This window comes from Bos javanicus, chromosome 2 (assembly GCF_032452875.1).
Source record: "Bos javanicus breed banteng chromosome 2, ARS-OSU_banteng_1.0, whole genome shotgun sequence".
Classification (NCBI taxonomy): Eukaryota; Metazoa; Chordata; class Mammalia; order Artiodactyla; family Bovidae; genus Bos; species Bos javanicus.
The window spans coordinates 17,074,086-17,650,801 of NC_083869.1; the positions used below are offsets into that span (position 1 = coordinate 17,074,086).

At 38.7% G+C, this 576,716-nt stretch overlaps 2 protein-coding genes, 2 long non-coding RNA genes and 1 pseudogene across 13 annotated transcripts; 2 read left to right on the forward strand and 3 right to left on the reverse strand.

Moving 5' to 3' along the window:
• Positions 1-72,326: 72,326 nt before the first annotated feature.
• On the forward strand, positions 72,327-445,311 carry ZNF385B (zinc finger protein 385B). 9 transcript variants are annotated; one of them, XM_061433957.1, is made up of 10 exons: positions 72,328-72,421; positions 73,119-73,439; positions 338,968-339,110; positions 359,695-359,733; positions 363,947-364,057; positions 406,841-407,003; positions 439,797-440,042; positions 441,058-441,236; positions 442,319-442,420; positions 443,829-445,311. In XM_061433957.1, the coding sequence occupies exons 2-10, from the start codon at positions 73,121-73,123 to the stop codon at positions 444,045-444,047; spliced, it is 1,521 nt and encodes a 506-aa protein (XP_061289941.1). In that variant the 5' UTR covers positions 72,328-72,421; positions 73,119-73,120; the 3' UTR covers positions 444,048-445,311. The 9 variants fall into 9 exon arrangements, with proteins under 9 accessions (XP_061289960.1, XP_061289941.1, XP_061289951.1 ...); XM_061434003.1 differs by lacking the exons at positions 72,328-72,421; positions 73,119-73,439 and adding exons at positions 322,960-323,170; positions 326,650-326,852; XM_061433967.1 differs by lacking the exon at positions 359,695-359,733 and having other exon boundaries at positions 72,329-72,421.
• LOC133257713 (phosphatidylinositol 4-kinase beta-like) lies at positions 203,598-205,643 on the reverse strand (annotated as a pseudogene).
• Positions 379,312-382,070, reverse strand: LOC133257715 (putative ANKRD40 C-terminal-like protein). Its single transcript, XM_061434058.1, has one exon. The coding sequence runs from the start codon at positions 380,284-380,286 to the stop codon at positions 379,849-379,851; it is 438 nt and encodes a 145-aa protein (XP_061290042.1). The 5' UTR covers positions 380,287-382,070; the 3' UTR covers positions 379,312-379,848.
• Positions 445,312-463,807: 18,496 nt separating the features above from the next.
• LOC133235451 (uncharacterized) lies at positions 463,808-472,251 on the forward strand. The gene is made up of 4 exons (XR_009732557.1): positions 463,808-463,887; positions 470,216-470,343; positions 471,201-471,379; positions 471,529-472,251. It is a non-coding gene; the product is annotated as an uncharacterized LOC133235451 (long non-coding RNA).
• A 28,193-nt stretch (positions 472,252-500,444) lies between these two features.
• On the reverse strand, positions 500,445-553,556 carry LOC133257719 (uncharacterized). Of its 2 annotated transcripts, none has more exons than XR_009739667.1 (3): positions 553,187-553,556; positions 518,539-518,642; positions 500,445-510,684 (listed from the first exon to the last, which is right to left on the reverse strand). It is a non-coding gene; the product is annotated as an uncharacterized LOC133257719 (long non-coding RNA). The 2 variants fall into 2 exon arrangements; XR_009739666.1 differs by having other exon boundaries at positions 553,177-553,555.
• Between the last annotated feature and the right edge of the window lie 23,160 nt (positions 553,557-576,716).

Sequence of the window (576,716 nt, forward strand, 5' to 3'; positions counted from 1 at the left end):
GGCAGGACTTGACAACAGTGTAATAAAATGGCAAAGGGCTCATTTCAGAATGGTTTGGTGAGTCATCTTGTGGGGACTTCTGCTTTAAAATATCATTACCGCTTAACTGATAAAGTATGGCTAACTAATCTGAGCTTCAAGATTAACTCTCATGTGATTTAGAAGAGGAAATAAGATGCTTTTTAAGCTTTCTTTATTGTTTTAGAATAGTAGGAGTAGTTTATTTTTTTAATCTACATTCTTTAGAAGGAAAAGAATTGTGTTTTTGTAATAACATATGTTAGGCTAGCAAAACAGCGCTTGAACTAATGCTCAAAACTTCCAAATACTTATTTTTAGACTAATTTAAACTAGTGAATTTAAAATTTATTTTAACTTTCATCACTTCAAGTTTTTTTTTTTTTTTAAAGAGGAAAAAATGAATTGCTAACCATCAGAGACTGGACTGGCTTTGCTTTTGTAAATGGGGGATTAGGATTTGTCTGTCCTATAAAGGACACACAGCATTTAGATTAAGCATAATCTGATTGTATTGCAATACAAAGGCCATTCAAGACAGCTCAGTGTCCAGCGTCTGTAAATACCATATGACCACTGATTGGTCTGGGGAAGGGTATTAATAGAAAGATAATGATGAGTTTTAATCCAGATCTCTAAAGCACAGCAGTTGTGGCTGAAAATGAGTTTCCTTTCAGACTTTAGACGTGATGCTGTATTTCTAACAACATGATAAATTGAAGTCTTTTTTTTTTTTTTAACTCCCACAAAGAATGCCCATTTAACTTTACTGTTATTTAATTAGGTAGTTTTCTTGTCCCAGATTTCTTTAGAATATAATATAGATGTTTGACTTTTATTTAAAATTCAACTGACTATATAATTTATTATCCAGAGCAGGACATATGGAGGATAAAAGTGGGTATTATTAATAGTTACCCAGGGAAAAGGCATAAACCAGGATTCTTCTGGGTAAACCAGCATGGATGACCACCCTACTTAAAAGTCATATTTTTAACTTTTATTTTATATCCTCCAATAAAATTGTAAAATCACAATTAGGGTATTAAAGAACCAAATGTCCTTTCCAAATGTCATTCAAAATGTATGGTTCTTTAGTAGTGAAAAAAAAGAATATAAAAACAATAACAGAAAGCAAAATATGGGTCTGTGGTCACAATCAGTTCTCTAAATGTGAAACTTGCTTAAATCTGATGCATAAACTGTATTTTCTTCTCACCTTGTGATTCTCAAGTGTATTGTTTAGCAAGCACGTACTCATTATTTATACTCTGTATGTTTGTGTTTCACTGATATCACTATTCATATTTCACCTATGGTACAGAGACTGTCTATGGTACAACAGACTGGTTCCAAATAGGGAAAGGAGTACGTCAAGGCTGTATATTGTCACCCTGCTTATTTAACTTATATGCAGACTACATCATGAGAAATGCTGGGCTGGATGAAGCACAAACTGGAATCAAGGAGAACTATCAATAACCTTAGATATGCAGATGACACCACCTTTATGGCAGAAAGTGAAGAAGAACTAAAGATGAAAGTGAAAGAGGAGAGTGAAAATGTTGGCTTAAAGCTCAACATTCAGAAAACGAAGATCATGGCATCCGGTCCCATCACTTCATGGGAAATAGATGGGGAAACAGTGACAGACTTTATTTTTGGGGGCTCTAAAATCACTGCAGATAGTGACTGCAGCCATGAAATTAAAAGATGCTTGTCCCTTGGAAGGAAAGTTATGACCAACCTAGACAGCATATTAAAAAGCAGAGACATTACTTTGCCAACAAAAGTCTGTCTAGTCAAGGCTATGGTTTTTCCAGTAGTCATGTATAGATGTGAGAGTTGGACTATAAAGAAAGCTGAGTGCTGAAGAATTGATGCTTTTGGACTGTGATGTTGGAGAAGACTTTGAGAGTCCCTTGGACTGTGAGGAGATACAACCAGTCCATCCTAAAGGAAATCAGTCCTGAATATTCATTGGAAGGACTGATGCTGAAGCTGAAACTCCAGTACTTTGGCCACCTGATGCAAAGAGCTGACTCATTTGAAAAGACCTTGATACTGGGAAAGATTGAAGACAGGAGGAGAAGGGGATGACAGAGGATGAGATGGTTGGATGGTATCACCGACTCAATGGACATGAGTTTGAGTAAGCTCCGGGAATTGGTAATGGACAGGGAGGCCTGATGTGCTGCAGTCCATAGGGTCGCAGAGTCGGACATGACTGAGCAACTGAATTGAACTGAACTGACAGAGAATGTCATGCTGTTCTGTGTAGGATAATAAGAGCTTGATAACTATGAAAGATTTAATTTTAGAGTCAAAATTTGTTGGTTGACTCTTCTCTCTTCCAAACACAGTTCCCCTAGTTCCCTAACCATAAAGTTTGATTAACATAGACCAAAGTAGAGCTCTACTTCAGATTCCAAAGGGCCTTGATTAGCTTAAACAATCAGTGTTTCCCATCCCATTAGCCACATTGTTAACATTATTTTTATTAGTGATCCTCTCATGGTGCAGGCATGAACAACTAGATTGGGTACTGGCATTTTAACTGAGCTACTGGAAACAGACTCTGACTTTCCTACTGGAAGTAATTGAAGCTGTAGCTTTAGGAGGTACTGCAGATCCTCTGAATATCAGATCAAGCCTTAGAGTGAGTACAACACCTTAAAGTGCTGGTGTAAACACAGTATTGGTGATATTGTTCAGCTTCTGGATAAAGCCAGATTCTGTCCCTGGGGTTTTTGGTTCCAGAAAGCAATAACTTTTCTTTGTAGAAAATAATTCTTGCTGCAGTAACTTTTATTAATAACTTCCGTTGCTTAAGAAGTTGGAGTTGGAATTTCAGTTACTTGCAACCAAAGGCTTCTTAACTAATACTAGATTTAAAAATAATTGAAAACCATTTAATTTGCAAATATTTGGAACCATTATTTGAGAAGAGGACTGGCAGGCTATTTTTGTGATTGATATAGGAAGGTCTTTGAGTCTGCATATTGATTTCGGGAAGAAGAGACAAGATGAACAGTGAAAACTGCAAGAAAAATTTCCCTAGTCAGGATAATTCAGTACGAAGAGAAACAATGGGAACAAAGAGAAAGGCATGTTACAAAGAGAAAGGAGTGTTAAGAAAAATGTTACAGACATACTTGATAGTGAACCAATTTTGACAAAAAGCTAAGAAGTTAAAAATTGAACTCACCTTTGCGGCTTTGGGTGGCCTAGACAAGATAGCCAGATATAAAAGGTCTAGTCATAGCAAGTACCCTCATCTTTTTATCTGTAATTGTGAAGTGTTAGTTGCTCAGTCATGCCCGACTCTTTGGGACCCCATGGACTGCAGCCCACCAGGATCCTCTGTTCATGGGATTTTTCATGCAAGGATACTGGAATGGTTTGCCATTTCCTTCTCCAGAGGATCCTCCCAACCAAGGGATCAAACCTGGGTCTCCTGCACTGCAGGCAGATTCTTTACAGACGGAGCTACCAGAGAAGCCCCTTTTTATCTGTAATTAAAATTCACCTATTTGTGAGGCTTGCCCTGCAGCTGTGCAATGAAGCATTGCAGTTGCATCCAGTATTCTATGCTAACTGAAGAATTTGATTTGTGGGGACAAGATCCAGGCAGAAGAATGGGTTTTACTCTCATTACCTCAACTACTTTATCTCTCTTATGAAGTCAAGGTTAGTAAATTGAAATACTTCTTTGGCTAGGGCTGTATGACCAGTGCACAGTTATCTTTTGATTCACTGTGAATTTTGAGCTCTTGAACACTAGATTATTTTTATTGTCTTTTTTTTTTCCCCTTCCCAAATGGAGAGAACCCATCTGTAGAGGAAATTTTCCATATACAGGCTAGAACTTGCTTTTTCCTCTTGCAACTTCTAACATTATGTAACCACAAAACTTCACAGTCCTTTTCTCAGAAACTTTTTACCAAAAGTCTAAGATTGGTGTCATGCTTTATAGATAATAGATGATTTGCTCCTAGAAGTCTAGAATTCCTATTTTGATGTGTTCATTTTTGTGTGCAAGAGAATAATTATTTAGAATGGAAAACGTATTCCAATGACCTGATCTTTTTAAGGATTAATGATTTGGGATCTTTGGGCTCTTACTTCAGGAGAAGGTGTCTAGCACTCTGTTCTATTTTAATAGCCATGTGGTATTCACTTGTGAGCTTCAGTTATTGATTAAAGTTAAAAAATCTACGAAAGTTGGGTTCAGTAGGTAGAAATGACATTCAGAACACAAATATCCTTTGTGACTTAAGAATGGTACCTTCCATGAGTACAGGACTCCACCAATGTCTGTGTTGCTGCTGCTGCTAATTAGGATTACACTAATAAGACAGAATATGTTTCCATGTCACTCTATCCATTTATTCCTCCCTCTCCTTCCTCCCTGCTCCCCACCATGTCTGTCAGTCTGTTCTATATGTCTGCCTGAATGAGACAGAATATTTTGATTTCCATCAATATCTTTATGCTGTTTTTGGACTTTAAAGTACAGTGCCAAAAGAAAGTGGTTTTACATGCTAGTCTGTTGCCTTTATTAAAAAGCTAGTTTTGAATAAACTGGTATCCAAATCTCCATTAATTTAATAACTATAAATCATGCAATGGCCTCACACTTGGAAGATACATGATTAATAGGAGTGACAGGCAATCCTCTTTCAAGAAGGGACATAAGAAAGATGGAGAAGGACAAAATCATATTGACCCACCGTCCTACACTGTCCTTAGTGAATCACTGTGCTCGGTCAATTTTTATTTAACTCATTTGTTGTTGTTTACTCAGTCATCTCCAGCTCTTTTGTGACCCCATGGATTATAGCCCTCAGGCTCCTTTGTCCATGGGATTATCCAGGCAAGAGTATTGGAGTGGGTTGCCACTTCCTTTTTATAGGGGATCTTCTCGACTCAAGGATGGAGCCCACATTTCCTGCATTGCTAGTGGGTTCTTTACTGCTTAGTCATTGGGAAAGCATATAATATGCATTTCATAAATCCATTGTTTAGGAAATTTTCTTTCATGGCAACCCAGACTATTAATTACTTAATAGAATCATATAGGCTTCTTTGGAGGTGACCATTTTCCTCAAAAAGAGGAATTTAATGTGTGTACTGCTGTTATTCTTCTACAGGAAACCTGGATTATTCAGCAGAACGTAGTGAATTTTGAGCATATGTTACCAGTGATGAATTATCTCAGCTTCATCTCTTTGGACACAATAGAGGCACTGTTTTTTCCTTGCAGTCTGTTTTGTCAGTCCCGTCAGACTAATGAATTATGAACTATGCCATTTCATTAGGATAGTAAGAATTAAGAGAAGATGTTTTCCTTGGGGACTTCTGCTTGGAATATATCATTAATCATATCCTATAAGAACTGTAGTTATGGCTGAACTGAGAAGGCTAGCTTATCTGACACATACCCAGGGGGAAAACAAGTTGTCATTTAGTCTATCTCAGCTAAAGTATATCTTAATAAAATTCCTGGTTAAGGAATGACATCTTAAAATTGCTCTTTATTTCTATCTCTGTCAGGGGACTGAAGAATCATGTCTGAAGCTGTGACATGTTCTCACAAAAAGTAGAAGTCATTTGACAAGAGTATTGTTTTTAGAGTGGTTTTTAAGTCAAGGGGTATAAGATGTAACAATAACTGGCCACTGAATTGGAGACTTCTGCTTATTTTCTCAGCGGTCCTGACCCTGTTCACCCCCCTAAACTCCCCATTCTTCTTTGGTGGAGGAAACCCAAAAACCTAACAGGATATTTTAAATGATTAACATGAAGATTTCTAATATTAAATGGCATTAAATTATCCCACATTTTATTAGTCTTATTAATTACCCCAATTATCCCATGAGGATCTTATTAGTTACCCCAAATGACTCAGCTTGTGGTCATTGCTTTAAACGATAGATGAAAAGAGAAGGAGGGTGTTCCAGAGGGAGAGAGAATGCTATGCTCTGACGAGCTGGAGTTGGATCTACTCGCCAGTTATGGCACCATGCAGGAGCGTCCAGCAAAGATGAACAGTCTTTCATTCAATAAGTACTTTGAGTGAAAAAGAAAAAAAAAAAAATGTAGAAATCTTGTGCTAAAAGTTCTGTTTAAAATCTTCTATTTGTTTTGATAGATTGGACTGAAGTGCACAAATAGGAAATTTTGTATTTATTTCTAGGTTGCGTGCCTGCTAAGTTGCTTCAGTCGTGTCTGACTCTTTGCCACCCAGAGGAGCCTGGTGGAGTGGGTTGCCATTCCCTCCTCCAGGGGAATCTTCCTGACCCAGTGATCAAACCCAAGTCTCTCATATCTCCTGCATTGACAGGAGGTTCTTTACCACTAACACCATGTGGGAAGCCCAATTTCTAGGTTAGAAATATGGAAAAGAGACATGGGGTAATAAATTGAGACTTATCAATGGCTAATCATATCACTAAGGTTTTAATATTTTAGATGGAGACCCCCGCCTCAATTCACAAAACTCTTTTCCAAACTTAAAATATTCACAGAATAAGAAAACATTCCCCTATATCAAAGAAAAAAAAAAAACACAACTACAGACTTTTAAGAAAGTAATTAAAAAAGAAAATTGTGCATCAGTTATGCTGTGAGTCAAAAACATATTTATAGATAATTTAATAAAACCTAAGAGATTTTGAAAATAAATGAGTGAAACATTTAACTGTAGATATTTGGGAGGGAAAAAAGTCCTGAAGCAGAGACAACAATAAACTGAAATTATTCAATAAAAATAAATTACTAATAAAGCCAAACATAGAATTTAATGTTAGAAAACAGGGAAATAGTAGCATTGGTGAATCTAAGACTTAAAATCAAATAAATAAATAAATGTTTAGTCAATGGAGTAAAAAGGAGTGAGCGAGAAAAACACAAATAAATACATTTAAGAATAATGAAAAGACAGTGACTACAGTCCAAAGAGATTAAGAGTTATGCCAATACCCTGTATAACTTTATACAGATATACTTGAAAATCTTGGTGAAGCTTTCTGCATGTTAATTCTCATTAACAAAATCAAAGCTACATAGTAAAATGGAAAAGATACTTTAAGTAAATATTATAGAAAAATATCAAAGTTTTTATAACATAGCTCTTGCACCTCAGGAAAACACATTAGTGAAAAATTTTGAGTGATATATAAACATACTTACACACATTCACATACATATAATTCACATACATATATAGGTATTTATTCTCCCAGGATGTTTGAAAAGTCTAGAGACATGAAGTAAACTTGTTTTCAACAATATGCTAGTTACACTTAAAAAAAATATTTTCAGTACGTTTTTCCTTAACCTCTAGATACATTTTCAGGGTGAGTACCTGAAGCAACATGTCTAATTGTTAATTTGAAAACAGTACAATTAGTATACTACAGATAGTATACTACTATCCATACATCTGTAAACACAGGCAAAAATAGTATATGAATAGAATCTCAGAAATTTGGGCTGCTGTTGACAAAACATTCCTATTTTCCATTTTTTCCCAGGAAGGAGAGGCCAAAATTATTTTTTGAAAAGCATCTGAGCATCTCATATTTCTCCTTTCCAGGGGGACTACTAAAGAACCTTTGGATTTTACCCTCAGATAGAGCATTAAGTTAGGTTTCCCAAGAGAGAATGAGGTTTTGAGACTTGAAAGAATCTGAAGGGTCCCACCTTAGAGTTATGGGTTATAAAGCAGAAAGGAAAGTGACAGGGGTCCACTCTTGCTCCCAGGGGGGAAATCCTCGGAGGTGATAAGACCTCTCTGGGTGATGGCTAGATGATGTGGTGGAGGGGGAAGTGGTATCACGAGGGAGGCCATTGTGTTTGAGGCACTTAGAGATGCCAGGATCTACACTGGCATGGAGGGAGTGCAGCTCACCTACCTTTGTCTTTGAGATTTATGTGCGTGTGTTAGTCGCTCAGTTGTGGCCAACTCTTTGCAACCCCATGGACTGAAGCCCACTAGGCTTCTCTGTCCATGGAATTCTCTAGGCAAGAATACTAGAGTGGGTTGCCATTCCCTTCTCCAGAGGAACTTCCCAACCCAGGGATAGAACCGTGGTCTCCTGCATTGCAGGCAGATTCTTTACCTACAGAGCTACAGGAAAGTCTGTAGTTTAGACACCAGCATCTCAATAGTGTGCACATAAAATGAAAGCCACAGCCTGTCCTTCATTTCAGTTCAGTTCAGTCACTCAGTCATGTCAGACTCTTTGCAACCCCATGAACTGTAGCATGCCAGGCTTCCCTGTCCATCACCCACTCCCGGAGTTTACTCAGACTCATGTCCATCGAGCCGATGATGCCATCCAACCATCTCATCCTCTTGTCATCCCCTCCTCCTCCCGCCTTCAATCATACCCAGAATCAGGGTCTTTTCAAATGAGTCAGCTCTTCACATAAGGTGGCCAAAGTATTGGAGTTTCAGCTTCAACATCAGTCCTTCCAGTGAACGCTTAGGACTGATCTTTAGGATGGACTAGTTGGATATCCGTGCAGTCCAAGGGACTCTGAAGAGTCTTCTCTAACACCATAGTTCAAAAGCATCAATTCTTCAGTGCTCAGCTTTCTTTATGGTCCAACTCTCACATCCCTACATGACCACTGGAAAAACCATAGCCTTGACTAGACAGACCTTTTTGGCAATGCTGTCTAGGTTGGTCATAACTTTTTAATATGCTGTCTAGGTTGGTCATAACTTTCCTTCCAAGGAGTAAGCCCATCCATAAGTTTGCTGAGTTTTTTGGTGCTCTTATAAGACCAGGGCAGGATGAAGTATGAAATAACAAATATTGTTAGTAAACACCTACTTGGAACTAGGCTTTATTTGATTGAGAAAAATAAAACAATGTGGCATTAGATGACATTAGTTCATGGAGACAATTTTTACATGTGTGTGCATATATTTATAAATGTGCATATATTTATGTACATGTACCTATGAGATGCTGGCAGAAAACGCACTGAAATAGTAGCTGAGTTCTAAAAAGGAAACCTACCTTTGTTACCTTCCATCTACTGAAGAACTGAAATTTTGGGGAAGAGCAGTTCCCCTGGATGAGTTTGATGTTCTTCCAGGTTTATCTCGGGATGTTTGAAACCTGACAAACATTAGGCCAGAATTGAAGATGAAACATTTCCATCTTTTCCATTGGCCTGTATGTGTATGTCCCCTTCCAGTCAGCCCTGGGGAGCAAGGCAGAGTGAACTGACCTGAAGCGTGCTGTGCTAATCAAAATTCAGCTATAATCCAGCGTACTGCGTCAGTGCTACATGTACCCAGTTTCAAACATTGAAATATTTCTGGCAAGGGTGTATTTTATGTTTATGTATAAAACGCTAACATACTACCAAGGGATTTAATTGTGACCATTCAGAAATAATTTATCTGTTAAACCCTAATTTAAAATAAAGTGATGTTTAATCAAGAGACATTAATCAATTGTAATACGGATTTAAAGAGCCATTAAGTGAAGGAAAAATTAGTTCATTATATCGGGTTATTTTAAACTGAAAGAAAAATAGCACTCTGTTAGCTTATAAAGTGGTAATGTTTAAAATGACTGAATTTTTCATGTCTTTCCACTAGATTGTTTTAGGATATTTTTCACATCTAATTTCTATTGAGTTTAATTTAGACATTTGAAGGTACCTGCCCTTATGTAAAAAAGTTTTAATAAAACTATCTGTGCTTTCATGATTTTTGGAAAACATTTCTATTACACAGTATATAAGGAAATTAAAAGATTCTAGTTCTTCCTGCCTATCACACACACTCACATACTCATTTATTCTGCCACACATGTATACCATTCTCTCCCTGCCTCCCATATACATTTGCTTCCTCGGGCACAAACAGACATTCATGTTCAGGTAGATAAACACATACCTTTTCTTTCTCTTGCTTGGTGGACACATGTATACATAGTCTCCTTTTTTCGCTCAGGCCAAAAGACACACAGACATATCAGTTCAGTTCAGTCACTCAGTCGTGTCTGACTCCTTGTGACCCCATGAACCACAGCACGCCAGGCCTCCCTGTCCATCACCAACTCCCGGAGTTTACCCAAGCTCATGTCCATTGAGTCGGTGATGCCATCCAAACATCTCATCCTCTGTTGTCCCCTTCTCCTCCTGCCCTCAATTTTTCCCAGCATCAGGATCATTTCCAATGAGTCAGCTCTTCGCATCAGGAGGCCAAAGTATTGGAGTTTCAGCTTCAACATCAGTCCTTCCGATGAACACCCAGGACTGATCTCGTTTAGGATGGACTGGTTGGATCTCCTCGCAGTCCAAGTGACTCTCAAGAGTCTTCTCCAACACCACAGTTCAAAAGCATCATTTCTTTGGTACTCAGCTTTCTTTATAGTCCAACTCTCACATCCATACATGACCACTGGAAAAACCATAGCTTTAACTAGATGGACCTTTGTTGACACAGTAATGTCTCTGCTTTTCAGTATGCTGTCTAGGTTGGTCATAACTTTCCTTACAAGGAGTAAGCATCTTTTAATTTCATGGCTGCAGTCACCATCTGACATATGGACCCATTCAAATTCACATGCACATATATACATACACAAATACAGGGTAATGCTTGTGTGTATCTATAGTTAAGCTCTCATTCTCTTTTTCTCCACTGCTAATGTCTAACTTTTCTGTCTTCAGTTTATATTCTCTTGATCTTTGACTTAGATGTGGGTGACTCAGACCAATTACTTCACATAATTGCATTTGGAGTGAGACTGATGATTTTGATATGGGCTCATTTTTATTATTTGCATGTAAGTTTAAGAGAAGGCACTTGATGAACTTACTGTGATTTCACATGCAAAAGTGAATATTGAGATTATGTAAGTAGATGAGAAAATTGCCTTTCATACATATTTCTTTTTTTTCATACATATTTCTTGAGTCGACAGGGTCAGATGAGAAGTTGGCAAAGAATATATCATGAAATTCAAGAAACAACTTTTTATTTTGCTGTGTTGAAGGGAAATGTTCTGTGCACTTTGTGCTGCTTTTTATTACTTTTAGCGATTGTGTAAGTTGACCAATTATGAAATATTGTATAACCAAATAGGAAAAAAAATTAGTATTTTGATGGAAAACTGAATGGAAAGGTGGGCAGTTGACTTGTCATTTTGACATTGAGAGCTTTCTGTTTGTGAATCTAGAAGGACAGATATGTGTCATTCTGCTTTCAACAGAGTTGGAAATGCCCACTGTTCTTCACAGCGAAGGCTTCATTTTTGTGCGTAAAAGATTGGAAAGTGCCATCTGGGACACATCATATGTTCATGTTTCTCCAAGAGAATCTGGAAATTATACTTCTGAGATTTTGTTACTAATGAAGAAGAGAAAGGAAAAGAAAATCTTCCACAAATTATACCTGGTCCATTTCTTGTAAAAATGGAAATGAGAGAATGACATATAGAGTATAATATATTATATGTGGGCTTCCCTGGTAGCTAAGGTGGTAAAGAATCTGCCTGCAGTGCAGGAGACCTGGGTTCATCCCTGAGTTTGGAAGATCCCCTGGAGGAAGGCATGGCAATCCACTCCAGTATTCTGGCCTGGAGAATCCTCATGGACAGAGGAGCCTAGCAGGCTGCAGTCCATGGGGTCACAAAGAGCTGGACATGACTAAGTGACTAAGCACTGCACAGCACATATATCTGGAAGGTATCAGTATTTCTGAAATTTCATATTTAAAAAGTATGAACTTTTATTTAGATATGTATTAATATTTTGTTTGGTCACTTTCTTGGTATTGCTAGTTAGATAAGAAACATTTGGGAAAATGTGCCTTGGACAGACATTGAACTTGTATTTGAGGACGCTCTTACTTAGTATGGTCTTTTGAGAAATTATTCATCTCCCATATAGAAACCTAAGCAGAGGGAAGTACCTCTTGCTCTCTGCCTCTCTTTCCCCATTCAGACTGGCAAACTCTCCTTGACCATGCCAATAACTTCCTTTCAACCCACTCCAGTGTTCTTGCCTGGAGAATCCCAGAGACGGGGGAGCCTGATGGGCTGCCGTCTATGGGGTCGCACAGAGTTGGACACGACTAAAGTGACTTAGCAAAAAAAGATACAGCAGTTTGATTCCTGTTATTTACAACTAAGAACCCTGAGTTACATAGAAAATTTCAGAGTGAAATACTTAATTTCCTATTTCAGCACCCAGTACAGTAACCTGGCACATATTTGGTATTAAAAAATACTTTATTCACTGCTTCATCTAAATATTCAGATATTTGTAACACCTACTACATAATAGGCCTTGAGATTATCATAGTAAATAAAACAAATATATTTGGCTCTGAGGCTTTTATTTGGGTGTGAAAATGGACAAATACTCAAATGCATATTAGGTGGGTATGTGTGCTATGGAAAAAATACATTAAAGTAAATAAAGCAGGATGAGGGATGGGTTGCTAGGCTTTTCTATAGGGCAGTCATGGAAGACCTCTCTGAGGAGGCCTTCCTTCTCAGAGGCTGATGTGGGGACTCCTGGGAGGATCTGGGAAAAGAGGACTCCAAATAGAATGAATAGCAGATGCAAATACTCAGAGGCTGAATAGCAGAAAGATACTTGGCATGTTGAGTGAAGGAGAGAAATGTGGAAGATTGAAGGTCTGTAGACATTGCAGGGGTTTGGTAGACCTTGGACTTTATGGCCTTAGTCATAAGGATTTTAGTTTTTACTTTGAAAGAAACGGGGAATCATCAGAGAATTGTGAGCAGAGGAGAAGTATGATCTGATTTTCGTGTTTTAAAGAATCACTCTGGTTACTATGGGGAGAACAGACTGAGGGGATTAGGAGATGAGAGAGAATGTTCCTTGGGAAACCAAGGCATTCCAGGTGAGAGACCTGCTTGAACTAGAATGAAGGTGGTGAGATGACCAGATCCTGGAATGATTTGAAAATAGAGTAAGTAGGATTTGTAGGTCTATTAGTAGAAGGCAAAAAGAAATGGAGACCCTAATGATGACTCCTAAGTTTTTAGCTTGAACAACTAGATGAATGGAATTTACATTTAGTTAAATAGGCAAGTAATTGGGGATAAAGAGTAATTTGGAATTTGCTTGTGGACAACTTGATAGAGGTTTATGTAGAATAAGCAGTTCTGCATGAGTTTGAAGTTCAGGTAAATGATTGAAACTGCTTGTGTGTGTGTGTAATTTAATATATAGGTAAGTTGTTGGTGTATGAAAAGTACTTAAGCTAAGAACATGCATGGGATCATCCTGCAAATGAGTGCATAAAGGGAAGAGGCACAAAGTTTGAGCCTTGGAGCACTTGAATATTTTCAAAGAAGTCTATGAAAGGTTAACCCTTACAGTAGAAATAAGGGAATGTGGTGTCCTACAAGCCAATGAATTATAATTTTTAAGAATGAGGATTTCCTAAATGTGTCATAGGCTTCCCTGGTGCTCAGATAGTAAAGAATCTGCCTGCAATGCGGGAGACCTGGTTTTAATCCCTGGGTCGGGAAGATCCCCTGGAGAAGAGAATGGCTACCCACGCCAGTATTTTTGCCTGGAGAATTACTTGGACAGAGGAGCCTAGTGGGCTATATAGTTCATAGCATCACGAAGAGTCAAACACGACTGACTAACACTTTGCAACCCCATGGACTGTAGCCTCCCAGGGTCCTCTGTCCATGCGATTCTCCAGGCCAGAATACTGGAGTCAGTAGCTGTTCCCTTCTTCAGGGGATCTTTCCAACCCAGGGATTGAACCCAGGTCTCCTACATTACAGGTGGATTCTTTAAGGTCTGAGCTACCTGGAAAGCCCAAGAATACTGGAGTGGGTAGCCTATCCCTTCTCCAGCAGATCTTCCTGACCCAGGAATCAAACTGGGGACTCCTGCATTGCAGGTGGGCTCTTTACCAGCTGAGCTACCAGGGAAGCCCCTGAATGTGTCGTAAACTGATAAAATGTCAAACAACCTGAGGACTGTGAATTGATCACTGAATTTGCAAACGTGCAGGGCATTCGTGATTTGGTTGGTTAAGGGCTTATTGTTGTTCAGTTGCTCAGTCGCGTCTGACTCTTTATGACCCTATGGACTGCAGCACACCAGGCTTCTCTGTCCTTCACTATTTCCTGGAGTTTGCTCAAACTTCTGTCCGTTGAGTCGGTGATGCTACCTAACCATCTCATCTTCTGTTGCCCTTTTCTCTTCCTGCCCTCCATCTTTCCTCACATCAGGTGGCCAAAGTACTGGAGCTTCAGCTTCAGCATCAGTCCTTCGGCGAATATTCAGGGCTGATTTCCTTACTGTTCAAGGGACTTTCGAGTCTTCTCCAGCACCACAGTTCAAAAGCATCACTTCTTCGGTGCTCAGCCTTCTTTATGGTCAAGCTCTCACATCTGTACATGACTACTGGAAAAATGATTGCTTTGACTATATGGACCTTTGTTGGAAAAGTGATGTCTCTGCTTTTTAATACTCAGTCTAGGTTTTTCACAGCTTTCCTTCCAAGGAGCAAGTGTCTTTTAATTTCATGACTGCAGTCACTGTCTGCAGTGATTTTGGAGCCCAAGAAAAGAAAATCTATCACTGTTTCTACTTCTTCCCCTCTGTTTGCCATGAAGTGATGGGACCAGATGCCATAATCTTAGTTTTGTGAATGTTAAGTTTTGAGTGATATTAAATGGGTAACAAAATCAGAATTAATCGGTGAAGACATAGCATGCTGCTGGTGCTGCTGCTAAGTCGCTTCAGTCATGTCCGACTCTGTGCGACCCCAGAGATGGCAGCCCACCAGGCGGGATCCCCCGTCCCTGGGATTCTCCAGGCAAGAACACTGGAGTGGGTTGCCATTTCCTTCTCCAATGCATGAAAGTGAAAAGTGAAAGTGAAGTAGCTCAGTCGTGTCTGACTCTTAGCGACCCCATGGACTGCAGCCTACCAGGCTCCTCCGTTAATAGATTTTTTACTCTGATGAACAAATAGAACTAAATAATTTGATGATCACAGCATGTTTTTAGGTATTCACAGAAATACCAGGGCAGTTCTTTTCACTATTTTTAATTAGCTCTCTCTCCCCTTGTGCTTTCATAACCCTTATCATTCTTCTCAAGGAGGCATGGCAACCCATGGCAGTATTCTTGCCTGGAGAATCCCATGGACAGAGAAGCCTGGTCCATTGGGTTGAAAAGAATTGGACATGACTGAAGTGACTTAGCATGCACGCATGCATGCATCATTCATCTCAAGTTCCCTAACCACCTTCCATCCATTTCAGTTTCAGTTTATGAGCTTGCCTTGTGCTTGACTTATGTGGTCACAGTTCCTGAATGTTCTTACCCTGTTCCCTGCTTGTAAGTCCTTTTGTCTTTGCTCCAGTCGGGTAATTCTTCCTGACAAGCATCAGTACAAAGATGCTCCTCTTAGATAATTCTCTTCACCTATAGTGAAGTCGCTCAGTCATGTCCGACTCTTTGCGACCCTGTGGACTGTAGCCCGCCAGGCTCTTCTGTCCATGGGATTCTCCAGGCAAGAGTACTGGAGTGGGTTGCCATTTCCTTCTCCAGGAGATCTTCCAACCCAGGGATAGGTCCCTCCCTATATGGATCCTTATAGCATCCATCTCCTTGTTTTAGACCTTCATTCTCTCCTTCTCTCTACTACTTCTTACAGCTCAGAAATCTTTGTTCATAGTTTTTCCGTCTCAAAAATACTGGGCATTGTCAAGTTTATGGTTTCACCTAGCTTGATAAAAACAGGAGATGTGTTATAAAGTATTTTGGAAATAAGGAAATGAAGAAAATAATAATCACTGGTAATCTGACTTCTCAGAGGAGATCATCATGTGTGTTTACATTCTGTTTTTCTATATGTGTTTTTGCTGATTAGAATCCAAAAAAATATATAAAATCTTCCTTTTTATTTGCCCAATGATGTATTCTAAGACTTTCTACATGCCATTAAGCCAGTTTGAGAGATAACTACTTTAAGTAGCTAGACTATTCAATACTATGTTTATGTTGTGATTTATATATTCATTATTTTCTTGGATTTCTTAACCTAGTTTCTATTTTTGATATAAATAAAAGGTGAATATCTTTGTGCATAAATTTTGTACTGCATTTCGAATTATATTCTAGGCTGGAGTGTAAAAGAAACTGGGGCATCAAAGGATATACTCGGTTTTATGACTCTTGTTTGATATTGCCAAATTGTTTTTAAAAAATGATTCTGTCCATTTATATGCCTACTGGGAAGTTTAAGTGCCTGTGTCCTCAGATTCTTTTCAACTTTCAGGACATTTGAACAACTTATTTGTGAAACAGTCTTTGCTAATTGAGTAACTTAATAAATGTTATCTCATTTCTTAAACTTTGAATACTAGTGAGGTGAAAATCACTTTTTAATGTTTACATTAGTGATTTTTTTTTCTTCTATGACATTTTCTTTCATATTCTTTGCTTAATTTCCATTCCCAACCTTGGAATTTTGGCAGTTTTTTGTTGATTCATATGACTTATCATATTGATGCTATAAATTATCTATCATATTTGCTGCAGTATTTTTTTCTAATTTGTTGCCTTTTACTTGTATGCTTTTATTCAAGTGCATAGATTAAATCATAATTTATGCAAAATAAATGTATAATTAAATCATTTAATTAAATTAAATAATTAATTTAGTTAAATAAATGGCAGAAGATAAGAGCCAAACAGACCCAAGTAGATTTAAGAATTTGGTTTATGTTCAAGGTATTTAATTCATAGGGAATAAACATCTAAATTTGGTGGTAAACATTGTTGGAATTTTTCTCATACTTCATAAATTTCATGTAACCTACAGATTCAAAAATTAAAAACATGCAAAAAAAACATAGGATCATGTGAAAGTTGAAATTTATATAATCATGAAGTAGTGATGATCCATGTAAGCATGACAATAAAGGTAGAAACCAGTAGGGTAAATATTTTAAAATGTGACTAATTTGATTAGCTCTAGTAATTTTCTGGTGGAGTCTTTAGGGTTTTCTATGTAAAGGATCATGTCATCTGCAAACAGTGAGAGTTTTACTTCTTCTTTTCCAATTTGGATTCCTTTTATTTCTTTTTCTGCTCTGATTGCTGTGGCCAAAACTTCCAAAACTATGTTGAATAGTAATGGTGAAAGTGGGCACCCTTGTCTTGTTCCTGACTTTAGAGGAAATGCTTTCAATTTTTCACCATTGAGGATAATGTTTGCTGTGGGTTTGTCATATATAGCTTTTATTATGTTGAGGTATATTCCTTCTATTCCTGCTTTCTGGAGAGTTCTTATCATAAATGGATGTTGAATTTTGTCAAAGGCTTTCTCTGCATCTATTGAGATAATCATATGGTTTTTGTTTTTCAATTTGTTAATGTGGTGTATAACATTGATTGATTTGCGGATATTGAAGAATCCTTGCATCCCTGGGATAAAGCCCACTTGGTCATGGTGTATGATCTTTTTAATGTGTTGTTGGATTCTGATTGCTAGAATTTTGTTAAGGATTTTTGCATCTATGTTCATCAGTGATATTGGCCTGTAGTTTTCTTTTTTTGTGGGATCTTTGTCAGGTTTTGGTATTAGGGTGATGGTGGCCTCATAGAATGAGTTTGGAAGTTTACCTTCCTCTGCAATTTTCTGGAAGAGTTTGAGCAGGATAGGTGTTAGCTCTTCTCTAAATTTTTGGTAGAATTCAGCTGTGAAGCTGTCTGGACCTGGGCTTTTGTTTGCTGGAAGATTTTTGATTACAGTTTCAATTTCCATGCTTGTGATGGGTCTGGCACTTGGCAAAAAAAAATTAACAAAGATAAAATACAAATGACAAACAGGCCAAAATTATATATAACATATATTGAAACTATTAATTTTTAAAATATTTTTGGAGTGCTCCGTTAACAAATCAATAGAAAGATTTCAGGTAGGACCTTGATCAAAGAACATAAAGGGATAACTTAGAAAAGAAGAAATACTGATAAACCATGACTGATACATTAAAAAAAAAATTCAACTTCACTAATTTTCAAGGAAAGTAAAATAAATGCATAGATATACTATTTGAAAATATATAAATTTAGTTTGCTTTCTAATACTTCCAGAATATGAGTTACCCTCTGAGCCAGAGTCATCTATTAATCAAAAGAATTTTTACATCATTAAAAACAGTAGAAGAAAAAAAGATTTCCAAAGTTGGCTTTTTTTTTGTTTGTTTTCTTTTTTTTTATTTTATTTTTTAACTTTACAATATTGTATTGGTTTTACCATATATCAAAATGAATTCGCCACAGGTATACATGTGTTTGAAGCCAGATAGTTGAAAGAGGAAAATTTTGTTTGTTTTTAATTCCAAAAAGTTTCCTTTTAATGGAATGAGATATATTAAAACCATTTCAAATGGATGACAATAAGCATCAATATTGGCACAGAAAGTTCTGTTCAATACAAAAATGAAAAACTTTAAATTACAAAACAGCTGTGATCCCACTTGTACAGTAGTAAAAAAGAAAGTCTCACATAAAAATATAGAATCTCACTAAAAATATAAAAAACATTCTCTAAAATGTAGCAGCATTTTCCCTGGATGATGAGGAGAATCAACAAGCTTTCTTGTTTATCTTTTTCATGTATTTTTGTATTTCTGAATTTCCCACATATTACTTTTATGATTATAAAATAAAGATATTTACATTTTGGAAAAAATCTGCCCTTCTGTTTTTAGTCATTTTTCTCTATACTTTGTTTTTAATTTAAATAAATAGTGACCTTTCTTTGAAGTATTTTTTTTAACTTTTGCTGTCTGAAATTTATTTAATATATTGGAGTGACACTATAAATTCTTCTAAGTAGCCAGTATTCTAAATAGCTGAGTAACTGTTTTAGTACCGTGTATTAGGTAATTATTGATTTTGCTGATGTTCCCCTAATCAAAGATCACTAACTTCTATTCCATGTTATCTATTTGGAGATAGTTCTGATCCATTAATCTGACTGTCTGCTCTTGTGATATTATCTCACTCTTTTAATTATTATTTCGTTACATTCACTGTGTCTTAATACAGATAGGACACATCTTGCTACTTTTGTCTAGAACATTCTTACATACGTGTTTTACCAGATTATTTTATTTTGTTTTCTTTTCCCTTAGTATTTTATATCTTAAAAAAATTTTTATTGAAGTATAGTTGCTTTCCAATGTTGTTAGTTTTCTGCTGTACAGCAAAGTGAATCAGTTATAAATATACATCAATCCACTCTTTTTTAGGTTTCCTTCCCATTTAGGTCACCACAGAGCACTGAGTAGAGTTCCCTGTGCTCTACAGTAGATTCTCATTAGTTATCTATTTTATAGATGGTATCAATAGTATATTACAATCCCAATCTCCCACCCCATGCATGCCATGTTCCACTCCCTCCCTTAGTAACTATAAGCTTATTCTCTACATACTAGGAGCTTAAAATTCATTTCCACATGCTTTTTAATCAAATGTATACTTAATAAATGACTTCTTTTTCTTGAAAATTCAAAGCCATGACTCTGAATCATCATAAATACTGTAGCCTTCATGATTGATTCTTTGCTCATGTTGTAAGTAGCTCTTGATTATTAGGTTTTCTGAAATTTCTATGACAAATTTTTATTTTCCCCCCACATTTTAATAAAACTTCCAGATGTTTTATCTATGCCTTTTTAAACAGCTCCCATCTGTAGCAGTCTGGGATTTCATATGATTAATTTTTTTAGCACTCTTGAGTATAACAAGACTAAATGACCTCTTTGCTTTGTATTTTCTTACTCTTGGACTTTTTAATGTATGTTTCCTTCCTTGACCATGTTTTCATGCGATTTAAATTGCTATTTTAATGGCTGGTAAGTGTGGTGTTACAGTGTTTGCATGGGGATACCTCAGAGACAAGAAATACAAAGATAGAAAAGAGTTTTTCTGAAATCTTGAGTTATCTTCCTGAGACAAATCTGCTTGTGTGTCATATTTTTAAATCTGTTGATCTCAGAATTTGTAACTAGATCACTGTGTATTCTAGAATTTAGATGATAGGAACGAAATGTGCAGAGTAACAGGCCAGTAAACTCATAGCTAAACACCAGTGCCTTCTTTTTTTTTTTTAAATCCCTGAGCTGTTTAGCTTTTGGTGTTCCAGAGGCCTTAATACATAGTTTGACAGTTGATCTATTTGATTCAAATTATTAACCCTAAATGTTTTCTCTTCTGTGTGGAAGAAACACTACCAACACCATAAAAAGATGGTGAAACATACTTTATTCTTGTAAATATTTCACCTGCTGTTATCTGTCCTGTCATATTTTGCCCGGTGAGGACAAAGACATTGCTAATATTTTCATAAGCATTTTGCCACTCATTTTATTTTCTTGTTAATTATAATACATATCTTACTTTGTTGTTTTGTGTAAAACTATGTTATTTCTATAGTAGAAACACTTTATTTTGTTAAATGTCTAAAGGGAGGCAGGATCCAGGAATGTTTAAGGACCTAGACTCAGATCCATAGTTGCTCCTGTTAAGCAACGCATTTCTCAAAAAAGGACTTTGATGGAATATATGTGAATCACCTGTTTTGTTATTTACTTTTGGAATGGTCTCTGTTATGCCACATTTCATTTGTCTGTGTATTTTTATTATGTGATACTTTAAATGTAGAAACAAGTATACAAACTAGTTTACCACCCTGCACCTGCCACCAATTTTATTAAATCTAAACACATTTCCCTTAGTTTTTTTTTAAAGCCAGCATTACATTACAGATACAGTTGAAATTACTGTGTGCCCTTGACTCATCCCTTTCTCCCCAGAGGTAACCATGCCTTGGAATTTAGCATTGGTCATTTCCATTCATCATTGTGTACTTTACTAAATACTCAGACCTCATTCAAGAACATATATGATATTCTTCATGTTCAGTTCAGTTCAGTCTCTTGGTTGTGTCTGACTCCTTGTGACCCCATGGACTGCACCATGCCAGGATTTCCTGTTCACCACCAACTCCCAGAACTTGCTCAAACTCACGTGCATTGAGTCAGTGATGCCATTCAACCATCTCATCCACTGTCAACCCCTTCTCCACCTGCCTTCAATCTTTCCCAGCATCAGGGTCTTTTCCAATGAGTCAGTTCTTCCCACAAGGTAGCCAAAAGTATTGGAGCTTCAGCTTTAGCATCAGTCCTTCCAATGAATATTCAGGATTGATTTCCTTTAGGATTGACTGGTTTCATCTCCTTGCAGTCCAAGGGACTCTCAAGAGTCTTCTCCAACACCACAGTTCAAAAGCATCAATTCTTCAGTGCTCAGCTTTCTTTATGGTCCAACTTTCACATCCACACATGACTACTGGAAAAACCATAGCTTTGACTAGACGGACCTTTGTTGGCAAAGTAATGTCTCTGCTTTTTAATACGCTGTCTAGATTTGCTGTAGCTTTTCTTCAAGGAGCAAGCGTCTTTTAATTTCATGGCTGCAGTCACCATATGCAGCGATTTTGGAGCCCAAGAAGATAAAGTCTGCCACTGTTTCCATTGTTTCCCCATCTATTTGCCATGAAGGATGGGACTGGATGCCATGATCTTAGTTTTCTGAATGTTGAGTTTTAAACCAACTTTTTCACTCTCCTCTCACTTTCATCAAGAGGCTCTTTAGTTCCTCTTTGCTTTCTGCCATAAGGGTGGTGTCATATGCATATCTAAGGTTATTGATGTTTCTCCCAGCAATCTTGATTCCACCTTCTGCTTCATCCAGTCTGGCATTTCTCATGATGTACTCTGCATATAAGTTAAATAAGCTGGGTGACAATATACAGCCTTGATGCACTCCTTTCCCAATTTGGAACCAGTCTGTTGTTCCACGTCTGGTATTTTAACTGTTGCTTCTTGACCTGCATTCAGGTTTCTCAGGAGGCAGGTAAGGTGGTCTAGTATTCCCATCTCTTGAAGAATTTTCCATAGTTTGTTGTGATCCACACAGTCAAAGGCTTTAGTGTAGTCAGTGAAGCAGATGTTTTTCTGGAATTCCTTTGCTTTTTCTGTGATCCAGTGGATGTTTGCAATTTGTTCTCTGGTTCTTCTGCCTTTTCGAAATCCAGCTTGAACATCTGGAAGTTCTTGGTTCACATACTGTTGAATCATTGCTGGGAGAATTTTGAGCATTACTTTGCTAGCATGTGAGATGAATGCAATTGTGTGGTAGTTTGAGCATTCTTTGGCTTTGCCTTTCTTTTGGATTGGAGTGAAAACTGACCTCTTCCAGTCCTGTGGCCACTGCTGAATTTTCCAATTTGATTTAGGTCATACCTGACTGGTCTAATGGTTTTCCCTACTTTCTTCAATTTAAGTCTGAATTATGCAATAAGTAGTTCATGATATGAGTCATGGTCAGCTCCTGGTCTTGTTTTTGTTGACCATATAGAGCTGCTCCATCTTCAGCTGCAAACCATATAATCAATCTGATTTCACTATTGATCATCTGGTCATGTCCATGTGTAGAGTCATCTCTTGTGTTGTGGAAGAGGATGTTTGCTATGACCAGTGCATTCTGGGAAAACTCTGTTAAGCCTTTGCCCTGCTTCATTTTGTACTCCAAGGTCAAACTTGCTTGATACTCCAGGTATCTCTTAACTACCTACTTTTGCATTTCAGTTCCCTATGATGAAAAGGATATCTTTTTTGGTGTTAGCTTTAGAAGGTTTGTAGGTCTTCATAGAACCATTCAACTTAAGCTTCATCAGCATTAGTGGTTGGGGCAATGACTTGGATTACTGTGATATTGAATGGTTTGCCTTGGAAACGAACAGAGATCATTCTGTCATTTTGGGGATTGCACCCAAGTACTACATTTTGGACTCTTTTGTTGACTCTGGGGGCTACTCCATTTCTTGTAAGGGATTCTTGCCCACAGTAGTAGATATAATGGTCATCTGAGTTAAATTCACCCATTCCGGTCCATTTTAGTTTGTTGATTCCTAGAATGTCGATGTTCACTCTTGCCATGTCCTATTTGACCACTTTGATTTTACCTTTATTCACGGACCTAACATTCCAGGTTCCTAGGCAATATTGCTCTTTACAGCATCGAGCTTTATTTCTGTCACCAGTCACATCCACAATTGGATGTTGTTTTCACTTTGACTTAGCCTCTTCATACTTTCTGGAGCTGTTTCTCCACTCTTCTCCAGTATCATATTGGGCACCTACCGACCTGGGGAGTTCATCTTTCAGTGTCCTATCTTTTTGCTTTTTCATATAGTTCATGGGGTTCTCAAGGCAAGAATACTGAACTGGTTTGCCTTGCCCTTCTACAGTGGACCACATTTTGCCAGAACTCTCCACCATGATTTATATGAAAGCAGTTCACCACATCATTCTTCAGCTTCGTTTTAAATTTAATATTATCTTCAGATTTTCTCTTATGAAGCTAGTACTTCTAATTTATTCCTCTCAACTGCTGAACAGTATTTCATTTTATGACTATCCCAAATTTTATGGATGGAGACAAATCTATCTGTGTATATATTTGCTATTACAAACATGATTGAAATGGACATTTCTCTACTTATTTCCTTGGCAAATATTTTCTCTACCATACATATCTAGAAGTGAAACTGCTATATCATAGAAAATACACATCTTCCATTTTAGTAGATATTGGCAAATGCCCTGAAAGTGTTTGCAGCAATTTATAAGCCCTCTAGAAGATTAAGTCACTACTGCTCCATATTCTCATAGTGCTTATTGTTGTCAGACTTTTAAATAGTTGCTATTCTGCATATAGTGTGAAATGGTATGTTGCCAGTTTGTATGGCCCTGATGACTAGCAAGATGGATTGAGCACCTTTTCATATGTCATATATTTAGGGGCAATAATAACATGGTTAAGAGCTGGAAGTTAGGTCCAGATGACTTGGATTTGGGTCCTAACTCTTCTGGGTGACCTTGGGCTCATTACCATTTTGTGTCTTATTGGTACAATTGGGATAATAATCATATCCATATCATGGGGTTGTTCTGAATTGATACGTGAGAATCTCTCACAGCTGTGTCCAGCCTAAATAAGGATGATGATGTTGAAATAAAACATCATGGAGACGTGACAAGTGTAATTTGAAAGAATTTGATTACATTAAATGTCAGGTTGCATAATTGAAAGGTTAATGGCTCTAATCAGCCTGATTATGGAAAGATTGGAATGGAAAAATTCTGGAGTTTGGGGGACATCCCCTTCTCTTCATCTTCTTGATTCACTCACACTATCCTCTTCCTCTTCAGGAGATAACGTTAGCTCAGAATCCAGATGGAGGATAAGGAGCCAATTACCAAGCATGTAACATCCAATTTTTTAAAAAAGTGATGGATGCGTTATCTTGGAGTTTTATTGGATTATGTAGTTGACCATTTGTGTTTCCCTTATGCAAGCTGCTTTATTATCTTTCCCATGTTGTATTGAGTTATTTGCTTTTTCTGATTAATTAGTAGTTCTTTATATTTTGAACACTAATTCTGACAAATTTCTTTTCCCAATCTCTGATTTGTCTGTCAACTTTATATTTTTTATTTGTTTACACAGATTTTTAAAGATTTGGTGTGATTAAATGGAGCAATTATTTCCATAATGATTTATATTTTTCTCAGACGGTAAAGTGTCTGCCTGCAATGCAGGAGACCCGGGTTCTATTCCTGGGTCTGGAAGATCCCCTGGAGAAGGAAATGGCAATCCACTCCAGCACTCTTGCCTGGAAAATCCCATGGACGGAGGAGCCTGATAGGCTACAGTCCATGGTGTCGCAAAGAGTTGGACACGACTGAGCGACTTCACTTTCACTTTTATAGCTAGTTTGAGGTTTTTCCCTCCATAAAAAGTTGTTAAGGACATTCTCCTGTATTTTCTTCTGTTATGAAGGTTTTGTCCTTCATAACAAAATTCTCTCTGGAACTTATTTTTGTGTCTAGTAAAAGTTGGAAAGCTAATCATCAGTCACTGTTTATGTCTAGTTTCAGTGGTCTCTTTGTCTGGCCATGACCTAAAATGATAGTCTCTTGGTTACTATGTATTTATAATAGTGGAAATAAGAGGAGGAGGAGCAGGAAGAAGAGCAGGAGGAACAGTGGCCTCAGTTAACCAGTCTTACCATTCTATGTGCTTTGCATGTCATGATCTCCATTTTATCTTTAAGGAAACTGAGGCACAGACAAGTTAAGTGACTTGCCACAAAAATGTGTAGGTGGAATTCAAACCCACTGAAGCTGAAATTAAAACCCAGGCCACCTGCTTCTGACTCCATATTTATAACCACCTTCTTGCCCAGCTTCCAAAACACCATGTTGGCTGATAAAACAAGTTCCCTCTCCTCCTTGTTCTTAAAAAATAAACAAGCGAAGTCTTGGCTGACTTTGGCCACTTTCTGTGTTTCCTTTGTTTTTATTTTCTTTTTCTTTCAATTATCAGAAGAATATGGTATATACACAGGGTTCTAGGTAGAAATTATAATAGTAAATCATCTGATCATTATTTTGAGGGTACCAAAATTATAAAGCTACCTTTCTATAACTTACTTCAAATCACAAAGAGTTAGAGATGGCCAAGATGACAGGCTGGGGTTGACTTTTGAATTTACACCTTTGTTTTAGCGATTGTAAATTGTTACTTTTCTTGGAATTTTTTCTGAAAAAAAAAAAAAAAAAGATTTTTCCTTAAGGCCATAGTTACTAGTCTTGAGACTCTCAATAGAGGAAACCAACATAAAAATAAATGATTACAATACAATTTGAAAATTTGTTAAATTACAGAATAGAATTATGAGAGCTTAACCCAAGAAATAGCTGTCTAGGAGTTTAGTGAATGATGTTTTGATGTTTCTGTAATACACAACCTGTATTATTGGCATAATAAAACAAAAACACAGGGGCTTGAAACCACTTTATTATCCTTTCAAGCCACTACAATTTGTTATTTTATGATTTCTTATGTTTCCCTGGGCTTACTAAGCTCAGCTGGGAACATGGTGAGGCCTAGGCCTTCAGTTTTCTGGGGCTTGACTGGGCTGGACCACCTAACATGGCTCATTCATGGCTGAGGGTTCACCTGGCATCAGCTGGGAGCTAAGCTGGGATACTAAACAGCGTGCCTTGGTCCCCCTCTGCAACATCTCCGTGTGGCATGGGCTTCTCATAGCATGGTGGCAGTGTTCCCAGAGCAGGAGGAAAAGGCCTGGGTTTGAGAGCTCCAGTATGTTCTTCTACCATATTCTAGATTCCAAGCCAGTCCTAGGGTAAATGCAGACTCAAAAGTAGGGCATTGAATCAGCCACCCTTAATGTGGGAAGTTGCAGAAGCATACACAGCTAGAGGAATTGTCAGAGGCCCCCTCTGGAGACTATCAACCAGAGAGGCCTTGCTCAGAAAAGGAAATTTATGCTGAATTTTTAGGGAGGAGGGAGCCTTTACCAGGGAGAATTAGAGGAAGAAAATCCACAGAAGGTAAGAGTAGAGACATGAAAGAGTATGTATGGATAGAATTTTTGTGCTGTGGAGTTATAAGGGATAAAATTGGTAAGGTGTGTTAGAAATAAAATAATAACTAAAATTCATGAAGAGGTTATGGTATGCCAGGCACATCTCAAGGATCTTTGAATGACTTATTTATCCTCATGACAACCCTATGAAGTCAGGAGTACTACTACCTTAATTTTAAGATAGCTTGCACGTTGTCATATATCCTGTAAACGTTAGAGCTAAATTTAAACACAGGTGGTGTCATTAGAGATTACCCTCTCAACCACCATACCTGTAAATTACTTTTTAAAATGTGTGTGACGTATTATATGTTGTCTCCCATAGATTGTATATATCATATTAAGAGAATTGGGTTATAAGTAAGAAACCTGAGTGTGATCCCACCGGTATTTAAATTGCTGTATTTCTAACACTGGTCCAGATGTCTCAGAAGCAGTTGAGTCTAGGAGTCCCTCAGATGTTGATAGTGGCTCCATGGTTTCAGGAGGTCTAGGTCAAGCAGAGAGGCCTTCTCTCATCTTAGGTGTATCTTTTGGTAATACCAAAGGTGGTCTTGGTGGGAAAGCTGAGCCCAGCAAAGCAGTGGTGACACGCTCAATGGTCAGAGCCTTGAAGTCTTTGAATGAAATTCACAGACAGAAGGAAGAAGTTGGAAACAGAAAGAGACCCAATGGCAGAGAGAAACAGAGATGGCAATAAGTGGAGTAAGGATTAGCAGACTCAGGGTGATTATCTTGTTTTCATTGCTCTTTTGAATCCCAGATGACTTTCCAGTTTTGAAATAATTTTTGTCCCTCCAAGCTTGAGCGTGGACATCATTCCTGAATATTCATTGGAAGGACTGATGCTGAAGTGAAACTCCAATACTTTGACCACCTGAACATGAAGAACTGACTCATTGGAAAAGACCCTGATGCTGGGAAAGACTGAAGGCAGGAGGAGAAGGGGATGACAGAGGATGTAATGGCTAGATGACATCACTGACTCAATGGACATGAGTTTGGGCAGGCTCCGGGAATTGGTGATGGACAGGGAGGCCTGGTGTGCTCTAGTCCATGGGGGTCACAAAGAGTTGGACACGACTGAGCGACTAAACTGAAATGAAGCTTGAGCTGAATGGTTCCTAGGTTTCTGTACCATTCAACTGAATGGTGGGAAAACACCTATCTTCCTAATTTCTGAATACAGCTTATAGTCAATCCCTATTACATGACATAACCCAAGTGAACCTCTATTCTTATAATCAAAAGAGCCCAACTAACACCACTAGACCATTCAGGTATGACCTAAATCAAATCCCTTATGATTATACAGTGGAAGTGAGAAATAGATTTAAGGGCCTAGATCTGATAGATAGAGTGCCTGATGAACTATGGAATGAGGTTTGTGACATTGTACAGGAGACGGGGATCAAGACTATCCCCATGGAAAAGAAATGCAAAAAAGAAAAATGGCTGTCTGGGGAGGCCTTACAAATAGCTGTGAAAAGAAGAGAAGCGAAAAGCAAAGGAGAAAAGGAAAGATATAAACATCTGAATGCAGAGTTCCAAAGAATAGCAAGAAGAGATAAGAAAGCCTTCCTCAGCGATCAATGCAAAGAAATAGAGGAAAACAACAGAATGGGAAAGACTAGAGATCTCTTCAAGAAAATCAGAGATACCAAAGGAACATTTCATGCAAAGATGGGCTCGATAAAGGACAGAAATGGTATGGACCTAACAGAAGCAGAAGGTATTAAGAAGAGATGGCAAGAATACACAAAAGAACTGTACAAAAAGATCTTCATGACCCAGATAATCACGATGGTGTGATGACTCACCTAGAGCCAGACATCCTGGAATGTAGAGTCAAGTGGGCCTTAGAAAGCATCACTACGAACAAAGCTAGTGGAGGTGATGGAATTCCAGTTGAGCTATTTCAAATCCTAAAAGATGATGCTGTGAAAGTGCTGCACTCAATATGCCAGCAAATTTGTAAAACTCAGCAGTGGCCACAGGACTGGAAAAGGTCAGTTTTCATTCCAATCCCAAAGAAAGGCAATGCCAAAGAATGCTCAAACTACCGCACAATTGCACTCATCTCACACGCTAGTAATGTAATGCTCAAAATTCTCCAAGCCAGGCTTCAGCAATATGTGAACCGTGAACTTCCTGATGTTCAAGCTGGTTTTAGAAAAGGCAGAGGAACCACAGATCAAATTGCCAACATCCGCTGGATCATGGAAAAAGCAAGAGAGTTCCAGAAAAACATCTATTTCTCCTTTCTTGACTATGCCAAAGCCTTTGACTGTGTGGATCACAATAAACTGTGGAAAATTCTTCAAGAGATGGGAATACCAGACCACCTGATCTGCCTCTTGACAAATTTGTATGCAGGTCAGAAAGCAACAGTTAGAACTGGACATGGAACAACAGACTGGTTCCAAATAGGAAAAGGAGCTCATCAAGGCTGTATATTGTCACCCTGTTTATTTAACTTATATGCAGAGAACATCATGAGAAACGCTGGACTGAAAGAAGCACAAGCTGGAATCAAGATTGCTGGGAGAAATATCAATAACCTCAGATATGCAGATGACACCACCCTTATGGCAGAAAGTGAAGAGGAACTCAAAATCCTCTTGATGAAAGTGAAAGAGGAGAGTGAAAACATTGGCCTAAAGCTCAACATTCAGAAAACTAAGATCATGGCATCCAGTCCCATCACTTCAAGGGAAATAGATGGGGAAACAGTGGAAACAGTGTCAGACTTTATTTTTTGGGGGGCTCCAAAATCACTGCAGATGGTGACTGCAGCCATGAAATTAAAAGATGCTTACTCCTTGGAAGAAAAGTTATGACCAACCTAGATAGCATATTCAAAAGCAGAGACATTACTTTGCCAACAAAGGTCCGTCTAGTCAAGGCTATGGTTTTTCCTGTGGTCATGTATGGATATGAGAGTTGGACTGTGAAGAAGGCTGATCACCGAAGAATTGATGCTTTTGAACTGTGGTGTTGAAGAAGACTCTTGAGAGTCCCTTGAACTGCAAGTAGATCCAACCAGTCCATCCTAAAGGAGATCAGCCCTAGGATTTCTTTGGAAGGAATGATGCTAAAGCTGAAACTGCAGTACTTTGGCCACCTCATGCGAAGAGTTGACTCATTGGAGGGGACTCTGATGCTGGGAGGGATTGGGGGCAGGAGGAGAAGGGGACGACAGAGGATGAGATGGCTGGATGGCATCACTGACTTGATGGACGTGAGTCTGAGTGAATTCCAGGAGTTGGTGATGGACAGGGAGGCCTGGCTATAATTCATGGGGTCGCAAAGAGTCGGACACGACTGAGCGACTGATCTGATCTGAACATGGATATTTAGTTTTTATCAGATGCCCTGTTACTGGTTATTTTTTTGAGGATAGAGACTGACTCTATTTACATCAGGACTGTCCTTTATACAGTATCTAGCCCAAAGCTTTGCACTCATTAAATGCTAAAAAGTTGATATTCGATCCTTTTTTATGTCCATTGGGATTTTGAATATGTTTGTTGTTCATGGGGTCATGATCTCTAAATTATCATATACAGTTTATAAAACTTGTGAGATTTATGCTTCCCTCTCTGAACTGCTCCATTCATTAGAACAAAGCATTTGTTCTAACACAATTTGAGTTTTAAAAAGAATATCATATAAACAGCTGATGTTTTATCTTTTTTTATATTTAGGGAGATCTTTAAGTATCAGGCAGACACATTCATGTACTGGTAAAATGTTCTTGACAGCCTATCACCACTGTGGGTGGAAAGACTAGCCACTTTGAAACTACATTAATAGCATGTTGATTATTTTTTCTATTTTTTGTTAAGTAAGATAAAACATTATTTCAAAAATGTTCATTCTTACTAACTATGTATTACCTCAGCTGACAAATGTCCTGTGTCACAAAGATGGATATTCTGAACATCATAGATCCTGATTAACAACACAAACTCTGGGTCCAGATACCCTGAATTTAAATCCTAGGAAAATCATGCACGGCTTTGGGAAAGTCACTTAAACTCTTGTGACCACAGTTTCTTCATCTTAAAATGAGGATGATAAAAGTATCTCCCTCACAAGAATATTCCTAAAATTGAATAAGTTAATACATGTGAGGTACTTATATCAGTTCCAGCACATGATCATAAGACTTAGATACTGTGTTGTTGTTTTGTTATTCACTCTTAGTTTTTAAGGCTAAAAAAGGCTTTTTCATTTTAGCTCTCTTTTATAGTAGGTTCTGTCAGAACATTTGGGTGGCAGTAATAAAAGCAGAATCACAAACCTAATAAGCAGTGTTGTATAGTGGAGAACACTATTTCTGGCCTCTTTGCCTGGGACCAGTCATTTGTCAGATTTGCAAGTTGTAAGCAGGGTAGTTTGAATCCATATGATTCAGCTTCACAACGGCTCTACTTTCCAAAGTGTCAGAGGTGACATGATGGCAAAACACGCTAGGGAAGACTTGTGGAAATACTTGAGGACTGATTTTGTGAGGTTTAATTTGTGCTAAAAATTCATCAACACATCTCCAGGAAGGCAAATCCTCCCAAGACATATGGAGACTGTTCTAAGATTGGTTTCATGATTCTGATTGGGACTGTTTTAATTTTATCATTGGCCACTTCAAAAGGAGGAGAGAAATGTAAGGTAAATAAACTAAAATAAGTCCTTCTGTTAAGATGTAGAAAGCAGAATGCCAATTTGAGAGGGGAAGGAATTAATGTAGTAAATTGAACTAGAGACATTAACAGAAGGGCTTAGGGAGAGGTGAAGTTATGGAATGTAGCATGAAAGAAAAAATGGATGATTTAAAAGGATGAATTACATAAAGAAACATTCCCAACAGGATGCATAAGGAAGGGTGTGAAGAGAGCTGCATATTTTAGAGACTGGAATAAGCAGTACATATTTGGAGGGTCTTGGAGTATATAAAGAGATCTGCTTAGCATGGCAGCCAGCTGCTCACCTCTCATGAAAGGAAAGGAGAAATGTGCTTAAGCTGAAATGTAAGGGATTTTGGTTTGACTTTCTAAACAACGTTTTCTAACGATTGTTAAATGTTGACCTGAATTGTGTTATCTCAACGCTGGTAATACTGAAAAATGGCTTAACTGCTAATCATGCAGAGATGTTCCCGTGCAAAGACAAAGTGTGGATCCAGGACTTCTTATTAGCTGCAACATTGTTTGCTTTGTGTTTTAGCCTTTCAGAGAAGTTTCTTGCTTCAAGCATGCAATCTTCTCTTGGACTCTTTTCCCCCACCACTCTTACCTTTTGTATTTTTCACATGCTCTATAATTTTGTGTATCACCATTTCCATGCCTTAGTTTCTATTCAGTGCTGTGATTTTGTTGTGACTGCGTTAGATGGCTTCCTCTCGAATAAATGATATACCTACCTCCTAAATACCTTCTAAAAGTGGGATGTGTAACCAATGCTCATTTTTTTTTTTTATTCCACAAATTGTTATGTATGAATCCTGGAGGTTCAAAGTTGATTGAGGCATAATTTCTATCCTGTTGGGATTTACTGTGTAGGGGGTTGAAGACAGACATAACTCCAATTAAAATTCAAGAAGTGACATAACAGAAACTTGACACAGAGAAAGGAGTTAAGAGCTCTGCCTTGGGAAGATGTGTCTATCAACAGATATACCTGTAAGGCACATTGCAGGGAGAATCTTGAGGGGAAGTTACTGGGGCATGTGTCACTGGGAAATTGACAGACCAGCCCTGATCTGCAGGGATCAAATGGCCACTCCTTTGATAAGTGATCACTCCTCTGTTGGCAGCTGCTTCCTAGGTATTAACCATGCGGGAGAAAGTCCAAATTTGGGGAGACTAGTACCTGTGTCTGTTGCTTTACTTCCCGAAGATATTTTGAGATTAAATTAGGTGATAAATGCAAAAGCATCTAGCAAAACTAGGCACTTAAGAAATGTATATTTAATGAGTTTCTTCAATAAGAGAAACCCATTTTCAGTGGTATGGGGGAAAAGTAGAGGGAGCACATTTCTCAATTAATACAGGCTTTGGAGATGTAACAACCAGATGTAATCTGTAGATTTTACTCGATCCTAATTTAAACATAGCAACTCTAAGATAATATTATGAAGCAATAGGAAAAATGTTGATTAAGAACCAGGTAGCATATAAAATCAAAATGCTTCCTGGCAGTTTTGCTGGGGTGAAAGTGCTACTGTGGTTATGTGAGATGTCCATCCTTTTTAGAGATGTATGCTGAAGTGAGATTTGCTTTAAATAGATTCCACAAAGAACTGAAGGGGGAGTGCTATAAATATAGTGACCCCATGGACTGTAGCCTACTACACTCCTCCATCCATGGGATTTTCCAGGCAAGAGTACTGGAGTGGGTTGCCATTTCCTTCTCCAGAGGATCTTCCTGACTCAGGGATTGAACCCGAGTCTCCTGCGTTGTAGGTAGACGCTTTACCATCTGAGCTACCAGGGAAGTCGATAAATATAGCAGGTTCTTGATGTTGTTAAATCTGGTTGATGGAAATGTGGAGGCTCATTGACCTACTACCACTGCTTTGGTGTATGTTTGGAAATTTCATAACTAATTCCACTGTCCTCTTTCCCCCAATCAGCTTTTCATTGTTTAGACATGATTGGCAGCATGCAGGATTTAAGTGAAAGGAGGAAAATAATGTCTAACCTGGAAGTTTAGAGCTAAAAAAAATTATATACAATATTGTTTTTAAAAATGTTAACATATTAACTTAGGCATAACCCTTCAATGAGCACCCCATAAGGTAGATTGCTGTTTGAAAGGAGAGAGGCAGATTTCTTCCACTTCAATTATAAATAGGAACCATCCTCAGAGTTCATTGACAGGAATGAATGATTTCAGTGAGTATGATTTGTAATGACCAAAAAAGGCAACTGCAAACATAGCTGATTTTTAATATAGTATCACAATCTCCTATTTATTCCTGTTGCTTTATCATTTGCTGAATAACATTCAAAAGGTTAAACCATATAATTTTCTCTATTTAATGAGAAAAGTTTTACAAGTTTAAGAGAAAAACTGATTCATTTTAGTGTTTTATTTTCCCTTAACACAAAATGTACATATATTTCCTTTCCAACTTAGATAATGTAAAAGCTTTGAAGATGAATTTTCAGAAATAAATTTCTATCTGAAGATGTATTTCCTATATTGAATAATCAGAGTTGGAATTAACAGTCACTTGAGATTAACAGATTGCCTTTTTAAAAAATATTTTATCTGCTTTCAGAGTTTCAGCTCTTGGGTGTCAGATTAAAATTCTGAATCATGTTTGATTCCTCTCAGAATTGAATGTCAAATCCAAAGACAGATATTTATAACAGCGTTCTGTTCAGGCAAAAAGTCAGTTTTCAGGCTGCAACATGGATGCTTATAAAGCTCTTATTCACAATTGGATGTTGTGATCATTTTAAACAAACAAATTAAAGCTTTAAGATTGAATTTTAGTAAACCAGGCATTTAATTTCCTGTTTTATTATGCTTTTACATTTGCAGAGTGCTGTGTGGTTTATATATTGCATTGAAATAATTATTTCTTTCTCACAACAACATTACCACACTGATGCTGCTATTTCCGCTTGACTGATAATACTATTGAAATTCTAAGTGGTGAAGTGACTTGTCCTAAGTCATCCAGCTAGTTAGCAGCTTAAATAAAACTTCTATGCATTTTTTTCTGGTTCCAAATTTTTCCATTATAAAATTCCTGTTCTAAATGTCTACAAACAAGAATCTGGTTAAAAGAATAACTTACATGGATTCTAGAGCTCCTTATAAATATTTCAAGATTTTATTAATGGGATATGTCTTTTTACAAACGCCAAGAGGGGTGAAGCGAATTCATGTACTAATTTTCAGCAGATTTTTATACGAAGAAGTACAACACTGGCTCAAATAGAAACAGCCAGCTTTTAAGAGAAATAGCTTTATAATTATTCCTTTTTAATATTGATGCCTTAAGTGAGGGTATAAGGTATGCTTATAAGACTGAACTTACTTTTAAACATGAAACAGGATGTCTTTTCACTAGACTACCATGCTGAATCTTGTGTGTGACAGTAACATCTGATAAACATTATTTTTAGGCAGCATATGCAGTTGTTTAAATCTCATAAGTTAGGAAAATGATAAGATGCAGGAGCTGTCGGAGAAGGCAATGGCACCCCACTCCAGTACTCTTGCCTGGAAAATCCCATGGACAGAGGAGCCTGGTAGGCTGCAGTCCATGGGGTCGCTAAGAGTCGGACAGACTGAGCGACTTCACTTTCACTTTTCACTTTCATGCATTGGAGAATGAAATGGCAACCCACTCCAGTGTTCTTGCCTGGAGAATCCCAGGGACCGGGGAGCCTGATGGGCTGCCATCTATGGGGTCAACAGAGTCAAACACGACTAACGTGACTTAGCAGTAGTAGTAGGAGCTGTTGAGTGAAATAAAGATGGTAGATAGATACACAGTATCTGGAGTAGGAAATGACAACCCACTCCAGTATTCTTGCCTGGAAAATTTCATGGAGAGAGGAGTCTGGTGGGCTGCAGTCCATGGGGGTCACAAAGAGTTGGACACGACGGAGTACACATATACAAACACACACGCACACAGAGTATAGCACCATTATCATTCTTCTAAGAGAGAGGTATATTTGTTTATTGGAGAAGGAAATGACAACCCACTCCAGTATTCTTGCCTGGAGAATTCCGTGGACAGGACCGCCTGGCGGTTTGCATCCATGGGGTCGCAGAGAGTCGGACACTATGGTGTGACTAACATATTTGCTTATATTAAAAATAGAATGGAGACATTATTAAATATAAAATATTACTGTAAAGGAAGAAGGGGACAAGTATATAGGTTAAAATTTCCTGAATATACATTTTTTATAGATATGATCTTGGAACAATATAAGTATTTTCAATAATTATAAAACACAATTAAATGTAAGAAATAATCCCTAGAAGTCAAAAGCAAAGTGAAATACCCTAATTGTAACAAATTTGTGGCATAGCCACATAGAAGAACTTCCTAAAACTTTAAACCACAGTAATTTTACTATATATACCTATAGATACATATTTTAATAACAAAATACATGCAGAAATTATTTATTGTGACTATATTTCTCAGTTCAGTTCAATTGCTCAGTTGTGTCTGACTCTTTGCAAGTCCATGAACTGCAGCATGCCAGGCTTCCCTGTTCATTGCCAACTCCCAAAGCCTGATCAAACTAATGTTCATCGAGTCAGTGATGCCATCCAACCTTATCATCCTCTGTTGTCCCCTTCACCTCCTGCCTCAATCTTTTTCCACAGAGTCTTTTCAAATGAGTCAGTTCTTCACATCAGGTGGCCAAACTATTGGAGTTTCAGCTTCAACATCAGTCCTTCCAATGAACACCCAGGACTGATCTCCTTTAGGATGGACTGGTTAGATCTCCTTGCAGTCCAAGAGACTCTCCAAGAGTCTTCTCCAACAACCACAGTTCAAAAGCATCAGTTCTTCGGTGCTCAGCTTTCTTTATAGTCCAAAACTCACATCCATACATGACCACTGGAAAAACCATAGCTTTGACTAGATGGACCTTTGTTGGCAAAGTGATGTCTCTGCTTTTTAACATGCTGTCTAGGTTGGTCATAGCTTTTCTTCCAAGGAGGAAGCATCTTTTAATTTCATGGCTGCAGTCACCATCTGCAGTGATTTTGGAGGTCAAAAATGTATCTCATTGTTTCCATTGTTTCCCTATCTCTATACTATGAAGTGATGGGAACAAATGCCATAATTTTACTTTCCTGTATGTTGAGTTTTAAGCCAACTTTTTCACTCTCTTTCACTTTCATCAAGAGAACCTTCAGTTCTTCTTTGCTTTCTGCCATAAGGATGGTGTCATTTGCATATCTGAGGTTATTGATCTTTCTCTCGGCAATCTTAATTCCATCTTGTGCTCCATCCACCCCAACATTTCGCATGATGTACTCTGCATATAAGTTAAATAAGCAGGGTGACAGTATACACCCTTGACATACTCCTTTCCCAATTTGGAACCAATCTGTTGTTCCATGTCCAGTTCTAACTGTTGCTTCTTGACCTGCATATAGATTTCTCAGGAGGCAGGTCAGGTGGTCTGGTATTCACATCTCTTGAAGAATTTTCCACAGTTTGTTGTGATGCACACAGTCAAAGGCTTTGGCATAGTCAATAAAGCAGAAGCAGATGTTTTTCTGGAACGCTCTTGCTTTTTCAATGATCCAGCGGATGCTGGCAATTTGATCTCTGGTTCCTCTGCCTTTTCTAAATCCAGCTTGAACATCTGGAAGCTTATAGCTCACATACTGTTGAAGCCTGGCTGGGAGAATTTTGAGCATTAGTTTGCGTGTGTGTGAGATGAGTGCAATTGTGTGGTAATTTGAGCATTCTTTGGCATTGCCTTTCTTTGGGATTGGAATGAAAACTGACCTCTTCCAGTCCTGTGGCCACTGCTGAGTTTTCCAAAATTGCTGGCTTATTGGGTACAGCACTTTAATAGCATCGTCTTTTAGGATTTGAAATAGCTCAACTGGAATTCCATTACCTCCACTATCTTTATTTGTAGTGATGCTTCCTAAGGCCCACTTGACTTCACATTCCAGGATGTCTGGTTCTAGGTGAGTGATCACACCATCATGGTTATCTGGGTCATGATGATCTTTTTTGTATAGTTCTTCTGTGTATTTTTGCCAGCTCTTCTTAATATCTTCTACTTCTGTTAAATCCATACCATTTCTGTCCTTTATTGTGCCCATCTTTGCATGAAATGTTCCCTTGGTATGCCTAATTTTTTTGATGAGATCTCTAGTCTTTCACATTCTGTTGTTTTCCTCTATTTCTTTGCATTGATCACTGAGGAAGGCTTTCTTTTCTCTTCATGCTCTACATTGGAACTTGCATTCTAATGGGTACATCTTTCCTTTTCTCCTTTGCCTTTTGCTTCTCTTCTTTTCTCAGATATTTGTAAGGCCTCCTTGCCAACCATTTTGCCTTTTTGCATTTCTTTTTCTTGGGGATGCTCTTGATCCCTGCTTCCTGTACAGTGTCACAAACCTCCATCCATAGTTCTTCAGGCACTGTCTATCAGATCTAATCCCTTGAATATATTTGTCACTTCCACTGTATAATTGTAAGAGATTTGATTTAGGTCATACCTGAATGGTCTAGTGGATTTCTCTACTTTATTCAATTTAAGTCTGAATTTGCAATCAGGAGTTTATGATCTGAGCCACAGTAGACTCCCAGTCTTGTTTTTGCTGGCTGTGTAGAGCTTCTCCATCTTTAGCTGCAAAGTATATAATCAATCTGATTTTGATATTGACCATCTGGTAATGTCCATGTGTAGAGTCATCTCTTGTGTTGTTGGAAGAGGGTATTTGCTATGACCAATGCATTCTCTTGGCAAAACTCTGTTAGCTTTTGCTCTGCTTCATTTTGTACTCCAAGGCCAAATTTGCCTATTACTCCAGGTATCTCTTGAATTCCGACTTTTGCATTCGAGTCCCCTATGATGAAAAAGACATCTTTTTTTTGGTGTTAGTTCTAGAAGGTCTTGTAGGTCTTCATAGAACCGTTCAATGTCAGCTTTTCAGCATTAGTGGGAATTGACTTGGATTACTGTGAAACTGAATGGTTTTCCTTGGAAACGAACAGAGATCATTTTGTCATTTTTGAGATTGCACCCAAGTACTGCATTTCAGACTCTTTTGTTGACTATGAAGGCTACTCCATTACCTCTAAGGGATTCTCGCCCACAGTAGTATATAAAATGATCATCTTAATTAAATTAGCCCATTCCAGTCCATTTTAGTTTACTGATTTCAGTTCAGGTCAGTTCAGTCTCTCAGTCATGTCTGACTCTTTGTAACCCCATGAACCACAGCACGCCAGGCCTCCCTGTCCATCACCATCTCCCGGAGTTTACTTAAATTCATGTCCATCGAGTTGGTGATGCCATCCAGCCATCTCTGTCGTCCCCTTCTCCTCCTGCCTCCAGTCCCTCCCAGCATAATGGTCTTTTCCAATGAGTCCACTCTTTGCATGAGGTGGCCAAAGTATTGGAGTTTCAGCTTCAACATCAGTCCCTCCAATGAACACCCAGGACTGATCTCCTTTAGAATGGACTGGTTGGATCTCCTTGAAGTCCAAGGGACTCTCAAGAGTCTTCTCCAACACCACAGTTCAAAAGCATCAATTCTTTGGCGCTCAGCTTTCTTCGCAGTCCAACTCTCACATCCATACATGACCACTGGAAAAACCATAGCCTTGACTAGACAGACCTTTGTTGGCAAAGTAATGTCTCTGCTTTTTAGTATGCTATCTAGGTTGGTCATAACTTTCCTTCCAAGGAGTAAGCATCTTTTAATTTCATGGCTGCAGTCACCATCGGCAGTGATTTGGGAGCCCCCCAAAATAGTCTAACACTGTTTCCACTGTTTCCCCATCTGTTTCCCATGAAGTGATGGCACCAGATACCATGATCTTTGTTTTCTGAATGTTGAGCTTTAAGCCAACTTTTTCACTCTCCTCTTTCATTTTCATCAAGAGGCTCTTTAGTTCCTCTTCATTTTCTGCTATAAGGGTGGTGTCATCTCCATATCTGAGATTATTGATATTTCTCCTGGCAATCTTGATTCCAGCTTGTGCTTCTTCCAGCCCAGCGTTTCTCATGATGTACTCTGCATAGAAGTTAAATAAACAGGGTGACAATATATAGCCTTGAGGTACTCCTTTTCCTATTTGGAACCAGTCTGTTGTTCCATGTCCAGTTCTAACTGTTGCCTCCTGACCTGCATATAGGTTTCTCAAGAGGCAGGTCAGGTGGTCTGGTATTCCCATCTCTTTCAGAATTTTCCACAGTTTATTGTGATCCACACAGTCAAAGGCTTTGGCATAGTCAGTCAAGCAGAAATAGATGTTTTTCTGATTTAGAAGGGGTGAAATCACATGTAGAATCAAACCCTATGCCTGCCAGACACTCAGAGCCCTCAAACAAAACTTGTGCTCACCAGGACCCAAAGACCCCACAGAGACTGAGCAATACCTGCCTTTGAGTGTTTGAGTGTCTCCTGTGGAGGTACAGGTCAGCAGTGGCCTTCCACAGGGGCAGGGACTCTGCATTCAGCAGACCTGGGTTACACAGCATGTGGCATAACCCCTCTTGGAGGAGGTCACCATTAACCCTACCATAGATCCACTGAACAGATGACCCACAAACTGCAGAACAATTATAATAAATAAATTCTTGCACTGTTAAGAAAGTTCTAGGACCTAAAACAGATTTCCCAACCTGGAGATCTGGCAAAGGCACTGAGAACCCCCAGGGAATTTAACGTTGGAGGCCAGTGGGTTTTGATTATAGAACTTACACAGGACTGGTGAAACAGACTCTTGGAGGGCACAAACAAAACTTTGTGCACACAAGGACCCAGGAGAAAGGAGCAGTGACCCCCATGAGAGACTGGCCCAGACTTGCCTGTGAGTGTTCAGGAGTCTCCTGCAGAGGTGTGGGTTGGCAATGGCCTGCTGCAGGGTCGGGGGCACTGAGTGTAGCAGTGAGTGCACGGGCCCTTTTGAAGGAGGTCGCCGTTATCTTCATTAGCTCCACCGTAGTTTGATCTCAGGTCAAACAATAGGGAGGGAGCACAGCCCTTCCCATCAACAGAAAATTGGATTAAAGATTTACTGAGCACAGCCCTGCCCATCAGAACAAGACCCAGTTTGCCCCACAGTCAATGTCTTCTATCTGGAAGCTTCCATAAGCCTCTTATCCTTATTCAGCAGAGGGCAGACAGAATGAAAACCACAGTCACAAAAAATGACTCAAACTAATCACATGGACCACAGCCTTGTCTAAGTCAATGAAACTATGAGCCATGCCGTGTAGTGCCACCTAAGACAGACGGGTCATGGTGGAGAGTTCTGACAGAACGTGGTCCACTGGAGAAGGAAATGGCAAAGCACTTCAGCATTCTTGCCTTGAGAACCTCATGAACATTATCAAAAGGCAAAAAGATATGACACTGAAAGATGAACTCCCCAGTTTCGTAGGTTCCCAATATGCTACTGGAGGAGAGTGGAGAAATAACTCCAGAAAGAATGAAGAGACAGAGCCAAAGCAAAAACAATTACCAGTTGTGGATATGAGTGGTGATGGAATTAAAGTTTGGTGCTATAAAGAACAATATTTCATAGGAACCAGGAGTGTGAGGTCCATGATTCAAGGTAAATTGGAAGTGGTCAAACAGGAGATGGAGAGAGTGAACATCAACATTTTAGGAATCAGTGAACTAGACTCAATGAACTAAAATGGACTGGAATGGGGAAATTTAATTCAGAATCAGTTGCAGTGTATGTATCTTATTCAGATACAGATTCAACAACAACAGCAAAAACCTGTTGGGGAAAAAAAAACATGCATATGGCAATTGGGGAACTCTGAATGTTGGCTGGATATTTGATGATATTACAGAATTATTCATTTTAAAAGCGTGATAACAGTATTGTGGTTATATTTTCTAATCCATATTTTTTAGAGACATACTGAAATATTTATGGATGAAATGATATTATTTTAGAGATATGCTTCAAAATAATCTGGGAGGGGGAGAAATGGCAGTGAGTACAGATGAAATGCAAGATGATAATTGTCAAAACTGAGGGTGAACTATAACATTCTCTCTACTTTTGTGTATGCTTAAAATTTTTTTAACAATAAGATAAAAAAGGAATGTCACTTACAATCAATCTCAGAGATCATATTGTTATAATAAGTGCTCATTCCTGTGAAATGATTAGTAAGAAGGGCCTCAGGTTAGGGATATTTTTTTACCCCATTCTCCAAAAGGTACATACATTCACATGATAGGATGTACTTAGGTGGTGCTGTGCTAAGTTGCTTCAGTTGTGTCTGACTCTTTGCGACCCCATGAACCTAAATACCAAGTTATGTGACAGACAGCTGTTCCAGTCAGTTTGCATGTATTTTTTTTTTTTTTTTGCTCCATATTTACCAGAATTTTTTGAGGAAATTCTGCTGTCTTCATTTTTCAGATCATGCTAAGAGATCAAATATTTTAAGCCAAGACACAGCTGGTAGAGGAAAGAGCCAGGCTTGCAATGCATCCCTTTTGGCTTTCTATATCAGCATGCTCCCCCTACTCTGTTCAGTCTGAGCAGATAACAGGAATGGAGATTTTGAATGACTGTGTCTGCTGTTATCTTTTTTTCCATTTTCTAGATCAGCATTTTTTTTTTTAACCCAATTTCAAATCTTTTGCATTTTGGCTAAATAAGAGACTCAAAAGCTAGTCAGCCTGCTCAAAGGCAGTCCTAGCCACAATTTGGATCTTTAATTAATAAATGAATCTTCAATTAATTCAGTTATTGAGGCAAGCTGTTCCCCTTCCCCACAAGATGGGAACAAGCACAATTTTGGCTTAATATTCTTAGTTGCTCCAAGGCAGTTTTCCCTGGTGTGGGGGTATGAACGGTATGCTGCTGTTAGGAAAGGGAAGGAGGATGCAGTGTGCCCAAAGGTGAGACCTCATTATCATGCATGTATGCAAAGGAGAGGGGACCAACGGCAGAGAAAACATGGCATTTTCAGTACTAAGAAATGAAAATAGCCCCTGGATAAAACTCTGATTTCACCAGGGCAATGGCTCCCTCATCTAGGATCCAGGGGAGCTTTTAAAATCTTTTTAAAAGGTGAATGCTCAGGTCATCTCTAGACTGTCAGAAGGTTTTGCATAAGTCATCTATTGATGAGTAAATTAAAAACCTCAAGTGAGTAAAATCCTCTCCATTTCTTGGAGCAATTATAAAATGACAAAATAAGTTTTTATGCTTCAAGCAGATCAATGACTAATTCCAAACATAATGAGCAAGGCAGCTTTTATCTCTCACTGAAATAGAGGCAGCTTAGACGTTATTCCTGAAGCTCATAATACATAGGAAATATGTAGTAAAGCAATCCTTTAAGGATGGTAAAAAGATACTAGGAAGTTCGATTCCTAGTTGACCAATAAATATTTAGAAATTTACTACAAATTACCTCAAGATTGGTATAAGAGTACATGCCCTTCAAAACTTAAAATTAGTCCCCCCTGCTTTTTTGTGAGTGGATTACCTTATACGACCAGGAAGGATAGCTAAGTTAGACCCTTCCTAGCTTTGGTTTCATGGGGAAAACAGGGAAATAAGTCAGCATGGTCTATAGTAGTCTGTTATTTGATTCAAATTTAAAATTTACCTTTACGCCTGGAGACACTTCTGACTTTACTATATAGTTGTTGAATAGCTTCCTCATATATGGAAGGTCATAGATAGATATTTTCAGTCAAATTAGGAATTGCCCCACATTTTATAGTTATTTTTAACTGGAAGTTAATGTTAGCTCTTTTGATATTATTTACAAAATTTGTGTGTCACTTACTCTGTCAATCCAAGTTGCTATCACCACTGCTCTTTCATTTCAAAACATTATGTAATAACAATACAAATTAGAAACAAATTGAAATTGGTTGACTCATAGGATATAAAAAATGATAAAAGAAGGACAACTGAAATTTTCTTCTAGATATTTAAACATATCTCAACTTGTAAAATTAGTTGCACTTTATAATCTTGAGAGAGAAGCTGTAGCTTTATACAAGATTTATACTTTCCCTATATGTGAATACTCTACATAAGGTTTAGCACACACACCATTGTGCAACCATAGAGAGTGAAAATACACCAACACCTTATAAAACTCACCACCACAGTTAATCACAACGTTCTTATCTACCCCAACTCCATTTTTGCCTGTAGGAACTGGATCTTACCTTCCACATATTGAAAAATGATGGAAACCATCCAGGGTGAAGTCCCTCCTGTGCCTCCGACATTTTCCAGAAGTTCTCTGTATCCACATCTTCCTTCAAAGGGCTTTTCTTCCCTCTATAGCTTTCTCTGGAGAAGGGCATGGCAACCCACTCCAGTACTCTTGCCTGAGAATCCCATGGACAGAGGAGCTTGGCAACCTACAGTCCATGGGGTCGCAAAGAGTCAGACATGACTGCGCAACTGAGCAGGCAAGCGTACCTTTCTCATCCACTGTATTCTACATCCCATCTCTACCTCCTCCTCCTAGGAACTCACTGCCATAGTTACCTTTCTCTTTTTAAACTATAGGTTCGTTGTATTCTATCTTAAAAGTCATTCAAGTTTCTTCTTTCTACAAAACAGATTTCAATTGCCCCTAATGGCCGCCTCCTCTCTCAGAATCTTTTGATGTGAGATGTAAAACTATTCCCTCTTATTCTTTATTCTCTCATTCGTTTTCTTTTTAAAAGCCCTCTCCACATGTAATCTTTCCATTACATGCTTTCATGACTCTTACCTTGGCTGTATCTTTACCCTTCACTTCTCTCCGTGTTTTATGCCATTTTTTTCTCCTTTACCTCTGATCGGATCCTGACTAGTAGCATTTCCATGTCATCCAAGAAAACTCCAAGTCAGCTTGATCCTTCTTTCCTCTATTCTGGTTTCAGATTCAAAATATTAATATCTTGGCCTAAAATTGTAGACAAAGTGTATTGGATTTTCCCCTCCATACAATTTTAAATTTCTTAAGACTATGGCTTATACTTCTCTCCTCCACCCCTACTCCCAACAGATCTAGAGAAATACTGAGAGTCTAATAGTTATTAAAAATTAGAGGTGTATTCTTTAGGGGAGGAAAACTCACTTCAGTGGCAAATGAATGACAGCATTTCAGAGCTATTGACCTACGAATATGCAACTATTTTATTAGCATTCTCTTCATTATATGCTCATTGACCCTTTTCATGGTATACAGCATTTTATTAGGTAATACAGTTTTTGTAATAAGGTTTTATAAATTTTAGACACCTCCAGAAATTGAAAATCTGTTTACAAATTGAGCCATGGCCTAGATACATTTTTAGACCTAAACAACGCAGGCATGGATGCATAAATAGTAAGTATTGTCTAGTTAACTGTATAAACACAAGTGAAGATTGGGTGGGCATGATGGTGAGATGTCACTTACAGGATGGCATTGAGTTGAGCAAGCTCCAGAAAATGATGAAGATCAGGGAAGCCTGGCTTGCTGCTGTCCATGGGGTGACAAAGAGTCAGACACAACTGAGCGACTGACAACAATGATTGAGTTAACCAGAGTGATTTCTCTGGGGAGACGATTTCAAGTTTCTTCTGACTTACAATTATACAAACTGAAGACTGGCCCAGTAAGAACAGCTTGAGTTCAGGATCAGAGACAGAAGGCGCAGAAAGGCAGAGTGGAGATAAATCCAGAGATGTAGGTTTAAACTAGGAAACAGGTTCAATCCAAGATTTGGTTCTTCCCTCATCAAACTAAGTTATTGTTGTATCTATAAATATATTATGTGATTTGCTTGTATGATAGCTAGCATTGACATAATGGTTACACTTCTCATTTTGAGTTTTAAAATGGAAAGTAAAACCACCACATATGCAAAACACTACTTTCTTCCTATTTTCTGAATTGTTCTCCCTCACTCCCCACCCCCAACATTTCCACCACCCTTTCTTTTCACCTTATCATCCACCCCAGTTGCCTGCCATTGTGGCTATTGACCACCAACTCTTATGCTGTAGCTGGATTCCTTGGTACAGTTCAGTGTCCCTGGGTTGTTCGTTATTGGTGGAGGAGGAGGGTTGGAGTTGAGAAAATGTGTTTCAGATACATAGCCTGCTGCTGCTGCTAAGTCGCTTCAGTTGTGTCTGCCTCTGTGCGACCCCATAGACGGCAGCCCACCAGGCTCCCCCGTCCCTGGGATTCTCCAGGCAAGAATCCTGGAGTGGGTTGCCATTTCCTTCTCCAATGCATGAAAGTGAAAAGTGAAAAGTGAAAGGGAAGTCGCTCAGTCATGTCTGACTCTTTGCGACCCCATGGACTGCAGCCTACCAGGCTCCTCCATCCATGGGATTTTCCAGGCAAGAGTACTGGAGTGGGGTGCCATTGCCTTCTCTGGATACAAACCTAGTTTCTGCTAAAACGGGAGCTCCCAATCAGTGTTTCTCAACACGCAGTCCTTAGAACACCTGCATCAGAATCACTTAAAAATGCAGATTCTGGGACATGCCCCAGGCCTTATTTGATTTATGTCAATGAGAATCAGCCGGAGAATCTACATTTTAAGCAAATACGCCAGATGAGTCTTACAGAAACTGAAATTTGAAACTTTCTGGGATATGTTTTCATCTTCCTATCTTCTTTCCTATATTTCTTCCTCTTTTATTATTTTACTCCCCTCCCCCCACCATCTCATTTAACAAGACAGTGTGCATATGGTGTAAAATTTTTCAGCTATTAATTGCATTATATCCCTTGTCAGGTTATTTGCACCTTTCAGGGTTTCATTTTTCTCTTACGTAAAAAGAAAGTTGCCTACTTCTCCATTCACTGCTTAGAATAAATTATCAAAATGGCATTAACCACTTGGTAAAGACAGACACACAAATAGTAACTATGATAGAAATAATTAGAGTTGCAGAACTCCCTCTTTATTAAGAACCAGATGCAGTAATGTTGGTGTATGGCTTATAACAGAAGGTAAGTTATTCTAGGGCAGGACTAAGTTAAAGTGAAGACACTTGCCTTGGATGCAGACTTTAAGTTTTAAGGGGACCCAGAAGTTCAGCAGTCAAGATAAATATTTTATTTCAACATTTCAAAAAAATCAAAGTAATTAAAAAATACACAGTTAACAAAATACCAAAATTTTAAATAAAGATCAGTATCATGATATTTCCTTTTGCATTTGGGTCTATATGGCTTGCCATGGCAATGTTACTGACCTAAAATATTGCATTAAAACATTGTTTATGCTGATTACTCAATTTTTTTTATGCCTCCTTAATTTCAACATCTGAGGCAAGTGCCTCATTCCACCTCACTGTGGTCCTGGCCCTGGCTTATCTCTAAGCTGAGCCGTTTCAATGTTTAATTAATTAAAACAGAAAAGTCCATTTTTATCTACTTTCTGCAAGAATCTCCATTTAAACTTTTAAGTGACATTTTTACAAATACTCTATTGTTGATACAAATATTGGGAAATATCCAGATTTTGAAAATGTCATTATAGGTGTCAGGGATTCAGGTAAGTCTCAGAAAGAAACTTCATTTTGTAAATAACAGTGTCACCTAAAGATTCTAAGAGGTAGAAGAAGAATTAACAAGACTATAAATCTAGTGTTTGAGCCTCATTTGTTCTTCACATGAACACTAGAAAACTAGGAGTCAACAAAAAGGGAAAAATGTTCAAATACATCAGAGTTGGCCTGGCAAAACAAGGGATTGTGAAAGGGGATTTTTGTATAATTAAATGTCAGTTAGCATTTTGAAATATTGCCGGCTGCCTCCCACTCAATCACCAAGTGAGAAGAGGGGGAATAGTCTGTGAAACCCAGAACTGAGAGCCGCACTTGGCTTCTCTATGAAGGGTGAGCTGCAGGTTGGAAGGGTCAGAGCACATCATTTTTCCCAAGGCAGTACAGTATTGCCAGTAAATTCAGTTGGACATTATAATTTCCCATTTTAAGAAGAATAAATAGCAGTAGCCAAGATGAAGTTGTATAAAGTTCTGGATTTTAGAAGAGGGAGAAATTTTAGAGGTCATCGAGTTCATTCTCCTCCCTTTACAGAAGAGGAGTCTGATGCCCAGGCAGATGAGTGGCTTCTCAAGGTTACTCAACTATCAAGTGACTGATGGAGCTGTCACTTTCTTCCACACGATGCTGGAGCAATTGTTAGGTTGAGAAGCAGGGGAATGGTGCAACAGAAAGTGGTACTGGTCTCCTGTTCCTTGTACATTAGTGGCTTAGAAATCGATGGGGGAAGAGTGGAAGGAGAGAGTGTGACGAATTAACAGAGTAACACTACCATGTGCAAAATAGATAGCTAGTGGGAAGCTGCTGTCACACAGGGAGTTCAACTCCGTGTTCTGTGATGACCTACAGGGGTAGGATGTGGGGTGGAGTGGGAGCAAGGCTCAAGAGGGAGGGGATACATGTATACTTATAGCAGGTCAGGAAGCAACAGTTAGAACTGGACATGGAACAACAGACTGGTTCCAAATAGGAAAAGGAGTACGTCAAAGCTATATACTGTATACTGCTTATTTAACTTACATGCAGAGTACATCACGAGAAACGCTGGACTGGAAGAAGCACAAGCTGGAATCAAGATTGCTGGGAGAAATATCAACAACCTCAGATATGCAGATGACACCACCCTTATGGCAGAAAGTGAAGAGGAACTCAAAAGCCTCTTGATGAAAGTGAAAGAGGAGAGTGAAAAAGTTGGCTTAAAGCTCAACATTCAGAAAACTAAGATTATGGCATCTGGTCCCATCACTTCATGGGAAATAGATGGGAAACAGTGGAAACAGTGTCAGACTTTATTTTTCTGGGCTCCAAAATCACTGCCGATGGTGATTGCAGCCATGAAAGCCAAGATGCTTACTCCTTGGAAGGAAAGTTATGACCAACCTAGATAGCATATTAAAAAGCAGAGACATTACTTTGCCAACAAAGGTCCACCTAGTCAAGGCTATGGTTTATCCAGTGGTCATGTATGGATGTGAGAGTTGGACTGTGAAGAAAGCTGAGCACTGAAGAAATGATGCTTTTGAACTGTGGTGTTGGAGAAGACTCTTGAGAGTGGTTGGACTTCAAGGAGATCCAACCAGTCCATCCTAAAGGAGATCAGTCCTGGGTGTTCTTTGGAAGGACTGATGCTGAAGCTGAAACTCCAGTACTTTGGCTACCTCATGTGAAGAGTTGACTCATTGGAAAAGACCCTGATGCTGGGAGGGATTGGGGGCAGGAGGAGAAGGGGACGATAGAGAATGAGATGGTTGGATGGCATCACTGACTCGATGAACATGAGTTTGGGTAAACTCTGGGAGTTGGTGATGGACAGGGAGGCCTGGCGTGCTGTGGTTCATGGGGTCGCAAATAGTTAGACACGACTGAGTGACTGAACTGAACTGATAGCTGATTCACATTACTGTACAGCAGAAATTAACACAACCTTGTAAAGCAGTTATACTCCAATTAAGTAATCCAGAAAGAAAAACACCAATACAGTATACTAACACATATATATGGAATTTAGAAAGATGGTAACAATAACCCTGTATGCGAGACAGCAAAAGAGACACAGATGTATAGAACAGTCTTTTGGACTCTGTGTGGGGGGGATGATTTGGGAAAATGGCATTGAAACATGTATAATATCATATAAGAAACGAATTGCCAGTCCAGGTTCAATGCAGGATACAGAATGCTTGGGGCTGGTGCACTGGGATGACCCAGAAAGATGGTATGGGGAGGGAGGTAGGAGGCGGGTTCAGGACTGGGAACATGTATACACCCAAGGCGGGTTCATGTTGATGTATGGCAAAACCAATACAATATTGTAAAGTAATTAGCCTCCAATTAAAATTTAAAAAATCTAAAAAAAAATAAATTAGAAAAAGGAAAAAGCCAACCCCCCACCAAAATAAAAGACAGTTATTAAAAAAACAGGGCTTTACACCTGATGTCATGGGACTCTGAAGTGGGGGAGACATCCTTGTATAAATGCTCAGGACCAGCTGAACATGTAAGTTTCTTAGTATTCCAAGAAATACTTTATTTCTTTCTTCCCCATTCTTCCAATTATACAAATGCCAAATTTATTGAATTAGAATCTACAGGGGTAGAGCTTGGACACAAGGATTTTGAAACACACTCCCCAGGTGTTTTTGATGTTAGGCTGCATTAAACATAGTGGTATTAGAGATTCATTTCTTTTTGACAAATATATCTTTATCATCCAATAGCAACTTAGAATTAATTCAAGGGAAGGCTTGAATGAGGATGCAAAATGAAGCATAAGAGTCCTAGAAAACAGTTTGTAAAAGGCAAAAGAGGGGAATTCTTCAAAAGCAAATATTGACTTTTCAATTTTGTTCAGTCAGTGTAAGAACGGGAGGAGCTTAGATCCATTATTAGCAGTCCTACAAGGAATTTTCTTTCTCTGTTCATAATCAGACTAAGCTTCTGAATGCCCCACTTCGAGCTACTTGAGAATCTTATTTATATGATCTTATTGTCATGAAGCATAATACTACTTTATTTATCGTCATGGAGTGGTTTCAAGAAAAAAAATTAGTTTTTATCTTTATTCCAAACTCAGATGTAGAGAGTTGAATTAATCACCCTCAAGTCACAGCATATAATATTTATTTCTGGATCCTGAGAGGCTCCTTTCTTGTATTTATTTCTTTTGTTTCCATTTCCCCTCTTCCTGTCACCAAAAAGGCATACATTCTTCTGTGTTTGGCCTGAGTCCTTTTAAAACTGTTCCACCATACTATGAATATATAGCTTTCTGTTTTAGTATATCTTACATTCCTCAACTGGGCCATTGAGGTGAGAGAATAAAGAAAGAAAGAAGAGCTTATTAGATGCTCCAATAAATCTTTCAACAGACAGACATTTATGAGGATTATTGGATGCTGCCTTTCAAAATATTTATACCCTCCCTTAATATGACTTCTGTGTGTAATACCATATGAGTTTCACTTGTTGATGCGAACATAGTGCTCCAAGAAGTCACATGAGCAGTTCTCATCTAGCCTAGGTGGTTGGTTCCTCTCCTGCATTGCCCCAGATTGCCAGATACTTGTGAATCAAAAATACCTAGTACTCATGTATGTAGTTTGAAAACATGAAGTTGGTCTACATCCTGATGTAGTCACCAGTAAATAAAAGTGTATTTGAGTGGCTATACAAATTGTATGCTGGCTGTTCTTTTTTGGGTCTTTCATGGTTGTCAATCAGAGTGATTTTAACAACTTCATAACTTTGAAATTAAGAATCCATCCTGCAACAATCATCAAGACAGTGTCATACTGGCACAGAAAAAAAACTATAGATCAATGAAACAAGACATAAAGCTCAGAGATAAATCCACGCACCTATGGGTATCATATCTTTGACAAAGGAGGCAAGAATATACAATAAAGAAAAGATATTCTCTTAAATAAGGGGTGCTGGGAAAACTAGACAGCTACATGTGAAAGAATAAAATTAGAACACTTCTTAACACCATGCACAAAGATAAACTCAAAATGGATTAAAGACCTAAATGTAGGAACTATAGACCAGAGCTATAGAACTCTTAGAGGAAAACATAAGCAGAACACTTCATGACATGAATCACAGGAAGATCCTCTATGACCCACCTTCTAGAATAATGGAGATGAAAACAAAAATAAACAAGTGGGACCTAATTAAACTTAAAAGTTTTGCACAGCAAAGGAAACTATAAACAAGGTGAAAAGACAATCCTTAGAATGAGAGAAAATAATATCAAATGGAACAACTGACAAAGGAATAATTTCCAAAATACGTAAGCAGCTCATGTGACTCAATACCAGAAGGGAAAGAGACATGTGTACCCCAATGTTCATCGCAGCACTGTTTATAATAGCCAGGACATGGAAGCAACCTAGATGCCCATCAGCAGATGAATGGATAAAGAAAGCTGTGGTACATATACACAATGGAGTATTACTCAGCCATTCAAAAGAATACATTTGAATCAGTTCTAATGAGATGGATGAAACTGGAACCTATTATACAGAGTGAAGTAAGCCAGAAAGAAAAACACCAATACAGTATACTAACGCATATATATGGAATTTAGAAAGATGGTAACAATAACCCTGTGTACGAGACAGCAAAAGAGACACCGATGTATAGATCAGTCTTATGGACTCTGTGGGAGAGGGAGAGGGTGGGGAGATTTGGGAGAATGGCATTGAAACATGTATAATATCATGTATGAAACGAGTCGCCAGTCCAGGTTCGATGCACGGTACTGGATGCTTGGGGCTGGTGCACTGGGACGACCAAGAGGGAAGGTAGGGGAGGGAGGAGGGAGGAGGGTTCAGGATGGGGAACGCGGGTTTACCTGTGGCGGATTCATTTCGATATTTGGCAAAACTAATACAATATTGTAAAGTTTAAAAATAAAATAAATTAAAAAAATAAAAAGAAAGTATATTCATAACCTAAAAAAAATAAATAAAAATAGAAAAAGGACAAGAGAGTAGACAATTCTCAAAGAAGATAAAAAAAAAAAAAAGTGGACAGAAGACCTAAACAGACATTTCTCCAAAGAAGACATACAGATGGCTAACAAACACATGAAAAGATGATTTAACATCGCTCATTATTAGAGAAATGTAAATCCAAACTACAATGAGATACCACCTCACACCAGTCAGGATGACCATCATCCAAAACCTACAAACAATAAATGCTGGAGAGGGTGTGGAGAAAAGAGAACCCTCTTGCACTGTTGGTGGGAATGTAAATTGATACAGCCACTATGGAGAACTGTATGGAGAGTCCTTAAAAACTAGGAATAAATCTACCATGTGACCCCACATTCTCACTATTGGGCATATACCCTGAGGGAAACTGTAATTGAAAAAGACACATGTACCCCACTGTCCACTGCAGAACTATTTACAATAGCTAGGACATGGAAGCCACCTAGATGTCCATTGACAGATGAATGGAAAAAGAAGCTTTGGTATATGTATACAATGGAATATTACTCAACCGTAAAAAGCAATGCACTTGATGAGGTGGATGAACCTAGAACCTATTATACAGAGTGAAGTAAGTCAGAAAAAGAAAAACAAGCATCATATTTGAAACATATGTACGTAATCTAGAAAGATGGTACTAATGAGCCTGTTTGGAGGATAGCAATGGAGACACATGGAGAAAGCAATGGCAACCCACTCCAGTACTCTCGCCTGCAGCATCCCATGGGTGGAGGAGCCTGGTGGGCTGCAGTCCATGGGGTCGCTGGGAGTCGGACACGACTGAGTGACTTCACTTTCATTTTTCCCTTTCACGCATTGGAGAAGGAAATGGCACCCCACTCCAGTGTTCTTGCCTGGAGAATCCCAGGGACGGGGAGCCTGGTGGGCTGCTGTCTCTGGGGTCGCGCAAAGTCAGACACGACTGGAGCGACTTAGCAGCAGCAACAGCAGCAATGGAGACACAGACATAGAGAACAGGCTTGTGGACACGAAAAGGGGAAGAAGAGAGTGGGGTGAGTGGAGAGAGTAGCGTGGAAACAGACACACTACCGTATGTAAAATAGATACTCAGTGGGAATTTGTTACATGACTTAGGAAGCTGAAGCCAGTACTCTGTGACAACCTAGAGGGGTGGGATGGGGTGGGAGATGGGAGGGAGGTTCAAGAGGAGGGGCATGTGTATACCTTTGCCTGATTCATGTTGATGTATGGTGGAAACCAACACAATATTGTAAAGCAATTATCCTTCAATTTAAAAACTCCATCTAAAAATAGTTTGGGGAATGTACTGCATGAACATTTTATAGAGTAAAATTAGCAATTACTCTTGGGGGCAACTAATAAATTTGGTTTTCACTATTTTTCTAGTTTTTCCTTAGAATAGAATTAAGTCAAAGCTACCCTTTCTTTCAGGGGGGAAGGGAGAATATAAAGATTTTAAATGTCATCAAATGTAACATAAGAAGCAGTGGAGATATTTGGCAAAGAAACACTGTAAAAAATCAATTTTAAAAGGGCAAAAGACCATTTAAAAGAAAATCAATATGGAAAGAACAGGTAGTCAGAAGTAACAATAGATTAAAAGTTCAAGCAAAATCAACTTTCTTGCCATCAGAATGTTATTCTGCACATTTCTTTTCTAGGTCATCTTTACCTGCCTTCTCTGTTTTATATCAATTCCAACTAGCAATGGGGTGATAACATTATGAACCTGGACATTCCTACTCTGTTTAAAACCTGAAGAGTTGGTCTTGCTCCCAGCAACATCAGGACACTGATTTTTCAACAGGACATTTTTTCCTTTTCACTTATGAGTAGTTTCTGGCTTTGACTCTCACAATCAAAATCTGACAATCTTGATTGCTCTGATATTTGAGTCTTTGTGGTCTGTTCTTCTCATCATGGTCTTTTATAAACCTGACTTTCTTCTCAGTAATTGGGTCATCTTCTTCCTATGGTACCTTTGGGATTAATTTCTCCAGCAGGGCATGCAAGGTCATTTCCTGGCAGCCATATCACACCCACCGAAGCCATCAGCTTTGGATCTTGATCTGGTGTTCTAAGTTCTTAATGGAGCTTTGGGATTGCTATTTTCTTTTCATGTTGCTCTTAAGTCTGTTATGTTTGCTGTGTGCTTTGTCCTGATACAACACAATCCCTTGTCTAAATCTATCTTTGTTCCCTATTAGTGGCGGTAGCTTGTAATAGGTTAGCTACAAGGGCAAGATAAGAACCTGTCAAAAGACCAGATACAATTACTCAGGGAAAGTACTAGCTTTAAACTCACCAGTGTCTCCATATTAATTATTACTTATGTGTGTATGTGTGTGTGTGTGTGTATGTATATACACACATAGAGAATTAAATTTTCAAATATTCCAGACTAAATTTTAAAATATTATATCAGAAGATAAAAATTAAAATCACATTATTGTCACAAGTTATACTTTCTGATGTTGAAAAGCAATCATCAGGGTCGGAATCTTAAAGTTTATATTGTCTCTAATTTTGAGTACTCACAGATGTGAAAGCTGCATCTGCTACACAATTAATACAACTTCTTTGACTTTTTGAAATTAAAAATGATACCTAAGCTTTGCTCAGTGCATTAATTATAGCAGCATTCCTTTATCTGACAGTTGTTCAGGGTTTCACAGCAGTTCATCTTTTGGCTTTCAGAACAGTCATTGGAACACATCTCTAGTATCCAGATTTTGTAGTTGAAAAGAGAATTGTTTGGTAAAGCTCGATGGAGGTTGTTTACTGGATGTGTGTTCTACTTCTCTAGAGAAAGAAAGGGAAGCTGGGCAGCTCTGTCCTCCTGTCTCTGGCAAGATTACACTGGAGTGGCCTCCAAAACACAGCCCAGTCCCTCTCAACAAGTTGAAGAGAAAGATGGTTCATCACCAAGGTCTTTAGAACAAATGTTTTACTGATGTTTAGAAAGAACCTTTCTTGCTTTACCTCCTCCTCTTCCTTGACTTTCAATGTAACCACCTAATAGCGGCCACAGCCATTGACACAATTGTCACATATGCCCTTACCTATATTAAGAGAAATTGTACTGGTTTTTAGGCTGCTTTTGTTCTTTCTTCTTTTATGTATCCTGCTTAAAATGATGACACCTACAAAATCATTTTTAAAAATTAAGATCTTCTGTAATGTTGGCCTGGGAAGGATTTTTCTAAGCAAAAGACAATGATCATAAATGAAAAGATGAGTAGATTTGATGACATGAGAAATAAAAGCTTAAGCACATTTGAAAATCATCATAGACCCAATGAAAAGATAAGGTAAATGGAAAAGTATTTGCAATATATGAGAGAGAGGGTTATGAGAGAGTCATTTCCTAGGCAGGTTGATAGGGAGTCTAGGGATCCCCAAGGAGAGAGGGGTCTGGAATTCTCAAGGAGGAAGAAAGGACAAACTTTTTTTTTTCCTTCTCTACATTCCTTAGGATTATATAACAATAATGTATCCTGCCTGAGGACAGTCTCTGGATTAAACCTTCTAGCTAATTCTGTTGTCTTAAAATGTAAATTATGGGAGTAGGTCTGGTGAGGTCTTTACAACCTCCAGACATTCTTTGGATTCATTGGAGAGTATACAACTTCATTGTTAACACTAGCAAGTGGGTACTCTTTCTGCCCCCTTCTGATGCCTATGTCAGAAGCTTTCTCTATCTCCTTTATACTTTAATAAAATTTTATTACACAAAAGCTCTGAGCGATCAAGCCTCATCTCTGGCCCTGGATTGAATTCTTCTCCTCCGGGGGCCAAGAATCCCGGTGTTTTCGTGTGATTCAACAACAACCTTTCAGTTAGTTTGTTTAATATACAAGAATATCTTTTAAAATCAGTGAACTTCCATTGAAAAAGAAAAAAGGAAAGGTCACTGTAAAGGAAATTTACAAATAAAAGCTATAATACATGGTTAATATGTGTATGAAATACTGCCCAATTATGCTAGTAATCACATAAGTGCATTTGAGAACATGCTGTGCTTATCAAATGGACTAAGAGTTGTTTAAACAGCTTTCTCTGCTGTTAAGGGTGCAGGGAAATAGACATTGTCATGCACTACTGAGAGAAGTTTGAATTGGTAAAGCTTATTTAGAAGTCAAATTGGCAATACATAGAAGCGCACCAGCTGCGACGGACCACGCAGAAGCATGGCTGAGAGGAGCTACCCCTCGTCCAAAGTCGGGGTGGCGGCCGGGAGGAGTTACCCCACGTCCGAGGTCAGGGGCGGTGGCCAAGAGTGCCAGGCTGTGACGGTGCAGGAGCTGCCAAGAGAAGCTACCCCGTGTCCGAGGTCAGGGGCGGCGGCCAAGAGAAGCAGCCCCATGTCCAAGCAGCGGTGGCTGCGTGGGCGCAGGAGGGCCGAGAGGAGCTACTCCACTTTCGAGGTCAGGAGGGGCGGCCAGCGAGGAGATAACCCCTCGTCCAAAGTAAGGAGCAGTGGCTGCGCTTTGCTGGAGCAGCCGTGAAGAGATACCCTACGTCCAAGGTAAGAGAAACCCAAGTAAGACAGTAGGTGTTGCAAGAGGGCATCAGAGGGAAGACACACTGAAACCATAATCACAGAAAACTAGTCAATCTAATCACACTAGGACCACAGCCTTGTCTAACTCAATGAAATTAAGCCATGCCCTGTGGGGCCACCCAAGATGGGTGGGTCATGGTGGAGAGGTCTGACAGAATGTGGTCCACTGGAGAAGGGAATGGCAAACCACTTCAGTATTCTTCACTTGAGAACACCATGAACAGTATGAAAAGGCAAAATGATAGGATACTGAAAGAGGAACTCCCCAGGTCAGGAGGTGCCCAGTATGCTACTGGAGATCAGTGGAGAAATAATTCCAGAAAGAATGAAAGGATGGAGCCAAAGCAAAAACAATACCCAGTTGTGGATGTGACTGGTGATAGAAACAAGGTCCGATGCTGTAAAGAGCAATATTGCATAGGAACCTGGAATGTTAGGTTCCTAAATCAAGGCAAATTGGAAGTGATCAAACAGGAGACAGCAAGAGTGAACGTCAACATTCTAGGAATCAGCAAACTAAAATGGACTGGAATGAGTGAATTTAACTCAGTTGACCATTATATCTACTACTGCGGGCAGGAATCCCTCAGAAGAAATGGAATAGCCATCATGGTCAACAAAAGAATCCAAAATGCAGTACTTGGATGCAATCTCAAAAATGACAAAATGATCTCTGTTCGTTTCCAAGGAAAACCATTCAATATCACAGTAATCCAAGTCTATGCCCCAACCAGTAATGCTGAAGAAGCTGAAATTGAACGGTTCTAATGAAGATCTACAAGACCTTTTAGAACTAACACCCCCCAAAAAATGTCCTTTTCATTATAGGGAACTGGAATGCAAAAGTAGGAAGTCAAGAAACATCTGGGGTAACAGGCAAATTTGGAATATGGAATGAAGCAGGGCAAAGGCTAATAGAGTTTTGCCAAGAGAATGCACTGGTCATAGCAAACACCCTCTTCCAACAACACAAGAGAAGACTCTACACATGGACATCACCAGATGGTCAACACTGAAATCAGATTGATTATATTCTTTGCAGCCAAAGATGGAGAAGCTCTATACAGTCAGCAAAAACAAGACCTGGAGCTGACTGTGGCTCAGATCATGAACTCCTTATTGCCAAATTCAAACTTAAATCGAAGAAAGTAGGGAAAACCAGTAGACCATTCAGGAATGACCTAAATCAAATCCCTTATGATTATACAGTGGAAATGAGAAATAGATTTAAGGGACTAGATCTGATAGAGTGCCTGATGAACTATGGACTGAGGTTCATGACATTGTACAGGAGACAGGGATCAAGACCATCCCCATGGAAAAGAAATGCAAAAAAGCAAAATGGCGGTCTGGGGAGGCCTTACAAATAGCCGTGAAAAGAAGAGAAGCAAAAAGCAAAGGAGAAAAGGAAAGATATAACCATCTGAATGCAGAGTTCCAAAGAATAGCAAGAAGAGATAAGAAAGCCTTCCTCAGCGATCAATGCAAAGAAATAGAGGAAAACAACAGAATGGGAAAGACTAGCGATCTCTTCAAGAAAATTAGAGATACGAAGGGAACATTTCATGCAAAGATGGGCACAATAAAGGACAGAAATGGTATGGACCTAACAGAAGCAGAAGGTATTAAGAAGAGATGGCAAGAATACACAGAAGAACTGTACAAAAAAGATCATCATGACCAAGATAGTCACGATGGTGTGATCGCTCACCTTGAGCCAGATATCCTAGAATGTGAAGGCAAGTGGGCCCTAGAAAGCATCACCACAAACAAAGCTAGTGGAGGTGATGGAATTCCAGTTGAGCTATTTCAAATCCTAAAAGATGATGCTGTGAAAGTGCTGCACTCAATATTCCAGCAAATTTGGAAAACTCAGCAGTGGCCACAGGACTGGAAAAGTTCAGTTTCATTCCAATCCCAAAGAAAGGCAATGCCAAAGAATGCTCAAGCTACCACACAATTGCACTCATCTCAGACACTAGTAAAGTAATGCTCAAAATTCTCCAAGCCAGGCTTCAGGAATACATGAACCATGAACTTCCAGATGTTCAAGCTGGTTTTAGAAAAGGCAGAGGAACCAGAGATCAAATTGCTAACATCTGTTGGATCCTCAAAAAAGCAAGAGAGTTCCAGAAAATCATCTATTTCTGCTTTATTGACTGTGCCAAAGCCTTTGACAGTGTGGATCACAATAAACTGTGGAAAACTCTGAAAGAAATGGGAATACCAGACCACCTGACCTGCCTCTTGAGAAACTTGTATGCAGGTCAGAAAGCAACAGTTAGAACTGGACGTGGAACAACAGACTGGTTCCAAATAGGAAAAGGAGTATGTCAAGGATGTATATTGTCACCCTGCTTATTTAATTTCTATGCAGAGTACATCATGAGAAACTCTGGACTGGAAGAAGCACAAGCTGGAATCAAGATTGCCAGGAGAAATATCAATAACCTCAGATATGCAGATGACACCACCCTTATGGCAGAAAGTGAAGAGGAACTCAAAAGCCTCTTGATGAAAGTGAAAGAGGAGAGTGAAAAAGTTGGCTTAAAGCTCAACATTCAGAAAACTAAGATCATGGGATCTAGTCCCATCATTTCATGGGAAATAGATGGGGAAACAGTGAAAACAGTGGCAGACTATTTTTGGGGGCTCCAAATTCACAGCAGATGGTGACTGCAGCAATGAAATTAAAAGACGCTTACTCCTTGGAAGGAAAGTTATGACCAACCTAGATAGCAAATTCAAAAGCTTAGGCATTACTTTGCCAACAAAGGTCCGTCTAGTCAAGGTATGGTTTTTCCTGTGGTCATGTATGGATGTGAGAGTTGGACTGTGAAGAAAGCTGAGCGCTGAAGAATTGATGCTTTTGAACTGTGGTGTTGGAGAAGACTCTTGAGAGTCCCTTGGACCGCGAGGAGATCCAACCAGTCCATTCTAAAGGAGATCAGTCCTGGGTGTTCTTTGGAAGGACTGATGCTAAAGCTGAAACTCCAATACTTTGGCCAACTGATGTGAAGAGTTGACTCATTGGAAAAGACCCTGATGCTGGGAGGGATTAGAGGCAGGAGGAGAAGGGGATGACAGAAGATGAGATGGCTGGATGGCATCACCGACTCAATGGACATGAGTTTGAGTGAACTCTGATTGTTGGTGATGGATAGGGAGGCCTGGCGTGTTGCAATTCATGGGGTCACAAACAGTCGGACACGACTGAGTGACTGAACTGAACTGAACTGAACTGAACTGAATAAAAAATGGACTTGGGAACTCTGCTTCCTAGAATTTATCCTAAGGAAATAACCATGGATATGCATAAAGACACAGATTTTTAAAAGGCACGTTTAACATAGTTTAAAAAAAAAGTGAAAAAAACACTGTCATACCACCATCCATAGGTTCCAGGGGAAATGAAATGGTTCCAGTGATCCTTAATTCCCTAGAATTTGAAAGTGTTTGCAAGAAATGGCTACAAAGGCCTTAGGGGTACTTTAGATTCCCTGGTCATACTCTTGTCCTTATTTCCCAGGAATGAGACTCCAGTTTGGCTAAATTATCTCTGTAGGGGGAATATTTTGCTATCATTAGGCCTGATATTAAAGAAAAATGTTTAATGCAGAGAAAAATGTTCATGATCTATTAAATGGAGAAGCAAGTTATAAATTGTGTACAGTAATCATGTTTTTCTAAATATTTAGATACATTTTTAAAAATCTAGGGTAGTGTACTCTAAAATGCAAATCTCCGGTGGTGGGTGTGAGGGAACTTTAATTTTTCTTCTTCTTATGATATTTCTCAAAAATTCTGTGTTGATCACATTACCTTTAAAAACATTAATTGAAATAGATATACAACTCAGAACATATTATAAATGTACAGCTTGATGAATTTATATATACAACTGGTTACACACCTGTGTAACCAGTACTGAGCTAAAGACATAGAACACCGTTGGTCCATTTTATATTCACTTTAAGGCCTTCACCTCTTTCCTCACCACCACTAACACCTCCAAAGTGATGACTACCTTGACTTCTAACAGCATGGATCAGTTCTACGTGGTTTTGTACTTTGTATAGAGAGATGAAATCATACTAGTTAGACTTTTGATCTGGCTTCCTTTGCTTATTATCATATTGAGATACATCCTTCTTGTTGCATGTAGTTGCAAATCATTAATTCTCATTGCCATATGTTATTCCTTTGTGGGAATTAATATATTCTCCAAGCTTCCCTGGTGGCTCAGATGATAAAGAATCCACCTGCAATGAGGGAGACATGGGTCCCATCCCTGGGTTGGGAAGATCTCTTGGAGGAGGAGGGCGTGGAAACCCACTCCAGTATTCTTGCCTGGAGAATTCCCATGGGTGGAGGAGGCTGGTGGGCTACAGTCCATGGGGTTGCAAAAGTCAGACATGACTGAGCGACTAAGCGTACCACATTCCTTCATGGGAATTAATGTAATACAGTGTATTTACTCATTTTACTCTTGATGAGCATTTGTATACTTTTTAAGTTTGGGCCTATTATAAATAGTGCTTCTAGGAACATTTTAATGAATATTGTACATTTGGTAAACATATCTGTATATTTCTTTTGCATATATACCTACAAGTAGAATTGCTGGATCTTAGGGGTCGCTAAGAGTCAGACACGACTGAGCGACTTGACTTTCACTTTTTACTTTCATGCATTGGAGAAGGAAATGGCAACCCACTCCAGTGTTCTTGCCTGGAGAATCCCAGGGACGGGGGAGCCTGGTAAGAGGCCGTCTATGGGATCGCACAGAGTTGGACACGACTGAAGCGACTTAGCAGCAGCAGCAGCAGACTATGCTTATGCCCAGCTTTAGTAGATACTAGCAGTTTTCCAAAGTAGTTGTACTAGCCTGTGCGGGAGCCCTTTAGGAGAAGTTCCTCAGTTTGCCATAGCTCCTCAGGTCTCTTGGGTGTGAGCCCCATTGGTCTTCAAAGCCAGATGCTTTGGAGGCTTGTCTACCAAATGGTGATCTTAAAAGTTGGAGTGCCTGATATGGGGTATGAATCTTTAACTCCGAGCTCTGTGTTTTGAGTTCACTCTTCATCGTATGTTGCTGTACCTGCCTGTGACGAGATTGAGTCTCTACCATTTCTACTCGATTTGTTGTCCTTTTCGTCTTGTTTGCCCGATGTGAAGGGGTTGCTCTGCTGATGAGATTATTTTCAGAGGGAATTGTCCCATATGTAGCTATAGATTCAGTTTGTCCATAGGAGAAGTAAGTTAAGGATCTTCCTAAAAGATGATGTTATTAAGTGCTGCACTCAATATGCCAGCAAATTTGGAAGACTCAGCAGTGGCCACAGGACTGGAAAAGGTCAATTTTCATTCCAATCCCAAAGAAAGGCAATGCCAAAGAATGTTCAAACTACCACACAATTGCACTCGTCTCACATGCTAGCAATAGCAAAGTAATGCTCAAAATTCTCCAAGCCAGGCTTCAACAGTACATGAACCGTGAACTTCCAGATGGTCAAGCTGTATTTAGAAAAGGCAGAGGAACCAGATATCAAATTGTCAACATCTGTTGGATCATAGAAAAAGCAAGAGTGTTCTAAAAAAATATCTACTTCTGCTTTATTGACTACGCCAAAGCCTTTGACTGTGTGGATCACAATAAACTGTGGAAAATTCTTTAAGAGATGTGAATACCAGACCACCTGACCTGCCTCCTGAGAAATCTGTATGCAGGTCAAGAAGCAACAGTTAGAACTGGACATGGAACAATGGACTGGTTCCAAATAGGGAAAGGAGTTCGTCAAGGCTGTATATTGTCATCCTGCTTATTTAACTTATGTGCAGAGTACATCATGCAGAATGATGGGCTGGATGAAGCACAAGTTGGAATCAACATTGCCAGGAGAAATATCAATAACTTCAGATATGCAGATGACACCACCTGTATGGGAGAAAGTGAAGAAGAACTAAAGATCGTCTTGGTGAAAATGAAAGAGGAGAGTGAAAAATGTTGGCTTAAAATTCAACATTCAGAAAACTAACATAATGGCATCTGGTCCCATCACTTCATGACAGATAGATGGGGAAATAACAGAAACAGTGAGAAACTTTATTTTCTAGGGCTCCAAAATCACTGCAGATGGTGACTGCAGCCCTGAAATTAAAAGACACTTGCTCCTTGGAAGAAAAGTTATGACCAACCTACACAGCATATTAAAAAGCAGAGACATTACTTTGCCAACAAAGGTCCATCTAGTCGAAGCTATGGTCTTTCCAGTAGTCATGTATGGATGTGAGAGTTGGACTATAAAGAAAGCTGAGCGCTGAAGAATTGATGCTTTTGAACTGTGGTGTTGGAGAAGACTCTTGAGAGTCCCTTGGACATCCAACCAGTCAATTCTAAAGGAAATAAGTCTTGAATATTCATTAGAAGTACTGATGCTGAAGCTGAAACTAATACTTTGGCCTCCTGATGCAAAGTACTGACTCATTGGAAAAGACCCTGATGCTGGGAAAGATTGAAGGCAGGAGGAGAAGGGGACAACAGAGGATGAGATGTTTGGATGGCATCACTGACTTGATGGACATGAGTCTGAGCAAGCTCTGGGAGTTGGTGATGGACAGGGAAGCCAGTGTGCTGTAATCCATGGGGTCTCAAAGAGTTGGACACAACTGAGTGACTGAAGTAAACTGAAGGTGATTTTGAACCAGATATTTTTAATACAGATCAGGGTTTAGAACCATGGAGTTATCCTTGGCACCAATCACTCTCTCGTTCCCCAGTCCCATTCAAGCAATCACCAGGTCGTCTTGATTTTTTTCCTCAAGGTTTTTGAATCTATCCACTTTTCCCTTCTGGGGTCACCATCAGTATCCACCAACCATTTTCTCTTGCTTGAATGATTTCTCAATGTAACCATATTCATGTGACCACCTCCTTACTTTGCACCACATCTTTTATCCTCTCTAAAGGCCAAGTGATCTTTTCACAAGGCAAATCTGTTCATCCCAGTCCTCTAGTTTAAAATGCTCTGCCCCTTCCCTAGACCAGCACCTCTGTTTGCTGTGCAAGGATTCTCATTACCTGGCCCCAGCTTAGCTCATTTCATCCCCCCTCGCTCTTTCTGCTCTAGATGGACTGAGCCGCTTCAGTTTGTCACACCTGCCATATTTCCTCCTTCTTCTGGACCTTTGCACTTGCGATCTCCTTTATCTGGAATGTTCTTCCATTTATTCCTGTTCGTCTTTTAGTTCTTACCTCAGACGTTACCTCCTCTGAGACTGCATGGACCAGGGCAGTTCCCTATTAAAGATGTTAACTGCACTGTTTCTCTTCTCTGTACCAGAGGGGGGAAATTCAACTCTTTGTTAATCAATATGTATGTAAATATAGTCAATCTAAGAGCTCAGCTTTTAACATATTTACATATTTGAATAAGTGTCTGTTATCCAACCATAGCTCTTTGAAACCAATATATGCATTTTAAAAGGCTAGAAATAAACAACAAAGGTAGTTCACCTTGAATGATAGGAATGTGGAAGATTTTCTCCCAGTCTTTTCTGATCTTTGTTTTTTCCAAAATTTTTAGAACTGATGTAACTTACTTTTAATGGGTGAAAAGTGCAGTAAGTTTAAAACTGTCTAGGTAGTACGTACAGAGATTATGACTGGAAAGGAACTGCCGTGTGTTATGTGGTCCCTTTAGTGTTACTCTACACCCTCCCAACCCTTACACCATTCTAGCTTGTAAGCTTTTTAAGATGACCTGAGAGTTCAATGAATGGAGATATTTCTTTCATGATGGGCAGGTCTGACTCATGCGGGGTCATCTCTTGAATTGCTTGCATTCCCTTCCATTTCTGGATGGTGTGTTGGCAAGAATCTCGAGGAGCCAGGAGAGCTGCTTCCAGCTTCATGCACAGACTCAGATGTTGAGCTGCTGGAATGATTCCAAGGACTGCTCAGGAAAATGTTTAAGGTAGCATTCCTGCCCTGGCAATGCCAGGGGAGGAATGGGGCTGCAATGTCTGCCTTTGCCCAGGTCATTGTGATTTGAAGTTCCCTCTCCTGAGTTCTGTTGCTGTCTCAGGCCAGGCAGAAGGAGAATGGAATCCAGGCTTTCTCACTATAAAGACTGTGTAGCCAAGTCAATAAGTACTTCTCTCTCTAGAGCTTGAAATGTATACCTTTTCGTGCATCAGTTCAGTTCAGTTCAGTCACTCAGTCAGGTTCGACTCTTTGCGACCCCGTGAACCGCAGCACGCTAGGCCTCCCTGTTCATCACCAACTACCGGAGTTCACCCAAACCCATGTCCATTGAGTTGGTGATGCCATCCAACCATCTCATCCTCTGTCGTGCCCTTCTCCTCCTGCCCCCAATCCCTCCCAGCATCAGGGTCTTTTCCAATGAGTCAACTCTTCGCATGAGGTGGCCAAAGTATTGGAGTTTCAGCTTCAACATCAGTCCTTCCAATGAACACCCAGGGTTGATCTCCTTTAGGATGGACTGGTTGGATCTCCTTGCAGTCCAAGGGACTCTCAAGAGTCTTCTCCAACACCACAGTTCAGAAGCATCAATTCTTCAGCGCTCAGCTTTCTTTATAGTCCAGCTCTCACATCCATACATGACTACTGGAAAAACCATAGCCTTGACTAGACGGACGTTTGTTGGCAAAGCAGTGTCTCTTCTTTTTAATATACTGTCTAGGTTGGTCATAACTTTCCTTCCAAGGAGTAAGCATCTTTTAATTTAATGGCTGCAATCACCATCTCCAGTGATTTTGGAGCCCAGGAAAATAAAGTCAGCCACTGTTTCCCCATCTATTTGCCATGAAGTGATGGGACCGGATGCCATGATCTTAGTTTTCTGAACTTTAAACTTAGTTTTCTTGAGCTTTAAGCCAACTTTCTCACTATCCTCTTTCACTTTCATCCAGAGCCTCTTTAGTTCTTCACTTTGCACCATAAGGGTGGTGTCATCTGCATATCTGAGATTATTGATATTTCTCCTGGCAATCTTGATTGCATCTTGTGCTTCCTCCAGCCCAGTGTTTCTAATGATGTACTCTGCAAATAAGTTAAATAAGCAGGGTGACAATATACAGCCTTGACGAACTGCTTTCCCTATTTGGAACAGTCTGTTGTTCCATGTCTAGTTCTAACTGTTGCTTCTTGAGCTGCATACAGATTTCTCAAGAGGCATGTCAGGTGGTCTGGTATTCCCATCTCTTTCAGAATTTTCCACAGTTTTTTGTGATCCACACAGTCAAAGGCTTTGGCATAGTCAGTAAAGCAGAAATAGATGTTTTTCTGGAACTCTTCTGCTTTTTCGACGATCCAGCGGATTTTGACTATTTGATCTCTGGTTCCTCTGCCTTTTCTAAAACCAGCTTGAACATCTGGAAGTTCATAGTTCATGTATTGCTGAAGCCTGGCTTGGAGAATTTTGAGCATTACTTTACTAGTGTCTGAGATGAGTGCAATTGTGTGGTAGCTTGAGCATTCTTTGGCATTGCCTTTCTTTGGGATTGGAATGAAAACTTACCTTTTCCAGTCATCTGGCCCCTGCTGAGTTTTCTAATTTTGCTGATATACTGAGTGCAGCACTTTCATAGCATCATCTTTCAGGATTTGAAATAGCTCAACTGGAATTCCATCACCTCCACTAGCTTTGTTCGTAGTGATGCCTTCTAAGGCCCACTTGACTTCACATTCCAGGATGTCTGGCTCTAGGTGAGTGATCACACCATCCTGATTATCTTGGTTGTGAAGATCTTTTTTATACAGTTCTGTGTATTCTTGCCACCTCTTCTTAATATCTTCTGCTTCTGTTAGGTCCATACCATTTCTGTCCTTTATCGAGCCCATCTTTGCATGAAATATTCCCTTGGTATCTCTAATTTTCTTGAAGAGATCTCTAGTCTTTCCCATTCTATTGTTTTCCTCTATTTCTTTGCATTGATCTCTGAGGAAGGCTTTTTATCTCTCCTTGCTATTCTTTGGAACTCTGCAATCAGATGGTTATATCTTTCCTTTTCTCCTTTGCTTTTTGCTTCTCTTCTTTTCACAGGTATTTGTAAGGCCTCCTCAGATAGCCATTTTGCCTTTTTTCATTTCTTTTTTTTGGGGATGTTCTTGATCCCTGTCTCCTGTACAGTGTCATGAACCTCCATCCATAGTTCATCAGGCACTCTATCAGATCTAGTCCCTTAAATCTATTTCTCACTTCCACTGTATAATCATAAGGGATTTGATTTAGGTCATTCCTGAATGGTCTAGTGGTTTTCCCCACTTTATTCAATTAAGTCTGAATTTTACAATAAGGAGTTCATGATCTGAGCCATAGTCAGCTCCCGGTCTTGTTTTTGCTGACTGTATAGAGCTTCTCCATCTTTGGCTGCAAAGAACATAATCAATCTGATTTTAGTGTTGGCCATCTGGTGATGTCCATTTGTAGAGTCTCCTCTTGTGTTGGTGCATCACCAAAAACCAAATGTTAAAATGTCAGTCTTTCCCTAAGGTTAAAGCCCAATACCGTCATTCAAAATGACTTTTGAGATATGGAAGCAGAAAATTGTATCACACAATAAATTTAAGTATTATTGAACTACTATCTCTTTGAGGTAATAATTTTGATCTCTCCAACCTAGAGTTTGAACTCACGTCTCCTGCATTGCAGGCAGGTCTTTGCCAGCTGAGCCACAGGGGAAGCCCAAGAATATTGGAGCGGGTAGCCTATCCCTTCTCCAGCAGATCTTCCCAACCCAGGAGTTGAACCAGATTCTTCTGCATTGCGGGTAAATTCTTTCCTAGCTGAGCTATCAGGGAAGCCCATCATATAATAAATTTAAATATTATTTAATTATTATCTCCTTGAGGTAATAGTTTTGAGGTAACAATGCTGGCCTTTTGCTTTATTCTCAGAAAGTGAGAAGAATCCAAAGTAGGATTTTTTCCCCAAAATGATTCATTCCCTAATGGAATTAAATAAATAAAAGCTAAGTATTGTGCTTAAAGATGATTAGTTTTACATCATGAAAGCAAATACAGCACATATCTACAAAGTTTAGAATCATGATATAATCTAATTTCTATCATTATTTGATTTATCAGATAATAAATATTTATACCTCCAAATAAGTACATATTCTTATTGTTCATATTGTTCTTATTCATATTCTTATTGTACATATTCTATATTTTTATAGAACTAGTGCTGGATTTAGTTGTCAATTTCTCTATTTAACTGATTGAAATATTTCAGTAATTATTTTTGTATAAAATTAACAGTTTCATTATTAACACTAATTATTGTAACTTTTTATTCTTGCAATAAAACATGCATTTTTTACTTCTGATAGAATCTCAGTGTATTAAGCATATAAGGATATTTTCAATTCTAGTTTCATTTGAAATGCAAATATATATATTTGGAATTGATCTTCTGGCACTAAGAGTAAAATACAATCCTTGTTCTCATTATTGACATTGTGATAGTATTTGTGCATAATGGTAACTTGAACATCTCAGATTAGTGATGTCAGCAAAGATATTGATCTACATAGACATACAACTATTGGGTCTTCTAAAAGCCAAGACCAGTTTAACTAGCAGGTCTTGTTTGAAGCTGTACTTCAGCTGAATTAATCATAGCAACTCTTTCATTTTACTAAAGGTTTATGGAGCATCTTCTAAGTGCTAGGCTTCTAGCTGGTTTAAGATACAGCAATAATGAATGAGCATAAACTAACCTTGTTTTACTTATCTTTAGGTAACTCAAATGCCCCAGTCTATTTACCCTTCACATTAGCTTATCCAAAATAGTTCAAATCTCTACTCTACTTGGGGTAAGAATTCCAGTATTTTACCAGCTTGCTCTTCTTGCATGATTTTTTTTGAATTCCTAAGATATCCCAAGCTAGTGGTTAATTGACATCTTAACTAGCTGTCTGGTTCTAGACCATGCATCATTCTTTTGCCAGTCACTGACATCCTTAAGCCCCTTGCTGCTGTTCTCCCATGGATGTCTTTAACCTCAGGTGTCATTTCAGACTCTCACACAATTTCCTCATCAGCTGTGATATTTGCACGATTTCACTGATGACTTCAGAATTTTTTTAAAAAAAGGCAACACAGAGAATTTGACAGTTGTTCCTGGATATTAAAATTCTCTGAGTTCACAGACCAAAGCCCTCCATAGGCATTCTCTCTTGTTCAGCATTCTCTGCCTAGTCTCAGGCTTGTCTCTGTCTCAGGAATCAGTTTACCTCCCCACAAATGGAATATCTGGAACAAGTTTCTCATCCCTGCATACAGGTCCCCTCTTCCCCAGGCCCAGAGGCAGTCACAGGCTGTATCTACTTCCTGCTCCCAGCAATCTTGTAGTAAGACTCACAGTGGAACAATATTTCCCTTTTGTGGTAATCCTACCCTTCAAAGAAGTGTGGTCTCTCCATAAAATATTCATGACAAGAACAGTAAGCAGTACTTTTCCTAAAGATGAGTTTATGAACCTGAGATGACCCCAGTTCTGTATAGTGTAACAGTATAGTACAATTTGAAATTCAGCGATCTCAGGCCATTCTTGTTTCTAAGGTAAGATGTATTTACATTCTTCCTGTGGCCTCCAGTCTTTACCTCCGAATCAGCTGCTTTTTGTTTAAATGTATTACAAAAGACAATTGGATAGCTACACAGGTTAGGGCCAGTTTTAGAGAAAGTTGTTAAGTATAAAATTTCCTGACATGCTGCATCTTGGTTATTTAAAAATCACTCTTTAATTGCAACCCACTCCAGTACTATTGCCTGGAAAATCCCATGGACAGAGGAGCCTGGTAGGCTACAGTCCATGGGCTCGCAAAGAGTCGGACACGACTGAGCGACTTCACTTCACTTTTAGATAGTCACTGACTATCCCATCAGGGCTTCCACGATGGCTCAGCAGCAAAGAATCTGCCTGCAGTGCAGGAGACGCAGGATGCGGCATGGGTTTGATCCCTGGGTTGAGAAGATCCCCTGGAGGAAGAAATGACAGCCCACTCCAGTATTCTTGCTTGGAAATTCCATGGACAGAGGAGCCTGGTGGGCTACAGTCCATAACGTTGCAAAGAGTCGGACACGACCAAAGCGACTGATCATGCACACGTGACTATCCCATCCTGTCTTTTCCCCCAAAGCAGTAACTCAAGAACAACTTTCTTATTCCTTCTCCTGTACCAAAATATCTTACTCTGTCATGAATGTTAAATGCTTAGCCATCTAACCTGATAAAATAGTACAAAAAAGACATAGAATACTTGGTCTGATTGTCTTGGCCTCTCTCACCTTCCGAGTAAGCCCGCCAGACTATCCAGAGCAGAGCACTGCCCACAGCTGTTTAAAATTGGATAGCTCTCAAGGTCCTTCTCCCCTATGCAAGTGAAGGATGTAATTTAAGATAGTCTGATAAAAACACTTTAAAATAGAAAGTGGGATTTTTTTTCTTTTCTTTTACTTAAACTATTACCTTCCCCTTAGTCCAAAAGATGACATTATAAATGTTTTCACCACACGTAGCTTAGAAATTATATCATCTCAGACCAAAAGTAGATGCTGAGACTCTGATATCTTGCTTCAATACTCCCTCTAGGTCCTTTTCCCCAAACCTCTGGAATTAAATATATTCTGGTTGCAAGTGGCTGTTAACAGGGGCTGAACTTATTTTTCTCCTAAGAGGGAAGAAGTGTGGTGAAGCCAGCACAGGACTGATCAACTGGGACTTGATGGACAGAACGCACACCCTACCCCCAGGCATTGTGTCCTCCCTAGAGCGGTCCACAGACACGGTGTTGGAGGCTGGGGAGATGGTCTGTAAATGAGAAAGTAAAGTAGGGATCAAAGTTATACAGTGTTCTGGCATTATGCAGAGGTTACAAGGGAATTCTAGAACAGCCATTTATTTCATTTTAAAGGTACCTTTCTTGCCACTTAAAACATATGTAAATAAATCTAAAGCACAACTTATTTCTTGGACAAATGACAATCAGAAAGCATTGGTATCTTTTATAATACAAAGAAGTCATTTTTTAGATTTCAGATTTAAAAGGGAGCATATGATGTATGGCCTGTTTCTGTGAAATACCATGCATTAATTAGGAACATGGGCAAGTCCACCGACCTCCAGATAAGTTAAACTTTCAGATGTAAGTGTCATCATTCCCCAGCTGAGTCAAATATATTCGTTGCTTGAGGTGAAAGTTAACATTTAGATTTCAATGATTCAATGAAATGATGCCTGACCTCACTTTGCAAAGTTAAAAAGTTATTGGTTTTCCTTATGTTTTACAATAGATTAGTTTTCTAAGCAAGGCATAATATTTTAATGAAAAGTTTTATTTTCAAAATTATTTTTTTTATCATTTAGTTCAGTAATTCTTATGATAAATTTTAATATTATAGGATAGGGTACAAAGTAATATGTTTGAACATAACTTTTATATGGCACTAATATTTCTAAAGTTTTATGTGGAAAACGGCTTTGTGACACCATAGCATTTTTGATTTAAGGACTAAAGCAAAAAATATTGATATATGGGCAATTCAAATCACATTTCAATTATAACGGAATTATTTTTTGTAACTCAGTTATAGGAATTGCTTAAACCTGATTTTTGTGTAGTCTGAATAGATTTTAAGGAAGAAAATGGTCTATTTGGAGAGCTGAAAGGAATAGATTCATTTGGAAAGTTCTGTGAAATAGAGTTCCTTAAATTTTGGTGGCATCAGGGTAAAGTATTTATGAACCAAAGAGGTTTGACACATCAAAATTAGTAACATTCTAACAGTTCTCTGAAGGTTATGGTTTGGCATATGGTATAATGCATATGCTGCTAAGTCACTTCAGTCGTGTCCAACTCTGTGCGACCCCATAGACAGCAGCCCACCAGGCTCCCCCGTCCCTGGGATTCTCCAGGCAAGAACACTGGAGTGGGTTGCCATTTCCTTCTCCAATGCATGAAAGTGAAAAGCGAAAGTGAAGTCGCTCAGTCGTGTCTGACTCTGTGTGACCCCAGAGATGGCAGCCCACCAGGCTCCCCTGTCCCTGGGATTCTCCAGGCAAGAACACTGGAGTGGGTTGCCATTTCCTTCTCCAATGCATGAAAGTGAAAAGTCAAAGTGAAGTCGCTCAGTCATATCTGAAAGGTGTGTGAGTGTAAAGAAGTTCTTGGCATACTGTATACATGAAATCAATATCTCTATGGTCATACCTTGAAGTATAATTTATTTTCTGAATTTTAAACATTTAACTGGCGAAACATGGACTAGTTTTTAGTTGTTTTCTCCCTAGAGCTGCAAGCCAAATTGGATCCATCAGCTGCTTAGACCAGTATCTTGGGAGTTTTTCTCACAGGCAGACTCCCTCACAAGCTACGATCCTCCCTTTGTCTGAACACTTCATCCCTCATAGCATGCTAAGGTCCACCTCAGCCATTTCTTTTTCATGGATACCCCTTTCCCTTAGTTTTTGCCCAAATATTCTTGAATATCATTCTTCTCTTTCCTCTATTAGAGTATCTTTTTCTTTATTTTAGTTGAGAACCGAAAACATTGTAATAGTCACACTGATATGTACAAAACACGAGTAATATTGGTATTAACTAAAATGAAAAAATTGCATATGTTAAAGTGGAACTGAACAAAATAAAAAGCCAAGGCTATCTTCATTACCCAAGGTTCTTCAGGTACGGGAAAGGCTCCTTTAAAATCTTTACTTAGATTATAATTTATCATTTTATCCTTATCTAGATAAATGAAAATCAGCACTTAAACCAAATTTTATCTTAGTCTGTTTTACTTTTTTCTGTTTTTCAATTATTGGATTACCATATATCATATTTCTATTATTTTGTATTTCAGATGTTCTGCATTTCAGCCTCATCAAAGACTAAATTGATGTTTATGGGCTAATCTGGACACCTAAAAACAATTTGTTTCACTTCATCTATAAGAAAATATGTTCAACTTCTCACTGGCTGACTTATAAAGGGGCTTTTGGAATACAACCCAATGTAAGTTTCAGACATAATGTGTGTTAGTCTCTGTTGTTCCCCTCCTCCCCAAGTTAGAGCATGGATTTGTTGGCAGGTGTGGGGGGGTGTGCGTGTACTATATATGCCTCTGTGTCTACACATATCCTTTCTGACAGTATGGATTCATAGCATCCTTTATCCTTTCCTTAAACAGGTATTTGAATGTCTGTTATGTGAAAGGTGCAGTTCTAGGCCCAAGGGATATCCAGAAATGAGGTTTATGCCCCGCTGCCCCCAGAGTTCACACTCTGTTGGGGAAACAAACTTAAACCAAATAAGTACACACATACATATGAAGTGCACAGGGTGAGAGGTATTCTGCAGGGAGCTCACATAGCACATGTAGACAGGAATCTGCTTATTTCCGGAGTCAGATAACTTTCCCGAGAGAGTAATGCACCAGCGAAGGTCTCTGGGTAGGCAGGAGTTAAAAGGGCAAAAGAATTGAGAGGTGATGGCAGAAGGAGACAAGGATGGAGAGGAGAATGCTCCAGACAGAGGGAGCACATGTGCAAAGATCATGTCTGCTCAGTTAACTACTTTGGGTGATTTTTTCCAAGCATGACTAATGAGTAGCTGGGAGACTTTAGCTTAAACCATACCATGAAAACTAATCATAATCATGCTAGAAAATAAGAAGGCATATATTTTACAAGCATTTGTACTTTTTTTTAAGGTATGAAGTATTCCTTAAGCCCTGACAACTACTCTGAAGATGGAATTATGAATATGGCAACTTTTCTAAGGGGCTTTGAAGAAAAAGGGATAAAGAACGACAGACCTGAGGACCAGCTGAGTAAAGAGAAAAAGAAAATTCTCTTCTCCTTCTGTGAGGTGTGCAACATCCAGCTAAACTCTGCAGCCCAGGCCCAGGTCCATTACAATGGCAAATCTCACCGCAAGCGAGTCAAGCAGCTGAGTGATGGACAGCCCTCATCCCCAGCCCAGGGCTCCGGGCCGCCACCCCCAGCCAGCCCCAGTACCCACACCAGCACAGGTAGGTAGGGGCTTGGGGCCCCATTTCCTGCTGGGAGAAATGCTTCCGCTCTAGAAAATGAAGGATTAAGAGCATGGCTTATCTTTCACCTTAAAACTACTGCCACAATGTATATTCTTCTTCCTACAGGTAAAATCCAAGAGCTGTTTGTTACTTCTCAGAATACATTTCAAAATTACTATTAATCTATATTATACTAGGCACAAATATATAATATATATATATATACACACACATACACACAAATATATACACACACACACTCAATTTGTATGTTGGATTGTAGGCTTAATTCTATATCTCCATAGTATGAAAACATTCTTTGACATATTTTGAAATGTGTTTCAAATGGATGGTGATGTCCATTTTTTCTCCTCTCTGCAAAATGAGGCTTTCTTTTGTCTCCTTCCTCTGCTTTCCATTGAGTAGCATACTATTAGATTGTATATAAAAAGCTCCAGCTTTATTTATAACACCCTGCGATGCAGGAAAGGAACATTCATCTTGTGTGCTACAAGCCTTATATTCTTTTTGGGAGTTGGCAGCAGCATGCCGGCTGTGTTCTAACAATGGGAACAGGCATTGCCAAAACCAACCAGGCTTACCTCTGAGGCCCAGTGCCATGGCAAGCTCTTTCCCTCCTCCTGCCTCTCACCCTTTCCTGTGGGCTGGGCAGAGGTGGAGGCTTAGGGATTTTCTCATTCCTGAATCTGCCCAGATTTCTTCACAGTCTTACAAATCCTTTGTCCTCAGGCAAGGCTGCCTCCTCCCCATTGCTGGTCTTTGGGTAGCCTCATGTGTGACACAGCTAAAGAAAATGTGAAGTGTACTGTTTTCCATGGTGAAGATTTCTACAGAAAGTAGGTACCCTCCACAGGATTACCTGGGAGGCCAGAATAATCCTCCTCCTAAAAGTGGGAGAAAGCTCCAAATTCCTCTCTAGCAAGTGTTTGCTTTGGTCATGAGGCTTCAACTTGAAGAGAGGTGCTGGGGTACTGCCCTTTGTTGAAATTTCACTTGGTGCCGTTATATAGTGTTTGATTTCATGAAGTTATATCATGATCCATATTGAGCTCCAGCAAAAATGGCTTGTGTGTGTTTGCTGTAAAGTAATCAGTTTTGTATTTCGAGCTAAACCTAAGTGCTGTTTACCCAGTATATGATTTAATTTCATTATTTTCCTCAGTCAATATTTATCATATTGGGAAAGAATTTATAGGAACTTACAGGATTACACAGTTATTATAATGTGCTGTGCTTAGTTGCTCAGTCGTGTCTGACTCTTTGTGACCCCATGGGCTGTAGCCCACCAGGCTCCTCTGTCCATAGGGATTCTCCAGGCAAGAATATTAGAGTGGGTTGCCATGCCCTCCTCCAGGGGATCTTCCCAACCCAGGGATCAAATCCAGGTCTCCCATACTGCAGGTGGAACCTTTACCATCTGAGCCACCAGGGAAGCCCCTTATTATAATTGGGAAAGATTACTTTTCTGTTTTCTATTTACTTATTATGATAATTTTTATAAATATTTGCAGATGCATTAATGTATCTGTATTTACGTATTAAAAACATAGTTGGTATTGTTGAAGCTGAAACTCCAATACTTTGGCCACCTGAAGCGAAGAGCTGACTCATTGGAAAAGACCCTGATGCTAGAAAAGATTGAGGGCAGGAGGAGAAGGGGACAACAGAGGATGAGAAGGTTAGATGGCATCACTGACTCAACGGACATGAGTTTGAGTAAACTCCAGGAGTTGGTGTTGGACAGGGAGGCCTGGCGTTCTGCGGTTCATGGGGCAAAGAGTTGGACATGACTGAGCAACTGAACTGAACTGAACTGAGGGTAAAAACTGATGACTCTCTTGTATCTAAATCAGAGGGTAAATAACCCTGAATCCAATATCTATGTTTGAATGGAGATTAACCTGTGGTTTCTAAAAGAAGTAATATTAGTAGATAACATTCATGGAACATTTTCTGTGGAGTATATTTTGTCCCTAAGAACCTTATAGGAATTTTCTCATTTAATCTTCTCATGAACCCTGAGGTAGGTACTAAGATTATTCCTAACTTACAGAATAGGAACAGAGGTGCAGAGATAAAATGTATTCAGGTTTTTACAGCATGGAAATGGCAGATTAGAGTTCCAACCATATTTAAGGCATAGTGAGGCCATAATTCTTCATCACTACTTTGCTGCTGTCTTCTACCATGTGATAAACTCAGATTACATTCAGACCCATGTGCTGTAATATATTTGTGGTCACAAATGGTTACTATCATGGTAAACTACCTCTCTAATGGGTTTTGAAAACAGATATTTAAAGCTCCAATTCATGAATTTTTCCATCTTTCTCTCATGCTAATGAAATTATCCAGCTGATATAAAATACATTTAGTTAAGACGTATACAGATTATGGATAATATTCTATAAATAAAACATAGCTCATTATCTAGTATAACACAGTATATTAATATATAGTAAAATGGGTGAGAAAATGAGATAGCTTTTCAAGTTTTATATTAGGCAGAAAGGAGTGTTTTCATTTACTGATAATATAGTCATTTATTCAGAAGATTTGGGTTTAGCATGTGATGAAGGCAAGTCACTTTAACATCTGAAATTGGTTAGTATTAATCCTCCCATCTGAAAAAAAGTGAGGATAATAATGTCTCCTCTTTGAAATAGAAATTGGACATGGATGTATGTACAAAGATGATTATGATGATCTATAATTTAAAAATATAAACTGTATCCTGAATGTCCAATAGAAAAAAGGTTAAATACATTTTATTACAAGATGATTGATACAGGCCATAGTCACTAAAAGTCATATTTAATGTAACCCAGTGAAAGGGGAGGAGAAGGCAATGGCACCCCACTCTGGTACTCTTGCCTGGAGAATCCCATGAATGGAGGAGCCTGGTGGGCTGCAGTCCATGGGGTCGCTAAGAGACACGACTGAGCGAGTTCACTTTCACTTTTCACTTTCCTGCATTGGAGAAGGAAATAGCAACCCACTCCAATGTTCTTGCCTGGAGAATCCCAGGGACGGGGGAGCCTGGTGGGCTGACATCTATGGGGTCGCACAGAGTCAGACACGACTGAAGTGACTTAGCAGCAGTGAAAGGGGAAACTGCCCATGGTCTCATGCCAAGTGAAACAACAGGCCCTAGAGTGGAATATACCTTAGTGCTGCTGTGTGTGCACATTATTGTTTAGAGTCTCAACTCAATGAAGAGCAAGCCTGGCATGGTTTGATTTATTTCCAGGCCCTTTCCTCAGCTTTGACCAGTTGACTATCTATTTCCCACTGGAATTATGGAGGTGTGGGGCACGTGGCCTTGCCCTACAGCCTTGACAAAGTTGTGGGCTATTCCTGGTGCACGCATGCGTGCATGCGTAGTTGCTCAGTCGTGTCTGACTCTTTGTGACCACATGGACTGCAGCCCTCCAGGCTACTCATTTAGGTAATTGCTATTCTGGTTGTGGGTCACAGATGCTCCTAGCAGAACCTGTGGGTGAAGAGCTCCCTTTGGTCCCATAGACATGGGCAGTCCCTGAGATTTAGCTGTTATCTTCCAGCTTACCCTAAGTTGGTAGCAAAAGACCATTCCCCCTCTGTGTGTGCCTCTTTCTCCCACACTGAGTTATCCCTGGCAAGGTTGTATCCTCCTCTCTCATCTGTGTGCCAGTTCTTGGGGCTTGAGGTCGTGTGCAGAATCTACCTGACAACTAACATTCTTCTTGAAAACCTAGAGCTACTGGGGCCCAGGCAGGTAGAGGTGGAGTAGCTGAAGGTGGGGGCTTCCCTCCACATTTCTCTTACCTGCTCAGGTAGCACAGGGGAGGCTGGCAATTCCACTGACAAATCAGGTACTTCATCAGGGAACAAAATACCAAGCTCCCCTTTGTGCTCGTCTCTTGGCTTTAGGGACTTACACTTATACCTCAAAAGCAAAAGATACACTGGAGTCCTAATCCCTAGTACTTCAGGATGTGACCTTATTTGGAGATAGAAATCTTTACAAAGAAAATTAAATTAAAACAAGGTCATTAGTGTTGACTCTAATCCAGTATGACTGGTGTCCTTATAAAAAGGGGAAATCTGGGTTGAGAGACAGGTGCATACATAGGGAAGATGATGTGAAAACACAGGGAGAAGGGAATCATCTTCACACTGAGGGGCCTGGAACTGGCCCTTCCGTCAACAAGAACCCATCCTGCAGTACCTTCATTTTAGATTCCTGGCCTCCAGAACTGTGAGATGATAAATCTGTATTGTTAAGCCACCCAGTCTGTGGTACTTTGTTAAAACAGCCCAAGCAGATTAACACAGGGAGGAAAATAGAAGCATGTCTCCTCCCTAGAGGAGACTTGTAGACATAGTCTTCCAACAACTGTTAACTTCAGAGGGAGCTTCCTCTTCTCTCTGTTGGTCTTGTTATGGTTTGGGGGTTGGCAGGTTATGTGTGGGGTGCACAGGGTGGCTAGCTGAGACTTGAGCCATTTTTCTGAATAAGAGGTGAGTCAACCACTGGCAGTTCTCTCACTAAATATAGAATTTAGTCTGTTCCTTTTGGAAGAATAGAAGATGCTTAGAGTGTACCTAAAACTATTTTAGAATACTCTGGGCTACAGAAGGAAGAATTAGAGGGGAAGCAAAAGAGCTTAAATAACTTTGTGTGAGAAGGATCCCTATGCCTTTCCCCTTCCAGAACCAAGGAGAGGTGGAAGTAACAGAGAACCACAGATAACTCTTGGTTTTGGACAAAAGAGTTGCAGGCTTCTATCCCTCGAACGGTCCACAAAGACTGGTGTTCCTGGTCCCTAGCAAGGTGGGCAGGTGGACCAGAAGCAGTCTTCTGACTGCCTGTGAGCCTAGTGAGCCCAGAGGCTGCTGGATGAGCCTGGGAACCACAGAGGAGCTCCTGAGAGGAGCAAGGAAGCAGCTTTTCCAGCGTCTGGGATTGGAGCAGTGGCAATGGAATGTTTCCCACGTACCATGAGCAAAGTGCAGGCCTACCTGAAGGTCCCTCATAGTTGTTAACAAGGGAACACCCTCACAGGGCCAGAAGATAGATACCAGACAGAAAGCAAAATCTCTCAGCAGATGCCTGTGTGCAGAAGTGACAACCAGGCCATAACCTCTCCTGTCTGAGCCTTGGCACTATGTAATCCTGTAAGCACCCTCTGTTCCCGACTCCAAATCGAGATGTAACTTCCGGGAAAGAGGTACCCCATACTGCCTGAGAGCCACTTTCTGTTACCACATGTGATAAGTTTTGTAAGAAAGTAAAAACCCCATGGACTGTAGCCTACCAGGCTCCTCTATCCATGGGATTTTCCAGCCAAGAGTACTGGAGTGGGTTGCCATTTCCTTCTCCAGAAGATCTTCCCAACCCAGGGATCGAATCTGGGTCTCCTGCATTGTAGGCAGATGCTTTACCATCTGAGCCACCAGGGAATTTATCATTAGCAGGTTTACCTTTAAAGGTTGACCAAAGGAAGTTTTTAAAATAGAAAGGACATGATAAAAGAATAAACCTTAGAGCTTCAGGAAGGAAGAAACAACTGAAAAAGCAGAAATAAACATTGTAAAGCAATTATACTTCAATAAAAATTAAACAGAGAAAAAGCAAAAATATAGGTGCATACAATAACTGTATCAGTAAGGGTTCTCCAGAGAAGCAGCATCAATAGGGTGTGTGTGTGTGTGTGTGCGTGCGCATGTGCACATGTGCACACATACATATATAAGAATATTTATTAAATATTCTTTAATTATTCTAGAATTATGAAAAAAATGTGAAAGTAGTTCTCCATGACTTCTTTTTGTCTAAAAAAGTTAAGGTGATCTCAAAATGTTGGAGAAATAAACACAAGAAACTTGAGGCTAGTTTCATGGCTCAAGTGATCATGGATGCTGACAAGTCCCAAGATCTGCAATCAAAAAGCAAGAGACCCAATAGATCTGATGGTGTAATTTCAGTCCAAAAACTGGCAGGCTTGAGATCAGGAAAAACTTCTGTTTCAGTTTAAGTTGGAAGGCAAGAAAAAATTGATAGCCCAGGTTGAAGGCAGTCACGTAGGAGGAATTCCCTCTTACTCAGGGGAAGGTCAGCCTTTTGTCCTATTCAGGCCTACAACTGACTGGATGAGACACATCCATAAAGAAGGAGGAATTTGTTTTACTCAGTCTATAGATTCAAATGTGAAATTCAACATGAATTGTAGTAATATCATTTTAGATCTATGTCCTAGAGTAGTGGAAATAAAAACAAAAATAATGGGACCTAATTAAACTTAAAAGCTTTTGCATAGCAAAGAAAACCATAAATAAAATGAAAAGACAACCTACAGAATGGGTTGCAAATGATGTGACTGATAAGGGATTAATTTCCAAAATATATAAATAGCTCATACAGCTCAATTAAAACAAAACAAAACAAATAACCCAATCAAAACATGGGCAGAAGACCTAAATAGACATTTCTTAAAGAAAACATACAGATGACCAAAAGACACATGAAGAGATGCTAAACCTCACTGATTATTAGAGAAATGTAAATCAAAGCTACCTCACACCAGTCAGGATGGCCATCATCAAAAAGTTTGCAAATAATAAATATCAGAGAAGACGTGGAGAGAAAGGAACCCTCCTATACTGTTGGTGGAAATGCGAATTAGTACAACCATGATGGAGAACATTATGGAGGTTCCTTAAAAAACTAAAAACAAAGCTACCATATGATACTGCAGTCTCACTCATGGACATATATCTGGAGAAAACCATAATTTGAAAAGATACATACACCTCAGTGTTCATTGCAGCCTTGTTTATAGCAGCCAAGACATGGACGCAATCTAAAAGTTTCAGGTAATTGTGCTGTTACATGATACCTGAAATTTACATGATATTGTAATCAGCTATACTTTAATAAAAAATGACTCCTCTGTCATCGTGGTAAACACTAACTGCACAATGTAAGGAAGTGCAGTCTGTTATGCAAGTCCGTTCATATAGTTCTGGTTCAGAATGCTTCAGTGTTCTTCATTACTTTCAGAATGAAATCTACATCTTACCTAACACACAATGTGAAATTCATCCAAAGACAAACTCACAGAAACACCCAGAATAACGTTTGACCCAATATCTGGGCATACTGTGACCCAGTCACATAAAATTAATCCTCACATTATTGTTTTTCTCATAAGCTTCTTAAATCATGTTTGATGACTGAAATAAAACTGATGATGCTCAATAAATTAATAATTAAAAGTGGGTAAATTAAAGGAGCCTAATGGAAGTAAAGTTTCTATACTTTCATTTGAAGTAGTTAAATGGTGATATTGATAGATTGTCATAATTACAGGCATTAAAATACCCATACTTATGATGGGTTGTAATATAATCAACCACTATGAAAATTTTAGAAAGCAATACAGTCAGAGAGAATATAAATAAATTAAGGTGGAGTCCTAAAAAATGTTCAAATAACCCACAGGATGACCAAAAAAAAAAAAAACAAGAAACATAAATGAGAACCAGAGGACATGAATAGAAAATAAATAATAAGATGTCAGACTTCGCACTAACATATGAATAATTACTTTATTATTCTTTTTTAATTTATTTATTTTAATTAGAGGCTAATTACTTTACAATATTGTATTGGTTTTGTCATACATCAACATGAATAATTACTTTAAACCCAGCTATATGCTGCTACAAGAAACTCACTTTACAGCCAATGATGTAAGTAGGCTGAAAGTAAAATAATGGAAAAGAATATGCCATGCAAACAGTAATTTTAAAAAGGCAGAATTACCTATGTTAATATGTGATAAGGTAGACTTTAGAGCAAAGAAAATTACTAGCCACAAAGGTAGATATTACATTGTGATAAAAGGTTCAATCTGCTAGGAAGACATAATGATTCTAAATGTTCATATACCAAACAAAAGTTTTAAAAATACTTGAAACAAAAACTTATAGAGCTGAAAGAAGAAATGCATAAATCCTCAATTGAAGACTTCAACACCTCTCTCACAACTGATAGAATTACTAGAGAGAAAATCATCAAGGGTGTACAAGATCTGAACAACTCGACCGACCAACAGCATCTAACTCATTTATATAGCACTCTCAGTTCAGTTCCCAACAATAATAGAATACATTTTTTAAATCTCAAATTCCCATGGAATATTCACCAAGAGACACCATATTCTGGGCCATAAGACAAACCTTAACATATTGAAAAGAATTGTAATCATGCACAGTATGTTCCCTGACCATAATGAAATTCAACTGGAAATCTATAATAGAAAACCAACAGGAAAATTAAACAACATATTTCTTAAGTAATTCATGAGTGAAAGAATAAGACCCAAAGGAAATAAAATTATTTAAAATAATTTTTAAATATTTAATAAAAATTTTTGAAAATGAAAAACATTTTTAAATATAAAAAATATTAGGATGTTAATAAAATAGCATTGAGAGGGAAATTTATAGTGCTCAATGTTTATTTTAGAAAATGAGAAAAGGGCTCCAATAAGTTAGCCCCTATTGTAAGGAACTAGAAAAGAAGAGAAAATATATCCCAAAGCAAGTAGAAAGAAATGATAAAAATAAAAAGCAGAAACCTCTGAAGTGAAAATAAGAAAGCGTCAGAGAAAAATCAATAAAACAAAAAATTGGCTCTTTGAAAAAGATCAATGAAGTTTACAAGCCTCTAATAAGACTGACCGGAGAAGGCGATGGCACCCCACTCCAGTGTTCTTGCCTGGAGAATCCCAGGGACGGGGGGAGCCTGATGGGCTGCCGTCTGTGGGGTCGCACAGAGTTAGACACGACTGAAGCAACTTAGCAGCAGCAGCAATAAGACTGACAAAGATGAAAAAGAAAGAAAACACAGAATAGATGATATTACTACAGAATCTGCAGCTGTAGGATTCATAATTACAAAGCTCCCCAGAGGAAAGTTCTAGATCCACATGGTTTTACTGGAAAATCATACCAAAATCATACCTTTAAATAAAAGAGCACCAATTGTGCACAGTTTCTTTCAGAAAATAGAAGAGGAATAAACACTTCCCAATTTATTTTATGAGCAGAATTACCCTGATGTCAAAACCAGACAAATAAAATATAGAAAAAGAAAACTACAGACTAGTATCTCTGATGAACTTAGACTGAAAAATTCTCAACAAAATATAAACAAACAATCCATCAATGCATAAATATAATTGTTTACCATGACCAAGTGAGATTTATTCTACATATGCATGACTGGTTCAACATTCGAAACTCAACAAATATGAAATACCATATCAACAGCTAAATAAGAAAATCATGTGGTTATATTGATTGTTGCAGTAAAAGCATTTGAGAAAACCCAACACTCATTTTTGATAAAAACTCTCAGCAAGTTAAGAACAGAGGGGAATTGCCTCAATTTAATAAAACACATTTACAAAAAGTCTCAGCTAACATCATTTTTATGGTGAAAGATGGTTTTTTTCCTGAGATCAAGAGCAAGGTAATGATGTCCACTTACCCTTCTCTTATTCACCATAGTACCTGAAATTCTGGGCACCATAGTAAGGTAAGAAAAAAATAAAGGCATACAAATTGGAAAGGAAGAAATAAAATTTTCTCTCTTTGCAGATGACATGATGGTCTATATATAAATCCCAAAGAATCTATGAAAGGTTACATGATAGACAACTAATAAAAACCAGTTGCATGTCTTTGTATTCACTAAAAATGAACATATAAAAACTTAAAAGCACAGTATCATATTATAATCACCCCCCAAATAAAATACCAGTACTTAGATATATACTTTAAAAAAAAATGTACAGAATCCATGCGCTGAAAATCACAAAATATTAGGAAAAGAAATCAAAGACCTAAATGAGTAGAGAAATATACCATGTTCATGGATTGGAAAACTCACCATAGTTAAAATGGCAGTTCTCCCTAAGTTGATCTATATGTTTCATGCAATTTCTATCAGAACCCAGCCGGATTTATTGTAGACACAGGAGAGCTTAACCTAAAATAATATAGCAAAGCACAGCTGTACAGCTAAAACAATCTTGACAAAGAAATACAGTAGGAAAAAACCTCTGTCCAATATCAAGGCTTACTGTATAGCTGAAGTAATCAAAAGAGTGGTGGGGTTTTTTTGGTTGTTTGCTTTGTTTTGTGGAGGAATAGGGTCTTTCCTGGTGGCTCTGATGCAGGAGACCCAGGTTCAATCCCTGGGTCGGGAAGTTCCCCTGGAGAAGTAAATGACAGAGCATGCCAGTGTTCTTCCCTGGAGAATTCCCAGGACAGAGGAGCCTGGTGGGCTATAGTCCAGGGGGTTGCAGAGAGTCGGACATGCCTGAGCAACTAACACATACACATACTGTGGAGTTATAGACACGTAGATCAATGGAAAAAACAAAAAAATACAGAACCCAGAACTGTAGATTGAAACAGATATGCTTAATTGACTCTTGACAATTCAAAATCAATTCAATGAAGGAAAAATAGTCTTTTCAACAAATGATGCTGGAGCAATAGCACATCTATAAGCAAAACAAAAACAACTCCTAAGACAAACATTTACAACATATATAAAAATTAACCAAAATGGATCATAGATTTAAAGTAAAGCATAAAAATATCAAAACTTTTACAGAAAGAATGGAAGAAGTTCTCTGGGACCTAGGGTTAGTCAAAGAGTTGTGACTTGACACCAAAAGCATGATCCAAAAAAGGGAAATTGATAAATTAGACTTCATTCAGAATTAAGAACTTCTGCTTGGTAAAATCCCATGGGAAGATAGTGAAAATATAAGCTACAGATGGTAGAAAATATTCGCAAACTGCACATCCAACAAAGGATCTAGTCACATGAAGAACTCTCAAAACACAACAGTGGGGGGGTGGGGGGGAGGCAATTCAATAAGAAAATGGGCAAAAGATAGGAAGACAAAGTCCACTGAAGATTAACAGATAGAAATAAGTGCGTGAAAAGCTGTTCAACAGCATTAGTCATCAACGGAAGTGTGAAAATAAAACTCTAGATGAATAATAAACTATTGATACTTGCAACAACTTGGATGAATCTCTAGGGAATTACGCTAGTGAAAAAAATCAATTGCACAAATTTATCAGTACATACTATGAATGCATTTATTTGTATAACATTCTTGACATGACAAAAGTTTAAAGGATAATTAGCGCTTCCTGAGTGTTATGGCTTCCCTTCCCTGATGGAGGGAAATGGATATGATTATAAAAGGTCAATGTGAGGGATCCTGTGGTGGTGGATTCGGGAATCTACACAGGTGATAAACACACACATACACATACACATACACATACACATGAATACAAATTGTTGTTGCTCAGTCCCTCAGTCATGTCTGACTCTTTGAGACACCAAGGACTGCAGCACGCCTGGCTTCCTTGTCCTTTATCATCTCCTGGAGCTTGCTCAAACTCGTGTCCATTGAGTCGGTGATGCTACCCAACTATCTCATCCTCTGTTGTCCCCTTCTCCTGCCTTCCATCTTTCCCAGCATCAGGGTCTTTTCCAGTGAGTCAGTCTTTGCATCAGGTGGTCAAAGTATTAGAGTTTCAGCTTTAGCATCAGTCCTTCCAATGAACATCCAGGACTGATCTCCTTTAGAATGGACTGGTTGTATCTCCTTGCAGTCCAAGGGACTCTCAAGAGTCTTCTCCAACACCACAGTTAGAAAGCATTAATTCTTCAGCACTCAGCCTTCTTAATGGTCCAATTCTCATATCCATACATGACTACTGGAAAAATAATAGCTTTGATTAGACAGACATTTGTTGGCAAAGTAATGTCTCTTCTTTTTAATATTCTGTCTAGGTTGGTCATAGCTTTTCTTCCAAGGAGCAAGCGTCTTTTAATTTCATGGCTCTAGTCACCATGTGCAGTGATTTTGGAGACCCCCAAAATAAAGTTTCTCACTCTTTCCATTGTTTCTGCATCTATTTGCCATGAAGTGATGGGACTGGATGCCATGATCTTCATTTTTTGAATGCTGAGTTTTAAGCTGCCTTTTTCATTCTGCTCTTTCACTTTCATCAAGAGGCTATTTAGTTCCTCTTTGCTTTCTGCCATGAGGGTGGTGTCTTCTGCATATCTGAAGTTATTGATATTTCTCCCAGCAATCTTGATTCCAGCTTATGCTTCATCCAGCTTGGCCTTTCACATGATGTACTCTGCATGTAAATTAAATAAGCTGAGTGACAATATACAGCCTTGATGTACTCCTTTCCAAATTTTGAACTATTTTTACTTGAAGTAAAACTGGGGAAATCTGCATAGGATTGGTAGATTGTATCCATGTCAGCATCCTGATTGTGATGTTATTCTATAGTTTTATAAAATTTTACATTCAGTGGTAGTGAGACAAAGTGCTCAAAGGAACTCCCTGTATTATTTCATATAACTGCATATGAATCTTTAATTATCTCGATAAAAATTTCAGTTAAAAATTGTAATAAAGATATTACAATTCTAGTAGTATCATCAGATATAATAATGAACACAGATTTTGGGGTTTTTATTTTTAAAAATTATCAAGTAGCTACGGAGATTAATAAAATACAATCCCTTAAGTGTCAAGAGAGGTCAGATAAGGGAATGACAATGTGATATGCTGAGAACAATGACGATCTACAAATAATGTAAATGTGGCACAGAGAAAGGAATGGTCAACTTTGTAACAATCAGAGAAGGCTTCCTAGAGGATGTGATATTTGCAGTAAATTTTATAAAATGAGTTTCAGGTTATTCAAGGAAAAACAGCATTCCAGGTAGAGAGGGCAGCAATCTGAGTGCATATTGGGTGAGCTATAAATAGTTTTTTATTATTGGAATGAAGTATGTGTAGGGGGAAGGAAGGAACATCCATCTGGCAAAGTATAAAAGAGTTGAAACAGGGAGAAGAGTCATCCTTGTCGCGTGGGGTCAGAGGCATAGGAAAAACATAGTTGCCCAAACACACATGTAAAGAAATCAGAGACAACTGGTGGAATTCAGAGCTTTTTTGAGTTCTCTTTTTATCCCACTCTGGTTTACATCAACCAGAAGCTTTCCCAACAAGTTCAGATATCCTAGCTTAGGTGTCATTTCCCCAGGGCCTGCTGAATGCACAGACACCTTCCCAATGTCAGACAAAATTGACCACCTTTATTTCCTGTCCAGAGTGGCTAGTGACCCTCATCCTGCCCTCTGCTGTCAAAGACTGAGACCTGTTCTTCATCCTGAGTGCCTATCGCTGTAATATTTCCTCTGCCATCTCTATTCCAGTCACCATTCTCATCCTCTGAGGTGAATCTGAACTTAAGAAATATGAGTATGTTGATGCATTGATAGCTGATCGTTTAACCCAGTGATTCTCGAATTTTAGCATGCATCAGAATCACCTGGACAGTGTGTTCTAATGCGAGATGCTGGGCTCCATCTGTAGAGTTCCTGATTCAGTAGGCTGGGGATGGAGCCTGAGAACTTGCATTTCTAACAAGTTCCCAGATGATACAGAAGCTACTTGTCCAAAATCACATTCTGAGAACATTAACCCAACAAGGAGGATTTACACCCAGAAACGCAGCTTCTTACTTTAAATAAATTTGTAATTGGGAAATGGTCAGGAAAGAGAAAGGTGGCCTCTTTGTTCCTTGTCTTTCTCTGGGGCATCCACTCACCCATGGGAAAAAGAGGGATGATGTCATGGAAATAGAGTGACGTACCCCACCAACCCCTCAACCAATCTCCACCCCTCACTGGGAGTTGTCTGAGTAACTCTGTGCCTCCTCCAGTATCATAAAAACAGTGACGGCAGCCTGAAAGACTGCAGTTAGGTGGGCGAATGCAGCTATGTCAGATACTTATGCCAGATACTGTGCTAAGGAGGTTATGTCAGTTGAAGCCTCTCAACAGATTTTCAAGGAAGACACTTATTATAATGGACAATGCAAACGAGGAATAAAGAGGTTGGGTAGTAGCCAAAAGAGGCAAGGCTGGAACTTGGAACAAGACAGCCTGATTCTGCAGCCTGATTCTTCACCATGGTGTTACTGCCTCTCATCTATGGAGATCAGCTGCTGCCGCTGCTGCTGCTAAGTCGCTTCAGTCGTGTCCGACTCTGTGCGACCCCATAGATGACAGCCCACCAGGCTCCCCCGTCCCTGGGATTCTCCAGGCAAGAACACTGGAGTGGGTTGCCATTTCCTTCTCCAATGCATGAAAGTGAAAAGTGAAAGTGAAGTCGCTCAGTTGTGTCCAACTCTTAGCGACCCCATGGACTGCAGCCCACCAGGCTCCTCCATCCATGGGATTTTCCAGGCAAGAGTACTGGAGTGGGGTGCCATTGCCTTCTCCAGCTGAACTGGGCAGAATTAGCCTAGCATGTGCTTATAGGTTACTCCTGCTCAGAGAATTTACCTGATGTGCAAGTTCAGTCAGAAAATAGGGGCCCTATGTTCTCTCTGGCTGCATCCTGTCTGTGTGGTAAGGCTGGGTTTCACTGTTCAGAGGACTTCCCCCCCTTCTCATTCACTGATACATGAGACTCTGACACTCTCCCCTTTCCAGTTGTTGTTTGGTCACTAAGTTGCATCCGACTCATGGCGACCTCATGGACTGCAGCATGCCAGGCTTTCCTTCACCATCTCCTGGAGTTTCCGCAATTTCATGTCCACTGAGTTGGTGATACCATCCAATAATCTCATCTCCATTTGCAAATTAGAAGCAAGTAAATCACCAGATAGAGTAATAAATGTTAACTTCACATTCTGTTCTCCTTGTGTCCGTGGGGAGGGTATGTGTCTGTCATGGAGAATCCAGTTGCCCCAAAGATTATGTTGGGGAGGATTGATTTCATTCTGGGGCTTTAAGGATCCATATTTCCTCAGAATGGCAAGGGATTCTCTCTTAGGGGGTGACCTGTGATCCTACCTTTGACAATGGATGGTACCTGTGAGATCAGGCCAAGAACACGGAGGTTCTGCTGAATTGTGGGAAGAGAGACACACTAGTACTAGATCTGAGGTGCACTGGAGATAGAGTTATCATGAAAAGATTGAAATAATGGCTTTAGGCCTCACAACCAACAAGACAAATATGAACATCCTCATGTTCAGTCAGTTCAGTCACTCAATCATGTCTGACTCTTTGCGACCCCATGAACCACAGCACGCCAGGCCTCCCAGTCCATCACCAACTACCAGAGTTTACCCAAACTCATGTCCATCAAGTCAGTGATGCCATCCAACCATCTTATCTTCTGTTGTCCCCTTCTCCTCCTGCCCCAATCCCTCCGAGCGTCAGGGTCTTTTCAAATGAGTCTCCTCTTCGCATGAGGTGGCTAAAGTATTGGAGTTTCAGCTTCAGCATCAGTCCTTACAATGAACACCCAGGACTAATCTCCTTTAGGATGGACTGGTTGGATCTCCCTGCAGTCCAAGGGACTCTCAAGAGTCTTCTCCAATACCACAGTTCAAAAGCATCAATTCTTCGGTGCTCAGCTTTCTTTATAGTCCAACTCTTGCATCCATATGACGACTGGAAAAACCATAGCCTTGACTAGATGGACCTTTGTTGGCAAAGTAATGTCTCTGCTTTTGAATATGCTATCTAGGTTGGTCATAACTTTCCTTCCAAGAAGCAAGTGTCTTTTAATTTCATGGCTGCAATCACCATTGGCAGTGATTTTGGAGCCCCAAAAAATAAAGTCTGACACTGTTTCCCCACCTGTTTCCCATGAAGTGATGGGACCAGATGCCATGATCTTCGTTTTCTGAATGTTGAGCTTAGAGCCAATTTTTTTACTCTCCTCTTTCACTATTATCAAGAGACATTTTAGTTCCTCTTCATTTTCTGCCATAAGGGTGGTGCCATCTGCATATCTGAGGTTATTGATATTTGTCCTGGAAATCTTGATTCCAGCTTGTGCTTCTTCCAGCCCAGCATTTCTCATGATGTACTCTGCACATAAGTTAAATAAGCAGGATGACAATATACAACCTTGACGTACTCCTTTTCCTATTTGGAATCAGTCTGTTGTTCCATGTCCAGTTCTAACTGTTGCTTCCTGACCTGCATATAGGTTTCTCAAGAGGCAGGTTAGGTGGTCTTGTATTCCCATCTCTTTCAGAATTTTCCACAGTTTATTGTGATCCACACAGTCAAAGGCTTTGGCATAGTCAATAAAGCAGAAATAGATGCTTTTCTGAAACTCTGTTGCTTTTTTGGTGATCCAGTGGATGTTGGCAATTTGATCTCTGGTTCCTCTGCCTTTTCTAAAACCAGCTTGAACATCTGGAAGTTCACAGTTCATGTATTGCTGAAGCCTGGCTTGGAGAATTTTAAGCCATACTTTACTAGTGTGTGAGATGAGTGCAACTGTGTGGTAGTTTGAGCATTCTTTGGCATTGCCTTTCTTTGGGGTTGGAATGAAAACTGACCTTTTCCAGTCCTGTAGCCACTGCTGAGTTTTCCACACTTGCTGGCACATTAAGTGCAGCATTTTCACAGCATCATCTTTCAGGATGTGAAATAGCTCAACTGGAATTCCATCACCTCTACTAGCTTTGTTCGTAGTGATGATTTCCAAGGCCTACTTGACTTCACATTCCAGGATATCTGGCTCTAGGTGAGTGGGTCATGAAGATCTTTTTTGTACAGTTCTGTGTATTCTTGCCACCTCTTCTTAATATCTTCTGCTTCTGTTAGGTCCATACCATTTCTATCCTTCATCGAGCCCATCGTTGCATGAAATATTCCCTTGGTATCTCTAATTTTCTTGAAGAGATCTCTAGTCTTTCCCATTCTGTTGTTTTCCTCTATTTCTTTGCATTGATTGCTGAGGAAGGCTTTCTTATCTCTCCTTGCTATTCTTTGGAACTCTGCATTCGGATGCTTATATCTTTCCTTTTGTCCTTTGATTTTTACTTCCCTTCTTTTCACAGCTATTTGTAAGGCCTGCTCAGACAGCCATTTTGCTTTTTTGTGTTTCTTTTCCATGGGGATGGTCTTGATCCCTGTCTCCTGTACAATGTCACTAACCTCCATCCATAGTTCATCTTGCACTCTGTCTATCAGATCTAGTCCCTTAAATCTGTTTCTCGCTTCTACTGTATGATCATAAAGGATTTGATTTAGGTCTTACCTGAATGGTCTACTGGTTTTCCCTACTTTCTTCAATTTAAGTCTGCATTTGGCAATAAGGGGTTCATGATCTGAGCCACAGTCAGCTCCCAGTCTTGTTTTTGCTGACTGTATAGAGCTTCTCCATCTTTGGCTGCAAAGAATATAATCAATCTGATTTCAGTGTTGGCCATCTGGTGATGTCCATGTGTAGAGTCTTCTCTTGTGTTGTTGGAAGAGGGTGTTTCCTATGACCAGTGCATTCTCTTGGCAAAACTCTATTAGCCTTTGCCCCGCTTCATTCTGTACTCCACGGTCAAATTTGCCTGTTACTCCAGGTGTTTCTTGACTTCTACTTTTGCATTCCAGTCCCCTATAATAAAAAGGACATCTTTTTTGAATGTTAGTTCTAAAAGGTCTTGTAAGTCTTCATAGAACCATTCAATTTCAGCTTCTTCAGCATTACTGGTTGGGGCAAAGGCTTGGATTACTGTGATATAGAATGGTTTGCCTTGGAAACGAACAGAGATCATTCTGCCGTTTTTGAGATCGCATCCAAGTACTGCATTTCGGACTCTTTTGTTGACTATGATGACTACTCCATTTCTTCTAAGGGATTCCTGCCCACAGTAGTAGATATAATGGTCATCTATGTTAAATTCACCCATTTCAGTCCATTTTAGTTTGCTGATTCCTAGAATGTTGACGTTCACTCTTGCCGTCTCATGTTTGAGAACTTCTAATTTGCCTTGATTCATGGACCTAACATTACAGTTTCCTATGCAATATTGCTCTTTACAGCATTAGACCTTGCTTCTATCACCAGTCACATCCACAACTGGGTATTATTTTTGCTTTGGCTCCATCCCTTCATTCTTTCTGGAGTTATTTCTCCACTGATCTCCAGTAGCATTTTGGGCACCTACCGACCTGGGGAGTTCCTCTTTCAGTATCCTATCATTTTGCCTTTTCATACTGTTCATGGGGTTCTCAAGGCAAGAATACTGAAGTGGCCATTTCCTTCTCCAGTGGACCACATTCTGTCAGACCACATCCTCATGTTACACATAAGTAAATCCAGAGGGAGAGAGATCTGGAGCCTTTTCCTAAGGCCACACAAAAAGATTCAAACTCTAAGATCTGTCTCTCTCTCTACATTACCTCTCATAATTTTTTTACAGCAAATTTTTCAGAAACTAAAAATGAAAAGAATTCAGCACTATTTTCTTATCATCAGTGTTTACTTTCCCCCTGTTGTTTACTAACTAAAATGCCCATTTTCTCTCCCACCTTCAATTAAGTCCCAAAGAAGTTCTACTCTCATTTAAGGTTAAGCTTTACAGACTAGACAGGAGTTAGTCAAGCAAAGAGAGTGGGGAGAAGTGATTCAAAGGGAGTAAAGAGTATGTTTAGAATCATAAATTGAGAAAAAGCTTGACATGTGTAAAAAGCTGAGATGTGCCTGAAATTGAGTGTTAGGATTAGAAAGAAAGGTCAGAGATTTGGGGAAGATGGAAGAAGGCTTTATCATTATTATTATTATTATTATTTTTACATTTAAAAACTTTAATCATGATTCTGTGGGCCAGAGACCGGGGCTGGTTTGGCTCGGTGGTTCTCATCCGGGACTCACTGGAGGCTGCAAGAGCTGACACACCACCTGGGTTTGGTGGTCTCAGATGGCCTCAGCACATGTCTAGCAGTTGATGCTGGCTGCAGGCTGGGTCCCTCTCATCAGCGACCCTTCTCTTGGAGGTTAGGCTAGGCTTCATCACACGTGGGTCTCAGAGTCACACTGCCAGATAGCTAGAGTGGAAGCTGCAACCACACGGTTCTTTTGGTCAAAACCAGTCACAAGGCCACAGCAGATTCAACTGGTAGAAAGGAGACTCTGCCTCTTGGTCTGAGAGGTGGCATCTTTCGTCTGGCTGAACTGAGTAGATTTTAAGTTGAGGACGCTGTGGGGGCCGAGGGGAGAAAGTCAGGATGGATTTTATAACAGGACGTGGAGGTAATGGTTTGGAGGTGGAAATGGAGGGCAAGATCTGAAAATGGGTTGCCAGCTGGAGCATTTTGTACTGTGTTCTTTTCTTTGCTGCCATATTCTGTGCTTCTCTTTGATGCCTCCAGGAGCTTCGATTGGGTTTTTTTTTTTCTTTCCTTCTTTTTTTCCAAAGAGAATTTATTTTTAATCTAAGAGGAAGTTATTTTAGCCATAAAATATAAGAATGACTAAACAAAGAATGTGTAAAACGTAGGCCCTGTGCGCTTGTTATTGATGATCCCTTACTCTCATTCCTGTCTACATTCAAGAAACAGCTTGTAGGGTCAGTGCACTGGGATAGGTATCATGACTGTTGCTATGTGTGTGTGGGCTTTTAAAGTACCTAAGTCACATTTCTTACACTGAAGCGGATACATATTTAAAATGTAAAATTTATCCTCAAAAGCATTTTCTCAGACGTTGTTCAACTTTGGAAATTAAACTCGAATCTGTAACACTCTAGAATTACCACAAGATGGTGCCACAAGTATACTGAAAATAAGATATTTGCCTTATTCCTCATCCCAGCATATTTGCTGGAACTTATCAATGAATATGGAAAGCGAAGTACAAAGAGATGAGGGTGTACGTGGGTCGGGACATGCTCATTGGACAGACATTTTTTTTTTGAGCATTTTCTGTGCTTTAGGTAGAATCTGTAGGAGGAATCAGGGTGTGTGTGTGTGAGAGAGAGAAAAATGGAGGAAGGGGTAGGGGAGATTTTTATCCAATTTTCAGAAATTAAACAGACTACTTAAGTATCTTAATCTCTTTGTCTGTAAAAAATTGCAGTCTATTTTAAAAGATATTAACTACAAACAAAGTGTTGTGTGATAGATGCAGAGATAGGATTAGATTCATCAATATGATAATATCTTTTACTTTTGCAGTAGAAACATATGGTTTTGAATACGTTCCTTTTCTTCATTTTTGATGAATCAGTGTGCCATTTATAACTTAACTATGAAATCTTTTGCAAAATGTAAGTGCCGTAGTGAATGTATATCAAATTATCAGTGTGTCCGTGAGTATCAGTGAGTTTCTGTCGGTAAATGCACTAGGCAGATAAAGCATTTTGGTATGTAGGTAGGTGGGCTAATTATTTTCAATGCACCTATTTCCTTAGACCTCTTAGTTATAAGTCCATAAAGTCTTTTCATGGAGGAATTACTGTGTAACTCATTTATTAGATAGAGCCCATGTAATTTCTGTAGTTTTGCAGGAAGGGACAGACTTGGAAGGGGAAAAAGTCTTGGTCAAAATATCACAAATGAGATCATTAAAAATAGAGCATATGATTTCTTTGGTATAAATCCCAGATCCTTATGAGAGAGTACAGGAATTATCTCTTAGAATAATTCAGACCCAATGATGACATTTATCAGAGAATATTTATCTATTTTTCTAACTCTTTGTCTTATCCAGTATTGATCAGTATAAGTTTCTAAGCATTTTGCAAAATTGTAATTCTTCCAAACAAGAATAGAGTTAGTGGCCCATATCTGTACTCCCCCAGGTAAATTCAATTGAGTTTTATATTGCAGGACTTATTGAGGTAGAAATTGCTTATGAGTGAGAGTACAGCAATTTGGAATAGGATGAAGGCTCAAGGTATAATTCCAGACCTCCAAAATGTTTTGAGATAGAGCCTAGCCATTATAGATTGTGTCAGAAATCTAGAACTATACCCCAGGTTACCTTTAAAAGTCCTTATAAAACAGTTCTATATTCTGTACATGTGGTATAAAAAATGTTAAAGAAGGATGTCGATTATATAAGTACAGAGCCCTAAGGAATTGATATGTAAAGGAGTTTGAGTGGAACTTTTTTAAAAAAAGAATTAATAGGAGTGATTGGCCCTATTTTAGTGAAGGACAGTCTTTTGCTTTAAGAATACTTTGGACTATGAACTTTTACATGTATCATATTTATTAACAGACAACTTGTTTTACACTATCTTGGGTTTCAGTCTTTAAATAATTAAGATTTAAAATTTTTAGATTTTGAAATTTAAAGACTGTCATGCTAAGTCTGGGTGGCTGAGTGATCTGAATCATCAAAGGCACCCTAAATATGGGTATCTCACAATAGAATACATTTATGATCTATTTTAGCTTATCTAAGGAGAAAGGCTTTCAGTAGCTGGCTCAATAGGAAATAAAATTATTGAGTTCAGATTCTCACTGGGGGATGAGTGTATAGTCACCCTGACTGACTGCCTTTCTTCACACAGATGTTCTCCTTTCATAGCTTGTTGGCATCACAGCCAAGGAGGCTGTTGGACATTGTTCCAAGTTAGACAACCTTGTACAATGGTACCACTGACCATGGGGGTGCTGTTCCTCCTCGGTCATCACAGGCTTTCTAGATCCAGTTCTTAAGGCAAGTTGAGAAACATGTTTGCACTTTTCCTGATCACATGAGGAGTCTGGAGGAACTGGGTGGTCTGGGTATAGTATTTTCTAGGGGCTGCATATGATGGCATTTTCCATCACGTTGGCCCCCTTCATTTCAAGAGATTGTCTCTGGTGAGCCTGTCCTGCACGCTCAGAGATGTTGGCCCACAGATTCTTAAAGTTTTCCTTTTCTTATGTGGACATGATGTAAAGAGATGTTGATTTTATTCCTGGGCAGTTACTGGCTCCAAATAATCAGTTACTTTTAGAAATTGCAAGGATTTCATCATACCACCAGGGCACTGTTTTGGTTGCTAAAGAAAGATTTGGCCAAATTATGTGGTACTGTCAGAAATGAATAAATGCTATTGCCTTTCTTTACAGGAACATGACTTGGGATTGTATTCTAGATACTAACATTAGAGCCACATATTCCATTATACTTTGTACAGTGAATAGGAAGACCATTTTTCTCCCAAAAACCCTTAGGATTCCTCCCCACTGCAAGTCTGGTTCCCAAAAAGGCACTCAGGAAAAGCCTTTATTTGAGGGGGTAACTATAGTTTTGGAGGACTTCCCAGATGGTGCTAGTGGTAAAAAACCTGCCTACCAGTACAGGAGACATAAGAGACATGGGCTTGATCCCTGGGTCAGGAAGATCCCCTGGAGGAGGGTATGGTGACCCACTCCATTATTCTTGCCTTGAGACTCCTATGGACAGAGGAGCCTGGAGGGCTACAGTCCAAATGGTCACAAAGAGTCAAGACACAACTGAAGCGACTTAGCGGCACACACCTATAGTTGTTAATTTTTTTAAAATAAAAGTTGTATATATTTAAGGTGTTCAACATAATGATTGGATAAACACATAGTGAAGTAATTACTACAGTCAAGCTAATTAAATATATTTGTCTCTTCGTATATCGCTTCTTTTGTGTGTAGCGGCAGCACCTGAAATCTAGCTTTCAGCAAATTTCCAGTTCATTTGACCCTTGAACACTATAGGTCTGAACTGCATAGGCCCACTGATGTTGTTCAGTTGCTCAGTCATGTCTGACTTTGTGACCCCATGGACTGCAGCACGCCAGGTTTCCCTGTCCATCACCAACTCCCAGAGCTTGCTCAAACTCATGACCATTGAGTCGGTGATGCCATCCATCCATCTCAACCTCTGTCGTCCCCTTCTCCTCCTGCTTTCGATCTTAGCATCAGGGTCTTTTCCAGTGAGTCAGCTCTTCACATCAGGTGGCCAAGTTATTGGAGCTTCAGCTTCAGCATTAGGCCTTCCAATGAATATTCAGGATTGATTTCCTTTAGGATTGACTGGTTTGATCTCCTTGCAGTCCACTTATACGCAGGTTCTTTTCGCTAGTAAACCCTACAGAACTAGACAGTCTGCAATTAGTTGAGTCTGTGGATACAGAGAAACTGAATATGAGGAGCCTCAAATATGGAGGAGCTTCGGATAAGGAAGACTGACTATATAAATTATATTCGGGTTTTCCACTATGAGGAGGGTCAGACCCCTCTCCCTGGCAATGTTCAAGGATCAGTTGTGTTCAATACAGTATTATTTTCATCATCATGCTGTACATTAGAGCTCTAGACTTGTCCTTCCTATGTGTTATAACTGCAACTTTTTATTTTTTGAAGAGGTCTCATAGAAGATGGTGAATATTCTGTAGGTCTAAAGTCTTAAGTCCAGTGTCAATGCTTTGCTGTGTTAATACTCTTCAGTTTACTTAGTATAAAAAAGTATCTATTTGAGAAATAGACTCATAGGAAAACTCCAAGTAAACACAACATAATATTCATGTGTCTTAAGAATATATTTTTTAAATGGGCTTTAATGTTATGCAGTTTGAATATAGATTGTAGAGTGTTACTTTTTTTCTGTAAGTGATTTTAAGGAACTCCTATCCCAAATAGTGTATAAAATAAAATATGGACCTTTACTTCAGAAGATAAAGCTTATTTTTTTGTTTGTTTTTTCTGACATTCTCACATGTGATGTTTAATATTGTGGATGTTTTGTTTTGGGGTACACTGAGAAAAGGGTGAGATAAACCAACATTTTATGCCTCATTCTGAAAACACATTTTCCTTTTAAAATTTCCTTTTGAAAATTATAAAGTATTATGTCAAGTCCCTTTCACATTACTGAGTTAGAGTAGGTAATCAATGAGTGGTTGGTTATCATCGTTTTATTTCATAATTTCTTGGCACAGTAATTCTGAATGGCTTCTTCTTGCCTTCTGTTCCCACGTTCTAGTTTTGTTGTCTTGCATTATAGCGACATCTCTGCTCCCCTTTGTGTCTCAGTCTTAATAGCACCTTCTCGTATTTTTTCCTTATCCTGTTAAAGCAGTCCTCATCTCCAAATCTCTTGCCTGAGCCAGAGAACACTGCTGAGGTACCACTTTCCAACCCATAACCTTCTAGTACTTTAGGTGAACATTTGTACACATCCATAATCTCTTACCTGCAGTTCCCCAAAACTAAGAAACTCTGAAAATTAGAAGGTTTTGTAATTTATACTGATGGCAAATCCTGACCTGAACTGATGTGAGGTTAACAGTAGTCTTTATTTATCCTGTCTAGTATTAATATGCACATATTGTGCTGCAGAATTGTTATTATGTCTGATTATAGACTGTTGCCCTCTACTCTACTGGAAGTATTATATAATTCACAGTAAAGCAGCGTGTTATCTTTATAAAATCTGAAAGCATTTGAATTCTGAAATGCATCTGGCACTAGGGGTTTTAGATAAGGGATTGAGGACCTATAATTAAATATTTTGGTTTTTATTTTAAGCTATTTTCTTATTACCAGGGAGTTGCATGTATTATAATAATAATATGAGTTCTAGGGACACAATATCTCATAGACTATCTTCTAAGACAAGAAAAGTACAGAAGACCAGAGAGAGATGACATGAAATAATTTCTGAATCAGTGATATCTGATGCCATTTCTCATAGTCCATTCAGTTGTTGTCCTAGGGGATTCATGAGGCACAAAATGAATGGAATTCAAGCAGCAAAAGTGATCATAAAGATTTAGTACATTCTCTCCCCCTTCAACACACACGTGCATCTCCACTCATATATGTCTGTAACTATCTTCAAGGAAGAACATGCAGCTGGTGTCCTGTCAGGAGTCAATTCCACACTAGGGACATGAGACTACTCATGGGAGTTTAATGTTTAATGTTGCTCCAGTAGTTGTGTTCTGTAAATATGTGCTGTGGCGTAGTTTTTATTTTTATACAGATGTTTTAGATTAGATACTACTAAATATATCTATACCTAAGAGCTGTGAGTATTATAACAATTAAATACAGTTATCTATAGAAGATCTGCAAATCAGGAATTGCACTTACTAAATCCTGATTTGCTCTGCCTTAGAGTCTCAATGAGAACCTAAAACTCATTTTTAAAAATCTGAATAGAACCTTAAATATGTGCTTTGTCAATGCTGCTACTAGGAATTTCTCCCAGTCATTTTTATGATTTTTTGGATAGATGTTTTATGTCCTTTTACTTTGCACTTTGAATGCACGTGTCAAAGCTCTATATTTTGTTATTGCAAATCATTGCTGCTATTTTCTGGGATTTAGCCACCTTGTGCCTTTTTAAAACTATGTCAACTGGCTCTTGCATCTTATATTTTACTAATAAAAGAGGAAGGTTTGTGAAAGGTAAAGGTATAAATTTGAGGGTGGCTGGGTTGGGGATGTATGGATTTAATGAGCTGTAGATTTTAAAAATGTAATAAGCAATGAGAGACTATGGGGTTAAAAATATTCTCTACCTTGTACGTATATTTTCTCATTACACAGACTAAATATATTTAAATGTTTATTGTTTAAAAATTCATCTTGGAGTAAAATTGATAGTATTTTGCCCTGGCATAACCCTACACATTTTTACTATTATTATTTTAATTTAGGGACAGGCACTCGGGGGTTAATGGATATTTAACTTGCTTTTTAACGACATCTGTGTCAAATATATTAAGAAAAAAATTTTTGTTACAGTTGTAATAGCCTCTAGTGATTTCATTTGTCTGTAGAAAAGTCCCAGGGATCTACAGCTATTTTGTTTTTTTGTAGCTTTTATGATAGGTCCTTATACTATAGACTACTGATTTCTTCTCTGTATTTTGCTCATTGTTGAAAAGCCGGAGCTATTTTTAACATTTACACAATTTCAATAGACGATTTCTTCATTCCACAAGGTTTGGTGCTAAATCTGTGGAGCCTTTCATAATCATATCCTTTTCGTGGTTTGCTTGAATTTGATCACAGTGGCTGATTTCATGCATTGATAATGAAGGCTTAGGTTGCCTGTTTCTCGGCATAAACCCACCTCAGACTTGTAGGTTGACAGTGCTTCTGGTTTCAGCACGCATGGAGATATAGAATTGAAATTGCTCTGTTTTCTTTACAAATGACTCAGAGTGTGCTTGTCCTTCCCTAAAATGTTGCCAGCGTGTAAAGGATTTTCAATGAGCAGTGCAATAAGCCAGCATCTGGGAAGGTTTGGAGCTGCACTGATATAGCGCGGTGCTGTCACACAGATCATCAGGGCTGGAGCCAAGTCTCCGTAGCCCCGTGTTACACTGGGCACATCCTGGAAGTTTTGTTTATCCAGCTTGGTGGTTCTTGAAGCTGGTGAAAGCCCTGCCAAGATGTGGAGTGGACTTCCTAGCAGAGGTGAGCATTTTTATTCTAAAACTTGGACGTGGGGCTCTGGGGTGTCAGTAGCAGATTCTTTTGAATGCTGTGTTGAATCCTGTGGAGTTGCCAATTGTTTATCATGTCGTGCTGACAGATCTGAAGGGGTAGCAGTGAAGAGCCGTATATATGATTCTATAATTTTGGGGGGAGTAACTCCTTAAATGGATGTAACAGTGTTCTTTTTATTCTGTGCTAGCTGTTTGCCGAGGACATCTTACCCGTAGGTGACTTCCTTTGCATTTTAAACGTTCAGAACAAGTCAGTGATATTATGTTATTTGCTGTCATTACTAAAAGTAGGCAATTAGCAGTGTTATTATGTACTTCAGGTGTATATAATAAGGCTATGAACTAAATGTACTTTGTAGAATCTTTGATGTGAAAAATGTATAGCAGGAAACACCAGATATTTATGAGATAACTAAGAAAGTAAGTGAAATAGATTGCATGCTGGAGTTGACACCTTGTTAAGCTTGACATTATTAATAATTAAAAGTTATGACCTGTCATGCACTGGACAATCTAAAGTAATTGATTTTCAGGGATGTTATATTCAATGAGAGGAGAAAATTAGCAGCATTTCTTCATAAAGCATGTTTTAATTAGATGTGACATTTTAAATGTAGCAGATTTTATCATTTAAATGTAAATAAAGGACTGACACTCATGTGAGGAGTTAAATGAGTAGATAATCACGCCGAGACAGGTCTGATGTGGCTTTATCAGTATAGAGTATTTGAACATCAGCCTGATAAGGGCAAACTCAAAGTTAGCTTCCAAGTAAATGGAGTCCTCTTGCTTAGGCTCTTCTAAACTCTAATTCCTACATGATGAGAAGCTGTTTCTAAAGAAGAAAGGACTGTGACAGTTATGATGTATTCAATAGCAGTATGCTTATTAAGTGCCTGTTTAGTATATTAGGTCTGCAGAGAAATCTATTTTTATTTGATTGGAAGCTAGCATGGCCCATGGGGTATGTATATATGTGTGTGTGTGTGTGTTCCTGCTAAATTTATTCAAGGCAGCTGTTTTATAGCTTTCAGCTCTAAAGTTATAGATAAGTGTGTATTTGTTTGACGGAAGATTCGAGAACCCCATTTACTGCCAGTACATGTAAAGCTTGGCTAAGCACACACATCAGGAGCAAACTGTTTGTGTTCGCCAATCTGTCTCAGCAAGTCCCAGGGCCACTATCTTGCTTGAAGCCACTGTGTGCTTTTGAAAGCATGAAATTAGTTTTATACTGAGCACATGGTTTCTCATTTAGCAGCTCTTTTTATGGTAATGGTCAATTTATGGTTCACTGCCAGGATTTCGGTGTTCTGTCAAAGCTGATAGCTTCTGCTAAGGTGTCTCTAGGAGATAAATTTTTGTGAAGCAGAGGGAGGGGAAGACCTCATTAGACTCTCAAGAAGAGACTCTTACCTTCAACCCAGTCTACCTTCTAGAATGCATTGTCATTCCTCCAAAGTTCCTTTATGCTGTTTGATCCAGGACCTACAGATTTAAAGTTGCTAACATTTACCACTTTGTACCTTACTTGACATGTGACATCAAAATGGCCATGTTCCGAAATGTAAAGTATTTGTTCATCTTTTCTCAATGCATTTGTAGAAAACCACTCTATTAGTGCTGACTATATCGTGTCATTCATCATTAGGCTTATCTGCTTCTTTGTTAACACATGCTAGAGCACTGTGGGAGAGGGTAAGGCTTTTATATATTTTATAGTTGATATAAACTACCCATACTTCATTATACATATATGTGCTATGAAGAGGTTTAGTTAAGGAACAAAATTACATTGTCTGAAGATACATTAAAATGTTAAAAAAAAATATCTTCTTTCATACAACTGCCTCATCTTAAACAGCAAAAGTTCTCAGATGGTAAAATTATAGAAATATTAAAAATAGTTTTTGTTCTCACAGAGTGATAAAAGATGAAATGTATAAGCAAATATTGTGAGAATGATTTCCTTAGCATTTTCTTTCCATCAGAAAATAACCCTTGTTGAAAGTTTTGCTGGTAATAATGCATTTAGAAACAGAGGTGATCAAAATTAACTACTAAGACATTTAATAAAATGTTTATTCTTGGGTTTATTCTTTGCGTGGTAGAAATAAAGCTAAACAGGTAAATTTGGATACATTGAAATGGAGCTATTATACTTTTTCTTTCATTTGATTTTGACCATGGAACTGCAAATGCTTTTAAAATCTTGCACTTCCTGATTTTCTTTTCTTGTTAATCCTTGGATCATTGCCTAGGTTAAGCGATCTCACATGATTAAGGATTCAAGATAAAATGTTATTTATTGAAATGCAGGGATGTATTATGTGCCATTACAATTAGATTTTCTGTTTTTAGATGAAGCCTAATTTTAAACTGTTTTTCTTCTGTCCTTTTGGGAATGTCATGTCACAAGTCATCATCAGATAGTCAAGGGTATTTTATTTTAGATTTTGACTTACAAATAAGTCTTATATTTCTCACTTCCCCAAAGCCCATGAAACAAATTGGGTTTGTGAGTTGAGAATTGGAAGGTTAAAAGGGCATTGAGATTTTTTTCTCTGAAATTCCTGATGATGTAATGTGTTTAGTACACGAAACCTTTAAAGAAGTTTTAGAACGTCAGAATTCTCTTAGAATAGTGAAATTTGTCATATTACACAGATCATGGAAAATTCATTAGAGGAAGTGAAGGATAATTTAGCATATCTGCCTGGAGTCTTAGTAGCAATTTCTCTTCACAAGAAGGATTTAGAAAGTTATGATGAGTTATGATGAATCTCAGTGATGTACCTGCATCTTTTCACTTTGCTATCAAGAGATAGCAATCTGGGATTTCCTTTAGCAGGTTTTAAAAATGATTAGTTATGAAATACAGCAGATGAAGTCAGCCTGTGTTGGTTGAGAAACAGAATCAAAGTGCTCTTCAAGTTCATTGAGTTTTCCTGTTGTATACATTCAGTAATTAGTTTGGACTATCTATATACTCTGATTTCCCTGGTGGCTCAGTGGTAAAGAATCCACCTGCCAATGCAGGAGATGTGGGTTCAATCCCTGGGTTAGGGAAGAGCCCCTGGAGGAGGAAATGGCAACCTACCCCAGTATTCTTGTTTGGGAAATCCCATAGATGGAGGAGGAGCTGGGTGGGCCACAGTCCATGGGGTCACAAAAGAGTTAGACATGACTTAGCAACTAAACAACAAATCTATATACTCTGTTGTTTATTTTGAGGTATGTTGCTGTGGTGATGAATAATTTTTAATATAAGTATGTCCCATAAAATATTTAGGACATACATGTGCTACAAATTATTTGTTGTATAGCTGAAATGCAAATTTGAGTTACTGCCCTGTATTTATTGGAGAAGGAAATGGCAACCCACTCCAGTATTCTTGTCTAGAGAATCCTGTGGACGGAGGATCCTGGTGGGCTGCTGTCCTTAGGGTCACACAGAGTCAGACACGACTGAAGCGACATTGCATGCATGCATTCATTGGAGAAGGAAATGGCAACCCACTCCAGTATTCTTGCCTGGAGAATCTCAGGGACAGAGGAGCCTGGCGGGCTGCCGTCTATGGGGTTGCACGGAGTTGGACGCGACTGAAGCGACTTAGCAGCAGCAGCAGCAGCACTGTATTTAATGTGGGAACCCTACCTGGTTCTATATAAGAAGTTGAGTTTCTAATTATTACCTGGAAAACTGGGTCTACCAAAGCTCAAGTGGAGGTTTCTCTTTTCTGTAAAAGCAATCAGTTTCTACAGTTAGAGTTTATGCCAGGAAACTCCTATAATAAAGTTTCTGTTTGAGAAGCTTCAAATGGTATAAAAAATAGGATTGTTGGAGCAAAAATCATGAGTAAGGCTATGAAAGCTTGTCATTACTGAGATAAAATAATAAAGATAGCACATTGAATAATAGCTGTCAGTAAGATTTTAAATAAATCACGAGAATTGTACAATTAATTTCTGATTGTTGAAATCCTTTGCCAACTAGGACGTTTTCAGGATTTTTCTCACTCAACAGGTTTGAGATACTTATAAATTAATTTTATTTTGTTGCATAATGAGAGGTCCCCCCTTCAAGGCCCTTCCACCCTCAATCTGAATTTTTTTTCTGTATTAATTGTCCTTTTGATTTTAAGGCTCATATTTTGGACTGCTATTTCCTAGGTTTCTCAGGGAAGCATTGTATCTTGAAAACTTGACTTAGAAAGATCCTTGGATTATTCAATGTACCAAAGCTGAGTAAAATAGAATAAACATAATATTTATTGTGTACCTACTATATGCCTTATACAATATCAAAATATTTATAGGCAGGTTTTATTGAATTCTTATTACAACTTTATATTAGTGCACTATCCATTGTACAGATGCTGAATTATTTATCAAAAATCCTACTCCCAGCCTAGAGTTACTCTATCTCAGCTCTGAATGTCACTCTTATATAGCTGGGCAACCTCCCTAGAGGAGAATAAAGGCTCATCTTGCTAGATCTCACCTAAGACTGTATTGCAAAATTCTCTTTGTTCACTTAGCCTTTTCCATTACGTTTCTTCTCTCTTTTCACTTCTTAATATCTCCCTTCCCCTACCACTATTTTTGTAAATATCCCCAACAGGAGTGACTAGACATCAGTATCTAATTTGATTCTCAAAATGAGAGAAAATATATGGACAACTGAGTCCTATATACTGTAACAGAATTTTGTGTTAGAATATCTTCCAGTTGCTTAGTCAGTAATGTAGAGGCAAATGTTCAGAGTAATTTCTTCAAGCTACACTTTTTATACCCAGTCTAAGCTGCCACCTCAGTCCTATAGTCATGTGACATGTCAGACCAGGAAGCCTGTTTTGAGCCCAGATGGATCAGTTGAGTCTGAGAGCAATTAACGCAGGTTTAGAAATGGATTAACACTACCAGCCCAATAAGGAACTGCTCAGTAAATCATATCTTCTTTCAGTTCAAAGGTAACCCCCTCACCCCCATGATCTAGTTAATTTCTCAATGTCTGTTGTCCTAGGACAAATTATATTTGACTTCCAATTTTTCATGCCTATTAATGGTATACGACTATTTCAATTTTGTTATTTTGGATATCAGAAGATAGTATTTTTGGCCTCCCGTCATGGATCTCTTTTCTACTTTTGCCTAGTTGCAAATGTTACTGCAATGTTACACATTACTTCTAATTGTTTAGAATAATATTGGTGGCCTTTTCTGGCATCTAAACTGTACCATTTGGGATTCTGATTCCTCCTCACCTTAAATATCATTCTGTTCTCGGCTCCATATCAGCTCCAGTGTCCTCCTACTTACGTCAGTCCTGTTTGGCTGTGTGGTGCTTTTGTTGACCAGATGCCAATGTGAATCAGTAATCTAAATTCCTATCACTAAATACCGTCAAAAAACTTTTTTTTTCCTATGCAATTGTTCTCAAATTATTAGAAAAGGCACTGGTGGTTAAGTAAAAGTTGCCAGTAGTTTGGCAGACTCCGTATCTATTAATTTCCTAAAAGATGATATTATCCAATAGCTATATTTTCTTGGCACAGGGCAGTTGAATAATAAATACATGCCTCCCACAGGGAATGCCTATTCTGTCAGAGTGAGGAGACTTCTGTCTTATTTCATCCAGGGAGTCTGCAATACCACTGGGGCATTTAGCTGAACATCATTTTGCTGACATTTCAGAACTGGCGTGTGAATTTCACTTGGAGCTCTATGGTAATTCTAGTTCTATTTTTTTCTCTGATTCATTCTTTGGTAGTGTTGGTTTTTTACAAGATGATAGAGGAAATGACTTTATATCTAGAAATGTTGTGTTTATTTCAGTAAGTTAAAGTGGTGTTTCTTCACTCAAGTTGTTTTTTTTTTTTTTTTTTGGTGCGGGAGATACTGGGAAAGGGAGCCTGAGTTTTGAGTAATTTCAAAATATTCAAGAGGTAGCAAATTCAGAAATGAATCCATGGGGGCTTCTTTTTCCGATAGCTGTGTGCATTTTATGTACTTCTATTATTGTACAATGGATAATACTGCATCCATAATAAATTAGTTAACTCTTGCTTAACTGGAGCTTTTGGATTTTGTACACTTTAGGTACACTTTTTTTTTTTTTTTGAGGCAAGGAATATTACTTTATTCAGAAAGCCAATTGGCCAAGAAGATGGTAGACTAATATGTCAAAAAAACCCATCTTATTGGGATCAGGATGTCAAGTTCTTTTATAGAGAAGGAGAAGAGTTGAGGAAGTATCGTGTCTGGTGTCTGACTCTTGTGACCCTATTGGCTGTAGCCCACCAGGCTCCTTTGTCCATGAAATTATCTAGGCAAGAATACTAGAGTGAGGTGCCATTTCCTATTCCAGGGGATCCTCCCAACACAGGGATACAAAGTGCATCTCTGTGTCTCCTGCATTGGCAGGCAGATTCTTTACCATTGCACCACCAGCACCACTGTTGGGGAATTGTTGCAGGCATGAGCCAATTCTGACTCATAGATCTGTTTCTTTGACTTTAACCTTTGTTTTCCCCTGGAGAAGGAAATGTCAACCCACTCCAGTATTCTCGCCTGGAAAATCCCATGGACAGAGGCTACAGTCCATGGGGTCGCAAAGAGTCGGATATGACTGAGACACTTCACTTCACTTCACTTTTGTTATTATAGTGATGCATGGTGACCTGCCTCAGGGAACCTTGCCCCTCTGCCTGAAGAGATTAACACATTCCCTCCCTGAGGTTGGTCATTCCAGGAGATATTTGCAAGCTAATGTTTTTCACTTGGGCTTCCCTGGTGGCTCAGTCTGTAAAGAGCCCACCAGCAATTCAGTAGACCCAAGTTCAGTCAGGGTCAGGAAGATCCTCTGGAGAAGCCCATGGAGTACAAGAGAGTCACACAGGACAGAGCACGCATGCACAACAATGATGCAACAATTCCTGCTGTCAGTGTCTAAGTCACAATCTTGTGGTGACAACTGGTTCATCTAACTGCTTCATCGGATGACTCTTTCTGGGAGTGCCTTCTGTTGGTGGCAGTGTTCCAAATGTTGAGATTTCTTTTCCTTTGTTCCTATTTGGAAAGTGTCTACTTTACATCTGTAGACTTAGAAATATTGGACCTCAAACCTAGGAGGAAGCATCTCAAGGAATTTAGTGCTTTTCTATGTATGGGAAGATGGGAGAGTCAGGGCTCATTAAAATTATTTCCTTGGTATGAGGTTGGAAGGAAGGATGCTAAAGCTGAAACTCTAGTACTTTGGCCACCTCATGCCAAGAGCTGACTCATTGGAAAAGACTGATGCTGGGAGGGATTGGGGACAGGAGGAGAAGGGGACGACAGAGGATGAGATGGCTGGATGGCATCATTGACTCGATGGACGTGAGTCTCAGTGAACTCCAGGAGTTGGTGATGGACAGGGAGGCTTGGCGTGCTGCGATTCATGGGGTCTCAAAGAGTCGGACACGACTGAGCAATGAACTGGTATGAGGTACACAATCATCTTTATGCAAATAAGGAGAACAAGCAGTGGATGTCATGTGTACCCAATAGTTAGAAACCTTGTACTGGGTTGTGAATCATGCTTTAATTGGGATAAGGAGAAACATGAATGGCTTGAAAATTATCTCTAACACCTATTTCTTGCTTCAGAACCTTTACATGTTTATACTCTTTTAATCTGTATAGCAACCCTCTAAGTAAGTACTATTATACCTATTTACAACTATAGAAACTGAAGTATGGAGAGGTTAGGTTATCTGCCTAAAGTCATGGAAATAACTCAGCTGGAATTTGAACCCAGGAAGCTGGACTCTAGAATCCATGCTTTTAACCATGTCCTAGACTAGCTTTTCTATAAGATATTTAATAAAATCTTTCTTGATGTCATTTTGTGAACAAAATAGAAAGCTGTTGTCTGAATGATAGTGTACTTTAGTGGATTTATAACTGCTTGAATGCCTGTACCCAAGTGTGCTGTGCTTAGTCGCTCAGTCATGTCTGACTCTTTGAGACCCTATGGACTGTAGCCTGTCAGGCAACTCTGTCTGTGAACCTGGCCAATATTAACTTAAAGTAAAGCTCCAGGACTCTGCAATGACTTGGTGAGAACATTGGTTACCATGTCTTTAAATTTATGGATGATATAAAACTGATAATAATAAAAACATAGGAAAATGCAGTTAATATAAATCTTGATATCAAGGCCATGTCCCATACTATATACATTAGAATCTCTGACCGCAACCCAGAAATCAGTATTTTTAAAGCTCCCAAGGTGACTCTATAACAACGTGCAGACCTACTTAGAACCATTGTTTTAGAAAGATGAACCAACTCCAGCATGATCAGTTTCAACTATAGTACATGGAAAAGGGAGTGAAAAAAGATGTAGGAGATGTAAACTCATACAAAAGTCAAAACCATGGTAGGATTACCCCCACCCAATCTTAAGGGTGTCTTGGCGGGGACTAGAGGAACTAGAGTATCTATAACAATGAAGTTTGCTCACCTGGCCAGAGCATGCCTGGAGTTTGAGAGGAATGCAAAGAGTTTAGGTGCTTTCATTTGAGAGGGCCCACCATGGCCAAGGTGCACTGAATACTTGATCAGGGAGAAGAGGTCATTAGAGGATTTACTGTATTACAACATATGAATTATAGTTTTTAAACGAAGGTTTCAGGTAAAATTAAGATCAGTGAAATGGACTTTTCAGGAAGGAAGATTTTCACAAATGGACTTTTCAGGAAGGAAGATTTTCACTTGATATAAAGGACTTTACAATAGAGCTGTCTGAATATGAAGGGATTCCTTTTGGGTATATAGAATACATTCCTCATTGGTGATATTGAAGCAAAAAACACAGAATGTGACTCAGGTGTGTGATAAATGAGGATAAGGATTGGATGGATGGTTAATTTAGATGAGCTTCCAAATTCAGGCTGTATAGTTCAATGACCATGTTTAAATTAATATATATGAGTGACCATTGGTTGATTGCATTAGTTCTGCATCTAAGAAGAGCAGCAGAGCCCAGTGATAATGGAAGGAATTCCTGTGAGGTTCAAAGCCCAGTTTCACCACAGCTTAGCTGCATGACTGTGGGTAAATTACTTCACTTTCCAAGCCTCGGTTTCCTGATCTGTAAAACAAGAATAATGATAAACTCCACTACATGGATTTGTAGTACAGATTGAGTGAGAATAATGTATATAGAGGTCTTTGCATGACAAGTTGAAGGAAAATAGGAGAAATATGAGATAATCAGAAGTTATTGTAGGAAAAGCTGAAAGGTTGCCTAGTGATGACTTTATGATTGGCATGTGGCAAGTACTTTAATAAATGTAGTACATTATTATTTACCAATTATTCTTTCCTGTGTTATAGCTGTCTTCTAGTGAAAATTAGGGTCTGAGAGATAAAACCTAAAGAAGGTGAATATTGGTGGGAGACAGTGATGAGAGTAGAGAGATCCAGATGGAGTAGCACAACATAGAAGGTTTTGGGTAGGTAGATGCTACATGAAGAATTGAGATTGAGTGTGAAAGAAAGGGTTATTTTTAAAGGGAATCAGAGAACCTTATTGTTTATGACTCCTCATCTGTTTCCATCCATTGTTTCATTTGATCATTACTGTAACTCTGGGAAGTAGATAGTAGAAGTAGTATTTGCTCATTGTACTAATAATAAATCAGAATCAACAAAAGGATAAGTAGCTTGATAAGAGAACAGAATTGAAAGTCAGACATAGACCTTCACTCCACAGCTTCTGTGCACCACACCAACTCCTTCTATCTAGTTCTGTGTGCAGCCCAGCCTGAAGGTTTGCATTTCAGTGAGAACTTACCAGTTGACTATAACCAATGTGTTGAGGTTTGGAAATTAAGGGAATGTGATCAGTGAGTTGAATTTAGTCCAGAGATAAAGTTTTAAAGCTTTTCTGTTGATTGGAAGACAGCTTCTAAAGGTTAGAATGATAATTAAAAACTCAAGTAGTAGCTTTACCAGTCAATGATGTTAACATTATTATCACATTTTATGGGAACTGAATACTTAAAGGACTTTCTGTGTAATATAATTAACTATCCTTAACACACCTCATACTAAAAGGTGAGCATCTTTAGCATGGTATAACAAATCCAACAGTTAATAGAAATCACCATGTATTAAACGTTTAATAGTTCAATGAGTTGAGAGAGGAGAAAAGGTAGCAGACTAAAGTTTGTGCTTTGATTTCAAAAGAGCTAAACAATGTCTGCAAAATGGACAGAGAGAAAATATGCTGACTTATTTTTTAGACAATGTTGTAAGTCCCCAAAACATTGTTGTATCAAGCAAGACAAAATTTTATAAATTATTCTGCATACTCTTATTTCAGTATGTAGATTATAAGCATAGATGTGCCAGTTAAAATAATTTTTTAACTAATCAGAACCTTTAATTATTAGCTGTAATTGCCACAGTTATGCTTCTTGCTGACTAAGGTGTTATGTTTATTATTCTTATCACAATTGAATATGTTTATAAAATGCAAAAATAGTTAAGGTACATTTCAGAAACAAGCTCTTTACCCAGAGTTAAGCATTTCTATATCCAAACAATATACATGTTCTATTAATGTTCTTACTACAATGTGTATTAATTATTATTTTAATCCAAACAGTAAACATGTTCTATTGTTGTACTTACCACAATGTATATTATTATTTTAATCCAAACAGTATACATGTTCTATTGTTGTACTTACCACAGTGTATATTAATTATTATTTTAATGTCTTCCTCCTCTGCTGGACTGCCTTGGGGATAGGAACTGTCCTAATTTAAGTAGTGACTCTCAGAGCAACAATTGGCACATAGTAAATAATATCCTTTCAACACTGATTAAAGGATAGGATAATTGAATACGGAATCGGTGAATTCTTGTGGTGAACTCTATAAATTACTTGATATTGCTGCTCATAAAAATATTCATTCTTGAATTAAAATTACAGTGAGATACTATTTTTCTTACCTCTCAGATGGGCAAAATCAAACCTTATAATTTCACAGTGAATTAGCAAGTATGAGGACATGGGAGCATTCTCATGCATTGGTGATTTGCAGGGCCTGTGGCCCTGTATTTGCAGGGCCATGTGGCCATAACTGCCGAAACTTAAAATATACGTATCTTTGACCTATCAGTTCTACTACCCAGATCTGTTCAGCATATATGCTTGCATATGCATACAGAGATACATACAGCAATACATTTTTTGCATGTATCTGTATACAAATACAAGATTTTGTTGTAACACTATTTATAATAAGAAAATCCAGAAAAAAAAAAAACAACCCAGTGGTAGGTGATGATAATTATGGTTCATCCATGTTGTTTGATATTGTCTTAGCCTGGGTACCATATAGACTGGCTAGCTTATAAAAAACAGAAATTTATTTCTCACAGTTTTAGAGTCCCAAAGTCTGAGAAGAGGGTGCCAACAAGATTGAGTGAGGGCCCTCTTCCAGATCCCAGATTTCTCATTGTGTCTTCACATGGCAAAAAGGTGAGATCCCCGATTCTTTTATAAGAACATGAATCCCATTCATGAGGACTCTACCCTCATGACCTAAGCACCTCCCAAAGGTTTCACCTTTGAATACCATCACACTAGGTGTTAGGATTTCAGCATATGAATTTTGGAATCACAAAAATATTCAAAGCTTAGCAGATATTGTGTAGTAATTTAAAATAAGGCACCTCTACCTACTGTATAGCATAGGGAACTATATCTAATCTCCTGGGATAAAACATAATGGAAAAGAATGTGTATGTGTGCATAACAGAGTCACTTTTCTATACAGCAGAAATTAGCATTTGTAAATCAACTGCACTTCAATTTTTAAAAATTAAATGAATAGAATAAAGTACATAGTAAAATAATTATTGATATTGAATAGTGTACAAATATTGGAGACGGCAATGGCACCCCACTCCAGCACTCTTGCCTGGAAAATCCCATGGACAGAGGAGCCTGGTAGGCTGCAGACCATGGGGTCGCGAAGAGTCGGACATGACTGAGTGACTTCACTTTCACTTTTCCCTTTCATGCAGTGGAGAAGGAAATGGCAACCCACTCCAGTGTTCTTGCCTGGAGAATCCCAGGGACGGGGGAGCCTGGTGGGCCACCGTCTATCGGGTCGCACAGAGTTGGACACGACTGAAGCGACTTAGCGGCAGCAGCAGTGTACAATTATAAGTAAAACAAACAATATGTGTGAAAGATATATGTGTGCTTCCCAGATGACACTAGTGGTAAAGACTCTGCCTGCCAGGGAAGGAGATGCAAAAGGCACCAGTTTGATCCCTGAGTCAGGAAGAGAAGAATGAAATAGCAGACCCACTCCAGTATCCTTGCCTGGAAAATTCCATGGAGAGAGGAGTCTGGTGGGCTGTTTTTCATGGGATCACAAAGAGTCAGGCATGACTGAATGACTGAGCACACACATACATACATATACTTACAGAGAGTGGGAGGATAGAGCAAGGAGGAGGAAAGGAGGAAAAAGAGGAAGAGAGAAAAGAAAGATGAGATAAATGATTTCATGAGATAAATGATTGCATAGAGAGACTGCAGACTGAATTCAAAGTGGAATTACTTTTAACAATAGTCCCTTTTGTATGGTTTGAAGTAGACTTTATTATACCCTTTTGTACATTTGAACTGTTTAACATATATATAGTTTACTTTTGAGAATAAGAGATCTATTCATATAAAAATAAAAGATGGTAGAAGTGAAGGGGAAATGGAAGGGATATGATATGATCAGAAATTATCACAGTAGAAGCTTATAGGGCTGCAAGATGATGACTTCACTGTTTCTAGCTACAGTTATTGTGTGGGAAAAGATGTAAAACAGGAGCCATTTCACCAAGTAATTGGATGATGATCCAGTATGTTGCCCTTCCCCTTAACCCCCAGTCAAGGTGAAAAATTGGTGTTTGGTCAAGTTCTGAGCAGGTATTGCATTGACTCTTTATGATTATTCCTAGTGCCTGCCTGACGGTTTGTTTTTCCTTCCATAACTTGCTAGAATACACTTCTCAAGGATTCATTCTTTGAACACAGATCACTTGAGTGTCCCTCTCATAAGATCCTTCCACACATCTTACTTCCGAGTGTTCATTTACAACACCAGGGCCTTAGGGGATTTCAGCTTTGTGAAATGAAAACTTCAAAAATATCTCGATGCAAGTCACACTACCATATTAAAAGGAATGGAAGAGAGAGAAAGACCACTTTAAAATATTAGTAAGGCATGCCTTAAATCCCCAAATAACAGTATTCAGTGCTGCACTGAGCTAACCCTGTTTTGTAATGGGTTGGTTTTTAAATGTCATACATTTTGTTCTCTGAGAAACTCACAACTCTGGGTGATCTTACCTTTGGCATTGAGTACAAAGTCATGATAAAATGATAGGCAGTTTATTATGAATTCCCTTGCTTCTAGGGGTTTAATGCTGAATTTGAATGTTAATTTAACACATTTTCAAAATCCCAGCTGAGCTAAAGTGGGAGTGATTTTGTCTTATATTCACTATCAGCTTGCAGAAATGTGGCATGACTTGATTAATATTGTGATCAGCTGACTATTGATTAGACATTTTTCCTTCTGTCTTCTAGTTGGCCTAAATTTGGCTGTACTGCTACTTGCTAAAATATACTCTTAAAAAAATAAAATATACTCTTGTTTTCATTTGAAGATGATACTACAGGATTTTCACAGAGCTGTAATATGTTGATCATATATATATATAATGATCCACAGATAATGACTGGCATTTATGCATTGCCTACCCAAGATTAAGGGTAAAGTTTGTGTTTGTGAATCTATATTAGAGCCAATTAGACAACAGGAAGGCCATGATATTTGTCTCATTAGTCCATGCTCTAATTGGCTGAAGTAGCTAGACACAATCCTAGTTGACCTATGCTAATATTCTATGAATTTTCATCTTTCTCTGTCTCATAAAAATTACAGCAGATACAGAGAAGGGAAAGATGAGTTCCAAACTCCACATTAGACAGTTTTAAGAAATTTAAAGACATATCCAAGAATCAGCACGGGGATGAGAATACCCAAACCACAAAAGCTGAGCATTTTTACAAGGAAAGAGAGATCTTAATCCAAATAAGTAAGTTTCATTCCTCAATAGGCATTATCTCCGCATTATCTCCTTATGTAAATATTAGTGCCTAATGGTGGCCTGCTTGTGGTGTCTGGAGGTTAGGGTGGCTGTGAATAACTTTCAGGAAATAGCATTTTGGAAATCAAGCAAGCTATTTGCAGAGGGCCAGGTGTCCAGGTTTCCATGCATCCCTAAGAATCAGTTGGGGAGCTTTTAAATAGTACCAATCCCCAGGCTCTGCCTTGATTAAATCAGAATCACTGGCATGGGGGTGTTTTTAAAAGCTCTTCAGTTTGTTTTTCTAAAGCTGTGAGAATCAGTCGTTAATGGGGTTTGTGCTTGACTGTGCAGGTAATGCAGTCTTTAAACAACGACCACAAATGAGTTAAATGTGAATGGAATATTTAGAGTTTGTGATTTGGCATCAGGCTGTCATAGGTTCAAACCTCGAGTCTTGACTCTCATTAGTTATGTGGGAATGTTCTATAACCTGTATAAAGTCAGTTTTTGTATCTGTAAAGTGTACCTCATCGGGCAGGAGTTAATGGTCAAATGAAGTCACTAATGCTTCAGAGCCTGGCACAGTGCTTGAAAACGTGGCAATTGTGGAACAAATAAAAGCAGGGCTACACCTTTCTAAGTTTTCACTCTTGACTACCTCTTTTGTACAAAATGGGAACAGCATTAGCCAGGTCCGAACGTTACAGGTTGAAAGCAAATGGATGCATGTTTTCTTGAAGAAATGGATGTATTTTGATTTCCTAAATGTATTTCTAAAAATTTATTTTAAATAGTAATGACTTCCATCCTAAAGTCCCAGTTACATTTTTACAGTAAAAAGAAGAGAAATGATCCAGTAGACTGAGTTATAAATATTGGTGCCTTAGGACATGCTGATTGTTGTGGGAAACCATGGGGTGGCAGGGATTCTTTCAAACATAATTACACATTTGAATTTATTTGCTTCCCTTTTATCTTGTTATCATCCTCTTTCTTTTTGTAGCATAAAATTGTTTCTATTACTTCATACCAAACATCTTGTCTATAAATGACTTTCCTAAACATTCATTTACTCATTCAAGTGTTTATTCAATAGAATTTTTTAAGCATAAATTTTGACCTAAATTCTTTTATCAGCAAAAGGGGTGTATCCAACTGACAAATGAACTGGGTTGCAATAATTGATTTGTAAGTTAATTAGTAGCTTTGAAGTATTTTTTATTAGATTTTAATATTTCAAATTAGGTCTATGCTTGCAAGTCAGCTAAGCACTAAGTGGGTGAGAAGGGAGAGGAGATTATCAGAAGAATAACACATGATGTGCATAGGAAGAAGTGAAATTTAAACTAGGAATAGAAAGTAGTAAGGAAGAGGGACAGAAGGTAGGGTCCCAAAAGTCAAGGTGTATACTTTAAGGTTTCTGTTATAGCAAGATCAGTATTTAACTGCTTTTCTAACCTTGAGTTTGCATGGAAGAAAGTCCTCTTGGAGCCTAGGAAACTAAGAGTAGAAGCTGTTTAAAATTTTTATAGGTGATATTTATATGATATATCATCAAAACAGAACCCTTTTAAGAGTTATTAATGATTAAGCCAGAACCCAGGCATAAACTTGGGTTGCCTCATACTGGGGTGTGTGGTCATTCTCATAAGAGTGTGGCCAAACTTAGAATTTTCCCAGTACAATTTTAAATAGATGAAACAAGAATCCAGATGTAGTTAGATTTAACAATTTAGAATTAACAATTTAAGCAGTCTTAACCTTGAAACACTTCAGTATTCAATCTCCTGCCTTCCTGATTGCTAATAGTTATGTGACCCTTTAGGAGAATAATTTGGGAGATTAGAGAAGACAAGTTTTCATATAAACACAATGCAACTTGAAAAATAAGAATGAAGTTGGGTAAGGATATGTACTGGTTAATATCTCTTAACTTGAAAACACAAGGCTTATCCTCTTGGTTTTTATTCAGATGTTGTCCCTATAGTCTTGAAAAATGCTGAAAGGTTTACAACTGTTGACATATTTCATTTTTTAAGACCATTTTTCACTTTTAAGATGCTTTTCCCATGGAATTTCCAACCAGATTTGGTCTACCTCCAGCTATCTCAAACTGAGTTTAATCACCAGGAAAGTTCTATTGATTGTCAATGATGTTTGCTTGATTAATTCAGTTCTAGCTGTGTTGCCTTTTTACCTATGTCTTTCAGCATGTCCTAGAAAATTAAATGTTTCCTTTGGGATTTTCAGTGAATTTGAACTGAAAAGAAGGTTATTTTCCTTTTTTTTTTTTTTTTTTAGTAGAGAAGAATATTCTCATTAGTTTTCTTGAATCTAATTTTGACCACAGTGTATATATTTAAATGAACTACACTTTTTGAAGACATGTTTTAACTCCACAGTGTTTTTTAGGATTTAGTCTATTCTCTGTCTGATACTTGAAAGTGTTAACTACCTGAATCTTTTCAGAAGACATTGAGGGTTAGATTTAAGAAAAATTTGAAAACTATTTGTGCTACCCTTGTTTTAATGATCTTCAATAATTTTCTAACTTGATCTTTTATCAGGAATTTGTAAGTGGGTTTTAAAGATATAAATACATAAATGATATGACTGTTTTTGAAGCATGCATGTTTAGTCACTCAGTGTGTCCGACTCTTTGCGACCCCATGGACTGTAGACTACCAGGCTCCTTTGTCCATGGGATTTTCCAGGCAAGAATACTAGAGTGGGTTGCCATTTCCTTCTCCAAAGCATCTTCCTGACTCAGGGCTCTAACCCACATCTCCTGTGTCTTCTGCATTGGAGGCGAATTCTTTACTTGCTGAGCCATGGGGGAAGCCCATTTTTGAAGAGTATATATCAATTGATTTCTTTCAGTCTTACAATAAATTATCATTGATGTTTTTGTTGTTGTTGCCCCAAAGTCTTTCCAATTGAGTTTACAGATGTTGTCTTTTGCAATTTGCTAACCAGTAATAAGGATTTCTGATGACATCAGTTTGGGGAGAAGAAAGTATGACATTTTGAGACCAGGTAACAGTAGACTTAAAACAAAATTATTTTAAAAAGTATTTATACATGCAATAATGCTATTTTGTTTTGGGCAAAAAAAATGATTGACTGTAATAAAGATAAATTTTTAGTCTTAAGAAAAATTTATAAATGTGGCTCTTTCACACTGACTGCTCCCTTCTGTATGAAAGAGGTCATCATGTGCTGAGAAAAAAACAGATGAGTGTTGAGTTTTTTGGAACCTTATCTCGAGGCTGCTACCACTTGTCTGTGAGACGTTGGGTAAGTCGTATAACTCTCTGGGCTCCTAAGTTCTTCTCTCAACAATGAGAAGTTCAGGCTACATTTTTAATATCCTTTGGCTCAGTGATAAAGAATCCTCCTGCCAACGTGGGAGATAGAGGAGATGTGGGTTTGATCCCTGGTTTGATAAGATCCCCTGCAGGAGGAAATGACAACCCACTCCAGTATTCTTGCCTGGAAAATTCCGTGGACACGGGAGCCTGGTGTACTATAATCCATGGGGTGTCAAAGAGTCAGACGTGATGGAGCGCACACACACACACACACACACACACACAAGAACTTAAGCTGGAAAAGCCTAAGGATATGTTTCATGTAACATTTCATTGCCATTTTTTTTACGCTTCACATAGATTTCTAAAGATTGACTGCATTCGTAGTTTTAAAAAAGAGAAGAAAATGTGTAATGTGTTGTCAGTTTCTCTAATGGGCTGCCCTAATAGCTCAGATGGTAAAGCATCCGCCTGCAATGCAGGAGACCAGGATTCAATCCCTTTGTTGGGAAGATTCCCTGGAGAAGGAAATGATGACCCACTCCAGTATTCTTGCCTGGAGAATTCCATGGACAGAGGAGTCTGGCGAGCTATAGTCTGTGGGATCACAGAGAGTCTGACATGACTGAATGACTCACACACATACACACAATATGTCTGCTGCTGCTGCTGCTGCTGCTGCTGCTAAGTTGCATCAGTCGTGTCCGATTTTGTGCGACCCCATAGATGGCAGCCCACTAGGCTCCACTGTCCCTGGGATTCTCCAGACAAGAACACTGGAGTGGGTTGCCATTGCCTTCTCCTCACAATATGTCTAGCTGCTCTAAAAATATGAATAATTAAGTGAAAGATTATTAGTCAGGGAGCTAAGTTGCAAGAGTTTAATCATGTGCATTTTGTTCAGGCAAATATCTCACTGATTTTTTTCTGAAAGAGTTAAGCATGACAAAAGAACATTTGCTCTCTGAGAAATGGGGATAAACAGTCTTTGTTTTAAGATCTAGAGCATTTATTGTGATTGCGATGTCCTTCAGAAGTATCTTGAAGTGCCTGTATTGTATGTTGTCATCAATATGCAGGCATCTTACTACTAAATATCCTATTCTAGACTTCATAAAAAATGTCCCAGTGATGTGATCAGTCACCCAGTGAAAACCTGCTGCCTCTAAGCTAGACTAAGCATCTGCTCACAAGTAAGATTTCCTCAGTGTTCAAAATAAATCTTTTTAGTCACTTTATGGTAGCTCTGATATGTTCCATATGGCTTAAATACGTTCATTTAGGTGTGACATGATGTTTTTCCACGGTGGTTATTCAAAGAAATTTTTATTTAGATGTGTTCATTGGTTACATTTTTAATCATATAATTCCCAATTTATCCTTGTTCTGCATGTAATTATAAATTTATGTAAACAATATATCTATGCAGAAAGACTACATGATGATAGTCTACTTCAGATCAGATCAGATTAGATCAGCCGCTCAGTTGTGTCTGACTCTTTGCGACCCCCCTACTTAGGTAGAGTATAAATATTTTTGAGTGGTGAGTATGATTAATCCTTCTGCCTCTGTTAGGTCCATACCATTTCTGTCCTTTATTGTGCCCATCTTTGCATGAAATGTTCCCTTGGTATCACTAATTTTCTTGAGATCTCTAGTCTTCCCCATTCTATTGTTTTCCTTTATTTCTTTGTATTGTTCCCTTATAAAGGCTTTCTTATCTCTCCTTGTTATTCTTTGGAACTCCACTTTCAGATGAGTATATCTTTCCTTTTCTCCTTGACCTCTTGCTTTTCTTCTTTTCTCAGCTATTTGTAAGGCCTCCTCAGACAACCATTTTCCCTTTTCCCATTTCTTTCTCTTGGGGATGGTTCTGACCACCACCTCCTGTACAATGTTATGAACCTCCGTCCATAGTTCTTCAGGCACTCTGTCTATCAGATCTAATCCCTTGAATCTATCTGTCACTTCCACTGTAAAATCGTAAGTGATTTGATTTGGGTCATACCTGAATGGCGAAGTGGTTTTCCCTACTTTCTTTAAGTCTGAATTTTGCAATAAAAAGTTCTTGATCTGAGCCACAGTCAGCTCCCAGTCTTGTTTTTGTTGACTGTATAGAGCTTCTCCATCTTCATCTACAAAGAATATAATCAGTCTAATTTCGTTATTGACCATTTGGTAATGTCCTTGTGTAGAGTCATCTCTTGTGTTGTTGGAAGAGGGTGCTTGCTATGACCAGTGTGTTCTCTTGGCAAAACTTTGTTAGCCTTTGCCCTGCTTCATTTTGTACTGTAAGGCCAAACTTGCTTGTTACTTCAGATATCTCTTGACTTCCTGTTTTTGCATTTCAGTCCCCTATGATGAAAAAGACATCTATTTTTGGTGTTAGTTCTAGAAGGTCTTGTAGGTCATCATAGAACCATTCAACTTCAGCTTCTTCAGCCTTAGTATTGGGGCTTAGACTTGGATTACCGTGATATTGAATGGTTTGCCTTGGAAACAAACTGATATCATTAGTTAGCATTACTCTGCTGACAAACGTCCATCTAGTCAAAGCTATGGTTTTTCCAGTAGTCATGAATGGATGTGAGAGTTGGACTATAAAGAAAGCTGAGCATCGAAGAATTGATGCTTTTAAATTGTGGTGCTGGGGAAGGCCCTTGAAAGTCCCATGGACTGCAAGGAGATCCAACCAGTCCATCCTAAAGGAGATCAGTCCTGAATATTCATTGGAAGGACTGATGCTGAAGCTGAAACTCCAATCCTTTGGCCACCTGATGCAAAAAGCTGACTCATTAGAAAAGTCCCTGATGTTGGGGAAGATTGAAGGCAGGAGCAGAAGGGTATTGCAGAGGATGAGATGGTTGGATGACATCACTCAGTGGACATGAATTTGAGCAAACTCCGGGAGATGGTAAAGGACGTGGAAGCCTGGCATGCTGCAGTCCATGGGGCTGCAAAGAGTTGGAACCAACTGAGTGACTGAACAACAAATGATTAATCCTTAAAAGGCCAGAAGTAATTATTTAAAACTGTAGCAGTCATATATTTTCAGATATTATTTTCCCAATTATATAGGACCTTTCCCAAGAGTTTTATTATAAAATGGTTCATTCCATAGGATCCTAATATTGCTTAGCTAACACAACTTTCCTTGAAAGTTCTGTGGACCAGAAAATAAATCATTTGTGTTTTACATTGTTTGGAATGTTAATTTTGGAAGGATAATAGGGATGAATATATTAAGTAGGATAATTCAAGTTAGAGTTTAATATATTTTGAATTTATAAAAGTAAAGTCATAGAAATTGAAGGATTACCTGAAAAATTTCTTTTGTTCTATACTCACCATCTTACAGCTGTGATCTATTTTTAATGTTGAACATTTGTTCATTTCACTTGCACTGATCACTATAGCCTGAGTGTTCCATGAAACATACACATGAAACTTTATGGCCACCAGAAGATTAATATTTCAAAGTAGAATGGCATGCTTGTTTAAATCACACATTGTGGGATACATGGGCATGTTCTGGTCTTTATTTTGTATTGACTGTCTCAGTGTTCAATGTTCAGTTGACTTATTCAACCTCTCTGTGGTTTAATTTTTCACCCTTAAAGTGATAAAAATGACATCTGCTTTACAAAGCTCCCAGAGATGCTATGTTTATTACATAAAATGATGTCTGTGAAAGACATTTATAAAGCACAAAACAATATTTTACTAATATTGTTTGTTCTTCCTTCTAATCATAATTGCAAGTCAATTATTAAATAGAAATGTAGCCCATAATTTTCTGATATGCAGGAGTGTAATGCATCTTTTAAGAAGTGAAAAGAGATAGTATTCTACGTCTTAGAACCCAAATGATGGTAACTAACACTGGGGCAATGAACAGACAAAATATTTTAATAAAGGAAAGATATAGAACATTATTTTAAGCTGACTTTCAATACCATTTCTTTAACTTATTTCATGCTTGTTGTAAAAAAATGTTGAAAAGATTGCTGTGGAGAGAGAGTTTGAAATGACCATAGCCACAAGAATACAAAAGTGGGAATTACAATTTAATTCTAGGGAGACAAGCAGGCATTATGACTATAAGATTTCATTTTAAGAACACGATACATCTTTGCCTATAGGTAGTATGCTATTGTCTAGATTATTCATTCATTTTCAAACATTTGTACGTATATAAAAACTTATACATTTAGAAAAATCTAGAGTTCTTTATCTGAAACATCTGGTTAAGTTGAAACATATTATAGCTCTTGCTATCAAATTTTGTTCTAGCCTTTTTCAAAGAATGTTCACAGTAATTTCGTGTTAAATTTCTGTGCTCCTGGTTGTCTGTTTTGCACCATTTCTTGTCAATTTCACACTGTAGAGCAGTGTGAAACTGACAGAGCTAAAGAAATGGAGAACATTATGACTACATACCAAAAATACATTGTGTAAAAGGCCAACACCCTAATTTACAGCAACCAGGGGAGGAAAAATGTTTAAAATCATCTTCTTATGTATGTGTATCTCAAAGGAAAATGGAAACGTATATATGCTTACATACATATATGTACACATATACATAAACACACATACACACAGACATTCACGTATATGGTGGGTAATTTTAAGGTAACTGAATCTTTTGATATGGACTGCCTAAAGTATGTCCTAGGAAAATGTAGTTAAAGCCGTCTTTCATTTATGAGTAACCTTTTCACTGAAAATTGACAACTCTAGAGTAATTTCATTTGACATTTCTAAATACTTAGGTGTTTAGAAATTAGATTATTTGAGTGAACAGTATGCACTGAACCTTTAGTCACAGAAACCTTTTTTCCTTACCATACCGAAATTTTGAAAAATATGTTTGTATAGTTTGTGATGATAGGTAAAATTAAATACTCATTCTTTAAGTTTGATTAATGTTGCATAGTTTACTGTATACAGTAGTGATATGAATTCATTAATATTAATATCATTAATTATTAAAATTTAACATTATTAAAAACAATATTAATTCATTGTAATATTCATTTGCTTACATATATTGTAAAAATTTCCTCATATATGTATATATGCCTACAAATAGTGACATAAATTTTGAATTCATTTTTAAGATATATGTTGACTGTTAAAGATATTAAATTTTTTAATGATTTAGAGTACAAAAATCTCAGGTTAAGCATTTTCTGTAAAAATAATACATTTTTATGCACAAGCACTGTTCTGTGTGTTAAGGACAATAGATACCGTCCCTTCCTCCCTTAACATCCCAGTTATGTCTAAGAAGAGTTATTTATTAGAATTTGGCTTAAAGGGTCAAAATAATTATTGGCCTTTAAGAAACAGCCTTCACTTTGATATTTCTGTTTGGAAAAGCATTGCCTTAGCCTCATCTGCTAGTCTCAAGCTGAAATATGTTTGAATAATGTTCATTAAGTATGATCTCTAATATTATAAATATTATGATGAGTCAATTTATATGAATGCGTTTCTATTTTATAAAGTCTTACACATTATTTTCTATATTTGTTAACTATTTTCAAGGCTTATTGCTTAATGGAGAAAATTATAGAGTGATTCTACTGTGGTAGGTATTTCTATGAAGTAATTTAGATATATAAATATTTTTGAGTGCTAATTCAATTGAGCCTTCAAAAAACTTTATAATATTATATAATTTATCTCATGATAACTAAATTAATATATATATTTGTTCAGTTTTCTCATGACTTAAAGTTGCATTTTTAACTTTCACTGAGACAAGATTATACTAATAGTCATGCTGCTGCTAAGTCACTTCAGTCGTGTCCAGCTCTGTGCAACCCCATAGACGGCAGCCCACTAGGTTCCTCTGTCCCTGGGATTCTCCAGGCAAGAATAGTGGAGTGGGTTGCCATTTCCTTCTCCAATGCAGAGAAGTGAAAAGTGAAAGTGAAGTCGCTGAGTCGTGCCCAACTCTTAGCGACCCCATGGGCTAAAGCCTAAAAGGCTCCTCTGTCCATGGAATTTTCCAGGCAAGAGTACTGGAGTGGGGTGCCATTGCCTTCTCCAACTAATGGTCATGCTACTGCTGCTGCTGCTAAGTCGCTTCAGTCGTGTCCGACTCTGTGCGACCCCATAGACAGCAGCCCACCAGGCTCCCCCGTCCCTGGGATTCTCCAGGCAAGAACACTGGAGTGGGTTGCCATTTCCTTCTCCAACTAATGGTCATAGAGTATACTTATTTTTCACATAATGTATAAGCAGTGACATTTGTGAGTCCTTGATTTTACTACTTTATTGTTTTGGTCTAAATTGATAACTAAGCAAAGAAACTTAGCTTAATTAATAAATTAAGGACATAGAGTATTTATAAATATAAAATATCTTCAAAATATATGTAAAACATAGATGTAGTTTTAAAAAAATACTCCCATATACCTATCACCTATTTCAAAAATAAAGCCCTACCTCAGAAGCCCCCTACTTTTTTCTTACTTCCCAGAGGTAATTCTTCTCTGAAACTGTGTATTAACTGTTACCTTGCTTTTCTTTATAATTTACTACTAAATATGTATATGACTTCAGAAGATGCTTAGTTTTTATCTATTGTTACGTAATCTTCCACTAACATAGTTTCTGAATTTCATATTGTTTTGATATGTATCCATAGTTAATTCACCTTCAGTGCTTTTTTTTTGTCTTCTTTTATATTCAGCACTCCAATTTGTTTATCCATTCAACTGACGATGCACGTTTGGTTACCATCTTTCTCACTTCACTTAGAAAGCAGTACTGTTTTGAACATTTACATATATACAAATATACAGATTTGTCTAGGTTATATATTTATCTTCTGTACGGTATGTTCTCTCCAGGAAGTGGAATTTAGGTTATATGAGGTTTGCATGCTCAACTTAAAATGATCATTTCTATGTTTTTTTTTTTTCCATGCTGAAGCACAATAATAGTACCACATGCATAGTAGTCAATTACCATACATTAAATGAATGAATGAATGCCAAAGTAATTCCCTAAGTTGAGATATCAATTTATACTCTAGTCAAGAGAAAATGAGCATTCTATTGCATCGCATCCTTGGCAACACTTGAGACTGACTTTTTAAAATTGTTTACAATCTGGTGGTTATGAAATGCTGTCTCATTGGGGATTTAATTTGCATATCCCTCATAACTAATGAGGTTGAACATCTATTCATGTTTATTGACCATTTATGTTGACTCTTTTGTGAAATACCTATTAATATTCAATGACCATTTGAGTTATTTAAATACTCATTTGTTATAGTTATTCATGTGGTATAGATACTAGGACTCCCTGTAGCTCAACAGTAAAGAATCTGCCTGCGATGCAGGAGACCAGGGTTCAATCCCTGGGTTGGGAAGTTCTTCTGGAGAAGGGAATGGCAATCCACTCAAGTATTCTTGCCTGGAGAATTCCATGGACAGAGAAGTCTGGTGGGCTACAGTCTGTGGGGTCACAAAGAGTCAGACACAACTGAGCGACTAACATACACACACAGATACTAATTCCTTTTCAGTTTTATATGTTGCAGATATCGTTTCAGTTTATAGCTTGAGTTTTCACTGGTTTTATCTCTTGAAAAAATCCTTAAGTTTAATATAATCATATGTTTCTTTGCCTTTATGATTTGTGCTTTTAAAATTTTTCCCTACCCCAAGGTCATATAGGTTGTAAACATATTAATCTTCTGCAAATGTACATTTAGCTTTAAATCTTTTATCTACCTGGAATTGCTTTTACACAATCAACTTTATGCAGTTTTCTTTCTTCTATATAGAGGACCAATTGTTTCAGAGTTCTCAGTGAATATTTTCTTTTCCCCACTAGTTTTTAATATCGATTGTGTTAAAAAATCAAGTTAGTTTGTCTGTCCTTACCCCTATCCTGCACTATCTTAAAATCTACAGACTTCTAAAATGTATTTACAGCTGCCAAAAATCCCTCCTTACTTTTCTTCTTCAGGAATTATATCTGTCTTGGCCATTTGGCCTTCTGTACAACTGTTAAGCATAATCTTAATGGGATCTGGGAGGGAGTGCCTGGTCAGCTTTAAGAACTTCTGCTGGAGATGTATTTGATGCTATCATGTGGACATGCTGTATTTCCTCTGCTGTATCTTTCTAAGTAAACCTGGTGGTATTAAAGACTTTTATGTCCTGTAAGTGTGAACATCAGTCTAAACCCAAGCTGATCATACAGAGTTGGCATTGCAACCCATTTATCAGTAGCTTGGCTCATCCCTTCTTCTTGATGCTCAGACGGCAGTAAGATAACATTGTATTTCATCCGCCATTATGACCTCTGGAGAAAAGGCAGTACAACATGACACCTTAAGGAAAAGGATGTGAAATATTTATAATGGATATATAATGAAAAAGGAGGAGGAAAGCCTGCCTCTTTTATTTGGGTACAGTAAGGGTTGGCAAGAGGCTTCCCTGATGGCTCAGTGGGTAAAGAATCTGCCTGCAATACAGAAGACAGAGACATGGGTTCAGTTCCTGGATTGGGAAGATCCCCTGGAGAATGGCATGGTAACCCACTCTAGTATTCTTGCCTGGAGAATCCCATGAACTGAAGAGCCTGGTGAGCTACAATCCAAAGAGTAGCACATGCACACAAGGACTGGAAGAGACAGGCAGAGTTAGAGGAGGTCAGAGGTTTGTGAACATAATGGTTGCCTCTTTCTCATCTTGGTTGACTCATGGAATCAGAGTCATAGTGTTCAAATATGTAAATGGCAAAGTCAAAACAAGGGTCCTTTATCTTTGATTTCCTTTGAAACATGGGGTCAGATCATGGATGGAAACAGGAAGAGGAGACCCACTTGACTACACTGTATGTAGGCAACATGTAGAAGCCCAAGAAAGTGGAAGTGGTTACGTGTGAGAGCCATGCAGCCAGGAGTTCCTGGAAGTTCATGGTAAGCTGCTCAGTGAAGAAGATGCCTGAAGAATATTAGACCAGTTTTTAAAAAGGTACAGTTTTTAAAACACATTGAGTTGCAAAGTGTAAGTAAATTTGTAACCTTCCTAAATTTGTAACAGAATCATCTCCTGGTTCTGTTACTATATGATTCTATGATTGATTATCTTTAAAATGAAAACAGTGATTTATAAAGAAACAATATACCAAAACAGTTATTTAAGAGTTAGAAATTCATAATCCTCAGTGTTTATTTTGATGATTTAGTGTGTAATGAAATGTAAAAGTACACTTAAGTATAACTCAAAGTACAGATGTTGGAATTGTTGTATAACAGAAGAAATATATATTTTTTGATCATAAAGTCAGGGACACACTTTTAAAATCTACTGTTCAAAACAAGTGAAGCTAAAAGTCTTATTATTTCAGAGTTAACATGCTGTGCATAAATAAAAATTTAGATAGATGCATTTTGCATTAAAAACAATACCTTTTGTGTTAGTAAAGATTGTTCTTTAGAAATGCTTGCACTTCCTATCATGTTATACTTAAAATATTGCTATAATAATGAAGTCTCATTAATTCAGCCTTTACTAATTAAGACATTATGAATGTCACTGGCTTAGCCTAGCATAAACATTAGGCTACCTATCAAGAAACCTATTTGCCAAGTAATTTAATAGCAAAAATAAGTCTTCAGATGACAGTATTAATCTGTGTGATGAAAAGTTGCTTTCAAGGATTTTGATACATGTATGCAAATAACTCGTGATAAATTAGACATTTAAAAGCATATTCAGTAAATGTCCTTTTAGGAACAGTGCTTTAACTGGAAGTTCTGAATAGTTGTGAAAGTTTCTAATTTAATATAATCAAAGATTTGGTAGTACTGCTTCCCAGGCTCAGTGAAAAAGAATCTGCCTGCCAATGCAGGAGACACAAAAGACGTGGGTTCGATTGCTGGGTCAGGAAGATCCTCTGGAGTAGGAAATGGCAACCTACTCCGATGTTCTTGCTTTGGAGAGTCCCATGGACAGAGGAGCCTGGTGGGCTACAGTCTGTGGAGTTGCAATGAGTTGGACATGACCGAGCATGCATGCAAACTTCTCTTGATAGTACTGGTTTCACTTGGACATTCCTTTAGTCTGAATCAGTCATGGAAATGGCAACCTACCCTAGTATTCTTGCCTGGAGAAGTCCATGGACAGAGGAGCCTAGAGGGCTACAGTCCATGGGATTGCAGAGTCGGACATGACTAAAGCGACTTAGCATGCACAAATTAGTCTTGACCATGGTTTTATATTAACTATCTGAGAAAATTTCTAATTTTTTTCATAAACATCATATGTTTCCATACATTGGGCTTCCCAGGTGGCACTAGTGGTAAAGAACCAGCCTGCCAGTGCAGGAGACATAAGAAATGAGGGTTTGATCCCTAGATCAGGAAGATCCCCTGGAGTAGGAAATAGCAACCCACTCCAGTATTCTTGCCTGGAGAATCCCATGGACAGAGGAGCCTGGTGGGCTGCAGTCATCCATTAAATGACTAAAATCTCACAGTTTGCTTGTTTCTTTTTTGGGTATGTGAACCAAATGAAAATTAATGGGGAAACATAAGTGACTCAAAGTAAATTAATAAATGAACTTTCATGAAATACTTAACCATGTAAAGGGCCACACAGTGACTAATTGACTCTGATTTACCATCTCTTGCTGGATCAGGGTTCACAGTCAGAGCAGCATAGTTTAATTCTGTTGGACTAATAAACTATTGAGCACTTCTGTGATTGGGCCCCGATCTAGGGCCTGGGCCTATAGAGATAAAATATGCCCTTTTGAGGCACCAACCGACCTTCATGGGGGAAATGATAGTTGGCAACACTGATAATCTGAACCCAGTGTGGAGTGCTAAGATGATGGTCCAGACTGGAGTCCGTGACACCACAGATAAAGGACTTAGGTGCATGTAATAAAGTACTTAGATTATAAAGGGTTTTATGATTGATTAGTTTTGTTTCTTTTTTTTAATATTTTATTTTATTTTTTAACTTTACAATATTGTATTGATTTTGCCATGTATCAGCATGCATCCACCACAGGTATACACGTGTTCCCCATCCTGAACCCTCCTCCCTCCTCCCTCCCCATACCATCCCTCTGGGTCGTCCCAGTGCACCAGCCCCAAGCATCCAGTATCATTCATCGAACCTGGACTGGCGACTCGTTTCATATATGATATTATACATGTTTCAATGCCATTCTCCCAAATCATCCCACCCTCTCCCTCTCCCACAGAGTCCAAAAGACTGTTCTATACATCAGTGTCTCTTTTGCTGTCTCGTATACAGGGTTATTGTTACCATCTTTCTAAATTCCATATATATGCATTAGTATACTGTATTGGTGTTTTTCTTTCTGGCTTACTTCACTCTGTATAATAGGCTCCAGTTTCATCCACCTCATTAGAACTGATTCAAATGTATTCTTTTGAATGGCTGAGTAATACTCCATTGTGTATATGTACCACAGCTTTCTTATCCATTCAGTTTTGTTTCTAAAGCACAATGTGAGCTAGAAACAAATGGTTTCATGGAAAGTGACATCCTGGTTAGGATTGGGCCTTACCCTCTGCAGTAAATTTTCTATAGATTATTTTTCCTCTAAAGTTTAATGTTTTAGGTTACATAGCCATTGCTTACTTTTTCTAATTACAGAAGGAACACATGCTCCATCTTGAAAAACACAAAATAGTAAATAAAAATTTCCTGTAATTCTACTGTTCAGATCTAGCTGTTGTCAACATGCTGATGCATGTCATGTGTCTTCTCTAGTATTGGAGCAGGGGTCTCAAACTTTTTATCTACTTCTGTACTTGAGGACTGACTTTTTTTCCTTATTGATTTGCAAGAGTTCTTTATATATTATCTTTACTCTGTCAAGCATATATAAAATATAACCTTTCAGCTTGTCATTTGCATTCTGATTTTATATTTCTGTCTTATATATTTTATTTTAAATTTATGCTTTGATATATGATTCAAAATTCATATAAGATATATGAAATTGAATTCTATTTTTTCATTTATGAAATTCTATATCTGGTGTTATATTTTACCACTCAATGACCACATAAATATCTCTCTATATTTTCTTCTAGTCATTATTTTTTACATGTAAAGCTTTAAATCACAAGGAATTTAATTTTACTTTGGCTATGAGTTTGGTTTCTCTTTTCAGCACAATTGTTCAAGTAATCTTTGGTTTTCTCATTGATCTTAAATACTTCCTCTACCATATAATTTTATATTTTTGATTCTATTTGGGGGACTTCCAACTATTTTTCTTTGATATTTTGTCTGATAGCTGGTATTATGCATTTGAAAATTATGATATTTTCACATAATTCACATATGATAGTCACATATGATATTTCACATAATTTCACATATCACAAAAATTATGATATTTTTTGTTGGATTAGAGAATACAGATACCCTATAGAAATGATTTGCAGTTAATAAGATTTGTATTTTATTCTGCCAGGCCTATTTTAGTATGAATTATTCTTTGTATTTTGTCTTATTTAAAACTTATTAGTTTAACACAATTACTAGTTTTTTTTGTGTGTGTGTGTTTTCCCCCTCTCCTGAGTGCAGGGTATTTTCATATTGATTATGTTATCAGATCTGAGAAATTGTCAAAATGATAGAGATGTTTATGAATTCATTGTTATTAAAATTTACATTTTGTATAGTTGCTACATAAAATCTGAAGCAAACACTCTAATGTAGCAAAAGAAAGAATGTATCACTCAAGTCTGTTTGGGTCCCTAAATGCTAAGATTCAATTCAGTAAGTAAGAAGGGAATTTATTATCTAACAACAGGGAGGAGTTAGGCAGGGTGCACAGCTGGCTCAAGAGGATCAAATAATGTTTTTAGCCTCTATCTCCCAGGAATGTTTTTAAATGCTGGTTTGATTCTCAAACAAGGTCTTTTCATGTAGGAAAAAGCTGATCACAGCAGCCTCAAACTCCTTTTCTGTTTAGCAGCCCCAGTAGAAAGAAGATTTCTTTCCCTTAACAGCCATATATAAATCCTAGGAAATTCTCATTGGCCCCTCTTGAATTATGTGATCTTTTCTGGGTTCCATTGGCCTTTCATGGGTTACATAAGATCTGAGCATCAGTAACTCTGAGTAGTAACATTGATTAGATCTTCTCTTAGGGATAGCCAGGCATGAATGACAGCCCTTGTAACTTGGCCTAGAATGGGGAAATCCCCTAAGGGACCTTAAGATACTCCAGTGGGGGTGGAAAAATATATAGACTCATAGGTAAGGTAGATTTGCTATGAACCCAGTGAAGCCTCAGCTTTAAAGCCTTTTATGTGCATGGACTCCTTCCAAAACTCTGGGACAGCCTTTCAGTATGGTCACATGAGCATATATTTTATGGATATTTTAACCACAGTCAGTTAAGAACGCTGTTTTCTTCATCTCTTAACTTCCCTTCCATCTTCCCTTATGATAGGTGGCCCAGGAGTGGCCACACAGCATGTTTGGGATCTAGGTAAGGAGAAGTTGAGTTGGGGATACGTTATAGTTTAGGGGGATATATTTATGTGTTTCTTAGTCACCTCCTTGCATAACTAAATTATTGATTTAAATAAATTAGCTATTGTGGTATAGCAATGACTTCTAAAAATACTCATATTGCATACTGGGCCAAATTGTTTGGTGGAGCAGTATTACACTATGAATATCTCTTAAAGCAACATGTTGTATGTAGAATAGAAGGTTAAGTTTTAAATGTATAAAGGTAGAAGCTGGTTGGTAGAACAATCTTCAGTCATCTGAAGTGCAGCTTTCAAATGGAGAATTTGGTTCTTAGTGTATACATACATACACACACATAACATATATGTATATATTCAATAATACAGCCTATATGATTTTAACTGTATCATACAACTTATAAGCTATTGATAATTAAAATATTCATTTCAACAAATCATGCTAGAGGAATGACTTTTTTTTTTAATTTGTAAAATGTAATCATTGTCATTTGAAGTAATCAGTGAATAAATACAACCCCCAAATATAGTTTAGAAGTATTACAGATATGTGTCAGGTGGTTAATTAATATAAATACATTTTTTGTGTGAATATTGGTGATGGTAGAATTTGTTAGCTTTTCAAAATTTGGTTTTTGTTGTAATTTCTCTTCTCAGTCTAATACTTATTTCCATAGTTAATTTTATATTTTTAATTTTATATTCCTTTTCTTAAAGAGAATCTCCAACTTTGTGTAAGTTTCTGTCTCCATAAAACTTGGATTGCAATCATAGCTACAGCACTCCACCATAGAGGGTATGATTTGAAATTATAAAGCATTAAAAAACACAACAGATACATAATGTCCCATGCTTGTCTCTTTCCTACTCTCAAAATTATTTTTGTAAGCATAATGAGAATTAGGAAATGATTCAGTAAAAGTGAAGCAGACAACCTTTTCATGACATGGTAGATAATGCAATTCCTTTCAAATTTGTATCAGTTATGTCATTTCCCTACCTATTCTCCCCACTTCTCTCAATACCCACCCCTTCCCATCATCTAATCCATCTATTTCTTTGTCTTGGCAGAATAAGATAAAAGTGATGTTCTTAGGCAAAGGATAATATTTAAGGAAAATCTAAAGAAAATTGGTAATTATCCCCTCAAAAGTTTTAAATTTTGTAAATATTTCTTTAATTCCATTCACTTTCATGGAGACAAAAATGGAAACTGCTTTGAGGAAATAGGTGAAACATCACTTGGAAGTAATCTTTTCTAATTGTATATAAATATTAATGCTTTGTCTATTTTTTTAATATTGAGAGCCTAAAAATTTTTAACAGTTTGTACCTATTACTGTGTTGCATAACAAATCACCCCAAAACTTAGTAGCTTAATATACAGTAGTCATTTTAGTTCTGTCTCAGAGTTTTTAAGGGCTTCCCTTATAGCTCAGTTGGTAAAGAGTCTGCCTGCAACTCAGGAGACCCCATTTCGATTCCTGAGTCGGGAAGATCTGCTGGAGAAGGGGCAGGCTACCCACTCCAGTATTCTTGGGCTTCCCTTGTGGCTCAGGTGGTAAACAATCCGCCTGCAATGTGGGAAATGTCGGTTCAATCCCTGGGTTGGGAAGATACCCTGGAGAAGGGAAAGCCTACCCACTCCAGTATTCTGGCTGTATAGTCCATGGGGTCACAAAGAGTTGGACACGACTGAGCAACTTTCACTTCACAGAATTTTTATGGTTCAGTAATTTGGGAAAAGCTTGGCTGGGCAGTTTGGCCTCATAGACTCTCATGTGGTTGCAGTTAGGCAGTAACTGGAACTGGAGCAACTGGACATGGGCTGAGCATCTTTATGTGTCCATCAGTGTAGTCTCAAGGATTCTCGGCGTGGTCTCTTCAGGAGGACTAGTTTGGGCTTCCTCACTGCATGGCAGCCTTAGGGGAATCTCATTGTTTATGCTGTGGTTTAGGGGGCCAAGTCTAAGTGTTTTAGTTTTTATCTCAGCTGTATCACCTTTTATGACCTAGGCATTCATTGTCACTTGTTATGTTCTGTTGGTTAAAAGCAAGTCACAAACTCACCCAGAATCAGAAGGAAGGGAATTAGGCTCTAGCTTTTGATGGGGGAATCGGAAGTTCCTAGAAGAGCATATGGAAGTAAAGACATCTTTGGAATACGTGATTTGCTATGCATTTTTATATAAATCAGATATATAATTTGTAGGCAGTATTTTAAGCATAGTCTAACTCAAGGATTTTTAATGCTCCCATTTTCTCGACAAAATATGGAGACTGTCCAGATGACCTTGCAATAGAACTATATTATGACATAAAATGGAAAAACGATCAAGGATTACATGTAGCTTTATAAGCATGTGAGATTTATTGAAGACATATTTCTTCATAACTGAAATTTTACAAATGGAAAAATATGACCTATTTAATTATTAAGACCATTATTCAAGCCCAAATGATACTTTCAGAACGCCTGTCCCCAAACCTAAACCTTCCCTATTTGTATGTTGTCACTGGAACACTGACTGGGCAGTTCTTTATATTAATTCTGTAGAGATAAAATTGTGACTTTTCTCCCCAAATGACTATAAAGAAAGCTGAGCATCAAAGAATTGATGCTTTTAAACTGTGGTGTTGGAGAAGACTCTTGATAGTCCCTTGAACTGCAGGGAGATTCAACCAGTCCATCTTAAAGGAGATCAGTTCTAAATATTCATTGGAAGGACTGGTGCTGAAGCTGAAACTCCAATACTTTGGCCACCTGATGCGAAGAACTGACTCACTGGAAAAGACCCTGATGCTGGGAAAGATTGAAGTCGGAAGGAGAAGGGGATGACAGAGGATGAAATGGTTGGATGGCATCACCAACTCAATGGACATGAATTTGAGTAAGCTCTGGGAGTTGGTGATGGACAGGAAAGCCTGGCGTACTGCAGTCCCTGGGGTCACAAACAGTTGGATACGCCTGAGCAACTGAACTGAACTAAACTATACATCACAAACATTACCCACTGAACTTAGCAAAATCATGGGTAATTAGGATTGATGGAGCAGTGTGTCAGACAAAGTATCTGAGTTGATTCTTAGGCCTTGCATTGCATCATAAAGTATAGGGCACAGAATTCAACAATATTGAAAAGCAGACATAATGTGTGTGTGCCAGTCGCTCAGTTGTGTCGACTCTGTGCAGTCATATGGACTGCAGCCTACCAGGCTTCTCTGTCCATGGGATTCTCCAGGTAAGAATACCAGAGTGGGTTGTCATGCCCTCCTCCAGGGGATCTTCCCCACCTAGGGATCGAACCTAAGACTCTTATATCTACCTGCACTGGCAGATGGGTTCTTTACCACTAGCACCACCTGGGAAACCCAGACAAAATATGGGCATAAATTATTTAAATGTGCACACCACTGCAACATTTTTAGTGAAGCCAAGACAAAAGCGGAACAGTAATAATTAACTCATTATTTACCCATCATAAACTAAAAGGAGATTTTGCATATATCAACATCAATTTAGTGCATTATCATGCAGAACAGAGAAATTTTGTTTCTGTGTTCTAGCTTTTATGATGTGCAACTGTGAAAGACTCTGAACTAAATTATTTCAGAGAGTTCTAGGTGCCAGGAATACATTAGTTTTCATTCTTAACTCAAGGAACCAGCTATAAATGTGATTTTGGTCCTAATGTGTTCTTAGAAATTCCCTCTGTTTAGAGCCATCTACAGTCCCTCTGCAAACACTTTACCTCCTTGTTAAAGAGGCATTATTGCATGGTTGAGAATAAAATAAATTGCTGTGTTCAAAGCCCTGATCCATCATCTACTTATTGGACATCCTTGAGTAAGTGACATAAAAGGTCTTTGCTTCAGTTTCCTTATACATAAAATTGGAACACTTTTTATATGTAGCTAATATGGAAAATGTAAAATAGTCTTTACTTTATGACCTTGTCATGGAGTCAGCTGAGATACTATTACTAAAGTAACACGCATTGGCACATGTGCTTAATAAATGTTAATTATGATCACTGTTATTATTGTTACTTTAGCCACTCACTTCCTCCCTGATGCCTCCAGCCTCTCCTTTGCCTTATTCTTTCTAAGTTTAATCCTCATCAGGTTTGCTTGACTAGCCGTGGCTCCATGCAGGCCAGAGTAAACTGACTTGCCATTTCACTTGATTTTCCATGTTTAGCTCATTCAGTAAATCATCTGCCTGCAATGTAGGAGACCCAGGTTCAATTCCTAGGTTGGGAAGATCCCCTGGAGAAGAAAATGGCAACGCACTTCAGTATTCTTGTCTGGAAAATCCCATGGACAGAGGAACTTGGCAGAAACAGTCCATGGAGTCGCAAGAGTCAGACACGACTTAGCGACTAAACCCAACCAACCAACCAACCAATGTATTTATCACTCTGTTTCTGTGACTTAGAACCTTTCCTGACATTACAAATATTTCTCAAAGTGTGTTGTTTTTATAATGTCTATTCTGGAGGCTAGATTGTCAAGAAAATTAATACGTTTTAATCTTACCTAACATAGGTAGGAACGACTAGAATTTTAAAAGATTCTTATATGTTGAGTGGGCCAATGTGAACATTTCTGAATCAAATAAGAAACAGAACCACACAGCTCAGGATTTTAGTAACCCTTAGAGAGGGCATGGCAACCCTCTCCAGTATTCTTGCTTAGAGAATCCCAAGGACAGAGGAGCCTGGTGGGCTGCAGTCCACAGAGTCACACAGAGTTGGACATGACTGAAGCAACTAAGCAGCAGCAGCAACAGAGCTCATCTAGTCCCATCCCTCACCCAAATGGGGGCATTCCTTTTATAATATTTATTTATTCAGTTAGACAGTAATTTAATATTTACCAAGCACCTATTCTGTGTCAAGCTCTCTGTGTTAGGCACTGAATTACCTGATAAGCAAATTTGGACTCTGTCCTCATAGAGCTTACAGTGAAATGGGTAAGATCAGTATTAGTTAAATAGTAACATTTACTTTTTCACTATGGAGGAAATGCTTAAGGAAAAATAAGAGTAAATGGCAGGAAGGATGGTTCTAATTGGGGGTGGGGGAGCAGTTATGGTGATCAGAGAAGAAGCTGGCTGAGATGGAAAATTAAATAGGAGTTCACTGGTTAAAGAAGGAAATGAGCATTTTAAACAAAGGCAGAGAGTGTAATGATGCATTTGAAGAGCTAAAAGAAGCCCACTGATACTAGAGCCAAGAGGAGGCGTCACAGGAATTAGAAAGCATGTTGAAGAGGTAGATAAAGTTGAAGAGCTAGTTCTCTTCCTTCCAACCCTGTTGTTCTGTTTCCCACTTCCGAAAATATAATGGATTAGGAGGGCAATAAGAGTTTATAAGGAGATCATTAGGAATACAATGTTTCCCAAATGTTAACGTTCATGTAAACCCCTAGAGAGGTCTTGTTAAAATGCAATCTGATGCATTATTTCCGGTTGGGGTTGAGAATGCATTTCTAATAAACTCCCAGTGATGCTGGTGCTTCTTGTTCAGAAATCTTTGAGTAGTAAGGACCTAGATAAAAAATATATATACGTGTGTGTGTGTGTGCTCAGTGAAGAGATCTGGACTGGAAATACAAACTTGAGTCACCAACACATAGACGACAAATTAAACCCTGTATGAAGATCTCCTAGGAAGGGGATATAGAATGAAAAAAATTAGGAGCCATGGATGTGAGCTTTTAAGAGCATGAACATTTACTAAGTAGTTTAATATATTTATTTCCTACACCATTAGCATATTCTTCATGAAATAGTTTAAATGTTTAAAATAACATAGAATAATGTAATAACACCATGTACCTACCACACAGCTTTTTTGTGTATTAATATTCACCATATTTATTCATATATTCAAGAAATAAGACACCACTGGTAGACCTCACCCTGGAGGCAGACACTATCTTGAATTTGTTATTTGTTACTTTTATGTATATTTTTATACTTGAGATATGCATGTATCTCCATCTGTCCATGCAACCATGAAATATATAGCATTGCTTTGCATGTTGTCAAATTTTATAAATGTTATTCATCATGGATTGAATATTTGTATGCCCCCCACCTCCCACCCCAAATTTATGTTGAAGCTCTAACCCCTAATGTGATAGTAACAGGAGGTGGGGCTTTGGGGAAGGCATTTATTTTTAGATGAGATCATGAGGGCAGAGCTGCTATAATGGAATTAGTATCCTTAAAAGAAGACTGAGAGAATGCAAAGAAGAGGGCATGCACACAGCAAGATGGCAGCCAGCTACAAGCCAGGAATGGGACAGTCATCAAGAATTCAATCTGTAGCACCTTGATCTTGGTCTTCCTTGCCTCCAGAATTGTGAGACATAAATGTTGTTTAAGCCTCCCACTCTATGGTATTATGTATAGTCAGCCTGAGCTGTCTGAGACACTTGAGGTGCTGCTGTAACAAATTCCAAAAAATGTGGAAACAGCTTTGAAACTGGGTAATGGATAGAGGCTGGAAGACTTTTCAGGTGCATGCTAGGAAAAACAGAAGTTTTCATGAAGGGACTGCAAAAGGCAATTCTGGTAAGAGCTCAGAATAAGAGTTCAGGGAAGAAAGAACTGAAGACATCTTCTTAGAAAATACCTACATAACCATGAACAGAATGTTGTTAGAAAATTCAGTGATGAAGTCTGACTTCTGTTGAAGTCTCAGATGGAAACCAGGAACATGTTATTGGACAGTGGAGAAAAGGTGATACTTGCTACAAACTGGCAAAGAACTTGTCTGAATCGTGTTAGTAGTCTACAGAGAACATGCAGGTGTGCACATGTTTGTGTACAGAGAACAGGCAAGTGATGAAATTGGTTATTTAGCTGAGAAGATTCCTAAGAAAAGTATTGAAGGAGCAGCTTGATTCCTCCTAACTGCTGGGGGAAGAGAGAAATGTACAGAAGAAGAAATTGCTACGCAAAAAGGAATCAGAATTTAAAGATCTGGAAAATTCTTACCCTGCGCATATTGCAAAAAATGAGAAAGTGTGTTTGGAAGAGAACACCAAGGCTGTGGCTGAGTGACCCTTTTATAAGGATATTAGCGTGGGTGTGAAATATGGCCTAATCAGTCATTTCCACCATGACCAGGAATAGAAAATAAATTATCAGCAAAGACACTGCCAGTTTGAACTAAAAGGGGCAGAGAAAGCACGGTGAACATAAGGAAGCCTGTCAATTTAGATCCTATAGGACCAAATCACGGAACTCTTGGTTGTGAACATTCACTCGTCTTCAAGACAAGGGGAAAATGATGCCAAAGGCAATTTAGAGATCATCAGAGCTCCCTCTTCAGTTTCAAAACGGAAGCTGTCACGTTGGTTACAACAGGCCAGGCAGGGGCCACTTGGCCAAGCCCCCAGGGAGCACAGTCCCTGCCAGCAGGAGCCATGAGTGCAGTGCAGCTCCCACTGTAGTGGGTCCTGAAGGCAGAGCTGCTGCCCCATTAAGTCTAAAAGGCAGAACATCAAACCAAAGAGGATTATTCTTGAGCATTAAGATCTGATGGCATTTACCTTGAACAGTTTTAGACTTACTTGTGGTCCATCACCACTTCTTTCTTTCCTGTTTCTCACACTTGGAATGTGAATGCCTATTATAGGCCTGTCCCATCACTGTATTTAGGAAACACTTTACTTGTCTAGTTTCACAGGTTCAGAGCTGGAGAGGAAATTTCCAAGGGGGTGAATCATCCCTCCAGTCTCACCCATATCTGATTTCAGTGGTATTTAGATGAGACTTTGGACTTAGGCTTCAGCATTGATGCTGAAACTAGTTAAAACTCTTGGTTCTATTGGGGTGGAATGACTGTATTTCAGAAGGAAATGTATCTGAAGGAGACCAGGGAAAAAGGTTATAGATTGAATGTGTACCCTCAAAATTCATATACTGAAGCCCTTAACTCCTAATGTAATGGTATTTGGAAGTAGGGCCTTTGGGAGGTATTAACACAATATTATAGTTTTACTTCTGTAATTTTTTTTTAATCAACCAGTATTTTGTCTTTGAGGTGTAACCACGCTTGTACAGGTAACAGCAGTTATTATTTGCTATGTAGTATTTCATATGAGGTGCATACAATAATTTATATATCCATTCTTGTGTTGATGACAATTTATTCTCCTTTTTGCTACTGCAGCGAATCTGGCAATATGAATTCTTATGCATGTCTCCTTTTGCCCATATGAACTTTGTTTTTTCAGGTAGATGCATTAATTAAGTGTGAAATCAATAGAGGGAGTCTTGGCCAACATATAGGAAAAAAATGAAATATTATAGAATAGGTGATATTAAGTATAATACATGTATTAATGTGATATAATCCTGTTTCATAAAACTTTGGTTCACCCACCTATCAAGATCTGATCTTTTCTGAGAAATCTGATTAACATTAAGCATTAAAATGCTGGTGGAAGTAGCCAAAAAGACAAAGAAGAAAGCAGGTGCATGGGAGGGAGCTGGGGGTGGAAGTAGAAGGAAACAAACAACTTCCAGTAAGACAGGAAGGAAGGAAATATAGGTTTGGATGACAGTACATTTGTACTTAAATTGAAGAAAGTAGGGAAAACCACTAGACCATACAGGTGTGACCTAAGTCAAATCCCTTACAATTATACAGTGGAAGTGACGAATAAATTCAAGGGATGAGATCTGATAGAGTGCCTGAAGAACTATGGACAGAAGTTCATGACCTTGTACAGGAGACAGTGATCAAGACCATCCCCAAGGAAAAGAAATGCAAAAAGAGAAAATGTTTGTCTGAGGAGGCCTTACAAATAGCTGAGAAAAGAAGAGAGGCTAAAGGCAAAGGGGAAAAGGAAAGATATACCCATTGGAACGCAGAGTTCGAAAAAAATAGCAGGAGAGATAAGAAAGCCTTCCTCAGTGATCAATGCAAAGACATAGAGAAGACAATAAAATGGGAAAGACTAGAGACCTCTTCAAGAAAATTAGAGATACCAAGGGAATATTTCATGCAAAGATGGCACAATAAAGGACAGAAATGATATGGAAGATAATAAGATATAAAGATATTAAGAAGAGGTGGCAAGAATACACAGAAGAACTGTACAAAAATATCTTAATGACCCAGATAACCACAATGGTGTGATCACTCACCTAGAGCCAGACATCCTGGAATGTGAAGTCAAGTGGGCCTTAGGAAGTATCACTACGAGCAAAGCTAGTGGAGGTGATAGAATTCCAGTTGAGCTATTTCAAATCCTAAAACATGATGCTGTGAAAATGCTGCTCTCAAGATGCCAGAAAATTTGGAAAACTCCTCAGTGGCCTCAGGACTGGAAAAGGTCGGTTTTCATTCCAATCCCAAAGAAAGGCAATGCCAAAGAATGTTCAAACTACTGCACAATTGCTCATCTCATACACTAGCAAAGAAATGCTCAAAATTCTCCAAGCCAGGCTTAAACAGTATGTGAACCATGAACTTACAGATGTTCAAGCGGGGTTTAGAAAAGGCAGAGGAGCCAGAGATCAAATTGCCAACATCCAATGGATCACAGAAAACAGCAAGAGAGTTCCAGAAAAACATCTAGTTCTGCTTCATTGACTAGGCTAAAGCCTTTGAATGTGTGAATCACAACAATCTGTGGAAAATTCTTAAAGAGATGGGAATACCAGACACCTTACCTGCCTGCTGAGAAACCTGTATGCAGGTCAAGAAGCATACAACAGTTAAAATTGGACATGGAACAACAGACTGGTTCCAAATTGGAAAAGAAGTGCATCAAGGCTGTATATTGTCACGTTGATTATTTTACTTATATGCAGATTACACCATGCAAAATGCTGGGCTGGATGAAGCACAAATTGGAATCAAGATTGCTGGGAGAAATATCAATAACCTCAGATGTGTAGATGATACCACCCTTACAGCAGAAAGTGAAGAGGAACTGAAGAGCCTCTTGATAAAAGTGAAAGAGGAGAATGAAAAACCTGCCTTAAAACTCAACATTCAGAAAACTAAGATCATGGTATCTGGTCCCATCACTTCATGGCAAATAGATAGGGAAATAATGGAAACAGTAACAGACTTTATTTTTCTGGGCTCCAAAATCACTGCAGATGGTGACTGTAGCCATGAAATTAAAAGATGCTTGCTCCTTGGAAGAAAAGCTATGACCAACCTAGAGAGCATATTAAAAAGCAGAGACATTACTTTGCCAAGAAAAGTCTTTCTTGTCAGAGCTTTGGTTTTTTCAGTAGTCATGTATGGATGTGAGAGTTAGGCCATAAAGAAAGTTGAACACTGAAGAATTGATGCTTGAACTGTGGTGTTGGAGAAGACTCTTGAAAATCCCTAGGACTGTAAGGAGATCAAAGCAGTCAATCCTAAAGGAAATCAACCCTGAATATTCATTGGAAAGACTGATGTTGAAACTCCAATACTCTGGCCACCTGATGTGAAGAACTGACTCATTGGAACAGACCCTAATGCTCGGCAAGATTGAAGGCAGGAGGCGAAGAGGATAGCAGCGGACGAGATTGTTGGATGACATCACCAGCTTGATGGACATGAGTTTGAGCAAGCTCCAGGAGTTGCTGACGGACAGGGAAGCCTCGCATCCTGCAGACCACAGTGTTGCAAAGAGTCGGACACGACCAAGCAACTGAACTGAACTGAACATTTGCAGGTGGGAGAGGGAAATGTCTAAGTTTTCTTTTGACATGTTCTCTTTTCTTTATGAGTTAAAATAAATGATATATGCTGGAAACTAGGATGCTAGTGGGGTAGATTTCTTGAGAAGAGTAAAATAGTCTTAATGTTGCTAATGGAGAGAATAAAAGAGAAAACTTATTAAGCAAATGTAAAAGTTTACTAGGAAGTATGAAAGTTGGGGATTGAAGACTTAGAATTATGGTTTTAATTATCAGCGGGAGGAAGAATGATTTTCTCTGTAATCATTTAGCAACCCAGGAGTAGGGAATGCAGATAGTTGAATTAATCTAAGATTAGAGTTTTTCTGGCAAAGACAACTGAAACAGTATATCAATGGAAGTGTCAATGTTAATGAAGTGAAGTTAAGGTCACTCAGTCGTGTTCAACGCTTTGCGACCCCATGGACTATAGAGTCCATGGAATTCTCCAGGCCAGAATATTGAAGTGCGTAGTGTTTCCCTTCTCTAGGGGATCTTCTCAACCCAGGGATTGAACCCAGGTCTCCCGCATTGTGGGAGGATTCTTTACCAGCTGAGCCACAAGGGAAGCCAAGAATACTGGAGTGGGTAGCCTATTCCTTCTCCAGCCGATTTTCCCGACCCAGGAATCAAACTAGGGTCTCCTGCATTGCAGGCATATTCTTTACCAACTGAGCTATCAGGGAAGCCCTAATGAAAGAATGGTGAAATTAGGGACTAAAAGGAGGATTAGGCATCAACAAAAAAACAGGACGAAAAGGAAATGAGAAAGACAAGAGAATGATGATCCATTTCAGGGGTCAGCAAACTTCCTTCTTTCCTCCCTCCCTCCCCTTCTCTCTCTCTCTCTCTCTCTCTCTCTCTCTCTCTCTCTCTCTCCCCCTTCCTAACTATGGAATGAAAACTCTGGAAGGAAAAATAGAATAATAGAATGATTGAAGAGCAAGGCAAATAAACTCTATAGATTTAGGTCAGAGAAAAGGGGAAAGCAGTAGTACAGGAATGAGAGTGAAGGAAAGAACAGGTGGCAGGAGGTGTTTCCTTTGTAGAGTGAACAGGGGTTAGGTGGCCATCAGTATTTTAAATAATTGGCACCAAGTGTCATCTGGTGGATAGAGAGGAACAGAATGCTCCTCTGAAAATACCGTATTCAATAATACCTGGAATGATGGCCCCATGTTGAAATTCCAGCCAGATGAGCTCACAGGCCATGGTTTTAGTTAATGCCCAGTATTCCAACCAAGTGTTACAAATTGACTACAGGCCCTGGTGGATAAGAGATTTCAGGCTTCCTCAGAGTACCTTTGGACCCTGGCATCTGCTTATTAGTCAATGACTGTACCAAGTCAAGGCTTCTTGGTGCTCAAGAAGCTAGAACCTGGAGGTCATCTGCATTCTATCTTCTGTACTTCTCTCCATTCCTTTCTCGCATTCCCCTGGATGTTTGCCGTCTAGTCTGGTAGGCTCTCTCCTTCAATCTGGTCCCCCAGAGTTGTCTCCTTTTTCATTCCTTCAAAATGTTTTAAAGTTTTTTCTTTTTTCTCACAAAAAAGCCATACATACTCACTGTAACATTAATTCAGATAACATAGAAGGCATAATAAAGAATGTAAAATTATCTTAAATCTACAACCTAAAAGATTACTACTATTAACATATTGCTATATGTCTTCACAGACTTTCTCTACACAGATACACTTTTAATTTAGTGAGGCCATGTAATATGTGTTCTCTTAAAATATATTACTTTCTAACAATATATCTTGGAACTTTTCTATCAAATTCTTATCTAAGTCATTTTTTAGTGCAGACTTAGTATTCTGTTATATGGATTTTCTCTGATTTATTATCCAATTCCATATTGTTGGATAGGGTTTCTATTTGTTTGTTACTATGTATAACAATGTAATGAACATCCTTACATAAGTGGCTTTCATAAAACAAAAATCTGATCATAATTTTGTGCTGGAAGTTCTCCATCCTATGACCTTTAGGATTAAATCCAAATGTTTAGCATGACAAAAGAGGGTCATTTTTAATCTGGTTTAAGCCAACTTGCCCTCCATCCTGATTTTTCAATACAGCCCTGCCTGGGTGCCCACAAAATATCTCCATCACAGTGTATTATTAGTGTATTATTGACTTGTTCATCTTCCCAGTTGCGTAAACTCCATGAGGCACTGTGTGCTTTGCCCTCTGGGTAGAGTTAATGTATGCAGTCAATACTTGTTTGTTTGCCTGAAAGACTAAATGACTAGCATGCTTGTGTATTTCCTTTCTTCCTTTTCATTCCTCTTCACTGTAAGTATTTTCATGAGTATTCTCTTTTCTTTGTTAAAGTTTGTATTTCTATTGATCTTGAAAAACATTGATTCATCCATTCCATTTCACAAAAGCTGACTGAATGCCTGCTGTATGCCAGTTACTCTTATAGGTGATGGGAAGTAGTAAACAAAACCTCCTGGCATTTACATTACAATGAGGAAACACACAAAAAATAGGGTAAATAAGTCAATTCTATGCTGTGTTAGAGTGGTAAGTGCTAAGAAGAAAAAATAACCTAGGGGAGGGGTTTTTGAAGTGTGTGGATGTTGTGCATGGTGAGGATGAGTATTGATATTGGTTAGATGGGAGGGAGAACCTGTCTCCTTAAGAAGGGAAGGAGCTAGTCAACACTGTTACTGGGGGAAGGAGCCTTCTAAGCTAAGGAAGGAGCAAGTGCAAAGGCTCTGAGGCAAGAACCCACCAGACATATTTGAGGAAGAGCGAGGAGGCCAGTGATTCTGTCAGGAAGAACTAGAGGGAAATAGATGAGGTAAGAGTGCGAATAGCAAAGCAGATGGTCATGGCATTGTCTGAACTTCGGAATTTGCCCTGAATGAAAAGAGAAGCAGCCATGGGGTGGGGGGAGTGGGAGGGCTTTGTAATATGATTTGTTTTGCTTTCTGCCTCCTGTGTTGAAAACAGGCTGAAGGGGGACATTAGGTAGCTCCTGCAATAATTCAGACAAATTGTTGTTTAGATAGAATGGTGGCAGTGAGCATTTAACAGTAAGTGGTTAAATTGTGGATTTCTTTTGAATGTGGTTTGCTCATGGATAAGATATGGAATGTGCGAGAAAGAGCATGATCACAGATAACACCAAGATTTTCAATCTCTCAAAACATGAAACCAATAAAAATTCTATTCTATTGACCCAGCAAATTTGATTTTGTCCCATTGGCCTAATTTCAGACTCACACTTAACTCATCCTAGCTATGTTTAACTGAAATTGTCTCAGAGAGTTCTCTGTATGTGAACATTTTTGTGTTTATTTACATGGTGTCATTATAAATTAAGGAGACTCCTTTGTATATGTGTGTTTACAGGAACCAGTCTCATAATTTAATAAGCACATCACATACAATACCCAAATCCAGTTGTAATATTGATCATAAAATTTCTTGGAGCATGGTGCTCTAGTAATAAAATTTCCCTGAATTTTGCAAATGCATTTTCTTAGCACCTGGATCACTCTTCGGTAAATGAGTCCAGATGACTCTAAATGAATTAATAAATAAAGCAATCCTGCCTTTTACTCACAGATTTTCTAGTGACCTTGTTAATAGCTATAAATGGCAGTAAAGTACTTACAATAAATCAATTGTTTTCTATTTTGATTTAATTATTCAAAGCAGTCACAGAGTTACAAATCTTAATATATTATTATCAGTTGATTTGCACTAGCATGAATTTTTAAATATTTGAATATGATATATGTACAAAATAATGACAAAAGTCTATTAATACAGGGAGCATCACTTTTTTCATAAAAATGTAAAAAATGTAAAAAGTCTCTTGAAGCAGAAGACTGGTCTCTTTGAGACTGTTAGATACACCTGGAATTTGATCCTTTCTGCTCTCATTTATAAGCTAAGAATGCATCTCTAGGAGGCTGATGAAAGAATCTATTTTTTTTTAATCTGCCTAACTTCTTTTTATTTATTTATTTTAAATGAAACAAAGATGAATATTTTTAATGATAAAAGGTACAATTCACAAAGAAGATAAACATCATAAACCATTAGACACATTAACAACAAAGAAGCAAAGATTAATAAAGCAAAAATCAGAAGAAGTAGAAAAGAAAAAATATATAATCACAGTGAGACATGTTAATATTTCTCTGAGAATATTTTATCGAGTGCAGAAAAAATAAGGATAGGAGCATCTTGAATGATGTCATTAATAATTTATAATAGATTTTATTTTAATTCATTAATCATATCCTACACAGATATTTTTAAAATTTTGTATCCATACATTGTTAGTAGATGTCCATAGGACATTTAGAAAAACTGACAAAAAGATAAACATTACTAAATTTCAAAAAGTAGAATTCTTTTTTGTATGTGTGATTGATTTATACAAATACACATATTATTTTTAAAATTATTTTCCATTATAGGTTATTATAAGATATTGACTATCATTCCCTGTGCTATACAGTAAACCTTTGTTTCTTATTGCATATCTATTTTTTAAATTAAAAAACTAGCATTCTATTCATACTAAGTCAAACAAGTGGAATCAAACTGTCATGAATTTTTTAGTTAGGCAAAAATTCATAAGTTTTCTAAAATATATATACTATGTATATATATGTATACAAAAGCTTTTCTATGCTTAATAAAGGCTTGAGAAAGAACATCAAATAGAAAAAAAAGAGATGGAGAAATTGGAAAGCATAAATTAAATGAGATGGGAGCACTGAATATGAAATAGAAAAAATGAAACAAACTAGATAATAGTAAAAGGTCCTCATATAGTCCAGTTGTTTTTAAACATAGCTTGCTCATTAGAAATATATCTGGTGTGTGTGTTAGTCGCTTAGTCATGTCCGACTCTTTTGCGACCCCCTGTACTGAGGCCTGACAGGCTCCTCTGTCCATGGGATTCTCCAGACAAGAATACTGGAGTGGGTTGTCATTTCCTTCTCCAAGAAATATATCTGGAGCTCTGGCAAAAAAAAAAAAAAAAAAAAGCAATACCAAGACATTTGTATTTTTAAAAAATTCCAAGATAATTTTGATATGCTTAATGGATTTAAAAAAATGATTACAGATTTTTCTATTAAATGGTAGTTTTGGTGATACAGAATTCTATCATTTTTCTGTTGACCAATCCTTATACAATGGTATTGAGTAATAATTACATCATCACAGTAGTGAAAGATGTTGATCACTGTTCACAATCAATAGCCAGACCACAGAAAATGATAATTACAATTACAAGCAATAATGGGAATATGATTAACCTAAGAATTTAAAATAATTACATACAATTTGGGGGGTCAAGCAGACTGATGTGGTAAGTGGAAGTGTATACATGCACATGCTTTCATCTGCTCAGCCAGTTGTCTTTGGGTTGGTGCATTTAATCCATTGCATTTATGGTAATTAAATCAGTATGTATGATCCTATGGTTTTTGCTTTGGCTCCATCCCTTCATTCTTTCTGGAGTTATTTCTCCACTGATCTCCAGTAGCATATTGGGCACCTCCCGCCTGGGGAGTTCCTCTTTCAGTATCCTATCATTTTGCCTTTTCATACTGTTCATGGGGTTCTCAAGGCAAGAATACTGAAGTGGTTTGCCATTCCCTTCTCCACTGGACCACATTCTGTCAGACCTCTCCACCATGACCCGCCCGTCTTGGGTGGCCCCACATGGCATGGCTTAGTTTCATTGAGTTAGACAAGGCTGTGGTCCGTGTGTTTAGATTGACTAGTTTTCTGTGATTATGCTTTGTGTGTCTGCCCTCTGATGCCTTTCCCAACACCTACCCTTTTACTTGGGTTTCTCTTACCTTGGACGTGGGGTATCTCTTCATGGCTGCTCCAGCAAAGCGCAGCCACTGCTCCTTACCTTGGACGAGGAGTATCTCCTCACCGCCGCCCCTCCTGACCTTGAACGTGGAGTAGCTCCTCTAGGCCCTCCTGCGCCCGCGCAGCCACTGCTCCTTAGACGTGGGTTTGCTCCTCCGGGCCACCGCCCTTGACCTTGGGCGTGGGGTAGCTCCTCCCAGCCGCCACTCCTGACCTCGGACGTGGGGTACCTCCTCCCGGCCGCCGCCCCTGACCTCAGACATGGGGTAGCTCCTCTCGGCCACACTTCTGCTGCACGATCCATCGCAGCTGGCATGCTTCTGCTGCACTGTTTCAAATCCTGGAAGATGATGCTGTGGAAGTGCTGCACTCAATATGCCAGCAAATTTGGAAAACTCAGCAGTGGCCACAGGACTGGAAAAGGTCAGTTTTCATTCCAATCCCAAAGAAAGGCAATGCCAAAGAATGCTCAAACTACCGCACAATTGCACTCATCTCATATGTTAGTAAAGTGATGATCAAAATTCTCCATGCCAGGCTTCAGCAATACGTGAACCGTGAACTTCCAGATGTTCAAGCTGGTTTTAGAAAAGGCAGAGGAACCAGAGATCAAATTGCCAACATTCGCTGGATCATGGAAAAAGGAAGAGAGTTCCAGAAAAACATCTATTTCTGCTTTATTGACTATGCCAAAGCCTTTGACTGTGTGGATCACAAATAACTGTGGAAAATTCTGAAAGAGATAGGAATACCACAGCACCTGACCTGCCTCTTGAGAAAGCTATATGCAGGTCAGGAAGCAACAGTTAGAACTGGACATGGAACAACAGACTGGTTCCAAATAGGAAAAGGAGGACGTCAAGGCTGTATATTGTCACCCTGCTTATTTAACTTAGATGCAGAGTACATCATGAGAAACGCTGGGCTGGAAGAAGCACAAGCTGGAATCAAGATTGCCAGGAGAAATCTCAATAACCTCAGATATGCAGATGACACCACCCTTATGGCAGAAAGTGAAGAGGAACTCAAAAGCCTCTTGATGAAGGTGAAAGAGGAGAGTGAAAAAGTTGGCTTAAAGCTCGACACTCAGAAAACTAAGATCATGGCATCTGGTCCCATCACTTCATGAGAAATAGATGGGGAAACAGTGTAAACAGTGTCAGAATTTATTTTTGGGGCTCCAAAATCACTGCAGATGGTGACTGCAGCCATGAAATGAAAAGACACTTACTCCTTGGAAGGAAAGTTATGACCAATCTAGATAGCATATTCAAAAGCAGAGACATTACTTTGCCAACAAAGGTCCGTCTAGTCAAGGCTATGGCTTTTCCAGTGGTCATGTATGGATGTGAGAGTTGGACTATAAAGAAAGCTGAGCACCGAAGAGTTGATGCTTTTGAACTGTGGTGTTGGAGAAGACTCTTGAGAGTCCCTTGGACTGCAAGGAGATCCAACCAGTCCATCCTAAAGGAGATCAGTCCTGGGTGTTCTTTGGAAGGATTGATGCTAAAGCTGAAACTCTAGTACTTTGGCCACCTCATGTGAAGAATTGACTCTTTGGAAAAGACTGATGCTGGGAGGGATTGGAGGCAGGAGGAGAAGGGGACGGCAGAGGATGAGATGGCTGGATGGCATCACCAACATGATGGACATGAGTTTGAGTGAACTCTGGAATTTGGTGATGGACAGGGAGGCCTGGCATCCTGCAATTCATGGGGTCCCAAAGAGTCGGACACGACTGAGCCACTGAACTGAACTGATGATCCTATTGGGCTTCCTTGGTGGCTCAGATGGTAAAGAATCCGCCTGCAGTGCAGAGACCTGAGCTTAATTCCTGGGTTGGGAAGATCCCCTGGAGAAGGGTATGGCAATCCACTCCAGTATTGTTTCCTGGAGAATCCCCATGGACTGAGGAGCCTGGCTGGCTACAGCCTATGGGGTCGCAAAGAGTCGGACACGACTGACTAAACACAGCACATGATACTATTACTGTTTTCTTAATTGTTTTGAGTTTACTTTGTGTAGTTCTTTTCCTTTTGTGTTTCTTGCCTTCAGAAGTTCCTTTTGCATTTGTTGTAAGGCTGATTTGGCGGTGCTGAATTCTCTTAACTTTTGCTTGTCTGGAAAGCTTTTGCTTTCTCCATCAAATCTCAAGGAGAGTCTTGCTGGGTAGAGTATTCTTCGTTATGGGTTCTTCCCTTTCATCACTTTAAATATATCATGCCATTCCCTTCTGGCTTGTAGAGGTTCTCTTGAGAAATCAGCTGATAACCTGATGGGAGTTTCCTTGTATGTTATTTGTCATTTTTCCTTTGTTGCTTTTAATATTTTATCTGTCTTTAATTTTTGTCTGTTTGATTACTATGTGTCTGAGTGTGTTTCTCCTTGAATTTATCCTGCCTGGGACTATGTGCTTCCTGGACTTGGTTGATTATTTCCTTTCCCATGTTAGGGAAGTTTTATTTATTATCTCTTCAAATGTTTTCTCAGGTCCTTTCTCTCTATCTTCTCCTTCTGGGACCCCTATAATGTGAATGGTCATGCATTTAATGTTGTCACAGAGGTCTCTTAGGCTATCATTTCTCTTCATATATATTTCTTTTTTCTATATTCATTATATATTTATATTTCTATATTTTAAATTTCTATATTCATTAAATATTATATATTTCATATATATTTTCTTTTTTCTATATTCTTTTCTGTGACAATCATTTCCAACATTCTGTCCTTCAGGTCATTTATCAATGCTTCTGCTTCAGTTATTCTGCTACGGATTCCTCCTAGTGTATTATTCATCTCTGTTTGTTCTTTATTCCTTGTAGGTCTTTTGTAAACATTTCCTGCATCTTCTCAGTCCTTGTCTCCATTCTTTTTCCTGAATCATCTTCACTATCATTATTCTGAATTCTTTTTCTGGAGATTGCCTATCTCCACTTCATTTAGTTGTTTTCCTGGAGTTTTATCTTATCCCTTCATCTGGGATGTAACTTTCTGCTTTTTCATGCCAATTAACTTTCTGTAATGAAAGTTTTGTTTTACTTGCTGTGGGGTTGTGGTTCTTCTTGCTTCTTCTGTCTGCCCTCTGATGGAGGAAGCTAAGAGGCTTGTATAAGCTTCCTGATGGGAGGCACTAGTAATGGGAAAACCTGGGTCTTACTATGTGGGTAGGGCCTTGCTCAGTAAAGCTTTAGTTAACTGCTGATGGGTGGGGTTGCACTCCCTGGCAGTTTTTTGGCCTGAGGCGACCCAGCCCTGGGGTCTGTGGTCTTGTTAAGGGCGACCTCCAAGAGGGTTTACCTGAAGGGGACCTTCCCAGACAGCTCCTGCCAGTCCCCCTGTCCCTGTGGTGACCCCTGCTGACCCATGCCTCTACAGGAAACCCTCCAAGACTAGCAGGTAGTTTTGGTTCAGTTTCCTGTGGAGTCACTGCACCTTTCCTCTGAGTCTTGGTGCATGCAAAGTTTTGTTTGTGCCCTCCAAGACTGGAGTCTCTGTTTCCCCTAGTCTTTTGGAAGTCTTATCATCAAATCCCACTGGCCTTCAAGGTCAGATTCCCTGAGGATTCCTAGTCCCTTTGTCAGATCCCCAGTCTGGGAAGCCTGATGAGGGATTCAGAGCCTTCGCAACAGTGCGAGACTTCTTTGGTATTATTCTCCAGCCTGTGGGTCACCCACCCAGTGGGTATGGGATTTGATTTTATCATGATTATGTGCTTCCTGCTGTCTTGCTGTAGCTTGTTCTTTGTCTTTGGACATGGGGTACCTTTTTTTGGTAGGTTCCGACATCCTCCTGTCAATGGATGTACAAGAACTAGTTGTCGAAAGAATCTGTTTGTATTTGGAGCAGTGCCTGTTCCTTTCCGTGGGATACTTTTATAACAATACATGGAGGAGTAAAACATACACCCATTTTCTAGGTGATAGAGTACCTACCTTGTATTTTTCCAGTTGTTCTCAGTTTTGGGTTTCAACCTTGAGAAGTCATTTAGGTAGGACTGTGACTTAGCAACTATACAAGTTAAGAAACCCTTATATGAAATTCAGCAGTGAATTTCTTATAAAAATGTATGCTAAAAAATTATTAAGTTGCTAGTTACTCAATGGAAATGTCCACAGTGCCCAGCAGAGGCCATTGCCCTAAGATGGCAGAAATCTCAGACATGTCTAACAAATGCCAGAGCTTGGACAGAAGCACTGTGCACTGCCTTTTACTTCTAAAATATTTTTATGAATAGATAAAACTAGAAAATGAAGATAAGTTACATGTGGAAAAACAATATTGGCATCTAAAACTGGTGGTTAAGTATGATCTGGCATCTCCAGTGAACTTGCGTGAGATCGGAGTGGCTTTGGCCAGATTTCTTAATCGCTGTTTTACTTTCTTTGCAGAGTGTATCAAATGGGGATAATAATTTGTTGCTACCTGATACAATTGCTATGAGGATTAAATGAATCAGTTCAGTTCAGTTTAGTCGCTCAGTCATATCTGACTCTTTGCAACCCCATGAATCGCAGCACTCCAGGCCTTCCTGTCCATCACCAGCTCCCGGAGTTCACCCAAACCCACGTCCATCAAGTCGGTGATGCCATCCAGCCATCTCATCCTCTGTCGTCCCCTTTTCCTCCTGCCCCAGTCCCTCCCAGCATCAGAGACTTTTCCAATGAGTCAACTCTTCGCATAAGGTGGCCAAAGTACTGGAGCTTCAGCTTTAGCATCATTCCTTCCAAAGAACACCCAGGACTGATCTCCTTTAGAATGGACTGGTTGGATCTCCTTGCAGTCCATGGGACTCTCAAGAGTCTTCTCCAACACCACAGTTCAAAAGCATCAATTCTTCGGCACTCAGCCTTCTTCACAGTCTAACTCTCACATCCATACATGACTACTGGAAAAACCATAGCCTTGACTAGACAGATCTTTGTTGGCAAAGTAATGTCTCTGCTTTTGAATATGCTATCTAGGTTGGTCATAACTTTTCTTCCAAGGAGTAAGCGTCTTTTAATTTCATGGCTGCAATCACCATCTGCAGTGATTTTGGAGCCCCCAAAGGTAAAGTCTGACACTGTTTCCACTGTTTCCCCATCTATTTCCCATGAAGTGATGGGACTGGAGGCCATGATCTTCGTTTTCTGAATGTTGAGCTTTAAGCCAACTTTTTCACTCTCCCCTTTCACTTTCATCAAGAGGCTTTTGAGTTCTTCTTCACTTTCTGCCATAAGGGTGGTGTCATCTGCATATCTGAGGTTATTTGTATTTCTCCCGGCAGTCTTGATTCCAGCTTGTGCTTCTTCCAGCCCAGCGTTTCTCATGATGTACTCTGCATGTAAGTTAAATAAGCAAGGTGATGATATACAGCCGTGATGTCCTCCTTTTCCTATTTGGAACCAGTCTGTTGTTCCATGTCCAGTTCTAACTGTTGCTTCCTGACCTGCATATAGCTTTCTCAAGAGGCAGGTCAGGTGGTCTGGTATTCCCATGTCTTTCAGAATTTTTTTTTTTTTTTTAGAGAAATGCAAATCAAAACTACAATGAGACATCACCAAACACCAATCAGAAGTGCCATCATTAAAAAGTCTACAATAGATGCTGGAGAAGGTGTAGAGAAAAGGGAACCTGGGAATGCAAATTGGTAAAACCACTATGGATAACAATATAAAGGTTAATTAAAAAACTAAGAACAGAGTTACCATATGATCCAGCAATTCCACACTTGGGCATGTATCTGGAGAAAACTTAGTTCAAAAGGATACATACATCCCAGTGCTCATTACAGCAATATTTACAATAGCTAAGACATGGATCAACCTAAATGTCCATCAACAGATGAATGGATAAAGAAAATGTGGTACACATATAATGGACTATGACTCAGCCATTAAAAAGAATGAAATAATGCCATTTGTAGCACCATGGATGGACCTGGATATTATCATAATAAGTGAAGTAAGTCGGACAGAGAGAGACAAATATCATATGATATTGCTTACATGGGGAATCTAAAAGAAATGAAACAGATGAACTTATTTACAAACCAGAATAAGACTCATAGTCTTAGAGAATCAACCATAAAGTTACCAGAGGGAAAGAGAGAGAGGGAAGGATACAGAGGGAGTTTGGGGTTGACATGCATACACTGCTATATTTAAAATAAATAACCAACAAGGACCTACTGTATAATGCAGGGACCTCTGCTCAATATTCTGTAATAACCTAAATGGGAAAAGAATTTGGAAAAAGAATAGACATATGTATAAATGAATCTCTTCGCTATCCACTTGAAACTAATGTAACATTGTTAATCAACTATGCTCCAATATAAAAAAAAATTTTTTTAAGAACAACATCCAAGCTTAACATAGCCACAGACAGGAGGGCTACAGCAAGGACCAGTGGAAACAAAGACCAAAGCAGCACCCCCATCCCTCACCGTTCCGGTCATGAAAGAGCTTCGTATTGTGAGATGACCCTTGGGGTGGGGGGTGCCCAATTAACTGAGATTAAATGTGCCACTATCTTGGAATGAGATTTAATTTTGCTTACAAAAATAAACATATGCCACTTTTTTTTTTTTTTTTTGCACAACTGATTTTGTAGGGTAAATGTCAAACTCACTTCACTACCTGTGTCCGTTAACAACTGTGAGTTAAGCCTTTGGCTTCTCTACAGTCCAGCTGGTGATTACAATGCAAGATCTCTACCAGTGCTAAGGTTTTAAGATGATGCTAATCACAAAAATTTATATGCTCTTTTCCTTTTTCAGTAAATTGAAACAATATTTGTGTGTGACTTGTACAGCTGAATTCTGTAAGAAATTAAATCATTAAAAAGAACTTGCTAACTAGAAACAATTTATATATGTGAAGAGAGCTTTCTGTTAATATTTTAATAAGGAAACAAGTTATTAGGAGACATAGATATCTTTTAATAAATCATGGCTATGGCGATAGATATGGTAAAAATTATTTATGTCACAAAGATTTTAAACTGGATATTAAAATAGCCATAATATATATTAAAAATTCTTGAAGGCAATTATTATTTATCCAACTTTGGCATTGCAGAAAAGCAATTCCCCATCTGAGAGGACAGGATAACTTAGAGTAACACATAAATTCCAGGATCATTTATTCAAATCAAATATCCATTTTTACATCAAGGGCAACTACCTCTTCATAAAATAATAGTGTCATATATTATCTAGAAATGAATGTTACATATTTATAACTCTGGCTGGTAAATCCCAGTCACACTATTATTATGCCATTAAACTGGAAATAGAGTTGAAAAGAGGAGTGATCATAATAAACACACTTTATTCTGCACATAATACCTGAAATTCAATCTACTACAATTTCCAAATACCAGAAGTTTAATGTTTATGGTCTTCACTGAATAATCTTCTTTTCCTTTGACTAAAGTCAATAAAAAGTCATCTTTAAACTTTTCATTGAAGCTAGAAACCATTCCACTAAACTACAAGGTCATAAAGATTAGAATAAAATCAAGATCATCCTTATGCTGTCTGCAAGCTAATGCTTTAATGTGCTTCTTCTCCACCCCAAAACCAGTTGATTTAAATAATTTTACCATATTGAAGTTGATAAATGTCTCATGTTCATGCATTTTTACTTGCATGTTCATATTCATTTTAGAGTTATTTTAAGGAAAATAATGTTATCAAGCAACATTATAAATATGCTGGAAAGCCCTTTAGTTTTGGAAAAGACACCTTTAAAAACTTTTAATGTGGTAAGTAAACATAAAAGTTACCATTTTAAAATGTATAGTTCAGTGGCATTGAGTACATTCACACTGTTGTACAATCATCACTACCATCACTCTTTAGAAGTTGTTTATCTTCCCAAACTGAAACTCAGTATCCATTAAACTTCTATTTCCCTTACCCCTCTATGGAGCAAACAATTTTAAATAATATGTTTTTCAAAAACATACATTTGCAAGTTGGACTTACACTCTTAAGCAGAGACTTCAATTAAAAAGCTCTAGATTATGTCAAGCATCTGAATGCAGAGTTCCAAAGAATAGCAAGAAGAGATAAGAAAGCCGCCTTCAGCGATCAATGCAAAGAAATAGAGGAAAACAATAGAATGGGAAAGACTAGAGATCTCTTTAAGAAAATTAGAGATACCAAGGGAACATTTCATGCAAAGATGAGCACGATAAAGAACAGAAATGGTATGGACCTAACAGAAGCAGAAGATATTAAGAAGAGGTGGCAAGAATACACAGAAGAACTGTACAAAAAATATCTTCACGACCAAGATAATAACGATGGTGTGTTCACTCACCTAGAACCAGACATCCTGGAATGTGAAGTCAAGTGGGCCTTAGAAAGAATCACTACGAACAAAGCTAGTGGAGGTGATGGAATTCCAGTTGAGCTATTTCAAATCCTGAAAGATGATGCTATGAAAGTGTTGCACTCAATATGCCAGCAAATTTGGAGAAGAGTTGACTCATTGGAAAAGACTCTGATGTTGGGAGGGGTTGGGGGCAGGAGGAGAAGGGGACAACAGAGGATGAGATGGCTGGATGGCATCACTGACTTGATGGACGTGAGTCTGAGTGAACTCCGGGAGATGGTGATGGACAGGGAGGCCTGGTGTGCTGCAATTCATGGGGTTGCAAAGAGTCGGACATGACTGAGCGACTCAGCTGAACTGAACTGACTGAGATTATGTCCCACTCTTTAGAAACAACTGAACACTGTCATCTGTTGGAATATGGCTGGCATTAGTACCTATGCTATTACAGACACGTTGGTTGATGTTATATAAGAGTCATATATTTTGGACTTGGGCTATGCAATTATTTTAAAACATCAGTGGAAAGACTACAAATGTTATAGAATAGTAAGTTCTTACATGATTGAATAATTCCTGCTTTTAAAAGATTCAGAATACATACAGGAAACACGAATATCAAACAGCATGTTGCATTTATATACCCACATGATAACCCTGATCTACTTAACAGGGAAGTGTTTTGTGAATTGTCCTAAGCATGGCTATGGATTTATAAGGATCCTTCAGTGCTTTCATATACTATATCCTCTATGGGCAGGTGATGACACACTTTTGTGAACAGGGAGATACATAAAATGGTGTGTAAGTTGGGAAATTCTAGAATTAGCATTGAAATTAACTTAAAAATAAATAAGGTAGAAAGAATTGCTTTTAAAAGTCAATGAGTCCTAGGCCTATACCCTGAGGAAACCAAAATTGAAAAAGACACATGTATCCCATTGCTCATTGCAGCACTATTTCCAATAGTTTGAACATGGAAGCAACCTAGATGTCCATCGACAGATGAATGGATAAAGAAGTGTGGTGCATATACACAATGGAATATTACTCGGCCATAAAAAGGAATGCATTTGAGTCAGTTCTAATGAGGTGGATGAACCTAGAGCCTATTATACAGAGTGAAGTAAGTCAGAAAGAGAAAGATAAATATTGTATTCTTACGCATATATACAGAATCTAGAAAAATGGTACTGAAGAATTTATTTCCAGGACAGCAATGGAGAAACATAGACAACAGACTTATGGACATGGAGAGAGGGGAGTAGACGGTGAGATGTATGGAGAAAGCAACATGGAAACTTACATTACCATATGTAAAATAGATAGCCAATGGGAATAGACAGCCAATGGGAATTTGCTGTATGTCTCAGGAAACCCAAACAGGGGCTCTGAATCAACCTAGAAGGGTGGCATGGGGAGGGAGAGGGAAGTTCAGAAGGAAGGGGATATATGTATACCTATAGCTGATTCATGTTGAGGTTTGAACATGGGTTCGATCCCTGGGTTGGGAAGATCCTCTGGAGAAGGAAATGGCCACCCACTCCAGTACCCTTGCCTGGAAAATCCCACGGATGGAGGAGTGTGGTAGACTACAGTCCATGGGGTTGCAAAGAGTCGGACACGACTGAGTGACTTCACTTCACTTCATATAGCTGATTCATGTTGAGATTTGACAGAAAACAACAACATTCTGTAAAGCGATTATGCGTCAGTTAAAAAATAAATAAATTTAATTTTTAAAAATGAAAGAAAAAAGTCAATAAGTAGAAAATAAACTAGATCTCACATACACAAAAAGTTACCATTTTATGCAAAGAAACTTTGAAAAGGCCCCTGATTCTGATAACCTGACCAAACTGGAAGGAAGCATATAACTGTCTGCTGTAAGCGACCCTTCTCTGTTTTCACTTACTCTTCAAGTTCTACAGCCCATGTCTATAAAATGTAGCTTTGTATAATAAACAGATACTTGCTGACTGCATCCTTACAGGCCATGTTTGTTCCATCCAATCCACATTCCATTGCTGGCATGTTACAGATCCCTTTCCACCAAAACTTTTTTATGCCTGAGGTTACTATACTCATTCACCCTGGCTTTTTCATCTTTACTTTCAAATTTAAACTGCCACATCAATATGCCGCAGGCCACAAACTCCCTGTCCCCATGCAAATTCTGCTCTTTTCTAGTGTGAGCTCTTGACCTTCAGGTTATATTTATATAACAGTGCCTATAAAATTCAGAAACTCTCAGTGATAATGGTAAATAGCAATCAGTTTTCATGGGATGCTAAATAAATTCATCCTTTTGAAGGATGGTGGGGCTGGGAAAGCAGACAGTGTGGCCCGGGTGGGTTTTCATGATCATCATGAATTGTTTCTCTTGTCATCATCTGATAGTGTGTTATGTTTCTCATTTATCATAACTAAAAATAATTGCAACACTGGCCACTTTCTTCCCTTTTGAATATGTTACTAATACTGACAAGATTGTATGGCTCAAACCCTTTGAAAATCTCACATGCAGTTTAGAAATTCTCGCCATTTTACTCCTGACAAGAATTTTACTCACTCATTGATGAAAATAACAGTACTGTGGTGTTGGAGAAGACTCTTGAGAGTCCCTTGGACTGAAAAGAGATCCAAGCAGTCCATCCTAAAGGAGATCAGCCCTGGGTGTTCTTTGGAAGGAATGATGCTAAAGTTGAAACTCCAGTACTTTGGCCACCTCATGCAAAGAGTTGGCTCATTGAAAAAGACTCTGACGGTGGGAGGGATTGGGGGCTGGAGGAGAAGGGGACGGCAGAGGAATAGATGGCTGGATGGCATCACCGACTTGATGGATATGAGTTTGAGTGAACTCCGGGTGATGGTGATGGACAGGGAAGCCTGGCGTGCTGCGATTCATGGGGTCGCAAAGAGTCAGACACGACTGAGTGACTGAACTGAACTGAATAAGAGCCAGAGTAAAGATTCCCCTGGAATTATTTTTTTCATCTCTTCATATGCAATTTATATGTAAACTCAAGAGTTCCATTACATGCTTAGAAATAATAACAGTTAACATTTTTTTAAAGTTTATGGCATTGAAATATGTATAATATCATATATGAAACAAGTTGCCAGTCCAGGTTTGATGCACGATACTGGATGCTTGGGGCTGGTGCACTGGGACGACCCAGAGGGATGGTATGGGGAGGGAGGAGGGCTCAGGATGGGGAACACATGTATATCTGTGGCAGATTCATTTTGATATATGGCAAAACCAATACAATATTGTAAAGTTAAATAAAATAAATATGCTAGGAGCTGTCCTAAGAGTTTTACATTAAACTATTCATTTAATAGTTGGAAAATTCTGAAAGAGATGGGAATACCAGACCACCTGACCTACCTCTTGAGAAATCTATATGCAGGTCAGGAAGCAACAGTTAGAACTGGACATGGAACAGCAGACTGATTCCAAATAGGAAAAGGAGTATGCCAAGGCTGTATATTGTCACCCTGCTTATTTAACTTAGATGCAGAGTACATCATGAGAAACGCTGGGCTGGAAGAAGCACAAGCTGGAATCAAGATTGCCGGGAGAAATATCAATAACCTCAGATATGCAGATGACACCACCCTTCTGGCAGAAAGTGAAGAGGAACTAAAAAGCCTCTTGATGAAAGTGAAAGTGGAGAGTGAAAAAGTTGGCTTAAAGCTCAACATTCAGAAAAGCAAGATCATGACATCTAGTCCCATCACTTCATGGGAAATAGATGGGGAAACAGTGGAAACAGTGTCAGAATTTATTTTGGGGGGCTCCAAAATCACTGCAGATGGTGATTGCAGCCATGAAATTAAAAGACACTTACTCCTTGGAAAGCAAGATCATGACATCTAGTCCCATCACTTCATGGGAAATAGATGGGGAAACAGTGGAAACAGTGTCAGAATTTATTTTGGGGGGCTCCAAAATCACTGCAGATGGTGATTGCAGCCATGAAATTAAAAGACACTTACTCCTTGGAAGGAAAGTTATGACCAACCTAGATAGCATATTCAAAAGCAGAGACATTACTTTGCCAACAAAGGTCCATCTAGTCAAGGCTATGGCTTTTCCAGTGGTCATGTATGGATGTGAGAGTTGGACTGTTAAGAAAGCTGAGTGCCGAAGAATTGATTTGAACTGTGGTATTGGAGAAGACTCTTGGGAGTCCCTTGGACTGCAAGGAGATCCAACCAGTCCATCCCAAAGGAGATCAATCCTGGGTGTTCTTTGAAAAGACTCACGCTAAAGCTGAAACTCCAATACTTTGGCCACCTCATGCGAAGAGTTGACTCATTGGAAAAGACTCTATTGCTGGGAGGGATTGGGGGCAGGAGAAAGGGACGACAGAGCATGAGATGGCTGGATGGCATCACCGACTCAATGGACATGAGTTTGGGTGAACTCTGGGAGTTGGTGATGGACAGGGAGGCCTGGCATGCTGCAATTCATGGGGTTGCAAAGAGTCAGACATGACTGAGCGACTGAATTGAACTGAATAATTAATGATGAGCATCTTTTCATGTGCCTCTTGGTTATCTGTATGTAGATCAATGGAACTTTACATTGTTCTTTGACTATTGCTGGCCACAGTTTCGTCTCTCTGAGGTTGTATTAGGACCTGTAGATAGTTCCAGCACTGAGAATATTATCATTCCTAATAAAAGTCACACTGAACTTTCAAAGCCTGTATGTGGATATTGAATTCCATTCGATTTCAGGCTTTATATGCATAGTTTGTGTGTTATAATGAAAATAGCTTCTTTCTATATTTTCTAAATTGAAAGTTCTTGAAAGTTTCACTATAGCTGAACTTATTTAAAGGGAGGGCCCTGGATTTGTGTGTGCCCTAAGCATATGCTTAACCTGGTATAAAACACAGTATTGATGATTCAGGCTTATTGAAAAGTACAGAAACCATTATGCATAATATTTCTAAATGAGTCAATTTTTTTCTAATTGTCTGGAAATTCTTTCCTAACCACTTCATAGACTTTCAAGGGACTTGTGATCTATACTGTTACTGTGTACTGTGGTTTAGGTCCCAAACTTGGATTGGTAGTCAAGAAAGCACCTAGCCTCGCTAGGAATTGAAAGTTCAGAAGCTAGATGGAGCTCTAGCTCCAAGAACATCTCTGAGGTTAAAGGTTACTCAGATTGGGACTGCAATGGGTTTACAGGCACTCAGGTGACAAATGTTTTCCCCAGTGGCCTTAGCTTGGGAGGCATTCCAGAAGGTTACTCTGATTGCACCCCGGGTGGCTTCAGAGGCAAGCAAGGTTAAGGGTGAAGAGCTGGACGTCAAGTAGGGATGCTATCAAGTCCACCCCTGGTACATCCCCACCCCATCTCGGTGGTAGAACCTGGAGGGACGCGGACGGTGCCTGTGTCGGTAAGGGACAGACTAAGTCCGACTGGGAAGGAAAATCTTTTGGTGTAAAGTCTGTCTACACCCCCATCTAGAGCAGGGGGGGACACCTCCAGTAGAAAAATGGCGCTGGTTGCTTTTTTTCTCTCTTTCAGATGGGAGGTAACAATTCCAGCCTCACTCCTTTGAACTGTATCCTGAAAATCTGGGATAGATTTGATCCCCAGGGCTTAAAGGAGACACCTGGTCTTGTGTGATGCTGCATGGCCACAGTATCCATTGGAGGATGGCGAACGGTGGCCAGTTGGAGGGTCTCTTAAGTATAATACTGTTCTACAACTAGACCAGTTCTGTAAGGAACAAGGGAAATGGGTAGAAGCAATGGCACCCCACTCCAGTACTCTTGCCTGGAAAATCCCATGGATGGAGGAGTCTGGTAGACTGTAGTCCATGGGGTCGCTAAGAGTCGGACGCGACTGAGCGACTTCACTTTCACTTTTCACTTTCATGCACTGGAGAGGGAAATGGCAACCCACTCCAGTGTTCTTGCCTGGAGAATCCCAGGGACAGAGGAGCCTACTGGGCTGCCATCTATGGGATCGCACAGGGTTGGACATGACTGAAGCTACTTAGCAGTAGCAGCAGCAACCACTTTATTATTAGGATATAATTTTTGACTTGTGTTTTCAAACAGTGTCAGTGTAAGTGTGAAACTGATCAAATTATTTTACCAGTCCTTTGCTGGAAAGTGAGTTGGTCAGATAAGTTGGTGAGATGAGAGGTAGGTGACCAAACTCAAAATCATGAAGACTTACTCTTATGTTTTCTTTTAATAGTTTTTTTTTTAAAAAGTTTTGCCAATTCAACTATTAATTACACTTCCTTCCACTCTCAAAATGTCCCTCAGATCAGATCAGTCGCTCAGTCGTGTCCAAGTCTTTGTGACCCCATGAATCGCAGCACGCCAAAATGTCCCTAGTTGGATGGTAAATTATATGATCACCCTAGTCAGAGGTGTAGTCAGTGAAACAGAGTAAAGCTCCCTGTCCTATGAGAATATTGTCACTCTAGCTGTGATCTCATCATTCCCTAGCACAGTCAGCCAACCCAGATTGTCCACATACAAAAGCAAGAATCATATGGCCTTCAAAAAATACAGAAAAAATGCAATTTTTTAAAAAAGATAGAATGAGTCAAGGGGTAAGAAGATAAGCTAAAGCTCACAAATGTCTTCTTTCAAAAGTCTATAACTACTGTACTTTAAAAACTCTGAACTCCAATCTCTTTTCCATTCCTAAAATATTTTATTCAATTCCTGCTGTGGAAACACTGTGGCTATATGCCAACATGCTCAGTAGGGTGTCTCTTAACTTTAAAATATCAATTCATGGGCAATTTTGTATTTTCTCTTAAATTAAATACATATTTTACAAGTGAATTTTATAACTTACTGGAATTGGTGACTAGTATTTGCACAGAGACTTCAGTGATATAAATCCAGGGTTTTAAAAAAAGCATTACTGAAACTAAGCTGAGGGCTGTTCCACTTTCTGTATAGTCCAGCAATGAATCTGTCATCCCTTTACCAGTTTGTTGTTGTTCAGTGGCTAAGTCATGTCTGACTCTTTGCAACTTCAAGGACTGCAGCATGCCAGGCCTCCCTGTCCCTCACTATCTCCTGGAATCTGCCCAAGTTTATGTTCATTGAATCGGTGATACCATCCAACCATCTCTTGCTCTTTCACCCTCTTCTACTTTTACCTTCAATCTTGCCCAGCATCAGGGTCTTTTTCAGTGAGCCGGCTCTTAGCATCAGGTGGCCAAACTATTGGTGCTTCATCTTCAGCATCACTCCTTCCATTGAGTATTCAGGGTTGATTTCCTTTAGGATGGACTGATTTGATCTCCTTGCTGTCCAAGGGACTCTCAAGAGTCTTCTCCAGCACTACAGCTTGAAAGCATCGATTCTTCAGTGCTCTGCCTTCTTTATGGTCCAACGGGCACATCCATACATGACTCCTGGAAAGGCCATAGCTTTGACTAGATGCACCTCTGTTAGCAAAGTGATGTCTTTGCTTTTTAATATGCTGTCTAGGTTTGTCATAGGTTTGTCATTTTAAGGATACCACTTTAATCATCCTGAGAGTAATGCGCTTTAAACCTGATAAAAGATCTGCATGGCTATGAGTTCACAAAGATTCATAGTAAACTCTTCTGTAAAATTTAATAATAATAATACTGAATCTGAATCTTAAGAAATTATTTCCTCTTGTATCTCTCTTAACAATTGGCTATTTCTTTGAGTTTCAATCCTTGAGTGTAACACTAAACTTCTATATTTTAATGTAAATGTGTCTATTAATCATTATCTTGATTTTTTAGCCCCCATATATACTTGGGCCACTGATACTTCTTTTCTTGACATTGCTCTTATAGGGAAAAAACGTAATGTATTTTAACTTCTGATTCCATAAAATTGAGTTATTTGAGAATTCAGCATGTGGAAGAATTCTTTTTCTGCCTTTTAGTATCTTATTCAGATCAGATCAGATCAGTCACTCAGTCGTGTCCGACTCTTTGTGACCCCATGAATCACAGCACGCCAGGCCTCCCTGTCCATCACCAACTCCCAGAGTTCACTCAGACTCATGTCCATGGAATCAGTGATGCCATCCAGCCACCTCATCCTCTGTTGTCCCCTTTTCCTCTTGCCCTCAATCCCTCCCAGCATCAGAGTCTTTTCCAATGAGTCAACTCTTCGCATGAGGTGGCCAAAGTACTAGAGTTTCAGCTTTAGCATCATTCCTTCCAAAGAAATTCCAGGCTGATCTCCTTCAGAATGGACTGGTTGGATCTCCTTGCAGTCCAAGGGACTCTCAAGAGTCTTCTCCAACACCACAGTTCAAAAGCATCAATTCTTCGGCACTCAGCCTTCCTCACAGTCCAACTCTCACATCCATACATGACCACAGGAAAAACCATAGCCTTGACTAGACGGACCTTTGTTGGCAAAGTAATGTCTCTGCTTTTGAATATGCTCTCTAGGTTAGTCATAACTTTCCTTCCAAGGAGTAAGCGTCTTTTAATCTCATGGCTGCAGTCACCATCTGCAGTGATTTTGGAGCCCCCCAAAAATAAAGTCTGACACTGTTTCCACTGTTTCCCCATCTATTTCCCATGAAGTGATGCGACCGGATGCCATGATCTTCGTTTTCTGAATGTTGAGCTTTAAGCCAACTTTTTCACTCTCCACTTTCACCTTCATCAAGAGGCTTTTTAGTTCCTCTTCACTCCAAGACTAATACTACAGACAGATAAAAACCTGGTTTCTCTACATTTGGTTGGCTTTGTTCCTTGTAGTAGAAGAAGCTGTAATGACCAAATGTCTGTTTACCAAGACGGGCAGTTCCTGCTGTGTTGGTCCTGTCTATCTTTCTGTACCTTGTGATTATTTCATAAAAAGTATTTGGAATGACATTATATGTTTATCAGTTCCAAGAATAGCTCTGCAGAGCAGAACACGACTGTAAAAAAAAAAGCCATTGGAACTCTGGATCATTTTTATTAGTTATCAAGCTCTGAGGACTCTGAAGTTGTAAAGTGCTTTTAAATTATTCATTAAGCATCTCTGTATCAGAAATAATTCATTACTGCATTACTCTCCCCATTTTCAAAATGAGTCAATTTATTTGGTCATATCTGCAGCCTGTAAAGGATGGAAGATCATAATTCATCTGTTCCTATTGTGTGTGTACATAGGCGACAGTGTTATAGTTACTGAGACTGGAGGGGTTGTTTCTTCCTGCCACCCCACAGCAGTCATTCTGTGTACATAGTAGCTGATGCTAAAGCGTGACTTGCAAAAGACATGTGTGGGGTGGGCAGGATGAGAATCACTGCATAGGTGAGCCTCTCTTCTTTCTGGCAGTTTGTGACATTCTGTGGATATACCTTGGCAGAAACAAGGTTAGGAACTATTGCTCTTGGTTCAGTCTAATAAATAGAGACCAAATTATCTTCTTCAGATCTCCTCGGAAGATATGGAAAGATCACTCCTGACTAGAGGTGTTCTGATCCAGTGCTTCTCAAAACTAAAAAGGCAAATTCCGCTTCAGTACTCTCAGGCAGGGTCCAAGGGTGTGTTTGCTAACAAGCTCACGGGAAGCGGGATGCTGCTGATGCAGGAACCCCTCTGAGTGGCCCGGGCCTCGGTGGTCCAGGCTTACAGTGGCCCCTCAGGGGACTGGAGTTGAAGGAGAAAGAACAGGGCCTGTCATGGGAGGAGGCAAGAAGTCCCTCCTGTGAACAGAAAGAGCTAGAGAGGAAGCTCCAGTGACCGCCGAGGGAGAGGCACTGAGCATACAGCGCTGATACAGCCAGGAGCCCTGGAAAGATCTTCAAAGGTGAAGCAGACTTATTTGAGAGAAAGTCCCTCAGAAGGTTGCTAATGCCTGCAGAGGTGGATAAGAAAGATTATATATACAGAGGCATGAAAGACAACTTCAGCAAAACTTTTTGGATGGGATGTAGGAGAGAAATTGGTTTATCAAAAATACAGTACTATGTGTGAAAATACTTTGTGCAATGTAAAATGTTAGGGCATTTGGCATTAATTCTTAGTTGAGTCAACCAGCATGGAGCTGGGGATTTCAAGGGGTACTGAGGAAAGAAGACATTGTTGTGGTAGCACCAGAGAATGGACAGCAATTTTAAAGTGGATGAATGGAGGAGAGGGGGTGGTTGTATGTGATAACAATATATACTTGCTTAGAGAAGAACTGGAGTCAGGGAGTTGAAGGGGACCTTAAATGTCCCTTGGATCAGCTCCTTCATTTAATATATGAGCAAACCTAGGTCTAGAAACAGAAGTGCACAAAAGTCACTTAGTAAGCAGAGAAGAGGCCCTTTGGGGGCTGCCAGACTCAGCTAAATTTAGATTTCAGATCAACAAAATAATTTTTCGTATAAATATGTCCAAAGAGTACCTTAGGTCAGGTGTAATATTTGTGACATTCTTACAAAAAAAAAATTGTTGTTGATCTGATATCCAAAGTTAAGTGGATATCCTATATTTTATCTGGAAACACAAGATTCATTGAAAATTCAGTACATTTTGGTAAACAGAGATATAGGAAAGATGAGGAAAATGTATCAGTCTTGTGTTTAGAGTATACACTTCATCAGAGTGTGAGTTTCTGTGTGTTTTATTTCCTGGAAATTCCCCAGAGACTAGGTCAGTGCATAGCACTCAGCAAGTATTTATTGAATGAGTGAATAAAAGTATGGGAATGTTCCAAATATTGTGGCTTGTAGGATGTTTCACAAAAGAACATAACTCAGATTAAGATATTCTCTGTGGCCAACATTTCACTTTTCCAGCAGAGCAGATCTTGAGCAAATGTCTCAAGAATGTTCACTATGGAAAACATGGTACAAAAGAAAGATAGGATTGTGAAACAATTTTTGAGTCATATTAGGGTTTGAAAGTTCTGTATCACTAGTGTATTAGAATTTTCAAGAGTAATTTCCAGGACTTTGATTAATTTAAAAATTTAAAGTGTGGGGTGTGACATAAATGGATCTGATTTGGAATGTATTTCTGAAAAAAATAAATACTTTGAAGAGCATTTTTCTCCAAAGAGAAGTGTGACAGAGGCACTGATTGCTGGATCTCAGCCACAGCATCTGTGCCAGCAGTGTGGGTGCAGGTGGAGTTGAGCAGAATCATCTTCATCTAGGTCTAAATCAGAGCGGAAGGGACTGATCAGGTTTGCCCAGATTTAAGCACCTTTGATCAAACCACAATCTTGTTAGATCTCTTCAACTGAGACTTGAAGTAGAAAAGGAAATGATGAAGTATAACAGTAAGAAGAACAACTGTCATTTGTTAGAACCTATTATTCAGAGTGAAGTCAGAAAGACAGATACTATATATTAATACATATATATAGAATTTAGAAAGATGCTGGTGATCATCCTACATGCAGGGCAGCAAAGGAGACACAGATGTAAAGAACAGACTTTGGACTCAGCAGGAGAAGGCGAGGGTGGGATGATTTGAGAGAACACCCCTGAAACATGTACATTACCATATCTAAAATATGACCAGTGCAAGTTCAATGCATGACACAGGGGACCCAAAGCTGGTGCTCTGTGACAACCCAGAGGGAGAGGGTGGGGAAGGTGTTAGGAGGGTTCAGGATGGGAGGTGGGGTACATGTATGCCTGCGGTCGATTCATGTTGATGTATGGCAAAACCATCAAACTATTGTAAAGTAATTTTTCTCCAATTAAAATTAATTAATCTAAAAATAAAAATAATTTACTGTGAAGAAGATATTATGACCCCCATTTTTCAGATGTGAAAATTGAGGCATAGAAAGGTAAAGTAACTTAGCATAATAAGTGGTGAAAAGGGGTTTGAACCTAAGTCTCTCTCTTTGGTGTGATCATGCATATCAACTCATTCGAAGAATGAAGATTCCTGTGAACTATTATACTGGCTTATTTTACAAAAGAAAAATTCATCACTGACAATAATTACAAATAGATCATATTATCATGACTCTAATTGTATTAACATTCACATCTGAATTAATAGTAAAGTAATGCTCAAAATTCTCCAAGCCAGGCTTCAGCAATATGTGAACCGTGAATTTCCTGATGTTCAAGCTTGTTTTAGAAAAGGCAGAGGAACCAGAGATCAAATTGCCAACATCCGCTGGATCATAGAAAAAGCAAGAGAGTTCCAGAAAAACATCTATTTCTGCTTTATTGACTATGCCAAAGCCTTTGACTGTGTGGATCACAATAAATTGTGGAAAATTCTGAAAGAGAAAGGAATACCAGACCACCCGATCTGCCTCCTGAGAAATTTGTATGCAGGTCAGGAACCAACAGTTAGAACTGGACATGGAACAACAGACTGGTTCCAAATAGGAAAAGGAGTTCGTCAAGGCTGTATATTGTCACCCTGTTTATTTAACTTATATGCAGAGTACATCATGAGAAACGCTGGACTGGAAGAAACACAAGCTGGAATCAAGATTGCCAGGAGAAATATCAATAACCTCAGATATGCAGATGACACCACCCTTATGGCAGAAAGTGAAGAGGAACTAAAAAGCCTCTTGATGAAAGTGAAAGTGGAGAGTGAAAAAGTTGGCTTAAAGCTCAACATTCAGAAAACGAAGATCATGGCATCCGGTCCCACCACTTCATGGGAAATATATGGGGAAACAGTGGAAACGTGTCAGACTTTATTTTTCTGGGCTCCACATTCACTGCAGATGGTGACTGCAGCCATGAAATTAAAAGACGCTTACTCCTTGGAAGGGAAAGTTATGACCAACCTAGATAGCATATTCAAAAGCAGAGACATTACTTTGCCAACAAAGGTCCGTCTAGTCAAGGCTATGGTTTTTCCTGTGGTCGTGTATGGATGTGAGAGTTGGACTGTGAAGAAGGCTGAGTGCCGAAGAATTGATGCTTTTGAACTGTGATGTTGGAGAAGACTCTTGAGAGTCCCTTGGACTGCAAGGAGATCCAACCAGTCCATTCTGAAGGAGATCAGCCCTGGGATTTCTTTGGAAGGAATGATGCTAAAGCTGAAATCCAGTACTTTGGCCACCTCATGCGAAGAGCTGACTCATTGGAAAAGACTCTGATGCTAGGAGGGATTGGGGGCAGGAGGAGAAGGGGACGACAGAGGATGAGATGGCTGGATGGTATCACTGACTCGATGGACGTGAGTTTGGGTGAATTCTGGGAGTTGGTGATGGACAGGGAGGCCTAGCATGCTGCGATTCATGGGGTCACAAAGAGTCGGACATGACTGAGCGACTGATCTGATCTGATCTAATTGTATTAATATGAAGTTAATAAACACCCTCTAACCCAAGGTCATTGGTCCAGTGTTTCACTTCTGCTTTCATATTTTTCTCTTCTGCTCTGCCTTCTGCAGGAGGCTGATACACTCCCTCTGCATTTTCTCACTGTGCAGTTATTATCTTACCTGCATCTGTCAGATGGAGTCCGGGAAGGGAGCAGATGGTATACTCTAGCCAAATAATTGAAGAGGGTTTAATTAAGGGTGTATCTTCAAATGTATGGGCAGGCTTAAGAAAACAAATGGGAGAGCATGAAGGACCAGGAAACAGCAACAACTAGAGTCACTTTCTGTCCCTGGGCCCTGAAGCAGCAGGGAAGGCAGCAGGTACCAGAAGCAGCTGCAGGAAGGGGACAGCTAACAGGTAAGGTGCTGCTGTCTTCCAGGAAGGACACAGCCAACCTGTTGCCACCAGAGGGGAGCAAAACCAAACACAGTCTAAGGTCAGAATAGACAAAGGAGCAAACCACTACTCTCCCTCTCTTCTTGCAGCCCAAGCTCTTGCTGGTCGCCAGCATTAACTCAACTCAACCAGAAGCCTGAGGACAAGAGAGCCACCGATGTAGCCCACAGACTCCCAGGACACAGAGCAGGGTGGAGAATGGAGCATGTTGGCTCTGGAAGGGCAGATGGAAAATATCCATTGCACAGCCCTTTCCTGCCTTGGTGACACAGCTCAGTAAGCTAACTTCCCTTCTCCTGCACTCTTGTTTTCCACATCGCTTCCTTTGCTCTCCCAAGTTTTGTCTCCTGCAGTCACCCACTCCGTGCACTGCTCTGCAGTGGGGCAGCTAGTGCTACTTCCTGTACTCAGCTCATGTTATCCTGGCACTGGGTCCAGTAGCCATGAAGCTCCTGGTGCTCCCCAAGTCTGTCTCCAGGTGCACCAAGGGACATGTATTCTGAGGCCCAACCCACTAAAAGGTCCCTTCCTGGTTACCTGATTCTTTGGTTTTCTGATTTTACTTGGGAGGCCTTTCTTCCTTGTCACACCCATTGGTAAACTAGTTGTCTGCCTCTGGTTGCTCTAGAGTGTTGAGTTCTAAAGTTATTTTCTTCAAATGGCCACCCACTTAGGAGATCAAGTAGCCCCTGTCTCTATGCTGAGCTTGATTTCCTCTGGCATTTCTGCCCTTAGGAGCAGGGGAAGTTTTCAGTCCCTAGTATTTATTGCCCAGTAGAAGCCCATGACTCAGCAGTAAAGAATTCGGCTGCCGTGCAGGAGCCACAGGAGACACGGGTTCCATCCCTGGATTTGGAAGATCCCATGGAGGAGAGCATGGCAGCCCACTCCAGAGAGTGGAGAATCCCATGGACAGAGGAGCCTGGTGGGCTACAGTCCAGGGGGACACAAAGAGTTAGACACGACTGAAGGGGCCTAGCCTGCATGCACACAGAAGCCACAACTCATTTGGCCCAGCCTCAGAGCACTGGTCCTCAAAGGGCATGATCCAGTAATGGGAGAGTCTTCTTTTCTCCTTCTTCTTCTTCCAGTTCTTCTTTTTTAATTGAGGTGGTTACTTTCCCTGAGTATTCAGAAGATGATACATAAAACATTATTTCAGGAAATTCTCTCCCCACTTCATCTCCTTCCCCACCATCCCTCAGCTCCTCGAGTATGTTTTCTCAAAGTCTTCCCCAGACCCCTCCCCCAACTCTAACTCACGCATCTTCCTTCTTTCATTTCGAGACTACAAAAGTCCCCGAGAACTTGCCTGGCAACAGAACCCTGCTCTGAGACAGAGAAGGAAAGAGAACTGAGCTGATAGAGGCAGAGCCTTGTTAGAAGATAGAGGATGAGAGAGGCTGCATGCACTCTTGACTAAATTCTCTTCCGCAGCTCTCAGATTGTGTTGGAGTGAGAACAGCGGCACTGAAAGGTGTCAAAAGTCTTTTAAACTTTTAACAACTTGATACTTGCGGCATATGTCTCACAACCAAAGTCACTTTCTACGTGTAATTTTTGCAGTGGCTGCCATCCATGGAACACTTGCTCTTCACCAGGCATTTTACCAAGGATTTTAATATATTTATCTGTAATGTTCATACCAAATCTGTAAGCGAGTCGGTATCAGCCCCACTTTACAAATGAAGCTGAAATGCAGAGCCGTGATCTGAACTAATGACTCTAAAGCATGTATCCTTTTCATTAATAATCGTGTTAAGCACCCAGCCGTTGGACAGCTACTTCCGCCAGTCCTGTACTATGATACACGCAGCGTTTTCAATCTTCACATATACCTGGTGAGTAGTAGTGTTGTTAGTGCCGCTCTATGGATGAGGACGGGCTTCCCCGCTAGCTCAGTGGTGAAGAATCCACCTGCAATGCAGGAGACATGGGTTTGATCCCTGTGTTGGGAAGATCCCCTGGAGAAGGAAATGGCAACCTGCTCCCGTATTCTCACCTGGGAAATCACATGGACAGAGGAGCCCAGCAGGCTACAGTCCGTGGAGTCACAAAAGAGTCGGACACAACTTAGTGAGTAAACGAAAGCAATGAATGAGGGTCAGAGAGGCTAAGGCACCTTATTGTTGTCACAGCTAGTATTCATCAGAGTCACGATTTGAATCCAGGTGCATCAGACTCCAGATGTGTTCTTTTTATCACTGGTCTATAGTCCCATGATGCCCGTTTTATAACATTGTATGACAGGAACATCTTCTATATTAATATAATAGCTTCTTAGCAAATTTCTGGAGAGTTAGGTGGAAAGAGGGGGTGATATTTCTAAGAGGGGAGAAAGAATCAACTTGGCAGGCCCTGCTGGGATATGGCCTGAAGCAGTGCAGGGCAGTCACTGAATGCTGGGGTGCAGCAGTGCAGTGCATGCCAGTCAGCTTGAAATAGAGAAATCTGGAGTTCATGAGGTGAGTCTGGAGAATACAAATGGCGACTGATCCTATGAAACAGGAACCAAGGGACAGATTGCAGTACTCAGATGTCTTAAATTGATGTGTATTAGTTAGCCCTTAAAAGGTAATCCTGTAATAGTCATCTTTCCTGAAGGGAGTCCCAGTGGTTTGGACTGTCTCCTCTGTGATTGGTTCCCACTTACTGTAGGACTCAAGCAATAATGGATATTCTTGATAGCTCTTAATTATGCCAAATTATGTTGGAATGGGAAATGAAGGAAGTGTACTGGAACTAGTTTAAAATTGGGCTTGGATAGTTTTTGTGTTGATTCATCTGAAATGAATAAAAATGTGGAGATGTTTTGATAAAATTATACAAATTTTGGCATGACTAGTTGTCTCATGAAAATCGGCAATAAACAGTTGTAAAGTAATTCTCAGAAGCCCACAGAGTAACTGTTCTACAGGCTTCAGGTAATTTTTTGTGTCATATGTTTTCAAACAAAGTATCAATTGTGTTGGGTGAAAGCCATCCAGTTTTTAGCAAATTAAGATGAGTTTTAATGTTAAAATATAAATGTTCTATCTGTTGGGTGAATTCTGATATGATTTAGTGGAGTATTTTCTTCTTTCCTGTCTTTATGGGAGGGCAAGTTGAGGAGATTGTGCTTTTGAGATCAAAGAAAGTTGTCCTACATTATACATTCAAAATATTGTCCTGCGTACCAACCGCCTCTTCTCCTACAGCCAGACTCTACAGGTGAAAAAGTTAAAACTCAGGGATAGAAGTGTGTAAAAGGGAACTTAACAGGAACCAAATCTTGAGCCTTCCTTTCCCCAAGTTAGTTTCTAATATAAACCCTGCTTTTTCCAGGCTAACATTTCTTCAGTGTTATCATGAATTTTTATCACATCTGAGGTTCCATGCCAACCGCTCAGAACCCAGAGACCATGAAGTACCCTAGAAGCTCACAGTGTGGGGCAGTGTTTCACCCTAAGACCATACCTTATTGGTGCTCTGGCTACGGGTGAAAAGTTCAGCTTCCTTGGTCCCAGAGGGGGCCTGTGGGATCCGAAACCTCTGAGTCTGGCAGGGGAGGAGAGGCGTCTCTCACTGGAGCCACTGAAGGAAACGCCAACATGAGCAGAACCGATGGTAACACAGTGAGAGGTGGAAACAGTAGTGCTGAAGAGGAGGAGAAGGGAATGTGAGGAGGAAGAACGCTCTGCTCCCTTTCCGATTACTTGAAGGCAACTAGGCGCTGCATCCTGTTGACCTCTGATGACAAATAGCTTAGCAATACACACGATGATGCTGTGTGCAGGTCCTACTGGTTATCTACTTTTGGTTTGTTATCTACCAGATCTATTTCTTGATAAATACAGACTGCTACTCAAAAACGTGTTATGTTTAACATCAGATGATAGATGAAATGTAAGCAATATAGGCTAAGCCTAGCGCTTTAAATTGACTCATTTGTAGGTAGTGAAAGATTGTGCTGTCCACACAGTCAGGATGATTGCAGTTACTTCACTTAAAGTATATCGTCAATGAATGGGTATTGACTTCCATTTCTCCTTTTGCAGGATTATATAACCATTGCACTTTTAATTAGGAAGGCAATGATGCTGATACCAAGAAATTCAATGCAATGAACTTTTTATTATTAGAGATAAAAATTAATCCTGAATTCCTTTGGCCTTTTAATTGTTAACTGTGGAATCAGTCAAATGTGGAGGCTGAAGAAGCACCAAGGGATAATGTAATTGCAACTCTTCAAACAATTGTATCTGTCTGGAGAATGAAGATTGATGATCTGGAAAATAGATCTCATTGTTTCAATTGTAGAATTATGGGCTTGGCCAGTAGCTATTAAGAGAGATTCTCTGGGAAACTTTTTACCAAAAGGAAAAAGAAAGATACTTGTTAGATGAGGAAAATTTAATTCAGCCACTTTTCATTAAGCAAGGCCAAAAACTCTAATTCCCAAGTTCATAGTTGATGAGAGGCCCCAGAGCAGTAATTATCCATTTTTCAAGTTTTCTGATAGAAAGCTCTTCAATTAGATATAGACAAGGAGGAAATTATGGTAAAAGGAGGAATATTTTGTCCTTTCTAAAGAGCACTGGGAAAATAGAGACTATATCACAATGTTAAGAGATAATCATATTAAATGAGTTAAGCACTTTGAATTGTCTTAAAAGATTTTAAATTACTTCCAGTATTACCATTCCATTTACAGTGCTTGAAATTTTAATTCAGAAAATAAACTTGCATCCAGTATTCATTTATGTTTTCTGAATTCTCAGGGAGGATAGGATAGGTTGCCCTGGGCATCCTTGGACATCCTTTGGAAAAATAGATCATTCTGTGTTGAAGTAGGTAGTGTGTTTTTTGTTCAAATCGCCATTGAATCTTTGAAATGTGATTCAGTCTATTTGTCCATGCTGTTAGGAAGATCGATTAGTTGTCTCACTTGTCGATTCTAATGTGATTTGACAAGCATTGTTTGCATGGCCGTTATTTTTTTCTGCCTTCCTCATTCATATATGGGGTAGATGTAAGTATAAACGATTGACTTGGTATAGCCTGTAGGCAGTCATGGATTAATTTAAGTAAGAGGAAATGCCTCCTTCTTTGTTCAACCACATAATGGTAACACATGAATATTTTATTTTACCATTTTAAAGTGGGAGAAGCTTAGAAGGTGAATTGAAGTGACCTCAGACTCCCATTTGTTTGTGGCCTAGTGTTTCTTGTGATTTTCTGCTAAGCAGAGAGTGAAGATGTAACTGTTTACCTCAACAGGGTAAATGGAAGCAGCTCTTCAACCATAGTCCACCAACTTGCTGAACTCTGAGTACGTATCTGTCCAGGACTTATCTCTAGTCTGAGCACAAAGGTGATACAGAGCAGTTGGGATGGTTAGAAATAGTCCCTGGCCCTGTGTATGGTTTCAATCTGCTAATGTGCCGGAGTCCAGCTCCAGCAGCCAGGGATTCAGCCTGAAGAGGTGAACGGTGTCGGCCAATGAGACAGTGTCTCAGTTTTCTTGGACTGCCTGTTTATTTCAAGTTTAAGATTCTCTTTTATACTTTTACCAAAACATTAGTCCAGAGGTTTGACATTTTCAGTTCCCCCTCTCCCAGATTTATTATCTCCACAAATCATTGTTGCTCTTCAAACAGAGTTCCTGCTTCAGTGATTCTCTCCAAATCAGCCTTATCATCTATTATCTACCTCCTCTAATGTGTCCTATAGTTTGTGATGACATTGTAACTCATGCTACATTCCTCAGTTTACTACTTATATTCCTAAATCCTGTTTGCCCCTAACATCCTGACTCAGTTCAGTTCAATTCAGCTGCTAAGACGTGTCTGACTCTTTGCGACCCCATAAATTGCAGCACGCCAGGCCTCCCTGTCCATCACCAATTCCCAGAGTTCACTCAGACTCTCGTCCATCAAGTCAGTGATGCCATCCAGCCATCTCATCCTCTGTCATCCCCTTCTCCTCCTGCCCCCAATCCCTCCCAGCATCAAGAGTCTTTTCCAATGAGTCAACTTTTTGCATGAGGTAGCCAAAGTACTGGAGTTTCAGCTTTAGCATCATTCCTTCCAAAGAAATCCCAGGGCTGATTTCCTTAAGAATGGACTGGTTGGATCTCCTTGCAGTCCAAGGGACTCTCAAGAGTCTTCTCCAACACCACAGTTCAAAACCATCAATTCTTCGGTGCTCAGCTTTCTTCATGGTCCAACTCTCACATCCATACATGACCACAGGAAAAACCATAGCCTTGACTAGATGGACCCTTGTTGGCAAAATAATGTCTCTGCTTTTGAATATGCCATCTAGGTTGGTCATAACATTCCTTCCAAGGAGTAAGTGTCTTTTAATTTCATGGCTGCAGTCACCATCTGCAGTGATTTTGGAGCCCAGAAAAATAAAGTCTGACACTGTTTCCACTGTTTCCCCATCTATTTCCCATGAAGTGATGGGACCAGATGCCATGATCTTAGTTTTCTGAATGTTGAGCTTTAAGCCAACTTTTTCACTCTCCACTTTCACTTTCATCAAGAGGCTTTTGAGTTCCTCTTCACTTTCTGCCATAAGGGTGGTGTCATCTGCATATCTGAGGTTACTGATATTTCTCCCAGCAGTCTTGATTCCAGCTTGTGCTTCTTCCAGCCCAGCGTTTCTCATGATGTACTCTGCATCTAAGTTAAATAAGCAGGGTGACAATATACAGCCTTGACGTACTCCTTTTCCTATTTGGAACCAGTCTGTTGTTCCATGTCCGGTCCTAATGTTGCTTCCTGAACTGCATAAAGATTTCTCAAGAGGCAGGTCAGGTGGTCTGGTATTTCCATCTCTTTCAGAATTTTCCACAGTTTATTGTGATCCACACAGTCAAAGGCTTTGGCATAGTCCATAAAGCAGAAATAGATGTTTTTCTGGAACTCTCTTGATATTTTGATGATCCAGCGGATGTTGGCAATTTGATTTCTGGTTCCTCTGCCTTTTCTAAAACCAGCTTGAACATCTGGAAGTTCACGGTTCACATATTGCTGAAGCCTGGCTTGGAGAATTTTGAGCATTACTTTACTAGCGTGTGAGATGAGTGCAATTGTGCAGTAGTTTGAGCATTCTTTGGCATTGCCTTTCTTTGGGATTGGAATGAAAACTGACCTTTTCCAGTCCTGTGGCCACTGCTGAGTTTTCCAAATTTGCTGGCATATTGAGTGCGGCACTTTCACAGCATCATCTTTCAGGATTTGGAATAGCTCCACTGGAATTCCATCACCTCCACTAGTTTTGTTCGTAGTGATGCTTTCTAAGGCCCACTTGACTTCACATTCCAGGATGTCTGGCTCTAGGTCAGTGATCACACCATTGTGATTATCTTGGTCAAGAAGATCTTTTTTGTACAGTTCTTCTGTGTATTCTTACCACCTCTTTTTAATATTTTCTGCTTCTGCTAGGTCCCTACCATTTCTGTCCTTCATTGAGCCCATCTTTGCATGAAATGTCCCCTTCATGCCTCTAATTTTCTTGAAGAGATCTCTAGTTTTTCCCATTCTATAGTTTTCCTCTATTTCTTTGCATTGATCGCTGAGGAAGGCTTTCTTATCTCTTCTTACTATTCTTTGGAACTCTGCATTCAGATGCTTATATCTTTCCTTTTCTCCTTTGCTTTTCGCTTCTCTTCTTTTCACAGCTATTTGTAAGGCCTCCCCAGACAGCCATTTTGCTTTTTTGCATTTCTTTTCCATGGGAATGGTCTTGATCCCTGTCTCCTGAAGAGTGTCAGAACCTCATTCCATAGTTCATCAGGCACTCTGTCTATCAGATCTAGTCCCTTAAATCTATTTCTCACTTCCACTGTATAATCATAAGGGATTTGAATTAGGTCATACCTGAATGGTCTAGTGGTTTTCCCTACTTTCTTCAATTTAAGTCTGAATTTGGCAATAAGGAGTTCATGATCTGAGCCACAGTCAGCTCCCGGTCTTGTTTTTATTGACTGTATAGAGCTTCTCCATCTTTGGCTGCAAAGAATATAATCAATCTGATTTCGGTGTTGACCATCTGGTGATGTCCATGTATAGAGTCTTCTCTTGTGTTGTTGGAAGAGGGTGTTTCCTATGACCAGTGCATTTTCTTGGCAAAACTCTATTAGTCTTTACCCTGCTTCATTCCGTATTCCAAGGCCAAATTCGCCTGTTACTCCAGGTGTTTCTTGACTTCCTACTTTTGCATTCCAGTCCCCTATAATGAAAAGGACATCTTTTTTGGATGTTAGTTCTAAAAGGTCTTGTAGGTCTTCATAGAACCGTTCAACTTCAGCTTCTTCAGCATTACTGGTTGGGGCATAGACTTGGATTACTGTGATATTGAATGGTTTGCCTTGGAAACGAACAGCGATCATTCTGTCGTTTTTGAGATTGCATCCAAGTACTGCATTTCAGACTCTCTTGTTGACCATGATGGCTACTCCATTTCTTCTGAGGGATTCCTGCCCGCAGTAATAGATATAATGGTCATCTGAGTTAAATTCACCCATTCCAGTCCATTTCAGTTCACTGATTCCTAGAATGTCAACATTCACTCTTGCCATCTCCTGTTTGACCACTTCCAATTTGCCTTGATTCATGGACCTGGCATTCCAGGTTTCTTACAGCATCGGACCTTGCTTGTATCACCAGTCACATCCACAACTGGGTATTGTTTTTGCTTTGGCTCCATCCCTTCCTTCTTTCTGGAGTTATTTCTCCACTGATCTCCAGTAGCACATTGGGCACCTACTGACCTGGGGAGTTCCTCTTTCAGTATCCTATCATTTTGCCTTTTCATACTGTTCATGTGGTTCTCAAGGCAAGAATACTGAAGTGGTTTGCCATTCCCTTCTCCAGTGGACCACTTTCTGTCAGACCTCTCCACCATGACCCGCCTGTCTTGGGTGTCTCCACATGGCATGGCTTAGTTTCATTGAGTTAGACAAGGCTGTGCTCCATGTGATTAGATTGACTAGTTTTCTGTGATTATGGTTTCAGTGTGTCTGCCCTCTGATGCCCTCTTCCAACACCTACCATCTTACTTGGGTTTCTCTTACCTTGGACGTGGGGTATCTCTTCACGGTTGCTCCAGTAAAGCGCAGCCACTGCTCCTTACCATGGAGAGGGCTGTCTCTTCACCAGCGCCCCTCCCGACCTTGAACATGGAATAACTCCTCTAGGCCCTCCTGCGCCTGCGCAGCCACGGCTCCTTGAACATGGGGTTGTTCCTCCCGGCCGCTGCCCCTGGCCTCAGGCGGGAGTAGCTCCTCTTGGCCATTCCTGCACTATTGCAGCCTGGCACTCTAGGCCACCACCCCTGACCTCGGAAGTGGGGTAGCTCTTCTTGGTCGCGCACTGCGTGCCGTCGCAGCCGCCCGCACTCACTATCTCTTAAAAAGGCTTCTAGCTATAGTGTCTCTAAAAATTCCTAACTTCTTTAAGCTATAGTAAAATATGCTAACTTTACAACATTTTTTACATCTTTAACTTCTGTTTTAATTATTTCTAAGCCCTAAATTCCATAAATTCCTTTGCCATAAACATTCTCCTTACAAATAGGCTTCAGATAGCAATCCCTCCCATGGCCTCAAGCTATGGCCTATGTGCTCATCCTGGAACACTCTTTTGTAAAAGTCCTTGAACAAATGTCAGTGATATACTTTATGAATTATTTTCTGAGCACAGCTGCAGAAGGCTTTGTGCCTTCTCATGCTCCTCTCAAGAACAATAAGCACCTTAATATTCCTTTTCAGTCAACTCAGCCGAGGAGAGGAAAAGACAAGTAAGAATTAGAAGGCCTAACTCCTTCATCCTGGGTCCGTGCCTGCGGAATGAGGGGAGGGGGCAGGGGCCGTGCCTCCATTTTGTCAGTAATGCCTAACGCGGCTCCTGACCCTAACGGGGACTTCTGTTAGCAGACAGTGAAAGTGAATGGCTTGAAAACCAGAGTATACGTGCCTTATCATTATTATTAGACGGTCATAAGGTCCTGCCTCATGAAACATGAAAAACTATTCTTTCTAAAATCTCGAACATTTATTTATTTTCTATTTGTAATTGGTGGATAACTGCTTTACAATATTGTGTTGGTTTCTGCTGTACAACAATGTGACCCAGCTATAAGTATACCCCCTCCCTCTTGAGGCTCCCCCCCCAAACCCCCCATCCCACCCTTCTAGGTCACCACAGAGCCCCGACATGAGTTCCCTGTGCTATACAGCAGCTTCTGCTAGCTAGCTATTTCACACACAGTAGCATGTATGTGTGTGTGTGTGTGTGTGTGTGTGTGTGTGTGTGTGTGTATATATATGATCTTCCCTGGTGGCTCAGATGGTAAAGCGTCTGCTTACAATGCAGGAGACCTGGGTTCTATCCCTGAGTCGGGAAGATCTCCTGGAGAAGGAAATGGCAACCCACTCCAGTATTCTTGCCTAGAAAATCCCATGGACGGAGGAACCTGGTTAGGCTATAGTCCATGGGGTCGCAAAGAGTCGGACACGACTGAGTGACTTCACTCACTCACTCACTCATATATATATATATATCACTCATATATATATATGATATATATATATCAATGCTACTCTAAAATCTATAACATTTCTTGTTTTTAAATTAAAAATAAGAAATGTCATATGAGAATGGCAGTAGAAGATGAAGAAGTTGGGGAATCAGGGAAAACTGGAAACCGATAAAGCACTTAGACCCTTAACATGGTTTATTCAGGGCATTCAGGATAAGGTAGCCACATTAAAAAAAGAAATGAACATTACTATTCTTTAATGGTAAAGTAATAACTATTTGTGTTTTTTTTTTTTTACAAATCATGTGAGAAATAGAGCAATGAAAAGATAAGAAAAATTAAACTGAAGCAAGTACTCCAGCCATGTGGCTTCCACCGCTCACAGGTGGCTGCCATTAGCCGCTGGTGCTTCCCATCTCATTCTGTGTGTGGCTGTGGGTGACTTTTTTTTTTTTTAAGGTGAAAATGGGATATTTTTGTACTTACTATTTGGAAGGTACTTTTAGTCTCAATTATTTGTCATTTTTTGTTTAACATTTTAAGTCATTGAAAGACATTCAAAAAGAGAGAATGAGAGAGAAGGCAGCTGAGATGCTGCACTGAAGCCTGCTTCTCCAGCAGCTGGTTGCTCTCTACCACTGTAGGGAGGACTCTTCCTTCCTGATCACGGGCCCATAGCCTCCAGCACATGAGCTCTGACCTTGGCTATGAACTTCAGAGACCCAAAGCATTGATTCAACCTCATGGGGGCAGTAGAGTTAATGATATATAAAAAAAATAGGTAATAGGATTGGGGACCTCTTCCAAATGTGGGTATATTTTCTTCTTGAGTTGAGGAGGAATAAAAACTCAGTGAAATTATCACAAATATTAAGGGCTAAAAAAGAGACTGTACAGATCTGTTCTGTAATCCATCTAAATTCTAGTAAATAGGCTTGTTCAGACATAGAGTTAAACCACAGTGAGAAAGCAGGAATGCTTCGGAATGTGGTAAAGGAACATAAAAACTATTGCTTGATTTGGAATCAGAACACAAGGATTCAGAAGTAAGGGATAAAAGAGATCCGTTTTTAAAAAATAAAGGATGTTTTCTTTGTAGTTACAAGAATAGTAGGAAATAGAAAGAAACCAGGAGAAGGACACAAAGATCTAACAAATCATATTAACCTTGTACGTGGAAATAGAGGGAAAAAATCATCCAATAAAGTGGGGCAGACATTGAGAAATTCTGTTCTGAATCTGCTTATAGGGAGTTGGGGTCACAAGAGGGAAGAGAGGGGGGTCAAGTCAGCTCCTGCTAGTGCAGGAAAAATATGTCAGAGCCTTTTCTGCTGTCATTGAAGTACTAACAGTTCCAGGAACTTTACCATGATGCCTTTGTTTGACCTTGTATGCATCTATGTCCTTTGATAGCATCACAGGTAAAAGGTGACTGGTTGAGGTCAGCATTTGAATATTACTAATTTGCCCAGCCAAATATCATTTCACAACAATTCTTCATTTACAGTGTTATTTTTAATGGCTCCAGAGTGTGCCATTTTGTTAATATACTATGAGTGATTTAATATTCTGTTATTATTTGACATTTATGTTACAGCAAATTTTTCATCATTATAAATTATGCTACAGCAAATATCCTCATAGGTAAAGCTTTGAGTGTCACTAGTTACTTTCCTTGTATAACTGCTGTAAATTGAGTTAAGGCCTTAGGGAATGTCCATGTTAGGCTGTTAATACCACTTGCCAAACTTTCTTCCATAAAGTTTGTAGCAATGTACACTACCAACAAAAGTGGAACCGCAGCCATTTCCCACATTCAAGGGTGCGACTCTTAACACATCATCAGTTTTATAAACCTCCTGATTATGTGTTTTCCAATAGTGTATGTGAATTCAATTAAGTCATATGAACTTGTTTCCCTGATTCTCATTTTGATCAAAGGTATGCAATTTTAAAATACCTGCTAGAAATTAGAGCAGTATTATGTGGTGATCAAAGAATATTTAAACTATACGGAGTGACCATACTCATTGTTGTATTAGTAAAATATTCTAATCTACTTCTCTAACTATATCTAAAATATTTCTTTGTCTTTCATTCTTCTAATTGTATAACCACTGGATAGGAGGCTAGTAGTTCTTCCTTTCCTGAAGACTAGAAAAATCAAGTAGAGAATTTTAGAACATGGAGCCCCTGAACAGATCAGGCATATTACTACAGGTTAGTTTTAAAAGAGTATCTAAAACAATCCTATCCACATTTGAAATTTCTATATTTAAGAAGGTATGACATATTTCATGTACATTAATTGATGTGGAAAAATATAAATAAGTAGAAGATGTTATCCTTCTGTTATTGACCTCAAAAAATGCATTAAAAAAAAAACAAAACAAAAAAAGAGGTATGGGAGAGAATAGCAATGGTAGTTTTGAATACTTAAAATGAGTCTAGTGAGATTCAAATAAAAAATACAGTTATTTGAATCATAATTATTTATTCATGTTATATATTATTTTAAATGACTACATGCGGAGTAGAAAGAGCAACAATCTTGTGATTAAGAACCAAAGTCTTACACTGAACTCTGCCACCTTCTAAATATATGAACTAGGGAACAAAATTTAACCACCTCTGAGTCACAGTTTATCTATCAATTAAAAAAAAAAAACATTTATTGCTTCTTATCTCTCATAGGGTTGTGATGATTGTTGAGATACTAGATATGAAAATGTGTGTACTGCTACATACTTGTAACATTACTTACTACTTTTAATAATTATAGCAGTTTGTCTTCTCTCAGGACCTCAAGACCTAACATTTTAACACTCTAAAGTAAAAAGCAGGATAGATGAAGGGAAACAAAGGAAGAATATTAACAAAAGATGAATATTTCAAGAAAAATTATTGAGGTATCACATAGCTCAGAAGAGTTCAAAAAGTGTTTATCTTAATGAATTACAACAGTTAATACACTTAAGTAACTGCTCCCCAGACCAAGAAATAGAACGTTATCAGCACCCAGAAGGTTTCCTTGTGCTCATCTTGAAACAATAACCACCCCCTCCTTCCCAAAGATAACTGCCATTTGACTTCTAATAATATAGCTCGTGATGCCTGTTTTTAAATTTTATAAATAGAATCATATTTTTAATATCAGACTTTCTTGAGATGTTGTATATAGTTATAATTGAGTCATCTTTGTTTCTGAAAGAGTATTCCACATTCCATATATACCAAAATTTATCTATTGAGAAATGTTTGAGTTGTTTCCAGTTTGAAACTATTACAAATAATACTACTATAAAGAAAAAAAGTCTCTGTTAGACTGATATATACACATGCATATGTACACACAGACTAATACCTTAATACATGCACGTTCCCTCAGAGTAGAATTACTTGATCAAAAGGTATGCATGTGTTCAGCAATACAAGATTTCCTCAGAAGTTTTTCCAAATCAAACAATTTAGTGTTTGAGAATCCTAGTTTTTCTACATCCTTACCAACAGTTGGTACTGCTAGACTTTTATATATCATGCTGGTCACCACATTATATATTAGATTGCCAGAACTTATTCATCTTATTACTGAAAATTTGTATATTTTGACCAATGTATCCCTATTTTTTCCACTCCCCAGCCCTTGATAATCATGATTCTATTCTCTGGTTCAATGAGATAGACTTTTTAAGATTCCATGTATAAATGAAGTCATGCAGTATTTGCATTCTCTGTTGATTTCACTTAGCAACATGTCCTCCAGGTTCATCCATGTTGTTACAAAGAGCAGGATTTCCTTCTTTTTTTTGTTGAATGATTTTCCATTGGGTATATGTATATATATACATATGGGGTTTCCTAGGTGGTACTAGTGGTAAAGAACCCTGCTAATGCAGGAGACTTAAGAAATGTGGGTTCGATCCCTGGATCAGGAAGATCCCCTGGAGGAGGGCATGGCAACCCACTCCAGTATTCTTGCCTGGAGAATCCCATGGACAAGGGAGCCTGGTAGGCTACAGTCCATCAGGTCGCAAAGAGTCAGACACGACTGAAGCAACTTAGCACACACACACATACTTTTCTTTATCCATCCAGCCATTGATGGGCACTTAAGTAGTTTCTATATCTTGGCTTTTGTGAATAATGCTGAAATAAAATGGGAGTACAAATGTCTCTTTAAGATACTCACTTTACTGGTTTAATTTCCTTTGGTTATACACCCAGAAATGGGAGTGCTGAATCATGTTTTAACTTTTTGAGAAATCTCTATGTTAATTTCCATAATGGTTATACCAGTTTACCTTCCCACCACCAGCGTACCAGGGTTCCCGTTTCTCCACATCCTCACCAATATTTACTTCTTATCTTTTTGAAAATAACCATCCTAACAGATATTAGCTAATATCGTTGTGGTTTTAATTTGCATTTCCCTGATGGTTGATGCTGTTGAGCTCCTTTTCATGTAACTGTTGGCCATTTGTATGTTGTTTTTTTTTTTAATATCTATTCAACTCTTTACTTATGTTTAATTCAGGTTATTTGTTTCTTTGCTATTGAGTCATAGAAGTTCCCTAAATATTTTTAATATTAACCTCTTATTGGATATATGGTTTGCAAATATTTTCTTCCATTCTGTAGGTTCCCTTTTCTATTTTGTTGATTATTTTCTTTGCTGTGCAGTAAGTAGCTTTTCATTTTGATATAGTCCCACTTACTTATTTTAACTTTTGGTGCCGATGCTTTTGATGTCATCCAGAAAAATCATTGTCAAGGCCTATATCAAGTAACTTTTCATTTTCTTCTTGGAGTTTTGTGGTTTTAAGTCTTATGTTTAAATCTTTAATTCTTTTTGAGTTGATTTTTATATACAGTGTAAAGGTCCAGCTTCATTTTTTGCACATGTGGATATTTTGTTTTCTTAAATACTGTTTATTAAAGAGACTATTCTTTTCCCATTGTGTATTCTTGGTGCCTTTGTCATAGAGTCTTTACCTTTATATGTGTGGTTTTATTTCTGGTCTTTCTACTCTGGTTTATTGGTCTGTGTGTGTCTTTTTATGCTAGTACCATACTGTTTTAATTATAATCTTTTTTCAAGTTAAGGAACTTTCATCTATCTATAGTTTACTAAGATTTCTTGTCAAGAATGGATGTTTTATTTTTTCAAATACTTATATGAATATTATATTGGCTATAGATTTATTGTACATGACTTTTATTATGTTGAGATATGTTCCCTCTATATCCACTTTGATGAGAGTTTTTATCATGAATGGACATTGAATTTTGTCAAATGTACTTTTCTGCATCTCCTGAGATGTCCATGCGGTTTTGTCTTTCCTTTTGTTAATGTGATGTATCGCAATGATTGATGTACGTATGTTGAACCATCCTTGTGTGACCCTGGAATGACTCCCAACTTGATCATGGTATATGATCCTTTTTATGTATTGTTGGATTCAGTTCACTAAGGTTTTGTTGAGGATTTTTGCATCTACATTTATCAAAGATCTTGACCTATAATTTATTTTGGTTGTGTCTTTGATTTTGGTATCAAGGTGATGGTAGCTTCATAGAATAAATTTGAGAGTTCCCTCCTCTTCAGGTTTTTGGAATAAATATGTTATTTGTATGTTTGAAAGAATTCACCAGTGAAGCTGTTAGTCAGTCATGAACTTTTGTTTGCAGGGAGGTTTTTTACAGATTCTATTTCACTTCCAGTCATCAGTCTGTTCAAATGTTCTGTTTCTTCTTGATTCAGTTTTGGCAGCCTGAATGTTTCTAGAAACTTGTCCGTATCTTCTAGGTTGTCCAGTTTGTTGGCGTATATCTGTTCATAGTATTCTCTTGTAATTTTTTGTATTTCTGTGATATCAGTGGTTATTTCTCCTCTTTCATTTCTTATTTTGTTTATTTGGGCCCTTCTCTAAATTTCTTGGTGAGGCTTGGCCCAGTTTTGTTTATCTTTTCAAAAAAGCAGCTCTTGGTTTTATTGATCTTTTCTATTGTTTTCTATCTCTATTTCAATTATCTCCTCTCTGGTCTTTATTGTTTCCATCCTTCTTCTTTTTTCTAATTCTTTTAGATGGTAGTTTAGATTCTGTGAGATTTTCTTGTTTCTTGTAGAAGGACTTCATCACTGTGAATTTCCCTTTTAGAATCACTTTTGCTGCATACCATAGATTTTGAAAGGTTGTCCTTTCATTTTAATTTGTCTCAAGTTATTCTCTGATATCTTTATTTGATTTCATTGTTACTTGTTGGGTTTTCAGTAGAGTGTTGCTCGGTCTCCATGTGTTTGTTCTTTTCCTGTTTTTCTTTCTGTGATTGATTTCTAGTTTCGTATGGTTTTGGTGAAAGAAAATACTTTCTCTGTTTTTGGTCCTCGCTCTCCCTTTCTCCTTTTCTGTCTGCTTCCTTTCCTGTCTTTTTGTTCCATTTCTTCCATGTTCTATATATTTAACTACAGAAGATCGATATGTTAGCATCTATTAAATCTTTCAAAGTTTTGAGAATAAAAAGAACAATTTCTAATCTTAAATAATTTATCATATAGTTGTGGGGGTATAGGGTATATTCAAATTAGTAACTTTTTATATGCAATATTATTAAAGCTCAAGATCACATGGAAATGTGTGGACAAGTCTTAGTTTAATGTAGAGAGTAGTTTCTATAAGAATGTGCAATTGAAAGTGTTCCTTAAAAACACATACCCTAAACTACTTTAAGAGAGAGAATACAGCTGGTCAGAAAAGAAGGGTTTTGAAAATACTGTATTAGTTTGAATTAAAATCATGTTTTAGACAAAATAGCAGTGGTTAAAGAAAAATAGAAATCTATTTCTTGATAACTTAAATATAGCTTGTAGGTCATCCATGTCTGGTACAGTATCCGTGGTGTCAAGGAACTGGGCTCCTCCTTTCTTTTATGCTGACATCCCAACACACAGCTTTCACCTTGATGTCCTCTGTGACCACTGGGGCATCAGTCAATATATCTCATGTCCCAGACAGTGGAAGAGAGGAACAGAGTGACTTCCTCTCCCATTATGGAAATACCCAGAAATCTCACTTGGTCTGGCTTTTTGTCCCATGGCCACACCTAGCTGCAAGAGAGGCTAGGGAAGGTAGACTTTTTTTCCAGGTAGCCATGTACTTAGCTTAAAAAGTTTATATAGTCATAGGGATGAGTGCGTAAGCATGAAGAGGGTAGCATAAGTGTGAGGAGAGTGATTCAAGCAGATATGTTTTGTATCTCATGTATCTAACACAGGAAAAGAACCTGCCACAAGAGGGGGCATTATATATACGTTGCTTAACAGAGAAATCTAGCATTATTTAATTTTACTTTGTGAAACAGCTGATTTCTTTTTATTCTTGAGTCATAGCCCCTTAGAAGAAAAAAAGCCTTCATCATCCTTGCTGTAGGACATTAATTCTGAACACTTTCTAGGTTTGTTCTTCTCCTGGTATGCATCTGCTTAGGTGATTCTAGATTGCAACAGTTGAGAGTGCTTTACTACAAGGAATATATTTTGAGCTACAATTTCAGAAAATGAAGCAATTTTTTAAAAATAGCAAACTACATCTTAGAAGGGCCTCTAAAGTGGAGTGAAAAAAAAAAGAAATATCCTTGAGTTAGTCCATCTGGTTTTTGTTTGTTTCAATAGAAGAGAGAGTAAACAGATAAATTAAGGTACCAAGACACAATCTTAATCACTTAATAGTAGGCTTGTCTCAGCCTTTCCCCAGTTCAACTTTTATCCAAGTCAGATTACAGGCAGTTAATATTATAGATCTTCTGTTCAACTAAAAATGTTCGTTTGCTTCACTCATTTACCATTGTGACACTGGAACTCTGAAAGAAAGCATTTTTACTTTCATGGTAACCAGTATAAAAGCCTCATAAAGTTTCTCACAAAACTATGGAAGTTAAGGTATATTCTCTATGAATGCTTTACATCATGATATTTGTGTTCTAATTATTTTATGTAGAATCAGTCTTTTAACTCCATTTCCTGGTTTATGGGAGAAGTTTGCAAAGAATATATTTTTAATAGACTGTAATCAAACAGGCAACAGGGATCTCTGGCAAGTAGCTATTAACCGTATAGACAGAAACTTGGAGTGTGATGGTTTTAGACTTCCTGAGCTTCTTGATGCTATTTTAATACACTAAGAGTATAACCTAAATTTAGATCCTGCTGACTATTACCGAAGTGAAGTGCATACCTCTTTTGCAGACAATGCTAGATTTAGTCACCGTGTATTTCTGTCAAGCTGGGAATGTAGTTTACAGCTCTCATCCCTTCTAAACACTTTAGTAAATATACATAAATATTTAAAGACTGCTTTGATTTGCACCTGTTTATTTCAATTTTGTGATCTCTAAAGCAGTTATGTTGCTTTTCTGGTGGTCATGCCATTTTATTTGAATAAATCTGGCATTGAACTTAAAGTTAATATCTAAAGTGAAGTCCATGTTGCTCCCTAAATATTTCTGTAGTCTATAGTTTCTCAGCCTGGACACCATTAGCATTTTGAGTCAGATAATTCTCTTATGGGGGGCTATCCTGTACATCCTAGGATGTTCAGCAGCGTCTCTGACCTGTACACATTACATGCTGGTAGTTCTTTCCTCCATCCCAGCTGTGACAACTAAAAATGTCTCAGTTCAGTTCAGTCGCTCAGTCGTGTCTGACTCTTTGCAACCCCATGAACTGCAGCACGCCAGGCCTCCCTGTCTATCACCAACTCCCAGAATTCACCCAAACTCACGTCCATCGAGTCGATGATGCCATCCAGCCATCTCATCCTCTGTCGTCCCCTTCTCCTCCTGCCCCCGATCCCTCCCAGCATCAGAGTCTTTTCCAATGAGTCAGCTCCTCGCATGAGGTGGCCAAAGTACTGGCATTTCAGCTTTAGCATCATTCCTTCCAAAGAACACCCAGGACTGATCTCCTTTGGGATGGACTGGTTGGATCTCCTTGCAGTCCAAGGGACTCTCAAGAGTCTTCTCCAACACCGCAGTTCAAAAGCATCAATTCTTCGGCACTCAGCTTTCTTCACAGTCGAACTCTCACATCCATACATGACCACTGGAAAAACCATAGCCTTGACTAGACGAACCTTTGTTGGCAAAGTAATGTCTCTGCTTTTGAATATGCTATCTAGGTTGGTCATAACTTTCCTTCCAAGGAGTAAGCGTCTTTTAATTTCATGGCTGCAGTCACCATCTGCAGTGATTTTGGAGCCCCCCAAAATAAAGGCTGACACTGTTTACACTGTTTCCCCATCTATTTGCCGTGAAGTGATGGGACCAGATGCCATGATCTTGGTTTTCTGAATGTTGAGCTTTAAGCCAACTTTTTCACTCTCCTCTTCCCCTTTCATCAAGAGGTTTTTTAGTTCCTCTTCACTTTCTTCCATAAGGGTGGTGTCATCTGCATATGTGAGGTTATTGAGATTTCTCCCGGCAATCTTGATTCTAGCTTGTGCTTCTTCCAGCCCAGCATTTCTCATGATGTACTCTGCATCTAAGTTAAATAAGCAGGGTGACGATATACAGCCTTGACGTACTCCTTTTCCTATTTGGAGCCAGTCTGTTGTTCCATGTCCAGTTCTAACTGTTGCTTCCTGACCTGCATATAGGTTTCTTAAGAGGCAGGTTAGGTAGTCTGGTATTCCCATCTCGAAGAATTTTCCAGTTTATTGTGATCCACACAGTCAAAGGCTTTGGCATAGTCCATAAAGCAGAAATAGATGTTTTTCTGGAACTCTCTTGCTTTTTCGATGATCTAGCTGATGTTGGCAATTTGATCTCTGGTTCCTCTGCCTTTTCTAAAACCAGTTTGAACATCTAAAAATGTCTAGACATTGCTAAATAGCCGCTGAGGAGCAAAATCATGCCCAGCTGAGGACCACTGCTCTTCATCTCCTTCACTGCCAGAAAGTCCTCTGCTTATTTTCTAATTGGGTTGTTTTTGTTGTTGTTGATTTGTATGAGTGCTTTGTACTTTGTGGATATTAACGCCTTATTGGATATACGATTTGCACATATGGTCTCTCATTCAGCAGGTTGCTGTTTTCCTCTGATGATGTTTTCCTTTGTTGTATTAGTTTGGTATACGTTCATTTGTTTACTTTTCCTTTTGTTTCCCTTGCCTTTGGGGCACATCCACAAAAACAGAGCTAAGACCAATGTCAATTATAATTCTATATTTAAAGATATGGTTCCTCAAAAAAAGAAAAGAATTTCCCAGCCCTCCCTCCTTTCCTTTTTTCCTTTTCTCTTCTGCACTCCCTCTGTCCCTTTCTTTCTTCGTTTCTTCCTTCATCATTCCACTTGTCTATATAAGATAATTGATAATTTAAATAAAATTCCACATCTACTCTTAGAAGAAAAAGAGTCTTTATAGTCACGTAGCTTCCTTTATTATACAAACGATATTCAACTAACAGCAGACACCAAGGCTATTTTTCCCCTAAACTTTGAATTTTTCAATGAGTATAGCAACTAATTACAGTCCCCATGGACTGGCTCCTTCTCTCCTTGGGATTTCTGAGGTGAGAATACTGGCATAGGTTGCCATTCCCTTCTCCAGGAGGGCCCACATTCTTAACCCCTGTGTTCTGTTGCTCAAAATGAAGGTCAGATTTATGCTGGAGGAGTGATCAGAAGTTTTCATTCCTGAGAAAGCTGAATAAATTAAGAATGTGTGTTTTCTTCCCTTTATTCAATTTATCAAATTAAATATTGCCTTTCTCCAAGAAAAATGTGTGAGTGAATGGATGCCTTTTCGGTGATATGCTTGCAAGAGGTGGTTATTACATTTTCAGGAATTTGGCAAGCCAGTTATTAAATACAGCATCGTTAACATTTAAATCATAGAAACATACACCAAATGAATTCTATTTAAGACAAAGGTAATAAATACTCAAAATTCACACTACTTTATAATTTTTAAACTACATTTTCCTATTACCTGTGCTCTTGAGGGTTTTTACATCTGTGTGTGTATATGAAGGAAGTGCTATATAATGGTGTGCTGCTGAGTATTCTTCCCAGTTCTACATTCAGTAATGCCCATCACATTGGCAGCTTGAAAGTAGCAATGGTGGGTTGTTGGCATCATGATTTGGTAAACACTACAAATAAAGCTTTCTTCCCCAGAGATCTAGTTATTTAGCATTTACTACACCATCCCCTTTATCGTTTCTTTAAAAACATTTTTGCCTTGAGTTGATTTTGGGGAAGACTCTGTATTATATTTAGAGTTTAAATTGTACAGCAAAGATCTCTGGTGTCTAAATTATGTTAGTGCTGCAATACCTAATAAAGGGACTTTGAAAATGTTCATCAGTTTCTCATTAACATATTTATTATTTCAGAAATTTGAGAATCCATCTTCATTTTAATAACCACTAAAAGAAATACCATCCTTGTGTTTCATGATCTCCACTGAACCAATGGTTTTTGGTTTATCAAATTCAAATTTGTCACTCCAGAGTAAAAACCGATTTTCTCCCTCAATTTGCTGTAGATAGGAGCTACTGTAACATACAGGAAAAAGTCAAGACACTTGGATTCTGCTCCTGTCTCAACCACTAAAAAGGTGACCGGGGCTTAGTGGTCTTGCCTCTCTGCATCTGAAATCACCTAGGCACTTTAAATACATTTTAAAAATGTCTACCACACAGAACTATCATGTGAGAATCTCCAGGGGTAGAGCCTAGGTGTTGCTATGCTTTGAGATGTTCTTGAGATGGTTGTAACGTACAACAAATTTAAAACCTGGTCAGAATATTTACAGAGAGAGCAAACTGCCTGTGATCATGGGTTCTGGCTGCAGGGCCAGAGCCACTTTCAAATTCCCTCTCTTCAATGTCCCAGCTGTGTAACCTCAGATAAGTGACTTTCTGTCTCCATGCCTCAATTCCATCTTGTATAAAATTAGAGTAATATTATATTAGTAAATGCAGGTAAACATTTAGAAAAGGATGTGGCACTGAAATGTTTGTGGCTGGTATTGTTCCTACAAAGAACACTTTCTTAGTAGTTCTATTTGTCATTTCCATGCTTGGTAATGTATAGCCTTTTATATATTGGGTTGACCAAAAAGCTTATTTGGGTTTTTCCATTACATGCATGCTTGCTTAGTTGCTTCAGCTGTGTCCAACTCTTTGCGACCCCATTGGCCCGGATGGAGGAGCCTGGCAGGCTGCAGTCCATGGGGTCGCTAGAGTAGGACATGACTGAGCGACTTCACTTTCACTTTTCACTTTCATGCATTGGAGAAGGAAATGGCAACCCACTCCAGTGCTCTTGCCTGGAGAATCCCAGGGACGGGGAAGCCTGGTGGGCTGCCATCTATCGTGTCGCACAGAGTCGGACACGACTGAAGTGACTTAGCAGCAGCAGGCCCTAGCCGGGCAGGCTCCTCTGTCCATGGGATTCTCCAGGCAAGAATACTGGAGTGGGTTGCCATTTCCTCCTCCAGGGGTCTTCCTGACCCAGGGATTAAGCCCATATCACCTATGTCTCCTGCATTGCAAGTGGATTCTTTACCCACTGGGAAGGTTGCATTCTGAGCCACCTGGGAAGTTACAGCCTATGGAAAAACCCAAATGAACTTATTGACCAACCCAATACTTGAAGGCTGTATTTTGATTTTCTTTCTTCTATACTTTTTTCTATTCTTCTCTAGCTTTTAATCATATTAATATTTCCCCTTCTAACTGTCCAAAATTTTTCATTTTTCCTGAAATTGGCAAATCTCAGACAAAGTAAAGTCCTTTAGATGGCTCAAAGCCATAGCTGAACAATAGCTGCTTTGTCATGTTAATAAATCTTTTGAATTAAAGCATTTGTGTTGGCTGAAAATGATGTTTTCTTTACATTATAAAGAATAAAGCTTTGAGGTGGTAACAATAATTTTTATAGACCCCATTCCCAACAAGAACAGAACAAATACAGAAGAAGAAAAGACTTGTATTTGCTATAGGAACTGTGTGATAAAGATGAACAAGTAGTGAAAAATACTTTGATCAAATCTTTAAAAGTAAAACACAGGACAAAATATGTTTTCTCATCCATTCAGTTTAAGGAGAATCAATGACTAATTAGATGGAGAATAAAGGAAAAAGTCCTCCTGAATATGCTACTTTAGGAGCAAAATGCATTAGGAAAAACAGCCAGAAAGCAACATTTTGATACAGAAGAGTATCAGAACCATGGCAAACCAGACTACTCTTACTGTGGTTTCCTTGGGTGCTTTTTTCCAATGTCTTTGATAGAGAACAGGGAAGAGGTGACGTAAGTAGATACTATGAGCATCATCAAAAACTATCTGGAAGTTGAAAATTGGAAAAGATCAGTTCAGTACTATGTTAACCCTCATATGATTTTATATTTAGAAGGTTGTAGAAATTATTAAATACCACCATGTCATTAAAAATTAATGACATAGGAACCAGTGCCCCAAATTGACTTACAGTTAGATGATCCTTCAGAGATCTAAGTGGAATTGAATCTGTCACCTGTGACTGACTTTTGCTTTTTTCCTGTTGTGGTAAAAACTCAGTGCAGATCCATGAAAGGCTATTTCTCTCAGCCAGGATTTATTTGGTTGCAAGCGAGACTCAAGCTAACTTAAGAAAGAGGAGATTTGTTGTGAGGGTACAACAGCCAGTCTTAGGAAACACAAAGCCAATCATTGGAACAAGCTGGAGCTCGTGGAAACTGGTGTCAACTGGAAAAGATGGGGAACCATCTTTTCTCTCAGAGGCAATCTCTACGTCCCACTGGCTCTGCCTTTTCAGCCCTTTATGCTGTCTTTTTTTTCTCTTTAGTGCTCCGTCCTTCATCACAAACTTAGGCTTGAGTATGACCCCAGCGAACCTGGTCTCCACACTTATGTCACCTCTCATCTTCCCAACTCCTGATGATGGCTTGTCATGTTTTGAACCAGACCTCCAAGAATGTCTTTGATGATTAGCTGCCCCTAAATCAGTTATCTGGTCCTGGTTTGTCCAGCTGTGGCTGGAATAGGATACAGTCATGTGACACTAAGGGGGTTCGTATTAGGCAGAAGAGGCTGGACTCCGGCAAGCATGCTTTGGAAACATGGAAACATGTTTTGTATTCGGCCTTAATTATGAAATGGATTACCTAAGGCTTTTCCTGCTAAAGGTTGTAGTACATGTGCAGAACATGATTTCTGCAGACTCCTACTGGATAAAATGAGAAGTTAGAATTCTTCCTGATTTACCCTGTAGTTGTAGACTAATACAAGATTGTTCGAAATTATATAGGTATTTTTCTAAATCATTCACTTGAATCATAATATGATAAATGCTGAATGTTAATAGAAATGCCTAAAATTAAATTGAAAAAGAAATAGTGTATCATCTCTGAATCTCAGAATTTTTCTCTTTCTGGAGGACCCAAGGAAAAAAATTGAAATACTGCCAGTTATATTATGCAATTATATCTCAAATATGTTATGTTTATACAATAAAAAAACATAAAACAAATCTTATTATGCAAGTTGCCCACTGAAAGACACAAAAAGATCTGCTGGTTTTCTTTGTAATATGAATAAAGGTTTAATGTGGATAAATCTTTAAGAAAGATTATATATGATAGATGAATCTAGGTGGGGAAAAAAAACCAGACATTTTTATCAGACATGGGAGTCTCTTTGTAAATTGTATAGATTAGCCTGTTTGGTGAGAGAAATATGTGATCAAATGAAAAAGAGCTTTGAGATCAGGATCAGGAACATTAGTCTAACGTCAGTTCCCTGAGAGCAGGGCTCCTATAGCCTCTGCACTCAGAACAGTGCTTTGGGCAGAAGGGTACTCAACAAAGGTTTGGAGGATGAATAAATATTCTTATGATTTTCTCTCCACAAGCTATCTGACCTGTATTCAAAATTTCTAGACATTTGTTAAATCTTTCCTTAAAACTGCATTTTATTTTTCCTCCTAAAACTGCTTTTATATTTTTTTACTTTTCAAAATCGAAGTATAGTTGATTTACAATGTTGTGTTGATTTCTATTGTATAGCAAAGTGACTCGGTTATACACATGTATACATTCTTTTTTATATTCTTTTCCATTATGGTTTATCCCAGGACACTGAATATAATTCCCTGTGCTATGCAATAGGACCTTATTGTCCATCCATTCTATATGTAATAGTTTGCATCTACTAACCCCAAATTCCCAGTCCATTCCCTCTCTCATCCTCCTTCCCCTTTGACAACCACAAGCCTCTTTTCTGTGTCTTTGAGTCTGTTTTTGCCTCATAGATAGATTCGTTTGTGTCATATTTCAGATTCCACATGTAAGAGATATGATGTAATATTTGTCTTTCTCTTTTTGACTTAATTCATTCTGGATGATAATATCTAGTTTCATCCATGTTGCTGCAAATGGCAGTATCTCATTCTTTTTCATTGCTGAGTAGTATTCCAGTGTATGTATGCACCACCTCTTCTTTATCAGTTCATCTGCTGATGGACGTTTAGGTTGTCTCCATGTCTTGGCTATTGTGACCCGGTGCTGCTTTGAACACAGAGGTGCATGTATGTTTTTGAATTATAGTTTTGTCTGGGTATATGCTCAGGAATGAGATTACTGGATCATATGGTAATTGATCTGAGGAACCTCCATACTGTTTTCTATTTTAAAGCAAGTGGACTCAGCCCTTGGACAAAGCAGAATCCTTTATCTTTTCCTCATTAAAATGGTTTAGAGTTTATATATGTAAATGATATTGGAAAAGTATATTACTGATAAAAATATTTCTACAGCTAATTTAATAACAGATCAGATGTGGGGAAGCCATACTCATTTGTCTCTAGAACTATATTTTAGCCATTTTGATTTCAGTGAATTCACCTTTTATAGAATGTTCTAAGTGGTTTTCAATCTTGTTTCCAAGGGCTTCCCTGGAGGCTCAGACGGTAATTTACGTCTGCCTGCAGCACGGGAGACCCGGGTTTGATCCCTGGGTTGGGAAGATCCCCTGGAGAAGGAAATGGCAACCCACTCCAGTACTCTTGCCTGGAAAATTCCATGGACTGAGGAGCCTCGTAGGCTACAGTCCACGGGGTCGTAAAGAGTCAGACACAACTGAGCGACTTCACTTTCTTTCACTGAGCGACTTCACTTTCTTCCAAACACTAACTGTAAGCAACTCTTGAAAGAGAGCAAAGCACATTGGTGATATTTATGTATTTATATTCTATGTTTATGGAGAACAGACCTTAAAATCCCTTTGGGTTTCATCTCCTGAAGTTAGATGTACCCAAACATTTTTTGTTTGCTGAACAATCGTCTCATTTCAAAATTGTCCAACTTGTCCAAAGTTTTATGGTCTTGTCCATCTCTTTCCAAATATATGCTGTAGGTACACTAGAAAAAGTGCATTGTTCCCAGCTGGTGATCACTCACACGGGCTCAACAGTCACAGAGCATTTTGTTGCCCTAGGCAAACCCCCTGGATGGAGGAGCTTGGTAGGCCGAAGTCCATGGGGTCGCGAAGAGTCGGATAGAACTGAGTGTCTTCACTTTCACTTTTCACTTGAGCGTCTTCACTTTCACTTTTCACTTTCTTGCATTGGAGAAGGAAATGGCAACCCACTCCAGTGTTCTTGCCTGGAGAATCCCAGGGATGGCAGAGCCTGGTGGGCTGCCATCTGTGGGGTCACATAAAGTTGGACACAACTGAAGTGACTTAGCAGCAGCAGCAGCAGCAGGCAAACCCCACCTCTAAGAGGACAAGCTGCCTTTACATAAAAATAAGCTATGTAGGGTGGGCACCTATTAGGTAGGTAGAGAATTTTTTTTAATGAAAAGAAAAAGTTGTGACATTTCTGATTTAACCATGGTGAAAACCTTGACAGATCTCAGGATACAGCTTAAGAAAATCTATGTGGTATTATTTGAACATCTGCTGTCTAATGTGAGAGGGGAGCAGGTGCTCTGTCTGGTAGCATCATTGATGATATCATAGTTCTTTTGATGTTTCCAGTTGTGCAGAGATCTGATATGTCTGAACCATGTTAACTATTATATGTCATTATATTGTCATGGAAGTCTTCTGTTGACATTGATAGAGAATAAATAGTTTAATGAGAGCCATGTTATCTAAGGGCATATAAATCATTCCCTTCATAAGTTAAACACTGGAGTAAAAATAGCAATGCTACTATAGTAGTTAAAAAGATTTAATGCCTTGGAAGAAATCATGTACGTAAGTGATTCTTACATACTATCTGTGGGCTGGATTCCTGCCATCACCTCTCTGCAGGCTCTTGACACTCATCTATATGGATGCAGATACTACAGACCAAGAGATTAAATCACTGGGGAGTTCTGGGAATTGATGGCTCAAGCCTCTTATAAATATTGTATTACCATTACCCTCATTCCCTTTTCTCTTGCTTATTTGACTCCAATTACTATGCATTTGCACTGTTACAGTGATCAAGGAGAGCCTCCTGCCTGTGTTTAGTCCTGTGCTTGCCCTTACTCCAGTTGAATCAGAGGATCATTAAGACCCAAAAGGAACTTGAGAACGTAACTAGTTCTTGACATTAACTTACTATAAATTTTTAAAGAGAGATTATCTAAATTAGCTAGTTCTGCCTCCCTATTTTTAGAAATTATATACATTTTCTTTTTTGTAGTGAAATCCCTCCCACTGTAATGTTTAAGATGAAGGGTTTGTTTTTTTTTTCTTTCAGTTTAGTACAAAAATGTAACAATACAGAAAAAAAAAGTAAAATTTTCAATAAACCTGCAGTATTTAACATATTTTGGGGTATTTTCTTCTAGACGTGTTTCTGTAGATATGCACATATACATTCATATGCATATGCAATATGCTTTTTTATTTACATGTGTGACATCTATTGTACATCCAGTTCTACATATTTTCTCCCACTTGTTATATAGTGAACATTTTCCTATGTCACTGAATATATTTTGTAATATTTCCCACTATCAACACAACCACTCCTCTGCTATTGAGCTTTAAGACTGTTTCTATATGTTTGTGATTATATATAACGTAATGAACATCTTCATTAATACAGCAATTTTAATCATTTCTTCTTATTCTCTATTTCTCTTTTCTGGGAACATTCTGGGTTCTGATACTCAGAACTCATATAATTCTGTAAATGTTCCCTCTTTTCAAATCAGTGCCAGTCTAGTTAGTAGTAATGATCTTTTATCTACAGAGAACTGTACTTGTAGAAAATTGCAAAGCTGATTAGGCTACAATTTTTCCTCAGTTAAGTATAATTTCATCAGAAATAATAGTAGTTAATGCCTTTAGGTAGTTTTAAGCAAAAAACTAAATATTACAAATGAATGCTACTGAAGAATTTTACATGTATTTTAGATACTACATATAAGAACTCTTGAATTAATACATAAGATGAACTTAATATTTAGCATGATAGAAAATTCTGAAGTAATGGTGTAGTTCAAAGTAAATGATTGCTCTCAGATACTTTCATTCTCCCCTAAAGGAAACAAAAAGGAAAAATAAAAGTCTCTTCTGAAGAAAAAAAGATTCAAAGAGAAACAAAAGGACCACTGCCTTTTAAAACCACATTTACTTTTACTTAATCATGATTTATATTTTCAATTTTAAAAAAAGAACTAGTTTACATTCTCTGAAAATTGTTAGATAAAAACTTTAACCCTGCTATCTTTATTGACTCATTTTATAGGGAGGGAGCTGGGAAGGGCTGGATCAGAAGATTTATAACTTTGGGCAGTTTGCTTATGCTTTCCTAGTATCTTCATCTGTGCAATGGTTGTTTAAAGAATTGAATGCAAAACACCTAAAAAAGTGCTTGACACATAACTGAGTTTAGATAATGCTAGTTCATTTTGTCCCCACTCTTAAATGATAATGACAGATTATTTCAGAAGGTGAGTTTTTTAAATGGTTTCTCTCCTTCAAATAACTTCATCAACTAATATATAAAAAATAAATAAAACTGAGCTAGTCGGTGAATTCTTGCTATTTTTCCATAAAATTATAAACTTACAGGCAATTTGAGAGATGATTACTAATACAACAAGCAGAAATGAAGTTAAAACTATGAAGTTAAGCAATTCTGATATCCCCAGGGTTATCCTAATTTATTTGTGAATAGTGAGTTGGTCAAAAATAATTAAAACATGGACTTAAATGACTTAAATTTGTATAGCAATTTATGGTCTCAAATATTATCATATTTAGTTGGTTTGATTCTCACACAGGCAATATCACAGAAGCCCATGGAAGGTGAGTGACTGGCCCAAGGCCAAGCTAAATTAATTAATAATAAAGCTAGAATAAAAGATAACATGTTATTTCTATCTCTCGGTCCTATTAACCATCAAGTAAAGAGAAAAGAGAAAAATCTAAACTAAAAGTGATAGATTATCTAAAAGTTAATGGAAGGGAAAATATTAAAAATCGCACTCCTAAATGGGACTTCATATTAAAAAACAAAAATTGAAAATAAATGAGGCATGTATACATCTTAAAACCTAGAAAACATGTATCAAAATTAGTCAAAAGATGTTAGGAAGCAGACATTAATAAAAACAGAAGCAAATATTAGTGGAATAGAGTAAAGCAAGTATGTATAAAAAAAGGCGAAACAGCTACTTAAAATCTACTTAAATAGACAAATGCACAGCCAACCTGATTAAAGAAACATTAAACAAGAACAAATATAAAACATCTGAGTTCTAACTTTCAAAAATAGCACCCAACTACTACTCAGACTTCTGAAAAGTTAGCATGTACTTAGCATGCTAAGTACCTAGTAACAGGTAACATGCTAAGTACCTAGTAACAGGTAACATGCTAAGTACCTAGTAACAAGGACCTAGTAACAGTGCCAATTTGTTTTGCTAAAACTGCTGTAATAAAGTACTACAAACCAGATGGCTTAAACAACAAAAATTTATCCTGTCACAGTCTTGGAGGCTAGAATTCTGAATTCAAGGTGTCAGAAGGGTGGGTTCCCTTCTGAGAGCTCAGAGGAAAGTATCTGTTTCAGGCGCCTCTCCTTGGCTGGCAGACGGCTGTCTTTTCCCTGTGTCTCTACAAAGTCTCCCTCCATACCAGTCTGCATCCAAATTTCTCAGTTTTTATAAATACACCTGACATAGTGGATGAACGCCCACCCTAGCAACCTCATCTTAACTTGATTACCTCTGGAAAGAATCTACCTCCAAATAAGATCACATTTTGAGAAACTGGGCATTAGTATCTTCAAATATGAATGGAGGACTGGGAAGAGACATAATTCAAACCATCACAAATGTCTTTTATCTTGGATTCATCAGTCATTCACTTTTATAAGGTTTTTTCCTAATAAAACTATGAAAGAGCCACACCCTTTTAAATGCTTTTGAATATTATGTAATTTTAGAGCTAGGATGGACCATAGAAATCTATTCTAACCTTACCTTTATTCTTTTATTAAGGAAACAGACTCACTGATATTGGGCAACTTTCAGTTCAGTTCAGTTCAGTTGCTCAGTCATGTCCAGCTCATTGTGACTGCATGGACTGCAGCATGACAGGCTACCCTGTCCATCACCAACTCCTGGAGCTTGCTCAAACTCACATCCATCGAATCGGTGATGCCATCCAACCATCTCATCCTCTGTCGTCCCCTTCTCCTCCTGTCTTAAATCTTTCCCAGCATCAGGGTCTTCTGCAATGAGTCAGTTCTTTGTATAAGGTGGCCAAAATGTTGGACTTTCAGCCTCAGCATCAGTCCTTCCAGTGAATATTCAGGACTGATTTCCTTTAGGATGGACTGGTTGGATCTTCTTGCAGTCCAAGGGCCTCCCAAGAGTCTTCTCCAACAACACAGTTCAAAAACATCTTTTCTTTAGTGCTCAGCTTTCTTTATAGTCAAACTCTCACATCCATACATGACTACTGGAAAAACCATAGCTTTGACTAGATGGACCTTTGTCAGCAAAGTAATGTCTCTGCTTTTTAATATGCTGTCTAAGTTGGTCCTAGCTTTTCTTCCAAAGAGCAAGCATCTTTTAATTTCATGACTATAGTCACCATCTGCAGTGATTTTGGAGCCTCCCAAAATAAAGTCTCTCACCATTTCCATTGTTTCCCCATCTATTTGCCATGAAGTGATGGGACCAGATGCCATGACCTTGGTTTTCTGAATGTTGAGTTTTAAGCCAACTTTTTCACTCTCCTGTTTCACCATCAAGAGGCTCTTTAGTTCCTCTTTGCTTTCTGCTGTAAAGGTGGTGTCATCTGCATATCTGAGGTTATTAATATTTCTCCCAGCAATCTTGATTCCAGCTTGTGCTTCATCTAGCCTGGCATTTCTCATGATGTACTCTGCATATAAGTTAAATAAGCAGGGTGACAACATACATCCTTGATGTATCCTTCCCAATTTGGAACCAGTCTGTTGTTCCATGTCAGGCTCTAACTGTTGCTTCTTGACCTGCATACAGATTTCTTAGGAGGCGGGTAAGGTGGTCTGGTATTCGCATCTCTTTAAGAATTTTCCAGTTTTTTGTGATCCACACAAAGGCTTTGGCCTAATCAATAAATCAGAAATAGACATTTTTCTGAACTCTCTTGCTTTTTCAATGATCCATCAGATGTTGGCAAATTGATCTCTGGCTCCTCTGCCTTCTCTTAATCCAGCTTAAACATCTGGAGGTTCTCTGTTCATGAACTACTGAAGCCTGACTTGGAGAATTTTGAGCTTTACTTTATTAGCATGTGAGATTAGTGCAATTGTACAGTAGTTTGAACATTCTTTGGCATTGCCTTTTTTTGAGATTGGAATGAAAACTGACCTTTTCCAGTCCTGAGACCATTGCTGAGTTTTCCAAATTTGCTGGCATATTGAGTGCAGCACTTTCACAGCATGAGAATTTGATATAGCTCAACTGTGATTCCATCACCTCCACTATCTTTACAACTGGTCACTTTACAGTGACTAGTTTTACAACTAGTGACCAGCTTTAAAACTGGCAATGTAACAGCTGGTCATTTTCATCCTGGTTATTTTATCATTTCTTTCAAATGCTTCACACCACTGGAGGCTTATAGAGATACCCCACTCAGTACTGGGCCAGAGGTTGGAGTCTTATTGGGGATGTGCTACTGCTGCATATTCATCCTTCTTGGTATCTTGCCCTCCTATCAAGCATTACTTGCTTTGTGTCTGGTCAGATGAGCATGCACCTTTGCTTCTGGCTTTTTCTCTTCTGCCTTCACAAAGGACCATTGAGATACGTATGCAGTTTAGTGTTTCAGTTTTTAAAAGTTCCTGTGGGGATAAACTGTCACAGAGGCATCCATACGTAGCTTTACTCATTTAGGCAATACCCAAGGTTTATTGTAATTGATTTAGAATCAAAGGTAGCTTGCTTGCTTTTCAGAAATACATTATTACCACAAACATTTAAGAGTCCTCCAGTATTGCTATTCTTATTAAATTGCTGTTTACTTAGAGGTGAAATGGTCAGTCTTCAGACCAAAGATATTTGAGTCAGTGGATCTCTGGTAGTCCCAGATATATGTGTTTTTAGCAGACATCCTGGGTGGTTCTTTAGGTTTTTCCACACCACATTTTGAATAACAACAACAAAAACCTGCTTTAAATCAACTTATTTTTCATTAATTTGTACATAGCTTCTCCCAAGAGTAATTGTTTTATTTCCAAATAATATCACATGTTATCAAACCTCAGATTTTCTTAATTTTTTTTGACTGTACTCCTTGGCATGTGGAATTTCCCCAACTGCAAATGGAACCCGTGTCTCCTGCAGTGGAAGCATGGAGTCTTACCTACTGGACCACCACGCAAGTCCAGATTGTCCATTCACATCATTACTTTACACATCACTAGGAAAGAAAAAAAATTTTTTTAATAACTAAGGACTTTATTTCAAACAAGAATTAAAAATAAAAAATTGAGAGCTATCTCCCTGGTTGTGGGGAAGGGATCAGGACAAGGAATTCCCCGAGGCTAGGCCAGTACTCTCAGACTAGAGGGGCCATAATCATTCCTTTCCTCACTTGCTGGGGACCTCAGCAAGTGCAGGACCCTATGCCAAAGCCCACCTACCCAGGAGAACTCGGGCTAGGGCTCAGTCCCTTGGAGGGGACAGTCAGGCAGCAGCATGGCCAAAGGCCAGCCACAGGATCAAGTCCTAAGTACCAAGAACCTACTCTCTTCTCCTTCCTGGGACCCAGATTACATGCAGCGATGGCCTGTGGAAAGATCCTCTCGGACCCTGGTGGGGAGAAGTGAGGCCCCAGCGTCCCCCACATTTATCACTTCTGTCCTCTCGAGGGCAGTGAGTCCTGGAGTCCATCAGGTGGTAATACTGACACAGCTGGGGTGGTGGCAAGGAAGCCCCAGTCAGTCTGGACCCCACAGCTGGCTCTCCCCACCCGCCCTGGCAAGCTCTACTGTTACCACATGAGCTTTTGTATGTCTTGCCTTCCATTTCCCTTGGTGGATGGCCAGGTGGGTGGGCCTTCCTGGCTTAGGGTTTCTCCAAGGGCCTTCCCAGGGAGGGTCCCCTGAACCCCCCAACCCTATTCGCGCTGGAGCCTGAGGAGGAGGATGTCACATGATGCCATTGATGAGGCACTGGAAGCTGTCATAGAGTTTGGTGGTAATAGACCGCATGCCGCCGTCCAGCATCTGCTCCACCAGCAGCTGGAGCTGCTCCTCAGTCATGCTCACGTGGAACCTCTCCTTGAGGTTGCGGATGGTGCTGAAACCATGGAAGCAAGGAAGCTGAGAACCTTGCTGCATGATCTCTACGATCTGCACCACCTTAGCCCTGTGTTTCCGAGCTGCGATCAGCCCCTGCAGCATCAACATCTTGTAATAGTTGAACATGTTGCCATCCAGGCCGCCCATCATATCCACAAACCCTGTGGTCAGCTTAAAGGCCGATGTCTAAAAGCCCAGGTTTCAGAGTGAGCTGGATAGGATGAAGCCAAAGTCGACGTGGATGATGTGGCCTTCTGCATCCAACAGGATGTTCCCATTGTGTCTGTCCTTGACCTGTAGCAGGTAGCAGACCAAACAGTAGCCAGTCCAACTCTGCACAGAATTGTGCTGGGATCTGAGGAATGCCTCTGTGGTGTAACTGCCATGCTCCTGGAGGAAGTAATCAGGCAGGGAGAGCTGTGACTGCTTCCTCACCTGGTGTATGGATGCAGCCTTGACCCACTGGTTCAGTCATGCTGCTGTCGGCCAAAATCACAAGAATCTTATATGGCTTGATCCACAGGGCTACTCGCTCCTGTTCCCAAATGGACTGCAGTTGCTTTTAACACCTGGAAGGCCAACAGCTCCTGCCGAAGGTCATCCCCACACTTGACAATGACTGACAGGAGCCTCCAGTTGGGGAGAAGGCCATAGGGGGAGCCCTCTCTAATGCACCACACTTTCTCCTGCCAGGGCTCTTTAAGAGCAACTGCAGAACGGTCTTCTGGGTCTCGTTTGAAGGCTGTGGGGGTGTGAGCCAGCTGCTCCCAAAGGCGCCGTCGGATTTTACCTGCTGCAATGAACACAGACTCCTTGCTTTCCTGGCTGGTGATGCTGTCCACGGAGAACTGGGAGATGTCACAGCTGTTGGTGTGCACTTCAGGGAGCTCCACCTGAAGCTCACCTGTGTCATCCACCGGCCAGGCCTCGTCATCGTTGTCATAGTTGGGCACAGTGCTGAAGCTGCCTGCCCGCTGCTCGTGGGTGATGCCTCATTTGGGCAGGTTCTCTACAGATTGGGTGCTTCGAATTCGGTTCTCGGGGATCTGGGCGGGGACCCTAGATCTGTGGTGTCGAAGTTTTCACATTCGAGGACCTCCACATAGATCAGGTGGGGAGCCTTGTCCTTAGAGTTGAGGACGACAGGCTGGGTGTGGGACACGCAGACCATGTGGTGGTCAAAGCCAGCAGTGGGCAGCCAGACTTGGGCGGGGAGCTTGTGGTTGAGCAGGGAGAGCTCTGAGATCCTCTGCTGTGTCTTCTGCTCCTTGGTGGGGAGCGTGGCCCTCCACTTGCCAATCACCATCAGGGACTTGATGAATTCTCGCTCAGGAGCCAGTCTGATGGGGGAACTGAATGAATTATCAATACTCTCGATGCTGGAGGAGAGCTCCTCATCCTCATTCTCCACTTTAGGGTGGCTGGCTGTTCGTTTCAGGTTGCTGCTGAGATTTATGCTGGTGGTGGCATCTGACTTAGAGCGCTGGTGGGTCCTTTTAGAGGGAGACAGCCCTGTGTCAGAGACTGGGCTCAAGGAGGGCCACTCCCTCTTTTGTTGAGCGGGCTTCAGCTCATCTGAGAGGATCAGCTTCCATAGCTTGGTCCCATGGGAGCCCCCAGCAACAGCAACTGTCAATAAACTATGATGCAGAGCTTTAAAGAGATTCCCTCTGGACCTGTGAATTATTCACACTAGCAAATCACATTTAAATTTCTGTTCAGAGGGATTTGGTGATTCCGTCTAGCTTCAGCTGCATTTCTGGGCCTGTGATAGGCAAAACTTCACATGTACCATAGTTTCTTCCACTAGTGATTACCATTCTTATATCCCCTAATGGAATAAATGCTACTTTCCAAGAAAGTCTGAAGTTGCTGTCATTTCTCCAGTAATTAACATCTGCTTCACTAACAACAAATACACACACCACACCTGTTTGTATTTCATCTTTGTATGCAGTGACTTATTTTTAAAATTATAGTGTGCTTTTTAAAGCATTGGTTTAAAAAATTATTTTTAAATGGCAAACTCAACATTTGATATCATTCAAAAATGATATCACTCAACTGAAGAGACAGTATGAACAGCTGTGACCAAGTCCGTGCAGACACTGACACTGCGTGTTGTGGGTGCTGCCCTCTGCATAGCTTCTGTAAGTTGTGATTAATTATAGACACATCCTGATTCAGAGCTGTGAAAATGTGCGGGTGAAGAAGCCCTTGGAATCTATGTAATATAGTAATAAGCAATTCACACTGGAAATGTCTTCATGCTAGATTATAGGATAACATAATGAGCTAAAGCAATGGTTCTCAAAGTGTGGTCCCAGGACCAGAAACTTCAGCATCGCCTGAGAATGTGCTATAATATAAATTCTCAGGCCCCACCCTAGACAGACTGAATCAGAAATTCTAGGGCTTGGGCCAAGCAGTCTGTTTTAACAAGCCCTTCAGGGGATTCTGAAGTCGCTCAAGCGTGACAGCCACTCGGTAAAAGTGAATGGGGTGTCAAGGGCAGGGAGAGAGGCTTCCTTCCACATTTACAGAAAAACATTTATTAGTATAAACATACACACATGCGTACACCTGTCCCTCTTGAAACTTGGTTTACCCCATATGAGAATTTCTATGCATAATCCTTCAGGTCACTACATCCAAATATATATATTTGATATATGCAAGGCCTACATTCTACAATGACCGAAGAACCCCAGATGTTGGTCTGTTGTTCATCATCATCCTTGACCACCTCTCCTTTTGTTCTCTTTGTTCCTAGATTTGTTTCCTATTTACCTCTTTCTCTGACGCTCATTTTTCTTAAACTTTTCAGCCTATTTTAATAAAAATAAAAGTAGCTGATCATGTAAAAGTTGAATCCCAAAATTATCTTTAATAGGGAAATACAGAAACATGAATGAATACCAGGAAAACTTTACTGCTCAAGGATCTGGATCCCAGGAAGGTATACATAATTTAATTTCTGTCCACTGTCATTATAATATGTAAAAAGAAATATCTGCTGCAGGATAATTTAAAAATAATTGCTAAAATGTGTAATATTTGGATGTATCATTTTATTTTCTACTTCAAAAAGCATAGTCTCAGAAATCACATTCAACTTACTGGCTTTAGTGTTAGCTGGAGTGCAATGTATTCTTCCTTTGAGGTCACATAGATTTTTCTCCTTTTAAATTGTTAATTCACAGCCAGTAGAAACATGCAAAGAAATGAGATATTCCTTTGTTAAATAGGCACTGCAATATCCTTATTGCTTTAAAACTGTAAGGTTTGTTCTCTCAAGAGAAACCTATTTCAGAAATAATTATCTTTGTATTGGAATCAAACAAACAATCCTTTGTGAAACTGAAATCTCATTGGAGGCTCAAGCTCATAACACCAAATAATAAAAATATTTGCATTCTCTGATTCTTGATGAGTGAATACACAGTCTTCCCTAAAAACATGTATATTATACAGAGCTTATTTTGCCTTCTGAATTTCTTTTTAGTTTAGAGTTAAATGTATTTTAAATTAAAAAAAAGCATCGGGGGAAAATTGGGTAGTTCGATTTTTTAAATATAATTTTATAAGCTTGTTTGCATGAGTTTCACTTGTTTTGTTAATTTAGTAGAAAATGCTCCTCAGAATTTTAAAGAAACAGCATGATCAATTCAAAATTTATATCTCCAACTCCAGTGAAATAACCTACTTTTCCATAATTTTTTTTGGCTCTGTGGGCTGAGGACGCAGCATCTACTGACAGTCTCTGCATTGTTTGTTAAGTTTCCACCAAGGTCCACGGCGAGTGAGTGGAGTCAGTCCAGTACTCCAGCAGGCTTAGGATACAAGGAAGAGTTTGTGAGGGCTCCCACTCTCACTGTAATAAAACCTGTGGCAGATTAACATACTGCTCAGCTCTTGATACCTTTATTATACAGAGTTTGCAGACTGGCTGAATTGACTACTGCTGAGAAACATGCTTCTAGGTAAGTAACAAGACTTACAAATGGTGTTTTTGTTTGAAAGTGATAGGCAATACATATGGAAGTATACTTGGTTTTAGCTGTAATTTTCCAGATTGGTACAGATTTCATACAGTGCTGAGCAATGCCATGATTAGTATTATCTGTCATCCTAGGATTGGGGATGATGAGGTTTGGCAATTTAGAATAGTGTTGTAAATGTGTGTCTAAGTTAAGGAGGCACTCACGACTCACGTAACTGTATGTTTTTCCTTCTATTAAGATAAGCACAACATTTGGGGGTTTAATCAGTAGTTATTATAGACAACAGAATCTTCATGAACTAAGTGCTAACATGACTTCTGGCTTAAAAATATACTGGACTTCCATATGTTGTTAAAATGCTATGATGAGTCTTCTAGAAAGGGATGATTCTACATGATTATTTTATTAATGTTTAAAATATATAGAAAATGCCTAGATTCTCAGCTATAAAATTAGTTTTAAGTAATAGAACATTGAAAAGGTAAAGTTTGCATGCTGCATCTGTTTAGTAATGTTCATAATTATATCTTATACAGTATATTTTAAAATATAGCATTTGCATGCATTAGTCTTAAGGGAAATCTAGTAAAATCTTTCAAAGATCTGATATAGGAAGCTTTCTTAGAGGAGCATAATTAAGTTAGTAAGAATTTCTAAACTCTAAATTAGTAAGAATTTCATTGGTGGCTACATAAACATTTAAAAAATGTTTTATTGATAAAATACTTTATTGTCAAGTTAATATTGTGAAATACTGGCTGAATTTTGTGGCTTGGATTATTTCTTTGGAAAACAAGCATTTTCCTAATAGAATATGTCAGTAAGTGTACAATGAGTAGAGGAATTTTCCAGTTAATAAAGGCTAAACAAACATCTGAAATCTCCAGGAAATTAAGTGAAAACATCTTTTATTGCAGTGGTTATACTTTGACCAGTTGCACACATTACTTCACATGTGAGAACAATTTCAGCCTTTATTTTGGAGCTACTCATACTATCACTATATAGGGATGTTTGATTATCCATTTGGTACATAGTAAGCATAATCATGTTAGTAGTTTAAAAGATAAATTATATTTCTCCTTTGTTGTTCATTTGTTTAAAATATTTAATTAGGTCAGTCTGCATGGAGAAGCTTATAATTGATGATGTATATTTAGGTCAATTTTTGCTATAATTTCAAGCCTATTTATTATTCTACTTGGTAACATTGTACTGTTATGAAAAATTACTGGTCTAGGAATTAGGAGACCTAAGTTTGAGTTCTGGCTCATTAACATGGCTCCTGACCACTGTGTATCCTCCTTCATAAAATGATTTCTTAGAGCCTGACTGTTTTTTTGCAATTCCACTTCTGCCTTTCTAGTTTTCATTATCCTGTCTTGTCAGAGACTCTAATACAAAATGTAAAGTATGCTGGAAATTTTAAACAAGGACCATCCTTTCACATGGCCAGTCCTTTCAAATCATAAGGTCCCATGCCATGAATAGGGAATGGGTGATACAGACAATTTAGGACAATAGTCCCAGCCTCTGGGAAGTGTACCTGTGCTCCTGTGAAATAGCCGCCGTTTTGTTTGTCATTTACAAGGGTAAACATATACACAAGTATATGTTTTACAACCCTCAAAGTCAGAAAATTCTAACCAATACCTGTCTTAAAGACATTTATTTTTTTAAAAATGATACTTCATTTGAAATCATCTGCACGAGTAGCTTCTCACATGCAAAATCTCAAAACATACTATACAGCATATTTATTACCTCTTCACTTGCCCAAGATTCCTCCATTTGATTGGATATTAAGTTTGCAGACATGAATCTTTCTGTCATTTCACTGAGATAATTTCACTGTGACTAAAGTAGCAAAACATGAGCTTCAGATGGCAGAAGTTTGACTTCTTCCCTCACTTGGTAAATGGTTCAAGGAAAATCATCCATCCTTTCTGAACTCATTTCCTCTGAAAATGACAATACAAATGTTTATCTCATAGGATTGCTGGAGGAATTAAATCAGTAGTGTTTATAAAGGATTGAGTATAGCATTTTAGCATTGAAGTTGGCAACCAATAGATGGTAGATAATTATTATTGTTGTCTTATTAAACTATCAACCATTGATTTCTATTTAGATTCACCATACTGTCTAGGGTTGCTGAAACTATATAGGTTTTATATAGTTATTTACTGCAGTGCTCCAACAAGACGAGTGAATTATTTTCCTGTGTGAATGTAGAGTCAACCAGACCTCACTCTAAATTATAGTTGTGAGCTATAATTACTTCAATGGTTAAGACCATTTTGGCCTCTGGGAGTGAAAAGTTATATTTGACAGTGCATCTGAAAGAAGTATTTGTGAATTCATCTCTGTCTGCTATTCATACCTGGGTTAAAATGAGCCATGGTGTCAAGAGGTTTCCTTGGAACGTTACACAAACTTTTTTGTTCCTGGCCACGTAGCAGTTGGGAAATATGCAAACAGGCCTGAATGGGACCAAAGAGAAAATTCTTGTCAGGCAGGAAACCTAATGTTTACACATTAATCAATAAGGTGACAGTCACTAAGGTGGCTATGACTAAGATTTCTTGTTCATCATGAATGGAAGCTCGCATCTCTTCTTACAGTCCTTATTTCACATCAACATGTTCAACAGGACTGCACTGAAGCTCAGTGGTGACACAGGCATTCTGGCACCAGAGGCTCTCTATCTCCCCTCCTCTCCCCGACTCCACACCCCTGCCCCCCTGCTCCAGTAAGGGAGGACCCTTACATTCACCTATCAGACTGGCTTTCTGCTTTTCTTTTCTTTTTTTCAGTTTTTTTTTAGTTGAAGGCTAATTACTTTATAATATGGTGTTGGTTTTCACCATGCATTGACATGAATCAGCCACGGGTGTACAGGTGTCCCCCAATACTGAACACCCCACCCACAACCCTCCCTACCCCATCCCTCTGGGTTGTCCCAGAGCCATCAGCTTTGAGTGCCCTGCTTCATGCATCGAACCTGCACGGGTCATCCATTTTACATACAGTAATATACATGTTTCAATGCTATTCTCTCATATCGTCCCACCCTTGCCTTTTCCCACATAGTCCAAAAGTCTGTTATTTACATCTGTGTCTCTTTTGTTGTCTTGCATGTAAGGTCATCATTACCGTCTTTCTAAACTCCATATATATGTGTTGATATACTGCATTGGTGTTTCTCTTTCTGGCTTACTCCACTCTATATAATAGGCTTCAGTTTCATCTACCTCATTAGAACTGACTCAAATGTGTTCTTTTTAATAGTTGAGTAATATTCCATTGTGTGTATTTACCACAACTTCCTTATCCATTCATCTGCTGGTGGACATCTAGGTTGCTTCCATGTCCTGGCTATTGTAAACCGTGCTGCAGCGAACATGGGGGTACACGTGTCTCTTTCAATTCCGGTTTCCTCAGTGTGTATGCCCAGAAGTGGGATTACTGGGTTGTATGGCAGTCTATTTCAGGTTTTTTTTTTTTCAAAAAGTAATCATTTAATAGCATAAAGTGCTTTTTAAATCTCAAAATTCATTGTCTTTGTTGTTGCATAAGAAATAGGTGTCCCTCAATTACATGGTCATAAAATAAACTGGATATCATTAGATCCCTTGTTTATTTTTTTTTTCTTTTTAAAAAATTTTTATTTTGAACAGATGCTAAGTTCACTTTATTCAAAATTCATAATGTACAAAAAGTTATTCTAAGACAAGACTTGTTCACTTCCCATTCCCGGCCACCAACTTCCCCTCCATAGAAGCAACTGTTATGATCTGTTTCTTCAGAAGCATTTTGTACATGAACATTAGCTTTTGCTTTGAAAGCCTTGGATTCCACCCCCATGCCCACAGAGAATTCAGCCCCCTTCTTTTCAGGATTTATCTCCAGGGAATCATTCCTTCATCTAACATTTTTCAAAAAATTTCTGCCCTCAGTCAATGGGACTGTTGAAGACAACAACAGTTGTTCACGATCTCCTGTTCCAAGTCCCCATGCTGTCCTGGGAATGTGCATGGGGATACCTGAAAAAGGAACTCCAGGACACACACCCCACACCCCCACTGCCCACTTCTCACTCGCTATCCTTGGCTAGACTCCTGTCTAGACTCTTAGTCATCCATCCAGTCTCCAACCCCGTCAACTTCTTTTTTTTTTTTCTTACCCTCCTTCCTCCTCCCTCCCCATACCATCCCTCTGGGTCGTCCCAGTGCACCAGCCCCAAGCATCCAGCATCATGCATTGAACCTGGACTGGCATCTCGTTTCATACATGACATTTCACATGTTTCAATGCCATTCTCCCAAATCTTCCCACCCTCTCCCTCTCCCACAGAGTCCATAAGCCTGTTCTATACATCAGTGTCTCTTTTGCTGTCTCGTATACAGGGTTATCGTTACCATCTTTCTAAATTCCATATATATGCGTTAGTATACTGTATTGGTATTTGTCCTTCTGACTTACTTCACTCTGTATAATAGGCTCCAGTTTCATCCACCTCATTAGAACTGATTCAAATGTATTCTTTTGAATGGCTGAATAATACTCCATTGTGTATATGTACCACTGCTTTCTTATCCATTCATCTGCTGATGGACATCTAGGTTGTTTCCATGTCCTGGCTATTATAAACAGTGCTGCGATGAACATTGGGGTACACGTGTCTCTTTCCCTTCTGGTTTCCTCAGTGTGTATGCCCAGCAGTGGGATTGCTGGATCATAAGGCAGTTCAATTTCCAGTTTTTTAAGGAATCTCCACACTGTTCTCCATAGTGGCTGTACTAGTTTGCATTCCCACCAACAGTGTAAGAGGGTTCCCTTTTCTCCACACCCTCTCCAGCATTTATTATTTGTAGACTTTTGGATCGCAGCCATTCTGACTGGTGTGAAATGGTATCTCATAGTGGTTTTGATTTGCATTTCTCTGATAATGAGTGATGTTGAGCATCTTTTCATGTGTTTGTTAGCCATCTGTATGTCTTCTTTGGAGAAATGTCTATTTAGATCTTTGGCCCATTTTTTGATTGGGTCATTTATTTTTCTAGAGTTGAGCTGTAGGAGTTGCTTGTATATTTTTGAGATTAGTTGTTTGTCGGTTGCTTCATTTGCTATTATTTTCTCCCATTCTGAAGGCTGTCTTTTCACCTTGCTAATAGTTTCCTTTGATGTGCAGAAGCTTTTAAGTTTAATTAGGTCCCATTTGTTTATTTTTGCTTTTATTTCCAATATTCTGGGAGGTGGGTCATAGAGGATCCTGCTGTGATGTATGTCAGAGAGTGTTTTGCCTATGTTCTCCTCTAGGAGTTTTATAGTTTCTGGTCTTACGTTGAGATCTTTAATCCATTTTGAGTTTATTTTTGTATATGGTGTTAGAAAGTGTTCTAGTTTCATTCTTTTACAAGTGGTTGACCAGATTTCCCAGCACCACTTGTTAAAGAGATTGTCTTTAATCCATTGTATAGTCTTGCCTCCTTTGTCAAAGATAAGGTGTCCATATATGCGTGGATTTATCTCTGGGCTTTCTATTTTGTTCCATTGATCTATATTTCTGTCTTTGTGCCAGTACCATACTGTCTTGATAACTGTGGCTTTGTAGTACAGCCTGAAGTCAGGTAGGTTGATTCCTCCAGTTCCATTTTTCTTTCTCAAGATCGCTTTGGCTATTCGAGGTTTTTTGTATTTCCATACAAATTGTGAAATTATTTGTTCTAGCTCTGTGAAGAATACTGTTGGTAGCTTGATAGGGATTGCATTGAATCTATAAATTGCTTTGGGTAGTATACTCATTTTCACTATATTGATTCTTCCAATCCATGAACATGGTATATTTCTCCATCTATTCTTAGAAAAGTACAACTTTCCAAAACTCGACCAGGAAGAAATAGAAAACCTTAACAGACCCATCACAAGCACGGAAATTGAAACTGTAATCAAAAATCTTCCAGCAAACAAAAGCCCAGGTCCAGACGGCTTCACAGCTGAATTCTACCAAAAATTTAGAGAAGAGCTAACACCTATCCTGCTCAAACTCTTCCAGAAAATTGCAGAGGAAGGTAAACTTCCAAACTCATCCTATGAGGCCACCATCACCCTAATACCAAAACCTGACAAAGATCCCACAAAAAAAGAAAACTACAGGCCAGTATCACTGATGAACATAGATGCAAAAATCCTAAACAAAATTCTAGCAATCAGAATCCAACAACACATTAAAAAGATCATACACCATGACCAAGTGGGCTTTATCCCAGGGATGCAAGGATTCTTCAATATCCGCAAAGCAATCAATGTAATACACCACATTAACAAATTGAAAAATAAAAACCATATGATTATCTCAATAGATGCAGAGAAAGCCTTTGACAAAATTCAACAACCATTTATGATAAAAACTCTCCAGAAAGCAGGAATAGAAGGAACATACCTCAACATAATAAAAGCTATATATGACAAACCCACAGCAAACATTATCCTCAATGGTGAAAAATTGAAAGCATTTCCTCTAAAGTCAGGAACAAGACAAGGGTGCCCACTTTCACCATTACTATTCAACATAGTTTTGGAAGTTTTGGCCACAGCAATCAGAGCAGAAAAAGAAATAAAAGGAATCCAAATTGGAAAAGAAGAAGTAAAACTCTCTCTGTTTGCAGATGACATGATCCTCTACATAGAAAACCCTAAAGACTCCACCAGAAAATTACTAGAACTAATCAATGATTATAGTAAAGTTGCAGGATATAAAATCAACACACAGAAATCCCTTGCATTCCTATACACTAATAATGAGAAAACAGAAAGAGAAATTAAGGAAACAATTCCATTCACCATTGCAATGAAAAGAATAAAATACTTAGGAATATATCTACCTAAAGAAACTAAAGACCTATATATAGAAAACTATAAAACACTGGTGAAAGAAATCAAAGAGGACACTAATAGATGGAGAAATATTTCAGGTTTTTTAAGGAATCTCCACACTGTTCTCCATAGTGGCTGTACTAGTTTGCATTCCCACCAGCAGTGTAGGAGGGTTCCCTTTTCTTCACACCCTCTCCAGCATTTATTGTTTGTAGACTTTTTGATGGTGGCCATTCTGACCTGCGTGAGATGGTACCTCATTGTGGTTTTGATTTGCATTTCTTTGCTAATGAACAATGTTGAGCATCTTTTCATGTTTGTTGGCCATCTGTATGTCTTCTTTGGAGAAATGTCTGTTTAGTTCTTCAGCCCATTTCTTTGATTGGGTCATTTATTTTTCTTGTATTGAGCTGCTGCTTGTGTATTTTGGAGATTAATTCTTTGTCAGTTGTTTCATTTGCTATTATTTTCTCCCATTCTGAAGGCTGCCTTTACACCTTGCTTTATACCTTCCTGCATTGTGCAAAAGGTTTTAAGTTTAATTAGGTCCCGTTTGTATATTTTTGTGTTTAGTTCAACATTATTCTGGGAGGTGGGTCATAGAGAATCTTGCTGTTATTTATATCAGAGAGTGTTTTGCCTATGTTTTCCTCTAAGTTTTATAGTTTCTGGTCTTAACATTTAGACCTTTAATCCATTTTGAGTTTGTTTTTGTGTATGGTATTAGAAAGTTTTCTAGTTTCATTCTTTTCCAGATGGTTGACCAGTTTTCCCAACAACACTTGTTAAAGGGATTGTCTTTTCTCCATTGTATATTTTGGCTTTCTGTTCTTCTACTCACATTAAGGTATAAATGGCTCAACATAGTCTATGAGTTTGCATTTTAACTCACTGAAAAACTTCAAGCTAAAAATTTAAAATCCTAACCCCATGCAATGCTAAGTAATAACTAGTGGGTTGAAAGGTTTGGGATAAACAGATATAACCTCTAGATTAGCCATTCTCACTGCTCGCCAAGGGGCAAAAATTCATTCTCAGAAGCAAAAAAGTAAAAAAAAAAAAATTGTACTACTTTTATGAAGTATTAATATAGTACATAAACAGACATGCAGTATATCTGTGGCATTAAAATTTCATGGAGCACCCCATTAAAGATAACATTGTAAAGAAAACTCATTAAACAAGGGCAAAATGAAAAAAAAAAAAAGTCTTGAGAAACAGTGCTCTAGGTGAAGATCTCAAAGGACTCCATAAGCCTGTAGAGTGTGAATTTTACTGTATTGTTTTTTTTCTTTTTTCTTTTTTTTTAGTATAGTGTAACTTATGTCTGGCTTAGTTCAGTTTAGTTGCTCAGTCGTATTCCACTCTTTGCAACCCCATGGACTACAGCACTCCAGGCTTCCCTGTCCAACACCAACTCTCAGAGCTTGCTCAAACTCATGCCCATGGAGTCGGTGATGCCATCCAGTCATCTCATCCTCTGTCGTCCCCTTCTCTTCCCGCCTTCAATCTTGTCCAGCATCAGAGTCTTTTCTAATGACTCAGCTTTTTGTGTCAAGTGGTCAAAGTATTGGAGCTTCAGCTTCAGCCTCAGGCCTTCCAATGAATATTCAGGATTGATTTTCTTTAGGATTAACTGGTTGGATCTCCTTGCAGTTCAAGGGACTCTCAAGAGTCTTTTCCAACACCACAGTTCAAAAGCATCAATTCTTCAATGACCAGCTTCTTTATGGTCCAGCTCTCACACCCGTACATGACTAGTAGAAAAATCATAGCTTTGACTATACAGACCTTTGTCGGCAAAGTCTGGCTTAGTACTTATATTTGAAACTAGTATTTATGTTCTAGTAAGTCAAATATGAGAGTTCCAGAAAAACATCTATTTCTGCTTTATTGAGTATGCCAAAGCCTTTGACTGTGTGGATCACAATAAACTGTGGAAAATTCTGAAAGAGATGGAAATACAAGACCACCTGACCTGCCTCTTGAGAAATTTGTATGCAGGTCAGGAAGCAACAGTTAGAACTGGACATGGAACAACAGACTGGTTCCAAATAGGAAAAGGAGTATGTCAAGGCTGTATATTGTCACCCTGCTTATTTAACTTATATGCAGAGTACATCATGAGAAACGCTGGACTGGAAGAAGCACAAGCTGGAATCAAGATTGCCGGGAGAAATCTCAATAACCTCAGATATGCAGATGACACCACCCTTATGGCAGAGAGTGAAGAGGAGCTAAAGAGCCTCTTGATGAAGGTGAAAGAGGAGAGTAAAAAAGTTGGCTTAAAACTCAACATTCAGAAGACGAACATCATGGCATCTGGTCCCATCACTTCATTGGAAATAGATGGGGAAACAGTGGAAACAATGTCAGACTTTATTTTTCTGGGCTCCAAAATCACTGCAGTGGTGACTGCAGCCATGAAATGAAAAGACGCTTACTCCTTGGAAGGAAAGTTATGACCAACCTAGATAGTAGATTCAAAAGCAGAGACATTACTTTGCCAACAAAGGTCCATCTAGTCAAGGCTATGGTTTTTCCAGTGGTCATGTATGGATGTGAGAGTTGGACTGTGAAGAAGGCTGAGTGCTGAAGAATTGATGCTTTTGAATGGTGGTGTTGGAGAAGACTCTTGAGAGTCCCTTGGACTGCAAGGAGATCCAACCAGTCCATTCTGAAGGAGATCAGCCCTGGGATTTCTTTGGAAGGAATGCTACTAAAGCTGAAACTCCAGTACTTTGGCCACTTCATGCGAAGAGTTGACTCCTTGGAAAAGACTCTGATGCTGGGAGGGATTGGGGGCAGGAGAAGAAGGGGACGACAGAGGATGAGATGGCTAGATGGCATCACTGACTCGCTGGACGTGAGTCTGAGTGAACTCCGGAGGTTGGTGATGGACAGGGAGGCCTGGCGTGCTGTGATTCATGGGGTCGCAAAAGTCGGACACGACTGAGCGACTGAACTGAACTGAAGTCAAATATGGTTATTTGTTGTAGCTTTTATTCTTTTTAATTATGAAAAAAAATGAAGAGGAAAAGAAAAGAACAAGGTCTTCCTCTGTAATCTGCTTGAAATTTAGCTGAACCAGATCCATTATATTTCTCTGTTAAAACTGTCTTTGTTTCTTCTTACTCATGTTCATTTCTCTGTTTCTTTCCATGGAAATATTTCAAAATAACTTGGAGAATCATCATCAATTATTTTCCATCCCTTCAGGAAGGTTAAAGTGGCCTTGGCCAATGTGAGGAAGTCACACAGGCCAGTCTGGATTTGTTCACTAGCAGGGATATTGTTGAAATTAGATAATGCTTGCCTTGCTGATCACATGCTGTGTTTTGAGCCTTTTGGGGTACTTTAATGGGGTAGGTGGAAATAGGGACAATTTGCTTTGATAATTGACTTGTGCCTAATATATTTGATCTAAGTCTCATGCAAAGGAAGATGGACTATAGTGTATCAATCAAGAAATTCTGATTGAACACTGAAAGTGTAATCAGTTGGTATTTTCAAAAAGAATTGAGCAAGGGACCTGTTTGAACAGGAGTGGTAAAGGTTTAAGGAGTCAACAGTAGATGTCAGCGTTCCTGCTGACCAGCTGTAAGTGTCTGCATTCTTGAAGAGGAAGGGGAGGTAATGGAGGTATCTAAATTTGGTGGGCCAAGTTGGAGACAGAAAGGGAGACTGCTCAGTGAGAGTGGTTAGCATAGAAGGAAGCTGCTGCTAGAAAGCACGCAAGGAAGAAATACTCCAGTGTCTCCAATGTCTGACTCTCATTTTCCCACACAGAATGGGCAACAAATAGAGAAAAGATCTGCAAGCACAGAACAAGCGGTACACATGGTCTTCTGAACTCATTTCAGAACATCTTCCCCACCCAGTATTTAGTTTAAACAGCAATTTATGGGAATTTTCCTTTACTGTATCATATTCCTCTGTGCTTTCTTTAATGTTCTAGACATTGATTGGCTTTTAAATTTTTATGTTAACTTGGGATCCTTAATGCACATGTAAATTATTGTGCTGTGCAGCAGTGGTGCACAGGGCTAGGGAGGGACTGAGATCTGTTTGCCCCTAAAAAGAAATAATGCCAACTTGTCATGCTTTTGCATTCCTAATCATGCTTTTTTATGGCCTACTGGTATTCTATAGTATCAGGAGGCATGTATCACAGCAGTGCACATTCATAGCAGCTCCAGATCCTTGTTCTGAATTCTATTATTTTCATTCTTCTGTGCATTTAGGAAAGAGATAACCATTACTGTAGCCATTCACCCAATACATTTTTATTGAGCATTTATTATGCTCCTTAAAGGCCCTGAGAATATCAGGATAAGCAAAGGAAAAAAGGTTCCTGCCCTTAAGGAGTGTATGCCTCGGTTATTTTTCTAAACTAACTATTTGAGACCTTAGGAATTCTCTTAAGAATTGTTAATCTTCTGATGCTTTTGGAGGTGGTAATGGGAGACAGTTTCTGGTGCTTTGCTGAACTCTGAACTGTTGAGTTTACCAAGTAAATAAGTGAGGTGTTTATGGTACACTATTTAGTGGTGGTGTTCATACATTTAAAGAATAAATCTGCGTATCTACTATATGCTAGTATATGTAGCAATTGAGAAATTAAGAAAATATCTCAGTGTTCAGAGTACTGCTCATCTAGTGGGAAGCAAATATGCAAATACCTGCAAATGGCACCGTGTCAAGGGCTGTGGGCCTAGCAAACAATTCCACTGTTTTGGATGAGAGTGTCTATGAGAGTTGCCATAATAACCATAACGTCTAGTTTCCTGGCTGCTCAGGCAAGTCCTTTAAAGCCTCTCTGTTAGTAACTTGTGTTTTTATTTATAGAAGTCCCATAGCACTGACTTGTAAAAGCAGCATTTCCCAGAATCCATGGGCACAAACTGTTCAACTCTTTGAAACACACATGAAACAGGTCCAGGCACAGTGTTAACACTGTTTTAGGATAAACCACGTGACTCTGAATTAGGAGGCTCGGTAGAAAGTACAGTTTTAGAGATCACTGAACATGTATTTTATATGAATAGCTTATACCTGTACTCTGGAAAAATACTCATTGAAATTGAAAAATGAAACCACATAATTTTTTTTAAATGCCCTAATAATGGTTGGCTTTATTTTTCTATTTTACCAGTTTAACCTTGGACTCTCTAGCAATATTGGTCATAGCCTTTGTCATGTTTCCAAATCTATACCTTAAAATGCTCGGTCTAAGCCAAGGTTAGCTAATCCTCTAACATGCTGAAAAATAGAAGCTCAGAATTCTAGTTTTAATCTAAGACTGAAACTTTTTCCTGGCAGTACAGTTTTGGCATGCCCAATGAGGCTCTTCCTTCTTTTCTAAATGATTGAAAGAAACACTCCTATGAAACGTTTTTTGTTGTTTCCTCTCTTTTCCCACATTTTTTTAAAATGTCCCCGATAAAGAGAAGAGAAACCAGTGTTAGCCACTTCCCACGAGGAGGACAGTCTTCAGGTTCCCCACAGTATTCACAGGGTGGGTTCATGTCTCAGTTCCTCCTCTAACAGCAGCCTGTGTGGGACCCTGCTGATGCTTTCTCACTTAAAGACCTCGGTGGCCCCTACAGAGCAGCATTCACATCTTCCTTTATTAGCCTATAGATTTAAAGATCATGGTTTATGTGGACTGTATAATATAGTGTGTCCATGAGTTTAGGAAAGAGTATAAACTTAATTTTATAGTATACATTAGCTACCTTTAAAAATATTACACTCTGTGCACTTCTCTTCAGCCACATTTAAGGCAATGTACCTATAATGGAAAGCAATATGCCCAATTATTCATCTAAAAAAGTAAAGTACAAATATTTTATTTTCTCTATGTTTATAAACTTTTTTGGACTTTTGTTAGTGTGTTTGTTGAGTAGCTTTTTTATTTTTTAAAGATTAACCATTGCATTGCTTTACATTTATTAACAGATGGAGGTCCTTCACCAAAAAACACATTAATGAACATAGTGTTTCAAAATATAACTTACATAATATTTTTTTAAAAGTTGATACTTAAAAATATTAAATCATTATGTTGTATACTGAAAACTAAAATGATATATGTCAATTATATTGCAATAAAATTAATAATAATAGTTAATAATTGTATCCTGTGTTAGTTACCTATCTTTGCAGAAAACCTATATAATTTGACCCTTTTGCCAGATTTTCCTGAAATGGTAAAAAAAAATCTTATGATAAAACATGTACTCTGAAGATACTAAAGTCAAAGTAATTTAAGCAAGTCTGTGTCTTTGTTGGATATTATGCAGCTAAATCACTGTGTGTATATTGTGTTTTCATCCTTGAGTAATGTCAGTGGCAAAGGGTAATCAGTAGGCATTGTTTCCAAATGTTTGCCATTTTGATGCTGAAGATCACTGTTATGCTGCTATTTTGCTTTAATCAATTCTTGTTTCTAGGTATGACTTTATCAGTTGTCCAGTGGATTTAATGCCTCTTAACTCTCTAGTAAGACAGGGAAAGGTTTAACTATCAGTCAGGCAAGTCTTGTGCTGTGATGACAGATTAAGTCAAAGAAAATTCGTAATGTTATATAGATAACCACAGAGTTTTTTGTGTCTTGATTTCTCACCTCTCTACTTTATTGATTTGTTTTTCTTCTACTTCTGATAAAGGCAGTGAAATAGCTATCGTGTGTGGAATAAATGTGAGTTACTGATAGAGCCAAAAGACTGAAAGAAGCACAATGTCACTCTCAAAATGACAGCTTGTTACAGGATTCCTCTTTCAACAACAAAACCCCAAAGCCTTTGCACCAAGCTCAAGCAGGAAGGATAGCATGTTATGCTTTCAGCATTTAGCAGTATCTAGTAGTTGGGCTTTCATTCGTCTTCAAGCATCCCTTATTTTAAATAATGTATGTCACCTTCTCTCATGTATGTTATTCTTTGTGAGTGCCCCTGAGTATGTTTTGCTCTTTGTCAAGCAAAACTTCTCTAAAGACAAGTGTCCTGAACTTGGAACTTTGGATTAATGGAGCAAAATATGAATCAGAATTTATCTCTTTTCTAATACTTAAAATATACTCCTTTTTTCCAAAACATATTACATACACATAATCTCTCTGAGTAAGATTTCTCTGCGGCTTCTTTAGTTTTCTGAGTCTTCATAAAGAGGAACTTTGTTACTCTAAGCGTAGTCTACATATTACAGACATAACAGTAAACGCAGACCTTCTATACCTCAAAAAATGATGAAATCATCTATTAGTGAAATGCCTATGTATTTGAGTTTCTGCCTCATGCATTTATTCAGCAATATGCTAATAATTTGGAGAAGGAAATGGCAACCCACTCCAGTTACTCTTGACTCCAGTACTCTTGTCCAAGGAGAATCCCTTGGACAGAGGAGCCTGGTGGACTACATACAGTTCATGGGGTCACAGAGTCAGACATGACCGAGTAACTGACACACACACATGCTAATAATTGTCTGCTATGGACTAGGATTTGTGCTACATACCAAGTCTCCAGTGGTGCCATTTCTTTTCTCTTAGCCTTGCAAAATGGAAAGAAAGGATACTGGTATCTGGAAATGCAAACAGGTATTATGATTAGAATTATGTTTTTAAATTTATTTGGTACTGATTTTACTTAATTAAGCTGAACACTGAGATTTTTTAAAGTAAAACATTACATGGCAAAACAAGAATATAGAAAAGTATGCAATAAAAAGTTGAAAAAAAAAATTCCCCAAACCCCTAATCCTATTCCTTCAAACAAACTTTGCTAAGGGATTTTGTGCTTTGTTTCAGAGTAAAACAAAGCAAAAAACTAAAACAAAACATGCACACACACAAACATATATACGTTTATGTATACATATATGTCTGCATGAACACAAATAGTATCATATGACACATTCTATACCTTAATACTTTTACTTAGTGTTATATCTAGTATGCCTTGTGGTTTTTCCATAGAAGAATTTATATATTTACCTCTTTCTTTCTTTAAAGACAGTTTTTAAATTTTTAAACAAAATCAAATTTACAAAAATTTACAATATAGTACCAAGAACATTTTTTTATCTGATTTCCCTAGAATATCTTACTGTTTATTTACTGTAAAATACTACTACTATATTGGCTTCTCTGGTGGCTCAGATGGTAAAGAATCCACCTGCAATGCAGGAGGTGGATTGAAACCAGGTTCAAACGCTGGTTTTGGAAGATCCCCTGGAGAAGGGAATGACTACAGACTCCAGTATTCTTGCCTAGAGAATTTCATGGACAGAGAAGCTTGGCAAGCCACATACAGTCCATAGCGTCACAAATAGTCAGGCATGACTGAGTGACTGGGAAACTCAAATAGATGTACTCCTGTGTCTACTCTTCATATACCATTCAGGTTTTGGCAGTTGTCCTAATATTGTGCTCTGTTTCAACCTTTTTCACTTAATTTAGTTGCCATGAAGATTTGGTCTCCTGTCTGAAATAGTTGGAGGGCTTCCCTGGTAGCTCAGAGGTTAAAGTGTCTGCCTGCAATGCGGGAGACCTGGGTTCAATCCCTGGGTCGGGAAGATCCCCTGGAGAAGGAAATGGCAAACCACGCCAGTATTCTTGCCTGGAGAATCCCATGGACAAAGGACCCTGGTGGGCTACAGTCCATGGGGTCGCAGAGTCGAGCACGACTGAGCGACCTTACTTTCACTCTCTGAAATAGTTGCTCAGTGTTTTTTTTTTTTTTTTTTTTTAATTTTCAAGATCTGATTCTTTTGAAGATTATTGGCCACTGTGGATTTTCTGATGCTTCCTCTTGATTAACTTCAGGTTCTAGGTCTTGTACAGGAATATCATGAAATCAATGCTGTCTTCCTCTAATCATGTCCCGTCAAGTCTCAGATAATTTTAATTTCTTGCATCAGTGATGATGTTCTTGATAAAATTGGTTCTGTCCAGGCTTTCCTACCATAAAGTACTCTTTTACCTTTTCCAACTAACAAGCCTTTTGTGGGCAGGTGCTTAAAAACCATAAAAAGTTCATTTCTTATCAGATTCTCCATGTACTCTTAGGTATCCATATAGGTCATGGTTTCCTATTTTATCTAGTGAGTTACAGCCCTTACAATCATTTATTTTGATGCTCAGATTATCCCAAATCAGGCCAGAGGTGCTCTTTCAAGCTGACTCCTGTGTCCTTTTGACTTAGGAGATTTGTCATTCTTTTAACACCTCCTTGCTCCCTGGTATAGTAAAATATTTGGGGCTCATCTTATATTCCTTACTCTATCCCTTATGTTAGTCTTTTCTCAAGAAGTTCTCTTCCTTTCCAGTGGAGATTGGTATTAGAAACCCAGATCTGGGTACTAAATGAGCACTGCCTTTGGGGATGTTTCTTCTATCAAGCCCTCTCAGTGGACAGTTCTAAGGACCATATAAATGTACACACACACATACATTTCCATTTATGTTTATATCTCCCCTTTCCTATTTGTAGCTCACGTCTCCAGTGAGAAATTGGCTCTCATCGTTCTTGCTCTATTTACATATCTGATCACTTCCTGTGTGTGTAATCCCTCTCTCGTTGCTGCGCCCACCTTTCCCTCATGCAGATGCCTTCCTCAACCCACCTGGGCTCTGACCTACCACAGGGGGCTGCCAATCATCCCACCCCTACGCTTCCTGCCCATGTGAAAGTCCTCCTCACCCCCGTCACTCCCCGTGACCTGACCTCTACCCCCAGCAGGCTGGGTTCATGCACCAGTGTAGATACCATCCTCGCCCACTCAGGCTACCACACTTGGTGCTGGGATGCTGCCATGTGGGAACCTTCATTACCCTACTGGGGCTTGACTTCCCATACTGGATAATCCCCAGCCGCAGGAGCCTTGCTCACCTGTTCTGTTCTGACACCCTGTTCTGAGTTGCAAATTTCCCCCAGTCCCACTCTGATGTAGCATCTACCTTGCCCTGCCCCATCTAATAAAGTTCAAAAAAAATTATTCAAGAAGGTGGAAGAGTAAATTTTTAAAAAATTATCTGCCAATATTTAAACTTAAATAACTATAAAGGAAGAATAAAAAATGTGAGCACTAAATATTTTAGTTAATATTATAGACTATGTCACCTCTCTTCTCCGAGGCTATGCTTGCTCCTCCCCACCACATCTGTGATTACTGATGCTCTTATCCCATATTTTGTCTCTTTAATGTAGGTAGTCCTTAACTTACAAGCTTGATACAAACATTCATATACCTGAATATCTTCTTCTGGTTTCCTCCATCCCTGGCATCTCCTCAATCACATGTTCTTTCTTGTCTCTGGTATATTGAAAGAAACCTCACTTCAGTACCACAGCCACTAAAGTAGATTATAGTCCTCTTTGATCACCTCTTGTTGATTTAGAGCTCATACACCTACACATATCTACTCACATGACTGTGAGTCAAGAGCATATTTTTGTAATGTACTCATTTCACAAATTGGAGATTGTGATTTTAATTTCGCCATGTTAGAGTATGTTTTATTATACCTAATACAGTGCCAGACCCTTAGGCTCAAAGGTCCTAGGGTGTTGCATGAAGCAAGTCGGGGTTTATTTTGGGGTCCTAGGATGAGGATGTGGGCTGTCAGCAGGAGCTCATTTATCAATGCATTTATTCAATGGATATTTATTGAACACCTCCTGTATTCAACCTACTGTTAAGTGTATTTAAAAGGATATGTTACAGGAAGTGGAACCCCTTTTCCAGGGTCTGGGCTTTTGTCTAACACTTGGAAATGAATTGTGTGAGGAGACGCATGAGCTGACAAAGCAAGAGCCTTTACTGGGAAGGGGCACCTGGGTGGAGAGCAGTAGGGTAAGGGAACCCAGGAGAACTGTTCTGCCACATGGCTCGCAGTCTCAGATTTTATGGTGATGGGAGTCCAGGCTGTCTTTGGCCAATCATTCTGACTCAGAGTCCTTCCTGGTGGCTCATGCATTGCTCAGCCAAGATGGAAGCCAGCCAGAAGGATTCTGGGAGGTACTAGGACACATAGTATCTCTTTTTGACCTTTCCCAAATTCTTCTGGTTGTTGGTGGCTTGTTAGTTCTATGTTCCTTACTATGACCTCCTGTTGTAAAATTAGTCCTGCAAATAGTTACTATGGTGCCTAGCCAGAGCAGGCAGTTTCAGTCAGTGTGTTTCCCCAACAGATACAAAGTTGAATATGACATCAGGTTTATGTTTTTGTTTTTTAATTTATTTTTATTTTTTTAATTTTATTTTATTTTTAAACTTTACAATATTGTATTAGTTTTGCCAAATATTGAAATGAATCCACCACAGGTATACCTGTGTTCCCCATCCTGAACCCTCCCTCCTCCCTCCCCATACCCTCCCTCTGGGTCGTCTCAGTGCACCAGCCCCAAGCATCCAGTATCGTGCATCCAACCTGGACTGGCGACTCGTTTCATACATGATATTATACATGTTTCAATGCCATTCTCCCAAATCTCCCCACCCTCTCCCTCTCCCACAGAGTCCATAAGACTGATCCATACATCACAGGTTTATGTTTTAAGATTGCTGGCAGCTTTGTGGGAGATGGAATACAGGACAGGAAGAACAAGGCAGGAAAGCAGACCAGAGAAAACCACAAGTAACCAGTGGGAAGGTGCTGACATGAGGTGGAGGCAGTGGGGTGGAAAGAGGGAGGGATGAGACCCAATGTAGTTCTTAAACGTCTCAGAACTGGGATCCCTTTATCAAGAGATGAAAACCTTTGCTGTTCTTCATAGAGAGGAATGTACGTGGGCATGAATACAGTTTCACAAGGTCTGTCACGTGGTCTTCAGGAAGGCGGGCTGCAGGCCTGGGGCCTTAGAGTTCTCAGGAGATACTTGTGCAACACTCTTGCTCTAAGGATCTTCAGCAAGGGGCTGAACCCAATTTGGGCTCCTGAACCCAATTCCAAAGTGTGTGCATGGAGGCGTGCCTCACAAACAATTCAAAGACACCAGCAGAATGTCCTGTAACTTAATTCAGGACACCTCATTCTGACACTGTCTACCCAGAGATAGCATCAGATCCCACTGGTTAAGGGCTCAGTCCCACAAGACCACCCTCCACTTCAGATACTAATCACAAACCTAGGTTGTTACCTGTACTTCTGACCAGCTCGCTATAAACTGGAGGTTCCCACAGTCCCCTCTTTGGTTACAGTTAATATGGTAGAATGGCTGAAATAACTCAGAAAACTGGTTTATTCACTAGATTACCAATGTATTACAAAAAAATATTAAAGGATGTAAATCAAAATCCAGGTGAAGAGATACATAGGACAAGTTCAGTTCTGTTCAGTTCAGTCGCTCAGTGGTGACTGACTCTTTGCAACTCCATGGACTGCAGCATGCCAGGCCTCCCTAGCCATCACCAACTCCCGGAGCTGATTCAAACTCATGTCTGTGATGCCATCCATCCATCCATCTCATCCTCTGTCATCCCCTTCTCCTCACACCTTCAATCTTTCCCAGGATCAGGGTCTTTTCAAATGAGTCAGTTCTTCACATCAGGTGGCCAAAGTATCGGAGTTTCAGCTTCAGCATCAGTCCTTCCAATATATATTCAGGACTGATTTCCTTTAGGATGGACTAGTTTGATCTCCTTGCAGTCCAAGAGAATCTCAAAGTCTTCTCCAATGCCACAGTTCAGAAGAATCAATTCTTCGGCACTCAGCTTTCTCTATATTCCAAGGCTCACATCTATACATGACTACTGGAAAACCATAGCTTTGACTAGACAGACATTTGTTGGCAAAGTAACGTCTCTGCTTTTCAATATGCTGTTGAGGTTGGTCATAACTTTTCTTCCAAGGAGCAAGTGTCTTTTAATTTCATGACTACAGTCACCATCTGCAATGACTTTGGACCCCCCAAAATAAATTCTGTCACCGTTTTCACTTTTTCCCCATCTATTTGCCATGAACTGATGAGTCCAGATGCCATGATCTTAGTTTTCTGAATGTTGAGTTTTAAGCCAACTTTTTCACTCTCTTCTTTCACTTTCATCCAGAGCGTCTTTAGTTCTTCTTTGCTTTCTGCCATAAGGGTGGTGTCATCGGTATATCTGGTTTTTGATATTTCTCCCGGCAATCTTGATTCCAGCTTGTGCTTCATCCAGCCCAGTGTTTCTCGTGATGTACTCTGCATATAAGTTAAATAAGCATGATGACAATATGCAGCCTTCAAGTCCTCCTTTCCTGATTTGGAACCAGTCAGTTGTTCCATGTCCAGTTCTAACTGTTGCTTCCTGGCCTGCATACAGATTTCTCAAGAGGTAGGTCAGGTTGTCTGATATTCTTTTTAAGTCTTAAAAAGAATCTTTTTAAGAATTTTCCACAGTTTGTGGTGATACCCAAAGTCAAAGGCTTTGGCATAGTCAGTTAAACAGAAGTAGATGCTTTTCTCGCAATCTCTTGCTTTTTTGATGATCCAGCGGATGTTGGCGATTTGATCTCTGGTTCCTCTGCCTTTTCTAAAACCAGCTTGAACATCTGGAAGTTTATAGTTCACATACTGTTGAAGCCTGGCTTGGAGAATTTTGAGCAATTGTGCGGTAGTTTGAGCATTCTTTGACATTGCCTTTCTTTGGGATTGGAATGAAAACTGACCTTTTCCAGTCCTGTGGCCACTGCTGAGTTTTCCAAATTTGCTGGAGCAGCGGCTGTGTTGTGCTGGAGCGACTTTGAGGAGATACCCCACGTCTAAGGGCAAAGGAAGAGCCCCGGCAAGACAGTAGGACAGGTGAAATTGATTTAGAATCAAACCCCATACCCTCCAGAGAGGCTTAGCAGGCTCAAACAAAGCTTGTACGCACCAGGACCCAGACCCCACAGACTGAGATATAGGACAAGGTCCCAAACAAAGTGGTTGCGTGCTCAAGGAGCTTGAGGAGTTTGGCATGTGGAAGCATTCTGGTTCCCCAACCTAGAAGCTCCTCCTTTTGGATTTTCATGGAGGTTTCATAACACAGGCAAGATTAACTCATTGGTTTTCTATATATAGGTCTTTAGTTTCTTTAGGTAGATATATTCCTAAGTATTTTATTCTTTCCATTGCAATGGTGAATGGAATTGTTTCCTTAATTTCTCTTTCTGTTTCTTCATTATTAGTGTATAGGAATGCAAGGGATTTCTGTGTGTTGATTTTATATCCTGCAACTTTACTATAATCATTGATTAGTTCTAGTAATTTTCTGGTGGAGTCTTTAGGGTTTTCTATGTAGAGGATCATGTCATCTGCAAACAGAGAGAGTTTTACTTCTTCTTTTCCAATTTGGATTCCTTCTATTTCTTTTTCTGCTCTGATTGCTGTGGCCAAAACTTCCAAAACTATGTTGAATAGTAATGGTGAAAGTGGGCACCCTTGTCTTGTTCCTGACTTTAGAGGAAATGCTTTCAATTTTTCACCATTGAGGATAATGTTTGCTGTGGGTTTGTCATATATAGCTTTTATTATGTTGAGGTATGTTCCTTCTATTCCTGCTTTCTGGAGAGTTTTTATCATAAATGGTTGTTGAATTTTGTCAAAGGCTTTCTCTGCATCTATTGAGATAATCATATGGTTTTTATTTTTCAATTTGTTAATGTGGTGTATTACATTGATTGCTTTGTGGATATTGAAGAATCCTTGCATCCCTGGGATAAAGCCCGCTTGGTCATGGTGTATCATCTTTTAGGAGGGAGGAGGGTTCAGGATGGGGAACACGTATACCTGTGGCAGATTCATTTCGATATTTGGCAAAACCAATACAATATTGTAAAATTTAAAATAAAATAAAATTTAAAAAAAAAAGATTAACTCATTGGCCACTGGTGATAGATTCAACCTCTGGACGCTTTCCCTTCTCCAAAAATCAAGGGGTGGGACTGAAAGTTCCAAACCTCTAACCACATGATTGAAGAAAGTAGGGAAAACTACTAGACAATTCAGGTATGGCCTAAGTCAAACCCATAAGATTATAAAGTGGAAGTCAGAAATAGATTTGAGGGATTAGATTTGATAGACAGAGTGCCTGAAGAACTATGGGCAGAGGTTCATGACCTTGTACATGAGAAATGCAAAAAGTAAAATGGCTGTCTGAGGAGGACTTACAAATAGCTGTGAATAGAAGAGAAGCAGAAAGCAAAGGAGAAAAGGAAAGATATAAGCATCTGAATGCAGAGTTCCAAAGAATACCAAGGAGAGATAAGACAGCTTTCCTCAGTGATCAGTGTAAAGAAATAGAGGAAAACAACAGAATGGGAAAAACTAGAGATCTCTTCAAGAAAAATTAGAGATACCAAGGGAACAGTTCATGCAAAGATAGGCTCAATAAAGGACAGAAATGGTAGGGACCTAACAGAAGCAGAAGATATTAAGAAAAGGTGGCAAGAATACCCAGAAGAGCTATCCAAAAAAGATCTTCATGACCCAGATAATCACGATGGTATGATCACTCACCTAGAGCCAGACATCCTGGAATGTGAAGTCAAGTGGGCCTTAGGAAGCATCACTATGAACAAAGCTAGTGGAGGTGATGGAATTCCAGTTGAGCTATTTCAAATCCTGAAAGATGATGCTGCGAAAGTGCTGCACTCAATAGGCCAGCAAATTTGGAAAACTCAGCACTGGCCACAGGACTGGAAAAAGGCATTTTTCATTCCAATCCCAAAGAAAAGCAGTGCCAAAGAATGGTCAAACTACCGCACAATCGCACTCATCTCACACGCTAGTAAAGTAATGCTCAAAATTCTCCAGGCCACGCTTTAACAGTATGTGAACTGTGAACTTCCATATGTTCAAGCTGGTTTTAGAAAATACAGAGGAACCAGAGATCAAATAGCCAACATCCGCTGGATCATCGAAAAAGCAAGAGAGGTCCAAAAAAGCATCTACTTCTGCTTAACTGACTATGCCAAAGCCTTTGACTTTGGGTATCACCACAAACTGTGGAAAATTCTTAAAAAAATGGGAATACCAGACAACCTGACCTACCTCTTGAGAAATCTGTATGTAGGCCAGGAAGCAACAGTTAGAACTGGACATGGAACAACAGACTGATTTCAAATCAGGAAAGGAGGACGTCAAAGCTGTATATTGTCACCCTGCTTATTTAACTTATATGCAGAGTACATCATGAGAAATGCTGGACTGGATGAAGCACAAGCTGGAATCAAGATTGCCGGGAGAAATATCAAAAACCAGATATACCGATGACACCACCCTTATGGCAGAAAGCAAAGAAGAACTAAAGACGCTCTGGATGAAAGTGAAAGAGGAGAGTGAAAAAGTTGGCTTAAAACTCAACATTCAGAAAACTAAGATCATGGCATCTGGTCCCATTAGTTCATGGCAAATAGATGGGGAAAAAATGAAAACAGTGACAGAATTTATTTTGGGGGCTCCAAAATCACTGCAGATAGTGACTGTAACCATGAAATTAAAAGACACTTGCTCCTTGGAAGAAAAGTTATGACCAACTTAGATGGCACATTAAAAAGCAGAGACATTGCTTTGAAAACAAATGTCTGTCTAGTCAAGGCTATGGTTTTTCCATTACTTATGTATGGATGTGAGAGTGGACTATAAAGAAAGCTGAGCACCAAAGAATTGATTCTTTGAATTGTGGTGTTGGAGAAGACTCTTGAGAGTCCCTTGGACTGCAAGGAGATCAAACCAATCAATCCTAAAGGAAATCAGTCCTGAATATTCGTTGGAATGACTGATGCTGAAGCTGAAACTCCAATACTTTGGCCACGTGATGTGAAGAACTGACTCATTTGAAAAACATCATGAGAAATGCTGGACTGGAAGAAACACAAGCTGGAATCAAGATTGCTGGGAGAAATATCAATAACCTCAGATATGCAGATGACACCACCCTTATGGCAGAAAGTGAAGAGGAATGAAAAAGCCTCTTGATGAAAGTGAAAGTGAAGAGTGAAAAAGTTGGCTTAAAGCTCAACATTCAGAAAACGAAGATCATGGCATCCAGTCCCATCACTTCATGGGAAATAGATGGGGAAACAGTGGAAACAGTATCAGACTTTATTTTGGGGGGCTCCAAAATCACTGCAGATGGTGACTGCAGCCATGAAATTAACAGACGCTTACTCCTTGGAAGGAAAGTTATGACCAACCTAGATAGCATATTCAAAAGCACAGACATTACTTTGCCAACAAAGGTCCATCTAGTCAAGGCTATGGTTTTTCCAGTGGTCATGTATGGATGTGAGAGTTGGACTGTGAAGAAGGCTGAGCGCCGAAGAATTGATGCTTTTGAACTGTGGTGTTGGAGAAGACTCTTGAGAGTCCCTTGGAATGCAAGGAAATCCAACCAGTCCATTCTGAAGGAGATCAGCCCTGGGATTTCTTTGGAAGGAATGATGCTGAAGCTGAAACTCCAGTACTTTGGGCACCTCATGTGAATAGTTGACTCATTGGAAAAGACTCTGATGCAGGGAGGGATTGGGGGCAGGAGGAGAAGGGGACGACAGAGGATGAGATGGCTTGATGGCATCACTGACTCAATGGACGTGAGTCTCAGTGAACCCCGGGAGTTGGTGATGGACAGGGAGGCCTGGCATGCTATGATTCATGGGGTCGCAAAGAGTTGGACACGACTGAGTGACTCAACTGAACTGAACTGAACTGATGCTGGGAAAGATTGAAGGTGGGAAGAGAAGGGGATGCCTGAGGATGAGATGGTTGGATGGCATCACTGACTTAATGAGTTTGAGTAAACTCTGGGAGTTGCTGATGTACAGGGAGGCCTGGTGTGCTGCAGTCCATGGGGTCACAAAGAGTCAGACACAACTGAGCAACTGAACTGAACTACGTGATTGATTCCCCTGGCACCTGGCCCCCACCTATTGGTGCTTATCAAAGATCACCTTCTTAACAACAACCCAGTTGCACTGGGAACGAGCTTATTAGGAATTAATCACAGACACCCATTTCACCTTTATGGGCTCTGAAATATTTTCAAAGGACAAGAGAGCGATTTTTTTTTTTTTAATTTACAGAGCTTTATTAATTTGATGGTATCAATTCATGCATGATGTCCAATACAGGTTTGCTCTTCCCAATAGATAAGTGGACATATAATGCCGTTGGTACTGCATGCAATTGAGCCACACATTGACATGGATCCGCCACGGGTATACATGTGTTCCCCATCCTGAACCCCCCTCCCACCTCCCTCCCCATCCCACCCCTCAGGTTCATCCCAGTGTACCAGCCCTGAGCATCCTGTCTCATGCATTGAACCTAGACTGGCAATTCATTTCACATATGATAATATACATGTTTCAATGCCATTCTCCCAAATCATTGTTATGCAAAGATGTTCCTCTTGTTCTCATAGCTCAGGAAATTCTGTGCGATTTGAGAGCTGTGAATCAAACAGTGGATGAAGACCAAATATTGGGTTTGCCAAAAAGTTTGTAGAATGTTATGGAAAAAATTGATCAAACTTTGTGGCCAACCTAATATGTGAGAAATATATTTTGGTCATCTGGATGATCAATATAGTCACATAATATTGTGATTTGTTATGATCTGAAAGGAAGAGAGAGTTTCAACAGGTGAGGGTGGGGAATAAGCAGATGGCATAAACAGTCTCCAGGCTTTTAGCATTTAATGGGTCTTCATGAACTGTGTTTGGGGAACTATTAAGACTTGAGTCTCAAGAGTGACTAGTACTCAGGAGCTATCTTAAAACTCTTCCTCTTATGTCATGATGTTCTGTTTGGGGGCAAATTATGCTCAGAGACTCAGATCGTCTTTGCCAATAATTTATTTAGCACAGGTTCACTGTGGGAATTGTAATTTCACAAGCCAATAACATGCAGGATAATGTCTCTGAAGAAACCAATAAAGAATTAACATACTCCAAAACAGTAAGAGATTAATCACATTATTGTTCCAGGCAAGGGGAAGATGAAAGGAATAGTCAGAAAAACAAAATTCAGTCAAGTAAATGTAAAGATCTAATTCCCTATAACAGCTGATTCATGAATTGGGCCATATCCATCTAGCAACTAGAAGGATGCTTTGAGGGGTTGTACAAGATGGGAGGGTTTTGTAGGAAGAAGAACTGGGTGAATGAACTATTATCCAAGAAAAGAAAGGATTACTTTTAGGTCAGGACATTTTCTCTTGGGAGGACTGGGTGCAGCAAGGGTTTTATCATGCAGACAGCCTCTTCTTCCTGGGGGATGGAGAGGACCCTCATTGGTGATGACCAGAAAATTTCAGACTGGTTCATTAAGATTGCATTTCTGGTGAAGGTCAAAACTGCAAGTAGGTTAGGTATTAAATCTAGGTTTGTTGTCATGGGCTTTAGCACAAGTGACACCATTTTGGGCCTGTGGTTTTTCTCTTTAACAGAATAAAATCCAGATTTACTGGAAGTAGATATTTCTACAAGTTCATTTTCAGAAGAGTGGGCTTAGCTAACCCTGAGCTAATGTCCAGCAGCCTAGCAAGAAAATGAAAGTCTGAGGTTGCTACAGCACATTACTGGGGAACGAAGACACTGGCAGGCAAAGTATTTCCTTCTTGGAGCTACTATGGTTTCTACAACTGCTGGGCTAAGAGCCACCTTGCCCAGACCAAACACTCTTGAGGTGCAGGTCAAACCTCTTGGTGTTGAAAGCTTAAAAGTCCCCTGACCCCCGAGGAGGGTCCTTCCATCACCCATTCTTATCGATAAGCCCCCAGCAGTACTTGCCAATAGCTGAGCTTTTTATAAATTTATTTTTAATTGGAGAGCAATTGCTTTACAATGTTGTGTTGGTTTCTGCTGTACAGCAACTCAGATCAACCATAATTTTATACATATATATTTATCTATCCCCTCTCTCTTGAGCCTCTGATTGCTTGTCTACAACAATAGATGCTAATAACAACATCCTGACACAGCTTCCTCAAGGTAAACAACTTCACTCTTAGAACAAAACAGTGTCATTGTTAGGTCAAAATGAAAAAAAGAAGTGGATTTGAAATCACAGTAAACAAATACACAACAGATGGTGCGTATGAAACCCTTAGCATTTTGCCTGTTTGATACATAGACCTCAGTCAATATAAGTTGTTAACTATTATTAAGTACAACAAAATACATAAAAGACAATGAGATGTGTTAAGGTTTCCCCAGATTGTTAGAGGGTCATTTGGTAGGATAGCTCACTGGTATCACCAGTGTAAGATTTAGAATTAAAATCTGTTTAAGAGCCACCTTTAAAAAGTAGCATTTCTCACGCTGTCAGTTTTTCCATAGAAAGATTAGATGTCACAGTACACATCTCCTAGAAGTAGCAGAAGTCATTAGAGCTGCCGTGCTGAGCCACATTAAAATTGGAGAATCCTCCAATTTATTTTGTATATTTTAGTTCAGTTCAGTCACACAGTCGTGTCCGATTCTTTGCGACCCCATGGACTGCAGCACGCCAGGCCTCCCTGTCCATCACCAACTCCCGGAGTTTACTCAGACTCATGCCCATTGAGTTGGTGATGCCATTCAACCATCTTATCCTCTGTCTTCCCCTTCTTCTCCCACCTTCAATCTTTCCCAGCATCAGGGTCTTTTCAAATGAGCCAGTTCTTTGCATCAGGTGTTCAAAATATTGGAGTTTTGGCTTCAGCATCAGTGGTTCCAATGAATATTCAGGAATGATTTCCTTTAGGATGGGCTGGTTGGATCTCCTTGCAGTTCAAGGGACTCTCAAGAGTCTTCTCCAACACCACAGTTTGAAAGAATCAATTCTTTGGCACTCAGCTTTCTTTATAGTCCAACTCTCATATCCATACATGACTACTGGAAAAACCATAGCTTTGACTAGATGGACCTTTGTTGGCAAAGTAATATCTCTGCTTTTTAATATGCTGTCTAGTTTGGTCATAACTTTTCTTCCAAGAAGTAAGCATCTTTTAATTTCGTGTCTGCAGTCACCATCTGCAATGATTATGGAGCCCCCCAAAATAAAGTCAGCCAGTTTCCACTGTTTCTCCATCTATTTGCCATGAAGTGATGGGACCAGATGCCATAATCTTAGTTTTCTGAATGTTGAGCTTTAAGCCAACTTTTAAACACTCCTTTCACTTTCATCAAGAGGCTCTTTAGTTCTTTTTCACTTTCTGCCATAGGATGAGGTCATCTGCATATCTGACATTATTGATTCCAGCTTGTGCTTCATCCAGCCCAGTGTTTCTCACAATGTACTCTGCATATAAGTTAAATAAGCAGGGTGACAATCTACAGCCTTGACGTCTTTTCCCAAATTGGAACCAATATGTTGTTCCATGTCCAGTTCTAACTGTTGCTTCCTGACCTGTATACAGATTTCTCAGGAGGCAGGTCAGGTGGTCTGGTATTCCCATCTCTTTCAGAATTTTCCACAGTTTGTGGTGATACACAGAGTCAAAGGCTTTGGCATAGTCAATAAAGCAGAAGTAGATGTTTTCCTGGAACTCTCTTGCTTTTTCGATGATCCAACAGGTGTTGGCAATTTGATCTCTGGTTCCTCTGTATTTTCTAAAACCAGCTTAAATATATGGAAGTTCACAGGTCATGTATCGCTGAAACCCATCTTGGAGAATTTTGATCATTACTTTACTAGCGTGTGAGATGAGTGCAATTGTGTGGTAGGTTGAACATTCTTTGGCATTGCCTTTGGGGTTGGAATGAAAACTGACCTTTTCCAGTCCCGTGGCCAGTGCTGAGTTTTCCAAATCTGCTGGCATATTGAGTGCAGCACTTTCACAGCATCATCTTTCAGGATTTGAAATAGCTCAACTTGAATTCCATCACCTCTACTAACTTTGTTCGTAGTGATACTTCCTAAGGCCCACTTGACTTCACATTCCAGGATGTTTGGCTCTAGGTGGGTGATTATACCGTCATGATTATCTGGCTTGTGAAGATCGTTTTTGTATAGCTCTTCTGTGTATTCTTGCCACCTCTTCTGAATATCTTCTGCTTCTGTTAGGTCCCTACCATTTCTGTCCTTTATTGAGCCTATCTTTGCATGAACTGTTCCTTTGGTATCTCTAATTTTCTTGACAAGATCTCTAGTCTTTCCCATTCTATTGTTTTCCTCTATTTCTTTGCTTTGATCACTGAGGAAAGCTTTCTTATCTCTCCTTGCTATTCTTTGGAACTCTGCATTCAAATGCATATATCTTTCCTTTTCTCCTTTGCTTTTTGTAGATTTAATAAAGTAATAATGTGGAATGCAGCCCATAGTGTTGTAAAATTTTTCACAAACTTCTCAACCATTAAAATTATGACATCTTATTCTCTGATAGTAGTTATACAGAAAGATGACACTGTTTCAGATGAAACCATTCTCTTGACAGTAAATAATGATGGGAAATCATACTATATCTATTACATTTTTTTTAATTGCATTAAAAAATCTGTGGTCTATATAAGCTGTAAAAGTTGATACAAATTGAGACTTTAAGTCAGGAAGTTTAGATAGTGAGGTTCTAAATTACCATTTCAAACACATTATGAGAAAGATGCCAAAAGGGATAACTTTTAGGAAAATAAGACAAGAAATGTAGAGGATGGTGGAGTCCATTAGTAATGAGTGAATTTGTTTGATCATATGATGGGCTTGGGCTTTCTTCATGTTTTATTTTAGTCCAGTTTTCCAACCCTATCACTCATAATTCAGGAAATGATAGGCATACAAAGTTGCCAAAACGTCTTTGGATAATTTGGCATCTTGATTTGAATTTTCATAATGGAAGTAAATCTTTCTCCAGAAATTATTTGGAATAGAAATCTCTCTTAAGTTTTGAAACATTTATGGCTTTTAGGATATAGGGAAAATGGCAGCTTTCCTGTTACATGCCTATTTGGTAAATATTGGGCCTTGATAACTTAGATGTAGAGTTTCCTCTGCACAGCAGCCACGCCTGCATTTTGTGATCTGACTGTGAGCTCCATGATCATGCAACGATACTGCCTAACTAGTAAGACTGTTCTGAGATTTAAGTGAGAGAACTGAGTATAAATCTCTACACAGGTCCTGAAGATAGCAATCACTCAATAAAAGTTAACAGTTATTGTTACCTTAATCCAATGTTGGCAACACTAGCAAATAGAGCTTCATAGTATCTAGGGCAGTGGTAAAAGAATGGATTGTGTCTCCTTTCCTATACAGATGGTCCCTGACTTACTATGGTTCAATTTATGATTTTGACTTTATGAGGGTGCAAAAGCAGTAGACATTCAGTAGAAACTGTACTTTGAATTTTGATCTTTTCCCAGGCCAGTGATATGTGACACAGTGTTCTCTTGTGATGCCAGGCAGCAGCAGCAAGCCCCAGCTCCCCATCAGCTACACAGTCCCAAGGGCACACTAGCAATTCACTTACTGCCACTCTGTACCCATACAGCCATTCTGTTCTTCACTTTCAGTTCATCAGTCCACAAATTACATGAGCTATTCAATTCTTTACTATAAAACAGGCTTTGTGTTAGATGATTTTGCCCAACCTTGGGCTAGTATAAGTGTTCTGAACACGTTTAAGTTAGACTAGGCCAAGCTATGATATTCAGTAGGTGAGGTGAATTAAATGCATTTCAACATACAATAAATTCAACTTATAAAGGTTTTATTGGGACATAACTTCATTATAAGTCAAGGAAGATCTATAATTAGAAGGAGAACTGGGAGCAAGCTCCAGGATTTTGGCTTTCATGTTATTTTCATAAGAGCATGAGTATCGTCAGGAGAAATATTTGGGGGTGTAGAATCTTTTCAAAGAATCAAATTATATAAGCAGATTGAAAGTGTTTCAGGATTTTGAGTTTTATAAATATATAAGGCTAACATTTATTGTGTTCTGTGAACTAACACTGCTTGTGCTGTAAGATTTTTTCTTCCATTTTTTTGAGTATTGCACTGTTTTCTTTTATTTAGGTAGAGTTGATTTATAATGTTTAATTTCTGCTATATAGAAAAGCAACATTGTTATACATATAATGTTATTTTTCATATTCTTCTCCACTATGGCTTATCATATAATATTGAATATAGTCCCCTGTGCTATACAGTAGGATACTGTTTATTCATCCTATGTATACTGATTTGGATATGTTAATCCAAACTCCCAATTCTTTCTTTTTCCATCCCCTTTTCCCCTTGGCAGTCACAGGAATGTTCTCTGTGTCTGTGAGTCTGTTTCTATTTTTTAGATATGTTTATTTGTGTTGTAGTTTAGATTCCATGTATAAGTGATATCATACGGTATTTGTCTTTCTCTTTCTGACTTCCTTCGTTTAGTATGATAACCTCTAGGCCCATCCATGTTGCTGCAAATGGAATTATTTTATTCTTTTTATGGCTAATACTCCATTGTGATTCCAAACCACATCTTTATCTGTTCACCTGTCAAGGACATTTAGGTTGTTTGTCTTGGCTCATGTAAATAGTGCTGCGCTGAACATAGGGGTGCGTGTATCTTTTCAAATTATAGTTTGTTATATATGCCCAAGAGTAGGATTGATAGATCATATGGCAACTCTATTTTTAGATTTTTGAAGACACTCCATACTGTTTTTCATAATGGCTGTACCAATTTACATTCCCATCAACAGTGTAAGAGAGTTCCCTTTTCTCCATACCCTCTCCAACACTCATTATGTATAGACTGTTTAATGATGGCCATTCTTACAAGTGTGAGGTCATTCCTCATTGTAGTTTTTTTTACTTTTTATTTTGTATTGGGGTATAGCCGATTAACAATGATGTGACAGTTTCAGGTGACCAGCAAAGGGGCTTAGCCATACATATATCTCTCCATTCTGCCCACCCCTCCAGGCTGTCACATAACACTGAGCAGCGTTCCCTGCACTACACGGTCGTTCCTTGTTGGTTATCCGTTTTAAACATAGCAGCGTATACTTGTCCATCCCAGACTCCCTAATTATCACCTACAAGTTTCTGTACAGTAGAGGAAACCATAAACAAAACAAAGACTGGGAGAAAATATCAAATGATGAGACTAACAAGGATTTAATTTCCAAAATATGCAAACAGCTCATACAACTCAATAATAAAAATTCCAAACAACCCAATCAAAAAATGGGCAGAAGACCTACATAGATAATTTTCCCAAGAAGACATACAGAAGGTCAATAGGCACATGAAGAGAAGCTCATTGCCAATTATTAGAGAAATGCAAATCAAAACCGCATCATTGTATTTTTGATTTGCATTTCTCTAATAAACTGTACAATTGTAGTTTTGATTTTCATGCTGTTGTGAAAAATACATTGATTCGTCTGTGATTTCAGTGGGTCTTTTAACTATGAATGGTTTCGGTAACATCTGCATTAGTCATTTGAAGAATATTGGTTTCCTGAGATGTGTAGATCCTTCAAATGTAGATACATGTCTTTATATAATACTTCAAAAATCACATTTGTTAATATCATTATAAATTCCATCAGAAGTCTAAGTATTAGAAAGCTGTCAAGCTCACACTAGTAAATACTAGTTTTCAAAAAAATCTTACTTTTTTACTTGAAATTGTGAATTTTATAATTGGCAAAAAAAGTCTATCAATTTTCCTTGAAGTAATAAGTTCACTTCATTTGTTATTAAGAAAATGTCTGCTAGATGGCCAAGTGTGAATAACTATAGTTTATCTGCCAGTCACTCTTTCAAATGAAAAAAGTGGCCAGTTCAGCTTGCAACTCAATCACCCAGAGGTGATTCTATGCATACTTTTCATTTTGTCACACAAGCTATTCAAAATCTTAACCAAAGGGTTGAGATCTAATAAAATTAACCAATTTTTACTGCTTTATCAAAGACATTCTCAAGATAATTTTTTTCTTTTTCTTTCTTTCATTTTTTAAACTTTGAATGTATGCTCATGAAGATAAGAACCCCTGGTAGAGTTTGGTGTCACTGTCTTTACTCTTCGGCAAATTTACACACTATTTGCTGAAGTACCATCAGTACAAACGTCAGTGAAGTGAAAAAGGCAGGAAAAAAAAAAGTCTTAATGTTATTATGAAAACAGTTCTGACCTTACAGACCCCCAAATGTATTTTGGGACCCATAGTGTCTATTGACCATGCTTAGAGAGTTGCCAGTTAAATTATACTTCATACTGGTTCAAAGAAGAATAACTGAGGTCATTATGGAATACAGTTTCTGTGAGGAGAAAAAAAGGGGGATAGGATTGGCTTAGGCACAAAAAGACATGGGTGAAAGGGAAGAAACTTACTGACCTTTGGAAGGGAGGATAATGGGTCTCATGCCCTAGAGATCTTCAAAACAGAATCCTATTTTCTCTCTTACAACTTCTCTGATTTCACATATCTGAAGGTGGATGGCCAGATCAAATGATTTCTTGATGTTCCTCCAAATTAAATGTTATGATTTCGTGGTCCCAAAGAATGTGTAGCTTTTTTCAGACTAAAGTTTTTCATACCTCTGAAAACTCAATTTCATTCTAAATCAGTCTTCAGTTTTGTGTGGTTTCTTAGAGAGCTTTTTGCAAGATGCTGTTCTTAGTAACTTGCAGGTTAGAATCGAATCAAATTCTTTAAGACTGTCAGTGCTGCTAAGGGAGCCAGATGTTGCTCATGCTCGTGCCCAGGATGAATGGAGGCCAGCAGTCATTGACAGTTAGGCCTTTTCTCACCTATGTTAAAAGCATCTACGGCAAGGATGGCCTCTGATCACTATCCATTCTACCTGTGGCTCCTGGGATGAAAGTCTTGGCCTTCATTTGGCTCACCAACTGCGAAGAACCAGAACATTCCCTGCAAAATACCTGGCAGGGCTAGCAGAGCAGTATTATATCACACACAGTCCATTCACATTTCCTCAGTTCTCCTGCTAGTATCATTTATAGTCATTTTCTTTGTTTTTCAATCTAAGTTCCAATCCAGGATTATACACTGTGTTAATGTTCCTATCTCCTTTTTCTTCTTTAAACAAAACAGATATCCAGCTTTATTTGGTGGCGTTTGCTGTTCTACATTGTGTTGATGTTTTGGAAAAGTTCAGTCAGTCTAGATGTTTTACAGAATGCCCTACATTTTGGATTTGATTGTTTCCTTGTGATTAGATTCAGATTAAGAGTTTTGGAAGACTATCTTCCTAGGTGTCCTTCCCAGTGTCCCCAGGAGAACTAGGATCTCAATGTACTCTATTACTGCCTATGTTAAGGTAAAGGTAGTGTCTGCATGATTTTTCTATTATAAAGCAACTTTTCCCCTTTTTAATCCAAATATAGTCTGCACAGGGATACTTTGAGATTGCATGAATAGTTCACTACCGACTTTTGAACCTACTGGTTTTCGTATCCACTGATGATTGTTACCTGAACTCATTATTGCTATATGGTTGTGAAATTCTGGTTTTCCATTTCTATCAATACTTTTACATTTATAAGTTGATTTTCTTTTTCTTCTCCTCCTTTGCATTAAAAAAATTTTAGGCATCACTATGTACTTATGAACATATTCTTTCAGTTCAGTATTATTATAATCTATTCTTCTTATCATTCCTTTGATACTCAGATTGTTCCAAATTTGACTAATGGGAGCTCTTCAGAGTTGGGTGCTGTTTCTTTTTGATGTGTCCTCATCACTATGAACTCATTCTCAGTGGCACATCCAGACGCTTCAGGATTGTATTTTCCTGTTCTGAGAGTCTTATTTCTTTTTAGAACTAGATCTAGCTCGAAACCCTAGATCTGGACATTAGGTTTTCTCATCAGTGCAGGAGTATCCCTACTTCTAGGCCTTTTCAGTAGATGCTAGAATGTTTACCAACTTTCACATCCATGCTCATGTTCACACACACACACACACACACACACACACACACACCCTTATATGTATAGGGTACTGCCAGAGCTATGCAGTATAATACTGCTATACTACTACTGCTGCTGCTGCTAAGTCGCCCCAGTCGTGTCCGACTCTGTGCGACCCCATAGACAGCAGCCCGCCAGGCTCCACTGTCCCTGGGATTCTCCAGGCAAGAACACTGGAGTGGGTTGCCATTTCCTTCTCCACTACTACTACCATTAATTCCATTCCAACATCATTGGGTTCTTCCTCTCCTTCCCCCATTGTATTTTACTGTTTCTCTTTTCCCAAGTGAGAATCCTCACACCCCACAATACCAGTGTATTTATGTACTTCTTTCTTCAGCCTCACAATGCACAAAATTGTTTCAGATCTGCTGCATCAGTACCTCTAACCAACAACAAACTTCCTGTGGCATGTTCAAAATTCCCTACAGCTCTTTTTGTCCTTATAATATATGTCTCTCTATATAGTTAGAGTATTTTTACAAATCAGCTTTTATGTAAATTAGTTTTATTTTTTCTTCTCTTATCAATTTGATAAAAGTTGATAAAACTTTTAAAAGTCAATAGAAGTTTAGGTTTACTTCTTTTTGTTAATATAATAGATTTAAGAATTTATTTTCCAGTGTTGTTAATGCATTTTTGACTATACAGAAGCTGGTGTTTTAAACACTAAATCCAAATGTTACTAACGATATGCAAAATTCGGTCATCATATATAAGATCAGTTTAGAAACTAAAAGAGGAAAAGCATTAATATTCTTCTTTTTTGTAATAATAAGATTTAAATTTTTATTACATCTAAAAGTTCAGGATCAAGAAAAGTGTTTTTCAAGTAGAGGAAACTGCAAGGCAGTATTGAGCAGGATTAAGAAATTGTCTCCGGAATTAGATTGTCTGGGGACAAATCTTGGTCCCCACCCCACACTTACAACCAGGTTCTTTCCCTGTCTTGTATAAAATCAGGATTCTGCCAAGTGTAATACAAGGCACTTAGCTCAGAGCCTGATGAACAGTGCAAAAATGAATATTACCTATGATTTTTCTGGTGCTGATGGTGATGCTGGTGTTCAGTTTGAAACAGTGTATTCTGGATATCCAGAGTTCCTAATACTAAATTTAAAGGCTTATGTTCTTGGTAATGGGTTTTCTTTCTTTCTTTTTTTTTTTTTTTTTTGGTATTTTATTCCTTTCTCTCAGTAGTTTTGACACACAAGGAGAAGTTATGACTTAGCTAGAAGTTCTGGCATTGGGAATGACCTTGTCCTTGTTTTGAAGTATCTGAAAAATAAAAATAAAAATTCCTCCTGCAAAACCCTGGTCAGTTGCTGCTGCTAGTCCTGGGGCAGAATGTCTGTCGGGATGCCAAGCATTACTGTCACTATAATCACCAAGGCATCTGCCAGAGAACTCAGGGCTGAAAACTAGGAGGAAAGTCTTCTGTATAATATCTAATAATAGCTCTGGAAATTTTTATGAAATGCCTGCAGGCAACTCCCTGGCTTGAGAAGTGCCGCATACTGTAACTAAAGCAAGTGCATCATTTCAACTCTTGCTAGTAGGTACACTGTAGTAGGAACCAAAATAATAACTAGAAATCATTTGTTACGACTTCTTACATTTTACTTGTAGTACTCTTGGTTACTGCCAACAGGGGCTAGATATATTTCTGTAAATGACCTGTATTTTTAATCTGCAAACAGCTTCTTATAAACTAAAGATTTGTATAAACTACTGATTCCACCAGTGAAGAGTTTGGATTAGACAAAAATGATAACTGTTCACGTTCTCATCTAATTTTGTTTCTGTAATTTCATACTCATTTTCTAAAAGAGAGATCCCTCCTGATTGTTTAGACTTCAGGTTCTACAAAAGCTGATCTGCCCATTTCTCTACTAATATATAGTGTGATGGTGGTGGTTTAGTTACTAAGTGATGTCTGACTCTTGTGATTCCATGAACTGTAGCTCGCCAGGCTCCTCTGTCCATGAAATTCTCCAGGCAAGAATACTAGAGTGGGTTGCCATTCCCTTCTCCAAGAGATCTTCTCAACCCAGGAATTGAACTCGGGTCTCCTGCACTGAAAGCAGATTCTTTACCTACTGAGGCACCAGGGAAGCCCTAAATAAAGTGTAATCTTATAAATATTCTCATTCACATTCTTAACTCATTATTCAATCAATGATTAGGTTACAGTAGAGATAAAATTGTATACATTTACCTAATAGATCCTATAATAATGTGGCAACTTTTTCTCTAAGAAGTAAAATTTTTTATGATGTCTGCCAGTTTTGGTACTTCTTCTGTATCCCATGAGTACTCAGAGTATTCTGATTGAGAATTTCTCTTGAATGAGACATAATCAGTTTATATGGCAGGCAGAACCATTTCCCACAATAAATAATCAAGCCCCTCAGAAAAACGTCTGTTTCTACGACTGGTGCAGGAAATGTATAAGAGCCTGGAATATACCAGAAAGCAAGGAAGCAATCAAAAATCTATGGGGTTATATTTAAAAAAAGATTTAATAGCTGATTTGGACGGATTTTTTAAAGTTGACTGAAATTATTATAACACGTAAAATATATTAAAATCCATGAGTACATTAACGATAGGAAAAAGTAAAATCCAAAAAGTGTGATCACTTTTGAAGGGTGTGAGGGCACAAGCTCATTCTAAACATTGGTTGATAAAGAGAAAGAAACAAACTATCCTACCTTTCCTGACAAACTGTAATTCAGACTAGCATCACTATGAACAAAGCTAGCAGACTTAGGAAATCCATAGTGATGGATTTGGAGAAGGCAATGGCACCCCACTCCAGTAATTTTGCCTGGAAAATCCCATGGACAGAGGAGCCTGGTAGGCTGCAGTCCATGGGGTCGAGAAGAGTTGGACATGACTGAGTGACTTCACTTTCACTTTTCACTTTCATGCATTGGAGAAGGAAATGGCAACCCACTCCAGTGTTCTTGCCTGGAGAATCCCAGGGACGGTGGAGCCTGGTGGGCTGCGGTCTGTGGGGTCACACAGAGTCGGACACGACTGAAGCGACTTAGTAGGAGTAGCAGTAGTAGTAGTAGTAGTGATGGATTTCCAGTTGAGCTATTTCAAATCCTGAAAGATGATGCTGTGAAAGTGCTGTACTCAATATGCCAGCAAATTTGGAAAACTCAGCAGTGGCCACAGGACTGGAAAAGGTCAGGTTTCATTCCAATCCCAAAGAAAGGCAATGCCAAGAATGCTCAAACTACCTCACAATTGCAGTCATCTCACATGTCAGTAATGCTCAAAATTCTCCAAGCCAGGCTTTAGCAATATGTGACCCGTGAATTTCCAGATGTTCAAGCTGGTTTTAGAAAAGGCAGAGGAACCAGAGATCAAATTGCCAACATCAGCTGGATCATGGAAAAAGCAAGAGAGTTCCAGAAAAATATCTATTTCTGCTTTATTGACTATCAAAGCCTTTGACTGTGTGGATCACAATAACCTGTGGAAAATTCTGAAAGAGATGGGAATACCAGACCACCTGACCTGCCTCTTGAGAAACCTATATGCAGGTCAGGAAGCAACAGTTAGAACTGGACATGGAACAACAGACTGTTCCAAATAGGAAAAGGAGTTCGTCAAGGCTGTATATTGTCACCCTGCTTATTTAACTTATATGCAGAGTACATCATGAGAAATGCTGGGCTGGAAGAAGCACAAGCTGGAATCAAGATTGCCAGGAGAAATATCAGTAACCTCAGATATGCAGATGACACCACCCTTATGGCAGAAAGTGAAGAAGGACTAAAGAGCCTCTTGATGAAAGTGAAAGAGGAGAGTGAAAAAGTAGGCTTAAAGCTCAACATTCAGAAAACGAAGATCATGGCATCCGGTCCCATCACTTCATGGGAAATAGATGGGTAAAGAGTGGAAACAGTGGCTGACTTTATTTTTCTGGGCTCCAAAATCACTGCAGATGGTGACTGCAGCCATGAAATTAAAAGACGCTTACTCCTTGGAAGGAAAGTTATGACCAACCTAGACAGCATATTAAAAATCAGAGACGTTACTTTGGCAACAAAGGTCCATCTAGTCAAGGCTATGGTTTTTCCAGTGGTCATGTATGGATGTGAGAGTTGGAATATAAAGAAAGCTGAGTGCAGAAGAATTGATGCTTTTGAACTGTGGTGTTGGAGAAGACTCTTGAGAGTCCCTTGAACTGCAAGGAGATCCAACCAGTCCATCCTAAAGGAGATCAGTCCTGGGTGTTCATTGGAAGGACTGATGCTGAAGCTGAAACTCCAATACTTTGGCCACCTGATGTGAAGAGCTGACTCATTTGAAAAGACCCTGATTCTGGGAAAGACTGAGGGCAGGAGGAGAAGGGGACGACAGAGGATGAGATGGGTGGATGGCATCACCAACTCAATGGACATGGGTTTGGGTGAACTCCGGGAATTGGTGATGGACAGGGAGGCCTGGCTTGCTGCAGTTAATGGGGTCACAAAGAGTTGTACACGATTGACTGAACTGAGCTGAACTGAATAGTTGATGAGAAAAATGTCTGCTTTATAGATGCATTTCAGTCAATAAATGCAGAAGGAAATAAAGAAGTAAGCCATCACTGTTTTACAACCCCTACTGAAATAATGAATCTAGGGAATGATCATCAACACTGCCTAAAACATTTGGTGAAGGGTTGATAGAGGATCTTTCTTTTTTTTTTTTTTCTTACCACAGTGTAAAATATCTTTATTTGCAATATAATATAAACCTAAATTTGAAAGCTGAAACTATAAAGATTCTAAAAAAAAATTATATAGGATAACATTGTCATGAACTTGAGGAAAGGAAAAAATTTCTCAGCACACAAGTGAATTCCAAAACAAAACAAAAAAAAACTTCATCAAAACAAAAACCAATTTACTTACTGAAAAAGATAAAAGTGAAAAGGAAATTCACAGATGAAGAAAATATTCACAATGCATATATCTGAGAACAAAATGCTGCAATCAATAGAGAAAAAAACAGCTCATTAAAATAAACCTCTAATGGTATGAATGAATATGTGCTCAAATTATTATTCATTAGGAAGATGAAAATTCAAACTAGAAAGGATTGCCAGTACAAAGTCATTAGAATAACTAAAATGAAATACATTGACAACACTAAGTGTTGGCAAAATTGTGGGGCACTTGGGGGTGCTCAGGTACTGAGTACAGCCCCATCAGGAAACGTTTTTAACTATGTCTAACTATGTTTTACATCTTTTTGAGCAAGCAGTTCCACTTCAAGTTGTATTCCCTACATAACTAGTTTATATTTACATCAAAAATGTCAGAGAATCAGAACATTGTAAATCAATCATACTTCAATTTAGAAAATGTTAAGAGTATGTTTAGAGTAGCTGTATACAGAACAGTTAAAAACAGATTGGATCAGATCAGATCAGTCGCTCAGTTGTGTCCAACTCTTTGAGAACCCATGAATCCCATCATGCCAGGCCTCCCTGTCCATCACCAACTCCCGGACTTCACTCAGACTCACATCAATCGAGTCAGTGATGCCATCCAGCCATCTCATCCTCCGTCATCCCCTTCTCCTCCTGCCCCCAATCCCTCCCAGCATCAGGGTCTTTTCCAATGAGTCAACTCTTCGCATGAGGTGGCCAAAGTACTGGAGTTTCAGCTTTAGCATCATTCCTTCCAAAGAAATCCCAGGGCTGATCTCCTTCAGAATGGACTGGTTGGATCTCCTTGCAGTCCAAGGGAATCTCAAGAGTCTTCTCCAACACCACAGTTCAAAAGCATTAATTCTTCAGCTCTCAGCCTTCTTCACAGTCCACTCTCACATCCATACATGACCACTGGAAAAACCATAGCCTTGACTAGACAGACCTTTGTTGGCAAAGTAATGTCTCTGATTTTCAATATGCTATCTAGGTTGGTCATAACTTTCCTTCCAAGGAGTAAGCATCTTTTAATTCCATGGCTGCAGTCATCATCTGCAGTGATTTTGGAGCCCAGAAAAATTAAGTCTGACACTGTTTCCACTGTTTCCACATCTATTTCCCATGAAGTGATGGGACCGGATGCCATGATCTTCGTTTTCTGAATGTTGAGCTTTAAGCCAACTTTTTCACTCTCCACTTTCACTTTCATCAACAGGCTTTTTAGTTCCTCTTTACTTTCTGCCATAAGGGTGGTGTCATCTGCATATCTGAGGTTATTGAGATTTCTCCCGGCAATCTTGATTCCAGCTTGCTTCTTCCAGCCCAGCATTTCTCATGATGTACTCTGCGTATAAGTTAAATAAGCAGGGTGACAATATACAGCCTTGACGTACTCCTTTTCCTATTTGGAGCCAGTCTGTTGTTCCATGTCCGGTTCTAATGTTGCTTCCTGACCTGCATAAAGATTTCTCCAGAGGCAGGTCAGGTGGTCTGGTATTCCCGTCTCTTTCAGAATTTTCCACAGTTTATTGTGATCCACATAGTCAGAGGCTTTGGTATAGTCAATAAAGCAGAAATAGATGTTTTTCTGGAACTCTCTTGCTTTTTCCATGATCCAGCAGATGTTGGCAATTTGTTCTCTGGTTCCTCTGAGATGGATTAGACTGGGAACACCAAAAGCCACTGATTATAAAAATAGAGATAGTGGATATTATGTACCTTCTAATGGTACATAGGAAGTGCACTATCCTACCCATGAAATATACTTGCCAAAATGTAGAAAATTGATCTGTTCAAGCCTTTAAACCTAACTACCAATTTTTAAGAAATATAGAAGAGGAACATGTTGTATGAAACCATGGAATCAATGAGCAAATTCCAAAATGTAAGATATTCTATAGAACACATGACTCAATTTTTATTATAAACAAACATCAAGAGAAAAAAGGCAGGTAAAACTATAAAAATTAAACATATGGTGATGACTTAATATTTGGGAGACATTTCATCCATATGTAATATGTCAACTTCGGTTCTTGATTTGAACAAAGCAACTTTGTAAAATACAGCTTTGAGGCAATTGGAGAAACTTGAATGTAGAAAAGAGTATTAGATGATAGTAAGGAATTATGGACAATTTTAATGTATGAGCATGGTATTATTAAAATGAACTTATTTCTCAGAGATACAAATGATGTGTTTATAAATATATGGCCCAGCAATCCCACTGCTGGGCATATACACCGAGGAAACCAGAATTGAAAGAGACACATGTACCCCAGTGTTCATTACAGCACTGTTTACAATAGCCAGGACATAGAAGCAACCTAGATGTCCATCGGCAGACGATTGGATAAGAAAGCTGTGGTACATATACACAATGGAATATTTCCCAGCTATTAAAAAGAATGCATTTGAATCAGTTCTAATGAGGTGGATGACACTGAAGCCTATTATACAGAGTGAAATAAGTCAGAAAGAAAAACACAGTTAATACAGTATATTAACGCATATATATGGAATTTAGAAAAATGGTAATGATGGCCCTATATATGAGACAGCAAAAGAGACACAGATGTAAAGAACAGACTTTTAGACTCTGGAAGAAAGTGAGAGTGGGATGATTTGAGAGAATAACATTGAAACATGTATATTATCATATGTGAAATAGATCACCCATCTAGGTTTGATGCATGAGACTGGGTGCTAAGGGCTGATGCACTGGGATGACCCAGAGGCATGGGATGGTGAGGGAGGTGGGGGGGAGGGTCAGGATGCAGAACACATGTACACCCATGGCTGACTCATGTCAATGTATGGCAAAAACCACTACAATATTGTAAAGCAATTAGCCTTCAATTAAAATAAATAAATTTTTAAAAGTATATAATATCTGAGATTTATTTAAAAATAATATAGCTGGGGAGGAAAAAGTGGAGAGTATAAATGAGATAAAGTTGGTATATGTTGATTGTTGTTAAATCTGGATGTGGACATTTTTTAAACCTTTCCCTGAAGTTTTTCCTTAATGGTAGGAAAATGTACACAGGAAATAAATGTGGGAAATACATAATGGAAGATATTATACCTATACTTTTATTAACTGTTTCAGAAAATGAAAAAACTGACCAATAGAATGACATTTGTGAAATATGAAATGTGTTACATACAGGTAGTGGTGTGCTGGTAAATGGCTTTCTTCTAAAGAAGAAAACCCTGATTTGTAGTGTTTGCCAGTTTGCACAGTGTAAATCTGCCCATCGTGGCTGATTTCAAGCTATTGTGTAACATCATTGAATGTGGACTTTGAAAGAGATAAGTTGTCTCTATGGCCAGCTGCGTGCCTCCCACTACTAGGATAGATGCCAGAAAAGCATTAGTTTCTGGAGTCAGACTCTCGGTCAGGTGCCAACACGAACATGCACTGTCTGTGGTCATCTTACTAGTCTATCGGAGCCTTGGTTTCCCCTTTGTTAAATGAAGGTGGTAATTCCTGCTGCATTCAGAAAAGAGATCACACATGTAATGAATCTGGTGTGGTTCCAGTTACACAGTGAGACATCCTTCGTGTTATTATCCTTTCTTCTCTTCAAGCTAAAATAGAACAGAGGACTCCTGACATGGGGTAGTTTCACAGTTTCCAAAGAAAGGAATGAAGCGGATCATCTTTTCAGAGGGCTTCCTGCCCAGAATTTCTATAATTAGTTAAAATTGCAGATTTCAGGTGCAGTGTCACAAACCTGCCAGAAGTTCACCAAGCTCTAATTTGGTTGAATATTATTAGGTAGGCTGGCAAGTTGATGTGACACAATCGTGACTAGAATAGAACTATCTGTTATAGGTAGTTCTGTCCACTGTAATCTGGCACTGCAGATCCATGGGAAGAATTAAGTATTATCTTAGAACTGGCATGGTAAAAGGTCTATAACCTGCTTAATCTTCTCTTAGGGAATGTTAAGACATCCTGAGATGCTTTGGCATGAATAAGCATAAGGGTTATGTTGGCAAATTGGAAATGTTTCCATTCACAATTTTGATGACTGTTTGTTATTAATAATAGTAGCATTTTACTTTCCAAAATCTTCATTTAAATTGGTGATTAACCATGGTATCAGTTACTGAAAGAGGAATTTTTCCATTGTTTCCTGAAATCCTAATTTTTTGTGTGTAGAGACCTAAAGTTAAGGTCATCACTGATTAGACAGTAATGATGCAGTTTTCAGAACTAGTGAATTATATGCATATATAAAAATCTTTTTTGAGTTCATTATAACAAAGGCTAGAGAGAAACTGAATTATGAATCAAGCCCATATTTAGAATGTGGAGACAAGAATACCAAAGGCATTTGAAATGAGATTTATGTGGGTAGAGTGATGTGTTTCTAATGGAAATACAACTTGGGGGTATGTTTTTCCCTCTGAAGGAGAGTTGCATGAATCATAACTTTGCATTTTTCAGATTTCTGAGCAAATACTTATGAGATAAGAAGCAGTATGTTGTATTATCCATCTGAAATGGACTCAATCTCCTTTGATCTTTAAAAGAATAGTTTTCTTCTAGTAAGTTAAAACCTTTGCCCCTTGGAAATTTGAACTTCTCTTTGTTTAAAATAATGCTATTTATACTAAATTTAATTTAATAGATCATAATAAGAATGCTTTTAGAAATAAAATGAAACAAAATAGAGTAGAAAATAGTGTGTGAATAGTGTTTTCTGAAACTGAGGATTCCATTGTATATGTATGTGTTCTTAAATTCTAAGTCATGAAGTAAAATTTCTTTTTCAGTGAGCTGCGGTAAAAAAGAAAACATTTTATTTTATTTTTAAACTTTACATAATTGTATTAGTTTTGCCAAATATCAGTATGAATCCCCCACAGGTATACATGTGTTCCCCATCCTGAACCCTCCTCCCTCCTCCCTCCCCATACCATCCCTCTGGGTCGTCCCAGTGCACTAGCCCCAAGCATCCAGTATTGTGCATCGAACCTGGATTGGCAACTCGTTTCTTACATGATATTTTACATGTTTCAATGCCATTCTCCCAAATCTTCCCACCCTCTCCCTCTCCCACAGAGTCCATAAGACTATTCTATACATCAGTGTCTCTTTTGCTGTCTCGTACACCGGGTTATTGTTACCATCTTTCTAAATTCCATATATATGCGTTAGTATACTGTATTGGTGTTTTTCTTTCTGGCTTACTTCACTCTGTATAATAGGCACCGGTTTCATCCACCTCATTAGAACTGATTCAAATGTATTCTTTTTAATGGCTGAGTAATACTCCATTGTGTATATGTACCACTGCTTTCTTATCCATTCATCTGCTGATGGACATCTAGGTTGCTTCCATGTCCTGGCTATTGTAAACAGTGCTGCGATGAACATTGGGGTACACGTGTCTCTTTCCCTTCTGGTTTCTTTGGTGTGTATGCCCAGCAGTGGGATTGCTGGATCATAAGGCAGTTCTATTTCCAGTTTTTTAAGGAATCTCCACACTGTTCTCCATAGTGACTGTACTAGTTTGCATTCCCACCAACAGTGTAAGAGGGTTCCCTTTTCTCCACACCCTCTCCAGCATTTATTATTTGTAGACTTTTGGATCGCAGCCATTCTGACTGGCGTGAAATGGTACCTCATAGTGGTTTTGATTTGCATTTCTCTGATAATGAGTGATGTTGAGCATCTTTTCATGTGTTTGTTAGCCATCTGTATGTCTTCTTTGGAGAAATGTCTATTTAGTTCTTTGGCCCATTTTTTGATTGGGTCATTTATTTTTCTGGAGTTGAGCTGTAGGAGTTGCTTGTATATTTTTGAGATTAGTTGTTTGTCAGTTGCTTCATTTGCTATTATTTTCTCCCATTCTGAAGGCTGCCTTTTCACCTTGCTAATAGTTTCCTTTGATGTGCAGAAGCTTTTAAGTTTAATTAGGTCCCATTCATTTATTTTTGCTTTTATTTCCAATATTCTGGGAGGTGGGTCATAGAGGATCCTGCTGTGATGTATGTCAGAGAGTGTTTTGCCTATGTTCTCCTCTAGGAGTTTTATAGTTTCTGGTCTTATGTTGAGATCTTTAATCCATTTTGAGTTTATTTTTGTGTATGGTGTTAGAAAGTATTCTAGTTTCATTCTTTTACAAGTGGTTGACCAGCTTTCCCAGCACCACTTGTTAAAGAGATTGTCTTTAATGCATTGTATATTCTTGCCTCCTTTGTCAAAGATAAAGTGTCCATATGTGCATGGATTTATCTCTGGGCTTTCTATTTTGTTCCATTGATCTATATTTCTGTCTTTGTGCCAGTACCACACTGTCTTGATAACTGTGGCTTTGTAGTAGAGCCTGAAGTCAGGTAGGTTGATTCCTCCAGTTCCATTCTTCTTTCTCAAGATCGCTTTGGCTATTCGAGGTTTTTTGTATTTCCATACAAATTGTGAAATTATTTGTTCTAGCTCTGTGAAGAATACTGTTGGTAGCTTGATAGGGATTGCATTGAATCTATAGATTGCTTTGGGTAGTATACTCATTTTCACTATATTGATTCTTCCAATCCATGAACATGGTATATTTCTCCATCTATTAGTGTCCTCAAAAAGAGAACATTTTTAAATGTTTTAAAATGTACAATAAAAAAATCATGAAAATAAAATAACTCTTCCTCTTATAGTATATATCAAAATTTATCTAGATTAACAGATCTTTTTGGAATGTTGTTGTTGCTTTAAATAGAATCACCCTGGACTTGGTGGGGTTTGGGGCAGTTGTGAGTCTCCCGGTTCTGCCTGGGTCTTACTGGGAACAACACAGGTCAGTAAGGAGAGGGGAGTTGCGCTCTTGTCGGGGAGTGCTTATGGAGATGAACCTTCTGTCCGCTTTCATTTCTTTCTCTCTTAAGCAGGAAGGATACTATTACTTGGCCTGTCCATATATGCACACACACACATGTATATATGTATATGTAATTTACTAGAGTAGAGTGCATTTATTATATTATAGTCTTGTGTACCAGACCTATTATCTCAATTAGATTTCAAGACTTATGAGGTAAGGAGTTTTGCCTTAAGCTTTCTTTATCTTCTCACCCAGCATGTGTCTTGCACACACAGTAGCAGATGCTTCTTAAGTAATTACTGTTAATAGTGGACGGAGAAGGCAATGGCACCCCACTCCAGTACTCTTGCCTGGAAAATCCCATGGATGGAGGAGCCTGGAAGGCTGCAGTCCATAGAGTCACTGAGGGTCAGACACGACTGAGCAACTTCCCTTTCACTCTTCACTTTCATGCGTTGGAGAAGGAAATGGCAACCCCCTCCAGTGTTCTTGCCTGAAGAATCCCAGGGATGGGGGAGCCTGGTGGGCTGCCATCTATGGGGTCACACAGAGTCAGACACGACTAAATGGCTAAAGTACATCCTAACATGGTATTTGACCATATTTATTTATATGTTTATATATTTATTCATGTTGTATCTTCCACAAAATGTACTGTAATTTGTGGCATGAACAGAAAAATAGTGGCTGAATTATAAATTAAAAATCATATACCATATACACATTTGTAAATACATATTTATACACACATATACATATGCATTCTTATTATCATAAATAAAAATAAAGTCAGAAAAAAAATGTAAATAATCAGACTCTCTGGGTTCCTTCATAATTTTCTCTTTGAGCCTCATTCTTGCATCTGAACTACCCGGTTGGTGAAGTGAAAAAGAATGTATGTCAGTTGCAGGCATGCTCAGTTGTGTCTGACTCTGTGACCCCATGGACTGTAGCCTGCCAGGCTCCTCTGTCCATGGGATTCTCCAGGTGAGGATACTGGAGTAGGTTGCCATTTCCCCCTCCAGGGCATCTTCTCAACCCAGGTATCAAACCTGCATTGTCAGGCAGATTCTTTACCTCTGTGCAACCCGGGAAGCACCATGTCAGTTACTTAATTTTTATTGCTAAAGAAAAAGAGACACCCTCAGAGGAGACAAAGGTTTCTTTGTATACACAAGAACATGACTAAAAGGCATTTCTCACATGAAGTTTCATGTAGGAGAAAATATCCGCACCACCACTCCTAAAGAAACTGTGGTAATAGACTTTATTTCTGTTACTTCTGCTCCACCATAAAGATGGAGGGCTCAGTGATAAAACCCAGCAAAAGTTAAATCTGTAAAAAGACGGGAAAGTGTGGTCCAATAAGTTAATCTTTTTTCTGTTCTAAAGATACTTAGAATATTTATTTATAAGAAGATTATTTAAGCAGTCTCCCTGAGTAGCATTTACCCCAGACAGATTTTTTTAACTAGATGGGATTGTAGAGAGTGTACAGTTACATTTTCTGGCAAACATGGAGCTCATAGGCAATTAGGGTTGTTGGCTGAAAAAAATCCATCTGCTTTAGAAAAAGTTATGATTAAGAGATCAAATCAATATTCCCTGATGGAAATTGGTAACTTTACCAAGGTTCTTATCTCAAGTCAGGCACTTCATCTCCACACAATAATGGGCTGTTCTGTGCAATGTTTTCAAGGCTGAAATCCACAGTATCATTCCAAAGCAGTTTCAAAATATGTGGGAATAGTTTTTGTCTATGCTTTGCTTGTTTTTTCTTTATGGCACTGCTAATCACCAGCTTTTGTTCAATCTAGTAGTAATATTATTTTGTTAAGCTTTGTGTATGTCACAGAGTCCTGTTAGTTTTCATACTAAAGTGGACAAGAAATCTGGAAGTGAATTTGAAACACCAAGGACCTAGTGTTTGGGGGCACCAAATAGGATTGTTAGAATGTTCAGATATTTATGAATCATCTACTTCATACAGTGGTAGAAGAATCATTTCTACAACTTAAAGTCTATAATAAACATTATCTTAAGTGCAGGTGGGCTGCAAACATGGGAGTAACAAGGAAGAGTTCAGGCAGCTCTGGGAGGACTCATATGAAACCTGTGATTAAACACAGAGGATGGAATAGAGGGAGTTAGACTAGGGCTTCCGAGCAGTTTGGGAAAGCAAAAGAATGGCAAATATGAATGAAAGAAGTTGCCTAGGAATGATCAGGTAAATGTTACTCCTCATTTACTTGGAGGGAAAGTAGGCTCTTAAAAATGAGAGGTGGGAAGAGTAAGGAAGAGACGATGAAATAGAATATCTTTGGGCTAGTTCTACTGAACCTAAGGAAAGGTCATTTTCAGGAAAACATGAAACAGCTACCAGACTGCCATTTTATTTTTTAAATATGGTTGCATGTGAATCGTTTGGAAGGAAATAAAATTTAATTATTTTATTATGTTTAATTATGTTTAATTATGTATGGGGGAGGAGAAGTCTAACAGACAACTGTTTTGAAAAATTAAGTTTTTGACTCTAATTTGTTTTATAATAATCAGGGGGCTTAGTTGCTCATCATGAAACTGACTGTTTACAGCAGAAAAGAAACCTATTGGAAAAGCATTGTGGAGCTCACAGGCTTGCCACAGTCTGCAGAACCAGGTTCAGGACAAATGGAAGAAGTAGAAACAGCTTAGTTTCATGCCGTGGAATCTACATGGTCTTAGCCTCAAGGAAGGCTAAGAAAATGAAAATCTGGCCTTTAGGGCTCTTAGTCCATTTGGGCTACTATAACAGAAATACTGCAGACACTCCTTTCTCAAAGTTCTATAGGCTGGAAGTCTGAGATCAGAGTACAAGCATAGTAAGACTCTGGTGAGAGACCTCTTCCGGGCTGCAGACTGCAGATTTCTCCTTGTATCTTCACATGGCAGAGACCAGAGAGAGGAAGCAAGCTTTCCTGTGACTCTTATAAAACCTCCAGTCCTGTTCATGAGGACTACTGCCATGAACTACTGCCATGACTTCATCTAATCCTAATTATTTCCCAAAGATCTTACCTAATGATCAGTTCAGTTCAGTTCAGTTGCTCATCCTGTCTGACTCTTTGCGACCCCATGGACTGCAGCACACCAGGCTTCCAAGTCCATCAGCAATTCTTAGAGCTTGCTCAAACTCATGTTCATCAAGTTGGTGATGCATCCAACCATCTCTCCTCTATCGTCCCCTTCTCCTCCTGCCTTCAATCTTTCCCAGCATCAGGGTCTTTTCCAATGAGTCAGTTCCTTGCATCAGGTGGCCAAAGTATTGAAGCTTCCACTTTAGCATCAGTCCTTCCAATGAATATTCAGGACTGATTTCCTTTAGGATCGACTGGTTTGATCTCGCAGTCCAAGGGACTCTCAAAAGTCTTCTCCAACACCACAGTTCAAAAGCATCAATTCTTTAGTGCTCAGCTTTCTTTATGGTCCAGCTCTCACATCCATATGTGACTACTAGAAAAACTATAGCTTTGACTATACGGACATTTGATGATATGATACCTATTGATACCATTGCATTAAATGGTACAGTTTCAACATATGACTTTTGGAGTGACATAAACATTCAATCCATAGCAAGTGCTTATAGGGAAGAGCAAACTTTGCTTCCAGCCAAGACTAGTAAGGTGTGAACTCCTCAAAGAGACATAAGGTTTAGATTCTGGGCTCCCTTATTCCCCTAGAGAAGACAACTGTACTAAATCTTTCAAACCCTCATATATTCTTGAGTTCTGAAATGGTTTTTAAAGCTAAATTCTTCAGGTCACTCTAGAAAAGGCAACCCAATGAGTCTTGATTTTGTGGTCCAATTTAAAAGATGAGATTGAGACCTTCCCAGAACATTGCCAATTTGAGGATCTAGTTAAGCCTCATGCATCACAACTTCTTGGTGTTGAGTGCCAATGTTTTAAATTTTGACATCAAATTCCTTCTGTTGCTGGTGACTGTATTTTAAATGGAATAGTTGAAAATAAATCTAGATGTTTGGGGGTTTCCCATGTGTATGCCCATCTGCGGACTCCCAGGGAAGCCTTGACAGTGACGCTAGCATGTAAAATGGCCCTTGTAGGTGCCAACTACATAGGCAGATGGCTCTTCATGGGTGCTCTGCCAGCTACCCAGTCCTTTGTACTGCTGCTCTTCTAGACCAGTCTTCCTTCTGTCTCCTGTTAGTTGACATGCTAGTTACAGACAATCATGCCAGGCCACACTCTGGTATGACAGTTGCACAAGCAAGGACATGGAAAGATTATCCAACCAGTTGTTTTCAAAAATTCTTATTCCTGTATATGTTTAAAATGTATACGTTTATACATTTTATATGTATAAACTGTACATATAAGTTTAAAATGTCCTGTATAAGTCCTGTATAAGTTTAAAGTGATACAAGGTTCTGAAAATGCAGAATAAGAACATAAATAACTCCTGTAAAATTCTATAATATGGGGTTGGGGCCAAAATAACTTCTTTATTCCTTCTTAGGAGCATGCCCTCCCAAGTCTTTCTAGCCTAACTTTAGAAAGTAAGACTTATATTTGACTTTGGTGCCTCTCAGTTATTCCAGGATTTTTTTTTTTTAAGGGATGTTTCAGCATCATTAATGCCACAAAGTATATGCTGCAAAAAGCTGGATTTCCTCTGCATATCCTTGAAGATAAATCCAGGAAACTCTGTGGGCTTATTGTTTCCATCAGCCCAAGCTAGGCTGAAAGATGTCCGGGTGATGATACATCTGATAGTGATGACCCTGAATAAGTTCCACGAAGGGTTTTATATTACATTTTCATTAGTAGTTGCACATCTTGAGATCTGATTCATTCCTATCCGTGGGTCTTTGAGCTTCTACTTATTTGCATATGTGCTCAGAACCATGCTAATTTTATTTCAGCATTTTGTGTGTGTGTGTGTGTTAAGAGAAAACAAGCACATAGATTTTTGATAAGCAAATGTTGGCTCAACTGATGAGCTGTAGCTTGTAGCTAGAAAGTTACAGCTTAGTGTAAGTGGAGAAGCAAAAAACGGATAATTCAGTGATTTAAATCTTTTTCATGTATAATTTTATAGCTCCTGTAAGAGAAACTAAATACACATTTTGTCAAATTGAGAGTAACATTTGTCATGAGGCAAGTCTTTCTAACATTTTCATCTATGGCCTAAAATAAGATGGTAGGTTTTCATTTTATTTCGGAAGAGATTCTTGGAATTCCAGGTTCCACTGAAAAGTGAGATGGAGGGTATGAATTGGAGGTGATACAAAACAGAATCCCAAAGAGGAAACCAAGGAGCTAAACTCCATGTGGAGCTCTGTTCCTTGGCTGTCCTTCCCACTACATCTGTTGTAACTTCTTTTCCTCATCATTAGAAGGAAGTAAAAGAAGGAAGGGGAAGAGAAAGGGAGCTGGCAGTAGTGTGATGGCACCAGCTCTCACTCGCTTGAAAGAGCCAATTGTGTGCATCTCTTCCCACACTTACATTAAAGTAATATGTTGATAGCTTAAAATCAGCCATGGTGGGGATATTTAAACCAGAGAAACTGGCAATGCTACCAGTCAGGGCTCTGTCTCCCCCAAGAATAGCTTGTTAACATTTGCTAGCTTTCCTCTGGTGACCTGCTGTTGAAGGGAACATTATTCATCTCAACCTTACTATTATGATCACTTCCTGATTCTGACTTATCTGTGTACCTGATATTTCTAACAACCTTGACTATAGTCTGTCTTACCCAGACCTCTGTGCACTAGAGATACGTAGGACTGGAATAAAGTGTTCCATTTAAAATTAGTTAGGATGGATCTGTTTCCTATGTTTTTACCTCATTGAATTTCTCAATGCATTGTAAGTTATCTCTTCACACCTACTCATCTTTTTTTACTCTATTTTCTATTATCCTGCCTTGATTATTTAGTCTTCTCAGCATAGAAATGTAATGAAGTATTCAGATGCACAGTGCCTAGTTAGTATGATCCAAGCAAAGAGTATTATAGACTCAATTAACAATCACTAATTGAATATCTCCTTTGCCTAAGACATCACAGATGTCTTAGACATTGTCAGAGAAAATAAGGCACAGTACCTAGATTCAAACATATAAAATCTAGGAAGAAAATCAGATATATATATATATGTGTGTGTATGTATACACACACACACACACACAGTTGAGACTAATGTAGAGAATAATGTTAAAGATGATATTAGAAAAAGCAAAGAAAAATGCAAGCCAGACCACAGAGACGACAGATTATTTCTGACTACAGAAATTAGAGAAGGCTTCATGGAGACAGAGACTTTTTTAACCATGTCTTGAAGAACTGATATGCATTTTAAATCTCAGCTCTATTTATAGCTTTTATGAGCAGATGACTATAACATTCACACCAAAGTAATTTGTAAGTTAGTTCATTTTGTTTACCGATCTGCCAAAATTAGCTTACTGTCATGGGAGTCAGGAAAACTTAAAAATAAGATTTTAGTGACATAGATGTATGGAATTGTTACTAGATTTAGCAGATGCCAACGCAGAAGATGCATTCTGGTTATCTGTGTGCCCTCCATAGGTTATATGCAGAGTGCTGTTTATAGAAGGTCCTTAGTAAAAACTGCCAATTACTGAGGACCAGTTACATGTCTGGCACTTTAACATGTATGATATCATCAAAGACAAAAACCAGAAAAGTAAGAAAACTGATTTTATTCAGGCTACTGCAGTAGGGAGAGGACTCCAGATCAGAATATGTCTCTGCAGAGGGGTTTTCACTTAGTCTTTATAGGAAGGAATAGACGAGTTAGAGATGAGGGGACAGACCATTGGGATCTGCAGCCAGGGAAAATCTCAGAATCTTAGAGGAATGGGAAATGTTTTTCTCTGTGTCTAGCCAGAGTCTAGGGGAAAGCAACTCTAATCTTAGCTAATCATTCATAAGATGTAGAACAAGAAATTGACTAGCCAAAACCTCATAGTTTACTACCCTGAAATACACTATTATCAGCATTTTTTAAATTCTTTTTAAAAAATCAAAACTGACATTCAGAGAGATTGAGTGACTTGCCAAGGCTACATATCTGGTAAATAAAGAACCAGAACTTCATTCCATAGCTTTCTTTTGACTTTCCTTTTATTATGCTGCAATACACATTGTGCTCAATAAATGCTTTAATAGTAATTTCTAAGGTTAATGGAACTTTCACTTTTTTCTATATTTTCATTCATACTATTTAAAATCTGTAGAGAATAGCCTTCAAAGAACCAGGTCTAAATGTTTAGAATTGATAAAAATCTGTTCAAAGTGATTCATAATAAGAGTGTGCCTCCTTCCCTATAAATAAATCTACCTTTCAAGTGAATGAGTAGAGAAAAATTTGAGATTATGTCTGGTGGCTCAGATGGTAAAAAATCTGCCTGCAGTGCAGGAGACCCAGTTTTGATCCCTGGGTTGGAAAGATCCCCTGGAGAAGGGAATGGCAACCTACTCAATGATTCTTGCCTGGAAAATCCCATGGACAGAGGAGCCTGGTGGACTATAGTCCATGGGGTCTCAAAGAGTCAGACATGACTGAGTGACTGACACTTTCACTTGCTGTGAATCAATGAGGTTATCACTGTTGTTTCTTCACTTCTGCTTTGTGGGGCCATAACAGTTTGAAGGAGGTGCTTCAAGAGCCTCACAGAGTTCTTGGCTGGATTGACGGTCAGGACAGAAATGAGGTAAAGCTTGGTTACCCAGCTTCTGCCAGAGTTCCCTTTGGGTTACACACATTGAACATCAGAGTAAAGGTCACTAAAGAACATAGTTAAAATGTGAAAACCAACTGACCTAATAGAATAAATTGCTTCTCTAAAACAAACGCTAAATATATGCTGCTCCTGGAAACCTATGGGTCTCTGAGTTTACTGGCTGTTGCCGGCTTCCTGGGCCCCTCGCTGTGCTTTTCAGACTCACAGCAATGCACTGTTAAGATGTACCTGATACGTTGCTGGCGCAGCAGGGGAACCTAACCTAGCCGGCCTGAATCATTTGGCAGCTATTCCACGCTCAGATCATTGTGGTAATTACGAGTGTGATGTGATAATTTGTGGTTGAGTTTTGTCCTGGGGCCCAGCCATTCAGTTCTTCTTTTTTTTTTCTTTTTTAAATGATGTTTTACTTTCAGAATATCTTGTTGATAAACAGACCAGGTGCAGTTTCACAGTAGCTGCATGATATATTCTCTGAACAGTGAAGTACAAATTAAGCATAAAACAAAAGCCACTGCCCTTCTGGCTGCCCGGCCTTCGTGAGCATGGTTATTGTGACTGCTCTGAGTGGAAGCGAAGAATGAGCAAGTTACTTTTAGGGTCTGGGGACCAATGAAGCCAACATATTTAGGGGCCTTGTCATGGCTGGCAGTGGGAGTGTGGACATTGTGACTTAGAGGCAAGAAACCCAAGTCCAGAGCTTTCCTGTGCCCCACCCACCCCTCTCCCATTCCAGCATAACCTGGCCGTCCCCTGCCCCCTGAGCCATTTGTAGAGCAGCTCAGGCAATGAAAGGAGATACTATCATTAGTTTTGATTCCATGTCATCTCCTGGGTTTAGGGGAAGAGTGCCATGGTCAGAGGAAGATAGCAAAATAAAAAATAAGGAGACAAATTGGCCAGAAGATACTGGAAAATAATAGAAAATACATATAGGAGCTATGAACTGTATTTATCCCCTGGAAAGCAAGTGAATTATTTGCGTGAGTCAAAATTTCTAAAGAAAGGTATTTTGGTGGCATTGAATCTTAGGGAACTGGTTTAAAAGAAGTTGTGGACATGGAGAGACAGGAAATGACGTGACACTCAGGTCAGTGGAAGCTCCATGTACAAAAGCTTAAGGTAGGAATGAACCACAGATATTGACTATAGAAAGGTATGCTCAGATGATAAATATGTAGGAAAAGGTACAGAAGTTGGAATCAGGAGAGCTAAGTTTTAAATTTTGCTATTAAAATTATAATCGTCGGTAAGCTGGTATCAGGCTTCCCAGATGGCTCAGCGGGTAAAGAATTTATGTGCGATGCAGGAGACACAGGAGATTCAGGTTTGATCTCTGGGTTGGGAAGATCCTCTGGAGGAGGAAAAGAGCAACCCACTCTGGTGTTCTTGCCTGAAAAATCCCACAGACAGAGGAGCTTGGTGGGTTACAGTCCAAAGGATCACAAAAAAATCAGACATAAGTAAGCATGCGTACACCTGAAACAAAAAGTCACTTTGCTTCCCCAGTGGCTCAGACAATAAAGAATCCAACTTCAGTGCAGCAGAACTGGGTTTGATCCCTGGGTCAGAAAGATCCCCTGGCGACAGAAATGGCTACCCACTCCAGTATCCTTACCTGGAGAATTCCATGCACAGAGGCTACAGTGCATGGTGTGGCAAAGAGTTGGACTTGACTGAGCGACTAACATTTATACTTACTGAAACTGGTATCAGCTTTCTAAGGCAAAGGTTAAAAATTTCTATGATTTTTCTTTGATAAGGTTCTCTGGAATTTACTGAGTATCGATAGGACTGCTCACTTTTGCAGGTTGGAGTGGCTAAATCTGAGGAATATTCAGTAAGCAAGAGGAAGAAATACGGTGGCTATTCCTGGTGGCTCAGACAATAAAGAATCTGCCTGCTATGCAGGAGACCTGGGTTTGATCCTTGGGTCAGGAAGATCCCCTGGAGAAGGGAATGGCAATCCACTCCAGTATTCTTGCCTGGAGAATCCCATGGACAGAGGAGCCTGGCAGGCTACAGTCCATGGGGTCACAAAGAGTTGGACATGGCTGAGTGGCTGACATGCACAACGGGAGGAAGAAAAGAAAAAGAGAAAGAGAAAAATGTTTTATTAAGTCCTTGTCTCAGTCCATTAGGTCCTCTATAACAAAAGCACCATTAGTTAGGTGGCTTTTAAACAAGAGGAATTTATTTCTCATAATTCTGGAGGCTGAGAAGTCCAGGATCCCTGGTGGACTCAGTGACTGGGGAGGGTTCACTTCCTCACAGACTGGAGCCTCACAAAGCAGAAAGGACTGGGGAGCTTCGGGAGTGGGGGTCTCTCTTATAAGGGCACTGATCCCAGTCAGGAGGGCTCTGTCTTCATGACCTAACCGCCCAAAGGCCCTACCTCCTTACACCCTCACCTTAGAGGCTAAGATTTCAAAATATGAATTTGGGGAAAGGGAGGACACACCATCTCATATATAGCAAACCTCCAGGTGATTCTCCCGGAGAAGGCAATGGCACCTCACTCCAGTACTCTTCTCTGGAAAATCCCATGGATGGAGGAGCCTGGTAGGCTGCAGTCCATGGGGTCGCTGAGGGTCAGGCACAACTGAGCGACTTCACTTTCACTTTTCACTTTCCTGCATTGGAAAAGGAAATGGCAACCCACTCCAGTGTTCTTGCCTGGAGAATCCCAGGGATGGCGGAGCCTGGTGGGCTGCCATCTCTGGGGTCGCACAGAGTCGGACACGACTGAAGCGACTGAGCAGCAGCAGCAGCAGCAGCAGCAGGTGATTCTCCAAAGTTTGGAAACTACTGCCTTAAAGTATTTGTTTTGAATATGAAAAGAACTCCAGGAAGGAGAACGTTGGTGGATTTCTCTCCTAAACCCCCTTTCTCAATGATTTACAATTCTCTGATGAGCTCTAGGAGAAACTGTCCCAACAGGTGCTATGCCTTTGACACATTCAAATCTGTGTTTGAAAAAGTGAAGTGTGGCTTTGACCTTACAGAACGGCAGCCGCAGGAGCACCCAGCTGGGCTGCATCGGCACCACATCAGCCCCTGCCCTGGACATACACACTCAGGAATGATTTTTTAAAAATCAATTCTTCATCCAAGGCTCAGAAACGTTCTATCTGACAGAGTTTCAGACACCCAAATCATTATGTACAGAATGAAAAAAAACACAAAACTAGTGATGCAGAACTTTAATAAAATTTAGTAAACATTTATTAAATGCATAGAGATAACTGGCAATTACAACCTTTAGGGGTCAAATAAATTTGATGGTAAAGGTAACAGACACCGTGCTGAAAAGGGAAAAATAGAAACATGAAGATATTTGGCACTGGATGGGAGAAGAGCTAAGATACAGCTTTTTGTCAAGAGGATGGAGCGTGAGAGATGAGAGTCATGGCAGTGACAAGAGTCAGATGAGAGGAGGGGGAGGCCAGGGTGAGGCAGAGGAGTTACTATCCATGAAGAGGGCATCTTCCACTTGAAGTCATGGTCAGTTTTTTAATTTAAGCATTATAATAAAAATGGATTAATTGATTAACATGTGACTCAGAGCAAAACCAATACAATATTGAAAAGTGAAAAAAATAATAATAAAAAAGAAAAAATAATAAAATAAAATATCAAAAAAAAGAGAAAATAGAGCTAAGCGTAACTATGAAACACAGACATCCTTGCATTACTAATAGCTAACGGTTGGAGCTTTCATTATGTGCTAAGCACTGTACTAAGTATTCTCATTTGATTTTCACAACAATCCTAGGAAAGAGACACTGCTATTACTATCTCATCACAAGAGGTGAGGAAGCTAAGGCTTTGGGCCAAAGTTGCACGGCTAATAACTAAGCCTCTAGGATTTGAACTCGGAAAGTTCTAATTCAGAATCTGAGCTCTTCACTACTCTGATGTGTGTAATACAAGGAAAATGCATACATTCCCCAAGTTCTTGGGTCTTCAGGATGACTCAGTGCTAGCCTGTTTGCGTCCATCCTTTTTAAATAATTGTCTTGCAATTTTATGACTATAAAAGTAAAATATAATCATTGCATCCAACTCAAAAACTTTAAAAAGTATTTGAAAATATATATTAGTGTTGGTCCCATCACCTAGAGATTACTGATGTTAGCATAAGCTACACTTGATTCTTGTGTTTATCATACCTGGAGCCAAAGAACTAGCTGGAGGGCCCTGTAAAAGGCAGTGAGCTCTGACCCAGACACTCTGATTCACTAGATCTGGGTAGGGTTAAGACTTGCCTATTTTTAAGAAATCCTCTCCCATGGTATTGTATATAGTATAATCTCACTTCTAAAAATACTATTCTATACCTTTGATTTTAAAATACCCCTAAGTAGAACATCATTTATTCTGTTTACCTCTGAATTCTTGAGTGCTTTTGTATTTCTCATCAAAACTATCTTTTAGAGACAGGAAGATAGCTAGTAGAGAAATGGTTCTCAAACCTCAGCATGCATTGTAAACACCTGAAGTATTTGTTAAAACACAGAGTTTCTGATGTAATGGGCCTGGGATGGGGCTTCTATTACTCAGGGTTCTCCCCAAAAAATAAAACCAATAGGATATATATGGATCTATTTGAGAAGATTTATTATAGGAATTGGCTCACAGAGTTATGGAGACTAAGAAGTCCCACAGTCTGCCATCTTCAAGCTAGAAAACCAGGACAGCTGGTGATATAATTCAGTCCAAGTCTGAGAACCTGAGAACCAGGAGCTCTAGTGTCCGAGGGTAGGAGAGGATGAATGTCCCGGCTCAGGAAGAGAGAGAGAATGCTCCCTTCCTCCAGCTTTTGTTCTGTGCAGGCTCTCAGCGGATTGGATGATGCCTGCCCATATTGGTGAAGGCAGATTTTCTTTACTCAGTCTGCTGATTCAAATGCTAATCTCTTGCAGAAACACACTCACAGATACACCTCAAAATAATGTTTTGCCAGCTGACTGGGCTGGTGAAACATTACATGGCTCCAAAATTTTCTAACAAATTCAAGCGTGATGCAAATGCCACTGGTTCAGGACCACACTTTGAGAACTACTGTAATAGAGAGTACTTCCAAACAAGAGTTCCTGGTTAAAAAAAAACAAACTCTCGTGGCCTCTAGAAATTCCTTAAAATTCAAGGGCAAACATCTAACCTTGCCTGTTTAGAAATAAATTCAGTGACATATAGTAGCCTGCTTGGTATCACCCTATCAGGAATTCCATATATGAAAACTATTCAGCTGTTTCTGTGCCTCTATGACAACAGTAAAACTGTAACATGAAAATAATAATTGCTGAGGTCGTCAGCTAAAAAATCTCAAATGTCTAAATGACCGTTGGTAGCCACAGAAGGAACAGTTGGACAAGGACAGTTACATCCAATAATAGGCATCGCACCTATCACTGAAGGCTAATGTCTGACATTTCTTAAGTAGGACAAATACCAGAGGAGGATGTTGATGCTACTGGCACTTTTTATGAATTATACATGATGCACCATTTTAAAATTCGGTGGAAAACTGCCATTTACCCTCTCTAATAGAAGGCATTGTATGAAAAGTGAAGTGCTGGGTGAGTAACCATGAGAAGCAGCCAATATAATGGATCTTAAGCACACTTCTCTTTGCACTCTAGCACCTGAGAGAAGACAATCAGGCTTTAAAAGGAAGGCTGGCCTCTGGGAACCCAATAGCAGCTTTCCTGAACTGGATACCTCAGCACGGTCTATCCAGGCTTCCAAATCAGCAACCAGTTTCTGACACATACCTTGTAGATTTCATGGCTTTTAGCTGTAACTCCTTGATGCTGGGACAGTATAAGTGTATATCTGTATTTGGCATTCAACATTGTCTTGGTCCATTTGAGCTGTTGAAATACCACAGAACACCATGTAACTTTTAGCAGTAAGACAAATTTATTTCTCACAGTTCTAGAAGCCAGGAAGTTCAGGATCAAGGTGCTTGCAGATTTGGTGTCTGGTAAGAGCCGTATCCTACGTGGCTGTCTTTTTGCTATAATGTCACATGGTTGAAGGAGCAAGGAATGTCCCTGGGGTCCCTTTGATAAGGGTACTAATTCCATTCATGAGGGCTTTACCCTCATGACCTAGTCACCTCCCAAAGGCCCCATCTCCTAACACTATTACCTGCATTCCAGGGTATATAAAAATTCATTTGTCAGTAACAAGAAATACAGAAAACCACAACCAGACAATGTAATCTACCCTAGAATTTTGCATGTTAAAATTAGAAATTTTTACCATAACTGGGAATTACTAAAGTCACCTGGGAGAATTCATTCATTTATTACTCAGTCAATAGATACCTATTGAGCACTTCCGATATCCCAGGCATTGTCATAGGTTCAGGGGATAAAACAATGAAAAGAGAGAGACAGAGAGACACAGCTTTGACCATCAAGGAGTGTCCTTTACAGTTGTGATGAGTTTTGTCTTACTCTATGTCTTCTAGCGGAGAAGGCGATGGCACCCCACTCCAGTACTCTTGCCTGAAAAATCCCATGGACGGAGGAGTGTGGTAGGCTGCAGCCCATGGGGTCGCTAAGAGTCAGACACGACTGAGTGACTTCCCTTTCACTTTTCACTTTCATGCATGGGAGAAGGAAATAGCAACCCACTCCAGTGTTCTTGCCTGGAGAACCCCAGGAACGGGGGAGCCTGGTGGGCTACTGTCTATGGGGTCGCACAGAGTCGGACATGACTGAAGCAACTTAGCAGCAGCAGCAGCGTGTCTTCTAGAACCTTGCTGTGTCAAGGACCAGCAGTGCAGGTGGCACTTGAGAAGTGCTGAGAAACGCTGCTTCCCAGTCTACACCCCAAATCTCCCAACACGTAATCTGTATTTTATTTTACAAGATCCCCAGGTGATTTGTATCCACGTTAAAATTTGAGAATCTCTGCTTTAGAAAACAGAGCCTGAGGCAAGGATTAAAGTTCTGATTTCATTTGAGAGTTCAAGCCCAGGGGAGCACAAGTAAGGGGAAAGGGAAGACAGGCAAGGGTGGCTGCAAAGCTGTGGGGTGCTGGGCTGGCTGCTGAGTCTGGAAGGGGCACATCAGCCCGGTCAGCAGGTACTATAGGCTTACTTGGCATGTGCACGTGGAACTTCTTCTCCAGAAAGATTCACACCAGGATCCCTCCTGACTCTTGCTCACTTCTGATTGAGGTTCAGGCTACTGGGCTTCCCAGGTGGTGCTAGTGGTAAGGGACCCACCTTCCCGCAACAGGAAGATCCCCTAGAGGAGGGCATCACAACCCACTCCAGTGTTCTTGCCTGGAGAATCCCATGGACAGAGGAGTCTGGTGGGCTATGGTCCATAGGGTCCCAAAGATTCAGACACGACTGAAGTGATTTAGCATGCATGCACCCCTGGCAGGTACTTCTTGGTTACAGTGTACAAGCCTGAAAGTGGAGGCATGGGCACAGACCAAGAAAGAGAAAAAAGAAAGGAGCGGTTGAGTTTTAATAAGACATGAAGTTGGTGTCTTAAGACAATGCATTTAGAAAATTCAGTAATAGAAGAGAATAGAAGTGACATTGTCAGTCAGGAGAAACACAGAAACTTGAATGTTGGAAGTCTAAATGTCAGATTTTGTCATCATGAGTAACAGTTACTGAAGTCTTTTTTAATGTTTCCTAGTCACTCTCTGCTTCCATGTTTTATGACCTTCTATTGCTCTGGCAGCACTCAGGATCTCCACATACCTATTATTTTATTAGTTCCTTCCTCTCCCTGGATTTTTGGTCACTCTTCTCCACATTTATTGATCCTTGTGGTTTGTTTATCAATACCTTCTGGGTCTCAAATATTCAGGTCTATTACTTCTCATCCGGCATATTGGCCCACACCACATATATGTCTGTTTGATATCATTGTGCCCATATCCTCATCCTTGAACAAGCTATAAACCAACTCTAAATAGAACCAAATAATCTGGGCCAGTAAATCTAGAATAGGTATCAAAGGAGAAACCACAGACCCCAGAGTAAGACAGGCCCAAGACCCATGAGACACCCAGGTGCCTGGTGTACATGCTCTGATAGGTGTGTGCCTTCCATGAGTGCTCCCAGTATAGGAAGCTTTCATCCAGGTCAACCAGATTCTACTCCGTCTGCAACCTATAGAGACTGTGAAAACGTGGCCAGTACCTAAATGCCATAGGTAGTTATCCCCAAATAATGGAAATATAAGTTTTCATTTTTATCATTTCTTACGCTTTTCAAAATTTCTCTGATAAAGTTGTATTGCTGTTATAATAAGAAAGAAACTCTTCAATTATTTTTATAAATTAATCTGTTTTGTCAAGGCAACTCTTTTAAGAACAGATTAACAAAAAACCAGAATGACACAGCAGCCATTAAATTTTAAATTATTTGCATATTTTATAGACATTCAGTAAATCTCCTAAAGTCCAGTCTAGAGTTTAAAGCAATCTAGATTCCACAGCTCTCAAAATCCAAAGGAGGAATGTCTTTTTCTCACCACAAAAAAGAAGAAATAGATGAAGACTCAGAGAGCAGAAATTGTCCTTTCTGAAGGCAATACTGAACTAATGGAGCATTTCTTAAATGTCTGTGACTCTCAGGTACTGGTGAAAATACCGCCCAGTCCTACAGTAAGGAGAAGAGCCTTAAAAAAGAGTCAGGGTGTGATGGTGGGCAGCACTAAAGCCCAAACACCTTTTAAGGAGGTGCCCAGTGTCACAGGATACTCTTAACCGTTTTATTTGTTTTTTGTTTTTTGTGTTTCTTTTTGAGCAAGAAGAGTCCTTATCAAATTTCTGCTTCACACTTTAACTTCAACTTATAGGCTCCACAATTAGCTGAAATATGCTTTCTACTAGTAGAACATTGGATCAGTTTTGATCACATCAGAAGTAATTTTGTATAAATGTAAACAAATATGATTGTGCTTAATTACTCAGTAGTATCCAACTCTTTGCAACCCCATGGACTGCAATGCACCAGGCTCCTCTGTCCATGGGATTTTCCAGGCAAGTCTACTGGAGGGAGTTGCCATTTCATTCTCCAGGGGCTCTTCCCAATCTGAGGATCAAACCCATGTCTCCCACAATGCAGGCAGATTCTTTACCAACTATGTCATCAGCAAAGCCCTTAACAGATATATTAGTTTATTTCTAAGAATTTATTGACTCCCAGCTACTATTTATACTTCTTATGCTATTACAAAAAAACTATCATCTCTACTCAGACTTACAAAATAATAGATCCTTATTTTGTAAAGGGGATTTACAAATCAGTTCAAAATTCATTGGTACTAAAAAGCCTCCTGACCCAAATATCAATGTTCTCTTTAGAAGATTTCACAGATCTTGAGCTGAAATTCCTGTGAAGAAGGAAAAGTTGGCTTTCTCACTGTTTTGCTGCCCTTGTTTACTGGGACACTAGAGGCTTAGGGCCTCTAATACTGTTGATGTTTACTAGGTATAAACAGTTATTCCTCTTGAGAATACTATACTTAAGGACATAAATTTGTAATGGCCACTTGTACTCCCTGTAATAATTAAGCTTATTTAATAATGTATGAAAATAAATGCATCTTAAGGGATAAGGAGTAGATTCCTGATTTTTCACATTGAACCAAATCACTCGATAAGTATTTATATAGGTACTTGCCAGTGCACAGATTTTTTAAGCATTGGGACCAGCTGTCACCCTGGTTAAAAAATGGAGTATGATATCCCACCCTCATGCCTGACTGCCCATAAATACACTTCAAATCCAAGACCATTTCTTGGTCTCTTCCATTTGGGGGGGAAAAAGAAGCTACTTACTAACAATTGGTGGAGGAGGCCTTATAAATAGCTGAAAAGTGAAGACAAAGGAGAAAAGGAGAGATATACTCATCTGAAGGCAGAGTTCCAAAGAACAGCAAGGAGAGATCTTCCTAAGTGAACAATGCAAAGAAACAGGAAAACAATAGAGTGGGAAGGACTAGAGATCTCTTCAAGAAAATTAGAGGCACGAAGGGGACATTTCATGCAAAGATGGGCTCAATAAAGGACAGAAATGGTAGGGACCTAACAGAAGCAGAAGATATTAAGAAGAGGGGGCAAGAATACACAGAAGATCTATGCAAAAAAGATCCTAATGACCTGGATAACCACAATGGTGTGATCACTTACCTAGTGCCAGACATTCTGGAATCTGAAGTCAAGTGGGCCTTAAGAAGGATCACTACGAACCAGGCTAGTGGAGAAGATGGGATTCTAGCTGAGCTATTTCAAATCCTGAAAGATGATGCTGTGAAAAGTGCTGCACTCAATATGCCAACACATTTGGAAAACTCAGCACTGGTCACAGGACTGGAAAAGGTCAGTTTTCATTCCAATTCCAAAGAAAGGCAATGCCAAAGAATATTCAAACTACCAAGCGATTGCACTCATTTCACATACTAGCAAGGAAATGCTCAAAATTCTTCAAGGTAGGCTTTAACAATACATGAACCAAGAACTTCCAATGTACAAGCTGGACTTAGAAAAGTCAGAGGAACCAGAGATCAAATTGCCAACATCCTCTGGATCATAGAAAAAGCAATAGAATTCCAGAAAAACATCTGCTTCATTGACTATGCAAAAGCCTTTGACTGTGTGGATCACAACAAACTGTGGAAAATTCTGAGAGATGAGAATACCAGACCACCTGACCTGCCTCCTGAGAAATCTGTATGCAGGTCAAGAAGCAGTAGTTAGAACCGGACATAGAACAACAGACTGGTTCCAAATTGGTAAAGGAGTACATCAAGGCTGTATATTGTCACCCTGCTTATTTAACTTATATGCAGACTACATCATATGAAATGCCAGGCTGGATGAAGCTCAAGCTGGAATAAAGAGTGCTGGGGGAAATATCAATAACTTCAGATATGCAGATGATACCACCCTAATGGGAGAAAGTGAAGAGGAACTAAAAAGCTAAAGAGCCTCTTGATGAAGGTGAAAGTGGAGAGTGAAAAAGTTGGCTTAAAATTCAACATTCAGAAAACTTAGATCATGGCATCCAGTCCCATCACTTCATGGCAAATAGATGGGGAAACAATGGAAACAGTGACAGATTTTATTTTCTTGGGCTCCAAAATCACTGCAGTTGGTGACTGCAGCCATGAAATTAAAAGATGCTTGCTCCTTGGAAGAAAAGGAATGTCAAACCTAGACAGCATATTAAAAAGCAGAGACATTTTTTGCCAACTGAGGTCCATCTAGTTAGTGCTATGGTTTTTCCAATAGTCATGTATGGATGTGAAATTTGGATCATAAAGATGGTTGAGAGCCAAAGAATTGATTCTTTTGAACTGTTGTGCTGGAGAAGACTCTTGAGAGTCCCTTGAAATGCAAGAAAATTAGATCAGTTAATCCTAAAGGAAATCAACCCTGAATATTCATTGGAAGGACTGATGCTGAAGCTGAAGCTCCAATACTCTTGCCAGTTGATGCAAAGAGCCGACTCATTGGAAAAGACCCTGATACTGGGAAAGATTGAAGGCAGGAGAAGGGGATGACAGAAGATGAGATGGTTGGTTGGCATCACTGACTCAATGGACATGAGTTTGAGCAAGCTCTAGGAGATGCTGAAGGACAGGGAAGCCTGGTACACTGCAGTCCATGAGCTCATAAAAAGTCAGACACTACTTAGCAACTGCACAGCACTAACAATTGGTGATTCTAATGACATTTTCAGTTGTTTCATGTTTAGAAAATATCTCTTCAATAGGTAGTTAACTTAAATTGTTTTATAAACCAAAGCACTATGACAGATGAAAAAGCACAGGCAGAGTCTGTCTTGATGTCCTATTTTAACCAGAATTAAAAGGAAAAATAAAAGGAAAGTGGACACTGAAGAATTAAGAATCATAAAGTATTTCTAGCCTGCCTAAGAGTGGTAAATAAAATAGTATGTGCTGGAATTAAAAGATTTACATATTTGAAATAACTATGTCTAACATGTCAAACCGAACTGAACATGTCAAAATAGATTGTATTTTTTAAAAAATCATACTGTGTGCTTTAAACATACTTCTATCAGGCACTTGCCACGGGGAAGGGACTTTGTTATGTAAAAGATATAAAGAGCACTGTTTCAACAGACATGGAGCTGGAAACAGAATATGATTACTTCTTAAAATATGCAATGTAGAAAACAAATCACTTCACAATTATGTACCTTGTCCAAGAAGAAAATATTATTTCCCTTTTGCTGCAGAGTATAAACTGTTTTGAATTGAGTTTTAAAATGTGTACAGGCTCAGTGACATTTTACAATTTTAAATGTTAGAATACTCTTTGGAAATTTTGAGACATTCCCTCCAGTAACCACTTTGACAAGGAGAGCAGACAAAAGTTTCCTCAAAAACAATCTTGCTGTTTTACTTTGCAACAAATTAAAGTATGTATAGAATAAACCCTATAGTATAGTTATATATTTTTCATATAGAAAATTCATATTCATATTCATATAGAATAGTTGTAGTAATAAATTGTTACCACATATAATAATGTTTGCTTTGTAAAAACTCTCTGGATACTATGACTTACTGTAGGAGAAGCAGGCAACAGAGGATTAGATGGTTGGATGTCATCACTGACTCAGTGGACATGAGTTTGAGCAAACTCTGGGAGATAGTTAAAGACAAGGAAGCCTGGTGTACTGCTGTCCCTGGGGTCACAAAGAGGTGGACACAACTGAGTGACTGAACAACAACAACAGCTGGTTTATTATTTGCATTTGAATTTATATGATGAACAGAATTCAAAAATTATTACCAACATAAATACTTTTTAGTTATAGGAAGAGTTGATGGAAGTGGATTCTAACTAGTTATTTCTTGTCAATTAATTAAAAATTTCTAGCTAATACGGCAGTTCTTTTATTGGGATAGAATTACTTTTATTATTTCTTTCAGTTCTACCATTTATTTAGATTACATCTTTTTCCTAGTCATAATTAACCCCTTCTTAGAAATCCACTTTTTTAATTTATATTTTTATAATCTGCCCTACACCTTTAGGATTTTTTTTTTTAATTTTTAAACTTAAAAGTCTCTGTGAGTTCACATTGATATCTCCCACAGTGCCAGTCCTTAGAGAAAGCTTTCAATAAAAGAGTTCTGAATGGACTCAGCTTTAAAATGGATCACAAATTACCAAAGAGGTATTTTCTAAAGAAAGACTTGCATTTAACTTCTAATAAATATTGGTGTATATTGTAGAATTTTTAAAAGAGAGTTGTTGTAGTTCAGGTAGGGAGGGAGTAAGGAAGAAGTACCAGACTAAGAAGAACTGAACTCCAGTAGGCTCCATCAGAAAATAGTCCTGTGTGCTTTCCCAAGTAACCAATTGCTGTCACCCCGCCTTTACTTGGCCTCCTTCATGGGATTGTTGCTTACAGTCACATGAGATAATGTATGAGATAACACGTTGAGTACTAAAAAGTGCCATAAAAATAGGCAGTATTATTACACTATGTCTTAACCATGGCACACTGAACATTATAAAATAATATTGTTGTTCTAAGGTCCTTGGCCATTGCATTATGTTGGAATGGAAAAAAATCTTTTTCTTTAGAAAAATTGAGACCCTAGAAAAAAAAATTTTTTAAATAAAAGATATAGGATTTACCAATGCTTATACTTTGATCTGTGGGCTTCCCTGGTGGCTCAGTGGTAAAGAATTCACCTGCCAATGTAGGAGACACAGGTTTGATCCTTGGGTCAGGAAGATCCCTTGAAGAAGAAAAAGGCACCCCACTCCAGTATTCTTGCCTGGGAAATCCCACGGACAGAGGAGCCTGGTGAGCTGTAGTCCATGGGGTTGCAAAAAAGCTGGACACGACTTAGCTACTGCTGCTGCTGCTGCTGCTGCTGCTGCTGCATCACTTCAGTCATGTCCGACTCTGTGCAACCCCATAGACAGCAGCCCGCCAGGCTCCTCTCTCCCTAGGATTCTCCAAGCAAGAATACTGGAGTGGGTTGCCATTTCCTTCTCCAATGCATGCATGCATGCAAAGTCGCTTCAGTTGTGTCTGACTCTGTGTGACCCCATGGACAGCAGCCCACCAGGCTCCTCTGTCCACAGGATTCTCCAGGCAAGAATACTGGAGTGGGTTGCCATTGCCTTCTCTGACTTAGCTACTAAACAACAACAAACTTTGAACTAGACTGCAGCATACCCAGATTGTTTTAGGAGGTTGCTTTGGAAGATTGTACTAACATCAGCTAACACATACAGAGTATGTGCTTAAGAGCACTCTCTTAAGCCCTGGGTTGACAGTTTAGGGCACATTGTCTCATTTAATCCTCAATACCGCCCGATAAAGGTGGGCAGTATTATTGAATTCAATGCGTAGGTGAGGAAATTGTAGCTTAGATAGACTAATGTGTCTAAGGCTATACAGATCAAAAGGTGCAGAACCAAACCTGAATCCACAATTGTTTTACTCCTGAACCAATGCTCATTTGTTCTTTTTTGGCCTGGCAATGCTATTAGCTAAAGCCCAATCAATTTTCTAGCAATCCAAACCCATGAGGAAGTAAATTAAATAGTAAGAATTATATTATTTAATATCAAATTAATTTGAAGATACCTAAGGAATTCTGAAGATCAGCCCTGGGATTTCTTTGGAAGGAATGATGCTAAAGCTGAAACTCCAGTCCTTTGGCCACCTCATGCGAAGAGTTGACTCATTGGAAAAGACTCTGATGCTGGGAGGGATTGGGGGCAGGAGGAGAAGGGGACGACAGAGGATGAGATGGCTGGAGGGCATCACGGACTCGATGGACGTGAGTCTCAATGAACTCCGGGAGTTGGTGATGGACAGGGAGGCCTGGCGTGCTGCGATTCATGGGGTCACAAAGAGTCAGACACGACTGAGCGACTGAACTGAACTGAAGGAATCACATGGATCTTTAGAGGTAGTTAAGGAAAATTTTGGCATCTTTAAAATAAAGAATTTTAAAAATAATAATGAGGAAAATTAAATAGCAAAATAAACTTACTTAATGAGTTATTGCTTAAGACATTCCTGTTAGCAATACATGAATTTTCCAAATATGTAATTTATGTCATAATATCAAGATTTTGTTCTCTAATATAACATTTGAATTATGATAACTTCCATTAAGAAAATAATAATACTCCAGTTGAAAAATAATTCTGGTTTTCCAGACTCTCATATATTGGCAATATGTATGATATTTTCTCTTGAAAAATTGCAGAGTAGTTATCATTATAGAGAAGGCAAAAAATTTAATTTACAACTAGGTGGGCTAAAAGAGAAATGTATTCTAACATTTAAAATTGCAAGTCCAAGTTGGTAGCCAGGTGATTTGCTAAGTAGAATATTTATAATTATTGTAACACTTTTAAAAAATATTAAAAAGCTTGCATGTTTTATTTTGGCTAATGAGACTGAATACATAATTCTTCAAAGTCTTAAAAATAAACACATAAAAATGGCGTGATCCTAATTGCTCATTTTATTAGTGGACACTTTTAAGTATTGCATAAATATCTTCTCAGGATGTTTCCTAATGAAGTTTCAGACAGTTTACAAAATAAAATAAGTACTACTAAAGTGAGCCTAGGCAGTATGTCAGTGGTCAGTAATCCTATAAATCCTTATATACAATATTTGTGTTATATTTCTTCTTTGTTTTAGAACTTACTGTAAAGAGACATTTAGTTTTATTTGTTGCTATAGACTTTATGTATACCTCTCATCAATGTGATGAGAATTGTAGGTAAAAAAGAAAGTGGTAAAAATGGGAATCATTTTGATCCTGCCCATCAATCTGTTTCTTATTGACTCCTTGGATCTTGTCATCATAACAGATATAGCAGTTCACAGCTTTAAATGGAGAAATAGATAATGAAAAAGCAAATTGTCCTAATAGCATATTTGGGAGAAAAGATATTTTTAAACTTTTTTCTTTTGATTTTGACATTTTAGTATAACAATATTGATGGCTCTGTTGATTCTAAGGGACCTTGTAGCAACTGATCCCAAGAAACATTCGTAATGGATGTATTTCAATTAATACAACATTTCAAGTAACTCAGAATTATGCACATCTGTCATAACTATGTCATAAATTCAAATGGTGAATGTGAGTTTGAAAGAAGATTCTTCAACTCACTTAGACACAAGGCAAAATTACATTTCTACATCAGATTCTTTTTTTTACATAATGCCAGAGCTTTTAAAAAAACAGAATCAGCAATATAAAACTGTTGTCATACATAGATTTAGAAACTTTATGTACAACTTATGTTAGAAGTCAGAAAATTGTTTATTCCATACCTGTTATCTAGTTTCATAAAGGCTTAAAAATGGCCATCCTAGATAATAACCAAGAATTTTATACATGAAATGAATATTTTATTATTGCTTTTGGATAGTTTCAGAATTTACTTAGTGAACTTTAAAATCTTTTTCTTGCTTTATCCAGACTGAAACCTAACCCTTCCTCAGCACACAGTTATCAAATGAGCTGGCAGCATCCCCAAACCTAAATGTAGTTTCTAAATGTTGCCAAAGGATTATGCCCAGAATCTCTAATGCTCTCAAAGGACCGTAACACTGTGCCATTTTATCTTGTGTATTCAAAGAAAATGGTGCTGACTGGAATACCCAAGTGGGTTATATGCCTTCGTTCATCCAAGAATGGCTGTGTTTATAATTTACCTTCACCTTGTCATTTATTTTTTTTTTCTTTCTATCCACATACCGTCATGAATCTTTTGAGAAACTTAGCTGCACTTCACCATTTCCTTCTCCAATGGGAGTTTAACTGCTGTTATTATGTAGGGAAAGTGAAAGTTGGAAACATTTTCCCTAAATGGAATATGGGTCTTTTCTATGAGAGTGGTATAATTCTGAAAACTTTTGTTGGGCATTCTCCACATGCTGGTTTCAGTGATGGAGGAAGAAAAAGAAATAATACAAGATTGGTTCTTGCCTTAAAGTATCTCCTGGTGTAGTCGTCAAGATTGCTATAAAAACAAGCAGCACCCTACAAAACAAGAAATGCAAGATAGTCACTTTAGTTAAGCAATTTAAATGGCTCTGCCCCTTTGTAGGAGAAGGCGATGGCACCCCACTCCAGCACTCTTGCCTGGAAAATCCCATGGACGGAGGAGCCTGGTGGTCTGCAGTCCATGGGGTCGAGAACAGTCAGACACAACTGAGTGACTTCCCTTTCACTTTTCACTTGCATGCATGGGAGAAGGAAATGGCAACCCACTCCAGTGTTCTCGCCTGGAGAATCCCAGGGATGGGGGAGCCTAGTGGGCTGCCATCTATGGGGTCACACAGAGTTGGACACGACTGAAGCGACTTAGCAGCAGCAGCAGCAGCCCCTTTGTAGAACCAACATAAAAAATTATGTTACTGATGCTTTCAATTTAAAGGAGTATTCCTGGGCAAAGATTTGAGAGAGAAAATGTTTGATCTAAAAGATATAGAAATAGATACATAATTCACCAGACTCCCATATTCAGATAAATATTTTTCTCATTCGGAGTAGCTACCTAAGGAAGCTATGCAGTACTTCTTTGATTAGAACATTTTAAAATGTCCTCTGGTTGACTTTTCTTTAATCTCATATTAAAATAGTATTTTAAAGAAATGCCACTTAGTTTTCAAGTGCTGTGTTTGGTTTCTGAGATGTGGAGTTAGTTTCTTTCTTGAGATCAGTATTAGAGTTCAGGCTGGATCTTATTTCTTGACCCTTAGGTTGGAAGGCATTCATTAGTGACAGTGGCTGGGTCTTGCAATAAATCTGCTCTAGGCTGGAAGATTGGCACAAATGAAGACAGATTCTGTTTAGAATTGTTTTCACTTAAGGTTTCTAATGAACCAGCAAACAGCACAACAAACGTGAGACTGAGATACAGGTCAGCGGAGACATTTTCTGATGCTTCCCGTTATTCAAAGAGGTCAGGCAGTCCACACACCATGAGGAATCTGCTTAGACAGACCAGGTCAGAACTTCTCTCACAGGCTGTGAGGCTAGGAGAAGGGTGTTTATCTGTGATGATAGCAGGAATTTCGTCCTGAATCACCATCATTTACTCTTTTTTTTTAATGAGTCATCAAACAGCTGCTATCAGTCTTCAGAATGGTATTTAAATTTCCAAAGAGGCCACTTTGCTGAATCCTGTGGTTGATTTAATCACTACCTGGATAGTAGTTTGTGGTTTAATAACGGAGTTGATTTTATCATCCAAAGTAGTTATTGGATACCCAGTTTAGAGAAAATACTATACTGACATGTAATGCCATAATATTTAAATAATATAGAATCTCCTTTAATGGAGGTATTTTAACAGAAAAGAAAGTTTAGGTAGAAAACAGTTCCATACAAAACTATAAAAAGTATTCCTATTTTTTAGTTATTTGGCGAAAATACTAGGTAGAGAAGTTTAAAATGAATTGCTCTGAGTTCTGCCCATTAGTTTAGCTGCGACTAAGAAATTTTAGCTATTAGTTGAAATCAAACATCTGGATGTTCTGTCTTTGATATGACAGCATGTAATATAAGCTTATCAGGAATTCTCATTTCATTGCTATTAATTTTTGTTATTTTAAATACTTTTCATCCACATGTACTTGGCACTAAGATATATGAAGGAGTGAATACCTTAGGTTTTTTTAAATCAGAAAATCTGAGTTTAGTCTCAGCTTTGAAATAGCATAGTTTTGAGCGAATCCCTTAACCTTTCTGGAGCTCAGTTTCTCAATTTATAAAGTGGGTATTTTTGAACCACAAACCAGTTTACCAGTAATTAGATCACTCAAGAGATTCTATAGAAGATAGACATGTAATAGCAAGGCGGTTGGTTGGAAAAGTCAAATACCATCTGTTACTCAAAAGGTCTAAATACCTGTCCATTCCTTTGGAGGTGTTTTGTTATCTGTCAACACACACATGCACAGTAGTTGCTAATACAATTATTAAAACATTCTTTTACTCATTTACTTTCTACCTTTTGTCAAATAATGTGCTTCCCCATAATCCAGATAAACAATGATTCCTCATATCTTTTAGAATTCTTCACAACAGTATCCTCAGGAATCATTTCCTTCTTTACATTCTAAATACTAAAGGCATTTAACATAAAAATCTGTTTCTTATAGCAATGTGTGCTCACTCACTGATTCTTGTCTCTTTGCAACCCTTAGGACTATAGCCCTCCAAGTTTCTCTATCCATGGAATTTTCCAGGCAAGAATATCGGAGGAGTTGCCATTTCTTCCTCCAGGGGATCATTACTACCCAGGGATCAAACCTGTGTATCTTATATCTCCTGCATTGCCAGCAGATTCTTTATTGCTAAGCCATTAGGGAAGCCCTGCTTATATCTATGTCTTTTTTTTTTTTCCAAAATAAACATTGTGAACCATAAGAATTAATAAACTCTTTTTAGAAGGATGAACACTAATTCTAAGCCTAGTTTTTCAAAGTGCCAAACAGCTCAATATTAGAAGATACCAGTTATTATGCAGACAGAGCCTTAAGTACATGGAATTCGTTATGGCGTTTATTACAACTTGAAGCTATTTTTACAAACCAAATTCAAAACTATGGTAATGTGTAATATCATGAGCTCCATAGTATAACAACTGTTGGCATCTCTCATGAAAAAAATCAGCCAGTACTGCACCCAGGGTGGCATCACCAGGAACAGGTGAGTCAGTCATGGCAGAGGAGGCAGTTGAGTTAGTTGCAGGCATGTCAAGAAAACAAGCTCATGGTAATGGATTTTAGATTTTGTTATATTTTTAAGATATCTTCTTGAAAACATTTTAAGATTTACTGATATTATTTTGAGTTCTTATAATTTAGATTTATAGAATACCTTCCATCCCAAAGAATCTAATACAGTCTAATACAGAAGCACTTTACTAACCACATACTAGTTTGCAACAGGGTAATACTGCAGTTACCATGGCAACTACATTAGAACTCTTTCTTTTACTAACTTGGATCTTTTTTTAAGATTCTCTCTTCGTACTGACATTTTCAGTGCTTGAGCTCTAGTGAAGATGATTTTTACCTTTTCACACTGTGAAAAGTTGAATTAATTTTTTCAAAGGGTTTTGTACTTGTTGAATTCTTTGTATCAGGATACTTAAATTTAGAACTTGCTGGTCAAATCAAGAAACAAAGGCTCATGGGGGACTTCCCTGATAGTCTAGTGGCTAAGATTCCAGGCTCCCAATGCAGGAGGCTCAGGTTCAATCCCTGGTCCAGGAACTGGGTTGTACATGCTGCAACTTGGGGTTCGCATGCCACAACTGCAGCTCCCACAGGCTGCAATGAAGATCCTTAGTGCCGCAACTAACACCTAGCACGCCAAATAAATGCATAAATATTTTAAAAGGCTTATGAAGCAATAATGTTATCTAGTTTTTCCCCTAACTGTAAGACACAAACATAATATTTTTAAAAATTTATTTTAAAAAAAAAAACAAAGATTTTTTAATGAAAAATTTCAGTGTGCCCAAGCTGTTGGAATTTAGTTTTTATCAAGAGGACCCATGAAAGACTGGCACAAAAATAGCTTTATATTAGTTGTGTGATAAGCTAAGATGAAGTGGCCAAAGGAAAAGTAATGGAGGAAACATGAAAGGCTAATAGAAGCTTATTTTCAAGAGTATAGTACTGACTTTTGCGAGATAACTGTGAAGGATACAGATCGATGTTGCATTTTCTGTCATCAGCATCATATTAAGCCATGCCCATATCCAACATAGGTGCTAATGTATACATTTTATCTGTAAAATACAAGCATAGTAGTACATACTTTATAGATACTACTACTGAACCATGTTAGTGTTGCTGTGCGTTTAAGATAAGATGATGCACTGAACCCACAATAAAAATACTAAGTACCAGATGTGGTTAAAAACACAAGAACCAAGAAAAGTCAAGAACAAAAACCAAGGGAAATAGGATCTTTCTGAAAGGATAGATTAGGGTTTCCTGGGTGGCTCTAGTGATAAAGAACCTGCCTGCCAATGCAGGAGACCTAAGAGATGTGAGTTCAATTCCTGGGTCAGGAATATCCCCTGGAAGAGGGTATAAAAATCCACTCCAGTGTTCTTGCCTGGAGAATCCCATGGACAGAGGAACCTGGCAGGCTACAGTCCATAGGGTTGCAAAGAGTCAGACACGACTGAAGCAACTTAGTACAAAGGGATAGATTAGATACCTGGAAATGGGGTACTGCCATTACAATTAAATGAAAATGTAGAAATGGAATTGGAATAAGGAAGTGGCTGGAGGTTGGAAGAATTTTGAGGAACATGGTAGAAAAATCTTAGATTGCCTTGAACAGACTCTTAGAAATATGGACTTTGAACATGTTGCTAGTGGGGGTACAGTAGGAAGTGAGAACATATTATTGGAAACTAGAAGACAGGAGACCTTTGATATATAATGGCAAAGCTCAATGGAATTGTGCCCTTCAGTTATATTAAAAACTTGTAAAAGGTGAGTAGGTATATCTTATTAAGGAGAATTCTGAGCAAAATGTTGAAGATGTGCCCTGCTTCTTGCTGATTAAAGCAAAATGCAAGAAGAGAGATATAAGTTGAAAGAAGAACTTAAAAAGGAACCAGGGTATGATAATTTGGGATCTTCTCATCCTATTCAGATGAAAAAAAAAATACTAAAATTAAGAGATTACCTCTGAAAGTATGGCATATTTAAAAAAAAAAAAAGGCCAAAGGTATGGCTCTACCACCATATACAACCATCTTTGCTGTAACCTTTGAAAGATTAAGAGATCAGAGTGTTCAGTCATAAGAGATTAACGTTATATATCAGTTAAATTAGAGATCTTCTAGAAATCTCTTTGGCCCTCAGTCATCTCAACAAGAGCCAAAGATAGAGAAAGGATTATCTCAAAAAAATGTTGTGAATGTAGCTTCTTTCTAATGGAGAGTATTGCTGTGCCATCCACAAGAAATCCACAACTTTCTTAAGAAAATTATATCAGCAGAGACACTACCAATTTGCATGGAAAGAAACAAAAGAGTACAAAATGAAAAGAGGCTATTGGACTCCAAATTTCTACCTATAGGAAGTAGGTTCATTAGACTACAATTGCACACATATGCTACTGTTCATGAAAAAGGCAGGATGACTCAGAGGGCAGAACCAGTAATCCAGGTACCAGAACTGAGAGCTTCTGGATAAGAGCTTCTAGATAAGAAACTACATCTTGATTCTGGCCTTGTCAGATCCCAAGCACAGAATCCAGTCAAGCTCACGCAAACTTCTTACCTGTGGAACCATGAGATAATAAATAAGTGTTGTTCTAAGCCCATAAGTTTGTTGATAATTTGGTATGTAGCAATAGAAACTAATACAGATATTAATCACTAGATTCTCTAAAAGATTCTAAAGAGTTTAGCTCATATAGTTCAAAAGAGAGGAAAAATGGTTCCTAGAGATTTTATATATATTCCTAAACTGTTTACAAAAGATTTGCTCTGGAAATGTCTTTTAAATGCTATACTATCTATATGGTTTCTATAGAAATGCAGTTTTTAAGCTTTCTAGGATGGAATAAAGGAAGTTTACACAGCCCACAGTTTCCCACACAGAGGCTTAACTATTTAAACTAAAAAGGCCGAGGAAAGCTTTTTTACTTAAAAAAGCCAAATTCTTTGTTTTGAAAGTAGTAACATAGATCAGATAGTTAAAGGATGATTTTTCCTTTGAACTGTCCTAATTTCAGATTTAAATTTTTTTAAATGATAGTTTTTACTTTTACAAGATAAGTTCTCTGTTTAGTGATTAACGCTAAATGAAGGTAAAAATCAGGTTATTATTTTTCATTGACATTTATTTTATGCTTGTATAAAATTTGTTTTATTGTGATATCATAAATCTGCAGTCTGTGAGTCATTTCTAATTTATAGTAAGAGTTCACCTTTATCACTTCAGACAAGGGCTTTGTATCACGGTTTGAATAAAATATTGTTGTCCTGAAATGAGAGTGCTACTTAACAAGCATGTTTTGGCATCGCACCTCCTCTTTATCTGAACTAGCTCAAAATAATGTCAAAAATAGTAATGTCAAAAATAACATCAAAAAATACTAATGTCAAAAATAACATCAGCTTACAATGGGCTTGCAGCAATGATGGTAGTTTTAGTAACTGAATCAACCGTAGGCCAAGTGCCAGTAGCTGGCTCAAGTCATATTTTAGGATATTATCTTCTGTGACTTACACTCAGAACATTGGGGCTTAGATGTGGGCAGTCACAAAGAAGACTTAGAAGCCAGTGGTGGTGAACAATCTCTTCCCTGCTGTACCATATACAAAAAAAGTAGGTATGATAACGTGTATGTTGATGAGATAACAATGACTAAGTGAGCAGAGCTGTCATTGGAGAGTGGCAGACCCTTTACAGTAGCTTTGAGCTCTGTTCATTAATGAAACCTGACAATTAACCACCTCTTAGTCTAATATTTATTCAGATTTATTTGTGCTACTGCCAAATGAAGTTGAAATTAGAATTGCTTAATAACAATAATAAATTAAACAAACTACTAACCTATACTGGTAGGCAAAGGGCTCAAAAGAAAATAAGTAAGTCTCTCAAGCAGCAAAGTGACTTTTTTTAACCTTTACTTTCTTCTAGTAAATGGTCTTATTTTCTTTGGTCTTCTTGTCCTTTTTTGCCAGCTTTTTCTTTTCAAAGTTGAAATACATCTGGTTGTTTTACTTCCACCCCTCCCTTTCCCATCATCACTTATATGACCTGGTAGTGGAAGTTATATTTGGAGAATATGACAACTACACATGTGCTCTTTAACTTAATGATATTAGAAAGATTTTGAAGGAAGATTGCTATAACTAAGGTGATCATTTATCCCAGTTCGCTTAGGACAGTCCCAGTCTATGCCTATTAATAGCCTCTCCTTTCATTCTCAAAACTCTTCTGGTTTAAATGGTAAATTACATAGTCACCCTAGCTGTAACTAAGCTGGGCTAAATGATGGTATATAAAAATGTATGAACTTAATAGTTGAAATTTTGGTAGAACCAAGTTATTAATAACAGCAAGGACGGAGTTGCCTTCCTTGGCACTGGGGTCTCTGTGTACTCTACAGAACTTTGTCATCTTTTAGGAGTGTTTTCAAGTATTTAAGCACTTTTTTCTTGTTTATATGCAAGAAGATTGAACTACCCAGGTTCTTATAGAATTATAATAAATGAGAGGATATTTTTCCTTTCAATAATTTTAAAAAATATTCCTAACAAAAATTCTTATTGAAATTATATTTTAGAAATATAAATGGAATTTTAATAAAATGAAATCATGGATTTGAAAAAAATTTAGAGGACACTATTGTTGCTGATAATTTGGAGTGAAGAAAAAGTGTTTAAATGCAAAATATTTAAAATGCTACAGCAAACAGAATAAAATTAATAGAGTGGTGTCTTTTTCAGATAGTTTAATATTCTTTGTCATATATAATATTTGAAGGCTATTTTTGTTATGTTTCAGTGTTTATTATAGTTTAAAGAAAATGTTTCTTATCCCAGACAGGGCTTTCATTCCTACTAATAGCAAATAACTTATTTTTTATCATAATTTATAGTAACATTTTGGAGAAATTTAACTGAACCCAGACAAGTTATTTCCTTTGTCTCTCCATCTAATGATAACTATTTATGGTGAGTTGAATAAATAAAGCTTACTGCAAAGAATTGATTTTAGGATCCCCATGTAGCTTGCAACAGACAGTATTCCCATTTGAAGATTCACAATGTTTACTTACAATATACTTAGTATAAGGTTTTAGGGAGTTTTGAGATGACAGTAGAGTCTGCTACCAACAAAAATGAAGACATAGCAGAGTAAAATATCTGGTGATTAGACTGCCAAAACCCTTCCATAAGCTGTTTAGACATACAGCTTTCAGTTAGAGCCAACATACTTTCAGTTTAACATTTTGTTACCTTGTTAATGTCATGCAACAACCCCATCTGGACCATGAAATAATAAAACATAATTCCAAAGAATTTTATATTTTGTATGTGAAAAAGTATCCAACAATCTTACAGTGTACTTTCATTCAGTATTTTTTTCCCCAGTTACCAAATAGTAGCACTTTTCCAGGATGAAACTTGCTGTTGGGTTCTGCTGCTGCTGTAAGCGTAACAGGGAGTTAATCGCAGTGTCATACTTCCATGCTCACTTTTTTAATGAGGTATACTTATTGCCAAAGTAAAGCGTTCTATAAAAATGTGGAGATGGTGTAATGATTGTTATGATTGAATTGTGTATTTTAGCCGTCCAACTGACTGAGACTATTAAATTACAGTGTCCAGTACTATACTTATGAGTTAATAAAGTGGCAGTTATTTAAGGAAACAGTTTTTTTTTCTAAGTAGACATTATGTTTGCCTGTGTGAATACCTAGAGAATGTAGAGCGCTCTTAACTACATCACTGCTGGAAGTTCTACGTGTTTTCCAGAAAAAAAAAAAAAATGAAAAAGGGGGGAAGAGCAGGTAAAGAAAGAGAGATCTGCCAGCCTCAGATTTGCCTCATTTTTGAGAGCATTCATAACTGTTTATTCTTCATAAATGGAGTGTGCTCAGATTTCAGTGATTTAATTTTTGAAAAGATACTGTTCCTACACAATTTGTGATCTCAAAATAACTAACCACACTACTGCTAACATGACTACATTTTCTCATTATGAAGCATGAGATAGGCTCTTGGACTTGTTTTCCACTGAGGATAAAGAAAAGAAGCTGTATGACACTTAGAGTCGCTGGAGCGGAAGGGACCTTGGGGTCCAAGTGGCCTTATGGAATAGACTTGGAGGGAGACCCTCAGCTTCAGCCGAACAGCTCTGATGCTTGACAAATCACTGAAAGGCTTTGCCTGTGCCTCAGTTTATCTATTAAGGACAATCAACACATTCCATCATGTCCAATTTACGAGGACAAGAGAGAGAATCTATGTTAACCCCAAGGAGAACACGTTCCTAGTGTAAAGTATACAGAACAACGGACAAGTTACAGCAGAAGGAGAAGGGCCAGTTGCTTTTATTCTCTACTCTGAAGCCATAGCAGGTGCTGAGGTCACCATTGGGTGGAACAGTCTTGAGGTGCTTCTAAGAAATTAACCCAGCTTAGAAGGGATTAAGTTAAAGGTTCACTAGGGGAGCAACTTTCTAGGGATGATCATTATACAAAGTCTTTTAAGAAGGTTTGTAGGAAAAGCATTAGCCAGCCCAATCCCCTGTATCCCACCGGGTTCTATTTGCTTGCTTGAGAGCCATGTCCCTCTAAGCACTTTAATTGTAGTCTGTATTTTCCTAGACAACAAAAGTATGTTCTACTCAAAGTAAAACATCTTCTAATAGAAATGTTCTCATTTTTCCTTAATCCAAGAACCACAGGGAAGCTGAAGAAATTTCATTTTAGAGCTACAGTATACAGCTAATACAGAAAGGACTGAGTGAGCAATTTTAATTATATGGAATGAATAGGAAATATACAGTGAAAAGAATAAAAAAAATACTAGCATAAAAAATTCATATGATTACAAAAAGAGTTTCTAAGAGCTTGAATATATATAGATATATATGTGTTTGTATATATAGGTATAATTTATATTGAAATATTAAATATATAAAGTATATATTCATAGATTGTTTCTTGTGAGGAATGAGCCACTTTGGGACTGAGATGTTTTATCTTTGCAATAAGTAGCTGGATAATTAGAAACTCTCCAAAGTCTCAGTAAACCTTTACTTTCTAGGTTTGTGGTTACCATCAGTCATCACAAGTGTGTGTGTCCGGTAAAGCATGTGTCTAAAGTGAAAGCTGAAACCATCAAATGATATTTATGTAGTGGTAACCATGTAAAATTCTTCAAAGGGGCCAGAAAGAGGATTTTAAAAGGAGAAATAAAGCTACTATTTATTGAGCACTACCACATTCTGGATGGAAAAATAATTGTGATAATAATAGCAACAACAGTCACAGATAAAACAAGTAAATGGATGCAGGTAGAAGTCTCAGATGCCAGGCTTTGCGCTAAACACCCATGGATACATTGTCTCATATTATATCATGAAATATTAATAAATCCTAACATAATCCCCATCTTACAAATGAGAGACCTGAAACACAGATTCATTCATTTGCCAGACTCTCCTGAGGCTGTGAAGCTTGTGTTCAAACCCCAGCTGTCTGTCCTCAGAGTCTGTTCCCTCTCTCACTCAGTTCTGACAACCCTGGAATATGGCATCAGCTACTGATGTAGATATTAGTTTCCCTGTTTAGAGGAAGTTTAGGTGACTTCTCTAGGGTCACACACAGATTCTATAGCAAGGAAGTTAACCCAGCCCTTTTTAAACAGGTGCTTTCTGCTATACTAGTCTACATTTCCCCTTTTTAGAACTTTTGTCCTTATGGTGAAAGTTTAATGAATCTTGAATTAGATATCTGACTATATTTTATCTGCCTCCCAAAAGAAAAATCAGCAGATCAACACTAGCAATAAATATTTATATCACAGTAACATCTGTTTTTTTGTGGTTTTTTTCCCAAATTGGCCTGTTACATAGGTTTCCATAGGAATCAATTCCTATCACTGACATAGGACAGTCTCACACTTCTAAACTTGCTTGTATTCCAGTGATTAAACTGATGATGTCTCAGTGACATTTTCCTGTGTGTTCATGGAGCTAGTAAGGTAGAGTAAGGCTTGGTCAATTCTTTCTAAATTCTTGGACCCTATAGAAAACATTCTTCATGTATCAGATTCAGTTTCAGTGGGAATAAACAAATAGGAAATAGACATGTAATCCAGACTTTAATTGGGGTGGAAGAGAACTGCTATTTCTCTCCCCTTTTCTGGAGTGCAGGAAATTGCTATGGATTAAAGAAGTGCTAATACCGCCTCCCATTTAGCCCACTTTAGAAATGTACACATGCTCTCTCTCTCTTTAGTCTTCTCTTCTTTACTGGTCTCTTTTCCCTGTGGAATGTGTGTATTTGGGCAGCTCTGACTTCTTTGGATTTGATGGGAGCATGAACTGGAAGCTGGGTCATTCAGTGCTGGGCTGTCTGCTAATACAAGTAGAAATTAACACAGTTAGAGCAGACTCAAGCCCACTGTTCACTTCGTGTAAGCCATTGAGCAATTCGAGAGTAATGATAGTTTTTTATTTCCTCCTGGCATTAAGACTTAAGAGCAAACTAACAAGTAACAAGAAAATTCAAAATTAGAGCTGACATGTCTTCCTTAATTTTCCCCAAAGTGTTTGAGTATGATTATTATTTAATGCTACTTTGTCCCTTAAATATAGGGTGTACCAGTCAACATATGAAATCGTTTTAGATAATAGGAGTTTGCCTGAAAGCTAATCCAAAATACGAAAAATATACCAGAGTGGCTGAAAGTGGGGAGTTCTAAAATCCTGAAGTGCAGACTAATGCAGAGCTTTCTCTGAGATGCTAGGTAGGGTTTTTCAAGAGTTTCTGTCATTTTGTGACATTTTCCTTCTTTGTCTACCCCTCAAGCTCAGCCCTACTGTATCATCACATTTTGCTGTTCAGATTCACCACCATTGATGTTGGGTCAGGAACATCATCCATGTACAGAAAGGACAGTGCGCTATAACATTTATATGGAAAAGAAAAGAGGCTTCAGGCACTAGGCATGTTGAACTCAGAGCTGTCAAGCAAATTATGCCAGCCCAGGATGTCTGCTCAAAGACTCACTGGTGTGGCAGGTGATGAATGAGTGGTTTTCATGCCCTCAGGCTCCTTCCCAAGAGAGAGAGACTAAATTGGAAGATGATTTTAGGAATCATGGTGGGTAAGTCTGACAGAACTCAGATCCCACCTCTTATCTCTACATGCATGAGGAATGATGGCAGGACTGGGTCTCAACTTGTGGGATGTTCAATACAGAGATGAGAAAAACCATCTTCCTTATTCATTCTGCCTCTTTGAAATGAAAATTTGCTCAAACAGAACAAGATTTCTGATTTAAATCAGAAGCATTGTGGATCCAAAGAAAAGGGGCTGCAAAGTGCTCACCTTTCCAATGGTGGTTAGAGATGGGCATTGAGAAAATGGCACCCAGCTTTTGACCTCACCCCAGAAAGTCAGGGGTTCCCTCACAGCTCAGTTGGTGAAGAATCTGCCTGCAATGCAGGAGACCCAGTTTCGATTCTTGGTTCAGGAAGATCCCCTAGAGAAGGAAATGGCAACCTATTCCAGTATTCTTGCCTGGAGAATCCCATGGACAGAGGAGCCTGGCAGGCTACTGTCCATGGGGTAGCAAGACTTGGACACAGCTTAGCAACTAAACCACCACCACCAGAAAGTCAAGTCTTATCGTGTTCAAGCCCTACCAGCTCCCAAAGGGATATGCAAGACCACTTTATCTTTTGAGAGAAACTAAATATAGGGCAAGTTTGTTTTACTTCATATTAATAGATTTAGAAATGGAATTTATTATTAGAAGAAACTAGACATTGAATATTCATTAGTACCCTTGATCCTCTTCTGAGCAGAAGACTTGAAAGAAAAGCTGGGTTTGGAAGGAATCTTTTTTAATCTTCTCTTTTTCCTGTGCTTTTGGGGCCAATGTTAAGTTCTGCCATCTGTAGAACATGTTCATTTTAAGTGTCTTACTTATAAGCTTCAGCTCTTTCAGGAAATTGTTTTTTGCTAATGTTACCTAAATGGCAGAAATTGGCTTTCATCTCACATCATCTCTGCATTATTAAAATGCAGCTTGTTGTGCAGAGTTTTAATGGGCTCTTTAGGGCCTTTACATATTAATGTTACATACTAAGAAACTATTAAAGCATTCCAAATAAAACATATTCACCAGTTAAATGTTCTGTTTTGTTTGTGATCATGAATGAAAAGGACAAGCTAGTTATTTTCATGGCCACTTAGAAAAAAGTTGTCATCTAATACAAACTTAGTTTCCTCATATAAGGAAATGTAATCATATAATTCCAAGGAAGTCTAGAATTTATTTAGTGAATACAAACAAAACAATTTCAAACTACTCGATTATTTTAGTATGAAGTACTTACAGAAAATTCTTAATCTAAGACAAATTCTTCTTCTGTCAATAAGAAGAATGAGGGTAATCCTTAATTTTTATTCAGCTGGTATGTACTTAGGGATTCTGAACGCTTTAAAAATATGTAAATGATGTTAACTGATCAACCAGGTAGAAGGGGCAGAGAGTAGGAAAGAAAATGAGAAAGAATACATCACTTTTAAATTGTCTCACTTTCCTCTCTCAATCTGAAAGTACCATTTTCTCATCAAATAATTATTCAAATATTTGGTATTAAAACATGGTTCAGTAAAGGTAGAAACCTATGAAGTTGGGCCCTGGGTACCTACTTTTTAAACAGATGAGATGGTGTCCCAGTATAATGCTGAGAGCTCTAGTTTCAGTTCAGTTCAGTCACTCAGTCGTGTCCGACTCTGCGACCCCATGAATCACAGAACGCCAGGCCTCCCTGTCCATCACCAACTCTCTGAGTTCACCCAAACTCATGTGCATTGAATCGGTGATGCCATCCAGCCATCTCATCCTCTGTCGTCCCCTTCTCCTCCGGCCCCCAATCCCTCCCAGCATCAGGGTCTTTTCCAATGAGTCAACTCTTCACATGAGGTGGCCAAAGTATTGGCGTTTCAGCCTCAGCATCAGTCCTTCCAGTGAATATTCAGGGTTGATTTCCTTTATGATTGACTGGTTTGATCTCCTTGCTGTCCAAGGAACTCTCAAGTGTCTTCTCCAGCACCAGAGTTTGAAGGCATCAATTCTTTGGTGCTCAGCCTTTTTTATTGTCGAGCTCTCACATCCATACATGACTACTGGAAAAACCATAGTTTTGACTAGATGGAGCTTCGTTGGCAAAGTAATATCTCTGCTTTTTAATATGCTGTCAAGGTTTGACATTGCTTTTCTTCCAAGGAGTGAGTGCCTTTTAATTTCATGGCTGCAGTCACTGTCCACAGTGATTTTGGAGCCAAAGGAAGTCTGTCACTCTTTCCATTGCTTCCCCATCTATTTGCCATGAAGTGATGGGACCAGATGCCATGATCTTCATTTTTTGAATGTTGAGTTTTAGGCCAACTTTTCACTCTCCTCTTTCACCTTCATCAAGAGGCTCTTTAATTCTTCTTTGCTTTCTACCATAAGGGTGGCATCATCTGCATAGCTGAAGTTATTGATATTTTTTTTTAATTTTATTTTATTTTTAACTTTACATAATTGTATTAGTTTTGCCAAATATCAAAATGAATCCACCACAGGTATACATTGATATTTCTCCTGGCAGTCTTTATTTCAGCTTGTGCTTCATCCAGCCTGGCATTTTGCATGATGTGCTCTGCATATAGGTTAAATAAGCAGAGTGACAATATACAGCCTTGACCTACCCCTTTCCCGATTTGGAACCAGTCTGTTGTTCCATGTCCTGTTCTAACTTGCTTCTTGACCTGCATACAGATTTCTCAGGGGGCAGGTAAGATGGTCTGGAATTCCTATCTCTTTAAGAATTTTCCACAGTTTGCTCTGATCCACACAGTCAAAGGCTTTAGCGTAGTCAATGAAGAAGTAAATGTTTTTCTGGAATTCTATTGCTTTTTCTATGATCCAGAGGATGTTGGCAATTTGATCTCTGGCTCCTATGCCTTTTCTAAATCCAGCTTGTACATCTGGAAGTGCTTTGCTTAGTATGGCCATTTTAATAACATTGATTCTTCCGATCCAAGAGCATGGGATATCTTTGATCATTTTCAATTTCCTTTATTAGTGTTTCATAGTTCTCAGCATAGAAGTCTTTCACCTCCTTGGTTAGATTTATTCCTAAGTATTTTTATGTAATTTTTAAGGGATTTTTTTTTTTACGTTCCTTCTTTATATTTCACTTTTTTTTTCTTTTCTTTTCTTTTCTTTTTAAACTTTACATAATTGTATTAGTTTTGCCAAATATCAAAATGAATCCGCCACAGGTATACATGTGTTCCCCATCCTGAACCCTCCTCCCTCCTCCCTCCCCATACCATCCCTCTGGGTCGTCCCAGTGCACTAGCCCCAAGCATCCAGTATCGTGCATCGAACCTGGATTGGCAACTCATTTCTTACATGATATTTTACATGTTTCAATGCCATTCTCCCAAATCTTCCCACCCTCTCCCTCTCCCACAGAGTCCATAAGACTATTCTATACATCAGTGTCTCTTTTGCTGTCTCGTACACCGGGTTATTGTTACCATCTTTCTAAATTCCATATATATGCGTTAGTATACTGTATTTATGTTTTTCCCTCTGGCTTACTTCACTCTGTATAATAGGCTCCAGTTTCATCCACCTCATTAGAACTGATTCAAATGTATTCTTTTTAATGGCTGAGTAATACTCCATTGTGTATATGTACCACAGCTGTCTTATCCATTCATCTGCTGATGGACATCTAGGTTGCTTCCATGTCCTGGCTATTATAAACAATGCTGTGATGAACATTAGGGTACACGTGTCTCTTTCCCTTCTGGTTTCCTCAGTGTGTATGCCCAGCAGTGGGATTGCTGGATCATAAGGCAGTTCTATTTCCAGTTTTTTAAGGAATCTCCACACTGTTCTCCATAGTGGCTGTACTAGTTTGCATTCCCACCAACAGTGTAAGAGGGTTCCCTTTTCTCCACACCCTCTCCAGCATTTATTATTTGTAGACTTTTGGATCGCAGCCATTCTGACTGGTGTGAAATGGTACCTCATAGTGGTTTTGATTTGCATTTCTCTGATAATGAGTGATGTTGAGCATCTTTTCATGTGTTTGTTAGCCCTCTGTATGTCTTCTTTGGAGAAATGTCTATTTAGTTCTTTGGCCCATTTTTTGATTGGGTCGTTTATTTTTCTGGAGTTGAGCTGTAGGAGTTGCTTGTATATTTTTGAGATTAGTTGTTTGTCAGTTGCTTCATTTGCTATTATTTTCTCCCATTCTGAAGGCTGTCTTTTCACCTTGCTAATAGTTTCCTTTGACGTGGAGAAGCTTTTAAGGTTAATTAGGTCCCATTTGTTTATTTTTGCTTTTATTACCAATATTCTGGGAGGTGGATCATAGAGGATCCTGCTGTGATGTATGTCAGAGAGTGTTTTGCCTATGTTCTCCTCTAGGAGTTTTATAGTTTCTGGTCTTATGTTGAGATCTTTAATCCATTTTGAGTTTATTTTTGTGTATGGTGTTAGAAAGTGCTCTAGTTTCATTCTTTTACAAGTGGTTGACCAGTTTTCCCAGCACCACTTTTTAAAGAGATTGTCTTTAATGCATTGTATATTCTTACCTCCTTTGTCAAAGATAAGGTGTCCATATGTGCGTGGATTTATCTCTGGGCTTTCTATTTTATTCCATTGATCAATATTTCTGTCTTTGTGCCAGTACCATACTGTCTTGATAACTGTGGCTTTGTAGTAGAGCCTGAAGTCAGGTAGGTTGATTCCTCCAGTTCCATTCTTCTTTCTCAAGATCGCTTTGGCTATTCGAGGTTTTTTGTATTTCCATACAAATTGTGAAATTATTTGTTCTAGCTCTGTGAAGAATACTGTTGGTAGCTTGATAGGGATTGCATTGAATCTATAAATTGCTTTGGGTAGTATACTCATTTTCACTATATTGATTCTTCCAATCCATGAACATATATTTCACTTTTAAAGTAAAGAAATGCAACAGATTTCTGCACATTAATCTTGTATCCTGCTAACTTGCTGGATTAGTTTATCAGTTTTAGCAGCTTTTGTTGAAGTCTTTAAGGTTTTCTCTATGTAGTATCATGTCATCTCTATATGGTAGAAGTTCCACCTCTTCTCTTCCAATTTGAATACCCTTTATTTCTGTTTCTTGTCTGACTGCTGTGGCTAGGATTTCCAATACTATATTGATAGACGCGGTGAGAGTGAATATCCTTGTCTTTTTCCAGATTTTAGTGGGGAGGCTTACAGCTTTTTATCATTGAGTATTATGTAGGCCATAGGTTTGTCATAAAGTTGAAATATGTTCCCACTATGCCTACTTTGGTAAGAACTTTTATCATGAATGGATGTTGAATTTTACCAAATACTTTTTCTGTATCTTGCAGTAAAGTGGTTTTGATAGTAATAACAGATATTTATGTAAGGTACAAGTTTTTGGTCTTGGGGTGGGTTACCAAAAGAAGAATAGTTAGTTCTGTCTGGGTTTAGGGGAAAGAAAGGAGATTGACAAAGACTCTACAGAGAAGAACGGAACTGAACTTAAATTTGAATATTATTTGACCTGAATAATAAATAATATAAATTTGAACTGAATTTGGATGTTATTCACCAAATGAACAAGATATAGAAGGTATAAGAGCACAGGACTATAGGACTAAGTCAGCATAAAGCCTCAAAACCTACAGAGAGCCTGTGTGGGTAGAATGCAAGCATGAGATAAAACATGCAAGAAATAGCTAGAACAAGTGGAAAAGGCTTTACTTGACACAAAAGTTTGGATTTTTATGAGAAGCCATGATAGTTTCAAGTAGAGTTTGTCAGCTGTTCATAAATGTGTTCTAGGAAGACCACTCTATTCAAATATGAAAAAGATTAGATGCAAGAAATCCACTTAGAAGGTTATGACAGAGGCACAGGGAGAGGTGATGAAAGAGAGTAGTGGCTATGGAGTGGAAGAGAAAAAACTAAGACATGAGGAAAGGGATTTGTCTAAAATCACTGAATGGATGAAGGATGAATAAAGAAGATGAAGGTCTCTATAATCCTGTTAGCTTTTGCCTCCTATGAGTCAGTTATTCAAGACTGCTAGGTCAAAACCTCTTAATTCAAAAGAAGATTTTCATAAACATACTTAATGTAAATATATTTTAGAGCTTGATAAAATGTCTTATTGTCTTGCTTTTAAACTATTAGAATCATTGTGTTTTTGAAGGGAACTTAATAATATTGGTGCCGAATGAGTAGGGTATAAAAAATTGATTCTTTATTTGGAAGACATACCGTAGACAAGTAAATGGGCACTGTTAAGTCACCCTGAATCATGTAGCATATTGTGAAGAGGCAAAAACAGTCCGGTTAAGTGCTCACATTCAGAAATTCTATGAGATAGCTTAATATGAATACCCAGGAGACTCAGAAAGCCAGAAACAAGAGCAGAGCCTGTAAGCAGCAGCCACAGCTGACCTGAAGTCAGAATTCATGCTGAAAATTCCTCCTACCCATCCCCACCCACCTTCCATTTGCTTTTGTTTTTCACTGTTTGTCACTTAGCAAATGTCTTGAGGGTATCTCTCCTTGATTCCACCCCATTCACTCCAGCCCACTGTAAGAACACACCTTGGTTCTCACAAAGGCTACCGTGTCTTCTCCGTTGCCAGCTCCAGTCGAGTGTCTCCCTCCTCAGCCTACTTGATCTTTATGTCGTGATTATGAAATGCTCTCATTTTCCCTCTGTGACATCATGATCACCCTTGTTGTCCCTCACCTCTGTCCACTTTGCCACTGTCGGGTCATGGGCTCCTCCTTCCTGGAACTCTATTCTCCCTGGGCCATTCATCCACACATACAACCTCTGTGTGTAGCTAGTGTCTCTTCTAGGACCTGGTCATGTCCTTATGTTCCAGAAACAAAAATCTAACTGTATACTAAACATCTTCACCTGTCTGTCCCTTAGGCAACTCAAATTTAACACATCCCAAAGTGAACTCCTCCTTCCTCAAATGTTTGCTTTTTCTGATTACAATCTCTCATCTTGTCATGACTGCATCTCTGCATTCATCTGCTCGCGTTTAACCTGCTTGCCACGCTAAGCAGGTTAAATCTCATTTTTTCTCGCAGATATATTGTACTCTATAAATTCTGAGTCTTTGCACGTGCTTAGAAGACCTTCTTGTTACACATAAGAATAAATATATACATGCAATCATTTACTTTACCTGTCTGAGTTTTACTGAACATTCAAACCTCTGTGCAAGACTGACTTCCTCCAGAAAAATTTTTGACCTCAGGCCTCCATTATTAAATACCCATCTTTTGTAGTTTTATGGTGGATTATACTCTATTATAGCAGTTCTCAGTTAGGGTGGGAGGGAGAAGGGTGGGAGTGGGAGGTAGGAGGGTAATTTTTGTCCTTTGGGGACATTTGACAATGTCTAGAGATACTTGGTTGTAATAAAGCATTGGGGTGCTCCCAGCACCTGGTGAGTAGAAGCCAGGGTGCTGCTAAATAGCCTACAATGTAAAGCCCCTACAACAAAGAATCATTCAGTACTAAATGTCACTAGCTGAGGATGAGAAAACCCATTGTATTGTAATTGCATACTATTTCTTTTTCTATTTCTCTCACTAAACTATAAGGTTTGGAGAAGAGGAATTGTGTTTTATCTGACATCGTACATACGATAGCTAACAGCTATATGCAGGAAGTAAAAGCTGCTTGGCAAATGGTAAATGCTCAGTAAACGTAAGTGCATAAGCAGGTGGGAAAGATTGATGGATGGTTTGAATGGTGTCACATTCAGACCCAGAGAGAAAAACTACATATGTGGACAGAGGGCAATAGGTTCTGAGGTTATACTTCTAAAATAGCCTTGATGCCACTTCTACTGTTTGAAGTCTGATCATGGAGAGCAGTAGGAGGGCTCAAACTATGGATTCATGTTTCTGTCTTGTTGCATATTTAAATAGATTTGATTTTACTTATTTAAATATTGTGCTATACTACTAGTTGAGTGAGATATAAAAATGTATATGTTTGTACCCATTACTAGCAACTGATATAGTTCTAGGTACCTACTGTAAGCAAGATGTTTTAGCATGTTGTGATGGGCGAATAGGGCTTGGTTTAAATTCTGGCTTAGTTTCAATACTGAGTTTTATATACCTAAGCAAGTGTAATAGTGTCCTTTTCTCAGTTATAAGCATAGTGTTGTTTTGATAATCTCATGGACTAAAGTCCTTGTTATGGAAAACATTTCCTTCTGCCTCTTCTAAAAACTACCTGTATTAGTTAGGAATTGCACTTGACTCTGATAGTAATGGCTTATGAAGGTAGTTTATTTTTCTCCTACACAAAAGAAGTCTGGAGGTCTACAATCCAATATTTGTATTATGCCTCCAAAAATTCATTAAGGAAACCCGGCTCTTTTAGCTCAACATTTTGCCAGTCCTAAATATGGCCCTGGTACTTAGAATGTCTGCTAGAGCTCCACTCACCACTTCTGTTCTCCAGGCAGCAGTCTAGAGGGTAGGGTGAAGAAAGTCATGCCCTCTTTCTTTTAAGGAGCCTTCCAAAACACATTTCTGCTAACAGTAAGTGTGTTCTTGTGTAAATTCCCTTAAGACCTAGTATCTTAGAATTTAAAGGACAGAAATGTAGCATTTAAAGAGTTAATTTATCATTCTATAACATTATTTTACCACCTCCAAATTAGTATGTGTACATACATATGAATGTATTCCCAAATAAGTTTACTAGTTTTGATGCAGACATTTAGAAATGGAGATCATTAGTTCTGACATTCAAAACGTATTTAATTTTTTATAATCATATTGTTTACTAAGAAAAGGGTAGAAACAGTGATACCTTAGTAGCACTGAGCACACCTAGTGTCCAGAGCTGAATTTCTAAATACCTTCTCTAGGAAACAGAAGTAGGCGTCCTTGGAGATCAGCGTTAACATCACCAGGAATAAGTCATCAATGTCATCTATTCGTTGGTATGAAGTGATGAAAAGGACACTTTACCTCTGTGGTATTCTTTCAAGAAACTCATAACTCCAGATCAACCATGAAAAAAACATGTGAACAAACCCAAATTGAGGGAAATGTACAAAATACCAGTACTTCTCAAACTTTTCAAGTTCAAGATAAAAAAGAACTAAGAAAACTGTCAGGGACTAGAGGAGACTAAGGAAGCTTGATAAGTAAAGGTAACGTGGTATTTGGGGATTGTATTCTGGATGCGGAAAGAATATTAGTGAAATATAAATGAAGTCTGGACTTCTGTTAATAGAAATGTACCAATATTTATTTCTCAGTTTTGACAAATGTACCATGTAATAAGGTGTTCATATTAGAGGAAGTTGGATGAGGAATATACAGGAACTCTCTGTATTAACTTCATAATTTTTTTATAAAGTCAAATTTATTCCAAAATATAGTTTATTTTAAAAATACAAATTTCTGACACATATTGAAAGGCTGTCATACTCACATGTATAGGACATTGTTCCCAGTATATTTGATCGAGTATATTTTCCAAGCTTGCATAGACTTTGTCTAGTTTGTTTTCTGATGTCTCCCCAATATCTAAAATACCTGACATAGAGTAGGCACTCAATAAATGCTTGTTAAATGTTGAATGAATATAAGCATATTACCTTCTGAGAACAAATTTATGTGTTAATCTAAGGATAACACTAGGGAAGAAAATGCACATCAAAAATCCCTCTCATCTGTTTCTGAGTCATTGTGATTTCCCAATGTATTATTTTGTAAATTATTAGGGCTTTCTGATTAGCCCTCCACTGCACAGCCCAGGAATAGTTTGTTCCATTAGGAAAACAAGAGAGAAAGATCCTGGAGGGATTGGTAACTGTCAGGTTCTTTATTAGAAAAACAGAGGTTTGTGCCACAGATTCTAATTCAAGAAAACTGAAGCCTTTTTATAATCCTATGAGATTAATAGATCAGGTGTTAGAAAGTGGCCAGTACTAATCTTCTATAGATTCATCATTTTATCTCTATTACTATAAAAAAATGTCTAATGGGTAAGGCACGTGATTAAAATCCTGGTCTCACCACTTCCTACATATGTGATTATAAGAAAGTTTTAAAATCTCTCTAACCCTCAATCTCTAGTAAAAGTGAGGTAATGTACCTCACAAAGTATATGTACAATCCTTTACTAATGAAAATACAAGATAGATTACTATAACAAATGCTCAAGAATACAGTGACTCTCACAAACCAGAGGCTTATTTCTTCTTACCTAACAACCCATGAATGGAATAACAGCTTTTCGGAAACTCAGGCTACCCCATCTTGTTGCTTAGCCACCTCTGATCTGCATTCCATTTTTTTTCTCCCCACGTGTTCAACTCGCCCTCACTTCCACATTCCAGGTCACAGGAAGGAGAAACTGAAGGAAACACATCTTTCCTTCCAAGGGTGTGACCCGGAAGTTATCACTTCCACTTACGTCTCATTGGGTAGAACCTAGTTATGTGGCCCCAGCTAACTGTAATGGAAGCTGGGAAATGTTTTCTTTTAGCTGGGAAGCAATTTGGCCAAACTAGTATTTTGGTATTGTGGAGACTGACAAGAAAATTAGCAGGGCCTGCCATAAGCACTTGGAGTAGTGCCTTACATGGAATGAATGCTCTCTAAATGACATTCTCTTTAACTCATCTGAAAGAGGAGGAGAGTAAAAAGATAAGGTAGGTGGCAACATTTTATCAACTATGACTTTTGCCATTAGTCAGGATTTAGGATGGACCTTTCTGGGAAGCTATGTTTGCATTTGAAAACTTGTTTATCTTCTTCAAATTAAGACACAGCTCCCAAGAAATGATTTATATTCATCCTAAGGAAAATAAGTGGCAGAATTATTTCAAAGTGTACTTGTTTTATATGCAATGGTCTCAGCTAGCTTTTCCTCTAGCTCAGGAAACTGATAGATTAATTTAGGAACAGTGTCCCGGTGGAAAAAGAAAGATACAAAGTAGAATTATGTTACTTGTTTTTATATAGAAATTATTTTATTTGTTCAGTTGTAATTTTGTTAATTGGAATTCTACATTCTACTTTTAGCATGGGTTCACTTTTAAACTTTTAACAATAATTTATACTTACAGATGTGGGACTGCATCTTTAGGAACTTTTTTTCCATTTTTCTATTGATTTAGTTTGATTGGTTTCCTAAGGATATTTACTTTAACATGCTGAACTTGGACAGTTTGGTTCCAGGCAAAGCAGTTTATACAGAGCCCCATTCATGCTAAGCTTACCTAGGACATTCTTACATTCATGAGTTCAAAGTGTATGTTGTCAGACCCTCATGTGATCTCTCAGACCACACTGCTCTCCACTTGGTAGCTGGACACAGCTTGGTTGGCCCTGCCCTTGAGTTGACATCAGCAGTATGAAGGATGAGCATGATACTGATGGTGTTAATGAGCTTGGGTTGCTATGAGAAGATGCTATAGCCACTTAAACAACAGCCATTTATTTCCCACGGTTTTGCAGACTAGAAAGTCCAAGGTCAAGGTTCCCACAGATTCTGTTTCTGGTGAGAACTCTCTTCCTGGCTTGTGAGTAGTTGCCTTCTCTGTGTGTCCTTCCAAGGCAGATAGATAGTGCTCTGGTGTTTACCCTTTGTTAGAAGGGGATCGGGGCTTCCTATGGCACTAGTGGGAAAGAACCTGCCTGCCAGTGCAGGAGACACAGAGACACTTGGGTTCAATCCCTGCTCGGGAGGATCCTCTGGAGGAGGGTGTGGCAACCCCCTCCAGTATTCTTGCCTGGAGAATCCCCACGGACAGAGGAGCCTGGTGGGCTACAGTCCATGGGGTCACAAAGAGTCGGACACAACTGAAGCAACTTAGCACAGCACGCATAAGGGCATGAGCCCTATTGGATTATGGCCCCACCTTTATGCCCTCATTTAACTATCACCTCTCCATAGGCCCTGTCTCCAACTATAGTCACACTGAGAAATAAAGCTTCAACATATGAATTTTGGGAGAATACAAGTATCAGTCCATAACACAGATCTCTCTTTCATTTATCATGACACATACAAAGGGTGAATGTTTTTTCAAATACTTGTCTTGTGTCATCCTAGGTTATCTACCTAAAATTTCCTATGGCAGAATAAAGATTATTCCAGTGGCTTCCTTAAGTCTCTCTCTCTAATGAGATAACCATTTTAATATCGGACTGGCACCACAAAATGCTTTAGGAGTTATAAAATGTTAAGATATTGCAATGTAATAAAATATTTACAAAGCACTCTACAAGGCACAAATTTCTTGCTTACATTAGTTCTTAAATCGTCATAGTAACTCTGTGAGAATGGTTGGAACATTTTATTGACTCTGTCTTATGTACTAGAAAATAGAAGTTTGGGGAAGTTCAGTGATTTTTCCTAAGGTCTCAGAGCTAATAATTAATTGACACTGAGACTTTATTCCAGGCCTTCTCATTTATAGTCCACAGTAGGCCAAATAAAAGTTTGAATTTGGCTCTAGAGTCACTTAGATTTGGTTTCAATCCAAGATTTGTCACTTAATAACAGTAAGTTGGCAAGTTACTTAACTCACTAGAATACCTCAATCTTCTCTGTGACATGGAAATAAGAGAGTCCACCTCATAGGGTTCTAATGAAAATTAAATTATATAATGCCCAGAAATCACTTAGCACAGCACCTGCTGCATAGAAAATTATTCCAAATTGTTGATTATTATTTTTAAGCACACATTAAATCCTATTGCATTGAATTTAACTCAAACCCGATTTATACATTTTACTAGACTTTAGAATAAAATGTTATTCAAACTATGTAGGCTATTGACTAATCTCAAAACACTTTACAAACTTATAAGTGTTAAAATTCATAGTAAGGATTTTATTGAGATGTGAGCATCTGAATTGTGACCTCAATATCTGTGTGTAAGGGGACGACAGGGGAGGAGATGGGTGGGTGGCATCACCAGCTGGATGGACATGAGTTTGAGCAAGCTCCAGGAGCTGGTGATGGACAGGGAAACCTGGCATGCTTCGGTCCGTGGGGTCACAAAGGGTCGGACACGACTGAGCAACTGACCTGAACTGATACTTATTCTTGACTGGTCAAGCAACAGATTAAAACAGTTAACAATTAGCAGATATTTTAAACTCTACCAGTTATACTTTAAGCAAACCAGTGGGATGTTTTTAGTTATCTGACTTTGGTTTCAGGTCATTTAGTGCTCATTAATAAAGGAAACTGAGTTTGGAATTCTCATTTTTCATTTCACACCAGTAATAGTCAATATAGTCTAATAACTGTGATCAGAGAAACATTCAAGAAGCAAAGATTTAGTTGCTTGAAATTTGCTGTACAGGAAAGTCAGATTATTTGTGACTATTCTCCACATTATTTAGGATTTCATCCATTGAAATGTATACTTTTTTCTATTTGTCTTGATTCTACAAGCCTAAGGTAAGAGGTCATCATCACATCGACTTAGGTCAACCATATTGCCTGAAAGGTACTCCTCTAATATGCCCCGATTTTTCAAGTAATTTAATGTCTATATATGGGTAAATTAATAACACAAACTTTAATTTGTTTTGCCCATTAGTTCTGTTTCTCATGGACTAGGAATACAGAATAGGTAATTAGAGAATTTCCTACATTTCTCTGTTTAATATGTATGCATGTTTGTGGTTGTATGAGTATGGGAATGTTCTTGTTCAGATAATTAGTTCTAGTTAAAGTTTCATGCAGAAGGTCAAATAAGCTTTTCTCAAGTAGAAGAAAGTACACCAAACCAGGAGTTAACACAGTTAACAGTTGGGGCAAAGTCAATTAACAATGTAAATGTCATTACCTCTGATTTGTGATCAGCTGAACAAACAGTGAAGGGCCAGTGTGACTTTCAGGCTTCAGGAACAGAATAAATGACTTTGAAATGTAAAAGAACTGCTTCGCCTTGGGTACAAAGGTTAGTCAGTTCTGAATCATCTTGATTGAGAATTAATAATCCTGATGCTTGAGTTGTTCCTAAATGGGTCTCAGTTCTGGTCAGGGCAACTATGAATACATGGATGAGTAAGGTGGATGAGAGCATGAAATTATTTTCTTTCTTTGCCTCATAGATGACCTCAGAGTGACTGTACATACACAGACAGCCACACATTCCCCCATGGTTTTGATTTGAGAAAGCAAGATAGATAAACCTATGACATCAGCTTGTTTGTGTGTTCAATTGTCACAGTTTTAAGATATGGTTTAATCTGTGGTATGTACCCAGAAAGGATGTATGTAACTCACTCATTGCCCTTGTAACATATGCTCATTGTACTTTCCCTACTAGCTTCTTGAGAGCAGAGACCATGTCTTACTCAGGATGAACACACAGCCTGTTTCATAGTAGATGTATAAATGGCTTTGAGCTTGTGAATGGAAGTTATGGTCCTTAAATTTGCAACATACATAAATAAAAACATAAAATGAAGAATATATCAGTGTGTATGGATGTGTATACATGCACAAACTTATACCATATTCAAAGAATTATCACTAGTTAAGCAATTAATATCTAAGGTGTTTAGCCAGCAATTACAACCTATCAATATGTAATTAAATAATGAAGCAGGAAAAAAATTTGAACTTGCTAGTTTCTTAATGTGATAGCAATAGACATATGTCAATTGAAAAACATTATGAGTGTTAAATATATCATCCCAAGAACGTTGACAGAAATTCAAGCCCACTGACATATTTATTCATGGCACAAGTTTTGGGGGTGTTTTTGGAACAAAGACAGACTTAGTTCAAACCACAAAGGAATTATTTTGTTTATTGTTTCCCTTACTGTGGACAGAAATACTATTCATTTTAGTAATTTATGAGAAATAGTGAAATCTAATTATCCACACATTTGTTAAAAATCAGTTATGGCTTTTTTCTGATATGAAGTTATAAAACTTATAAGGATTTAATAAACTCTTAAATTAGCCTGATTCCCATCCCTCAAGATTAGTATTATAAATGAATACAGGTCTAGTTGCCACATTTTATACTAGAAATATACTGACATAGCATGGGCAGAGAGACTATTTAAAGTAGACACCAGCTCTGTGTAATTAGACATTCACAGTTGTAGGTCTTACAGATGGAAAAAGAGCTATATTCATGTATACTTTGTGGTATATTATTAGAGAAACTCTATGTTTCACTGTGAAGTTGTGTGTCTTATATAGAATTAACTTTATATTATCTACTCAAATTAGAACTAGAAGTAGCTTAAATGGAAAAAAAAATATTCTAATATCTCATCTGAAGAGAGAGCTTTGGCTTACTAATCCTGACCTTAAAAAACAGAATCCCTTTAATCCAACAGGGAGTGAATAGCTTGCTCATTGTCTCATGGAGTGTTCTGAAGGCCTCAAAGTCTTAATTTTATTTTAGTAGCCCAATGGTATAAGACTTCTGCATGTCATATTTGTGCATTTATAGGTAATGATTAGTTTCTACTGCCTCAATATATTTTCATATGGACTTCTTATATCCCATATGAAGAATGCTTGAAGTCATCTGTTAAAGAGTTCTTCCTCAATTTCTTTTTCTCTGGCAAAAGGACAAGTCTTTATTACCACAAGCTTAAGTCTTAATACCTCCATCAGGAAGGCAAACATGCTAGTATAGCAGAGATTACTGGATCCAGTCAGTTGGATTTAATCTGTATTTGTTGAACTGCCAGAGTCTTTTAACCCATCATGGATACAGGATTGGAGCTGAGATCCAAACACCTTCTGCCTCCTGTCCTCTTCTCCAAATTATAACTCTCTATTACTAACATTTCTTTGTCACTGATTGTCTCTGAAATCATTATATTTGAGTTTGGTGGTGGTTAAATAAATATTTGTACAGAGCTAGGTTGTACCTACCACGATTGTGGATGGACAGATAGATAGAGGCATGTTAGAGGACAGATAGAGGTAGGTACGGTGATGTGGAATGAAGTGTTACAGGAACACAGTGGAAGGATACTTCATCCAGCCTTTCCTGTTCAAAGAGGGATTCCCTTTCTAAAAATGGATAGAAATACGCAGATTAAAGCGGAGAAAGAGAGCAAAGGGTCAGCGGGAGACAATCACACAGGTGAGAAATATTTAGCATGATGGATACAAAGGATGAGAAACAAACATTACACATTGATGTAATGTTTGAGACAGGCATGGTACAAGATGAAGCTCAGATGATAGAAGTCTCACCATGGAGGACCATTTAAGCCCTATTAGTGTAAATCACATGTGAAGACAAAGGTCTATGGGCTTAGAGACCCGTTGGTATTGTTCATGCCGCAGTCCCAACATTGTTCATTGTTCTGACACACAGGCCCTGGTCCTCAGCAAGTATTTCTTAAATAGATGAACTTATAAAGATTTTAAGCAGAAGAGTTTCAATTTATATTGTTCTGGCAGCAGCCTGGGAGATGGATCTAAGAAGAATAAAAGTGGAATGAAGGGGACTAGTAAAGATGGGAAGAGGTGAGAGTCTGAACTAGAGTCAGAGATGAATTTGGTAGATTTGTATTGGAGGGCTGAACACCTAGGAGCTGGTGGTTGTGTGGCTGTGAGAAGAAAAGAAGAGATAAGAGGCAAGTGTTACCATAGAGATGCCATCATTTAACTTGAAGAATATAAGGAGAGGAGTTGTCTAGGGGAAGAATCAAGTTCAAGTTCTTCTGAAAACCTATCATAATTCAGTTTCAACTTTTACTTTAAAAATGAACCCAAGATGAAATTCTTACATGTTTTCAATGAAAATCTTGTAGCACTTAAACATTTTTAAATATCCTGTGGACATTACATTAGCATTAGATGGAGAACATAATCTGAAAACATGAACACTTCACCTTTAAAATTTTCTTTTTTATTTTAATGACACCAAAACATTTTTATATAACTAATTGCTACTTATTTTCCACACAGACATTCTGGTAGAGAAATGTGTTAATTCTGTCCTCTTTTTTCTGCTGTTTTTGTTTGGCATTATTCCCCTGGGTTGACCCCATAGGAGATGGGGGCGGAATCAGCTGCCACCTTGGAGCCTCACTCCCAGACAAGTGGCCTTTGAAAACTTCTCCACTTTGCATAGAAAAGGAACAATGCTTGGAGGCCAGGGAAAATTCCAAATGAACACCATTTCTATTTCTGTCTCTCAATCGGATTTTAACATTTGATGAGGAGCGAAACAAACTCACCAGAACAAAGAATCATCCTTCATTTGAACTTAAAGTTCAAATAACGTTAAGTTTAACTTGTACTCAGATGGTTAAAGGTATTCTTAAAATATATAATTCTTGTTCAGTGAAGGTTTGTAAGAAATATTCATGGTTTTTTTTCTTACTCTTTGGCACTAGCTCCTTCCTCTTCTAAACAGGTCTTTTATTATCTCAGGATATTCCTTCAGGGGGCTTCCCAGGTGGCGCTAGTGTTAAAGAACCTGCCTGCGAATGCAGAAGGCATAAGAGACGCGGGTTCAATCCCTGGGTCAGGAAGATCCCCTGGAGGAAGAAATGGCAATCCACTCCAGTATTCTTGCCTGGAAAATCCCATGGACAGAGGAGCCTGGTGAGCTGCAGTCCACGGGGTCGCCAAGAGTCGGACCGGACTGAGCATACACGTGCACATTCCTTTAGGATGAGTAACTTCATCCTCTCCCATTTCAGAGTAATCTCTCTCAGCCCAAATAAGTTTGGTTCTAGACATGGCTAAGGGGCATCCAGTTGGCAATAGCCAATGGATATCTGGATATAAAGAGCTGAGGCTTGGGCAGAGGGGCTCTGAGTAGCAGTTACTGGCAGAGACAGTGCCCTGAGAGGCGAGGATGACCCAGTAAGAGGGTGTAGAGGGCCACCAGCAGAAAACCAATGGTAGAACACAAACATCCACATCCACAGAATCAGAAGAGGAAGAGGAAGCCTCAGAGAAAGGGCAACTTGAATAGAGAGACCAGAGGAGGCCAGGAGAGTCATGTCCCAGAAAGCAGAGCTAAAGAGAAGTTAAAGAAGGAAAGAGGGAGAGAGCAAGAGAAGCAAAGAGCTCTGGGCAAAAGGCATTTCTCTCTCTTATCAACCTGCCTCCTTAACCTGCTTCCTGCACCATCCTCCATTCTTACCCAGCTCTTCTGCACCATAAGAGGAGATGATGGTTCTTTGTTGCTGTGCATATGTGTTAATGATTTCTGCCATGTGAAAAGAAAATTTCCACCATGTGCAAGTATAACTCTATATTAGCTCCTTTTAGTATCACTTCCATCTATTTTGTTTATAGGTTTTGTGGCTTTTAATGGTATTTTCCTGTAAGTTAGCTATACAATTAATTTAACTCTAATGCGAGTGTTGCAATGGTTCTTATTTTTGGGGTTATCCAGCAGATTTTACCCTTGTTTACTAAGGGATATTTTTCAGTCCACTCTGCTCCTTGTGCAGGATGAAACAGATAAATACATTGCTCAGAGCCAAATAGAAACAGTTTAGATTCTGCTTCTATGAACTTTCTGCTTTGTTGTTTGCACTAAGAGAACTCCTAACAATTTTGAGAAAGATAAACAGAAGTTCATTTTATTGTACTGCATTCTGAACAAAGACAATGCTGCATGTCCAATTTGCATCAGTTTTGGTCTTTATTTTATCTACAAAAAGGTGCAGTGGTTTTTCCCTGAGTAGATTGTGGTGTAGCTATGTTCCATCCACTGCCTAATACAGTTTATATGTAGGATTCAAACCCCTTAACCTAGGCAAGGGTAGTATTTCTATAAAGGACCTTCGTTTTATTAATTTGTATTTGTGCCTTTGGGGCTCCCCTGGTGGTGCAGTGGTAAAGAATCTGCCTGCCAGTGCAGGAGATAGTGATAGTGAGTCGCTCAGTCGTGTCCGACTCTTTGCGACCTCATGGACAGTAGCCAACCAAGCTCCTCCATCCATGGGATTTTCCAGGCAAGAATACTGGAGTGGGCTGCCATTTCCTTCTCCAGCAGATCTTCTTAAACCAGGGGTCGAACCCGGGTTTCCTGCATTGTAGACAGACGCTTTGCCGTCTGAGCCACCAGGGAAGCCCTACCAGTGCAGGAGAGGCAGGTTCAATCCCTGGGTCAGGAAGATCCCCTGGAGAAGAAAATGGCAACCCACTTCAGTATTCTTGAAGGGAGAATCCCATGGACAGAGGAGCCTGGTGGGCTCAGTCCTTGAGGTCACAAAAGAGTCAGACACAACTGAGCAGCTAAACAACAAATTTGTACATATATCCTGGGGAAAGGCTTTGTGATCAGTCTTAAAGATCATTAAAGTAAAGAAGTGATTTTTAAAATCATTCCTTTTGGTTTACAAGGACACAGATAGGAGTAAAAAGTAAGTAAGATGGATCTGATAAGAATGCTATACTTTTTATCAAGTGAATGTTAGATTTCACTATAAACTTTCTTTTCTATGGCATTTGGTGAGTTTGTTTTGATTGTTTCTTTTCTGTCTGAAGAAACTGAAACATAAAGAAATTAAATATTTTATCCAAAGTTATATAGACATTAGCTCTGAGTGACCTTGGTACTGCTGACACAACTTGGTTTTCCTCCAAGCTTATTTAAAATATTGATGGAGCCCTTGAACGCTTTCTCATTTGTTTTTCTTTTTTTCCTTACATAGTATTGAGTTCTATTTTTGTAACTTCAAAAATTCACACAGCACAGTTGTTAAAAAGTTCAAAATTAGCTTTCTTAAATTTGACTTTAAACCTAAATTTTTGATTTTTAAAAAAGACCCAGCTATATGGCATATGATATAGCTAATGAGTAATGAAGAGTAATATCCATTAGTACTGAGAAAACTGATATAGTTTACTTTTAAGTTTTCTTTTTTTTTTTTTTAAGAACTGAACCCATCATTTAGAGGTTGTTTAGTTTTGTTTATATTTCTCCTGATAGCTGCTACCTTGACAAAGGTTGGCATATCAACTTGACATTTATCCTTGCAAAAAATAAAAATAAAAATTATATTTTTTATCTGAGTGCTATTGCTTAAAATGTTTACTTCTGGTATTGATAGCCCATTAAAAACTTGAAGATTGAGAAAAGACTTTAACTCAAATATAGTGATAAGGATTAATTTCTGGTGTAGATATACTATAAGTTGCATGTGTAAAGTCTGAGAAGATATATTAGGAAAGGATATGAATTAGTCATTGTCTCATTTTCTTTGTCTATAGAGGATCAACACTTACTGGGTTAACATCAGTATTTGAGGGCAAAACCTTGAAATATTGACTAAATCTAAATCCTTGCCGTAATATTTGAGACAACCCCAAATCAAATATAATTATAGAAATTCAGACACATTGTCATTACTGAGTTGTCCTGGGAACTTTTATGATGGCTGACTATTTTAAACAAATGATTATCTTTGACAGAGGAAATATAAATGAGAGCCTCATTCAAGAATCTCCTTTTTCATGCCATAATTGGATACCAGACGATGTTCAGATAGGTCATACCAGATCACCAGTAAAGACAGGAAAAGGGGAAAGAAGGACCAGGAAAGCTGAAAGAGAGCAGCAGCGGCAAGGAGGGGATCAGGCAAGCCTGCCCTGGCCTTCCATTCGTGAAGCCTCGGACAAAAATATAGATTGAAGCCCACCTATATCTATCATAAAGTTAAAGATCAAGCCACTGTGCTGCTAAATGAAGTATATTCTGTCCTCCTACCTTTACAAATGTAAATGCATAAAAACCTGAGAAGACCAGGTATTATTTTAGAATTTCCGACGTGTCAAAGTTCTGTACCAGAACATGGGAGCACAAAGTGGATCTGGAGTGTTCACACCACAGTCCCCATGGCCAAGCTCCATCTACATTTCCTGAAAATGAATCCACATGTCCTGAAAGCAGCCATCCAGAGGCCACCTCATGGGGCCCGGATATTGTTGTCCATGACAGAGAGAGACATGGTGGCAAGTCACTCCGAGGCCAGAGCGTGGACATAAGGAATCCCAGGTGCCCACCGTGTGGCCTAGAAGAGGCAGTGGGAGAGTGTAGGCTCCATCTGGGCTCATCTCCTTGCCCCACAGACTTGGGAGAAGCATGGCCGGGGAGGTTGTGTCTGAAGCTGAGGTAAGCAGGTGATGACCTGGATTTATTCCAGTATGTATACTCCTGCTGTATACATCTGTGAGGGGTAACATTGGCAAAGTATCTAATACTGTATTCTTAAAACTCCGTTCAAGTATATAAACATACTTTAAAGGTCATAGATATATATTTCCTACGTAACCTTTTAATTGTCTATACAAGACCACGTGACTCTCTGTTCTGTTATATTCTGGGAAGCAGTTTAGTGCCTAAGAGCATAGTCTTTCAAGCTAAAACAAGGCTCTGAGTTGTGCCTTGGTTTGAATCCTGTGTTGTCCCTTTCCTGGTGTGGAGCCCTGGGCAGAATGCTTCATCTGCTGAGTAGAGGTAATAAAATCTTCCTCTAGGATCGTAGTGAAAGTACATGAGGTTAAAGTCTTTAAAAGGCCTAGATCAAGTAAGTGCTCAATAGATCACAGTGCTGTCATCATCGTCATAATCACTGTCGTTATTTTTACAGCTGTTATTTCTTACAGTGTATAACTATTGAGATGACCTTGGGCAAGTCCTGTAACCTCAGAACCTCAATTTCTTCATACATAAAATGAGGTCTTTGGAGCGGAGGATACCTAAGGTTCTGTCTAGTTAAGACAAGGGACGTTTTGGAGTTCTTTCTTCTTCAGTTTACATTAAACCTGAACTTGACCTCCAGGCTACATTGGAAATTGTTAACAGATGCTATCTACTCTGCATATAATATCACGATATAAGCTATTTTAAATAGTCTGATATTGAAAATGTGAATCTTTTGTAAAATCCGCAAAACCCTGGATTCAGTGTATAGTTTATGAAACAAGTACTTGTGATTCATTGTAGCATTCCTTTATTCACTGGCTCTTCTAGTACATTAAAAATTACATTTGATTTACAAAAGACATTGAGTTTGCCTGCAACTTTTCAGGAACATATGCAGATATTTTAAATCTCTTTGAATCACAGAAGCCTTTGAGAATTGATTAGCTGTGATTCAATTCTCCCAAAAAGGAGCATGGTTGCAAATATTTGCATATAATTTTTGGAGGAGGGGGGTCCATGGATCCTAATTTAAGAATCTCTGGCATAAAGCCAAAATAAGAACAAAATGGAATGTGCTAAGGACATTGGAGGCATTTTTGAAATTGGACCTAAAGACACCTGGCCCTTTCCAGGATGAGAGCAAGAGAGGACTAACATTTATGAAGGCATCCTCCATGACAGACACTGTGCTAAGAATTTTATGTGTGTTGTGTTGTTCTTCCCTTTCCAGGTGTAAAAAAGATAGGTATTATTTCTGATGAGAAAACTGAGGTTCAGATAGTATGCAGTTCTCCAAAGTCACATTGCTAGTAAGTAGCAGAAGCAAAATCTAAACTGGAGTCTGACTCTAAAGCTACTGTGCATGCTCATTCGCTTCAGTCGTGTCTGAGTCTTTGCAACTCCATGGACTGTAGCCTGCCAGGCTCCGCTGTCCATGGGATTTTCCTGACAAGAATACTGGAGTGGGTTGCTATGCTGTCCTCCAGGGGATCATCCCAGCCCAGAGATCGAACCTGTTTCTCCTGTGTCAGTGCATTGCACGTGGATTCTTGACCCACTGAGCTATCAGGGAAGCCCAGCACCATGATAAAGGCCCTAAATTCCTTCACATCTCTCCCCAAGCTCCTAAATCTTTGTGAAACAGAAAATCACAAAAATGCAGAGATTTGTCTTCCTTGGTGAACTTGTTAGAAGGGAATGCCCTAAAACAGCTCCATGTTGACAGCCAATTCTTCCCTCTCCCATGCTTCTGTGCTGGCTCACTGGAGTTGGCCTGACTTGCAGGAGTGCTGAGCTGCTTTTGAGAAGAGGTGGGGCCTGTGAAGAGCTGAGCATTCTCTTGACTGGATGTGACTCAAAAGTTCTGATCCCCTACGTGCCCCAGCAAAGGTTTCAGCTGACATCCTGTAAAAGAGTTGTCAGCCCAAGAGCAGAGAAGTGGCCTGTCAGACTCAAAATGTCCCACTTGCCAAGTCTCACATGAGAAAAGTGAAGACAGGCCCCATTTGGAAAAGAAGAGCTGCTTTCCAAGAGATTTATTACATAAGGGTCATGTTGCAAAACATGTGCTGTGCTCAGGAGACTCAACTCCTTGATTCATTCACATTTCACAAGATAGCTAATTAATCTCTTTAAAGCAGAGGGACTAGATGGCAGAATAAATGAAAGGCCTTATATGAATGCCAAAACAACCTGAGGCTTATTGGAATCCTGCCTTGTTTCTATAACCTGGTGTTGAACTTTCTTCATAAACAGCCTGACCCTACACTGTACAGAAATCACTGAGATTTGTACACTTAAAATCTTTATGTATCAGGGTGAGATCTGTATCCTCATTTCTAACCTGTCAAAATGGAACATTCTTGGTAAGGTGAAAAGCACACTGGCAAATCCATTTTTGGTTTCAAGTCATTTTAAGATAGGCTGTCTTATCACCTCTGACTTCACAGTATGTCCTAGAAAATCACGCTGTTTTCATAGTGATACTAGAAGCACAATGAGATTTGGTATTTGATTTAGATTTTCCTTATGATTTTCCACATGATATGGAATTGCTTCATGAAATCACTTGCTGCTAAGTATTTCAGAACTTTATTTGGTAGTAATGAGAAGAAAAAAAAACTATACTTTAAAATGTTTGGGAGTGAAATGGGCATAGTTAGAAGTAGCTGACATCTAATATGTTATTTTTCTGACTTGGTATGTATGGTACAAGAGGTTTTCTACTAGTGTAAAGAAGGTACCTCCTCTTTACATCAGTGAGGCAGCATAGCTTAGTGGTTAAAATAGCAACTCTGGAACCAGACTCAGAGGGTCTGAGTCCCAGCTATGCTACTCACCTGCTTTGTGACCTTAAGCGAGACACTTTAACTAGGATGGCTACCATTCTTCTCTCTTAACATCATCTCCATATCAATCAGTGGGTCCCCTAATTTTTGTGGACTGAAGATCCTTGTGTCCCAATAAATGGAATGTGTACCAAGTATTTGGTAGATTAAATAAATGCCATGGCTCATGCATATCCAACATACTCTTGCCAAATATATATCAGCCCTGTGGTGATAATGAAATATGGGCAGACCTTGTTTTATTGCACTTGGCTTTATTGTGCTTAAAACATAATATTGTTTTCACAAATTGAAGGTTTGTGGCAACCCTGTGTCAAGCAAGTCTGTCCAGGCCATTTTCCCAATAGCATTTGCTTACTTTGTGTCTCTGTGCCACATGTTGGTACTTGCACAATATTTCAATCTTCTTAAATTATTATTATGATTTATTATGATGACCTGTGATCAGTGATCTTTGATGTCACCACGACTCACTGAAGACCCAGGTGATGGTTTGCATTTTTTAGGAATAAAGTATTTTTAATTAAGGTATATACATTGTTTCTTTAGACATAAGACTTTCACACTTAATAGACTAAATATAGTGTGAACATAACTTGTATATGCATTGGGGAACCAAAAAAAAAATCATGTGACTCACTTTATTGAGAAATTTGCTTTATTGTGGTAGCCTGGAGCTCAACCTGCTGTATCTCTGAAGAACGTCTGTGCCTTTATTCGAATGTTACTGACTTCATGATAGTATTGCATATAATCAATGAATACTAAGGGGAAAATGTGGTAATGATATGTGAGGAGTTCTTCAAACCATTTGGTTCTTGAAAAGTGTGATCATGCTTGAAAAGGCTGGAGAAATATAGCCATTCATTCATTTAAGATATGTTTTGAATGCCTACCACAGGCCTGGCACTGCTCTAGAAGCTGGGAATAGAGCACCTAGAATACAGTTGTTGCTCTCACGGAGCCCATATTCTAGTGAAAGGAGACACTGAACCAGAACCCAAATAGGATGAGATTATCTTAGAGACATACGTGAATGGAGTAAATAGAACAGAACAGCGTAACTGAGGGAAGGCCTTGCTGAAGTCCTCAGTCGTGTCTCTGCTGCACTGAGACACAACTGAGTTGGGAGAAGAGAGCTCCACACTGAGAGAACAGAAGAGGTAGAAGCTTTGAGATAAGAATGAGTTTGCCACGTCTGGGAGAGAGAACGGAAGTTTAGAGATGGGGGAGAGAAGTGGTAAAGAGAGGTGATACAGGTTGGTTTTAGAAATAAACAGGGGCTTAATCGTACAGTAACTACAGGCCATGGTAAGGTGTTTATTTTATTCAAAGTGCAGTGAGGAACCATTATGCACTAGGTAACACAATTTGTAGTTTTAAATATTTGTTTGGCTGTTGCGTAGAGAACCAAGTATCGGCGTACCTCAGTTGTCTCAGAAAGATCTGTTAAGAGCCCTTAGTTGTAGTCCAGGTAAATGTTGATGACTTGGACGAGAAGGAGGCAGCAACATGTAGAAAGACTTGCAGTACATGCTGGAGGTAGGAGTAACAAAGCTTGTTAATAGTTTGGATGTAGTTAGTGAGTGAAAGGAAGAACCAAGAAATCAAATGCAGTCAGCCCTCCATATCCCTGGGTTCCACATCTGTGGATTCAACCAACCACTGATCAGAAATATTCTTTAAAAAAAAAAATTACAGTAAGTTCCAAAAAGCAGAATTTGAATTTGTTGTGGGCTGTCAACTATTTACATAGCATTTACATTGTTTTAGATTTTATAAGTAATCTAGAGATGATTCAACGGAGAAGGCAATGGCACCCCACTCCAGCACTCTTGCCTGGAAAATCCCTTGGGCGGAGGGGTCTGGTAGGCTGCAGTCCATGGGGTCACTAAGAGTCAGACACGACTGAGTGACTTCACTTTCACTTTTCACTTTCATGCATTGGAGAAGGAAATGGCAACCCACTCCAGTATTTTTGCCTGGAGAATCCCAGGGACAGGGGAGCCTGGTGGGCTGCTGTCCATGGGGTCGCACAGAGTCACACACGACTAAAGCAACTTAGCAGGAGTAGCAGCAGAGATGATTCAAAGTTTACAGGAGGGTGTACACGCAGGTTATATGAAAATAGTACAGCATTATGAAGAGTACCCATGGATTTTGGTATCAAGCAGAGCAGGTACCAAGAGACAGCTATATTTTAAGGTCTAGCTAATGTCCTGTCTTCACAATGAACTGTCTGCAGCCATTCTAACCCCTGTTTGTCTCTCCTTTCTGTATCACAGTTGTTTTTTTGAGCTCATAATCAGCTCCAGGTGCTTAGGATACATTGTTGTTCAGTCACTAAGTCCTGTCCAACTCTTTGCGATCCCATGGACCGCAGCACACACGTCTTCCCTGTCCTTCACTATCTCCTGGAGTTTGCTCAAACTCCTGTCTATTGAGTCGGTGATGCTATCTAACCATTTCTTCTTCTGCTGCCCCTTCTCCATTTACCTTCAGTCTTTCCCAGCATCATTGTCCTTCCCAGTGAGTCAGCTCTTCACATCAGGTGACCAAAATATTGGAACTTCACCTTCACCATCAGTCGTTCCAATGAATATTCAGGGTTGACTTCCTTTAGGATTGACCAGTTTGATCTCCTTGTAAACAGAACAAAGACCCGTGCCCTGTATCTCTTCTGTACTTCTCTATCAGCGCTTGTAATTAACACAAAATGTTTTGTGTCTTTGCATTAGTCTAATTATTTCAGATACATTATTTTTGCTTTCCAAATAGATGGTCAACTTCTTAAGGACCAGGGACCCCAAGAATGTCTAGCTCAGTGCTGGAGGCAGCAAAAAGGAAGAGTGAAAATGTCTTTTTTCATAGGCAACTTCTTGTTTATAAGCTGCCTACTTTAAATAAATTTGTGGGAATCCAAAATTGCCATTCAGATAATTGGAAAAGCAATCATTTTTCCATTAAAAAGGAATTATTTACTCACTCAAGAGTTAATTTAAAATAACTGACTCCCCTAATGAATGTAATTAAAAGTTTGTTAACAGGTCATTATGTATTTGTTAGGAGATGTGGTAAAGGAACTGAAGCTAGAGTATCAGGGGCCATAGTCAATTTTAAATTATGTGAAATGAAGACAAAGGAGCTGAAATTTAGAGCTGTAAGTAAAAAAGAAAATAAGTTATGATTTCTAAAAATTCAAGCGTATAGACGGATTTATAGAGAGGACTTCCATTTTCTAAATTTACAGTTTATAATTGACAGTTAAAATTTGTCTCTAACCAGATCACATTCATTCTAGCAATGAAGGTTAATCATTTGAATACACAAGAAAACAGGCTTTTGGTTACAGCTTTCTGAGTGTAAGAATGAAACAAAATTCATGGTTTTCTATTTTGTATGGAAGAATGAGCATTTTCATAAACACAGGATAGTGACTGTTTTTCAAGACTCCTTATAACATTGATGGCATTGAGTTGCTATTGCTGGGGTAATATTCTAACACCTTTGTGGGTTAATCAACCTTTTGAGAACTATCCCAGGAATCCAGTGACCATCTATCACTTTGTTTCTGTGAAAAATGCTTCTGAGTTCTAGAATACTAACTTTAAACCCAAGGTCAGGAACACACCCCAGTTATTAGGAGTCCTCTTATTTCTGTAATTTTCATAATCCATTTACTCTTTGGAGACCATCATAATTATCAATGAGAAAGAAAACTTTTAATCAGGTGGTATACAGTAGCACAGTTCTTATAATGAGAATGTAGATATTTCTTTTACCTCATTCATTCATTTAACACATTTATTGAGTGCTTCTGTGGACAAGGAACTATAGGCAAACAGCAGTGAGTCAAGTCTGCTCTCTAACCAAGAAGAGCTTATAGCGCCTTGCAGAAGAAGACGCATGTACAATGCATCTTAAATGTAGAATGTAGAATGTCTTAAATACCATTAGGAAAGTGTAGATGAAACGTATTGCAGGTTCAGAGGAGAGCAAGATATTTCCTTCGTATGGAAGTGGGAAGACTTCCTGAAAGAGAGTATTTAAAATGCCACTTGAAAATGGAGAGGATTTGAAAGGGGACAGTGAAGAAAGGGCATCCAGGGAAGCATGGCAGCATAAACAAAGCAACGGAACTAAGAAAGTGTGTTTGTACAAGGCCCGTGCTTCATGCAGTGGACACTTCTGGAGCGATTACCAGGTATAAGACACTGCCTGAGGAGCCAGAGATAGAAAACTGAGACTTAGTGTTTGTCCTTAAAGAATAATTCAGTTTAACATTAAAAGTGTGAGTAAGGAATTGGTTTTCAGTTAAGCTTGAGGATGCCGCTGAATGCTGAACTGAGGTGCTGGGGTTGTATTCTGCAGCAATGGCTTTGGGGATGATGATAATAATGCTTATTATTCACTAAGTCCTTCAGGGTTCTTTGCACTTTAAGAATTTACATGCATTATTTCCTTCTGGTCTCCTCATGAGATATGATTACTCTTTTATTCCTACTTGTCAGCTGAGAAAACTGGGGCTTAGCCAGTTAATTCCTTTAATGTTGCCAGCTGGTAAGTATCAGAGTAGGGATTTGAACAGGTGTATTGGATTTCAAAGCCCATAACTCACTGAATTGAGTCATGGAAGATATTTGAATAGAAAAATGATTGATTTGAACTACCCTTCTTAAGAATTCAGTTGACTCAGTGGGACCACAATGATTAAAGGATTGTAGTGAATAGCTTATGAGAACCTAAATGGAGGTATTAAGTAATGGGTATAAAAAGGGGAAGGAAGTGAGAGAGCTCATAAAGGTAACTACTTAATTCAGGAGCAGTGAAGAGGAAACAGTCAAATAGAGCCTCAAGTTTTAGCATCTGTGGTACCTGGAAGACTCATGGTGCCAGGCAGTGAAATAAAGACCACCAAAGGAGAGAAGTCTCTTGGGGAAGTAGTGGGGATTTGCGAAGTGAAGGAATAGTAAGAAAAAGAAAAAGTGAAAATGGAAGTGTAGGCTGCTCTAAAAGAAGTTAAAAATTAAGGGGAAAGAGAGTAGTTAGTAGACTAAGCAGCTAACAAGAATGAGGAACGTCTTTGTTTTCCTAAAGAATGGAATGACTAAAGAAAAATGGTGACTGATGAACTAAGATCTTGGAATCGCTGCAGCTGCATTAACTCAAGGGCACAAACAATGGGTTAGCAGATGAGGGATCCTTGGTGCCTCCTTCAGATTCATCCAGACTCTTCCAATCCTTTAGATCACCACTGAAACACTATCTCTATGTTAATAAATAAGTCTGTATGTCTCCCATGGGCTTTCCTGGTGGCTCGGTGGTAAAGAATCCGCCTGCCAAGCACGAGATATGTGTTTGATCCCTGGGCTGAGACAATCCCCTGGAAAAGGAAACGGCAGCCTCTCAAAGTATTCTCACCTGGGAGATTTCCATGGACAGAGGAGCCTGGCAGGCTACAGTCCAAGGGGTCACAAAAGAGTTGGACACTACTCAGTGACTAAACAATCTCTCCTATAGTTTTCCCTACAGAGGCTTAGATGTTCCTTATCTCTTTCTCCTGTTGCTTTTGGTACCTACGTGCATGGATCAGTGGATCTCAAACATCAGAGTGCTTCCAGATCTCTTGGAGGGCCAGTTAGAACACAGATTGCTGGATCCCACCCCAAGCATCTGTGACTCTGCAGATCTGGAATGAAGTCAGGATTTGCTCTGTTTACAAATTCTCAGATGATACTGATGTTGCTGATCTAGGGACCACATTTTATATTACTACTACTGAACTAAATTAAGGACCTATGAGAGGTACAAATAAAGAATTTGGGGAACCTTACAGTGGACTAGTGTGCAAGATCTGGAAATGTTCTAGAAAAATACTCTTCAGGTATGATTGGTTGTTGTTGTTCAGTCACTCAGTCGTGTGTAACTCTTTGTGACCCCCATGGACTGTAGCATGACAGGCTTCCTTGTTCTTCACTATCTCCTGGAGTTTGCTCAAACTCATGTCCATTGAGTCAATAATACTATTCAACTATTTCATCCTCTGTCACCCCCTTCTCCTTCTGCCCTCAATATTCCCCAGCATCAGAGTCTTTTCCAGTGGGTCAGCTCTTTGCATCAGGTATTGGAGCTTCCATCAATTTTTTATGGAATGCTCCAATACTTTATTCCAGCAAAGTATTGGAGCTTCAGCTTCAGCATCAGTCCTTCCAATGAATATTCAGGGTTGACTTCCTTTAGGATTGACTGGTTTGATCTCCTTGCAGTCCAAGGGACTCTCAAGAGTCTTCTCCAGCACCACAGTTGAAAAGTATCAATTCTTCAATGCTCAGCCTTCTTCATGGTCCAACTCTCACATCTGTACCTGACTACTGGAAAAACCCTAGCTTTGGCTATAGGGGCCTTTGTTGGCAAAGCGATTGTCTCTGCTTTTGAATACACTGTCAGGCATGATTTAAGATTAGGCAGAAAAAGAATGAAATGTTTTGTCTAGCTTCATGAAAGAAAAATAATTTAAATGAAACATCAACATAATTGCTACAAGTAAAGAGTTTTCTTAGGAGAGGTATATTGTAAAATAAAAAATAAAGTGAAAACCACAGCAGTGACTATAATTTTATTTTAATCCTAAAGAACTAAGTATTATCTGAGTAAGAAGTCCACAATTATTATTTAGGGGAAAGTAAGTATAGGGCTAGCATACTGTGTTCCATTTAGAGTCCTATGTTGTTGTTATTCATAACAACTGAGGCCAAGAGATATGTGCCATTTCCAAGAGCTGGTTTTATAATTACCAACTTGATTGCTGCGTCTAATTATTCCCTTGGGTTTACCTGTCCCTGATCGTTACCGTGCAGATCTGACTTAAGTAGATACACCAAATCTCTGAATTTGGGTAGGTGTAATTTGTCCTGTACATCATTACTAAAGTATTCGCCATGGTTGGCAAATGTGCTACAAGTTGCACAATGAAAGGTGCAAAATCCTTCCTGACGTTTGCAAACATCAGTCATTTTTAGTTTCTTTCATTCAGCCAAACACTCACTAAGCTAATGAAACAGTATCAGTGACCATCACCTTGCTGCTGCTGCTAAGTCGCTTCAGTCATGTCCGACTCTGTGTGACCCCATCCCTGGGATTCTCTAGGCAAGAATACTGGAGTGGGTTGCCATTTCCTTCTCCAATGCATAGAAGTGAAAAGTCAAAGTGAAGTTGCTCAGTCGTGTCCAACTCTTAGTGACCCCATGGACTGCAGCCTACCAGGCTCCACTGTCCATGGGATTTTCCAGGCAAGAGTACTGGAGTGGGGTGCCAAAGCAAAATAACCATTTGGTCATAGCCACACTGGGTAACCTGACATATCAGAAGCCTTATTCTTCTGATCGTATGGTCAGAGGTCACTAGAGGGAGAGTAGAATTAGTTAGATATATGAATAAATATATCATTTTAGTTTCAAGCCTACACAACTGTTAGTTTCATTATGATAATTCTCCCATATAAGTGAAATTAGATTTTTGAGTTGAAATGCATAAATATCCCTATTAATGGCATCCACATCAAATTATCTGCTTTAGTCTTTTTAAATTATACATTGTGAATATTTAGTTTAAACCTAAAATTCCACAGAAAAGGAAACAAATTTTCTGGATCTAATGGTATGCAAATAAATTATTCAGGACTGGCAGAATATAAGTCAAGTTCATATTTTGAGAACATTTTCCTTTTTTAAATAAAAAGCAATTTCAAAATAAAGATTTAGTTGCCCACCTAGAAAAGAAAAAAAACAAACAAACAGTCCTTTCAAGTCAGAGTGATACTAAAAATTCCAAATTGTTGCAATAAGTACATATTCTAAGAGAATTAAATTGCTTTGTTGGAAAGGATAGGTGGGTGTCAGATGATTTGGTTTAATTTTTACCATAGCAGAGTGGTAGTTACTGAGTAGCTGGGAGATACTCAGAAAAATTACAGGAAAGAAAGTAAGTGTCAGTCTTTTAGGATATATTTGGTTCAGTGTCGTCAGAAGATAGTCTGCCCTCTCCCTGGAATCAAGTTGCAAACCTCAATAGTAATTAGAGCTAAGCGGCAATTGCAGGACGTATGATTTGTCCAGACGCACTGTGTTGGCTGTTTCCTAGCACCATATTTCATGGGAGCACAGGTTGAAATGATGAAATTATTTATCTCTCAGTCTACTACCTCGTACAGTGCTCGAGTGCAGAAGTGAACGTGAATTGTAATCTTAAAAACCAAGGTAAGCATTGCCGACTGATCTGCCTTTACACCTTTGGGAACTTTTTCATGAAAAATATGACCAAAAAATGTAAAACAGTTAAAACCAAGTTTAGAAAAGGAAAAATGTATCAGAGTAATGTGCTAATTTGTGACTCCCCCAACCAACATCACCCTGGCATATCTAACTTGTTTTATTTACATTGTTGTACGGGGTCACTTTGATAAGTAAAATGAAGATGTGACGGACTTCCCACACTTCCTTTATGCTGATGAACTATGCTTTCTTTTTCTTTTGATGTTGGTTTCACATTTTTACTAGGTAAAAATATGATCCATATTATGTTAGAACCCTTTCTCTCTCTCTTTCCTATTATCTTCAAGAAGTATATTTAAGCAGATGATTGTACATGCTCAAGAATTCACATTGAGATTGATAGAATAGTGTCTGGTAGCCTGTAATAAAATTGAGTAACGTGGGTGATTTGTATGTTGTCACAAGATTTTTATGATAGGCACATTTCAAACTTTTAATGTTCCATCTCGTTTAAATATAAACTCAATGGCTTCACGCTTATTTAGACCATTGAGCATAGCAATCTCTCTGGAAACCAGGTAAGTTTAACTCCTCAAGAGGCACTGTTGTCTGTCATGAGAATAAATGTATTTTGTATGGATACAATAGACATTTGTGAAATTCTCCTTTTTGTTTTAGTATTACCACTTCAGTCCGCCTCACCTAAAAAATCCTTTTTCTTTCAGTTTTGTCATGTTTTAAACATGAATTAATACTACTATTAGGAAAGAGCTTAGAACCTCTTGGTGGGAGGAAGGTGTTTTTATCTCATTGTCCCCAGCGGGATTTCAAGTGGTTTGGGAAGTAAAAGAGCGTCAGCTGCTTTTATTCTACCTCACTGGTAGATTAGGGGTATAAACACTGAGGGTTCGATAGACTCTTGCTAAAAAATGAGTGGATTAAGACCAACATGTATTAATCTTTCCAAGGTCCTAGAGACCCGGTGTTATGGGAACTCTTAGTAGATACTATTGCTCAATGTCCCTTTTGCTATTATGTTAGTACCTGATTTGGCAAGAAAATTTTTTCTAGCTCTAGATCCATAACTGGCTTTGTTTTGTATATTTGCTTTGTCATGGAATCATTTATCCCTGAGGATCATTTTTTCATCAGGAAAACATGGGATAATTGTAATCCATGTAACAGTTTATAAGTCTACTTGATATACTTAAAAGTACTTTGTCCCTCTCAATGAAAAGTTATAGTATTTGTATAACCCAAGGCACATGGTGAATTTCTGTAAAAATGTATCGTTAAATTCTGTGTTAGATTTAAGTTCTCAACTTGCGCCATTCTGTCATGTGGGTGGCAGATAATATCGTGTGAGCACATGTAAAAAGATCCTCAGTTGTTGCAACGGACACGACGGCTTTTGACATAGTTGGAGATAGAGCCTTAATTGTTTTGTCTTGTTATGGGGACAAATTCATCCTGATATTGGCAACATCTTGCTATTAATCTTTTGATTTATAGAAGCAAATATTGAAAATGAAATTAATGTGCTTCAGCTGCAAAATAAGGCAAATGACAAATTTTATGAGCTCTTTCTAGTTTTCTGGCAGTATTGCAGTGAGAGAGAGAGAGAGAGACAGATATGAAAGAGAGAGATAGGCACATACATACACAGAGACAGAGACAGAAAATTTCAGAGACATTAGAGAGCTAAGAGAGATGATGTGAGAGGCAGAAAAGATAAACAGATGGGATGGGGGTGACTAGAGAGACAGAGCAAAGTCAGAGAAGAGAACAACAGAGGAAGTGGGTGTTAGGGAAAAAAAGAGACTCAAGTCAATCAAGGTTTGGAAATAGAGATTGTGCAATTTGGGAACTTTGGATTCTTTTGCATTTTCTTTAACTAAAACTTCAACATGCTTTGTCATATTGAATGCATGGAGCACCAGATCCATCTTTAGGAATGTTTACTTTCCATTTGTGTCCTTTAAAGCAAAGGGAGCTTTAAAAGGCTGTTTGAAGTTCAGAAGCGACCAAGAGTCAAAACAAATATTCTTCTAAAAGAAAATATTTCCATTCCTTTGTTGCCTTAGAAAGCAAATCATTGAAAAGGAAAGTGATGAGTGCTGTAATTAAATTCCCTACTTTCCGTGTGGCTCCTTATTAAAAGAGCGTTATGTCTTTGACTTCCGGTGTTCACTGGGGGAGTGAGAAGGAGTCCTTTGGGAAGCCAGAAAGAAATTCCAAAGAATGAAAGCAGTATAAAGGTACAGGATAAACATAATACCCAGGGACAGTCAGGGTCATTTACAGTGCATCACTGCCAGTGCAGAAACTCCTTGGGCTCTCACCAGAGGACCTTATCTGATGCTGTTTTGCATATCACTTGTGCCCCAGAAGCTGCCTGCATGACTGAAGCAAGTAGCATCAATCTCTAGGATGTCCGGACAGTGGCACAGTTCCAAGAAATCAGGCCAGGGGTTTGCCATTCTGCTCAGTACTAGAGATGCTTTGGAGAGCGAGCGTCCCCTGGGTCAGAGGATTCCCTGTGTTTCTCGGGATAAGGGTGTCTCCCAGTTGCCCAGCTCCTTTGTTTGAAGGACTTAGATGCCCTGCTTAACTAGGTTGTTCCTGCTCACTCAGTTTTGGCCTCGATCTCCTTCATTCTATACAGATTTCTGCCAAATAATTGAAGATGACAAAGAAGTAAATCATTTTAGGAGTGAGATGTTGGGAAATTCCAAATAGGGCATTGGTGCCAATTCTAGTCCACTTGGCAAAATTCAGCCAGATTTACCACTCTTCCTTCCCGGTCCAAATCCCCCTCATCCTTTTCCCTATGCTAACCTCATTGTTGCCACATTGCCCTGTTTCTGCTCACCCTATCCCTTGCACGGCCAGGTTTAGTCACCCCGTACCAGTTTCCACAGGGATAGAACGGTGGCTTTCATAACTGCTTACACAGGTGGAATACTTATACCGCCAGGTGGAAGCCATCTCTTCTGCACCTGGATAAAAATGGCTTCCGGCTGATAGAGGACCAAGAGGGGCCTCGTCCATGATGGTCACCATGATTATAATCCTCCGCTAGAACTTTTTTTCTGAATTCTCTTCAGTGTATTATAATTATGGCAGCCATGACATATGCATGCAAAAAGGGAACAAGATTTTAGTGCAGTTTTTACTGTTCTCTTTATTCCCAAATTGTGTTTTCTAGGGGCCTGTTAACTTTTTTTTTTAGTATGGGCACCGGGTTTTGAATAGCTTTGAAATGTTTGGTTAATAGTTAAGCTAAGGAAACCTTTTTTTTTTTTCCTACCAAGGTGGAAGTAGAGAACACCGGCAGAACAAATATTAACTCTGTTTCTTTAAATCAAGCAAGCTTCTGGGAGAAAAATATCTTTTAAAAAGGGCAATTAAGTAAATCATTATTCTTTTCTTTTCCCCTCTTTGGCCTAAACACTGAATGCAAGGACTGAAATTCTCTGAAACTGGAGGGCAAAACATTTTGTGTCCTGGAGCTATAGAATTTGTAGCAGCAGCTCGGCGTGTGGACCTCCTGAGTTGCTGTTTGCAGCCCCTTCAGGCGGGCCCATCCTGTGAGCTGCAGAGGAGAGGCCTAACCATAGAGCCAGAGGCCGCAAAGCCCCGCTGCTTTGATCTGTTCCAATAGAAGGTTAGTTGCCACTCTTTGGAAAAATGTGTCTTTTCAGATAGAATTTTTGTAGCAATTCTGCTAGAAATGCAGTATAAAAACTACCAGCAGAAATGTGTGTACCTCCTATATGCAGCTATTTTAATTAGTTATATTGATCCAAGCAATATGATTTAAAGCATAGTTTGAATGGGTTTTGTTGTTCGCTTCTTTCCCACTCATTGGCAATATTAAAATAATTATTTAAAATTAGGTGTTGTAACCAATCTTCTGCTGCTCTTTAAAAGGGGAAGAAATGTTGGCTCTTGGCCACACTGGCTTTTCTCTTTTACTTAATTTCTTCCATTATTCATACTAATAAAGCCATTAAAATTAAAATCTCATTTAAAAATGAGTGCTTCTACATTTCAGTCTATATACAAAAACAAAACAGCCTGAATACTAATCTATTCTAATTTGTAAAAAATGTAAAGACTTCAGTATATGATTCCTGTACATCTTTGTACAGACAAATATTCAAAACAGTGTCTCTGGGCAATGAGCTCTAAATTCTACCATTAAACAGTTACCATGCTGGATTAATTTCTCCTAATCCCATTTTCCTCATATAAGATGAAGGATAGACTCCTAAATTGTTTCCTGCTAAGAATTTATGGAATATAGTTCCTCTAGAAATATTCAGCAGTTTGAGAAACATAAGTTGTCTTTCCTAGGAAAGTCTGTATTTTTAGGAAAGTTTCTAAAATAAGTCATATTGCCAGTAGGTCCCTAGCATGCCATAAAGGGAGAGCAAGGAGTTCCTTGGTATCCTGTAACCGAAAAAGGCGTCAGACCTCATGAAAGCATCTTGACGCCATAGACAGGAGTCACTGGGCAAACGGAGCTCAGGACCATCTCTCTACGTCTTTTTTTGCCAGAAAATTTCGTCAGGCTACTGACCTCCCAATCCAGTCTCGACCTCAGACAATTTTAGTAAAGCCCTGTCTGGAGATAATTTTGGCCTCTCTAAAGACTTAGTAATTTAGGAATGAAGCATATGACATTCCCTTTTGATAAGTCAGGTGTATTAAAAACTATTTCAAAAACCTTGACAAAGCACCTGTCAGAACTCTGTTTTCCTTTGTGTTTCCTTTTTAGTGTGGTCAGGCTAATCATAGTGGGTTACAATGGAAGAGCACTGTAACCCAGGAAAAACTTATTTAAATTAGCTTAAGAAGACAATTGGTTTTTAAGACTTTTTTGTGAATTAGTTGTCTTCTTTACTTAAATTCTGTAATTCTCAGATTTTTTGATGCTGCTTTGAAAAAGGATTGCAGCTAATGAAGTATGTCACGCGTTTAATCAAATTATATTTTGTACTCTGTAGTACATAAATCTTCCTGATATTTTTTCAGTGTTTAAATATAAGATGTTCAGTGCATGGACAAAATACTCAGATATAAATGAACCACCCCTGAGCTGTACGTACTGTTTTGCTACACATCCAAAAAGTCATCCGTTGCATCTTAGTACAAGATTCATCATCTTGTGTAGAAGCTGGCATATTACTGCTAAACCCAGAGGACACTGTGGCTTAAAATTTATCATGATGTGGCTTCACTGCTGTTCTGTGATGCAGCACTTCATTATTGCTTATAAACTTCAAGGTGGTACTCAGAAGGATTTATTTTTAAACTCACCGTTCTGCCAGGATGCTGCTACTATTGAAGCACTTTGGAGGGAAGCCTGAGCGGCCCCAAGGGAGATTCAGGCAGAAAACTGCCAACTGTCAGGATTTTAAAGACCCAGCGTTCTAAGATACACGTTTTTTCTCTTTGGCATCACTGGATTCTATGTCAGTCTCCTCTATCCACTTATGAAATTCATCAAGGAAGCATCAATATTAAAGGGAACTTTTATTTTCTCACAAATCATTTTGAGCAAAATCAAGCTGGTGGTAGAAAAAAATAACTTAAAAAAACTTATTTATCCTAAAAGTATGCAGACTTGACAGTATTTGAAGATGTTCTTATGGAGGAATTTTTCCTGTATGTATCAAAGTAGTTTACTAAAATTAATAACATCGAACACATTACTTTTTAAAAATGTCTATTGAAATGTAACATATAGAAAAGTGCACATACTGTAAATGTACAGTTGAATGAATGTACACAGACATGCACTCCTGGGAAACAGAACTAAACGGAACATCCCCAGCATCCCGGAAGTCCCTTTCATACTCCTGTCCAGTCACCACACCCTAACCTCGTCCTACTCTTCCTACAAGAATACCCAGGACTCTAACAAACAGCATAGACTACTGTTGCCTGATTGTGTACTTTAAATAAACGCTACCATACAGCATGTTGATATGCTTCTTTATTTTAGTTCTTTTTCTCAGCATGACATTTACAAGGTTTATTTGTTGTTTCATATCACCATGTACCATTTTTTCTTATTTTTTCTTATTGCTATATTCCATTATGTGAATGTTAGGTTATGTGAAGATACCAGAATCATTCTTTTTATTGTTAATGGGTTAATTGTGAATTTTCAGTTTGGGACTATTATATACAGTATTGCTATGAATATTCTTGTACAGATCATTTCTATTAGGTATATACTTAGAATTGCTGAGTCATAGCGTAAGCGTGTATTCAGTTTTAGTAGACATTGCTAAATCATTTTTCAACATAATTATAAAAATTTACACAACAAATAAGAGTTCTAGTTGTACCATATCCTCCTCAGAACTTGATAATCTTCTTTCTTCATTGTAACCATTGAAACAATGGTTACAACAAACATTGTAACAATGGTTACAATGAGGTATGAATAAATATCTCATAGTTTAATGAATATCCCTAAGGTCAGGAAGCAACAGTTAGAACTGAACATGGAACAACAGACTGGTTCCAAATAGGAAAAGGAGGACGTCAAGGCTGTATATTGTCACCCTGCTTATTTAACTTCTATGCAGAGTACATCACGAGAAACGCTGAGCTGGAAGAAGCACAAGCTGGAATTAAGATTGCTGGGAGAAATATCAATAACCTCAGATATGCAGATGACACCACCCTTATGGCAGAAAGTGAAGAGAAACTAAAAAGCCTCTTGATGAAAGTGAAAGAGGACAGTGAAAAAGTTGGCTTAAAGTTCAACATTCAGAAAACGAAGATCATGGCATCTGGTCCCATCACTTCATGGGAAATAGATGGGGAAACAGTGGAAACAGTGTCAGACTTTATTTTGGGGGGCTCCAAAATCACTGCAGATGGTGATTGCAGCCATGAAATTAAAAGACGCTTACTCCTTGGAAGGAAAGTTATGACCAACCTAGAGAGCATATTAAAAAGCAGAGACATTACTTTGCCAACAAAGGTTTATCTAGTCAAGGCTATGGTTTTTCCAGTGGTCAGGTATGGATATGAGAGTTGGACTGTGAAGAAAGATGATCACCGAAGAATTGATGCTTTTGAACTGTGGTGTTGGAGAAGACTCTTGAGAGTCCCTCGGACTGCAAGGAGATCCTACCAGTCCATTCTAAAGGAATCAGCCCTGGGTGTTCTTTGGAAGGAATGATGCTAAAGCTGAAACTCCAGTACTTTGGCCACCTCATGCGAAGAGATGACTCATTGGAAAAGACTCTGATGCTGGGAGGGATTAGGGGCAGGAGGAGAAGGGGATGACAGAAGATGAGATGGCTGGATGGCATCACTGACTCGATGAACGTTAGTCTGAATGAACTCTGGGAGTTGGTGATGGACAGGGAGGCCTGGCGTGCTGTGATTCATGGGGTCGCAAAGAGTTGGACACGACTGAGCAACTGAAGTGAACTGAACTGAATGACTAATAAAGTCAGGTGCTTTTTATATGTTTATAGGCTGTTTTAGTGTCTACTTTTGTGAACTGTCCATTCAAGTCTTATGCCCAGCTTTCCAACTGTGTTCTTTTTCTTACTGATCTGTAGGAGTTCTTTATTCTAGATTCAAGTCTTTTGTCAAAATGTGTATATTGTCAATATTATCTCACACTCTCTGAATGGTCTTCCCATTCCCTTGATTGTGTCTTATCCTTACATTCTTATTCTTAATAAACTATACTTATGTTTTTCATTCATAATTATCACTTTTTTGTTTACTGTTTAAGAAACTTTTGCTTACTCCAAGGTCACAAAGATGTTCTGCTTTTTTCTTTACTGTTGACCTTCTGATCCAGAAACAGTAAGAATTCCTGAGTGCCTAAGCAAGTTTTAAATTTTAACACATATTTCTATGCTTTTTGTTTATGCGGTCCCTTTCACCATTCTCCCATACCCACCTCTCAAAATATTAACCATTCCTCAGGTTTATCTTATGAGATAGTTCATCTATGGAAATATTTATGAACCCAGCTCCTAACCAGATCTAATTTCTTTCTCACTGGAGCCTCCTTAAAATTTTGTTAATAATATATGACCACTGACATATCTCACCTTTTATAAGTATTGATGGATTTAACTGTTTATGCTCTCCAGAGATATGGCATAGTGTCAAGGGATAGGAATGGTTCCTAACTACAGTAACTGAAGCTTAATGAACACTTGATAGGTGTTAGGCACAGGGTTAAGTCCCTTGTATAGAAGGATCTCCATTAGTTCTCCTACCAGTCCTTCAATGCAGGTATAGGGGTCTACAGAAGTAAAATCACTTGTCTAAGGTCATATAGCAAGAAAATGGTAGACCTGAAAGTCATCAGTGTTCTCCTAAATAGGTGCTTTTAGTGTATACAAAACAGCGTTGCCTAAAGGATTTGCCATAGTATCGTGGTTATCCCAGACCCCTGTGAAAATAAAAAGGGTTGATTCATTCTCAAATTGAGGGGAGAAGCTATATCTCCCTAGACATTCATAGTACCTATTGGTGTATTAAAAACTCCAAAATGTTTTCTAGCAAAGAACCATTTCAGATTTTGTTGAAACCAGCATCTTCTCTATGTATTTGATGACAAGAATCTTTTCCACATAACTTTATAAATAGCCTACTCTTTGGAATAATGGCATGGGCTTTAGAGTTAAACAAACAAGAGTTTGGACTCTGGCCCTACCACATATTTAATGATCTTAATCACTCTAAGCCTTACCTTTCTCAACTGTATAATGGAGATAATAATGCCAACCTCATAGAGTTGTGTTATAATTTCATAAAATAAGGACCACAAATCACTAGCACAGTACCCAGCATAGAGTAGAATCTCATTAAATGGCAGTTATTATTTTTTTATTATCTCTTTGCAATTAAATTCTGACTCAATTTATACTTCCTATCAGCATTATGCCTGTACAGTTGATCTTCTATAAGTATTTACTGAATTAAATAATGCTGTTATTTGGGGAAGGTTATTTTTAGATAAATGTGTGATGGACAGGGAAGCCTAGCATGCTGCAATCCATGGGGTTGCAAAGAATTGGACACGATTTAGTGACTGAAGTGAACTGATAGAGCATTAAAAAATCTTATATATTTTAGTTATTTCAGTATTAATACTACATTGAGCTCAAATAAAAGTTTTTAATAGTTCCTAGATGCAAAGGAAATCCTAGATTTTAAATCTCATAGTTTGCTGATGTTTCTATCTACAACTAGAGAATGTGTCTATACAACTGAGATATCCTCAGATATTCAATTCTGTTACCATAGCATAGTAGTAAAAACAGAATTAAGTAGTCAACTTTCCTGGGTCTGAATCCTGGCTCCTTTTTGTACAAACTATGTGCGATCGGTCTTAACCTCTTTGTACCTCAGTTTCCCATCTATAAAATAGGGCTTAGTAACAGTAGTTTGTTCATGGGATTATTGTAAGTACCTTTGTGAACATAATTGTGCATATACTCATTTAATATACATTAAGTATATATTTAATAATAATATATTAGTGATATGTGATATGATATAAATACATAATTTTATATGTAAATGAGTATATATGGATATGGTATACACTTATATGTAAAAACACATATGTAATGTGCTAAGGATAGTGCCTAGTACAGACACTATAAAAATGTGATCTCTGTTTACTACGCCGTGTGGCCTTTTCAGAAGCATAATCATTTATTAGTCACATACACTATTCACGTTGTTCCCTCCTCCACCCTTTGTTTCTTGTTTTTCTTACACGGCAGAATGATAAAACAATGGAAAGGATGAGGAAAGGAGAGGAGGAGCTGTTGATTGGTGATTGTCCTGGCAAAAGGGAAAATTACTCAACATAAGGGGCACCAAAGCTAGAAAGGAGATGAAACAAAAATCTGAGTTTAGTGGAAAATCTGAAATGCCGCTCCTTTTAATTTCTTTAAAGAAATCTTTGTGAATTCTATAATCCACATTGTCTCTACCTAATAGATTTTTATAGTACGTGAACTCTTTTATTTCAGTACTCACTAAAGCAAGCATACATATTGTAATAATGGCATCAGAGGGAACTCCTGCTACAGGTTACAGATGTAGATTTTATTTCATTCTGTGAATGCTTCTCCAAGCAGATTTTCTTTGTCTCTGGCATACCCTCTAAAAATTAGGTGTTTTGTTTGTTTGTATTTTGTTCTATAAAGAAGAACCTCTAGCTAAAACCTGAATAGACCTTCAGAGGTCTGTTTCTAAAGGTCAAAGACTACAGCAGATATTTCCAGTATTACCAGGTCCTCAACTGAGGTTTTATTGTGCTGGATTATAGCATAATCCATTGACATAATAAGGCACCTATTATGTTACAGAGGCAGTAGTGAGTTGATTTTCACATATTATTGGTTTCACAGTACAATGAATACAACTTTTGGCTTTTACCATCAAAATGAAATTTATGAGAGAGAGCTAACTGCATTCTTATGGGAGAATATAGGGATGTGTGTAATTTCTACAGTGAGAGTGGTGACTGTTAGATCTTTGAGGTGTTCAAAGGAATTTGATATAAATAAATGTATATTTATAGTGTGATATAAAAAGCCTTATTTTCAAATAAGGTGGATCCCTATTATGACTCGATTTATTATGATGTATGTAAGATTATATACTAAGCTTTGAGACAGAAATACACATAGGAAGTATTTTACATAAATGCCAAATTGTTGGTATAAAAGACAGTATTGGCTCTGTCCCATGAGAATAGCATCATAATAGGAACATTATACCACCCTTTGTGTTGAAATACCTGCTCATTATATTTTCAATCTTTTTGTTCCTCAGTGAGTTCTTGAGTTTTAGAAAAATTAAGCACTTTCTTGCAGGGTGCAATGCATTTTGGTCCAATTGCTGCTTGTGTCTCCCACTGACTTTTGGACATCCTGAGGTGAGGAGAAATGTTTCCCAGCAACAGCAGCAGCAGCAGCAGCAAAATCTGGAATAAGATGACAGAGAGGTCAAAACTCAAACTAACTTGTGTAAAATGTGCAGTTTATTCTACTCATTTTCCATTTGCAGAAACATCCTTTGAAGCAATCAATTTTGGTAAAGTGATATTGAAGAGCAGGTTTTAAAAGTGAATACAGCAAGGTTGAGGTGAGGGAATTGATGAAAGCATAGTTAATATTTATTCCGAAGATCTACCAGTACTTTAAAACAATCTGTGTTTAACATGGCAAATTGTCTGTCATTAAAATGCTAATGAAATGGTAAACAACTGCTAAGTTTTTTATGCTAATGAATGGTGGCAGCTAAGTAGTTCTCAAGCCCTGTCTTTATTAGCACAGAGATTTGATTGGATAAGGGGGATCATTGTGCATTCTGACCTTTGTTGATGCAGCAATCTGTTTGTCAAGTTCCATGCTGCAGTCTATTTGATTTGAGTTTGTTAGTACAAAGTGACTCTTGCAGGCTCTCGGGGGCCATGTATTACTGTGTTATCAGAGCCACCATTGTGGGCTTAGAGAAAGAATTTTGCTTCCCTTTGTGAGACCCACAGTGGCAAAATAATTATACATTTGTTCATTGGGCATGTTAAAAGACAGAAGTCGACTGAGTAAATGTTGAAGATCTAATTGGTTTTATTGAACGATTCATGCATCAGACAGCATCCCCGCAGTGAATAGGCAAAAGAACGGGAAGATTTTGCCAACCTAAAAATAACACACAATGTGAGAGTTGTGAGTTAACTTTTATTTGGGGCAAAATGAAGACTATAGCCCCGGAGACAGCAATTCAGATAGCTCTGAGAAACTACTTCCAAGAGGTATGGGGGAAAGTCAGTGCATATGTCCTTTTGGTGAAGGGGGAGTGCATGCAGTCACATAAATATTTTTTGCAGAAGGTTTCTGCTAGTCATGAGGAATCAACATCACCATGAAGGATTTTAGTGCTTTTCTAGTTATGAGGAGATGCAAGAATTGGCCTTATAAAAAATCAGGTCCTGAAAATGTCTGTCTGAAGACCTGTTCTGGCAGATTTTCTCAGAGCACAGAGCACGTCACTTCTACTCTCTACTCTGAGCTCCTTTCAGGGGGATGCTGCAAGTTAGCACCGACAGCCAGCACCTGATTTAATCCTTGTAGAGGAGGATGGCAAGTGCCAACGGCAAATGACAATTTGTAGTTGATGATTTTTAAAGGCATGGCAAGAAAATCATAAACAAAAGGGATTATTTCAAACCTAAATAACCTATCTATGGGGGACAGAAGGGGTCTGTGTGAAAGATTACCGCATCTTCCTTTGGTTGATGGAGAGGGCCCATGTGACCAGTTGCCTCACTGGTGCTCACCAGAAGATCCCACTGTAACTGGTTAGGATTACATTCTTGGGTAGGTTTACATTCCTAGGTTGTAACTGCAGTTAGGTTAGGTACTAGCACAAGTGACTCCATTTTAGGTCTTTTCTTTTTTAACAGGCAGCTATAAGTATACTGTATACTTTTATACTTTAGGCTTTTGACAACTATAATAGCTATAAATTGTAAAAGGCCATTGATCTAATATAAGAAATATCTGTCTTTCAACTTAGCTAAGATTTTGAAGCAAAGCTTTTAAGATAAATATTTTAGTAAATGCCTCTGTAGCATCTGACACATTGATATAATACATCATCTTGGATCTACAAGCTCTGAAGTTAGCAAGGAATGTAACATTACCTAATCCGAAGAATGATGTGTAATTAAATGCAAGGTGGTTATGTGAATACCCGGTTGAGATCGAAGTATTTACTTTGTAGGGCCTTGCACATCACAGATAGTCAAATATATATCAAATAAAGAAGGAACTTTTTTAAGTGAAAAAAATATATAGAGTATTTACTTTGACGTTAGGGAAAAAAAGAACATCTCTGTTTGATCTATACTTTTAGCTGATTCTCTTTTTGCTGAGTCCTACTCTATATTCCCTAATGCATGGATTGACCTAAAGAGTTGCCATTAGGGATAAATGCTTTAGACGCCCTTCTCATTTTTCCTGTTTTTAGGATCAATGTAAATAAGGTATGACAGTCTTTTAACACTATTGCCAATAGTGTTCTGGAATGATTTGAAAAATGATGCAGAATTTATTAAGGAAATTCATTACCAAAAAAAAAAATCACTGAAATAAAAATTTTAGCTATTCTGAGACACTATGAAAAAAGACTGATGGAAATTTTAATAGTCAGAGCATTTTCCCATGTTGTTCATTTCTCCTTGAAGTCAACGGGCAATTTTAGGCATGTATTTATTTGTGGTCCTATAGGACTTCCCTCGGAGAAGGCAATGGCACCCCACTCCAGTACTCTTGCCTGGAAAATCCCATGGATGGGGAAGTCTGGTGGGCTACAGTCCATGGGGTCTCTAAGAGTCGGACACGACTGAGCGACTTCCCTTTCACTTTTCACTTTCATGCATTGGAGAAGGAAATGGCAACCTACTCCAGTGTTCTTGCCTGGAGAATCCCAGGAATGGGGAAGCCTGGTGGGCTACTGTCTATGGGGTCGCACAGAGTCGGGCACGACTGAAGCAACTTAGCAGCAGCAGCAGCAGCAGCAGGACTTCCCTGGTAGCTCAGCTGATAAAGAATCTGCCTGCAATGCAGGAGACACCAGTTCAATTCCTGGGTTGGGAATATGCCCTGGAGAAGGAATAGGCTATCCAGACCAGTATTCTTGGGCTTCCCTGGTGGCTCAGATGGTAAAGAATCTGCCCACAATGCGAGATACCTAGGTTCAATCCCTGGGTTGGGAAGAGTCCCTGGAAGAGGGCATGGCAACCCACCCAGTGTTCTTGCCTGGAGAATCTCCATGGACAGAGGAGCCTGGTGGGCTACAGTCCATGGAGTTCCAAAGAGTCAGACATGACTGAGTGACTAAGCACAGCACATTATCAGCATGTCAGAGAAAACTGGAACCTTCATACACTGCTGCTGCTGCTGCTAAGTTGCTTCAGTCATGTCCGACTCTGTGCGACCCCAGAGATGGCAGCCCACCAGGCTCCCCTGTCCCTGGGATTCTCCAGGCAAGAACACTGGAGTGGGTTGCCGTTTCCTTCTCCAATGCATGAAAGTGAAAAGTGAAAGTGAAGTCACTCAGTCGTGTCTGACTCTTAGTGACCCCATGGACTGCAGCCTACCAGGCTCCTCTGTCCATGGGATTTTCCAGGCAAGAATACTGGAGTGGGGTGACATCGCCTTCTCCCATACACTGCTAGTGGTAGTATAAAATGGTTTGGCCATTTTGCAAGACAGTCTGAAAGTTCTCCAAAGGTTAAACCATTTGACTATCATATGACCCAACAATCTCTGGTTCCACTCTTAGGTGTATATCTAAGTGAACTAAAAACATTGTCACACAAAAATTTATAAACAAACGTTCATATCAGCATTATTCATAATGGCCCCAAAGTGGAAACAGCCCAAATATCCATCAACTGATGACTAAATAATAAAAAATGGTACATCTACAATAGAATATTATTAATCATTAAAAAGGAATGACATTCTGATACATGCTACAACATGAATGCATCTTAAAAGCATGCCAAGTAAAAGAAAACAGTCACAAAAAACCTCATATCATGTGATTTCATTTATGTGAAATGTCCAGAAAAGACAGATCTGTAGAGACAGAAAGTAGATCAGTGGCTACCAAGAGCTGCAGGCATTGGGAGAAAGTGAGAGTGACTGCTGATAAATATGGAGTTTCTTTTAGGGATCATGAAAATCTAATATTGATTATGGTCCTGGTTGCACAGGACTCTGAATATCTGAAAATCATTAAATTGTACACTCTAAGTGTGTGAATTTTATCTTCACATGCCTGTCATATTTTGTTTAAAAAGGGCATATCAGAGCCTGTCTCCCAGAGAGCCACCTGCACCAGCAGTTACTGATCTACAGTATGTAGAGACTACAGACTAAAGAAAAACATGTGTTAATGGTGGAAAGGAGTGTTTTAAGTCTCCTACAGACAGGTTATACCAGCTATATAAAGACAACTAATAGAATTGTTAAAGGGATAGTTACTAAAATAATACAAGGCTTATTAGAAATAAAAGGTGAAATAAAAAATTTGGTTCCAACTCCTCTGTGTCCCTCCAAAACCTTGCCACATCATCACCCTGTTTGGATTCTCTAACTCTCCAGTGTCTAGACTAAGGACAACCTTCTAATTGTGTTTTTAGAGAACAAATTGTCCAAGTGATAACTTTCTTGGAAGTAGACCATAACTATGAGTCCAGGGTTTCTTCCTTGGGTGAAAACCCTATGCCTATCTCTGATTTGCATAAAACGCTCCCACTGGCCAGTCAATAATTATGAACAATAAAGAGCATCTGGCTTCAGGAGGCTCCTCCCCTCCTCTCGCCTACATTTTTTGGCCAGTTGGAGGCAAGAGTTGAACAAGAGGATGATATTCTGCCCCACATGCCATCCGGGTCTGTGTACTGTGTATCTCAGCAGAGTCTTAGCAGCCCTGGCCTTTACCATAGGGAAGCATCGTGTATCACTGTCTTAGACATTGAGCAAGAAGACCCTTTTTAACAGTATTTTCTCCTGTGCCATTTGCTGACTGCCAGCATAACTCTGTGGTGGTTTAGTTGCTAAGTCATGTCCAGTGACTTAGCATAGCTCTTGCTTGCAGGTTGCAGCTCAGCGGTCTTCTTTTTGTGCTTTAAGTTGGGGAGGGAGATGGATATGAGCAAGAGGTTACATTCATTTTTGTTTTGTTCCTGGCAGGCAGTACATGCCATACTACTACCCTTCCTGCTCTTGTGCGCACACCTACCCTGATGATGCAGCCTTCACTGGATATCAAACCGTTTATGTCATTTCCAGTGGACAGTAATTCTGCTGTTGGGCTCTTTCCAAATTTTAACACAGTGAGTACATGCATTTTTATTTTATTAATCTTCTCCTCAATCTCTTTCATTACAGTTGTGAATAAGCAGTAGATGGGACCTGTGCCCAAGTGTATAATTTTATACCATATATTGGTTATACAACTCAGCTGTATTATGCAAGATAATGCTTCACCCATGAGAATTAGTCCAAACAAAGCCAGCATATTTACTTTACAAATATTTATTCAGGCAACTTTCACCTGTTGCTTTGGGCAATTTTGATAGACTTTTCAGGGACTTCAGAACCTATGTTATTTTGGGGATGCTGTTCCCATGCTCAGGAGCACAATTTAGAGATCTCAAGTCATATTGATTTTTCCTTGCTAGTAGAAGGAAAAAAAAAGTGTATGTTTCAGCTCTCTGGGGACATTTTTATTTGGAAGATTTTTTTAGATAAAGACTCTTACACAAACAAAAATTTTATTTGGAAGCTATCAAAGATTATGTGAATCTGATGCTATTAGTAAAAAGAAAAAAATCACTTTATATCTATGTGTTAGTTGTCCACATGATACTTTAACATTCCTTTTAAAACATGATAAATATTAGTGAATTACCTGTAATTGCCAATGTTTTTTATTCAGGGCAGCTAGCCTTTTATCTGAATGAAAGACAGTTTTTATAGATATGCCACGTGGAGCATGACACCCTTCAACAATAGAATTCCGCCCAAAATCTGCCCATAGCCAACTTCTAAGCTTACAGTAAAAGAAAAGGTTAACCAATTCAGATAATTGCATAAATTATGTCTGTTCAGTCAATGAATACAGTGGGTTGGGGCATGATGGTCTACATGAATGATCCAGCATTATAGAATAAAAGCTACCATCATCAAGAAAAAGAACTGCATTATCAGTATCACCAGACAGGGGACATCTGAAGCACTGCCAAATATTTCCTTCTGCAGATTTATCTTCTGTATGAAGTGAAAACAGCAACAGGACTTTTCCTCAAGGATTGTAAATAAAATCTGCTGACAGGCCTTCTGTCGTAACTTAGGCCTGCTAACGTAATTAAAGGGTCATTGGTCAGCCAGCTTTTTAAAGAGCACCAGCCTTGACTTAGCAAGTAAATGGTTGAATGTTTTCATCTTCTTGGGGTTTTTCAGACACAAGTCACACAATTTTTTTTAAAGGCCTAAAATGGTGAACACTGTTTCTGGTGAAGTGGAGCAGCTCAGTAAGATAAATCACACCTGGCCTGCTCACATTAATCCATCAGGAGTGACCATGCCAAAGCAACATGTTGTGCCATTTCAGCGAATGAACTGAAGCACGCCTGTTCTATCCTCTGTCTAAACATGGGTGATGCATTCCAGGCATAATTGAATTAAGCTGTACTTCTGAAAACGTTTATTAGATATTCATGTTTTGATTACTGTATTTTTGAAAGACAGCATTTATAACCACTGCAGAAGTCCAGTCACTGTCAGAAAGCAGAATTGAAAATGTGAGTAAGCATAAATGTCTCCTACGGTGGTTTACCTCTCTGTATTTTTTTTTTTTAACACAAGTAGTAATTATTTCAAAAATTCAAATAAAACATTAACGTTCAAAGCAAAATGTCAAAGTCACCATTCCTTATTGCTGTAGACACACTCCCTTCACTAGAGAAAAGTGCTCTCTGCGGCTGGCATGCATTCTTCCAGCCCCTTCTAGAAGTATGTTATGTACATATATAACAGGAACCTACCATCTGATTAGTGCTGTTCTCTAAGTCACTTTTAGAGAACTTCTAAATGTCTTACATATACTTCTCTGTTTTTAATGGCTGTAAAGCAACAGTGGAAAGAATATTTTATAAGTTAAAAAAAAAAAAAACAGCCTTATAGTGGCTTGTTAATGTTGTGTAGGGCTTACAGATGCACTGATGTTAGTCACAGTCATGCCCAGCTCTTTGCAGCCCCATAGATCCCACCAGGCTTCTCTGTCCATGGGATTCTCCAGGCAAGAATACAGGAGAATCTTCCTGACCCAGGGATCGAATCCAGGTCTCCTGCATTGCAGGCAGATTCTTTACTGTCTGAGCCACCACAGCAATTAACCATATGATATGTTAATATTTGGGAGGAGGCAATGGCACCCCACTCCAGTACTATTGCCTGCAAAATCCCATGGACGAAGGAGCCTGGTAGGCTGCAGTCCATGGGTCGCACAGAGTCGGACACGACTGAAGTGACTTAGCAGCAGCATATTAATATTTGAGAAAATCCGAGGAATAATTGTACTAGTAGAATTTCATTGTTTTTTCTTCTTGCTGCCGCTACTGCTGCTAAGTCACTTCAGTCGTGTCCGACTCTGTGCAACCCCATAGATGGCAGCCCACCATGGTCCCCCGTCCCTGGGATTCTCAAGGCAATCACACTGGAGTGGGTTGCCATTTCCTTCTCCAACTTTCAAATGAAAATATTTTTTCCCGAAAGTGAAGAATATAGCAAAGAACTGCCTGATATGATCATTTTATTCTCTCTATATTATATCCAAGGCATTTATTGGATAGAGAGTTCTTCTGGTAAGGTATTAAAAATTAAGTCATTTAATTTTTAAGTGAGACCCTCTATCATCTTGCAAAAAAAATTGAATTTATGGGATCATTGGGTTAGCTATGATTTTTAACTGATTTGAAGTTTCAATTACTCTAATCCTTTTCCAATCGTCTCTTCCATTCCAATGTCTAATTCACACAACAGACTTCCCAGGGCAATTTCACAGAAGTCACTGTCCACACTTTCCTAGGAAAATAGTTTTACATCACTACTAATAATTATACTGGATTATTGTATTTTGAGGTGTTTTACATTCTTCAAAGGACTCAGACCTTAGAACATTTTAATCGACCATGATTATTATTCCTATTGTCTACATGAGGCAAAGGCATTAGTGAAGGAAGAACTGAGTCTTGAATTAGAATCTTCTAACTTCAAAATTGATGTTCTGGCTCTTCAGTGTCCTGGATTCTTTCGGTCCATGTCACCTCCCACCTCATTCAGCGTGAACAATGCTCGATCAGAAGTCTTCTGTGCTCTTTTTGGCATCTTGGTAGACAATTTTCAGCAGAAAGAGGAAAGGATTTTTTTGAATGTGTAAAATAGACCTCTGCAAACAATATCTATGAAGCAGGGTGTATTTTTAAAAGTTATAATTTCTTATTAGCAAATTTTAAAAGTATATTCTACTCAGTAGTCTGTGCGCTCTTTGAGAACCAACATGAATGCTACCATAATCACTTCATTTTTAAATCAAGAATAATATTAGTAAATATAAGAAATATATTTTAACCCATAAGTATTATCAGAAGAATGAACACTGTACTCTGAGACCATAGCTGAAAGCTTTTTAAGTTCCAAGTTTTGAAAATACATATGTGAAGTAATGATTTCCTCCTGTTTTTATAGTGGAGTATGATACTGTTATGCAATAAACACAGCAAGAATGAAATGGGATTCTGTCATATCTGAAAGCAGAATAGGTGGCTATTCTATGCTAAATTGTATGCAAAGGAGATACATGCTTCATAGGATTCGTTTAGTGGCCATCTTCCCTTACAACTGACAAAATCTCTCTCAGTGTTTATTGGTGAGAACAAGCAAAAAAATTCAAGAACACTTTTGAAGGGGAGTTCTGAGGAGACATGCTAGGGAAAATGGGGTTTGGCTCACTGATGTTTTGTGGTGGACTGTATGTCAAAGGTACGTGTCTGGAGAATAAGGACGTTAACTCTGCTCTTCAGGAGTTGGACTTCACAGAGGGACTGTTTGAGCCTCTGACGGGTGAAAGACTGAGCAAACCAAAATGTAAATTTTTAAAGGTCTTGACCTTTTTATCTAAAGCTTGATAGGCTTTCCTGCCAGGCAAGTCACTGAGGCTCACTTCCGCCATGCTACCCAGCCTTCGTTTATTTGTCATTCGGGGGCCGACACAGATAGCACCTCCTTCACGGGAGACTTTCTATGACTCTTCCAGTCTGACTTAAGTGCCCATCCTCTGTATTCCCAAAGGAACTCCCAATTGCACCATTTTCTCCCTGATTAACCATCAATCTTCACTGGAATGTCAGACTCTTGAGAACAGGGGCTATATTTTGTTTATCTTTGTATGCTTGGTGTCTGGCACAGCTGCTCAATAAAACTTTTTTGAAGGAAGGATAGAGGAAAGGGCTCTAGTTCCTCAGTTTTCAGTGTCCCTGGTACCCCATCTAGCAAAGGCAATTTCAGCATTTCTGAGCCTTAAAGACAAGGTGATAAGAGTAGGTGTTTACTTTTATTTTCCTGAGAATTTTCATCCTTTTTTAGTTGAAAAGGAGTAATTGGATATAAACTTTTCTCTAGCTATAGTTCTGGCTTTCTCTGTGTGGATGTTATGGAAACTCTACAAATATCAACTGCATTCTTTGTCCTAGGTCCTAGTCTTAGGAGCATTTAGTTTAAAATCAAGATCATTAGTTATAGAATTAACATTCCATATTAAAACATAATATATGAACTAAAGAGTACTGGGTTTGGGGAAGGAGATAAACAAAAAATTAAAACAAGAGTACCATACTGCCCAAGAAACTTACAAGAAATAGAATTAATAAGTAAGAAAAGGCAAGAAAATATAATGCTGCTGCTGCTGCTAGGTCACTTCAGTTGTGTCCAACTCTGTGCGACCCCATAGACAGCAGCCCATGAGGCTCCCCCGTCCCTGGGATTCTCCAGGCAAGAACACTGGAGTTGGTTGCCATTTCCTTCTCCAATGCATGAAAGTGAAAAGTGAAAGTGAAGTCACTCAGTCGTGTCTGACTCTTAGCGACCCCATGGACTATAGCCCACCAGGTTCCTCCATCCATGGGATTTTCCAGGCAAGAGTACTGGAGTGGGGTGCCGTTGCCTTCTCCAAGATAATATAATAACCCCCCCAAAATAGATAAAATAGTTACTGAACTTTATATTGTTCAAGAAAGGCCAGAAAGAATGAATTTTTGCATCCTAATAGAACTATTTTCTTTATTTTGTTATTCACTTTACTTCAATTTGCAAAGTACTTCATGGCCATCCTTTAATTTTTGAGCGTGATTTTTTTTAGCTGCCAAATGTATGTAATTATTTCTTCCTATTAGAATCAGAATCTCCCAATTATTGTGGATTCCATTTTAATCTTCCTCTTACCTGGATTAATACTTGGTATTCTATATCTGGATAATACATGGTTATCCTTAATAAGAGACATCTTCAAATTTTAAATAAGTTGCATACTTACCATGATGGATCATGTCAACTTAATATGATAAAATAGGTCCATTTTGTAGGCATACCTATATACATGCTGTTATCGACTGAATATGTCCTCCTCCCCAAATTCACATATTGAAGCTCTAACACCTGATAATACTTAGAAATTGGGCCTTTGAGAGATGATTAGTTAGATGAGGTCTTGAGGGTGGTGCCCTCATAATGTGATTAATGCCCTTTTAAGTAGAGACACCAGAAAGCTATTCCTTTATCTACCATGTGAGAACATGGTGAAAAGGAAGCCATCTGCAAGCAGAAAGACAGCTCGCTGGTGGCCTTGATCTTGGGCTTTTAGCCTCCAAGATTTTGAGAAATTTATTTCTGTTGTTTCAGCCACCCAGACCATGGTATTTTGTTATGGCAGCTCAAGCAGACTAAGACACATATGCAGTCTATATATTGTTTTTGTTTTTGTTGTTATTCATTTGCTAAATCATGTCCAACTTTTTCAAGTTTCTTTTTGACAGTCACATATTAGATATATGCACAGATATATTTGTGTGATGCTCCAGAGCTATAGCTATAATCAAGAGCCCCCGTAAGACCAGAGTCGTCTGTCAGTTTCTCTGCTGATTGGCAATATTTTCCATGCCTGTTTATTTCAAATGTCTTTGTGAGTCCTGCCATGTTTTTGCATCTCCTCCAGGAAAAGATATGCACAATGAGGGTCACTGATACTTTATTGCAAGAGGCTCAGTGATCTTATTTTTGTGAGAAAAAAAAATGGATTTTTATTACCTACCTTGAATTTATTTTTTTCCTGACTCATGAACAAACATGCGGAGAAGAATAAAGATTATTTCTATTATATAAAGTCCCAAATTGCTATATGATTCTTTGAACCATCCATAGCAAGTTGTGGAATGAGAAATATGTTTACCATTTATTTTATCGTTCTAAATTCTTTGAGATTCTGGATCATTCATAGTTTGTGATTTCAATGACTATTTAAAATTTTTATTTCTTTTAGTAGAAATAATCATATATTTATCAAGGAGGTCCAAAATAAATCAGGAATCAAACTCACATTCACTTTGCTGTGAATTCATGCCATGCTTCTCATGAGATGTTACTGTAAGGAAACCTGAAGTAAGCTAGAACATTCCATTTTTAACCTGCCTTTAAAATCTATATCAATTTAATGAAGTCCTTAGATTGTGTTCAAATATCCCATTTCTCTTTTCACTCTTGAAATCCTTTTAGAATATATAGATATTATTGATATGGTATGTGTATATCCATGTATGCTTACATAATGTGTGGCCATATATGTGCTCTGTCCTTAATGAAATTACTTGTCCAAGGCATCCAAGGAAAAAAACATGCATTCACAACCAGTTGTAGAATGTCTACATGTGCCAGTCTTTGTGCTAAGGAGGAGTAATAGTGAATAAGACAGAAGCTGCTTTCACTATCTGGTAGATACTACTTCTTCCTCTTGTTTAATTTGTCATCAGATAACAGAGGATTCTGCTTATAATGAATAATGAAGTCAGTTGATAAAAGCTGCCAGAAACATCAGGTTAAGACCTTGATGGACCTTTACAGGGTCAGGAAGCACAAGGTTTCAGGAGCATGTGAAAAGAGGGACCCATAGTTCCACCATGCTGTGTCCTCTTTCGTGTCCCTTTCATTATCCTAGCCTCAACCTCACATGGCTCTGGAGCCTCATCTTCAGTGCTAGAGTTTCAAGGATTATGTGTACTTGGAGGGCACATCAGATTTTCTGGCAAGACAGATCTTCAGTCTTGGAGCTGTCCCAGGTCAGCATTTTTTAGAGTAGAGTCAACTTGGCAAAAGTGTCTGTGTCAGGCCCTCTTTTTAAAAAATGTGTCTTATTCTTAACTAATCTCCAGCTAAATAAAAGAAGAAACCAACAACAACCTTGTTCCTAGGTTCTTGCAGTGACCAAGCCTTTTTAATACCTGTGGTAAAGTAGGAGAGCTTAATAAATACAAAATGTGGCAGAATATTATTGTACAAAACATTGCTTCCAGCCCAGAAGCAGTATTTCTAAATCAGTTACTCTCTAAACAATCATTGATGATGGTGTTCCTTGAGAAACCTTTATCAAAAGCTTGGGGACCCACCAATAGCACAGACTTTTTTTTCTTCTCTCTAGATTCTTATATTCAGAATTAGATCTCAAATCTCTTTGGGGAAGGGAAAAACATGTTTTAGAATATTCTAATCCCTGTATTTTTTATAGTGGCTTTTGAGGGTACTAAAGATGAATTGGAGTGCTATTTAGCAATCTGTGAAGTTTCAACATCTTTGCAGAGATCAGTAGGGATCTTGGAAAAATACTTTTTTTTCACAGGTTTAGCTGTCAATTTAAGTTTTCTTACCTTCCTTTGTACATTCTGATGCTTGAGACAACGTGAAAGAACATAAATTATGTGAATGATACCTTATTTTCATGGAATTCTAGTATCAGAGGGCTTTAGTGTATTTTAAAGGCATTCTACAATGAATTTTTTTTTTAACTTTACAATATTGAATGAAATTTTTTTAACACACCTATATTTAAAATAGACTACGTGTGTCTTTGTGGTACCCTTTTTGCAGAGCAGAAGGTTGTAGAATATAATCGAGTCTTCTTATTTCTTCCTATAGACAGCTCTGCCAATGAAAAGAGGGCAAGTAAAAACTATCAGACAGGCAAGAGCTGGTTTTCCACCCTACGGTATCCTGAATTTAAATGTGTGTATTTCTCACAGGTTGTTCATATGGGGCATACTATTTAAAGTATCCAGTAAATCCTCATGGCTCCTAACATCGGGCTTTGCAGGATATTCTATTCAGAAGATGAATTTGTCTTGTCAGTCTCATACTTGTTTTCTCTTATTAGGGACAGTTTCTAGAGCCAAGTGAAGATCTGAGAGGTAGAGCAGGAAATATATGTGTTCTCTTTCACAGGCTTGTGATTTACAGATAATTAGATATATACAGAAAGTCTCCAACAATTCAAAACTTGTATGTGGGTCTAATTTCTTTGTTTTCCTTATGTAGACATCAAGTTTCCATAGTATGTAAAAGGGTTAATTGTCATGATAATCAAATCCACAAAATTTCCATTTCCAAAATGAGCTGAAGCTATTAGATGCTAAAATGATTACTAATAGCCATTATCACATGATACATACTTAAGTTTCAACTTTGAAGTACTTACCTTGTAAAGGAGACAGTGGCATTCATTCATTTAGTCAGTCAGTCAGTCAGCATTGATATCCCACTTCCTCCCCAAAACCACTTGGAACATCCCCTCTGATCTGAGAAATAAGGCTTCTTGACATGTTCCAAAGTGAGTCTTCTAACAGTCCTGTCTGGCCTTGGACTCTACTTTGTGCCACCCTGGGGAGCAGGAACCAGAGTGGAGGGGAGAAAAAGGAAGAGCGGGCTATTTCATTACATAGGGAAGGAGCACTTGACAAGAGTCAGAACACCGCAATGGACTTGTTTTCTTTGATCTTGAAAAAAGCAACTTGGTTCTACTTTCCCTCAATCTAAAACTAGGGGATGATTAATACCTCCCTAGTCTATATCATGACATCACGAAAATTTGAGTTATTATATTTATGGAGTATTGAGGATATGACTGACGATTGAGAAAATTTCTGGAATTTAGTGGATGTGAAAAAACTGAAGCAATATAACATACCACCATCCTATTTTTAGTAATTTAAAATACCCATCAATTTCAAATGAGATGTTTATGAGGTGATTCCCAAACAGAAAAGCTGTATTCTTATAAATAATATAAATATTTTTATTAATATTTCTATCTCTTTGATCTCATCTTCTTAGCCAGTTACCTTAAATAAATCAAGATACGTTTATCCCTGGGGCTAGAATTGTGCGTTAGAGCAATCCTAACTAAGGTCGATGCTAAGAATATGGCTAAGACCTCATTTGTGAGTTTTAAATTTACAGTCATCTTGAAGAAGTCATGTCTGGCACTAAGCAGGTGCTCAATTTATGTTAGCTCGAATGCTATAAAAGTTGTGCATACCTAAAGACCAGAATCACCTGACGGCCTGAAAACAAGGAAGAGGAATAATGAATTTTGAGCAGTGCTGGGGAGAAGGTATATTAAGTGGAGGTTGGGAATAACCACAACTAGTTTGGCTGGATTCCTTTTTTCTCCATTTATCTTCAATAATATTTAGATTTTAAAGGCCACGCATAAAGATATTTTGAGCCCAAAAACTTTGCACCGTGACACATGGTCATTGACACCAAAGACACAAAGATGTTTTCTGTTATATTTTCACACTGCTGTTGACTTCCAAATAGAGAACCTTTATTCTCACATTATTTATTAATCAAACTGGTGTTAGTTAAAATGGAAATTAAACATATTTTAAACTCAAAATAGTCCACATGTTCATTTATCCTTCTTGTATTGATAAAGGAAGTATATTCTAAACATTCTTTGGATCTTTGACCGTTACAGAACTCTCTTCACCATACTGCCTTCTTTTTTAATTTAATTTGCCAATTTAATTTGAATTTAATTTGCCAGTCATACGAGAAGAACCCATGCAACCTGTGCAGTAATACCTAATTGTAAATTCAGTGTGACATCTACCTGTAAACTCAAAGCTTCCTCAAATACGACCAGTAGGTTTATACTCTATTCCCAAATATTATATAGCCCTTAAAGATATGTACATATGTATGAAAACTGTTCTTTCTTAGAATATAAACATTAGCCTAAATAAAACTTTAAAAGTATACAAGCCAAGATATTCTAGCTCCATAGCTATCAGGAATAGCAGAGAAATGTATCAATCTGTAGACTTCTGGGGCAGGAAGGGAGGGATTAAAACAGATACATTTTAAATCAGTTCCTTCCTAAAAGAACTTTCTAGAAAGAGCCTGTGGCACATAGCTCATCACTTCTTGTGCAATCAGACCCTCCATTGTCTTCTGAGAGAGCTGCCACTTCACAAGACCAGCCCCTTTAATGGATGAGTAGCCTCTGAAGAAGAACTGTGACAGCCAGATGTGGAGTTCTTTGAAGCTACACTTTCTGGGGAACCATCATTTTGGTTACAAGCAAGAGTAATATCAGAATTTCCTGGGAATCAGTCATCACAGGAAATTATCAGCAATTCATAGACTTTCCTTTTTGTATTTGCTTCGGCCTCAAGGGTAATCACAAAAGATTATAGTCTCCATTTCGGCTTCCATATCACTGAAATATTCTTCTCTGCTGAGAACAATTGATTTCCAGAGGCCAGCTTTTAACCCCAGCTTCAGGAGGCCACTCAGGCTGCAATGGTTTGATAACCGCCAACAGTTGTTTCTGTGATATGGTTCTGATGTGAGGCAGCGATTCAGTGATTCCTGACTAATTATAAGAATCCTTTTAAATAAAATGACATATCAACTTCTCATGCTATTGGATATCGTTATTTTTTTCCATTTTAATAAGTGTTAGAAGTTGAGGGAGACAGAAGGGTAAATAAAAATTTTCAAATTACTGTTGTGAAGATTTTGAAGCCAGCATCCTGAAAGACCGAATTTCAGAATGGAAACAGAATAATTCAGAAATGTTTGTGAAAGTCTTCAGAGATAGATTAAAAAACCAGTGATTTTTGCTTCATATTAGGATTCTTCATGAACATTACTAAGGGATTTTGTGATTCATGACAACTTGCTATGTAATTCATATAGGTCTTTCTCCTTTGCTTGATTAGGAAATCTTGATGCCATGTCCATGGTCAAAATGTAAGGAAATTGACACGTTTTTAACTGATGATTTTATTTTATTTGCATATTCATTTTTCTCTTACATATGATGCTCTTACTCTGAACACATGGGGACAGAAAGAACTTTCTTTATATTTGAAATAAATTTGGTGGATAAAATAGTTTTATGTAGAAGTAAATGTTCCTTTGTTACAAATTCAAAACACTACATTTCCTTACAAATTCAAAAGAAAGGAAGGCAGTTCAGTTTAAACTACTTTTGGTGTGAAATGTAGCCTCCTTGCATCTCATAAAAATAATTATAAGTCAAATGAATAAATATTAATGTCAAGCTGTACTTAGTTAATAAAGCCTTATTTAATAAAGTGATTATCACCCCAGAGAGCAGAGGAAGGCACTTTATTAAAATTATTTATTTTAGTTTGCAGGTATGGTGTATTTTGTATTATATAAATGCAGAGTTGAATCAAAAATTTTTTTTGCTGAGAAGAGTAAATATGTATATACAAATCCATCCATACAAAAAGGTACTAGCAAGATGACCATATAATATATAATAGTTTTTATGTCACCCATCCACAAAACCACTCAGGGACCACTTTCCTAACTAAAGTCCTAAAATGTTAAGTGTGACAGGTAAGCCTGCATGAAGAAGGAGCACTAGAATCAACATTGGTATAGCCATGACATCCTTGGAAGGGAATGCGAGAAGGGAACGGATAAAATGCAAGATACCCAGTTAAAGTTGATTTCCAGGTAAACAATGAAGTATTTTTAACATAAGAATATCCTATGTAATATTTGGCACATCATTTATATTTTTAAAAAAAGGATTTTTATTTCAAGCTTGGTAACCAGAGCAGGAGATCTGGGTTCTGGTCTTAGCTGTAGAGGTTCAAGCAAGTTACTAAAATTCTCCAAATCTTTTCTCATTTTCAAGTGAGAAAGTTGGAGTAAAATAATAGTGGTGAGACTGGGACCTCACCTACATGCTTTAACCAGACCTGTTTTCCATGTTTTATTATACTGTGTTTCAAGTTAGGATTCTGTTTGGGGGAAAAGTGGGGGGAAGGTTCTGAAACTCAAAGCAAATTAAAAGTTTGAAAGTATAGATGCTCCCTGACATTTTACTGCTATCCTGTGAGAATGTGACATGAAACAGCCCACAATGATGCTTAGGATTGGAACATTCCAGATATGCTGCCTTGCACTGAGCCTTGCAGTCCTCGCCTGTCAGGCTCCTTCTGAGTGCAAGAGTAAGGAATGTGTTGTCCTCTATTTGGGGGAAAAAGCACTTCATTTCCACTTTGCTTTACAGAATGAAGAATACATTCAGACAGGTCCAGATTTCTGATTTTGCAATTCTTCCAGCCTGGTGGGGTTTTCTTTTATCTTAAGCCTTTTTAATTTGTGTCATGGACCTGTTTTGCCTCCGTGTCAGGAGGTATCTGATAGTTACTGAATATCGTTTCAAGCTTAGCTTTGACAGAAAGGTTTTGAAAGGATGTCAGTCAGTGCGTTTGGCTGTTGAGGAGGGATATTGGTTTTTAAATCAAGAAAGCTCATTACATCACTAGTCACTGAGAAAGGCCTTGTGATGTTTTTTAGGCCATTTACCAGAAAAATAGGCAAATATATCACTATTATTTAGATTCAGCGACTTAGCACCAATAATTTTTTTAATTGCATTTATAATCATGAGCAAATATTGTGTAGTTATTTGTATGCCTTTTTTTAATAAGAATAAAAAGTTCTGCTTTGTTTTTTTTAAGTTCTATTAAAAAAAAAAGATATTTCTCAGACTTATTTTTGGCTCTGAATTTTATGCTGCTGCTGCTGCTAAGTCGCTTCAGTTGTGTCCGACTGTGCCATCCTAGAGATGGCAGCCCACCAGGCTCCCCCGTCCCTGGGATTCTCCAGGCAATAACACTGGAGTGGGTTGCCATTTCCATCTCCAATGCATGAAAGTGAAAAGTGAAAGTGAAGTCGCTCAGTCATGTCCAACTCTTAGCGACCCCATGGACTGCAGCCCACCAGGCTCCTCCATCCATGGGATTTTCCAGGCAGGAGTACTGGAGTGGGGTGCCATCGCCTTCTGTGGAATTTTATGTTATAGAAGCTTAAATCCTAGAGCCAAGTTTGGAGTGTTCTCAAGCCACTTTTTTAAAAAGAAAAGCGGGAAAGGCCGGAAGGCAGGTGACCATCTTCTATCTCGGATACCAACCTGTTCTTCCAAACAAAGCTGGGTAGCTTCTTTCAATATCCTGTAGAATAATCACTTCTCATAAGCTATCCTCAAGTGAACCCCTATCTTGTTTAGTACTTTAACATCTATTGAAAACCTATTCTTCAGCCCAGATTCCTGAAATAGTTTATTTCTTGTTGTATTTCACCCTGAGGAGACAAAATAGTAAATAAAACATAGCTAACAGGTGACTTATTTTTTAGTTTCTCTTGGTGAATCCAGTTGCTCTTCCCATCACTCTGAATAGTGTGTTTCTTTGGATAAGATAGTTCATTGTCAACTATGTATACCTTGGGCTTTTTGTGGTTATTGTTTGAAATATGAATATACCTTATTGAGAAATATAAAGTATAATACTTTGAAGGTAGTAACTTTTCCACAGCAAATATTAATGGCATTTGTCATCATTTCATTTCTTCTTCTGTGCTATTATAAAATTCAGAATAGAGCTAAATTCTTATTCATACCCTACGAGGTAGTTTTTCCTTTTTCTTAAATATTTTATAACTTTTCTCATAAATTCTCTCAACAGTGCATCTAATAATTTCACAGAAACTTTTTGTTACCTTGTCTTTGACAGTTGTTACTGAACTTTCAAATCTGTATGCATGCATTGGCCAAAAATTATTTTAGTTATAGGAACATGAGATAATAAGGATAAAATGAAAGCCTTTCAAGAACTTTGTGTCTTGATGGAAAAACACCTCTCTCTTCTCATGGTTTCCAGTCATGTCTAACCATTCATTTGTTCAAGAATGAAAACAAAGAAAAACACTGGATTTCCTTAAGAGACATAATTTAGATCATTACCTAAATGCCTTTTCCCTACATTGAAAGGAGCAGCTGAATTGGAATTGAGCATGGTCCAGGCTTCCTTAATACATCATATCAGCCAATTAGACTTTCCAAAATGCATTTTTAATCTGAATATGGGTACATACGCCATTGAATTTCAGTTCTTAAGTTTACTCATCTAATGTTTGAATAGAAACGTCAGCACCTGAAGCATTGCTGGGCATGTATGTGTCCATGCAATGAGGTATGAGTAAACCTTCAATTAAATCTCATACCCATTGCAGATGTAAATTGAAAGTCTTATTTGTTAAACTGAACTTTTGAAATGCTCTTTGAAGAGGCTTCTTAAATTACCCAGCAGCATAACTACAGCTTTGCTGCAACTCTCTTGATCCCTGGCAGTGTGGAAAATCACCAGGCCTGTGGAGCCAGCCAGGAAAATGGAACATTTTACATTTGCACTGACCATATGATTGCATACAAAGATCTACTGTCAGAGTTAGACATTCAGCTTCAGTAAGGTGCAGAGGTGCCTTAGGGCATCTCCCATTAACAAAATAACTACTGTCTGGAAAAGAACTCAAAATTTATTCCTTCAACCTAGAACCATTTAAAAATTATCCACCAGAGTGTTAAACTGGTTTACCACTAAAGAGAAGGAGATGGTAAAAACACCCATTCCTTTCTTTTTAGCTTTTTCACTTGTACCATTTGGAAACTCCAAAGTTCTAAAAGTGTTAACAATGTAAAACATTATTTTCTTGTAATACCTTCACAAAAAACTGTTAGAGTTTAGCCAAAATATGTGTTGTTGTTCAGTCACTCAGTTGTGTCCGACTCTGCAACCTCATCAACTGTAGCACATCAGGCTTCCCTGTCCTTCACCGTCTCCCAGAGATTGCTCAAACTCATGTCCACTGAGTTGGTGATGCCATCCAACCATCTCACTGTTTTTCGTCCCCTTCTCCTCCTGCCTTCAATCCTTCCCAGCATCAGGGTCTTTTCCAAGGAGTCAGTTCTTCCCATCAGGTGGCTATAGAATTGGAGCTTCAGCTTCAGCATCAGTCCTTCTAATGAATATTCAGGACTGATTTCCTTTAGGATTGACTGGTTTGATCTCCTTGCTGTAAGGAACTCTCAAGAGTCTTCTCCAACACTACAGTTTGAAAGCATCAATTCTTTGGTATTCAACTTTCTTTATGGTCCATCTCTCACATCTGTACATGACTACTGGACTCGATGGACCTTGGTTGGCAAAGTAACGTCTCTGCTTTTCAATATGCTGTCTAGGTTTGACATAGCTTTTCTTCCAAGGAGCAGGCATCTTTTAATTTCCTGGCTGCAGTCACCATCTGCAGTGATGAGGAGTAACTTGTGGTCATTTTGTTATTCACTGGAAAGTACCAAGCCAACCACACTGTACCAGAAACCCATGAGGAAGGTTTCCAGGTGAGATGCATCCATCACTTAGCTCTCATCCTTAGAGAACTTCTGAAAGCAGATCACTGTAGTTTCCCTTTCTCTTTGAGGGTACGATGACAGTGGTGGCTCTGAGATCCAACTGTTGTCTTGGGACTTGGGAGCTGAAGAAAATTCTCTGTGGAGATCTCACAGATGGCTGGGAAAGCCAAAGAACATGTGCTTTGCCATTTTCACCAGTTGTATGATTCTGAATTCTGTATGAACTTCCCTAAATCATGGGATAATGTCCTTATCCTTACGTATTTGGTATGATTTTACATGTGAAATTATCAGAATCACGGTTGTATCAAGGCAGTGAAAATGTATTTAGGAATTATCCGTGGTAAAATTGTGTTTCTTTCCCATTCTCCTGTTTTATTTTTTTCATAGTAAAACACTCTGAAAGTACCATAATTATAACTTTAGAAATACTTGTTCCCCTATCTGAAAGTAGAGAATTACTATAAAATCTTCCCTAAGTTGAAATGTAAAGCGAAGAAGCAGTTTCCTTAGGGACACATCTTGTTAATGGATGCACAAAATAAATCCAGATAAAGCACAGAAGCCCAGACACAAGTCAAAGCTTGGGCAGCTGAGCGCTGAGATGTTGAGTGTAGTTCCTGGGGAAGGAGCTTAGTGGTGCTACTGTCCCTGCTTGAGATGCCCACTGCCTCTCTCTATAAAAGCATTTCAAAAGAAATGCTAAACACTATTTTCAATTTTCAGATTTTATCATAAAAGCAAAAATCCTGTTGGGATTTCTTTCAGTTAGTGAAAACAGGTACTAATACAGGTCTTTCTTAAAACCAAGTGGTGCAAAGCAAACTTTCAAAAACAGGGAGTACCTGTATAGGCCTCCCTAGCTAGAATGTTGTATTTTTGAAGGCTTTCTCTACTGTATGTCCAGCTCCCAAAACAGTGCATGACGGTCATTTAATAAACTATTGTTAAATGAATCAATTTTCAAGAAAATACAGTGTGTGTGTGCAAACTAAAAATTATACATTTTTAAAAGTGTGATGTGTTGGAAAGGAGCAAAAATTCCCAAGGACAGAAATGTCTACGTTGATGTGAAACACTTAATATCTGAAAAGTTTGCATTTTTTTGTTATCAGAGTGCTCTAGAAAGAGGACGTTATTTTATGGCAGAAATAGACATCTCTAACATTCTATATATGTTTCTTTTTTTGTTCTTTTAGAAATGAAACCAAGGTGGAATTTCTCAAAAAAAAACAAAAACAAAAAACACTACTCTTAAAATGCAGTTTAGTTTACTTTCAAAATAGATCCCAGGGTGTTTTTTCCTTACTCTAGCCATCCTTTTTGTCATGGAATGTTGTTGTTCAGTCACTCAGTCGTGACTGACTCTTTGTGACCCCATGAACTGTCTGGGGGTCACTGTCTCCCTGAGTTTGCTCAAACTCATGTCCATTGAGTCAGTGATGCCATCCAACTATCTTATCTTCTGCGCCTCCTTCTCCTCTTGCCCTCAGTCTTTCCCAGCATCAGAGTCTTTTCTAATGAGTCAACTCTTTGCATCAGGTGGCCAAAGTATTGGAGCTTCAGCTTCAGCATCAGTCCTAATGAATATTCAGGACTGATTTCCTTTAGGATTGACTGGTTTGATCTCCTTGTGGTCCAAGGCACCCTCAAGAGTCTTCTCCAGCACCATAGTTCAAAAGCAAACTGTGTTATGGAATAGATAATTCTTATTTGATGAATTCCAGAGCTTTTCAAAGAGGGCCTAACAATATGGAATTCAAGTGAAAGATGTCAGACTGTCTAAATTCATTTTAAGGGGAAAAGGAAAGGAAAGAAAAAAAAATGTATTCTGGTCTATACTCTGTTTGGTTGCTTCCAGTCTCTGGACTGGCTCCACATTTTCTACAAGGAATGTTGACCACCACTAGGAAGGCTCTGGAAAGGGCCCTTAATTTCTGCAGCTATCAAAATACTGCTAATTGTCAACCAGTCTCAAAAACTGCAAAGGTCTACAACGTTTTGATAAAAATAGTAGTAGTAGTACTAGTAGTCATAGTAATAGCTTTAGTGGGTCTGAGACTTAGATCAGTGTGACCTATTATTTTCGTAAGTGTGTTATGTTAGCCTTTATACCAATTCTGGTTGACTTTCTGGTGGAGTAATGGTATGCCTGTGGTACAAGAGCACAGCTGATTTTGTTTGCCAGTCACAGTGTGTGGTTTTAGCAAAGAGCTAAATATGGCACTGGGTTGAATCAACAGTCTGGGGAGAGTGCGGTGTGCCATTTGTGTTCCTCCCAGTGACACTGATGGCATTCAGGTGGACCCGTCAGGTTGCTCTGGGCAGGAGAAGCAGTGACAGGACGGCAAGTCTCAACTGTTACACATCCCAAATGCAAACATGCAGGTCTCACAGCATGCCGTGCCATGGGGCTTATTTTTACTGAGACTTCTGATTTGAAATCCAAAGCAGTACTGAGTTGTGGAGTTGAAATAAGGCTGCCAATGATGTGTTTGTATTTCCTGATCTTTGAGAAAAGGAATTTGTCTTGCAGTAGTTGTGTCTGCTTTGTTTCTATTTAAGTTTTTAAGGATTTGAAACAAGTAAAACAGTAATAATAAAGGCATATGGTCAGAGTATTTAAATATAAAAGGCAAAACCTTTTTTGTAGTAACTTCATAGAAATAAATTGCTCTTCAGTGACATAAGCTATTTCTTTTAGAAGTGTCAGTTCCTGAATATTTGAAGTTCTAATGAGACCCTATTGTCTCATTCTTTTCCATAAATCCAATAATGGAAAAGGAAAGGATGAAAAATAGTCATTCTTTTTGTGCTCCTGTAATTTGACAATATTGCGATTAAAAAACTGATCCTTTGCCAAACTTCTGGAAAGCTGTAACTCACAAGGATTTAGTAGCTGAGGTCTGCTTTGTAGTAAATCAAGGACAGGTGCAAAGGATGGCCATCACCTGCTCTGTGTAATCTCTAAGTATTTCTGGAACTTTATTTTTTTTTTCTGTATGCAAGCCCAACAGTTACAATGGGGAAAGAGAACAGGACAGCCCCAATTTTCATTTATGGATTTCCTGAAGTAGCCCAAGAAGAAATGGGCTCATCCTTAGAAAGGCATATATTGGTCAGAAAGAAAAAGACAGACTCACTTCTCCAGGAAACTTACTTGAACACCAAGCAGGCCTTCTGTGTAGCTTGTCTGGGCTGCAGGGAATTCTAGAAACACTCCTCCTTTCTTCGCAAATCTTACCTCTTAGAGCAGTGCTACACACGATATCCATAACCCTGCTTGGTGGTCCGTTAGCGGGGAAGAGTAGGGGGAGAGATTCCTGCCTGAGTTTGAATCCTGACTTCAAACCTACAAACTCAAGGGCGACCAGTTATTAAGCTTCTCAAAGCTTCAGATTCCTCATTTGTAAAAGGAGGGTAACAGTGATATCTGTCTCACATGATGGTGGTGACTGCACGAGATAATCCCTCAGTAGAGTTCCTGGCACATGCTAAGAGTTCTGTAAATCTAACCTTCTCTTATTAAGATGTTTATTATTATTATTACAGCTTAAAGTATTAGTCATGCAGTCGTGTCCGACTCTTTGTGACCTCATGGACTGAAGCCCGCCAGGCTCCTCTATCCATGGGATTCTCCAGGCAAGAATATTGAAGTGGGCTGCCATTCCCTTCTCCAGGATAACAGCTTAGAGAAAAAAAGTAAAAGGCAAATAGAGCAGGAGTATAAACACATTTATGTCACTGTTAAAGGGAGGATCCTGGATGCTTAAAGTGTGAGAAAATCAGAAAAGGGGGAAAAAGTTCAAAGTCAGGGTGGAGCAAGAGGGGACAGACCTTCATGGGCCTTCTCTTGCCTCGTTGATTTGCTTAATCATCACCCTTTTTCATTTTTACAATGTCCTTTCTTGGGTTTGACTCATCCTACCCCATCTAATTTGGGACAACATCTGGAACATATTAGACCTCCAGAATGTTTGTTGAATGACTGATCTTTAACTTTTTAAAGTCAAAAACCTGATTTCTGCTCCTGTTTAGTAGGAAAGCTGGTACTGCCTGCTAGACTGTATAAATGGTTACCAAATGCTTCATAGAACATAGGTTAAAGCAGTTAGCTACGTTTAAGATGAAATGTCCTCATCTTCAAGAATAGTATGGATACCCAGCCACATATGAGAAACCCTGGTATAATTCTTGAGCAGTCTTTTTTGCTATTTAATTAAGTAGTGCTTGGTTTGCTTCCCTACCCAGCCCCATGTGATGGCCGGTGAAGTCATTGTAAGACTCATTGTAAGTTCATACAATTTGAACTTCATCCCCTTGAAAATTATTGAGATAGGTGAAAGGTTTGTAATTTTATTTTATTTGCCTAAAATTCCACCCAGGAAAATTATCTCGAATGTAAATGTCATCTAGTACTAAGTTATTTGTTCATGTCTTCCCTACCCTGGCTTCTTTGCCCTCCCCTAGACTTCATCCTGCCTTTAGTGAAGTGCTGTGGTGTGTTTTTTTCCCCTTGGCTAGGTTTTATTTGCAACTGCATGTGTTTTTATATGATTGCTTACACTGTGTGGATATAAATTACTTTTTGGAATAATCAGTGAAAGTAATGATCTTTTAAAAAAGAACTCATACAAATACAGATTTGTAGTTCCATAAACTTTGTGAATACCCCCAAAGATGCCTGTTTATTCTTATTTTGATATTGAAAATATAATAGATGGTGTGATAAGACTAGCTTCATGAATTCCTTTTATAAGTACTGTAATAAAATGGTTAATTTGTCCATACATACCCTCCAGTTATCTCCTCAATTCCTGGCAACAGCCACAACCCAATTTTTCATTTTTATTGCCTACCAGTTAATTGCACTAATAGGTTTTACTTTTCATTTCTGCATGACTTTCATTATAAAAAGTGGCAAGTGTTAACTCTTGCTGCTTTTTAGTTAGTACATATTTCAGACTTTTTAATCAGAGATGAGCAAAGCAAATGGATTTTTTTTTAAATTTCATGTGAATATGCTTGCTAGCCTCAAAATTCCAGATGACTACTTCTGACTTTTACTCTTTTAGAAAAGAAGAGGCTTATTTGGGACCAATAAATTCTGCCAGGTAAGGAATATTGGGAGCTAGAGCTATGTGGTAGTTTGTTGTTTTTTTTTTCTCTAGAAAAGCTCTTTTTAGTACTGTTTACCAGTGAATCAGTCTTCTCAATTCACAGTTTTCTTGTGCAAAGTGAACTAACATGAGCTAATTTAATGAGTATTTAACAAGGCATTTGTTCATTTAAAAGTGATGTAAACATTTTAATAAAGGTGTTTGAAAACATTTGTGCATTTTTAATAATCAAATGTGTATGAAATCCAATTGAATCTTTAAAAATAAGAGTTTGTTTTATAATTTCAGTACCTTAAATAATTTTCCTGAGTACTCTACATATGAAATGATTATGATATAGATATATGGTATTGACTATACTAAATTGAATCATTTTCATTTATCATATTTTATGATTTATGAGAATGTTTTTATTCATCCTGATTGTTTTATTCATCTTGAAAATTGATTGGATAAAAGACTTGCCATTGATTTAGTTATACATATCTCTTTATGAAATACGAAATATCTCTGGTGGCTAAGACAGTTAAGAATCCACCTGCAATGCGGGAGATCTGGGTTGTATCCCTGGGTTGGGAAGATCCCCTGGAGGAGGGCATGGCAACCCACTCCAGTATTCTTGCCTGGAGAATCCCCAAGGACAGAGGAGCCTGTTGGGCTACAGTCCATGGGGTCACAACGAGTCGAACATGACTGGGACTAAGGACAAATCACTATGATTAGAGAGAAATGAATTTGCATTAGGGGAAGAAAACATTTAAGTTGATATAAATTAACATTATAGTTATTATTTTTACCTAAATTTTAAAGTATTTTAGGAATACTACAAGAAAAAATTCAGGATTTTACTACTCTATACTTTAAAGAAAGAGAAAGATGTAAAAGCGTTTTCTATGTTGTTGCTAAGTCTGGATCCTGCTGAAATGACCCAGATATTTGTAGTTACTGCGTGCTAAGTCACTTCAGCTGTGTCTGACTCTTTGCAACCCCATGGACTGTAGCCCGCCACACTCCTCTCTGGGATTTTACAGGCAAGAATGCTGGAGTGGGTTGCCATTTCCTTCTCCAGGGGATCTTCTCTACTCAGGGATCAAACCTGAATCTCTTACGTCTCCTGCATTGGCAGACAGATTCTTTACTACTAGCACAACCGATAGCCCTTCAAATGGCAAATACTGAAAATATCAGATAAGCAGTGTCTGTTTCAAAATATCGGATGAATTGGCAAGCTTCTTTCTTATACGGTTTAAAGTCTTCTTTCAACTAAATTATGTCCTCCCAAGTGACATATGAATAAGAAATATAATTATAGAATTCTGTGATAAACAGGGGGAAAGAAACAAGATTGAGACAGAAAAAAAAAAAGTGGACCTTTTCTTGAAATACCTATAACAAAATAGAGAATCAAGTGGAAAATAGAGAAAATTTGTTCCAAGTGAGAAATATGAAAGTTAAAATTTTCATGTGATTAGCAGTTAAGCCATTCAAAGGATGACAAGAAAGCCAGAGTTAATGACAGATGCAAAGGAATTGAGCAAATTCCATGTATAAAGTAGAGAAATCGATTCTAGCTAAGAATTTCTTGAAGGAACCTCTTTAGTTTGCTTCTCATGAAACAGATGGGTGGAAGCTCACCTGCCTTTATATGGGGGTGCTTAGCCACAACTCACCTTTCAGGAAGAGAGCACTCAGCCTTGGGAACATAAACAGTATTTTCAGGTTATAGGGTATAAACATGAAATTTGAGTAGAATGCACTTGTATTAGGAGTTACTTGAAAAATTATGTAGGCAGCTAACAGTTTCAAAAATTGAAAGGGAATGTTTATATCCAAGGTTGTATTGGAAATCTCAACAGATATCTTGTTTTACTAAAAATTTGAAACTAGGTTTTTGTAGATGTATCTTTTGTCTATGTTTCTATATTGAAGTATGGGAACCACTAGGATGTGCAGATTTATTTTAGATGATGGAAGTTTTAATTTTTAACTTTCAATATATTTTTTGAAGTGAAACTATGATTTCATAAGTATCATTGCTGCATTCTTAAAAAGTCTATTTTAATATGATTTAAAGAAAAATGTTAGAATAATAATATATATAATAGTATAGGCATATTACAAAAATGATGAAAGGAAAATGTGTTTAGGAAATATTTGTATTGTTTTATTCTAGATAGTTTACATGTCACTAGATGTATTTTTTAGAACCTTAGAACAGAAAATATCTCAATAAAATTATCTTATTGTTTTAGCTTTGCAAAATAGTGCAAAGTTTTCCATCCTGCCAATAAAGATCGGCTGTTTTATTTTTAAGCCTGTCTAAAACTGTTTTGCCCAGAAAAGGCAATGGCACCCCACTCCAGTACTCTTGCCTGGAAAATCCCATGGACGGAGGAGCCTGATAGGCTGCAGTCCATGTGGTTTCGAGAAGTCCGACACGACTGAGCGACTTCCCTTTCACTTTCCACTTTCATGCATTGGAGAAGGAAATGGCAACCCAGTCCAGTGTTCTTGCCTGGAGAATCCCAGGCACAGAGGAGCCTGGTAGGAGGCCCTCTGTGGAGTCTCACAGAGTCAGACACAACTGCAGCGACTTAGCAGCGGCAGCAGTAATAATCAGAAAGTTACAGGTTCATGTTTTGCAAATTGATGAGACTTAAGTATTTATACTGTGAGTATACTAAGGAAGTGGACTAGGGTTTAATTTTCTGATATTTTGAGATTTTTGCCTATAGAAGGTTTTTTTTTTTTAATTCTTGTTAAATGAATTTTAATACAATCAATTTTGCTACAACCTTGAGCGAAACAAATCTCCAGATTTTCCAGTAATGATATTTTACATTAAATAGTTAAATGTAATACTCTTAACAGTTTTTTTTCCTCTTTCACTTTTTAAGTTATCATAAATAAAATTGACTTTTGGAGAATGCCCACAGTCCTGTAAATTTCCATACATGTATAAGTTTGTGTAACCATCACTTCAGTCAAGGTATAAAATAATTCTATTACTCTCTTCTTTGAATTTTTAAGTGTTTCAAAGCATATAACTTATCTTTATAGTAGGAATACATTATCCTAAACTTGTAGCAAAAAAAAAAAAAAAACCTACTTTGCTGTACTGTTCAATAAATCTGTGTTCCACTCTCCTTTCTAATGAATTTAAGTTCTTCTAATTGCTAATTGTACACTTGGTTGATTTATGGTCCTCATCAGGGATAGCATTCATTTTTCCTTTCTACCAAATATCATCAACTAATCCAGGCCTAAGCTCTAACCTCTGGAGATTTCCTAGACGATGGTATCAGTAGATCTGTCTTTGTTCACATTACATCTGTTGATAAGTTATGCTTTGTTCATCATCCGCATTGTTTTTTGAACTGCCAGTTGTCTGACGTTAATGCTGGATTATTATCTGGAGTACACAGGAGAATCACTGCTGCATTTCTTTTTATAGGCTCTGCAGATAGTGTTCTTTCTTTTTCCAAGTATTTTCATGGCTTTGTGCCATGCTTTTTCTACACTATCATTGCATATTTCTCTATCTGTGTATGGTACATACAAACCAAAGAGAGCAAAGTCACAAGCTGTAAGTCAAAACTTTCCTTGAATATTTAAACAAGTGTTGCATCTTAACCATTCTGTTATGGACATTTGAGTAGCATGCGTTTCCAGTAAAATGAATATCTAGAGTCCATAAACAATAATAAATTATTTTAAAATAAAGATCAACATTTGTCTAGTTGTCTGTAATATGTCTATCATTTATGACTTTACCACAGATAGAAAATTAAGAAATTTAAATATATCTGTAACAGTCATCACTGAGGTCATTTCAGACCATCTTAAGTATTATTACCTCACACAGAGAAAACATTAACAAGTTAATTTTAACCCTGATATTTGGATCTTAAGTTTTCTCATTCTATTAATCTTTTAAGATTTTTCAAGGTTTCTTATATAAATATAAGATATCTTGAAATGTGATTCTCCTGTGATTGTTTTATGTGTGTTTTTATTTGAAAAAAAATTTTTTTTTGCTTTTAATTCTTGGAAATAAGCATATTACTAATGAATGAGATTCTTTATGATCCTTGTTTGGGAACTAAAAGATAAAAACCTCAAGGAATAATACAGCTACTTTTACTTGTACACACTATTGTCTGTCCTTTGAAGCTATAAATTGACTGTTTTGTCATTTGCTCCTCAGATGGATCCTGTGCAAAAAGCAGTCATTAACCACACATTTGGAGTGTCCATTCCCCCAAAGAAGAAACAAGTTATTTCTTGTAATGTCTGTCAGCTTCGCTTTAACTCGGATGTGAGTATCACCTTTTCATTGCTCTCTGTAGTCTGTCAGCTTGGAGTCTGATTGTTCTGAACATGTACATCTCTTCATATTATGTATTCTCTAGAAGCACATTTATTGTGGGCTGTCGGTGGCCCATTTATTTCAGTGTGCTCGATTTTAAAGGGATTCAGATTCAACATTAGAAACTTGAACCACAGAGTGGCTAATATCAAAAATCAAGGATTTCTCTATGCAATCAGTCTCATCTGTATCATTTTATACTTAATTCTACCAGTTATATTTACTTTTCAGAAATACTTGAATAGCAAAAAATATTTTTTAAAAGTTTAAAATGCAATGAAAATATGAAAAACTGCAATAAATGTTGAAGAAAACCATTGTTATTATTCTTGATAGCAAGTATCACATTTAAGTGTGTGTGCCAAATCATATTAAACACCGGAAAGAATAATTTATTGCACAGTTTATATTTTCTGGGAAGATAGAAATACAGGGAGAGCTTTGTAAATTATCTTATCTGGCAAGCATAACCATCCTGTTTTAAAAAAAGATAATAAGATACACATTGATATTTTTTGAAAGTCAATTTTAGAATGTAGAAATAAAATAACAATATCACAATAAATAATATTAGAATGTTTATAATATTCAATTATCAAGTAAAGCCAATGACCAATGCAAATCTGAATCTGGCAACTATATATTATATGTGGTTTTTCCCAAGATATTTTACCATCAAAGTTATTTTGCAAAAAGTATGTTATCAGATTCATGAGTTTCAAAAATACTAAAATAGTAAATACCTTTCTTTGCATGTACCAGTAAATGATATTTTCATAATTCTATTTAGGAAACATAATGAAAATTACAGTCATTGGAAAAGAGGAGATATGCCTATCATGACTTATAAAAGTATATTTAATGAAATTTCAACCAAAAATCCAATGAATTTTTTTGGCACCTGATAAAATCTTTCTCAAATTCCATATTCAAGAATTAAAATGTTCCCAAATAAATTGAGAGATATATAGTACCAATTCACTAGAAAATCTCGGTATTGTTAAGATGTCATGTCTTCCCCTATTGATCCATACACCTAACACAACTTCGATAAAAATCCTAGAAGGCTTTTTTCGTAGAAAATACGAAGACATTTCTTAAATGTAACAGAAAAGGCCTATGATAGTCAAAATGTTTTTTAGGAAAGAGCAAAGTTTGAGTACTTATACTTTTTGATTTTAATACTTACCATAAAATCTATAGTAATCAAGACCATATTATTGGTGAAAGAGTAGTAGACACATTGATCAATAGAACAAAATAGACCCACACCTGTACAGTCAGTTGATCTTCAACAAAGTTGCAAAGATAGTTCAATGGAGAAAGGTCAGTCTTTGCAACAAATAGTGCAATTGGATATCTACATGTAAATTTTTAAAAAAGAACCTTGTGTGCTATTTCCCACAAAATACAAAAATTAATTCAAATAGATCATATGCATAACTATAAACTTAAAACTATAAAACTTCTAGAAAAAAAATGAGAAAACTTATGTGACCTTGAGTTAGACAAAGATTTCTTTGTCTAAAAAAATATGAAATAAAAAATGTGAATTATAAAAATGCTCATTATTGGACTTCATCAAAATTAAAAATGTCTCCTCTTCAAATGACACTATTAAACTGTTAAGAAATTGAAAAGAAAAACTACAGACTGAGAGACAATATTTGTAAGACACATGTCTTGTATGCAGATATTTAAATAACTTACAATTCAATAATAAATAATAAATGGGCAAAAGATTTAAATAAGCACTTTACCATGACAGATAAATATGCAAAACAATTCTCAACATCATTAGCTGTTAGGGAAGCAGACCACAATCAGATACTTAATACTTATTAAATACTTAATATTTATTAAATACTTAATACTTATTAAATACTTAATACTTATTAAAATGATAAAAATTAAACCAATTGATATTACCAAATGCAAAAATGAGGACCAACTGGAACTCTCATTAACTGTTGTTGGAAATAAAAGATAGTGCAGATCCTTTAGAAAACAGTTTGATGGCTATTTATAAGAATTTTTATAAAGTGATAGATACATTTCTCATACAGCCCATCAATCCCACTTCGAGGAATTTATCCAAGAGAAATGAAAACAGGTGGCTCAGATGGTAAGTCTGCCTGCAATGTGGGAGACCCGGGTTCGATCCCTGGGTCGGAAAGATCCTCTGGAGAAGGAAATGGCAACTCGCTCCAGTATTCTTGCCTGGAAAATCTCATGGATGGAGCCTGGTAGGCTACAGTCCATGGGGTCGCAAAGAGTTGGACACGACTGAGCGACTTCACTTCATAGGAGCTTTATTCATAATTGCCCCAAACTGAAATTGATCCTAATGTCTATCAACTGATGATGAAATAAACTAAAATATAGCCCTACAATGGACTCAGCAGTGAAAGAAGTTATATACCAATGCCTCCCACAGTGTGGATGAATTTCAAAGGCAGTATGCTAAATAAAATAAGTTACACACAAAAACGATACACTGTATGGTTACACTTATATAACTTTTGCAAAAGACAAAACTGTGGGGACAGAAATCCGACCCATAATTAATAGGGACTGAAGTTGGGGTTGAGAAATTCATCACCAAGGGGCATGAGAGAATTTTTTTGGGTGATGGAAATACTCTAAATCTTCGTTGCTGTGGTCATTACAAAACTGTTTTGTTTTGTTTTGTTTTGTTTTTTTCTTCAAAACTCATAGAACTCAATACCTAAAAAGAATTTTACTGTATGTAAAGTATACCTCAGTAAACCTGACTAGGAGAACAAAATCAATGTGATAGGAGTCATGAAATATTTTGTAAATTGAAGACTAACTATAGAAACATACCTACCAGATATATTAAACTACAATATTGCTACTAGATTTAAGGTATAATAATTAAAAGAATTTTTTAAAGAAAAGATGGAATAAGAAATACTGAAAATAGATCCAAGTATATTTAACATTTTTGCCCAGTTATTATCCAAATTTATGTAGCCATGTAGGGAAATTAACATCTTTGTAACTTTACAAATATAAAATGAAAATGTTCACTACTTAACTGGCCACTGACAAAATGAATGCCCAGGTGAAGACATGCTCCATATTTAATTCTAGCATTCCCACTGCAGTGATGCCAGATGTTGAAGCATCTCATAATACAAAGCAAAGAGATTGTAAAGTAAAATTGCAAAAATCTTGCAAAAGATTTAGATTTTCATGAACTCATGATTGTCATGTTGGAGAACTGTTTAATACAAAGTCACTGACAAATGAGGATCTGCCTGTTAGAAGTATTAATTTAACAAGAGAAAAATTAAAAGGTTGATGATAGGCTGCTCAAAGTAAAATGTTTTAACTATCAAGCGAATAGTAAAAACTTTTGCAATTATGAATCCCTTGAATTAAAAAAAAGAAAACATTTATTTATGTGGTCCAAAAAGAAAAGAAATTTTAAAAGAATCATTGAAGAATATTGTTTCATCCTATTCCCATCCTCCCACTCTCCGTGCCTTTCTCTCTCTGTCTATCATAACTACATTAATATTTCTTGCCTATCTTTCCTGGGTTTGTTTATGCAGATATAACCAAATATGAATATATACTCAATCTCCTTCCTTTTATACATACAAGATAGTATACTATTTATGCTTTACTTTTACCTTGCATTTTTTTTTAACATAACAATATATCCTAGAGAATTTTCCCTACCAGAACCTAGCAAGCCCCCTCACTGTTTTTTCATAGGTGTGATAGGCAAAGATGTCCACATCCTAGTCTCTGGACTCTCTTACTATATTACTTTGTAAGGCAAAGGGGAATTGAGGTAGTAAATGGAATTAAGAGCACTAATCAGCTGACCTGAAAATAACTGTCCTGGATTATCCCACAGGCCCAAAGGCCCTTAAAGGTAGAAGAGGGAGGCAAATTAAAAGGTTAGAGTGACACGATATAAGAACAAATTGAGTGGCCATTGTTTGTTTGAAGGTGAAAAAAGGGACCACATGCCAAGAAATGTGGAAAGTTTCTAGAAGTGAAAAGTCAAGGAAATTGACTCAGAGCCTCCAAAAGAGAATGCAGTCCTGCTGACACCTTGGTTTCAGCCCAATGAAACCCATGTTGGACTTCAACCTCAAGAACTGTAAGATAATAAATATGTGTTGTTTAAGTCACTGAGTTTGTGGTAATTTTCTACAACAGCGATAGAATACTGATACAGTAGTCTATGTGTAGATGTTCCATGGTTTCTTTAACTAGTCCCTTCCTGGTGGACACTTAGGTTTTTTCTTATCTTTGGAGTTAACATAGATTTTCATAACCAATAAATGGCAGATCTTCAAAAGAGACGTGGGTTCGATCCCTGGGTCAGGAAGATACCCTGAAGAAGAAAATGGCAACACAGTCCAGTTTTCTTGCCTGGAGAATCTCATGGACAGAGGAGCCTGGCAGACTACTGTCCATGGGGACACAAAGAGTTGGACACAACTGAAGCGATTTAGCATAGCATGCTAGTATACAAATTTGGGTATCTTGCCTATAAGTCCACAACTCTCCCATTATCTTATGTTGCCTTAAAAATTAGCTCATTTTCTTAGCACTTACTGTGCTCCTATTTTATTTTACGCCAAACACTATACATACTAGGGGCTTCCCTGGTAGCTCAGCTGGTAAAGAATCCGGCTGTGATTCAGGAGATCCCAGTTTGACTCCTGGGTTGGGAAGATCCCCTGGATAAGGGATAGGCTACCCCATACAGTATTCTTGGGCTTCCCTGGTGACTCAGATGGTAAAGAATTGCCTGCAATGTGGGAGACCTGGGTTCGATCCCTGGGTTGGGAAGAATCCCTGGAGGAGGATACGGCTATCCACTCCAGTATTCTTACCTGGAGAATCCCCATGGACAGAGGAGCCTGGTGGGCCACAGTCAGTGGGGTCGCAAAGAGTCAGACGTGACTAAGCACAGCACAGCATACATACTAGACTCCAGAATCCAACAGCAACTTTTGCTAGTAAACAGGGTGCATGAAAGCTTTCAAGGATTAACCTTATTGGATCCTCTCAGAACATGTTCTGAGTTTTCAGCTCTATATGTTCATTATTCTATACATAGAAATGCTGCACAGTGTAAAACATGGAATTAAGAGTCCTTGAATGTGATTTAACCCCTAACTTTGAACTTTGATAAACCATTTCACCACTGTGTGCCTCAGTTTCCTCCTCTGTAACATAACCTAAAATGGACTACATGGTCTTTGAGAGGATCATTCCAGCACAATGATTGAAAATGATTTCAAATGATTGAAAATCATTTCATGGTATTTCTTTAGAAGGATGGGGTTTAAACACTTCCATCTTACAGGTGGAATGGCTAAGACCTAGAAAGAATGACTATGCACTTTATTTGTTATTTGTGTCATGGGTTGAGTGAGGGGAGGTATGTCAGTCTTCTTTCTACAGCCTAGAATTGCTCTGGGAGCAGATTCGTCTTTGACATGACCTTCACTCAATGTCAGTAATTTTCTTTGTATTTACTAACAGAGACATGGACAGATGTACTCATGAGCACGTGACCACTGGCTTTCTTGTCATCACTAAAGCTCTGTTGATAATGGAGAATGAAAGTAAATTTCTGAGTCATGCTTAGACTCTGGGCAGGAAAGCCACAAAGTCTGGATGGCAAATTCACAAGTGTGACATATACATGTTCTCAGTGTTTAGTAATGGTGCTATAATCTGCATAACTGAGCTCTGAAACTGAGCGTTCTTTATTTGGGGGAGAGTTTATTATTTTATAATTACCCTATTTACATTTTAATGTAAGAATTAAGAAGATGCTCGTCCTTATTTTCTTTAATAACATTTCTAAATCAGCCTAAGACTGAATTGGCTTTCCTCTTCAGTGTAGAAAATATGTTTATTGAAAAATCTGGAAGGCAGATTTGCACAGTTAAACAGACTGCATTCTGCCATTCTCCGTTACCCATATAAACTGTAGCAGGGCAGACTTCATGCATAAAAATTCAATGTGACCTAGTTTAAGTGTCCAGTAACCCCCTTTGTTCAGCTTTTATCATCTCGGTAGAACTCCACTGTTGGAAAGCAAAATGCTACAGCTTTATTTACACAATACAGCATTATGCAGATGAACAAGCATTAATCACAAACATTTCCCAAGTGAACCTTTGCAAATTGACACCATTAACTTTGCCAAGGGGCAGGTGTTGCAGTCCAGGAATAATATATCTTTCCAACTGAGTCCTAGACGTTGGCTCAAATGTGTACGTCACCCACATCCCTGTTTCTTCTTGACCACCTTTTCCCTGTGTAACATGGTTTAGGCTGAGCACTGAATGAAATCGTCCTGGGCTTGAATGCCCCCTTCTTCTCCAGTGAACAAGTACACTGCAACTCTAGTGTGGCTATAAATTGATAAGCTTAAATCTGAATCATTCCCATTAGCTGGGAAATATGTTTCTAGAGTTAAGCCTTGCCAGGGAAATAGGTCTTCCATATGTTCCATAGTCAGTTTTTAAAAAGACTCTCAAAATTATTGGATTTTCGGTTTGCATACGAAAAGCAAGAAACTAGAACTTTCAACAAAAGCTTTTAAAATATTTTTGAGGCCGACATTTCTATTTTGGCTAGGTTGAAAGCTGGCAGATCCCAAATAATTTCTAATTTTCATATTAATTTTAACTTCTTAGAGAATAGTAGCAGAAGGATAAAGAAAACTGACCCTTAAAGAGATTTTTACATAAAATCAAGGCAACTTAATACTCTTGAATGCTTAAAAATAGAGATGATCTTCTTTTATTGTTGTTATCTCAGAGCAGAGTTAATCATAAATACCCTAAACATGTGACTGAGCCCTTTATACTTCATGGGCAAATCAAAATGAGAGCATAATGGTCTTTTTAATCAAGTTTTATATACTCTAATTCAGGAACTGACCCTGAAATTTTGGTACTCAGCATTAACATCACAATTGATTAAGCATGAGATGCAGGGTCCCTAACTGCTAACCCCACTCATTTGAAGCAAACTATTTGACTTTTTAAATTTACAGCATTACTTTTTGAATAGAATTATAAAGCAAGTCATCTATCATGCACTTTTATACAAATTTTACCTGTGGCTCCTCTAATTTTTTACTTGTGTTGCATTTGTCTTTGTTTCGGATTTTGATTACCTAGTATCTCCTCTCTCTCATTCTAGCCCACGGCTCTTTTCCCTTGCTACGTTCTTTTTCCTCATGTCTTAAGTCATAAGGAGATAGATGACCTTATGCCATTTCATTAATTTACATTAGACTGATACCGTACAAATGGACAGAAAGTTAAGGATTTGCTCAAAAGTTAAAATGGCAAGGTGACCAACTGTTCGTGTGAACATTTCTGTAAGTGACCTGACTCTCTTATTCTTTACTATAAATATCTCTGAGGTTTCAGGAAATGCAATCATCCAACAATCACCCTTGGTTCATGTGTAATTGATACATCTGCAATGCTTCTTTGCTCTGCATTTTGCATCTTTGTCAATTTTGCAGTTTTCATTTGGACAAGGTTATTTAAATATGCTCTCCTGGGCCTTTCTGCCTGTATCTCTTTTTGAAATTTTAATCTTATGCCCACTTCCTGATTTCTTTAGCAGTTTATATAATACAGTACAAATTCTCTGTCTTGTATAAACAAACTGCCCCCATCCACCATCTGCCACTCAAGAGGCTTTAGTGTATTTTCTGCTGGAGGCCCTGGCATTCCCTGTCATCCAGCAGGGATCTCAGCAGTCATGAGATTAGGGAGAAAACAACAATTTTGGGTCCCATATAAATGCCCTTTCCATGTGCTCTTGGCTGACCCTCCATCTCCTTTGGCCCCCAGGCCTTACTGCATCTCTCCACCAGCTGCCAGGAGGCAGCAAGTCCCTACAGCAGCTGTGGGTCCTTCCCTGGGAGGTCAGAGCAGCAGGGAGATAGGAACCCCTTACACACCTTCTTGGAAGACCTTTCTTGAAGCAACAGCGGAATAAGCACCCAACTGCAAGGGCACCTGCTTAAATTTTCTGAAGGATCAAGCTTTTTGTTTGAAAAATGCTCTTCTAGGGAACTTGCATTTCACTCTTGGCTGCCTAGCTCTGGTTTTAACTCTAGAAATTCTGTCCGCAGTCATTCGTGTTTGTCTTTGCTCATCACAACATGTTCTCTTTGCATCATGTCCCTCCTTCCTGGATTCTCTCTTCTCTTCCTTTCTCCCTCTCCTCTAGCTCTTCTCTGGCACAAAGGTACAAGTGCACTCTTCTTTCCTTCTCTCCTGGACATAATGTCTTTATTAAGCCTTTTCAAGTTTAATAACTGGATTCACTGCTTTAAATTCTGAGGCACTTTTCACTTGGACAGCCCCTAAAAGATATTTTTTAATTTATTTTTTAATTAAAGGATAATTGCTTTACAGAATTGTGTTCATTTCTGCCTAGAAGATAGTTTTGTTTAAAGTGTATTGAACATAGTATTTAAATTCCAACCAGTGTAGTGTTTAAAACAATTTTTCCTATATTTCCTGAACTTTCAGGCCCTTTGATAACTGATATGTCAAGGAAAACCTTGAACAGTCATTTTCTAATATTTGGCCCTCTTTATCACCACTGGCCTTCCTCGATAGCTCAGACAGTAAAGAATCCGCCTACAGTACAGGAGACCTGGGTTCAATCCCTGGGTTGGAAAGATCCCCTGGAGAAGGGAATGACTACCCACTCCAGTATTCTTGCCTGGAGAATTTCATGGACAGAGTAGCCTGGCAGGCTACAGTCCATGAGATCACAGAGTCAGACACAACTGAGCAAGTAGCATACACATCACCACCATCAGACATGTCCAACAAATACCTGCATATGTTAGGTCCACAGATCAACTGAACTCTTCCCCGCTCTCAGACATACGTATACGGTCACTGCCTGCTCCCCATGCACACCTACTCCATCGCTCTTGAAGCCCTTGAGATGGACAACAGCTCCTTTAGTCTATTAATTTATACTATATTTATATAGTCACATATAAACTGAGTATACACAATTAAATATAAGTATATATGTGTAACTTGTTGCATTTTTTTTTTTTTTTGCTGCTTGAAGCAACTTTATTTGAAGTTATTACTATTACAATTCAAGATGTCAAATGCCAAAAGACATAAATTCAACATAAAGTTCATCGATTATAGAATTGTCCCAAATATTAAGAGAAATTGGCTTCTCTCTAAAGGAAGAAACGTGAGGACTGTATAGCTTTTCTTGTTTTGTTTTGTTTTATTTTTCTTTTAAAACATTACTGAGCTATGTGCACTATAACTTTGGCTTGTGGAATGGAGAGCCAATGTGATCCTTGTTCTGCCTCAAAATGCTTTTTGGATGACTTCCTAACTCCCTCTTTACTCCTATACATTTGGCATTAATTGTGCTTTTAAGAATCAATGCTGGTAAAATGTGAGCAGCAGAGTTTTAAGAATACTGGAACTTAGCCTGCTAAGTTTCACCTATGCTAATAATGGCCTTCCCTTCAGAAATTAAATAAGCCATGGAAGTTGGTCCTCATAAAAAGTGAGTTTATGATGAAGGGATTTGGAGAAAGTCACACTCAAACTAAACTCTGCAGTTGGTCATTAAATAAAGAAATGATAATCTCATTACTGGGTTGGGAAGTGAAAGCTAGTTGTAAAGTTTACATCTGCTGCTAAACAGTACAAATTATTAGATAAATGAATAATTGTATAAGTTTGAAAAACCAAGTGATTCTGTCAAGAAAGAAGATACTGACGATGCAAAGAATCGATAGCATCAAATGGAAGTCTAGAAAATGATAGCCTGCTTTTGTCAAACATTTTACATTTTTCCCATAAATAAGACTGTTTATTATTGATTCTAAGGTGTGGAGGGTAGTGAAGCAGATAGTAGGTAATTAAAAGCATAAATCTCAGGAGCTTGGGAAGGTAATTCTCGCTTTGCAGGCAGAGCTGCCAAAATGATGAACATTTTTTGCTTCAACATGACAGAAATATAGTGTGGTTACAGGGAGAAGGAACATAGTGAACTAAAAGTTTGCTTCAATAGCTGCTGCTTAAGAAAGCTCTTTAAGAAATTTAGTCAGCCTTTTGGAGGCATATAGTAGTTACTTATGCATTTTTTTAATTGCCTTAAATTAGCCCTGTAACATTACCAAATGTTATAGCCTTTCTCAGAACTACCTTATTATAAATGGGCATTTGATCATTTAGAATTGATTTTAAATTCATCACTGAAAATAAAAGGAAGATCAGGATAAAGAGAATCTTTTATTTTTTTTTCTGGTTCTTTTTTTATTATTATAAATTTATTTATTTTAATTGGAGGCTAATTACTTTACAATATTGTATTGGTTTTGCGATACATCAACATGAATCCACCACGGGTATACACGTGTTCCCCATCCTGAACCCCCCTCCCACTTCCCTCCTCATACCATCCCTCTGGGTCATCTCAGTGTACCAGCCCCAAGCATCCTGTATCGTGCATCAAACCTGGACTGGTGATGCATTTCCTATATGATATTATACATGTTTCAATGCCATTCTCCCAAATCATCCCACCCTCTCCCTCTCCCACAGAGTCCAAAAGACTGTTCTATACATCTGTGTCTCTTTTGCTATCTTGCATACAGGGTTTTCATTATCATCTTTCTAAATTCCATATATATGTGTTAGTATACTGTATTGGTGTTTTTCTTTCTGGCTTACTTCACTCTGTATAATAGGCTCCAGTTTCATCCACCTCATTAGAACTGATTGAAATGTATTCTTTTTAATGGCTGAGTAATACTCCATTAAGTGAGCATTATGACTTATAAAGACTCATCAAAACATATATTTAACTAATGGGGAAATTATACAACAAATAATTCAATCATTTGGGGTGCTCTAAGAACACATAGGTGCCTTGTATGACATGTTACTTTAGAGATTTGTGTGTGTTTAATAATATTCAAAGTTCTGATGACCTACTTAATATGATATGAAGAACAGAAAATATGAAAGTTTGGACAAGGAAAGTACCAAAACTCACTGTCCCATATAAGAATAAGTTTTCAACAGAAAAACATTAAGCTTCTGTTCTTAATTCCTTCAAGCTTTGGTTGTGTTGTTCAGTCTCTCCATTGTGTCCAACTCTTTGCAACCCCATGGACTGCAACATGCCAGGCTTCCCTGTCCTTCACCATCTCCTGGAGATTGCTCAAACTCATGTCCATTGAGTCGGTGATGCCATGCAATCATCTCATCCTCTGTCATCCCCTTATCCTGCCTTCAATCTTTCCCAGAATCAGGGTCTTTTCCCATGAGTCGGCTCTTCACATCAGATGGACCAAAGTATTGGAGCTTCAGTTTCAGCATTATACCTTCCAGTGAAAAATCAGGGTTGATTTCCTTTAGGATTGACTAGTTTAATCTCATGCTGTCCAAGGGACTCTCAAGAGTATTCTCCAGCATCAAAGCTCAAAATCTTCAATTCTTCAGCACTCAGCCTTTTTCATGGTCCAACTCTCACATCCATACATGACTACTGGAAAAACCAGTTTTGACTGTATGGACCTTTGCCGGAAAAGTATGTCTCTATTTTTTGAATACTGTCTAGGTTTATCATAGCTTTTCTTCCAGGGAGCAAGCATCTTTTAATTTCATGGCTACAGTCACCATCTGCAGTGATTTTGGAAAACAAGAAAGTAAAATCTGTCACTGTTTCCATTGTTTCCCCGTCTATTTGCCATGAAGTGATGAGACCAGATGTCATGATCTTAGTTTTCTGAATGCTGAATTTTAAGCCAGCTTTTTCACTCTCCTCTTTCACTTTCATCAAGAGGCTCTTTAGTTCCTCTTCATTTTCTGCCATCAGATCAGATCAGTCGCTCAGTCATGTCCGACTCTTTGCGACCCCATGAATTGCAGCACACCAGGCCTCCCTGTCCATCACCAACTCCCGGACTTCACTCAGACTCACGTCCATCGAGTCAGTGATGCCATCCAGCCATCTCATCCTCCGTCATCCCCTTCTCCTCCTGCCCCCAATCCCTCCCAGCATCAGGGTCTTTTCCAATGAGTCAACTCTTCGCATGAGGTGGCCAAAGTATTGGAATTTCAGCTTTAGCATCATTTCCTCCAAAGAAATCCCAGGGCTGATCTCCTTCAGAATGGACTGGTTGGATCTCCTCACAGTCCAAGGGACTCTCAAGAGTCTTCTCCAACCCCACAGTTCAAAAGCATCAATTCTTCACTGCTCAGCCTTCTTCACAGTCCAACTCTCACATCCATACATGACCACAGGAAAAGCCTTGACTAGATGAACCTTTGTTGGCAAAGTAATGTCTCTGCTTTTGAATATGCTATCTAGGTTGGTCCTAACTTTCCTTCCAAGGAGTAAGCGTCTTTTAATTTCATGGCTGCAGTCACCATCTGCAGTGATTATGGAGCCCCCCAAAATAAAGTCTGCCACTGTTTCCACTGTTTCCCCATCTATTTCCCATGAAGTGACTGGACCGGATGCCATGATCTTCGTTTTCTGAATGTTGAGCTTTAAGCCAACTTTTTCACTATCCACTTTCACTTTCATCAAGAGGCTCTTTAGTTCGTCTTCACTTTCTGCCATAAGGGTGGTGTCATCTGCATATCTGAGGTTATTGATATTTCTCCCGGCAATCTTGATTCCAGTTTGTGTTTCTTCCAGTCCAGTGTTTCTCATGATGTACTCTGCATATAAGTTAATTATCTGCATATCTGAGGTTATTAATATTTCTCCTGACAATCTTGATTCCAGCTTGTGCTTCATCCAGCCTGGCATTTTGCATGATGTATTTTGCATATAAGTTAAATGAGCAGAGTGACAATATACAGCCTTGACATACTCCTTTCCCAATTTAGAACCAGTTCATTGTTCCATGTCTGGTTCTAACTGTTGCTTCTTGACCAGCATATGGGTTTCTCAGGAGGCAGATAAAGTGGTCTGGTATTCTCATCTCTTTAAGAATTTTCCACAGTTTGTTGTGATCCACACAGCCAAAGGCTTTAATGTAGTCAATGAAGCAGAAGTAGAAGTTTTTCTGGAATTCTCTTTCTTTTTCTATGATCCAATGGATGTTGGCAATTTGATCTCTGGTTCCTCTGCCTTTTCTAAATCCAGTTTGAACATCTGCAAATTCTCGGTTCACGTACTACTGAAGCCTAGCTTAGAGAATTTTGAGCATTACTTTGCTAGCATGTGAAATGAGTGCAATTGTACAGTAGTTTGCACATTTTTTAGCGTTTCCCTTCTTTGGGATTGGAATGAAAACTGACGTTTTCCAGTCCTGTGGCCATTGCTGAGTTTTCCAAATTTTCTGGCATATTGAGTGCAGCACTTTCACAGCATCATCTTTTAGGATTTGACATAGCTCAGCTGGAATTCCATCACCTCCACACCTCCACTAGCTTTGTTCATAGTGATGCTTCCTAAGGCCCACTTGACTTCGCATTCCAGGATGTCTGTCTCTAGGTGAGTGATCACACCATCATGGTTATCTGGGTCATGAAGATCTTTTTTGTATAGTTCTTCTGTGTATTCTTGCCACCTCTTCTTAATAACCCTGCTTCTGTTAGGTCTATACCATTTCTATCCTTTATTGTGCCTGTCTTTGCATGAAATGTTCCCTTGGTATCTCTGATTTTATTGAAGAGATCTCTTGTCTTTCCCATTTTATTGTTTTCCTCTATTTCTTTGCATTGATCATTTAGGAAGGCTTTCTTAGCTCTTTGCTATTCTTTGGAAATATGCATTCAGATGTGTATATCTTTCCTTTTCTCCTTTGCCTTTCACTTCTGTTCTTAGCCCTCCTCAGATAACCATTTTGCCTTTTTGCATTTTTTTTCTTGGTGATGGTTTTGATCACCACCTCCTGTACAATATTACAAACCTCTGTTATAGTTCTTCAAGCACTCTATCAGATCTAATCCCTTGAATTTATTTATTACTTCTACTGTATAATTTTAAGGGATTTAATTCAGGTTATACCTGAATGGCCTAGTCATTTTCCCTACTTTCTTCAATTTAAGTCTGAACTTTGCAGTAAGTTCATGATCTAAGCCACAGTCAGCTCCCGGTCTTGTTTTTGCTGACTACGTGGAGTTTCTCCATCTTTGGCTGCAAAGAATATAATCAATCTGATTTCAGATGGTATTGACCATCTGGTGATGTCCATGTGTAGAGTCTTCTCTTGCATTGTTGGAAGAGGGTGTTTGCTATGACCAGTGCGTTCTCTTGGCAAAACTCTGTGAGTCTTTGCCCTGCTTCATTTTGTACTCCAAGGCCAGACTTTCCTGGACTCCAGGTATCTCTTGATTTCCTACTTTTGCATTCCAGTCCCCTATGATGAAAAGGACATCTTTTTTTGGCATTAGTTCTAGAAGATCCTGTAGGTCTTCTTAGAAGTGTTCAACTTTACCTTCTTTGGCATTAGTGGTTAGGGCATAGACTTGTATTACTGTGATACTGAATGGCTTGCCTTGGAAACGAACAGAGATCATTCTGCCATTTTAGAAATTGTACCCAGTGCTCCATTTTGGACTCTTTTGTTGAGTTTGAGGGCTACTCCATTTCTTCTAAGGGATTCATTAAATGTTGCTTAGCTGATCAAACATTAATAACACCTTTTAAAAAATATTATGGGTCTTCTTTCTTCCTTGTGTAAAATTCCTGTGTTAATAACTATTTTGACAAAAGTAAAAGATTTCTGAAACAATTTCCAAAGCATTTTATTGCTGGTTTTTGTCATCTTCCCACTTTGGGGTTGGGGAAAACTTTGAAGGCTTGTGTATTTTTCTCTTTTTTTGGTACAGATTTCTTTAGTTAAGATTGGGTGTGGAATCCTTAACAATAAGATAATGTTTCACTCAATTTTTGTTGTTTAGATTCTTTTTTTTTTTTCTGAACAAATACATAGTTTTATTTACATAGCTTAAGAGAACATTTCCATGAGTAAAACTGGTTTGTTGAGCCATTATTGTTTCTGAGTCTTAGGTGGAACTGACCTGAAGAAAGAGTTTAGGTAAATACATGGTTCATTAACATAGCTTAAGCATTTCCGTAAGAAAAACACATTGGTTAGCTCAAGGTTTGAGAAAAGTTCAGGTGGAACCAGGTGTCATGACAACATAGAATTTTTAAAGAAACCTTTTAATTTTGTATAGAGAAGGGAAAAAATTATATCTGACAGTTGTTTCCTCCTGTCGTTTAAGAGAGGAAAAAAAGTCTGACACTTGGGGACCCCTAGCCTTCCTGCCTGTTACCCTGTCACCATTTTGTAGATTTCAAAGTTGTAAAATGGAAATGATGGTAAGAGATGGTTTTAGAAGCTAGGATCTTTAAACCAGAGTGTCAAGTGGGTCCTGGCTTTCCCAGCTCCAGTTAGCTCACCCTGCCCTTAATGGAGTTGTTGTGAACAGAGCCTGGCCATTTGTCGTGAGTATCAGGAGTACATACCCGTGCCTGATCAGGATTGGGGTACAACTTTACAAACTAAACTTGTGTTCATAAGTATACTTAAATTTTTAAAGTACTTTAAACGTACTCTACTCCCAAGCCTAGAGAAGTTGCACAACAAGGAAATAAGTACATATATGAAGTTAGCAAACTGTTGGATGCATCCAGACTTCACTATTTACAAAATATTGATTCCAGTTTTTCATTTCTGCGATCTAATACGTCATTTTTGTCGCATTGCTGTTGTAGCAGGGCTTCTCTAACAGAGATGGTGTATATTCTGTCAGTTCAGAGCTTCCATTTTTCATTAAAATGAGTTCTACTTCCTGAAAGTCCTGTAGTCTTAGAATGTCTTTGTCCTTTCTGAGCAATGTGTTTGGTAGCTTTCTGATCTTCTCCACTTGCTCTGGGTTAATCCCCAGTTCGTAGCAGCTTACTTGTAGTAGATTTTGGTAACTCAACTCTTGTCTATCCAGTTCAACTTCAATGAAGTCATTTTCTTTGTGGCTCTGAATTCTGACTTTAAGTACCAGCTCTGGGCAGGTGTCAGCAGGTTTGGCGTTATCACCTGGGTCAGTTGGCAACTGTTGATTTGAGTCTCCTTGTTTATGTTCACCTGAGGGCTTCTTCACATCCAGTTGGGGTTCAGCCATGAGTAAGTTCTGTAGTCTCTGTTGTTTAGATTCTTAAGCTAAAAAATATATGCAGCATACAATTGGAAATCAGATAGAATTTCTTGGCTGAATACCTGTAGGGTTCCTGAATGATTTAGTTCCTGGTTTAAAGTTTATATTCAGGTGTTATTTAGTATGTGTTTGATTTCCCATAGCTTATCATTTGTATGCTTGAGTGGGCAATTGGCTATAATTTTCACAGTCTTTACAACAAGGAAAAAAAGCATTACTTATGTAAGACAGAAGCAGAAAAGCTGGATGCAACAAGAAATAATCTTGCCTACTCTATTGCTTTCAAGCAAGTGGATGAATTAATACAATTCAAAACATTGTACGAAAGGGATAACTTTTAACCACTTTTACTTCTCAAGCAACTTTTTAAATAAAGTGACAACATTTGCCCTGGAGGCTAGAGAATTTTAGATATGGTGAAAGTGAAAGTCGCTTAGTCGTGTCCAACTCTGCGACCCCATAGATGTACAGTCCATGGAATTCTCCAGGCCAGAATACTGGAGTGGGTAGCCTTTCCCTTCTCCAGGGGATCTTCGCGACCAAGGATCAAACCCAGGTGTTCCGCATCACAGGCGGATTCTTTACCAGCTGAGCCACAAGGGAAGCCCTTTAGATATGATAGGTCAGCATTAAGATAATTTTTTGGAGGGTGGGGGGTGGGGTAGGCAGGAGTGCCTGACCAGCTATAAGGAGCTTTATGAGGTATGGCTAGTCGCTGGGGAGAAGATAGCATATGAAGAAATATTGCTCTAGCCAATGTCTAAGATTTCAAGCTAGGAATTTTTGTTGAAAAAATAGTGTTGCTGCTCAATTTAGTTCTTCAAGGAGAGTAAAGAAGCTGTCAAATTAGCCAGAGACAGAAGAAGAGGGTCAAAATAGTTCATGCCTAAAAAGGAAAATTCAAGAAATATAAGACAGGTTCCCTACCCTCATAGACCTGATTAGCTAGGGAAACAAAACAAATATACATAGAAACCTTGTTGAACTGTGTGGTGTTAACTGCTGTAAGGTGATATTAATATAAATTTGGGGAAGCAGACAGCACATAGGCTAGAAGTATCATGGGCAGAAAGCTAGCATTTGACAGATGCCTCTTCTTCCACCAGGCTCTATATTAGATTCTTTCCACATATATAATTTCTGTATTTGTACCGAGTGAGGTTCAAGGAGGAAATGAAACTGTGAAAGGCTTGAGAGATGGTCAGCATTTGACAAGGAGAGAATTGAAGAATTATTAAGTAGTAGAGCTGAAACAAATAGGGCTTCTTGAGGATGTGGTCTACGGATAGGCTGCAGGGGGTCCATGAACTGTGTAAAATTATGCACAATTTTGTCTGTCTGTGTATCTGAAACCGTAATCACTTAGAAAGATGTTGAAGTGATTGAATCTTCCATTTCCTGAGAGAAATGTTCCACAGCTTCCTTTGGCAACATGTTCTAGTATTTAATCATTTTTAGTATTTCATCTTACCTACATCTTTATTTAAAAAAAAAAAAAGAAAGAGAAAAAGAACCATGGTCTTTTTCCCCCCTCACTTTCGTTCTGTCTTCTAGGGCACATGGGAAACAAATGTGGTATTCACTACTCAGAAAATAGATCTCATGAACAAGAGCTCCCAATAATTCTTCTTTCTGTTTAGGTTCTGATTTGGGGGGACTGAGAATATGATTCAGCTTTTATTTATGTGTATTTCCTTCAGGTATAATGTATTTCAGCTCTTATCAGTGGCATACCTAATATTTCTGACACCAAGAGCAGATCATTTTTAACATCTCCTCTGTAGGACAAAGTCATTTTCAGAAATAATTGTGAAATTACATGAATAGTAAGAAAAACCAGGAAAGAAACTCAGAGACTTTTTATTAAAGTTTCAATATATTATTATACCACAAATATAACAGTATAAAAAGGGAAGAAAAGTAAAGGATTGATCCTTTTTAAGTATATTCATGTGTTTTTAAATGAGAGAAACATAAGCCTATATATTATTCTATCACAGAAATGATCATAACATTACAGTAACAAGTAAATTTTAATAAAATAAAAATTATATAAAAAGTACAATTTATGTACCCACTGACTTGTACCACTGATATTTTCTTCTTCATTCCTTAGTCTTAAAGCACAGAAGAACCTAAAAAGAAGCATAAATTTTTATTTCAAAGATATTAACAAAAGTCAGTAAAATCCATCACATATAAGCAAAAATTTTTATTTACCAAACAACAGTAGTACATGTCATAGTTAGCACTGTCTCATCCTTAAAGTTTAAACACAAATAAAAATGCTAATCAGTCATGGAAAATGAGAGAATTGAAGAATTTCAAGTTATGTTTTCTTTATCTTTAGTAATCACTGTGCTATCATTGTTTACTTCAAAATCAGTTATTGAAATGCTAAAATATGAGTGGCACAGAGCTTGCAAACTTAATTCCTAAGCATTAGGAATTTACTTTCAAAATGAGTAAGTATAGCAGAGCCATTGTGAATTGGGTGTTTGATAATATAACTACAAGTTCTGTATATTAACTCCATGTAGTGCTACTTTTAAGTTTACATACATATTACTATAATTCAGCTATAATCACAATTGTTTAAAACAGACCAACACTTTTTTATTTTTCAGGGTAGAGTATTCTATTACTGTTTAGAATTACCACCTGTAATGATAATAAAAAGCAGACCTGTTTTCAGTTAGTTTTATTACTGTTTTCAAATTATCTACACGCAGTGCAACTCCTTGTTTCCTGTGCTGAAGTGGACATCTCCCCTCTCCCGTCCAGTATACCATGTATGGCATGTGTGCTAAGTTGTTTCAGTCATGTCTGACTTTTTGCACCCTAGGACCATAGCCACCAGGCTCCTCTGTCCATGGGATTCTCCAGGCAAGAATATGGAGCGGGTTGCCATGCCCAATCCAGGGATCAAACCAGTGTCTTTTATGTCTCCTGCATTGGCAGGCGGATTCTTTACCGCTAGCGCCACCTGGGAAGCACAGACTCTAGTTAAAATTAGCCTGGAGATAAAGTTGTGCTAATTTATACTTGTAATCTCCAAATAGTTTCCTTTTTTATCTTTAACAGTGCCCACTGCATATTCTCTGAAATGTAGCTTTCATTATCTCTGACCTGTGAACTTGAGGTGACCTGGTTTTTGCTCTGGAAAGAAATAACATTCTATATTATTTGAGAGACACGTATGGAATCCTTTTTTTGTGATGATTTATTTGTTCATATCATGAATTTTTGGCTTTTTTTTTATACCATTTGAGAGGAATGGGAAAGAATAGATTTATTAAAGGAGACTTAGGTTATTCATTAGTTTTGTAAATTAAATCATGTATGCCAAAAAAATACCCTATATGCACTTTTAAACTAAAAATACCAACAATCTCTTTTAAAGATCTAATTTATACATTTACACAGATGGTCATAGAAAGGGGTATTCACTAACATCTGTAAATGTTTGGGAAATGATGGATGTCTCTATTTGTACAATGTCAAAAAGAATTACTGAATGTGCAGATATAGATTAAAAAATACAAAATTTGAATATCTGAAAGGCATTCTTTTCAAGGTAGTTTTCTGAAGATCTAGACATTGAATAATTGTTTTTTGCATAAATTTCCATTTTTATAAATGCAGTAAATTCTTATTAATTTGGACAACACTAATTAGGGATTTGTGATAATTCAGGTACGGGCTAAATTGTACTTTTGTTTGGTCTAAATTTGTTCTTCAAAGATAATGCAAATGAGTATTACAAAGAAGGATGAAGCATAGAGATTTAGAATACCAATAGAACCAATTCTTCTGTGATTATGTAAGCACTTTAAGGGCACTGATTAAAATGCAAACAATGATATAATTTAAAATAATTCTTATATACTTTAACACATCACCTAAGAATCTCTGATAGCTAACAGCATTTCTTCCAAAATGTTCAACTTTTCAATTTTTTTTTTTACCATTCATTATGCCCTTTACCCAGATTATTCCACATTGTTGAGGTTTTTCCAAAATTATAATCATCTAGTAATACCTAATCCCATTCTCTTTTATTAAAAGCAAATGATATTTCTATGACTTGGTTAGTATTTTCCCAGGAACTCTTTTGAGTCAAGTGTTTGAACTTACAGGGTATCTAGGTTTTATAGTTCAGACCAAACAAGCATTGTTTTGAAGGATGACTTATCCAATTTAGTTACCTGCACTGATCAAATTGAATGAATGATCCATAAGTCACTGATTTTGTGTTCTGACCTGGGGCAATCTTGATAGACAAGTGAGTGAGCCACTGTATATAAGAATTGTCTTTCCAATAATTGTGGAATTAGTCTGTTTGGAATCTGTTCATCCCACAATGAGGTGGATCAAGCAGCCAGATCCCAAAAATCATACCAACTGGTAACCCCTGCTTCGGTCCACGGTTTCTCACCATAGGCAGAAATCAGTCAGGAATTTGAAATAAGTTCGGTTCAATTCAGCCACTCAGTCGTGTCCAACTCTTTGCAGCCCCATATATGGCAGCACACCAGGCCTCCCTGTCCAACACCAACTCCCAGAGCCTGCTAAACTCATGTCCATTGATTCGGTGATGCCATCCAACCATCTCATCCTCTCTTGTCCCCTTCTCCTCCCGCCTTCAATCTTTCCCAGCATCAGGGTCTTTACCAATGAGTCAGTTCTTCACATCAGGTGGCCAAAGGATTGTAGTTTCAGCTTCAGCATCAGTCCTTCCAATGAATATTCAGGACTGATTTCCTTTAGCTTGAACTGGCTGGATCTCCTTGCAGTCCAAGGGACTCTCAAGAGTCTTCTTCAACACCACAGTTCAAAAGCATCAACTCTTCGGCGTTCAGCTTTCTTTATAGTCCAACTCTCGCATCCATACATGACCACTGGAAAAAACCATAGCCTTGACTAGACGGACCTTTTATGGCAAAGTAATGTCTCTGCTTTTTAATATGCTATCTAGGTTGGTCATAGCTTTTCTTCTAAGAAGCAAGCGTCTTTTAATTTCATGGCTGCAGTCACCATCTGCAGTGATTTTGGAGTTCAAAAAAATAAAGTCTGTCACTGGTTCCATTGTTTCCTCATCTATTTGCCATGAAGTGGTGGGACCAGATGCCATGATCTTAATTTTCTGAATGTTCAGTTTTAACTGAAGTATGTAGGAGATACTTATTTGATTATGACCACTCCTGATACCAAAAATCTTTACTCTCTTAGTCACTTAACATTCTCAGAATTCAGGTTTCTAACCAGTATTCACCTCTTTAGTCCAGCTTTTATTACTCACCCCATTGTTGGCCAGCCTTCAGCCACAATGGCTTTCTTTCATTTTGATAAAGCTGCAAAGCTACTTCTTCACCCTTCCTTTTGGCCTAACATTAATGAAAGTTAATGTCTAGTTGTGGAAAACAATTATTATAAAATTTAATAATGTTTAAGTTGTGAGCAGTACTATAGAGAAAAGCATCCAGAAAGTTAAGATGTGACCTAATCTGGGGGATCATGAAGGCTCCTTAAGAATATAGTATTTGGGCTGTGTTCTTCAAGGTAAATAGGGATTAACTAGGAAAAGAGATAGGATTATAGGCATGTGCAAAAAGACAGCACTATGCTTCTACTCCAGCCACACTCTCTTTCAGTCCCTCCGAGAAAAACAAAGAGCCAGCTACCAAATGAAACTAGAGGTAGGTAGGGAGTAAGACATAGAGGTCTTGAATGTGATGATTTTAGATTTTAAACCAAGAACAGTGAAAAGATGTCAAGAATTTTAAACAGAGGAATGATATGTTAAGATTTGCATTTTTTTGATGTTTGCATAATACCCTTTTTATTTATTTTTTTATTCGTAATTATTTTATTTTATTTTTAAACTTTAAAATATTGTATTAGTTTTGCCAAATATTGAAATGAATCTGCCACAGGTATACATGTGTTCCCCATCCTGAACCCTCCTCCCTCCTCCCTCCCCATACCATCCCTCTGGGTTGTCCCAGTGCACCAGCCCCAAGCATCCAGTATCGTGCATCAAACCTGGACTGGAGACCCTAATTTGCATTTTTAAAATATCACTTTGGCCACTATGTGGAGAATAGATCATAAGTGAGCAGGAAGGGGCCTTTGGGCGATCACTAAAGAGGCTGTTGCAGTAGTCCAGATAAAAGATAATGGCAGTTGGGACCAAGGTGGTTGTCCTTGTTCAGTCACTCAGTCATGTCTAACTCTTTGCGACCCCATGGACTGCAGCATGCCAGGCTTCCCTGTCCTTCACATCTCTCGGAATTTGCTCAATCTCATGTCCATTGGGTAGGTGATGCCATCCAACCATCTCATCCTCTGTTGCCCCCTTCTCCTCTTGCCTTCAGCCTTTTCCAGCTTCAGGGTCTTTTTCTATGAGTTTGCTCTTTGCATCAGGTAGCCAAAGTATTGCAACTTCAGCTTCAGCATCAGTCCTTCCAATGAATATTCAGGACTGATTTCCTTTAGAATGGACTGGTTTGATCTCCTTGCAGTCCAAGGGACTCTCAAGAGTCTTCTCCAACACCACAGTTCAAAAGCATCAATTCTTCGGTGCTCAGCCTTTGTTATTGTCCAACTCTTACATACATACATGACTACTGGAAAAACCATAACTTTGATTATATGGACTTTTGTAGGCAAAGTAATGTCTCTGGTTTTTAATATACTTTATAGGCTTGTCATTGCTTTTCTACCAAGTTGTGGCATGATTGTATTTGACATATTAAGAATTGTCTTGATTAGACAAGTATTGAGGAGGTAAAATCTATAGGACTTAGTGATTAAACATGGAGTGGAGATAGAGTGTGACAATGAGAATGAACCCTAGGTTTGGCTCCTACAAAACATGTAGAGTGGTGCCATTAGCAGAAAAGGAATGCTAGAAGGAGTAGGTGATTTTGGCAATAAAGCAGAAACAAATGATACAAGGAGTTTGATTTTGAACTTATGTCTAAGGTGCTTTGAGATATCCAGGTGGATATGATGAATCTAGAGCTCAGGAGAGCAATCTGGACCAGAAAGGTAGAAACCAGGAAATTATTGGTGTAGATCTAGGTGCCTGGGAAAGTTGTGTGGGTAAAACTGAATGGAATTAGACAGTAAAGTTTGGAATGAGAAGACAAGAAGGCTTAAAACTGAGCTTTGGGGTATAATAACAATTGAATGACTGGACAGGGGAAGATGAGCCTGCAAATCGTTCTGAAATGTAGATGAGGGAACACCAAACAAAGAAAGAGCTAAGTCAAAAGTGCCTTCCAGAAGTGAGAGATCAGGAGGGTCATGGATCACTGGTTGATCAAGCCAGATGAGGAATAAACAATGTTCTTGGTTTAGGACTCAGGGCACTGGTGTCTTCGTGATGTCTGTTTCAGTGGATTGAGGTGGACTAGATTAGAGAAGAGAAATTGGAGATGCACCTACAATTAATTGAACAGATTTGTCTGCAAAAGGAAGCCAAAAGTTTGAAAAGCTCATGTTGAAAGTCGGTTGAGGGACAGTCTCTTCTGGGTTGGAGAGATCAGGCCTTGTTTAAAAATAAAGATTTGGTTTGGGAAGGGGGAGTCCAGTATAAATGTTAAAAAGGAGAAGGGGTGATAGACATTGAGGAAGGCAAAAGGAAACAGAATATATAGACAGAGACTTGCCTTGATAGGAGGAATAGCTCCTTCTCTATTAAAGCTCTGACTGTTGGTTTATAGAACCTCCTGAGATTTGAAATCTGTGTGTTTAGGAACCCCATTTGTCTTTGACTTGCTGTGATAAGAACCTTCTAGTTACTCTACTGTCTTTTTTTTTTTTTTTTTCTTTTCCTAGGTCTTAGCTGGATCAGATTGTGCTAGAACAAAAGCCCTCAGTGGCTTCTCATTAGCTACCTAATTAAGTATGGTATTTGTTAGCTACCTTCCTACTATCTAGTATTTAAGACCCAAATAATAAGGCACTTGTCCTTCTAATAATTTTCCATTCCTGTTCCACACACATTGCACTCAAACTGAATTATTCACATTTCCCTAAACAAAAATTGATTTTTCCATGTATTTCTTTCCTTATAGCTTTATTATTAGTAGTATATATCTCTTGTCTTGGGAATTCTTTCCATTATTGAAGGCCCATTTCAAAACTCTTTCTTTTTGCAAATTTTCATACCATTTTATTAAGCCCCAGGAAAAGGTATGTGCACATTTTGTTGCCTGATTCCCAGAAATAGGTTTAGGAAAACAGATAATTATAATATATCCATAATGACAAATTAGGGTATGGAAAATAATTAGGAAATTTTTAAATGTCTGGTTTGATTCAATTAAAGCATTTTAAAATCATTTCTAGTTATAAAAAGAAGAAAAATAATCTTTTGAAGCATCTAATGCCTATTTTTGCATCATGAGTGACAGGACAACTTTGAAAAGCAACCTATATATCTGTAAATAAGGTACAGTTGAGATATCAATTCAGTTCACTCACTCAGTGGTGTCCGACTCTTTGAAACCTGTGGACTGCAGCAACCCAGGCTTCTCTGTCCATCACCAACTCATGAAACTTGCTCAAACTCGTCCATCAAGTCAGTGATGCCATCTAGCCATCTCATCCTCTATCGTCCCCTTCCCCTCCTGCCCTCAATCTTTCTGAGCATTGGGGTCTTTTCCAGTGAGTCAGTTCTTTGCAGCACCTGGCCAAAGTATTGGAGTTTCAGCTTCAGCATCAGTCCTTCCAATGAATATTCAGGACTGATTTCCTTTAGAATGGACTGGCTGGATCTCCTTGCAGTCCAAGGTACTCTCAAGAGTCTTGTCCAACACCACAGTTCAAAAGCATCAATTCTTCAGTGCTCAGCTTTCTTTATAGTCCAACTGTCACATCCATACATGACTACTGGAAAAACCATAGCCTTGACTAGATGGACCTTTGTCAGCAAAGTAATGTCTCTGCTTTTTAATATGCTGTCTAGGTTGATCATAACTTTTCTTCCAAGGAGCAAGTGTCTTTTAATTTCATGGCTACAGTCACCATCTGCAGTGATTTTGGAACCCCAAAACATAAAGTTTGTCACTGTTTCCATTGTGTCCCCATATATTTGCCATAAAGTGACAGGACCAGATGCCATGATTTTAGTTTTCTGAATGTTGAGCTTTAGCCAGCTTTTTACTCTCTTCTTTCACTTTCATCAAGAGGCTCTTTAGTCTCTCTTCACTTTCTGTCAAAAGGGTGGGGTCATCTGCATATCTGAGGTTACTGATATTTCTCCTGGCAGTCTTGATTCCAGCTTGTGCTTCATCCAGCCCAACATTTCACATGATATACTCTGCATATAAGTTAAATAAGTAGGGTGACAATATACAGGCTTGACATACTCCTTTCCTGATTTGGAACCAGTCTGTTGTTCTATGTCCAGTTCTAACTGTTGCTTCTTGACCCACATACAGATTTCTCAGGAGGCAGGTAAGGTGGTCTGGTATTCCTATCACTTCCCACAGTTTGTTGTGATCTACACAGTCAAAGGCCTTGGTGTAGTCAATAAAGCAGAAGTAGATGTTTTTTTGGAACTCTCTTGCTTTTTTGATGATCCAACCCATGTTGGCAATTTGCTCTCTGGTTCCTCTGCCTTTTCTAAACCCAGCTTGAACATCTGGAAGTTCATGATTCATGTACTGTTGAAGCCTGGCTTGGAGAATTTTGAGCATTACTTTGCTAGCATGTGAGATGAATGCAATTGTGCGGTAGTTTGAACATTCTTTGGCATTGCCTTTCTTTGGGAATTGTAAACTAAAATGAACTGGCATGGGTGAATTTAACTCAGATGACCATTATATCTACTACTGTGGCAGGAATCCCTTAGAAGAAATGGAGTAGCCCTCATAGTCAACAAAAGAGTCCAAAATGCAATACTTGCGTGCAGTCGCAAAAACAACAGAATGATCTTTGTTCATTTCCAAAGCAAGCCATTCAGTATCACAGTTCAGTTCAGTTCCGTTCAGTCACTCAGTCGTGTCCGACTTTTTGTGACCCTATGAATCACGGCATTCCAGGCCTCCCTGTCTGTCACCAACTCCCAGAGTTTACTCAAACTCATGTCCATCAAGTCGGTGATGCCATCCAGCCATCTCATCCTCTTGTCATCCCCTAATCCAAGTCTATTCCCCAACGACTAATGCCAAAGAAGCTGAACAATTCTTGAAGACCTACAGACCTTCTAGAACTAATACCCAAAAAAGATGTCCTTTTCATTATAGGGGACCAGAATTCAAAAGTAGGAAATCAAGAGATACCTGGAGTAACAGGCAAATTTTGCCTTGGAGTACAAAATGAAGCATGGCAAAGCCTAACAGAGTTTTGCCAAGAGAATGCACTGGTCGTAGCAAACACCCTGTTGCAACAACACAAGCGAAGACTCTACACATAGACATCACCAGATGGTCAACACTGAAATCAGATTGATTATATTCTTTGCAGCCAAAGATGGAGAAGCTCTATACAGTCAGCAAAAACAAGACCAGGAGCTGACTGTGGCTCAGATCATGAACTTCTTATTGCCAAATTCAGACTTAAATTGAAGAAAGTGGGGAAAACCACAAGACCATTCTTGTATGACCTAAATCAAATCCCCTACAATTATACAGTGGAAGTGACAAGTAGATTCAAGGGATTAGATCTGATAGAATGACTGAAGAATTATGGACAGAGGTTCTTGACTTTGCTCAAGAGGAAGTGATCAAGACCATCCCCAAGATAAAGAAATGCAAAAAGGCAAAATGGTTGTCTGAGGAGGCCTTACAAATAGCTGTGGAAAGAAGAGAAGCGAAAGGCAAAGGAAAAAAGGGAAGATATACCCATCTGAATGCAGAGTTCCAAAGAATAGCCAGGAGAGATAAGAAAGACTTCCTCAGTGATCAATGCAAAGAAATAGAGGAAAACAATAGAATGGGATAGACTAGAGATCTCTTCAAGAAAATTAATGATTCCAAGGGAACATTTCATGCAAAGATGGGCACAATGAAGGACAGAAATGGTATGGACCTACCAGAAGCAGGGTTATTAAGAAGAGGTGGCAAGAATAAACAGAAGAACTATACAAAAAAGATCTTCATGACCCAGATAACCACAGTGGTGTGATAACTCCCTTAGAGACAGACATCCTGGAATGAGGAGTCAAGTGGGGCTTAGGAAGCATCACTACAGACAAAGCTAGTGGAGGTGATGGAATTCCAGCTGAGCTATGTCAAATCCTAGAAGACAATGCTGTGAAAGTGCTGCACTCAATATACCAGCAAATTTAGAAAACTCAACAGTGGCCATAGGACTGGAAAAGGTCAGTTTTCCTCCCAATCCCAAAGAAAGGGAAGGCCAAATATCAGTTGAGATATATTATGGTTCATTCATATAATGGGGTAAATATACACACTTATTTTAAAAATTAGAAAACTTTCTAATTAATGACTTTTTAAAAAATCTCTAAGATATATTGCTAAATAGAAAAAACAAAATGCAAAACAACATATGTGGTGTGTAGGCATTTGTCTAGAAATAGAAGAAAGGAAAAATACATACATATATATTTTCTTGATAGGCATGTCAGTTATCTCTGGCAGGATACACAAAGTGACAGCAATTAATTGCTAAGTCTGAAAGGTAGACTTTTCACTGTGTAGGTTCTTTTGTTTTATACTTTTCAACTGTGTGATTATACTACTTGGATAAAAAATAGATACAATTTAAATTTAAAAAAATAAAGTAATAGCTAATTGGACAAAAATGAAATTCAGTAGAAATCATGGCTGATTCAAGTTCAAAGAATGCAGATATTCCAAAATATTGTAACTATTGATTGAAAAGAATAGAAAATCATCCTTTTAAAGCCTTTCTGATACTATATATATATATATAATATTCAATTCAGAACTTTTTATTGAGTCTATACTATGTAGACAGCATATTCAAAAGCAGAGACATTACTTTGTCAACAAAGGTCCATCTAGTCAAGGCTATGGTTTTTCCAGTGGTTATGTATGGATGTGAGAGTTGGACTATAAAGAGGGCTGAGAGCAGAAGAATTGATACTTTTGAACTGTGGTGTTGGAGAAGACTCTTGAGAGTCCCTTGGACTGCAAGGAGATCCAACCAGTCCATCGTAAGGGAAATCAGTCCTTGGTGTTCATTGGAAGGACTGATGTTGAAGCTGAAACTCCAATATTTTGGCCACCTGATGCAAAGAGCTGACTCATTTGAAAAGACCCTGATGCAGGGAAAGATTGAGGGCAGGAGAAGAAGGGGATGACAGAGGATGAGATGGTTGGATGGCATCACCAACTCAATGGACATGGGTTTGGGTGGACTCCGGGAGTTGGTGATAGACAGGGAGGCCTGGTGTGCTGTGGTTCATGGGGTCGCAAAGAGTTGGATACGACTGAGCGACTGAACTGAACTGAACTGATATCATGTAATAGGTGCTTCAGAAGATTTAAAGATGAGTAAGACATGGTTCACGTTGATCTTATCATATATGAACGACTTTTGTTGTGATTCTTATTGGTGAGCAAAACTTTTAAAACAATATTGCATGACATCAAAAATGAAAGGCCACTTAGCATTCATTGATTATATTGAAATATTTTGGTATTTATCAATGAATCAAAAGTATGGGCATTTTTATTTTAGTTTTTGCTCTGGCAAACCAGTTTCTTATATGTGAGGAAGGTTGACCAGCTTAATCTGGAGTAGCAACTTCTGGCTCAATCTGATACTTTAATGTAAAAATAGCATTAACATGACTCAGGTTAGCTAAGTGACTACTAAAGATGTACAGTTTTATTATTTTCTCTTACTTGTATTTGTATGTTTTGAAAATGGTATGGTATTAATCTTAATATTTACATATTTTACTTAATTTTAAATTATAAAATGTCTACTGGGCTTTAAAAATTGGCTTAATGCTTTGGGGTAGGGGTTTTACAAAAACCTATTTTGTAAAAGAGGTTTTCAATGACTAATGCTTGCTAAATAAATAATATATGAAACATATTATAAAACATGACTAAAGCCATTCTTCAGCCAATTTTCCAAGCATAGCACTTTCAAACTTATTTTCCCACTTTTGTCTACATTAAGGATATTATATACCAAATATAAGGAGACACATTGCAAATCCTAATTTTAGGTTTATTTTGTATCATTTATGTAAATTTCTTTAATATGTAAATGGAAGTAAATGTAATACCTTCTAGACTGATTAAAAATTAATGTGTGGAAGCCTGGGAGCCTAATTTAAAGGACCATCAGAAGACTTGAATTAGTTAGCTGTAGAGTCACAGCTTTAATGCGGAGACTTGAATTATATTGCATTACTTATCACTGAGTAACAAAAATCACTCTTAGAAAGCACACAATGGCAATCCATTTCCCCACTGAAAGATAGCAGCACTCTCAAACCCTTTAGGAACTTGGGATGTAACTCTGAAATCACTGTAAACTCTTCTTTATATTTCAAGGTAGTAGAAAATTATTAACTAAAATGTGTCAGTTTAATATAGAATTTGAAATTAGTTTGAGAGAAGTGGATAATTTTGAGAGCTTTGGGGTAAATCATAAAATAAGATACTCAAGAATAGTAAGTAATTATTAGTAAATCCTTAATGTTTTATATCATATTATAAAGATAGAAGATGATATCCATGTATTTCGTAAAAATTCTAAGATTTAGAAGTTCTAACAGATGAGGTCCTCTATGCAAAAGTCTTTGAGACAATTAGGTATTTTCATAAATTATAAATGTTCCCGTTATTACATATTCAAGATTATGTTCATATACAGAGAGCTAATTTTCTCATTTGAGTATAATAACTTATAGAATATGCTTCATCAGTATTCTGTGTGAAGTTCATGATTTACTCCCCTTATGATTTAGAAGAGAGGTTAAAGGCATATTTTCCCTGTGTTCATTTACTTCCATCTTGCCTTAGTTAAACCCTAGTGCACATACTAGGAGTTGGCACACACCTTATCATTAAATTGACTCAAATGTTGACCCCCAGCCCAAAATACAAAGTAAATAAACCTTTCAAAAATTGTAAATGAATCAGAGAGGTAAGCAGCCTTATTTTCTTAGGGTAAGCATCTCAGATACTTTTTGCTTAATTCTTAACTAAATTGTGATGATGTTAAAGAAATCGTGACATTAAATAAGACTCATTTTATTATCCATTATCTATATTGAAAAAAATTACCTAAACCTATTTCCAGGGCTTCCTGGTATCTCAGACAGTAAAAAATCCACCTGCAATGCAGGAGACCTGGGTTCAATCCCTAGGTTCGGAAGATCCCATGAGAAGGAAATGGCAACCCAGTCCAGTATTATTGCCTGGAGAATCCCATGGACAGAGGAGCCTGGCAGACTACAGTCCATTGGGGTCACAAAGAGTCAGACACAACTGAGCAACTAACACTTTCATTTTCACTTAAAACCTATTTCCATTAGGTTGATGGAGGGAAAAAAATCTTTTTCAAAATACAGTCTCTACAAGTGTACCCCAGTGTTCACTGCAGCACTGTTTACAATAGCCAGGACAGGAAGCAACCTGATTCGTCCATCATAAGACGAATGGATAAGAAAGCTGTGGTGCATATACAAAATGGAGTATTCAGTTCAGTTCAGTTGAGTAGCACAGTCGTGTCCGATTCTTTGCGACTCCATGAACTGCAGCACGCCAGGCCTCCCTATCCATCACCAGCTCCTGGAGTTCATCCAAACTCATGTCCATCGAGTCGACAATGCCATTCAAACATCTCATCCTCTGTCATCCCCTTCTCCTCCTGCCCGCAATCCCTACCAGCATCAGAGTCTTTTCCAATGAGTCAGCTCTTCGCATGAGGTGGCCAAAGTATTGCAGTTTCAGCTTTAGCATCAGTCCTTCCAAAGAACACCCAGGACTGATCTCCTTTAGGATGGACTGGTTGGATCTCCTTACAGTCCAAGGGACTCTCAAGAGTCTTCTCCAACACCACAGTTCAAAAGCATCAATTCTTCAGCACTCAGCTTTCTTCATAGTCCAAGTTTCACATCCATACCTGACCACTGGAAAAACCATAGGCTTGACCAGATGGACCTTTGTTGGCAAAGTAATGTCTCTGCTTTTGAATATGCTATCTAGGTTGGTCATAACTTTCCTTCCAAGGAGTAAGCGTCTTTTAATTTCATGGCTGCAGTCACCATCTGCAGTGATTTTGGAGCCCCCCAAAAATAAAATCTGACACTGTTTCCACTGTTTCCCCATCTATTTCCCATGAAGTGATGGGATCAGATGCCATGACCTTCGTTTTCTGAATGTTGAGCTTTAAGCCAACTTTTTCACTCTCCTCTTTCACTTTCATCAAGAGGCTTTTGAGTTCCTCTTCACTTTCTGCCATAAGAGTGGTGTCATCTGCATATCTGAGGTTATTGATATTTCTCCTGGCAATCTTGATTCCAGCTTGTGCTTCTTCTAGCCCAGAGTTTCTCATAATGTACTCTGCATATAAGTTAAATAAGCAGGGTGACAATATACAGCCTTGAAGTCCTCCTTTTCCTATTTGGAACCAGTCTGTTTTCCATGTCCAGTTCTAACTGTTGCTTCCTGACCTGCATATAGGTTTCTCAAGAGGCAGGTCAGGTAGTCTGGTATTCCCATCTCTTTCAGAATTTTCCACAGTTTATTGTGACCCACACAGTCAAAGGCTTTGGCATAGTCAATAAAGCAGAAATATTACTCAGCTATTAAAAAGAATGCATTTGAATCAATTCTAATGAAGTGGATGAAACTGGAGCCTATTATACAGAGCGAAGTAAGTCAAAAAGAAACATACCAATACAGTATACTAACGCATATATATGGAATTTAGAAAGATGGTAATGATGACCCTATATGTGAGACAGTGAAAGAGACACAGATATAAAGAACAGACTTTTGGACTCTGTGGGAGAAGGCGAGGGTGGGATGATTTGAGAGAATAGCATTGAAACATGTATATTATCATATGTGAAATAGATTGCCAGTCCAGGTTTGATGCATGAGACAGGGTGCTCAGGGCTGGTGCACTGGGATGACCCAGAGGGATGGGATGGGGAGGGAGGTAGGATGGGGGTTCAGGATGGGGAACACATATACACCCATGACCGATTCATGTGCATGTATGGCAAAAACCACCACAATATTATAAAGTAATTAGCCTCCAATTAAATAAATAAATTTTTTTTGTTTTTTATTGTTTGTTTTAATTTTATTTTATTTAACTTTACAATATTGTATTGGTCTTGCCATATATCAAAATGAATCTGCCACAGGTGTACATGTGTTCCCCATCCTGAACCCTCCTCCCTCCTCTCTCCCCATACCATCCCTCTGGGTCATCCCAGTGCACCAGCCCCAAGCATCCAGTATCGTGCATCGAACCTGGACTGGTGACTCATTTCATATATGATATTATACATATTTCAATGCCATTCTCCCAAATCATCCCACCCTCTCCCTCTCCCACAGAGTCCATAAGACTGTTCTATACATCAGTGTCTCTTTTGCTGTCTCGTATACAGGGGTATTGTTACCATCTTTCTAAATTCCATATATATGCGTTAGTATACTGTATTGGTGTTTTTCTTTCTGGCTTACTTCACTCTGTATAATAGGTTCCAGTTTCATCCATCTCATTAGAACTGATTCACATGTATTCTTTTTAATGGCTGAGTAATACTCCATTGTGTATATGTACCACTGCTTTCTTATCCATTCATCTGCTGATGGACATCTAGGTTGCTTCCATGTCCTGGCTATTATAAACAGTGCTGCGATGAACATTGGGGTACACGTGTCTCTTTCCCTTCTGGTTTCCTTGGTGTGTATGCCCAGCAGTGGGATTGCTGGATCATAAGGCAGTTCTATTTCCAGTTTTTTAAGGAATCTCCACACTGTTCTCCATAGTGGCTGTACTAGTTTGCATTCCCACCAACAGTGTAAGAGGGTTCCCTTTTCTCCACACCCTCTCCAGCATTTATTATTTGTAGGCTTTTGGATCGCAGCCATTCTGACTGGCGTGAAATGGTACCTCATAATGGTTTTGATTTGCATTTCTCTGATAATGAGTGATGTTGAGCATCTTTTCATGTGTTTGTTAGCCATCTGTATGTCTTCTTTGGAGAAATGTCTAGTTCTTTGGCCCATTTTTTGATTGGGTCATTTATTTTTCTGGAGTTGAGCTGTAGGAGTTGCTTGTATGTATTTGAGATTAGTTGTTTGTCAGTTGCTTCATTTGCTATTATTTTCTCCCATTCTGAAGGCTGTCTTTTCACCTTGCTAATAGTTTCCTTTGATGTGCAGAAGCTTTTAAGGTTAATTAGGTCCCATTCATTTATTTTTGCTTTTATTTCCAATATTCTGGGAGGTGGGTCATATAGAGGATCCTGCTGTGATGTATGTCAGAGAGTGTTTTGCCTATGTTATCCTCTAGGAGTTTTATAGTTTCTGGTCTTATGTTTAGATCTTTAATCCATTTTGAGTTTATTTTTGTGTATGGTGTTAGAAAGTGCTCTAGTTTCATTCTTTTACAAGTGGTTGACCAGTTTTCCCAGCACCACTTTTTTTTTTTCCATTTACTATATTTATTAGAGGAATGTTTTCTTTTTTTTTTTTTTTTGCCATGAATTTTTTTTTCTATTTATTTTATTTTATTTTTAAACTTTACATAATTGTATTAGTTTTGCCAAATATCAAAATGAATCCGTCACAGGTATACATGTGTTCCCCATCCTGAACCCTCCTCCCTCCTCCCTCCCCATACCATCCCTCTGGGTCGTCCCAGTGCACTAGCCCCAAGCATCCAGTATCATGCATCGAACCTGGACTGGCAACTCCTTTCTTACATGATATTTTACATGTTTCAATGCCGTTCTCCCAAATCTTCCCACCCTCTCCCTCTCCCACAGAGTCCATAAGACTGTTCTATACATCAGTGTCTCTTTTGATGTCTCGTACACCGGGTTATTGTTACCATCTTTCTAAATTCCATATATATGCGTTAGTATACTGTATTGATGTTTTTCCTTCTGGCTTACTTCACTCTGTATAATAGGCTCCAGTTTCATCCACCTCATTAGAACTGATTCAAATGTATTATTTTTAATGGCTGAGTAATATTCCATTGTGTATATGTACCAAAGAGATTGTCTTTAATGCATTGTATATTCTTGCCTCCTTTGTCAAAGATAAGGTGTCCATATGTGCGTGGATTTATCTCTGGGCTTTCTATTTTATTCCATTGATCTATATTTCTGTTTTTGTGCCAGTACCATACTGTCTTGATGACTGTTGCTTTGTAGTAGAGCCTGAAGTCAGGCAGGTTGATTCCTCCAGTTCCATTCTTCTTTCTCAAGATAGCTTTGGCTATTTGGGTTTTTTTGTATTTCCATACAAATTGTGAAATTATTTGTTCTAGCTCTGTGAAGAATACTGTTGGTAGCTTGATAGGGATTGAATTGAATCTATAAATTGGTTAGGATAGTATACTCATTTTCACTATATTGATTCTTCCAATCCATGAACATGGTATATTTCTCCATCTATTAGTTTCCTCTTTGATTTCTTTCACCAATGTTTTATAGTTTGCTATATATAGGTCTTTAATTTCTTTAGGTAGATATATTCCTAAGTATTTTATTCTTTTTATTGCAACGGTGAATGAAATTGTTTCCTTAATTTCTCTTTCTATTTTCTCATTATTAGTGTATAGGAATACAAGGGATTTCTGTGTCTTGATTTTATATTCTGCAACTTTACTATAATCATTGATTAGTTCTAGTAATTTTCTGGTGGAGTCTTTAGGGTTTTCTATGTAGAGGATCATGTCATCTGCAAACAGAGAGAGTTTTACTTCTTCTTTCCCAATTTGGATTCCTTTTATTTCTTTTTCTGCTCTGATTGCTGTGGCCAAAACTTCCAGAACTATGTTGAATAGTCATGGTGAAAGTGGGCACCCTTGTCTTGTTCCTGACTTTAGAGGAAATGCTTTCAATTTTTCACCATTGAGGATGTTTGCTGTGGGTTTGTCATATATAGCTTTTATTATGTTGAGGTATGTTCATTCTATTCCTGCTTTCTGGAGAGTTTTAATCATAAATGGATGTTGAATTTTGTCAAAGGCTTTCTCTGCATCTATTGAGATAATCATATGGTTTTTATTTTTCAGTTTGTTAATGTGGTGTATTACATTGATTGATTTGCAGATATTGAAGAATCCTTGCATCCCTGGGATAAAGCCCACTTGGTCATGGTGTATCATCTTTTTAATGTGTTGCTGGATTCTGATTGCTAGAATTTTGTTAAGGATTTTGCATCTATGTTCATCAGTGATATTGGCCTGTAGTTTTCTTTTTTGTGTGGCATCTTTGTCAGGTTTTGGTATTAGGGTGATGGTGGCCTCATTTAAAAAATACAGTCTCTATAATTTACAGTATTCATGATAGAATTAAGAAATTAATTTTCTGGGATGAACTTTACCTTGACCCATATATATGATTAATTTGTTTTCAAAAGGAGATTATTTTTAATTTTGGCCTACTTTGAAAGAAAGGAAATAACAGGAAGGGAGAGCAGAATTCAGCAAATGAAAGGATTTGGAGCTCAGATCACAACTGATATAGTCAGTCTCCAATAACTGTCTCTTTTATGCCCCATTCTCCTCAACTGTAAACTGGAAATATAGAGTATAGTTGGATAATCAGGGGCAGAACTTTGGATTGTGGGAATCATCTAAACGTAATAATCTGCCTTCACATAGTTGAAATATAAAACTCACTGGAAAGATGAGGCCAATTTTTGTTCACTTGGAATTGTACATAAACAATTTTATTTAAAAGATTAAAGCCCCTTCTTTAAAAAGCCACTTTTCGCTATATTCTAGGTAATTTTAAACTCAAACTGCAATTTTTTTTTTAATTCATCATGTAAATTCTGTTGTGGCTGTTAGGTCCATTTATAGCTTCTCCATATTTCAATGTGTAAAGTAATTCTACCAGTGAATTATGCACCAGAAGCCTGAACATCAGTACTCTTAGCTAAGAGAGTACATTTGAAAAACTACCTTGAAGCCCACCAAAAATCTTAGCATTTTTAAGAAATGGCTTAATTTACCTACATGGAAAAGTTTGGAAAACATAAACACATACATGTGTAATGCTCATATATTCACATAGTGGCATTTTAAAAGCAGCTGTAATCCAGCATCTCTACTTCTGTTTCATGATATTTTGATAGAATCTGAATTAGGCCCAAAGGGAATCAGCAATCTAGAGCATACATTATTTTCTTCCTGGAGTAACCACTTTTCTCTTTAATAATATAGAAATATTTGAAGTTGATGGCCTTTATACATATATACTACAAAGCCAGTAAATATGAAACACCATAGCCAGAGTTCTGGCCTTGAAGGAATCCAGAGGACCCTATTCACATTAAAGTCTGTGTGACAGTAGTCCCCCTCACCCCCCCAGCACACACAGTGCACAGCGTGGCCACCCTGGACAGGCTATAGCCCCCTGGAGTGTTTCACTTAGCTGTAACATATGAATTAGCAAAGTCATTGCATCTTTTTAAGCTGAAAATCTCCTAACGGTTATAATTGTGTTTGGACTTTGTTTTCAACAGATCCCAGTAGATGAGGACTAAACAAAGTGAATATCAAAGCCAGTAGTACATCATTACTGATATTGCAGGCCTTAAAATTGCAAATATCAGCAGAAAGACTTATCTTTGGATTAAGTAAGCCTTTCTCTTGGGTGTATTTTATGTTTCTTATGTTGTAGCATTGTCTCTGAGAGGATGTGATCTTATCAATGCAACAAATGTGCAAAAAAATAAAGCATGTTTAGAGTTGAATGTAGCCTTATGTTAAAGCAAAGATTCAAGTAATTATCTAGCTGCTCCTGCTGCTAAGTCGCTTCAGTCGTGTCCGACTCTGTGCAACCCCACCAACGGAAGCCCACAAGGCTCCCCTGTCCCTGGGATTCTCCAGGCAAGAACAGGAGTGGGTTGCCATTTCCTTCTCCAATGCGTGAAAGTGAAGTCTCTCAGTCGTGTCCTACCTTTAGCGACCCCATGGGCTACAGCCTACCAGGCTCCTCCGTCCATGGGATTTTCCAGGCAAAAGTACTGGAGTAGGGTGCTATTGCCTTCTCCGAATTATGTAGCTACTGTTCAGTAAACTCTAATATATCTAACTATGGTATTTTAAGTGTCATGCTTTTATCTCAAATTATTAAATCTTCTATATAAATAATTTAGTTGTGCTTTGAGTATAGGATTATAGTTTGCAGCAGAGGATAAAATCTGTGATTTAAAAGCAACAACGTTCTTATAGCCATCTATATAAAAGATGCCTACAAGTAGAACATTGTTTTTTACTTGTAGAACACTATGCTATATTTTCTGTTTTACACTGGATAATAATGTTGGATGTGGCAGCCTTTCCCTGTTGTTCCTTTTATATGTCTGTGTTCTAGTGATACTGAAAAGCAGCTATGCCCAGGAAACACTGCACAATTCACAGGACTTCACTTGCCCAGCACATGCTGGTCCCTCTACCTGAAATGCCTCTGCCTCCACACTGCCTCTTCAGAACTCCACCCTAGAAGCAGGGCACAGCTCTGATATTCCTTTTCCTTGAAGCCCCCACGGTCCTCCTCCAATCCAAAGAGATTTACCTCTCCTCTGACTCTCAGACTTCTTTGTTCCAGTTTATCTTCCATTTTATAGTTTCACTCTCTGTTTGGGTTATAGTTTTTTATACGTCCATCTTTTCTTCCAACTACCATTCTTTTTTTTTTTTTTTTTTTATTTTATTTTTAAACTTTACATAATTGTATTAGTTTTGCCAAATATCAAAATGAATCCGCCACAGGTATACATGTGTTCCCCATCCTGAACCCTCCTCCCTCCTCCCTCCCCATACCATCCCTCTGGGTCGTCCCAGTGCACTAGCCCCAAGCATCCAGTATCGTGCATCGAACCTGGACTGGCATCTCGTTTCATACATGATATTTTACATGTTTCAATGCCATTCTCCCAAATCTTCCCACCCTTTCCCTCTCCCACAGAGTCCATAAGACTGTTCTACATCAGTGTCTCTTTTGCTGTCTCGTACACCGGGTTATTGTTACCATCTTTCTAAATTCCATATATATGCATTAGTATACTGTATTGGTGTTCTTGTGAGCAAGGGGCCTTTGTTTTTAATCTTTCACAATGTCTAGCATATGGCAGGTGTAATTCCCTGTGGAATAATCAGGGGTTTTTTTCCCCTTGTTAGTTTAGGCTGGTTTATGGTAGTTTGTTTGACATCTGTTTTATTTGGCATTTTCGTATATAGAGTATATACATTTTTTTTCTGAAAAGTAACTGGCCTCTGCTACTTCCCAACTAGCATTGAAATCTAAGGTCTCAGAAAAATCAGATGCCAACAGTTTTAATGATACACTTTCTGTAATTAAGGGAACAGTTCCAATTACATTTTAAGATGCAAAACAATTGGGTCTCTTAGTAAATAAATAGTTGAGGACTTCCTCCAGTGACTTTACTCTGCTCCAGCCACCTGCCAGTTTGTGTTTGGGCTGTTTGTTCTGCCCAAAGAAAACATAGTTCAGTGTCTTCTTTCAAGATCCTATCTACCTCTCTGAAGTCCAAACTAGAAATAAGGTAAAAAACAGATATGGGAGCTCAGCGAATTATCGAATTTCTCATTATAGCATTTTTATTTGTAAAGTAATGCATTATCTCATTATTTATCTTTTTTCTTTGGACCAGTAGGGTCCTAAGAGAAGTGGAGATTTCAGAAAGTGAGGGGCCTTAGTAATAAAGATAGAGATGAATGGAAGGAAAAAACATCCCAGGATGTCATCTCCTGTCCAAGCTATTCCTCTACCATTGGGTGGTCAGGTAGCTACTGCAGTGACCTCTGTAAGAGCCTAGATATCAGTGAATTCCTGTGTGAAAGTCAGTATGATGCTTTGGGTAACTCTCTGATTTTGACAATTCTTGGCAAGGGGTTTATTTGATTACTGCCAGTTTAGGGTGTATAGAAGTACTTTTGGAAGGGAATCAGAAAGCAAGCCATTAGTGCTAGACAAATAGGTTGCTGATTACTCGCTGAGGTATAAAATAAGTTCATTTGGTTAGCCAAGTCTCTCAGAAAGGATACAAGAACCATCGCTGATCAGGCTTGATCGTCTTGCCTCATTCATAGGTTCTCTGGCTCTTGTCCTTGTTGCTTTCATTCCTCAATTAAGGAGATTCCCAGATAATGAAGTCAGGTTAATCGTGTTGCTATTTAACAATGTCTCAGTTTCACTTGAAGATTTGCCCAGGATTTAGAAGCTGTTGACACCTCAGATACAGTACTGAGGACAGCAAAGTGCTACTAACCAAGAATATCACAGGGAATTGGAAAGATGCCAAGCATGAGTGAGTGGGGTCTGCCACTGTCTTAACTCGGGATCTTTCACAAACAGCAGCGAGCAGAGGCTAAGAAAGCTTGTTTCACTTTTCTCAAGGCCCCAGAACTCAAAAGGAAGGTGAATCACGGCTTAAGAGAGCTCTTTCTATCTTGGCATCCAGTGAGGTGTCACTTAGCTGGCTCTTTAATCCCAAGTGCTAATTGATGCTGTTAGCTTTCTGCAAGGGTGCCAGGAAATAATAATGAGGAAGTGACACTCCACTTATCTTGTGCTAGGAGGTTTTATTTAGAGAACTTGATGTTTCTTTAGCCAAAGGACACTAAAGTAACATCTCACTATTTAGTATACTTGGAAAGATGAATTAACTAGGCGGTCTCCTGATGTCTTGTAGAAATTGTTATATACCAAACAAGCGGGCCTTTCTTAGCTACTCAACAGAAGGTTCAGGCCTAACATACTATGTTAGTGTTGGTTTGGCCAGAAAGTTCGTTTGAGTTTTTCCATAGCATCATACATAAAAGTCCAATTTTCAATTTGAACTTTTTCAATCCAATAAATTTATTTCCATGAATTAAGAAGATAGTCCCTACTCATAGAAACTTCTACTAAAGTATAATCCTTCACTTAGTCATTAAAAGCAGTGGGCTTTGTATGTAATTTTTTTACTTCTAATAAAATTATATTGTTAATTTAGTGTATGTGTATGTTTAAAATGAGGATACATAGTTATTTGGGCTCCTTTGGTGGCTCACCATTAAAGAATCTACCTGCCAACCAGGAGATGTGGGTTTGATCCCTGGGTCAGGAAGATCCCCTGGAGAAGAAAATGGCAACCCATTCCAGTATTCTTGCCTGGCAAATCCCATGGCAGAGGAGCCTGGTGGGCAAAAGAGTTGAACAAGACTCAGTGACTGAAGCAACAACAATAATGTATAGTTAAATAGGGGTACACGTGGACGCATTTCAGATCCACAAAGTGCCTTCTACACCAACCTGTGTGACTTCTGATAAAGTATTTAACTTCTCGTGCCCAGTGTTCTATTTGTAAAGTGTTGACCAATAATTGTACCTACCTTACAGGGTATTATGATAATTATATGAGCAAATACACATAATTCATTTAGAAATGTTCTTGGCAGAGGCTCAATAATATTGGTCATTGTTGTTATTTCTTCATGTTATCAATTTTTAGTTTTATTTGTGTATTTTCTTAATTTATGCCTACCCAACAGTATTTGCTGGATTTAACCATTCTCAGATGTTAATAAAACTTAATATTACACTTTTTCCTCCCTTAGGATTGGATTTTTTTCAACTTGACAGAGAACAGCATGAGAAGGCCTTGAGCAAACCAACTAAGAACAATGATAAGTCAATGATAGTCTAAAATAATATTTATGAAAACATATTCAGAAAGTTAGGGACTAAGTATAGTCAATTCAAATCTGTTGACCTTGGGGGATCCAGGTTATGTGCTAGGAAAATCACATATATTTAGTTGAAATGTAGAAGTAAAATCTGACTCCTGTCCATTGCCACATCTACCTACACACACACACACACACACACACACACACACACACACAACCTATATTCTGCTTGCTGAGGAAAATGGATGAAAATATGAGTATTACCATCTTCAAACACACACAAGTGTATATAAGGAAAACTGAAGTTAAAAAAGTTATTATTTTAGGAATCTTCGAACAGAAACTTTCGCTTTCGCTTCTTATTTTATATAACAGGCTTATCAGCATCTTTACCTTTCTAACCAAGCTAATACACCATATAATATATGTTTTAGTTTGTTTATATTTTGGGGGTCTGTTTTAAATGAAATTAGAGCCACTGCTGCTAAGTCGCGTCAGTCATATCCAACTCCGTGCGACCCCATAGACGGCAGCCCACCAGGCTCCGCTGTCCCTGGGATTCTCCAGGCAAGAACATTGGAGTGGGTTGCCATTTCCTTCTCCAATGCATAAAAGTGAAAAGGGAAAGTGAAGTCGCTCAGTCGTGTCCAACTCCTAGCAATCCTGTGGACTGCAGCCCACCAGGCTCCTCCGTCCATGGGATTTTCCAGGCAAGAAGAGTACTGGAGTGGGGTGCCATTGCCTTCTCTGAAATTGGAGTAAATATACTTAATTCTTCAGTTAACATGTGCATTATACTAGAAGCCAAAAAGGTAAAATCCTTGTTCTTTAGGTAGAGGAAAATTTTCCAAAAATCAGCAAATTGACTAAATGTTTTCTTGTTTTTCCATAACTTGTTTTTTGTCTTTTGAAAATTTTTAAAAATCGCTTGCCTTGATAACTCTTTTTTTTTTTTTTTGATCTAGTATTGAAGTCACAGTTTCACCTATGCTTTGAGTATACGTGAATGTAGTACTAACTGCTTTGACTTCAGAATCACATCTGAGATCAGAAGCAAGCATTGTCCCTATTTCCTTTGTGGCTTCTATTGTCTGTTCTTAGAATTGGAGTCATCAGAATGACACGTTAAGCACATAGAGATGACTCCACAATGCAGTGCCATTTCCACTCTCTAGCTGGTTGCTTTATCACATCACTTGCTCTCAGAGCAGAGCCAAGAGAAATATAGGTGCAAGGAAGACAGATTTGTAGCTAAAAGGAAACTAAATGAAGTGGTCGTGTAAGGTCTTACCCAGGTAGGACACTCAAGGTGCTTGTTGCCGGCCAAACATTCGACAAGTAACCCCGATGGGCAGTGGTGGGAAGACATTAATGACAAAGTTCACCTTCATCCCAGTTTTGCCCTAACCCTTCTGTCCACTTGTATAATGTCTGGTTTTGAAAAACACAGGTCCTCTGTGTTGTATAAAAAAAGGTCTCAGTATGCAGAAATCTCTTAGATACTGGTCTGCTACTCATTAAATGCCAAAAACATAGTTGAGTGCTGAGCTATAAATGTCTGTGGTGCCTATGACTGAATGTATTTTTTCCTGCATGATCATCCATTGTGGTGTTTGTAAGTAGCAAAACAATGAGCCTGATTTGTTCTCCTTTGTAGAGCCAGGCCGAGGCCCACTACAAAGGAAGTAAACATGCCAAGAAGGTCAAAGCACTAGAGGCAACGAAAAATAAACCCAAAATGGTTTCTTCCAAGGACAGCGCAAAGGCTAATCCCAGCTGCTCCATCACTCCAATCACAGGCAACAACTCTGACAAATCAGGTCAATGACACTTTTTGTTCTTTACATTCTCTGTGTTCCTCCTGGTCCTGTCCCTACCTCGTTCTCTTCCCCTCCACTGTTGCATGTTACTCTCCATGATTCGTTTTTATAATATGAGTATATTTCCTTCACAGGAAAGGTTATGTGTTTGCACGGAATCTAAGCATTTGATATGTTACCATTCCATGTTGTTAAATATATACCTTTAAGTATATATGTGTGTGTATAAATATATATATATATAATATATGCATGAAAATAAGTGGAAGCTTCTTGGTCACATTGTGTTTAGACAAAAATCAAGAAATGGGTCTAAAATACTGAGTTTATTATTCCCCTCTATTCTTTTTATGTTTGGTTTTTGCAATGGACCTTTCAGTCAAGGAATTCTTAAACTTGTTTATTAACAGACATTTTTATATTTTCTTACCCCAGTGAAGAGGAGTTGAAGGGCAACAGAGTAAAGTTTTTTGAGAGAGTAACACTATTAAGTGAATCTAGAAATGTGTCCAATAATAAAAGCTATTGATTTTTTAAGGTCTTTGTAGACTTCCCCTCAGAGTTATAAATGAACTTAAAGATTTTAAAGGAACTTTTCACAGTTATGAGCTGACTAAAAGAACTTTATATAATCGGAAATGGGCTACTCATGGAAGGGCCTCTTAAGAAGAGTCTCTATTTCATAGTCCCAGTGAATCAGCAGTTTTTCTGAGTAGGTTCAAACTGAATGACTCAGGAAGAAGGAAAAAAAATTGTATTTCTAGTGGGTATGCCATGAAATTGGATGTTTAATAGGCTTCCACACATTCACAGCCACCTGTCAGCACCCAAGATGGAGGAGTCTCCCTGTTGCAGTGACCGTCTATGAAGGAAAACTGAGAGAGTGGTCCTTTTCTCCTATGTTCGACTCTCTCTTTAGGTACCTCTCTGTTGTTGGAAGCACACAGACACACACTGCTCTTCTGATTTTCTTCTCCTCTCCAAATCATTATAGAATTTGAGGACGAGACTTAAGAATGCTTTCCTGTGGTTGCCCAGGGGCTTGGGAGAAAAACAAATCCGTTTGTAAAAGGAGGATTCAGAAAACCCTCGTCGGACAAAGAGACTATGTAAAATGTGACCATTATTGGTGAGGTCCCATAGATGCTGGTGCCCAAAGCTCTGAAGCCTGGAATGAATGAGCTGATTCAAACTTGGTGATAAAAGACTTCTGTTCTCTGTGTGATAGGATCACTAAATCGTGATACCTGATGAACAGATAATAAATACTAAATTATTACATCACACTTCTCCCCTTCTAAAGAACAAAACCTTTTTCTGCATATTAGCAAGTTAATCTTTAACCCAGACTTATCAGTTATTAGAGTCAAATATTATCTCCAGTTTATAAATCAGCAAGCCACGGTGAGGTCCACATTGCATCCGCTATCTGCCCAATGTTACCCAGTGTTTGGAAGACTAGGATCCATCATCTCTGACTTCCTGCCTGATTTCATTTTCTACAGGATATTGTTGCCTCTATGAAATAATATTCTGAGAAAGGTTTTCTTACCTGACTTGTGCTACTTATGCACAGAAGTCCTTATAAGCAAATGATAAAAAACAGTGGAGGTTATTGTCACTCCATTCCTTCAGCTTATTTAAGACTTTACAAATAATCATGTTTGCCTAGCGGGTAATAGGAACACACCAAGATCAAGCACAGTAGTGGTATAAACAAGGAAAGAGAATTGAGATCTAGAAGAACCCTAGGAGATGACAGTGGGGAGAGAAAAACAAATCTCAAGCCCAGAGTCTCTTCTCCAGTAGCTATGTGGTTGTCTTTAATCCTATATCCTCTGCTGCTTCTGCCACTCCCCTATGTACCCCCCCAAAATACCTGTGGTCCAGCAGTATTGACCTCACTCACCATGTCATTGTCCAGACTTGGATTAGAAATCATGGAAGCTATATGTGTTTGAGGGTTACCTCACTTTTCCATGTTCTTCATACTCAAAATCTTCATAAATTAGTAGGCAAGTCATTGGTTAGGTCATTCAGATTACTTTTTTGTTTCTCCATGTTTTAAATATTGATACTAGTGAAACATTTAATTTGTCCTATTATATCTATAAAAGCAATACCAAAGCTGTTGGAAAATGGCACTATTTAAAAATAAAGGTTATATTTGCTAAATAGATATATGGTTTTTTTTTTCCACCTTCAACTAAATGTTGGCTTCTAAGCAATAATTTACACATGTGTTTTGTACAATTTTCAAGTTAGAAAATTAGAAAGTTTGCCCAGATGGGAAATCTGGTCTAAATAATGTAATACAAAACCTATTGTTGACCACCTATTTCTAAATCCTTAAAAAGTTCCTTTTGTCATAACATTATTATGAGAGACGGTCATGACGTTTTGGTAACTGGTTTTGATTTTGTTTAAAACCCCACTTTAAGAGAATAGGAGACCCAGGGACCACACCTTCATAAACAGTCTAGGTGGGTCACAGAGGGAAGGGGGAGGGAATAGGAAGGAGTGTGGTACTTAATTAACTGAAGTGTTTTATTTCAGACAACGCTGCCTCTAAGGAGTCAGCCAAAAAGTAGAGTAACAGTCACAGTGAGAAGTCATGGTTGACTGATAATTCTTACAAGACTGAAATTCACTAGCACTGATCTTTTTGTTTTGAATGAAGAGTTCCTATCAAGTGAGTTTAAGCAGTATCTATGTGATTCTGAGATATTTGAGTAAAAAGGGAATATGCTAGTAACATGGTGTCTCAGCTATCATTTCAAAATCCAAGCATTCAGAGCATCCAAAAGATTTAGTAATTCAATTTCCTTTCTCATATTTTAGCAGCAATAACTTAGCAATAGAGTATTGTCCAATGAGGGCAAATCCTGAGGAAGAGGAAATAGCCAACTTTTAAGGGAGGGAGCTTCTGGGAGTACAGCATCTGGGGATTCACTGAAAATCAGTTGAGAGAAAAATGTCATTTCAAAGAATCTGACAAGTACGGGACTGACAGATGATCTCACTTTACTCCCTGAGAACACAGATTATTTATTCTAAGAAGTGACCTAACAGTCTTCTAAGAGCTAGAAAAGCCTTTTTACCTGCTATTTTAACAACTGGGGCAACCATTTTTTATGATGCATTTGGAGACATAATTTGATCATGTTGTGTCTGGATCTGAGATTTGTTATAATGAAACTATCAGATATAAAAAGTTCAGGGTATTATTGGAAGCTTTCTCTCTCTCTCTCTCTTTTTTTTTTTCTTTCAAATCTGTAAAGAAAATGAGTTTAAACTACAGTAACAGGAATTTCATTTATTATAAGAAGCTTTGACCACATGATTGAAAAAAACTAAATATGTTTTATTTCAGGCAAGGATAGCTGTCCTATTCACTTTTTAGAAGTTAGAATAGAATTAAACATAAAATCCAAAGAAATAGCTTTCTAGTCTTCTAGGATCTATCCCCACTTTTCATGATGTATCAGTGGGAGTTCAAAACTTTGCAGGAGGGAGGATAAATGTGCTTTGGGAAAATTGGGGTCAAGACACAGCAAGCATTAGGCAGCTTCAGGAAGATGGCTAGAACATATTGGCCAGACATTCTACCCAAATTTCTCCCTGGAGTTCAAGTGTCATAATGCCATATGACAGTACACTTCCCTGTGATAATATGCCCCTTACATCAAGTTGAATGCTCTTTGTGACAGCATTTAACCACTCATAGCAGAGCCTTTGGAAAACCTTATTTCGAGAAAATAATGAAATATTTTGATAATCAACCTAGAGATAAATATTGTGATAATTCAACCTAATGGTCCATATGTCTAGTCTTTAGCACAAGATTTTTTTAATTAATTAGGTATCAAGATGGGGAAAATACACGTCTAGCTCAAAGTATATAAAGCTATTTAAAGCTAAACAGCTTTTAATCAGTTGCTGTCTAAAAAGATGATAGCAGATGGAATGATTCAAAATGCTATAGATATATTTATAAATGCAATTAAGAGCAAAAGATGATGGAACCAACATGTTCTGCTTAAAATATAACAATAGGAATACCTTGGGTTTGTTCAGTTTGTAAAATCCAGTCACATAACTATTTTCGTATGACCCCTGCAACAACCCTGTGACTGGTCAGGCTGAGACTAGTATCCCTCTTTCATACATGCACACAATAAACTCTATATCCATTTATTCACTCAGCAAGTATTTATTATTTGTGCTAAGTAGTGTAGTACATCTATAACATTTGCCATTTCTAGGGTACAGCAATGAACAGAAAGACACTTTCTTGCTCCCAAGGAGCTTCCAAAGTAGTGGGGTTTTGTTCATTTTCCTGTATTGTCTCTTAGGACTACAGAGAAAAATAACATACAGTAGCCACCTTCAAGCTGCTCCCAAAAATATGGCAACACTGAAGTACCTGGATCTTAGATAAATGAAATGCTTTGTGAGCTTGCACCACTCATATCCCAGTAGAGTCGGAGCAGGAACTTGGGGCTTCTGGTCCCATGCAGATTCCACTGTTCCCATTATTTCTAAACTTTCCTAACTCGGAAAAATTAATACAAGTGTCCCAATGGGCAAAGTCAGAAACCACTAACCCACTTTTTAAAAGACTATTGAGTAGGATTATGTATTACTTTTAAATTGTTTGCTATCTCTCGGTATTTTTCAGTAGGAGATGTGGCAGTGAAAGGGCCATTAAGGCTTTGTTTTATTGATAATCTTTCGTTTCTGTGCAATATGTTGTCTGTTTCATTTAACTGCAAGAGACCAAAGCTTTAGGAGTTAGAGATTTTTTCAAGGACAAGTTTGAATGCAAACACTCATTTCACGTAAATGACAAGTGTTCTCAAAGCTCCTGCTTGACAGATGTTGACTTTATGTAACTGGAGGCAGACACACTCCTTTAGATAGAGGTCAGCAGAGGGCGAGAGCATCACCAATATGGCAGAGCCTTGGCTGCCTCCTCGGGGGTCCAGGGGATTTTCCTGAATGTTGTCCACAATTTCAGTAGCATTTGGATCACCCCTCTAAAAGATTTCTACTGGGCACAGAAACACTGTTTTGTTTATCCCCTATGTGTATGCGTGTGTGCAAGTCACTTCAGTCCTGTCTGACTCTTTGCAATCCTATGGACCATAGCCCACCAGCCTCCTCTGTCCATGGGGTTCTCCAGGCAAGAATAGTGGAGTGGGTTGCCATGCCCTCCTCCATGGGATCTTCCCAACCCAGGGACTGAACCCATGTCTCTTGTGTCTCCTGCATTGGCAGGCAGATTCCTTACCACCAGCAGCACCTGGGAAGCCCTGTTTAACCATACCCATGACCATAACATGGAGATAGAGATGACAGTACCAGAAAATACCTAAGAAGGAAGGAAAGAAGTGAGGACATCTCAAAACCTGTTTTAGTTTCCAGTATAATGTGCTTTTGCATGGTGGGAATTCCTCACGTGTGAACCCAGAGCAGTTATCAACTAGTACATCAGTACGATTTGCCTGGAAAGGCTACAGTTCAGCTTTTTATGGTCATCCCATTACCTTATGAAACTGCATTTTTCAATTTTGCTGAAGAGTTTTGCTGCCAAAGATACAAATGGAGACCCTCGCCTCATCGTTTTTATGGGTTCCCCTATGTGTTTCACAATTTTTATGTGTTGTTACAAATGGGGCTAAGTTTCCCAACTGACAGCTTCTCATTTCCACAGACTGCTGCAGGACTCCATTGATTAGCCAGCAAGGTCTTTGTAAATGCCTCTTTCCCCCATTTCTGTCTCTCACACCAAGACCTTGTGCTGTTGAGTAGAAGAAAATGATAGTTTTCTGCTTTGGCAGCATCTGTCATTTTTAGACAAGCGCCATCATAAATTTGGCATGCATCTACCCAAATTCAGGAGGCCAAGATTTAGTAGCCCTCATAAAATAATAGATTAACTATATTATGACAAACATCTTAAGGCTGAAATTCTGGGATACAATCATGTACAACATAAATTGAGTCCCATCTGTCTAAAGAGAACAGACCATTATACTAAAGCTCATATTTCCATGAAACGTACATATATCATTAAGACGTTCAAAGTCAATTTAAAAAATGAAACTGCCTCCATCTTTGTCCATGCACCTTGAATTTGACAGCACCATCCTGCCAGGCAAGGCCGATGACTCTTGTGTAGTCAAGTATTTGTCATCCTCTGGAAACTAACTTCTGAAACTTCTGAGCATTTTATATTGCTTTGAAGTAATACTGAGCACTTATTGTCAGGCTCTCCACTTCTGAAAGTTATTTCCTAGTGTTGCTCTAAGAAAATGAACCAAAAGTTAAGACCAACTTATGATTTACTGAGGATCTGTTAACTTATGACTTACTGGGGATATGTTATAAACCATTATTTTAAGGCTTATATCATTATTAAAAATTTTTCTCATCTTCAGACATTTATTTTAACTGGCATTCATCTCTTTTGATTACATTTATTTACAACTTTTCTGCATCAAATAGATATTGAAATATAAAATGACTTTGTATGGACACTAAATTTTATAAATGTACAAACATAAATTCCCTCGAGATTTTAACAAAGATTACATTTTTATGACATTCAATTTATTTGCTTCGGGAAGAATTCTCTTACACTGACATATTTTCCTGAAATGAGTCAATCATGAAATAGAACTACTAAATAACTATTTGTAGATTCTGTGTGCAGAGCACTGGCTCTAGGTACTTTGGGGGATTCTGGGCAGTTCTGATGATGCTTATAGCCTGCTGCCGCTGCTGCTGCTGCTAAGTCGCTTCAGTCGTGTCCGACTCTGTGCGACCCCATAGACGGCAGCCCACCAGGCTCCCCCATCCCTGGGATTCTCCAGGCAAGAACACTGGAGTGGGTTCCCATTTCCTTCTCCAGTGCGTGAAAATGAAAAGGGAAGTGAAGTCGCTCAGTCGTGTCAGACTCTCTTCGACCCCATGGACTACAGCCTACCAGGCTCCTCCATCCACGGGATTTTCCAGGCAAAAGTACTGGAGTGAGGTGCCATTGCCTTCTCCTGCTTATAGCCTAGTGCCACACAAATTTAAGTCTAGAGTTAAAAGTTTAGTGTTTTTCATAAAAACATTTCTAAAGTATTTTCCTTTTCCCTGACATCTTTCTCTGAGAATCGGGGTCACTGTCATGGACACTGGGCATAGTATTACGCAGTAGTGGTTTGGTGCTCTCGTTTCTATAGGCCAGCATAACTCAATAAAACCTTCTATGGTGAAGAAAATGGTCTGTAATCTGGGTTGTCCAACACAAGTGCCATGAACTATTCAGCTCTTGGAATGTGGTTTGTGCTCCTGAGGAGCCGCATATTTAATTTTATTTAAGTAGCCACATATGGCTACCCTATTGCACAGCACATCTATAGGCTGTGGTACTCTCTGCTCTTTTGACTAGCTCTGATTCTAGAGAAGGCATTCCATTCTCTGAGACTCTCTTTTCTCGTTGGTAAAGTGGGAGCAGTGCCCTCCCTACAATCAGTAGCGTTGTCTGAATCAAATGAAATGATTGCAGAAAGACTTTGCAAAGTGTAAAGCATAATTAAAACAACTGTTATTGGTGTTCTTACAGTTTTGGAGAGGTTGTTTGTTTTTGGTCCTCCTGTGGGGTCTTATCTCAGCTACTTTCAATGAGGTGACAGCTGCCCCTTGTGGTAGTCAGCTATCATTATCTTTTATTATGCTGCACCTAATATAGTATATTCTAGAAAACAGATAAAACAGATCCAAGCTTATTAGACTTATATGCAAAAAATAACTTTAACAGCAGTACAACTGATAATTAAAGTATATCATTATATGCCTGGTTCAATTCAGTTCAGTCGCTCAGTCGTGTCTGACTCTTTGCAACCCCATGGACTACAGCACACCAGGCTTCTCTGTCCATCACCAACTCCCAAAGCCTGCTAAACTCATGTCCATTGATTCGGTGATGCCATCCAATGATCTCATCCTCTGTCGTTCCCTTCTCCCGCCCTCAATCTTTCCCAGCATTAGGGTCTTTTCCAATGAGTCAGTTCTTCACATCAGGTGGCCAAAATATTGGTGTTTCAGCTTTAGCTTCAGTCCTTCCAATGAATCTTCAGGACTAACTTGCTTTAGGATTGACTGATTGGATCTCCTTGCTGTACAAGGGACTCTCAAGAATCTTCAACACCACAGTTCAAAAGCATCAATTCTTCGGCGCTCAGCTTTCTTTGTAGTCCAACTCTCACATCCATACATGATTACTGGAAAAACCATAGCTTTGACTAGATGGGCCTTGGTCGGCAGAGTAGTGTCTCTGCTTTTTAATATGCTGTCTAGGTTGGTCATAGCTTTTCTTCCAAGGAGCAAGCATCTTTTAATTTCATGGCTGCAGTCACCATCTACAGTGCTTCCCCATCTATTTGCCATGAAGTGATGGGACCAGATGCCATAATCTTAGTTTTCTGAATGTTGAGTTTTAAGCCAACTTTTTCATCTCTTTAAGAATTTTCCACAGTTTGTTGTGATCTGCACAAAGTACCAATGTCTAAACATTTTATATAGATTATCTTATTTAATTATAAAAATCCTTTGAGGGATACTAGAACATGAGACCTAGAGAGGGAAAATAATGGCTCAGAGTCATTCAGATGAAAAGTAGTTTCAAGGTCTCACCCAGGTGATCCCTCAAATTCGCTACCATGATACACTGCCTTTAGATGAAGATTCATGAACTTTACTGTACATGCTTTTTGAAGACTGTTTGAGATTCTTTTTCACTGGGTCTGACATCTCAGAAATGTGTGTTCTTTCTTTCCCCATTCTATTTTACAACTGTTTTTTAAAAATCAATTTTTGAGTAGCTTTGTATAAAGATATATTAACCAAGGTATGATTGTTGAGTACCTTTACCTACCTAGCATGTAGTAGAAAGAGCATAAGCTTGATCATTTCCACCTCTCACTGAATGTTTAACTCTGACTAAGTAATGTTCATTGACCTTCTCTTTCCCCATCTATAAAATGGGGGAGCTGATATCTACCTCCCATGATTGTCATCAGGAATACTGAGTCAATAAATGTGCCTGGCTCACTGAAGACACTGTCCTTTTGAGTTTATGACCATTTCACACCATGCAACAGTGACCTACACTTACATCCCTTCATGTGCTTCTTTTATTGTTGTTATTGTTTAGTCTGACTCTTTTGCAGCCCCATGGACTGTAGCCCACCAGGCTCCTCTGTCCATGGGATTTCCCAAGCAAGAATACTGGAGTGGGTTACCATTTCCTTCTCCAGGGGATCTTCCCAACCCAGGGATCAAACCCGAGTCTCACTGCAGGCAGATTCTTTACCACTAAGCCTCAGCGAAGCACTTGATTTATTAGCTCAGTTCAATTATTTGCGTTTTTGTCTTCATTCCAGGACATTAGGGTCTGATGAACCTGAACTCTCCCAGTGGGACATTTAAAGATGTGGAAGGACCCTTCTTGCTCTCCTGTGCATATTTGTATAATGCAGGAAATGTCTTTCTACTTGTCTCCCACTGGTTAACGTATCATCCATTATGTTCCCTGCAGATGCTGGCATTGCATCCTGCACACAGCAGTCACATAGTCAGCATATATTAGACTACTATCATTAAGAAGAATTTAATGGGGTAAGCTCTGGTACCCTCCCTAGAATATGAACAGGGCAGCAAGACACTGGTTAGCTCTTTCTCTTCATATTCAATAAGACAGATGCCCCACCTCCTAAGTCAACAGTCTTTTCTGTGTGTAGCTAGGGTATTAAAACAAGGGATAACCCAAAACAACTTCATTTATTGAGGGAGAAATTGGGTACTACTCGTGAAGAAGCAGCCCAGCCTGAAGCCCAGGTTGGCTACTGAGACGACAGGAGTAGGAGGGAACGTGTAATCAGAAGGAGAAACACGGCCCTGCCTGACAAGTCCCTGCTGGCATGTATGTCCGTAAATAAGGAGAAATTTGTAAGTCCATACATTTTATTTCTAACAAACAGCTTGCAAAAAATTCTTAGTATTTAATTTTTTGTTTCTTGTATGCTATTAATATATTAATTACTAAGCCTCTAGAAATTATGTTCTTTTTCTTTTCAATATGAAATAACATAATAGAGATTATTTTATTCCTTGCTTTCAAATATTTGAACTTCAGATAGAGTCTTCAATGAATTTTGCCCATTTAACTAACAAAATGGCCATGTCTAAGGTAAAACAATTTGTCTTCCCTAGCACAATATCTTTGTCCTTATTTCTCTGTTAACAAATAAAATATTTTCCTCAATGTGGAAATTAGTGTACTACATTTTGAGTTAAAGTTTTTTATGTTATCCTTTTCAACAAAAATTTTACCCCATTATTAACCAATCCAATGATGACAATCTAGCAAATGTTATTTTAAGTACTTTGAAAAATCATTAGCAGATGTTCTATTTATGTTATTTATGGGATTTTAAATTGAGAGAATCCTTTTGGAAAGCAATGTCATAGAATAAATCAAGAACCATAAAAATGTTAATTCCAATAGATGAATTAACTCCTTTTCCTGTAATTTATACTAAGGAAATAATCCTACATACAAAGCAAGAAAAATAAAATGAAGACATTCATCACAGCATTAGTTAAAACTGAAAACAAGATGATCAGCTAGGGAAATTATTTTTAAAAAGTACTTATACCCCATAGAATATTATGCCACTTTAAATAAAAGTAACAACATGAAACAAGAGTACAATACATTAAATCAAAAAGTTATAAAATGTATTAAAGCATAAGTTAGAGAATGATTTTTGGGGGCATGTATTTACACATATTTATTGAGCTCCCATAGGTACCCAGCCTGACACTACACACTGGATACATGATAGTGAACCAGGCCAATGTGGGCTTTGCCCTCATTAGAGCATATCAGCTGGAAGGGTAATACTAAACAGATGATGACAAGGTTGATAGAAAGAAAGGGATGCTGACCTAGTCTGGGAATGAAGGAAGAGCTTAAGCAGGAGGCTGAAGCTGTCTCTGTCTGTTGGGAGAGACACAGAGGCTCTGGTTAGAGGTGGAGGGAAGAGGATTCTCAGAAAAAGGACCAGTACTGCGTACAATGGAAGATGTGAAAGACTGCCCTATTTAAACATCTGAGACAATGAAAGAACACCTGGGGACAAGAGAAGGAACTCAGAATGTTGGTGAGAGAGTAGTTGCAATGATGGCTAGGGACAGAAATGAAGGTGGTATGGGCATAATGAAGTGATGGGCCTAGACACAATGGTTCTTTTTCTAATCTTTTAATTTTTTATTTTATTATTAACTTATTTATTTGGCTGCTTTCAGGCTTAGTTGTGGCATGCGGGATCTTTAGTTGCAGTATGCAAACTCTTAGTTGTAGCATGTGGGATCTAGTTCCCTTATCAGGGACTGAACCTGGGCTCCCTGCATTGGGAGTGCAGAGTCTTAGCCACTGTATTCCTGTGGCTGACTAGTGAAGCCTGTTCTCTGAATGATGTTTCACTGATGTATACAACAGTCTTTTGGACTCTGTGGGAGAGGGAGAGGGTGGGATGATTTGGGAGAACGGCATTGAAACATGTATAATATCATATATGAAACGAGTCGCCAGTCCAGGTTCGATGCATGATACTGGATGCTTGGAGCTGGTGGACTGGGACGACCCAGAGGGATGGTACGGGGAGGGAGGAGGGAGGAGGGTTCAGGATGGGGAATACGTGTATACCTGTGGCAGATTCATTTTGATATATGGCAAAACCAATACAGTATTGTAAAGTTAAAAAGTAAAAAAAAATAAATCCATAAAATGAAATTGATAGTTTTACAAAGGAAACCAATTGTATTAAAATACCATTGTCAATGTTTGTTATGATACAGTAGTATACCAAAAATGCATTAAATAAGATCTAACAGCTGGTCTCATATCTGCCATAATTTTGAAGTGTTGCTAAACAGTATTTAACCTTTCTATGACAACTGTAATATCTCATTTAAAAATATCTGACGTGTATGGGTGACAAAGGTAAATGTATTACCAAGACTGCCTTCATTTATAATTGAAGTATACGGTGAATTTCAGTTAGAGATAAATGAAAATATCTGTATCTTTTTATCATCCAACTTCATGGATCCTGAGAACTCATGGACCCCTTGGAAGTCCACAGACCCCAGGTTAAAAACTCCTGTTTAGTGTTTAAGACGATTGTGGGTTTTCTTTTTCCTCTCTCTATTCTCCACATACCATATTACTTGCAAAAGAATTTCTTCTAATGAGTTGATGGAGCGTCCTTGGTGGCTCAGTAGTAAAGAATCTGCCTGCAGTGCAGGAGACGCGGGTTTAAGATGCTGGTTCAAACCCTGGATGGGGAAGAGCCCCTGGAGAAGGAAATGGCAATCCATTCCACTATTCTTTCTTGGGAAATCCCATGGACAGAGGAGCCTGGTGGACTACAGTCCATGGGGTCACAAGAGTAGGATGCAACTTAGAGCTAAACCACCACCACAACCAATGACTTAATGAGGTTTGTATACCTTGGGGCAAAGCTGGGCAAGAAAGAAACTCTTAGCCATTTGTTTTGTATTATAGTTGGGAAGCTCACAGTCTGTAGTACAATGTCGTATCTCTTTCTTGCTCAATTTCATCATGGTCACAGTCATAAGCCCCTATGTTGCAGTACCCCTAAGCATGATGAGACACCCTAGACAAACCCCTTTAGAGATCAGGCTTCTTAAATCAATCTCACCTTTTTAAAGGAGACTTTCTCTGGTCGACAGACTTTTTCCTGCAACCTGTATGTCTTAAATATAACGCTGGTTTTGACAACTTTGCAATAAAGCAGCAGATTGAATTTAGGTACAAATGCTAGATTTGAAATGGAGAAGTATGATTGCCTTTTAGCGATGTATTTTTAAGGGGTTGGTAGTTATACCTGGGCAGTCCAGCCCCTAAAAGTCTACACAGTCTCCTTAGGGCAGGCAGTACCCAGTTAAGTCCATGAAGAGTAAAAGCCTGTACCTATCTCTTGGAACAGCCTAAGGCAATAAACTTGTTGGCTGACAATGTTTTATACATTCTCTATTAGGTAAAGATATACATTTTAGGTGAGGACTCAGTTTCCTCAGTACCTCTCAGGCTGACCTTTCCATCATCGGCGTGCTCCTCACCCTGCCTGGAGCCTCAAAGCTAAGCCTAAAGTCTGTGTCTAGAAAGGAAGAAGGTGGGGGGAGGAGAATTCAAATGTCCCCCTTGTACCTTGTGAATGTTTCCTCTGTGAAGGGCCATTAGTTTAGAAGAAAAAGAACCTGTTCCTCATTCCACCTAGAAAATTAGTTTTTAATCTTACTCCTGGCTTTTGAATCGCTACTGGACCTACTCCCCGAGGGATCTGATTTGAGTGACATGAGTTACTTATTCTGTTTTCCATAATAAAGCTGCCTCAGAAATAACTGTGTCACATCTCTTGGTGACAAATCAGAAAAGGGGCAATTTTTCAACCTGAAGAAGTTGAAATATGATTTCTCTATTGTATAAGTCAAATGACTGGAAAACTGTACAAAATAGGAGAAAGCTGTTCATTAGATTCAAGGTCTAGCAAATAAGCCCTGTTTTGTGCTCACTTAGAAGTGACAAGTTCACTACATCAGTGCCAGCTCACTGATACAGAGTGTAAGCTGCCAGCTTCCAACATGGAGGTATTTGGAGATGCCACTGTTTTATCTGAGTGCGAGACTGGCAGCTTCTGCTCTCAAACAAAGTGGCACAAGGGACGATGGAGCAGGTGTCATGTGGTGTTCAGACAAGGAGGGCAGTGACTATCATTTCACTGGGTCACAAAATCACTGAGGGGGGTGTAGCCCACTGGCCAGAACCTGATTGGCACAGGCTTTCAAATGGAAAGGGCAGGGATGTCCTCAGTCACTATTGAGCCTGGCAGAAAATTACATCACAGGACCTGTTTTGAATTTATAAAATTAGCCACCTGACTGATGGGTCCTAAGTTACTTAAATACGCTTCTTTGTTTTTTAATTGTAAGTGCATGCACATTCCAATTCAGTAGAGTCACTTTTATTTATAGATAATTTCCCATGCTTCCAGGATTAATCTAAAGGCCAAGATATGAAAATTAGACATAAACACTGTTAATTAGGAATTAGCAAGCATCACAGTGATAAACCATGCTTGAAGAGACGGGATTTCTGGAATTTAGCTAGAGCCGTGGTAACATGGCATTAGGTGGAAAGGGCCCGCAAGCATCATATTGACCCACTGTACAATACTTTAGTGCTATGAGAATTTCATAAACTAGCTTTCATTTCCACGTTGGTACTTAGCTTTTCGGTGTTTCTGAGCTTGTCATGCAAGTCCTTTACTTCGTTTTACATATCATAAGCCATATGGAGAATTCTATATGGCTTATTCTTTCCACTTTCAAAGCAGTCCAGCGATTCACTCTCAAGTGGGGCACTGAGATCAACATTTTCCAACGAGAAGTCTTGTGACTGTCAAAGCAGGTGAGCTAACTGGCAGGTATTGTGACCCTTCTGGACATTTGGAATTAGATCAAGTCCAAATGAGGCTCCTAGGTGGAGGAGGCCTAAATGGGCGACTATAGGACTCAGAATATACTGGGTCAGTCTCAGGCCACCTGCTAAAGATGATGTGTCTTAGGGGTTTGGGTTGGTCATGAGTGGTATCCTCACTAGGATACAAAACCTGCATCTGATATCTAAAAGGGTGAGGAAAGTTAAATAATACCACAAAACATAGTACTTGGAATTTCTTAAAGAGCATTGTTGCATAAGTTTATCAATCATGTAATTGTTGATAACTCAGATGAGTATCAGTTCAGTTCAGTCACTCAGTCATGTCAGACTCTGTGAACCCATGAATCGCAGCACGCCAGGCCTCCTTGTCCATCACCAACTCCCGGAGTCCACCCAAACTCATGTCCATTGAGTCAGTGATGCCATCTCATCCTCTGTCGTCCCCTTCTCCTCCTGCCCTCAATCTTTCCCAGCACCAGGATCTTTTCAAATGGGTTCGCATAAAGTGGCCAAAGTATTGGGGTTTCAGCTTCAACATCAGTCTTTCCAATGAACACCCAGGACTGATTCCTTTAGAATGGACTGGTTGGATCTCCTTGCAGTCCAGGAACTCTCAAGAGTCTTCTCCAACACCACAGCTCAAAAGCATCAATTCTTTGGTGCTCAACTCTCTTCACAGTCCAGCTCTCACATCCATACATGACCACTGGAAAAACCATAGCCTTGACTAGATGGACCTTTGTTGGCAAAGTAATGTCTCTGCTTTTGAATATGCTGTCTAGGTTGGTCATAACTTTCCTTCCAAGGAGTAAGTGTTTTTTAATTTCATGGCTGCAATCAAAATCTGCAGTGATTTTGGAGCCCCCCAAAATAAAGTCTGACACTGTTTCCACTGTTTCCCCATCTATTTCCCATGAAGTGGTGGGACCAGATGCCATGATCTTCGTTTTCTGAATGTTGAGCTTTAAGCCAACTTTTTCACTCTCCACTTTTACTTTCATCAAGAGGCTTTTTAGTTCCTCTATTGAGTTAGATGAGTATAGTATGATGTAACTTGTTACTGACTCCTTACGGTTACTGATTGGTCAGGTGGGTTGTTGGGCTACAAACCTCTGATGAGTTTCCAAACACAAAGAGCCCATGAGAAACCTTCCTGAGACCCAGACACCAGTTAAGTTGCAAAGAGGTCTGGCTATATTTTTGTGATATTTGTGTTTTCACATGTACTTTAGATTTTCTGGCAAAGGTACATGCTTATTATTTATATGTAAGTTTGTGTAGGATTCCTAAAAATATATATGCATTGATATTTGATATGCATATATAAACATATATATATATATATAACCTTTGGAAATAATTATTCAAGTACTTTACATAATCAATGGCTAAAATGTATTTATCCATTCTATCTATATTCATTTCACTAGTTATGATTTGGCTGTTAATAGTGGATTTTTCTAGTATTTTTACTTGTGAGATTAGAAAACACTGCAATGAGTTAAATATTCCTTACCTCAACAAACTTATTGTCCACCTATGGTTTTCTGAATATCGGACACAAAGATTAATTAAAACATTGTTCTAGAGCATAAGAATATCTCTATCCCGGTAATAAATTTAAGTGTGAAACATTGCAGTTAGTGTGAGATCAAAATATAATTATATGAAGAGGATTATGAGAACATAGAGCAGTGGTTGAGAGGGAAAAACCTGGAGAGTAGACTGGAAGTAACGATATCATGGCATCCGGTCCCACCACTTCATGGGAAATAGATGGGGAAACAGTGGAAACAGTGTCAGACTTTATTTTTCTGGGCTCCAAAATCACTACACATGCTGACTGCAGCCATGAAATTAAAAGACGCTTACTCCTTGGAAGGAAAGTTATGACCAACCTAGATAGCATATTCAAAAGCAGAGACATTACTTTGCCAGCAAAGGTCCGGCTAGTCAAGGCTATGGTTTTTCCTGTGGTCATGTATAGATGTGAGATTTGGATTGTGAAGAAGGCTGAGCGCCGAAGAATTGATGCTTTTGAACTGTGGTGTTGGAGAAGACTCTTAAGAGTCCCTTGGACTGCAAGGAGATCCAACCAGTCCATTCTGAAGGAGATCAGCCCTGGGATTTCTTTGGAAGGAATGATGCTAAAGCTGAAACTCCAGTACTTTGGCCACCTCATGTGAAGATTTGACTCATTGGAAAAGACTCTGATGCTGGGAGGGATTGGGGGCAGGAGGAGAAGGGGACGACAGAGGATGAGATGGCTGGATGGCATCACCAACTCGATGGACGTGAGTCTGAGTTAACTTCGGGAGTTGGTGATGGATAGGGAGGCCTGGAGTGCTGCGATTCATGGGGTCGCAAAGAGTCAGACACAACTGAGCGACTGATCTGATCTGATCTGAACAACATCTCTAAAGAAGTTTTATGATGATCCAAGGAGGATAAATGGGGGCCTGAAATGAGGCAGTGGCAGATGGTAGATGCTGAATAAATGTCTATGGGATGAAAAGGTGAATAAGGCTGACAGAAGAGGTATTTAGGAGGTAGTATCAATAAATTTTGGTCATTCATTAAATGTAGAGGATAAAAGAGGGAAGAATTCAGGAGTCTTTGCTGACAATTCTAATATACAACTGTAAGGTCATCAGTGGACGTGGGCACTTCTTGGAAGGGTCCCTTTGTGGAGCAGCTCATTCATTCAGTATCTGGCATGTTGAGTTGGAAATACCCAGAAATATATGTCCACAGACTATTAGGGAAAGAGAAGGGGGGCAGTTCATGAACCTGTAGAACTTTCACCTTAGGAATCTCTGTCAGTGTGGTAGAGGAAGTCATTGGAGTGAATTAGATTATATAATGCACAAAGAGGACAATAAATGACCTTGAGGGATGCCAACACTTAGAGGCAGGCAGAAGAAGAGGAACTGATGAACAAGTCCTGGAATGAGCTTTTATTGAGGCTGAAGGAGAACCAGGCAAGGGCAGGGTAGTTGACATCAAGTGGGTAGAGCTTTTCAGGAAGGAAGTTGTATACCCATTGCAAGAGAATGCTACAGAGAGACCATTGGCTTTTGCAGGTGGGTAAGGATGGGATTTCTTTGGAAGGACTGATGCTAAAGCTGAAACTCCAGTACTTTGGCCACCTCATGTGAAGAGTTGACTCATTGGAAAAGACTCTGATGCTGGGAGGGATTGGGGGCAGGAGGAGAAGGGGACGACAGAGGATGAGATGGCTGGATGGCATCGCTGACTCGATGGACATGAGTCTCGGTGAACTCCGGGGGTTGGTGATGGACAGGGAGGCCTGGCGTGCTGCAATTCATGGGGTCTCAAAGAGTCAGACACGACTGAGCGACTGATCTGAAGGATGGACAGGGAGAGAGGAACGGGAAAGAGCCACTGCACAGGACCACTTCAAGTTCAGTGCCAAAGAAAAGATAAATGGAAAGCTCCATGAGTGAACCAAGTCAGAGAATGGCTTTGGAACATGAAAATGTTAGCATTTTGTAAACAGAAAGAACCTAATAGAAACAAAATAGAGCTATAGGAAAGAGAGAAGAGATTTAAAAGATAGATAGTCCAGGTGGAAAGCACTCACCTTTCCTCAGAGATGCAAACAAAATAGGTGCAGAAGGAAGAAACTGTAACATCAGTGGTAAATTCATCCAGCTGGGCCATTTTTCTCAGGAATGGAAAGCCAGACATTTGCTCATGAGAGATTTGCAGTATCAATAGAGGACTTAAGAAAAAGGCTAAAGCTGCCTTGGGCAAGCTGACTGGTTGTGTATATTTCCTTTGTAGAATCACTTGTTTTCCCACTTGTCTGATTTATTGACATGTTCTCCAGGTATATAACTTTTCTACTATATATGTTTCTAATTAAGCAAATCTAATCTGTAAGTTTGGAGAAGGCAATGGCAAGTCACTCCAGTACTCTTGCCTAGAAAATCTCATGGACGGAGGAGCTTGGTAGGCTGCAGTCCATGGGGTCACTACTAGTCGGACACGACTGAGCAACTTCATTTTCACTTTTCACTTTCATGCATTGGAGAAGGAAATGGCAACCCACTCCAGTGTTCTTGCCTGGAGAATCCCAGGGATGGCGGAGCCTGGTGGGCTGCCGTCTATGGTGTTGCACAGAGTCAGACACGACTGAAGCAACTTAGCAGCAGCAGCAATATGTAAGTTTACAGAAATTAAAAATGTGTGTGTGGTTATTCCATTACCAAAAGAGCTCTACTTTCAAAAAAAAAAAATCTTTTAAATAGTGCATTCAAATTATTACTAGATTTTCCAAGATCTTTTTGCACATCACCTTCTAAGAAAACATCTATATTTATATCTATATTTATAACTATATCTATAGTTAGTATCCATGGACAAGAATACTTAATAAATATAAAAAAAATAATAAAGATTATGCTAATTAAAAAAAAAAAGAAAACATCTAATAAATAAAGAGAGGCAAACTGTTATATCCAAACATTATCTACAATGTAGGTCTTCTCTTCCTGCTCTTTTAACAGCTGCAGTCCTGTTAGACTACAAATGAATCCTCATTTCTTTGTGCATCTACCGATACAGTGATGATGCTCCAGCATCTGTACATCTCTAATTACATTTTGTTTTGCAAAGAACTCCAAGGTAACAAATTGGCTTCTTCATCTTGCAGTTCATATGCTGCTGCTTCCTCCCCTCCCTCATACATCCATTAACTGTCTTAATGGAATTCTATCTTAAACTTTAAAACGTGTCATCAGTTGGTGGTTTCTATCATTTGTACTGTGTCAGAGCATAGATAAGAAGTGGACAAGTGGGGCAGAGGCTTAAGAAGTCTTCTGCAGCACATGAGTTGACATACATACAGGTCCGCCATGTTTCTTTGTCTGGTACAGAGTCCCGTGGGCTTTTCAGTTTCATTCCTCACAAGACCACACGAAAAAAGTAGGTCCTCTGACTGACACCCATTCATTTCTCATCATTGAGAAATGGATAAAATGAAGAGAATGATTTCAGAATTCTGTTTCAAAGTGAACTAATTTGCTTTCATGAGTGTTAAGCTATAATCCGGGCATTTCTTTTGTTTTTTTTTTTTGAAATAAAAATGAGATGTTGGACAAAGCACTTGTGAAAACAGGTAACAGTATGACCAGCCATCCTTTCACTGCATGCTTCTGGTGCCTAATCTTTTTTGTGCAGAATCAAGTGTAAAAAGGGAAATTATTGTAAAAACTGACAAGCAGTATCCTTCAGTGACCTCAGAAAGCACAAAGTACGATTCTATTGAAATTGTAGTCTTCTTTTCATGAGCACTTTTCTGAATTTGGAACTCCTTTGCTATTCTGGAAAGCTTGGCTTGGAAAGACATTGGTAGGTGTGAGTGAGCAAGGCTCTGACAAATGGTAAATGACAGCACAATAAACAGAGAACCTGTTGCATTTTCACTGAAAGCAAAATTCATATATTAAAATTCTATCCAAAATTTAAGTCTTTTGAAGATATAATGATAAAAATACTATGTAACTGAATGAATATTATTGCTCCTAAAAACTCACTGCTTTGGGGCCTGGGGTGTGAGCTGGCATTGTCCACTTGCAGTGATTTACTTCTAAAGACTGGTTCACATTTTTTTTCAGTACTCATTTTTTTCAGTACTCAACACAAGACACAGATTTAGATATCCACAGCCTTTAAATGTGAAACAGAACATGACCTTGATCTCATTAACTGTGAATCACTTGAGCATAGGCCCCAAAACTATTAACTTTTCATCGTGTCTTCCGCCTGAAGCCCTTGCCTTACCTTTACAATCTTATTGTTTCTTAGAGCCCAAGGAGAAAATGATGGTATTTTGCACATGTTCAGATTAAGGCACCACTTAAGTCACTTAAGTCACTTGCTTTAGGTTTATTCATCAGTAAACAGAACTAAAAATACCCAAGTTTTCCTGGCTGAGAGACCAGGAAGTTTGGTCACCCTCCTAAGTACCATTATCTCTAATCTCAGTGAATGATACTACCCACCATTCACCAAGTATTCATGCTGAAATCTTGGTAGTAATCCTTGATTCCTTTCTCTGGTACCCTACATCTAATCAGCCAGTAAGTCTGGTTGTTTCTACCCATAAATATATCCTAAACATACTGCTCAATTCTCTACTACCACCCTGGTCCAAGCAACCATCGGCTCCCTTTTGGACAACTACAGTAGTCTCCTAACTCACCTCCCTGTGTTATCATTTCATAAATTCTTCTCCACATACCAGTGAGAATGATCCTAGGAAAACATGGCTCGGATCACCCCTCAGGAGACTCAGAAATCACACTTAGATCACATCCAAATTTCTCTCATGCTCTATCAGACTATATGGCCTCTGATCAGCTCCTTCACCTCACAGCCTGCATTCACTCTTCTCATTCACCTTGATCTTGCTCATTTCAAGGTTTTTGTACTTGCTATTCTTTCTTCCTGGAATGCTCTTCTTCCCAGAATTCCTGCTATTTTATTCAAGGGTCTGTCAATATTACCTCTTTAGACAGCCTTGAAATGACTCTATTACCATGCCATGCTTTATTTTTCTTAGTACACGTAATACTATGAGACTATATATATATATACACACACATTATACATATATATGCATGTATATATATGTATATATTATACACATTTTTATATATGCTTATATATATATAATATAAACACGCTATATACCTGCTTATATGTATTTAACATACATTTTATAACTATATACACATGTAATAAAAGTATATGTATATTTGTATAAATATATATATATATATATACTTTTCTGGCTCCACCACTAGATAATTAATTTTATTGATTCAAAGATCTGGTCTTTTCACCTCTAACTTTAGTGCCTAGGATAATGTCACAGGTAGTCAATAATTATTAAATTAGTTGGATGGGTAGATGGTTATTTCCTTATGATGTATTCTTAGGTGGGACTTACTTGTAGAGTGGTGTGAACTTCACGTATGTCTCAGAATGGTTCTGCTGCTCCACATTTCAGTCAAGCAGGTACTATATCTTATCTTTCCATCTCTGATAAGCTTTAAATCTTTGCCATTTCTCAGTGGCAGAAAATATTTTTAGTTGTTATTTGTACAACTTGATAAACCAACACATGTGTTATCAAAAACAAAAATGCAAGGACATTTTTACTTCCCATAGAGTATCATAACCTTCATTAACCCTTCTGGGAAATTAGTCAAGAAGTGAGAACTCAAGAGAAGAAAACACAGAAGCAAAAGATATGCCTTTAAGAAGGTTTCCTAGGTTTCATGCAAATTTGCAACCTTAAAGAAACTTTATTAAAACAGACTTATTTGTCTGGTTCTCAGCAAATTTTGCCTATAATGTGCTATGTTTATATGGCACCATGTAACTAAGATATACAAAGATATTTCCATCCACTCACTTACCTTTATTCAACAATGTCAGGCCTTCACAAAAGTATTACTGAGACTGAACATTCTTATTCTCTACTCCCTCAAAACAGAAGAGCAATAAGAAGCACTGGCTTAGGATTCAGAAGCCTGTAGTTGAATCCATGCTCTACCATTTTAGTAACTGGATGAATGTGGGAAGTTATTTAGTCTGTCTAAGACTTGGTTATTTTTTATTTATGAACAATTGTAATTATAACACAACATTAGAGAGAGGGAAGCATACCACTCTCTGGGGAGATAATCTATAATATATGTATCTGAAAAAGGACTCCTGTTCCTATAAATCATTAAGAAAAAAGCTTACAATCTATTTTTTTTAATGAGGGAAATATTTGACCAAGCAATTCACAAAAGAAGATATACAGTTAGCCTATAATATGCAAAGATGTTCCACATCATTAGTCACCCACCAGTACAGCTAAAGTCAAAAGGACTGAAAACAGTGATACTATTGTTAGAGAGAATGTAGAACTATTGGAATTCTCATACATTGCTGGTAGAAATATAAATCAGTACTGCCATTTTGGAAAACTCTTAAGAATCTACTAAAGATAAATATATATGTAGAGAGATAGACAGAAAACATAAATGAGTATTTATGGCTATCAAAAACATGTCTAAGAATGTTTATTGTAGCATTACTCAAAATAGCCAAAAATTGAAACATTTCAAATGCTCATTAATACTAACGTAGATAAACTATGGCATAGTCATACAATGAATACTATCCAACTATCAGGAAGAGTACAAACTTCTATAATATGTGCAACAATATGGATGAATCTCAGACATAATGTTGTATGAAAGAAAAGTATAAAGTAATATATATTGGGCAAATCCATTTATATGAAGTTCGAAAACAGGCAAAACAGATCTAAGTTGATAGAGATGAGAATGGTGGTTATCTTTGAAGGGAAGGGGAGTATCAACTAATTGGGGATTCAGTGGACCTTTCCAGGGTGGTGGAAACATTCTATATCTCTATATCTTATATATTAATATCTTATATCTTATGTATATCTTAGGTTAACATAAATGTATTTGTTCTTGTTGTTCAGTCACTAAGTCATATCCAACAGTGTGACCCCATGGACTGCAGCACACCAGGCCTCCCTGTACTAACTCCCCAAGTTTGCCCAGATTCATGTCCATTGAGTCGGTGGTGCTATCCAACCATCTCATCCTCTGCCACCCTCTTCTTTTACTCTTTCTGGAGCTATTAGTAACTCTCCTCTGCTCTTCCGCCATAGTATATTGGACACCTGCCAACCCGAGGGCTCATCTTTCTGTGTCATATCTTTTTGCTTTTTTTATACAGTTGATGGGGTTCTCACGGCAAGAAAACCAGAGTGGTTTTCCATTCCCTTCCCCAGTGGACCATGTTTTGTCAGAACTCTCCACCATGACCCATGTGTCTTAGGTGGCCCTGCACAGCATGGCTCATAGCTTCATTGAGTTATGCAAGCCCCTTCACCACGACAAGGCTGTGATCCATGAAGGGGACACAAATGTATACATAGGTATAAATTCATTAAACTTTGTGTACTTTACAGTATATAAGTTATATCTCAATAAAAAAGAAATAAATAGGTACAGATAGTTACCAGTACTGCATTAGAGGATATGAAAATAAACGAGATAATGAACATAAGTTCTTACCATACTGCTTGGTCTATAGAGAGTATTCAACTAGTATTGGCTATTAATTTGTGATTATTATGGCTGCTTTTGCTATCACTCTAAGCTATAACTGCCAGGAACATCTACTAGATCACTTTTTGTTTGTTTTACATAAAAGTAAACTTCTTGAAATAAGGATTGAGCCTCTGAATTCAGCTTCTAAGAACACTGCTCCAACCAACTTAACAGTATTAGTTACGTATACAGACATAGGAAACAAACTAATGGCTACCAAAGTGTTAAGAAAGGTGGGGGAATAAATGAGGAGTTTGAGATTAACATATACACACTACTACATGTAAAATAGACAACCAACAAGGACCTACTGTCTAACACAGGGAACTATGCTCAATATTTTGTAATATCCTATAAGGGAAAAGAATCCGAAAAAGAATAGATATATATGTAAGTATAACTAAATCACTTTGCTATACACCTGAAACTAACACAACCTTGTAAATCAACAAGCTTCAATTAATATATATAAATATATATTAATTATATATATAATTAACATATATATATATATATATATATAGGCTACCCAGAGGTAAAAGAATCTGCCTGCCAGTGCAGGAGACCTAGGAGACCTGGGTTTGATCCCTGGGTCAGGAAGATCCCCTGGAGTAGGAAATGACAACCTACTTCAGTATTCTTGCCTGGAAAATTCCAGGACAGCGGGACCTGGCAGGCTATAGTCCATAGTGTTGCAAAAAGTTAGACATGAATCAGCGACTGAGCACACAGATATGTATATATATTGGTTGTATATAAAAGGAGGCTTGTTATTATGGTAAAGTTTACTTATTTAGTGTAAAAATTTTAACTCCTAAAAATGCATTTAGCTCAAGAGTTTTGTTCCCTTTTAGAATTAAGAATTTTTTTAAAAATTACTTTGAAATGCAAATCATTAGTTTTATGAAAACATATTCAACCTGTTTAGTATAAAAAGAAATGAAAATCAAATTGACAATGAGGTACTATATTACATCTGTCATACTGGCAAAAAACAATGGATGCTTAGGCTGGTAAAGGTACAGGGAAGCCAGCAATTTCTTACAAAGCTCTAAGAGTATTAATTTGTATAACCATCTGGAGGGCAATTTGGCAATGTGCATCACAAGCTTTTTGTCTCAACAATTTCTCTTCAAAGTTTAGGTCCTGAGGAAACTATAATAGAAGTATACAGAGCTGTCTGTACACAGTGCTGTTTATTGAGTATATGCGAATTCAGTGGCATACAAACATGATTGCCTATATACTCTGTTGAATCTTCCTTTCTCATTCCTCAAAGGCACTGTCAGATATCAGAAGAAAGTCTGGTCTTATCTGCAACTTTAGGCTCTTATCCAACTGAACACTGCCTTCATCCTGGCTCAGATTGGACCATGGGAAGAGGCATAGCTTGCCCTTTCCTTCTTCCCCATTATATCATTTCTGATTCTTACCCTTTCCAATCTTTAGGGATGGGAGAAGGAATGGAAGGGAGGGCAAATACTTTGGTACTTAAGGACAACTATTGATGCCTTCTGCATGGTAGGTATCCAGATGCTTCTCAAAGACCATGAGTAAGGTCTCCACGTGGTTCAATTCTTCCTCAGTCCTGACCACTAAAGATCCACTCCTCAGGCTCTTACTGCCAGGGTCCTGATGATCAGCCCTCTTGTGTTTATACCAATAGCAAGGCTCAAGCCTGGCCACCTTTTCTCAGCTTCATCTCTGTCCAGCCTTCCTTTCCTCTACCTCACCTGGCATGAGAGATAGATCACCAAGGCCTAAAGTCGTTTGATGGGGGAATGAAATACCAGTGTCCCCTTGTTACATGCATATCTAGCTTTACTTATTTGTCTGGATTCAGAAGCCTCCAACCAGACAAGAAACTTACAATGCCAGCAAGTCCTCCAATCCTTATACAGTCCAAGTGGTAGGTGATAGGGTGTTGGTAACAGGATAAGTCTACTATCTTTTTTTTAAATGCTACCAGTATGTGTCTGGGGGTTCTTTGAGGACCTTTTCTAAGGTACTGAATTACCTGATACCAATTGCTTTCAGTTTGGGGTTGTGGGCTTCATTCCCAGGTAAAAGAATTCCTACTCTATCTTTTTAACAATAGTAAAAGTGCAAACCAGAAATAACCTAAATATCAAAAGATTTGTTAAATATAGTATATCCATGTAAGTATACATCATTTGGTGTTATAAATTATGATCCAATTCTATCTATATTTATTGAAATGGAAAGATATTCTTGACACATTGCTAAGCAACAAATGTTAATAATAGAACATTATGTTTCTGTCTATTCATGCTGCTGCTGCTGAGTCGCTTCAGTTGTGTCCGACTCTGTGTGACCCCATAGACGGCAGCCCACCAGGCTCCCCCATCCCTGGGATTCTCCAGGCAAGAACACTGGAGTGGGTTGCCATTTCCTTCTCCAATGCATGAAAGTGAAAAGTGAAAGTGAAGTCGCTCAGTCGTGTCCGACTCTTAGCGACCCCATGGACTGCAGCCCACCAGGCTCCTCCATCCATGGGATTTTCCAGGCAAGAGTACTGGAGTGGGGTGCCATTGCCTTCTCCACTGTCTATTCATATACACTATTATATACAATAATATGGAGTAATAGATATCGAAGCATAAGCGTGCAAGTCAAGGATCAGCAAACTGCTACCTGCAGGCTAAATCTAGCCTGCTGCCTCTTTATCTGAGTTTGTTCAATCACACGTGCTGCTGCCGCTAAGTCACGTCAGTCGTGTCCGACTCTATGCGACCCCACAGACGGCAGCCCACCAGGCTCCCCTGTCCCTGGGATTCTCCAGGCAAGAACACTGGAGTGGGTTGCCATAATCACATGTGCAGGTGGCTACTTTCCTGCTATTACAGCAAAGTTTAGCACAAGTTGAAACAGAGACTGTGTGGCTTAAAAGCTCACTATGTTTATTATCCGGTGCTTTACAGAAAAAAGTTTGTTGACTTTTATTTTAGATAATAGAATCATGGGCGATTTTAATTTTTTTAAATGTTTGTCTAACTTTATTTTCTATATCAAGCATTTATCATATAAAATACTGCATGTATCTGTTATTGATATCTGTTATCTGTTATTGAAGCCATTGACACCTGATTAGAAAAAAACTTTTATTTATAACATTAAACTCAAGAGTAAACCTTGTGTAAACCAAAAGTTGATTATAGCTTCCAAAGTTCTACTTCAAATAAGGTCTATGCTATAGTTAGAATATTAATTTGTTTTGAAAATCAAGACCTGTAAATGGACATGACTCTTCTAATTACCAACAGTATTAGTTTCTGAAAACTGATTTCAGAATTCTTACACGTTCTTTTCATCTTCCATGTCAGAGTATTTGTGCTCTGAGGCTGTATATAAGTAAAATAGTGTTAAGCTGGGTCAATTCGAGTAAAATTTTTGGAGTAAAAAAAATAGTGAAACATAAGTATTGAAAACTGATTTCTTTCACCTGGTTTATCAACTGGAGATTAAAACATTCCAAAAAGAGAGATTTTCAAAATGTTTTGAGCTTTGGAAAATAAGTGAATCAGAGTGGGACCTTTCAAGAAAGCTACTTTGAAAAACTAAATTCATTTGGATGCATAAATTATGGATATTTGTTATAAAGGGCAATTCTGATGCAGCTCAGCAAATTTTACTTCAAAATCCTGCAGGATAAAACCTTAAGAAAGGAGTTTGAGTAATCAGGAAATAATTAAGACAGTCAGAAAACCTGCTAATTAACATTAGGTGAGGGAATACTTGAAACTGGAATTCATATTAACCAGAAGTTCCAGATGACATGCATCTTTATTAAAAGAAACAGAAGTAAACAGTTCATTAATTAAACTTTCAAATACACAAAATAAGAAGGCTGTAAAAATGTCAGTAAGGGAAGAGAAATAACACACTTTGATAAAAATATCTAACAATTAAAATGAGAATAATAAAATTAGGCTTTGATGCTTATAAGTATACATATCCAAAAACAAAGTCAGAATTTAAACTATTGCTCAGAGACTTTCCTGCCGCAGAATCCCCTGAATATGATGACACCATTTACACATTTCCAAAGTCAATATGTTCCTAATATTCTCAAAGTTTAAGACTCTATCTAGGGCATGCAAACTAAAACATAAATTATCTAAATGTGAACCGTGTAAATCTTAAACACTCTATAACTTTTTAAAAGGGAAACAGCTATCCATAGTATCTACTTTCGGAGAAGGCGATGGCACCCCACTCCAGTACTCTTGCCTGGAGAATCCCATGGACGGAGGGGCCTGGTGGGCTGCAGTCCATGGGGTCGCTAAGAGTCGGACCCGACTGAGCGACTTGACTTTCCGCTTTCATGCATTGGAGAAGGAAATGGCAACCCACTCCAGTGTTCTTGCCTGGAGAATCCCAGGGACAGGGGAGCCTGGTGGGCTGCCGTCTATGGGGTTGCACAGAGTCGGAGACGACTGACTCGACTTAGCAGCAGTATCTACTTTAATAGTTTTAAAATATTCTCTGCCTTCTGACTCAATCCATCCTTATATCTCCCATTACACCTGTTGCCCTTTTCTGTGCTGACCTACCAGGTACTCACCAGGAAACTCCACGCTTTCCAACAGCTAAACATTCCCTCACATTTCCACTTCTAACCATTCACTCCCTGCTCCTTTCCACTCCATTCCATGCTTATCTAAATCTGATCTTCAAAACTCATCTTCAAAACCTAGACAGAATGTCACTTCCTTAATGAAAAATTCCTTCCTAACCAAACATGCTGCTGCTGTTAAGTCACTTCAGCCGTGTCCGACTCTGTGCGACCCCATAGACGGCAGCCCACCAGGCTCCCCCGTCCCCGGGATTCTTCAGGCAAGAACACTGGAGTGGGTTGCCATTTCCTTCTCCAATTAACCAAACATAATTACTTTCAATTCTAGATTCTCATGCCTCTTGCCAGTTTCTGTCATAAATTAGAGATCTCTGAGTGAATTTCTTATATCCCCTGCTAAGCTATTACTTTTTTAAAGTCTGTGCTATGCTTGAAGTTAAGTTGCTCAGTCAGGTCCGACTCTTTGTGACTCCATGGACTGTAGCCCACCAGGCTCCCCCGTCCCCGGGATTCTCCAGGCAAGAATACTGGAGTGGGTTGCCATGACCTCCTCCAGGGAATCTTCCCAACCCAGGGATCGAACCCAGGTCTCCTGCATTGCAGGCAGATTCTTTATCATCTGAGCCACCAGCAAAGCCCAAGAATACTAAAGTGGGTAGCCTCTCCCTTCTCCAGTGGATCTTCCCGACCCAGGAATCAAACCAGGGTCTCCTGCATTGCAAGCAGATTCTTTACCAGCTGAGCTACCAGGGAAGCCCTTTTTAAAGTCTGTACCTACTTTATTTATCAGAACTATGCTCTTCAGTAACTAGCACACTGTCAGCAGTTAGCATATTATAAATACGCACCTGTTAATGAGTAAATGACCTCTTTTGAAACGGAGATGTAAAAAGGAAATCTGTGTACTTTTTTCTTAAAGAAATAGGGACACAGAGGAAAAAGATATAGTTTTGTCCATCTTCTCAATGTACCTTGAATCAGATGATTGTTGAATACCATAAATATTTTTAAGGCAAACATGCTTTAAAACTAACCTATAATTGTAAAACAAAGAAACAGCTTTTCCACATCTCCAGGTGACTAATGTATGCCTCTTATAATGTTAATGCCACGTGAAGTCCTTTCTGTGCAGGAAGATTAATACATTACATGGTGAATAGTTACAGAAAAGATCATGCTCATTGATGCTACCTACTAATCTGTGGGGCATTTTCGAATATTAATGAGCCCCCATTGCCACATTTTTAAGGTAGAAATAATCTTTAGCCTTACGTTTTTCACAAGTTTGTTGTAAGAGATTAAAAGATAATGTAAGTGATTGTACTTAGTAAATTATAAAGTTCTATGTAAGAATATAGGAGGGAAGTCAACATAAGGGAAATTAAAATAATATGGATAAAAGACAGAATGAGTGACGACTAAATGACTAAAACACGTCAGATTCTTTAGGAATTTATATAAATATTTTATGAATTGCTTGAAGCCAAGAAGGATTTTGCTACACGCAATAACTTAAGCTCCCATCACAAGAAACTGAGTAATACTGTAGGAACAAATCTTAAAAGATTACTGAATTACTTCACTGCTTTGTATCATTCAGTCACTAAGTCATGTCTGACTCTATGCAGCCCCATGGACTGCAGCACACCAGGCTTCCCCGTCCTTCACTATCTCATGGAGTTTGCTCCAGCTCATGTCCATTGAGTTGATGAAGCCAGCCAACCATCTCATCCTTTGTTGCCCCATTCTCCTCCTGCCTTCAATCTTTCCCAGCATCAGTGTCTTTTCCAATGATTCTGCTCTTCACATCAGGTGACCAAAGTATTGGAGCTTCAGCATCAGTCCTTCTAGTGAATATTTAGTCCTGATTTCCTTTAGGATTGACTGGTTGATCTCCTTGCTGTCCAAGGCACTCTCAAGAATCTTCTTCAATACCACAGTTCAAAAGCATTGATTCTTTGGCACTCAGCCTTCTTTATGCCCCAACTCTCACATTGATACATGACTACTGGAAAAAGCATAGCTTTGACTCTATGGACCTTTGTTGGCAAAGTAATGTCTCTGCTTTTTCATATGCTGTCAAGGTTTGTCATAGCTTTTCTTCCAAAGAGCAAGCATCTTTTAATTTCATGGCTTCAGTAACCATCCACATTGATTTTGGAGTCCAGGAAAATAAAGTCTGTCACTGTTTCCCCATCCATTTGCCATGAAGTGATGGGACTGGATGCTATGATCTTAGTTTTTTGAATGTTGCGTTTTAAGCCAGCTTTTTCATTCTCTTTCACTTTCTTCAAGAGCCTCTTTAGTTCCTCTTCGCTTTCTGCCATTATTATCTGCATATCTGCTTTGTGAGTTCTAGAAAATTGCAAATTCAATCTGAGGGATCCTTATAGACAAGAGAATACCAGACTTGAAGTAATCTTCAATCTAACTTACTTACTATTACCATTTAGGAAGACTGATTTACTTCCTTCACTCATACTATTTGAGGTCAGTTTAGTAAAAGCCTGAGATCTTTTCCATCATACTTTATGGTATCCTGAAGTTTTAATAAACTCTCTAAAAAGGACTAGAGATTGTGGAAACCAAGGATTAAAAGGGATCTGAGCATTCCTTTATTCCAAACACCACCCAGGTGTTGAAATGTATCTACAGTATCCCTGCTGTGTCTAGTCTTGACCTTGATGAATCCAACTCGGGAAAAGAGATGGAAATCAACTGCTGATCCCTAAATCAATTAAGCAGAAATACCATCTCCCCTCATTTTTGATGTGTGTGGAAGTGTTGGTTTGCCCCAAATACAGAAGAGACACCCAGAACCTTATCATTCCTTCATCCTTCCTTCCTTCCTTCTTGGTCATCCAAGTCCGTGGTACATGGTTAGGGCAATTACATAAATTTTCAGTTTTAATTCCCTTTCTCTCTTAATGAGAGTTTATCAGCATACCTACAGACATTTTCTAAGATCAAGGCTCTACTAGGATTAAACTTGTGATGAATTTTGTATTTGCCTTAGAAGCTCCACCTTCTTTCTCAAAGGAGCCACTGAATAGAGTCTGTCTTGAATAACAAATGAACCCCAAAGTGTTAGACTCTGTTAAAGTCACTTTGACCCCTCTTATAGCCTGCACATGGGCCTTGAGGATTATAAACATTAAGTAGCTACATGATCAAAATTCCAAGACATCTATAAATGATTTGGCTAATCCTCATACTGTGCTTGTGGTTAATGTCATTATTTAAAACTTATGATTCAGACTGGCAGTAGTTAATAAGTATAATGAGTAGAATCTTTGAATCTTTTATTTGGGGTAAACTGCATTGCTATTCAAAGAGCAGCAAAAACTTAACCAATCATAACCAAAATTAACTATGTTTCTTCCCTCCCCTCTGCCCTATTCCCTAAGGTTAAAATTTTAACTTGGTATAAAAATTGAATTTTAACTTTATGTTCTCCATGTCATAATTAAAACATGAGTAGTCAAATGAAACTGTCATTGCATGTCTTATTTCATGTTACCATCGTATCATTTAATCAGATTGGAAGGTAGCTGGTTTCCCTATATATTAAAGGGACAAAATTTATAACTCAGGGGTATCAGACAGAAAGTTACCTGCTGCAAGTGAGAGAACAAAGTCATGTTTCAGGAGTCATCATGACCTTGCAGTGATCTGATATGGGAACTGAAGCCATGGAGTTCTTTCTTCAATCAATCTCAAGGAAAATCTGCACCACACACACACACACACACACACACACACGAACTACCTATAGAAAACAAACTTCTGCCTGCCAGAGGGAAAGGTGGGGGGTAGGGAAGAATAAATTAGGAGTTTGGGATTAACATATACACAAACTACCATAGATAAAAGAGATAAACAACAAGGATCTACTGTATGGCACAGGAAACTCTACTCAGTATTCTGTAATAACCTATATGGAAAAGAACCTGAAAAAGGATGGATATATGTATAACTGAATCACTTTGCTGTATGCTGCTGCTGCTGCTGCTAAGTCACTTCAGTCGTGTCCGACTCTGTGCGACCCCAGAGATGGCAGCCCACCAGGCTCCCCTGTCCCTGGGATTCTCCAGGCAAGAACACTGGAGTGGGTTGCCATTTCCTTCTCCAATGTATGAAAGTGAAAACTGAAAGTGAAGTCACTCCGTCATGTCCGACCCTCAGCAACCCCATGGACTGCGGCCCACCAGGCTCCTCCATCCATGGGATTTTCCAGGCAAGAGTACTGGAGCGGGCTGCCACTTGCTGTATACTTGAAACTAAAACAACATTGTAAATCAACTATACTCCAATATAAAATAAATTTTTTTCAAAAACTACATGCAGAAATCAGATTTTTATTTTTAATTCCTTTATGTCAATTTGTCTGTCCTTATGGTATATGAGGCCTTAACATTGTCTCTGTGTGTCTCTCTTAGAAGAAAAAGGGAAGTTAAAAGGCAGCATTTCCAATCAAGTATCAAGCTCTGAAGGTGGCTTATTTCTTCCCAAGCCTGGCACAGCAGCCCTGCCACCTGCAGCAGCCACTTCTCCCTCCAAGAGCACGAATGGAGCGCCTGGTACTGTTTCAGAATCAGAAGAAGAAAAAGCCAAAAAACTGCTTTATTGTTCACTATGCAAAGTGGCTGTGAACTCCCTGTCACAGCTAGAGGCACACAACACAGGTTAGTAGCTACTGTTTGAATTTAAATAATGTTCATAACAAGATCCAGCTTTTCCCATCAGAATACCTTATCCTTTGTTGTTCAGACATTAGGTTTGTTCGGTCTTCTCTACTTTTTTGATTCAAAGGAGTGATTTTAAGAAAGTATGGTATAACAACTTTAGAAACAGCAAGGCAGAAGCAGCTTGGAGATAAAATTTGTTCTCTTCTTTATTTTCTCAAAAGCATCTAGTACTTCCCCAAACTCATTATGATGAAATGACAGAAATGAAGACAAATCTCTCTCTATGCACAAGGTTCACTGCAACACACTCCTAAGAGAAAAAAAATGGAAGCAACCTAAAAGTCCCTCAGCAGGGAAATGTTGAACGAATTATAGTAACCCAGGATGATAGAATATATCACTCAGCCATTACAGTAAAATTACAAGAAAATATGATTTGATGTGTGAAATTTTCAGGATATTTAATTTGCATGATCCCAATTTTGAAAACATATTTTTTTAGTATACTAAGAAAAGAAACTGAAAAGAAATACACTAAAATTATAACAGTGGTTATCTCTGGGTGGTGAAAATAGAGGTAATGTTTATTTTCTTACGCTTCTCTATATTTTCATATTCTCTTTATTATATACTCATGGTTTCCTTTTTTTTTTCAATGAAAATATGTTAAATCTATGTGCATGCCAAGTCGCTTCAGCCGTGTCCAACTCTTTGCGACCGTGGGGACCTAGCCCATGAGGCTTCTCTGTCCATGGGATTCTCCAGGCAAGAATCCTCGAATGGGTTGCCACACCCTCCTCCAGGGGATCTTCCCAACCCAGGGATGGAACCTGAGTCTCCTGCAGCTCCTGCATTGGCAGGCAGTTTCTTTACCACTAGCACCACCTGGGAAGCACCAGATTAGCATTAAAAAAAGTCATTTCAAAAAGTTTTGGGAAATGCAACCTAAACTTTTCAAGAGCTTCATATAGTTCTTAAATAGCTATTTACTATATGTTTCTTTCTGTCTTAGGATCAAAACACAAGACTATGGTTGAAGCTCGTAATGGGGCTGGTCCAATTAAGTCCTATCCAAGACCTGGATCAAGATTAAAGATGCAGAATGGCAGTAAGGGGTCAGGACTACAGAACAAGACATTTCATTGTGAAATCTGTGATGTTCACGTTAATTCAGAAATTCAACTCAAACAGGTAACGTACCCTGAATTAGTAGTCACTGTTGCTTGGGTATCCTTTTGACTGTATCCCTGGTCTATATTAATGGTTCTCACTGTGCTCACAGTTAAATTTCCTGACCTTATAGGATGCCTATGATATACAACATGGAAGTGCTATGTGGAAGAAAAAGTTAGTACTAAATATCTGTGCCTACTAATACTACAGGCTTCCCTGTGGCTCAGATGGTAAAGAATCTGTCTGCAATGAGGGGGACCTGAGTTTGATCTCTCTGTTGGGAAGATCCCCTGGAGGAGGGCATGGCAACCCATTCCAGCATTCTTGCCAGGAGAATCCTGTGGACAGAGGAGCCTGGTGGGTTACAGTCCATGGGGTCACAAAGAGTCGGACATGACTGAGCAACTAATGCTTTACTTTTCACTTACTATTACCACATGTCAGATTCCAGGCTTGGTGTTAGGGACCAAGGAGCACCGCGGTCACTTGGAGCTTACAGCTGAACAGGGACTTCTAAGATAGGAGAGGTTCAATCTGTCTTCCAAGGACCCAAAGTCTGCTTAGGGAGACAGATTCATCAGTCACTGTGGTGCATGCATGCCTGTTCAGTCCCATCCGACTCTTTGCTACCCTTTGGACTGTATCCCGCCAGGCTCCTCTGTCCATGGGATTCTCCAGGCAAGAACACTGGAGTGGGTTGCCATGTCCTCCTCCAGGGGATCTTCCCAACCCAGGGATCAAACCTGTGTCTCTTACATCACCTACATTGGCAGGCATATTCTTTACCACTAGTGCCATCTGGGAAACCCCTAGTCACAGTGTTAATACCAGGCAAAGTTCAAGGAGTGCCACAGAGAAAGGGAAGGGAGAGAGGTATTGCAATATAATGCGGAGCAAATCTTAATTCAGAGAGTGTGGTGATCTTACCCACACCACCACAGAACCAGGGACCTGGAACTGGGAGTGGAGGAACCAGCTCTTCACCTGATCTCAGTATGTCCTATTTCCAGGAACCAGACATATTTTTCTGTCTAAGAAATACATTTTACATAGCATAAGACTCACACATCCATTCAGCTAACGCATCAAACTTTTTTCAGCACATTTCTAGCCGAAGGCATAAGGATCGAGTTGCTGGGAAGCCATTAAAGCCAAAATACAGCCCTTATAACAAACTCCAGCGGAGCCCAAGCATTTTAGCAGTAAGTTCACCTTGCCTGCTCACCTGTCTTGTGGGGCAGCCTTGCTGGCTGGGGCAGAGACTGTGGGTAAGGAGGGTCTAGGGACTAATTGGTTCTGAAAGCATTTTGACTTTAAATAGCCCTCATAGAGAGGAAATTTAGAAGGAACTCAGTCCCTTCTATAGGACACCTTGAAGATAGATTGTTTAGAAGAAAGAAACTGAACCTCTGTAAGGGCCAGTACCTTACTGTTCACAGGACCTTTTCTGAAGATTCCCTTCGTTAGCATATAAAGAAAAGTCAAGTCTTGGGAAGAAGGGCAGTGATGCCGGAGGAATCTTGGAGCATTTTAGGGAAAAGGGACTGCTTTCCAAAAACGAAGTGCATCTATTTAATATCCTCCTCCTTTCTGGGGTGTTTTTCTCTTTTTCCAGAAAGCACATGGGTTGTGTATATTCCTCTCTCTTTCCCTGTCTAGCAGGCATGTTGAGAGTCAGCCTGTCTTACCTGCTCTCAGTATGTGCTATTTTTAGTTTCTTTGCAAAAATATCAATGGGTTCCACCAATAGATGTCATATAAATACCCAGATGGAAGGATTTCCTAGTCTCCCTGGGACTTAGCCCAATGTGGTGGTCTGTCTGAGGCTGAAAGCTGGGATTGGCCAGCTGGAGGTGATACTGACATTACCCCCAGCTTTTCCGAAGCTCCATGGATGCTGCAAGCAGGTGTTACGAGCATTAAGCAAATCCAGCTTGCAAAGCTCCTCCTGATTGCAAAAGAGAGGGATTAAGGATTGATTTCTTACTTCACAGCAAGAGTCCACCTGGGATTCCTTTTAAATAGAGATAGTTTCTAGCCCACTTACAATCATTACCAATGACAACTCTGAGTTAGCTGCAGATTTTCAGGGAATAGTTTTTAAGTAGCCAGAGAGGCATAAACTGACTATATCTTCTTGACTCCTCATGGGTCCCCAGTGTCCCGAACTCCAGTTACCTCAACCCAGTGCAGCTTTTTTAATGTGAGGTGAAGGGTAAGGCACATTCTCTTAAAAGCCTCATTGTGGCTTAAGATAAGCCAGAATTTTGAATGGAGCTCCTCCACACTCTACACAGGAAACCTTCTGGGTATATTTGGTTTTTCCTTGTGAGCAGCAGCATAACATAGCTTCAGTATCTATTCATAGAGGCTTTCCCCCGAACCTAGTGCCCAGGGGCAAGGACCACCAGACAAGAGTTGAAATGGAAACAAATTATAGTTAAGGTATGCCAAGAGACTTTGAAACCAGCTTTGTGAAAATAATCTAGACAGGTCAAGATTTTTAAATTTTGACTTCTTTATGTTGGTTTTTACTTACGAAAATATATCAGCGCTGCCACCATTCAAAACTCTCTCCCCACCCCACTCCTGGTTTTCTCCCTCTCCTAGGCAAAACTTGCATTCCAGAAGGATATGATGAAGCCCCTGGCCCCGGCCTTCCTGTCCTCGCCCCTGGCGGCGGCGGCGGCCGTGTCCTCTGCGCTGTCTCTGCCGCCCCGGCCGTCGGCCTCGCTCTTCCAGGCTGCAGCCATCCCTCCCGCTCTGCTGAGGCCAGGCCACGGCCCCATCCGCGCGACCCCCGCCTCCATCCTCTTTGCCCCGTACTGATGTTCCGCAAGCCCCCAGACGGTTGAGGCAGTAGGGAAGTAGAGCAGGAAAGCCAAAAAAGGATTCAGCAATTCGAGCATTTTGAGTTGCAGTGCCGCACCCAGCTGCAGAATGCAGCATCTGACTCCAAAGAGAAAGTCACTGAGATTCAAAAGTGTTTTTTTGGGGGGCGCTCCTGTAATTTTGGAATCTGAGCAGCACAAGCTTTGTCTCTCTCTTTCCTCCCCCTGCCCTAACCCATTCAATTTGTGTATTTGAAATACTGAGTTTCTTGCAAATGTGTTTGTCAGAAAAAAATATATATGTGCGTATATATCATTCTCTGACAATTTCTCCATGGGTGTGATCTGGCTTAGAAACAATATGGAATATTTTCCTGACAGACTTGAAAACTAGGGTCTTCCTCACACGTCTGTAAATAATCCTGGAATCCAACTGGGCACATTCTAGTGTGGAACAAAACTAGATGAACACAAGTGCTTGCTTGTGGACACCATCTTACCAACGGATCACCGCGTTTTCCTTCTGGTGTACTCTTGTTGACAGGGATCGTGTACTGTTTTAGACCCAAGTGCTGTTGTATCCTGTGTAGTACTAGATCTGTATTTCTTGTCTGAATTAACACTTTTAGTTGCTGTGTAAATGTTAGGAGGCAAAGTAGCTTTGAATTTTCTCTTTGAGAGAACAAAAGATAATGTATTTTCTTTGTTTTACATTTTATTTGGTGATATTTAAACAAAATAGAAAGCCATATAACATAGCTCTGATTACTACCTGTCCGCTATTTTTGTTTAACTTATTTTGGAGCTTCCTCACCAGTTTTGAGTTGCGAAGCAAATGTATACAAACAGAAAAAGAGCTTCCTAAATTGCACATTTTTGCACCTCTCGTGCACTCTGCAAGAAGACAATAAATCTATGTATTTCTATGTCATTATCTTCATTTTTAACCTGTTTTCATTTGTAATGATGCTACATAATTTTGTGGCTCCCTAATGCAATAATGTACAGAAGATAAAAAAAAAATTTATAATTGAACAATCTGTCTTTCTGTTCACTGAATCTGTTGCAGGTTATGCTCCCATGCCCCCGTTTCTAAGCTGATATCAACAAGACTGGAATGTTTGTGATATCAGGGGCAAGAGGTATAAGACAGCAAAATAAAATGAACTCTTTTAGAGCATCTATATCTGCAATCTGTAAATGGTAAAATGTCTGTGTATTTTTTTAAATGTACCTTTTCAATAAAAGTACAAAAAATAAAATCTGTTTATTTTCAAAGTTATTTTCTCCTGAGACACCTCCAATTTGAACTCATCTGATGAAGGATTTTCAGTAGGTGTAAAGATTGCTTCTAACGTATTTAGCATTTTCACTTCTTATTTTCAGCATATTTATTTGTCATGTTTATTCATTACTGTTCACAGCATCTGCATGAAGTGAGACTTTACTGCTGTTTTCCCTCTGAATCTCTAAGAAGTTGGACCAGAGTTGTAAGTGTGACCCAAAATCACAGTAGCAGCCTGCCAAAAATGTTGACATAGTTTTTAAACATTCCCTGAGTCTTCTAAATCCCAAACTCATCTTTTATTCAAGTCCAACACAATAATGATCTCCTTTTAGAGGAACTGATTCCACTCTCCCCTTTGACCTTCTCTAATCAGCCAACCCCTCTTTTCTTCCACTTCATTCCGTTTTTAAGTGTAAAGAGCAATACATCCTGGTTTTTTCTGGTTATCTGCTTAATGAGCTGCTCTAATACATAGTAGCTTAAGATAAAACCATTTTATCGTATCACAGTCTCGGGGGCCAGTAATTCTATCAAGGCTCGGCTGGGCTGTTCTGTTCCTGAGTCCTCAATAAAAGATCCCTGGGTAGTATTTGGCTGGTAGATGGGCTGGTATGGAGGCCAAAACAGCTTTGCTTGTATGTCTGCCTAGATGGAGGGACTGGGAAGCTAGACTCTACTGGAACAGTTCAAGGGCCTTTGGGTGGTCTTCCCAGCTAAGTGGTCTCAGGTAGTTATCTAGTAATTCAGGGCTCCCAGAGAGAGCATTTGAAGAAGTTCTAGGTGGAAGTCAAAAGGCTTCTTATAAAATTGTCTCAAAACTCCCAGCATGTCACTTATGCTGCATTCTATTGATCAAGCAAGTCCCTGAGATCAATCTAGATTCAAAGAGAAGGAGATTATTCACTTTGAGAAAAGAATTTTTGGCCATCTTTAATCTACTAATCTGTTATAGAATTTTGAGGGAAGTGGTAGTAGCATGGTGATCCAGCCAGTCCCTCCTAAAGGAAATCAGTCCTGGGTGTTCATTGGAAGGACTGATGTTGAAGCTGAAACTCCAATACTTTGGCCACCTGACGCGAAGAGCTGACTCATTTGAAAAGACCCTGATGTTGGGAAAGATTGAAGGCAGGAGGAGAAGGGGACGACAGAGGATGCGATGGTTAGATGGCGTCACCGACTCAATGGACATGAGTTTGGGTAAACTCAGGGAGTTGGTGATGGACAGGGAGGCCTGGCATGCTGCAGTTCATGGGGTCACAAAGAGTCAGACACAACTGAGCGACTGAACTGAACTGAACTGGTAGTAGCTTTATAGCTATTGTGCTCAGTCATGTCCAACTCTCTGCGGCCCCATGGACTGTAGCCCGCCAGGCTCCTCTGTCCATGAAATTTTCCAGGCAAGAGTACTGGAATGGGTTGCCACTTCCTACCAAGGGATCTTCCCAACCCAGGGATTGAAACCTCATCTCTTGTGCCTTCTGTATTGGTGGATTCTTTACCACTAATGCCACGTTGTGGCTATTATAGATTCTGTTTTCCTCCATCTTAAGTCCAGATTATATCAGTTTTTTAAGTTGAGAAAAACAGGGGTTGAAGTAGGAGCTAAATTCTCATTTCTAAGATATTAAGGCCAGTGGATGACTGTGCAGCTCTGAAATGTGGCAACAGACTTCCTCTATCAAAGAGTTACTCCACTGTTTGAAAATTGACTTATAATCAGGTCAGTGTTAATGTCTATTAAGATTCCAGTTTTACATTCACAATTTGAAAGTGAAAATGAAAGTCGCTCAGTTGTGTCGGACTCTTTACTATTACATGGACTATACAGTCCCTGGAATTCTCCAGTCCAGAATACTGGAGTGGGTAGCCTTTCCCTTCTCCAGGCGATCTATCCAACCCAGGGATCAAACCCAGGTCTCCGGCATTGCAGGCAGATTCTTTACCCACTGAGCCACAAGGGAAGCCTATTTTCAATATGACTCTTTCGAATTCTCACCACTGGTTGGACCCTCAGACATATTTTGAAGAAACTGTGTTTTAGTTCAACTCTAGAGAAGCTTTTTTTTTTTTAATAGACACCATTGACAATTACATTTCATTTCTCTTGTATCATTCTAAATCTCACTAAATTTTACCAATCCTCAAAAAATTTTAAGTATCTACATACAAATAGACCTAGGAATTTACTGATTATTGTAGAGTCTAAGTTTTAAAACATCACCTCAGGGAGGAAGTATGAAAGCATAATAATTAATTTAAATGCAAAAGAAGCCAAGGATAGCTTCAAGCAATGATTTATAAAACACTATCAAGCAGATATATCTTATCATCCACCCTGATTCTGAGGTGGCAGAATGGATCAATCCTGAGGGGTACCCCTTCCTATGCCATTTCTAGTGGGAAAAGACTACTATTCTACCCCCTACTTATTCAGAAAGTTAAAAAATGTGCTGCTTACTCTGACATGGTCCACCTCTGGTCTCTATAGAATCTAAAAACTGGTCTCACATAGGATTGCCAGATAAAATATAAAAATACCTCATTAAATTTTCAGATACGTAATGAATAATTTTTAGCATAAATTTTTATAATTTGTATTATGACATTACACATAGACTAGTATGTTCCATAAATAAGTATCTGGAACATATGTATACCAAACAATATTTGTTGTCTATCTGAAATTCATATTTAAGTGGACAGCTTGTATTTTTATTTGCTAAATCTGGCAACACTTGTCTCAGGAGTATTCCTCTTCTTCTCAAGTACCATAATCGTTCAGGAGAGAAGTGACCTCCTGGGTGTTAAAAGCTAAATGGTGAGATTCTTAAAGGCACCCTGTGAAACGCAGTCACAAATAGACAGAGGAAGGAACTTGCGGTAAGTAAATGTCAATGATATATTGACATTGATAGGACCAGGACAGGGAAATATGTAGCTGCAGATGCCTCTAACTTAAAGCTGTTTTGATACCTGTTTAACAAAATTAAAGTATTATGACAGCAAAAAAAAAAATCCTTTTATATTATGTACAAAACATATCACCCTTGAGTTGTTCCTTCTCTGCCCTAAAAGAATTCTTATTTTCTGGAGCAGAAATGGTTGTGGTTGTGTGAATTTTTCTCTCAGAAAGTGCTTTAAGGCAAATTACACTACAGTTAATGTAGCTGAGACAGAGAACCAAGGGATTCCCATTGGGGCAGTGGGGGAAGGAGAAAGAACTGATAGAACATCAGGTAAAAATCCTGTTGTGCTGTCTCCTTTTGGGAGTCTAAATAGATTAACTGAGGAGAATGAGTTTGGGGGGGTGTTTTGAGGAATGGGTGCCCACTGCCTGAGCTGCCATCAGAGAGAGGGATCATGGCAAGAGGGGGACGATGAGCAGGAACTCCTTGATAGATAGGTCAGCAGCAAGACATACACATTTGGGACTTCCTGGTGGTCCGGTAGTTGAGACTTTCTGAGCTTCCAAAGCAGGGACATGGATTCGATCCCTGGTTGGGGAACTAGGATCTTGCATGGCGCATGGCATGCCCCCAAAACAAACAACCAAAAAAACTCACATAAAAATATACCCCCTTGATAAGCACATGCATCTTCAGGTAACAGGCAGAAGAATTTCATTTCACCTCTCTAGGTCTGCTGTGTGGATTCTGGTCTCTGCTGATAGTTTTATTTCTACCAGATATTTGTTTCTTTAATCTGTTGGCCCTCAATTAATATTACAGGTGACATGACCTCTATGAGAAAATGCCAGTTTCTGGTACTGTGGTGGGTTGAGGAGAAAATGAGTATTGCAAGAGAAGAGTCCACAGGGGATGCTCATCTTTGCCTCCTTCCTTCCTCCAGGTAATTAGCTCCCCAGGAGAATTCATCAGGGATATGAGGCAGGTTTTCAGCAACTATGAAAAGGGACTGTCGGGAACTGCCCTGATTTCTTTGGCTAAAATTTCTAAAGCCAGAATGAAAATGTAATGTGTTCTTCTACTCCTCACTAAATGCTCAGACTATATCAAACCTCAGGTTGTCAGATCAATCCCTCTGTGGATGCAATGAAAATATCTTTGTGTCACATTATTCATTTTAAAGAAGTCACTTATCTACAGATGATTGGACAAGCTTGTCATTAAACACCTGTTTTTCATTTTTATTATAGTAGAAAAGTAAAGTTAGACTAGAGGAAAATTAAAAAGAATAGTACATATTCTGTACTCGAAAGACCTGAACTGAAGCTCTGGTCATTTCATACGCTCGTTAGTTCAATGACCTTATGTCAGAAAATGATCTTATGTAAGTTCCCAACACCTCAGTATTTCACATATATAAAACAGACACAATGATACCCAACTCACAGGGTAATTCTGAGAAGCAAATAAAATTAAACATGTAAAAATGTTTCTGTAAATTACAGTTTGCTAAACAAGGTTTCACAGTAAGTAGATAAATGAAATTAATTTTTCATTTTAAATTTCTAAATTTTAAGATTTTCTCAAATTAGCCAATTTTTGAGTTTTTGGTGTTAACCTAGACTCAGAGGAAAATACATCTGTAATGGAGAATAGCAAATCCATTCATTGTAAGTTGATGCTTTTATTCACAAGAATATAATGCAAATAGAAATAGTACTAAAATAATAGAGCCAAAATAAATGCAAAGTGTTTATATATCACAGAGTTGTTTGAAGTTTATAAATCTTATATTCCGTATAACCAAAACAGAATTTCAGGTTGTAGAAAATCAAAATCTTCTTTGTGTTATTAAAAAATTACTACTGTTACAAAAATAAGTTCCTTTCTGATATAGAAAATTAAAAGACACTATAAGGAGGATTTAAACATGCAAGACAAATTAAGAAAATATTTATAATAAGTGTGACATATAATTTCATACCTTTATTATATAGAGAGGTCATAAAATGAAGTGAGGAAACTCTTTCAGAGAAGAAAGATGAGAAGTCCAGTAGCAAAACAGGCAAGAAGGCAACCCAGAAAAGGCAAAATATATACCAACGCTTATTAAGTATGAAGAGATGTTTATCATCATTAAAAAATACAAATTACATCAAAATTTTTTTGATCTAGCATATTGACAAATTATAAATTTTCTAAACCTTATGTCAGTGAGAGTGGGGAAACAGATACATTCACGCACTGTTTGTATTAATAAATATTGCTTTGACTTTTCTGGAATTATATGTATCATTATGTCAATTACCCATAATCTTGGGCCCAGGAATTCCATATCCAAGGCTTTATTGTAGGACATTAACCCTGTAAATTTAAGAAGATTTGTGTCTACAGTGTTTCTTAATTGTTTGTTTATCAAGAGAAACTATTCCTTAGCCCAGATATTCATAGTTTCATAGTTCAGGAACATGGGTAAATTACAAACTTCAGTGAAACTCAACTCAAGGAAATTCTTTACATTCCAAAAACACTTTGTGCTCTGAAAGATACCAGCCTTCTTCATCTCCTCAAAATATCTGCCTCAGTAATTTCACTCAGATGAAAAATAATGGGATAATGATAGTTTAAGTCTGGTTCAACACAAATTTACAACCTTATTTATCAAGGCTGAAAATAGAAGACTATTAAAAATAGCTGAAGAGATAGCATGTGTCATAGTGCTTAATGTTACTGTAACTGCTGGTTAAGGCTTACATCTAAATCTGATGCAGAGTTCTTTTTTTGTGTGTCTGTGTATAGTCATTTCCATTTACTCTGTGCCTTTTTTGTAACTTAGCCTTTCTGAGACTCGGTTTGCTAATCTGATGCAGAGTTCTTACTAGCATTGAAATTATTTTTTCAGCTACCTGATATATAGAGAGTGGTGCTATGAGTCTGGAAGTACGTTTCAAAATAGCTGAAAAAAGTTCATTTATAGAGACGAGTAAATAAATTACGGAACTTACGAGTGGGAAACCACATAATGACATAATCCTATAATTATGAAAAGATGTTGATGATATGTGTCCTAATGGGGGAAATAAAAGGTTAGAACAACATGTTGAGTTTGATCACATTTGCATTAAAGTTTAAACTATCTGTTCATTTGTATATATACTTGGAGAAATGTCTGATAAAAGAGTTATACAGACTGATAGACGTTACCCCTGAGTTGTAGATTTTCATGTGAATTTATATTTTATTCATAAGTTTTGGTAAATTTTTGCATTTTTTTTTTACAAGGAACACATGTTGCTATTTCAGGATCATGTAAATATAATCAGTTACCCTGTTACAACCAAAATAGACCTCCACTATATAATGACAGAGGGACAATTTTAAAAGACCCCAAGAAATTATAATTGGAGAATAAATGCATAACAAATGTCAAATAAAAATAATGATAAAAAGCAAAAAAGGAGTTTTACCATTACTTCAGATTTCTTTTCTGCCTTGAGAAAGACTATTTTGCTGACATATTGAGAAATTGTAATAAGATTACTTTAAAAAAGGAAACACCTAATAATTTAAATAATGTAAATAGCCTCTTCAGATCTATGATTCTCAATGCCTCTCATATAGATTCTTCTCATCTATCTCATGTTCTAAGTTCTGTTGTTCAACCAATTCTGTCTTTTATTACTAAACACCAATTCTATGGCAATTGCATAAATAACGCCTAGATTCATGGCACCCCACTCCAGTACTCTTGCCTGGAAAATCCCATGGACGGAGGAGCCTGGTGGGCTGCAGTCCATGGGGTCTCTAAGAGGCAGACACGACTGAGCGACTTCACTTTCACTTTTCACTTTCATGCATTGGAGAAGGAAATGGCAACCCACTCCAGTGTTCTTGCCTAGAGGATCCCAGGGATGGCGGGGCCTGGTGGGCTGCTGTATATGGGGTCACACAGAGTCGGACACGACTGAAGCGACTTAGCAGCAGCAGCAGCAGATTCATTCAACTCCATGACATTATTATAAGGTCAAAATGAATTCACCTTTCACTGTTGACTGGAAGTGCATTTTTATTATAAAATACATAATCTAGTCGATAGGCCACCAACTGAAAAAAGGCAGTCTCCTTTTCCCTTCTCTGAGATGACAGCCATTTTAGGCATATCATCTGATGTTTCATCCTCTATAATTTAGGCAGAGGGGAAGAATCAAATGCATAAAAAGCGCAAACTACGTAAGAACTAAGAGCGAAGAGCTAGTAAAATTTCCTTGAAGAGCAGCTGACAGCATTTAACCTACAGAACCCAGAAGTTTCAAATGATAAAAGGATAATGTAACACACAAACTCTCCTTCCTGTCAGGCAGTTGGAATCCCATGCAGGCACTTCCCTTAAGAGAATTCATTATTTGGATGCCAAAACCATTTCACTTTCCACTGCACATAAACTCATGGCACATATGGGACTAAACGTTAAAATCAAAGCTTGCATGATAAATAGGAAAACCATGTAGTGAAAGAACACGTTGCACTTTGATTTCTGTCTTTCTAAGATAAAGATCAGTAGGCTTCTCTGTGTAGCTCCAGGTAACAGAAGGCTCTCCTGAGGTGCATTGTCATTACTGATAGCTCGCAGTCAAGTTCACACCTTCTTTAAAACAAAACGCTGGCTTTAATTCTCACAATTCACAATATGGCTGAGCCCATTTTAAATCAATATAGTGAGCAGTTAAGCACTGAAATTGGCTTGAACACAGAACACCAAGCAAGAGTAGAAAAGTAGCACTGGTCTCAAGACTTAGAAAGCAGTGCTTTTGTAATAGGGTAGTTGCTTTGCTTTTGTTGTTGTTCAATCACTCAGTCGTGTCCAACTCTTTGCAACCCCATGAACTGCAGCTTGCCAGGCTTCCCTGTCCTTCACCATCTCCCAGCGTTTGCTCACACCCGTGTCCATTGAGTCGGTGATGTCATCCAACCATCTCATTCTTTGTCATCCCCTTCTCCTCCTACCTTCAATCTTTCCCACCATCAGGGTCTTTTCCAGTGAGTCAGCTCTTTGCATCAGGTGGCCAAAGTATTGGAGCTTCAGCATCAGTTCTTCCAATGAATATTCAGGGTTGACTTCCTTTAGGATCGACTTACTTGATCTTCTTGCAGTCCAAGGGACTCTCAAGAGTCTTTGCCAACACCACAATTCAAAAGCATCAATTCTTCGGTACTCAGCTTTATAGTCCAACTCTCACATCTGTACATGACTACTGGAAAGACCATAGCTTTGACTAGACGGACCTTTGCCGGCAAAGTGATGTCTCTGCTTTTTTAATACACTGTCTAGGTTTGTCAAACTTTTCTTCCAAAAAGCAAGTGTCTTTTAATTTCATGGCCACTTTGCTTTGTCTGTAGGAAAAAAAATTTGAACTGACTGCTGAGCCTTCACTGAGGTACAAAGGACCACCTGGATCATGGATCCTCAAAGAGTAATATTAGAAGAATCACCTGGAAAAGTTTGTTAAAATGCATATTCCTGGGCACCACACCCCTCCCTCTAGAGATTATTATTCCAGAGGGCAGGAGTGATGCCCAGTAATCTGCATCTTAACAGGTACCCACTCCCACCCCACCCCCAATGTAACATGGAGAAGATAGAAGACAGACAGGTTCATAACACTGAAAAAAGCATTATTGGCCTCAGGATACATATATGACTCATGGATCTAGGAAGTGTTGCATATCAAGTCCAAAAAAGTGAGTGTTAGTCACTCGGTCTTGTCCAACTCTATGTGACTCCTTGGACTTCAGTCTGCCAGCCTCCTCTGTCCATGGAATTTCCCAGGCAGGAATACTGGAGTGGGTTGCTATTTCCTTCTCCAGGGGATCTTCCCAACCCAGAGTTCGAACCTGGGTCTCCTGCATCACAGGTGATTCTTTACCATCTGAGCCAGATTAAAGCAATAAATATTTCCAAAGATTACACCGAGTAGACCAGACCTGTGGCTTCCCTGGTGGCTTGGATGGTAAAGAATCTGTCTGCAATACAGGAGACCTGGATTTGATCCCTAGGTTGGGTAGATACCCTAGAGAAGGGAATGGGTTGAACATGACTGACTAACACTTCCACTTCTTTTCAGACCAGACTTCAGATTAAGACTCCAAGAGGTCCATCTTCAAACAATCAGATACTTTTAATGAAACAAAGATTTTAAATGCCCTAGGAATCAATTCACTTGTTTTTCTCCTTGCAAACAAAAAAGCAAAACAAAACAGAAGTCCTCTGTAATATGGAAGAAGACCTAGCGATTCAAGACAAATAAAGGAACCAAGTTACTTCTGATTTAAGAAGAGAAATAAGAGAAAAGAGGTTTTAGATGTTTATGGAAGATTGTTCCTAGATCTTCAGTAGCAATTCTAGAAAAGTAAGAGGATATTTTAAGGTGGCTTTTAAAGAAATATCTTTAAAATTTATCCATTATTGTTGTGGACTAGGAAAAACACGGCTTTAAGCAAACATAGGGGAATACTCTAGGATACATCTCAAGGAAACTCTATCCTTTGATACGAAAATTTAGCTAATATAATGCTTGACTTATAAACCAGGGGATATGATGTCCAAATAAATTTATTTTTTACGTATGCAAATCTTAGTCCCTTCAGAACCACATTTTCTTGGTTTTATTTGAACTTTTGGATAGAACCTTTTCTAAAAGTTATAATCTATTGTCCTGCCTTCTTAAACATGATATATTGTCTGTAATATTTCCTTGATGATTCAAGCTCATCATTAAAGCCATCATTTGTGGCACATATGCAGAAGATGTCATATAGTTATGGAAAGAAAAATGGACAAAAATCAGAAACTCCAAATTCCAGTCCCCAGAGCCTACCCTTACTGGCACTTTATCTTAAGCAACTTTGAGACTCAATAACTTCATCTATAAAATGAGGATGATACTACTTGCCCTGCAAATATCAAAATGTATTGTGAAGATCTGATAAAAACAATAAATAATAAATGCTCAAAGAATTTTTAGCTAATATATTGTTGGCTTGATAAGCACGGCACACACCCAGGAAACAGATGAGGTAACAAAGCTCCAGAGATGAAGTAACTCACACATTCATCCCAGACAGCCTCCAAGACTGCTCACTACTTTCAGAGCTTTAGACTCCTCATCTAAATCCTGGGAACCATTTGTAGCAACACAGGGCTTGTGAACTATTTACAGAAGTTCCTGCTGAGACATGACATCCGAGTAATAAAAATGGGGAAATGGATGGGAAAGAGCTTTCAGTTTAATCTCCTGTAGCAGTCATTTATTGTTGATATCAGACTCTGGAAAGACAGTGAAATTATAAGAACAGTTCCTGACTTTAGGTTACTTAAAATGCTGGGAAGCCTGGGGACGGAAGAGGGAGGAGTTGGTTTTGAAGACAACACTCGTGAACATTATTTCAGTGTATAATAAAAGCACATGGAAGACAATGAGCCCAGTGTGTGGGGGTGGCACATATGCAGAGTGAGTAGATGTCAAGGAAGACTTTCTGGAGAACAGGGTAGCTAAAGTGGGGAAAAGAAAAATCTTTCCAAAAAGAAGGAATGGTGTGAGCAAAGGCACAGAAGTGGGAAATACAGTGTATGGAGGGAATCATGAGCAGGTCATAGAACCTGAAAATGGGAAACATGGTCATAGTAATACTATTACTATTACTAAAAACAGGGTAATAGTCAGCTGGGAGATGAGCTGACTGAGTCAGTGGATCAGTCATGAAGAACCTCATGCAGAAGTCTCAGTGAAGTCGTGTGGCCTGTGGTATCATTCAAGGATTTTAACTGGGAGTCATATGATCAGATTTGCATTTAGAGAGATCTTTTTGGTAGAAATATAAAGTGTGGGTTAGAGAAGGCTATGTAGACCAGAGAGACAGTTATGCGGCCACAGGATGACCTGAACTAGGGCCTCAGTAATAAAAAATTATGAAACGCTCTGGACAGCAAAAAATGCTATGTGAAAACTAAGCAGCGGCAGCTTGACACTCCTGTGTTTTAAGCAGCTCAAGAGCAAGAATAATGAAGCTGCAGCCAAGGTAAATACTCACTCCTACTCAATGAAAGTGTTCACCTTTGTCATCCCCATACATCCAGCAGGGTACCTCGTACTAGTGAATCCCAATAAACACATGAATGATGGGCACCAAGTCAGGGCTGGTCAGGGCTGCTGGGTATGTAAAGCTATTTGCCTTCATCCTAAATTGTCCCCCAACTATCATATCCTCTGAATTCCATTGTTTACTTTTGTGATGTGTCATTGTCCTTAGTCACTCCTCTAAGTTTCTGTGAATGAAGAACCAGAGAAGTAAGACCAGTAGAACTGTGTGTAAAATAAGAACAGAGCTCACCGAGCAGCCTGAAGGATGCTCCCAGGAATAAAGTGTATTAGAACCATTTTTAGTTTTTTGACATATGCTTTAGCTGCTCAACTGCAGCATTTTTTAATTTTTCTTTTTTTTTACTTTCAGATGTTCCATAGTGTTTATAAGTTGAGGTTGTCAAGAAATAACTTCTGAAACATATAAACCACTATTGCACAATAGGAATAAATAATCATCTTCATTCTACAAGCCATGAGGTGCCAGACACTAGTGCTAAGAATACTAAAGTAAAGAGACTCTCACCAGGCCCTAAAGGAGCTTATTAAGCCCTTCAAGGAAAGTAAAAATTGAGTAGTAGATTCCTTTTCACATATGTCTATTTGTTTTGACTTATTTTGTTTCTGATAATGCTGAAATGAATCAGGCCGAGGATCACCTGCTATGTTATGCTATGCTAAGTCGCTTCAGTCGTGTCTGACTCTATGTGACCCCATAGACGGCAGCCCACCAGGCTCCCCCATCCCTGGGATTTTCCAGGCAAGGAGGATCACCTGAGGAGCATTCAAAAAATAGCAAAGCCATGACCTCATGACCCGTCCCTGGGATTCTCCAGGAAAGGAGAATCACCTGAGGAGCTTTCAAAAATAGCAAAGCCTTATATCAACTGAAGCAGAATGTAGGTGATGAGCCCTGGGCATTGACAGGAAAACAAACTCTCTAGGTGACCTGAATGAGAAGCCAGGTATAGATACATTATTATTAATTACTTGTTATTATTAGATACATTAATTGATTACTAATTATTTAAAGCTAAAGAGGGACCACACCTATGACTGTGAGAGAAATTTAGTGTCCTGATCACTACTGAAGGCAAATGTATTTTGTACGTCTGAGGAGCAACAAACAAAAAAACCAGCTTTCTAAGTGGGGGATGGAAGAATATTTGGTTAAGTGATGTATTTTTTTTTCTTAATCAAACCATCATCTAACCCACTTAGGTATGGACCTACGGAGCATTTCAGCTGTCATCTGGCACTATGTTCGTGGAGATTTGGGGAGAAAACTGTTATCATTTACTGCTAAACTTCTGATGGAAAAGAATTAAACTCTGGAAATAAACTTCCTAAAATTACTTATCTACATTAGAAATTCCTTAAGTGACACAGAATAATCTGTTAGACTGTTGATGCTAAATAATATTAATTACTTAATTGCCCACAATCTACACAAATTCCTGTATGACTGACTCCAAAAATCCATGTAGGATATTGGGCTATATCATGAAGATAATGAGGGTGGGGAAAGATGATCCCACATACTTAATAAATAATAACAATAAATAATAGCTAGAGACATGAATGCTTGAAAAGTCTCGGATGCTTCAGAACCATGGCATATGTTGAACAGTGTTTAGAAGGTTATAAATGATCTTTATCTGCTACGAGCTTGAATTTTGCCGGCCTTCGTCTGCGGCTGCTACTGCTGCTAAATGGCTTCAGTTGCATCGAACCCATAGAGGGCAGCCCACCAGGCTCTTCTGTGTGCTAATGTCATCTAATTTCCCCTCTGAGATCTCATATGTCATTATGATCAGAATCTGTAAACTGAGCCAGAGGGGGATCCTCACAGAGTCAAATGCTCCTGCTACAGCTGAAGACGGCAACAGAACCAGAATCATATTTTCCATGACAGAGAGAAAAGAAGGGAGGCACTCTCTAATTTCTCTTTCCTCCTTTTGAATTTTGCCCCACTTTGCTAGCCAATTGGTGTGGCTTTCTTATTTAGGGGTGCCATTGATGAATACTAGCATGTGCTCCAACCATGAACACCTCAGAGAAAAAAAGCGTAGCTCCCTTTTCTGCATCTTTTACAACACTTACCAGAGCAAAGCTGGAAAACTTCCATTACAGGCAGAAAAGCAATCGTATTCACCAAATTTCCCATTGCGTAGCTCTGCCTCAATTAGCCATTGAAGAGAGAAACCAGCAGGTAATGGAAGGCCTCCTGCACATGTTTTCATTGCTGCACACCTGGAAGCTAAGCCCTGCCATCTGTGAGTGTGGAGGAGGTGAACCGGGTTTGCACAATAAGGTCAGTGGGTGTGACCAGCTGGGTGGAGCTACAGCTCTGGGACTGACTTCCTGAGGCCTGAAGTAGTGGCCCACAGCCCTCCGCACTTGGAGTTCGATTCTCATGGCCTGCTTACCCATTCTCAGCGTCTCAGAAAGTAGGTAAAATGCTGCTTGTTACAAGCAAATAGAGAAAGTGGAGCCAAGCTCTTAGGCAATGCGGAAACTTGATAGTTTAGAATGAGTCAAAACCCTTAAGGACAGGAGCAATCTGGCATTTAGGGGGGCCAGAAGTGAAGTCTGAGGAGCAAATGCTGCTTCAGCTGCAAGGGCTCCAAGGCTGGGAAGCCTGCCCAGTCTACACAGCCCCATCTTCAGGACAGTTCTGTCCAGAAAGGGAGCAGTCTGGAGAGACTGCAGATGTGCTCGGCTCCATTCGCAAGCGCAGTGGAAAACCTTGACCCACCGTGTGCCCAGTGCAGCGCAGTTTTTAACTTCCTTCTCTGGGGAGCAGAGGGGAACCATGACAACAAACTGATGCAAAGGAAGAAGGAAGCCTGCAGTTTTGCTGATCCCACAAGTAAGTGGGAGCTACCCCTAAAGAGGCTTAGAAGAAAATGGAATGTTCTAGGAAAGATATACAGGCCACTTGTTAATTAATTGAACCACTTAGGAGTAAAAAGGGGAAAAAAAAGGAAAAGTATGGAATAAAGTGTGAATCAACACATGTTAAAGAAGTATGAGGCTCCCCTGCAGATAAAACCTCCTCCCAAATGCCCTGCTGGCTACCCTAGTCCCCTCCCGCCACCATGCTTAACCTGAGGGTACCCTCTCCTAGGTGAGGGCCATTCCCTTGCTTTAAGCCAGTGCCCACAATCCCACTTGAGCTCAGTTTTAGGAGACCCAAGTTGCCTCTGAATGCTGGGACCTCCCCATCTCATTCGTATTCTTTGAACCATGCCTTCCACAGCAGCTTCTGCAGTTTAGTAAGTTCCCCCTGAACTTAACTGCAGGGATCATGAAAATGAAATGTTGCCATTTTATTTGGTTATTTTACCTCTTCCTGAGCAATGCAGATAGGCAGTAAAATTAATTAAATCAACACTCTCCGTTACCACTCCTACTATTTCCCCAGAATAAGTTGTCACTCTCTCTAAGAGGTTTTTTCACCCCCAAGGCTGTTTTAAAATGGTAATACAACCTCTACTACAAATGCAGGAGGACTGGCAATAAGATGTGCAAACTTACCTTTTCTAAATTTAATTAAACTCATGTAGCAAGGATGTCTTTCAGAACCATAGTCTTGAACATAGTCATATCTCATATTTGAGCGTGTTTAGAGAGTTTTGCAGGGGGTGAGGCGTGAGAAAAGTCTATTTGCAGAGCAGAGGAAACAGACTTCTCTCCCTGCAGCCTGCCTCAAGTGGAGGGGGCCTAAAGAATCCCCTGGGAGGCTCTATGACAATCTAGAAGGGTGGGATGGGGAGGGAGATGGGAGGAAGTTTCAGGAGGGAGGGGACATGGGTGTACCTATGGCTGATTCTTGTTGATGTATGACAAAAAACCACAAAATTATGTAAAGCAATTATCCTTCAATTAAAAAAATAAAGGAAAAAAAGAGTCTTCTGGGAAAGAGGACAGAGCAATGGGGTAAGGAGTATAACCTCATAACAAAGTTTGGACGAGGGAGATAGTTCTTAGTCTTTCAGCTTCTTGGACCCCTTTGAGGATCTGCTGAAAGTACTGGGCCCTCTCCATAGAAAAAATTCCATTTGCCCCTACAACACTCAATTTCTTACACCATTCCAGAGGCATTCTCAGAGTCCTGAAAACTTATCTATGATTTCATGGACTCAGGGAGGCATTCCTTAAAATTCCTGCTTCTTGAGAATTGACCAAGAATGGCACTGCACCCAATACCCTATGCACTGGACACAGGCCTGCTCTTGAGCAGAGGAGGCTAACCATCCTCAATTCTGTAACACGCTGGCCACCAAGTGACCCTGCTTTGACTTCCTGTGTCTGTATTTCATTCCAAGGGGAAAGTGTTTCACCCACTCCACCCTAGGCACTTGAAGGACAGCCACGAGCACTGGACTCTGTGCCCAGCAGAGATGCTATGGAAGTGCCACCCATGAGAGTGCCTACCAAAGTGCTATTGGCCCTCCCAAGTCCAGCCCTAACAGGGGTCCTCCTCCTCAGTGTCACTTGCATCAATAGAACCAGATGCAGTTTGGTTCAGAAGCACAGGACAGATTTACTCATTAATCAAAGAATAGAAAGGTATGAGCAAAGGCTTTACTGACAGGACACGGATAGGGCTGCGTTATAAGGATCTGGAATGGGTGAATTTAACTCAGATGACCATTATATCTACTACTGCGGGCAGGAATCCCTCAGAAGAAATGGAGTAGCCATCATGGTCAACAAAAGAGTCCAAAATGCAGTATTTGGATGCAATCTCAAAAACAACAGAATGATCTCTGTTCATTTCCAAGGCAAACCATTCAATATCACAGTAATCCAAGTCTATGTCCCAATGCCCTACAGCGTTCTTCAGTAACACTGAAGAAGCTGAAGTTGAAAGGTTCTATGAAGACCTACAAGACCTTTTAGAACTAACACCCAAAAAAGATGTCCTTTTCATTATAGGGGACTGGAATGCAAAAGTAGGAAGTCAACAAACACCTGGAGTAACAGGCAAATTTGGCCTTGGAATATGGAATGAAGCAGGGCAAAGTCTAATAGAGTTTTGCCAAGAAAATGCACTTCCAACAACACAAGAGAAGACTCTACACATGGACATCACCAGATGGTCAACACCGAAATCAGATTGATTATATTCTTTGCAGCCAAAGATGGAGAAGCTCTATACAGTCAGCAAAAACAAGACCAGGAGCTGACTGTGGCTCAGACCATGAACTCCTTATTGCCAAATTCAGACTTGAATTGAAGAAAGTAGGGAAAACCACTAGACCATTCAGGTATGACCTAAATCAAATCCCTTATGATTATACAGTGGAAGTGAGAAATAGATTTAAGGATCTAGATCTGATAGATAGAGTGCCTGATGAACTATGGAATGAGGTTCATGACATTGTACAGGAGACAGGGATCAAGGCCATCCCCATGGAAAAGAAATGCAAAAAGCAAAATGGCTATCTGAGGAGGCCTTACAAATAGCTGTGAAAAGAAGAGAAGCGAAAAGCAAAGGAGAAAAGAAAAGATATAAACATCTGAATGCAGAGTTCCAAAGAATAGCAAGAAGAGATAAGAAAGCCTTCTTCAGCGATCAGTGCAGAGAAATAGAGGAAAACAACAGAATCGGAAAGACTAGAGATCTCTTCAAGAAAATCAGAGATACCAAAGGAACATTTCATGCAAAGATGGGCTCGATAAAGGACAGAAATGGTATGGATCTAACAGAAGCTGAAGATATTAAGAAGAGATGGCAAGAATACACAGAAGAACTGTACAAAAAAGATCTTCATGACCAAGATAATCACAATGGTGTGATCACTGACCTAGAGCCAAACATCCTGGAATGTGAAGTCAAGTGGGCCTTAGAAAGCATCACCACGAACAAAGCTAGTGGAGGTAATGGAATTCCAGTTGAGCTATTCCAAATCCTGAAAGATGATGCTGTGAAAGTGCTGAACTCAATATGCCAGCAAATTTGGAAAACTCATCAGTGGCCACAGGACTGGAAAAGGTCCGTTTTCATTCCAGTCCCAAAGAAGAGCAACGCCAAAGAACGTTCAAACTACCACACAGTTGCACTCATCTCACACGCTAGTAAAGTAATAATCAAAATTCTCCAAGCCAGGCTTCAGCAATATGTGAACCGTGAACTTCCTGATGTTCAAGCTGGTTTTAGAAAAGGCAGAGGAACCAGAGATCAAATTGCCAACATCCGCTAGATCATGGAAAAAGCAAGAGAGTTCCAGAAAAATATATATCTCTGCTTTATTGACTATGCCAAAGCCTTTGACTGAGTGGATCACAATAAACTGTGGAAAATTCTGAAAGAGATGGGAATACCAGACCACCTGACCTGCCTCTTGAGAAACCTGTATGCAGGTCAGGAAGCAACAGTTAGAACTGGACATGGGACAACAGACTGCTTCCAAATAGGAAAAGAAGTACGTCAAGGCTGTATATTGTCACCCTGTTTATTTAACTTATATGCAGAGTACATCATGAGAAACACTGGACTGCAAGAAACACAAGCTGGAATCAAGATTTCCAGGAGAAATATCAATAACCTCAGATACGCAGATGACACCACCCTTATGGCAGAAAGTGAAGAGAAACTAAAAAGCCTCTTGATGAAAGTGAAAGTGGAGAGTGAAAATGTTGGCTTAAAGCTCAACATTCAGAAAATGAAGATCATGGCATCGGGTCCCATCACTTCATGGGAAATATATGGGGAGACAGTGGAAACAGTGTCAGACTTTATTTTTCTGGGCTCCAAAATCACTGCAGATGGTGACTGCAGCCATGAAATTAAAAGACGCTTACTCCTTGGAAGGAAAGCTATGACCAACCTAGATAGCATATTCAAAAGCAGAGACATTACTTTGCCAACAAAGGTTCGTCTAGTCAAGGCTATGGTTTTTCCTGTGGTCATGCATGGATGTGAGAGTTGGACTGTGAAGAAGGCTGAGCGCCAAAGAATTGATGCTTTTGAACTGTGGTGTTGGAGAAGACTCTTGAGAGTCCCTTGGACTTCAAGGAGATCCAACCAGTGCATTCTGAAGGAGATCAGCCCTGGGATTTCTTTGGAAGGAATGATGCTAAAGCTGAAACTCCAGTACTTTGGCCACCTCATGCGAAGAGTTGACTCATTGGAAAAGACTCTGATGCTGGGAGGGATTTGGGGGCAAGAGGAGAAGGAGACAACAGAGGATGAGATGGCTGGATGGCATCACTGACTCGATGGACGTGAGTCTGGGTGAACTCCGGGAGTTGGTGATGGACAGGGAGGCCTGGCGTGCTGCAATTCACGGGGTCGCAAAGAGTCCGACACGACTGAACGACTGAACGTTCTGCTCTGATCTGGGCAGGCAGTTGGGAGAGTTCTCGCGGGACTAGCAGAGTTCTCGCGGGGCCAGCAGAGTTCTCGTGAGGTGACGGAGCTCTCGAGAGACAGGCACAGCTGTGCAGTTGGGTCTAGGTCTCGGCAGAGGGCACGCTACAACATCTTGAATTGAGGTATAGTGGGTGTCTTTTTCTGGAGAAGGCAATGGCAACCCACTCCAGTACTCTTGCCTGGAAAATCCCATGGACGGAGGAGCCTGGTAGGCTGCAGTCCATGGGGTCGCACAGAGTCGGACATAACTGAGAGACTTCACTTTCACTTTTCACTTTCATGCATTAGAGAAGGCAATGGCAACCCACTCCAGTGTTATTGCCTGGAGAATCCCAGGGACCGGGGAGCCTGGTGGGCTACCGTCTATGGGGTGGCAAAGAGTCGGACACGACTGAAGCGACTTAGCAGCAGCAGTAGCAGGGTGTCTTTTTCACACTGGGAACTTTAGCCCAAAGTTCTGGGGGCAAGGCCTCTGCATGCAGCACCTCGTGAGCAACTGAAACTAAATTAAGCACAAAGGGAAAAAAGGTTAGACTCTTATTTTATTACCCAGATTCTATTTTTATTCCCTGGGAATTGTTAATGCTGCTTTACTGGTTTTCTTGTCCTGCTCCTGATTTTTGAGGGGCGCTGAGTGGCATAGGTCCTTCTTCAGTAACTACTCCTTGCTGATTTAGGGGTAATAATAGCCCCCGGGTGGAGGAGCAGAACTTCTCCCCAGCTTCCTTTAGATGTGTTTGATTGTCATCAGGCCTCAGCCCTAACTGTTCACATCCCTGAGCAACCACCATTTGGAGTTTTATGGATTCTAAGCTTTTGGAGAGCATTTAGCATGCATCGCCCAAATATTATCAAGAGAATAATGGTCATTAAGGGGCCAAGGAAGAGTAGAAACAAAGTGACGCTAGGGAGGGCCTGTTTTGCCGCGCTCCAGATTTATCCAGCCAGATTAGGCTGCTGGATTTCTGCTAGACAAGTGGCTTTTTCAAAGAGCAAATTAGCCAATATGGCAGTGGTCAGGCTCTCTGGGTCCCTATCTGCTCAGCTCTTGACCCACGTTTTGTAAATAATGATTATGTAACAGCTGAGATCATTTGTAGCACTGTGCATAACCTATATAAGCACCACCTGAAAAGCTCTTGTAATCAAGTTTAGGCGAGTGGCCTTGAGTCCAGTTGCCTAATTGTTGTTTCTGCTCTGTCAGCGATTAGAGAGTAAAGCATGTCTGCCTTGCTGCTGTGAATAAAGAATATCTGCAGTTTCTACGTCTCCTCGCATCTTCTTCAGCTTCCACACTCTCGCCTTGCCTATCCTGGGTTCTGCCAACAGTGAGATACAGCAAGACAGGCCAGTTTCGTTGAAGTACAAACAGCACTTCGTATTGGCTAATGTATAGATCCTCATCTGGTCAGCTGATCTAGGGCAATTTTGTTTTCCATGACAGTCCTGAACAGTGAGTCAACAGACTTTTATAACGGATTGAAATCAAGACTAATCGGCCATTGTCTCCATGGGGGCTGTTACCTTTTTATGGTGACACGTGTTGTATTTGTTTTCCTGGGCCAAGGTCACTGGCATGCCTGTGAGTACAGTGACTCCTGAAAGGAGTCTTTTGGGGCACTCTTTTGGGGCATTGTGGCTTCCCCTTTTTGTTAATGGTCTGATTGTAAACTTCAGTCAGCCTCGGACCTGGCCCCACTGTTCCAGTGGTGATATAGCCCCTTTCCTTGGTATTGTCCAAGCATTGGGATACCCAGCCTCTTGTTGAGTCTGGGTGCTTACCTAAGAACAAGTAACCTCCGTATAAACCCACCAACCCTACGCCATTAACATGAGTTCTTGAAGGACTGGTACCCTGGCATTCTAACTACATAGGTACATCTGGGGTCTTACTGGGACATCTAGATATCCTACTTAGCTGTGTTTTTCTCTTTTGGACTAAGTGTCATAACTGGGGCCAGTTTTGACATCAGTCTATTTACAGTTTGGAACTTGGACGTGGTTTCCCTTGCAGGTTGCAAGTTGTACTGTCCAGTTGTAAGGGTGACATTGCCTGTCAGGTAGGATTGACACCAGGGTATGCAACAATTGTTGAGTGGCTTTAAAGACCTGCAAATTTTTCCTAAAAATGAAGGTATCTTGGTGTGCCCTGATGCTGAGGCTCACTGCCGTGATTGGGTTTATATTGGGATTGCCTGCTAGGAGGAGAGTGGTATTTAGTGCTTTATTTTCAGTTTTTGAGGTTCATCTTAAATACAGTTCATCTAATGGTCCTTTCCTGTTTCAGGTTGGAAGTGATAGATCCAATAATCAGTAAAGTTCCATCCTTAAATATCCCTGGTCACACTTTTATTGATTTTATGCTTGAGGCATGAGTCTACCATACATAAGTTCATATACACTTTACTTTTGATATATATATATATATTTTTTTTTTTAGGAATCAAAACTTTATGCAAATTATTACCTGCATTCCCACATTGAGCAAGGCAATATTTTATATGACTTTTAGAAGCTCAAATATGGGCCTAATGCCTCTGTGTTACCCCCTACACTTTTAGCTTTTATACTTTTTTATTTATTTTTAATTGAAGGATAATTACAATATTGTGTTGGTTTCTTCCATACATCAACATGGATGAGCCATAGATATACATATGTCCCCTCTCTCTTGAGCCTCCCTTCCATCTCCTAGCTCATCCCACCATACTTAACTTTAACTTATCTCTTTGAGCTAACTACATGCAGAGTAGGGCAAACTGCGGGTAACTTAATTCAGTTTTCTTGAGTCTCCTGGCATAGCTCGGCTAAGGTTCATTTTAAGGTCTGATCATATCTCTCTGCTTTCCCTGAGGATTGGGGTCGCTAGGCTAAGTGCAAGGTCCATTTTATGCCCAGGGCACTTGTTATCTCCTTGGTCAGCTGGGACACAATGCTGGGCCATTATCACTTTGCAGAGCTCCTAGGCACCCACAGTTGGATATGATCTCTTTTAGTAATGGCCTTAGCCACTTTGGCTGCAATTTCAGTTCAAGGGGGAGTGTTTCTACTCAACCTGAAAACATATGCAGGGGCAGCATCTTTCTACCTGAAGCTGCCTGATGATCCAGGCATGACAGTGAAATCAGCCTATCTTCCCCGGTATATGTCCCTCTGGTACGATTGGGCCTTGTCTGGGGGCTTCTGGGGGCCTGGTGTTAGGGTTATTCATTGTGTAGATGGGGACTGTGTCAACTCTCCGACTGATGATACTTTTAACGCCAGGAGTTACCATGACATCAGCTAACCAATTATGTAAGGCTTCACTCCCTTAGTGAGTTCCTTGATGAGTTTTCCTGATGGCTTGATAAGCCACAGTTTGGGGAAAGAAGCATGGCTCATGTTCACTAACTAGCCACACATGACCTCCTAGATCTCTACTGAACACTTTGAACAACTGGATGGATCTAGCCTTCAAGGTATGAGGGGTATTTGCCAGGTTAGTCATTCTAGGGCTTTGTTTCCCTTTATTAACTCTGCCATCCCCCTTTTGGTGATCCTTACAATTAATCACTGCCACCTTTTTTGGAAGCTGTGCTGCTTCTAAGAACTTCAGTGTGCTCAAGCCATGTTTCACCTGTGTATTTTCACAGTAAGCATACCTCTGTCCTTTCAAATAGCCCTGTGTATATGTAGAATGGCATACCAGGAGTCTTTATAAGCATTTAAGATCTTCCCTGCAATCAGCTACAAGGCTTGGGTGAGAGCTGTAAGCTTGGCCTTTTGAACAGAAGTCCCTGGGATTAGGTTGCGTGCTTCAACGACTTGGGCCTGGGAGGCGACTGTATATCCTGCCAGCCTTTTTTGCTCTCACAAAACTGGTCCCATCTGTGAATCATTCCTATTCAGCATTTCGGAGAGGCTCATTTCTTAGGCTGGGGCAATTGGAATAGATCACGTCGATGGTTTCTATACAGTCATACTCTTGGGACCCCCATTTCTGTGGGCAGTGGGGTGGCAAGATTTATCTTGTGACAGGTGTTTATAGTAGCCTCTAGGTTGTCTAAAAGCATAACCTGAACTTGAATCAACATTATGGAAAATAGCCATCCTGCTCCCTTAGAACTCACTAAAGCCTGAACCTGGTGGGGAGTCCATATAGTGACTAGCTAACCAGATGTTAACTTTTCAGCCTCTTTTATCTGGGCTATAGTAGCAGCTACTTCCCATAGGCAAGGAGGCCATCCTTTAGCAGTTTGACCTAAGTGTTTAAAGAAATAAGCACCACTCAAGTAAGCAGCCCCAGTTTTTCAGCTAATACCTCAAGGGCAATATACCTCAAGGCTAATACCCTTCTGTCTTGAATATAAAGGTCAAAGGGTTTAGCTAAATCTGGGGATGCCAGGGCAGGGACCTGAAGTAATTGCTTTTTCAATTCTTAAAAGACTCCTCTGCATTCTGAATTCTATTCAAAAGGATCATCATCTTTCCTTTCAACTTTTCTTATAGAGACCTAACTATTAGATCACAGCTACAGATCCAGATGCAGAGAAACCTGTCCATCCCCAGGGAACCCCTAAGCTATCTACACACAGTATGCCACCGCCATCTTGATTTGCTGCAGCCCTTCTGCACACGGTCCACTAAGCTGAAGTGTCAGGCACAATCATTTCCCACTAAGAACTCTGGTCTGAAGTGTGCTGTGTGCATGGCCTCTGCACACAGCACCCTAGGAGCAAGTGAAACTAGGCTAAGCATAAAGGGGAAAAAGGTTAGACTTTATCTTTATTCCTTGAGTATTGTTAATAGGCTTTTCTGGTGGCAAAAGCCTTAGGAGCTGGGACTCAAGCACCACACCAGTGAAAAGTGGGTATAAACACTTCAGTGATCTCATTTGTTCCCACACGCTGGTGAGGCTGGGAACCTTCAAGTTATACCTAATAATTATATTCCTTAAATTATTATTTGGGGTTTGTTACTGGAAAATGTGAGTCTAAAAGACAGGAACATTTCTGGAGTAAAGAGGGGAAGCTTTCAAAACCCCACTTTATTGAACTAATTTATTTTTAGCACTTGCATATTTAATACTGTCAAAATGATTAAAATAAGTATTGAAGGCAGTCTTTGAAGGAGACATCTTTGAACACAACTCTCAGGAAGGAGATCTGTGGTGAGATAGATGAATGTTTTCAATTCCAGAATTCTGTGTGGGATTGGACACATAGGTGTGTAAGTGGTGAAAGTTGGAGAGGCAATCACTTAATATGCAGACGTTCATTCAAGTGTCAGAAAGTCATGGGGACTTGCTGAATCTTAGGAATAAATCTGCCCCTAAAAGAGTGTCAGTAATTGAGATGTTATTGTCTTTTTGCTACTATTTTATTTAACTCCCTACTCCAGTTTGCCATCATTTTTTTCTTTCAATGCACTGAACTATCTTAAGATAGCATTGGCAAAAGCCAGAATTGCAACCCAATTATTAGAATCCACACTCTCAATGTAATGGGGGAAGGGTGATGCAGGGTGCTGACAGTATCGATGTCTAAAATAGAGCAAATTTAGCTTCTGCTTGAGTTCACCTGTGAACTTGAACAGAGTAGTTAACCAGGCCTGTTCCCTCAGATGCAAGAAGAGGGGCTCTGATAGATTATCTTAAATGAACCTTCTAACCATAGTCATGACTATAATACTTTGAATTTTATATGGATCTTTGATAGTCACTTTGTATGGATCTTTGATAATCACTTTCTCTCATTTAATCTAGCCTGATCAATAAGAACACAGGCTCTAGAATCAGACTGCCTGCTTGGGTTCAACTTTTGGCTGTACCTTTTACAAGCTGTGTGACCTAGGGCAAAGTAGTAACCTCTCTGTGCATCTTTCCTCATCTGTAAAATGGAAATGATAATTCTTCATATGACTGCTATGACGATTAAATGAGTTGTCACATATAATAAGCTTAAAACCATGTTTGTTTGGTATAGAATAACTGCTCAATGAATATAGTGTTAATTGTATTTATTTTTAAATTCATAACTGGGTCAGTGCCTCCTTTTAATTTTTAGTTTTATTTCTTTCCTTTACTGTTTTATTATCCATCTCTTGAGGGCTCTATTTTATCACTTGTGTAATTATTTAATATGGCTAATAAATTTGAGTTTGTAATAGCCAGCTTAATTGCATCTTTAGCTAAGGGCTGAGAGATAATTTGAAGCTGATACTTATTGTGATATCATTTGCAACTGTTCTTTTGTCCCATTTATATCACTCAAATGTCCATAATATCTTAAGTAGTTTATTTTGCTCATAAATAGAATCCAGCCAATAGATCAGCATATACATAGAACAAAGTCACTCTTCCATGAAAATGAAATTGCTGAGCACTTTAAAGTAACATTTAGGAGGTACTAAGAGTCCTACCTGAAAATAACTAACCACCTATAACCTCTAACCACCTCATCCTCTTGCCAGGGTCAGTGTTTCCTTCTGCATGGTCTGAAATACCTACCGTGGCTGTTTTGATGAACAAGGTATAAGTCACTCTTTGGAGCCATAAGAGAAGAACTACTTCTAGAAGTTACAAATATCGCACACACACTGTAAGTTTACTTTTCAAGGCATTTTAATATAAATGTTCTCATGTGTATCTCCTAACCCTAACCCTAACCCCTAACCCACACCCTAACCCGACATAGAACATGGTAGTATTATCACAGCGTTACAAAGGTGGAAACAGAGAAGCTAAAAAAGTTTGCCATCAATTTGCTGAGCAACCTATAAGTAACCAGTATGATCTCCAGAGGGACTTAAAATAGAAGACCTAAATTTAAAAAAGCTAACAATTTAGCTTTGCTTCCTTGGAAGTTAGGAATTGCATTTAGAATTTCAAGATGTGCTGCGTTAGTTACCTTGAAAAGTACAGAGAACCAACTATGGAGATCAGGAAACCAAAGACAGGTGAGTTTCAGAGGGGAGTTCAGATGAAGGAAGGTATCAATACATGATTCTGATGACAAAGATAGTCCACAATGAAGGTCTTCAGTAACCCAGAGCTATGACAGAAGAGGAGTCGAGGGAGGGTGGACCCTGACTTCAGGGTCAGACCCCCAGTCCACTCGAGATAGCAAAGTCAACAGGGGACAGTGTGTCCTGGCACCTGCCCTGTATCTCACACAGCCCACGAGGTTATAAAAGGAGGTTCTAGGGTCTGATTTATACAGAAACTGAAATCTCTGTCCCCCTTCTGACTAGAGGATCAGATAATGGCTTATTAATCATCAGAAAAACTTCCCTGATACTGTCTGTTTGTCATGATTAGTCTTGCATGTCGACTTGGCTAGATCATGGTACCCAGACACCTGATCAAACCCTCTGGATGTTTCAGTGAATGTGTTTTTTGGACAACAGCAACATTTAAATTAGTGGATTTTGTTAAAGCAGATTACTCTCCCTAAAGTAGGTCAACCTCATCTGGTGAGTTGAAGGCCTTAATAGAACAAAGACTGACCTCCCTCACCAAGAAGGAATTCTGCTGAAACACTGCCTTTGGACTCAGATTGCAGCTTTTTTCCCGGCCTCCAGCCTGCCAGATTAAAGATATGGGACTTACCAAAGACCAAAAGCCTCCACAATCATGTAAGCCAGTTTCCTTAAAACCAATCTCTTTATATATTTTTTAAGTTTTTTATTAATATTTATAGATTTATAGTCATGCACATCCTGTTGTTTCTATTTCTCTGCAGAATATCAATTAATACACTGATACACACTTTTGTATGTTTCAGAGCAAAATGGCTGCTTTCTCTGAAACCACTAAGCTTTAATATGTTTAAAACACAAGACCTTCTGTTATGTTGAGAGGCAATGTCATGCAAGAACCTAGCACATGGACTCTGGCTGGTTTGAATCCTGTTTCCATCATTTACTATAAATTGACAGCAATAACAACCTCTCTGGTCCTCAGTTGTTCTACCTGATAATAACAGCTTCCACCTCATAGAATTTGTAAGGTGAAACATACATTCAAACTGATACATACAAAGCATTTAGTACAGAGTTGAGAACTTAATAAACTCTCAATAATACTAACTATGATGTTTCTTGCTCTCCATCTCTGGGGAATTCTTATTAAGTCAGGAATGAACAGGCCAAAGACTCAGAATCTGAAGAATTCCCTATTAAGTTGCTGTACAACATATTGTGTGATTTCCATGATGCCTCTGTTTCTCTGCTATAAAATGAAGTAAAACAGATGGGTTGTGAGTTGATGAGTCTATAAAGCCCTGTGAAGTCCTTAGATAAAAGGTGCCCCTGAGCATTGCTATCACATGGCAGGCAATTGAGTGTTATTATAGGGCAGGTTTTATATTTTTAATATATTTTAAATGGTTTTTTGGTCAACAGGAGTGAGGTAAACAAAGTGGTGTTAGAACAGAAACTCAGAAACAGTGGTATAATCACCTCTTGGCTTGTGCTACCTCTTTATATGCAATTCACTGCCCAAAGAGTTTGAAAGATAAAAAATCTAATTTTTCTGGGGTTTACATTTTCTGGAATCTGACTCTGATAAACAAGGCCATGCCAAGTCTTTTCTGTGACTTGGATAAGCTCAAGCATTTGTAAGTAAATCATAGAATATCTATTCACAGCTATACACTTTTTAATAAGCATCAAGCTAGAATCAGCATCTTTTCTCAACTGAGCCATTTTTAGAGTATTTCAGAATTCCATGGGCTTCCCTGGTGGCTCAGACAGTAAAGAAACTGCCTGCAATGCAGGAGACCTGAGTTCAGTCCCTGGGTTGTGACGGTCCTTTAGAGAAAGGAGTGGCTAGTCACTCTAGTAGTCTTGCCTAGAAAATCCCATGGACAGATGAGCCTGGTGGGCTAAAGTCCATGGAGTCTCAAAGAATCAGGCACGACTGAGCAACTAACACTTTTACTTTCACTTTCCAAAATTCCATAATACTTCCAAGGATACCAAACCTAATCTGTGAATTGCAAAGATAACCTACTTTAGTCACTAAAGGAAATATAAAAATAACAATAATATGTCCAATGTGTAATAGGTATTTCCAGAGGTAGCATGGTTTAGAACTACACCTGGATTTTAGTTCTGTTTCTAGCACTAAGTATGTGACCTTAGCAAATCACTAACCTGTTTTTGGGGTTTTGTTTGTTTGCTTGTAAAATATAGTAATATACAATTTATAAGATATTATATGAAAAGAATCTAACCCAATGCCTGCTGCTGCTGCTGCTGCTAAGTCGCTTCAGTCATGTCCAACTCTGTGCGACCCCATAGATGGTAGCCCACCAGGCTCCCCTGTCCCTGGGATTCTCCAGGCAAGAACAATGGAGTGGGTTGCCATTTCCTTCTCCAATGCATGAAAGTGAGAAGTGAAAGTGAAGACGCTCAGTCATGTATGACCCTCAGCGACCCCATGGACTGCAGCCTACCAGGCTCCTCTGTCCATGGGATTTTCCAGCTACCAGGCTCAGTCATGTATGACCATGGACTGCAGCCTACCAGGCTCCTCCATCCATGGGATTTTCCAAGCAGGAGTACTGGAGTGGGGCTGCCCAGTGCCTAGCACATATTAAATATTTCTTCTCCTATGGCCCTGTGGTGAAAAATCAGATAGCTTTGATGTGATTCAAGAGTCCTCAGTTTTTCATGTCATTTTCTTGAGGGTTAAACTGAGTTCACATAATATAAGAGAGTTATAATTTTGGTTGCTGCCCCCAAACATCCTAGCAGAATTAACAGGATTCTCTGAAACTGTTTTATAACTCAAATTCCCCAGCTTAGAGTTTTATGTAGTAATGAGAATCAATGGGACCAAAAGCAGAACCCAGATAGCCTACTATTCCTGAACCCACTGCCAAGGATTGCAGACCAGGGCCTAAGACAATCAAACCCACAGCCTTCTGGTGTTCTCTGGAGGCTGCCAGTAGCATACCTCTTCATGCAAGGATCTTTAATCTCTGAAGGGCTATAAAGGGAAACTCAGAGCCTCATTCTTACTTATATTAGAGATATATATATATATATATATATATATATGTCTAGTGTTCACCATCAGACACCAACATCCATTTTGCTTTTCTCATATAGAGGCATTATCTTTCTATGCTCATTAACTTTCTCTGCCTTGAGATGTCTGACTCCTTTAAAAGAATAATGTTAAATATTAGAAAGAAGGTCATAAAAACCAACTACCAGGGAAAGGCAAATCAGAATCACAAGTTAACACTTAAGATTTTTAGGATGGCATGAATGCATACTTAGTCACTCAGACATGTCCAAGTCTTGTGCAGCTCTATGGACTGTAGCCAACCAGGCTCCTCTATCCATGAAATTATCCAGGCAGGAATACGGGAGTGGGTTGCCATACCCTCCTCCAGGGGATCCTCTCAACCTAGGGATCTAACCCAGGTCTCCCACATTGTAGGCAGAGTCTTTACCATCTGATCCACCAGGGAAGCCCAACATTTCTGGATTTGGTAGTCTACCCCTTCTCCAGGGATCTTGCTGACCCAAGAATTGAACTGGGGTCTCCTGCATTGCAGGCAGATTCTTTATAGCTGAGCTACTGGGGAAGCCCTTTAGGATGGCTACTATATTTAAAAAACGTAAATAAACACAGAATAACTAGTGTTGGTAAGGATATGGAGAAATTGGAACCCTAGTGCATTGCTGGTAAGAATGTAAAAGGGTGCAGCCGCTATGGAAAATGGTTTTTCTTCAAAAAATTGCATATAGCATTATCATGTGATCCAGCAATTATACTTCTGGGTATATACCCGAGGAACTGAAAGCAGGAACTTGAATAAATATCTGCACACCCATGCTTATATAGCAGCATTATTAACAATAGCCAAAAGGTTGAAACAACCTAAATGTCCATCAATGAGTAAATCAGTAAATAAAATGTGGTATATAATATAAGGGAACATTATTCAAACTTAAAAATATAGGCAATTCTTTTTTTTAATTTATTTATTTTTTATTGAATAATAATTGCTTTATAGAATTTTGTTGTTTTCTGTCAAACCTCAACATGAATCAGCCATAGGTATACATATAACCCCTCCCTTTTGAACCTCCCTCCCATCTCCCTCCCCATCCCAGCCCTCTAGTTTGATACAGAGCCCCTGTTTGAGTTTCCTGAGCCATACAGCAAATTCTCGTTGGCTATCTATTTTACATATGGTAATATACGATTCCGTGTTACTTTTTCCATACATCTCACCCTCTCCTCCCCTCACCCCATGTCCATAAGCCTATTCTCTATGTCTGTTTCTCCATTGTTGCCTTGTAAATAAATTCTTCAGTACCATTTTTCTAGATTCCATACATATGCGTTAGAATACAATATTTATCTTTATCTTTCTGACTTACTTCACTCTGTATAATAGGTTCTAGGTTCATCGACCTCATTAGAACTGAATTGAATGAGTTCCTTTTTATGGCTGAGTAATATTCCATTATGTATATGTACCACAAGTTCTTTATCCATTCATCCATTGTTGGTCATCTAGGTTGCTTCCATGTTCTAGCTATTGTAAATAGGGCTGCAATGAACAATGGGATACATGTGTCTTTCAGTTTTGGTTTGATTCTCAGGATATATGCCTAGGAGTGGGATTCTTGGGTCATGATGTGGTTTTATTTCTAGTTTTTCAAAGAATCTCCATACCTTCTTCCATAGTGACTATCAATTTGCATTCCCACCAACAGTGCTAGAATGTTCCCTTTTCTCCACACCCTCTGCAGCATTTATTGTTTGTAGACTTTTCAATGATGCCCGTTCTGACCAGTGTGAGGTGATATCTCATTGCAGTTTTAATTTGCATTTGTCTAATAATGAGCGATGTTGAGCATATTTTCATGTGTTTGTTAGCCATCTGTATGTCTTATTTGGAGAAATGTCTGTTTAGGTCTTTTTCCCACTTTTTGAATAAGTTGTTTGTTTCTCTGGTATTGAGTTGTATGAGCTGCTTATATATTTTGGAAATTAATGCTTTGTCAGTTGTTTCATTTGCTGTTATTTTCTCCCATTCCTTTGCTGTGCATAAGCTTTTAAGTTTAATCCGGTCCCACTTGTTTACTTTTGTTTTTATTTCTGTTACTCTAGGAGATGGGTCATAGTAGATCTTCCTTTGATTTATGTCATCAAGTGTTCTGCCTATGTTTTCCTCTAAGTTTTATAGTTTCTGGTCTTACATTTAGGTATTTAATCCATTTTGAATTTATCTTTGTGTTTAATGTTAGGAAGTGTTATAGTTTCATTCTTTTACACGTAGCTGTCCAGTTTTCCCAGCACCATTTATTGAAGAGGCTGTCTTTGCCCCATTGTATATTCTTGCCTCCTTTGTCAAAAATAAGGTACCCATAGGTGCATGGGTTTATTTATGGGCTTTCTATCATTTTCCATTGGTCTATATTTCTGTTTTTGTGCCAATACCATACTGTCTTAATGACTGTAGCTTTGTAGTATAATCTGAAGTCAGGAAAGTTGATTCCTCCAGCTCCATTCTTCTTTCTCAAGACTCCTTTAGCTATTCACAGTCTTTTGTGTTTCCATATGAATTGTTAAATTTTTTATCTAGGTCTGTGAAAAATGGCATTGGTAATTTGATAGGGATCACATTGAATCTGTAGATTGCCTTTAGTAGTATAGTCATTTTTACAATATTGATTCTTCCTACCCAGGAATATGGAATATCTCTCCATCTGTTTATGCTGCCTTTGATTTCTTTCATTCAGTTCAGTTCAGTTGCTCAATCATGTCCAACTCTTTGTGACCCCATGGACCACAGCACGCTGGGCCTCCCTGTCCATCACCAACTCCCAGAGTTTACTCAAACTCATGTCCATTCAGTCAGTGATGCCATCCAACCATCTCATCCCTTTGTCATCCCCTTCTCCTCCTGCCTTCAATCCTTCCCAGCATCAGGGTCATTTCAAATGAGTCAGCTCTTTGCATCAGGTGGCCAACGTATTGGAGTTTCAGCTTCAACATCAGTCCTTCTAAAGAACACCCAGGACTGATTTTGTTTAGGATGGACTGGTTGGATCTCCTTGCAGTTCAAGGGACTCTCAAGGGTCTTCTCCAACACCACAGTTCAAAAGCATCAATTCTTTCTTTCATTAGTGTCATATAGTTTTCTGTGTACAGTTCTTTTGTCTCTGTAGGTAGGTTTATTCCTAGATATCTAATTCTTTTTGTTGCAATGATGAATGGGATTGATTCCTTAATTTCTCTTTCTGATGTTTCATTGTTAGTATATAGAAATGCAAGTGATTTCTGTGTATTGATTTTGTATCTTGCAACTTTGCTAAATTCACTGATTAACTCTAGTAATTTTTTGAGACTATCTTTAGGGTTTTATATGTACAGTATCATGTTGTCTGCAAACAGTGAGAGCTTTACTTCTTTTCTGATCTGGATTCCTTTTATTTCTTTTTCTTCTCTGATTGCTATAGCTAGGATTTCCAGAATTATGTTGCATAATAGTGGTGAAAATGGACACCCTTGTCTTGTTCCTGATCTTAGAGGGAGTGCTTTCAGTTTTTCACCATTGAGAATAATGTTTGCTGTAGGCTTATCAAACCTGGCCTTTACTATGTTGAGGTAGATTCCTTATATGCCCATTTTTCAAAGTGTTTTAATCATAAATGGGTGCTGAATTTTGTCAAAGGCTTTTTCTGCATCTAATAAGATTATCATATGGTTTTTATCTATCAATTTGTTAATATGGAGTATCACATTGATTGATTTGCATATATTGAAGAATCCTTGCATCCCTGGAATAAAGCCAACTTGATCGTGGTGTATGAGCTCTTTGATGTGTTGCTGAATTCTATTTGCTAAAATTTTGTTGAAGACTTTTGCATCTATATTCATCAGTGGTATTGACCTGTATTTTTCTTTTTGTGTGTTGTCTTTGTCTGGTTTTGGTATCAGGGTGATGGTGGCCTCATAGAATGAGTTTGGATTGTTCCTCCCTCTGAAATTTTTTGAGTGTTTTAGAAGGATAGGCATTAAGCTCTTCTTTAAATGTTTGATAGAATTCTCCTGTGAAGCCATCTGGTCCCGGGCTTTTGTTTTTTGGGAGATTTTTAATCACAGCTTCACATTCAGTGCTTGTAATTGGGTTGGTCATAATTTCTATTTCTTCCTGGTTCAGTCTTGGAAGATTGAACTTTTCTAAGAATCTGCCATTTCTTCCAGGTTATCTATTTTATTGCCATATAGTTGTTCATAATAGTCTCTTATAATCCTTTGTATTTCTGCATGTCTGTTGTAACATCTCCTTTTTCATTTCTAATTTTGTTGATTTCATTCTTCTTTCTTTTTTTCTTGATGAGTCTGGCTAAAGGCTTGTCAATTTTGTTTATCTTCTCAAAGAACCAGCTTTTAGTTTTATTAATCTTTACTATTGTTTTTTTCATTTCTTTTTCATTTATTTCTGCTTGGATCATTATGATTTCTTTCATTCTACTAATTTTGGGGGTTTTTTTGTTCTTCTTTTTCTAATTGTTTTAGGTGTAAAGTTAGGTTGTCTATTCGATGCTTTTCTTGTTTCGTGAGGTAGGATCATATTGCTATAAACTTCCCTCTTAGAACTGCTTTTTCTGCATCCCATAGGTTTTGATTGTCATTTGTTTCTAGACATTTTTTGATTTCCCTTTTGACTTCTTCAGTAACCTGTTGGTTATTTAGAAATGTGTTATTTAATCTCCATGTGTTTGTGTTTCTTACAGTTTTTTCCTTTTAATTGATATCTAGTCTCATAGCATTGTGGTCAAAGAAGATGCTTGATATGATTTCAGTTTTCTTAAATTTACTGTTTGATTTGTGACCCAAAATTGGGTCTATCTGGGAGAATGTTCCATGTGCACTTGAGAATAAGGTGTATTCTTCTGCATTTGGATGGAATTTCCTGAAGATATCAATAAGATCCATCTCATCTCATGTATCATTTAAGACTTGTGTTTCCTTATTAATTTTCTGTTTTGATGATCTGTCCATTGGTGTGAGTGGGATGTTAAAGTTTCCTACTATTATTGTGTGACTGTCAATTTCTTCTTTTATGTCTATTAGTGTTTGTCTTATGTATTGAGGTGCTCCTATGTTGGGTGCATAGATATTTACAATTGTTATATCTTCCTCTTGGATTGATCCATTGATCATTATGTAGTGTCCTTCCTTATCTCTCATAATTTTTTTATTTAAATTTTATTTATTTTAATTAGAGGCTAATTACTTTACAATATTGTATTGGTTTTGCCATACATCAACATGAAATTTTAAGGTCTCTTTTGTCTGACATGAGGATTGCTACTCCAGCTTTCTTTTGCTTCCCATTTGCATGGAATATGTTTTTCGATCCTCTCACTTTCAGTCTATATGTGTCTTGAGGTCTGAAGTGGGTTTCTTGTAGACAGCATATATATGGGTCTTGTTTTTGTATTCATTCAGCCACTCTCTGTCTTTTGTTTGGAGCATTCAGTCTATTTACATTTAAAGTAATTATTGATGTATATGTTCCTATTGCCACTTTTATAACTGTTTGGGGTTGATTTTGTAGATTTTTTTTTTCTGTTGTATTTCTTGACTATATAAGTCCCTTTAACATTCGTTGTAAAGCTGATTTGGTGGTAGTGAATTCTCTTAACTTTTGCTTGTTTGAAAAGCTTTTTATTTTTCTATAAATTTTGAATGAGATCCTTGCCAGGTACAGTAATCTTGGTTGTAGATTTTTCCTTTTCAGTACTTTAAATATATCCTGCCATTCCCTTCTGGCCTGCAGAGTTTCTACTGAAATATCAGCTGTTAAGCATATGGGGTTTCCCTTGTATGTTACTTGTTGCTTCTCCCTTGCTGCTTTTAATATTCTTTCTTAGTGTTTAGTCTTTGTCAGTTTGATTAGTATGTGTCTTGCATGTTTCTCCTTGGGTTTATCTTGTATGGGACTCTTTGTGCCTCTTGGACTTGATTGACTATTTCCTTTTCCATGTTGGAGAAATTTTCACCTACAATCTCCTCAAAAATTTTTTCATACCCTTTCCTTTTCTCTTCTTCTTCTGGGACCCCTATAAGTTGAATGTTGGTTCATTTGATATGGTCCCAGAGAACTGTCCTGAGTTCTTTTCATTCTTTTTACTTTATTCTGTTCTTCAGAAGTTATTTCCACCATTTTATCTTCCAGCTCACTAATTTGTTCATCTGCTTCAGATATTCTGCTATTGATTCCTTCTAGAGTATTTTTAACTTCAGTAACTGTGTTGTTTGTCTCTGTATGTTTATTCGTTAATTCTTCTAGGTCTTTTTTAATTGATTCTTGCATTTTCTCCATTATGTTTTCAAGGTTTGTTTGTTTGTCTTAATCATCTTTACTATCATTATTCTGAACACTTTTTCAGGTAGTTTGCATATTTCCTCTTCATTTATTTGGACTTCTGTGTTTCTAGTTTGTTCCTTCATTTGTGTAGTATTTCTCTGCCTTTTCATTATTTTTTTAAACTTATGTTTGAGTTCTCCTTTTTCCAGCCTTCAAGGAAAGATTGAATTCTTTCTGTGAAGAAGGTTGAATTATTTCTTCCTTCTGGTTTCTGTCCTCCTAAGGTTGGTCCAGTGTTCTGTGTAAGCTTCATATAGGGTGAGATTTGTGCTGAGTTTTTGTTTGTTTGTTTGTTTTTCCTCTGATGGACAAGGCTGAATGAGGTGGTAAACCTGTCTGCTGGTGATTGGATTTGTATTTTTGTTTTTTTGGTTGCACCAGGGTGCTACTGGTAGTTGGATATGGCTTGGTCTTATATTCAGGTGGTTTTGTTTGTGTGAGTTCTCTCTATTTGATACTCCCTAGAGTTAGTTCTCTGGTAGTCTAGGGTCTTGGAGTCAGTGCTCCCACTCCAAAGCCTCGGGGCTTGATCTCTGGTCAGAAACGAAGATTCCACAAGTGGTTTGTTATGGCATTAAATGAGATTTAAACAAATATCCAGAGTGAGAAACCAAAGATGAATCCCAGACAAATGGCAGTTACAAAATCAGGCAAATAATAATTAAAATAATGGAATATACACATATACATATACACCCATAAGCAAAATCAAAACAGTCCAACAAAAATAAAGTACAATGGATTGACCTGGCAAACAAAGGAAACCAAAAATTAATATCCACCAGAACAAAACTAACTAAAGCACAAACTGGAAAACAAAACTAAAGCAAAGTGTCAATTGGGAAATAAAGCAAAGAAAATAAAACTAACAAATATGTTGAGAGGAAAGGAGAGAAAGAAAAGAAAGAAAAAATAGATATGCAAAGTTAAATATTTGAGGTAGATGCAGAAGATTTATATACATTAAAGATTAACTGCAAGGGGAAAGAACAGTATGAAAAGCAAACAAAGGAATAAATGTAGAAAAAAAATAGTAGGTTTTAAAAATTAAAGAGAAAAAAAAAAAGAGGAAAACTCCACATAACTGCAAAAACCCAATGTAGAGACAGGTTTCTAACAAAAATAAAAAATGTGACTGAGGGAAAAAAAAACTTAATTGGATTTCATAGTGCCAATAAAATTGACAACTAGAGGAGGGGAAAAGAAAAAAAGAAAAGAAAAATCCAAAAGATTCTACAGGACAAGTCAAAAAATAGGAATAGTAAATGTTTTTCTTGAGTCACTGCTGTCAGAGTCCTTTCCCTCTCTGGGAGTCACAGTCCCCCTCACCTCCCTAGGATGCCCTCCAACACTCTGCTAATCTCGGGACCTGTTGTGGGGGCAGCTCAGATTCTAATCTGGTCCTACTCCTGTGTGTTCTTGCCTCCAGTGTCCACAGCTATCATGACTAGTGCTTTCTCTTTTGTGGGTGCTCTCAATGACCTTTTATATATTCCACAGACACAGAGTCTGCCTAGTTGATCTTGTGGATTTAATCTGCAACTTATACAGCTGGTGGAAAGGTTTGAAGTCTTCTTCCTTAGCCAAACTGCCCCTGGGTTTCAATTGTGGTTTTATTTCCATCTCTACAATATGGGTCGTCCACTGGGGTTTGCTCCTGGGGCTGCCCTGGAGGACTTGGGTTTGCCCCTCTGAGGGCCACGTGTGGAGGTGGTGCAGCTGCTTGAGTCACAGGGTTCTGGCAGCACCAGGTACTCAGGGGAGTTGGCAGCTGGGGAAGCAGGAAATATAGTGCTCTAGAAGGGTATGGCAACCAGTATTGGCCAATACACTCCAATATTCCTGCCTGGAGAACCCCCCTCCCCAACAGAGAAGCCTGGCAGGCCACAGTCTACAGGGTCACAAAGAGTTGGACACGACCAAAGTGACCCTGCACACATAGACACAAGACATTTTTTGCCTGTGGCAGCTCTGCTCCAGTGACAGTTGAGCATGAAGGTGGCACAGCTCCTTGGCATGTGGGGACCCTAGCGGCACCAAGTGTGCAGGGACATGGACTGCCTCTGTTGCAGGAATTATGGCCCTATCAGAGTCTTTTTTCCAGCTTCTTGTACCTGGCAATCAGAAGGCCTCTTGGGCCAGTCTTTCTCTTTAGCTCTGTCCATTCAGGCACTTAGAGAGTTCCCTTGCCTGGGGTCCTTCTCTGTTGTTCAGTGTATCAGGCACACAGAGGGGCCCCCTGGCTGGGGTCCTACTGTGTAGATTGGCACATCAGACATTTAAAGGGGCACCCTGGGTGGGACCCTACTCTGTAGTTCAGTGTGTCAGTCACTTAACGGAGAACCCTGGGTGGGGTCCTACTCTGTAGTTCAGTGCATCAGGCGTTTGATGGGCCAGCCTCTCTATTGTTCAGCTGCCTATGCTGACATGTGGGGAGAGAGGCTATGGTGATGGATCCACCCCCTACGCATGACTCAGCAGTATTGCCTTGCTTCCATGGCTGCCTGGCGTTCCTCCACAGGCATTTCCCCCCAGAATCTCCTCCCCACGTCCCCTCAGTCCCTCTCTCTGCAGTCAACAGCAGTCCTCGCTCTGGAATTGTTCCACTATCCCTAAACCCCAGCTCCCAGACACTGGGCCTTCCAGGGGACCAGCATTCCTGTCCCAGGTATGTATGGCTGCGGCAACTATCTGATTCTCATTCTATTTAGGCTGCCACAGATCAGCTGTTTCACTCTCAGCCTTAAATGTTTCTCCTCTGACTCAGACAACCACCCTGATGTGGGGATCATACCCCCTCATTCAGTTCCCCCACCTGCAGAGGGCAGGCCCAGTCCTAACACTCCTGTTTTTCCCCCTAGTTCCTTCATCCTACAAGTTTTGAGTGATGCTATATATTCTTTTCTACTGGTCAGGTACTCCTGTCCGCTCTCAGCTGGTGTTCTGCATGCACTTCTTTGTTTGAAGCTGTGTTCCTGACGTATCCATGGGGAACGATGTACTCCACGTCCACCTGCTCCTTCACCATCTTGTTCTCTCCCCCAAAATATAGGCAATTCTGACACATGCTACAGCATGGATGAAACTTGAAGACATGCAAAGTGAAATAAACTAGTCATTCAGTTCAGTCACAGTCGTGTCTGACTCTGTGACCGCATGGACTGCAGCACGCCAGGCTTCCCTGTCCATCACCAAATCCTGGAGCTTACTCAAATTCATGTCCATAAAGTCGGTGATACCATCCAGCCATCTCATCTTCTGTCGTCCCCTACTTCTCCTGCCTTCGATCTTTCCCAGCATCACGGTCTTTTTCAATGAGTCAGTTCTTCACATCAGGTGGCCAAAGTATTGGAGTTTCAGCTTCAGCATCAGTCCTTCCAATGAATATTCAGGACTAACTTCCCTTAGGATTGACTGGTTGGATCTCCTTGCTGTCCAAGGGAAGAATCTCTCAAGAGTCTTCTCCAAAACCACAGTTCAAAGCATCAATTCTTCAGCAATCAGCTTTCTTTATAGTCCAACTCTCACATCTATACATGACTACTGGAAAAACCACAAATTGACTAACAGACCTTTGTTGGCAAAGTCATGTCTCTGCTTTTTAATATGCTGTCTAGATTAGTCATAGCTTTTCTTCCAAGGATCAAGCGTCTTTTAATTTCATGGCAGCAGTCACCATCTGCAGTGATTTTGGAGCCCCACAAAATAAAGTGTCTCACTGTTTCTGTTGTTTGCCCATCTATTTGGCATGAAGTGATGAGACCAGATGCCATGATCTTCGTTTTTTGAATTTTAAGCCAGCTTTTTCATTCTCCTTTTTCACTTTCATCAAGAGGCTCTTCAGTTCTTCTTCACTTTCTACCATAAGGATGGTGTCATCTGTATATCTGAGGCTACTGATATTTCTCCCAGCAATCTTGATTCCAGCTTGTGCTTCATCCAGCTGGGCATTTTGCATGATGTACTCTGCATATAAGTTAAAGAAGCAGATTGACACTATACAGCCTTAACGTACTCCTTTCTCAATTTGGAACCAGTCTGTTGTAGCATGTCCGGTTCTAACTGTTGTTCCTTGACCAACAGTTAATAGTTAATAAACAGTTTGTAGTTAATAAAGCAGAAGTAGATGTTTTTCTGGAACTCTCTTGCTTTTTCTATGATCCAATGGATGTTGGAAATTTGATCTCTGATTCCTTGCCTTTTCTAAGTCCAGCTTGAACATCTGGATGTTCTTGGTTCACGGACTGTTGAAATCTGGCTTGGAGAATTTTGATCATTACTTTGCTAGCATGTGAAATGAGTGCCATTGTGCGGTAGTTTGAGCATTCTTTGGCATTGCCTTTCTTTGGGATTGGAATGAATACTGACCTTTTCCAGTCCTGTGGTCACTGCTGAGTTTTCCAAATTTGCTGGCATATTGAGTGCAGCACTTTCACAGCATCATCTTTTAGGATTTGCAATAGCTCAACTGGAACTCCATCACCTCCGCTAGCTTTGTTCATAGTGATGCTTCCTAAGGCCCACTTGACTTCACATTCCAGGTTGTCTGGCTCTAGGTGAGTGATCACACCATCTTGGTTATCTGGCTCATGAAGGTCTTTTTTGTATAGTTCTTCTGTGTACTCCCTGATGGTAAAGAGCCAGCTTGCAGTGATATCCTTGCCTGGAAAATCCCATGGACTGAGGAGCTTGGCAGGCTATAGTCCATGGGGTCGCAAAGAGTTGGACACGACTGAGTGACTTAACTTTCTTTCTTTCTTCTTTTCTGTGTATTCATGTCACCTCTTCTTAGTATCTTCTGCTTCTGTTAGATCCATATGTTTTCTGTCCTTTATTGTGCCCATCTCTGCATGAAATGTTCCCTTGGTATCACTAAATTTCTTGAAGGGATCTCTAGTCTTGCCCATTCTATTGTTTTTCTCTATTTCTTTGCATTGATCACTGAGGGAGGCTTTCTTAAGTCTCCTTGCTGTTCTTTGGAATTCTGCATTCAGATGGGTACATCTTTTCTTTTCTCCTTTGCCTTTAGCTTCTCTTCTTTTCTCAGCTATTTGCAAAGCCTCCTCAGACAACCATTTTGCCATTTTTGCATTTCTTTAACTTGGGGATTGTCTTGATCACTGCCTCCTATATAATGTCATGAACCTCCATCCATAGTTCTTCAGGCACTGTATTATATCTAATCCCTTGAATCTATTTGTCACTTCTACTGTATAATTGTAAGGGATTTTATTTAGGTCATACCTGAATAGGTTCATACCTGAAGTCAAGTGGGCCTTAGGAAGCATCACTACAGACAAAGCTAGTGGAGGTGATGGAATTCCAGTTGAGCTATTTCAAATCCTAAAAGATGATGCTGTGAAAGTGCTGTACTCAATATGTCAGCAAATTTGGAAAATTCCGCAGGGGCCACAGGACTGGAAAAGGTCAGTTTTCATTCCAATCCCAAAGAAGGGCAATGCCAAAGAATGCTCACACTACCACACAATTGCACTCATCTCACATGTTAGTAAAATAATGCTCAAAATTCTCCAAGCCTGGCTTCAGCAATATGTGAACTGTGAACTTCCAGATGTTCAAGCTGGTTTTAGAAAGGCAGAGGAACCAGAGATCAAATTGCCAACATCCGATGAATCATGGAAAAAGTAAGAGAGTTTCAGAAAAATATCTATTTCTGCTTTATTGACTATGCCAAAGAGTTTGACTATGTGGATCACAAGAAACTGTGGAAAATTCTTAAAGAGATGGGTATACCAGACCACCTGACCTGCCTCTTGAGAAACCTGTATGCAGATCAGAAAGCAACAGTTAGAACTGGACATGGAACAAGACTGGTTCCAAATAGGAAAAGGAGTACGTCAAGGCTATATATTGTCACCCTGCTTGTTTAACTTCTATGCAGAGTACATCATGAGAAATGCTGGGCTGGATGAAGCACAAGCTGGAATCAAGATTGCCTGGAGAAATATCAATAACCTCAGATATGCAGATGACACCACCCTTATGGAAGAAAGTGGAGAAGAACTAAAGAGCCTCTTGATGAAAGTGAAAGAGGAGAGTGAAAAAGTTGGCTTAAAGCTCAACATTCAGAAAACAAAGATCATGACATCCGGTCCCATCACTTCATGGGAAATAGATGGGGAAACAGTGGATAACTTTATTTTGGGGGGCTCCAAAATCACTGCAGATGGTGATTGCAGCCATGAAATTATAAGATGCTTATTCCTTGGAAGCAAGATTATAACCAACCTACAGTGCATATTAAAAAGTGGAGACATTACTTTGCCAACAAAGGTCCATCTAGTCAAGGCTATGGTTTTTCAAGTGGTCATGTTTGGATGTGACAATTGGACTGTAGAGAAAGCTGAGCGCTAAAGAATTGATGCTTTTGAACTGTGGTGTTGGAGAAGACTCTTGAGAGTCCCTTGGACTGCAGGGAGATCCAACCAGTCCATCCTAGAGATCAGTCCTGGGTGTTCATTGGAAGGACTGATGTTGAAGCTGAAACTCCAATACTTTGGCCACCTGATGCAAAGAACTGACTCATTTGAAAAGATCCTGATCCTGGGAAAGATTGAGGGCAGGAGGAGAAGGGGATGACAGAGGATGAGAGGTTGGATGGCATCACCAACTCAATGGACATGAGTTTGGGTAAACTCTGGGAGTTGGTGATGGATAGGGAGGCCTGGCGTGCTGCAGTTCATGGGGTCACAAATAGTTGGACACGACTACACATCTAACTGAACTGAACTAATCGTTTAGTGGTTTTACCTACTTTCTTCAATTTGAGTCTGAATTTAGCAATAAGGAGTTCATGATCTGAGCCAGTCATCTCCCAGTCTTGTTTTTGCTGACTCTATAGAGCTTCTCCATCTTTGTCTGCAAAAAAATATATAATCAACCTGATTTCAGTATTGACCATCTGGTGATGTCCATGTGTAGAGTCATCTCTTGTGTTGTTGGAAAAGAATGTTTGCCATGACCAGTGCGTTCTCTTGGCACAACTCTCTTAGCCTTTGCCCTGCTTTATTTTTTACTCCAAGGCCAAACTTGGCCTGTTAACTCCAGGTATCTCTTGACTTCCTGCTTTTTCAAACCTGTCATAAAAGGACAAATACTGTATGATGCTACTCATAAGGTATTTAGAGTAGTAAAATTCAGAGACAGAAATTAGAATGGTGGTTGGAAGGGGCTTGGAGAGGGAAAACCAGGAATCATTATATAAAGGGTGCAGAGTTTCAGTTCTGCAAGATGAAAAAGGTTCTGGAAATGAATGGTGTTGATGGTTGCACAATAATGTGAATGTACTTAATGCCAACAAACTGTACACTTAAAATGGTAAGTTTTATGTTATATATTTTATCACAATTTCTTTAAAACATTAATTCATTTAAAATAATTTTTTGAAAAATTAGCCTACCAAGAACTATGAAAGAGTATAGGGAGTACTTTTTAACAAAATAGTAGATTTTAACACCTAGGAGAAATGAGTATTCTGTCCTTTGTTTGGACAAATGTGTGGATATATACAGAGTGTGACAATATACATTGCCTTTCTATTATTTTTCTGTTTTATTGTTAAAAAGAGGACCAGACCATTTTCTCAGCTTAATGGTAAGTGGGCAATGATCATTTTTAGTAGTTCCCTTTAGATCCTAAAATTTCCTCTGCCTCTTTTTTCCATTCAGATAACCTCTCTGGAAAGATATAAAACCCATTCATACTAGGGGAAGATAACTCATCATAGCTTAATGTGAGTGACACTCTCCCCCTGGCAATAGAGGGGTAGATTTCAGCTAGCCTGAAAGAACTTAGCTAAAGGAATAACATACTGACATTGTAATCTGAGCTTCCAGCCAGAGGATGAGAACGAGTGCAAGGGGTTTAATTTCATAAGGCACTTGACATCACACCATGTCACTATGCAGTTATGGCTGGTCAGGCTCTGAGTCATGGAAAATTTCTTTTAATGCTGTATCAATTGTATACCCTTAGTAAATTGAGATTAGGAACAATGTGATTTACATGCTTTTCCAAATTAGACCACATTAGTTCACTCACCAATTATATGCCAACTATGTGACCAAAACTATAATAGGCTGTAGACATTCAAAAATGATGCAACATAGTAACTTGTCCAAAAAGAACAGGAAAATTAGTCTAACATGAGATTGTTAATAACTATATATAAATGACCCCCTTTTCCCCTCTGCCAGGGCTGGCTTGGATGAGCCTCATAGTATTGTGCATGATTTTATTATAGTATTTATTGACTCATATTTAAATTACATGTGCTCATGTCTGTCTTTTCCACTCTACTATGGGTATGAAATGCATCAAAACGTAATATGTTAGATTTGCATGTTAGAATGATCCTTCATATTTTCTGGTAAGTAGCTCTGTCTCATTATCCATTGTCGTGGAACAAATGACCTTAAAATTTAATGGCTTAAAGCAAGAATTTATTTTTCATGATCCTGTGAGTCAAGAATTTGGCATGGCTTAGCTATTTTGTTCTGCTTCACATGATGTCAGTTAGGGTTACTAATGTACCTGCGTTTAGCTGGGAACTGGGCCAGAGTTGGAACATCCAGAGATGCGCTCTTCTTCCCCAGGGCTTCTCTGACTGTGGTCACTAGTCATTCATTAGTCTAGCCTAGATGTCCTTGTAACATGGTGGCCGGACTCCAAGAAAAAGAAAGTAAAAGTTGCCAGAACACTTAAGACCTTGGCTCAGAGGTCCCAGAATATTCTTCCTACAACATCCTACTGGTAAGATTCAAGAGAGGGAAAATAAACTCAGCTTATTGATGTAAGAGGCAGCATGAGCATGCAAGAATGGGAGGAATTGTAGCCTGCTGTATTTGGAGGCTATGTGCCACAATAACATTTAAAAAACTCTCTTAATTACTAGAAATACCTAGAAATACATAGTAATATATAAGAAACATCTATTAAATAATGATCTGAGCTCTCTACAAAGTATTGAAATCCTAGAGGCCAAAAATAAGGAAGGTACTGAAAAGTACTGTAATGATTCTAGTGCCATAGGGGAAAGGAATAATCAGTCCCAGCAACATGGAGCTTGGGTCTGATAACAACATGAACATAGGAGATAATGTTTGAGTTTCATCAAGGTAGGGAGTTGCAAGTGAGATCCCACAGAAAGCTGTGGTTCCTGAAGGGCTTCACTCTCAGGATAGACCAGAAGATACCCATCCTCTAAGAGGATGGCAAAGTGGGTTTATTGTCTTTTCCTAGTATTTCCAAGGAATAAAATCTCTCCCAAGGGTTTTTAACTTCAGGCCAGCCCTAATATGAATTTGGAGTTAAACACATATTCTCTGTAGTGTTCAGATACCCAGACAAGGAGTTTGAAAAAAAAGTGGTCCCTACCCAGTAACATCCTGAGGAATCTGGCATTAAAAGTTATAAAACCTCTATAAAAGGAAAAGTAAATAAACCAAGTTATATAGAATTCTTGCAGTTAAGGTTTGTGGTATAGATCATGATCCAAACTTATAAACAGAGTAACAACAGACCCTGAGTGAGATTCAGCAAACAAATGTAAGGATAGGTAGAGACTTAAAAATAGACACCCTCAGAAAGATAGACTTTTTGAATACAGAAAGCAAAAGAAAAGGAGTCAAAATAAGAGAAAACTGAATGGATAAGTTACATAACAAATTAGATACAGTTGAATAAAAAACTAGTTAACTAGAAGATAGATTTCAGGACATTTCCTAGAACATAGTATAGAGATACAAAGAATTTGAAAATGTGGAAAAAACATTTGTACTTGTGGAATAGGATGAAAAATGTCAACATACATCTAAGGGTTCCAAAGGAAAGTTGTGGGAGATAGGAAAGAAACAATATTTGAAGAGCTAAGGACAAAATTTGCACAATTGATGAAAGGTTTGTCTTCAGATTGAAAAAGCCCAGCAAATTCTGAATAAGACAAAATAAATATAAAACCCATTTGATTACAGTCCTTAGAATGGCCAAAATTGAAAAGACTGACAATATCAAATATTGACAAGGATGTGGAGTAACTCAAAGCCTCAAACAAAATGAAAAGACAAAGACAGAAGATACTTGCAATGCATACACCTAACAAAAAAACCTTACAAATTTCTACAAACCAATACGTTTAAAAAAAGCAATGCCACTGAACAGGTAGTTTAGAGAAAATAACACTTGAATGATCCATAAGCATAAGAAAAGAAGGTATATATTTAATAATCGGAGAAAATAATTAAAATGACAATAATACACACTTTGACAAAAAGAAATGTAACTCGACAGTTCTACTTATAAACAGAAATGTTGAGGAAAGGAGTGAAAAGTGCTAGAGAAAAACGTGTATCAGTGCAATTACTTTGGAGTGCAATTACTTTAGAGAGCAATTTGGCAACATGGGGTAAAGTGAAACATTTAGTTCCATTTTTAGGACTGTACTTTAGAAAAATTCTTAAATTTGCACAAGGAAATATGGGTCAGAATACAAGAACTGTCATATCACTAATAAAAGTGAAAACTAACCTGAATATGACCATAAATTCTGGATAACCAAATTTTGGTACATTCAGATAATGAAATACTAAGTGACAAAAATTGAAATTGAAATGCTGAAATAAATGACTGAAAGGGAAGCTTTGATATGATTAAATTTAAAAATACAATAGTCAATGAAATATGAAAGTTGAATATGTACAATACGATAACATCTATGTATAATTTTTTAAATTTATGTTAATATGTTATGGCCACTTGATGCAAAGAATCAACTCATTGGAAAAGACCTTGATTCTGGGAAAGAATGAGGGCAGCAGGAGAAGGAGGTGACAGGATGAGATAGTTGGCTAGGGTCATCGACTCCATGGACATAAGTGTGAGCAAGCTCCAAGAGATAGTGAAGGTCAGGCATGCTGTAGTCCATGGGGCCATGGACTGTGGACACGACCGAGCAACTGAACAACAACCATAGTGTGTTACAGAAAAAATCCATTTACAATAAACATATGAAAACCAAAACAGGAAGAATAAGCACCAAATGTAGTGATCATTGGGCAGGGGCGGAGGGGGCGGGTAATGGACAGGACTGGGGTAGAAGGAGCAATTTGGCAACATGGGGTAAAGTGAAATATTTAGTTCCATTTTTAGGACTGTACTTTAGAAAAATTCTTAAATTTGCACAAGAAAATATGGGTCAGAATACAAGAACTGTCATATCACTAATAAAAGTGAAAACTAACCTGAATATGACCATAAATTCTGGATAACCAAATAGGTACAAGTGACTACTACCATATTTGCAAAGCTTTATTTCTTTTTTTAAAATAGCAAATTTGACAAGTTAAGATTTAGAAAAGCTTGATGGGTCTATAGGTTATACTATAAACTACTTTAGAATTCTTCAATGTTTGAACTGAATCATAAATTTTATATTTTTCTAAGATAAATTCTTCCAGCAGTCTAGGGGATATTTGGGAAGGGATGAGTCTGGAGGCAGGAAGAAAGCTAAGGAAGAACTGAATTATGCTGGGGCATTGAAAATGGAGAGTGGATCCTGCATGCAAGAGACAATTAAAAGCTGGTTTCACCAACATTGTTCATTGCAGCCCTGTTTACAATAGCTATAACATGGAAGCAACCTCGATGACCATCAACAGATGAATGGATAAAGAACTTGTGGTACATATACATAATGGAGTATTACTCAGCCATAAAAAGGAACTGATTCAAGTCAGTTCTAATGAGGTGGATGAACCTAGAACCTATTAGACAGAGTGAAGTCAGAAAGAGAAAGGTAAATATCATATTCTAATGCATATATATGGAATTTAGAAAAATGGTACTAAAAAATTTATTGACAAGGCAACAATGGAGAAACAGACATAAAGAATAGACTTATGGACCCAGAGAGAGGGGAGGAGAGAGTGAGATGTATGGAAAGAGTAACATGGAAACTTATATTACCATATTTAAAATAGATAGCCAACAGGAACTTGCTATATGGCTCAGGAAACTCAAACAGGGGCCCTGTATCAACCTAGAGGGGTGGGATGGGGAGGGAGGTTCAAAAGAGAGGGGATATACATACATATATATATGTGTGTGTGATTGATTCATGTTGAGGTTTGACAAAAACAACAAAATTTTGTATAGCAAATATCCTTCAATAAAAAAAAAAAACTTTTTAAGCTGGTTACCATATACTTGGTGACAAACTGAATATGAGTGATGTAAAGACAGAGGGGATACTGGGATTGTATTCAGTTCAGTTCAGTTCATTTGCTCAGTCATGTCTGACTCTTTGCAACCCCATGGACTGCAGCACGCCAGGCTTCCCTGTCCATCACCAACTCCCAGAGTTTACTCAAACTCATGTCCATTCAGTCGGTGATGCCATCCAACCATCTCATCCTCTGTCGTCCCCTTCTCCTCCTGCCCTCAATCTTTCCTAGCATCACAGTCTTTTCCAATAAGTCAGCTCTTAGCATCAGGTGGCCAAAGTATTGGAGTTTCATCTTCAGCATTAGTCCTTCCAATGAACATTCAGGACTGATTTCCTTTAGGATAGACTGGTTGGATATCCTTGCAGTCCAAGGGACTCTCAACAGTCTTCTCCAACACCACAATTCAAAAGTGTCAATTCTTCAGCACTCAGCTTTCTTCACGGTCCAACTCTCACATCCATACATGACCTAGATGGACCTTTGTTGGCAAAGTAATGTCTCTGCTTTTGAATATGCTGTCTAGGTTGGTCACAACTTTTATTCCAAGGAGTAAGCATCTTTTAATTTAATGGCTGCAATCACCATCTGCAGTGATTTTGGAGCCAAAAAAAAAATAAAGTCTGACACTGTTTTCACTGTTTCTCCATCTGGTATGGGTCAACAGTGGTCTGCCGCAGGGAAAGGGGCTCTGGGTGTGGGTATGGCATAAGTCCTCTTGGAGGAGGTCACCATTAACCCCACCATAGAGCTACCAGCACTTACATAGGCCTGGGAAATAGATTTTTGGAGGGCACAACAGAACCTTGTGCACTAGGACCAAGGAGGAAGGAACAGTGACCCCACAGGAGACTTGCCTGCGGGTGTCCGGGAGTCTCCGGTGAAGGTGTGGGTCAGTGGTGACCTGCTGCATGGTTGGGGGCACAGTCTATAGCAGTACATGCATGGGATCTTTTGAGGGAGGTCAGCATTATTTTCATTACCTCCACCATAGCTTGGGATTGTGTCTGTTCAGTTCAGTTGCTGAGTCATGTCCGACTCTTTGCTACCCCATGAATCGCAGCACGCCAGGCCTCCCTGTCCATCACCAACTCCCGGAGTTCACTCAGACTCACGTCCATTGAGTCAGTGATGCCAGCCAGCCATCTCATCCTCTGTCGTCCCCTTCTCTTCCTGCCCCCAATCCCTCCCAGCATCAGAATCTTTTCCAATGAGTCAACTCTTCGCATGAGGTGGCCAAAGTACTGGAGTTTCAGCTTTAGCATCATTCCTTCCAAAGAAATCCCAGGGCTGATCTCCTTCAGAATGCACTGGTTGGATCTCCTTGCAGTCCAAGGGACTCTCAAGAGTCTTCTCCAACACCACAGTTCAAAAGCATCAATTCTTTGGCACTCAGCCTTCTTCACAGTCCAACTCTCACATCCATACATGACCACAGGAAAAACCATAGCCTTGACTAGACGAACCTTTGTTGGCAAAGTAATGTCTCTGCTTTTGAATATGCTATCTAGGTTGGTCATAACTTTCCTTCCAAGGAATAAGCGTCTTTTAATTTCATGGCTGCAGTCACCATCTGCAGTGATTTTGGAGCCCAGAAAAATAAAGTCTGACACTGTTTCCACTGTTTCCCCATCTATTTCCCATGAAGTGATGGGACCGGATGCCATGATCTTCGTTTTCTGAATGTTGAGCTTTAAGCCAACTTTTTCACTCTCCACTTTCACTTTCATCAAGAGGCTTTTGAGTTCCTCTTCACTTTCTGCCATAAGGGTGGTGTCATCTACATATCTGAGGTTTTTTATATTTCTCCTGGCAATCTTGATTCCAGCTTGTGTTTCTTCCAGTCCAGCATTTCTCATGATTTACTCTACATATAAGTTAAATAAGCAGAGTGACAATATACAGCCTTGACGTACTCCTTTTCCTATTTGGAAGCAGTCTGTTGTCGCATGTCCAGTTCTAACTGTTGCTTCCTGACCTGCATATAGGTTTCTCAAGAGGTAGGTCAGGTGGTCTGGTATCCCCATCTCTCAGAATTTTCCACAGTTTATTGTGATCCACACAGTTAAAGGCTTGGCATAGTCAATAAAGCAGAAATAGATGTTTTTCTGGAACTCTCTTGCTTTTTCGATGATCCAGCAGATGTTGGCAATTTGATCTCTGGTTTCTCTGCCTTTTCTAAAACCAGCTTGAACATCTGGAAGTTCACGGTTCATGTATTGCTTAAGCCTGGTTTGGAGAATTTTGAGCATTACTTTACTAGCGTGTGAGATGCATGCAATTGTGCGACAGTTTGAGCGTTCTTTGGCATTGCCTTTCTTTGGGATTGGAATGAAAACTGACCTTTTCCAGTCCTGTGGCCACTGCAAAGTTTTCCAAATTTGCTGGCATATTGAGTGCAGCACTTTGACAGCATCATCTTTCAGGATTTGAAATAGCTCAACTGGAATTCCATCACCTCTGCTAGCTTTGTTCATAGTGATGCTTTCTAAGGCCCACTTGACTTCACATTCCAGGATGTCTGCCTCTAGGTGAGTGATCACACCATTGTGTTTATCTTGGTCGTGAAGATCTTTTTTGTACAGTTCTTCTGTGTATTCCTGCCACCTCTTCTTAATATCTTCTGCTTCTGTTAGGTCCATACCATTTCTGTCCTTTATCGAGCCCATCTGTGCATGAAATGTTTCCTTGGTATCGCTAATTCTCCTGAAGAGATCTCTAGTGTTTCCAATTCTGTTGTTTTCCTCTATTTCTTTGCATTGATCGCTGAAGAAGGCTTTCTTATCTCTTCTTGCTATTCTTTGGAACTCTGCATACAAATGCTTATATCTTTCCTTTTCTCCTTTGCTTTTCACTTCTCTCTTTTCACAGCTATTTGTATGGCCTCTCAGACAGCCATTTTGCTTTTCTGCACTTCTTTTCCATGGGGATGGTCTTGATCCCTGTCTCCTGTACAATGTCATGAACCTCCATCCATAGTTCATCAGGCACTCTATCTATCAGATCTAGTCCCTTAAATCTATTTCTCACTTCCACTGTATAATCATAAGGGATTTGATTTAGGTCATACCTGAATGGTGTAGTGGTTTTCCCTACTTTCTTCAATTTAAGTCTGAATTTTGCAATAAGGAGTTCATGATCTGAGCCACAGTCAGCTCCTGGTCTTGTTTTTGCTGACTGTATAGAGCTTCTCCATCTTTGGCTGCAAAGAATATAATCAATCTGATTTCGGTGTTGACCATCTGGTGATGTCCATGTGTAGAGTCTTCTCTTGTGTTGTTGGAAGTGCATTTTCTTGGCAAAACTCTATTAGACTTTGCCCTGCTTCATTCCATATTCCAAGGCCAAATTTGCCTGTTACTCCAGGTGTTTCTTGACTTCCTACTTTTGCATTTCAGTCCCCTGTAATGAAAAGGACATCTTTTTTGGGTGTTAGTTCTAAAAGGTCTTGTAGGTCTTCATAGAACCATTCAACTTCAGCTTCTTCAGCGTTACTGGTTGGGGCATAGACTTGGATTACTGTGATATTGAATGGGATTGTGTAGCTGCTACCAAAATGGGAATTTCTGAAGAAGGAGCCAGAGAACATTTGGGGAATAGTGCAATAAATTGGGACTTCCCTAGTGGCTCAGTGGCAAAGAATCTGCCTACCAGTGCAGTAGATGTGGATTGGATCCCTGGTTCAGAAAGATGCCCTCCTTGTTCAGGAGAAGGAAATAACAACCACTCCAATGTTCTTTCCTGGGAAATCCCATGGACAGAGAAGCCTGGCAGGCTACAGTCCATGGGGTCACAGAGTCGGACACGACTTAGTGACTGAACACACACACACACACAATAAACTGAGTTGGATATTTTGAGTCTGAGGTGTCAGTGAAGCATTCCACTGGAGAGTCACATATGTGGTTAGAATTGTGGGTTTGAAGTTCAAACAGAAAGTCCCTGGGCTTGAGATACAGAATTAGTAGTCATCATAAAAATGATAGTCAAGGTCACGAAAGTTCCAAATCTTCGGTGAGACTTGTAAGATATTCCAGAAAAGTTCGGCTCTGTCTCATTGGCAGGCAGTTCCTGATAAGTGGAGGACATCAATTGTCCACAGGGGACAATGGGTCATCTACAAGACCTCTTCCATGTTTCAGACCTTTTTCTGGGCTGAGAGAAGCAAGGCACCCCTAAGTGGAGCATCCCCCAAATTCCAGGCAGAATCTGGTCTACCGGCTTTCTTCATCTGTGCTCACCCTAAGGACACCAATGCCAAGAGCCAGGTCTGAAAGCAGCTTACTTTCAGTAGCCCATATACATAGGAACTTCCCAGGTGGTACAACTGGTAAAGAACCCACCTGCCAATGCAGGAGACATAAGAGATGTGGGTTTGAAACCTGGGAAGAGGCCCTGGAACAGGAAATGGCAACCCACTCCAGTGCTCTTGCCTGGAGAATTTCATGGATAGAGGAGCCTGGAGGGCTATAGTCTAAAGAGTCGCAAATAGTTAGACTCGACTGAAACAACTTAGCATGTATACATAGTAACAGCCAGGATGGAATCTATAAGCATCAGACAAGGAAAGGACGACATGGAGCCTGGATCTGTAGCTTCCAGGGCCAGTTCACAGACACGCAACAAATGCAGTTACACAGAGCCCCACGCTCAGAAGTGCCCTGCACTTGCTGAAAAGCTCTGAATTCTTAGCAATTTTATCTTTGAATTTGTACTTTGTGAGTGAAGTTCAAAGAGACACTGGAGCAGAGGAGATAAATGCAAATGTGTCCACAGAACTTTGCCAACCATTTCCACATAGTATTAGTAACTATTAACCTTTCACAACAGATTTAACATGCACTGACTTTGGGTCTCACTCAACTCCCATGCATCCTAAGTCCACCAGAATTGTATGCACATTTTATCTTCATACATCCAAGACTGAATAAGTGGGTACCTTGACAGCCCCAACAGCCCATGCTTTTCATTTGAACTAGAACTTGGTTCAGAGAAAGAAAGTAATGGGATTCTAGGAGACACAAATATATATATATATTTTTTAAAGACCTATTACATTCTTTCTTATTCATGCCACTTAACTAGAAGCTACAACATACAAGAAAAGAAAGTCTAAGATAACCCAGAGTCCCTTTTCCTTTCAATTCTTCCTTACTAATTAGTGAACAAAAGACAGTGAGTATTGATATAATGTGTGGGTAATAAGAAATGAATTAAGTAGTTTGTGATTTCAATTGTTCAGGAAAGAACAAAATACATATTTAAGTATGAACTATAAAATATGATTCCACATATGAGTTTAAAACATAAAAATTGGCACTGTACAATATAATGATTAATGATAAAATTCATGCTAATAAATAAAATTTTTTATTTTTTACTTAGAATGATGATTATCCCTATTATGACAAATAAGTAATAAAATACTTTTTAAAAGGGAAAGCTTTTATATCAGTACCTTCTTACACTTTTTTCCTCCTTTATGAACAACAGGATCTAGATTTTCATGTTGCACTAAGCCTTTTTTCCTTATTTATTTACTAATCCAGGGTTCTTTATCCTTCTACAATCACCCAGTTTCAACTTGTTACTGAGGAACTGAAAAAGATAGAAGCAATATTCATAACCAAGTGAAAATGAAAGTCTCTCAGTTGTGTCCCACTCTTTGCGAGTCCATGGAATTCTCCAGGCCAGAATACTGGAGTAGACATTATAACACAAAATTAATTTCAAAATGCTAAAGTAATTGACATGTTTTAAAGAATGAATTTGTTAAATGCCTTCACATTTACATTTTAGGATTATTCTAACAAGAATATGAACAGACCCTTTGATCTCATACCCATAGGATACTTGAAAGATAAACAAAATACTTGGGGTGCTTCTGTTTCTGCCCTTTGGGGTGCGCCATCCCACCCCATCTACAGGTGTGTCCTGCCTCATACCTAATGCAGGGATTAACAGAGAAACAACCTTCAGAACTCTCAGTCTAAAACTAACATCTGGTAAATTAAATACTGTGTCCCAGTTAAATTGTGGTTCTTTTCAGAAAGGGACGTTCAACCTATATGTTTCTGTTCCTCTCTTTTTTCTTCCTCAGGTTTCTTGAATTCTTTCAGGATTCTTCTCCAGTACACCCCACCAACTCACAAACTTTGGAGCTGGGAGAAAAGGAACTTCCCAGGAAGCAGTCATGAAGCTGCAATCCTGGTGCCCTACAAGCCCTGTCTAGAAAGCTATTTGGTTGTTTCCTTAGAGTTGTTGTGCTTCCCTGGTGGCTCAGACTGTAGAGAATCTGCCTGCAGTGTGGCAGACCTGGGTTCAATCCCTGGGTCAGGAAGATCCCCTAGAGAATGGAATGGCTACCCGGTCCAGTATTCTTGCCTGGAGAATCCCATGGATAGAGGAGCCTGGCGGGCTACAGGTCATGGGGTCACAAAGAGTAGGACATGACTGAGCAACTAACACTTTCACTTATAGGTCATGTTTCTCTTCACAGTTAAAACCAGCTTGGGACTGTTTTCCCATCTCCAAAGTTCTGGGCAGCCTGAGTGGTTAATGAATCTGTTCCACCCTTACGAGGGTTTGAAAGATGCCTCCTAAGGAGTGGAGAGGAAATTTACGATCCCCCAGTGACCTGTCTTGCCCCACTGTCAGCCTGATGGAGGCTGACACTATTTTCTGGGAGCCTCATGTCAAGGGTTATTGTTTTTCAGTCGTTCAGTTCTGTTCGACTCTTTGTGACCCCATGCACCGCAGCACACCAGGCTTCCCTGTTACGTCAAGTGGAGGGAAGGAAAACCAGCCTTATTTGTGCTCCAGAGTGCTACTGTTGTTTGGATCCCAGTTCCAGTTTTCCTCATAGGCATTCAGAAACTTCAGAACTCCAAACATCACACTATTGCCCCCTGGTGGATGATGGTGTAACAGTTTCTCCTTGCTAACACCTAGGTGGAGTATTTCTCTGAGCTTGGATATTCATTTGATATATGAATCCCAGTAAATGACCACCCTAACATATATACTCTCTGTAGAGCACTAAAGTATTTTGCTGTAAATTGGGCAGTTTAGACTCTCACTTAGCTGTCAATGTATCTTAATCATCAGGGTTTTCTACCACCATGTTTTTTATTGACATTTCTATTGCCCACAGAAAGATCAACTCTCTAGTCCCTGGCAAGCTACTTGCAAAAATTTCTGAGCAGCAATTACTGGGGACAAGAGCAACCACTGAGGGTCTAGAGGATCCTGTCCTCAGCAGTGAGACTGGCCAGAGACTTCAAATTACAAGAGCAGTTCAGTCGCTGACCTCCTTAACCCTTACACGAATGACTCCCTTAAGAACTAGATGGTGATGTTTGGGTAATAAAAAAATGAATATCCAAGTGTTTTGACTAAAGCCCACCCTCTACACCGTTAGAATAAACCAGATACTAGAAAATTCTTATTTAAAAAATTGTTCTCCCTTATCTGATACAGGGTATCTACCCAAAACTACAGCCATGTCATTCTTAATGGAGAAATTTTAGAAATTTTCCTTGAAAAATCAGCATTGGGAAAAAGACGACTATAACTACTTACATTCAACGTGGTACTTCTGTTCTTGCACATTGGCATACCCCATCCTAGCCCACATATATTTTGTTTATCCCAGTCAGCAAGTAAAGGTAAAAAATTAAAAGATAAGGACTGCAAAAGAAGAAACCTATTTATTCACAGATGATATTAAAATATAAGAAGTTCTTAAGTCAAATTAATAAGAATATAGCAAAATGAATGGATAAAGAATCAATTGTTTTTCTGTATGCCACCAAAAACCAAAATTTTAGAAAGTGTGCATTTTTAGAAGAGACTAATTTTTGTAGCAATTAGTCTTTCAAACATATTAGACCTTTAAGCAATTAAGTACCTAGTAATTAATGTAATAAAGTATGTTTAAAACTTTTATGGAGAAAATTATAAAACTTTATTACAAATCATTAAAGAACATCTAAATAAGTAAAGAGGATACCTTAGTAGATAGGAAAACTCAAATCCTAAAGTCCCAACAGTATCTAACTAATGTATAGATTCCATTCATTACAATCAAATTTCCCTAAAGATTTTTCTAGAAAGTTTTCAAATCTTAAAATTCCAAGGATAAGTCAAAGCCAGGGATCACCTAGATGTTCTAAGGAAAGGAGGAGAAAGGGAGGCAGTAGAAGACTTGCCATTTCAAATTTATCAGGAAGCCAAAGAATGACTGGCAAATTGACAATGTAACCGAGAAGAGCCCAGAAAGAGACCTCTAACATATATTTGAAAGTGATGTGACAGAGTTAGTACTGCAGATGACTGGGGAAGGAATAAACCATTCAGTAAAGGGTACTGGGATGACTGGATATCCACTTTAAAAGAAATTTTATCTCAACCTCTCAGTGCACACAAAAATCCATTAAAATGAATTAAAGACTTGAATGTGAAAGGTAATTAAGATAGACACAGTGAAATTTTATTCTTGCTTTGGGATTCAGTAATGATTTTAATCCAAAGGGCAGCCTAAGTCCAAAATCTCAGATGAGAGTTTTTAAAATGTAGTGCAAATAAATCAAGGATCCCAAGGAAAAGCAGTCAAGATGCAATGTTACATTCAAGTAAATAGTTAGGAAATAAAAAGTAATTAAGCATCAGTTCAGTTCAGTTCAGTCACTCAGTCATGTCTGACTCTTTGCGACCCCATGAATCGCAGCACGCCAGGCCTCCCTGTCCATCACCAGCTCCCAGAGTTCACTGAGACTCATGTCCATCGAGTCAGTGATGCCATCCAGCCATCTCATCCTCTGTCGTCCCCTTTTCCTCCTGCCCCCAATCCCTCCCAGCATCAGAGTCTTTTCCAATGAGTCAACTCTTCGCATGAGGTGGCCAAAGTACTGGAGTTTTAGCTTTAGCATCAGTCCCTCCAAAGAACACCCAGGACTGATCTCCTTTAGAATGGACTGTTGGATCTCCTTGCAGTCCCTGGGACTCTGAAGAGTCTTCTCCAACGTGAAAAGTATACCAAAGTGGAGTGGCATTCCTAGGTCCACACAGTCTTCTTAGGTATCTTATAACTTCTTGAGAAAATCTTCCTTTTATTATAAAATAGTAACCTTCTTTTATGAATCTTAAACACATACGAAATGATACTATGTGAGGTGATAAATGTGCTAATTCATGGTAATCATTTCACATTGTATATGCATATTAAATCATCACATTTTATACCTTTAAAAATCATATTGTACAACCAAACGCATAGATAAACTTATTTTTTTTTAACTAATAACCCTATTGGCCCTAAAAAAAGGTTTTGGTCTTAGTTTATTTAGTGTGACCCCATTACTTCACAGCAAAGAGATGGGAAAAAAGTGGAAACGGTGGCAGATTTTATTTTCTTAGGCTCCAAAATCACTGTGGACAGTGACTGCAGACATGGAATTAAAAGACACTTGCTCCTTGGAAGAAAAGCTATGACAAACCTAGACAGCAAATCAAAAAGCAGAGACATCACTTTGCCAATAAAGGTCCGTCTAGTCAAAGCTATGGTTTTTCCAGTAGTCATGTACGGATGTGACAGTTGGACCATGAAGAAAGCTGAGCACTGAAGAATTGATACTTTTGAACTGTGGTGCTGGAGAATACTCTTGAGAGTCCTTTGGACAGCAAGGAGATCAAACCAGGCAATCCTAAAGAAAATCAACCCTGAATAGTCACTGGAAGGACTGATGCTGAAGCTCCAATCCTTTGGCCACCTGATGTAAAGAGCTGACTCACTGGAAAAGACCCTGATGCTGGGGAAGATTGAAGGCGGGAGGAGAAGGGGACGACAGAGGATGAGATAGTTGGATGGCCTCACCGACTCAATGGACCTGAGTTTGAGTAAACTCCGGGAGACAGTGAAGGACAGGGAAGCCTGATGTGCTGCAGTCCATGGGGTGGCAAAGAGCCAGCCATGATTTAGCAACTGAACGACAACAACAGAGTGTGATGCTGATATCACTAGTGTCCTTTCCTTCTGAATTTATTTGGTGTATTTTTTTCCATCCATTTACTTTCAACTTCCCTGTTTTATTTTGCCTCAGATATGTCTCTTGTAAGAACATACATTTTAAAACTAAATAAAGAGCTCTAGCTTCTTAAAGATTATGCTATACAGTTGCTGCATTAACAGATACATTTGAATTTACTTCTGCCATCTTATTTTTTCTGTTACTCATGTTTTTTGGTTTTTGGTATTTCTTTTTGTTTGTTTCTTCTCTCTCTCAAAATTTCTTTCTTGCAAAAAAAAGAAATACTGTCACACTGATAACTGCCCCTCCATTTTCTTGTTATCTAGTATTTAAATTATTCTTTTCATTGTTGATTTCTAGTTGAAGATGTTTTAGAATTACTACTGTATTTGCTAACCATTGCTTCTTCATTCCACTCCTTTTTGAGTTTAATTTCTTTCTCTTGAAATAGATTTTCTATGTATTTATTTCTCTTGAATGGTAGTTTAGCTGAGTGTGGAATTCTAGGCTGACAGTTCTCCTCAGAACATTGAAAGTATTGTTTCATCTTCTATCATTTTTTATTGCTGATGAGAACCTGCTGTCAACTTTTTATCTCTTTATGAATAATCTGTTTTCTTTCAGCTGAATTTTCTGTTTGTATTCTATAGTTTCAAGATGTGCTTAAATGAATTTGTTCTATTCTGCTCACAACCTGGGTATATTTAACCTTGGGATATCATGTTTTTTATCACTTCAGAATAATTTTTAATATTCAACATGAAAGTGAAAATGCAAGTCACTCAGTCGTGTCCGACTCTTTGCAACCCCATGGACTTTACAGTCCATGGAATTGTCCAGGCCAGAATACCGGAGTGGGTAGCCTTTCCCTTCTCCAGGGGATTTTCCCAACTCAGGGATTGGACCCAGGTATCCCACATTGCAGGTGGATTCTTTACCAGCTGAGCCACAAGGGAAGCCCAAAATTCAATATAGTTGTACTTTATTCTATTCTCTATTTACCTTAGTTTCCATTTGATATTTTTCTCCCTTTCTGCTTCTATTTGAAAAATTTCCTTACGTTTCATCTCCAGATTACCATTATCACTTCACTTGTGTCTAACCTGATATTTTATTCCATGTTTTGAGTTTTCCATTTATATGGCTATGTTTTTAATTTCTAGATGTCCTAATTTGTTCTTTTTTTAAATTACAACCTCTTCTCTTTTTCATGATACCCGTATTCATGAAAGTTCCAATTCCTTTTTTTAAAATCTCTTTATACAATTTGAATAATTCTATTTTATTTTTTTAGATTGTTCTATGTTGTCTGCAATTCTCATTTGTTGATGTTTACTCAGCTTATTTTCTGTGTGATGTGCATTTCTTATTGTGAATTAATTTCCAGAGAAATTTTTATTGTTATTTTGGAGTTTCTTTTGTCATGAAAGTGTCTTACAAAATAGTTCTATATCTGGTTCTCCTGAAATCCAATGGGTTTCAAAGATCCTAAATACAATGTTATGGCATTTCTGTTTGTGAGTTCCTGAACCATGAAGTATTATAATTTATATTCCATGTCTGGGTGTGGTACAAGCTTAGAATGATCATTTCTCATGTATGCCTTTTCTTTTCCACTTGAGGTACTGGACAGTTAGAAACACCTTTACTATTTCACCTCAATCAGTGGGCAGCAGTTTGATCTTCTTTTCACAAATGGATCCATTTATCCAAGGTCCAAACTTTACCCCGCAGTCTCAGTTGCATTTTCTGTATGTTCTCAAGACTGAGGCCACTCGTGTTCCAACAGGTCAGTAGAAGCCCAGCTGATGGCTCCAGTTTCACTCCAGCCTTTGCTCACTGCTTTAACTTTTATTTTTTTTCCTTCATGTCTGGCACCTGAAGACGTCCTTTTCTTTGTGTTGCGCTTGATTATATACTCACAAATTCTTAAAATGTACCTTTTTATGAGTTATATTATGGTGACTTGTCTATGTTAACTTAGTCCACAAAGTTGTTAAAAATATCACCAAAGAATTCCATTTTTTTTTCTTTTTTTCCTTTTTAATTCTCATTCATTCTTATGGTATTGCTAGTTTATCTTTAATTTTCCATACAAAATAAGTAATGAATACATAAAGGAACAAAGACTGATACAACAAACCAAAATGTACCCACTCTTCATCTTAAGAAAAAAATACTAATAAAGCTGAACCTACCTGTGCACTTAACACTGATGGAATATCCTTCCTCCCTCCCAGAGGAAACCCCTTTCATGAATTCATGCTGACTGTTCACATGCTTTTCTTTGTTCCTTTAAATTCAGTTCAGTCTCAGATCAGATCAGATCAGTCACTCAATCGTGTCCGACTCTTTGCGACCCCATGAATCGCAGCACGCCAGGCCTCCCTGTCCATCACCAACTCCCGGAGTTCACTGAGACTCACATCCATCAAGTCAGTGATGCCATCCAGCCATCTCATCCTCTGTTGTCCCCTTCTCCTCCTGCCCCCAATCCCTCCCAGCATCAGAGTCTTTTCCAATGAATCAACTCTTCGCATGAGGTGGCCAAAGTACTGGAGTTTCAGCTTTAGCATCATTCCCTCCAAAGAAATCCCAGGGCTGATCTCCTTCAGAATGGACTGGTTGGATCTCCTTGCAGTCCAAGGGACTCAAGAGTCTTCTCCAACACCACAGTTCAAAAGCATCAATTCTTTGGCACTCAGCCTTCTTCACAGTCCAACTCTCACATCCATACATGACCACAGGAAAAACCATTGCCTTGACTAGACAAACCTTTGTTGGCAAAGTAATGTCTCTGCTTTTGAATATGCTATCTAGGTTGGTCATAACTTTCCTTCCAAGGAGTAAGCGTCTTTTAATTTCATGGCTGCAGTCACCATCTGCAGTGATTTTGGAGCCCAGAAAAATAAAGTCTGACACTGTTTCCACAGTTCAGTCTCAGTCGTATCCAACTCTTTGCGACCTCAAGGACTGCAGCACACCAGGCTTCCCTGTCCATCACCAACTCCCAGAGTTTACTCAAACTCATGTCCATCAAGTCGATGATGCCATCCAACCATCTCATCCTCTGTCGTCCCCTTCTCCTCCTGCCCTCAATCTTTCCTAGCACTGGGGTCTTTTCCGATGAGTCAGTTCTTCACATGAGGTGGCCGAAGTATTGGAGTTTCAGTTTCAACATCAGTCCTTCCAATGAACACTCAGGACTGATTTCCTTTGGGATGAACTGGTTGGATCTCCTTGCAGTCCTAGGGACTCAAGAGTCTTCTCCAACACCACAGTTCAAAAGCATCAATTCTTTGGTGCTTGGCTTTCTTTATAGTCCAACTCTCACATCCATACATGACTACTGGAAAAACGATAGCTTTGACTAGATGGACCGTTGTTGGCAAAGTAGTGTCTCTGCTTTTAAATATGCTATCTAGATTGGTCATAGTTTTTCTTCCAAGGAGAAAGTGTCTTTTAATTTCATGGCAGCAGTCAGAATCTGAAATGATTTTGGAGCCCAAGAAAATAAAATCTCTCAGTGTTTCCATTGTTTCCCCATTGTTTGTTCCTTTACTATTTACATAAGTATCCCTAATGACATAGTTGTGTGAATTTTAAGCTTAATATATGTGTATATGTATATTAAGTTGCTGTTTTTGCTCAATTCTTTGTTTTCAGATTGTGTCATGTTTATATATATATATATATATAGTTCCATTTTATTAATTTTCACTGGTATGTAGTGTTCCTTTTTGTGACCATCACAATTTGATTTATGTTCACCGATATTGATGGATATTTATCTTTCCACTTTTTTGCCACTATCGACAATGCTGCTCTAAACATTTTTCTGTGTATGTTCAGAAGACTTTCCATAGGACTAGCTGTGCTAAGCTATAGTGCCTTTGTCGTTCAGTTGCTCAGTCTTGTCTGACTCTGTAACCCCATGGACCGTAGTCCACCAGGCTCCTCTGTCCATGGGATTTTCCAGGCAAGAATATTGGACTCTCCAGGGGATCTCCCTGACCCAGGGACTTAACTCATGTCTCCTGCGTCTTCTGCATTGGCAAGTGGATTCTTTACTGCTGAACCACCAGGGAATCCATAGAATCCTTACATTTTTAGAATTATTAAACGCTGAAAATTTTTTCAAAGTTATATAAAATGTACAGGTAGTGCATCCTTTATGCACAATAAACACCAATTCTCTCTCACCTTTGCTTCCCTCCCAGTAGTTTCCACACGCACTGCAGACTTTCCCCAGATAATCTCTCCTACTCTCGAGCCCCAACCCCTAAGCCTCCACACAGCCTTGTCACCATCCTCCAAGTCTTCTACTTCTCCAGGCTGGAACCATCTAGCGTAGGAGGGGTAGGTGGTCAGCTCTGCTCCCTCCAATTTTCCCTTGACTCTACGGTGGAAAATGTCACAACCACTAAATAAATGTGGCTTCCCCGCCTCCCCCCGCTGCTCCTTTCTAGCTCTTTTTATTAAAGGGAATTCTCTTGTGAATAAAATTATTCAAATTTTTACAGAAGTGACTTCCCAAATAAAATAGGTATATTAATCTACGTGTCCTCTTTGGTCTATTTTACATGTTCATTTCAACACATATTCTAAAGGAAATATCTATTTTTTGGTTCTGCACATGAAAAAATTTAGTCTAATCCCAAAATTCTGGGTCTCCTAGCTGACTTTCAGAAATTATATATGCCATGTGTGTGCATATATATGCCATATATATGATGGCATCACTGACTTGATGGACATGAGTTTGAGCAAGCTTTGGGAGTTTGTGATGGACAGGGTAGCCTGGCGTGCTGCAGTCCATGGGGTTGCAAAGAGTCAGACACGACTGAGCAACTGAAGTGACCTGATGTGTGAGGTGTGTGAAGTGACCTGAAGTGACCTGAAGTAACCATATGTGTATTATACTAGATGGACTGTCTGTGATGTCCATTAGATTCTCAGAGAATTCCATGACCCTTTAATAATCATATAACCAACTTTTTGCTTATGGGATAAATGTCAGGTGCATATGGATTAGGTCAGCTCCAGTGGAGCTGGATGGGCAGGAAGGTTCCTTAATATCTCTCCCTCACAGTAGAGCCCCCTTGCATAGTCTGCATTTATTTATTCAAGGAAACACTATCAGTTCAGTTCAGTTCAGTCACTCAGTCATGTCCGACTCTTTGCAGCCCCATGAATCACAGCACACCAGGCCTCCCTGTCCATCACCATCTCCTGAAGTCCACTCAAACTCACGTCCATCATGTCAGTGATGCCATCCAGCCATCTCATCCTCTGTCGTCCCCTTTTCCTCCTGCCCCCAATCCCTCCCAGCATCAGAGTCTTTTCCAACGAGTCAACTCTTCACATGAGGTGGCCAAAGTACTGGAGTTTCAGCTTTAGCATCATTCCTTCCAAAGAACACCCAGGGCTGATCTCCTTCAGAATGGACTGGTAGGATCTCCTTGCAGTCCAAGGGACTCTCAAGAGTCTTCTCCAACACCACAGTTCAAAAGCATCAATTCTTCGGCGCTCAGCTTTCTTCACAGTCCAACTCTCTAATCCATACGTGACCACAGGAAAAACCATAGCCTTGACTAGACGAACCTTTGTTGGCAAAGTAATGTCTCTGCTTTTGAATATGCTATCTAGGTTGGTCATAACTTTTCTTCCAAGGAGTAAGCGTCTTTTAATTTCATGGCTGCAGTCACCATCTGCAGTGATTTTGGAGCCCCCAAAAATAAAGTCTGACACTGTTTCCACTGTCTCCCCATATATTTCCCATGAAGTAATGGGACCCGATGCCATGATCTTCATTTTCTGAATGTTGAGGTTTAAGCCAACTTTTTCACTCTCCTCTTTCACTTTCATCATGAGGCTTTTTAGTTCCTCTTCACTTTTGGCCATAAACAACTATAGAACATAAATGAAACATATTTCTGCTCTATAATTTTAAATGTAAATTATAAATCAATAACCTTGTCTGCCTTTGTCAGTTTTCTGGTAAAAACCACAGATACATAAAGTATCTAATAAATGGACACTTCTCTATATGCTTCCTCTAGTCAACTGACATGATTATAAATGGTGAAACATTAACTCCTTTAAATATAATATTCTGGAGATTTTTTTTTAACTTTTCTAATTAATTTAATTTTTTGCTGCCCCAGGTCTTAGTTGTGGCATGTGGGATCTTCATTGCTGCATACAGGATCTTCACTGTGGCATGTATAATGACCAGGGATCAAACCCCTGCATTGGGAGTGTAGAGTCTTAACCACTGGACCACCAGGGAGGTCCCCTTAGGGTTTTTTTTTAATAATTATATATATATATGGAATTTCAAATAAATTATTTAATATTATAGAAAATTTTTTAAACTTCAGCTGATTACTAAGTGTATGCCTTTTAACTTACTATAGAGAATGCATTTATAAAGATCTAGCAAGTGTATTCATGGAACATGAGGCATGTAGCCACCCAAATTCATGGCTAAATCTCTCAATTGATAGAGTAAATTGCTGACAAAAGAAATATTTGTACTGGCCAAGCACTGTGGCTTGATTAAATTTGCTCTTTTATTTTATAAATCTGTTGTAAAGCCATTAGAAGAGTTTTATTGCTCAAATTATGAGGCTAAGTCAGAGTGGCCTTTTAAATCTATAAATTAATTAGAACTCTATTTCCAGAGCACTGAAAATATTCACCCCTTTCTTTCAAAGAATATATTTCCTTTCTCTATTACAAATAAAGTGTGGTTTAGATATCAATTCCCCAAGTAGCCATCATTCTTGTGTATGCCCCTTGGAGAGACCAGCAAATAAAAATTCCCTTCACTATTCACTTCTTGGCAGGTGAGGGAAGCATCTTATAAAAGAAATTAACCTTAATCAAAGCATTGTCTACATTCAAAATATGGCCTAGACACAAGTCCAAGAAAGAATGACCTATCTTTATTCTGTACTCAAAATTCATTTTCCTTCACCATCAAAGTTCCATTGGCCCAGCATTTCTACTTTTTGCCATTGCTTTCTTCTTTCTACAACTTTATAAACAATTTCTTTTTTGCTGCTGTTTAATTTTTATTTTGTATTGGAATAGGGCTTCCAAGGTGACCCAGGGGTAAAAAGAATCCAACTGCCAATGCAGGAGCCACAGGAGATGTAGTTTCGATCCCTGGGTGGGGAAGATCCCTGGGAGGAAGGCATGATAACCCACTCCAGTATTGTTGCCTGGAGAATCCCACGGACAGAGAGAAACCTGGTGGACTACAGTCCCTGGGGTCACAAAGAGTTGGACACGACTGAGCGACTAAGCAGGCACACGTGCATAGTTGATTCACCGTGCTGTGTTAGTTTCAAGTGTACAGCAAAGTAATTCAGTTATATATATATACACACACACCCATTCTTTTTCAGTCTTTTCCCTTGTAGGTCAATACAGAGTACTGAATGGAGTTCACTATTCTATACAGTAGGTCCTTGGTAATTATCTATTTTATATATAGTAGTGTGTCTGTGTTAACCCAAATTCCTAAATTATCCCTCCTCCTCACTTTCCCCCTTTGGTAAACATAAATTGTTTCCTAAGCCTGTCAGTCTTTTTCTGTTTTGTAAATAAGTTCATTCATATCGTTCTCTTTAGATTCCACCAATCACATGATATTTGTCTTTCTCCATATGACTTACTTCACTTAATATGGTATCTCTAGGTCCAGGCATGTTGCTGAAGATGGCATTATGTCATTCCTTTTATGGCCGGGTAATATCCCATTGTATATATGTGCCACATCTTCCTTACCCATTCCTCTGTCAATGGATGTTTAGGTTGCATCCATGTCTTGGCTATTGTAAATAATGCTGCAATAAACATTGGGGTACATGTATATTTTTTAATCATAGTTTTCTCTGAATATATGCCCAAGAGTAGGACTGCTGGATCATAGGGTAGTTCTATTTTTAGTTTTGTAAGGAAACTCCATGATATTCTCTACTATGATTGTACCAATTTACATTACCATCAACAGCATAAGAGCGTTCACTTTTCTCCACACCCTCTCTAGCATTTACTGCTTGTACAATTTTTGATGATGGCCATTCTCACTGGCGTGAGGCAACCATTACTGTAGTTTTGATTTGCATTTCTCTAGTAATTAGTGATATTGAATATCTTTTCATGTGCTTTTGGTCTTCTATATGTCTTCTTTGGGATCCATGTCCATTTAGGTGTTTGGCCCACTTTTGACTGGTTTGTTTGATAAAAACCTGCCAAAAGATAATAGCCACAATTTTAGAATCTTTTAGTCAGATTTTGTAATGCTTCACTCTTAAATAGAAATGTAAACTAAAAGATAACCAGATGGTTAAGACATCTCCAAAGTAAAAAAAAAAAAAAATTAAATTAAAATAAAACATTTTTTAAATTGTATAAAGAAAATAGTATACAGAGAACAAAAACAAAACAAAACAAAAAAACTAATTAGAATCTTCCAAAAATAAGAAATCAAAACACGCATAAAACAACAAAGAATCATAAGAAAAAAGAAACAAAGACAAAAATATTGGAAATATAATTATCAAAATTTGAGGAACAGAAATATAAAGTAATTGAAAACTCTCAGAACCTTGAACAAGCAAAAACACTGAAAACATTTAAAAAAGAAGTAAATACAGCGGTTCAAGCTAGAAATGTCTATATCCAACTGAGATGAATTCCTGAGAGATCAGAGGAAACTGTGAAAGAAATACTCTAAGAAACAATATAAGAGTATTTCCTGCAATGAAAGGATATGAGTCTTGATTTTAAAGAGGTCACCAAATGCATGGCACATTAAATGGAAAATGACTCACAACAATGCACCAGGAATAGAGAAGATAGTAAAAGTTTTCAATGTACAAACTTTGCTGCGAAGTCACTTCAGTTGTGTCCAACTCTGTGCGACCCCATAGACGGCAGCCCACCAGGCTCCCCTGTCCCTAGGATTCTCCAGGCAAGAACACTGGAGTGGGTTGCCATTTCCTTCTCCAATGCATGAAAGTGAAAAGACTTTGAGTCACATATAAAAGACTGGGGCCGAGAGTGGCATTGACTTTTTAATAAATAGCATCCTAAATTAAAAGACAATGGAGCAACACCTTCAGTGATAAAGCAAAATAATTTTCAGTCTCAAATTATCATTCAAAGATGAGAATAAGAATAAAGACAAATTCGGATATACAGAGGACAAGGCATTTTACCTTCCATGCTCTCTTTCAAAAATGAGTCACTGAGTAATGATATCCAGCCAAAAAAAAGGGAGGGGGATTGGGGGGACAAAATGAAAAAGAAGAAAATATGAACTATGCAGGGAAATGGAAACAATCAGTAAAGCATCAAAGAGGACTCTGAGGTAACTGACCCTGCAGCACATACTGGCGTGAGAGAACAGAGACTGCAGTCAGGTGTCTTCTGGAAAAAACGATTCAATAGCTTAGTTTTTGCTATGGAGCATTTTGGTTTGGGGCAGATACACAGGTAGCAAGTGCTACAAGTGAAAAATTTGACAAGGTAAAAAAACTGCTGCAAAATGGGAAAATGAATCACAGCATATGTTTTAGCTCTACAGTAAATGGTATTTATAAGGTTATAATGATTTTACACTAAATATTGATTTAATTTAAAATAGTAGCTTGTAAGAGAAGATGGGTAGGAGGAAGGTTGTATAACATCTGTCATAACAGGATGCCTAAAATTAATGACTTGAAGAAACAGTAGCATAAGTGTGTCATGTAGAAATATGGACTTAAGAACAGAAGAAACAGCTTAAAAAGTCAAAAGATTATATTTGAGTAGCAAATAATGAACGTTGGTCAGGGTCTTACTTTTCAAGTTTAATGGTACTTTTTAAATTTTTAAACCAACTGCATATATTATTGATTTTGACTTTCTCAGTAAATTTTTTTTTTTCTCTCTAATTTTATTTTATTTTTAAACTTTACATAATTGTATTAGTTTTGCCAAATATCAAAATGAATCCGCCACAGGTTTTAAAATAACAAGGTTTTAAAGCAAAATGATGCCCAGATCTTTTGATACCTATCTTGCTAACTTGAGCTTCATTTGTTTACTAGTGCTCTGGAGATGAGCCATGTTGTCGGACTCCTTTGGTTTATGGCTAAGCAAGCAAAATACTAAGTATTTAAAGACAAGATGCTTCTGTTGATTCCATCAGCGTAATCTATTTATGTCTCACTTAATTTCCTCTGGTTCTTTACTGAGTGTCTATGACAGGATTGTAATATAAGATTTGTACAGCTGCTGGCTCTGTTAGCAAAGCACTTGGTACCCCACAGTTATGAGGCCCTGAGAATTTGTTAGCTCCTTGAAGTCTTGTGGGTTTTTAGACTCACAAATCCTAAATTTAAGAAATTGTCAAAGTAATCTCCCATAGACCAGGAATTTAGGTCAGAAAATACTCCAAATCCCTCAGACAGAAAAAGCTATAAATCTTTTAGGTTTCTTTGGAGGGTCTGAAGAGAGGTGATGTATTTAAATCTGAGGATTACATGGCAAAAGTATATTAGCTTGGCAAATTCCTGCCATGATGCTACCCTCTTGGGGAGAGCAAGTCCATCTATGATACATTATATCTCTGGGAAAACACAAAATTGCTGATTCCTTTCCATTACCCTGCCCCCTTTCAAGGCTCCTCCAAAGCCTCTGCAGAAATATCCAGTTGCCTTGGGTAGAAAAAACAGACCAAAATGATTTAGCCAAAAAGGTTATGAGATTGAAACTTTTTATCTTTTACCTTCAACTCTTTGGCTCTTTCTAACTGTTCCTACCCAGCAGCTCTCAGGAAGAGTGATGTTTAGAAGTATAAACCCCTGCTTAACTAGTGTTAGTGATGGGGTATACTTTACATTCCTCATGGGTAAATCATTCCCACCCTCCATGTACCCATCCTCTCTGCCCAAGGTCAGAAAAAGGGATCTTATTATTAAAAAAAAAAAAAAAAAAGACACACTTTATCTAACAGTAGATTTTTCCCATTAAATCTTCAGCATAACCCAGTTGTTAAACAGATAAACCAAAATATTTCTAAGGAGTAATCTGGCATTTCTCAGGGAATCTGCCAGATTCTGCCTCTCTGCGCCCTAGCCTAGAATTCTCAGGGCAGAAGCTGGGTGGTCAAAGGGCTGGACAACTTTTATTTTCTGTCTCAGGGATCACTGAGTTTCAGTGCCTCATCTCTAACATCTTGGAAACTGAAACCTGGTTTTTATAAATTGTTTGTCTGTTTTTCTTTGATTTGTTCTTTCTTCCTTCTTTACTCACCCCCCCCCCCCCCCCTTTTTTTTTTTTTTTTTTAGTTGTTTCAGAGAATAAATCTGGCTGGAAGCAGAATTCCTTCTTTTGGTTTAGGCTTTCCTGATAGCTCAGCTGGTAAAGAATCCACCTGCAATGAATGAGACCCTGGTTTGATCCCTGGGTCAGGAAGATCCCCTGGGGAAGGGATAGGCTACCCACTCCAGTATTCTTGAGCTTCCGTGGTGGCTCAGACGGTAAAGATTCCGCCTGCAATGCGAGAGACCTGGGTTCGATCCCTGGGTTGGGAAGAGCCCCTGGAAGAGGGCATGGCAACCTACTCCAGTATTCTTGCCTGGAAAATCCCCATGGACAGAGGAGCCTGGCAGGCTACAGTTCATGCAGTAGCAAAGAATAGGACATGACTGAGCGACTTTCACTTCACTAAATATCTTGTAGGAAATCTCATCAAAGTGAGATTAAATAGCATGAAAAAGTGAAGGACAAAGACTGGTAGATTTCTGGTGAAACCTACCTGTTTTACATGAAATAAAAATTATGCATGTACTCAGGGCTTCCCTGGTGGCTCAGCTGGTAAAGAATCTGCCCGCAGTGTGGAAGAACTGGGTTCGATTCCTGGGTTGGGAAGGTCCCCTGGAGAAAGGAAAGGCTACCCACTCCAGTATTCTGGCCTGGAAAATTCCATGGACTGTATAGTCTATGGGGTCGCAAAGAGTCAGATACAACTGAGCAACTTTCACTTTCAGTCAATGTTTATTTAAAATAATCATACTCTGAGACTTATCTTATCAAATTACATAATATGTAATATAATCTGAGTCTGGGTGACAGACAAGGCCTATGTGACTTGAAGCTATTTACTCATTTATTCATTCAACAACCAACAATTCAATCAATAAGTATTTATTGATCACCTAGCATATGCTGGGCTCTACTCAAGGTCCTGGGAATAAGGCAAAATAAAACAGGCTGTCAGATTCTTTGTGTTCACGTAGTTGACATAATAATGAGGAGATATGCAGAAAATACTCACATAGGGAAACAAATAAATAAGATCACTGCTGCTGCTGCTAAGTCGCTTCACTTGTGTCCGACTCTGTGCGACCCCATAGACGGCAGCCCACCAGGCTCCCCGGTCCCTGGGATTCTCCAGGCAAGAACACTGGAGTAGGTTGCCATTTCCTTCTCCAATGCATGAAAGTGAAAAGTGAAAGTGAAGTCGCTCAGTCGTGTCCGACTCTTAGCAACTCCATGGACTGCAGCGTTCCAGGTTCCTCCATCCATGGGATTTTACAGGCAAGAGTACTGGAGTGGGATGCCATTGCCTTCTAAGATCACTGCAGATAGTGTTAAGTGCCATGAAGAAGATGTAACAGTGCAGTGAGACAGAAAGTGACTGGTGGCAGGGACGAGAGGAAGTTCTACTTTGGCTGGCTCCTCAGGAAAGTTCTCTCTGAAGAGTTGGCATTTGAGTTTAGACTTGAAATACCAAAGGAAAAACCATGTGACAGTGTGGAATGGGTTAGAGATAAGGGAGATATTCCAAACAAAGAGAAGAGCAAATGCAGAAACCCCAAGAAGTGATAGAGCTATGTGCATTTGTGGGGTATAGCAAAGGCCAACGTGATTGGTGGCAGGGGAAGAGAGGAAGAGTGGTGTGAGATGAGTCTAAGAGCTAGCAAGGAGGCCTCTTTGGCCATGGCAAGGCACTTGAAAATAACAGTCATTCCAACAGGAAACCAGTAGAAAGATGTGGTATAATCAGATTTATGCTTTAAAAAATCAACTCTGGCTGCTGTGTGGGACCAGCAGGGTCCAAGTGAGATATGATGGAAGCCTAGACCACAATTGTATCATTGGAATAGATGAGAAGTGATCATGTTTAGAATATATTTTACAGATAGAGCTTATAGTACTTGATAAAGGATGGGTTTTGAGACATAAAAGAAAACCAGGATTCAGAAATGTTTGTGGCCTGACATACTGGCATGATGGAGGTAGCATTTTCTGAGTGGGGAAAATCTGGTGGATGAGCAGCCTTTTAGAGGTTGCCCAATGCCCAAATGAGCATATCAGTTTAGTAGTTGGATACGCAAGTTTGGAGCTGATGAGAGAGGCCCCAGTTAGAGAGAGAGATCTAGGGTAACCAGCACATTTGGAGATTGCCTACTGAAAAAACTATATAAAAAGAAGAGAACTGAGGACAAGGCTTAAGTCACTCCACTTTTAGAAATCAAGAGGAGAAGCTGGGCCAGCTAAAGGCATTCAGAAATAGCAACAATCAAGGTGGAAAAAAAATTCCAAAAACAAAGTATTTCCAGAAAGAAGTGATGTTCATCTGTGGTAGGAGCCACAGAGAGATCAAATACCATGAAATCAGAGAAACAACCATTGAATTTGGCAAGATGGAAATTGTGATCTTGATATGAGTTACTCAGTGGAGTGGTGGGGAATTCAGACTAAGAAGTTAGAATGGAATAGTAAGAAAGCAGAAACAGTAAGTATAGAAATCCTGTTTGCTCTGGCTTTCATATCCCTCTACTTGAAGATCCAGACATATGTGCATTTTGTGTTTTAAATAAATTGTGTGCACAAGAAAGTCAGTCAGCTTGTGTCAGCCATCTCCAATGGTACCTTGCGCAACCTCTTTAGTAGATATTAAACTAGAAAAGAGTCTTGTTTAGAGTTCAAATATATAGGGTTTGGAAATTGAATGGAATCATGTTTCTCTTATGAATGACCTTTATTCAAAGTGCTGGAGTGTTTTTTCCAAATTTATTTCATTATTATTTTGCTTTTATTCAATACTTGATTCAATCAAAAGGTATATGTAATTGTATTATTTATATGTTATAATTTATGAAGAAAATAAATACTCATGTGTCCTCCACCCGGTTTAAGAACTATATGGTTATTAATATTTTTGCATCTATAATAACTATGAGACCCCCCCATTATTATCCTGACTCACCCTCTCCCTAGTGATGATCACTATCCCAAATTTAATTTTTCCCTTGATTAAAAAACTAGTTTTATAATATACATATATGTCCCTAAACAACATATTATTTAATCTTTAGTTGATCTCTGTGGGATATGGGAGTGTTATAAGCCATTTTCCTTTGTAGAAGTATCAACTTAGGTGACTGTGTGATTTACCCAAGGCCAAGAAAACCAACTGAAACCAGAGCCAAATATAGTTACTCTTTCTTGATTCAGAATATGTGTACACGTGTGCTCAGTCGCTTCAATCATGTCCAACTCTTTGTGACCCTATGGACCATAGTCCCTCAGGCTCCTCTGTCCAGGGGATTCTCCAGGCAAGAATACTGGAATGAGTTGTCATGCCCTCCTCCAGAGGATCTTCCCAACTCAGGGATCAAAGCCGTGTTCCCTGTGTCTCCTGCATCGCAGGCAGATTCTTTAGCACTGAGCTACCAGAGAAACTCAATTCAGAACATGTCATGTTAATACTCACAAGAGCTAGTACTACAACAAAAAGTCACAGTGGAAGAGTCATTCTTTCCAGCTTTATCCAAACACAACCTCAGAATCCTTTTACTCAATACATCAGGCATTCACTACTAATTTCTTAGAGTTTTTAAAGAAAAGCTATATTTGATCAGAAAGTTCCATTGAATAATAAGGAATACAATTATTAACCCCATTCCTAAGAGTGAGATTTCTAACTCATTTTAATATTGAAAATTATTTTTAATAACCTATTTATTTGATGTAAATCAACTCATATTGCAAGACGAGAGTGATGTCTTTCTCTCATTTGAAAATCAGTAATAACATTTCACCTATGAGAATTTATATGCCCTAGTTTGCTAATGAAAGTAGTATTTCTATATTTTGTTGTAACAGAATTATAGAGTCTCAGTATTAAAAGTGAAAATATGCTATTCCTGCTGTTTTCATAGATGAGATTTCCTGACTTCAGTTAGTAGACTTCACCACACCCAATATTCTTTGACCTATCTATTCTCAGTCCAAGAGATTTAGGCTTTAATTCAATAGTTCAATTGATACATTCACCTTGAGGCAAATCTCTATGTTGTGTACTAGATGTAGTATTGGGTTTCTACATCATTCCCAAAATGAAACTGCTGCTTTATCCCCCAGCTCATGGGCATCCTTGTCTTACACATGGTCTCATCAATTTCTTCTGAAAATAGAACCTACTTTCATATGGATAACCCATTATATATAACTGGAGGCCACATGACTTGTCCTGGCCAATGAAAAAAACTCTTGCCCCAGGAAAAAGTGATTGGATCAAAAATGATTAAGTGACCCAAGGTTGGTTAATCTAACCCAACATGAAAGCTTTTCTATTAATATAAGTGCTACCAAAAAAAAAGATATTGTCTTTGAGAGGTTTTAAACTCATAAGATATGTGTTGTGAAGTAGTTAACAGCTAGGATATAAGTTTTCTAATGCTGACAGACATTCTGCCTGCCTTTGAGAGTCATTTGAGAGAAAATTTCCAAGAACTAGAAATATAGAACCTTTATAATATCATTGAAATTTCCTATCTTATCATGCCTAAAATTATTCTTGTTCTATGGACTTTTAGCTAAATAACCTAAAAGAATTTTTCCCTTCTGTGGTTTGAGTGGAATTTCTTTTACTGTCACTGAAACAGCCATGGCTAATACATAAATTTGTACATGAAAATGGAATGTGGCAGGCAATAGGCCTTAAATTGAGGAGTTGACTGAGTCCAGGTGGAATGATATGTGGTCATGAAACAGTTGATTAAACTTGTGTACGTTTTGTTTGGGGATATAAATCATGTGCTTACCCAGGCTGTAGCTTCTGGGACCTTTGTGAAAAAGATAGCTGGGACTTCTGCTTCTGGCCACAATGAAATACTGTACACTAGAATTGTCCTCTTGCCTCATATAGCTGAAAAATAAGAACAAAAAGAAAAGAAACAATACTTTTCACACATTGAACAGCAGGCAACACAGGATAGTAATTCCAAAAGAAAAAAAAACTCAGTGAAGTAAATTGTAAGACTCCTGTGGCATACTGCCTAGATAGAGTTTCCAGGATGTGCTGTGGAGAGGAAGAAGAACCCAGCATTCTCCTGAGTTAGAAACACAAAACAAGGTTCACAGAGGCCAAGGAAGCTAGAGTTTTGGCAGAGCACTGGGAATAAGGAGAACTGCAATTAAAAAAGAGCTCCCCCCGATACCAAAACTTCACCTGAGTCCTGATCATTATATGTATATGAGGAAATTCCCTAATGTCCTGAAAAAAAAAAAAAACACCTGAAGGGAGCAAGTAGACCCAGTGATAGGACCTTGCACCAAGAATAGTTGGTATCTCCTCCAGTCAGAGTAGACAAACGGCAAAACGCATGGGGCATCAGACATAATACTCAAAAAAACACTGACCACTAGTGGGAAAAAATTAGCCCTAAATTAAATGCTAATGTTTCTACCTAATAGAGTTTAAAAACAAGCCTCCGAAGATGACACTGTTACAACATTCATCTATTAACAATTAATCTGACCCAGTAAAATCAAGAACATTTTTAACTATATATACATATGAATATTCAGCAGCCAGCAAAGTAAAATTTCATGCAGAGAGGCAGGAATAGGACCTTTAATAAACAGAAAATCAAGAAATCAATCAAAATGGAAACAGAAATGTCACAAATGATAGAATTAGTAAACATGAACGTGAAAATGCCTGTCACATCTATGAGCTTCCCTGATGGCTCAGTGGGTAAAGGATCCACCTGCAATGCAGGGGACACGAGACACAGGTTCAATTCTGGGGTTGGGAAGACACCCTGGAGAAGGAAATGGCCAGTATTTCCATGCCAGTATTTTTGCCTGGAAAATCCCACGAACAGAGGAGCCTTGTGGGCTACAGGCCAAAGGGTCACAAAGAGTCAGACACAACTGATGACTAAGCAGAGCACATCACCGCTATATTCCATTTGTTCACAAATGCAGTTCAGTTCAGTCGTTCAGTTGTCTCTGACTCTTTGCAATCCCATGAACCATAGCACGCCAGGCCTTCCTGTCCATCACCAACTCCCAGAGTCCACCCAAACCCATGTCCATTGAGTTGGTGATGCTCTCTAACCATCTCATCCTCTGTCATTCCCTTCTCCTCCTGCCCTCAATCTTTCCCAGCATCAGGGTCTTTTCAAATGAATCAGCTCTTCGCATCAGGTGGCCAAAGTATTGGAGTTTCAGCTTCAACATCAGTCCTACCAATGAACACCTAGGACTCATCTCCTTTAGGATGGAGTGGTTGGATTTCCTTGTAGTTCAAGGGACTCTCAAGAGTCTTCTCCAACACCACAGTTCAAAAGCATCAATTCTTTGGCACTCAGCTTTCTTCACAGTCCAACTCTCACATCCACACATGAGTACTGGAAAAACCATAGCCTTGACTAGACAGACCTTTGTTGGCAAAGTACTGTCTCTGCTTTTTAATATGCTGTCACAAATGTAGAGAAACATAAGTATGTTAAGGAAAAACATGAAATATATTACAATGAGCCAAACTGATCTTTTAAATATAAACAATACAGCATCAGAGATTAAACATACCTGAAAGAAATTGCAACCCAAAGTAATATGACAAATAATACCTTTATATGGAATCAGTTTCCACCATTATCCACATTAACTCCATTTCCTCATTATGTGCCCATTAGTAGTATCCACTATATTGAGTGTTTTAACAATTAAGTGAGCTAATAAATGTAACTCAAAGCAACCCTTCCCATCTAAAAATAACTCATTAATATTAGCTACTAATAATAGTGTAGGGGAGCAATATTTGCCACCTCAAAGTGTTTCTCTCTGGCATGAGGATTAATTTAGACTGATTATTTTTAAAAAACAGAAGACTCAGAAAGTTTTTCTTGTTACCTCCCCCTTAACTGCCTAAAAGAATTTGAAGAGTCTCTTCTAGGAATAGAGCTATAATCAGAGAGAGCTACAAAAGATATGGACTAGATGTGGTTGGGAGAAAAACTTGGCAAGGTCCACTCTGTGTCCCATTGTCTCTACATGGCATGGTGAATATTTGTTTACCAAACATTTGCATTTCCATCTCCATGTGAATTACCTTCCTCATCTTTAAAGTCTTAAACCACTACCCCAGCGTTTTTGTCTTTAGCTGAAGATGGTATTTAAGGTGAGGGCTTTGGCCATGTTGGCAAGGACAAATTTCTCAGTTTTCCTGGGTCTTTCCCATGTATACATATTATTAAACTTGTTTTTTTTCCTGTTAATCTGTCTCAGGTCAATTTAATTCTTCATCCATCTATAAGAACCTAGAAAGGTAGAGGAAAATTTCTTCCTCCCTGACAACATAATATATCTTATTTACATATTTCCCCTAGTTGCTTTGCTGTGTTCCAACTCTCTTGATTTCTTAGCTACTATCTGCCTACTTAGACCAACCAATTACCTGTCATCATTCTCACCAACACCTCCAGCTTGATTGAACTTCCTTTTGTCATTTGCAGCTAGATATGATAATGCTTATCCTTCCCAAAGGCCAGTATAGTTTCTGCTTTTTTTCCTACTTGGTTTAGTCTGTCCTGCTGTTTATCAAATTCACTGTTCTCTCTCTGACAACAGGGAACCTTAAAAGTCATCCAATTCAATCACTAAAATTCCCCTTGTGATAGGTATTATAAAGAGCTTATCTTATTTTTCTAAATTTAAAAGTTTATTTCAGGCAAGATATACTATGCACAAGTCAGTTTTGCAGTCGTTTTCTTTTTCACTGACATAATGAGTTTGACTAAACCCTGAAATACAAACTGCTCTATTTTAGTTTGTTATTTAATATTCATAATATATTACATATCAATAATATGTAAAAGAATAGTGTATTATATAATTTAACTTTGCATGGTATTAAGTATCCAACTTCTACCTTGGATTTATAAATGTAAACTCTGCTAATGAAGAATAATGAGTTACTTACTCATTATTACTTACTCATAAGCTGTATACTTACAGCTATACTTTTTGAGCTAAAATTTTATGTGCCCAGAAAGATTTTTATATGGTATCTCATTTCATAATCACCACAACTCTGCATGTTACTTATTATTGATATCTCTATTTTATGGATGAGAAAATTAAGGTTGAGAAAGGTTAAGTGACATGAAAGTCACATATTCAGGAAGCTGGTGACCCTGGATTCCAATCTGTATCTTTCTGATGCAAAAACCTGAGTTCTTAAACACTCTGCCATATGGGACAAAAATGAGGTAAACACCTTGAACAAAACTAGTACTTTTTATTCCATTTTGAAAAATATGTTACTAAAGCACAAAATAGAAAGATCTGTAAGATTAAGGTTGAGATAGTTCTGGAAATCTATAGATAGAAATAAATCCTGGAGAGAGAGGACTATACTGTACCTTGAATCATCCATGAAGTCAAAGCAAGTATGAGGGCTAACTGTAGTTAGAAATCAATTTTCTTCCTAGTTTTTCATAGTTTCTCTTTCCCCATACTTTAAAGTATCCTAATCTGCTTTCCTACTGTGACTTATTTCTGGTAATGTACGGTTGGAATAACAGCATCCTCACACCTAGTGGGCTGTGTAGCAGTGCATGCTGGAAATTGTAAGGATCATGAGGAACTCTGGAGGTAGAACACAAGCCATCATCGCTTCAAAACGAAGACATCAGCTCTGCTGATGGTGGGAACTAACCAAAGGCAATAACATCAAAGCCACAGGAGTGCCTTCACATGTAAAAGCAAACTCAGTCAGTAGCAGACTAGCAGTGTACTTTGATGAAAAATAGTATGTTTTATTAAAGCAGCTTCTTCTGTTTGTTAAAATGTATGCCTTCAACCATAAAATACACATTCATTTGTTTAGCCTGTAAACATGTACTTAGTATCTAGATAGGTACTATACTTTGTACAAGGATGCCTAGAAAGACATAGATAAAAGTCTCAGATCTTTAAATCTTTAGAGTCTAGTATAAAGATCAAATATGTAAATGATCTTTACATTTACAACTATACTTTTTGAGCTAAAATTTTATGTGCCAAGAAAGATTTTTATATGCTACTTCATTTCATAATCACAACTCTACATGCAAAACACTACCAGGAATATACCTACATTTAAACAAAATGGGGTGTATTATTTACAGCAGCAAGGGAGATCTCAACCTCACACCATGTGTAACAAAGGAGAGTCTTACAGGATGTTAGGGAGACTAGATATAGGATGTTGGCCATGTTCATTGAGGGGAAGACTCAGGGAATCAGGTGATTGTTCTGGATTGCATGCTGCCAAAAAAGGGAGCAATTCTATGGTTGGTTATCTTCATACTCTTTAGGAGCAGAGAGGAATGGAATGAGGTTAAACCTATAATTGGTTAAGAAGCAGCAGCAAGTCACAGTAGCTGGGAAAGAGAGAGATGTGGCCATTTTTGTGGTTAACATGGTGGTGTTGTTTTTGTTTGTGCTTAGATGTCCTTATGGAGGGATCTTGTTTTTGTTTCAACCCATTAAGTGGATTCGCTACAAAATAACCTCAAACGATCTGGGTGTTCTGTGCATAAGTTATGTTCAGCAGGAAAACACCATGGCCTGCTGGGGGATAAGGCTGCTTTTTTCTTTCTCATTACTAACTTACACTATGCCTCGATAAGTGCTAAACTTGAGAAGAATATACAGATGTGGGAGTTAAAAGACTGATAAATTCTGCTTGCAAATGGATGTTCCTGAGAAAAGTGGTTAATGTGAACAGGGTCTTGAAGGATGCACAGAAATTTACTTGGTAAAAGAGAGGTCAGAGGTCATTTCCAAGCAGAAGCAAAATGTGCAGGCAGATGTGGGCACACGCAGCATGATGGGGAACTTTGAGCACTGCAGTATGCTATAATGAACTGAGTTGGTGAAATTGAGGTTGTCAGATGGCAGCAGTCAAGTCATGAAAAAGCCTGGACTTTATGCAGCTGGTACTATGGATCCATCAAAAATTATTTGAGTCAGAGAATACCATAATCAGATCTGAGTTTCAAAAGGGAGATTCTGGCAGCCATATGGAGAACAAACTAGTCTGAGGAAAGAAAAGGACAGAGACCCATTAGAACATCAGTTTAAGCAAGAAATGATGACTGCGTAAACTGAACCAGTAGCAATGAGAATGGAAGACATAAGGGACACAAGATACATGTCCAGCATAGAAGGACCAGACTCAGAGACTGTATCCTCCACTAAAATATGGAGGATGCATAAGGCGAGGAGTCGGGTTAACTACCCACCACTGTACACCTAACACTAGTACAATATCTGGCATGTGGTAGTTCCTCAATGAATGTTAGTTGAGTGAATAAACAAATTGTGAGAAATGGGTTGGGGAGGATATCAATGAAGGAGAAGCAGATACTTCTAGGTCATGGTGTTGGGTAAATGGTGACTTAATAAACTGAGCTAAAGGAGCATATTTTTGGAGGAAGAAATTAGTTTGATTTTGGACAAATGCACAAAGCAAAATAGTTACTCTTGGCTTTATAAAAATGCTTCAAGGAGTATTTTAAAAATGAAAATAAACTGAAGTGTGTTGATTGGCCAAATAAGAACCCAGAGTCCCAATAGTATTACCGTATGTTAAAAGAAGTTAATAAGTTCCTTCCTTGCTGAGAACTATCTTGCAGTAGATAAAAGTTCCAGACTTATTTATTATATTTGGTTACTAAAGCGTCAGAATTGAAAAGTAATGGAAAATATAACTGGCATATGAATGAAAAATTTTTCTTATCTTTACAATAGATTTTTTGAGCTTTATTAAGGTATAATTGACATACAATAAATTGCACAAATTTAAAATCTACAATTTGATGTATTTATAGATATTTATACATCTGTAAAATTGTCACCACAAATCAGAAGAGTATACCCATCTCCTCCAAAAGTTTCTTTGATTGCATTGAAATCCCTCCCTCCCCGACTTTATCACTCCATCCCCCCAAACCCAGGCCCCAGGCAACCACTGATTTACTTTCTCTATATATGGCAACTTTTAGAATTCAGTGCAGCTTTTAGAATTTTATGTAAATGAAATCCTACAGTATGTCTTCTTTCGTGTCTTACTTCTTTGACATTTACCCATGTTGCATGTATCAAAACTTCACTTATTTTTATTGCTGTGCAATATTTCATTGTGTTATATACACACAATTTATAGATTCTCTTGTTGATGGACACTTAGGTTGTGTGATGGTTTTAAAATATGTCCACAAATTCTTTGACACTGTTGTCTTCAAGACATAGAGCCTAATTTCACTTTCCTTTCCAACATGAACTGAATTTAGTGACTCATTTCTATTTCATAGAATAAAGCAGAAGTGATGGCCTGTAGCTTTGGAAACTGGGTTTTATAAGAATTTTGGACTTCCACCTTCCTCTCTCTTGGATCACCTGCTCTGGGGGAAGCCAGTTGCCATGCTGTGAAGCAACTCAAGCAGCCCTATAGAGAAACCTATGTAATAGGAAACCATAGTCTCCTGACAACAGCCATAAGTAAGCCACGTTGGAAGCTAATCCAATTTCAGCCCAGACTTCTGATGACTGTAACCCCTTGACACTTTGGCTGCAACTTCACAGGTGACCCAGAACCAGAACTACCTGGTGAAGCTGCTCCCAAATTCTTGATCCACAGAAACTGTGAGACAATAAATGTTTGTTGTTTGAAGTCACTAAAATTACAGATCCTCTGTTACATAGCAACAGGAAACTAATATAAGTTGTTTCAGCCTTGGGGCTATTGCAAGTCAAGCTGCTATGAATATTTGTATAGAAGCATTTGCGTGTGTGGAGAAGGCGATGGCACCCCACTCCAGTACTCTTGCCTGGAAAATCCCATGGACGGATGAGCCTGGAAGGCTGCAGTCCATGGGGTCGCTGAGGGTTGGACACGACTGAGCGACTTCACTTTCACTTCTCACTTTCATGCATTGGAGAAGGAAATGGCAACCCACTCCAGTGTTCTTGCCTGGAGAATCCCAGGGATGGCGGAGCCTGGTGGGCTGCCATCTATGGGGTCACACAGGGTTGAACACGACTGAAGTGACTTAGCAGCAGCATACATACGTATGTGCGCTTGTGCTCAGTCATGTGCGACTCTTTTCGACCCCATAAACTATAGCCCTCCTGGCTCCTCTGTTGACGGTATTATCTGGGCAAGAATACTGAAGTAAGTTGCCATTTTCCTCCTCCAGATATATATATATATTTTTCATTTCTTTTGTTTTACTATATGTTTCACCACAATTGTTAATTTGTATTGTTTTCCATTCAAGTGTCAAGTTGACACAACAAGGTTATAAGCTCCAGGTATTTATTTAATATTCTACACCATGCTCAGACCCATGCTAATTGGCTAGTAAATGATCAATATTTTGAACTGAGATAAATTGAGAACAATAATAACTACTCAAATGACTTTCAGTGAAGAAGGGAGAAGGTGATTCAGTGTTGTCAGTAGACATACTGACTGGCTGCCCTTATTTTCACCTTGTGAAAAAATGAATTGATTTGCTTTAGGTCTAGGGAAAGGATGCAGTGTCGAGCCCATGAAAGAAATTTCAGTCCCAGGTGATGTGACTTCTATTTTGAATGATACACATGAAATGGGGAGAATGAATCTAACTTCATCCTGGTGAAAATCTGAGGTGGCACCTTTCTGAAAATAGGAATAAAATGTACTTTATCACTTTGCCAGAGAGTTTCCTTTCTCTTTCAACTGCTTTGCAACCAGTCTAAGCTGTGCTTAAGGAAACTTACCATGGCATTGAGAATTTAGGTAAGATTTCTCTTCCAGCTCTCAGATACAGCAGGAGAGAGCACCTATGTGGAATGCCTTTGTAATGCTCAATAAGTTTCTACAAGTTGAGTTCCTTTATATGGCATGGAAGACACTGAGATTTTTTAAAGGGTGGAAATGTAAGATTTGAAATAGCCAACTGCCAAAAAAAAAAGTATAGGGGGTGCTACCAAATTTAACCACAATGTACTGAATGACTCTGTTACTAGGAAGTAGGATTCACTCCATTGCAATTCTTGAGAGCTAGTAATAATGGGAACTTACAAAAAATATTCATGAGATTTTCTGTTTTGATTTTCTTGTCCTAATCTTGCTTCCATTCTGCCAAAAATTTGCCTAGGGGAGATTTAGAATTGTTAAAACAGAAATGGAAAGAGGAAAAAATAGTGTTACTATTCAGTTTTTGACACCAAAATTCAGCAAGTTTTTTTAGTGCACACAGTCTCTACACTGCTTTATCTCCTCCTTTAAAAAGCCGAGATTGATAATTCTAGTCATGGTGTTTTGTATAATGGAGTTGCCATCAACACAAGGAGAGGAAGATGGAGAAAACAAACCCATTCTAGGCCTGGCTGATCAGAAGTACTGTAGACAGTAGGAAGAAGAGGGAGCAAGAGAAGCATCAAGTCTGACACCCTCACTGCCTCACAGACTCCTAGATTAGAAGAAAAGGACTTATTCATCACAGCAATAGCATTAACCAAAATTTCAGTATTTGCATAAATACCTCAAGCCTGAATGCCCACAGTGTGACAGGAATGGCCACCTCACTCCAGCAATGTAGTTGACTGCACTTCCAAGCTTAGAAAACCAGAATCCTTTATAATGGACAGTGGACCTGTCTGACCTTCACCCAGGAGATAAACATTGTCTTACTATCCCAGATGTACAAAGATTAACAATGTGGAACCCATAGCGGACTGTGGACCAATAATCAGTACTTGACTGAAAACAAACCTTCAAGATAGGCACATTTCACTCACTTTCCAGAGAATTAAAGTCAGGGTCAAAGAAGCGAAGGAATTCATGCTAGGCCCCACAGTGGTACAGTTGGAATTTATACCTAAACATGACTCCTTCCATGCCTTCTGCCCATCAAACCACTCCCAAGATCCATGCCTGATTATGGTCAATGTTTATGACAAGCCAAAAGTCATGATTGAATTCTTCCAGAGGAAAATTTCTATCGGCTTACCATGTTCCCCAGGATGACAAACATTATTTCCTGAAAGATACTTCAGAAGAACTAAACCAAAACTTTATAAATGAATTTAGCATGCCTCCCCTAAGTGAGATGTCTCTACAGTAGGACCCCAAATTTTACTTGTCATCAGAAGGCAGAGGGAAAAGAAAGAGCCGTTGTCCAAAGTGAAGGAATATTTCCAGTTCTTTAAGGAATCTCCACACTGTTCTCCATAGTGGCTGTACTAGTTTGCATTCCCACCAACAGTGTAAGAGGGTTCCCTTTTCTCCACACCCTCTCCAGCGTTTATTATTTGTAGACTTTTGGATCGCAGCCATTCTGACTGGTGTGAAATGGTACCTCATAGTGGTTTTGATTTGCATTTCTCTGATAATGAGTGATGTTGAGCATCTTTTCATGTGTTTGTTAGCCATCTGTATGTCTTCTTTGGAGAAATGTCTATTTAGATCTTTGGCCCATTTTTTGATTGGGTCATTTACTTTTCTGGAGTTGAGCTGTAGGAGTTGCTTGTATATTTTTGAGATTAGTTGTTTGTCGGTTGCTTCATTTGCTATTATTTTCTCCCATTCTGAAGGCTGTCTTTTCACCTTGCTAATAGTTTCCTTTGATGTGCAGAAGCTTTTAAGGTTAATTAGGTCCCATTTGTTTATTTTTGCTTTTATTTCCAATATTCTGGGAGGTGGGTCATAGAGGATCCTGCTGTGATGTATGTCAGAGAGTGTTTTGCCTATGTTCTCCTCTAGGAGTTTTATAGTTTCTGGTCTTACGTTGAGATCTTTAATCCATTTTGAGTTTATTTTTGTATATGGTGTTAGAAAGTGTTCTAGTTTCATTCTTTTACAAGTGGTTGACCAGATTTCTCAGTACCACTTGTTAAAGAGATTGTCTTTAATCCACTGTATATTCTTGCCTCCTTTGTCAAAGATAAGGTGTCCATATGTGCGTGGATTTATCTCTGGGCTTTCTATTTTGTTCCATTGATCTATATTTCTGTCTTTGTGCCAGTACCATACTGTCTTGATAACTGTGGCTTTGTAGTAGAGCCTGAAGTCAGGTAGGTTGATTCCTCCAGTTCCATTCTTCTTTCTCAAGATCGCTTTGGCTATTTGAGGTTTTTTGTATTTCCATACAAATTGTGAAATTATTTGTTCTAGCTCTGTGAAGAATACTGTTGGTAGCTTGATAGGGATTGCATTGAATCTATAAATTGCTTTGGGTAGTATACTCATTTTCACTATATTGATTCTTCCAATCCATGAACATGGTATATTTCTCCATCTATTAGTGTCCTCTTTGATTTCTTTCACCAGTGTTTTATAGTTTTCTATATATAGGTCTTTAGTTTCTTTAGGTAGATATATTCCTAAGTATTTTATTCTTTTCATTGCAATGGTGAATGGAATTGTTTCCTTAATTTCTCTTTCTGTTTTCTCATTATTAGTGTATAGGAATGCAAGGGATTTCTGTGTGTTGATTTTATATCCTGCAACTTTACTATAATCATTGATCAGTTCTAGTAATTTTCTGGTGGAGTCTTTAGGGTTTTCTATGTAGAGTATCATGTCATCTGCAAATAGTGAGAGTTTTACTTCTTCTTTTCCAATTTGGATTCCTTTTATTTCTTTTTCTGCTCTGATTGCTGTGGCCAAAACTTCCAAAACTATGTTGAATAGTAATGGTGAAAGTGGGCACCCTTGTCTTGTTCCTGACTTTAGAGGAAATGCTTTCAATTTTTCACCATTGAGGATAATGTTTGCTGTGGGTTTGTCATATATAGCTTTTATTATGTTGAGGTATGTTCCTTCTATTCCTGCTTTCTGGAGAGTTTTTATCATAAATGGGTGTTGAATTTTGTCAAAGGCTTTCTCTGCATCTATTGAGATAATCATATGGTTTTTGTTTTTCAATTTGTTAATGTGGTGTATTACATTGATTGATTTGCGGATACATACACACTGAGGAAACCAGAAGGGAAAGAGACACGTGTACCCCAATGTTCATCGCAGCACTGTTTATAATAGCCAGGACATGGAAGCAACCTAGATGTCCATCAGCAGATAAATGGATAAGAAAGCTGTGGTACATATACACAATGGAGTATTACTCAGCCATTAAAAAGAATACATTTGAATCAGTTCTAATGAGGTGGATGAAACTGGAGCCTATTATACAGAGTGAAGTAAGCCAGAAGGAAAAACATAAATACAGTATACTAACGCATATATATGGAATTTAGAAAGATGGTAACGATAACCCTGTGTACCAGACAGCAAAAGAGACACTGATGTATAGAACAGTCTTATGGACTCTGTGGGAGAGGGAGAGGGTGGGAAGATTTGGGAGAATGGCATTGAAACATGTGAAATGTCATGTATGAAACGAGATGCCAGTCCAGGTTCAGTGCACGATGCTGGATGCTTGGGGCTGGTGCGCTGGGACGGCCCAGGGGGATGGTATGGGGAGGGGGGAGGGAGGAGGGTTCAGGATGGGGAGCACGTGTATACCTGAAATTAAAAAAAAAATTAAAAAATTAAAAAAATTAAATAAAAAAATAAAAATAAAAAATAAAATGAATACCTAAAAAAAAAAAAAACAAAGTGAAGGAATATCCTAGGAATCCAAATGGAGCATTTGTCTTTTCACAAAATTGAATTGCCACAAACCTGTGAAGAGTAGAAAAACCTATCCTGGAAGGATGGAAGAGAAGAGAGCATTTTGCTTTAACCTGGGCAGATTTTGTAAACCTGTTTCTAGGAGGGCTGCCATCAGTTTCTTCCCTCCCTGTATACGTGTTTCACTGCTCTCAAGGGAAGTAGTGTCTGTTCCTCTTTTTCTACCCTCCCCCTTGAGTCTGAGCTGAACTTACTGAATTCTTTTATAGAAAAATGCAACAGGGATCTCCCTGGTTTCCAATGGCTAAGACTCTGGACTCCCAAAGCAGGGGGACGAAGTTTAATCCCAGGTCAGGGAACTATATCCCAAATGCTTCACCTAAGACCTGACACAGCCAAATAAATAAATAATTGTGCATGTGTGGCTGAGTCCCTTTGCTACTCACTTGAAATTTTACAACATTGTGAATCAGCTATCAGTTCAGTTCAGTCACTCAGTCGCGTCCGACTCTTCGCAACCCCGTGAATCGCAGCACGTCAGGCCTCCCTGTCCATCACCAGCTCCCGGACTTCACTCAGACTCACGTCAATCGAGTCAGTGATGCCATCCAGCCATCTCATCCTCTGTCGTCCCCTTCTCCTCCTGCCCCCAATCCCTCCCAGCATCAGAGTCTTTTCCAATGAGTCAACTCTTCGCATGAGGTGGCCAAAGTACTGAAGTTTCAGCTTTAGCATCATTCCCTCCAAAGAAATCCCAGGGCTGATCTCCTTCAGAATGGACTGGTTGGATCTCCAAGTCCAAGGGACTCTCAAGAGTCTTCTCCAACACCACAGTTCAAAAGTATCAATTCTTTGGCGCTCAGCCTTCTTCACAGTCCAACTCTCACGTCCATACATGACCACAGGAAAAACCATAGCCTTGACTAGACAGACCTTTGTTGGCAAAGTAATGTCTCTGCTTTTGAATATGCTATCTAGGTTGGTCATAACTTTCCTTCCAAAGAGCAAGCTTCTTTTAATTTCATGGCTGCAGTCACCAACTGCAGTGATTTTGGAGCCCCCAGAAAATAAAGTCTGACACTGTTTCCACTGTTTCCCCATCTATTTCCCATGAAGTGATGGGACCGGATGCCATGATCTTCGTTTTCTGAATGTTGAGCTTTAAGCCAAACTTTTCACTCTCCACTTTCACTTTCATCAAGAGGCTTTTTCGTTCCTCTTCACTTTCTGCCATAAGGGTGGTGTCATCTGCATATCTGAGGTTATTGATATTTCTCCTGGCAATCTTGATTCCAGCTTGTGTTTCTTCCAGTCCAGCGTTTCTCATGATATACTCTGCATATGTTAAATAAGCAGGGTGATAATATACAGCCTTGATGTACTCCTTTTCCTATTTGGAATCAGCTATTCTCCAATACAAAATAAGAAGTTTTAAAAAATAAATAAAAAAAAAAAATGCCACAAAAGTGACATTCCAGTACTTCTAAGACTAGGTCATAATAAGTGTTACAGCTTCTGTTCAGGTCTCTTAAAATACCTGCTCTGGGGAAAATGTAAAACGTCTGGCTACACCAAGATTCTCATGCTGTAAGGAGGCACAAACTGGCCTCATGTAGAGACAGATGCCCAGCCATCCACCCACTTCCAGCCATACCAGCCCATGAAGTGTTAGTTGCTCAGTTATGTCTGACTCTTTGCAACCCAATGGACTGGGGCTTGCCAGGCTCTTCTGTCCATGGGACTCTCCAGACAAGGATACTGGAGTGGGTTGCCATTTTCTTCTCCATACCAGCCCATACACCAGTCATATAAGCTAAGGAACCATTGTTTACATTGTGAGTTGGAAGTTTAAAGGGGCAATTAAAACTTAAAAATGAATATTTTGCGAAGTTAATAAGATTATAGGGTTACATTTCCAATAATATTTGAAGTCTCTGAAGTTGGTAAACTCATCATTCTAGGGTGGTACATCTCAACTAAGGGCAATTTTGCCCTCCAGAGGACACTTGGCCATGTCTAGAGATATGTTTAATTGTCACAACTGGGCTTAGGGGTGCTATTGGCTTCTAGTGGGTAGAGACTAGGGATGCTACTAAACATCTTAAGATGCACAGGACCAGTCCCCCGTAACACAGAATTTTCAAGCCCAAATTATCAATAGTCCCAGAGCTCAAGAACTGTGTTCTAAGATACCACAGGTGATTACATTGAAAAAGTGGTTGGCAATACATTTCTCAAGCAAATATAACTTCTTACCTTTGAAGAGAAATGTTTCTTGTACAAAATAAAAGTTTAAATGTTTATGTCGATTGGAATGGGTGGGTTTGAGTCTGATTCATTAAGATGCATGTTTTTCATGTATTTATTTGGCATTTTATATGCAATAGGCAATGCCTAGGCACTGGGGATTTCAGAGTAAGTTCACTGCCTTCTCCGGGCTACCGTCTAACTTGGAGATAGACTGGTCAACAATCACATTACCATAGGATAATTGTAGGACTAGATACTGGAAAACAGGACAAGGAACACCGAAGTCAGCAAAGAATTTAAAATTCAGTCACAGGAGAGAATTTAAAAGAAAAGAGCTCTGGGATGAAACTGTATGGCTAAGTAGAAATATTTTAGACTGGATGCTGGAGAGTAACAGACTTTATAGCAGGGACACCATGAAAAAGCATAGTTGGTGTACAAAACTAATTAGTTTTGGAAAATAAATTATGATTTCTTTTAATAGTATATGGAACAATTAGGACTTAAATCATATCTAAAGTCATTACAGGCTTCTGAAATTTTGTTTGGGGAAAGTATGGCTGATAATATATATCTCCAAGGAGAAAATCAAGGAAAAGAAGTTCAGAATCGAACTTTATTCATGGTCTAGAGAAATAAAAAGCATGAAAACAATATAGGATATGGCTAAGAAGAGATTTAAAGCATTGCATTAAAACGCTTTAAATCTTTTTAAGGACCCCAAATCAGCATTAAATGTAAGGGTACAGAATAAAGGAACATTGCAACCAGCATGTAGGAAGCATTAGATGTAAAAGCACAGGTTTAACTCTGGAAAATAAGTTTGCCTTTGTTGTTGTTAAATTCTTTTTCAGGTTGGAACAATCATTTTTAAAATTCCACTTAGAACCCAGGGGATCTTTATGATAAACAACCTAAAGCCTCTTATGCTATCACATGCCTTCAATTTCCTCACATTTTCCCTTTAGAGACACAAAAAACCCCCTGTGGACTTCAGAATATCTTAAGGACTTTAGTCATACAATATTCAATTTGAAGTGGTATCACTAGTACATTTTTATGATTCAAAAATCATATGGTATGACATTTTTAAATAGGCCCAAAGACTATCATCACATTTTTATAATCATTTGCTGCAGTGATGTATTCTAACACCCAAGAAAACGTACTTGATTTCAAAAGACACATTTCCCTTGGCAAAACACCTGTTTCAAAGTGGAACAAAGCTTCTTTCTTCACAGCATATTCTGAAAGCATGGAATATCACTGAAGTGGTATATGATAAAGGGTTGTGGACTAACACAGAACCAACACCAGAAACCCACTGCACCAGGTTGGCCTGGTTATGCTTAACTAGTAGGATCCAGGATCTCTCCCTAGGCACCAAGAAACCCTGGTTTTGAAAAATCAGTTGTTATATAATGATTTCAAAGTAGGTAAGTGGGACTTATGCAAATAAAACTAGTACTTGAGTGTCCCAAATACAAAGTACATGATGTGATGATCTCTGCAGAAAGCAGAAACCAGATCATGCTCCAAAGAGTTCATCTACATTCCTCAAAAATGTTTCTCAAAGTCTGGTCCTCAGACCACTTGCACTCATAAAATCTGAGTGCAAGACTTTATTAAAAGTTTCTTTTGTGCTGTCTCAGACCTAGTGGATAGGTATATTTAAGTTGATTCTTAGGCATGTTAAAGTTTAAGACCCATATCTTAATGTCAAAAGTCCAGAAAAAAGTTGCATAAGAAAGTTACTTATTTTGCATTGAATTCACTCAATATATATAAAATAGTACTGAAAAAATGAATATTTGCTTCTTTAACTAATGGTGTTAGAACCCTACAGCACACCGCTCCCACCCACCCACCCACCCCACCCTCGTATGAAGGCCTTTTGTGTCCCCTGCCTCTTGTTTGTAGAAAAGCTGAAGTCTCCCAGGCCTCCTGAGTCACAGAAGAGTAGACTCAAGCAATTAATAATTAGGACAATAGAGTCACAGTCTCACTGTCTGATGCACATTCCTGAGCTGTTTTACAGATATTATAACTGCCACCAGAGGGAGAAAAATAACTGCATGATGACCAGACTGCAGCCATGACATCAGCTGCTCCATCTTGAGCCATACTGAATCTATAGCTAGAACAGTTCCAAGAACTGGGTTTTACAGAATGAGATTAACACTATTGCCCATAATAATTTCTGTCTTTGTTGAGCATCAAAATAACTCTTAAGTTGTTCTGCCTATAAATGTAAACGGGCAACTAAAACTGCCAGCAAAGAGATGCTATAGACCCATATCACAGCATCTTCCAGTCTAAGAGTATGGCACCATATGTCAGCATGAAGAAATTATGGAAGATGAATCTTTGTCCATAGCCCCATAGTAATGGAATGGTGCTGACAAGTGGGGATGTGTAAGCAGTGTGCGTGCGCGTGCTCAGTTGTGTTTGCAACCCCATGGACTGTAGCCTGACAGACTCCTCTGTCCATGGGACTTTCCAGGCAAGAATACTGGAGGAGTGTGTTCCCATTTCCTACTCCAGGGGATCTTCCCAATCCAGGGATCAAACCTGAGTCTCTTTTGTCTCTTATGTCTCTTGCAGATTCTTCACCACTAGCGCCACCTGGGAAGCCCCTTGAAAGCATTTAGCAGGAAAGAACTCTATATGGGAAAGAGTTCTCTGCAGGAGAACCATTTGTTTTGTGACTTTAGCAAAGCTGTATTGTAACTAACCTTCAGCTTAGTTACAGGCACCCCCATGTTTCACTCATCTCTAACCCACACACATCTTCCAAATCTTTCGGTCATACAATACCTTACCTGACTTTTCATTGATCAAAGAAGTAGAAATGAAGAATAACTAATTAACAGATAATCAGATCTCTTCCCTAGCTTCCCCTTCAGCTACCTCACAAATTGTGTGGACAAGATGCCAGCTAAAGAAACATCATAGAAGACTGACAAGCTTGCACGCAGTTAAGGATGGTGATGACTCTGACCCCTTATTGCAATGATTAACTGAGATTACTTCTCTTTTCTCTTTAAAAACGTTCATGACTGAGCAGATTATCTGGAGTTCATTTTGAGGAACATGGAGTTCCTCCTTCTTTGGAACACCTTCTTTCCAAACTGCTGGCTTTATGATTGAGAGCAGTGGTTTCTGTTTTCACTAGCACTTGCCTCTCGGATATTGATTTTCGAGCAACGAGCCGCCAGACCTCGCTTTGGTAACAGTACTGAGTGTTATTAGCTATGTTTACATGATGGAACATCAACATTTGGCAGAGGGAAACAACTACTGATTCTTTGCTTAAGAAATAAAATATTTCATTATAAAATTTGGCAAAGCCAGGAGCCATCGTGGTGGGTTTTAATACTATTTCTTCAGTTCCCTTTAGAAGAGTTTGGTGGGGGTGTGTTTCTCTAGACAGAGAAATCTGATTCACAAATATGGTTCCTCTGGAAAACATTTTTTTTCTTTTAAAGTAGGAATGTGTCCTGACCCAGGAAAGGATTCTTGATTTAACTTGAGATCCAAAACAACCTGGGGTAACATCATTAAAAAGAGTAAAGTATGATATACTGACAGGATATTTTTCCAGACATGTGAGATATCATATAAAAACACCAATCTTAAAAGCCATGCTCCCCTATAGGTCTTTTTATCACATCCCATGACTCCTAGCAAGATGTTATTAATTCTTTGGGCAGCAGGGGTGCATAGTGAAAGGAATTTATATATTCATGACTGAATAAATGAAGTAGATTTCTCTTCCCTCCCAAACTCATTGTTACTGAAGTGGATTCCCGGAAGTGTTGATCCATTGGTTAGCCAATAAGCTCGAACAGATTGTACTTAGTGCCAATTTGGGGTCACGAGAAAAATGAGTGTGCAGAGGAAACTGCAATGAGAAAAAGCCCCAAGAGAGCAGACAAGAGACAGAGACAGAGAAGAGGCCGCAAAGCCTCTGAAAGACTTAGGTTGATTTTCTAGCTCTAGTTGACATGAGCCCCAGCTGAATGCCGGTAGGTGTTCTTGTATTCCATGAGACCTCTGAGTAGCCCTATTCCCTGTTCCTTTGATGTGAGCTATTTATTGGGCCTCTGTTCTTACAACCTGGAAAAGAAAAATAGGGTCCCTTACAGAATATGATGAATAATTGTGTTACAAACTATTTACAATGGGAATCTGCCACTTTACTCTGCTTCATGAACAGCCTGGCCTCTCTGACCTATCTCCTGGGCCTTTTTTTTTTTTTTTAATTTTTTTAAGTTTTATTTTATTTTATTTTATTTTTTTTTTTTTTTATTCTTCCAATTTTATTTTATTTTTAAACTTTACATAATTATATTAGTTTTGCCAAATATCAAAATGAATCTGCCACAGGTATACATGTGTTCCCCATCCTGAACCCTCCTCCCTCCTCCCTCCTCCCTCCCCATACCATCCCTCTGGGTTGTCCCAGTGCACCAGCCCCAAGCATCCAGTATCGTGCATCGAACCTGGACTGGCATCTCGTTTCATACATGATATTTTACATGTTTCAATGCCATTCTCCCAAATCTTCCCACCCTCTCCCTCTCCCACAGAGTCCATAAGACTGTTCTATACATCTTTTGCTGTCTCGTACACAGGGTTATTGTTACCATCTTTCTAAATTCCATATATATGCGTTAGTATACTGTATTGGTGTTTTTCCTTCTGGCTTATTTCACTCTGTATAATAGGCTCCAGTTTCATCCACCTCATTAGAACTGATTCAAATGCATTCTTTTTAATGGCTGAGTAATACTCTATTGTGTATATGTACCACAGCTTTCTTATCCATTCATCTGCTGATGGACATCTAGGTTGCTTCCATGTCCTGGCTATTATAAACAGTGCTGCGATGAACATTGGGGTACACGTGTCTCTTTCCCTTCTGGTTTCCTCAGTGTGTATGCCCAGCAGTGGGATTGCTGGATCATAAGGCAGTTCTATTTCCAGTTTTTTAAGGAATCTCCACACTGTTCTCCATAGTGGCTGTGCTAGTTTGCATTCCCACCAACAGTGTAAGAGGGTTCCCTTTTCTCCATACCCTCTCCAGCATTTATTATTTGTAGATTTTTGGATCACAGCCATTCTGACTGGTGTGAAATGGTACCTCATAGTGGTTTTGATTTGCATTTCTCTGATAATGAGTGATGTTGAGCATCTTTTCATGTGTTTGTTAGCCATCTGTATGTCTTCTTTGGAGAAATGTCTATTTAGTTCTTTGGCCCATTTTTTGATTGGGTCATTTATTTTTCTGGAGTTGAGCTGTAGGAGTTGCTTGTATATTTTTGAGATTAGTTGTTTGTCAGTTGCTTCATCTGCTATTATTTGCTCCCATTCTGAAGACTGTCTTTTCACCTTGCTAATAGTTTCCTTTGTTGTGCAGAAGCTTTTAAGGTTAATTAGGTCCCATTTGTTTATTTTTGCTTTTATTTCCAATGTTCTGGGAGGTGGGTCATAGAGGATCCTGCTGTGATGTATGTCAGAGAGTGTTTTGCCTATGTTCTCCTCTAGGAGTTTTATAGTTTCTGGTCTTACGTTGAGATCTTTAATCCATTTTGAGTTTATTTTTGTGTATGGTGTTAGAAAGTGTTCTAGTTTCATTCTTTTACAAGTGGTTGACCAGATTTCCCAGCACCACTTGTTAAAAAGATTGTCTTTAATCCATTGTATAATTTTGCCTCCTTTGTCAAAGATAAGGTATCCATATGTGCGTGGATTTATCTCTGGGCTTTCTATTTTGTTCCATTGATCTATATTTCTGTCTTTGTGCCAGTACCATACTGTCTTGATAACTGTGGCTTTGTAGTAGAGCCTGAAGTCAGGTAGGTTGATTCCTCCAGTTCCATTCTTCTTTCTCAGGATCGCTTTGGCTATTCGAGGTTTTTTGTATTCCCATACAAATTGTGAAATTATTTGTTCTAGCTCTGTGAAGAATACTGTTGGTAGCTTGATAGGGATTGCATTGAATCTATAGATTGCTTTGGGTAGTATACTCATTTTCACTATATTGATTCTTCCAATCCATGAACATGGTATATTTCTCCATCTATTAGTGTCCTCTTTGCCTTTTATCCACATTTTGTTGCTTTTCTTGTGGATAAGAATTACACAGAGAAGAAGGTATTTGAACTCAAATCACACTGTTTTAACTTGAGCAAATATTGTCTTTAATCAGTTGAACTCCCTTTAAGGAATGGAAACTACCATTTAAGTACAATTGCATGTGCAAAGATCTTTACATCATTACTTCTTTAGTCCTCACGACTTTGTAAAGTTCAGACTCAGGGAGGTCCATTGGCTTGTTCAATGATCCAAGTTAGAAAATGTTAATGTTTACATGTAATCTACATCTCTATTTCTTAGTTCAAAACTTTTTCAATGACACGAGTGACTCACAAAATACAGTACGTTGATTAAATATATGCTATCCAAGATTATTTTAAATATATTATGAAGAAATATTTTATAAAGTTACACATTTACTTTAATATATTAGAAAAATAATTAGAATCAGATCTTAGTGAATATATATATATATATATACATGTATATAGTAAATAATAGTACAGATGGCATGTAGATATGACAAAAATCTTAAAGAGATGATTGAAATTTCAAACTTTCATCAAGTTCATATCAAGTTCCTGTGAAATGATAAACATCTTGAAAATCTGTTCAAAAGTGATCCAGTGGCCATATTAAATTCAGATTTGGATGTAAACTAAATATGTTAGGCAAGAAGTCTGTCTCCATATTATGTTGAAATGGTTCATATATAGAAAGCATTGTCACATTTTTTTCTAAATTTCACTAGTGTCATTGCTATTAAAGATATTAAAATACAAAAATACAATATTTCTCTGCATCTAATACAAGTGCATCAAAATTTTTGAGTAATAATATAAGCAAACACTATAAACTGTTCTAAAGTTTTAGCAGATATTAAAAAGACTCAAAAACTTTGAACATTTTGAGAATGGTTTCCAGGTAAATAATAAGACAGGGTAATGTTATAACAAAGGTCAAGGGGCTTCAACTTCTAAAGAAATATAATAATCCTTCAGTGATATGCCTGGTGTGTCATACTCAAATGATGAAATGGATCTGGAAAACGAAAATGACCAAGAAACCAAAATGGTTAGTTACCAACAATCTGAACACAAACCACAGGAACATTTTCAGCCAAATAGAATATTCTTCTCATATTATGTCTGAATATCCTTCAGACTGAAATGTGCGATGAAGGGGATTTCTGACACTGAATGCTTAGATGCATGGGGGCCAGAGTATAGTGGCATAGGACCGGATTAAGAAGCAGTCCTGATTCTATTCTCCGAGTTCCATCTTCTACTGAGAGTCTTTGGGTAAAGCTTTCATCATCTGAAGTCTCCATTTCATTGTATCAGAAGCCATGAATAAAAATATCTACATACTTAGGTCAAAAGATTATTGTTAAAGTCCATTTTACATTGTGATGTGCTACCTGCTAAGCAACGTTATGCTTAGAAAAATAGTTTAAAAGAAGTCTTACGTTTTCTTCCTTATAATGAGCTTTACTTGCCTTACTGTCTCCTATTGGTGTATTTCTTTTAAGAAGGGCAATTATTCTGGAACACAGAATAGCACTCAAAATTTGAAAGTTGGGAGAGTAGCATTGAAACTTATACATTATCATATGTAAAGTAGGCAAAAGCTTTTGACTGTGCAGATCATAACAAACTGCAGAACATTGTTAAAGTGATGGGAATACCACACCACCTTACATGTCTCCTAAAGCTGAGCGCCAAAGAATTGATGCTTTTGAACTGTGGTGATGGAGAAGACTCTTGACTGTCCCTTGGACTGCAAGGAGATGCGACCAGTACATCCTAAAGGAAATTAGTCCTGAATATTCATTGGAAGGACTGGTGCTGAAGCTGAAACTCCAATACTCTGGTCACCTGATGTGAAGAACTGACTCATTGGAAAAGACCCTGATGCTGGGAAAGATTGAAGGCAGTAGGAGAAGGGACAATAGAGGATGAGATGGCTGGATGGCATCACTGACTCGATGGACATGAGTTTGAGTAAGCTCCGGGAGTTGGTGATGGACAGGGAAGTCCGGCATGCTGCAGTCCATGGGGTCACAAAGAGTAGGACACGAATGAGTGACTGAACTGAACTGAACTGAGAAACCTGTATGCGGGTCAAAAAGCAACAGAACCAGACATGGAAGAGAGGACTGGTTCAAAATTGGGAGAGGAGTAAGACAAGGCTGTATATCGTCACCCTGTTGATTTTACTTATATGCAGAGTACATCATATGAAAGGCCAGACTGGATCAATTACAAGCTGGAATCAAGATTGCCAGGAAAAATACCAACAACCTCAGATATGCAGATGATACCACTCTAGTGGCAGAAAGCAAAGAGGAACTAAAGAGCCTCTTGATGAGGGTGAAAGAGGAGAGTGAAAAAGCTGGTTTAAAACTCAACATTTGAAAACCTAAGATCATGGCATCTGGTCCCATCATGTCATGGAAAAGCAGAAGGGGAAAAAGTAGAAACAGAGACAGATTTTAGTTACCTGGTTTCCAAAATCACCACTGCGGTGACTGCAGCCATGAAATTAAAAGACGGTTGCTCCTTGGAAAGAAAACTATGACAAATCTCGACAGTGCATTGAAAAGCAAAGACATCACTTTACTGACAAAGGTCCATGTAGTCAAAGCTATGGTTTTTCCAGTAGTCATGTACAAATGTGATAGTTGGACCATAAAGAAGGCTAAGCACTGAGGAATTAATGATTTTGAATTGTGGTGCTGGAAAAGACTTGAGAGTCCCTTGGACTGCAAGGAAATCAAAACAGTCAATCCTAAAGGAAATCAGCCCTGAATACTTATTAGAATGACTGATGCTGAAGCTCCAAAACTTTGGCCACCTGATGGGAAAAGCTGACTCATTATAAAAGACCCTGTTGCTGGGAAGGATTGAGGGCATGAGGAGAAGGGGACAACAGAGGATAAGATGGTTGGATGGCATCACCAATTCAATGGACATGAATTTGAACAAACCCCAGGAGATATTGAAGGGCAAAGAAGCCTGGCATGCTGCAGTCCACAGAGTTGCAAAGAGTTGTACATGACTTAGCAACTACACAACAACAACAAAATAGATAGCTGGTGGGAAGTTTGCAACAGCCTGATGGGGTAGGTTGTGGTGAGAGGTGAAGGGAGGTTCAAGAAGGAGGAAATATATGTATTATGGCTGATTCTCATTGTTGTATGGAAGAAGCCAACACAATATTGTAAAACAATTATCCTCCAATTAAAAATAAATTTGTAAAAAATTTAAGGTTGGGGACATGTTTACAATGGGAGATAGGGAAATCCTATATTAAAGAAGGGATTGTTTTTTCAAAGACCCATTATAGCAGATTAGGTGGTTTACTGGATGAGATGGTCCAGCTTAAAAAACTGCACTTGGAATTCTAAGGAGGAATGTGTTTATCTTTCACAACATAGGCTCCACTAGCCTGGTGAACTATTTGAAGTAAGGAATTCATGCTCTGCATCTGGCTCATGCCAGTCATCACTAGCTGGTTTGAAAATGCTGCCTCTCCTTTCTTTTATTGACAACGTGGATCTTGCTGAGGTTCTGAAAGTCTGTGTAATTGGTTTTTTTTTTTTTAAACTTTACATAATTGTATTAGTTTTGCCAAATATCAAAATGAATCCATCACAGGTATACATGTGCTCCCCATCCTGAACCCTCCTCCCTCCTCCCTCCCCATACCATCCCTCTGGGTCGTCCCAGTGCACTAGCCCCAAGCATCCAGTATTGTGCATTGAACCTGGACTGGCATCTCGTTTCATACATGATACTTTACATGTTTCAATGCCATTCTCCCAAATCTTCCCACCCTCTCCCTCTCCCACAGATTCCATAAGAATTGTTTTGTTTTCTAAGTCCTCATAGAGTATTTTTTCAAGGTAATATCATTCTAGAAGAAGCTTTAATCAACAGGCTTGCCAAGTGAGATGGATGCTCAGTTACATGTAAATATAAAAGGCCTTTTTTTTTTCCTTTTTAATTACCTTAGAAATAGTTCTGTATGCCTTGATAAACTGACTTCACTTTTACCTAAGATAAACACTGCCCTTGAAAATCACTTGATACCTTTTGCCCTTGGTTAGATGTCAAATCTGATGAACATTTCTAAAAGCCATTTCTCTTTCAAATGACCTATGGAGGTTGCTTCCAGTACTGAGATTCTAAATTGCCTTTCATTTCTCAGTAATATGCTTCTGCTCCACTATATGGAAGAAAGGTTGCTTATTATACCCTCTAGTGGTGATTGTGACATTCTTAAAAATATTTTTATTGCATTCTTTGCCCTTTTCCTATAAACTTGCTATATATTTACTTTAAAATATATGTATATGATTCTTTGACTTTATACTGTAAACTGTACAGTATAAAAGAAATTTATCAATCTATGCTGCTGCTGCTGCTGCTGCTAAGTCACTTCAGTCATATCTGACTCTGTGCGACCCCATAGACAGCAGCCCACCAGGCTCCCCTGTCAAGATACAAAAAATGTAAATCATTTGCATTACATTTAGTGTTTATAAATACATCAAAAATAGGTTTATAGACTGATCCATTTTCCTCACATTTCATATACTCCAGTTTTATTCCAATTTTAAATATATGTCTTATTCTTCTCTTCCATTTGGAATAGTCAGTAAGCAGTTATTCACACCACTGGAGGAAGTATATATAGACTTCTACATATCCCAAAATGTCATTATATTTTGGTTTAGAGTCCTTCTTTACTCATACTTAGTCATGAGTACATCTCATTTTCTAAGAATTCACAACATTTGAAATTAAATAAGGAAGCCACCCATGGAACTTCTGATTCTACAGGAACTAGGAATTTGTCACTCCTTCCTTTTCCACTCTGCCTTCTCCACCCCAAAAAGGACAAGGGAACATTTTTTAAATTGAGGATAAATACACATTTTGAAAGAACATCTGCCAAGATTGTTGCTATGTCTCTGTCTACATTCTTCTCAGGTAAAAATTTAATTAGGTATTTTCTTCTAAACTTCTTGCTTTCAAATTCCTAATCAGTTACAGTTTGTATATAGATGATGAGAATAAAGACAGTTAAGAAAAATAAAGGAGACAAGCAGAACAGGTGGTTCTCAACAAAAACTTGAAATTAAGAGTTGTCTGCAACTGAGAGTAATCAAGAGATAACCATAAATTAAAATGACTTTAATAAATAGATAAAAATGTCTTGTTTCTGGATAAAAAAGACTCAGTATTTTGAGATATCAATTTTCCTAGATTAATCCATAAATTAATTGACAATCCAGTAGAATGTTAATATACTTTGATCAAAGTATATTTTGACCAAAGTATTTATGTATGTTTCTAAAGTTTATCTGAAAGAATATGCAAATGAAAATAGCCAAGAAGAGCAAAATTAAAATAAGGATACTAGAGGGAAGGACTAGATTTAATGTGTTTGAATATGATATGAAGCTGTAATAAAAAAAAAAGCATGTTATGAGCCTGCTAAAAGAGACGGGTATCAGTGGAATAGGAAAAACAAACAGTGATATTTTAGTAAATGCTAATACTGACATTTTGAATTGGTGAACAAAGAAGGATTAAAACAACTATTTGGAGAAAAACTACAAAATCTTCCTTCTTTTCTCTTCACATCAAAATATATTCCCGTTAGATCTATGAGTTAAATTTTGAAAGACAAAATACTAGAAATAAATAAGAATTAGTATTTTAGTAGGTCTTGGAGTTAGGAAGGCATTTATGAGCATGTGAAACCCAGAGACCATAAAGAAAAATATCTGTAAATATACTATTGCATATATTTAATTGTTGGACTTATTCATAAAAATATTTCATAATTATAGTCAGAAGTCCAAAACTGGAGAAACATTCATGTTTGTGAAGACAAAGTGCTAATTTTCTAATTTACAAAGAGCTCTCTTTTGTCATTAAGAGAAAGAAAACCCAATAGAAAAATTGGCAAAGTATTTAAATCAGAAAACCACAGATGAACAAATATAAATGAACTGAAAACAAGGAAAAATCTTGCACCACTTCACTAATGAATACAGAAACAAATCTAAATAAGCTTAAAAATCTCATCTGATCAACTTGGAAAAGATGAAAAGAGTTGGTAATGCAGAATGTTTAACGTAGTGAATTTCGGCACTGTAAGTAGGAATGTAAATTAATATAATATTTTGGGGGGTAAAGTTGGCAATATTTATTAAAATGTTTCTGACTCAGTTATTTCACTTCTACAATTTTAGGACTTTATTCTACAGAAATACTTCACATGAATATTCAGAGATATATGTATAAAGCTGTCTTTATATTATTAAAAAATGACCCAAATACCACTGTGGAAGAAAGTATGGCATGTCCTCCTAAAGATAAATAAATAAACGTAGTAACTTAATATAACATGGTAATTTCACATGATCTAGCAATTCCACTTCTGGGCATATACCCAAAAAAACCATGAAAGCAGGGACTCAGATGCTTGTACACCCATGTTCAAGCATTATTCTCAACTGCCAAAGGTAAAGACAATCCAAGTGTCCATCTGTGAATGGATAAATAAAATATATTACAGTTTGACCCTGAACAACACAGATTTGAATTGCCTGGGTCCATTTATCGGAGAAGGCAATGGCACCCCACTCCAGTACTCTTGCCTGGAAAATCCCATGGATGGAGGAGCCTGGTGGGCTGCAGTCCATGGGGTCGAGAAGAGTCAGACACAACTGAGCGACTTCACTTTCACTTTTCACTTCCCTGCATTGGAGAAGGAAATGGCAACCCACTCCAGTGTTCCTGCCTGGAGAATCCCAGGATGGGGGAGCCTGGTGGCTGCCGTCTATGGGGTCACACAGAGTCGGACACGACTGAAGTGACTTAGCAGCAGCAGCAGGGTCCATTTATACATGAATTTTTTTTTTCAGTAGTAAATACTGCAGTACTGCATTATCTGCGGTTGGTTAAATCTGTGGATGTGAAATGGCAATATGGAGGAAACTTGGATATGGAGGGCCAAATATAAGTTACACATGGATTTTTGACTGCATAGAGTGTTGATACTTGGAATGATGTACAAAATGCATTGTGAAGTGAAATGAAGAAATGGAAGTGGAAATTGCATTATAGTTGTTTTATATATTTCTTTTATAAAATAATGATACATCCAGTTAACCAAGGGTAAGTCTATCTAAACTATATGATAGAAAAATCACCTTTGTGATTGTCTTCTTGGAAATATGGAGTCAGATCGCACTCTTGTACCTATGAGTTGGGTTTCCTGTAAGCAATGAATATTCTCTGCTGTCAATCATACTAGGAAGAGATTGATTCATCCAGGGACAGAAAATGGGGACATAGTGAGCAAGAATTAATTAGACTGTGATAAGGAAAATATTTTCCTCCTTTCTCTGGGCTTGAGAATTGCCAGACTAGGAGCCCTGCCCTTGTGCTCTATCATATGGAGACAATTTGATGACAAGTTAGGAAGGTGTCTTCTCTGGTGCCTCAGAGGGTAAAGCATCTGCCTGCAATGTGGGAGACCTGGGTTCGATCCCTGGGTCAGGAAGATCCCCTGGAGAAGGAAATGGCAACCCACTCTGGTACTCTTACCTGGAAAATCCCATGGACAGAGAAGCCTGATAGACTACAGTCCATGGGATCACAAAGAGTCAGACACAGCTGAGCAACTTTACTTCACTTCACTTCACTTAGGAAGGTGGTTCAACCCATAGAGGACCCAAAGAAGGCTAGACACGAGCTGTAGCAGCAATTTATTTTTCATATCGGACTTCCCTTCCATTTGTCCCTGTCCTTCTATAAGGTCAGCAGGCTGAAGAAAAATTATTGGAGAGGCTGTGTCCATGCTAGTGGACAGTGGTAACTGCCAAAGAGCTCCCATGTCCTGTGCAGTAAAGATGGTGAGTTTCATCTCCAGAGCAAAGAGGGGCAGTTTAACAAGAAGAGAGGACCAGATGGGAAGAACCTCAGGGACATGTTCCTTAGAAGATGTTAGGTACCGAAAACCATTAGAAACATATGAGAAACAGTCTTTGCAGGAGATTCTTCTTCATCACTGAGAAGCTTGGGGAGAGGTCCCACCATCATGGTTTGGATTAGAATAATTTTAATCCAGATATTATCTTGGGTCTTTCTGACCTTTAAAGATGGTTCAACACCCAGCTTCGATGTCAAGTCCGGTAGATTTCAAAACTGTCCCAAGGGTTCTGTGAATTCAAGGGGATAAGGCAGGAAAGAAGGGACTTACAACTCATGGCTCTCTCTAGTGTGGATTCCCTCTGCTGCTGCTGCTAAGCTGCTTCAGTCGTGTCTGACTCTGTGTGACCCCATAGATGGCAGCCCACCAGGCTCCCCCATCCCTGGGATTCTCCAGGCAGGAACACTGGAGTGGGTTGCCCTTTCCTTCTCCAATGCGTGAAAGTGAAAAGTGAAAGTAAAGTCTCTCAGTCGTGTCTGACTCTTTGCGACTCCATGGACTGCAGCCTACCAGGGATTTTCTAGGCAAGAGTACTGGAGTGGGGTGTCATTGGACTCCCTCTGCCTAGCCTCAACATGGCTTTGACACTCAGCCGCAGGACCTATTCTCACAAGGAAAGCTGATTCACACCAAGCATTCTGTGGATCTAACAATCTTTACTATACCACTAGGGGTCATGGAAGAGGTGGCATCACCACTGCATACAAATGACATGAAGCCCCCATGAGAGACCCTGGTCTCTGTGCTTCTTGGTACCTCAGCACCGTGGACTCTTTTAACTCCTCCTTGTACATTCTCACAGTCTCCTTTCTCCTCCCCCTCATTTATTTCCCCCTGATTATTTCTTCTCCACCCTTCCCTCTGCCAATGTTTAAATGAAAAAAGAACTCTTCTCCTTGTCTCACACAGAGCAGTTCTTCCCTGTTCTCTGTGTATCACATCTTGGCCAATCACTCTAAGGGTTCACCTTTCAACTCAATCATTAATTAAGGTCTTAGGCATCTTTTCATGTGATTTTTGGCCATCTATATGTCTTCTCTGAAGAAATGTTTATTTAGCTCTTGTATCCATTTGTTGATTGAGTTGTTTGCTTTTTTAATATTGAGCGGCATGAGCTGTTTGTGTATATTAGAGATTAATCCCTTGTCAATTGCCTCATTTGCAAATATTTTTTCCCATTCTGTGGGTTATACTTTTGTTTTGTTTATGATTTCCTTTGCCCTGTAAAAGCTTCTAAGTTTAATTAGGTCCCATTTGTTTATTTTTGCTTTTATTTTCGTTACTCTAGGAGGCGGATTCAAAAAACATTGCTGCACTTAATGTCAAAGAGTATGCTGCGCATGTTTTTCTCTAATGGCTTTATAGTATCAAGTCTTACATTTAGGCCTTTAATCCATTTTGAGTTTATTTTTGTGTATGGGGTCAGAGAATGTTCAGATTTCATTCTGTTACATGTGGTTATCCAGTTTTTCCAGCACCACTTACTCAGTGTTAGTCACTCAGTCACATCCGACTCTTTTTGACCCTATGGACTGTATTGCCTGCCAGGCTCCTCTGTCCATGGAATTCTCCAGGCAAGAATACTGGAGTGGGTAGCCATGCCCTTCTCCAAAGGTCTTCCTGACCCAGGTATCAAACCCAGGCCTCGTTCATTGCAGGCATTCTTTACCATCTGAACCAGAGACTGTTTTTTTCCATTGTATATTCTCACCTCCTTTGTCATAGATTAATTGATGGTGAGTGTGTGGGTTTACTTCCAGGCTTTCTGTCCTGTTCTTGAATTCTCACAAAAAAGGATATATTTCTTTCCTCTGGAACTTCAGAAATCTACCTCTTGCCCTCGGGGAGCTCACAGTGCACAGAACAAAGGTATGAACCCCAGTGTGATACAACTGATCAGTACAGCTTGTTTCACTAGCAATCCAAAGAACGGAGATGTCTAATTGCATTATCTGTGTTTGTCAAATTAATTTTATATGGCTGTGAAATATTTTCTGAGTGACAATAGACCTACTTCCTGTCTCCCTAGAACCACAAGTTGCCAGAAGTTCCTAGTTTTGATGGATCTCCCTAATGGGGTCCTTCTAATAAAACTGGCATTTGATGTTCTCTGTCATTCATGCTGCAATTTATTTTTTGTTAGGTTTTAATTGAAAACATCCACATATTTCCTCTGGAGCTATAATGCCAAGGAGCCAGTTATAGTAGTAGGCATACTGTCCTGCTCATCCTGATAAGAAAGCCAGGGATTTTTAATTCCACCTGTTTCTCCCCCTAGATTTAGAATGTAAATTCTTTCTACATATTTATGAAACAAGACAAGCTGATAGCAAGAGCACTACTCAGTAATTGGAAAGTCAGTTACTTTTTATCTCTTGGTTAAAAAGAGGAAGTAGGTCAGTTCTTTGTTAATAGCAAATACTATTTAGGATGATACATCATCATAGGATGATACAAATTACTAGGGGAAAGACATTGTAAAGTTGATTTTCAAGCAAGAGGCAATAGCTAACTTTTTCTTTAATATATTAAGACTGCAGTGACCAATTTTTCAGTAATCAAAGTCTGAATCCTTTTTTGTTCAAACTAATTTTTTAATTAGTTTTTTTAATAACCTTACCAAAAAAACTAACAAAAACTAAACTAACTCAGCAAGCCATTTTCACTACTCAGATCAAGCACCTGCTAGAAGGGTTTGTTCAGATGCATTTGTTGCTGTTCAGTTGCTAAGTCGTGTCCATGCATCTGAACATATTTCAGCCATATACCACAAGTGTATGTGATGGAGAGAGAAATATAAATGTGAGAATAAAATATTTATGGCATGGAATTACTCATGCCCATTTGTTTATATAGCCTTCTGTGTGTGTTTCTATCACAGACGTGAAACTAAAATTCAAGTAGATCCCTCTGCATTTGAGTCTTCTGGTGAGGAAATTTAAATTGCCCATCTACTAATTTTTTTTGCACTTGAGATAAATCATGAGGTATTTATAAATATCATTTCAAAGGCTAAGAGATGGTATCTGGGTATTTGGCTTATTACTAAACCACGAAGTTTGTTTTAGAAGCAATATGATTCTCCAACAGCCTCCATGTTTGCATACATCAGAATTGATGGCAGTTTGGAAGCCAAATACAAAAGCAAACATTTCTCAGGAAGAACTACAGTTTGCTGCCATCCATGTCTATCAAACTCAGGGTGAAACATTACTGAAAACCTACTTCTCAGCCTTGATCCTAAATGGCTTAGAAGGCTGGTGACCTCATCCTTTGATGTTTAAAAAAGGAGGAAACTATATTTCAACCAAAGAGGCTACAAAACATTAAAACTGCTCAAACTGGAAATTTCCACAGCATCTGACAACACACCAAAAGCCACTGAGACAAACATGCTCTCAAGTGCTGTCCTGCTTCCAGTTTCCTGTGCTTTCTGCAAGTACTTCCGTTTTTCAATTTGCTTCTGGAGAATGCTGGCCACCGTTTCAGGGAAAATGCTTCCGTGACTATTGTAACGAGCCAAATTCTTGCCCAGACCAGGGAGATCCTAGACACTAGCCTGTGGACAACTGCTGCAAGTGAAGTCAGGAATCTGATCCGCAGGAACAGCTTTTAGGTCTGTCATTGTTTCAGAGTCCATGAGCTTTGAGACTGGGAATTAAAGCAAGAACACTAGAGGCTGAGTGCCTAACTCCTATCAGTGCCTAACCATCTTCAAAGATGCGAGAACTCAGCTCTGAGCGCGTTTTCAGTAGTTCTTTGCTTGCTGTTTCCACAATTAATGAACACCCCTTTAGATTCTGCAGTTCTGTAAATCCGTGGATGATTTAACCTGAATCATGACCCTATTACTTGGTAGTTAAGAAGAATGACTACGAATAGGATAGACTCAGTAAAGTTGAGTCTCCCAAGGATGTTTGTCAGTTATTGCTGATCCATTGGACTTCCATGGCCCTCAACCCTCAGTTGTTTATATTCCTGAAACATTTGAATCCTTTATGTGATCTATTTTCAGAATGCTGCTGCTAAGTCGCTTCAGTCGTGTCTGACTCTGTGTGACCCCATAGACGGCAGCCCACCAGGCTCCCACGTCTCTGGGATTCTCTAGGCAAGAACACTGGAGTGGGTTGCCATTTCCTTCTCCAATTTTCATAATAGATCAGCCAATTTAATTTGTAGTTACATTGGAACATGAACTTAGATTTTTGATGTCGCAACTCTTGGTAGACTCCTCTGGAAGATGATCATAATAATAACTAGCATTCGGTGAGCTCTTCCTTTGTGGTAGCTCTTTTACAGACATCATTTGTCACAGAAATTCTGGGAGACAGGCACTAATGTTAGCCCTACTATACAGATGATTAAACAGAATCAGAGAGATTAAGTTACTATCCCAAGGTCACACAGTGGTTGAACTGAGACTTGAACCCAAGCAGTGTAACTGCAGAAACTGTATCTCTGTAAAAGTCAAGTAAGGTGTAATCCCCTGACCAGAATGTCTGGGAAAAAAATTAAATGCTCCAAGTTGTAGGATGACTGAATAAATTATGGTTTACCCATGCAATGAAATATCAGGTAATAATAAAACAAAATAATAGTTTTATGAATATGCAATGGTATGAGAAAATGTTAAAATGTAACATTAAATGAAAAAGGGCTGCACAGTAAAATCTCAATTTTGTACTTAAGAAAAATAGATAATAGAATGCCAATGTTGATTATCTCTAGAAATTGGATGAAAGCTGATTTTAGTTTTTTCTTTACGCTTCTCTGTATCTTCTAAATTTTTGGAAGTGGCCATTATCAGGTAAGCGAGCTCAGTCATGTCCAACTCTTTGCAACCCCATGGACTATACGGTCCATGGAATTCTCCAGACCAGAAACTGGAGTGGGTAGCTGCTCCCTTCTCTGGGGGATCTTCCCAACCCTGTGGAAGTGGCCATATATTACCTTAAATTCCAAAAATTAAGGTATAGTGAAGCATGAAAATGTCTGAAATTCGCTTCTCCTAATTTCTAGCGTTGAAGAAAAAGGAGTCCATTTCTGTTTTGTCTGAGACAGTGATGTCCACCTGTACCCAGAGGTATGTGGCCTCTTATCCAGACCTTTGTCTGGATTAGACTCCTTAATTTTCATAAGAAAATGTCAATTCTACCACCAGCTCAGCTGACACTGATACATGTGTCCTTCATTGTCCTCATAGATTATCTATACTCGAGCATCTCTCCACAGAGGATAACCTTGAACTCTGCTGTCCCAAACAGAGAGCTTGATTACTTTATATATGTTTATATATTATATTCATGTGTATTATTGTATCTGAATATATATTATATATTCAGATAAAACTCCCAGATGGCCATATTGTCTATTTCTCTGGGACTTAACATTTTATCATTGATCCTTACAACTGTATCCTACAACCACCTTGCCGAGCTCCTCACAAAATTACGTTTGCTGAGCTGAGTTTAGCCCCAAAACCATGTGCTTGCAGTGAAGAATCTTATAAGTAAGAGCCCTATTGCATTAAATGTAGAAGAACTGTTGAAATAGTTGTTCACCATATCATTACATTATAAAAGGGAATTTTTCCCAAGTCAAAAGTCATCATGATCTTTCTAAGCAATAGATTTGTTTTAATCTTATGGACACTATAATTTGTATCATCAACTTAAAAATTACAGACCACAAATAACCCTCTGTCTTAGCTGCTGTAAAGTCCTGGGCCAGATACATGGTGTTCCTCCAACAAATGTCCAGATGCTTGTTTGTTGAACTGATCTCTGATTTTCTTCTGGCATTGACTTTCTCCTTTTTTTTTTTTTTTCATTTTTATGTGCTCCTTCAAACCATATGAGGAAGGGGAGAGAAGAAATAAATGGATAGAAAAATGAATAAAAGCAAATTTGTGTTGGGAACTTATGGCTGATTTCAAATCAGCACAATGAGCATGAGAGTTTTCTTCCTTCATCTGTTTTTCTAGAACAATTTACAGAGATTCAAGAGTTGGTGACATGATGATGACATGACAAATGGAAGATTTTCCCCACCACTATTTGTTTTAAAGAAAAATGACAGAGGTCAAGTCCCGGGTTCATGTACTGCTTTGACAAGATCCACTGTGACACTGGGAGCACCCTAACAGGAACTGTTTTCTCAGGAAACAGGCCAACTGCTTTGATCTCAAGTGGACAAATCAGAAAGGCAGGTAGGAGTGACTTGTTCCTCTGTAATTTTACAAGCTCAAATTCTACATTGCATCCAGTTGTTTCACAAGCTCCTGTACTTACAAACTTTCAACTTCAGAAAAGTGAACATAAAGCCCCATATGAGAACAAAGGCATGCAGGCTCTGCCTTCCCCACAACAACAGTCTGATCACTTGAGCAGAGCACTCTTGTTCCCGGTACCAATAAATTTACCTGCTCACACGTGAAACAGCTTCTGCAGTTGCTTTCCTCATTACCTTGTCCTCGCAGGATTTCCATCATCTGATGTTTTTTTCCATTCAGTCTTTAAGTAAGGTGTTTCACCTTCCCCTGGAGGCAGCACTTGATCTCTTTCTTTCCTGTAAACAGCAGTGTGGCCTGTCTTAACATTCTCTCCAGAACAATTTTTCTCTCTAAAGTGCTGAGTCACTGAAGGGAGGAAGAGACATTCTGTGGGCAGCAGTAGTCAACTGAGAAAACAGAATCATTTCCCAGGACTTAAAAGGGTACTTTCAAGAGTGAGCAAATTCGAAAAGTGGGCAAGAAGTTCATTCAGGGTGAAAGGTACAAAGTCCTTTTCACATAGTCTGTGGAAGATCATCTTTCATAAATGAAAAAAGTGCGAGTGGAAAATTCCTTTATTTTGCAGCAGCGGGGTAGTGCATCAGCCCTGGGCTGGGATTGCAGAGAGTTCTCTTGAGTTCTTAGCCTTCCTTTCTGGCCTCTGCCTTTCAGTTTTTCACCAGTTTAATGGGAAGATGACCTCTGCTCCTACTCTAAGAGAAGGGTACCGACAGACTGAGTGTATGGGAGTTCTGAGTTTTGGGACACCTGAATTTGACTGTTGATCTTCAAATATCCACTGCTTCAAAATCAGTCTAGGTACATTTGAACTTTTTATTTTGTATTTCTCAAAGGCTACTGAATTAAACTGTTTGAGAATGAAGTGGGCAGGATATACAGGAAATTTCTAACACTATAAAGCTTTTAAAATGGAGACTGATGGCAATTTCTTGTGAATCAAAAATACCGCAAAATAAAAACAGTTTAAAAATGATTATTAGCCCTACCCAAACTCAGGGTGGCTTCCCATACAGTAATGTGTGTGATATTTCCACAGCCTCCTTTTCAAACCCTGATGCTGCTGCTGCTGCTAAGTCGCTTCAGTCGTGTCCGACTCTGTGCGACCCCAAACACCGCCTCCTACCAGACTCCCCAGTCCCTGGGATTCTCCAGGCAAGAACACTGGAGTGGGTTGCCATTTCCTTCTCCAATGCATGAAAGTGAAAAGTGAAAGTGAAGTCGCTCAGTCTTGTCCGACTCTTAGCGACCTCATGGACTGCAGCCTACCAGGCTCCTCCGTCCATGGGATTTTCCAGGCAAGAGTACTGGAGTGGGTTGCCATTGCCTTCTCTGTTTCAAACCCTTCCCATATCCAAATCATCACACAGCTACCATTTGAGTACATGGTCTCATTATAAATATATTATCTTACCCATCCTGGATAGAACCATATGAGGTAGGTATAATTATCTCATATTTCCAATAAGAAAACTGAGGCTCATAAAAGTTAGGTAATTTGTCTAAAATTACAAGACAGTAGAAATGGATGCCTGGCCTAGCTGAACTCAAAGCCACTCTATTTCCACTGTTTGGCTGGCTAATGTGCTACACTGATCTCTGTCTAACTTCCTACTTGCAGTCATTCTATGGAAAAAGTGTAAAGTTTGGAGCTGTATTCCTTAATCATTCACTGTATAACCAGTGATGGTACACAGCTGTCCAGGCTTTAATTTCCTCAGGTCTAAAATATGGATAACAATGCCTACCTAATGTTAAAACCATTAAATGAGATAATATATTTAAAACATGGGCCAGTATCTGGCTCATACTAGTTGCTTAATAAGTATAAGAATATGGCCATATCATCCTTTACTTACACTAAAATGCTCCAGTATTAAAATTCTTAAAAAAATAAAGTAAAATTCTTTATATGTGTTCTAGTTCCCCCACCAAAAAAAAAAAAAATCTATGGCTCATATTCCTTTATAACCTCCTTGTGTCAGCATGCTATTGATTACATGTTCTGGAAACTAAATTTATGCTGAGTTAAACAGGAAGGAAATCAATTATCTCACATAGGAGGATGGTCAGGGCAGCCTTGAGGGGTGGCTGATTCAACAGTTGACAATGTCATTAAAGAGCTGGAATCTTTCTGCTCCATGATGGACAGAATCTGCTTCACCCTAAGGCTTGTTACCCTCCCTGGTGAAAAGGCCTATGGTTGCCTACAGTACCCAGAAGTAATCACATTTCATTTATATCTGAGAGGAAAGAAAGGCCATCTCACTATGGTTCTACAGCCGTCAATCAGCTAATCTTTCCTTGCCGAACCAGTCACTGGTAAAGGGAGGTGAATTTTCAGGATTGATTTGATTCATCACCTGAAGGGAAGTAGAATTTGTCCACTCCCCTCCCCAAAGTTTTATACTGTAAATCTCAGTGAGTGAAAGAACAAGCTTATTTATGAGTACAGGTGGAAACTCTAGTAATATCCAGAAAAGAGATGGTGAATTGTCACAGAAGTAAACTAAGTCTATTTGATTTCAGGGCCCAAAATGCCTTCATGCCATTGGTTATGCAGAAAGGAGTGGTAAGAGTAAGCCCTTTAACACATTTTTGCTTTAGATCAATTCTGTTGTTACACTGATTAACTTAAACCTCTAAATACACTTCTCAAGGACGGATGATACAGACGAAAAACAATACCCTTAACACGTTATCTATAGCTGGTTCCTCACAAGATGATTTAGGTGGTACACATTTACTGCCTTAAATAACATTGAATTACAGAGGACTGACTCCTTCTGATACTATCAGAGCAAAAGCCAGTTTAATGCTCTTAGTCTGCAACACTTTCTAACAGGTGTAAATCTCCCTTTAACAAAGACAGGCTTAGAGCTTTGAAGGACATCACCTGGACTTTTAAACATTGTTTTGTCTTCCTTTCAAATAGGTTTTCAGTTACTTTGTATTTGTGATAAACAATATTGGTCCTGGGGCTTCCCTGGTGGCTCAGTGGTAAAGAAACCACCTGCCGATACAGGAGACAGGGGTTCGTTCCTGATCTGGAGTTCGTTCGAGATCCCATATGCCATGAAGCAACTAAACCCATGTGCCACAACTATTGAACTTGTGCTCTAGAGTCTGGGAGTCGCAACTACTGAGCCCACGTGCTGCAATCACTGAAGTCCTAAAGCCTGTGCTCTGCAACAAGAGAAGCCTCTGCAATGAGAAGCCCATTCACTGAAACTGGAGAGTAACCTCTGCTTTCGATAACTGAAGAAAAGCCTGTGCAGCAATGGAGACCCAGCACAGCCAAAAATGAACTAATTGATTTTTTAAAAATTGGTCTTTCCATTTTAGGTAATGATAATTAGGAAATAATATGACATTTCCTTCGAAAGCAAATCTATTTAAGGAAAACAAAATCAAGCCAAAGAGTAATTAATTTGGAGAAAGGATTATGCATGGATGTTAAAAATTATGAGGCCATATGTAGTGGTATATGAAGAAGGAAAAAACATGAAAGTGTTTGGAGAAGACTAAAGCTTTTACCTGGAGTAACTAGAGAATGATTGCAAGAATAATTTCAATTCAAGACTAAAGAAATTGCTAGCGCAGAGGGTAATTACTTCAGGAGCCACAAGAGGGCAGTGGATCAGTGGCTGTAAAGCCAGTTTGGTCAGTATGTCTTCCTTACCCGAGCCCTTGTTCCTCAAAGTGTGGTCCACAGACCAGCAGCATAAACATCACCTGAGAGCTTATTGGAAGGGTAGTGTCTCTGGCCTCATCCCTGGACTACTGAATCAGATATGCATTCTAATGAGATTCCTACTTAATTCTTATGCACATTCAGTTCAGTTCAGTTGCTCTGTTGTGTCCAACTCTGCAACCCCATGGGCTGCAGCATGCCAGACTGCCCTGTCCATCACCAACTCCTGGAGCTTGTTCACATTCATGCCCATCGAATTGGTGAAGCCATCCAACCATCTCTTCCTCTGTCATCCCCCTCTTCTGGCTTCAATCTTTCCCTGCCTCAGGGTCTTTTCCAATGAGTCAGCTCTTCGCATCAAATGGCCAAAGTATTGGAGCTTCAGCTTCGACGTCAGTCCTTCCAAAGAACATTCAGGGTTGATTTCCTTTAGAATTGACTTGTTTGATCTCCTTGCAGTTCAAGGGACTCTCAAGAGTCTTCTCCAACACCACAGTTTAAAAGCATGGATTCTTTGGCACTCAGCCTTCTTTATGCACATTAGAGTTTGAAAAGTACTGACTTTGGCTCAGAGTTTTGGGTCTCTTTTGGCTACTCTTCCTGCTGTGAAACAGGGCTGACCTGGTTATAATTTTGAAGAAGTACATTTGCCACGGAGTCTACTATGATGTTGTCAGATTATTTATGTTTGAATCTCAGTTCCTCCTCTCACAGTAGCATTTGGGTGAAAAACTGCATTTCCAATACTTATAACATTTCTTTAATGAACAGATGCTCAACAAATGGATGGATAAATGAATAAACCATTCAGACAGAGAAATCATATTTCCTAACAGTGTTTCTGTGTTCCTGCCATCCTTTATTTTGTCAGTTTGATGGAAGATGAGGGTTTATTTGTGTATTTTAGTATCAACTGCTTTAAATCTTTTTGTAACGAGATAGGAAGTAAATGTTCTCACATGTACACATATCTGTTCAAAGGTTTCTGGCACATTCGGATGAGCTTTCCCAGGGCTTTCCTCCATATTCTGATATCTACTCCTGCTAATATAAGACCCCGGGTGTGCAAGCCATGTACAGCTTGAGACAAGCAGAGTTTGAAAGAAAGGGTTCACATTCTGATCATGTTATAGGTTTCAGACCATCTAGGCCTTAGGGAAATTGAAGTAAAAGAATAAAACCCACTTGTGTTTCCTTGCCTAAAAATCAATAGGTTATTCCAGAAAAATATTAAAAATGACTTGTATACTTTGGGGAGTAGAGCTTTTAGTAAAATACTAAAAGAATACTTTCAGCATTTTCCCTTTTAATAGGTACAAGTGCAGGATATTGAGAAAGCAGTAGAATGATTCAAAAAGTCTAAAATATAAGGCCTCTTGCCTCTATAGGCTTTGTGTGTTTTCCAATCATTCACCCACTACAAATCAATTTACAGTTGAATGGTTTCTCCATTAGTTCTGGTGCCGGAATATATTGAGAGGAAAGAGAAGTCTAATTGATGGGGTTATTCCTGGACTGAGGTGAAGCTCCCAAGCTCCATCCTTAAAACTTTACAGAGTAACTAGCCAGCAATTCAAGAGGGAGGTTTTCATAACCCCAACCATAAAACCAGTGCATAAAACTGTCCCTACTCTTAAAGCCTAAGTAATGTGGTACCGGAGAAGGCAATGGCACCCCACTCCAGTACTCTTGCCTGGAAAATCCCATGGACAGAGGAACCTGGTGGGCTGCTCAACTGAAGCGACTTAGCAGCAGTAGCAACAGCAATGTGGTACCCCTTCCTCCTTTCTAAAGCTGCAACCCTGTGATTTTTCTTTCATTTCATTTTTGCATTCATCCACTCATTCATTCAACAAATAGTTTTGAGTACCTGCTAAATGCTAGGGATATAGAACAAAAAAGACAAAGTCTCTGCTCTGGGGAAACTGACATCTAGAATGCAAAAGAGGAGAGAGACAACAGCCAAAGAAACAAAGATTAATTCTATTAGTTACAGAAGAAGGAAAAGCTGGGTAATGTGATTGTACATGTGGAACATGTGCAAACTTAGAATGAACCAACAGGCAAAGACTCTGAGAATGTGACATTTGCTCCAAAACTCGAATGGGAGTTAGCAGAGCAAGCCTTGCTGGAAGAGTCTTCTAGTAGAGATCAGCTACAAAAAATTCCCAAGGCAAGAAGATCCTGTTCAGCATGTTTGAGGAAGAAAAAGAATATCAAAGTATGTCTGTATCAAATCGATTAAGGTCAAGAGTGGTATGTATAAAAATATACTCACGAAAGTTCAGTGAACAGATACATTTATGTGTAGTGGGGGGTATAGGGAATGTGGAGATACTCGATAGCACAGTGTAATGAGCCCAGAAGGCCCAGGCTCTGCTGTGATTCTACTTGTTCATATTCCTGTGCTTAATTAGTGGTTGTAGGGAAAGAAAGATGCTTTGCATTATTGGGGCTGGGTTGACTTGAGTTTTGTTGATGCTCAGAATTGGACCTATTGGAACAGTCTTCATCATGAGCCGCACTGGTGTCTTATCCTATCAATTTATGTTGTTACTTTGCACACTGGGTTATTTTGGAAGCTGCTCGATCATGGTGGCTCTTAAAGAGAAAACTGCAATATAAAATTCCAACCCACTCATGAAAAGTTTTGGATATTACATTTTTGAGACCTATCAGTAACTGTTATAATTAGCTCCTGCTGAAAATCTGTATTTTTTCAGAGCATCATTACTCTTCATAATTAGTTCTATAATTTCCCTGTAGAATATGATCCATTTTATCTGAAGTGCTAAAATCAAACACAAGTAGTTGATCACTGTCTATCTATAATTTGCATTGCTCTTTATCCAAGAAAATATTAGTTTTTGTTAGCCAGATAGAGATCTATTATGAATGTCAATGTAACTTAATTAAAGCATAATATTAATCATAAGACTATCTTCCAGACTCAAATACTTCCTCAATGATGTTTACTTGTCTAGAACTTAGCTGATGAAATGCAAAAATAAAATTGGATAAAGGCATTTTGGTGAGTAGGGAGATTTAACAAAAGCCTTTCTTAATGAAAAAATAATGTAATAGAAAGTACAAAAAGAATTGTACCTACTAAATTACATTCAAAAGAATATGACAGTAAAATAAGTTTTTTTGCTCATTTTATATCTAAACATTAAATAATATTTATTAAATTTCTGCATTTCATTGCGCTGTTCTGCAAGTTAGTCAACAAGACATAGGTCATACCCTCTATTAGTTTTTGCAAATTTTATTCATTTTAATTTAAAATGCCCAAGCAGTTTTAGACATTAGAAAACGTTCTGCCATAATCACTATTTTTTGCATAATTTTAATGTATGTAATAGCATAAAAAACTGAAGTGTATTCTATATTAATGAGGGTGAGAGCAACTTCTTTGGGGAAAATTGTCCATTTCTTTAGAGAAATATTTTAATGGATCTCTGGTTATTCAAGATAAGGCCCAAAACTTGGTGCTAATTTGGTACTTTTGAGGTCGTGGGCGTATTCAGGTAATGAGGTATTACGGAGAGACAGTAATTCTCTCTGTAATTAAATAAAAGGCTGTCTTCCACAAATGTAAAGATTGTTATAGTAACTAATTTGGAACTTCCTGGCTGGGGTTGTAGTTGTCCTAGAAACAGAGTTGTCATCATGAAACTAAAGAGGGAAAGAGAAAATTTAGATAATGAGAGGGGCCCCAGCCATGAGAGAGACAGTGACGAGAGAACACCCCACAGAGAACCATTTCCTAGCCATCCTCAGAGCATTCGGAAACCGCACAGCAATTCTAGCAGCCTCCCGGGATGAGGGCCTTTACGTTATTAAAGGAAATTTCCTTTACGTTATTAAAGGAAAGAATGCCTCCAGAAGGTAGGAGAAGTTTGTATGCGCTCAGATTGCACCCTAGATTGTGTCAGCTGAAATGCTTTTGGATGGAGACAGCAAAAAACCTCAACCCAAACTGAATTAAACAGTAAACGGGAATTTGGGGCTCAAAAGGCTAAATCTTCATCCAGAGATTGTGTGGGGGTTGAGGCAAGATTCAGGGTACAGGAACCTTCGAGAGATGGTTCTTCAAGTTCCTGCCTTCCCTCAGGTTGGCTGCCAGCCTCAGCTGCTGCTCCTCATTCACACCCAAGGAAAGGGAAGAGGCAGGCTTCCCCAGCCACTTAACAAGACAAAGGTCATGTGCTGATCACCTAGGCCTGAGTTACCTGGACTAATAAAAGTGTCAAGGGAACAGGATTACTCCAACTGGTTTAGCTATATCAGGTCTAAGCCCTGTACCTGGAAATGGAGTCAAGCCTGAAAGAGAAATGTGAAAGTCGCTCAACTGTTTCTGACTCTTTGCAATCCCATGGACTGTAGCCCGCCAGATTCCTCTGTCCATGGAATTCTCCAGGCAGGAATACTGGAGTGGGTAGCCATCCCCTTTTCCAGGGGATCTTCCTGACCCAGGGATTGAACCTGGTCTTTTGCATTGTAGGCAGATTCTTTACCATCTGAACCAACAGGGAAACCCAGGAGTCAAGCCTACTGAGGCAGAATAGTATTAAGGGAGCCAGGGAGGATGTTTGGAAGACAACTTTGGTATTCTTTATAAGATCTAACAAGCTTCCTGAACTTTGGCTTCTGGAAGAGTTTCAGGAATGAATTTTAGGTCCACTCAAATTTCAGTGACTAGTCAAGAAAATTTAGTTTTAATTCTCTTTCCATAGCTGGTATATAATAAAATCATCTTAAATTTAACAATTCCATTTTCTCAGAGTTAAATAATACCAATTTAAGCTATAGTATTTTTTTTTAGTGAAACCTACTATACTTAGAACTAAGTGTTAATGAGAAATTTGAAAGCATTTGAGAACCAGTAAACTCAAGAATTCTCATGAAGACAGCAGGTGGGTGCTGAAGAGTTTGACAGTCTTGGGACAGCACAGGGGGCTGGCTTCTCATCCCCACAGACAGAAGCTAAGGCACGTTGCCTACATATACCAGCTGTACAGCCTGAAAAGGGAGCCCAGCTGGGGAGCTGCAAAGGATTCTCCAGGACTCCCTCTGGGCATCCTTGCACCCATACATGGGGTTCTCCCAATGAAATAGCAAAGTTGGAGCAGCAGGAAGCCTCCCAGCAGTGCACAGTTGGAGTGATGCTTCAAGCAGCAAGCAATATTTTCCAGATGTAGAGATTCAGTGTGCTTAGGGATTTGCATGGGGACTATAGAGTAGCTGTCTATTGCTGCTGACTAAAGAGCATACATATGTGGCTGGAGCCCTGCTAGAGGTGAATGAGAGGATTTGGTTTGTATTTGCTTTAGCACAGTGAAGAAAACTAAAAAATAATAAAGGTGAAGTTTTTAAGACTCAGGAGACCCTGGACTCGATAACAGGGGGAGATGGAGAATATTTCACTTTCATGAAAGATCTCCTTTTGACTTACACTGAAATCTGTCTGGCCAATGCTCTCCTTCTAAAGTCTTCCATGAACTACACCTGGTAGAAATTTATTGTCTATTTAGCAAGGTCTCCAATGATTAAAGACATGAGTTTTTGCATTTTAAAGAATGTTAACTCCCTTGATTATGAACTCAGCCAGAAAAACAGGACAAAGTTGGGTGGCAAATGCATTATGTATGTGAGTTTGTTTTTAATTGATTGATTTGAATAATCTTCATCATGCTGGTTCAGATTGACAGCACATGCTATTCTGTAGCTGCTGCTTTAGACTGTATTAGCCTTCTCTGACAGAAAAGGAAATGGCAACCCACTCCAGTATTCTTGCCTAGAAAATCCTGTGGACAGAGGAGCCTGGTGGGCTGCTGTCCACGGGGTCGCACAGAGTCGGACACAACTGAAGTGACTTAGCAGCAGAAGCAGCCTTTTCTGAAAGAAGTCAGTTTTTCACCTGACACCCTGACCTTTGACAGAAGAATAGACTGGGCTGTAAACTCATCTCAGCTGCTGCAGAGATTCTCTACTTCAAAAATGCCTGCCTTGAAGGTGCTAAAATCACTACCCATATTCCTCACAGCTTCGGAGAAGGCAATGGCACCCCACTCCAGTACTCTTGCCTGGAAAATCCCATGGACGGAGGAGCCTGGTAGGCTGCAGTCCATGGGGTCGCTAAGAGTCAGACAGGACTGAGTGACTTCACTTTCACTTTTCACTTTCATGCATTGGAGAAGGAAATGGCAACCCACTCCAGTGTTCTTGCCTGGAGAATCCCAGGGACAGGGGAGCCTGCTGGGCTGCTGTCTATGGGGTCGCACAGAGTTGGACATGAGTGAAACGACTTAGCAGTAGCATACCTCACAGCTTAGAAGAATTAATTTTCTTTTAAGAAAATGAAGGCAACTTCTAAGAGTTGCCTTCTAAAATGCAAATATTACTGGCAAAATTCTTATATTTAGCCAACTCACATCTGGTTTATATAGAATGTCTGGAGTTTCCATTTGTTGCCTTACACATTCCATCTGAGGGTGGTACCTAAGATTTTTTTTTCCCCCATTCTATCTGAATTCTTTATATTTGAGTTGCTCCTCCTTCCTATGGGCTTCTCTTGTGGCTCAGCTGGTAAAGAATCTCCCTGCAATATGGGAGATCTGGGTTCAATCCCTGGGTTGGGAAGATCCCCTGGAAGAGGGCATGGCAACCCACTCTAGTATTCTGGCCTGGAGAATTCTATGGCCTGTATAGTCCATGGGGTTGCAAAGAGTCGGACATGACTGAGCAACTTTCACTTTCACTCCTTCCTATAGACTTGCCTGTAAAATTTTAACACACATTTGCACACACCTGTTCATGCAATCAATCCCCTGAAGGGTGTGCCACAAAGCACCATTTTATACTGATGTAATTATAAACTCATTAATAATAGTCATGCATTTTAGCCCTCCTGAGATCAGTGGTACATCCTATTCTTGCGATTCTATTTTGCCATTTTCTAACAAGAACAACAAAATGTTACTCTGTTGCTAGGTAACCTTGGCAATTTTGTATGTAGCCCTCTACTTTCATCATTCTTCCCGCTTCCTTCTTGTGGTCAAAATATAATTGCTTTTCTTCTGAAACTTTTTTCCCATTCCTGGCTGCCATTGTCATCAGATAACTGTCATCCTGTTATTCTCACTATTGAATTCAGTGATGAGAAGCCACAATTTGCTCATCCTTCCACAGAATAGAAATTTGACATGTTCTTATGATGCATCTGTGTGCTTTCAGAGAAAGAGTTCCTCTCTTAGAGGTCACGTTCCAAACGAAGGCTTTCAGCACTTGGCAACCCTCCCTCTCTAATTTGCCTCCTCTTTACAACCCCTCTCATAATCCCTTTCTTTCAATAAGTAGGTTTGTGGCTAGAGTATGGTCATGTTTTGTGTACAATGATTACATTCTGACAGAAAGTGAAGTCATTTTGTAGATGCTTCACCATGAATGATGCTCAGTCTGTGAATTGATATACATCAGTAACAATAAAAATGACAATAACTGTGACTTCAGCTGTGGGCCTATTGTGTGCCAGGCACTGCTCAGTGATTGATATACAGTATCTGGTAAATCCCCATAAACTCTATGAGACACAACCACTCCCGTTGTGTAGATGAGGAAGCTGAGATGAGACTCAGGGAGCCCAGATCATACGCTCAGTGGGTAGCAGAACCAAGGTTTCTTCATAGACAATGTCATTGATTATGAGAAGTAACATCAACTTAATAACAGCTTAAGTGGAGATGATAATTGGAAGATGAATCTTGAATTCAGAAATATTAAACTGGAAAAACATGCAGATTAGAACCAAGAAAATACTACACATATGTGTGTACTTAGACGCTCAGTTGTGTCTGACTCTTTGCGACCCTATGGACAGCAGCCCACCAGGCTCCTCTGTCCATGGGGATTCTCCAGGCCAGAATCCTGGAGTGGATTGCCATGCCCTCCTCTAGGGGATCTTCCCAATTCAGGGAAAGAACCCAGGCCTCCCACATTGCAGGCAGATTCTTTACTGTCTGAGCCACCAGGAAAGCCAAATATATATATGAGTGTATATATATATATATATGCATATATATATATATACACACACACACACGTATATATCCCTGGAGTAGGACATGGCAACCTACTCCAGTATTCTTGCCTGCAGAATCCCTTGGACAGAGGAGCCTGGCGGGCTGCTGTCCATAGGGTAGCAAAGAGTCAGACACTCCTGAAGCCTCTTAGCACACATAGTAAATATACACACGTGTATAATGTACTACCATTCTCTTGTTTACAAACTGGGATTTTTTTCCCCGTAATTACTGTTCCAAGTAAATCACATAACAGTGTCATCTAATTTCATTGTTTCCCTCCCCCACACCTCCACTCCCATCTCCCTGCTACCATTTAATGGGGTTCTTTCCAATACATGCATGCCTAATGAGTATTTTTTTAAGTTGTGAAGAGGTGCCGTTACAATTAGTAAATCTGGAGTCAACACCCACCTCTACCATGGGCCAAATAAATCACCTTAAGGAAGATAATTCTCTGACCTTATGTCTCTGGGTATATTTTGTTTATCCTTATCAAATTTTTGATAGAGATGGATAAATCTATGTGAATGGTTAAGTCTCCCACTAGCCATGACTTCTTTGATAACAAAGTCTTTCTTTTATTTATCCAGGTATTTCTCTATAGTATCTTGCACACACTGAAGTAGGTGTTCAATAAATATTTATTTAATCACGTTTGTTAATACACTTCTTTTCCCCAAATGGTTAATCACAGCATGCTGGTATTATGAGAACTAATCAAGTAATTTGGGGAGACCTTTCCATATCTTCTGTAAGAAGTATCATCTCAGAGCTGTGTTTTCACTTGTCCCTTGAGGATTTGCTTCAAGAGGCAAAGACCCTGCCCTTTCTGAAACAAACCTGCCTTCTCAAAAGTTGGATTTCTACCTTCTTCCTTAAAGAAGAGAGAAGGCACAAATCAATGATGTAGAGAAAGGTTGAGCACAGAGTTAATTTTACTAAGCTTGACTCTTTAGTAAATTGACTTTTTAGAAAGTTTCATGAAATGAAAAGAACAGATTATGTCTGAGTTCTAGAAAAGAGTTGAAATTTTATTTATCAAAGATGGCGCATTAAAACTTTTTAAGAAAAGAAAAGTTTTAAGAAAATAGACATTTTCTTTTCCCCATTTTAAGAAAATAGCCAGTTCAAATGCATAAATTAAGCCACATAAAATGTGGTAGGAGACATCTATTTCCTAGATGCTTCTATTTAGCCAGCAGTGAAACAAATGGAATAGCTTAACTATGGCATTATTGTTTTGCAAAGGTGCCGGCCAACTAGAAGGAAAGAGATAGGAGATAAGCCTTTAATTTAAATAGGTGACTAGTCATTTAATTTCCTTTGTCTTTTCTTTGTTTTCTATTACATTTCATCTCAGAGTTGTATATAAAATAAACCTAATTAAACTGAAAGAGAAAAGTAGAGAGATAGCCTGATTGACAAGTTGGGAGAAAAGCTCTACTTTGAATCAGCATTAAAATAAAGACAAACTAGAAGAACCTGAACATCAAGTATTTGTTTAAACTTTGGGCTTATGTTAGGTTTAGTGGAACGAATCAGTGATGTTTAGGTCATGCATCTCTGGATGATAGGAATGTGCATTTTCCTTGTTTTGATACCTAGATTCTCTGTTCCTTATTTGATAATTTACCTCTTATATCATGCTATTTCAACAATATCAATGTTCACAAATCCCAGCCATTACTAAAATGTAGCATTTCCTTCAAGGGCTATTAATTATCTCTTCCCATGGCAGACATTGTCTTTTATCTAATCAATGTTTTACCCATTTTGTGGGGGTTGTAAAATAAGTCTTTTTCCTTCCATTTTCAGGAATCATGTTTACATCCCAAGCGCCAGACTGCCTTTCAGCATGATGATGCCCTTAAACTCAGGTTGGTAAATATATGGGTGGGTGCTATCAATCCTCAGCTCCACACCCAAAGCAAGCATCACTCATTGATCCTTCCTGTTCAGCCTGTTTTTAAACTTGGAATTCAATGCCACAAAAGAGCATCTGCTACTAAAGCAATCTCAGCATAAATCTTTTTGCCAATCCATCATGGAATTTCCAATAGAAATTCCAATCTTGTGGTTTGTTTTGCACCTTAAAAGGAATGGGCAAAAGTTTAATCTAAGAATTTTGTTAAGTGAAAACATGGAATGAGAAGTACAAGGTAAACATGCAGTCTTAGATCTTTCTATCTTTTGTATGTACCTGATTCATGCATTCTTAGAACATTTTGAAAGCAATCGAATCACTGTCCCTCTGATGTTCTTATAATGTGCTCATTGCTCAGGTCAGAATATGGAAACTTCTTTAGAGTTCATTTAGCAACGATGCAAACCATGTTAATTTTCCCTCATAACAAATTGTGGTGGGAAAAGGACAAATATTTCCAGCACTTAATTTGGAGTTTTATATGTGTTCTTTTCCTTTACATCAATTTTATCAAAGTTCCAACTAGTTTTATTAATTTTGGCAAAGTCCAGCAGATCCTACTGGAATTGTTGCTGATTCTTTTCTTCCCTTCTTTTTTTTTTTTTTAATTTAATTTTATTTTTAAAATTTACAATATTGTATTGGTTTTGCCATATATCAAAATGAATCCACCACAGGTATACATGTGTTCCCAATCCTGAACTCTCCTCCCTCCTCCCTCCCCATATCATCCCTCTGGGTCGTCCCAGTGCACCACCCCCAAGCATCCAGTATCATGCATCAAACCTGGACTGGCGACTCGTTTCATATATGATATTATACATGTTTCAATGCCATTCTCCCAAATCTTCCCACCCTCTCCCTCTCCCACAGAGTCCAAAAGACTGTTCTATACATCAGTGTCTCTTTTGCTGTCTCGTATACAGGGTTAGTGTTACCATCTTTCTAAATTCCATATATATGCGTTAGTATACTGTATTGGTGTTTTTCTTTCTGGCTTACTTCACTCTGTATAATAGGCTCCAGTTTCATCCACCTCATTAGAACTGATTCAAATGTATTCTTTTTAATGGCTGAGTAATACTCCATTGTGTATATGTACCACAGCTTTCTTATCCATTCATCTGCTGATGGACATCTAGGTTGCTTCCATGTCCTGGCTATTATAAACAGTGCTGCAATGAACACTGGGGTACACGTGTCTCTTTCAATTCTGGTTTCCTCAGTGTGTATGCCCAGCAGTGGGATTGCTGGGTCATAAGGCAGTTCTATTTCCAGTTTTTTAAGGAATCTCCACACTGTTCTCCATAGTGGCTGTGCTAGTTTGCATTCCCACCAACAGTGTAAGAGGGTTCCCTTTTCTCCACACCCTCTCCAGCATTTATTATTTGTAGACTTTTGGATCGCAGCCATTCTGACTGGCGTGAAATGGTACCTCAAAGTGGTTTTGATTTGCATTTCTCTGATAATGAGTGATGTTAAGCATCTTTTCACATGTTTGTTAGCCATCTGTTATGTCTTCTTTGGAGAAATGTCTATTTAGTTCTTTGACCCATTTTTTGATTGGGTCATTTATTTTTCTGGAATTGAGCTGTAGGAGTTGCTTGTATATTTTTGAGATTAGTTGTTTGTCAGTTGCTTCATCTGCTATTATTTTCTCCCATTCTGAAGGCTGTCTTTTCACCTTGCTTATAATTTCCTTTGTTGTGCAGAAGCTTTTAAGGTTAATTAGGTCCCATTTGTTTATTTTTGCTTTTATTTCCAATATTCTGGGAGGTGGGTCATAGAGGATCCTGCTGTGATGTATGTCAGAGAGTGTTTTGCCTATGTTCTCCTCTAGGAGTTTTATAGTTTCTGGTCTTATGTTGAGATCTTTAATCCATTTTGAGTTTATTTTTGTGTATGGTGTTAGAAAGTGTTCTAGTTTCATTCTTTTACAAGTGGTTGACCAGTTTTCCCAGCACCACTTGTTAAAGAGATTGTCTTTAATCCATTGTATATTCTTGCCTCCTTTGTCAAAGATAAGGTGTCCATAGGTGCGTGAATTTATCTCTGGGCTTTCTATTTTGTTCCATTGATCTATATTTCTTTGTGCCAGGACCATACTGTCTTGATGACTGTGGCTTTGTAGTAGAGCCTGAAGTCAGGTAGGTTGATTCCTCCAGTTCCATTCTTCTTTCTCAAGATTGCTTTGGCTATTTGAGGTTTTTTGTATTTCCATACAAATTGTGAAATTATTTGTTCTAGCTCTGTGAAGAATACCATTGGTAGTTTGATAGGGATTGTATTGAATATATAAATTGCTTTGGGTAATATATTCATTTTTACTATATTGATTCTTCCAATCCATGAACATGGTATATTTCTCCATCCATTTGGGAAATAGATGGGGAAACAGTGGAAAAAGTGTCCGACTTTATTTTTCTCGGCTCCAAAATCACTACAGATGGTGACTGCCGCCATGAAATTAAAAGACGCTTACTCCTTGGAAGGAAAGTTATGACCAACCTAGATAGCGTATTCAAAAGCAGAGACCTTACTTTGTCAACAAAGGTTCATCTAGTCAAGGCTATAGTTTTTCCTGTGGTCATGTACAGATATGAGAGTTGGACTGTGAAGAAGGCTGAGCACCAAAGAATTGATGCTTTTGAACTGTGGTGTTGGAGAAGACTCTTGAGAGTCCCTTGGACTGCAAGGAGATCCAACCAGTCCATTCTGAAGGAGATCAGCCCTGGGATTTCTTGGGATGGAATGATGCTAAAGCTGAAACTCCAGTACTTTGGACACCTCATGTGAAGAGTTGACTCTTTGGAAAAGACTCTGATGCTGGGAGGGATTGGAGGCAAGAGGAGAAGGGGAAGACAGAGGATGAGATGGCTGGATGGCATCACTGACTTGATGGATGTGAGTCTCAGTGAACTCCGGGAATTGGTGATGGACAGGGAGGCCTGGCGTGCTGCGGTTCATGGGGTCACAAAGAGTCGGACACGACTGAGCGACTGATCTGATCTGATCTGATTAGTGTCCTCTTTGATTTCTTTCACCAGTGTTTTATAGTTTTCTATATATAGGTCTTTAGTTTCTTTAGGTAGATGTATTCCTAAGTATTTTATTCTTTTCGTTGCAATGGTAAATGGCATTGTTTCCTTAATTTCTATTTTCTCATTATTAGTGTATAGGAATGCAAGGGATTTCTGTGTGTTGATTTTATATCCTGCAACTTTACTATATTCATTGATTAGCTCTAGTAATTTTCTTGTGGAGTCTTTAGGGTTTTCTACGTAGAGGATCATGTCATCTGCAAACAGTGAGAGTTTTACTTCTTCTTTTCCAGTTTGGATTCCTTTTATTTCTTTTTCTGCTCTGATTGCTGTGGCCAAAACTTCCAAAACTATGTTGAATAGTAATGGTGAAAGTGGGCACCCTTGTTTTGTTCCTGACTTTAGAGGAAATGCTTTCAATTTTTCACCATTGAGGATAATGTTTGCTGTGGGTTTATCATATATAGCTTTTATTATGTTGAGGTATGTTCCTTCTATTCCTGCTTTCTGGAGAGTTTTTATCATAAATGGATGTTGAATTTTGTCAAAGGCTTTCTCTGCATCTATTGAGATAATCATATGGTTTTTATTTTTCAACTTGTTAATGTGGTGTATTACATTGATTTGCAAATATTGAAGAATCCTTGCATCCCTGGGATAAAGCCCACTTGGTCATGGTGTATGATCTTTTTAATGTGTTGTTCGATTCTGATTGCTAGAATTTTGTTAAGGATTTTTGCATCTATGTTCATCGGTGATATTGGCCTGCAGTTTTCTTTTTTTTTGTGGGATCTTTGTCAGGTTTTGGTATTAGGGTGATGGTGGCCTCATAGAATGAGTTTGGAAGTTTACCTTCCTCTGCAATCTTCTGGAAGAGTTTGAGTAGGATAGGTGTTAGCTCTTCTCTAAATTTTTGGTAGAATTCAGCTGAGAAGCCATCTGGGCCTGGGCTTTTGTTTGCTGGAAGATTTCTGATTACAGTTTCAATTTCCATGCTTGTGATGGGTCTGTTATGATTTTCTATTTCTTCCTGGTCGAGTTTTGGAAAGTTGTACTTTTCTAAGAATTTGTCCATTTCTTCCACGTTGTCCATTGTATTTGCATACAATTGCTGATAGTAGTCTCTTATGATCCTTTGTATTTCTGTGCTGTCTGTTGTGATCTCTCCATTGTCATTTCTAATTTTATTGATTTGATTTTTCTCCCTTTGTTTTCTCTTCCCTTCTTTCCTCCTTTCTTCCTTGTTTCCTTCCTTTCTTTCTTATTTTTATTGGGGTATGGTTGATTTATAATATTATATAAATTTCAAGTGTACAACATAGTGATTCACAATTTTTAAAGGTTATACTTCATGTATACTTATGTACTACATTCTTTGTGTTGTATAATATATCCTGTAGCTTATTTAAGTAAAAGATGTATATCCAGGTAAATCTCAGTAAGATGTGGTCAAAATAGTGCTTTGAGTGGCCAATTACCATGTGATAAGCAGACCTGTCTTGTAACTATGTGGTTGGAAATCTAAATATGAAGTTCAGATAGAAATATGAGAGCTGAAAGTATAGCTTGATCACCTTCACATCCCTGCAGGAGATATGGACCATACCTATAAGTATTATGCAAAGATATAGAATGAGTAAGATTGAAGAGAGAAAGAGTGTGTGTATGTTAAACATTGGAAAATGGCCACATCGTCATCTCAGAGTGAAACGTTTTCATCGGTAGATTAGCTCAGACAAAGAGTCTGAGATGTAGTCTGAGGGGTAAGAAGAAAGGCAGTAGGCAACGGAGAAAGGGAACTCAAGGGAAAAAGAGTTCCAAGAAGGAGAAAGGGACTCACCCTATGAAAACATCTTTTTAATAGAAAACTAAATGTATAACAGGCTCAAATTGAGACTATAAAGAAAGGAAGTACCAAAGAAAATAGAGACACTTATAGTTAGAATTGTGGGAAGCTGAGAAATTATTTATTGCAATGCATCCATTTTCATGAGAAATTGAAGGTAAAGTCATTTAATAAATATTCTTGGGGTGAATTATGAAAGCTTGGGACAGCTGCAATGCAGATGGAAAAAAAGAGACAAGTAGGAATAAGCAGAAATATTTTAGAGAGCTTTGAAACCCAAGTAAGGCTAGAGACAAATTGCAGTGGCACCAATTATGTTGCCACACTAGTTTCTCTAACAGCTCGGGGGCACACAACAACAGGCAAAGATCAGAATGAATTCATCCTTACTTATAACACACTGACTTCAAAAAATGGATTGAAGGGGCTTCCCTGATGGCCCAGTGGTAAAGAATCTGTCTGCCAGTGTAGGAGACACGGGTTCAATCCCTAATCTGGGAAGATCCCACATGCCACGGAGCAACTAAGCCCATGCTCTGTAACTACAGAGCCTGTGCTCTAGAGGCCAGGAACTACAACTACTGAAGCCTGTGTGCCCTGGAGCCCGTGGTCTGCAGCAAGAGAAACCATGGCAGTGAGAGAAGCCCATCCACTGCACTGAAGAGCAGCTCCTATTCCTGCAGCAAGAAAAACCCAGCACAGCCAAATCAAATAAAAAATAATTTTTAAAAAATGGATTGGAAACCAGTTACAGCCAAAGTCAAAACTAAAATTCTATTCAAAAATATCAAAGAAGTATGGAGTATACTTTAAATTATAAATCAAGTAACCTGGATTCTGTCACTGACTCTGCCATTAACTAGCTTTGTGACTGACTAGGTTAAGTGACTAGCTTGCCTGCCCTTCACCTTTCTGGAACTTAAGGTAAGGTAAGTCACTTCAGTCCTGTCTGACTCTGTGTGACCCCATAGACGGCAGCCCACCAGGCTCCCCCATCCCTGGGATTCTCCAGGCAAGAACACTGGAGTGGGTTGCCATTTCCTTCTCCAATGCATGAAAGTGAAAAGTGAAAGTGAAGTCGCTCAGTCGTGTCCAACTCTTAGCAACCCCATGGACTGCAGCCTACCAGGCTCCTCCGTCCATGGGATTTTCCAGGCAAGAGTACTGGAGTAGGGTGCCATTGCCTTCTCCGGAACTTAACCCATCTATAATATGCAGAAGTAGAAATGATTAAAGTCTCTTAAAACTCTAAAGTCTGAGATCTATGTGTCTCTGTGATATTCATTTATTTACTTAACAACTATTAATTATCAATATGTGCCAAACACTGTTTAAGATATGGATTATAATAAGGAACAAGTTGTTGAGTTACATTCTAGAAGGAGAAATCAACAATAAACAAGTTAAATATATATAATTGAAAATAGTAACAGGTAAGATGAAAGGAAAAGAAAAAGAAAATACAGTTGACCCTTGAACAACCTGTGGGTTAGAAGTGCTGACCCTCCTCACAGTTGAAAATCTGCACATAACGGATAGTTGGCCCTCTGGATCCATAGTTCCTTTGTATCCTGGGTTCCTTTACATCTGCAGATTCAACCAACCAGGCATTGTGTGGTACTGTTCTATTTACTATTGAAAAAAATTCTGTGTAAGTAAGAACTCACAATTTAAACCCCTGTTGTTCTTGTCAACTGCAAGGTGAATGGAAGGTAATCTGAGAGAAATAAGGGATAAACTATAAAGGCAATGACACTTGAGCAGTTATACCAATGACAAGCCAGAGTCAGCCATACATATACTTAAGGGAATAAACACTCTAGGATGAACAAGCAGCTAGTATGTAAGTCCTGAGTAGAACTGAGCTTAGTATATTTGGAGATTAAGAAGACCAAGTGTGCTTCACTTCCGTGATAGCCTTCCTCCAAATTCATAGAACTCCAGTCCAATCATGAGAAATATGAAACACTCAAATTGAGGGCCATGGGACATTTCACCAAACAGCTGACTCAGTTCACTTGCTCAGTCGTGTCTGACTATTTGTGACCCCATGGACTGCAACACACCAGGCATCCCTGTCCTTCACCAATTCCCGGAGTTTACTCAAACTCATGTAGTACTCTTGCCTGGAAAATCCCATGGACAGAGGAGCCTGCAGTAGGCTGCAGTCCATGGGGTCGCAAAGAGTCGGACACGAGTGAGCGACTTCACTTTCACTTTTCACTTTCATGCATTGGAGAAGGAAATGGCAACCCACTCCAGTGTTCTTGCCTGGAGAATCCCAGGGATGGCAGAGCCTGGTGGGCTGCTGTCTATGGGGTCGCACAGAGTCTGACTCAACAAGTGACTTAGCAGCAGCAGCAGCAGCATGTCCATTGAGTCAGTGATGCCATCCAACCATCTCATCCTCTGTCGTCCCCTTCTCCTCCCACCTTCAATCTTTCCCAGCATTAGGGTCTTTTAAAATGAGTCAGTTCTTCACATCAGGTGGCCAAAGTATTAGAGTTTCAGCTTCAGCATCAGTCCTTCCAATGAGTATTCAGGACTGATTTCCTTTAGGATGTACTGGTTGGATCTCCTTGCAGTCCAAGGAGCAAGCACCTTTTAATTTCATGCCTGCAGTCACCATCTGCAGTGATTTTGGAGCCCCCCAAAATAAAGTCTGTCACTGTTTCTACTGTTTCCCCATCTATTTGCCATGAAATGATGGGACCAGATGCAGTGATCTTAGTTTTCTGAATCTTAAGTTTTAAGCCAACTTTTTCACTCTTCACTTTCACTTTCATCAAGAGGCTCTTTGGTTCTTCACTTTCTGCCATAAGGGTGGTATCATCTGCATATCTGATTTATTGATATTTCTCCCAGCAATCTTGATTCCAGCTTGTGCTTCATCCAGTCCAGCATTTCTCATGATGTGATTTGCATATAACTTAAATAATCAGGTGACAATATACAGCCTTGACGTACTCTTTTTCCTATTTGGAACCAGTCTGTTGTTCCATGTCCAGTTCTAACTGTTGCTTCTTGACCTGCATACAGATTTCTCAAGAGGCAGGTCAGATGTTCTGGTATTCCCATCTCTTTAGAATTTCCCACAGTTTGTTGTGATCCACACACTCAAAGGCTTTGGCATAGTCAGTAAAGCAGAAATAGATGTTTTTTCTGGAACTCTCTCGCTTTTCCAATGATCCAACCCCTGACTAACATTCTTCAAAAGTGTCAAAGTCATTAAAAGTAAGACAAGACTGTGAAAATATGTCTCAGATATATGTCAGAAAAGATTTGAGGAGACTGAGGTGATGTGATGACTAAATACAAGGTGATATTCTGGATAGGAACCTGGAATAGAAACTGGTGAAATCTGAGTAAAGTCTGTAGTTTAGTAAAATAGTCTTGCATCAAGGTTGATTTCTCAGTTTTGATAAATGTATTAGGGTTATGTATAAGATGCTGACATTAGGAAATGCTGAGTGAAGTGTAGAGGAACTCTGTCTACTCTTTTTGCAACTCATCTGTAAATAAAGTATTTCAAAATAAAATTTTTAAGTTGACATATTAATAACTTATTTCTTGGCAATAAGACATGGAGGAATTAAAATATGTTGAGTATGACCCACAGTTCAAGAAACTAATAAAAATTTGAACTTTTCAATGAAAAAACAATTACTTGGATTGATAAGTATAGAAGCAGGGAAACCAGTTGGGTTATTCCTTATCCCATGTGAAAGATGGGGTGGCTTGAACATTAAAAGTATGGTCATACTGAAGATGAAGGAACATCAATGAATTTGGGATATATTTTGGAGGTAGAACTGGACAGGACTAGATGAAAGATGAGGCAGGAAGGGATTATATAGTCAAGAGTTTTTGGTTTGGTTTGGTTTGGTTAAAATGCACGTCCTACAAACTCAACTCAAGCATAGTGCAGCCAAGTTGCTATGGATTGCTATTTATGCCTTCTGTCTGGCTTTTAATTCTTGGCAGCAAATGCTCTATGTCGTTTCCTTTCTTTCTGCTTATCATAGTTCCTTGATTATTTTCACCCTAGAACTTGTTGTTATTCAGTTCATATCAGGCAGGTGAATAAACCAACTTCTTCCCATTTTAAAATTCTTGAACTAAATTCTAGATATTTTAAATATTTAGTCCAGTTATATTGTTTATAGAAGAGGAAACTGAAGCACCAAGAGCCCAAGTAGAATGCTTCCGTGATGGATCCAGAAATGATAGCCAATATTTTTATTGTCAGGCAAGACATACATTTCTCCTCCTTGAATTTACCTCAATACATCTAAACAGTTTTCTAGTCCTAGATGCAATAACTGGCACATCTGAATGCAGTAAAGCATTAACCTTAACCACTGAGACTGGATGTTGTCATTTTATATTACACCCAAAGCAACTGCTATGAACACTTGATATGTTTTTGTTAATATGGTTAAGAAATCTTTTGAAACTTTGAATTGGGCAATAAGAAGTATTTCATTACAAATGGTAGGAGATGCCTTGTTCTTACAGATTAGGAGCTCTCGTTTAGTCATGAGTCCATGAAGGGCAACATGTGACTCGAAATTCCAGTGCCTCACTCAGGGTAGATGTCCAAGAAATCCTTATTTCTTGATGGAAAGAAGGAATAGAATAGTTGCTGTTCAGTTTGCTACTTAGAAAAACACACTGCAGTTAGGACTCACAAATCTAGTTCTTGCCTGCCTTTCACTGGTTTAGTCTTCAGATTAACACTAATATTTTAGGTCATGTTGCTCATCTCCATGTTTCTTTGGTTAGTTTTACATAACAGTTTCCTCTCTTCCCTAAGTTTTGTAAAGTTAGGTATCTGTGTATCACATTCTCTTATCCTTGATCTAGTAAGAGGCTTAATATCTAATCATTTTTTGAATCTGGAGATATATTTGAATATTAACACTAGTGCTAATTTATGAATTAAAAATTGAGAACTTTGCCTTTTATACAGGCATTAGAGAAACATCAGAAGTATTTAAGGAAACTACTTTACTATGTACATCATTTTCTATATTCTTTATAGGACTATATGGTTCAGTGATCTAAGCTTTGAGTATAA

Coding starts and splice junctions, on each gene's coding strand:
- LOC133257715 (XM_061434058.1), bottom strand. CDS start 380,286: ATGGCTGAACCCCAACTGGATGTGAAGAAGCCCTCAGGTGAACATAAA.
- ZNF385B (XM_061433957.1), top strand. CDS start 73,121: ATGAAGTATTCCTTAAGCCCTGACAACTACTCTGAAGATGGAATTATG. Junction 359,734..363,946: donor GGACCAATAAATTCTGCCAG/GTAAGGAATATT, acceptor TTTGCTCCTCAG/ATGGATCCTGTGCAAAAAGC. Junction 407,004..439,796: donor CAACAACTCTGACAAATCAG/GTCAATGACACT, acceptor TGTCTCTCTTAG/AAGAAAAAGGGAAGTTAAAA.